Source organism: Macaca mulatta, chromosome 16 (assembly GCF_049350105.2).
Source record: "Macaca mulatta isolate MMU2019108-1 chromosome 16, T2T-MMU8v2.0, whole genome shotgun sequence".
Classification (NCBI taxonomy): domain Eukaryota; kingdom Metazoa; phylum Chordata; class Mammalia; order Primates; family Cercopithecidae; genus Macaca; species Macaca mulatta.
In genome coordinates, this window is record NC_133421.1 from 52,279,722 (window position 1) to 52,856,437 (window position 576,716).

At 46.4% G+C, this 576,716-nt stretch overlaps 1 protein-coding gene, 19 long non-coding RNA genes and 1 other non-coding gene across 41 annotated transcripts; 11 read left to right on the plus strand and 10 right to left on the minus strand.

Moving 5' to 3' along the window:
* The first annotated feature begins 25,897 nt into the window (after window positions 1–25,897).
* On the plus strand, window positions 25,898–25,962 carry LOC114673280 (U7 small nuclear RNA). Its single transcript, XR_003724002.1, has one exon. It is a non-coding gene; the product is annotated as a U7 small nuclear RNA (small nuclear RNA).
* Window positions 25,963–27,157: 1,195 nt separating this feature from the next.
* Window positions 27,158–460,733, minus strand: MSI2 (musashi RNA binding protein 2). 20 transcript variants are annotated; one of them, XR_003723736.2, is made up of 15 exons: window positions 459,778–460,031; window positions 459,444–459,484; window positions 459,038–459,119; window positions 458,240–458,324; window positions 454,075–454,116; window positions 312,520–312,612; window positions 185,032–185,080; window positions 116,449–116,531; window positions 96,998–97,112; window positions 85,773–85,847; window positions 59,353–59,415; window positions 55,768–55,817; window positions 36,393–36,547; window positions 34,456–34,528; window positions 30,369–31,937 (listed from the first exon to the last, which is right to left on the minus strand). XR_003723736.2 is itself a non-coding variant. In XM_028836307.2 (15 exons), exons 1-14 carry the CDS (start codon window positions 459,837–459,839, stop codon window positions 34,487–34,489), a joined length of 1,011 nt encoding a protein of 336 aa, XP_028692140.1. In that variant the 5' UTR covers window positions 459,840–460,031; the 3' UTR covers window positions 30,369–31,937; window positions 34,456–34,486. The 20 variants fall into 20 exon arrangements, 18 of the variants coding, with proteins under 18 accessions (XP_077827120.1, XP_028692142.1, XP_028692140.1 ...); XM_028836307.2 differs by lacking the exon at window positions 55,768–55,817 and adding an exon at window positions 60,845–60,868; XM_028836305.2 differs by lacking the exon at window positions 55,768–55,817 and adding an exon at window positions 60,845–60,868 and having other exon boundaries at window positions 36,393–36,601.
* LOC144335546 (uncharacterized) lies at window positions 104,599–112,502 on the plus strand. Its single transcript, XR_013406476.1, has 3 exons — window positions 104,599–104,750; window positions 107,057–107,162; window positions 111,358–112,502. It is a non-coding gene; the product is annotated as an uncharacterized LOC144335546 (long non-coding RNA).
* Window positions 132,049–138,609, minus strand: LOC144335532 (uncharacterized). Its single transcript, XR_013406461.1, has 2 exons — window positions 138,416–138,609; window positions 132,049–132,573 (listed from the first exon to the last, which is right to left on the minus strand). It is a non-coding gene; the product is annotated as an uncharacterized LOC144335532 (long non-coding RNA).
* Window positions 141,371–146,756, plus strand: LOC144335533 (uncharacterized). The gene is made up of 3 exons (XR_013406462.1): window positions 141,371–141,436; window positions 141,704–141,886; window positions 145,078–146,756. It is a non-coding gene; the product is annotated as an uncharacterized LOC144335533 (long non-coding RNA).
* Window positions 154,188–160,973, plus strand: LOC144335538 (uncharacterized). The gene is made up of 2 exons (XR_013406468.1): window positions 154,188–154,401; window positions 160,409–160,973. It is a non-coding gene; the product is annotated as an uncharacterized LOC144335538 (long non-coding RNA).
* On the minus strand, window positions 156,431–159,091 carry LOC144335539 (uncharacterized). Its single transcript, XR_013406469.1, has 2 exons — window positions 158,909–159,091; window positions 156,431–158,809 (listed from the first exon to the last, which is right to left on the minus strand). It is a non-coding gene; the product is annotated as an uncharacterized LOC144335539 (long non-coding RNA).
* On the minus strand, window positions 166,867–170,623 carry LOC144335536 (uncharacterized). The gene is made up of 2 exons (XR_013406465.1): window positions 170,190–170,623; window positions 166,867–169,859 (listed from the first exon to the last, which is right to left on the minus strand). It is a non-coding gene; the product is annotated as an uncharacterized LOC144335536 (long non-coding RNA).
* LOC144335531 (uncharacterized) lies at window positions 181,457–184,919 on the plus strand. Its single transcript, XR_013406460.1, has 2 exons — window positions 181,457–182,072; window positions 182,685–184,919. It is a non-coding gene; the product is annotated as an uncharacterized LOC144335531 (long non-coding RNA).
* Window positions 191,211–192,859, plus strand: LOC144335547 (uncharacterized). Its single transcript, XR_013406477.1, has 3 exons — window positions 191,211–191,252; window positions 192,221–192,298; window positions 192,438–192,859. It is a non-coding gene; the product is annotated as an uncharacterized LOC144335547 (long non-coding RNA).
* LOC144335545 (uncharacterized) lies at window positions 195,048–202,092 on the plus strand. Its single transcript, XR_013406475.1, has 2 exons — window positions 195,048–195,212; window positions 199,867–202,092. It is a non-coding gene; the product is annotated as an uncharacterized LOC144335545 (long non-coding RNA).
* On the minus strand, window positions 209,453–223,895 carry LOC144335543 (uncharacterized). The gene is made up of 3 exons (XR_013406473.1): window positions 221,610–223,895; window positions 210,553–210,705; window positions 209,453–209,558 (listed from the first exon to the last, which is right to left on the minus strand). It is a non-coding gene; the product is annotated as an uncharacterized LOC144335543 (long non-coding RNA).
* On the plus strand, window positions 229,607–238,593 carry LOC144335540 (uncharacterized). The gene is made up of 2 exons (XR_013406470.1): window positions 229,607–229,787; window positions 235,983–238,593. It is a non-coding gene; the product is annotated as an uncharacterized LOC144335540 (long non-coding RNA).
* On the minus strand, window positions 254,255–294,833 carry LOC144335530 (uncharacterized). Its single transcript, XR_013406459.1, has 4 exons — window positions 294,672–294,833; window positions 291,826–292,166; window positions 274,701–275,303; window positions 254,255–254,272 (listed from the first exon to the last, which is right to left on the minus strand). It is a non-coding gene; the product is annotated as an uncharacterized LOC144335530 (long non-coding RNA).
* Window positions 256,468–261,411, minus strand: LOC144335541 (uncharacterized). Its single transcript, XR_013406471.1, has 2 exons — window positions 261,320–261,411; window positions 256,468–257,996 (listed from the first exon to the last, which is right to left on the minus strand). It is a non-coding gene; the product is annotated as an uncharacterized LOC144335541 (long non-coding RNA).
* On the plus strand, window positions 263,693–268,557 carry LOC144335529 (uncharacterized). The gene is made up of 2 exons (XR_013406458.1): window positions 263,693–265,063; window positions 266,494–268,557. It is a non-coding gene; the product is annotated as an uncharacterized LOC144335529 (long non-coding RNA).
* LOC144335535 (uncharacterized) lies at window positions 323,741–333,821 on the plus strand. The gene is made up of 2 exons (XR_013406464.1): window positions 323,741–324,641; window positions 332,966–333,821. It is a non-coding gene; the product is annotated as an uncharacterized LOC144335535 (long non-coding RNA).
* Window positions 330,451–340,840, minus strand: LOC144335537 (uncharacterized). 2 transcript variants are annotated; one of them, XR_013406466.1, is made up of 2 exons: window positions 339,031–340,840; window positions 330,451–332,778 (listed from the first exon to the last, which is right to left on the minus strand). It is a non-coding gene; the product is annotated as an uncharacterized LOC144335537 (long non-coding RNA). The 2 variants fall into 2 exon arrangements; XR_013406467.1 differs by having other exon boundaries at window positions 330,451–332,785.
* Window positions 367,765–382,699, plus strand: LOC144335542 (uncharacterized). The gene is made up of 2 exons (XR_013406472.1): window positions 367,765–368,653; window positions 382,565–382,699. It is a non-coding gene; the product is annotated as an uncharacterized LOC144335542 (long non-coding RNA).
* LOC144335534 (uncharacterized) lies at window positions 367,765–419,844 on the minus strand. Its single transcript, XR_013406463.1, has 3 exons — window positions 418,760–419,844; window positions 407,084–408,258; window positions 367,765–368,565 (listed from the first exon to the last, which is right to left on the minus strand). It is a non-coding gene; the product is annotated as an uncharacterized LOC144335534 (long non-coding RNA).
* On the minus strand, window positions 391,087–403,053 carry LOC144335544 (uncharacterized). The gene is made up of 3 exons (XR_013406474.1): window positions 401,250–403,053; window positions 397,606–397,730; window positions 391,087–391,150 (listed from the first exon to the last, which is right to left on the minus strand). It is a non-coding gene; the product is annotated as an uncharacterized LOC144335544 (long non-coding RNA).
* Window positions 460,734–576,716: the final 115,983 nt, after the last annotated feature.

Consider the following 576,716-nt stretch of genomic DNA (forward strand, 5'->3'; position numbering starts at 1 on the left):
AGAAGCCACCTTGAGGGGCTCCCACTGGCTAAATCAGGGAATATTTAAATATGAAAATAACCAATTATAATTCTTTAATAATTCCCAAATCCATACTAATATAAAAATAAATTTCCCTTAGAATAAAATAACAACTAATAAGTGTAGAAGAAAAGATGCAACTAGAAAATCACCATTTAGCTACCATGATAGTAATAATTCAGCTAGGGAGTATTCATTGATGCTAAACTTGGTCAGTGAAAGTTTGATGAGGAGTGGATATTTGTATACATAGTCTCAAAGTATCTCCCCAAAATATATTTATTAATCACAAGGAAAAAAAGAGTAAATTTGTCCTGATACAACCTAGCATATTAAGTGATCAAAGTGAAAATCACTAGTAACAGGACAAATAGAAATTGTGTATCACCTAGTAAGACCAATGAGAACACAGCCTCTCTTCTGTAATACTCCTGCTAAAAGGCACGGACTGATTCCGATCATGAGGAAACATCAGAAAACCCAAGTTCAGGGACTGTATTAGTCCATTTTCATACTGCTATGAAGAAATACCCAAGCCTGGGTAATTTATAAACCAAGGAGGTTTAATTGACTCACAGTTCAGCGTGGCTGGGAGGCCTCAGGAAACTTACAATCATGGTGGTAGGGGAAACAAACACATCCTTCTTCACATGGCAGCAGGAAGGAGAAGTGCCAACCAAAAGTGGAAAAGCCCCTCATAAAACCATGAGATCTCGTGAGAACTCACTCACTATCACAAGAACAGCAGGAGGGTAACCACCCCCATGATTCAATTACCTCCCATCTAGTCCCTCCCCGACACATGGGGATTATGAGAACTACAATTGAAGATGAGACTTGGGTGGGGACACAGCCAAACCATATCAGGGACTTTGAAAAATAATATGCCTATAATCTTCCAAAGTGCTAAGTCATGAAAGTTAGTGAGGGTGATGAACTATTCCAGATTGAGGGTCACTAATGAGACATGACAATAAGATGTAATGCATGATCCTAGCTTGCATCTTTTGCTCTAAAGGACATCATTGAGACAACTGGTGAAACTTGAATGGGTCCATGGATTACCCAGAAGGAATGAATCAATGTTAATTTCCTAATTTCATGGTTGTATTATGATTATGTAGGAGAGTACACACAAGTATTATTTGCATGTTTGCGTGTACCTGGAGTTGCCAGTGGTGATGGGACATCATGCCAGCCATTCACTCTCAAATGGTTAAAGGAAAAAAGTCCTTTGTTACTATTCTTACAAAATTTGTTTGTAAATTTGAAATTATTTTAAAATAAAAAATATATTAGCATTAAAAAAGCAAGTTGTTCATAATGACCAAAAAGTAGAAACAGCCGAAAAGTCCATCAACAGGTGAGTGGATAAATAAAATGTGGAATATTATTTGGCAATAAAAAGAATGAAGTACTGATCCATGCTACAAGATGAATGACCCTTGAAAACATTATATACAAGTAAAAGAAGCCAGTCACAAAAAAACACATATTGTATGATTTCATTTACATGAAATGTCCAGAACAGATATATCTACGGAGACAAGAAAATAGATGAGTGATTACCAGGGAATGGGGGAAGGGGGTAAATGGAGAATGAATGCTGATGGGTATGAGTTTCTTTTTGAGGAGATGAATATGTTCTAAACTTGATTGTGGTTATAATTACACAAGTCTGTGAATATACAAACAACATTGAATTGTATACTTTAAATTAAATGGGTGAATTATATGGTTATAGAAATTCAATCTCAGTAAATCCACTACCAAAAAAAACCTAGATACACATGACTCAGCAATATATATATTCCAGTGTAATCCTAATCTGTGAGATCTGGGGGGAAAATGAACCTTCTACCGAATTTAGTTAAATTCAGTATGTATTTGTTGAGCACTTTTTTTTCCCACCATGTTCTGTGCTAGGAGCTTGAGATTCAGAACTAGGAAGCACATGGCATCTTTGCCCTCCAGGAGCTCAGGCAGTTCCACTGCTGTGGGATCGCTGCTGTCACAGAAGGAAGCACAGGGGCTGTGGGGGCCCAGGAGGAGACACTCCATCTGACTGCAGCATCCTGGTAAGCTTCCCCAGGGGATATGACTTAGAGCTGAGCCAAGAGAGTGAGGAGGTGTCTGCTGGGTGGAAGAGGCTATTGCAGGGAAAGGATATTGCAGGCAGAGAAAGCAGCATGAACCACAGGATAGACACCAGGCACTGCACGATGTATTTGGGAAATGGCAAGTGGTTAGGTTGGAGGGGTGGGGCAGGTGGGCAGGTGCCCCAGGATGGAGGCCATTGTGTGCCAAGGTAAAAGGAGGCCCTGATGGGCAGAATCCACCCTGTGGTCAGGAAAACAGCAACAGAAGGTCATTTTCAGCTTCCTGAATGCTAATAGTAGCAGGGAATTATGAGACAATTGACGGTGCCCATTGGAGCAGAGCAGAGGCCACAGTCCTGAGACTGTCTGTTCCTCTGTGGGTTAACTGGCCCTGCCCCTGGTGCCCCGCTGAGCTATCCAGGCCAAAGCCTCTTCTGTCACTATGGATCACCCCCCAGAATTTGGTCTCGCTAGCTCGGTTCCCTGGAGTCTGGCTGTCACTTGATTCCCCTGGAAGCCAGCTGCTGTGCTGTGGAGGAGGCGGGGAGCAGGGTTTCAGGGACGGATCTTCTTTGTGCAGAGCTCACATCCTGCTCCTGGCTCCAGATGGAAGTGTCAGCTCCCTCCCTAGCCAGAAGACCGGCTCTGAAGCTGTCAGGCCAAGCTGGCTCACCTCAGAGGCTCCTGGGAGGAGGGGAGGGGAAGAAGGGAGGCAAATATAGAGCCCCTCTGATTCTCTGCAGGAGCACAGCTCAAGGTGTCCCGGGTCAGGAGTGGGGTGGCGGGGAGACTGCAGCGGGGCAGGAGGAGTTTGTGTCTCAGGGTTGTTTGGCAGAAGATTTTGAAGAATATTTACCTTCTTATGCCTCTTCTTCCTCATGGCAAAGCCTGAGGGATTCTTAGAAAACCTACCCAGTCTCTGGTATAGTTGGCATTATAATTCTCATTTCACAGAAGCAGCAGCTGAGCTGGTACAGATAGGTAAAGGTCAATAACCTGGCTTTAGACCCCAAGGGCAGCTGATTCCAAAGCCCGCATAGTGCAGGATACAGGACAGAAGAGATTTGAAGATCCTCCCAACTGAGGAGAACCAAGAGAAAGGTCACAGGAATTCTGAAAGCCATCAGCAGACCCTGAAGGTGCCCAGAAATGCTTCATGGTGGGTAAGCTGGGGTTCTACCACCAAGAGTGGGCTAAAGAATGGCTAGATGGTGCATTCATTCATCCATTGCATATATTTTTATTTAGGGCCTGCTATGTACCAGGAACTGTTCTCTGCTAGCCCACAGCCTTGCAGGGTTCCAGGTGCCAGAGATATAAACTTGAATAAGCTACTGTGTGTACTTGCCTGGAGGCTGGGAAGAAAAGGGGCAGGTAACCCCAAACCACAGTCCTGTGTTAGAAACTGCAGAAGTAGATGCAAGCACTATATTCAATGGGCAAGTGAGAGTGAAGGCTCCCCAGGGGAGGCAGGCAGGGAGCTCAGGTAGGTACTCACTGCATTCTAGAATGTATCCCCATTCTGGGCTTGGTCACACTTGATTTTGTCAGCACCCTGAGAGTAGATCCTTCTCTGCTCACTTATTGAGCACAGAAAATGGAGGGGCAACTCCAGAGGGCTGGCTCGTTGACATCATCCAGATCTACCTGGCAGGCCAGATTATAACCAGAAGGCTGCTTGGCACGTTTTCAATCAGAACAAGGGGAGCTGGATGGAGTAAATGTTTAACTGCATCAACGAAGGTCGGCGGGTGCATCTGCCTCCCAATAGGGAAGGTCTGAGCACAGGACAAGAATACTAGAAATCCATCAGCCGAGCCCTGCTTCTGTCTCCACGTTGCACACGCCCAGCCGACTGGCCGTGACACCTGAAGTTCATTGTTTAAGACTCCTCTCCCCAGGAGATGAACGCTGGCCTGGAGCCTCTCCTTTGATCTTGCTTTCATGGCTAAATGACACTCCTCTCTGCCTACCTCCCATTTTATAGTTTGATTCCTCAAGAGAGATCTTGATCCCTTCATTTGCAAGCACTTTTAGGAAAGCCTCACAGTAACTAACCCTCCTATCAACACACCCGATAACCAATTCATCAAAAGACCCACTCCACCAAAGTTACCAAATTTGAACTCGCACACGCGCACACAAACCCCCCCAACACCCCCCTCACACACACAACTTGTTTCTTTTAGCTATGGTCTTTACTGCAATTCTTTGCAAGAGAAAATTGTCCCACACCTTGTCTGTGACAGAACGCAGAACTGTTTTGCATGACATGATCTACAGCCCTTGGGGGAGGTTAGATTTTTCCAGCACTGTTCCCTCGGTGCCTTTTCACCACACATTCCTTCATCACACCTGATCTAACAGTGTGGTTTAGACACCCTTCTCCTGCTTCTGATGTCTCTACCACAGAAGAAATCTCAGAACTGGCTTTCATGGAAGTAGCTCTTTTAATTGGCAAGTTTGAGATACAACTCTGACAAGTGGTTGCAACCAACTCATCTGAGAAGGTGCTTTATCATCTCACGGGGTGGCAGAGCAGGCTCAGCAGGGCTGTGGGGAGCTGGGGCTCCAGCCTGGAGCCTTCAGACTCCTCTCACCCGTCATTCTCCCCAGTTTCTGCCTCCAGCCTCCCCATCCACCCCCCAATTTCCACCGCATGTGCCTTTAGTCCCACTACCACGCTGAGCTGTGTTCTGATCTGAAGCTGTCTTTCCTTAGCAGAGAGTCCCTATTTCTTCCCAGAAACCTCCATCTGTTGTGAGGAAGCCAAAATAAATAAATGAAAAGTACATGACTACAACTCCACAGAAATCTTTCAAGGCTATTAAAATTGTTTCATTCAACACAGATAGCTGAAAACTTTTTAAATGATCATAAAAAGCAAGATTCTAGTGAACTCGTTCCTTTTGGCAGATTGGACATTTGGATGACTGGTCATTTGGTATAGTGGCCTGCTGCCACATGAAGTTGACAGACCCTGGATGGACATAGTGGGCAGGTGGGTGGGGAAGGCAGCCCAGAAAGGGGGCTGCTTGAGCTGAAGGAAGAGGAGCACCTGTATCTTGAGGCCACCTGGACTCTAGCTTTTTAACCTATGGTGTGCCTCTCTGTTGTGTCCCCAAATGTAAGGTGGTTTGTTATGAAGAAGAGTTCAGGTACCAAACTGTATCATACCCATTTTACACATACACTATCATGGACATCATATATGCCATGCCTATACACTATCACGTATATCACATATATGACACCTATACATATCCACTATCATGCGTATTATTATTTTATTATTTTTTTGAGATGGAGTTTTGCTCTTGTTGCCCAGGCTGGAGTGCAATGGTGCAATCTCGGCTCTCTGCAACCTCCGCCTCCAGGGTTCAAGTGATTCTCCTGCCTCAGCCTCCCGACTAGCTGGGACTACAGGCGTGTACCACTGCGCCCGGCTAATTTTTGTATTTTTAGTAGAGACGGGGTTTCACCATGTTGGTCAGGCTGGTCTTGAACTGCCAACCTCAGGTGATCCGCCTGCCTCAGCCTCCCAAAGTGCTGGGATTACAGGTGTGAGCCACCGTGCCCGGCCTATCATGTGTAATATATGCACTATACCTCTATGCTGTCATATGTATCATACACATATACTACAAGCTATCCTATGTGTCGTATGTACTATATCTGTACATGATTATATGTATCATATGTATCATATCAGGAGCAGCACTGTCATTCACTTGTTTTCCCGCATGCCTTCCTGGGAGACCCAGCTGTGGAGTTCCAGCTCACAGAGGTGACTGGGTCCCAGGGTCAGGTGGGTGATGCCAACCTGTCCTTCTCTTGTGGGTGCTTTGTGTGAGGCGTAATAAAGGGTGAGTATGGGGGTTTTAGGTGGCTTGAGGCAGGAAGGTCAGCCAGTCGCACGGATGGTGAGACCTGTGCTGTATCCGTGGCACGGTTTGTGCTGGAGAAGCTGGAGTTCAAGATGCCAGGCTGGAGAGGTGGCAGGCAATGAGGTTAGAGCGCAGACAGGGCTGGATCAGAAGGATCTGGAAGCCTTCCTAGGGAGACTGGCAGTAGCCTGTGAGCCTATGTTTCTCAACTTTATCAGACCCACCACTCCCTTTATATAAAAACAGGATGAAATGCCCCCTTTTCTATCTTGAAAGAAAATCCACAAATAACATAACTTATGTATACATGTATTTTCAAAAAAACTGTATAATAATTCTTAATATAAAGGAGAAATGTAAATTATTTAATAAAATAATATGGTTTTTTGCTTTGTTTTTTGAGTTAGGGTCTCATGCTGTTGCCCAGGCTGGAGTGCAGTGGCATGATCACGGCTCACTGCAATCTCTGCCTCCTGGGCTCAAGCGATCCTCCTACCTCAGCCTCCTGAGTAGCTGGGACCACAGGTGTGCTCCACCATGCCCAGCTCATTTTTGTATTCTTTGTGGAGACAGGGTTTCACTGTGTTGCCCAGGCTGGTCTCAGACTCCTGGGCTCAAGTGTTCTACCTGCCTCGACTTCCCAAAGTGCTGGGATTATAAGCATGAGCCACTGCACCTGGCCTAATAAAAAATATGTATTTTAATATGTAAATATTTGGGAATGACCGTGCTAGAGGACATAATAAAGTAGTCAGATGCCTGCTCCTACATGTGCAGTCACAGTGCATGTGGCATTCTAAGTGCAGATGGATACCAAGGGCCATTTGCTGTTGATGACTTGATTTTCTGAAATGGCAAATAACTGTTGGTGATATTCTGAACAAAATAGAGCATGCTTTTAATTTAGGTGGTCGTTACACTCCTGCTAAAGTCGCTGTATACTGAAATTATGCAAAAAATATTTTGAGTTGATTGTCAAATAAAATTGGGCAAAAGGCCCAGGTGATTATAGATTGATTTTTCATCTCCATGGATATTGCGTGGGTCCCTTGAAGGGTACAAGGGACCCAGGACAAGTTGTCTTCATGTGGGATTGGCCCACACATTTTGGGCAGCCTCATCTCTGGCCCTGCCCCCTAAATGATGGCAGGGGTCTCCCATCATTGTGACCATCAACATGCCCCCAGAAACTTCCAAATGCCAGTGTTGAGAACCTCTTTGTGGGTATGGGGAGCTAATAAAGGGCTCGAGGGGCAATGTCATGGTTGGGCTGGTAGTGCAGAATGCCCACTCTGGCAGTGGTGGAGGGATGAGTGGGGCTGGGGAGGACATTAGTGGCTATTGTGTCACTTGAGAGTTCAGCAGAGGGAGGGCACAGGGGTAGGCCCCCAATCCGCAGCAGAGCCCTTCAAGAGTCCCCCACGATATCCATGTAGAGAAGAAACCAGTCTATAATCATCTGGGCCTTTTGCCTAATTTTATTTGACAGCCAATTCAAAGTGGTTTTTTGTGGTTGGGCATGGTAGCTCACGCCTATAATCCTGGCCGAGGCTGGAGGATCACTTGAGGCCAAGAGCTTGAGACCAGCCTGGGCAACATGTGAGACCCTGTCTCTAAAATAAACATTAAAAATATTTTTTAGGCCGGGCGCGGTGGCTCAAGCCTGTAATCCCAGCACTTTGGGAGGCCGAGACGGGCGGATCACAAGGTCGGGAGATCGAGACCATCCTGGCTAACATGGTGAAACCCCGTCTCTACTAAAAAAAAATACAAAAAACTAGCCGGGCGAGGTGGTGGGCGCCTGTAGTCCCAGCTACTCGGGAGGCTGAGGCAGGAGAATGGCGTGAACTCAGGAGGCGGAGCTTGCAGTGAGCTGAGATCCGGCCACTGCACTCCAGCCTGGGCGACAGAGCGAGACTCCGTCTCAAAAAAAAAAAAAAAAAAATTTTTTTAAAGTATTTTTGCATAATTTCAGTACACAGTGACTTTTTCAAGAGTGTAACTACCCCATAAATGCAGGGAAGAGCCTCTGGGTTCCTCAGATCCTCAGACAGATGGGCCCTGGATAAGTATGGGATGCGGGGCAGTCAAGGATGGGGTAGGGGTAGAATTTGGGCAGGGGCAAACAGAGATAGTCACTTTGGCTTGCAATGCCACAGAGCCAGGACCACTGGGTCCTTTGATAATGGAGCCTTTGGCCCTTTCTTTCTTTTTCATTTTCTTTTTTGAGATGGAGTCTCGCTCTGTCACCCAGGCTGGAGTGGAGTGGCACCATCCCAGCTGACTGCAATCTCCACCTCCCAGGTTCAAGCGATTCTCCTGCCTTAGTCTCCCAAGTAGCTGGGATTACAGGCACCTGCCGCCACTCCTGGCTAATTTTTGTATTTTTAGTAGAGATGGGGTTTCACCATGTTGGCCAGGCTGGTCTCAACCTCCTGACTTCAAGTGATCCTCCCGCCTTGGCCTCCCAAAGTGCTGGGATTATAGGCATGAGCCACCATGCCCACCTGCCTTTGATCCTTTCCCTAGGTCTCTGCCCTGGCTGACTCGGGACAACCCTACCCCCATCCCACCTTCTATCCCTAGTTCCAATGCACAACCTCCTTCCCAGCCTTCTGTCTCCTGGGGAGGGGAAAGGGGATGTGCAGTGGAGGTAGGCTGGGCTATGCAGCTGCCCCTGTAACTCATTTTTTATGTCTCAGTGCTGGAGGAGCTGCCCTGTGGTCCCGCTAATGTCCGAATGTTTGGGCATCTCCATTTCTTCTAGTTGGCTAGGTTGGCAGGGAGTGAGGGCAGAGGTGCTAGCCTCAGGTGGTTCTCAGGCAGATTTTCTAGGCTGGCCAGCACCATCTGCTTGATCCGGCTGCTGGGAACCACTTCTGGGGCATACCCAGAAGGGAGAGTCTCTGGCCTGAATGGTACTAGTCTAACAGACAGCCCTTCTTGTTCCCGACTTACTGCCCCACTTCCACATGGTGGTGTATTCAAAGAGATTTCTAAAGTCAAATATTATTGAAAGGTAATTTATGTATTTATTTTTATTTTTGAGATGGAGTCTTGTGCTGTCGCCCAGGCTGGAGTACAGTGGTGCAATCTTGGCTCACTGCAACCTCCACTTCCCGGATTCCAGCGATTCTTGTGCCTCAGCCTCCCGAGTAGCTGGAATTACGGGTGCCCACCACCATGGCCTGGCTAATTTTTTGTATTTTTAATAGAGTCAGGGTTTCACCACGTTGTCCAGGCTGGTCTTGAACTCCTGACCTCAGGTGATCCACCCACCTTGGCCTCCCAAACTGCTGGGATTAGAGGCATGAGCCACTGCGCCTAGCCCTTGAAAGGCAATTAAGTATTTCCCGAAGTGATTCAAAACATTTCAATTGGTGATTCTATCAAAATTTTCTCTCACCGGAGAGCTAGAGAGAGAGAAGGAAAGAGCAAGCATGTCTTTGTTTCTTCAGACTGCTAAACCAGAATACCACAGACCGGGGGGCTTAAACAACAGACATTTATTTCTCACAGTTCTGGAGGCTGGGAAATTCAAGATCAAGGCACCAGCGGGTTCAGTGTCTGCTGAGCACCCACTTCCTGGTTCACAGACAGCACTTTCTCACTGTATTCTCACATGGCAGAAAAGGGGCAAGGCAGCTTGTTGGAATTTCTTTTATAAGGACATTCTTCCCATTCATGAGGGCTCCACTCTCATGACCTAATTACCTCCCAAAGTCCCCACCTTCAAATACCATCAAATTGGGGGTTTAGGCTTCAGCATATGAATTCGGGAGGATATGCAAACATTCAGTCCACAGCAAAGCATGTGGGCTTCTTAGATCTCATAACAACCTAATGGGGAAGATGCGATTATTCCCACTTTATGTGCACGTACACATGTATATTTATAACTGTGGCAGCTGCCTCCTAACACTCTACTTCCTTTTTCTTGTTTTATTTTATTTTATTTTATTTTTTGAGACGGAGTCTCGCTCTGCCACCCAGGCTGGAGTGCAGTGGCCGGATCTCAGCTCACTGCAAGCTCCGCCTCCCGGGTTTACGCCATTCTACTGCCTCAGCCTCCCGAGTAGCTGGGACTACAGACGCCCGCCACGTCGCCCGGCTAGTTTTTTGTATTTTTTAGTAGAGACGGGGTGTCACCATGTTAGCCAGGATGGTCTCGATCTCCTGACCTCGTGATCCGCCCGTCTCGGCCTCCCAAAGTGCTGGGATTAAAGGCTTGAGCCACCGCGCCCGGCTCTACTTACTTTTTCTAAACCCAGCTCTGGTCTCCCCCTGACCACCTTACATATCTGTTCATTTCTCTTTTACCTATTAAAGGGGATTCTGTCTTGGGCTTTTGGGCCTTTTCTGGGGAGGACAATTCTCCTCTACTCTTCACTTCAAATCTGCTCCACTGAGGCCCAAGTTAGCAAAGACCAAATTCTCCTTGGGAGGTGTGGGAGCAGGCTTTTTTTTTTTTTTTTTTTTTTTGAGACAGAGTTTCACTCTCGTTGCCCAGGCTGGAGTGCAGTGTTATGATCTCGGCTCACTGCAACCTCCACCTCTCGGGTTCAAGCAATTCTCCTGCTTCAGTCTCCCAAGCAGCTGGGATTACAGGCACCTGCCACCACGCCCAGCTATTTTTGTATTTTTAGTAGAGACGGAGTTTCACCACATTGGCCAGGCTGATCTTGAACTCCTGGCCTCAGGTGATTTGCCTGCCTTGCCCTCCCAAAGTGCTGGGATTACAGGCATGAGCCACCACGCCTGGCCCAGGCTGACTTTTTGACAGGGTCATTCATTGCTTGTGGTGAGGTCAGCACTATCCCAGTTAGACCTCCTATCACACCTGGCTTCCACTGACACACGTGGTCATACCTGCACTCTCACGGAAGCATCCACTTATGCTGTTTCCTGCCATTTCCATCACTTAATTCTTTGATGAGCACTTTTATGCTTCTTCAATATCAAGTTCTGATATTCATAACCATGACTCTGATTAGTGCGAGACTTCAAAGCACCTATTGAATCATTAAAGAAAAATTAAATTATGTTCAGAATAGCTGAGCTAATTCAGATTCTCTGAAAATTGGCAATACAATACATTTCTACTTTACACAAGCTAGCATATTCAGATTAAATCCACGTAAAAGCACAGCTGAGCTAGACCACTTTGAATAGGCTGTGAGTCCACAGGAGCCCATAAACACACAGGCACATCTGGGAATGAAGCAAAAAGCCAGAGTCCCATCCAGCCAAATGCTGTCATTACCCCGTAAATCTCCCGGAAATTCGAACAGCCGTTAACGTTTGCCGACATTGTGAGTGATGCTTCCATAATCACTCCCATCTATCTGGGCTTGGCCATGGACGGGGTCATTTGGTTAATGCAGGATTCCATCTTCATTGCTTTGTAACTAGTTTTTAATCAGCGATGATTGCTGAGCTGGGATGCTGTGGGCTGGCCCGCCTGCTCCTTCCTCAGAGACTGCCCACTGATGTGTCCTGGCAATTAACCAGAGACCTGCGGGAGGGGTGGCGAGGGTGGCGAGGGCAGCAGGACAGCCAGGCTCGCTGATGTGGCCATGTGCCCCGTCCCCTGTTCCACGGGGGGGGGGGGGGGGGGAGGGCGGCTCCTTGGCCCTCATCCACCTTTGGAGGGTTGGCAAAGGACATCAGCAGACACAGGGATGCCCTCACAGAGGCATCCATTTGGACTATTGCTTTTGACTTGCCCAACAATTTAATCTTCCAGGGGGGTAGAGAAAATGACCAGTGGATCAGCCACTCTGAAATCAATTCTGACCATCAAAGAACTGACCGGCCAACTGGAAGTGATAAGAATCTTGAGGGAAAGGGCATAATATTATACCCTTTATAACACTGCACGGAGGCTTAGCACACGGAAGTATCTCTTAGACTTGAGGGAGGCAGAGTGCAAGACATTTAGAAAATAATATATAGTTATTCCTTCACATGACAAGATTCTGAAAGGGAGGATGGCGTGAGAAGGTGAGAAAGGTCTTACCAATGCACTTCTGATTGGGCCACTCTAAAATGACCCTAGTGAGGAAGAGGCGGAGAGTGTCCCTCACGGTTCCAGTGATGGCTGAATGAGCTTACATATACACACACACACACACACTCTCTCTCTCTCTCTCCCTCTCAATCTCTCTCTCTCCCTGCCTCTTCCTCATTAGGGTCATTTGAGAGTGGCCCAATCAGAAGTGCATTGGTAAGACCTTTCTCACCTTCACACACACACACACACACACACACACACACACACACACACACAGTTCTTTGTATCTAGTTCTAGAATCTTTTACAAGAAACTGAAGAGAACAATTGCCTCTGAGGAGAGGAACTATGCTGCTGAGGGACGGAGAGAGAAGGGAACTTTACTCCTTGTATCTTTTGAATTTTGAAACACATGACTTGACTGTATTACCCATTCAACTGAATACATAAAAAGGCAATAAGGAGTATTGATAGGAGATGGAAAGAGGGCCACAAACTCAAGAGAGCATGTAAGAGGGCAGCCTAGACCCATAAGAATAAACCCAAGATGGCGGAAGGCCCAGCAAGCAGTCATGGAAGGCGCACCCTGCACTTCACACAAAAGGCTTTTGTAGGGATATTCAGAGCAAGACAGAGATCAAAGGAAAACAGGCCTGCTACTGGGGTCATGTTATCATGATGACACTGGAGGTGTCTTGGGAGCTGAGGGAAGGCAGAAGTGAAGAGAGGGAGGTTCATCCTCACGCAGCAGAGGCAGGGATGGGCCAGGGAGTCACTGAGGAAAGGTGCTCCCTATTGGAACACCCACAGCATGTGGGTAGGAAAAGCGAGCAAGGGAGGGAGGAGGGTCCTTGACAGTGGATGGGACGTGTCTGCCTTCTTTGCTGCTGTACATTGTCCTTTTTTCACACCCCACCAGGAGCAGGCAGAGCTGTCCTGCTCAGAGGGTGGGTGGAGACAGCAAGTTCCTGGTCTGTCCTCAGCCTAAGAGGCTGGTCCGGTGTCTGTCGATTTGCTGAGTGAGGAAGAGAGCCCTGAAGAAGAGCAGGATGACAGGAATGTGGGAGGGCAGAATCCTGCTGAGCGGTTGTCTGTGGGAGAGTGTGGCAATGTGTGATAACAGTGAGCAAGTGTGACAGCCTGAGTGTGGGAGGCAGTGAGGGAGGGAGTGAAGGCGTGTGGGTGGGTGTGATTCAAAGTGGGCATGAGGGAGGGGTGCAGGTGCGTAAGTGATATGGTTTGGCTGTGTCCCCACCCAAATCTCGTCTTGAATTTGTAGCTTTCATGATTCCCACGTGTTGTTGGAGGGACCCAGTGGGAGATAATTGAATCATGGGGGCGGTTTCCCCCACACTTTTCTCATGGTAGTGAATAAGTCTCAGGAGATCTGATGTTTTTATAAGGGAAACCCCTTTTGCTTAGCTCTCATTCTCCCTTGTCAGCTACCATGTAAGATGTGCCTTTCACCTTCCACCATGATTGTGAGGCCTCCCCAGCTATGTGAAACTGTGAGTCCATTAAAACTTTTTCTTTGTAAGTTACCCAGTCTTGGGTATGTCTTTATCAGCAGCGTGAAAATGGACTAATACAGCGAGTGACTGAGTGATGGGTAGGACGACTTCAAGGGGGTGGGAGTGTGGGGGAAGCAGTGGGAATGTGGGAATGGCAGGGTAAATGTGAGAGCAAGAGTGTGAGAGAGTGAGTGTCTGTGAGTGAGTGGGAGAGAGCGTGGGCGAAGACTGAGCAGGAGTGCGTGAAGCTGTGAGAACGTGGGAGTGGGAGTGGCCATGGGTGTGAGTGAGAGGGCTGAGTGGGAGTAAAGTGAGTGTGCATAGGGCCAAGTGAGTGTGTAGGGTGTGTGAGGGGTGTGAGTCTCAGAGGGTGAGTGTGAGACTGTGAGGGCACAAGGGAGTGTGGGTGTGAGTGTGGGAGTGTGCAAATGAGAGGATTTGACTGTGCATGTGTGAGGAGAGTGTGTGTGTGCGTGTGTGTGTGTGTGTGTGTCCTGCTGGCGAAGATGAAGACAGGCTGTTGATGGGGTGGGTCTGACCAGGCACTTCCCATCTCACTCTCACCACATCCCCTAAGGACCTTCCATGGTCTAAACCCGACAACCCCTCCCTGGCTGACAGTGAAGCTGCAGAGATAGCTCTGGTCCCATGGAATATTCTCCTAAGCTCATCATGCTGCATATTAAATTGCTAATGTATATCAAATGAGCAGAGAAGGTATGCAGTGTAAAAGAGGAGAGTCTGGGGTGTGCCAACAGTTTGGGGAAGAAGGATGGGTAGGACTGGGTGAAGGAAGAAAGGACAGCTGATCACATCACCCCTTTACTCAAATCCATATTACCCCAGTGTCCACTGACCAAATGCCGAATTCTTTATTTATTTTTAAAATTGTTTGTTTTTTAGAGATAAGGTCTTGCTCTGTGGCCCAGGCTGCAGTGCAGTGGTGCCATTGTAGCTCACCGCAGCCTTGAACTCCTGGGCTCAAGTGATCCTCTTGCCTCAGCCTCCCAAGTAGCTGGAACTACAGGCACCTGCCTGCATGCCTGGTTAATTTTTAATTTTTTTGTAGAGATAGGGGTCTTGCTATGTTGCCCAGGCAGCCTGGAACTCCTCAAGCGATCCTCCTGCCTTGGCCTCCCAAAACATTGGAATTACTAGCATGAATCACTGAGCCCATCCCTAATTCTAAAACCTTTAATATGACTTTCAAGATTTTAGGTAATCCTGGGGAGTGAATGTGACTTTTACTATCTTACATAATAAGTACTCAATAAATGTTTGATTGCTCTGGTTCCATGGTCTGTCTTGGCTGGAGAGGGTTCCTCTCAGCTCCACACTCAGCCTTCCACACTCTGCCATGACATTGCCACTTTGCCAGCTGGATCCATGCCAGGCTCTCCCAACATGGCAGGAGGACGGAGGAAGGACATCCTTCTTCTATCTACTTACTGTTCCAGGCAGCATGCCTCAGCAGTGGGTCTTCACCTAGTAGCGATAATAGGTTCTAGTCTCTAGCTTTTTTAGGGGGGTGTTAGGAACTGAATGTTCATGTCTCCCCAAATTCCTGTGTTGAAACCCTAACCCCCAGTGTGGCTGTATTTGGAGGTGAAGCCTCCAGGGAAGAAGCTAAGGTTAATGAGGTCGTAAGGGTGGGACCCTGATCCAATAAGATTAGTGTTCCTATAAGACACCAGAGAGCTCTCTCTCTCTCATTACACACACACACACAGTGAGGAGAGGTCATGTGAGGAAACAGTGGAAAAGATGCTCATCTACAAGCCAGGAAGACAGCCCTCACCAGAAGCCAGATCAGTCAGCGCCCTGATCTTGGACTTCCATTTTCTAGAACTATGAGAAAATAACTGTCTGTTGTTTAGGCCACCCAGGGTATGGTATTTTGTTATGGAAACCACAACAGACTAACATAGTGGGTATCCTTAGAATCACCCTTGTGATGTCCCTCAGAGGTTTTTAATCAAGTCCTTATGTTAATTTATCTCTGTTCACAGAGAGCTCTGCTTCTGGTTTTCTGATAAGACCCTGACTGATCCAGAAGCTATGGGAAAGACAGGAAGAGATGGTGCCTATACTAGTCAAGGGCAGGAACCTCCAGGCTGAGGAGCTGGACTCTGTACCTGTTTTCTTTGCCTCACTGCATCGGGCTGTGCCCTGAGCCTCATCTTCAGAAAATGGAGGGAAGCAAGTCCTGGGTGACTGCAGGATCCCTGTAGCACAGCTCCCCCAAGGTCTTAATGAAGTGCCATTACACCTCTCAGCTAATATAGTTCCCAGGAAAGGGGCGGGGCAGATAGATGGCAGAGAGGGAGACTGAGTCACACTCACTAGCTAGGCCACACAGTTAGTTAGAAATAGAAGCAGGCCTGGGACTCTTCCTCCCAATATGCCACCCCCTTCCACAAAGACCCACAGGCTCCCTGCCTCCTCCCTACTTCTAATTTGAAAGGTAATCCTTCCCACATTATTAACTTGCTGTGTGATCTTTCTCATGTTACTTTTCTCTGAGCCTTGATTATCTCATTGGTTAAGTGAAGCGGGTAAACTAGATGTTCTCAAGGGGTTTTTTCAGTTATGACATGCTGTGATTTGATTATTTTTCCTCAATGAAACCAAAGGGTTCAATTTATCTCCCCAAAGATTTTCTATGTTCTATGCTCAGCTTTTGATTTGACATAATTATAGCACTTACGTTTAGTGCAAATTCACATACTCATTGCATGAGTTATTAATTATTCTGAAACATTGGCATAGTACTCGCTGAACCTGAGGATGTATACATTGGTTAGGACCAGGAATGGGTTAAGCAACTAGATGTCTGGGACAGCAGTTAACCTATCAAGCCAGGAAGTTCATGGAACTTAAGTCTGTTTAAACCAAAAAGGGGCCAGGGATTCTAAGGCCTTGTTGTGTACTGATGAGCTACTTTAGTCTGCCTACTCCTACAGAGTGTTGTATAGATCTTTGATAGGTTTAGCATGAACATACTTTCAACGTATGTCTTAATTTCATTTGCGCTTAGCCTTCTAAAAAAAAAAGGTATTTTGCCAAAAAGTGGCAAAACTGTTAATTACCCCCTTCCCCAAAGCCTGGAAAAACATGGAACTTACACTGGGTTTTGTCCTCCATGTAACAAAAGCCTTAGCTTTCAGGAGGAGGGAAGGAAACCATCTGGGACCAGACTAAGAGGAATCTCCTTCTGCTGGGAGAGGGGCAGATCATAACACCCAGGGACAGGACTAAGGCACAGGCACACAAGGAATGCCTAAGGTAAGAGTGAAGCAGAAACACTGAGAAAAACCCTCTGGCAACTCAGCCTCCACCTTAAGAATAAGAAAATGCTAGAGGAATTTAAAGCTGGTGGGGCACTGAAGATAAACCCAAACCTAGAGCAGCAAAACCCAAATCCAAGTCAACTTCTGACTAAATCGACTCAACCACCCATATCAAGAGGCAAACTTTGTCTACAAAGGACCAGTATACAGCAAATATTTTAGGTGCTGTGGACTATGCAGGCTCTGTTGCAACTACTCAACTCGGCTGCTGAAGCATGAAAGCAGCCATAGACAATATGCAAATGAACGAACACGGTTATGTTCCAATAAATCTTTATTTATAGACACTGAAATTTGAGTTTTATATAATTGTCTTATGTTGCATAATTACTATTCTTCTTTTGATATCCATTTGACACATTTAAAAATACAAAAACCATTCTTTTTTTTTTTTTTTTTTTTTTTGAGACGGAGTCTTGCTCTGTCGCCCAGGCTGGGGTGCAGCGGCCGGATCTCAGCTCACTGCAAGCTCCACCTCCCGGGTTTACGCCATTCTCCTGCCTCAGCCTCCTGAGTAGCTGGGACTACAGGCGCCCGCCACCTCGCCCGGCTAGTTTTTTGTATTTTTTAGTAGAGATGGGGTTTCACCGTGTTAGCCAGGATGGTCTCGATCTCCTGACCTCGTGATCCACCCGTCTCGGCCTCCCAAAGTGCTGGGATTACAGGCTTGAGCCACCGCGCCCGGCCATAAAAACCATTCTTAACTCATAGGCCATACAAAAATAGGCCACAGGTCTGATTTGGCCCAAGGACCATAGTTTTCAGATCCCTTGCCTGGCAGAAAAAGAGGCATGCATATTTAATACAGCCTTTACTGTTCTAAAGATGTTTTGCTTTTAATCAAAAGTCATGAGACACCAAACACAAGACAAACAACCCACTGTCAAGAAACAAAGCAGTCAACAAAACCAGATTCAAATATGACCCAGATGTTGAAGCCATCACATAGGAAACTTAGAGTAACTATGCTTACTGTATTGAAGGCTAGAGTGGAAAAGATGAACAACATACATGAATAGATGTAGAATTTTAGCAGAGAGAGGGAAACTACAAGAAAGAGTCAAACAGAAATGCAAGGAGAAAAAAGTGACAGAGACAAATACTTTTAACTAGCTGATCCGTAAACTTGATACAATTTAAGAAGGAATCAGTGAACTTGAAAATAGGTCAATAGACTTTGGGAGGCAGAGGCAGGTGGGCCAGGAGTGTGAGACCAGCCTGGCCAACATGGTGAAATCCCATCTCTACTAAAAATACAAAATTTAGCCAGGCGTGGTGCACACGCTTGCAATCCCAGCTACTTGGCACGCTGAAGTGGGATGATCGCTTGAACCCAGGAGGTGGAGGTTGCAGTGAGCCAAGATCACGCCACTGCACTCCAGCTTGGTCAACAGTAAGACGCTGTCTCAAAAAGAAAAGAAAAAAGAAAATAGGACAGTAGAAATTGAACAAATTAAATACAAGGAGAAAAAAAGAGTTAAAAAAAGAGTACCCAAGAGGTGTGGAAGAATACCAAATGGTCCAACATTGTGTAATTGAAATCCCAGAAAGAGAAGAGAAAGAGAATGGGACAGAGGAAATATTTGAAGAAATAATGGATGAGAATGTCTCCAAAATAACGAAAGACATGAAACCACAGAAAGAAGTTCAAAGAATCTCAAGCAGAATAAACTAAACAAAGAGACAAAACAAAGAGAGAAAAAAAAAAAAAAAACCCATGCATACATCTAGACACATCATAATCAAACTGTTGAAAAGCAAAGATAGGATAAAGAGAGATAGAGGTAAAATTAAGAAAAAAATAACGGTAGATTTAGCATCAAAATTATGTGAGCCAGAAGACAATGGAGTGACATCTTTAAAGTACTGAAAGGAAACAAAACAAAACAAAACCTGTCAAGACAAAATCCTATCCCGAGCAAAAGTATCTTCCAAAAGTGAAAGAGAAACGAATAGTTTTTCAGACAAATAAAAACCAAAAATTCATTACCAGCAGATTTGTGTTACAAAAAGTGTTAAAGGAGGTTCTTCAGGTGGAAAAAATAAGATACCCAAAGAAAACTTGGATTTACACAAAGAAATGAAGATGACTGAAAATGATTAAAATAAAGGTATGTATGAAATGGTGTTCCCCTTATTTTCATTCCCTCTAAAACATAATTGATTGTCTAATATGAATTACTATTGGGCTGAAGGAAGAAATAATACTAATTCTATATAAACTTTTTTAAAAATAGAAGAGAAAGAACTATTTCCCAACTCATTTTATGTGGCCATCACTACTCTGATACCAAATAAATTAAAAGAAAATAACAGTACAAATTAACATACACACAAACATCCTTAAGAAAATATTACCAAATGGAATCTAGTAATATGTAAAAAGGATAATATATCATGACCCAGAGGGCTTATATTGGGAATGCAAGGCTGGTTCAACATTTAAAACTGAGTTAATATAATCATAATATCAGCAGATTAAAGTATAAAAACAGTATGACCATTTCAATATATGCAAAGAACATTTGACAAAATTAAACATCCATTTATGCTGCATACACGCTCTAAGCATCCATACATGCTCTTAGTAAACTAGGAATAGGATGGAACTCCTTAACTCAATAAAATATATTGACAAAAACTTACAGCTAACATCATACTTAATGATAAAAGACTGTCCACTTACCTCTAAGATAGGGAATGAGTCAGGGATATTTGCTGTTGACATTCTTGTTCAATATTGTACTAGAGCTCCTAGCCAGTGAATAAGGCAAGAAAAATAAATAAAAGACAGCTTAACAAAAGACAGAATATGAAACTATTTTCAGACAGTATGATTATCTACATAGAAAGTCCCAGTGAATCTACAAAAAAGTTGCCAGAATTAATAAGGGAGTTTAACAAGGCTGAAGGTCAAAATACAAAGTTCAACTGTATTTCTATACATGAGCAATGAACAATCGGAATTAAAAAAAAATTAAGTACCCTTTAGACTTGCACAGAAAAACATGAATTATGTCCAGCAAATTATGTTCAAGGTCTATATGCTGAAAACTACAAAACATTGATGACATAAAGTTAAACAGAAAAATGTCCCTTGTGTATAGATTATAAAACTCCACCTTGCTAAAATGTCAATTATCTTAAATTTGATCCATAGATTTAACACAATTACAATTAAAACCCTAGCCACATTATCTTGTAAAAATCAGCAAGCTCATTCCAAAACGTATATGGAAAACAAATGAACTACAGTAGCCAAAAACAACACTGAAAAAGACCAAAGTTGGTGGGTTCACTCTACCTGATCGCAATACTTAGTATAAAGATACAACCAAGACAGTGTGGTATGGCAATATAGATAGATAGATAGGGATAGATAGATAGATAGATAGATAGATAGATAGATAGATAGATAGATAGATAGATAAATAGATGAGAGAGAGAGAGAGAGAGAGAGAGAGAGAGAGAAATAGATTAGTGGTACAGAACAGAGAATTTAGAAAGACCCATGCAAAGAGTCAACTGATTTTTGACAAAGGTACAACAAAACTCAATTTAATAGATAAAGGATATTCTTTTCAACAAATGGTGCTAGAACAATTGGAGTTCAATATGTGGAATAAAAGAAAAACCATAACCCATACCTCACACCATACATAAATGTTAACTCAAAATGGACCACAGACCTAAAAGAAAAATGCAAAACTATAAAACTTGTGGAAGAGAATATAGGATAAAATTGTTGTGTCTTGAGTTAGACAAAGATTTCTTAGATATGACACTAAAAGAACAATCCATTTTAAAAGATTGATAAATTGGATTTCATAAAAATTAAGAACTTTTGCTATTTGAAAAACATTAAGAGAATAAAGAGAAAAGCCAAAGACTAGGAAAAATATTTGCAAGCACATATTTGATAAAGAACTTGTATTCAGAATATATACTCTTAAAACTTAATATGTAAACAACCAGTCCAATCAAAAAAATGTAGAGAGACAGGGTCTTGCTCTGTCACCTAGGTTGGAGTGCAGTCGTACAATCTTGGCATACGGCAGACTTAGCCTCCTGGGTTCAAGTTATCCTCCCACCTCAGCCTCCTGAGTAACTGGGACTACAGGTGCACACTGCAATGACCAGCTCATTTTTGTATTTTGTTATAGAGATAGGGTCTCATGATGTTTCTCAGGCTGATCTTGAACTCCTGGCCTCAAGTGATCCTCCTGCCTTGGCCTCCGAAAGTGCTGAGATTACAGGCATGAGCCACCATGCCCACCCTACCCAATTTTAAATTTGGGCAAAAGATTTGAGCAAATACTTCATCAAAGAAGATAACCAAATGTTCATAACATGCAAAAAGATGCCCAACATCATAACTCATTAGAGAAATACAAATTAAAATCACAATAAGATACTACTACGAATTCATTAGAATGACTAGAAAAACAAAAACCTAACAATACCAAGTGCTAACAAGAATACAAAGTAACCAGAACTCTGAAAAATGTCTAGTGGGAATGCAAAATATTGCAGTCACTTTGGAAAACAGGTTGGCTAAAGTTAAATATATGCTCGTCATATGACCCAATGTCTTCGTCCTATTTACCCAAGAGAAATGAAAAATTATATTCACCAAAAACCTGTCCATGAATGTTTATAGTGGCTTTATATATAATTGCCAAAAACTGGAAACAAATTGGGTATATCTATATAATGGAAAACTAACTCAGCAATAAAAATAAGTACTTGACACACAAAACATTGATGAATCTGAAAACGCATGCTGAGCAAAAGAAACCAGACACAAAGAATCCATCCTGTTTGATTCAAGTTATATGAAACTCTAGAATAGGCAAAACTAAGCTATAGTGACTAAAAGTAGGTCAGTTATTGTCTGGGATCAGGGATGCCAGTAAGGAGCTCAAGAGAATTTTTGAAGTGATGGAAAGGTTCTCTATTTTGACTATGCAGGGAGTTAAACAGGTGTATAGTATACATTTGTCAAAACTCATGGCATTGTGCACTTAAAATGGATGCACTGCATTATATGTAATTTTATACCTCAATGTATCTGATTTAAAAAATGCATTATTGTCTTTGGAAGGTAGGAAGGATTGTGGCCGTGAACCTATTGTATTTAGTGCTTACATGAAACCAGGTTCTCCCAGAGGGATATCACTGCCCCTGCAGCTTCCTGACCACAGGACTCTTTTGGCATGCTCCTACCTACCTTTCACTCCTTCTATCAAAATCATTGCTTACCCTTTTCTTTGTTTACTAACTCAGTTCATATTTTATTATTTAAAAAATGGAAATACTTTGTAAATGAAAAAGTGATACATATTTTTTCTTTTAAAATCTAGAGAGAGAGAACGTACTATTAACAAGCACATGTACCCTGGAACTTAAAGTATAATAAAAAAAAATAAGAGAAAACCCACATATCACTGCATACAATTGATTCTCTCTTCCCAGACGTTCTTGTATTCCCTTTTTTAGACAGCTAATTTTAAAGTTAATTTTATCTCAACTGAATACACAAATTCACATTTCTTTTGAAAAATTAAAAAGGACAGGAAAAGCCAGAATTCTCTTTGACCACTTACCTCTTCCCCATTTCACCAGTCAAGATGTAATTATTATTACTGGAATGTGGATCCCAGCTCTTTTAAAAATACTTTTGTTTTAAAAATTTTATTTTCATATAGTCACACTTAAAAATTTTTTAAAATTTTATCTTACAGAATTTTCAGTGAAATCTTTAAACATGTATTTTTCGGCATGTCACCTCTTCCTATTCCCCTCTCCCACTTGTCTTATTTCTCAGCCCCACATCCCAGGAGCCCATGTAAACAACCTGGAGTGTACCCTTTTCTTTGTGCCCATGTCATCATACATGTGATGTATATACACATATGTATCTTCACATATATACATATGTAGGAGTTTTAATTTGTGTATGTGTACATTTATACATACACATACATATATATGTATTTTTCAAAGATATTTTACCTTATTCAACTGTGGTTCATAAATTTCTTCAAGCCACTTGTTAGACTCTGGGGTTACCTGTTCTAATGGCAGCCTAATTTTCTATGATATGATGTATATTGATACGTTAGTCCATAATTTTCCTAGTGATGGGGAATTCAACCATTATTATAATGCATATACCTCTCTTATAAAGTTTATCCTTAAATATTTTTTTTCCTATTTCCATTACTAAGTGCTTATTACTGGAGAGGAGGAGGCCTAGTGGTTTTTGTATATTTATCTTACATCCAGCCATCCTGCCAAAGTTTTCATGAATTTTAGTAGCAATTTTTCTGTATTCATTTTCTTTTACTGCAGTCTTTTAAAATTTCTAGAAATAAAATCATCTTTGTCTTTTCCTCCCAATGTTTATGTCTTTTGTTACCTTATTTTTTAGAAGGTTTAAGGTAATAATAGTGACAGCAGCACCACTACAACAAGTTCCTTATTTTAACAGAAATAGGTTTTGTGTTTCACAATTTAGAATAATTAATGTTGGTTTGGCAAATATTAATAGTCTTTTGGTAAACAGTGTTTTCTGTTTCAACTTTCCATGGTGTTATTAGAAAAAGCTGCCATATTTTTGAAATACTTTATCAGCATATATTATTATGGTCATATGGTTTTCCTCCTTTAGTTTGCTAGTAAAACAGATGTTGACAGATTTCCTGATGTTGAAGTGTCCTTGAATTCTTGAAAGAAGTCCTGCTTGGCCATATTAAATTACACTCTTGATATACTGTAGAATTCTACTAGCTAAAATCGTATTTCAAAATTTTACATCTGAGCTCCTAAGTCTGTAGATACATTTTTTGTTTTATTACTGTATTGGGTTTTGACATCAAAGCCATGTGTTTTATAAAACAGGAGAGCTTTCTTTCCATACTTCTCTATCATCTGGAATAGTTTAAATGGTACTGGAATTATTAGTTAGATAAAACTCATTTGGATCCAGTCTATTTTTCAGTATATCTTTATTTATCATTTCAGTATCTTTTATGATAATAAGTTTATCCTGGTTTTCCACTTCTTACTAGTTTTTGTAATTTATATTTGCTAGGAAATTTTCTGATTCCCCTGAATTTTTTGGTTTGTTGCCAATATTCATGCTTTTCTCTGTTATCTCCTTTCATATTCTTCATATTGTATATTTTTGCTCATTTCTCCTTTATTCAGAGGAGTTTGTCTATTTTATTACTGTTTATAAACATACAGCTTTTGGACTTATGTTTTCTATTCTATCGCTTTCAACTTCTATTTATCAATTTCTTTTTCTAGTATTTTTTTTTGGTTGCTATTTGCTACCTTATTAAGGAGAATAAGTAATATATTCTTTCACCCAAAAAAAAATTCCATCTGAAGGCATTTCAAGTTTACATTTTTCCTCTGAGTACAGCTTTGGCTATACGCTATCAAGTTTGGGTATAATGTGTGTTTTCTGTTGCTTTTTGGCAGTTTGTAATCTTCTTTAACTTTTCTCTCTGATCCAACAGAATGTTTCTTAATTTTTACACAGTTACAATATTTATAGTCACATGTTAATTATTCGTTTCTAAAATTTTTTTTGGGTGGGGGTGCTGCTGGCCAAAATTTATTTGATTTTTATGTTCCATGAATATTAACCAAAAAAAAATGTGCAACCTCTATTCAAAGAGCCATCAGATCAGGTTATATAGAGCCATCACATCAGGTTTACTAGTTGCATTATTCAATTCTTCTATGTCTTTATTTTTTGTCTATTGATTATATCTAGTTCTAAGAGAGGTATATTAATTTCTCTAATTGTATTTTTACTTTTTATCAAGTTCCCTGCATTTCTAGTGGCTTTTGATTTAAAGTATTCAGTTCCTCTGATAATTGGGACATAGAGTTTACTGCCACTATATCTTCTTAATAGATTGTGTCTTTTGTCATTACATAATATGCTGTGGAGTATTTTTAACCTTAAATTCCACTCTGATACTGACATTTCAATTCTCGCCCTTGTTTTTTGTATTTGCCTATTTTCTCTTTGTCACCCCTTTATTGTTAGCCATTTTCATCACTTTAAGTGTGTTTCTATACCTAGCACATAACTGGGTTTTGTTTTTTCTAAACACATCTATTTTGTAATGATAGAAAATTCAATCCATTCATATTTAGATAATGGTAGATTCAATTGATCTCATTCCTTCTATCCTACTTTGTGTATTATTTATTTTACATTGTTGTTTCTTCTTTTTCCTTCTAGTTTTTGCTGATTTGTTTTCTATTTTTTTTTTTTTTTTTTTTTCTCCATGAAACATTAAAACAGGAAAGTTTGTTGTTCTCTAGCTTGGTATTGTCCTGCCTTTTTTTGGTGCATTTTGTTGACTCAGGTAGGCACTTAGGTTAGAAGCCTCACTCCCACCCTCCCAGGCACACTCAACACTGATGCTGATATTTGTCACCAGGCTTGAACCCGGGGCAGCAGGATGTATTGGAGATAGGGTTCCATTCTGCCACTCTGCAGTTGTACAACCATGGGCAAATTATCCACCTTATTTGACCGTTACAATGTAGATAGTCATGTGGCACATGTGGGACTAACCAGGGCACATGTATGATCCACTTGGCATACAGTTGGTGCTCCTGTTCCCTGCTCTGTCTCTCCTTAGGCTCCTGGGCTGGGTTTGGGCCTCCCCCTTCTTTGAGCTGAGCAATCAGGATGAGGAAGATGGCCACAATGGCCAGCCTCATGTGTCTGGCTCACTTCTCTCAGAATTCCTAAAAGGGATTTCTCACGTCAGGTCCCATTGGTCTTTCATTTCTGTGGGGCAGCAGGGATTATACTCTTCTCTCCTGCCCTTAAACAATGTAACGAGACACTGTGGAGGGCTGTCTGTGGACACACAGGAGGTGGGCCTGGAACCCAGTGCTCCTGCCTCCAGCTCCAGATAAAGGAATGCATCTTCTACTGTCTCCTCTAGGACCCCAGTGTAGCGGGAATACCTTAAAATTGTTAGTGCTTCAGCTTTTTTAAAGAATCTTGTCTAGCTGGTTTTCTGGTTTTCACTGGAAAGCCCATTTTACAAAAAAGATAAATTTGTTATATGCAGGAGACAGGAAGTTGGAGGAGGGACCCAAGAAGGCCATGTCCTGGAGACTACAGCTTTCCTGGGGGCCTTGAGGAAGCAGCTAAGGGACACTGGCAGGCATTGTCCTTCATCCACGCTTCATCCCTTGCACACCTCTTGGCCTGGTGTTTCTCTCCAGGGCTTCGAAGCTGAGGAATCCACTGATTCAGAGCATGCTGTAGCTGTCATCATCAAGTCTTGGGACTTGCCCTCAATGTACTGGGTGTCAATTCTTTTGTATCCTCTCATTTGTTTGGTAGAGAGAGGGGTGGAAAGTATTGCAGATGATCTATCTCTACATCTTTAGTTTTGTGATTCTGCTGATTTCCAGTAGGCAAAACTTTAACCTCCTTGAGGGCAGAGGTCTGATACCTGTTCAGATCCCTACTCAAGGGTTGTGGAATGTGGTTTGGCGCCTTCTCCCACGTGCTGTTGATAACTGAGGACAGCACCCAGGAAAGCCCCTTAGCTCCTTCCACCATCTGGGTCCTCTGATCTGCAGGACCTTTGGGGTTTATTCCCTGTCCACCCATGGGTTCTGTGTGCCTTCTGCTGTTAATCTACGCCACTCTCCCATCTGCCCTTCCATCTTAGTGCTCTCTTGCCACTTCATAAAAATGGTGCCACAAGCTCCCTGGGGACAAGGCAGGGGCTTCTTCCCTGCTGGAGGCCCGTGGCCAACATTCACGCTGAGGGGTGAGGGTGGCAGGTGCTATTTGATGAGATCCTCTCCCGCTCAAGCAAAACAACAGGTCTCCCGGAGCCCAGCCCTCCTCTGCAAGCAAAAGAATACCAAACAACTCTGTTCAAAACAGTTTATTTTATTTTATTTTTTTTTTGTCAGACAAACACATTGATTTCTGGACCACAGTAGAGGATGGAAACCTTTCACAAACTTATTTATTTGAAAATACAAATATAAAATTATACTTTCCACATCTGTGATGTGAGAGACTGCCATCCACATAGTAATTTTTTACAACAGGGCTTTAAGAAAGCCACACACAAAGACCTGAAAGATGCTTGAGATATATATATAGATAGATACATATATATGTATATATATAAAAAAAATACTCACTACCAAAGTTCTCATCAGTTTCATACTAAAGTATAAAAGTAAGGGTGAGGTCAGCCACAGTGCTAGGGAAAGTTTTATTTAGATACATTTATGTCCACATGAAACGCTTAGACTTGCATCCTATTACATATGGAATTCGGAGTTTACAATACACCATGAACGGCAGATTGGCTAGCCCACGCTACTTAAGAGGACACTCACAGATTCCACACGCGATGGTACATTATGTACAGAATACAGTAGTAGAGAACCTTCGAGGGAGGCTCTGGAACTTTTGTCTCTCAGCCTCCAGCCCCCTCCCCCATCATGCCCCTGCCTCCCGGAACTGAAATCCTGTCGGAGACAATACATTCTGATTATTTGATAGCCAGGTGTTTGGATTAAGGTTGCCCCCCCAGCCCCCGACAAGAGGGGTGGATTTTATTTATATGTTTTTGTGTTTTAGTTTACTTACATTTTTTTGGTGGAAAAAAAAAAAAAAAAAAAGAAAACAAACATATTACAGTATTAAAGTATTGCTTAACTTCCAGCGTCTCCTTGTGTAGTGTCTGTGCCCAGGACAGGGCTAAGCTGACGTCTGCTAGTTGTCTGCTTTGGGGTGAGGGTGGGGAAACCCGCCAGTGTCTTTCTTCAATGTGCTTGCCTGCAGTCAGTCCCTCTGCTCTACCCACTGTCTGCCTCCCTTGGAAGATAGCCTGGCTTGTGAAGCACATTCAAGAAAAAAAAAAAAAAATCTCCCTTCCCCCACCAGCCCCCCACTCTCCCTCTGTCCCTGCGTGCCACTTGCAACCGATAAAAAGAAGTATGAGTTAGTGTTTCTTTTGTAAACAATTTCATATGCAATATAATACAGAAAGCATGGCTGACCTTCAATAAAAAATGTAGTAAACGATATTGCTTTATTCTTGAATATGCTGCAGTGAGTGAATGGCAGAATGAAGCAGTGTGGAGGTGGTGGAGGAGGCTAAGTCCCTAGCCCTCGTTTGCACTAAAGATCAAAATAGGTTTTGTTTTTCTATTTGGAACCAAAAATAAAATTTTTTCCCCCAAAATCCCCAAATGAAAAAGAACAACAAGCAAAACCCACCCCCAAGAAATCAAAAACAAAACAAAACCAAGAACAAAAACTGAACACCTTTCAGGTCATTAGAACCAACAATTACCCAATGATTTTTATACTAGTCTAGCAAGATGTGTGTAACATTCACTGGCTGTGATTGCTGTGCAGTGAAACAGTAAATTGACAGCAATAGAGCCATGCTACCTTAAAGTCCAAGCTACAAGTTCAAATTAAGATGAAGGTTATGAAGGATAAAAACGCAAAGGCCTGTTGGGGCTTCGTTTGAATCAAGCTAATGGGCGACTGGGATAGAGCGCGAGGCTGTTTGGTTTTCCCAATGGATATGAGGAAGGCCACGAGCCAAGTCCGTGGAAGCTGCTAGAGAGCAGACCAAGGCTTGGTCATATCCGTCAGCCCCATGCCCAGCTAGAACCGGGAATGGGTCCGGGAGCTAATGCCACTCACTCGCCTCTGCTTGGGAGGAGAGGAGTTCGGGGGTCTCAGGCAGATGGATCTGGAAGCCAGAAAGTCACCCGGTGGCTGTTTGATAATTCCGGGGAAAAGCCATCAGCCAAGAGGGTTTCGCCCCCAGGGAAGGCGAAAGGTGGTTCCCATGTTCGCCATTGAGCTTAACTGAAACAAAGACAAGGCTGAACATCAGTGCTAAAAGAATTTACAAAAATCTTTCAAAATGGACTTCTAGATGGATGGGGGGACTAACGTGAACCTTAAACCTAGGTAGCCACATTAAAACATATCGGATTTCCACAAGATTTGTGCTATGGGCTACTGGGTCTCTTCAAAAGGTATATAAACATCTAAAACATATTCACACAGATTATCAATTTCTTCTGAGCATTCTTAAAAAAATATTTTTCTCTTAGTAAAATCATTTTAATATACCATGCCTCCCTCTTTTAAAAAATAAATTAAAAAAATCCAGTTTTGCATATCTAGCATTAGCATTTAAGGTAGTATGGCACCCCTTCACAGTGGGGGGGGGGGGGGAATCTACAAAACGCCGTAGAGTCCGCCGGCATTTTAACATGGTGAGACCTTGGGTTAGTTGAAACCACATCAGATCAGCTAAAATAAAATTAAACTTGAAATTGAAAAAAATAATTAAAGGAAAAAACTGCCCCAAAATTATTAGCTTTTTTTTTTTTTCATAAATAAGAGAAAGTTCTATCCTTACTGGTCCTAAATCTGAATAACTATGTCTAATTTTTTTAAACCTTAATTATGTTATACCTATCAATATGTACTAGAAGAAAGAGGAGAAAAAAAGTCGCTACACTAGTACCAGGACAGCACGCTTACAAGATAGCCATTTTATACATTATTAACATACAATGATCAACAAAGAGTCTTCTATGAGGTGATGGGGGATGCAGAGAAAAGGAAGGGAAGTACAGTACATCACCAACATGGACAAAATAGGAATTAAATTCCCTCGTCTAAACACTGAATTTCTGGGAATTTACTATTTTTTCTTTCTTTCTTTTTTTTTTTTTAAATAAAACTTCTGTTTTGTTGTTTTATGACTTGAACAAGTTTTGATATTTTAAAAGCGCTCAGCATTTAATCTGGTTGTTTGGGGGAAAAGAAAAGAAACAAAGAAAGGAAAAAAGCAATAAAAAAACCTCACCAAACAACCTAACATTTTATTAGAAAAACAAAGAACATGATTTTTTTTTTTAATTAAAAAAAAATGTTGTTGCTGTTTCATTAGAATTGAAAAAGGCTTTTTTCTTTCTTTCTGAGTTAGCATTTTGGAGTCTTTAGTTTGAAGATGCTTTTGCCCTACCATGTCTGTGAATGTCTACATTAGTCTACTTTGTTAGTAAAATTTATAAAAATAGGAGTGCAGCAGCTCTTTATAATAAATGTCGCATTCAGTGTCTCATACTGGCTGTGCCTTAAGTACCAAATTTATAAACGTAACAATTTAAAAAATATTAATAAAACGTCAATATCACATTTTAAAAAAGAAAAAATATATATCCACACTACAATATGTTTTAATGCCATCTATTGAGTTGTACTTCTATAGTTGCTGTTGCCGACCTATTACCAATATTTAAAAAAAAGTTAAATTAAAAAATATCCTTCATCATAAGTATCTTTCCCCAACCGAGGACCATATATTATAACAGCCAAATGTTAAACATGTGCAAAGAGGAAACTGTCAGTTTTTCCCACCAGTCACAGTGCAGTGATGTTTATACTTTTTATTTTTAAAATTCTGTTTACATCTATAATAAATTAAAAAAAAAATTCTTCCATAGCCTCTCTGGTGATACTTGCAGCACTGAGGTATTAAAAAAAATATATAAACCAAAAGGTTGCTTTCCTAATTTGTAAATAGAAAGTGAATGGAGAAAGGTTGTATTAATGCAGGCTTATCCACTCCTGGCCCATGGGCCCCCAGATCTGGGAGCGGGGTGGGGAGCAGGGGGAGAAGAGAGGCAAAGTGTCCTAGGAACCTTTGGAGGTGCTGAAATGATTGGACAATAGAAAATGATCAAATATTTAAAAATTAAGACTGAAAAAGAATATCCCCCCCACCCCACCCCCACCCAAGCCAAACAGGTGTGCTTTGAAACTTTAAATATGTTAAATATTAAAATTGTAGCTTTGTTTTTAAAAAACGTCTTGGGAAAAGCAGTTTTTCATATTTTAAATAAAAATCTAACTAGACGGTAACATTTGAAGCTGTGCACAGACAAGAGGTTAATAGGCTGGTACAACACTAATACAGTTCTTAGGTCTATCACACAGACAAAGGAGCTAAACAGTGCTCTAACTTGTCCTGGGGTGGTCCTGGCAGCTGGGCGATCTTCATCTCAGTAACTGACTTGGCCAACGTTCCCTTCCCGCCTCCTTCCACAGAGCATCAAACTGCCTGGGACCGACTCCCTCACAAAAATATTTTTGATTCTCTCTTTCTTAATAGTTTCTATGTAGTTAATGGAATTGTATTTACAACATTTCTTTTTTAGAATTCACAATTTCAAAAAACCTTATAATATCACCTCTTTCAACAGAAAAAAAGCACTTATAGAAAAGGAGGACACCCAAAACACTGTCGTCCTTACCTTATTGCCGAAAATAGATAGACTCAGATTAACATAGAGACATCACAAAAAGAACTGCTAGAGAGTCTGTGAATTAGCTTACTACATCTCACTTCTTCTACAACGCAAAATAGAAAGCTCATGCCCACCTCCCGCCCCGCACTTCACAACTTTGCTTCAGTGTGTGCTCAAGTTCCACCTGAAAATTCATACAGTCTCAGAATTGGTACCAAAATAGGGAGAGTAATATTACCATCTCAGCATCCTTTAAAAGTGAGAACAGAACCAAAACAAGCAAAAAAAAATTTTTTAAGAAAAAATAACTCCTTAATATAACAATTATACTATGGTTAGCTTTGAACTAGATATTAAAGCTACGTGACTACTGGACTAAGTCAAAATCACTACCAAATGTGATTCAAGGAGATTTAAAAGGAGAATGGGAAGAGAGGAAGGGAGAGGGAAACCATCAAGAAAAACAAAACAAAACAAACTGAAATCATGGGTTATATACACATTTAAAAGCTGTTGTCTTATATTACAGCAGATTCGTGAGATGATGAGATGTAGTCAACCCTCGATCCGAAGTGAGCCATCTCTGGTTGGGATGGGGAGTGAGGCTGGTGGGGGTCCAGGTCTGAGGACATCACCTAAACAAAGGGCCACTCAGAAACTTCGCCCAGTCTTGCCTGGACATCCAGGTATGCTCTGCAGGGTGGGGAAGGCCAGGATGTCCAGAAGAAAACATAAAATGGAGGGGAGAGGGGAGGAGAAAGAAGTGTCAGACAAGTATGAGATTTCCTCCACTGTTTTAACTAGAGTTTCAAAGATGGACTTCATTGCACTACTGAATATGTATGAAAATCACCTGGCTAGAAGCCTACTGAGATCACAGCTTTGGAAATCTGACACCTAAACCATGCCTGATACTGGGGAGAGGACAAGGTTACAACTCTTCTTGCTGATTTGATACAGTACCATAGGGTTCTTGAGGTAATGGTGGGAAATGTGGTCACAGGGGTTGCAGCCAGATGGGCCAACTGCCCATTGACCAGAGATACCTTTTTTCTGTTTAAACTTCTGTTTCCAAAGCTAAATGTTAAAAACAAACAAACAAACAAAAAAAACCCCGCAAACTTTTGCCTTTATTAGATACCCATCAATAACTTTTAAATGCAAACTTACGCTAAAAGATCATACCACATACCAAAAACTAAAGGTCATGACACTAAAAATATACAACAAATAACCAGCTTTGGTTACAGGAAACAAAAACAGGCCCAGGATTCACAGATGTGTTAATTGAGTCTCCCTGAATTGACTGCGGGTGGGGGGTGGGGGGCGGGGGGCGGGGAGCGGGGCCTGGGCTCCTCTTTTGTGGATGGCGCTAAATGTCAGAGGGTCACCTCTGTTGGGGACAATGTGTGTGTCTGACCAGTCCTTCCTAACTGCTGTGGTGCAGCCACGTGGCTCTATGAGTTCACCTAATCCATTTTGGAAGGGGGTGAGTTGCTATCACACTCTTGGCTACTTCGTCCTTCTCTGGAAATTGAGTCCTAGACTTAGATGAGGGAGGATGGGCTGGTAGCAGCCTCCCCCATCCCATTCTCTCCCGCCCCACCCCTATGGAAAGGCTTTAGTGGCCTTGGGGGTACATGGAGCTGTGGGCAGGAAGCCCTACACCACTCCTTCTCTTCCAAGGGAGGTAAGGAGGGAGCACAGGCAGCCCCAGTGCCTGGCCTTTCAAGGGTCTGCTGTGCCTCGTAGTTGTTTAACCCCCTCTTCATGTGACTTCACAAAGGGCTGGAGCCATCTTCAGTCTCCGGAGTTCTTGGTGATATCAGTTGTCCCTGCTCCCAGAGAAACCTTACTTCCTCTGGGCCCCCAAACCCAGCTTAATTAGTAGCGAGTAGCTTTCCTTCAAACTGTTAGTGGCCTCTGGCTCTGGCCAGCAATGGCTGGGTCAGTGGTCAAGGGGAAGTGGAGGCGAGGGGTGGGGGAATTCACACACATGGTTTATTTGGTTAACAGAGGCAGTTGCGTTAGTTGAGGTGATCCCTTAGCAGCAACATTAGAGAAATCCAAGAGATTTATGGAGCTCAACTCAACCCAGTTCTCCACCTGGTCCGACTCAGGAGCCAGGAGCAATCCCTCACTAGGAGAGAGGCATCCAACGAAGTGCAAGCCCGAAGTGGCCAGTTCATCTCCAGCCTTGTTTCTCCTACCTCCCAACTCCAAGAGTGAAAGGCTCTGGTGCCCCTGTGGGATTTTCCTAGTGGAATACATTGCCTGGCCTCAGCTGTCACCCTCTCTTTTCCAGAGACAGATCCATGTTGCAACCTCACGCACTTAATGTGCTAACACAGTACACATCTAGTGCTTTCACAAGGACAACCCCCTCCCTTGCTGGTGTTCTTCCCAAGAAGGACAGATACTCACTTCCACAGGAGTGTGTGGCAAGGGGCTCCCTCACTGCCCCAACCTCCCTCTCCTCTCTTCCATCCCCTCCACATCCCCATCAAAGTGATTGAAAAAATGTTTAATTAACTTGAGCTCAGTTTAAAAGGTTAGGAAACTGGCAGGGATCCAAATCCACGTTACACAGGTGATGTCGTTAATTTAATTTGCTTTTCGTGCAGTAATCTGGATAATTACTCAGTAGTTACTGGCAAAAATGTTTTCTTTTCACTAAAAGATGGAGTCTGACTGTTTGACTGCATGAACCCCATTGGCTGAGCCCCAGCAAGGCCTGGGGAGCTGAAGGGGTCTAGCAACTCACAGGGCCAGCTCAAAGGACCTCCAGGAGTGGTGGCCCTGGCCCCCATCCCTGCTTCCAGGCCTAGCAGAAGCCCAATGCTTCCCTGCCTCTATCCCCCTGGGACGGGCGCAGCACGAGATCTCCTTCCAGTTTCCCACACTCTTGATTGTATTTCAAGACAGAGAAAGATGAAGGGTGGAGAAGATACAGAAAAAGAATCCAAAGAACCAAATTAAGAAAAAAGAGAGAGTCAAAAAGGTGGGGGTCATGATTAAAAGCTGGAGGAAGGGATGACAGATTAAAAGACTGGATTTGTTTTTGCCCCCACCCTCCTGAAAAGGGGTCCAGAAAGAGGAGAGAGAGATGTGGATGTGATGAGACAGGGGCACGCACGTACATGTATGACCCGTGGACATACATGTACGGACACACCAGCAGGGCGGAGACACATGGCAGAGACGGTAATACCTCAGAGTGAGATGGCAACGAAAGCACCTGCTCAATGGTATCCATTTGTAAAGGCCGTTGCAATCAAAGGTCCCTAAAATTGCACAATTGTTAAGGTCATCAGTGTGCTATACATGGGAACAGATTGTCACATTCTGGGAAAGGAAATTATCTCTAGGACTAGTTCTGTGGTTGCCAGCATGAATATGTAATTCTGAGACACCGTGCCATGAGGGGCCAGGATGACATCCTCCTAAGCTCCAGACCCCTAGTCCCCACTCCCTCCGCCCCTACCAAGCCTATCTGCTTACCCAGGGAAAAACCAAAAGCCAGATTCAGAGGCGTGGGTGGGTGGTGGGAAACGGGGGTTTGTGCCCCCAGTGATGGGCACGGCTGCCCTGAACCCCAGAGTGCAAAGATAAGTCTCTGTCCACAGTCCCAGCGGCTCTAGCTGGGGAGAAGAAATCCCGGTGCAGACAGACTGGGATGCTTTCTGGTTATTTCAGAAAAACATCACAGCCCACAGGTCAAAAGACCCCGGTTTTCAAGAACAAATTGGGCCTGTGTTTCTGGATGCTGAATATGGAAATGAGTTGTGTTCTAAGTAGTGATAGATGGTCCCCTAAATTGAGCAGCTCTCAGGTGAATAATAATATTCTGGATTTGGTACCACAGTTGATCCGAGGGGATTAGATTCATTAAACTACTGACTTAAGTGATACTGGCTTGGGAGCAGAACTGAACAAGGACCCACCCTGCACAAATAGGGCTGGCAGGTGTGTGTGCATGTGTGCGTGTGCGTGTGTGCGTCCGTGTGTGCGTGCATGCATGTGTGTGTGTGCATGTGCGTGCGTGTGCGCGTGTGTGTATGAGGGAGGAGCTCCCAATGCCAGGGGGCATGAATGAGGCCACCTTGGTGCCCTAGACTGTCTGCACGTGTTTTGTTCTCCGCAGCGTGGCCCCCAAGGCAGGGCTTGCCAGCTGTTGCTCAGAAGCAGAGTCTGACAGGAACGTGGCCTGGGACTGCAGACGCACCCATCTTAGCTCAAAACCAAGCTGCCTCCAAAATAGTGAGGCTGGCTAAGGCAAAGGTTGGCCAATTTTCTGTTTCCAAAATGGAAGGGACAGCGAGCAAGTGGGCTCAGGCACATTCATGCTCACACACACCGGGAGGGAGAAGAACAATACAATCTGAAAACAGCATGCAAATCTGTTAAGCAAATCTCCATTGCCTGGATTAGTCAGATTATAGAACCACAGAGCATTACAAATATCAAATGCATCTGGCCTTCAAGGGGTGGGGGCTGCAGCTAAAGAACGCAAATGGGAACTTACTTGGAACCTGGAAACTGTAAGAAACATTAGCAAAGGAAACTGCCTGGGAGAGGGCTTGGACCCCCACACCACCTCCCAGGCTCCAGCACTGCCACTGGACCTTAGATCAGGGGCTCTGGTGACTAAGGCTCCTACTCTGGTGGGGAGCTGGGACATTTCCCGGCTTTCAGGTCCCAGCCCACATGACAGTGTCCAGAAAGCGGGGATCAAGGAAGGTGGCCACTACTGAGGCCCTATTACGTGCCAGTGCGTGACATTATTTCGAATAATCCTCCCACACTCTTTGAGGAAAGTACAGAGATGCTGGTTTTGCAGTCGGGGAAATGAGGTTCAGGCGGGTCATCAAAGTGGCTCAAGGATGCACTGTGTGAAGGTGATGGAGTGGTGAGATCTGAACCGGACCTGCCCATGCTCCTTCCGCTCCATCACACAGCCACACGAGAGGCACTCAGGACATGTCTAAGGCGATGGAGGCTTCAGCCCTCAGGAGCTGGTGTGATGTTGATGGGGACCCTCTGTCCTCTCCTCTGCCCCCGATTTTGGGCTTTCCTGGCACACCCACAGGCCACAAGGAGCTGGTCAGGAAGGAGGAGGCAGGAGGGCAAGGGAAGGCAGGTACTTACAGCTATGCCGTGGCCGAAGCCCGAGCCCGGCTGTGGGCTGGCTGCACTTATGTAATTCCCCACTCCGGAGTCCTGGCTGGCAGGGCCGTAGAGATCGGCGACAGGTCCTGGGCTGTTGGCCCCCGGGAAGCCTCCGGGCCGCGCCGGGTTGGAGCCTGCCGGGGAAGCGGGCGCGCCAAAATTCGGTTGAGCACTGTAGCTATTCAGGACTGGTGTGCAGAGAATAGAGCTGGGTATGAGGCCAGAAGCCAGGCATGCACCGGTCATTACAAGCCAAACACTTGAGAAAAACAGCTGAGGCCCAACTTCTAACACTCAACCAAGGCCATGCGAAAACATCAGCAGGGACTCAAGAATACTCAGCCCAGGCTACTACTAAGAAGCTTGGAGCTCCAAAAATATAGAGAATAAAAAAACAATCATTCAACACACTACGGCAACCAACCGGAGGTGCTTCACTGCCCACCAAATTATCACAATAGAAATAGAGATATATATGGAAGAAAGAGAGAGAGAGAGAAAGAGTTTTTTTTTTTTTTTCACATCTGAATTGATGCTCATGCAGTCTTCTAGATCTGGGCACGTTGAGACAGCATTCACATCCCATGCAAACTACAAAGGAACTAGTTTTAGACTACACATTGTGTTAATATTGATATTAAAACATGACAGGAAACAAAGCAATTTGTGTCCAGGAAAAAAAAAAATCTTTGCGGAGGGGATTTTTGATCTTTTCTTGTATGTGTGTTTCACTTTTTCTTTTTGGATCCATTAAATGACAAATTGGTTTTGTTTTGTTTTTTTAAAAAAAGACAAAAAAGATTCCCATTCTCCATCCCACCCTCACCACTCCCCCCTCCCCACTGGCTACTCCCTCCCTTCCCACCCTTCCCACTCATAACCCTGAATGAAAGTCATCAATACTGAACGTGGTCGGAGGATGGGATATGTCATGGAGAGTTTGGGCATCTTGACATAACAGTAATGATGGCGGCAGAGAGTTTCCTTTTGGGGTGGAGAGAAGGGGATGGAGGGAGGGATGGGGGGGAATGGTAAACCTGGAGGCTGGGGCCAGAGCTGGGGTGGAAGCCAATGGTTCTACAGGACACCCACACACTCACCTCCTGCAGGAGAAGGAAAGGGGGGATTTAAACTTTTTTTTCCTTTTGTTTAAAAAAAAAAGACAAAGAAGTATGAATGCAGAACATACCGACTGAACCAATTCATAGCTAAACCATAGCTGATCAAAATGCCTGCTTTCTCTTGGTTATCCTGCAATGTCAACTCCAGACTGAGAACAGCAAGCTCAGGATGTATACAGAGAGGGGACTTGACACGCACAAATCCAGAGAGTGGTGGGGTTGCAGATCGGGGGGCAGCGGAAGGTGACACTGCCTCGGCCCCCCACCAACCTCATCATTCTGACCCTAATGAGGGTCGCAGCCTGTCAACCAGTTAACTAGGTTAATTTTGTTCACCTTTATTTCCCCTTAGTAGTTTAAACTTTATTTTCTTTTCCAAAATGGAAAACAATATTTTTTTTAATTGTAAAAGGAAGTTCTTATTGATTTTTAAGCCTCAAGGTGAGTCTGGGCTGGCCAACTTTGGTCTACGGCTAACCTGTATTAAAGAACCAGACATTCTGAGAGTCACACTTTCAGATCTTTGGCTCCAAAGGGCTGCTCCTGGCAACAATCACTTCTCCCTTCTGCCTCCCTTGGCCTCTCCCCCTCTTCCCTGTGACCAGTTGCCTTCAATGGCAGAGGCAAAGAACATCCATGCAGGTGGGGTCACTCCTGGCTTTGGCCCCTCCCTTGCCCAGGGACCTGTGGTTTGAGGCCCTCAGTTCTGGTGGGCCTGGAAGAGCCAGAAGTGGATTGATTTTCACCCACTTGTCACAGGGATGGGAAGAGATTGATGAGGCACCCAAGGCACACTGGCAGGAGACTGAGACAGAGACACAAAGATACACGAGAGACCAAATCAAGCTGGGCCTGGCTCCTGACTCAGCAGAGAAAACAGAACTGTAGCGTCCGGATGCCCTTGGGGTGGGAAGCCCGAAGGTGAGCCGCTTTGAAGCTGTAGCTGAGAAATGAATAAACTGGCCAATGGAAAGAGCAGGTTAAAGAGAAAAAGAAAAAAAATAAATTACAGAGGCTGAGAGCAAGTGAACGGCTGATCTGGGAATGCGCTGGCAGACAAAAGGATCAGAGATTTTTGAATACAGAAGATTCAACTTGCAGATAACACTTGGCCCTCTCACTCATGGAGGCAAATATCAAGCCGAGATATTCAAAAGGCGGTATTATCTTAGTCTAACACATTTTTTTCTTCTGAGCTCAGGAAAACAGAAGAAGCTTGGACAGTGGACTCCTGGTTTTGTCCAGGCAGCTGAAATCCCTCCCTATACAAATGAATTAATTAGCCTGTTCCATTTTAGGCTAATAGGATGGGGTGGGCATGAGGAGGTGCAGTGGTTGATGGAAAGAAAGTTTTTTTGGCTTCTTTCTTGTCTGGCCGGATGTGAACCCAGGAAGGTGTTGGGCAGGCTCACCTAACTAGTGGGTGGGGAGAAGCAGGTTTAGATTTCCGTTTCTTCCAACAGAAGAGCCACCTAGAGACTAACCTAGCCAGCAGAAGCAGTCTCGGAGACAGGATGTAGCATGCCCACAGAAGGGTGATGTCCAGAAATGCCCCCTTCTGCAGGCTTAGAAGACAGAAGGGCTGTTGGTGTTATGCCCATCCCTGGCAACCTCTCCCATTCCTGTGTGCGGGGAGGCCTGTGGCTTCTGAGTTGGCCTGAAGGGAATTTCACAATAAGCAGCTCATGTTAGGTCTATATCACCCCTCCTTGCTCAGTCATCCTCCATCAAATGACACAAAAATCACCGTGGAGAAGACACTGTATTAGAATGCAGCTTTCAAATCCCAAGTCCTGTTTTATTATGCACTTGCTCATCACAATGCCGGAGCCTCAGCTCAAAGTCACCTTGCAGATGTCCCCCAGCCAGGGGTGAAACACAGGGCTGCTGGGTCCCCACTAGAGGGCGCAGCCGGCAGGCAATAAGCGCCCAGTTCTGGGCTGGTCCCCTGTCTCCAGCTAGGCTTCTGGGCAGTGGAACTCGCACCCTTGAGGGCCGGGCGCACGGAAGAGAGGAGCCTCTATTTTCCACAGTCAACACTTGTGTGTGTCTGTCTCTGCGAGCAGAAGACCCAGGCTCCAGAAAGCATGTTAAAGTCCCCCAACAAGCCATCTGGAAACTCATGCATCTTTGAGAAGACTCATAAAAAGCAACGGCTCTGGCTGCTTAGGAGAGAATGGGGACTGCCACTTGGCACATAAACGTGTCAGTAGCTGTTCCTGCTATCTGACAGTGGGAAGACATTAGGGACAAAGCAATTTTCTTCTTTCGCGAAGTCAGCGTAACTCCACACACTGAACACTGGCTGGCTACACAGGAAAGGGGCTCATCTGAGAACGCTGTCTCCCTCTAAGAGGAGACGTAGAGAGTGGGGTTGCAGGGGGTGGGGGGGAAGGCATGAAGCCAAATCTCTGACCTGAGGGTGCTTTCTGTGGAAGTCATTCTCCAGTCGATTCTCAGTGATCTTTCTAAGTGAAGGGTGCCTTTTCCCCAGGCACGGAGACTTATTTTGGGGGGCCAGAATCGGTCCCATATACCAGGATCAGCTCGGGAAGAGAAGATGGGACGTGGCTCTTAGTGGACAAGGGCACCTTGTCTACTGCTCAGCTAGGGTGTGCGTGTGTGTCGGGGGGGAGGGGCAGGGAGTACACTTTGCTGAATAAATAAACAGTGCTGAGATTTATAAATTGGATATTATGACTCCTGTCCCAGAAGAGGACAATGTCTTGCAAACGTCTTGGCATTTTTGCAGCAGGAGCTTTGAGCGTTAAGTGGCTTGGGATAAGCCCTGCTCTAGGATGGCAGTTTGGGGGCTCATTGTGGTGATCAGGTTCATTTCATTAGCAGCATCCATGGCAGCATTTTAATCCCAGGCAGGTTTCTCTTTGCCCTTCATCCTCACTCCCCAATATACTCTGGGCTTTCCCAGTCAAGGTGGCACCCACAGAGAGGCAGCAATGACGTAGAGAAAGGGAGCACTGGACTCGGAGGCAGAAGACCTGACTGTGACCCCAGCTCTGTTCTTACAGTCAGGTGCCTTGGGCTAAGAAGCCACTCACAAGCCCAAGTCCTCATCTGTAGCAAGTGAGTGATGCTTTCCTTATTCAATCTGACTCACGGGGCTGCTTCAGGAATGAAAAAGAGAAAGTGTTCTGTAACTTGTCAAGTTTAAAACAAATACACCCTATTTCTGAAATAGTTATGTATGCAGAGCCCAATAAGGCAGGTACCACCTGTGGATTTAGGAAAATCTGATATAGGAAAATGCAATTCACTATCCATATGAATCAGGAGGTGACTTACAAAAATCCCAATTTATCCATTTGGTGCATTTAATCATCTTGGGCCTGAAGAAAGAACTCCTGGGAATGGGGGTCAGAAAGCGAGAACACCGAATCTCACCGAGGATGGCAAGAGGAGATGCACTTGAATGAAAGTTGGTGGCATTTCACATGGGATAAAAGGAGAAACTTCCTGCCCATCAATAAAATACTCTGATGGCTGACCTGGGAAAGTCCGAGAATCTTATCCTGTAGATCTTAACAGAGACGGATGCTGCAGGCTTAAGACTCTCACCTGCAAGGGTTGGACCCAAAGCTACTGTGCATCTTTCCCTTAGGGTTCTAAAACGAGATGCGAGAGATGCCTGCTGTCTGGCCAGCATGTGACTCTGCCCAACTGTGGTGAGAAGGGACTGGGCTGAGAGTGGAATTAGGCACGGAGGGTAGGGAAGTGGTAGGAGTCAGAACAGCCTCACTGTAGGTCTAGAAAAGGTATGGAAGTCTAGTCCAATAATTTTTGTGTTGTCCCTAAGTGATGCCACTGGACCTGAGGCAAAAAGCTAGAGCCAGGACAATGAGGGGGGCACCTCTCAGAGGGCACCTCTGGCTCTAAGGCCTGAAAATTGGATTATTACTGATCCAGAGAAAGGAACTGTTTACAATATTTTCCAGATGAGCTCAGTTCACATATTTGGGACAAGCCAGGGGCCCACCAAGTTCCAGCCCTAGACCCAGCTCCTAGTTCGGTGGGTCTCACGTTTCCGCAAAAGCCAGGGCCAGCCCTCAAGACAATTTCGGTCATCTGCTTTGTGAATTATCTGCTGCTGCCAGGTTTCATTTCAGGCCGAAGACCACAGTGGCCCCGGCACATTTCCGGGAGAAAGACCCTCCCCTGCCCAGCTCGTGCATGTGGCCCGGGTAAGGCAAATGCAACGGAGGGCCCACCCTTGCCAAGGCCAGTTCAGAAGGGATTTGGGCTGACTGGTGTCACGGCCTCCATTCCCAACCCCCAGTCCTGACAGGATGGAGGACTGAGAACAGGAGCGGTCATAAGCCTGTGTAATAGTCTGTGAGGGCAGAGGCTGTGTTAATTCATCATGCTGAATTTTTAGGAGTTTTTGTTTTAGAGAAATTTAAAGAAACTAAATAAAGTTATCACACCCTCCAACATTCACTTCTGCCTTCATCTTGTCTATATCATGCTTGTATCTGCCTTGATTTAAAACTCCACAGTCATAGGACTCTATCTCCCTTATTAGCAAGAAATTCCTCCAGGCAGGTGGGGAACTCTCGGGATTCTCAGGGAGCCCTATGTTCCCGATCAGAGAGCATACTCTCCAAAGAGCAATAGCAACCTTCTGCCATTCCTTAGTGGACACTGGCTCCACAATGCCAGTTGGCTGTCAACAGTGAGGGCCTGCATGAGTCTCTCTGAACAGCCAGCTACTCTTTATTGGAGGGCTCTGAATTTCGGCAACTGGGCAGCCAGAGGCCTTCCTGGGGAACAGAATTGGGGATCCCATTCTGCAGTTTCCTTCCTGTGTCCTCTGAAAACAGTGCCCACTGTAAATAATTGCAGATGGTCAAATGCGAAAGGTAAGCATGAAAAGACAAAATCTATTTCTGATAATGGAAGGAGAATACTCGGTTATGAATTGGCATGTCTCGAGCAGAGCAAGGTAGGATTACACTCCAGGAGTCTGCCCGGCCAGCTATGTCCCAGCAATCCTTGGCTCAAGCTTTCCTTCTAGAGCTTAGCCTGAAGGTAGGAGAGACTGGTAGAGAAGATCAGCAACGATGTCCAACCTGGGAAAATTGTATGACATGCTAAATTAAAATCAAATCAGTTCAGGCACCCAGATGCAGGGACAGTCAATTTTATACACAATATAGTTTTAAAAGCTCTGCTGAAATTCAGGCTATTTTAGAAGGGAAGGGGGAAGACACTTTAAAACTGGGGGAGGATTAACAGAGCGATGTGATGGGATTTCTTTTTCACTGTCTGCATATACAAACAGATACATGACTGAGAGGTACACACTCAGCCTGGTGTCAACATCATGCTAGTCTTGATGTATCTGGAGTCGCCTGGCTCCTCTTACATGCTGCACGGGACACATGGTGAGTGTCTGGGCACGCACTGGGCTGATAGGACAGCCAGCATCACACAGACATTCCAAATGTCAGTGACAATGGCGCCAGTCTTATGATAAGTTGTAGTTTCTGCTTGTTCTCAAAACTTAACCTGATTCAGACCACTGAGGTTGGTGCTGATAATGTCTACTGGTTAATGTTGGCCTGTCTCAAGTAGCGAACTGATGGACATGAGCACTTAACACTTGTGAATGATTTTGTTGAAAGATCTTGGCTTCTGGTCAAGTCACACTCCCCTAAAACCCTCAGGAGATAGTATCATTATTAGCCAGTTTTAAAACTCTCCTATAACATGTGAGTGGTAAAGCTGGGGAAGCACACTACCATTCAGATCAGTGTAGGGAGAAAGTTCCAAACACCCAGAACCAACCCATCTGAGAAAGGCTTTCTGGCTAGGACCATGCATTTTCTGTTGAGATATAATCTCAACAGTGCAGTGGTGCACTCTTGACGCACTGCAACCTCTGCCTCCTGGGTTCAAGTGGTTTTCCTGCCTCAGCCTTCTGAGTAACTGGGATTACAGGTGTATGCCACCAAACCTGGCTAATTTTTGTATTTTTTGTAGAGACAGCGTTTCACCATGTTGGCCAGGCTGGTCTCGAACTCCTGACCTCAGGTGATCCACCTGCCTCAGCCTCCCAAAGTGCTGGGATTACAGGCGTGAGCCACCATGCCCGGCCCTCCTGATACGTTTTTATTATCAGCCCTGATTTGATTCTGTAAGTGTATCTCAAGCTCCAAAAGGGCCAGGCCGGGCGGGTTCTAGGCTGGTGGGTTGGGAAGGTGGGTGAGGGAGGATGGTTGTTAGTGGTTGACTGCTGTCTGCTCATGGTGCAAATTCTGGGGATGGAGCAGCCTTGAATGGGCTGTGGCCTTGTGGCCAGAGAAACTAGGCTTTTGTCATGAGGCCAAGGAAAGAACTTTCTGGAGTTGAGGTCAGTTCCCATTTCTCTCAACCCCTAAGGGCCCTGAGGGACTGAGTTTGTTTGCAGGTTTCCAGGAGGCAAGCACAGAGGGCCCCGGGAAGGGAAAGGCCATGAGGCAGTCACTGGGGCCCTGTGCAGTGACCAGATGTCACTCCTGCCTGGCATTGGCACAGGGCTTGTCCTGCTTGTGTGAACTATCTGCCAGGCTTCACCAGACCAGGCTTCAAGTCTCAAATGCAGGATGGTGTTCCTGATCCCTCTCCACCATGAACGGATGCTTCAACAACACCTCACCCTGAGCCTCTAAAGCGCTTCAGAAGAGGAGGGAAAACCAACCCGGGAGACACATGTTATGGTTTGGCTGAAGCAGGCGGTGTCTTAACACTAACATCCTGCTGCCTCTTCCTTAAATTAATTGGCTTCAGACTCCAGGCCCACACAGGTTAGAATTTGCAAGGATTAACAGACAAGGAGGCTCCTCGGAACCTGCAGCACCCATGCCATGCTGCACTGAGCCACCCAGCAGCTGGGCACGTAGCTGTGGGGAGGCGAGATGCCACCATCACCACTCAGCAGAGAAAAGGCAGAGAGGTGGCCCCTGTTGGGTGATACCAGAGCCCTTGCTTCCTCATCCAGCCCTCCCACGTCTGAGACTCCAAAGGAAATAGACAGGGAGTTTGCTGCCCGGAGACAACTCCCTATTCTCTCTTACAGTTTGGTGGCTCCAAGTTTCTACTAGTTCAGTCCTGAAAATGTGCCTTGCATTGCTTTGCTTTGATCCAGTGACTGCCTCTGTCCTTGAAGCACATTCATCTCTTTTTTCAAAAAAGAAGCCAGTTTGGCTTTTCCCCACATCTCCAGCCACCCTCTCATGTTGCTGCTCTGTGGTGTGCTCGGGCACCAATTTCCAACCTGAAAACCACCTTCCTGCCTGCCTCTGGCCAGGAGGCTCAGATCCTTCCTTGTGTCTTACAAGTGATTCCACTCACTGCAGGCCCAGTTTCTGCACGACAGACTACTGCTAACAGAAAACACTATGAAATCCAAGGCTAGGACCACAGACTTATGAGGCAGCCTAACGTGGTCCTCTCAATCATGATGAGAAGCTGTGTAAGAATTAGATGTCACTCTGCCCCGTTAGGCCTGATACTAGCAGGGACAAAACAGGGCCTGGAGGTGAAAACCAATGAGGCAAGAAGCACAAAGTTCTAGAAGCTGCGGCTTCTGCAGGTGTGAGGCTGGAAAGGGAACCCAAACTTATGAGCCCCTACCGTGTTGCTAGGCATGTTGGTAGGTGCTTCACACCATCTTTTTTCATGCTCCGAACATCTTGTAAGAGCAGCTTTGTAACCCCCATTACAGATAAGGAGACCAAGGGTCTGAGCAGCTAGGAAATGTGTCCAATGCCACACAGTGTCTCAGACAGGACCAAATCTGGCTCTAACTTGAAGGCACATGCTTTTTGAATTATGCTGCTCAGGTGTCCCTTCTGGAATTATACTTTGACAAGGTTTCCTCTGTTTACTTGGATCTTTCTTTGCCCCAGAGAAATTGCAAATTCAAGGACACAGAACAGATTCTCCAACCTTGGAGTAGAAGCTCCTGAGGGATGGACCCTGTTGCCCTTTCCAAATTGGGAGCTCCCTGGGAGTGGAAACATCTCTTCCATCAGGGTGGGGGTTCCCTGAGGTCAGGATCTGACCGCCCCAAGAGATACAGGACTGCCTCTCTCCTGATGACTAGGTCACTCTCCCCTATGCCACAGACCAAAGAACAAGCAGACTTGCAGTACTGGTGGGGTCAGGCTGGAAGCAGAGAGGGCACTGCCAGAGCGAAAGTAAGCCCTGGTCAACCCTGGGCCCTCGCTAGAACTCCCCTCCCCAACCCCAGGAAGGTGCCTGGACCCAGGGGGCCACCCAGAGAGCTGATCTCAATCCTAAAAGACCACTCCATTCTGCTGAGAGCCAAGGCCTTTGGGGAGCTCGCATGCCCTAGGGCTGAACGGTATTTATTGCCCAATCATATCTAATAGAAAACTCACTGCTGGGGCTCTAGCAGGCAGGGGGCAGGGTGGGGTGGGGAAGGTATCCCAGGGGCAGCCCCTTGAGGACCCACACAAAAGACTTTCCACTTGAGTAGCTCCTCTTTAATGATTATAAAGGCACAGGAGTCTAATCCATTTTTGATGTAAGCACTAATAGTTCTGTGTCCTTGAAGTTCAAAGCAAGTGCATACATGTCACTAATTAGCCAAGCACAGAGCCATTCAGCTCCCTCTCATGTTTCTAATTAGGTCTTTAATAACAAACAAACTCCGACCTTACCAAAAGGCCCCCATTGGTCAGTCAAGGAGGGTGGCTGCTTCTCTGTTTACGGTTGCTGCAGGCTGCTAGTTTTATTTGTACATGTACTTAATCTCAGCCAGGACTGGCCTGTCCTCGAGAGAGACAGGAGGGTCCCTCTATGAGGACAAAAACCCCTTGGTCCACCCTGGAGGGTGGCCTTCCTGACCCTGCTGGGAAGACCAATGGAGGCAGGAGAGCCATGGGCTCCACAGCAGCCAGCAGGCTAGAGATCCCAGCCCCACCTCCCCACCTCCCCACCTCCCAGTTAGAGGAGGCTGGGGTACCAGTGACAGTCACAGAGATGTTATGCAGCTTTACATCCAGCAAGAACATGAGATACTTGGGCCCAGTGTTACACACTGCACCTGCCTGAGGCTCAGCCTGCTAGATTCTGGTTTGATGGGTCTGTGATGCAGCCTGGCCACTGCACAGTTTAAAAACTCCCTGGGTGATCCTAACAGAGAGTAATGTTCAAGAGCCACAGCATTGGCCTCAGTCTCTGGGTTGATTTGCTCATTGACAGCAGCTATTTACAGGTCCACTATTATTCATGAATACCATCCACACAGAATCAAACCCTAAGATTTAATCAACCACACCCAAGGATGGAAGTCTGAGGACAGATGTGTAAAATGATACACAGTTCTGGAACCGCTTCTGTCCCTCCCATTGCCTTCATACATTAAACAATTCATGGCTGACTGTTTTCAAATTCCCACCAAGTTTTCTATCACCTGGAACCTCTTGGCTTTCTCTCCACTCACTTCTCTCAGATCTTTTTTCTTCCCCCCCCCCCCTTTTTTGAGAGGGAGTCTTGCTATGTCACCCAGGCTGGAGTACAGTGGCACAATCTTGGCTCACTGCAACCTAGGCCTCCCGGGTTCATGTAATTCTCCTGTCTGTCTCCCAAGTAGCTGAGACTACAGGCACACACCACCACACCTGGCTGATTTTTGTATTTTTAGGAGAGATGGGGTTTCACCATGTTGCCCAGGCTAGTCTCAAACTGCTGACCTCAAGTGATCGGCCGCCTGGGCCTCCCAAAGTGCTGGGATTACAGGTGTGAGTCACTGTGCCTGGTCTGTTTTCTCAGATCTTAAGGCACTGTCACTGTCACTGTTCCTATCTCCAAGGAAAAGGGATTTCGAGCTTTGGAAACAGCAGCAAAACAGAGCTGTAGAACTGAAATGGCCCCCAAGGACCCTTTATCTGAAATCCTCATTTAGTAGAGGTGGAAGCAGGCCTGGAACCAAGTCTTCTGATTCCCTACTCTGCCTTCTATGCTGTTATGCTGCCTCTATTTTTTTTTTAAGCTGTTAATCATCCTCACTGGAGTAATCAACAAGGCAACCTCTCCCCCTAGCAGGCAGAAGGGATAGAAAGCAAGCCTCTCAGTTGCTTTAACTTCGAAGGCCAGGGCATGCGGAGCCACGGGGACAACCCTGAACAGTGTAAACCTCCAGCAGATCATTTCCAAGCCTGAACCAAATGTGTCCTTTAAGCCAGACGGGAGGGGAGTCACTGGAGTCTTGGGGGCTACCTCCATTGAAGACTTAAAGACTATTTTACACACCTGGAGCTGATCAATCAAAGCCAGAAAACACAGAAGGACACAGCAAAACTGGACTAGAGGTCTTCTCTGACACTAGTCCATGGTGTCTGCTTTGCTGCTGTGCGTCTGTCTTTCCTCTGAAGGATGGTGACGCTGCCGCCACCTTTCCACCCGAGTCAGGGACTGACCCCGACTCCAGGGCATCCTGGATCCCATGTCTGTCATGCTGAGCCCCTCCTCTTCTCTCCAAGGTCAGAAGCCCACCCTCTCCAGGATACAGTCAGAAATAACTTTCCGAAAGAGAGGCAAGAGGGGCTGGGCTGCCTTTCCCGGCTATATAGCCTCTGCCACAGGCACCCAGGCATCAAATGTTTACCACAGACCTGGGCAGACCATTTTATTAATATTAATAAGTAACCAGGAACAAAGGGCCCCTTTATTTTTAGCTTTCTCTAATTGTGTAGTAATTACTCATCTACAAAACAAATGAGGCCCTGCTCGCGGTTGCCATGGTACCGGGTGCCCAGCCTCCCTGCAGGATGGTTGGCCAAGAAGCCCGCGGCTCCCGCCTTGGCCCCGCCCCTCCCCCCGCCACTGGCTCAGAGCAAAGCCCCAGCAACTGGGCAGCCAATCACCTCCCAGTCGTAAGGCCGGGCGGGGCTTCCCAGCGACCTTCCAGATGCGGTCCTCGCAGCCCACAGGAAAGAATGTTGACTCATCCCTACAGAGGACGTCTGTCTTCCCAGAGAAGCCCGCCCGTGCTCCATCGCCTAGTTTCTTCTGGGCATTGGCTAACTTCCCTCAGCCTTGTTTCAGCTAAAGGTTTCCTTCCAATAATTCTCTTCAGGCTGGCTTCCTCTTACCCGACCACGCCTCCTCGCGGCCTCCTTTGTCTGACATTGGTCTGAGTGCATTCAGGGACCAGAAACCTGATCAGAAATATCAGCCAAAGCCAGGCAGTGTCTGCAACAGCAGGAGCAGGTGCAAAAAATACTTATACTGCCTCCTGAGGCCACTCGTAAATGATTTGGGGTTATCTCCTCCCCCAAGGATAATGGAGAATTGAGTTAAGAGCAGCTGTGATTTTTTCTTGAGTGTCTGTTTTAAGGTTGTAGAGCCTGGCTCAGCCATCGCAGGGCTAGTGCGATGGAGCGTCCGCTGATAGTGGCTTATCCGAGCACAGAATGACGACAGGCTTAGGCTCAAATCCTGTCTCTGCCACTTCAGATAAGCTACTATCCTTTCCAAACTACAGTGTTTAAATCTTTAAAATGGGAATGAGAATGATTAGTGCTCACTTCATAGGGTTATGAGAATTAAATAGGGTAAGGCTGGTGGGCTTGACATGATACTTGGCTCACTCATAATACATGTGAGCTAGCATTATTAACATCTATTATCATTATTGGATTAAAATTGGCTAGGATGTGTCTCTAGCATTCTATTGACCACTTACAAGATACCTTTCCCTGGAACCCTTTTAGCCTATACCATGGAGTGGCTGCCATCGTGGTGTTCTCATCCCCTGACAGATCTAATTTCAACAGCCCATCACAGCTGTTCAAAAGCATTATTCGTCTGCTTCCTGTTCTGTAGGATCCCAAGCTGGGAAGGGAGACCTTTTTTAAAAAATTAATATTAATAAGCAATCAGGAACAAAGGGCCCCTTTATTTTCTGTATTTTCTAATTGCATAGTAATTACTCATCCATATGAAGAATGAGGACTAGGTTGACTTTGCCTCTGGGAGGCCTGATGGTTTGCATTGTTGGGGAAAGCAGGTGCCACCCACGGATATATGCAAAATATCTTCCAAGGACCCATAATCCCACCTTTCATTCAGGAGAGCTCACCGATGAGGAAGAGGACTGAGGGCATGGAGCAGAGGAGGAGGTGCCCCAGGTAGGGTGAATCAGGTATGGCTTCCTGGCACTTGGAGCCGAATTTTGACAGAGAGGGCAAAGACAAGGACAGAGGGAAGTGGAGTGGCAGAAAGAAAGGGGACAGTGGCCACCTCAAGGGCAAAGGAATGGGAAGCAATAGCCCCAAGCAGGGAATAAATAACAACTTGTTGGCAGAAGCAAAGGAAAATAGGGGAACTAAGGCAGAGATTTGCCATGGAATGCCCTCCTGTGTCTGCTTTCTCAATGCTTCTCATTCCACACCCCTTGCTCCAGGTCACAAGCTCAGCCCCAGACCCCAGGATTAGGGGTCAGACTGTTCTTTGTGGAGCTACAGCCAGGCTTATCTTCTTTAGATGGCTCTGTCCTTGCTGAGCTTCACTTCCACGAAGAATACGAACCTCTCTCTCCTATGACTATATCAACATGGCTTTCAAGATCTCTCAGAACCTTGACTGTCTCTATCTCTTCAAGCCCGTATTCCTGCCTAGCAGACAGCTCCCACTCCAAATTCTCCAAGGCCTGTGTCATGTCTTGCCTCCTCCACCAAGCTTCCTGCCTGCTTGGTACTCTCTGACCATGTAGGAATCTATCCTTATTAAATGCTAGCTCTCACATTGGTTGTATACTTTTGTCTTCCCCAGAAGCCTGAAAGTTGGCTGAAGGCAAGGACCATGCCATGGAATTATTCTGCATCCCACCCCAGCCCCTAGCGTGATCCAGAGTTAATCATCTTATGGATAAGAGCAAAAGGCCTACTGCTTCTTGAGCAGCTATATATTAACATCTATGGAGTGTTTAGAATGCACATGAATTATCTGTAACTCGTCCTCCCACCTCAGTCCTGCGTCTTGAATCCATCCTGGACAATGTTTGCAAAGCTTGTCAAACATACAAATCTGATGTCAGTTCCTAGTTTCAGGCCTCCCATGGTCTCATGGGCCCTGCCCATGTAAATCCAGTCTTCTTAGCTTAGTACCAAGGGTTCCCTGCTCTGATTCTGCCGAGCTCTCTGGCTTTACCTACAGTTACTCCCCTGTTGCATTTTATTCTCCAGCCGGAATAAAGCATCTGCAGGGCCTCCACCTCACTCCACTGTCCTGGGGTCTGGTGGCTTTGCCCATGATGTTCCCTGGCCCCCTGGGGAGCTCCTATTTGTCCTTTCAAAGTGGAAACATTCACTCCCTTGTGAAATGTTCCCTGACTTCCCAGGCAAAGCTAACCACTTCCTCCTCTGTGCTACTTCTGTATGTTGGATAGGCTTCTGTTACCCGGCTTACAGCATCCTATTGTAATTACCCATTAGTTTCCACACTAGGTTGGGAGATCTTCAAGGGCATAGAGACTCTTAGTATTTATCCAGGAACTTCCAGGGCTGTAGTGGGCATCCACTGGTTGTCTCTCCAGCATCATTCTTCCATTTCCCCTCTTATCAGCACGCAGGTTTTCCTTTGGAATCCATCCTTACCCCACTGTGTAAAGAGCCATTCCACTTAGAGGGTGATGGATCCCACCCTCAGTGACTGGTTTTGTAACCCAAGCCTTAGCCAAGCAGCACAAAGCTCTGGACTTTCCTAGAATTCTGGACCATCTGACTCCCCTCTTCTGGACAGGATGGTATGATGCCAGAAACTGTTGCAATCATTTTGCCACCATGAGGAAAACCAATATAAAGACAGTATTGAAATGAGAAGGAGGACAGAGCTAAGAGAATTGCAGAAAAAAGATCCCCGAACAATCCAGGCATGAACCCCACTCTTCTATGGAGCTTCCAGGATGTCAGCCAATAAATCCCCCATAATATTTAATTCCCTGTAACATTAACCTATAGTGTTTAATCAGTGTTGGGAGGTTTCTGATACAGTGAAAAGCACCCTTGAATCAGGCTTAGGACAGTACCTACCACACCTACCACATATAACAATAATTACTACTGTTACACACTTAATAGATATCTGCCACATTCAACTCCATGGCAGATGTCCCCTAGGTCCAGTTCTGAAATCTACATCTGAAAGATCAGACTATGAGGTTTTAGGCCAGAGCCTGAGTGCTTGGCCTATATAGAGCTGGAAGCTGAGGCTACTTGGGCTATCCCTACACGGTCTTTATTCCTGCTTGTGCCCGGTGTCCTGGGGGGCAGGTGTGTCCCTCATAAAAAACATGGCTTCTCCAGAGGGCTACTTAAGGGGGCCAAAGACCTGGGTTCAAGTCCAGGATTCTTCACCTTTGACCAAAGCCTTGCTCCCCAGGTAACCAGGTGTGTGATTTAAAAATAAGTCACGTAGCCATTCTGTAGCCCAGCTTTCTCACAAAAACAAAACAAAAACATGCTTGTAAACCAGGCCACAAACTTCTGCCTTCCTGACTGTCTCACAGGGTGGCTATGGTAATATACATCATGGTGTATATCTGAACGTCAAAACTCTGCAGAGGCCAGGCACAGTGGCTCACACCTGTAATTCCAGTGCTTTGGGAGGTCAAGGTGGGAGGATCATTTCAGGCCAGGAGTTTTGAGATCAGCTTGAGCAATATAGTGAGACCCTGTCTCTACCAAAAACAAAAACAAACAAACAAGCAAAAGACCAAAAAACAAACAAACAAAAAAACCAAAGCCGGGCATGGTAGTATGAACCTACAGTTCCAACTACTTGGGAGGCTGAGGAAAGAGGTTCACTTGAGCTCAGGAGTTCAAGACTGTACTTCACTCCAGCCTGGGCAACATGTGAGAGTCTGTCTCAAAACAACAACAAACCAACCAACCAACCATCCAAATAAAAAAACCTCAGCAAAACACAAGCAACCATGAATGATACACCTGGGCACATGCTCCCTGGATGACTCTCACCAACCCACAGGTTGACCAGCTTTAGGGGCTTCCTCGACCCTGCAGTACCCCCACCCAGCCCAGGGTGCAAGGAGCGGGTCTCTAGGCCCCTCTCTGTTGTGCTCTACATGCCCTTATGGAGCTACCAAGGACACCACCACACTTTCCACCCCTGCTCCAGACAGCTGGGCCTGAGCTCCTGAGCCGACACAAGAGCAACGACCAACCAGCTCAGGGGGCAGGCAGAGATGTGTCAACCACTGAAAATAATTCCACTGATTTAAAAGACCATTAACATTCCCCCACTCCATTCACTTTAGGATTAACTTATACTTAGGTCTGGGCTTCAAGGCTAGTCACTAATTGCACTAGAGTTGATTTATCAAGTGCACAGTATTTCTATTACAAAATTATTGATTAGAGCTGATGTATTTTATCCTCAACAGGGTTGGTCTGAAAGCCCTTGGAAAATGAATGAAGCTGAGGTCAGCAGCGGGCAGCTCTGAGCATTATTATAAATTCACTGGGGTTACTGAAATCCAATGCTGGACTCTTTATGGTGAAAAGTCCTGGCTGTCCCAGAAATGAACATTTTAATGACAAACTGGGAAACGAGGTGTCCATCACCAGAACACACAGCAGTGGACTGAGAGACGTGTGTTCAGGTAAGATCCTTTGGTAAGTCTGGCTGGTTGTGGTGGTTGGCCCTAATGGGTCAGAGATTTGTTCTCCCCCTGGGCCACTACTGGCTCTATTCCATGGCCACAGATGTGGCTTTATCTTAGCACAAGGGTGTCCCCATGACCTTACCCACAGATGGACCATTTTGGGTTCACAGCCCCCAGAGGATGCTTGCTGCTAGCACAGGGAGGCTGGGTGAGAAAGCAGAGATGGCTGCACTGCATCCCCCGCTCCGCCCCGCCATGGATCTTGCTCATGGAAGCGCAGGAAAGCCCTCTTCAGAAATGAAGGCACACATTGATCCATTTTCCTTTTTTAAATGAAGCTGATAGTGGTCATTCTCAGGCCAGAAACAGTGCATTGTGGGAAACACGGACTTTCAGAGGACAGGACTAGAGTCTCAGGCCACCAAAGGCTACAAGTGCCATCTGCCTTTATATTCCTTGGTGCTTGGCACAAAACAAATCCTTAATACATGTTGAAAGCAATACCTGGGAACCCTAAAGCTTATGGTGCAACTGACCCAAATAGCTCCAGGATCCCTCCAGCAAGTGGAAGAGTATATGTCAGATACTATCTTTCATGTCCCCCAGCCCCTAACATATATAAGGCAGAGGCTTGCAGCAGGAACACAGAAAACATCTTGAAGGGAGATTGGGATGGGCATGACTACTTCTTGAGATCTATTCTCCTCCCTAAAGCAATTTCTTTTCTGGTTCAAGTTAAACTATTTATTCCATCCCCTGACTTGCATTTTACTTTTGCTCATTTTACCAACTGGAACTGGAGCTCTTAGAATTTCCAGCCACAGGGCAGCAAAGCCATTTTCCTAGCAGAACCAGACCTGGGATTTAGGCCAGTGGGAGGGGATTTTCTGCTCTCCCTGCCTTCTGTCCCTACCCTTTTCTCTTACTCCCCAGCCTCAGGTCAATTTGCAGCTTCAGCAGCCCTGAAGCCTGACAGTTCCAGCCATCTCCCTGTGCACCTCCCCCACCCGCACCCCCTTGCAGGCCAAGCTAGAAGAACAGCTCCTTCCAGATTTATCTTCCTGGGCCTTGGTGCCCTCATTCTGTTTGGGGGCAGACTGGCCTAACTCACATTCAATCCTTGTTCATTCCGATTCTGCCACCAATTTCCACAACTTGGTAGATTCTTTCCACAGCACTACCATTTTGCTTTATCTCTACGCATTCTCTCAGGGGACTTTATGGATTCTGACGTTTTCCTGGGCTTCTGTCTCCCACAGTAGATAACCTGCACCCTGAGATCCCACCTGTGTTCCATCAATGCTCTTGCAGCATTGGGCAGAGCCACCACACCCTGACTGAAAGAGCAGGTTCCAGGAGGCAGGCACTGCTCACTCGGCGTCAACATGTAAGGGGTGGGGACACCTCCAAAAGGTCTGAGAGACCTCTGGCACTCCCTTATGGCTTGTCACCACAAATGTAGGGAAGATAGTGTGTCCAAACTGGCTGCATGTGCTCCTGTTCTAAGGGCACAGGCTGCAGGACTGCTCCTTTCCCCTTTAGGGAGCCTTCCTGGGGAGTTGGAGGAAACTGGGGGTGGTTCCTCTTGGATGTTCCAAGCACACCTCCCTTCCTGTCTCCATGAAACTGTGCCAGTCACCTCCATGCTAAGAATGTCACCACTCTTACCCTACTTAAACTTCACCAACCTTAAAAACAAATGGCAATGATTCACTAGGACCAAGTGCATTCCCTGTCTGCAGACCAAGGATCTCAAGATCTCAAACCCTTCCTTACCGTGTCTCATTTCCCCTCCACCCCAAGAAGTAATCCATAGAGACAGGGCTGCCACATAGACCTGTATCCCTGAAGGGCTGGCTGTGACCTGCCAAAGGACTCAAGGAGTAGAGGGGCTCGAAGGAGTCTTGCTGGTAGGCCTTAAGAAATGAAAAAAGATCTGCTCTGTTCAAGAATAGTATGAGAAAGACAAGAACAAGGAAGACCTTTAAGACTCCTTCCAATCCTGGTTCCATTTTTGCACTATAATTGGACAATATCAACAGAGATCTCAGTGGGGAAGGCTAGAGCTGAGGGTGGTGACCCAGTTCTGGACCGGGGGAGCGGGGAGTGTGAGGGGAGGTGGTGGTGGCTGATGGTGAGAACATGGATCCAAGCCCCTTGGAAACATTGAAAATATGGAGCCCCTTCTCTTCCTGGTCCCCGCACTATCCTTCAGACGGCTGTGCTGTGCCGAGCCGTCAAAGACCCTGTAATATCAACTCAACAATGCATGTACTACAACTACAGCTACGGCTACCAGTACATCTACTACAGTGCATGCATTTAGTTCAGTCCCACAGATACATACAATCTAAGAACAGGCAGGGGAGGTGTGAAATGTTTTACTGGACAACAGGTGTTTTGGAGTTGTAACTAATAAAAAAAAAATCAAAAACGAAAGTGTACAAAAAAAGACATTTCTTGAGAGTTGGATATGAGTTTGTTTCTTGAACTGTTTCATCTGAACAAGCAAAAACATGCAAACCAGCTGGTACTAACAGGAAGCTGGACACTGAGAGAGGATTAATAGGTGTGGACAAACCTTCCCGCTGAGCGTGCTCAGAAGAGTGTTTGAGAGGAGGTGTGCAGATCCTAGCGTAAGAGAGGCGGGAAAGTATGCCTCAGAGACACTCTCACCGCAGCCCCAACCAAGCAAGAGAAAAGACAACAGAAATATGACTGCTCACACTCACCACCACCATCAGGAGCTCATGTTACTAGATTGGAATAAAGCTGGCAAGTATAAAGTACAGTAAGGGGTCCTGGCTGGGGCTGGGTGGGTGGGGAGAGGTGGGACGGGGTGGCACCAGGGGCTCAGAAGCTCTAAGATTGATACACGGACCCACCCATAATGTCACCCCAAACTAAAATACCCTGAATATCCAAACCACTTCCCTCAACTGTCAGGGGAGGCTTCTGTCGAACTGAATTGAGGTTTGGGTGGGACAGGATGGGGCCACTGGAACTGAATGAATACGATCAAAATAAACAAACAAACTCTCGACTGAGCACAAGAAAAGATGACATTTCAAACTACCAGGTGAAGGGAAAAGAAAAGTGACCACTGATAGTGAAGTTATCTAGGAGTCGGCAGGGACCTCACCTGGTGGGGTCGCCTGAGCCCTGCTCACCTCAGGTCCTGGGGGAATTAGGAACAGGGGGGCAGGCTGGCCCAGAGGAGTTGGCTGAGGTGGGCACAGACCTCAAGGCTCCCCCCCCCGGACCTCCTACCCTGACACCATAGCCCTGACGGTTCCAAGTCGCTACCCTGAGCAAAAACGAAGCTGCCTCCACCCCACGGCCCTCAGCAAGTGCTTCTCACCTCAGGAAGCTCCCCCTATAAGTCATAATAGAAGGAAAAAAAAAAAAAACTCAAACATTGGAGCTAGACAAAAATCAAAGACAAAAAAAGGGCCCTCCATAGGATGATGCCTGATCCCTGAACAAAGCCTGAGAACCGCGGGGAGCGGAGGCCACGTCTCCTACTGTTTGGAGTTGCCTGCCGGGTTTAGTACGGTACCAAGTTCAGGGTAGGTACTCAACAGACCCTCCCTGAATGTCTCCCTGTGTTTCCCTATAAGGGAATGCAGTTGAGCTTGTGCCGACCTGCAGTAGTTGAGGCTGCAGGAGCATCCTTTTCCCCTGGGGAGGAACTGGGGTGGGTAAGGCAGGGCTTCAGGAGCTGGGGAAGGTGAAACTAGGCCATCAACACCCAGTAAGCCCTCTGTGGCCCAGATTGATGCATACACCCAAGTGAGTCTGTGTGGTCCCTTGAAATTCAGAGCAACGAGCTTTTGCCACTGAGAGGCCACTCACAGGTAAATAATTGGCCCTCCCATTAGGCTTGGCTTCCCGAGCATTTTCTAGAGGGAGTGAGGTAACAGTCCCCTTACTGGCAGAATGCGTTAAAAGAAAGAAAGGCAGAGTGCTTCCTTTCCCAAACCTGTAACCCTGTTTCAGGTCCAAAGTGGGGCTGAGGAACTAGGGTAACCTGGCTACAAACAGGCAGGTGTCTTCCTGCCTAGGCAGTGCTCTCACTATGGTGGATACAGTCTAGTCATTGCCCTTGGGCACATCCCAAGCCCCTGACACCCGTGCCCGGCAGCACTGTGGGGTTGCCCTGTAGCTTCTAGGCTGACCCTGCACCCTGTGGGGCAGGGCAGGCACCTCGGAGTTGAGGATTTACTCCTTGCACTAACCCAGGCTGGTGTGGGCAGGTGGTCTGGGAGCACACTCCTGAATACAGTTCACTAACAGTGCAGCGATGAGCATGGCTGACCTAGAATGGGCTGGGAGAGACTTTGCTCCCGATGGAAATGGCTACAAATCAAACACCATTGATCCTGAAAAAAAAAAAAATGTGTGGCTGGAGATGACCTTGGGGGTTAGGGGTTAGAGGGATGGGTGGGACTCCCGCCTGGCTCTGGGGGTCCATGAGAGGGTGGGGTGGCAGAAGCGGGCACAGACTGTGGGAGACGACTACGGCTCTCAGATTCATAAAGAACCCCATGCTGCCCTTTAAACTTGCCATGAAGTCAAGGAGAACGGGGTGGGGTGGGGAGAGAGGCAGGGTTAATTTTGGGTTAAAGTTTAGTTTCATAATCCAAGTTATAAAAAGAAAGAAACTGAACGGAGAAAACAACAACCAACAACACTCAAAAATCTCAAGAGTTTTCTTTTATCTTTTCCCCAACCCCAGGCACAGGTAGGGCCGAGGCTTGTTTATAATGATATCAAAAAGCACTCAAGTTAAAAAACTAAATGGCACAGGGAGACACGAGGCAGCTGTGCACCCCGCCCCCAGGGCCCAGGGCTGGGGGGACCAAGGGACACTGGCCAGAGGGCAGGTGGGGCCTTTGGAAACTGGCTGTGGTGAGCAGAAGCTCAGGCAGGGGGCCCCACTCTCTGGACCTGCCTGCCAGTCTGCCCACTTGCCAGCTCTCTGGCAAACTGCCCCTCGGCAACCCCTGAGAACTCCCTAGCCCCCTCCAAACAAAACCCCAGTGGATGATTCGGGGGAGTGGGTCCTTTGTAGCTCGAGGCAGTGCCAGTTTGCATGGAACGGATTTTTACTGAAGTTTTCTAATGGGCCTCACTGTGCCAACTTTTCATCACCCAGGGTGTGGGTTCTTGGCATTTGCCCTCTGGGCTTTTAATGCTCTATTTCCTGGTACCTTCACCAGCCCCCCACCCTGCCCAGCCCCACCCTCCTCAGAGCCCTGTGACATCAAACTAGGTGCTTCCCTGGGTGCTCCAGAGCCCTGTCCGTGGGGCGTAGGGGGCAAGAGCTGCAAACCATGACCACTCAGTTCAGGGAGCAGGGGTACGGAGGGAGCCCAGTGCACAGCGGAAGCCCTGCTCGCCTGGAAAGGCAGAAAGCATTTTGGGGAGAGGGACAAAAGGGACCCCGGACATCCTGGACATGTCCCAGCTCTGGCCTGACCCCATGGTAATGCTGGGATAGTGTTCCCATGTCACTTGAGGGGTTCCAGGCATCTAAAAGGTTGGCTTTGGAGACCGAAGGGCTGGAGCAACCTCACGGGACAGAAGGCCCAATTCCCTTGGCAGCTGGAGCCGAGGAGTCTGGCTAAGAAGAGTCTGGGAGGCACAGCGGCTCCGGAAACAGCAGCTTCATTTACTGAGGCTCAGTGCTGGCCCTATGGCTGCTTTCAGGGGCTCTGGGGGTTTAGCCAGCATCCAGCAAGCCCACCTGCCAGTGCAGCAGGGACCCAGGGGACAGCCTAGCATTTGTCTGGCTGGCTCAGGGACCCAAGGAAGGGAGCCTATTGAATTAGCAAAAGCCAAGGAGGGAAATGACCACAGGTACCTGAAGCTAGTTGTCAGGTGACGGGACGGTCAAAGTCAAAAAGAAACTCAGGTTTTTTTTTTTTTTTCTAACAGAGAATAATAATCTGCCTTTGGTTTGCAGTCCCATGACTGTGACTGACCCCACTACAAGTGCCCTGGGTGGCCAGGCCTTGCCCGCGCCTCCCTGTCCACCCCCTCCCCGGGGCTGTGGTGAGAGTGGTGTTGGACAGATGCAGCCACACAGATCTGACAGGGCCTTGACCTCCCCCTGCACACTGGGGGCATGCCTGGGAGTCGCCTGTCCCATACACCTTCCTACCTGATCCTCTTGCTGCCGCCACCGCCGCTGCTGCCACTGGTCCGTAAGCCGCTGCTGGGAAGCCTGGCCAGGAGAGAGAGGAGCCTGTGTCACGGAGGAATCCTTGAAAGGGCCAGGCACAGACCTAGGTCACGGGCCACACAACCCCCGCCCTCCACACAAAGACAGGAGTGGGAAGGGATTTTCACAGGGCATCTTTTGAAAGGGACACAGAGTAGTGGCTGTCAGGCTTCTAGAAGGCACAACATCTTTAGGTGCATTTGATTCTCACCCATTTGTCACCCCAGAAGCTGGTTCTAGAAGGCCTACAACAATAATTCAAGAATTGTAGGAGGAATTTTTTTCTTGAGAAGCGGGGTTGAGCTCCCTGTTGACCCTGCATTGACACACGGTGGCTCCCCTGGCGTTGTGTTCAGTAGCACTGAGCATGGCTGGGCTGGCCCACCGCTCCTTGCAGAGATTGTGGCAGAGTGGTTAGCCCCGTGCCACAGGCAGGAGGCACTTGGGACGGCCTCTTGACAGAGCAGGCACCTTGGCCAGGAGCTGGCTTAATTCCAGCTGTTCTCTGAAGGCTCTGCAGGTTAGCGTGGCCTTTTTAACTCCAGACTTTTGTCAAAACATCAAGTCAGCAGCATCACAATCCCAGGCCCAAGGGTGAAGCATTTGGGGGTCCCAGGTGATTGCATACACATGGAGCCAGACGGGAAAGGGAGCGCGGGGCTGCAGGGGTCTATGTGGAGTGAGCCCTATGGCTTTATTTGGTCTCTCAGTGTTTCAACCTCCTGAGGCAATTGTGGGAATTTAGATGTGGCTCTTTGGTCTGAGCCCCATGGACCAGATGAAACTGGCACTAGAGGGTTTCCTAGGGGTCCCTGGAGTTCTTCTTGATCAAGGCTTTATGCTATCTAAAAATGCACCAGGCAGCAAGGCTGTCCCAGCAATGGGAACGATAGTCAGAAGGGCCAAGGTAACTTCTTGTAGCTGCAGATTCCAGATGAAGTATGCCAAGTCCCCCCTCTCCCGGGCTTCTCTCAGCCACCAGCACGTGCACACACAGCCTCGCGCTGGGACACACACAGATACACTCCCATACATATAAAGACAAACATCCTCTGCCATCCAGGCAGATGCTTGGAGGCCTGACCCCAAGACCCATTTCCAATGACTGTGGTTTTAAATGATGTGCCAGAAGCCAGCCGCAAACTGAATCAACAGCCCCCAGCAGGGCTGCTCAACTTTAGCCACTGAGCCTTTTAAACAAGGAATTTCTACAGGACGAGAGGAAGACATGCACCGTCAAGGGCAGGGAGCAGAGGAGGGAAGAAAGCAGAGACAAAGCTCCCCCAAACAGAGCGAACTAGAAGCCCACTAAACTCTAAGACTATTGTCCTAGCTACACGGTACTACTGAAGGGAAAGAAGTTCAAAGGGGAACATGCTACTCTAAAAAGGTCAGGCTAAGCTACTTAAAATGTCAATGAAAAGAGACATACTTGCATTTAAATATGGTAATAGGGCTGTTGAAGGGGGAAAAAGAAAGATCCAGGTGAAATAAATGTACGGTTGTCCCTGGCTGCAGGTCTCCAAGCGCCCATGGAGACCATGCATGGTGACTGGAGGCCCTCCCTTCCCCAGAAGGCAGCAATGAACCCAGAGGGAGACCAAGGAAGGGACCCCCAACCAAGTCCTCTCCCCATTTCTTCCAGGCAGGATCTAGATTTCTGAAGATGAGGGTCCTGGCAGAAATTGCTGAAGAAAAATAAGGAAGAAGTCAAGTTATTTCTCTCTGTCCCAACCCCCAGGACACCGAGGCTTCTGCTGCTGTAAGAGCAAGGCCCAGGGGACGCTGGAGGGAGAGGATGCAGGCGAGTCATTCCTTTGCACTCCTTACCGTGCACTTAAAACAGCAGGTTTCCTCTGAAGCACGGAAAGACTTGGGGGAGGGGGAAGGAGGAACGAAGTGGGGAGGGGAGTGTAGTCAATAAAAAGACTTGTTAAAAAAAGGTCCATTTTCTGGAATTGAGTGCATTTTGGACAAAAAGTCTGAAAGAGGAAGAAAAAAATACTTATCCAAGAAAGGAAATCCATTATCCTTAATCTCAGATAAAGGCTCCTGCTGGAGGTGGAGCATCAGACGTTGCTGAGGGCTGGAATTTTATCTCCACCCTGGAGACGGAGGGTGTGAGAAGAGGGGCTGAAGAAGCAGGGCTGCCCGGTCTGTCCCTCACACAGCACGGGCAGCAGCTCCATAGTCACCACCCCCACTGCCTCTGTGCCCTCCATCTGAAACACCAGGGCCATGCCGACACCTGGCCTAGCCCCTTGGGAGCCTCCTGGTGGGGAGGGGACGGAGCTTGCACCAGCATCCTGTACAGCGGTCCTCCTGGCCCCCTTCACCTGCTCCTCATCATCCCCTTCCTGTTCTATTAGGCCGTCCAGCCTCACCAGTCAACCCTCACCTGCCAAATATGTTTTCCATATGACCTGGCAGACAGGCCCCTGATACTGAGTTCCCACAGTCAGGTCTCTTCTTGGTGGCTGGGCTTGTGGGAGATGGGCAAGCACAGATACAAGGGGTGTGTGTGTTGGGTGTGTATATGTTAAGTGTATGTGTGTCAGGTGTGTGTGTAATGTGGGTTTGTTGGGTGTATGTGTGTTGGGTGTATGTGGATGTGTGGGTTGAGTGTATGTATGTATTGGATGTATGTGTTGGGTGTGTTGAACGTGTTGTGTACATGTGTTGGGTGTATGGATGTGTGCATTGAGTACATGTGTGTTATGTGTTGTGCATATGTGTTGGGTATATCTGTATGTATGTTGAGTATATGTATGTGTTGTGTGTTGTGTTTGTTGAGTATATGTATTGTGTACATGTGTTGGGTGTATGTGGATGTGTTTGTTGAGTATATGTATGTGTTGTGTGTGTTTTGTTGAGTGTATGTATTGTGTACATGTGTTGGGTGTATGTGGATGTGTGTTAAGTATATGTATGTACTAGGTGTGTGTGTTGTGTGTTGAGTGTATGTATATAGTGTGTGTGTTGTGTGTTGAATGTATTGTGTATATGTGTTGGGCGTATGTGGATGTGTGTTGAGTGTATGTATGTATTGGGTGTGTGTTGTGTGTTGAGTGTATGTATTGTGTACATGTGTTGGGTATATGTGGATGTGTGTTGAGTGTATGTAGGTATTGTGTGTGTGTTGTGTTGAGTGTATGTATTGCGTACATGTGCTGGGTGTGTGTGGATGTGTGTTGAGTGTATGTGTGTATTGGGTGTGTGTGTTGTGTGTTGAGTGTATGTACTGTGTACATGTGTTGGATGTATGTGGATGTGTGTTGAGTGTATGTATGTATTGTGTGTGTTGTGTGTTGAGTGTATGCATTGTGTATATGTGTTGGGTGTATGTGGATGTGTGTTGAGTGTAGGTATTGTGTGTGTGTTGTGTTGAGTGTATGTATTGTGTACATGTTGGGAGTGTGTGGATATGTGTCGAGTGTAGGTGTGTATTGTGTGTGTGTGTTGAGTGTATGTATGTATTGTGTGTGTTGTGTTGAGTATATGTATTGTGTACATGTGTTGGGTGTATGTGGATGTGTGTTGAGTGTATGTATGTATTGGGTGTGTGTGTTGTGTGTTGAGTATATGTATTGTGTACATGTGTTGGGTGTATGTAGATGTGTGTGTTGAATACATGTGTGCTATGTGTTGTGTATATGTGTTGGGTGTATGTGGATGTGTGTTGAGTATATGTATGTATGTATGTGTTGTGTGTGTGTTGTGTTTGTTCAGTGTATGTATTGTGTACATGTGTTGGGTGTATGTGGATGTGTGTTGAGTATATGTACATATTGTGTGTGTGTGTTGAGTGTATGTACGTATTGCGTGTGTGTGTTGTGTGTTGAGTGTATGTATGTATGTGTTGTGTGTGTGTTGTGTTTGTTCAGTGTATGTATTGTGTACATGTGTTGGGTGTATGTGGATGTGTGTTGAGTATATGTACATATTGTGTGTGTGTGTTGAGTGTATGTACGTATTGCGTGTGTGTGTTGTGTGTTGAGTGTATGTGGATGTGTGTTAAGTGTATGTATGTATTGTGTATGTGTTGCATGTTGAGTGTATGTATTGTGTACATGTGTTGGGTGCATGTAGATGTGTGTGTTGAGTACACGTGTGTTGTGCATGTGTTGGGTGGACTAGGGCCACCCCAGCTGGGGCTGCTGGAGAACAAAGCAGCATCCTGGTGGCCTGAGCCTAAGGCTGTGGTGACAGAGGGCACAGGCAGTCTCCAGGACAGGCCCTTCGTAGGACACAGGAGGCACCTGAGGACCGGGCGGTCCCTGGTGGATACGACCCTCTGGGGCTGGACCTGGGAGGGCTGGGAAGTACAGGGGAGAGAAGCCTGGCAGAGTGGCCTCGTGGCCCTGTCTTCGGCATTTCTCCTCAGGCTCTGAGGAGGCAAGGGTCACCTGGGACAGGCTACTTCCTTGGGAAACCAGGGGCTGGGTTATCAAGTAGGGGACTGTCTCAGCAGAGGGTGCTGGTGGGAAGACTGCAGGGAACCAGGCAGGTGTCCTGGCAGGACTCAAGGCTTCTTCACAGGGCCTCGGGCCAAGCAAAGACGTGGCAGAGCTCCTTGTTCCACAGGTGCCCACAGCTGCCCAGCACCCCACTGCTCAGAGTGGGAAATGATCACCCCTCCACTGCTGGAAATGTAGCGAAGGGGGGCGTCCCTCCTCAACATAGCTTCCCTGGCCAATGTGTGAAGGGGCCACCAGACTCCTCCTCCTGAGGCAGGGCAGCACAGCAAACAGCAGAGCACACAGACTTGGAGCCTGTCTGGGTTCGATGTCTGGCTCAGTCACTTACTAGCTGTGTGACTTTGGGCAAGATGCTTATGCTCTCTTTGCCTTGATGTCACCAACTGTAAAGGAGATGACCGTTTTAGTGCAGGATTAATATATGCAAAGTGCTTAGATGAATGCCTGGCAGTGAGTAAGCCTAATTGGTGAGAGCGTGGTGGCTCATGCCTGTAATCCCAGCACTTTGGGAGGCCAAGGTGGGCGGATAACTTGAGGTCAGGAGTTCGAGACCAGCCTGGCCAACATGGTAAAACCCTGTCACTACAAAAAATAAAATAAAATAAAATACAAAAATTAGTCAGACGTGGTGGCACATGCTTATAATTCCAGCTTCTTGGGAGGCTGAGGCATGAGAATCGCTTGAACCGGGGAGGTGGAGGTTGCAGTGAGCCGAGATCGCGCCACTGCACTCCAGCCTGGGTGACAGAGCAAGACTCTCTCTCAAACAAACAAACAAACAAACACTCTTTGGCCAGGTGCAGTGGCTCACGCCTGTAATCCTAGCACTTTGGGAGCCTGAGGTGGGCAGATCACCCAAGGCTGGGAGTTCAAGACCAGCCTGGCCAACATAGTGAAACCCCATCTCTACTAAAAATACAAAAATTAGCCGGGCATGGTGGCACATGTCTGTAATTCCAGCTATTTGGGAGGCAGAGGCACGAGAATCGCTTGAACCTGGCAGAGGTTACAGTGAGCCAAGACTGCACCACTGCACTCCAGCCTGGGCAACAGAGCGAGACTCCATCTCAAAGAGAAAAAAAAATAGGTGACAGCCGCCATTGTGATGAGGCCTACCAGGTCTCTGTCCAGCCATCAGCCCTGTCTTCAAGACAGGACTCTTCTCCAGGCAGGGGTGTTCCACTGTCTCCATGGTAGGAGCCATGGTCAGCTGGTAGTAAGCACACAGGGGGTCTGAATTTCTTTCTTTTTGCTTTACTTTTTTTTTTTTTTGAGACAGTCTCACTATGTTGTTCAGGCTGGAGTGCAGTGGTACAATCTTGGCTTGCTGCAACCTCCGCCTCCAGGGTTCAAGTAATTCTCATGTCTCAGCCTCCCAAGTAGCTGGGATGACAGGTATGTGCCACCACTCCCGGCTATTTTTTTTTCTTCATATTTTTAGTAGAGTCGAGGTTTCACCATGTTGGCCAGGTTGGTCTTGAACTCCTGACCTCAGGTGATCTGCTCACCTTGGCCTCCCAAAGTGCTAGGATTACAGGTATGAGCCACCATGCCTGGCCTGAATTTCTTACCGATAACAGTGGTCTGGTATCCTTCATAACGTCCCAACTTCATAGCATCATTTTAGTGGAGCTAACATAGCTCAAAATTAGAATACACATTCTGTTTAGCTCTAACAATGACAAGTGGGTCAAGGGGTCAGGCATGACCCTGGTGGCTTAATACCTACCATATGTTAGTAAATCCAGCAGAAAAGAGAAAATCATTTTGCTGATCAAATCTCAGAGGGCCTGAGAGCTATAGGTTGGCCACTTGGAACTTAGGTACTAGGAATGTATTATGCTCTTCCTGTTTGAGAACCTTATATTCAAGAAGAGGATGCCTGGGTAAAAAAGAAATTGCACTAATGGTGGAATTCCAGGCATGAACAAGCGCCACAGCTTGTAGAACTGTCATGTTTAATGGGAGTCAGACTCGAAGACCTATTCTTACTAGAATGGAGTTCCTCTGCCCTTCAAGTGGGATAACAGAAGAATCACCTGGCTCGGCCTCAAAGCCCAGTTTTTAGCCCTGGCTGTCCCTGCTTTTCTGTGCAGTTGGACGCCACACTTCACTTCTTTGGGACCTGTGTAACTCTTCTCTGTTGCAAAGAGGTTGCAACAGATGACCTCTAGATGACCTCTAAAGTCCCTTCATCTCAGACCCTGCTTGAGCCTGTCTGTAGGGAGAAGGATGATAAACCCAAGTCCTCTGAGGTTGGTGCTAACACAGCTCTGGGGTTGGTGACTCATCTAAGTGAAAGATGCCACCCACCGGCTGACAGTGGGTGAGACACTTCGCTGGGCTTTTTGGAGTTGTGAAGATCTAGTGTAAGTGAGAAGTCAACGGTGCTTTTGGGTTTTGGGGGTTTTGTGACGATTATATGATACCACACTCACTTTTTATTGCTTCTCTGGCATTTACCAGCTTCTTCCTTACCTAAGCACAGTTATTTTTGTGTGCATATCTTATTTCTCTTGCCGGGTGACAAACTCTTCTAGGGCAGGGACTCAATCACATGTCCCACTTAGGACCTAAGCCCAGAGTCTTCCCCACAGAAGGCTGTCAATGAGCATCGGCTGATGATGGTCAGGATGCTCTGATGCAGTGGATGAGGGTATGGGCTGGGAGTCACTGTTCTGGGTACACTGCAGCTGAAAGGCAGCACTGCCTACAAGCAGCAGCCTCCCTAGCCCCACAATCCTCCACCCCAGTGGGGGCACATTCAACGCCCCTGGAGGGGTCCAGAAGCATGATTCATCCAGCAGATGGGACACAACTATGGCAAATTGGAGCGCCCTGCTCTGTATGGGTGCTGATTCTCAACCCTGGTTGCTCACTGGACCCACCTGGGAAGCTTTAACAAATGCTGAGTTTTGGGTTCCACCCCTGCGATTCTGCAGAGCAGCCTTGGCACCTGGACCTTTAAAAGCTTCCCAGGGCCAGGTGTGGTGTCTCATGCCTTTGAGAGACTGAGATGGGAGGACTACCTGAGGTCAGGAGTTCAAGACTAGCCTGGCTAACCTGGTGAAACCCTGTCTCTACTAAAAATAAAAACAAGCTAGCCAGGCATGGTAGCGGGTGCCTGCAATCCCAGCTGCTGAGGAGACTGAGGCAATCACTTGAACCCAGAAGGCGGAGGTTGCAGTGAGCCAATGTTGTGCCACTGGACTCCAGACTGGGTGACAGAGCCAGATTCTGTCTCAAAACAAACAAACCAACAAAAAACTTCCCAGATGACACCAGTGTACAGCCCAAGGTTGTAAAAAAGTAAAATTGTGGCACACATCTTCAGTCTGCCAGCCCCTCCACTTTGCAGAAGCAAAGGCGCTCCTGAGAATACAGGGGTGGTGCTAACCCTTGTGGCCGGTCCCCTGTGAGAGCCAATGCGATGTCTCCACTCAGTGCAGTGGTCTCCGTCCAGCCTGGAGGAGCTTTAACCTTGGCCCCAACCCCGCCCACAGAATCGGGTGGGACCTGGGTCTCTGCTCTTTTAAAGGCCTTCCAGATGATAATGATGCACAGTGTAGGCAGAGAATCCTTGATTTAGCGAGAGCTTTGGGGTCTTTGTTTTTAGTTACCACTGAAAGGGAACTGCCCTCTGTCCCATGGGCTGGGAAGTATTACGTCATGAACCCTTTTCTTTGCCTCCCATTGCCTTCTTGGTCTGAGAAGACACTGGTCTGGGAGTGGACTGCCTGGGGAATGGTTCTGGTCCAGTTGCTACTTATTTCTGTGATCTTGGATGAGTCAGTGGCCCCTCTGTGCCTCTCTCCAAGGAGGAGATGAGAGAATTCTGGCTCCAACAGGTGTGATTAAGGGGAATCTTTATAAAAGACTCTCTCGTAATATGCATCACCGGCCCTGAATGGTCCATTACGAAACAATTTTTCCTATGTTGTGCTTGCTTAAAGCACTCTCCACCCTCTTCCCCAGCACGCCCGCATCTCCCCAGCAGCAATTTCTATAGATGGTTCAAACATTCTTGGCTAAACCCAATGTTGCTTCACTGAATCCAAACACGAAAAAATAAGCAACCAAAAGAAGAAACTGTCACCCAGAATGTAGGAAACATGTCCTACGAGAGTTTGGAAACACCGCCATCTGTCATCCTGGCTGGCCCAGGATGCTCCCACCTCCCAGGCAGACCAGCCTGATGCGACAGGGCTGGTTCTTTCCAAGGAAATCCATAGCCCTGACTTCCGCGCAGAGAAAGACAGTGGCTGGAGGCTGCAAAGGGGCGAGAGTGGAAAAAAGGTGGATGGCACATGTCTGGAATGGGAGGACCAAGGGACTCAGATCAGAACAGAGGGTATAAAGAGGAGGAACAATTGATAACCAAAGGGACACATTTACATGATCAGATTGTCATATTTTGGTTTGAAAGAAGATGTATTTCCATTTGGAAAAAAAAAAAAAAACAACTTACCCCAGCGTCCTTGGCATTTAAAATAGGAATCTGTTTTAAACACATATTTTTGGGAGAAAGTCTGACATTCCCAAGGGTACCAACCCATCACTCCTGCGGGGACCCCCGGACAGAGGAGAAGGTTGGGGCTGCTGGTTGGGGAAGGGGGTGCTGGGGAGTGAGTGTATGGCCTGGAAATGCCTCGCCCTCAGCTATAGCTGGGAAAATGACAGGCATGTGGAACCTGTCATCTGTCCCTCTGGAGAGGGGCCAAATGTGAAGGCCAGGCCTGTCTGTCTGCTGGGAAGGGTGAGAGGTTGGCGGCTCAGGTTGGTCCTGTTGCCTAAAGGAGAGAGGTCCCGCAGTCAAGAGCCCTAAGGGTGTTAGTTCCTAAAACACAGGGATGGCACAAAACTGCCCCAGATAATTTTTAATGCAACTGCTGTTTAGCTTAATTTTAAAAAAGATATGTATGTAACTCTTCAGACTGATAGAACTAAAAAGAAGGTGCACTGCAATGTCAAACCTTCGTGAGGTTTCAGAAAGTGTTTCTGTCTGGGCACTTCTGATCGGATGAATGGGTTTGTGGAAGCATAAAATAGAAGTTAGGCAGCACCCGTGGGAAGCAACAAAGAAATCCTCAGAAAAGGCAAGAGCGGAACCGGGGGCCCAGCCAGGAGCGGAAGGTGTATGTCTGTCCATAGGTTCCCTGCGACTGGGAAGCACCCAGGAAGCGGAGTGGAGCACCTGTCCCACCCCCCGGACCCAGCAGAGGACCAGGAGTAGGGAGAGACCTTTCCCTGGCTGCCCACAGCGGGGCCTTTTGCCACGTTGGATCTTGTTTTTGGCAAACAGATTCTGCAGCTTGAGAATGGGCTTTGGTCTCAACCTCAACCTGTCTCCAGAACAACGTGGAGTCGTGGGCTGTGGAGGGAGAGCTCATGCCTGTCCCCAGTCTCTCTGAGAGGGGGCATTTTCATCCCACCCCTAGGGGGTGCTCCAGGCTCACAGCTGAATTCCACAGCAATTCCTCCTGCCTCCCCTCTTCCAGTAGGGTACCTTTCCCACCTGGGCTGCACATAGAAATCCCCTGCGGAGCCTGAAAAATACAACCTGGGCCCTACCTCCAGAGATTCTGATATAATCTGTCTGGGGTGCAACCAGGGCAACAGAAACTGCCAAAGCTCTCCCAGGAATTCCAGCTTGCAGCTGGAGCTGAGAACACTGCAGTAGGTAGTTTGTGTCCTGTGACTCTCTCGGGAGGCAGGAAGCAGAAAGCTCTATCTGGGGACTTTGGCCCAGTATCCTTCTCCCTGGGCCCGTTCTACCCCTGAATCACTAAATCCCTCCCCAAAGAGGGCTGGGGCCTAGCATTCAGTACCTGCACTCACCCAGAACTTCCGCAGTGAGCCACAGCAGAACTGATAACTCAAGACCCATTCTCAGCCCTGTGCCCTCTCAGTAAATACTGAGTGCCTACTACAGGCCAAGCTCGGTTATAAGCACTGGAATCATAGCAGTGAACAACACACACACAGTCTCTGCCCTCATGGAGCTTAGAGTTGCTAGCAGTGGACAGCAAAGGGGCTCTATTTATGGGACTGGGGTCCCAGGACAGGCTGCACACAGATCAACTGCCCAAGGAGAGACAACTGGCTAATGGTAAGCTGGGCCTGGGCTAAAGGAGGCCGTGGCTCACTCTTCCAGGAAGAAGGTGGGGGACCTGTGCCTCGGACCCCTCTAGCTTGGAACCAGGCATTGGCTGTGTCTGCTCTAGGGTCTTCTAGCTGAGCTCAAGGACCTAGGTGTGGTTACACCAAATGCCACTTGAAGACAGAGGGAGCCCTCGGAAGACTCAGTCCTCAGGGACGAGAGTATAGGAGTGGCCATTCCAATGAATCCTTTTCTCCAAGATCAACTGGCAAGAGAGAAAGAAAATGGAGGTATTCCCATAGCTATGATCTTGACCTACCCCCAAAAGTCTCACCACTTTGATTCAATTCAGTTTAAAAAAAACTACTGAGCTGGTCCCTGGATACATGACCAAGACACAGGTAATTCTTTCCAGTTACTACCCACTGAGATGAGGGCAGGGGACAGATCCCTGACTTCAGAGGCCCTGGAGAGTTCCAGCCTCAGGCATCATTGGCCTGACCATCCAGGGCCTTGGGGATGATGTGGGTTTCGCTGCAATGCTGGCCAGATGGCTAGCATCAGGAATGGCTGACATATTACAAGGGCTCTGACGCCAGCTCCTGGCCCTACAAGGACACTTGGTTCAGCATCACTCTCTGGCCAGCGAGACTTCAAGGGAGAGAATGTCCACATGGAGTTCATTCCAAAGCCAGCCCTTGCTACCCTGTGCCAGCAGCCTGTGGTTCCTCGATAGGCCAGGGACACCCACTTCCCCACAGAACAAACATCTATCTGCCTGTCTTTCTGAGACCCAGACCGAGACCTTCAAGGTGAAGGATTCCAGCTTCTAAAGAGGCATCAACAAACTATCTGGAGAGTTCTTCTTTCCCATCACACCTTCCTCTTCCCTAACTTCTCATAACAATGGCAATTTCTACTTTTCAGCCACTCTCTCATCTACCACCAATGGCTGTCAGGACAAACTGCGAATGTTCTGACCATTGATCCTTCCAGAGTTCCCTGTTCTGATGCTTTTTACACTTCTCCCTGTACCCAAAACTTCAGACACCCAATTGCCAGAGAGAGTCACAGTTTTGCTTCCTTTCAACAGGGTGTCTTGCTGAGACCCTGAAATCTTAAGCTCTCTTTGGGTTCCTTCTCCACGCCTGCTTTCTCCCCAGCTTCGTGCCACATGCGCTTTTTCAATGAATCCGCCATAGCAGGATCCTAGACTCCCATCCAATGGCCCTCACCTCTGCCGACCAGGACAGCAAACGCTCAAGTCTCGAGCACTCTGACTTTTGCAGGGAAAGGTCTGAGGCCAGCCCCACAGTTCTCTTAGTGGTACCTGCTTAGGGATTCTACAGGCTTTCTCCTGACCCCCAGGACCAGCTTTGAAGGTGCTGGGATTCAGGTAAGGCCAGGAGCACCCCTCCCCATCCCTCTGTGTCTATCCTGCCTCCTCCACCCATCCATCTCTCCATCCTTCCTTTAGGCGTTTAGCATATAGTCACCAAGCACTATGCCACAGGCCCTGCCCTGGATGCAGTTTCCTACTTTGGTCCCATCACTAGCTCCATGAGTAGATGAACATCTGTGATCTTAAATTCCCTCCCCTAGATGTTCCACCACTTTTGTCTCCTGAGTGACGATGTTTCAGATGTTGAAGGGCAGACACCGCCATGCTGGGTACCAATCCTTTTACTGGTAGACTGTGGAGCAGTCAGGGAGTCTTAGGGGAAAGCCCAGCATGGTGGGGAGGCACTTTGGCTCAGGGCAGAAGCCATTTACCAGCTAGTGTAAAAATATCTACAAACGTCAACAGCCAGTAGTTTATACCACTACCCTCCAGCCCTTGTTGAAAAGGTGGATAGGAGGACAGTCTTCTCTATTCCTTACTTTCCTCACCTGTAAAATGGAAGGGCTCGGCTTTGATGATGAGAAAATAGTCATTACACTAATGATAACGCGACACTAGCGACCATCTGAGCACTTTTCATGGCCACGGAGCATCCCTGCATCATCTCAGTCAGTCCTTGCTACAACACTACAAGGAAGACATTACTATTCCCATGTAATAGATGAAGAATTGTAGGTCCAGAGAGGTTAAAGAAAACAGTACACGATGGTGGTTAAATCCCATTTCCCACACTGACTAGTTGTCGGACCAAAGACAAGTTACTTAACTTCCCTCTCTGCCTCCTTTTCCTCCTCTGTAAACCCAGTTACTGATACCTCCTCCTAGGGCTGCAGTGAACATCAGTGATTCGGTGAGATGATGGCGTTGGGCGCTCAGGACGGTTAGCTGCTGCTCGGTAAGTGGAATAATAACATTTATTTCTATTTTTATTATTATTGCCCAAGGTAATAACTGTAGCGGAGCTGAGAAATCCCTTTGGTGCCTTCCTATTCTAAAACCCTGTTAATTTACATGGCATTTCGCATCCAAAGGGCTTTAATAGATAGCATTGATAATTCGCTTGTGAGTGATGGGGTATGTCTTATCTGAAGTGCAGGCTTGACTCTGGTGGGTTAATCTGACAGCAGGAGGTGAGGGCTTGCGGGGGCCAGGGAGGAGCAGCTGGTGTGGCCATCGCCCCGTGAGGTGGTCACCGCAGGCATGAACGTGGAGCCCGGAGCCCCAGTGCTTGCGCTGGTCAGCTGGACTGATGGTTCCCAGTGCCCTCCTGCCCTGATGTGCTGCCCTCGAAACAGGGTCTTGCCCAGCTCCCTCCACCTCCTCTGGACCAGAGGAGCCTTCCTGGGTCCTTCCACTAGAGTGGAATCCTGTTTGCTGCTCTGTCCCCAACGAGCAGGTGGGGGTCCACGTCTCATTCACCACTGTGTGCCCCGCATCCAGGGCAGGGCCTGTGACACAGTGCTTGGTGACTATATGCTAAACACCTAAAGGAAGACTGGAGAGATGGATGGGTGGAGGAGGCAGGACAGACACAGAGGGATGGGGAGAGGTGCTCCTGGCCTTACCTGAATCCCAGCACCTTCAAAGCTGGTCCTGGGGGTCAGGAGAGAGCCTGTAGAATCCCTAAGCAGGTACCACTAAGAGAACTGTGGGGCTGGCCTCAGACCTTTCCCTGCAAAACCAGGCATGCCCTGGGGGCAGCCAAGCACCTGCTCAGACTCGGGTGGGGCAGCAGGGCCTCAGTGGGAGGAATAGGAGGCTACACTTGCCTCTTCCTTTCCCACCTCAAAGGCAGTCAGCCCTGGCCAGCTGGCATCCAGAGCCCAGCGGGGCTGCACAGCCATATGCACAAAGCCTCCAGCAGGGGAACAGCCTCCTATGGCAAAGGTGGGGTCAGCATTCCAGGCTCACAAGGTGTATATCCGGGATTCCCTGGGTCTGGGAAGAGTGGCACTGGCTTCCCAATGCCAAAACCTGTGGTCCGGCTGTTTCAGCCCAAGTACTAGGACAGCCTCTCCCCCGATGGGAAATCCATGGAGGCAGGAATGCGAGGGAGGGAAGACACACCGTGTTTGGGCCTCCTGCTGATCCTCGAGGTGGAACACCCTCTCCTCATCATCTGCCTAGCGAACTTCTATGTGTGCTCCAAAACTCAGCTTGGATGTTGCCCGCTATGGTCTGAATGCTCATGTCCCTGCCAAAATTTATATGTTGACATCCTCACCCTCAAGGTGATGATATTAGGAGGTGGGGCCTTTGGAAGGTGATTAGGTCATGAGGGTGGAGTCCTCATGACTGGGATTAGCGCCCTTATAAAAGAGACCCCAGAGAGCTGGCCACCTCTTAGACCATGTAAGGACAGAGCAAGAAAATGGCAGTCTACGAACCAGGAAGTGGCCCTCACCAGATGTCCAATCTGCTGGTACCTTGATCTTAGACTTCTCAGCCTCCAGAACTGTGAGAAATAAAATTTATATATATATATATTTTTTTTTGAGACAGGGTCTCATTCTGTCACCCAGGCTGGAATGCAGTGGCACAATCACAGCTTACTATAACCCTGAACTCTCGCCTCAGCCTCCCAAGTAGCTGGGATTACAGGTGTGTGCCCCCATGCCTGGCTAATTTTTAAAATATTTTGCTGAGACAGAGTCTCACTATGTTGCCCAGGCTGGTCTCAAACTCCTGGCCTCAAGCAAACCTCCTGCCTTGGCCTCCCAATATGTTGGGATCATAGGAGTGAACCATTGTGCCTGGCCAATTTATGTTGTTTATAAGCAACTCAGTCTATGGTGCTCTACTACAGTCACCAGAATGGACTAAGTTCTTGTCCCTTCCTGAAGGCTGTTCAGCAGCAGAGTCAATGGCTCCCTCTGCATCCTGTGCAGCTGCTACAATCACTCAGGAACACATCTGGCCGCATGTGGGATGCTCCTCCAGGCTCTGAATTCCCTGCACCCTTGCTTAGCATACTTGTGCCCCAGGAGGCCCTGTCTCAGGTCGGGTGCTGATGACCGTCTCCAGCTCTCTGCAGACAATGTGCCTTTGCCCCAACTGAAGAGACAGAGAGCAGAGGCAGTGACCCAGTTGGCTGGGGTCTCTCAGGGGCAGGGGATCCAAGCTGACCAGGGCTCTGCAAAAAAGTCTCTGTGCAGGATTCCTTTCAGCCTGGAGAGGAGCGGGAGATGGACACACCTTTGCCTTCTGCTTTGTCCTTGGCTGTCAGAAGGCACCAGCTGCCCAGACCTCAGGCCTGGCACTGCCCTTTGCCTAGAATTTCACATGCTGAGTAATTTATAGTTTTTTGTTGTTGCTTTGTTTTCTAAGTTGCAGCCTTTCACTTGCTTTTTGCTGATGGAAATGAAAACTGAAGGGCTTGAAGAAAGGTGATTAAGTTCCTGCTAGCAGACTTAATGGGGACTTTGTAAGGCTGGTGGTACAGGGACCTAAGCAGGTGGGGGGTGGGGGAAAATGAGATCTGGTGGGCACGAGGCCTCAGTCCACAGAGGACGAGGTGTGGGGTCACCTGCAGCCTCCCTCACTGCAACTGCTGCCATCCTGTCTAGCTGGTGGGGCCCTCTGCTCCTTGGGCCAGGCTGCCTTCCTTGGTCATGACACTAACCTTTTCTAAAGCACTAGATCATTCCCAGTCCCATGAACCCTCTCAACAATATGTAAGGAAGGATCAATAGCCCCATTTGACAGATGGGGAAACTGAGGTCTAGAGATGGCCTTATTTTCCTGGCAAGCTAAGGGCAAGAACTCAGTCTCCTGACTTCCCGCCTGAGGACACGGGGCTCTGGGCTGTGCCATGGGGAGCTGAGCGCTCACTTAGTCACAATTCCCTTTATTTATGCAGAGGAGCTTCAAGAGGCACAGAAAGCTGATCGAAAGTGAAACCCACAATTCTCGTCAATTCAGATTGCTCCAATTCATTTCTGCAAACGTTTATTAAGTGCCTATTAGGCACTGTGCTCTGCTTTCATCTGGGAATAGAGTCAACTCCTGATTTTCCACGCCGAGGGAAGAACATGGCAACATATTCACAGCCTTGACGAGCTTCGTGCCGTGGCCGGTCTGGGTTTGGGGTGTGCCACTGAATTTTACTTCTCCGTCTTCTTTTAAAGCAGCAGACATGCTTTCCTGACTAAGCTTGCCTTTAATATTCAAATGAGAGGATAAGCCCCAAGTATACACAGGGCCAGGTGGTGCAGGAGTGGGCTGGCCACGAGGGAGCTGGCTTGTGATTTGAAATCTGGCTGTGGATCTAATCTGGGAAGGGGTAATCCCTAGAGACATGGCTCGAGGGCTGAAGGGATGTTCAGATTAGAGGGCTGGTGATGAGACAGATGTGTGGGGGCCGCTGTGTCAGGAGGGCTTTCCTTGACAGGGAGCATTTCTGTTTACAGTGCTGCAACATCTAGCTGGGGTCCCTGGACGCACAAGTCCGTGCTTATGGCAGCCTACCTGGGAAACCGACTAGCCTGTCTTGATATTTCAAGATCTGTTTCCCTACTAGCAAGAAACCAGCCATTGCTCACTGGTTGGGCTCCATTCCGGAAGCCAACCAGAAGCATGCACCAGGCAGAGCCTGAGGGTCTGTCAGGGGTCCCAGTGAGGGCATTTCTGGGGCAGGAGATGAGGAAAGAGCCCCTTAAAAACGGAAGCAGCAGGAAACAGGGAGTTTCAACTTACAGGAAAATGAGGGGCCATCCAGGCAAGCCTGGAATCGCCTCCCCAGATAAGACTGCAGAGCCTGGGGAGGGGGCTCTGTGCTCTCACTGAACTAGGCCAGAAAGAGCAGGACACAGGAGACACCAAGGAAGGAAGCAGCTCCCTGAGCGCATCCAGGGGTCTCGCCTCTCCTGAGTGGGGACTGACCACAGAGGTCTCTGCCACTTGGGTGGGCTAGAGGAGCGGGTGAAGGGCTCTGAAGTTGCCTCCCCTCGTGGCCCAGGTTACCATTCCCAGCCGGGGTCGTAGGCCTTGAGCATGGCAGCTGCAGCATTTTTGAATGTTTTGCAAAATGTCAATGACCGGACAGATCTGGCAGGTGGGTGACAGCAGGTTCAGGATGCAGCCCCTTGCCTAAGGCCAAGGCTTCTCTCTTGGTCACCTTGCTTATGCCAGCTCCTCCATCTCCTGAGAACTTGGGTTCCCTTCACTCTGATTTCCATATCCAAGCTCTACCCCTCAGGCTAAGACAGACCACTAAGCCTCTGCCTTTGCTCAAAGACCCAACGACTTGACTGAAGCTTACCTTGCAAGCTGCCCTACAGACAATGGACTACGGCGGCTTCCCTCCAGAGGAACAGGATATCCCTGAGCTAGCATATCTCTGTCCTCAGACACCAACCCTCCCCACTCCCCCGCGTATCTTTTAGAGTGATTGAAAATCACCTGGCACCAAAGAACCATCAATGGACAGGAATACAGAAGGCAGGCTATATGGCAGACAGGCTGTGAGTTCTTCCTGGTGCAGCAACTGGCCGCATCGCTAATCACAGCTGTCCTTTCTGCTGAGCTAGGACTTGGCCTCACTATCATTCTGAAGCCAGTGCTCCAGGAAGCCAGTACTCATCAGTCAGCATCAGCACCCGAGAGCAAACCTGTTTTCCGTTGCTGAAGAGGTAGGAGCACAAACTGGCACTTTGAGAACCAGAGTTCAAGTTCAGCAGGCTGGGGAAGGGTCTCCCTGCCTGGGGACCTGCGCTGCCCCTGCAGTTTGCACACAGTATCCCGGGAGGGAGGCTTGAGCACCAAGCCATGAGATGTTAGCTTGGCCTCCTGGCCACGCCGAGTGCTCTGTGGCTGAGGCGACTGTTGGTTGTCAAAATATTGGCCCAGAGGCCTTTTGGCAGTTAGGGCCATATTAACTCTGCTCTCCCCAGTAGAACTGCAGGGCTCAAAGAACCCCGAGCTAGCCCCAGGCAGGGAGCTAGGGATGGAGCCAAGAGAGGATGAGGCGGAGAGGAGGTGGGGTGCGGAGAGGAGAGGAGGTGGGGTGCAGAAAGAAGGGACAATCCTCCAGACTCACCCTCATGGCCCCTCACTTCTCCAAACTCCTCTGACTCACTATGGAAGTTCGACCACATCACTTCTGTATGTGAAATCATCTCTAAGCATTTCATATTCTTTGGGGATCAAATTTAACTTCCTAAACTTGACTCAGCAGGCCCACCATGGCTCCAGCCTTGTAGTTCTCCTCCCACCCAAGATGCTTCTGCAAGCTCCCTGTGCACTGAACTACTCACAATCCTTGGGACCTGCAATGCTTCCTCTCTCAGGTGTGTAGCAGAAATTGCTAAGTGTCTACTAGTAGCCGTTCCACTCTTCTTTCTTAGTACCAAAATCCTTTATTTTTAGCTGAGCACATGGCTACCTGGAAAAAAAAGACACTTCTGAGCTTTCCAGGCAGCTGAAACTGGTCATGTGACCAAGTTCTGACCAATGGGATCTAAGCAAAATGTCCTGCATGACTTCTAAGAAGCATTACTAAAGGGAAGAGATGTATTCCTCTGGGATGCATATGTGATGGCTGGAGTTTGAGCAGCCTTCTTAGAGTATGAGGTGGAGTCTTATGCTGAAGAGAATAGAATGAGATTAGAGAAGAAACCCAGACCATGAGTATTATGGAGTCACATCCAGGCTTCTTTTACATGAGAGACAAATGAATTCTGATTTTGTTTAGTCCATTATTATTTTGTGTTTTATTACTTTTGTGTTTCTCTTCTTTCTTAAAACTATCTGATTCAATGTCTAAGCATGTCATTTCTCCGTTTCCTCCATTTCTTCCTTTCCTTCTTTACCTGGTTAATTCTATTTGGCTTTTTGAGACCCAGTTCTGGTGTCACCTTCTCTAGAAGGCACTCTGGGCAAGCAGCCCACCCTTGTACCCTTACAGCATAGAGAGCTTCTCTCTCTCTCTCTCTCTCTTTTTTTGAGACAGAGTCTCACTGTCACCCAGGCTGGAGCACAGTAGCGCGATCTCGGCTAACTGCAATCTCTGCCTCCCAGGCTCAAGCGATTCTCCTGCCTCAGCCTCCCAAGTAGCTAGGACTACAGGTGCCCGCCACCACACCTGGCTATTTTTTGTAGTTTTAGTAGAGATGGGGTTTCACCTTGTTAGCTAGGCTGGCCTTGAACTCCTGACCTCAGGCAATCCACCCACCTCGACCTCCCCAAATTGTTGGGATTATAGGTATGAGCCACTATGCCTAGCCAGACCTTCCTTCTCTCTAGCGAAGTGCCTGTCTTATGATGTTCAACTGGTCTTATCACTGCTTCTCTCGCCCTTGGCTAGCCCAAGAGCATCTGAAGGAGTCAAGCTTATCCATGTCCAGATGCCTGGTACCTATTTCAGTACCTGGTGATCAGCAAAATGGGGAAGGAGGGAAGAGAAAGGATGGGGCGTGAGGGTGGGTAGGAAGTCCTAGCAAGTCTCTAGCTTCACGTAGGAATCCTGTATTATTCCTTTCACTGATGACAGATCCATCATGGGGGATAAAAATGGGAAAACCACCGTGGAGAGCTGACTTAGTAAGAACATCAATGCCCACTATTTCTAAAACTTCCAATTTTATAGCACTTCCCAACTTACAAGGCACATTCATGCACATGTTATCCCTTAATTCTAACAACTCAACTAACTAGGCACTTTCATTATCTCCAGGGCTTGGAGGGGTACCTGACTTGCTCAAGGCCACATGGCTACTAAGTGGCCAAGTGGGACCTGGAAACCAGGTCCTCCGGCTTCATAGCTAAGAACATTCCCACTGTACACTGGTGCCTCTTCCACCTGCAGTGCTCTGCGGAGTCAGGAAAGCAGGCCACGTGCACAACCACACGCAGGCCCGTGTGCGCGAGGGCAAGGGTGCGCACATACCGAGTGCACAGACAGATGTGAGGGGCTCCAGATGCGTGTGGCATTTTCACTCGAGAGGGGAGCCATGGCACAGGAAGGAGCATCGGGGCGATACCGTGCAGCTGGTGCATGCAGATGCTCTGCCGCTCTGCTCAAGGACGGACCACCTCAAGCAAGTACAGGGGACGCCAGGAAGCGGGGAGGGCTGGGAACAGGCGGCAGCCAGGGGGAGTCTGCATGCTTTTAGAAACTGCACTAGGGCTGTCATCGGTGCTGGTTATTCCGTGCATTCACCTCCCCCGGAGCGAGAACAGGACACTGTCAGGCCAAGAGACGGCAGCACACAGCATGTCCGTGGTAAACAATTTATTTTTCTACCTTGGTTGCTTACAGGGGAAAAAAATAAAACGTCATCAGGGAGAAGCACAGATGAACTATATACAGAGATGAAGAAAATTCACAATGGCTAAAACGTTTGTGAGGCAAGCATACTAGGACAAGTTCACCAAAGCGAAGCAATTCATAGCAAAACAAAATATGGGAGGGGAGGGGGAAAGCCATACAGATTTGTTCTTTGAAAAAAAATAATACTCATGAAAAGCCTGTGGGAAAATAAAAGGAAACTAACCAATTATTACATCAAGCATCTTTAATGAGATGAGCCAAACTGCACATGTAGGGTCTCGAGGACAATGACATTCAAAGGTATGGATTCACTCACATCAAATGCATCAAATGGAAGCGTGCGCGCAGGTCACTTCTCACAAACTACCAGCACAAACAACACGGTGACTCTTGAGGGTCCAACTGAGCGGTATGTCATTAATCCAAGAGAGTGGGTGTATTTCAGTCAGGGAAATGGTGGGAGTCAGGCATGGGAAAAGATCCTTCCAAGGGTGATGGGCAGGAGTGCCAGCCTTGAGATGGGGCCTGATCAGGATGGGCCCCCTGTGTTTCACCCTCTCCCACCCCAATGGTGCCAGCAGGCAAGGCCAGGCCAGCATGGGCAGGGAGGCAAGCTGGGGAAGGCGGGGCCCACTGTGGATCGGTGCCCACCGTGCCTGCCATGTGGTAGCACCTGGGTGACTCCACTGTCCCTTCTTGAAGACAGACAGGCTTGTGATTATGGCAACAGCCACTGCCCCAAAAGACAAAGATAGTCAGATAGTGTTTCTATAGCTCCTCTTCCAGATTAGGTTTTTCACATTCTTAAGAGAATAGTCTGTCTCTGTGTGTTCACCTTTATCACTGTCCATCGTAAGACACAGGTGCTCCAAGTCACGTATTTGCAACCCCTCTGGACCACTAGCACTTCAAAGCTCACCCCATGAAATGTCCCCAGTAAGCCTGTTTGGTCATGACTTAAAAAAATTTGATGTCTTCTTCCTAGCTTCCCCTGAGGAGGCTCTACGAAGTTTGTGAGAAGTTTCCCTCTGGCCCCGTTACATTCTGGGGAAGTGGGGTTGGTCACAATGCACACGAGAAGCAAAGTGGGAGGGGACTGGAGAATATTCTCTTTTTTTAATTGAGTGAAGAAATGAGGACATGAGTCTTTTCCAAGAATTAAAAATGAGAAAAAGAACATTCATTCGAACAGGCAGTTAGGACAGACTTTCAGTGAGCACTGACGGGAGCGGGGGCGGCCCAGGCCAGGACTGTGTCCTCTCTAGAAATGGTCGCAAACCCCTTTGCTATGCCTCTCTTAAGAGCTAGTTGATAAAAATTATGTCTTGTGAAATCGGCAAATAGTCTGCAAAGTGAAATAAGAACAGAAATTAACAGATTAAACTGAAATGAGAAGTTCAGAGCAGGGAAAAGAGAGGAAGCAGGGGAGATCCCTGATCACAACCCATAATAATTCAAGACGGGATCCTGATCCGAATTCCGGGCTGGGGTGGACACCTGGATGTGGGAAGCAGGAGCTGTTCCCAGAGCGGCTGGTCACCATCCAGCCTTTCTAGAAAAGAACTACTCCCCACTCTAAAAACTATCCAGTGTCTAGCCTTCTCTAGGAACATTACATTTATTCTCACAGAATTCTGAAGATGGGCACAGCCAGGTGCCACTTGCCACCAGCTGTGTGGCCCAGGAAGGTCCCTGCAGCCCCATGTCACATGGCCAGAATGAGGCTCTACTAAGAGTGCTATCTGCACCCCCAGCCAGATGAGATGGATGTTCATAGAAAGGGTAAATCCAGGTGGAAAGGAGGACCGTTTATAAAGGGGATCAGACTGCATCTTCCTGAAAGGGGACCCAGGCTACCTGGTTTATGAGTGAGAACAGCCAGGATGAAGAGTCTCGGAGCTCTCTAGGACCTGGGCGTGCTTTCATTTCTCCCAGCTAGCTGTCCTGCATGGCCCTGCTAGGGGGACTCAGAAAGGGGCTGGGAGAGGTTTGGGATCCACGCACAGCATGAGGGGGGCCGGAGGTGGGAAGTGGGTAAAGTGGGCATACAGTGAGGACACTGAAAAGAAAGACCACAAAGAAAACATCAGGACAGTTGGGAGGTGACATGACTGCTGTGCAATGTCACGAAGTCACAGGATCCCCAGGGTGTGGCAGGGGTCCGCAGAATCTACCTGATGGGGATGAGGAGAGGGCAGAGGGCTGGGCTGCCCCATTTCTGGGTCTCCCTTCTGTACCCCAGCCGCCTTGGCCAGATCCACCAGAAACCTTCCTTATTGGCATGAGGTGACAGATGGAAGTCAGGGCATCCCAAAGCTTCTCTGTAGCCCTGGCCCTGAGGCTGTGACTCCAGCAGGCATCAAGTTGGTTCTAGAGGGGCTCAGCTACTCCTTGCACTCTTGACTGGAACAACACATGAACCTACCTAGGCTTTGTGTCTGGAAACACTTGGCTACTTGGGAGGCATCTGGGATAAGCACAGACACAACACTCCATAAGAAGCATCTCCTTTGGGAGGGGGTCAGGAGGGGAATAGACTCCGACCCCAGCTTGGCTCCTCAGATGAGTGGGGTGGGCAGTCCCAGCCACGGGGCCACCCTTCCCAGTTCAGGGCCTCTCCACTCTTACCCTTTCTGAGAGCAGGCAGCCTTACTCTTGTGGCCACTGGTGGCCCCTTTCTGGCCATTAGTTAAAAGAACCAAGAAGCTTCCATAATGAGTGGGAAGGTGGGAAGGATGGAAAAACAAAAGTTTGATGGTTGAGAGAGAACAGGGCAGCTAACTCCCAAAGGTCAGGAAGCTGCTGTCTGTACACTGTAATGCCTGATTTCTGTCCCATTCAAACCCAGCTGATTGTATTAAGCTGCAGGGGCTGTGGCCATGACAGATGGGTCCTGAGTATAAACACTCCAACCCCACTCTATCCTCCTTTCCCCAGCTCAACCCTCCCAATTCCCAAAGCCTTGGCTTTGGTGAAGGGCTGGCACCCAGGGGACCCTATCTGACTCTGCCCAGCCTCAATTTGGTCACTGCTGCATCCGTCTGCCTGGGGCAGGCCCAGGGATGCAGGCCATGGAGGCAGAGTTGTACTCTGAGCCAACTCATGGGGGCCCTGGGGCAGGCCCTCTGATGAGACAGGTGCCTTAGCATGGGATCCACATTGATGCCCTCCCCCAATTATTCCATGTTAAGATCCCTCAATTCTAACCTCCTGGGACTAGCATCACACTCGGGGCAATGGTAGCCTGATTAAGGAGGGGAGCAGGTTGTGCAGGCTGAGTGCACAGATCAGTGCTGCACTTGGAGGCCCGAGATGTGTGAGCCTTTGTGCCTGTCATCCCCTGGAGGGGAAGCCAGGGGAGGAAGTGAGAGGAAAAGCTCCCCTTGAACCTGCCACCAGCTTCTGGGCTGAGCAGGACAGGCAGAGAATGAAGCACAGGGGTGCTGACCCCACGGGTCTCTCCAGGGAGGAGTGGTGTGCATGTTTAAGTGCGTGGACCATGCATCCCCCAATAACAGCCCTTTTTCTTTAAGCACTGGAACAGTACCGGCCCATAAGAAATTTCCGCGGTGACCGTTCTACATTCTGTGCTGGCAATAGCCACTTGCCATACAGGGCTACTGAGTCACTGAAATGCGGCCAGTGTTTTTAAAGGAACTGAAATTTTCCTTTTACTTCTTCTTCTTCTATTATTATTTTTGAGACAGAGTCTCACTCTGTCATCTAGGTTGGAGGATAGTGGTACAATCTTGGCTCACTGCAACCTCTACCTCCTGGGTTCAAGTGATTCTCTTGCCTCAGCCTCCTGAGTAGCTGGGATTATAGACGCCTGGCACCACGCCTGGCTCGTTTTTATATTTTTAGTAGAGATGGGGTTTCGCCATGTTGGCCAGGTGGGTCTCGAACTCCTGACCTCAAGTGATCCTCCTACCTCGGCCTCCCAAAGTGCTGGGATTACAGGTGTTGCCAACTTTAATTTAAACCTAAGTTTTAGTAGCTACTTGTGGCTAGTGTTATTGTACCAGACAAATGGACGCTAGGGAGATAGCGGAAGGTGGTGGTTAAGGCCCAGACTGCCTGGTCCAAATGCAGGTCCTGCCCCTTGCATACTGTGACCCCTTCAGAAGGAGTTTCTACCTCTGTGCCTGTGCCTGGTGGGGGTATCTGCCTGGAAACGGGAAAGTCTAATGACAGTGACTGGTTGAGTGCTGGCCTCTCTTGTGGTGGTCCTTCTTGCCTGTGCCCTTCCTTCCTTCAGGACTGGGAACCTGTGGCCATCCTGAAGCAGCCTGCTGCTGGGGGGCATCTTTGGGGATGGCTTCCTCAGTGCAGGCCGAGGAGCCTTGCTGAGGCCCCTCCTAGATGGGGGAACCGCCCCAGCCCCAGGGGACACTGGTGGGGGAGCCCCCTGCACTCAAACTCCTCCATCTTGAACTTCTGCTTCTGTGGCTGCCTTCCCTGCACCCTCTGACCCACACAATCAGAGCGGGGCACAGACCCCAAAGACCATTCCTCACAGACCCCCTTTTCCAAGAGAGAGAAGTAAGGCCCGAGAAGCTGAGTGACCTGCCCACGGCCACTTGGCCAGGTGGTGTCGGAGCCAGGACAAGAGCTTGGGGCTTCCACTGCTGGTTGAGGGATCTGTCTGCCATAGAGCACGGCTCTAGGTGCTCCCAAATGCCTCCTGACCTGCCCGCCTGCACCTTTCCCGCCCCAATGCTTGCTCTGAGGCAAAGACCAGGCCAAGTCCTCACCCTGCCCTCCTGTCATCAGTGTCAGGGCGCCATCTTCCAGCAACACATCTTCACTCCCTTTGCTTCCTAATTAATCTCAGACCCTGACACTCCCAGACCTCCAGGTCTAGGCATGGCTACAAGGCAGGGGTGAAACTCCGTCTGCAGCTCAGCTCCCCATGGAGCCTCCTCCCTCAGCAGAGAACCCACAGGGGACAAGACTGTCCCTAACACCTCCTCTGGAATCTGTCCTTTGCACATGGACACCCCCAAACACCCCAATATATATATATATATTTTTTTTTTTGAGACAGAGTCTCGCTCTGTCTCCCAGGCTGGAGGGCAATGGCGTGATCTCTGCTCACTGCAAGCTCCATCTTCCAGGTTCATGCCATTCTCCTGCCTTAGCCTCCCAAATAGCTGGGACTACAGGCGCCTGCCATCATGCCCAGCCAATTTATTTTTTGTATATTTAGTAGAGATGGGATTTTAACATGTTAGCCAGGATGGTCTCCATTTCCTGACCTCGTGATCCACCCACCTCAGCCTCCCAAAGTGCTGGGATTACAGGCATGAGCCACCGTGCCCAGCCACACTCCAATATATTCTTATCTGTGCTCCAGATTTGAGAAAGGCTGGGGAAAAGCACACCCTGTAAAACATGGCTTCCTTCATTGTCCCTCCCGCATCCCTACAAGACCATGTGTCTCCTCACTGCTTCTTCCAGGTGAGCTCCCAGGCCTGCCAGCTACCTGGAGCTGGAGCTGGAGCAGCCCCGGCATGTGGCGGGTATCACCACGGGCTCTGCCTCAAGTCTTGATACCCACGCAGAGGGAAAGGAGAATCTAAACAGCCCACCCAGATGGATGGCAGCCCAACCCCCAGCAGCTCAACATCAACACAGCCCAGAAGGGCGCCGAAGCCACAGCAGTCAGGACCGAGCGGGAGGAGAAGTGGAGGAAAGGAAGGAAGGGCGGGGAGACATCAAACATTGGGCAGGCGAGGGAGGCCGGCAAGGGTGGTAGAGGGTGAAAGAAAGCCCCGGGCCTAGAGTTCAGTCCCCAGTGAGAAAAAACCTGGAAGAGGCTTCAGAAAAAGGAGGTGAGCACAGACAGAGGCCTCTTGCCTTAGTTCTCCTGCTTTCCCTTTAAAAGCTGCCATCCTCAAATACCCAGCACCAGTGAGTTATACTTGAGTTAATCAGAAACTCTGAGCTGCATCCTGGCCTTGAACTTCAATGGGTTTGAAATTTATCACGTATAGGTCATTTTCAAGTGGATGCATGTATGAAATGCATTCTTTTAGGGGTCCTCTCACCTTCCCCCAAATGCAGCCCACCTCTTGTGCTTCCAAAGCCCTGGGAGCCCAAGCCACTCACCTGGGAACTGATAGCCATAGCTAGGAGCAAATCCGGGGTAGCCGCGGCCATAGGTCGCCACGAAGTTGGGGTATCCTTGAACACAAAGAGAAAGATCAGAGTCCTGTTAGTATAGCCGCCTCAGGTCTGGGGTAAAATCTCACGGAGGGTGGCAATGAGGAACAGCCTGAGTTATTTTCCTTCACAGAATAATTTGTCTCCCATGAGGGTTTTTTTTATCAAGGGCCTGGGTCACCTCTCTCCCATGGCCGGAGGCGCTGCTGTCAGCTGTTGCTAATTAACCCGTATTTGGGCAGCCAGACCTTGCAAAGCCCATGTACTTTCCTGAACCTTCAGAGTAAATGCCATGCATCAGCACCAAACACAAGGCCTGCGCCTGGCTCTGACATTTGGAGAGCTTACCCTGCATGTACTTTACCTTAAAGCTATTGACAGTAGGAGATTAAAGTCCTTGTGATGCCTCCTCCCAAGGCAGTGGACAACAGAGCCAGCACCAGACAGAACATGGGAACTCAGGAGTCACAGTTTAGCAGCCAAACTCAGGGCTCACCCTGGGCCTCTGGAAAACGCTGGGCCTGATGAGCCACGGCCCACATTGCAGTTTTGACACTCCACGGAGGTGCCAGGATCTTTGGAGAACGGTGAGGGGCTGGGTGTGTTAAGATGCAAACCACAAAGTGTAGCTCAAACTCAGAAGCCCCGTGCGGTGTGACTGGATGGGCATTTCACAGCAAGCGTATTATTTCTAGACCCCTGTCTCAGCAGACAAGCTAGGGGGTGAGTGGTTCACTGAAAGACGCTTGCAGAAACTGCCACTGGGCTGGCCACTGGGCACACAAGAAACTCAGCTGGCAAGTCCAGGAGCCGGTGTGACCATCTCAGATCTGTCACTAACCCCCAGTGATGTGAGGTGTCATTTAGCTCATTGTGGCCGCTCAGGCCACTTCGTTCTTCACGTCCCTGCCTGATTCAGGCTAAATGAAGGCCACATGGGCCAGGCTCACTCTACCTCCCTCCACTCAGTATATGTGTACCCTCAGCGCATTCATGCTCTTAAGATGCCACCACGGCCACCCAACCACTGAGAACAAGACTTTCGCTTTGACCTTGGAGGTGAATGCCTGTGGTCGTTTTTTGGCTGCCCAGCCCCTGAGCCTCTCCCTGTGTGTGAGTCTTGGAGAGAGGCCCACCCCCATCACAGAAGCTGAGAAGGCCTCCCTCCCGCTCTTCCTGGGGTTGGAGGCTGAGAGGCAGGCCCGTGAACCTGGGCTCGACAGATGGAAGCCCTCCTTGGGATCTGCCTCTGGAGCTGGTAGGGCAGAGGAGGAGGGACTGGCTCTGAATTTATTCTGGTGTCAGCAGCAGAATCTGGCATCCAGTGTTGGCAACAGTGGCCCCCTGACCAGGTCATTCCTGAGTTGTCCCGTTGGCTACGGCTGGGGCTCTGACCACCCAGCTCCCCCGGTTCCTGCCTGTTTTGAGTCCTGTTCTCCAGCCATCTGTCAATTCTCCAGCACTGCCCAAGCTCCTTCTAATAATCTCCTTGCTGCTTACAGCAGCCAGGGTTGTTTCTGTTGTTTGTGATCAAAACACTGGCAAACAATGACTTTGATGGCTAGACTTACGGCAGCCTCCAGGCTCTCCGGCAATTGAGGGCAGCAGTGACACTTTCCACGGCTGTCTCTGCCCTTCTACACACCCCCTTTAAAAACATCCCTACACACAGCTCTAGGGTCTTACCTGCTCAGTGGCTTCTCACACATCACACTGACCACTTTGTGACCCTGCAAGTGAGGGCTAATGGAAAAGGATCACTTACTAAATTCCACTTTGCCTGCACTCGGCAACAGGAGTCACAGTCTGCTTGTCATCCTGCTGCCTACTCAGAACTTTTGTGCCTCGGAGATGGGCTCCACCATCCCTCACTTCCTGGTGGATGTTGGTGTTGTAGCCTCTGCCCTAGGATCTGTGGATCTGCCACCAGACCTAGAGCAGAAACTCGCGGGTCTGAAGTCAGGAGACCTGGGTTCTAGTCCTGCGTCTGGCCCACAACCATGCCCTTGGGGGTTGTTATGATTTGATGTTTGTGTTTTCCCCCAATTTCTTTGTTGAAATCTTAACCCCCAAGGTTAAGGCCTTAGGAGGTGGGGCCTTTGGGGTGTGATGAGGCCATGAGGTGGAGCCCTCATGAATGTGCCCTTAACAAAGATGCCACAGAGAGACCCTCACCCCTTCCAACACGTGAGGACATGGTTAGAAGGGGCCATATATGAGGAAGCGGGCCCTCACCATACATGGAATCAGCCAGTGCCTTGATCGTTACTTCCCAGCCTCCAGAACTGTGAGAAATAAACGTTTGCTGTTCATAAGCCACCCAGTCTATGGTAATCTGTGACAGCAACACGACTTAACATAGGAGTCTTCCTTTTTCTCTTGGAGCTTAAGTCTTGTTACCTGTAGAAAGTCTTGCAACAGTGATGTGCCCAAATTCTCAAGTGAGATCAGCTGTGGCTCCTTTCTCTTGCTTCCCCCAGAACCTTCCCAAATTTGCAGTCACAGCTCACTCACTGGCCAATGGAACTGTCTCTGCCTCCACAGGCTCTTGCCGCCTGCTCCTCCCCATGCGCTTATTTCCCAGCGCTTGATGACTCACTGGCAGAAGCCTGCCCAAGCGAGGCAGAAGGACCCAGCAGCTCTGCACTGACTGCTAGCTAACGAGCAGGGGCCCGGTGGGATGCTGAGCTCAGGAACCCGATGGGGAAAGAAGGAAGGAAGAACGGCAAAGGCCAGGGCTCAGATGCCTTAAATGGACACATGCATACTGGCGCCTTCCTTCGTATTTATTTCGTGGCTGGGCAGCTCAGTTCTCCTCCAAATTAATCACCTGCTAGCAAATCAGATCTCATACTAGATTTCTTATACCATGATTTCAACAATATTGATAAACGGATTATATGCAAACAGCCAAGTCATGGCTGCCTAGGGGCTTTTCTGATGAAAAATGGCTCCTTTGCTTCTAACTTCAGAGCTGGGGGTCTTAAATATTTTAGTGTTAATCTGACAGCAAAAGCATAGGCCCATGTGTCACCTTCCCTCAGGAGGGTGGGAAGTGGCAGAACAGCCAGTTTCTCCCTGCACTTAGGCGACCAATACAATGCCATGACACCTGCTTTCTTCCCGGCTTTCCCACAAGGCTCCAACAAGAAAGAAGAAAAGCATGGTCAGGTTTACCCCAACTTTGGGTCTCACCCCACTCTTCCTGGACACATCAATACTACAGTCTTCCAAACCACAAAGATGAGAATTCGGCATCTGCCAGAGTGGGGGATCTTATCTCCACCCCCCATCACCGAACATCCTCTAGGTCAGGCAGATGAAATCATAAATTTATAATACGACATTACTTCAATTTTCCTCTTCATTTACTGCTGTGCAGCCCAGCTCTGCTCGAATGGTTCACAGCCCCAGCCACACGGGGGAAATTGGCTGGCTGCATATCAATAGCACATTACAGCAGACCCGTGCAGACGCTCCATCAAGCCACATTACAGCGGGATGACCCAGCCACCACTTCCATTAGCAGCCAGGCCCCTCCCGCACTGGCCACTGCACAATTTATTTGCTCCAATACTCTGGACGCCTGATCAATCCCACAGTAATTATCTCTTGTCACTAAAGTCAAAAAAAAATCAAGGCTTCTGCCGGGGTGACCACCTCTCTCGCATATCGGCTTTCCATTGTAGAAGCAAAATACAGAAATCAACAATAGAATTTGGATTTGCCAGTGAGCTCATTTTGAGTCCCCATTTTGGGGATGCTGACAAAGTTCTCAAAACTGTGGTTCTGGTTCTAGATCTTTGCTGCAACCCTAGAGATGTTTCCCTTCTAGACAGGTCCATGACTCATCCTCTCCTGGGCTCTGTTACTCAGCTACTCAGAGTCATGGAAAACGGCTCCCACCAGGCCCCAGACTTGAAAGAGACAAGAGACAGGGCTGTTTATCCAGGGAACTGCCAGAGTGTGACAGATCTGCTGCGATGTTTAGAGCACTGCCTGGGGCACCACATCGGCTCCATGAGGTCTGCAAACAGACTAAACACCAAGTGCCAAGAGTCCTTCCTAGGCAAGGATGTGAAGGCTAAAGTCTACAAAGATGCTTTGCCCCTAGAATCACTCTGAGTTGCAGGGGCTCCTCCAGACCTGCGCTGTCCAATTTAAATTTAATTAAAATTATCTAAAATGAAAGCTTCAACTCCTCAGTCGCAAAAGCCGCAACTCAAGGGCTCAGCAGCTACCGTGCACAGGCGGGCAGTGATATTGGCCAGTGCAGACAGGACCCTCCCTCCCTTGCAGGAAGTTCTATTGGGCTGCACGGCTCTACAAGGACAATGAAGAGCTGAATTCTGAGTTTCCTCTGTCCCTCAGGAAGCGGCTAAACAAAGGAACACTTCCTTGAGAATAACCTCAACAGATATTTTTGGGAAAGCCAGATCCCAGTCGAAATTGAGTCTAGATGTGTGGTTTTAAGTTGCAGCCAATCTCCAATCTTTTGATCTGTTAGTGAATGCCAGCAGATCACAGCTTCCTAGTCCCTGTTCTCAACGATACTTTATTCATTTCTTGCCCGCATTTCAGAGGGGCTTAATGTCAGGGAACACTGAGTCAGGACTTCACGGGGCGCTTCTCAGTACGACTGCACCTAAGAATGCTTTTGGCTAATGTGCTTTAGCTGATCATCAGCATCTCTCTGTTTCTGAGCTGACAGGGTGAAGCTTTTCTTTAAGGGCTCGGCAATGTGCTATTTCTCTAACACTCGTATCAGCTTGTTAAATAAACAGCATGTGCCCGATGAGGCCAAGAAAGTTAAAGGCAGTGGGATTATGTGGCTGAGGGCAGAGAAGGCTCAGAGAAATCAAATATTCAACAATCATCATGTGTTTGCTTTTATTAGGTTCACCTTCATTAAGAAAAATGAAAGAGATTCTATCACATTGAGCTGGGTAACTGTGGGCACCTCTTGGTGCTGCAAGACTGTGCCACAAAGTCTGAGGGGCTGCAAAAGACCTTTTCTGTTTTTTTGTTTGTTTGTTTTTGAGATGGAATCTTGCACTGTCACCCAGGCTGGAGTGCAGTGGCATGATCTTGGCTCACTGCAACCTCTGCCTCCGGGTTCAAGCGATTCTTCCGCCTCAGCCTCCCGAGTAGCTGGGACTACAGGCGTGCGCCACCACGCCCGGCTAATTTTTGTACTTTTAGTAGAGATGAGGTTTCACTATGTTGGCCAGGCTGGTCTCGAACTCCTGAACTCAGGTGCCTTGGCCTCCTGGGATTATAGGCATGAGCCACTGCGCCAGCCTGCAAAAGACCTTTTCTAAGAATCTTAGGTGACTCTGCTTTTGTCCGGCTCAAAGGTGGGAGACCTGACCTAAGGATAACGCCTCCTCTTCTCTTCTACATTCCTTTTAAGGAATTCCCATCAGGTCAATTATTCTGTGATTCTGTCAAATGCTGTAAAAGCTAAAACCAAAACAGGTGTAGGTTTTCCCCAAGGATGTCTGTAGCCATATCAACAGAGATCAAGATAGAATAACTGTGCAACTATACGCTTATCAGTCTCCCTCTGATGAGACCACCCAGAGTATGGAGAAAATCTTAAAGGATTTTTAAAAATTAGTTCCACAGAGTCCAAGTCATTTACAGACCACTGTGCTGGTTGTCTCAGACTCCTCACTAGAATGTCAGCTCCCTGAAATCAGAGACTTAGTTTTCTGCTGCATTTTCAGCATCTAGAACGGTGCCTGGCACTTAGTAGGTACTCATTTAATAAATATTTGTTGAATGAATGAATTTTAATGTTTTAACGGTTTATAGTCTCGTTTCTAAAAAATCCCTAGAAGTGCCATTTATTTTTCCACTCTTTCAATGATAAAGGTTTAAATCATGGAAACCTCATCTAATTGCATTGGTTAGTTAACTTTAAGAAAATGAAAATGTTTTTCTGCATGAGTCAAGTTCATCAGCCAAACTGCTGTTGGTGAGGATGGGTAGTGCTTCCAGGACGAATGCGCAGGCATAGCGCACGGTGGAGATGGTGACCCATGTGAGTGATGGGGTCACATCAGGTCATCCTACCAAAAGATTCGACTCTGCCTGGTGCCACGCTACCACTTTCGAGGGAAGAAGCAAGAAGAAAGAGAAACAGTCTTTGATCACAGAGTCAAGGGCTTCCATCACAGCACGGCAAACGGCAGTCTCCTCACTCAGAGAGTTCATAGACCCAGAGTGCCAAGCTGTACCAATGGGCAAAACAGAGGGCAGCCCAGGGAGTTCCCAGTGGGTGCATTACAGAGGGCTCAGGAGGAGGCTCTGTGCTGGCTGGGGAGGCCTGTATCTCCTCAGATACAGTTTGACACTGTATCTGATTCATCCCTTCTGCCTGGACCTCTGGCTGAGCTGGTTCCTGGCTGGGGGACATATTTTGGGACCTTTTAGGAGGCCCTGCTCAGTGCATATGGATGGCCTCACCACAGTCACTGGGAAATTCAGGAGGGCCCAGGGCTGATGAGACCTGGAATCCAGCACATAGATCTTTGTCAGAAGGTGGTTACTCAAGAATAATCCAAACTCCTTGGGCTGGGAGTCCACAAGGAGAAAGAGGCTGCAGTTGCCACAGCACAGGTCACATCCGTGGGTCTAGCTAGGTGCTCAGCCATGGGTGGTAAGGAAGTCCAAGTGGTAGGGCTTCCTAGTGCCTTGTTAATAACAACTCCCAGCTTGAGTACATACTATGACACCTTGTTGATTTGAAGACACACATCTTTTCCACACTTCAACTTCTGTGAAAGTGGGATCTATCTTGCAGCCAATGTGATAAGAAAGCATTATGTAGTTTAATTAATAGCATATTTTTTCTTTCTGAAGAGTAAATGAACATATATCTTACTAGCTATGGCATCTCAGATTAGACTACAGCATTTACCAGGCAAGATACAGTTTCATTTATCCTCCAACAACCCCATGAAGTAAGATTATTACCCCATGGGTAGGATAAATGAAGAACAGAGAAGCTAAGCCACTTGCTTCAAATCACACAGCGGATAGAGTGAAGAGTCCAGGTCTGCTGATTCCAAAGTTCCAAGCTCTTGCCTCTGGACCACACGGCCTCCCTTGGTGGAGCCCTGCTCTGGCTACGGCTGACCCCATCCATTTCATCCAAAGGGTTCTCTGCTTCGTTAGAAGAGGACTAGTGCCTCTGTGACCTGGGGTTGGGCTGGATAGGGTCTGGGGTTAGGCACAACCACAGCTACAGCAGGCAAAAGGCAAAGGCCTTCAGCAGCAGGGTGGGGCTGGGAAGATTGTAACTCAAAAACAATAGGCTCTGAACTGCAACAGTACCTTCACCTAACAGCTCCTTCTTTACTGTGGCTTGGGGAAGTCATAACTTGAACTGTGAGTAGATGAGGGAAGAGCTGGGCAGATGAGCAAGCTCCTGGCAGCCATCACATATCCGTCCCCCAGCGAGCAGGCGCTGTTCAGATGCTGTCCAGACAAGCACAGGGACCAGTGCTGTCTCCTACCACCCCAGTAGGTGCGCTCAGGAAGGGGCCACTCGGGTCTGCCCACAAGCTACAGGCAAAGCCAACCCTGGAGCCCCTTGGCCTGTCTCTCCCCCTCTTCCCACACACACATGGCCAGACCGGTTGGCTCTCAAGCTCCCACAGTAGGGTCCTCGTGTTCCAAGGCTGTTTCTTCCAAATGGAAGGCCCCTGGCTTACTCATCCTTCTCATTTCTGCTGAAATGCCACTTCCCTGATTCCTAAGACTGGCTTCCACTCCTCATGACGTGCTCTTCAACCACCCCCAGACTCTATGATGATCATTAGGCATCTGTGCAATGCACTGTTACACATTGGGCTCTCTGTACAGACCACAAGCTCGCTGAGGGCAGGAACCACATCTGCTTGTGAAGCACCATGTCCCAAGGCTAGCTCAGGGCTGGTCATGCAGTAGGTGTTCTTGACCCACGCCTCCTGCCCTGCCTCCTCACCTGGGTTCCCATGATGAAACATTAGGTGCCCTTCTGTGCAGGGATCCAAGCTTGGATCCTGAGCCTTTGGAGAGCCTTTATGGAGATGTGGGCCTGAGCCTTTGCTTGAAGTCTGGGAGGCTGAGCACTCTTTGTTCTTTGTCAACTGACAGGAGCTGAGCTGGCTCCGCTTCACACCTCTGCTTCTCCCAGATGAAAACCAGTTCCCTCTTCCCAGCATCTAACCAAGTTAGACTCAGAAAGGTGGGAAATTTCCTGAAGATTTGGATCCTAAAGGTCTTCTATTTTATGCCGTAGGGCTATTATGCTCATTTTAAATTCAAGACTCTAAAACCTAGTAGGTGGTAATAGGCTCAACTCTTTCTTATTTAATTTTTATTTTGCTTTTTTTTTTTTTTTTTTTAAAGAGATGGGGTCGCCGGGCGCAGTGGCTCAAGCCTGTAATCCCAGCACTTTGGGAGGCCGAGGTGGGCGGATCACAAGGTCAAGAGATCGAGAACATCCTGGCCAAAATGGTGAAACCCCGTCTCTGGCTAAAAATACAAAAATTAACTGGGTGTGGTGGCACGCACCTGTAATCCCAGCTACTCAGGAGGCTGAGGCAGGAGAATTGCTTGAACCTGGGAGGTGGAGGTTGCAGTGAGCTGAGATTGTGCCATGGCACTCCAGCCTGGAGACAGAGCGAGAGACTCCATCTCAAAAGAAAAAAGAGAGAGAGAGAGAGAGAGAGACAGGGTCTCACCATGTTGCTCAGGTTGGTCTCGAACTCCTGGGCTCAGGCAATCCTCGGCTTCCCAAAGTGGTAGAATTATGGGCATGGGCCACCGTGCCTAGCCCCCAACTCTTTCTTATTTTATATTTTTTCAGAAACAGATCTTTCTATGCTCTGTGCTGTCTCGGCTGTGGTGCAGTAGGTTCTCACAGGCACGATCCCACTCTGATCATCACAGAGTTTTGAGATGCTTCATTTCCAACCTGGTTCTGTTCACTCCTCCTTAGACAACCTTATGTTCCTCCACTACCAGGAGGTCACCATCCTGATGCTAAATTTAGTGGGGACACCGAATCTGCACAGCCCAGAGTTCCTCGGCTCAAGCTTTCCTCCTGCATCAGCCTCCTGAGTAGCTGGGGCCACACGTGCATGCCACCACAACCCACTAATGCTTATTATTATTATTATTATTTTGAGATGGAATCTCACTCTGTCACCTAGGCTGGAGTGCAGTGGCACAATCTTGGCTCACTGCAACCTCTGCCTCCTGGGTTCAAGCGATTCTCCTGCTTTAGCCTCCCGAGTATCTGGGATTACGGGCACGTGCTGCAGTGCCCAGCTGATTTTTGTATTTTTAGTAGAGACGGGGTTTCACCATGTTGCCCGCGCTGGTCTTGAATTCCTGACCTCAGGTGATCCACCTGCCTCGGCCTCCCAAAGTGCTGGGATTACAGGTGTGAGCCACCGTGCCCAGCCTAATGTTTATTATTTTTTGTAGAGGCTGTCTATGTTTCCCAGGCTGGCTCATAAACTCCTGGCCTCAAGCGATCCTCGTGCTTCAGCCTCCCGATTGCAGGCAAGCACCACTGTACTCAGCTCAACTCTCCTTCTTTCAGGTTTGATTTCACCATTTAAAAATACCAGCTTGGAGTTTCTTTTGATATAAAACATAAAGACCTAATAAGAATTATTTTTTTAAAGGAGGAGCTAAGTAATTATCTTGTAGTCAACCAGGAAATAATTATCACTGATTTTTAAAAACACACTCTTAAATATAGATATATTTAGTTTAGACTTTTTACCTTTTTCTATCAACTGGAGCATTCCCATGTACCATACTGTTTTAGTTACTGTAGCTTTGTGTTACGCTCTCACTGTTGGTCTTTTCTCATTCCTCTTTTTAAAAACATTTTCTCATCTATTCTCACTTGTTTCTTCTTCCAGAGGTAAGTTTTAGAAACATCTGGCCAATTTTAAAAAATTACAATAGGATTTATCTTTGAAACTCTGTTAAGCCTAAAAAATTCATTTGAGGAGAATTAACGTCATGGCCATTTTTAATATTCTCCTGGCATCTTTTTCTGTTTCATAAAGTTCTTCAAAACAGTTTTACCTGCCCTTGTTATTTCCTCAGACAAGTAGATACAATTCTTTGTCAGACCACAAAAAGTTTTATAAATTTAAAATTAAGCCAGAAGTGATTTAAACAGCAGCAAATCTGAAAATGTAGAAAGGGCTTATCAAACAATATAGAAGTGGGACTCTTAGCCAAACCAAATGAAAACCCATTAACACTAGACAGCTCATGTGCCTGAATGGAATTTTACCATTAACTACCATTTATCCCATTTAATTAGTATTTTCCTGACACACAATAACTTGCACTAAAATACCGTTCTCTCGCCTTTAAATTTCTAATTATTGTTGCGACCTACACCATTACGCATCTCCACTGCTTTCTCCATCTTTCATGCCATTTAAGCGGTAAGATTTTCAATTATCTACGCAGGACGGACAGAGATACCTTTAAGGAAAGGGGCATAATATGCAACTCAATTTCTCCAAAAGCCAGGAGAAATCATTTTTAGTCAGAACAAACACACTTTGTCTTTCATCATTTTTTTTTTTTTGGCAAATAAAGAGTAAAACAGGCTATTTAAAAGATCCATTTAAATGCAAATTTTGATATCCCAAGAGAAAAATGTTAATCATTTAAATAGACAGGATTATCGCCCACCCTTACCACTTCCCTCCTCTCCCAAGTTTTAGAAAATGTAGCCTCAGCCCACACAAGTTAAGTCAGCCAGGAGTCCTTACATCTTAAGAACTCCCACTCAGATGAGAGGGCTGAGGCAGACAGAGGGGGACTTTTCCTTCTTTTGAGGAAGGAGATGGAAAAGAGAGAAAATAGTCTAACATATCCTATAAGCCAGGCATGGGGCAAAATTATAAATACAAACACACACACACCCCCACACACACACGCACGCACGCACAGATACCTACACACACACTCAATCATCACAACTGTCTTGGAATGGGGAATTATCATCCTCATCTATACACAAGGAAACTGAGGCTCAGAAAGGTGAAGCAGTTTGCCCCACTGGTAGGTGACCCAATTGGGAGTAGAGGCCTCCATAGCCCTCCCAGTCCACGGTGACCTGCGGTCCTGTCTAGACTCACCCAGCATCCCCATGCCCAGCATGAACGCGTCCATGGTGTAAGGCAGTCCCCGGGCCCGGCCTCTTGTCCCAGGTGGGAACATGACTTCTTTCGGCTGAGCTTTCTTACATTCTACCTGTTAAACAGAAAGGCGAACAAATGAGATGCAAATGAATTCCACGTAAATGTCAAATGCAGAACTGATCTGGTTACGAGCTAAGTTATTTTTAGCCTTGCTCCTTACCCACTGTAAAAACAGCCGTGTGAGTAAATGGCCTGCAAAATAAATACTTAAGAAAACACGCCACTTGTGCAAATCCTACTTCGGAAAAACCTACAAGGATGAAATTGGGTTCTGGAGGGGTGGCGAGGACGTAAGCCGAAGATACACACACAGATTGAAGCTCAGGTTGACGCTCGTGCAGAAAGCATGACAGATAAGGAGGCAGACAACGGCTGTTGGATGTGTCTGTGAATAATAACAACAATAGCAATAATAATAACCCCTCAGGATTTTCAGCCTTTACACGTTTACAAATGTCCCTGACATTCCCTCAGGCCAGTGATTCTTCATGCCAGGCCATCTGATTCAAACTCTTATTAAACAGACAGACCACTTAGCCTTAGCCCCAGTTCGCAGATGAGAAAACAGAGCATCAGAAGTTTTGTGTTGGCCGGGTATGGGGGATCATGTCTGTAATCCCAGCACTTTGGGAGGTGGAGGCAGGTGAATCAGCTTGAGCCCAGGAGTTTGAGATCAGCCTGGGCAACATGGTGAAACCCCATCTGTACTAAAAAAAAGTACAAAAAACTAGGCAGGTGTGGTAGCACACACCTGTAGTCCCAGCTACCTAGGAGGCTGAGGTAGGGGGATCACCTGGGTCTGGGAGGACAAGGATGCAGTGAGCCATGATCATGCCACTGCACTCCAGCCTGGGTGACACGGCGAGACCCTGTCTTAAAAATAAAAATTATTGTGTAACATGCTGAAAGCCCTCCCCAACAGGTTCAGGCCTACAAACCAGATCTTTAGAATTTCTAGGTCAGCAATGCCACATTTCCACAAAACCTACACCACTACCACACTCCTGAGGGAAGTAATAAGATTAAATACTGATTCTGTTCATCTGGATTACTAGTTTCTCATTTGCAGCTACATTTTCAAGTGGTTGCTAATCTCCCCTTTCTGTTTCTCTTCCGACTCTAAAATTTCTTCATGCTCATCTGCTTGTATACCCAGAGGTCACTTATTTAATAACCTTAACTATGCCAAATACAAACCTCAGGGAGTAAGTAAAACTGTGGCCCTTGGAAGTTCCTTCACTGTTTTATCAGAGCACCTTAGGCCTGTGCTTATTAGCACTTATTTGCTTTATGTTTACAGAGAAATTTAAGAAGCATTGTTAGCCAGTAATCAATCCCACTGCTGATGAAGATGGGATGTTGCAGGGTAAAGCACGGATGCTTTTAACAGCCAAAAGGAACAGCATGACAGCCTGATAGTGATGGAGAAAAGACAAGAATCAGGCATCTTATTTAAAGAGCAGTCTGGGCCATATGGTATAGGAGCAAAAGCTCTACATAGTTCAACAGCTGCTGAGGTATCACTGTAACACAGAAAATAACTATTGTTCACGGTGTGCCTGAGATATCAAGAAAAAGTTAAACTGTGTGCAATATACATTGTTTAAATAGACACCTCTAGGCCGGACAAAGTGGCTCACACTTGTAATCCCAGCACTTAGGGAGGCTAAGGCAGGCAGACTGCTTGAGCCCAAGAGTTTGAGACCAGCCTGGCCATCATGGCAAACCCTGTCTCTACTAAAAATACAAAAAAATTAGCCGGGCGTGGTGGCACGCTCCTGTAATCCCAGCTACTTGGGAGACTAAGGCAGAAGAATCGCTTGAACCCGTGAGGTGGAGGTTGTAGTGAGCCGAGATTGCACCACTGCACTCTAGCCTGGGCGACAGAGCGAGACTCTGTCTCAAAAAAATAAATAAATAAAATAAAAATAAAAAGGGACCTCTATGGGTTATCTGTTTTAGAGATAGTCTCATCTCAAATACTTCAATCAAAAAATATTTTAGTGCTCAACGTTAGGGGGATGCTATAATTACCTAAGATATAAGTCCCCTTTCTTCAAAGACACCCGATAACAGGTATTACTCTTGCTCTTTCAAGAATAACCACAAATGCCTTAAAAAATGGACAAAATGGTTCAACATTCATGACTAATATGCTTAATACAAAGAGTTCTATAGATTAAAAGAGATGAGCATCCCAAAAGAGCCATGGGTAAAAGACATGAGTAGACAATTCACAGACGGCTAATAAAGAACACATTCCCCAAGATAAAGCATATTTTTTGCCCACAGATTGACAGTGATGAAAGCACTTTTGATGTAAGGGTTTCTGAGGGTATGGTGCGGTGGGGTGGAAATTGGCACGTATTTTTCTGGAGGGCAACCTGACACTATATCAAAAGCCATAAATTTATACATACACCTAGTAATCTTACCTCTAGGAATTTGCCCTACAGGAATTAGATTATTATTATTATTTTTAATAAAAGGAAATAACTGAAATACAGAAGAACAGGGAATTAGCTGAGTCTGGTTTATCCACACTGATTGAATGCTATGAAGCTATGAAAAAGTGTGTTGATAATAATTATGCACTGGTTCTGGGAAACCCCTCAGTCCCAGGCAAACCAGGATGACAGGTCACTCTAACTGCAGGCGGGAAAAAAGCAAATGTCACTGACTTTTTGAAAAATAAACAAGTGCATATATCATATAGGGAAAAATACTGAAAAGACATACTAAAATTGTCTTAGAGTTACTTTGTTTTTAAATTTTAATCGGGCATTTTGCTATTTATTTTCCAAGCTTTCTGCTAAGCAACAGGGAGCAGGTTTTTGTAAGATAATGCAACAGACTGTCACTGATAGGGCTATTAGAATGTTGTCATTGCAGGTAGGGGGGAAAAGGTGATTGAAAACAACAAACTCATCCAAATTGGCTCTCCTAAGCCCAGGGTTGAAAACTGACTTCGGGATGCCAGAGGAGCAGGCTGAGAAATCTCATTTGCATGAACCTGCCCCAAGCCTGGGGAGATGGGTGTGTCTTGCACAGGCAGACAGATAATTACCCAAAGCCAACACCAGCAAGGGGAATAATATCGCTAACCAGCTCAGTTCCTAATAGCCCTATCGGTGACAATCTACTGCATTGTCTTATGAAAACCTGCTGCCTGTTCCTAGGCAACCTGATCAACGGAAATCTCAGGTTTATACAATTTTCATTTAGGGAACATAAAGGTTAACTGACTGTAATGGGAGTGTTTTAAACAAACCCACCTACTCTTCCTCTCACTGAACAGGGCTGACAGCTCGGTTTAATTCTGCTCTGTCTTTGCTGCTGGTGGTTTGGGCAGCAATGACTGTTTGAGTGTCAACCACCCGCTGGGTCAACGGTGAGTGTTCCCCAAGGCCAGGGGCCATGGCACACGCACTCTCGGGGGGACCCCGCCTGTCCTGGGCATCTGAACGACAGGGGAAGGCAGCAGGTAACAGTTACCAGCAGGGAACCTGGCCTGCCTGCCCTGAAGGCCTCTTGAAAGACTTCTCAGGACCAGGAAGCCTGTCCAGTCCCCTCCACCCCCGAGACTCAGCCACTTAATTCAATGACGTGGATGCAGAGGAACTCAACACGCCAGGCAAGTGCTAGGCTTTGGGGACCCAAAGATAAATAAAGAAAGCCTCTACCTCTCTGAGAGCTCTCACTGTACTGAAAAAGAAGAGGCTCTGACTGCCTTGTTCTCCTAAGATGAATGCAAGCACTCACACATCAACCTGCCCCTCGCTGCTTCTGCACTTGTCAGCCTCCCGAGCCTCTTGAGTTAGCACACATCGGGTCACCTTCCCCTGCTGTCCTCCCCCAGGCCCTGCATAAGCCAGAGAGCTTGGCATGAACAACCCGGGTTACGGTCAGAACCCAAACAGGATAAAAAGCAGGCTATCTTTTCGGTTCTAGTCATGTACTTAGGCTATCTGACCACACACTCTGTTCCAGGTATCTACTGCTGAGCAACAAACTGCCCCCAAACTTAATGGCTTTGAGCAACAATTTAACCATCCTTCCTCAGGGTTCTGTGGGGTGACCGGCTCAGCTGGGCTCTTGCTGGTGGTCTCATGGCACTGTGGTCAGGTGGTGACTGGGGCTGAAGCCAGAGGAGGCCTCAATGAGGCCGGAGGCCCAAGATGGCTCCTCGCTCCCATGGTAGGCAGCCACGCTGGTTCGGCTGGGCCTGCTGACGAGACGTCCACCATGGCTCCTCCACGGCACCTGGTCTTGCCACAATATGGCGGCTGAGTCCCAAGAGGAAGTGTTCCAAGCACAAGCATTCCAAGAGACTCAAGCAGAAGCTGCAAGGTTTCTTCTGACCTAGCCTTGGGACTCACAGTGCTTCCTCCAACACATTCTACTGGTGACACTGGGCCAGCCTAGAGCCCGTGTGGGAGTGGGCTCTAGGGATAATCTTTGGAAACCAACAACCACATGAGGTCAGTGAAGGGCAGTGAGCTGACAAGGCAGCAGGAGGCACTCCCCACACTCTGGCTCTTGGCTGGCTGGGTCCTTGGAGCAGTGGGCACGTAGGGCTGCTCTCACCACAGGGCAGAGGGCAGGGCATGGGGCTCCCTTCTCACTGCAGCCCCACAGAGGCCTGCCTGGCTCCCCATGGTCCTCTAAAACAAAACAAAGGTGGTGCTCACAGGGACCAGGCCTCTTGCTGCAGGTGTTTTGGCCTCACTTCCTAAGACTTCCCCTTGGGGAAGGGCCACCTCCCAGTCTCAGTCCTTGAGACTCCTGCACCAACAGCTTCTCACAGTGGCTGCTGCTGCTATTGTTTCAAATAGCAACTGACCAGAGCAGCCTATTCAAGGGGCAAGAAATGCAGTGAGATGTTCCATCTGACTGAGCACTTGTAAGAAGCCTCAGAGGCCACTGATGACCGAAAGACCAGGTCTCTGTTTTCAAGGTGCACAGCTGGCAATGCCACAAAACACTCCCAATACCAGGGATGTGCCAACACCCCCCACCCCAACAAAATTGATGGGATTGGTTTTGAAATTTTCTTTTCCCAATATGCTGCTTTGTTCGACAAACTGGCCTTGGAAGACAGGGTGTGGCTTCCTCATAGTCCCCATGGTAATGGGTTCAGAATAATGACCTAGTCCCTGGACGCCTAGGGCAGCAGCATGTTCCTTTAGAGAACAAAACAAAGGCCTGATGGGAGCGTGGCCACTGTGGTCACTAACACTCTTACCCTTGCTGCCCACTGGGTTGGGTGCCTCCTCCCATCAGCATCCACGGCACCTCAGCAAGGAGGTTTGCAGTTTCCAACTCCTTACTCAGGAATCATTTCAAATTTACAGAAAAGTTGCAAGGATGGTATCCTTTACCAGAAATCACCTACTGCTAACATTTTGTTACTTTTGCCTTATCATTTGCACACACTCCTGAGCCCTCTATATCTATATGTAGAATTTTTTTTTTTTTTTTAGATAGAGTCTTGCTGTGTCACTCAGGTTGGAGTGCAGTGGCGCGACCTCGGCTCACTGCAACCTCCGCCTCCTGGGTTCAAGCGATTCTCCTGCCTCAGCCTCCCGAGTAGCTGGGACTACAGGTGCGTGCCATCACACCCTGCTAATTTTTGTATTTTTAGTATAGACGGGGTTTCACCATATTGGCCAGGCTGGTCTTGAACTCCTGACCTTGTGATCTGCCTGCCTCGGCCTCCCAAAGTGCTGGGATTACAGGCGTGAGCCACCGCACCTGGCCGGGATTTTTTTTTTTTTTTTTCCATTTGAGTGTAAGTTGGTTTGCATTTCCTAAACATGAGGGCATTTTCTTACATAATCATAGCACAGTTATCAGTCTCAGTATGTTTAAAATTAATAAAATACTTTACCTTCCATATGCTTGTTTTGTCAGTGGACCCGATAATGTCCTTTATAGCTATATATCCATCCCACAGAGCAGGAAACTGAGGCTCAGACTCAGACATCTAGACCTGTGGTCCAGACCCAGTACCTGTGTGCAGGGCTGGGACGTTAATCCCGATCTGCCTATAGCCCCAGCCCAAGCCAGGAGAGTGGGTGCTGTGGCCCTGTGTTACACCGTCTCCCTAGTGGGGAATGCTTAGCACTGGCTTTCAGAGGAGGTGCTGGAGCTTCTGCAAGAACGCCTTCCCTGCAGCTACTATGAGTGGCCACTCCTCCCCAATGGATCCGAAGTCCTTGCAAAGGTAAGCTCACTGCCCTGGCGTCTTTGGGGATGGTGGCTGGCAGTCTGAGAAGTACGCCAAGCTTTGGGAAGTAAGGGGCTTTTGTTTTTCCCTGGTCTCTGTACAAAAGAACCCAGTCAGCACGCGGCCTCGGGGCCCAGAGGGAAATCCAAGCGCTGGACCTGTGGCCTTGATGTAGCATCCAGGACAAGGAAAGCCTGTGTGGCCTGAAGAGGCCAGTGTCTGCAGTTTCATTTCTCATCCAAACAGGTCGTGTCTGAGACTGTTTAGTCCTCCGGGGGAGAGGCCTATTTCAATGGATAAAATTCCCCAGTGCTCAGGTATCAACCTTGACCGTCTGACTGTCTGGCTAACAGAAAGGGGAGGGGAACAGAGGGAAGAAAGGGCTCAGGAGGAGAGAATGTCCTGCAGTTTCTAGGGTGGGTACCTGTCCTTCCGTGGCGTTTCCTAATAGATGTAAGAGATCTGACCTGGTCTCGCCCCCGATCCGCTTGACCTCTTCCCCAGCTAGGTTCTGGTGGGTTCAAGGCCAACATTGTTTCTCTGAAGCCCCAAGCTGACCCTCTCCTCTGGCCATCAGGCCCTGAGCCCTGCCCAGGGAGATGGTGAAGAGGAGGGGAGATGCTACTCAAGTGTTAAGTGTCTTGCCTAGAGCCTGACAGCTACACCCATCTTGCTACTGAGGCAGGAGGGGGTGAGCCTGGCCTCCAGACACCACACGTCACACATACCTCCCCACACAGCCCTCCTTTGCCATCCAGCGGCCACAGCCTTTCTTCTTCCTGGTCACTGCTCTCTTGCCCCCTCTGCCAATCACAAGCCTTTTCTGAAGACCCCACAAAAAGCAGGACATTTTGTAAGGCTCTTGCAGGTTTATAATCAAGATTCGGGGAGACCCAACCTCAAGGAACTTGCAAAGCAAGGAAGATAAACACAAAACAAGCCCTTGATCGGGGTTCAACTCTCCTACTGTGTACCTGCACGGCACCTCGCCCTGAGTCAGCCTCATAGCAGAACGAACAGGGCCCACGGCCAAAAGACGATGAGGGGTCCTTTGTCCAACAATGACTAGGATTTGCAAGACGGCAACAAAGAGCAGAGCATTAGACCAGTGTGGGCGCCTTCTGAGGGCAGGGCCAAGCCATGGCTCAGGTCTCATACCCAGGAAGCTGGTGCTGCTGAGAGAGCTCTTGAATGAGTTGGAGAAAGAGGCTATGATGTAACAAGGAGAGGGGGTGGAACCCACCTAGGGGAGGTGGAGTGGCCCAGGGAGGGAAACGCAGGAACCTTGGCTCCCCCTCCATGTGCAGCTCCCACTTGAGATGGGCGTGTCACCATCACTCCCTGTATGACCTTCAGAGAGCCAGGTCACCTCTACTGAGTTTTAACATCTGGTCCACGGTTTCAGTTCCATCCAGTTGCTTTCTTGCCCAGGGCCAGAGGCAAGATGGATTCCCGACTAGTGTGAGTATGTGGCCGGGTGAGGGCAAGGCCTTAAGAAGCCATTAAGGGGCTGGGGGGTTGGTGAGGCAGCAATTGCATCCCTGGAAATCCTGACAGCTGTGCTGGGAAGCCCTGGTCCTTCAATCTGGCAGGGGAAGGGCCCCTAACCACTCTGCAGTCCTTTTCCCTCACTGGTTCGAGCCCTTCTGCCCTCTGCACACTCAGGTGGTCATATAGTTTGGATATTTGTCTCCACCCAAATCTCATGTTGAAATGTACTCCCCAGTGTTGGAGATGGGGCCTGGTGGGAAGTGTCTGGATCATGAGGGTGGATCCCTTGTGAATGGCTTGGGCCACCTGCTTGGTGATGAGTGAGCTCTTACTCGGAGTTGCTTAAAAATGTGTGGCACTGGCCGGGCGCGGTGGCTCAAGCCTGTAATCCCAGCACTTTGGGAGGCCGAGACGGGCGGATCACGAGGTCAGGAGATTGAGACCATCTTGGCTAACACGGTGAAACCCCGTCTCTACTAAAAAAAAAAAACAAAAAAACTAGCCGGGCGAGGTGGCGGGCACCTGTAGTCCCAGCTACTCGGGAGGCTGAGGCAGGAGAATGCCGTGAACCCGGGAGGCGGAGCTTGCAGTGAGCAGAGATCCGGCCGCTGCACTCCAGCCTGGGCGACAGAGCAAGACTCCGTCTCAAAAAAAAAAAAAAAAAAAAAAAAGTGTGGCACCTCCCTGCACTCTCTCTCTTTGGAGACCCCACAAAAAGCAGGACATTTTGTAAGGCTCTTGCAGGTTTATAATCAAGATTCGGGGAGACCCAACCTCAAGGAACTGAGGTTCCTGCTTTCGCCATGCAATGTGCCCGCTCCTACTTTGCCTCCCCCCATGAGTCAAAGCTCCCTGAGGCCCCCGCAGAAGCCCAGCGATGTTGGCACCATGCCTGTACAACCTGCCGAACTGTAAGCCAACTAAACTTCTTTCTCAAATAAATTCCCCAGTCTCAGGTATTTCTTCATAGCAACGCAAGAACGGCCTAACACAGAGAGGCTTCCCAGCTGGTCACTGTGGATACTGGAAAGTGAGCGGAAGAGACCCTCCCTTCTCCCTTCCCCAGACATCATCATCAGGCACTGTCCTTGTGGACAGGGACCAGTGTGTGGTCAAGCACCAGGAGACCTACTTGTACATGATAACTTTTCTTGTTCTACTGCAAAAAGGTCCTCAGGGATGTGGGACCCGCCCATGCAGTCTACAGAGGAAAGGGTTACTATGCAAACGGAAATGGAGCTGCCAGCTTCGGCACGGGAAGGCAGGCAGCAGGAACGTCTACTTTCCAGGACACATGCATGTTATAAATGGCCCAGACCTGTTTGCAAAAGGCATTGAGAGACCTATTAGATTTATAATCTTGACTCAGTAGGGTTACTCTGGGGAGGAAGGCATGCACTGTTTATTGAGTGCTATCCATAACTAGGCACAGCCACAACATCCTTGTGTGTGTGTGTAATTTTCATATATTACATAACATATACACATAATGGATATAAAGTACAGTGCCTGGCACACAGAAATCCTCAAAGAAAGTCCACGGTTGTCAATTCCCTCACTGCATGGAGCCTCGTTTCCTCTGTGCGATGGCCTTATCTGCCTCATAGTCACAGCAGAAAAGGACACAGAGATTCTGAGGAATGACTTGCCCAAGGTCACAAAGCATAGCCAGAATTCAATCGTAGACCCCCAGCTTCAAAACCTCTGCTCCGTCCTCTAGGTCTCTGGCTGCCAGCCCCACCCCACCCCACCGCACACAGCCTTTCCCCACACCCTCCACCCAACCCTCAAGGCCTATCTGGGTCTAGTTCACAAAGCCTTTCCCGATGCTAGCTTCCACAACTGATCTCCTCACCACTTCCAGAACTAATTTCATCCACCGTTTCCTCTGCTCAGTGTTTTAATTACAATCAGTGATGGCAAAGTGAAATAGGTCATAAACGAAAAATAAACATTAAGCATCTACTATTTACCGAGCAGGGGCTGGGTGTGGACACAGAAATGAATGTGGCTGAGATGTGGCTCTTCCCTCAGAGGTCCTCAGAATCTAGGCAATGCGTAGAGAGGAGCTGGTCCCCAGTATCACCTGAGATGCACTCCAATAACAGCAGCCCCCGCCCTGCCCAGATCTGAGAGAGGGTGCCTAGTCTGTTATACAGCAGTCTAGCCTAAGGCTAGGGCTCCTGGCTTTAAATCTCTGTTCCACTTGCTGGCTCTCTGAGCTGAAACCTGCTGCCTAACTTCTTCGCACCTCCATGTTCTCATCTCTAAAACAGTGACAGCTGTGCCTACCCCATAGGGCTCTCGGAGCTAATCCTATAAAGTGCTTGCACTGGATAAACTTGGTTGAGTCACACCTTGCCCTCTCCACATGGAGCCTAGGTGAGTGCCTTTGAAGGTGATGAAGTCAGTTCACATCTGTGTTCACTGAAATCCCATACTGGGGAGTGAAGAGGAAGAAAGAGAGCAGCAGCCTCCCCAGCACAGCAGATTCTTAGCACACAGTCATTGCCCTTCTCCCTAACCCTCCCCGCACCTGTCAGCCAGGTAGGTCCCATCTCCCTGCTTTCATCAGCAGGATGTGTAGAGAGAGCTTCCCAGGCTGCACTATTTGGGGAAAAAGCTGATGGTGGCAGCAGCAGCTGTCCTCCTTTTCATTTCTGGGAACCTGCAAGGGCATTTCAAAGTGGAAAGAAACCTCAGCCTCCAGCAGGTGCTCAGGTTCCGCCACAAGGCTGGAGGAGTGCTTACCCCAGTGCACGGTGGGCTGGGCCAGAGGCCCTGCACGGGGCCTAACTTCATTTATTTAAGAAAGGGAGAAAATAAAAGGTATGGCTTGAGCCTTCTTTTCTCGGCAGAGCAGCTGAAAGAAGAGGGCAAAGGAAGAACCAGGGACAGAACTCCCAGGCCCTGGGGAAACTAGAGTGAAACTAGAAGAGAAATTGGCAAGAGTCCAGGCAAGAGACACGCTACTCTGGGCTTGGTCTCTGCAGCTGCATACGGGCGCAGACTGTTCACGCCCTGCCTTCTGCCTAAGGAAGAGGCAGAAGAGAAGGGGGAGCAGCCCCTCCTAGTGGTCTCCATGCTCCCCTCTCATGACCCTGCGCCCTGGGGGTGAAGTAGGGGGACGCTGGTGGCAGCACGTTCAGAAAAGCCCAGAGGCACTGGGTGCTGAGACACTGAGGAGACAGACCACTGCCCTTTCTGGCCCTGCCCACACTGACATCACTAGAGGACAGATGGAGGGCAAGCGAACCACTCAGGCAACTGGGAGGCCACTCCCTGCAGGCCAAATTACTTCTGCCTAAAGAGCAACAAACATTTACCACCGAACCACCCCGCCTCCCCCAACACACTAATCACTCTGCTCTCGTTAACACAGCCTGTACACAAACAGCATGTGCACGCGCTCGCCTGTGTGATGCGTGGGGGGCAGGATCTCTCCCTCTCCCACGTAAACACCAGATTCATTTATTAAATGCCTCTCTGGCATTTCCTTTTTTGCCTTCATCCTGCTTGTTTAATATTGCATTTGACATTCTCATTTTATAAATGGCAACAGAAGCAGAATGGATGGCTAAAATTAGCTTACGAGTGAGAATGATGCTACAAATAGGATCGTGAATACAGAAACCTAGTTAATTCCACCCACATTACCCGCCCCCCTCCCCACACACAAATACACCCACCACTTTGGAGTTGTCTTCAGGGCTGAGGAGGAGCAGCTGGAGGGAGTGGGGGGTGAGCCCAATCACTGGGCACCCTGCCAGGTGGCAGGGCCCAGAAGCCGACCCTAGCCTGGGGCTGGCCTCCATGGATGGGCTGGTCACAGCACCGCAGCCCTGAGTCCAAGAGGACACTTAAGGACTCTCCTCCCTTCTTATCCTTCTGCCCTTTCTTCCCTAGAATCCCCGGTCAATCCTCCAGGTATGCCCTGGGCTGAAGGGTAGCAGGCCTGAGATCTCACTAGGCTTTGCTCTTAGAAGTGGATTTTTTTGGAACCTTCCTAAAGAATGAGTCAGGTGATGAGTAGGACTCAGCTTTTCCGGAGCCTAGACAATCACATCTCTGGGCTCCTCCTGCTTTGGGAGGTGCACCACCTCCTCTCCTAGGACCGTCCCCAGAGGCACTGAGAGTGCCTACCTCATACTCTCCATCCCTGCCCCGTAGACTTGGGACCCAGTCCTGCCCAGGTCCTGCACACTTGCATTTTACTGACTTATAATCTGCTGAGGACCTCGTTACCTGCTAACTCCATATTTTCTTGGTAAAATAATTCTAAGAATGATGACGACGATGACAGTGGTGATATCACTCTGATACAGTGTGCTATGGCCTGGCTCTGTTCCAAACCCTTATAAGTCTTGAGTGACAGCGCTCTCTGAGGTAGGCACTACCACAACCTGTTTTACAGAAAGGGGAACCACAGAGCCAAAACACGTAAGTAACTTGTCCAAGGCCACAAAGCTGGGAAGTGGAAGGGGGTTCAGCACTGAGGACTTGAGGCACCCTCTACCAGGAAGGCCTCCCTGGTTGACAGCACCCTGTTCTGACCATTGTGTCACTCCCCACCCGGGGGCTCCCCCAAAGAATGAAGGCACTGACACTTTCCATAGGCTGCTATACCCAAACTCTGTGCCTGTTTGGGGTACCCCCTTTCTACTCCAACCCTAAAAATGTGTGCTTAATAGTGAAACTGGCTGACCATTTGGCTAAATGCCTTTCATTGGACCCCTGTAGACAAGGAGCACCCTGAGTGGACCTGCTCTGAGCTAGATTAGTTTAGTCCAGGAGTCAACAAACTGTGGCCAGCAGGCCAAACCCAGCTGCCATGCGTTTTTGTAAATAAGCTTTATGTGAACACAGCCATGCCCCTTCATTTACATATTGCCTATGTGTGTGCTACAATGGCAGGGCTGAATAGATGTGACAGAGACTCTCTGGCCCTTTATAGAAAATTTGCTGGCCCCTGGCTTAGGCCCAATGGGAGAAACTTGAAGTTATCAAGGGCTGATGCCTTCAAGGCTACCCAATTACATACCCTACAACAGAACAGGCTGAGACCTCCAGGTATCAAATCAGGGCTTTACATAAGCTGCAAAAGGCAGCCCATCCTCAACCTTCTGATTTCCCCGAGGAGCAAACTGGTGCAGACAGGTAGGGCACTCGCCTGTGGTCACAGAAACACCAGCCGTGGACCTGGGATTCAGGCTCAGGTTCCAAAGCTCTCTTGGTGCCTCTAAGTGACCCAGCAGGTCCCGACTTGGGGACAAGGGCAAGTGCACCTCACTCAGGAGAATCGAGCCCTTTACCCTAACAGATGCATGCCTCATGTGTCTTCTGCAAGCAATGTTCCAAGGCCTGCACCCAAAGGGAAAGGGCATGGTGAGGGGCGGGAGCAGTCCCTGGCACTGAGAGCTTCCTCCGGGAGATCTTCGGAAATCTGGTCTCTGTTTGACCACAGAGGGAGTATGGAGTGGTGCCAAGAGCACCAGACTGGCCTGGGGGCCCAGATGCCAGGCCCAGCTTGGCCCTATTTGGCCTGGCTCCATGCTCCCTTCATTCCTAAGTCCCTTCCTTCTGATGATGGCTGGTCTATTTATGACCCACAACTCCCACATTATCTGTCATTAGCAGTGGCCCTTGCCTGGTGCTTCTCAGACTTTAATGTGCACACCAATCACTGGGGATTTGTCAGCATGCAGATTCTGACTCTGTAGGTCTAGGGTGGGACCTGGGACTCTGCATTCCTAACCAGCTCCTAGGGACTGCCGAGGCTGCTGGTACATGGACCACACCTTGACTACCAGCATCCAGACCTCTCATTCCAAGACAAGGGACAACCAAAGTAGCTGTATCCATGAATTACTTAGCAAATTTCTATAAATCCTATCACCTTAAAGGAGTGAGAAAAAGGACTATTTAAAGCAGGGGTGTAGCCAGGTGCAGTGGCTGACACCTGTAATCCCAGCACTTTGGGAGGCAGAGGCAAGGGGATCACTTGAGGCCAGGAGTTCTAGACCACCTGGCCAACATGGCGAAACCCTATCTCTACTAAAAACACACAAAAAATTAGCTGGGCGTGGTGGCGCATGCCTATAATCCCAGCTACTCAGGAGGCTGAGGCATGAGAATCACTCAAACCTGGGAGGCAGAGGTTGCAGTAAGCCAAGATCGTGTCACTGCACTCTAGCCTGGGTGACAGAACGAGACCCTGTCTCCAAAAACAAACAAACAAACAAACAAACCAAAAAAACAGCAGGGGTGTCCAATCTTTTGGCTTCCTTGGGCCACATTGTGGAAGAATTGTCTTCAGTCACACATGAAATACACTAACACTAAAGATCGCTGATGAGCTTTAAAAAAAAAAAATCTGCAAAAAAATCATAATGTTCTAAGAAAGTTTATGAATTTGCATTGGGCTACATTCAAAGCCATCCTGGGCCACATATGGCCCGTGGGTCATGGGTTGGACAAAGTTGATTGAAAGTAATCCTGTAGTAGTATTTGTATGAAGCAAATAAAAACTCTTCTTGATATTCACCCATCATATAAATCCATATTTTTCAAATATTAGGTTTGCCTAAATGGGCAGCAAGGCATAATGAGAAGAACAGAGGGTTCGGAGCCAGAATGATACAGGTTCAAATCCCAGCTCTGCCCCTTAGAACTGTCCCACCACAGGAGATCCACTGCTACTGAGCTCTAGTGAACCCCTCTGTAAAATGAGATGAGGACCCCAGCTCAGGATGTTGTGAAGACAAAAGGAGACAGTGCGCACGTAAAGCACGGTCCCAGTGCCTATAAGCACCGATTCCTTCCTGTTGAATCAGGTGTGAGGAAATGCTCTACTCAAGATGCCCTCGTCCCAAGCATCTTTCAGGCTGTACCCACGCTCTCACCCAACGAGGGTGGTGATGGCTCCCCAACATCATTTCAAGTTCTAGGCTGTACTAGGCCTCTGCGGATGCCTGGAGGTGGCTCTTGTCAATTCTCACCTCCCTTCCTGCTGCTGCCCGGCTCGTCAGGAGGCCACCTGAAGGCTGGGCTCTGGCGACTCATCAAGCAAGTGTCGCTGCTGCTCAGGGGCTGCTTCAATCAGGGGGACGCTACGGGAGGCATCATTAGCTGCACCCGCACTGGGGCACACAGAGTAGCCAGGGAGGAGCCCCTCTCTAGCGGGTCACGAGGCGGCTCTGTGCATGCATTTGTGTGTGTTTATTGATAAAGAGCCACATTTGCATTTCACTCTGGCTTGGAGAGCTTGTGGGTTTGGCCCTGAGCTTGGATGGCAGTCAACTCCTGGCCCATGCTTGTCACTTATCTGTGCTTGTGGCAGTGGAGGAAGAGGCATGGAGATCTGGGACCTGTAAAACCCAAGCGTGGTTCTTCTCCCTAGCTGGGAATCTGGCTTGTCTCCTCCGCTCTTCTACTAGGATAACGTGGAACCGCATAGGCCACAACAGAGCTGACTGGGAAAGGGCGGTCAGTGGCGGAGGGCCTGCAGCCCAGCCAGAGAGCCTTGAAAGTCCCTTTTGGCCTGAAGAGGGCACACAGCCTGATAGGTACAAACATGAGCTCTGGAGTATAGCTTTCTGGGCTTGAATTCTGGGGCTGCCATTTGCTGACCATGTGACCTTGGGCAAACTGCTTAACTTCTCTCTGCCTTGCCTTGCCAATCTGTAAATGCGTATAATGATTGAAGAGTAAGTGAAAATCAAATGAAATAAGATGCATGATGCATAAAGTGTTTAGCAGAGTATGTAGTTTGTACCACGCAACGTCAGCTACTTGTGGGATCTTTATGTGCGAAAGGGTGTCATGTGGGGTCTTTCTGGGCATCCTCCTGCCGCCGCCTCTGGAGATGACCTCCTTAAGGCAGGGCCTACATGGGGAATGAAGGGAAGGGTTCCTGTGATCCCCACTTCCCAAAGACTGTTATCCTGGTCTCCTGCAGAGTAGAACGACTCATTCCCGCTCCTGGCCCTTCTGCATGGTAGAGAAGGACCTCCATTTAAAAAAATGCCCAGGAAGCGACTCCCCAACCCAATTAGATGGGAGATGGCTTTAGGAACTATAAAGTGCCTCACAGACATGTGGTCCTTCAGTGAATCCTTTATTTAGTCCACAATTATTTATATAGGGTCTCCTAAGTGCCAGGCACAGAGATTGAATCAGAAGACCTGGACTCCAGTCCTATGTCTGTGACTAATCTGCACTAAGACCTTTCCTATCTGCGAATATCAAAAACTCATGGCTCCAGTATGTACCGGGGGGGCAGCTATCTGCCACTTTCTGCCAAATGCCCAGAAAGATCGCGAGGGTTTGAGGAGATGGGTCTGTGGTTTCACAGCACAGTCCTGTTTATGAAACACTCCTATACACGTTCTAACAATCATCTGTGTTCCTGCTTGGCAGTCTTCGAGTTTTCAGTTTTTCCGGATATCTCATTTGAATTCTGTCCATAGACCAGTTTAAACTCATTTCCCTTTCTTTGGGCCTCAGAAGTAGAAACCAGTATCACAAAAACCAAAACAATTCAGGATTCAGGCTTCTCTTCCAACACCCTTTAAATTCCATCCTTCTTCAGAGGAGGGGAACTGGCTGGAGAAATACCTCTCAATGACAGCACGTGGATGATGGCAAGGATGATGGCAAGAGCTAACACGGATCAAGCTTGCACCCTGTGCAGACACTGTGCTAAGCCCTTTGCTCATGGTATGTCACCCAGTCTCTAACAACCCAGTGAGGCAATATCATTACCAGCCCTGTCTTTCTGGAGCTCAGCAAGGCCCAGAGTTCTCCTCCAAAGTCCTCTCCCAGGGCCTCTAAACTCCCCACCTTGGAGCTCACAACTGTTGGGCTGTGCTGGGAACATGGACCAACACCTCCAAAGCCTGTGATCCTAATCACTCTGCCCCCACTTCTTCCTCTTGTCTACTTCCATCTTTACTCATTCTCTTGAAGAACAAGTACTAGCCCCAGATTCAAAGGCAAACACAAACCCTTACACTAAAAACCCGGTTACGTGCACCTGACATAGTCAACCTCCACCTGGGTGGGAAAGAAGGCGATAAATATGAAATGGGAAAATGGCTGCAAACTTCTTTGGCTTCAAGCCAGCCCCCATGGGTTCTTTTTCTGGGGCAGAAGCTCTACTTCCTGATTGCTGCCCAGGTCATCTGGGGATTCACGCTCCCACCCCCAAGCTCCAACAACTGTCTATACAGTTCCTTTGGCACCAGTAAGCTCAAGACCTATGCTCCTTCACTCTCTGGGTAGCCTGGGACCTATCCCCTGAGGCTCAGTTTCCCAAGATAAAACCTTTCCCCATCTGTGTCTCAGGTTCATTTCAAAGCCTGTCAACAGTGAAGGGCTACACATACGCATTCAAGGTGACACACGGAGCAACGTCTTTCTGGTCTACATCTGGCCTCTCCTGATGAACCCTTAAGCCTTGGCAGGACAGGAATGGCATCTGCTGCCTCTTCTATTCCCCACTGCCCACTGCCCAGCAGCCTTAGTGGAGCCTGTCAATGGCGCGCTCTGGCTAGGATAAACAAGGTATCTGGGACTGGATGCAAGTTTCATTTAAGTCCTCTGTCTCTCTCATTTTAAAAACAGCTAATACCCGTCAGGCGCAGTGGCTTATGCCTGTAATCCCAGCACTTTGGGAGGCCGAGGCAGGTGGATCACTTGATGTCAGGAGTTTGAGGTCAGCCTGGCCAACACAGTGAAACCCCGTCTACCAGAAATACAAAAATTAGCTGGGTATGGTGGTGCACACCTGTAATCCCAGCTACTTGGGAGGCTGAGGCAGGAGAATTGCTTGAGCCCGGGAGGCAGAGGTTGCAGTGAGCCGAGATCACACCACTGCACTCCAGCCAGGACAACAGAGCAAGACTCTGTCTCAATTAAAAAAATAAAAATAAAAATAAAAATACCAAGTGGTAGCCTACCAAGATAAAAGTACCAACTGTAAACTTGCGCTGACAGTTGGGGAGCAGAGAAAGCCTATGAGGGGACCTGTGTTATTCCTACACACTTATCTCCCTCCTACCATTTTAATGTCTGAGCTGATGCCTCCAACATACAGTATGCAAAAAAAGAGTATTTTCATTTCAGATGCATATGATGGCAAGGAACAATATGAACAATATTATTTTAGTGCCCTGGGAAAAAATTAGCAAGTCAAATATTGAATCAGGCCTGTAGCACCACATGCTAAGCAGATTGCTTTGATCTTATCCACACTAAAAGCTCTATTATTGAATTTAAAGTTGGTGAACACATATCAGACCAATATACAATGCATGTCTGAATGCATGTTTCAGAAGCAAGAAATGTTTTGACAAAAGGAAGAAAATATTAAAGTTACAGCGGCAATTGAAACACAAATTTGCCCTCCCTCTTCTCTTGAGGCTGGAGGCTCTCATAGCCAACCAAAATGTTTTTGCTCCGAAGGACCTGCTGATGGTTCCAGAAACACCTGCTGAGCTTCTGTTTTTCTGGAGCCAACAAAGAAGGGAATTTTCACCCCCCACTCAATCTGAAGAAAGGAGTTTGAGACTTTGAGTGCGCAAATGCTATGCATGATATGGCACCCTCTGGTGGCCACTGATCTGGGAGGCCTACATGACTTCCCAAACTTCCAGTAATCCAACCTTCCTTTCTTTTGAGGCTGCTGTGGCAGAAAAAAGAACTTTAAAGAGCCAAAGAGAGGGAAGGAAGCAACTGATCAAGAGGGCAGAAATTAATTGATGGCAAGGGAGGGAATGTTAATTTTCCAGCAGGACCCAAAGAGAAAAACAGTTTGGTGCAGTAAACTTCCTGTCTAGGATATACCCCTCAAAAGCTGCACAGCAAAAGAATATCCTAAGCCAGGTGTCAGCAAGTTACGACTCACAGGTCAAATCCAGCCCCTCTGTCTGTTTTTGTAAAGTCCAAGAATTAAGAATAGTTTTTAACTTTTTATTTTATTTTTATTTTTTTGAGACAGGATTTCGCTTTGTTGCCCAGGTTGGAGTGCAGTGGTGTGATCATGGCTCGCTGCAGCCTCAACCTCCCAGGGTCAGGTGATCCTCCCACCTCAGCCTCCCGAGTAGGTGGGGCTACAGGCACACTGCGGCCCACTAATTTTTTTTTTTTTTTTTTAAGAGATGAGGTCTGGCTATGTTTCCCAGGCTGGTCTTGAACTCCTGGCCTCAAGTGATTTTCCTGCCTTGGCCTTCTAAAGTGCAGAAACTATAGGTGTGAGCCACCATGCTTGGCCTGGTTTTTACATTTTAAGTGGTTAAAAAATTAATATTTTGTGACCTGTGAAAAGTATATAAAGTTCAAATTTTGGTGTCCATAAACAAAGCTTTATTGAAACACAGCCCCACTCCTTCATGTATGCATTGCCTATGGACTCTACTCAGCAGAACGGGGTAGTTGCAGTCAGCTGTATGGCCTGCAAAGATGAAAATTTCACGACTTGGCCCTTTATAGAGTTTGTCCACCTCAGTATGAAACAACTGCTACTGTTCACAGGACCAGACCCCGAGCATCTAGCCCCTCCCCACCCCTGCCCAGCCCAGCCCGATGATGGGCTGGAGCAGTCTGCAAGACGGGGTGTGTACGTAGAGGAAGGGGGCGTTCCATTTCAGCACAACCCCTACACACTTACCATTTTATTATTGATTTCATGGAAATGAATCTCACAGACTTTCTCCACAACATCTTCATTCTCAAAAGTGACAAAGCCAAACCCTAAAGGAAAAGAGAGAGAAGAAAAAACAAAGAGAGGTGGGGTGAGTTCAGTTCTGGCAGGCCCACGTTTTTCTCTGACATCCTGAGGTCTTGACAGCCTCCCGGTCTGGGGGTAGGTGGGCGGATCCTTGGGAGGGCCTTGAGGTTGGAGGCAATGATTTCTAATTTGTACGGAGCACCCTTCCGACAGCGAGGAAAAGTTAATGATTTCACCCACATGCAGCGGGCACTGTGTGGTTTACATTTGCCCCGAAGCAAACAAGAAATTTACTTGTCTGTTATTTACAAGGGTCAGAGCCCCGCGGCTCCGTGCGCCGCAGCAGGCGGGTGGGCTAACGAGAGCCTCGTGGATCACTGCGGGGCCACGCTTGCCCTTTCCGCGAGCAGCCCTGGCCAGCCCTCGGGTCGGCCTCCAGACGGAGGCGGTTATTTGTCCTTTTCTTCCTGAATTACTTCCTCTAATACCTCATCAGGACATCCTGAGGCCTGGAAGAAACTATTAAAAGTTTCAGGCCTCTGTTCCGCGCAGGCATCCTTTTTCTACTGCTGCTTCAAAAGCGCCGTGGATTTGGGGCAGTTTAAGACTGTTTGATGCCTGCTGTCAGCCCGTCAGCTATCCACTGTATTTACTCGGCTGGAGACTGGCTTTGCTAGACAAGCTGCACTGAAGAATTTTGGCAGGCGACTGCTGCTCAGTATCCTCAGTTCCTCTCCCTACCCTCCTGCCCCTTTCTTTCTTCTCCTCCTGCCTCTGACAGCGTTTCCAGCATGTGGCCCCATCTGTGACCCCACTCAGTAAGTGCTGCTTTACCACGTGGCCCCACGCAGGGTTGCACCCTCCTTGGATGGGATGCAGCTGCCACGTGGTAGCACTAACATGGCGAGGGAGTACAGGCAGTGGGGGCAGACACACTGATGGGGAGACTGAGACCTGGCTTCCAGTTCTCACTGTGCATCTACTTTAGGTTTAGTCTGGGGAAGCCCCTTCCCCTCTCTGAGCCTCAACTTTTGCATCTGCAAATGAAGGTGGTAGAACTGGACCCTGGGTTTCACACCTCCTGTCACAACCCAAATCAGGATTCGCAAGGCTGTCTGCTGCCATCTGAATGTCTGTGGCCACCCCCCACTGCCCCCCACATCCCCCACCCAGATTCATGTTGAAATCCAAACTCTCAATGTGATGGTATTAAGAGTTCGGGCCTTTGGGAGGTGATGAGATTGTGAGGATGGGGCCCTCATAAATGGAATTAGTGCCCTTACAGAAAGACACTAGAAAGCTTGTTTTTTTTCTCTACCATGCGAGGATGCAATAGGAAGGCAGCTGTCTGTACACAGGAAGGGGGCCCCTCCCAGAACTGACCGGGCTGGCACTCTGCTCTTAGACGGCCAGCTTCCAGAACTGTGAGAAATACACTGTTTTTCATAGACCTTGGTACTTCCTTATAGCCGCCCCAACTAAGACACTCTTCTCCCGAAAGGTACGAACCTGGCTGAACACTAAACTAGACACAACAAGCAGGAAGACAAAAACTGAATGGCTGTTCTATCACAATTATATTATGATAATTGTGTTTCCAGTCAATGAGTAAAATACAGATGCTTCCTTTTCAAGCTCTCTGTCTATTTTGGGTCTCTGCAACACAGGACAGAGAGGGAATTTCTCGGGTCCCTTCTGACTCTCCTGCATCCAACTCTAACACCACCTTCTTCTAAGGAACACCAGGAAACGGGGAGCTGATAGGTGGAGCTCCTTTAGCATAGCTCCTGCAGGGACTAGCAGATTCTTCGGTACGAAAATAAAAAAGGCTACCCTCTGCTCTCAAACCATTTCCAGTAAAACAGAAGGCTAGGACCACGAAACACAGCAATCGCGATCTTTATTATGCCATTTGCTACCACCACACACCAAATAGTGGGCCAATGCTCCCAGCATACACAGTCCCAGCATACATAAGGCAGCATCAGACATACCATGAAGTGGACATGAGTGTCTGCTGGAGAGGCTCAAAGATGGCAAGTTTCTCCCAGTGTCACCCAGTAAAAGCTAGGTTCTCAGTCACCTCAGAGGCCTGAAGCAGACATCCGACATGATACGTTGTTTGAAATGCCGTCCAACAAAAAAACCTTTGACCAGGTTTATACCCCCTGCCCGCTAAACCAGGTCCTTTGAGAGAAAGCTACTGGGAACACTATCCTATACCCTCTCTTTGGGCATCTCCTTCTCCTTGCCCTTTGGTCTCACTGATCATTGCAGAGCTGGAGAAGAGCCGCAGCAACACCGTCCCCACGCCACTTCTCTTTGGGCTTTGGCGTATTTGTTCCCCAAGCGCTGCTTTAAGTGCTTTCAGTTTCCTGCGGGCGTTCAGCTCACCCTACCGGGGTACATGTCAGGAATTCTGGGTTGGGAGGAGCCTTAAAAACATCAGGTTAAAACTCCCACCCAGTCAAGGACCCTTGGAGCACTCAGCCAGGGACTTAATCTTTTTGGTTAATCCCCTTCACCCACCCCCACCCTCCTAGGGCCCAGATCTCAACCGGCCCCAGGAGAATGGATTAAGAGCCAGCGCCCTCCTGAAATTCCACAGGGAGGGAGGGGCGGCACTGCAGAGGCCGCGGAATTTGGCCAGCGTGACTTCAAGCCAGAGCACCCTGCAAGAGGGTGACGCTGGGGTCTTGTTCTCTGAGGGTCCTCAGGATGGAACAGGGTCCCTAACACACACTAAGCGCTGAGTGAGTGACTGAATGAGCCTTTTCTGCTCCTCCAGGTTCTGAGCATCTTGCTGATCCACTTGAGTCACTGCTTTGCCTCAAGACTGATTCCGCTCTTCCTTCTGCATTTACCAGCTGCCACCTGTGCTAGGCATTGTGAAGGACGCCGAGATCAACAAGGCAATGGCCCTCTGCTTGCACAATTCACAAACAGGCACGAGTCAGAGGATCTCACGCAGGGAGAGCCTCTCCCTCCCATTCCTCACTTCCAGCCTGCAGGGCACTCTGGGTCTCATCTGTCTTTGAAGGTCACCCCTCTGCTCCAGCCCCCAAGCCCAGGCACCTTGCAAATAAAACAAGCCAGGATAGGCCAGTTTTCAAGGAACCTCACTGCTAATTAGGACAAGTGTAGCAGGTTGAATAGTGGCCCTCCAAACATACATCCATGTCCTAATCCCTGGAATTTATGAATGTGACCTTATTTGGAAAAAGAGCTTTTGCAAATGTAATTTAATTAAGAATCTTGAGAAGAGATTATCCTGGATTTAGGGTGGACCCTAAATCCAATGACAGGTGTCCTTAAAAGACAAACAGGGGATATTTGAGACACAGAGAAAGAGAAGAAGGCCATGTGAAGACAGAGGTAGGCTGAGAATGGAGTGGTACCGCCACAAACCAGGAACACCTGGAGCCTTGAGACGCTGGTCTTCCAGAAGGCAAGGAACGACTGTCTCCCAGAACCTTTGGAGGGAGTGCAGCGCTGGCTTCCAGAACTGTGAGACAAGAAGTTTCTGTTGTTTTAAGCCACCAGGTTTGTGGTAATTTGTTATGGCAGCCACACAAAACGAATACAGCAAGGTTCTAGGTTTCAGCCACCCCCATATCCCACACAGGGGGGCCGCACACGACCTCCTCCTGCCAGGCCTGCTTACTTGGCCAATCATGCTGCTCTGGACTGAAGGCAGGAGAGAGTGGTTGAATGAGAAAAACCTGTTCTGGCTATGGGGCGAGAGCATGAAGTCAGTGCCACCAGTGAAGGGCACCGCTCCACGAGCCAGAGGACAGCCTGGTTTAAGGCCACCTTGCAGCTAAGCAAACACACTTGATCCTAGAATACAGGCCAGAGTAAGTCAAGTCACCATGGCAGGCCATGGCTGAGTTCCCTTCCATGGGAGCTGCTTTCCTGCTGCAAACCAACTCCTTCCTGGGCCACTGCACAAATCACCTCCATACCATTCCGGACTCTCTGATGCCCCAGTTTCCCACTCTGAGATGGGAAGAAGGGCGACTGAGCTAGGAGACAGGAATTAAAATGCAGACTGTTGCACCGGGAAGGGTCGGGGCAAGACTCAGGGCATCATTTCAAATTCTGACTCTGATATTCTCCCTGCTGGTCCTTTTCCTAACCCCACAGGACTCAAAATTCAAGTATCACAAAAATGATTTTCCTGATTAGAGGAGATAGCCTGGATTTCAAGCCTGTGTACCCTGAATGCATAACAATTCAGCGATGCCAAGACTCATTTGCCGTATTTTAAAGACCTATATCATTTCAACATCTCTGTCTGTTTGGCCCGAGCACAGAAAACAAACTTGATTATGTCTAAAATATTTATTTATTCCATTTGGGGAAAGCAAAGAAGCAACAGAACACTTAATTATCAATAAGTGTTATTCCTTAACATATAATCATTTTTATTTCACAGATGCATTAGCATTTACAACAAATTAGTAACTTAGTGGTGAATAACCCCCAAAATGAATTAAAATGAGCAGTGGAGGACAAAAACAATGGGGTCAGAAATTTGGGATAGAGTGATGGGTGGGAAAAATCCTTTTGAAATAAGTATTTTACTGTGGTGAAAATACACCTAACATAAAATTTACCATCTTAGCCTTTTTTTTTTTTTTTTTTTTTTTGAGACAGAGTCTTGCTCTGTCACCCAGGTTGTAGTGCAGTGGTGCAATCTCAGCTCACTGAAACCTCCACCTCCCGGGCTTGTGCGATTCTCCTGCCTCAGCCTCCCAAGTAGCTGGGACTACAGGTGCACGCCACCACACCCAGCTAATTTCGTATTTATAGTAGAGACGGTATTTCACCATGTTGGCTGGGCTGGTCTCGAGCTCCTGACCTCAGGTGATTGCCTGCCTCAGCCTCCCAAAGTGCTGGGATCATAGGCGTGAGCCAATGTGCTCGGCCATTGTAGCCATTTTTAATCACACAATTCAGTGGCATTAAGTACACTTAAAATGCTGTGCAGTCATCACCAGTATCCACCTCCTGACCTTTTCTGTACCCATTAAATAACTTCCCATTTCCCCCTCCCCCAGCCTTAGTCACCTCTATTTTACCTTTTTTTTTTTTTTTTTTTTTTTTTTTGAGACAGGGTCTCAGTCCTCTGTCACTTAGGCTAGAGTGAAGTAGAACAATCTTGGCTTATCGCAGTCTCAATCTCCCAAGCTTAAGCAATCCTCTTATCTCAGGCTGTCAGGTAGCTGAGACTACAGGTGTGTGCCACCATGCCTGGCTAATATTTTGCAATTTTTTTTGTAGAGATGGGGTTTCACCATGTTACCCAGGCTGGTCTCAAAACTCCTGGGCTCAAGTGATCCTCCTGCCTCAGCCTCCCAAAGTGTTGGGATTACAGGCATGAGCTACCACACTGGCCTATATTTTACCTGTTATGACTATAAATTTTCCCATACAAGTGGCATCATACACTGTATGTCCTGTACTGTTGTGCCTGGCTTGTTTTGACATAGGTTTTCAAGGCATCATAGTCTTTTGAACAGTCTACTGGATGTACAGGGGATTTGGGAGAGCTGGAGGACAGGGAGTCGTGATTATTTCCTTCTCATTGTCCTAAAAGAGGGCCCCACAGAGAGTCAGAAATGGAGCCTCATGAAGGCCCATCAAACTGAGGTGTAGCAATCGGGTAAAAGATACACACAACTATCTTCACTCAGCAAGGGGCCAGATAAGCTGTGTGCCCCCAGAGAGTCCCTTTGCCTCTCTGGACCTCTAAAAGAAGCAGGCAGAAGCAGGGGTCCTGCTCCAGCCCCTGGCAGGATGAGGGCTCTAGTCCACGGTGAGTCTGTGAGGGCTGGCACTGCATCGGGGCCCTCTGGGTTACCCCTGTGAACATCCACTGCTCCCTTGCTCGTAAGAACCAGAGAACTCCTCCCCGGGTATTTAAACTCACTCAAGCCCCCACCCAGAATGGCGAGGAGATCCAGGGACTGACAACCAGGGGAGGTGGGGGAAACAAAGGGCCAGAACTTGGGGGACAAGAGACTAGTTCACCAAATTGGCATCAGCAAAGTGGCACCTGCCCCCCCTCTCCTAAAGCCCCCACCTTAACACTGCACCCTACACTTCCAAGGAGCTCCAGAAGTCAGCAAAGCTGGGACAAAGAAGGTGATGGGAAGGTTAACCTTAAACACCAGTGGTTTAAAAATGGGTATTAATAGGGTAGCAGTTGACAGGGAGCATTTAAAAATGAAATTCTAGCATACTCTTGAATGAAGCTATTATTAGAAACTAATAAGTGCGTGCTATTTAAGAGATAAGCATTTAACAGTCAAACCTTTTCCTCCTCTTTTATCCAAATGAACAAAACTAAATATTCATCTGAATAATACAAGGCTACAAAAAAAAAAAAAAAAAAAACCACATACACAGAAGAAGAAGATCGAAATCTGAAAACAAGATACCTCAAAATTAAAATGACCTGCTCCAAATGCAGTCACCGAGGAACATCGACAGTTAACTTACAAGAGAATTTTTTTTAGGTCAGAGAGAGAAAGATGGGAACAGCCTCCTCCTAGCCTCAAAAATAATTTTCTTCTCTTATCATATAGGTCAATGAACACCAATAGGCAATCATGTAGTATCTAACGCATCTTCAGTGAAAATCAATGCAAGTCATGAGTTAACACACTTGGTTAATGGAGAAAAAAAATGAGGGAAGAAAAAACCCCAGATTGTCAAATTTATTCTGAGTATCCCATGAGAAATTAAAGGTATGTGTACTTAAGAATATTTATAACTCATGCAACTTCCCTCTCTTGCTAATAACCCAGTATTTGGGGAAAGCAATATTCATGGTTTGCTTCCAGCACACACGAATCCCTTGGGTTTGTGCGTGGGGAGCACTTTCTGGTTTGAAAATCCTTTTCATCCATCATCCTACCTGGTCCCCAAGGCAACTCTGCGAGAGGCAGGGCAGGCTCTGCTACTGTCAATGTGCTCAGTTGCGCTGCACAGTTCAGTGACTCATCCATCGTGACATGGCCACTAAACCATGTTTAGCAGGAGCTGAACCCAGGAGTGGTACCCCAAGTTGCTGTCATACTCCCTGCTACTTTTCTGGAGCAGACTGTCAGGGTCTTCTTTGGATCAGTAAGTGTTCAGGGCTGGATTTGGTAGCCATATGGCTCAGAGACTGTGAGAGGGGCCGACCTGGCAAGGAGGCATGGTGGTCTGCTTGCATCGTCACAAGTCAAGTCCCAGTTGGCTGTGTGTCCATTGGCAACCCCACGCCTCAGGCTGTCCCCAGCCCCAACGTGGAACATTTTTAGGTCACCTCCACGACCTGTGACAGGTTTGGCAAGTCAGCTGTCCTGCAACCCTAAACTTGGAAGGTCTGAGGCCCCACCTGGAAGCACGGAAGAGATAAGTAGTGTGCACAGATGCACGGCAGGCATGGGTAGGTGGCATCACATGGCTTGGCTTTGCTTGAAGAAAAATATAACTCAGAAGATCAATATGTTCCAAGGAGAAAAACAAGCTACCTTTTCAAAAGCAGCAGCATGTTTCTGATTACTGGCTGCCATGTTGGGAAATCACTGCACGACAGCTTGGTTTCAGTGAGAGCCAGTTGGGGTTGCCATTAGAGGTTCCTGGGCATTTTCAGACACTAGGTATTGGGAAAGGGTGGGTGACGATCAGGCTGTGTGTGCTTTCACACCCAGGTGCCAATGTGGACTCTATAAGGTGGGAAGGGCTAGGATTCCTTCCATTACAACTCACATCTGTTTCCCAAAGGCGGTTATTGAGGATCAGTCCACATTCTAATAATAACGTTAAAAAGAGAAAGCTCATCTGCCCTTACCGAGCAGCCACTCTGTAACTCAATCTTCACCCCCAGCCCCACCCTGGGGAGCATGAATAGAAATGATCGTTCCCACTTTACAGATGAAGAACTGAGGCCCCGGTGGGACCTTGTGTTCTCTCCCCTGCAGCCCACCTTCTTCATATGAAGGCAGACTGTTCCATACTCATCAACTCCTACCTTGTCCAACAACTGCACCCCTGAACCCTGTCCCTGCCATGTTTCCCTGTAAGAACATCTATGAAATAGGCAAAAGCCCTCGGTCCTCACAACCCAGCAGACGGAGGGCAAGGAGAGAGTGGGGAAAGATGTGGTCATCCACTCCAGCTCTCTGTTGGCTTCCCCTGCACCCTGAAGTATCTGATTTCTTAAACGTAAGAGCAGGGAAGGAGGCACTGGGGATTTTCAGAGATACACAGCAAAGAAGACCTTCACACAGAAAAACAGCTAGACCATCTCCTAAGCCAGTCTAACTAGGATGAGCACAGCAGAGTGACTTCTCTGAACCTTTCCAGACCCCCAACTGCAGATGTACCTGAAGTAGGACTGGGATGCCAGACTCGATGCTAGAGGTCTCTTTGCAGCAAACTGGCTCTCAAATGACTCAGCTGCCCTGGAGGGATGGACAGAGAAGTGCTCACTTCCCTAGCCTTATTAAGAAGAAAGAAAAGGGGCAGGCAGGCTGACCTGAGCTGCACACAGCACCCAGCCTCGGGGATGGTTAAGAACAAAGACTTCAGGTCAGGAGGCCATCAGAGGCAGATACTTGAGACTGCTCTCCTGGTGGCCAGTAAACAAGCCCATGATGGATTCGAGGGGTCTGCGGGCATGCCCTCTTAGCACAGCCCTCCCTCCTCCCCCATATCCTTCTTCCTCCCTCACCCCAGAATAAGCAGCCTCCCTTTGGGGTCCCTTCTGAACTGGCCCTCCTTCTCTGCCATGTCCCCATCCCCTCCAGGGTGGCATCGCAGCCCCTCCACTGTGGCATCCTTCATGCACCTGCTTCCTCGTTTACACCAGTAGTTTGGCAGCTGGTTGCTGTAAACTATAATAAAATGCCTTTCCAAAAATGAAGGAATGTGACCAGACACGCCAGACATCATGATATTAAAGCCGTGTCAATTAATTTCTCCCCCTGCTTGATAAACGAGCCCCATTCCATCTCTTAATAATGAGGAGAGAAACAAGAAAAGTTGACACTTAGTTTAATTTATTTTCTCAACTTGCCTGGTCATATTTCTTTCTGCCTTGCAGAGCTGGCTGGGGCTGCGGGGAATTACAAGTGGCTCGAGCACAGGCAAGGCAGAGATCGGCGTGAGTCGACACCGGTCTCCTTTATTCCCCAACACGCTTAATCAGGAGGGGGAAAGTGACTTAGTGAGCCAGCTCACACCTGCGCCTCTGCAGCCACCTTTGGGGCTGGGAGGAGTTGGGTGGGGGGCGGGGAGTGATCTCAGGTGTGTGAGGAATCAGATAACAGAAATGGCACTATCAGATTTCCAGTCTAGTTCCATGGAACTGCACAAGACTGCATTCCCTAAATTAATATTAAGCTACATTGGCGGCTTTTGCCAGAGGGGAGCCAATTTCTCAACTGGAAAGGTGCTTTTCTTTCTTTTCAGCTCAGGGATGTGCTGGCCAACCCTTGACCTTGAAATGTGAGGAGAACCCTTCTAAAAGTCAGATGCCAACCATGAACCACCAAGTGTTTCATTAGGCTTTAGTTACAAAGTTTTTTTTCAGTTGGCCACCATAACCTGGTGACCATTTATTTATGGACACTCCTAGACAATATATCAAGGTGGGGGTGAAGGCCAAGTGTGCTCCTAGACCAATGTTTCTGGGTGTGGTCCTGCAGCAGAATCTCTCATGGGGGAAGGGCTTGTCAAAAATGCAGATCCCTGGGCTCTGCCGGCTCCTAACATGGTCTCAGTGGGTGTCGCCCAGGAACCGCGTTTTTACCCAGGTCTCTGGCAATTCTGATGCTGATGCAAGCCTGACTCTGCCCTATGCTTCCCAATTCAGGACAAGCTAAGTGGAGACCATATGGTAAAAGAGAATCCAGAACTCTCTACAGGAAAGAGAATTTTGAGGACCTCTTACATGAAGTGGGAAACTTTTTTTTTTTTTTTTTAAGAGATGGGATTTTGCCATGTTACCAGGCTGCTTTCGAACTCCTGGTCTCAAGTGATCCTCCCATTTTGGCCTCCCCGAGGGCTGGGATCGCAGGCATGAGCCACCGTGCCCCTCAATAACGCTGTCTTTAAGAAGCCTCTGAAATCCAAGGCAGACCAGGGAAAGACAAAGCTGTTTTCTCCCAGGTCCAGGAACCTGTTCACACTAAAGTGTAAATGACAGATCCTGCTTCCACTCCCAGAGGTATGGGCAGGTTGCCCGAATCAAATCCTTATGCGAAAGCAATTAAGTTCCACTTTAGAATTTCAAACAGGCATCAGGCACTAGGAGATTTTTTTTTAACTGATGGGTGCACCTCCCTGAGCTTGTGAAATTAGACAAATGTTTACAGAGCTGCATTTTATAAGGACAGACGGGGTGGGGGCATCCTAAAAAGAACCACCCAGGAGGGAAGAAAGGGAGGTTAGAAGGGAAAAGAGAGAGAGAGAGAGAGGGAGACCTCTAACCATCCTCAAACCATTTTTCTAAGAGAGCAATCTCTCATGAATACTGATAGTGTGATTTGAAAGTGCCTGCGGCTGCAGGGAAAGGGTGTCTCATCCCAGACTCTTGTTAACTGAGTGGGAAAAAGCACCTGTGATCCAGGCCAGACAACCCCAACCTCATTTAATTCCGAGTGCGCTCTATAGCAGTGATTCTGTGAATGACACTTGTCAGGGCAGCAGATTAGTTCACAAACCTATTTTTTGTGCGTGGTGTTCCATCTTGGTCGGGAAAATAGTCAGTTCTTGGCGAGAGAGAAACATATTACTGCTGTTAAGTGCCAATATAAACTCTGGGACGCAGTGGTAAATTCACCAAATTAAATCGCTAGACAACTGGCTCAGATCAGGACCCCGGCAGAAGGTGCCAGGACTGCAGCTCGCGCCCAGCGGGGCAGAGGAGGCTGAGGTCGTGCGCGCAGCTGGAGCAAGGGCACGAGGACGTGCCGCCTCCACGTCTGCTCTGGAAACCACAGAGCCTGAGGCGGCTTTGGCGAGCTCCAACTGCAGGAGTGTGGCCTTCAAGGATTCTCAACTCAGGGCTTTCTGAGCTCAGGGGAGATGGGGTACCAGCTGGAAGTTCTTCCCTCTGGAGGTGGGTATTTGGGTTGGTATCCCCAGCCACTCCACCAAAGAGTGGGTTTCAAATCTGTTGCCTTCTCTCACATTCATCCTCCAGCCTCATCCATGCAGCGAGCAACACACACACTAAGAGGGAGTTTCAATCTACTTAATGTCCCCACTGAGGTGGGGGGAAAAGGGCTTAGACTTTGGAGCTGGGTAGATCTGGGCTCAAATTCTGGCTCTAGCACAACCGGCTGCATGACTCTGAGCAGGTTATTCAACCACTCTGACCCTCAGTTTCCTCCTCTGTGAGACAAATGATCCACCTCACCAGCCAGGATTGCTTAAAAACACCTGCACCTCTGAGACGATAACTAGCCCCTCCTATCAGTCACACTAGCCTTGTTATTTCTCTTCTAGCCCAATCTCTATCTCCACACATGCTTACTTTTGTCTCTGTATAGCCTCACTTGTTAAAATCCACTTGACATGTCTGTAAGGTAGATGTTCATGGTGCTTTACCAACTGTCATGATGGGATAAGATTCAGGACAGGGAGAGGTAAAATGAGTCATACAGTGAATTCCTAGGTCACCTTGTTACTTTTAGAAGACCCTAAGAGGGCTGGGTGTGGTGGTGGCTCATGCCTGTAATCCGAGCACTTTGGGAGGCCAAGGCAGGTGGATCACTTGAGGTCAGGAATTCAAGACCAGTCTGGTCAACATGGTGAAACCCCGTCTCTCCTAAAAATACAAAAATTAGCCAGGAGTGGTGGCACACACCTGTAATCCCAACTACTCAGGAGGCTGAGTAGAATCACTTAAACCTGGGAGGCAGAGGTTGCCGTGAGCCGAGATCACGCCACTGCATTCTAGCCTGTGCGACAGAGCGAGACTCCAACTCAAAAAAATGACCCTAAGGTGCATTCATTTAGGTAAAAAAAAAAATCATCCATTAATCTTTGAGTGTCACCCTGTGCTGGCTGCAGAGGGTGTGGGCATGCTGGTCCCCGCCCTGTTGCATTCAGCTTCCCCAGCAGTCTTCTCAAGATGCCCACTCGCCTTTCTCCAACAAGTTCTCAGGGAATGGTTACCAACCGCAGATAAGGTTCCAAAGCTCCATCAAGAAACCACTACTTGGAAGCAGGTTTTCAGCGCTGCCACAAATTATATGACTTTTATTATGAGGTATGGTTTCAGAACAGTCCCACTGACAGAGCCCTGGCTGGGTGCCCACTGTTCCCTCCGCACCCCCCACAGAGGGGTCATTCCTGCCAGCATCTCCAATGACCCCACCCAGCTGCACTGCCAGCAAACCTGCCTGGAGTCTGTGGGCAGGCAGATGACCATCGGGTGCCTCTGACGAGTGGTTCACACGAGACACACATACTTATGCACTATTGGGTGGGGTCTGGCCTATTTTATTATATTCTTCCAGCTGTTAAGGAACTGTTCTTAACATCTGGAAGCCAGATTTCTCTGAGAAGCTGTGACCAGCAGCCCAGGCAGCGGGACTGGCATGGCGGCTCTGCCAGGAAGGAGCAGAGACTGCTCCCTGACTCTTCGGCAAAGGCCTGGGATGGCGAGAGGGAGGAAGGAGGTGAGGAGGCTACCGGAGACAGGGGGCGGCACAGTCTGGAGTTCATTATTTAGGGTGTTCTACCCATCAGCACATCCACACCACCAGAGAGCTGGTTGGAAATGCAGTCTCAGGCCCCATCCTGGACCCACTGAACCTGAATCTGCATTTTAACAGGTGATTTTATGCAAATTAAAATATAAGATGCATCAGTCTAGAACACTGCTTCTCAATAGTGAGTCTTCCATCAGAGCCACTAAGGAAACAATTTTAAAATGCTGATGTCCAGGTCCCATCCTCAGAACTGCGTTAGGTCTGGGGTAGCACCCCAGCGTCTGCATGTTTTAAAATCTCCCAAGTGATTCAGTTAGGGTTAAGAAACTTTGGGAGGTTGGGTTTGGTGGCTCATGTCTGTGATCCCAGCACTTTGGGAGACCAAGGCGGGCAGACTGCTGTAGCTCAGAAGCTTGAGACCAGTCTGGGGAGCAGAGTGAAACCACATCTCTACAAAAAATAAAATAAAATAAATTAGCCTGACGTGGCGGCACGTGCCTGTGGTCTCAGCTACTTGGGAAGCTGAGGGAGAGGACTGCTTGAGCTCAGGAGGTCAAGGCTGCAGTAAGCCAAGATCATGCCACTGTGGCCTGGACAAAAGAGTGAGACCCTGTCTCAAAAAAAAAAAAAAAAAAAAAAAAAACAATTGGGAGAAGGAAAAAAGTACAATGCCTAATTTTTGTCACCTAGAAGTAATTCCAGCTTCACTAACATTTAACATATGACTGAATAATCCCAGTGCCTTCACATGTCCTTACGTCAGCAAGACACTTGTCCTTATTTTATAAGTCACTTATGGAAAAGAGGAAATGCTTCCATGAGGGTGAGGCTAGAGTGGCTCCTCGTTTACTCACCCGAGCACAGTTGGTACCTTGTGCTGTTTACAGGTAACCAGTAAATGGAGGTATAGATTATGCGATCTGGCTCAGCACTTTGTGAGGCTGAGGCGGGCGGATCACGAGGTCAGAGATCGAGACCACCCTGGCTAACACGGTGAAACCCCGTCTCTTCTGAAAATACAAAAAATTAGCCAGGTGTGGTGGCGGGCACTGTAATCCCAGCACTTTGGGAGGCTGAGGCGGGTGGATCACGAGGTCAGAGATCAAGACCATCCCGGCTAATATGGTGAAACCCTGTCTCTTCTAAAAATACAAAAAATTAGCCAGGCGTGGTGGTGGGCGCCTGTAGTCCCAGCTACTTGGGAGGCTGAGGCAGGAGAATGGTGTGAACCTGGGAGGCGGAGCTTGCAGTGAGCAGAGATTGTGCCTCTGTACTCCCGCCTGGGTGACAGAGCAAGACCCAGTCTCAAAAAAAGAAAAAAAAAAAAAAGGAAAACCAACTCTTACAAAGTAGGTAACTGCAAAGAAAACATGGATTGGAGATAATACTAATGATACAAGCATATGCCACCAAAAAGAAAATGGTCAGCCAACCCTTTCCATACCCTTAGGCAAGACACCTAACCAGCCACATCTAACCCCCAAAACATGTCTTGATCAGATGGAACAAGTTGCAGCCAAGTGAGTGAGGAAGAACCTGATTTTCAACAGAAACTGGTACCGTAGAGAAAGTGCTTTGAAAACAAATGTTTGGAAAATATTTCTATTGTTTTGTGTTTTTGTTGCTAAAAATGATGTAACTAGGTCATCTACAAAAGCTCTCATATCTGCAGACTTTTAAAATCCAGAAACAGAACTGTAAAGACTCATTTGGAAAAAAAAAAAATGAACATTTCAGTGGATTTTGAACCCATTTGTTAAAAATATAAAAATGCAACACTTGATTAGTTTGCATGAAAAACTGATTGACATCAGGGAAGATGGAAATTTACAAGCTGAATTTCAACAAAATCCTTTGCATAATTGGAGGATGGGATTGAAAAATTAGTATCATGATTTAGCCAGCACAGTGAATCGTGCTTCCTCCGCTGGGATCTGTTTATCTTGTGAGGTATATTTTTCAGTTTTGCCAGGCATTAAAACCAAGTATCAAAATAAACTAAACTTAGAATCCGACCTTTAGAGTTGGATCATGAAGTGTTAAATCAAGAATTCTTTTTTAAAACCAGCATATTCAACGATATTGCTCTCTAAAGTAATAAAAATATTACTTTAATTATTAATAAATAAAATCCTTAATGTATCCTATTATATTCCTATTTGTATAGGTTTTATAATATACATGAATATTAACATAGCGGTACATGCATATAAATTAAAAATTAGGTAAGATATATTGGGGGGCTGCATGCTAATTTTTTTTCTGCACAATTAAAAAATTTTGGAGACTCTCTAGGAGAAGGTGAGATGGTACTTCATGGTCTCTGGTTCTGAAGTTGCCCCTTATTCACAGAGATTGCTAGAAGTCTGGAGGTAGGGTGGGAACAGGGACCTTCAGTGACTGCCAGTGGGTGTGGACCCCTCCCCACACCCACGATGAGATCTTTGCATGAGAAATTCACAGGAGTCAAGAACCAGTCAATTTCAGGATCTCCTGGGTCCTCCTGGCTGAGCAGCACACAGTGCTGAGAGGCACTGGGGAGGTTCACCCTTCAAACTGAGACTCTTGCCTCCTGCATGTTAACGGCAGCCATACCTGAACTCGTCTCAATACATTTTTCATAGCATCGTATCTTCATTAAAATTTTATTCTATTAGCATTCTGAATCCAAACCACTAAGTACATAATTGCTAAAACATGTGTTAAGCGACGACTTACGAAATGCTGGTTTTATCATATTGTTAATTAACAGAAAGCAGGATTAATACATTCACAGATCATTAGGAGCATTTGGTTCAATTTCACCAGCTCTTCAGCAGGGTGGGGGGCAGTTGTCAGTGGGCAGCCCTGGGGATCTGGAGCAAGAACACAAGTGTTCTTCGGGGTTCACCCTCAGCCCCTCTGCATGTTTTAAGACTGTGTCTGGGAGAAGCCCAGGAGACAGCGACTCAAGGTCTATTTTTGCTAAAGAAAATTGTTCTCAGATGTCACTCAGTGTAGCCTACTCAAAAGAACCTACATAGAAAGGTTTGGGTGAGGAGGAGGAGAAAACAACACATTCTTTTAAGACAGACCAGTGAGATTCCATGGACTGGGAGGATTTGAATCTCGGATCTGAGGACATGGTAGAAATCCTGGTTGTTTACTAGCTGTGTGATGTGGGGCAAGCCATCAACCTCCCTGATCCTGTGTCCCCACCTGTAAAGTAGGAATAAAGATGCTGACTTCGGCTGGGTGCAGTGGCTCACACCTGTAATCCTAGCACTTTGGGAAGCAGAGGCTGGGGGATCACCTGAAGCCAGGAGTTCAAGACCAGCCTTGCCAAGATGGTGAAACCCCGTCTCTACTAAAAATACAAAAATTAGCCGAGTTGATGGCGTGTGCCTGTAATCCCAGCTACTCGGGAGGCTGAGGCAGGAGAATCACTTGAACCTGGAAGGTGGAGGTTGCAGTGAGCAGAGATCAGAGATCGTGCCAGTATGCTCCAGCCTGGGTGACAAAGTGAGACTCTATCTCAAAAAAAAAAAAAAAAAAAAAAAAGGTGCTGACCTCATGGGGCTGGCATGGGGATTAAATGAGATAATGCTAGTTCTGGTTATGCCTGCACAGGTCTGTAGTTTTTATATAAAGATTTTGTACCCAATATTGCTTGGAATGAATGGGCTACCAGTTGAGACTTGAAAATACTTTAGCTATTAATAAATGTTGACTGTGGTGATAAGAGCTTTAGCGGGGTCAACCCTGAGGTACCAAAGCCGAGCGATCTGGAAAGTGTATTGGAACTCACCTTATTGTTCATCTCCAGTGCAAACTGGTCACAAGATTCCTAGGCCAAAGGGGTTTATTGAAACCTTTTCCCAGCCTGTCCCGGGAATTACAGAGGTATCCAGGCATGAAATGGACTAAATGTCTTCTCTTTTCCCAGCCGTCCAAATTGCTTTAGCCTGGCCTGATGGTGGCACTCCCAATTTTTTACGCTTAATAATGAAGCCGTCCGCCTGGCAGGGCAGCTAGCAAGACCAGCACTGGAAGCCAGGACTGGAAGAGCCACAGAAGGCTGGGGTGGAAGGAAGGGGCCAGGCCTAAGTGGAGGATGTGGGAGGCAGGCCTCACCTGGGGTTTCCCATAAGCTGGGGGCCAAGGCAAGCCCTGAAGTCAAATGCCAGGGATCAAGGTAAAGCCAGGGTCAGAAATACAAAAGCAGTCAGTCAGGAAATGCAAACAGATGCTGCCTCAGCCTTCATCCATAAACTTCTGACGGGGGCAGGAGCCCTTCCCCGAGGAAGATGAGTTCTGAACCAAGGCAAACTGTTAGGATGTGATGATAAATGGGTTCACCTTGCTAGAGCTGGATACAAAAATCAGTGCTAAGGGAAAACCCCAGGAATTTGAAGGCAGATCAGCCCCTGCCAGGCCCAAGTGGGAATAGAGAGGAGAGAGTTGGTCACCTGTTTCTATTTTTTAAAATTTTTTCTAGAACATTCTTTCAAGGCCCCAGGTACCTGGTAATGTAAAGGTTTCCAGTTTTCTGTGGTGAGGCCTTTTGAATATGTGGGTTATTATTTGTGGACTATGAATGGAAAGAGCCTCTGGATTTGTAGAAAAGGTTGTAAGTGGAAGGAATCTGGGCTTTGGGTTCAGACACGGGTTATAATCTCCGTTCCACAACTGATTGGCTGTGTCTCAGCTTTCTCATCCTTCAAATAGGGACAGCAGCATTATAGGGTTATAGAGGGTTTAAGGAGAGAGTACACGGAAGCCTGGCACAGTTCCTAGCCCCCATCAGATGCTGACGCACTCATGCCTCTCTAGAGGACCATTCTCCTTACTTATATTGACTTGCTGTGATGACTTAATAATTTGGCCCTGTGGGATGAGGGTTCCAGAAGACAGCTGCCTCCGAGGGGCAGCTGCTTAGGGTCCTTGCATTTATAGCAACAGCTTCCCATTGACCAAATGGGAACAAAGAGGGCTGGAGATGAGCTGAGGGGTGACTGTCTAGGGAAGAGGGGTCCTCAGATGTCCTGATGGCTGGCACAAGGCCGCCCTTGACCGGAGGCAGATGCGTCCACTACCTAGAGCAAGTCACAGGGCACACCTCGAGGCCAGGCAAGGAGGCAAGGCCTGGGTCTCCAACGGGAGCCACCGCCTCTCCCACCACCCACCCTGGGGGCCAGACCATCCCTGCATCCTCCAGAGAAGGCAACCGAGCGACAGCAGAGCTTTCCCTAACTTGAAAATCACCGTGCACAGATGTTACGGTGTTATGTTATGGCCATTCTGCCACTTGGCTGCAGAGACCAGTAACTTCAATTTATTTGTATCTGGGGCCTTAAGGAACCTCAGCTGTCATCCTTTCCTTAGTTTATTACCAAATTTCTAAAATATTACATCCTTTATTATATCCAAATTCACTTTATTGCACTTGACAATACAGATAATCACATACCATATGCTCTAATGTTTTGAAACCAATGCATGTTGACAGCGGTTTTTATTCATGATGCATAATTCCATCCCAGCTCACAATGAGGCATCTGAGCACCCAGCCTGGTGTTAAGACTTTTGCCTAATAACAGATTAACAATACAGCAAGTTTCCGAGACACACTCCCTCCCATGCCATTTTCTATTTACAATGGGAAAAATGTACCTGGGCTGAAAAGATGGGCTTATCAAAGAGGAGGGGTGGGGGGGGGAACAACAACCCCGCATCACCACACACCCACCAGTCCCAGAGGGTTCATAATGATTTGTTATTGTTCCATGCTGATGAAACTTGATATTGAAAAGAGGAACTGGTCTTGCGCCAACTAGCAAGGCAATCACACCAACCCACACTGCTGGCCCCTGAGAACTGAAAGCACAAACTGCCCCAAAGCTCTCATTAGGAGTCTCTCTTGTTTTTACTCTTGTTTTGCTATAAGCAAATATTTGTCACTCCTCTACCTTCGTGAGACCATCCTTCTCCCGTCCCCTTCCCCTCATCCCCTGGGCATCCTTCTGTTCCCAATTAGCCCCAAGCTTCCTGGTGAAATGAACACAGCTGGGGATGCATCCTTCCCCCAGCATCCTGGCACCTCTCAAGCAGAAAGGCCAGGCCAGTAGGAACTGTCTTTGCAGCTCCTTTGGCGGCAGAGCCCCTTGTTCTGTGGGGTGGCTGAAGAGAAAGGGTGGATAATTTAAAGATGATCCCCCAGCTTTGCTGTAGTGCCCGGAACAAACAATGCCATTTCACACGTCCCCTAACTAAGCGCTTTCATTTGCTTCAGAGAAGCACTCAAACAACTGTAAACCCATTAGATCATGTCAAACGTGGTGGGAAAGAGCTTGGGCTGTCACCAGCAGAGAATCAACTCAGATTTATAGATTCTTAAAGCTTTAATATATAGATATTCGTCTTCCCCCTGCAGATAGACAAGGGGACCAGGGTAGGGGCGGAGGAGGCAAGAACAGCCCACAGCTCAGTGGCAGACAGATTGGAGTTTCACAATCATTCTCCCGGATAATGGGATTTCTCAACAAGGGGAGGAGGGGGGAGGAAGAAAAGCCAGGCCTTCACTTTGCTGAACACTTGGCTGTTTTTCCAAAGCTTTGCTTGGGGCTGGTGTGGGGGAGGAAAGAGATGTTATTATCAACAATGCCTCTGGAGTACCCGGTGACCTGCTGTGAACAAAAGCAAGTGGCGACCAAAGAAGGGCTGGAGTCCGAGGATGCAGAAACACTTATTCGGCCACCTACAAAGGAGGCCAAATGAATTAAGAGGCATCTTACTCCAAGTAATTGCTGTGCTTCTGAACAGCTTAAGTTATAACCTTTTTTCATAAATAAAAACCTACTTTCCCTTTGGGCTTACATCATGACTCCAAGAAAAGCTTTCTCTTTATTTCTTAATCATCTTCAGCAAGTAGGGGGCTCTTCCTACTACCTCAAAGGGTTTGGAATTTTCTTTTTAATTTTTTTTTCATTTTATCCTTTTCTCTTGCTTGTCTATCATCTATTGAGTATGGCAATAAGTAACTGGTAATTAAACCAGTATCTACTAGAGGCCAGGGCTTAAAGATATAATTTTATAAAGAATCCTCCTGAAATATTACCAATTGGTCTCTATGGGTCTGGAAATGAGACGGTATAGACCAGGCTGGACTTTCGTAATGCAGGACCCACCAGTGGTTTGCAAAGCGGTCCCTGGCCCCAACTTGCTGCTTCATCAATTCTAGTCTCTGTTTGAATATTTCTGGGGAAAGGGGTATCACCCTTCAGTACTTGATAAAGACAGCTTGTTCGAGCCGGGCATCTTGAGGTGTTGCTAAATTCTTCTGCCCAAGGATCAGCCTTTCTCTTGGTAACTTCACACATGGCCACCCATGGTTGGGGAAGCAGCCTGGCCCCCCTTCCCAGGGGTAATCCTTCAAGATCTAGCGTGGCCACCTCATTTCTCCTTATTCAAGTCTCCTTGATTCCTCTGGAATTTCTCCCATAATACTGTCCTGGTCCCCATCAGACCTCTGATGTGGTCTATCTTGTCAATGCCCCTCTTAAAATAAATGCCTGGAATGGAATATTCCACATGGGGTCTGAGCAGCACAAAATACCAGATACTGGACTGGACTTCCCTTTATGGTGGTGTTCTCAGCAGCTCCATCACCTGTTGCCTCAAAGAAAACTTACAGTCAACTAAAAAACCCCAGGCATCCTATAAACCATGTCAAAATCTCAGCCTGCCCAACCTTCGTTTTTTCTTTTTTCTTTTTCTTTTCTTTTTTCTGAGACAGAGTCTCACTCTTGTCACCCAGGCTAGAGTATAGCAGTGAATATCGGCTCACTGTAACCTCCACCTCTAAGGTTCAAGCGATTCTTGTGCCTCAGACTCCTAAGTAGCTGGGATTACAGGTATGCACCACCATGCCCAACTAATTTTTGTATTTTTAGTAGAGACAGGGTTTTACCATATTGGCCAGCGTGGTCTCGAACTCCTGACCTCAGGTGATCCACCTGCCTTGGCCTCCCAAAGTGCCGGGATTACAAGTGTGGGCCACTGCGCCCGGCCAATATGGATTATAGTCTTCTGATTATAAAAGTAACATTTATTTTAGAGTCCTAGGAAATACAGAAAACATTTATTCCTACAATAAACATTCATTAGATACCTACTATATGAAAGAAACTCAGCTGGGCCTTTAGAATACAGTGGAGAGTAGGACCCAGCCCCTGCCTTCAAGGCTGTGAGAAGCACACAACCCACATTCCCCATGGCTAGAAGGCATGCAAGGAATGGAGTTGTTGAGGGTGAGCTCCAGGACTGCTGCTGGTTTTGTTCACCACCATATCCTCAGCCCCCGATGGGTGCCCAGCACAAAGCCAGCATTCAGCAAATAATTAGTACAGGAATCAATGGCTTTAAAGGATGGCCTTCCCACAGTGTCTGTCTTACAAATGATTCCTAAGGACTAAATCAGTTCTGACCAGAGGCAGTCAGTTCCAGACCAAGTTTTAAGTAAGAAAAATATGCCAGGGCTGCTGCTTCAATCCACCAGAGCCACCTTTTCCAATTTCCACCCAGAGCCTGGGCCAGGGGAAGTGGAATCTGCTTAGCTGAAGGTTTTAGGTGCAGAGGAGTAAGTGGACAGTGAGAAGAGAGAGCAGAAAGGAAGTCAATCCTGGGATCCCCAGGCCTGGCCAGACAAAGCCATCTTCCTTGTCTGGAAAAGCTCATTTGCAAAGGCTTTGGTGAAAGTTCACATTTCTCCAGGCAGCGGCAGCCTGGAAGAGCCATGCAGCGACTGAAAGGTCAAACTGGAGATACGCAGCACTCCACTCCCACTGAACCGCCACCGAGAGCAGTGTCAAATTTGGTTTTGCCACTTCCACCGACAAGATAGGACGTTTGAGCATCCAGGGCAAATGGTGCCACAGAAACTATAAGCCAGGCAAAGCCCTGGATCCCCCAATCACTTTCTCTCCAGGAATAAGCCTCAGTGTCCATGGGCTGCTGTGGGCGGGATGGGACCAGCCAGGACAGGGATCTACTCCAGCTGGGGGGTGGCGGGGGGTATCTAAAAAAGAGAATGTGGCCAGGCACGGTGGCTCACGCCTGTAATCCCAGCACTTTGGGAGGCCGAGGCGGGCAGATCACGAGGTCAGGAGATTGAGACCATCCTGGCTAACACGGTGAAACCCCATCTCTACTAAAAACACAAAAAACTAGCCGGGCGATGTGGCGGGTGCCTGTAGTCCCAGCTACTCAGAAGGCTGAGGCAGGAGAATGGTGTGAACTCGGGAGGCGGAGCTTGCAGTGAGCTGAGATTGTGCCACTGCACTCCAGCCTGGGCGACAGAGCGAGACTCTGTCTCAAAAAAAAAAAAAAAAGAAAAAAAAAGAGAGAGAACGCAGAATTTGTGTCTTTGAAGGCTGGCAGAGCCATCTGCCCTGCTCATCTCTTAAGACTGATGAACCAGAAGCTCCACAGTACTTGGTAGAAGATAGACGTCAAAAGCTAGGACAGAACCCACACTCAGAGAGAGACCCTTACCCTACAAAGGGTCATCTACCGCTGCGCCTGAAGGCTGTGCCCCATATGACACATCCAGCCTGGCACACATGCCAGCCTGACACATCCAGGCTGGAAGCCTTCTAGGAGAGACTGGGGGTGGCCACCAGAGGCTGAACCATGGGAAGACAGGACCCAGAATCGCATTCTTGACCTGGGCTCTGTGGACTGGCCCATGGGCTGGCTTCTCTGCCCTGCCCTGCCCTGCCCATGCACCATCCTTTTGAAGGAAGACATCCCCATCCAATGGCCTGTGCTACAGACTCATGAGGGCCTTGCACTCTGGTTCTTAGCTCCTGGTTTTCTGCCAACCAGAGGTATAATGGACCCTCTTATTTGATTTCATTGGCTTGTAAAGGGACATAACCAAATAGTGACGAGAAAGAAGCTGGCAGTGGTGGAGGCCTCAGCAGAGGCTGGAGAAAAGCCAGGAGTTAAGTAATGCCTTGGCCATTAGCTCTCCCCAGAGGAGCAACGGCATTGCTGGGGCTGGGATGGAGGATATGAGGGGTGAGGCTGGGGAGACACAGATGTGCAGGGGCTGGAGTTCCTTTCCCAACCTGGGACTGACAAATCCTAGCCCACGGAAGGAAGGGCAGAGCTACCTCCTGAGTTGTTCTCCTCTAGGATGAGCCATATTCCTTTCCCCGCCTGGCTTTTCCTTGTTATTAGGTTGTCATCATTATCGTCACAACCACCACCATTTACTTGTCTTAGAAGTTCTACTCAACCCCTTCATATACATGATATCTAATCCTTCCAGCCTGTGCTCAAGGCAAGTAACGTTATCCCAGTTAGACAAATGAGGAATCAGATGCTCAGCAAAGTCACTGTCTGTGCCCTCCTTCCATTAGAGAGTCGCTGAGCTGGGATGTAAGCCCGGGTCTGCCTGTCCCTGAAGCCTGTCACTCTCCATCGGCCCCTGGAAGGGCAACCAAAATAAATGGAAGGCTTAGTGTTAACACAACCCTGGATAAGCTGCCATATAATAGAGGCAAAATGGCTGGCTGGTTATCCTTGCTGATAAATGCGGTGGCCCAGGAACTCAGAGGGTCTGGAGTGATGGGGGTTGACCCCCAGCCTCACGCTATGGGCTCTATCACCCTGAGCAACTCAGGTGACCTCAACAGGCTCAGCTTCCTCATTGAGAGCAGAGATTTCAGCCTGGGTAGTTCACTGCTGAATTCCCTGTGCCTAGAACTTGTTCTCAATACAAATTTGTCAAACGAATGAATGAACCTGAAAAATGGAAATCCCAGTAATGGCCTCCCTATCTGGCTTATTAATGAGGTAATATAGGAGGGCACTTGCATGGAGCATGACACATCCTAAGGGATCAATAAGCAGAAGTTGCTGGTCATTAATACTATTATTACATATTATTATAATGCTATTATTGCTTTTCAAGGTCATTATAGGGATCAATGCATTTGGGAAATATAAATGTAAGGCAGTATCTTTACAATAACTAGTAACCAATGCTGACAAATAAGGGCAGACACTGACAGGTGGTCCCCATGAATAGAGGGGGACCACAGCACAGAGGACATGTGCATCTGGACTCTACGAGGGGGCGCTCCTGCTCCATCCTAGGTCACTGTGCCCATGTGGGATCCTCAGACAGAGTTGTCGGCCACGTCCACACTTGCACGTCCACATCCAGTGGGAATGCATCCTGTTACCTCTGCGTTGGTCACCTCATGCCCACAAGTTACAGCCATCTCAGCCTGATCTCCGCTCGGTTTAGTTAAAAATAGAGTTTACAACAGAAACCTGAATCCAGGCTCCTCTAAATCAGGGCAGCGGGGGAGCAGGTGCTACCCAAATGTGGCGCCATGCTGACGAATGGAGGTCGGCCGAGCTCGGCTCTCTGACCTGAGCTGGTGGGTGGCAGCCTCCATAGCAGAGATGCCAGCTCTGGCGAAAGGAGGGCTCTTTACACTGAAGGCAACACATTCCCTCCAACGTGCTAGCCTCCTTTGATGCAATCAATATTGGTTTAGCACCTGCTTATGTGCCAGGAGGTACCTGAGGCTACAGCCATGCCTCAAGGTAACAAAATGGACAGAGACAAGCAGACACAGAATATCTCGAATTCAGGGCAGATTGCCTTAAGGAGAAAGGTAAACAGATTGGACTTTTAAAAGCAAATCGTCAGAAGCTAGAGTTCCGAGACCATGTCCCACAAAAATTACTGGGCACCAGCCTTGGGCTCTGAGGCTCTGCAAATTCCTCTAATCCCAGAGGCTTCTATGGCAAGTCCTCACTCTTTTCCAGGTTGCTGCTGCCAAATACCATCTTGCTTAGCGAACCCAACATTTCTGGAACAGGGTGAAGCTCAAAATAATTCTCACAGTTAGATTCACTGGGACCTAAATAGCTTTGCTGATTAAACCTCTGAATCCTTATCCAAACCTGCAACATTCCTCCTTGGTGATGCCAAATCCTTCATGCTTCCCAGCAAGCTCTGGCTTGAGGATCTGATTCTGCTGCACACACCTGTCAGGGTCACCTGTCCTGACTTGGCTACGATCCACTGATTTACTCTTTGGAACAGCTGCTCAGCTTTCTAGCTCCCCCACCACACCCACTGAAGCGCAGATGAACAATCAGTTGCCCTAATGATGAAGTACCCTTCCGTAGGGGTCTGGAGAACTAGGGTAGGCGTAGGTGGGATTGAGAGGACATGAGGGAAGTGGGCATTTGCAGAGAGGGAGGGTTTGGGACCCTCTCCTGGTGTGGGCGGGGGAGGTAGAGGCATGCAGTCAGCTGTAGAAAGTATTGGCTTTCCCATTTGGTGTAAGCTGCTCACCTGCCCAGCTGGGAACAGAGAGGAAAAAACTGAGGAGTGTCTGGATGTGCTCTCAAGGTGACATTATTATCATTATTATTACTTTCCCACTGTCTTTCCAAACCCATTCCTGCAGGTTATTTCACTTTATCCTCACTATCATTCAATGAAGCATCTCAAAAGGGATTATTACTCCATTTTAACCCAAGAGGAAACTGGAGCATAGACTGGGTGACCCTTGTTGTTGGCCACACCACGAATCCAAGAGGAGAATATTCAGAGAGGACAAGAACCAGAGGAGAATATTCAGAATTCAGAGGTATGTGAGGTAAAGGCAAGGTAAAACACCACCAGGTCCACCAGAAACCCATCTCCTGGGAGGAGGCAGGCTCCTCGGGGCCTGGTGGGGGCTGCCACATTCCCTCAGAGCATCTCCCCTTCCTGTATCCTCCCCTCTTATGGCTCTGAGGTGGCGAGGTCAGGCCCCTCAGCCTGAATTGCGGAGAGAGGACTTAACAAGTGACAAAAGCAAGTTGTGGACTGATTCTCCCCTTCCCAGGGCGGCCTGCCCCTCCTTTCAACAGTGACAGGCAGTAAAAGGTTAGTGGCATGCTTCCTGACTCTGGTTCCTTGGAGCTAAATGATCAAATGATGTCAGGACTGGGCAAAAGCTTGATTCCTAGTTAGAGCCGCCACAGCTCCGGAGATGAAACTCGGCACAGCGTCATTCTGCTCAGAGGATCTTCACTGGACCCCATACATCAACAAGGTGGCCCATTATGGCTGAGTGCATGCTCCCGCCCTGGTCTTCACCCTGGCCCCACCTGTGACTCAGGCTTTGCTCAGATCTGCAGGGGGAGGAGCCTCAGAGGCTGTCACTGCTGCCCTGACTGCCTTCTTCCCATGCTGGTCTTTCTCCCACATGTCCTGGGAGGAAAGCCAACCCAGCCAGGACTCACACCTGCCTGCCAGACCAGTCTGCCAGGAGCCCCTGTATTAAGAGAGGGTCCAGCACGCTTCTGCATACCGTGCATCCCAAGCTGCCGGACTCTGGTGACCCTATGAACTCAGGTCACAGCCATATGAGCAATGGCAGTGGGCGCCACGCTGGGCCTCCCCCTTTGTCTCATATAGGTTGTTTTTGGTTGTTGGCTTTTCTGATAAACAATCTGAATAGGCGTAATGGCCTCATCACCAAGAGCATGAAAATAAATCCCCAAATTAACAGAATCCCAAGGACTGGGGACAAGAAGGCAGGGAAGAGGGTTGCAGAGAAGACACTCGACTTGGGTCTCCAGCACTGTCCATTTTTTACCTGCTGGAAGAGGCCCCCGTTCTCATCATAACTCCTATGCTGCGTGCAAAACCTTGGATAACTCACAAATAATTAAGGCACAGACTTCAACCCACCCCATAACTCCTCTACCAGAGAAAATCACTGGTGAAAGTGTGGAGAATTTCTTTCCTTCCATGAATACTGCTTTACTGCAATCACTCTCAACCCAGCCTGTGCATCATAATTGCCAGGGGGGATTTAAAAGACAGGGATGTCCAGGCCCCACCCTCAGAGCCTCTGATTTACTTGGTCTGGGGTGGGGCCTGGGAGTTGGTCTTCTCTAAGAGCCCCCCAGGTGATTCTAATTCTAATATGATTCACAGTGTATATAAATTTTATAGCTTTTTTTTGTGCAATATTATGTCATCAGCATTTCCACGTCATTTAAAAACTCTCTGTAAACATCACTTTAATGGATGTGTAATCATCCATCATATGAGCGTCCCATAATTTCCTTTCAGTTTGCTTTGTAAGTGTTCTCCTGAGTGTGTGTCAGCCGTGGCTCATGTCTACACTGTCAACCTCCCTGCAACTCCCAAGGCAGATCTCACACCCTTCCCCGCTGACGGCAGATGTACTCAGGCCCAGGGAGTGGCCTCCTGTATGCCATCTTAGGATCCCGCACTGCACCCTAAAATTCTTGAGAAACTGGTCATTTCAGCCAGGAAGATAATTTTGGTTCCACATACCTAGAGCAAAGGCTTGTGTGGTTCGGTGAGTTCCATGTTAATTCATTCAGGGTCCAGTTTTCCCTGTGAGATCCTCATGGAATTCCACAAGGCTCACTGGTTTAGGGTAGTCACCACCTTAAAAAGTATTTTTAATCTTTTCACTTTGGACCAGAAATTAGGTCAGGAGCTGGTTCTTCATCTTCCTCTTGCTTCTTCCTTTTAACATCTTGAAAAATCTGCATCTCTCCAGAAATAGGTGCCTTATTAGCCCAGGTTTGCAAGGTGCCCTGTTTTGGAGCCTCAGGCTCAGTCCTGGAAGTTTAAACTCTGAGGTGAACTCCTGCAAATGGAGGGCTCATTTCAGAAGATTCTCATGACTCTCCTCATGACCACAATGTCCAGCTTTCAGAGCTCCATCAGCAAGACAGCTGCCCGCAAAACTCTAGGCTGGGGCGGAGATGCCTCTTCTACCATCCTCCTTCCAGATGTTCTAGGAAGGAGCAAACACCTGGCAGCAAACTGGAGCCCATTTCCAATTTGAAGCTACCAGTTTCCATCAGGGAACTATCAGGCAAGGCCCCTCCATTTCCCATTCTGGGAACATCTGGCAAGTAGATGATTAGAAGCACATGCTGGCAGCTACTAACATGCTTCCCAGCTAAATCTAAGCTTAGTCCCAGGGGCCCTATCTCCCCTCCTCTCTCTAATCCACCGTCCCACCCCATTCACCTCCCCACCCTAGCCTTGACGAGCTTTACTGCAAAAGGGATGTTGCACCTGACCCAAGGTCTCCCAGGCACACAGCCAAAAGAATTTTTAAGAGGCTGCAACAGGAAACAATCTCCCGAAGTCCAAGATAGGTCAGGACGTTTCTCCCTCTGTCCCTGCTTCTCCCCGGTACCAGCCAGACCCAGGTGTGCTCACTTCTACCTGCCAACCTTTCCTCTCTCGCCAATAAACACCATCACAGCGCTCCAGCCCCCTGGAGGCCCACCTTGGTGTAAAGCTTGTCATTTCCACTCAGCAGGCATTATGATAACCAGGCCACAGGTACTCCCCACTTGGTTGAGAGTCTATGGCAATTTTAACATGAAGGAATGTGCTGAAAAGCACCCTCTAGGAGCTTAATAACACTCATTTGCAGTAAACTGGCTTAGTGTGAAGGCCTCTATCAGGAAAAAGAATCAACAGGGAAGAAGGGGATTAGAGGTGGAGGCTAGGTGTTAAATGTTAGGACTTGAGACATTAATCACCAAGAAAGTTCTAGAGTAAGAGTGATCTCACCACCTCCTGCTGTGAGGCCCTTTGGGGGTTGACCACCTTCTGTAGGCTTCATATCCTAAGGCGCTAGAGGCAAGAGAGTCTTTGTTCTTGATTGGGGCAAGATCTGGGGACTGGGACAGGATTATGCCACTGGATTATGCCATGGCCAGTATTTTCCCTAGGGGCTTCTCATGATCCCAATCTTGAGTCACTGTCTTATATTTTGTGCCCACCTTATAGATTATCCCAACTCACACCGAAATGTCCAAAGCAGTGGAAATATGGTTAAATATAATTTGGCGAAAAACTAAAGCATCTTTCATTTTCTATGTGGCATCCTTGTGTGGACCGAGAGGCATTCTCCCAGCAACAGGAAGGTTCATGGTCTCACCTCCCCGCTTGGACAGCAGTAACTTCACGCCATTCTCCTGCACCTAGCTCCCCCAGCTTTTATTTCAGTTTGTTTCCCAGTTGCAGAAATGCTGAAAGAACATAGATCTTGGAGTCAGATCAACTCAGGTCCCAATCTCAGAGCCACCACTTATGGGATGTCATCAAATTCTGTTGTGCCTTAATATGTCCATCTATCAAATGGAGACAGTAATACTCCTCTAGCAAAGGTTACTGTAAGGATTCAGTAAAGGTATTTATTGTAAGCTGGGTGCACAGCAAGGTGCTTAAGACTTCTGCCTCCTCCCTTCCCCTTTCCATAATCTGTCATAACTGTAGACAGAGAAGCCTGCTAGGCCAAGCAGATGAAGAAGGATAAATACATTCCACCCTTCCATGGGGACAGGTAATCAGATCATCTCTGAGGCAGTGGCCCCATCCACCAGGAAGACCCCGACTTCCCAATGCCTGGGCAAGCACTGAGAGGAGCCCGGCCACTCTGCCGTCTTTGGGGCACAGCCCGGTTGCCAGAGGCACGCACACCCCTCTCCAGAGAGAGACTGGCAGTCGCCGGTTAACTGCCGGTTAAGGCAGCTGCACTTTACAGTAACCCAGCATGGACAATATTATGAATGACACTCGCAAGCTGCCAGCCCAGGGACTCATTACAGTCAAGGTACAACATGGCGGCCTGCCAAGCCCCCGGCTTTCACACTCGCTATGCCAGAACATCCACACACAATTTAATTGCATTATAATTTCAAAAGTGCTTTTCAAACTGGAAAAAGGCATTCACTGATTAACCAGCGAAGAGCAAAATTGTTTATGAAATTGAATACAAAAAGCTACAGAAATGTAATTGGGTCGTTCTAGCACCTAATTTTCAGGCCATTTTCCCCACTTATTTAATCACGAGATACAAAAGGAGCGACTGAATTGACTTCATACTAATTAGATTACTCCCTGCGATACTCTGGGCCTATATTCCAACTGGTTGATAGCAATGTTTTAAATGGAAACAAAAATGGTGCAGCAGCTTGTCTGCGGGACAGAATGGATTGTCTGGAATAGACCCTTCCATCCGTTAATAAGAATGAGCATTTGTCCCCCAAACCTCCCAAGCTCCCTGCTACATGGAAGCATCCTTGGAGAAACATCACCCTCCAGGGCATGGATAGGAAGACTCATCGGGTCCTTCTCCTACACTCCCTGGAAGAATGGGTTTGAACATGCCCCTTCTATTAAATCCTGCCACCTCCCCAGCGGGCACGGCTGCTTCACAGGCAGGCAGAGAAAGCCACGCAGCGACTCTCCTAATTGGCTGTACGAGGCCCTTGGTGCGCCTCTGAACACTTTTCCTTTCATTGTTTCATAAATTGACTGGTGGCCCCAACCAGATTGGTGGCAGTCTCTCGGGCAAGCCCAGCTCTGTTGAGTTCTTTTCTCAGTTCTGCCTTGAGCTTCCAGAGACGAGCCAAATCCTCAATCTCTCAGTTACTGAGTGAATAAAACCACGTTCATCCCAGAAAGCAACGCTGCGCTGTATTCTGTGCCTTGAAATGATACCTCACTCTGCACCTGCCCTCTGCCAACACAAATCTAGTAAGCTATGGTGACTTCTGCACAGGTAAACACAGGAACACCAACATGTGACTCAGGGGACCAGGGCTTCCTTACACTCATCTGGAGACCTTCTTTTGATACGTGGTACAGTCTTCTCATGGCTTTTTTAGCTCATTTTAAATTTTATTAGGAGAAACATAATTGATTATATAATCAAATGTAAAATGTACATTATCAAGATATCTCAGCACTTCACAGACCATTTAATCAAGATATCTGGAGCTGTGCCAAAAGGAATTAACTTACATTAAGCCTCAAGTATTTATTACTCTGCCGTATTTGTTTCCATGTTTAAGATGGGTCTTGCTCCCTAAGATCGGGAGCACATCCTTCAAGGACTGTGCCGTACACAAGCTCTGGGTCTGAAGGTCCTCCGTGCCACTTCTCGATTTCTCCAAATGAGGAGAAAACCCAAAAGGCCGCTCTACCTCGAACTCTATCTGCAGATGTGACATCTTCACACAGCCCCCGATTTCTCTTGTCTGTGAGGATGTCTTTGGGGGTCTGCCCAAGTGCCCCAGCAATACACAGCCGGCCCAAAGAAGAAAAGGGGTTTTCGCTTCTATTTGCTCATCGTAAATCGCTACTCTCCCTGGGAAAGTAAACAGATGTTATTTAGGAGGCAACAGGGGTGTCTCATGTCTACAGCCAATTTTCACCAAACCCAGGGAGCCCGAGAAAGAGGAGAATAGCAAGAAGGGGGCATCTGCCTGAAATGCCTTTCCTTCCTCTGCTTTCAAAGCCTAGGTGGATACAGTTTCAACTGCTCCACAGAGCTGCTCCAACAAATGCATTCACTCAGTTACCGTCTGCTGAGCCCGGCTGACGTGCCAGGTATGGTGCTAGCTAGTCGAGGGGGTATAAGATAAAACATGTCTTCGTCTTCAGAGAGTACCCTGTCATTAGCAGGAGAGGGACAGGCAAACAATCCCAACACCAAACTGGTAAGGCTGTGATGGAGCAGGACAAAAGGAAGGAGGACTGTCTGCAAGAACGTAGGAAGGCTTCCAGGCAGGTGCCATCCACCTATTCTACATGGAAGACGAGGCTTCCAGGCACCAAAGGGGCAGGGACAGACATTCTAGGTGGAGACAAGGGCAGATGCAAAGTCAGGGAAGCCTCCGGGAGCACTGAATGCACTGAGAAATTACAGGCAGGATCAGGTGACTCAAGATCAGGGAATGGTACAGCGCGAGGCTGGGAAGGCCGGCTGGAACCGAATTCAGATGCTGTGCTTATCCTACAGAAAAATAGGACATCCATCACGATCTCTTCCTTCTCGGGAAGCATCAGTGCTATCCAGGCACAGTGCCAGGCACTGTGGATTGTACAAAAAAATCCTTAGAAGCAGAGCAGGGTGGCACAGCCGAATACCAGGCACCCTGGCTCTCAAGTCAGACCACCTTTGATGCATATTCTGTGCCTTCAGCAAGTAACCATGTCTCTGAGTCTCAGTTTCCTCATCTATCAAAGAGGAACTCTGTGAGGATTAAATAAGGCAACATATGTAAGGTACTCAGGACAGCATCTAGCACTGTTAGGTGCCCCATAAACGGCTGTTGTTAATGAAGGTGGTGAAACAGATAAACATACAGAATGGTAACCAACAACCCAAGGCATCACGACTGCGCCAAGAGGTACCGTCCAATGGATAAAAGGCCGTATGTAAGCGCCAGTGAGTAGACAAAAGAGTGCAGCAGGGGTTCATAACTGCATTACTCGGTACCTACTATGTGCTCGCACCATTTATTGAATGAATGAGCAAAGGACATACCATACAATTTAGCATTAACCACATACTTGATGAGACTCCCAATTCCGAAGGTCACTTTATACATCTGCGCACCATGCTGGACACAGGCTGCAAGCTCCATAAATGCCCTAAATAGTCTCCTATTAGGGCTGGAGCTCCCCCCACAGCAGCACGGTCTCCAGAACCCTGCCCAGGACTCAGACTGCAATACAGACTTTGAGTAGCCATGAGTTGGGTAGAATGGCCTCATCATCATCATCCCCCCAACCTCGTGTGCTTACTGGTGGTTTCCAGGCCACCTCACGTGGACCCACTGAGGCCCAGAAACATCAGAGCTTCCCCCAAAGCAGAGGAAGGACCCAAATACATTCAGAAATGTCCCCAGTTAAAAGAAAACCCTCTAAGGGCACAAGGCAGAGGATGCAAGCCACGGCCAGACCATTGACAACTGGCTCCTCGGAGTCACGCGATGCCTGGTTACAAGGCGACCTTCTGGGCTGTCCTGGGCCAGTGCTCATAAATATGTTAGCTCCTGGGCAATTCTTAATTACTGCTGCACTCAAACCCAGCCATCTGTACCCTGTTCCAGCAAGAAATCCACAAACACACGGCACGCCCTTCACACAGGCAGAGAGGATGGGGAGCCAGGGACACGGGGGCCTTTGTGTCTTGAGCACAACAGTATCGGCTGCACAGAGAGAAACACGTGCAGGGGGCCGGCCATAAAGGACGTCCTATTCATCAGGCTGCACTTAGGAAACATGACACGCCTCAGAGGAGGCGCCCAGGCCCATTCTGGCTCAGGTGGGCTGTTCAGCAGAGCATGTAACAGGCCAAACAATGGGATCTTCCAGAACCCCTTCACCATAGCATCTTTAGGGAGGGCGGCAGGCCTGGGGACTCAGAGGTGAGGGACGAAAGGAAAATGCAAACTCTCCATTTTAGAGGTAGGGTCCATCTGTACAGAGGTCTCTGTGTGTGTATGTGTGTGTGTGTGAGAGAGAGACAGACAGACAGCCATTAAAATGGGGCCATTATGGGTATGTTAAATGCTGGGAGGCGAGAGTCCACGTTAGGAAGGACTGGAGATTACTGACATGCATTGTGCTTTATCCAACGTCATTCACTATTTTGGGGATAGAACGGAAATGGGCCTTGGGGTTCTGAAGCTGGGTCCAGAGCCCACTTCCCAGCGTGGTGCTAGCTTGCCTGGGATCTTGGGCAGTGGCCTACCTGCTCTCAAGTTTTTCCATCTGTACAAGGTTCCCTATCTCACAATCTCACAGGACTGTGGGAAAGCCTGAGTGAGTATAAATGGTGCCCAAGTGTAGGGCTGGAGAGAAATAGAACTTTCCATAGGAACCAACAGGAGAAATAATTAAATCACTGAAGAGAGCAAGCCTCTAAGGTGTACAGCCATGGGTATGAAAAATAGTCCACATGGATGGGGTAGGTGATGAGAAATGACTTAATGGGTATGATGTATGTTGTTCAGGTGATGGATATCCACAAAACCCTGTTAGACCACTATGCAGTCTATGCATGTAGCAAAACTGCACATAGACCCCACAAATCTGTGCACTTTTTTTTTTTTTTTTTTTTGAGACGGAGTTTTGCTCTGTCACCCAGGCTGGAGTGCAGTGGCATAATCTCTGCTCACTGCATCCTCCACCTCCTGGATTCAAGTTATTCTCCTGTCTCAGCCTCCTAAGTAGCTGGGATTACAGGCACATGCCACCACACCTGGCTAATTTTTGTATTTTTAGTAGAGACAGGGTTTCGTCATGTTGGTCAGGCTGGTCTCGAACTCCTGACCTCAGGTGATCCGCCTACCTCAGCCTTCCAAAGTGTTGGGATTATAGGCGTGAGCCATTGCACCTGGCCTGTACACACTTTTTAAAAAGGAAAAAAAAAAAATAGTCCATGTGCAATTCATACACGAAGACTTATCTCTCCATTAGTACAGTCCCTGAGGATCTGATTTGTTAGTCACCAGTTTGCCTGTCAGTGTTTGCAGTGACTACATTACGGTGGTGAAATAAAAACAGAAGTATTTTTTTTCCCAACATAGTATTTTTAAAAGATGGCTCTCCTCCACCCTCCAGAAAGCTGGCCAACAGCATGTGCAGCAGTGGGTGCGTTCTGCTGGAGAGCTGGGACCCACTGTCACCTGCTGAAAGCACAGATCTGAGGAGGGCTGTGTTATGCAGCTCTGAACTTCCAGTTACCTAGGAGAGCGAGATCCCTGGTTTCAGGCCACAGGCAACACGACTGCCCAGGGTAGGAGTTGCTTGGGACCACAGGCAATGCCTTTGCTAAGAGAAGAATGCTTCCTCTGTGTATGAAAGCACCATGAGAAGAGGCCTGGATAGTATGGCCTTAGAGATGTCTCTAGACACATCAGCTTCTTGGCCAGGATCCATTTCTGAACATCTTGGGAAGCCACAGCACTTGGCTTACCAATCACTGTTAACGGGATGTGCGGATGGGTGAAGGGCTATAAGGATGGATGGATGGGCAGATGGATGGGGATGGATGGATGAACGGGCAGATGGAGGGATAAATGGAAAACAACAGCTGCTATTTATTGGACACTCCTATATATCAGGCTCTTTATATATGTTCTCTCATTTAATCTATAGCAATCACATCTGAAGAAGTGTTCTGATCCCTGTTTTACAGATGAGGAAACTCAGAGAGGGTCAGAGAGGTTAAGTAGCTTACCCACATACTAAGTAGAAAGAACCGGAATTTGAATCCAGGCCTGTTGGGCTCCAAAGCTGCAAATTCGAACAATGTCTGAACCAATCCTCTCTGGGTGTCATTTCCCTCATCTTTAAAATGGAGCCACTGCCATCTGTCATTGCTTAGGTAGGCACCTTCCAAGGTCTCTAAAGTTCCTCATTAAACATGCAGCCGATCCCCTCTGGATAAAGGGGTGCTGCTTCAAGAGGGGCAGCAGAGACTGCTCTTGGGCACATGCTACTGCTTCTTGGAGCATCTGGCTGCGGGTTTCCTACCTGTCGTCCTCACAGCTCCCCTGCCTGTGGACTTCTGGCCCATGTTTCCTCACTAGCACAGCCACCTACCCCAAAAGGGGCCCAGAAGATCAAAGCAGCAACTGGGCAAACAGTTCTTATTGCTTCCTGTTTGCAGTCTGGATGAAAGGTCAGGTGGGGGTGGAGGTGGGAGACAGTCTCTGACCCGCTAGTTCAAGCACAATTCACACAGGATTTCTCAGAATAAACTGCACAGAAATGGATATGCTGGGGTTGGAAAACAGCAAGACGGGAGAGCAAGAGCAGGGATTTTTGTGATATCTGGGGCCTGTCTGGGGCTAACAGGCCTCAGGGACTGAGATGTGGGTGATGCAACTGCAAATACAGTGTGTTCCAGGCAGATGGACAAAAATATCAAATGCTCCCACCCTCCACCTAGGCAGAGCTCTGTCCAAAGCTCCCAGACCCACCCACACCACCATCTCCCCATCTCAGGGCTGTGGTTTCATCACTTCGCTTGGTTTCTTCTGGGTCGTGAGGTCTCTTCATCATTGCTCAAGAACAGACAGTACAAGAACAAGAGGTTTCTATACTTGACTCCCTAAATGTGCACGTCAGCCTGTGCAGAGGGCACCGACCTCACCGCCATTTGCTTCATCAGCTAGGTGGGCTCCGGAATGTCACCATTCCCCCAAAGCAGGGAGTAGCTCCTTCGAAGTTGGGAGGATGGTGGGCTTTCCACCCTTCCATCTCTGCTCCTGCCCCAGTCCCACTGGGGCGAAACTGGCTTGCCTCCTTTCCTGAGATGCTCACAGAACAGAAACCCACAATGCATTACTTGGCAAATATTAAATAACCAAAACCAACCTGCAAGGCATGCTTGTGCTGGTGGCAACCACCAGCTTTACTGAGCTCTGAGGAACCATACAGGCATTGCCCTAATGACTCCTCTCTATACCGGCAGTAATTGTTAATAATAGCAGCATTATTATACTGCTCAGAAACAGCAACATCAGTAATAAATAATAGCAGGCACGTGTTACTGTTACCCCATCTTGCAGATAAGGAGTCAGAGACTCTGAGGATTATGTAACTGGCCTAAGGTTGCTCAGCTGGTAGGTGGTTAAAATCTGGGATTTCTAAAAGGCAGGCTGATATCTGAGTCCTTGTTGCCCAGCCACTCTTCTAAAACATGGTGATCTGGAGGTGGTGGGAGGAAGTAGCACAGAGAAGAGTTTTGAAAATGTCCATGAAGCAGACCTTGTAATTCCCTGTGGAATTGGGTGGACGTGTCCCCACCAACCCCCTCCAGGGCTCCTTGGAGGGGCACAGGTTACTGCAAGTCCCCCATCCCAGGAGTTTTGGTCGAGGGGCTTAGCGCCCCCAAACTCTCCCCCTCCACCACCCAAGAAATATTTTAAAAGAACAAAACCTCCCCTCAGAGACTGTGAGAAAAGTCAGCTAGCAGGGCAAGTTATGAAGATGTCATTACGCAATGAACCGCTTCCGTGGACCACAATAGGTTTTTACATTTGCTACTGTACTACGAGAGATACCAAACAGCAATTTTAAACAGTCTCCTCCATTGCCCCATCTCCAGCCTTCCAGAATCACATGTGTTTCTACTTTAAAACCTGTTAACATGGTATAATACGTTTGGAGCACAAATCCAGATGGCCACGGGCCTCAGAAAACCCGCAGCATCCTGCTGAAGAACTGATCTTACAACTCCACCAACCAATAGCAGTGAAGGAGTTACCTGCACAGGTGGCCCGGCCCAGGTCTGAGCCGCCTGCTCCTGCTTCATGAAGCCCTACCTCTGCAGGGCCGTGGGGCAGCCTGTGGAGGCATCCACCACTTGGCTATTGTGGCCAGACTCTCTCCAGACGTCCAGTGGCCTTGGCCCTTCAGCAGACACTGGCTGTCTCTGAGCAGAAGCTGGAGAAATGCACTGGATTTGGCTGCCTGGGGAGCAGGTGCAGGAACAAAGCCAGGGTGCAGGGGCAGGCATCCCTTGGGTGGCAGGCTGTCATCGGCACAGCTGGTCCCACACAGTCCCCTCACTTTCCCTCACCCCAGTGCCTGCCTGGTCGGTGGCTCTCAGGGGTGTTGCATGTTCACCACTAGGATTCTATGTGGCTAGGGACTGGGCTGAGATAAGCACTCGATGCAGGAGACAAAGTCACTCTGCCGCCCATGTGTCATCTTCCGCCAAGACCCACACCGTCTAGCCAACCCCAGCTAGGGAAGCTGGTGTTGCCAATGGGGCTGCAGCTGGTCTGGAAAGGAGTCCAGGGAAACCACACTGTCCTTAAGCAGGGAGCGGATGAGACAGGAGAGGAGAGAAGGGGGGGAACTGATAAAAAGGACATCGGGGCTTGTCCTCTTTTTACTCCCATCCTTCTCATTTCCTTAGCATTAACTTTCCAAATGCTGTCCTCTTGTTTCAGCCCAAAGTCTCCCTCTCAGGCGGGGAGACGGGGTTCCATCTCACTTTGTGCTTCTGTTGATGTCTGTGTCTATTTTGGGTGTAGGTAATGCTGCTTTTGTGGTTCTGATTTGGAGAAGGTATGAATTAAAATGATGTCAAAGAACTTCTGATTTCTTTTCTTTTTTTTTTTTTTAGATGGAGTCTCACTCTTGTAATCCAGGCCGGAGTACAGTGGTGCCATCTTGGCTCACTGCAACCTCCACCTCCTGGGTTCAAGTGATTCTCCCGCCTCAGCCACCCGAGTAGTGTGATTACAGGCTCCCGCTACCACACCTGGCTAATTTTTTTGTATTTTTAGTAGAGACAGGGTTCCACCATGTTGGCCAGGCTGGTCTCAAACTCCTGACCTCAGGTGACCTGCCTGTCTTGGCCTCCCAAAGTGCTGAAATTACAGGCGTGAGCCATCGCACCCAGCCGAACCTCTGAGTTCTTGATACATGGGAGGCAAACAGATGAACTGGGAGGTTCTGTGATTCAGGAACTCCACGAAGAGAGAGCAGGATCCAGCAGGGCTGTCTTTTGCTCTTGGCAGGGCTGGTGCTTTATAACTGGCAGAAGGGCTGGTCTGGGCTTAAGAGAGGTCAGAGGACTGGGGCAAGTGACTTAGAGTCATGGCTTTCTGTTGTTGTGCCACCAGGGGGGATGTGTCTCCAAAAACACACAGTGAGTGGCAGTTCAGCCAGCCAGGGTCTCATCCGCACCTCCAGGCAACAGGCTGGGTCTCATCAGGCCTCAAACTCTAGGGGAGGTGCAAACCCTCCTGACCCCACTCACTCACTCCAGGATGCGGGGCCTCAACAGCAGAGGCCGAAAGGGGAACTGACCCTCTTTGTTATTTGTTGGAAAGACACTATTTATAGCTCCAGATCGTTAACTGCCTTTTTAAAAAGACTGTTCTCGGGGCCATTTTTAGAGCATCCGTCTTCCCTCAGATGGCTGCATGGTGACTAGAAATGGTAGTGCTGAATAGGTGCAATTACAGAGGCCCCTAATACGCCGAGACCATAACCGCGTGGAATTTCTCTTTGTAATCTAAGCATGTCCTTTTCCCCCAGAGCCTTTATTTAAATATTTTGTCAGCTCCCCACGCCAGCAGCAGGCAAGCTCCGTCTTGAGCACTCTCAGAAGATGGGAGGGGGCTGTTATGAGAGATGCCACTCCTGACCCCTCATTCTTCTTGACAAAATAAATCATGAAAGCCAAGAAGAAGGGTGTGCGAGGGCAGAGTCAGCTGCAGCCCCGGAGGTCCTCAGCACCCAAGGAGATGGCGTTTCTTTCTGGAATGCTGACAATTCGCTGACTTAGCTGCCTTGGTTATTGACCTGAACATCTAGAAGAAATATTCAGCACCCAAGAAAACAGTTCTGCTCTTTTAATCCATTAACTCAGACCCAAACTGGGACTGCTTCTCATCAATGGCATTTCAGAAATTAGGGACTGTGCACTCCCAAGAGACGCTCAATGAAACCTCTGCTCCCCATTCCCACCGGGAAGCGAATGTACACCTGCCAGACTTGCACGTAGAAAGGCTTGCCTTGGTATGGGCAGATGGGGGAACACCCCAGCCCAGGGCTGTGGGGGACCAGCCAACAGCCCAGAGAACCTGTCCCTGGCCACGCACCCTTCAAGGCAGGGTTCTCCCTGGGTAATCCCACCTTCCACAGTCCACAGTAAACAGAAAGTAACTGAGAAGTGAGCTGGGTGGTGATGGCATTACCAAATTAATTCCAAACTCATTATTCATGAGAGTCAGGAAGGAGCGGGAAAGGGGGGTTGGCCCCGGGGGCAGACCCTGAAGACTCCATCATGATGTCTTGGGAAAAGCCTCCAGGTCCTGAGTGACTCCTGTGCTTTTTTTGTGTGGAACATTCCTGGACTCATCTTGTGTAAAAAGAGGTAGCAAGATGCTTCCCTGGCTGTCCCATGTAAGTCAGCCCACCTCCTACCTGACTGCCTATGATTGAGGAATTCTCATGCAGGCGGCCTGCCCCTCATCGTAACATTTCTTAAGAAGGTGATTTTCCATGTACTATCTGCCATGCCTTTGGCTTACCCCTCAACCTGTTCACTCCTCAGGCAGGGATGAGGAATGCTATTATCGGGCATTTTGATGACCCAACAGTGGGCTCCATACTCCATCCCCTGAACCATCCTGGACAAGTCCCTTCTCCATTTTAGGCCTCAGTCAATCCATCTGTGAAACAGGGAGATCCCACACCCGGGGCTTCCACTGAGAAGGCAGCCACGACAGCATACATCACCAAACACTGAATAAGGCCAGACGTTATATGTATATTAATTTGGGAGGGTAAACATAGATGCTAATTCAATTTCTCCTTTCTTTTATTAGTACTGTTGGGAGGATCTCAAGCTGTCACTGAGTGGGTAAAAGTACTTTGTAGATGGTTTGACCTTAAAGATATTAGCTAAAGAAACAAAAAGCTCTGAACATCAAGTGTGAACCTCGTCATAGTGCCACATGCCTCTGCAAAGCCTCTCTCCCAGTAGCGAGGGCCTCATAAACTCACTTAATGGCAAAGGCCCAACCAGCCAATCAGTCCACTTGGAAAACAATCCTATGAGCTTGCCTCGGGAGCCCACATGGGCTCTGAGTCCTGTGACAGGAGGCTGTGATGTCACTGGACGCCCTGACCTCCCTCCCACCCCAAAGACTGATGGCAGCACAGACGCGTTCTGCCTCACAGACTCCCATCCCTCGTGTGCCCGCCTCAAGGAAGAAGTATTCTTACATTTCTAACTGATGTCTCAGGGAAATAATTAGATGTCACTACTCTAACATTACATTACAACTTCCCTGCAGATCCTGGAGGAAGGGGAAATGAGTTACAACAAGCAAACCAAGCTAAATACAGTGGGTAATTGAAAAAGTGGCCAAGGAAATCAGGAGGGGAGAAGCAAGCAAGCCAGACCTAAATGGATTATCAATCATTTCCTTTTAGGGCAAGCTTCACTGCAACTTAATCAATTGCCATTGCTTCCCAAATTCAATAAGAAAACTGATACTGTGGGGAAGAGGAAGAAAAAAAACATTAAATGTTCACCATTACATTCTTGATAGACACTGGACAATGTCCCCCACTCAATTCCAATCCAGTTCTAAGCTTATCGCATAAAAGAAATGTACAAGCAACAAAACTCAGATAATGTGTCACCATTACCACTAACAGTGTAAAGTGCCTGAGGCATGGTCTCCAGGCATCATTGGGACATGGGGTTTAATAGTCACAACAAGTGGTGGTTCTGAGGCTGGGCAGTCTGTCCTGGCTGTAGGGAGAGAAGGATGCCAGGTGGGGCTCCAGGAAGGTAGTTGTGTGACCTTTGGACCTCCAAGGTCTCAAGTCACTTGGCCTCGAGGGGCTGCAGCATCTGTTGCCATAGCAACCTGGTGAGGATAAACGCCATCACTTTTCTGGTTAATAAGCACATATCAAGTACCTATTATGTCCCAGGTACTGGGGACACCAAGAGGAACACAATATGGTCTCCTGCAGTTAAGATCCTCATAGTAACTGGGGGAGTCAGTGTAGGGAAATAATGATGGAGGCATGCTCAGGGGGTTCAGGAGGGAGGAAGGGGCACCCATCTGGGGACCCTCAGGAGTTTGTCAAAGGAAAGGTGGGTAGGGGTTAATATGTGCAAAAGTTGACAGGGAACCTGGTTGGTTAAGGAGCTGCTGGGGTCCCAGCTGCACTGAGCGGGGAATCCTGGCTGACAGGGAATGGAGAGGTAGGCTCCATCACGCCCAACCTGGAGGTCACACTGAGGTGCCTGAGCAGGCAGCCACCAAACTTGGCATGACCAGAATCACATTTCAGAAAGATCCCTCTAAATGGATCAGAGAGGCACAGGCCTGGAGGCAGGAGTCCCTGGAGAGCTGCTGCTCTGCCAGGGACAGATGGGACAGGTCCCTGAAGCAGAGCATGGCGGTAGGTGCAGAGGACAGGGTGACCCAGAGCTGGCAGGGCAGAGGCTGGCCAGATGTGTGAGAGATGGGGCCCAGGCTGAAGCCTCAGGTATGGCTTGAGCAACCGGGCACCATCACCCAGGAAGGGACACGGGTCAGTGGGGCGGCCTGGGATTTAGCCTAGCAGCCCCGCCTACTCACACTGCCCTACTTCTCACCCACAGGAAGCAGAAATCTTTCCAAGGAGCTCAGCCTAGTGCCCAAACACAAGGGAAGAAAGGAGTAGGAGAGCAGAGTCCCAGGCTCCCTCAGAAGTCTCAACAGGTTTGAGCAAAAGATCCCAGCAGGGGCTGCAGGCACTGCTCATGCCTCAAGAACGAAAATTCGAGCAGCAGGAAGGGATGGTTGTGAGTAAGTCTGTAAAGATATGGCCCACGGGTCAAAGCCCAGGCTTTATAGCCACACCTGTTCAGATCCTAGCTCTGTCACTGGCTGTGTGCCCATGGACAGGTTCCTTAACCCTTCTGTTTCTTCATCAGAAAAAATGGGCCTAATAACAGCCGGGTCAGCCTGAAGGTGAAATGAGATAAAGCAAAGGAAGTGCTCAGCCCAGTACACAGGCTTAGGGAGTGCTTAGCTACCGTCTTATCAACCTTGTTAAAAACAGTAACACCATCCCGGATAGAAGGCAGGTGTAGAACATTCCCTCGTATCTTTCAACACCAAGGAGGCAGGAAATAGAGCTTTTTAACGCTTCCCAAACAAGCGCGGGTGCACGCATTGACTACTTGCTGAGGAGGAGACGGGGGAAGGTGTCTCAGGACGCAACACCCCAGCTTCACTGGAGCAACTGGCGGCAGATGCTGGCGGCTCTTAGCTGTTCCTTCTACTTGATGGAGGGTGACTTTGCAAGTAACAAGGCTCTCTAGTAATGCTCCATAAAACTATGAATTCACTTGGAGAGTACCAAGTCTAATTACCTTGCCAAGACTCTCTGCATTTTTAAGAACCATTCCCCCTCCCCCGCCCCAAACTCTTGATCCTAAGGACTCTTGTTAGCAATACTTGGTGTCGTTCTTGTTTCGCCTGTTGCCGTGGCAACAAAGCAGTGTTTACCAGCCTTTCCAAGCTGGTACATCTTTATTAGCACCCGGATCCCATGAGGAGCAGGAAGCAGTGCAGAGGTTTAAAGAGCATTAATCCCCTTAAGCTTTGCAAACCTCTCTAGTTAGGGAGCCCATAAAGGGGCAGGGAGGGAGAGGAGAATTGAGGTCTCTGCCATTTTCAGGGCCCTCCTAGAATCGTTAAGCCTACATGAAGGACCAGACTGAAAAAACTTATCTCTCTGGAGCTTCGCTTTAAATTTCTTCTCCTCTTGAAAGAGACAAACTTGTGGGCTGCCTTTGCTTCACAAGAGAAGTCGGCTACCCATCCATCACAGAAGGGCTGCCGGCTCTTTCCTCACCGCCTCTCTGACCACACTGCTCTCTCGCGATAAACACAGTACTTTCAAAAACAACCGGTTATCTCTTGGCCAGGAGGAGCGACGGCCACAAAGGCACACGAGCTGGGTTGCCCGTGCACCCTCCTCTCTGCCCCTCTGCGATGAGAATCGAAGGATGATTCTGAGCCGAGATAGATTTCCAGTCTATTTCAAAAGAAAAAAACCGACCTCAGAAAGCTGCTCAAGAAAGCACCCCCATCTCCTTAGCCTCAGCCTGTCTTGGAAGGTTTTTCAAAGTCAACACCAGGGCAGAAGTGGGAAAGGAGGGAGAAGAACGGGATTCTTAACATCATTTAAAAGCAGTTCAATGTCCCAATCCCCCTCCCACCAAATAAACGTGTCTTTCATCTTTCATCCCAGCCTAGAAAATCAAAACCTGGCTAGGGGTCCAGGAAGACCTGTGGCTGAATTTTGAAAAACTGCATGAGTGAAAGATGATACTAACATTCATTCTGCCTTCTCAAACAGCTTTCAGTTTGGGGTGATTTTGCACTGGTCGAGCCTTGGCATCCATCATGGTCCCTAGTCTAGGGCTCTGTGCCCATGAGCCTAGTCCAATTAGGACTACTCAACTGAAGCACTGAGCCCTTAAGACTCTGGCCTTGGGGGGCTCATGCTCTAGCTGCAGGGATGGACAACCAAAGGCTGCATTTCCAACACTGCGGTTTCTGATCCCACTTTTGAATAGGCCAGGCAGGCCAGGCGCAGTGGCTCAAGCCTGTAATCCCAGCACTTTGGGAGGCCGAGATGGGCGGATCACGAGATCAGGAGATGGAGACCATCCTGGCTAACACGGTGAAACCCCGTCTCTACTAAGAAATACAAAAAACTAGCTGGCCGAGGTGGCGGGCGCCTGTAGTCCCAGCTACTCGGGAGGCTGAGGCAGGAGAATGGCGTGAACCCAGGAGGCGGAGCTTGCAGTGAGCTGAGATCTGGCCACTGCACTCCCGCCTGGGTGACAAACAAAACAAAACAAAACAACTTAAACAACTTAAACAAAACAACTTAAACTTAAACAAAACAAAACAAAACAATGAATAGGCCAGGCATCTCTCATTATTCCCAGTGGTGCCAACATTCCCAAAACAACAACAAAAAATTCTGAAGTCACTGGAACCCTTTTTCTTCTTTTGCTGGGGTAAAGAGTTCATTCAAAGACCAGTATCAGCCTCTCAGAAGTCTCCCAGCCCACGCCACATCAGCCCTACAAAGCTTGGTTCTTCCACTCTGAATTCTAGGGGCAGTGATTTCTGGGTGGTTTATGTTTATGTCCCCACTTATTTTCTAAAAATACTGAGGTGTCTTATAAAGCTTAAGTACATATAAAACTGGACATTAAGAACATGAATCAAAGCTGTAAAAGACGACCAGTCGCAGAAAGAAGAGCCCAATGGTCCCCCACGCTGGGGCTCAGAGAGGGTTGGGTGAAGCTCAGAAGCCAGAGAATCACCTTCCAGTTGTGGAAAAACTTCAAACGTAAGTTTGAACCAGAGGAAACTTGCCAGACTGTCTCTAACCAAGCAAGCCGTTGCTGGGCAATAGGGATTAAAAAAGACACTCAGGAATCAAGAAAGCCCATGAGCCAAGACCTCCGGGGACGGCGGCAGGGCGGGGACGGCGACACCTAGCGTCTGGCCTTGCTACTTCAGGCCTAGGCTAGAGCGTGCCAGGAGGCGGAAGACCCAGGGGCTGGATGCAGCAGGGCAGTGGGTGGGGGGCTGGGTTGGGGAGTGCTGGCTGGTCTCCATGCTCGGAGACAAGAAGCAGGCAGAAAGCCAAGCTCAGTTCCCAGGACTCTCTCAGGAAGGGAGTCAGGAATTACAGACCAGTGAACATCACTCTGAACTTTAATTAGACCGAGGCAACTCCCCCTGGGTTATATGGGTTACCCTGTCCCGTTAGCAGTAAAAACCCCTCGACCAGATGGCCTGAGGGTCTAGTGAGGAAGTGGTGGGACAGCGCCCAGGTGTGTGGTCAGTCCTGGGGCAGTAGCAGGAGAGACCTGCTGAAGGTCACATGAGCTGGGTCCTTGAGCCTCAGGACAAGGGGCTCTAGGTCCAGGGCATTCTCTGTTCCAGAAAACCCTTCTGTACAGCAAGTGGAGTAGGAGGTAACCCTTTGGAGCTGAGGGATCCAGGGAAGCTGGGCTATTGGTCTGGAGCGAGTGGTCCAGCCAGGGGGAGACAGGTTGGGTGGGCACAGGCAGGGCATGGCGTCTTCCTAAGCTGCTTTTCCTACAGGAGCGGTCAGCATATAAAATCACCTCTAGTCAATCCTTACCCCAAGCAAAGGACACCACTGTTTCCAGCTTTCACGCCCATGATCTTTTTAAATCCCTTCCTTCCCACCTTTAGAACCCAGTGAGAAGCCTCATAAGCAAATGGCCAACTGGGATACATCTTGTTATTAACCTCAACACCTGCATTTGAAAGCTAAGACTTTAGCAGCAGGTGGGGGAAGGGCGGTGGGGCATGGCAGGGCAGGAAGAGGGGGGTGTGAGAACACCAGTGTGTGTACATGCATGACCCCATGGGTGCACCTGGGGCTCGGCAGATGTCATGCAGCAACTGGCACATGTCAGGCACCTGATTCTACCTTTGCCTGAACAGCAATTTCCAATCCAATAGCGACCTCATCCCAGACGGCGGTCTGTGTGCCTTCTCCACCTACCTGAACCTACCTCTCCACCTACAGACCTCTGCCCTCCCTCCCAGCAGCAATCCCTGAGGCTCACACCAAGCCAGGAGTCTGTGGCCAAGCTGATTCTCCAGCCCAGGTGAGTCCAGTGAGGACCTACCCGCACAGGAAGAATTCAAGACGGAGTCGGGGCAGGTTCGGCCCCTGATCTGGAAACCTTATTTAGTCCAAGACATAATATTGCTCCTTTTGTCCCCTATCCATTTACCTCCTGAAATAAGGGGACTTTGATTCCCTCCCAGTTCATGGCTTCATTCAGGAAGCTCCACAGAAGTAGGCCATTATGTGAGTTCTAAGCCACTTTGAATAAACCAACACAATTCCTTTCAAAAAAGCACCGGGGGAAGGTCATTCATGTGAATAATAACCATTCTTTCTCTTTAATCATTAAAATAAATAAATTCAAATTGCATCTTCAAAGAGCACCCCATCCCCCCATCAATTCCTACTCTTGAGTTTAATAGAAAAATGGCTCCTGAAAAATTCTCCTGTGAACTGAGGCTGGGGCGGAAGACGCCAGCACAGTGCTCTCATTCAGAACACTCTCGAAAGCGGACTGAATCAGGCCCTAGACAGAGGGTTACGTGTGTGCCTATGTGTGTTGGTCTTGGATGTGCAAACTGTCTAACCCTGCTCTGAGTTTCCCTAGGAAAAGGAAAAATGTCCTGAACCTCGACTCTTCCCCAGGCTGAAAATCTCCAACATTTTCCAGCCCGGCTTCAAAGCTGACAGAGAGAAAAAGACAAGGGGAAATGGGTATTAAGAAAGCGGAGAGCTCGCCGGGCGCGGTGGCTCAAGCTTGTAATCCCAGCACTTTGGGAGGCCGAGACGGGCGGATCACGTGGTCACAAGATCAAGATCATCCTAGCTAACATGGTGAAACCCCGTCTCTACTAAAAAAAATACAAAAAACTAGCCGGGCGAGGTGGCGGGCGCCTGTAGTCCCAGCTACTCCGGAGGCTGAGGCAGGAGAATGGCGTGAACCCGGGAGGCGGAGCTTGCAGTGAGCTGAGATCTGGCCACTGCACTCCAGTCTGGGCGACAGAGCAAGACTCCGTCTCAAAAAAAAAAAAAAGAAAACGGAGAGCTCATTTGGATTTTTGCTTCACTTTTGATTCTGTCCCAAAAATTACTTTCGGAAAAGAAAAGGTAAAAAGAGGCAAAACAAAAACAAAAGGAAAAGAGACATCGTGTTCCCTCCCTGTGACCTCCCAAATCCCAACCTTGCTATTTTAAACAATGAAAAGCACAGTGTGTGAGGAACAGCTTGCATACAGCTGAAGCCGGCGTTATTTACTTCAGGCTTCCTATACTAACTCAACTTTTACTTCTTAAGCACTTTTGTTAACAAAGGAGAAGAACCAGGCCCAAACAGGGGTGCCTGTCAAGGAGATCTGTGCTTGCAGCGATCCTGAAGGTCGCCTGGGATGCTGTCCTCCCCAGACTAGCTGCAATAATGCCTTGCCAACCACTGCTTCCTGCTGCCAGCCGGAGCCACCAAACCCAAGCTCTAAGAACAGTTCTGCAAGCCCCCACTCCTGTGCACTGATAGCACTTAAAAGGAGCGTTTGTCTTCGGCAGCTATTCTCAATCCTATTGAGATTTCTAATTGGCTCAGAAAAGACTGCATTCACTGACAACTAAGGCGGGGATGGGGTGGTGGGAGGAGGCAGGCAGGCTGGCTTCCCCCAGTTCAGGAGAGAACACAGCCCGTGAAGATGCTGCTCCTGCTCCAGCATCAACCCTCCTCCAAATGCTTGGATGCCAGTCCAGGGTCTCAACTGACCTCCCTGCAGCCAGAGGTTGCTCCAAAAAGGGCCCATCTCCAAGCCTCTCTTGAACTCCTTTCTCTACTCAGCAAGGCCTTGGGCATCAAGCTAAGATCTCTGCCAACTGCTGATGCCTTGCCCCTAAGTACAAACGCAGGAGCCCACGTAGGGGTCAAGGAGCTATTGTCAAACAGGATTCCTGGGTTTATATCCCAATCTCCACCTCCTACTGCTTGTGTGACCTTGGTCAAGTTACTTAACCTCTCTGAGTATCAATCACCCATTAGGTAAATGGAGTGGCTAGATTGTAAACATTAAATGTGAGGATGGATGAAAAAGCCTCAGCAGTGCCTACAATGACTATTCTCATCATTCATCCATTCACTCAAAACATTAGATTCACCCAGGTTCTAATTTTCAAAGCTGAATGGTATTATAGCTGAGGATAGGGTGAAGGTGAGGTAGAAAGGACAGCAAAGAGCTCTCACAACAACAGGGTCACAGTAGTGAGCAACTACCAGAAACGGAGGGAAAAACAGCATCCCTTCTCCACTCAACCACAACTTTAGTTGCCGGACAGCAGCCCATTTGTTGCAACTAAACCCATTTGTTGCCAAAAAAAAAAAAAAAAAAAAAAAAAAGGCAGTGGGGAGGTGGGCTTGTTTTCCCAAAGCATAAACTCCTCTAGGGCAGGCACCAAGCCCACAAAACTGACCAAGTCTTAGATGGCGCCATGCACAATTAGATGCTTAATATAGACTCATTAACAACTCTGTTGGCCGGGGCCCTGGTGGCTCACACCTGTAATCCTAGCACTTTGGGAGGCCCAGGTGGGAGAATTACTTAAGCCCAGGTGTTCAAGACCAGCCTGGGCAACATAGTGAGACTGAGCCTTTTAAAAAACAAACAAACAAATACATAAAACAATTCTGTCTTTGGAAAAGTCAAAAGTTTGGTGTCTATGTGTGCAGGCAATGTCCAGGGCTTGAGAGAATAACTACTGTAAAGTCCAAAGAGCTTTTCAGTGGGGAAGGGGTAAAGAAACAGTGAGAAGTAAGGGGTGAAGAGGCAAACACACACAAAAATTGCCGAGTGTCAAAACGCCGCTCATTAAAAGCACTTCTTCCCTGGGGTTATCCGGGCTGACTCCGAGTGGCCATCTGACCCAGGAAACTCCAGGACTTTGCTTCATGAAGTGGAGTTTGAGAGCAAACCCTCTCCCTCTGCACGCCCCCCCACCCGCTCCCAGCCCCCACACCAAACTTATCCAGCCCTAGTGTTTACAGCTCACTACACCACAAATCTTTATTTCCTGTCACCCACTGGCCCGAGCTGTCCCTACTCCCTGTTTCTCCCAGACAAGTTAATAAGACGGAAGGCTCCCTAGAGGCCCAGAGCCGGCGAACATTATCACTTGGAAGCAAGGCAGAAATCCTGACACATCGGAAATGACTTCAAGCCTATTAATTACCCTTTCTTCTTTGGCAGATCTTTTTAAAGAAAGCTTGACAAATTGAAAGGAAGGCTATCACTGCCTCTCCGCCCCAATTAAGCCCCCACTCCCATCCCAATAACACAAATCTGACTTCTGTTTTTTTTTTTTTTTTAAAACCAATTAATATGTCAGAGCTGCACCCACCCCAGGAAGGCCCACCTATAATCTGCATGGACAGGGATACAAAGGGTAAGCCCCTCTGTACAGGTTGAGCCCTTGAAATCCGAGAGACCCAGGGGGCTGTAAGAAGAAGGGAGTGGTCAGGGCTTTGGACCCCAGAGTTGGTCTTCCTAGGACATTCACAGTGAGCCCAAACCCCTCTACACACACTGGGAGGAGGATGCCACGATGGGTACTAAAGAGCGTCCATATCTATGGGATCTCTCTTCCCTGCTGGGGTGGATGCAATGATGCTTTGATTCTTCGATGCAACATCATTCACAAAACACTCTGGATGAACCACAACAGAAAAGCACAGGGGACCCTGAATGCTAGAAAAACTGGAGTGTTTAGGGACCAAACAACCACCCTTTCTCCAAGTTGCATTGTCTACCACACTGACAACAAAATCTACTCAGGGTTCCCCTGAAACAATCCTTTCCTTAGAGAGGTTTATGCAAAAACAATTGGGTAGGTTATGTTAATTCTCCAGAGACATGTTTGTGTGTGTGTGTGTACTTTTTGTCTATGTAACTACTAAACATCACCAAAACCAAATGGATCCCAATGGGAATTTCAAACAGAACAACTGATTTTCTTCTTAAAATGTGTTCCTTCCACCAAAGCAGTCCCCATACTATTGAATAGCACTACCATCCCTCAAGAGCTCAACCCAAGAACCTAGAGTTCACTCTAATTTTTCTCTCTCCCCTCACCTCATAACCCATTTCCAATCCATCAGAATCTACCATATCTTATCTCCAAATATATATTTTAAGTCCCACTGCCTCTCCCCACCTCCACTGTACAACCCTTACCCAAGACGCCATCAGCTCTCCCCTGAACTTCTGCAACAAACTTCGACCGGCCACCCTACTTTCAAACATGCATTCCTGTCCTTCCTTAATTCAGGAGCCAGTGGGATCTTTCTAGAGCATCAGTCATATGCCTCTGCCCTTCTGACCTTCTTCTGAGGGTTCCTATTTGCCTTGCCTGGCTCACAAATCATTCACCATGCAGCCCTTGTCTACCTCTCTCAGTCATCTCTACCACTGTCTCTCTTGGAGACCCCAGGCCTCCACCTGTCCCACCAACACATCAGTTCCTTCCCATGCCAGGTCCTGGGCACTTGCTGTTGTTTGCTCCTTGGAATGCCTTTCTCACAGTTCTCTGCCTCCCAATTCCAATGCCTACTCCTCAGGGAGGCCACTCCCAGCTACCCACCTAAACAGAGTAGGCCCAGGCCCCCTCGCCAACAGCTCCCTATTTTCTCTTCTTCTTAGCCCTCAGCAGTACCTGAAATCGTGTGATGTATGTTCCTTCTTCCCGCAGAACATGAGCTCAGGAGGGCTGGGATTTGGCCTGCCTTGTTTCCTGCAGTACTGCCAGAACCAGCATTGCACCTGGAACATGGAAGGGCCCAGGACACAGTGGCTGTGGGGCGAGAGCATGAAGCCCTAGAGCCTCAAGCACAGATGTACCTCTCCTGAGGAAGAGGGGTTCACTCTGCCCCACAGCGGGAGGCTGCAGCCTGGCCACCCTGGGAAACCCAAAGGGAACACATGGACGGATCAGCACCCACTCCCAGAAATGCCAACCACTTCAAGCTGGCATCCACCCACAGCCTGACCGGCCCTGGCAACCCAGGAGAGGCCGTTATCACCATGCCATGCAGCCTTCCAAGGGCATTCTTGGATTTGAATCTCCATGCCTAGGTTTGATAAAGGCAAGGCCACCCACCAGAGCCCTATTTTTCTGGTGTAGTTTTTACCCTATCTCATTTTAAACTCAAACAAAATCTTTACGCCATTACCCAGGAAATCATCATTAAATCATTTGTTCGTTTTTTATTAGCGTCACAGTAATTAAAGAGAATCATATTTCAGAAATCTTCAGCTGCACTTATCAAAACCCACCCTCCAACCAATCAATTAGTATTACAATAACCGCCGTCCCTTGTTGCCGCTGCTATTAGCATTTTGATTGAATGTCTGTTGAAAAGTGACTGGTGACAGAAGATTGTGTTCAGAAAGTAATGTTTCTTTATTCGTTACCACCGAACCTTGTCTGGTTGTCTCCAGTCTCGGCTCAAAAGAGACAAGACAGTTTCCAAAAGCAGTCATTTTGGTGGTGGATTATATTTTCATGAGGTGCGTGATAAATTGGGCATAATTGCCCCGGCATCGCCAGTTACACACAGTGGCCTCCCGCTGACTGTGGCCTTCGCACCCAGCAGCTGCCCCTCGGCTGTCGAGCCCTGACGGGATGATAAGTGTCCCTTCTGCTGCCTCCCCCTCCCCCACCCCCATAATCTAGGACAATAAATACCAGGTCTTCACAAATGGCACTTCAGGCGACTCAGATGTAATAACGCCTGTGCCAGATAAGCCGGTGGCCGCTGTTATTCCCATGAAAGATCATCATCATTATGCACCCCCTTCTCTGCCAGGCACTCGGGAAACCTGTTATTCTAACATTCAGACTTATGTTCTCCAGTCGTCATAATAATAATAAAAGCACCAGTCAGTGCAGAGATGGGTTAACAAGCTCCATTATGGGGAGAGAATGGCTGTCTTCTCCAAGTCATAGGAATTAAAGACAAGAGTTCATTAAGTCACAATACTAGAATTTCAACAACCTGCTACTTCAGACAGCTCTCTTTACTGATCCCCCCCTACCCATCAGTGATGCCCTTTGTGGATAAAGGGAGATCTCTAGACAAACAAACACACGGAAGTTTCCATCTTTGGTCAGTCGACTGCCACAGCTGCTGCAACTAAAGGGGGTTCTGCTTTGATGTGTCTGGAACAGAACAAGGTGGGATATAGGGGTGGGGATGTCTGGAGTTGAGAAGGGCATGTGCTCCTAGCTATAAATATGGTAGCCGCTTCACTGCTATCCATCTGTCTGGTCCATACATCCATCCAGTTGCAATCCATAGCAAAGGACATGTGGGAGTTTCATCTTCGGTGCAGATAACCTTTGCCCAAAGAATCTTTGTCTGTTCAATTCACTCACCGCCCACCCCACGGTCCACTAGGCAATAGTGAAGAGGCACTTACGAGGTTGCATTACGAGGTTGCATTAACGCTCTACTTAAAAAAAAAGCGGGGGAGGTTCCAGAATTCAGAGGGGGGAAAATGTGCTATACAGTTCCTTTGAAAATCTTTCCTTTCTCTAAACTCAGTCTCCTTCTCTGCCCCAACCTCCCCCACCAAACGTGCTTGTTTCTCCACTGGCTGCCAGCCAAGATTTTATAATAGTGTCAGGTAGCAATTTCATTTTTAAAATGCTCTTATCAAGGATTTAAGGTGAAAGATAAGAACAGCACAGTAAATCATCATAAAGGAGTGTAGTATGAGGCATAGTATTTTACAAATCAAAACAGTTAACAAAATGAAAAGGCAAGGACAGGAAAACAAAGTGAGTTTAAGCATCCTTTGAAAGGGGGAGGGTAGAGGCCAAATTAAATAGAAAGATCATCCTTCAGATTTCCAAGCTCCCTTTGGTAATGGTCTCGGCATATTTGCTAAGAATTGCATGAACAGTCCAATTTCCATTTTAAAATAGGATGTTTTTAGAAGGCATATATATTGTCAAACCATTACACACACTTAACTGGGGGTTTTCATCGAAGTCATCTGACCTGCAAGCATGTGTTGCTAATATCACTGCTTTATTATTTATCAAATCAATCTCTTCATGGAATGACTAATAACACAACCCCAGCTGCTCTCCTCTTCCCACCCCAGCTGCTACTGCCCTGGCAGCAGCAAGATTCGCTGGGCTACCTGCAGCGCCCTACCCCCTGCATTTTGCTAAAGAACCTTATAAAGAAAAGAAAAAAGGGGATGAACCCAGGAGGTGCCATTTCTGATTCAAACCACTTTGTTTCTGGAAGCCACTTATCCTACCCAGGAAAAGTGAACAACGCTGCTAATGACCAGGCCAGGGTACTAGGCCTTATCAGGGGATTTTAATTAGTCCCATACTAAAGAGGCCATAAACCTAAAATAAAGCAAAATAAAACAGGGGCAGGTGTTTACTTACCTATTTTGATCCTTTATAGTGTTTTTGATTCCAGTTTATTTTTTGAAATCAACCGAGGGCCGGCTGGGCGCAGTGGCTCACGCCTGTAATCCCAGCACTTTGGGAGGCCGAGGTGGGTGAATCACGAGGTCAGGAGATGAGACCATCCTGGCTAACACGGTGAAACCCTGTCTCAGGCCGGGCGCGGTGGCTCAAGCCTGTAATCCCAGCACTTTGGGAGGCCGAGACGGGCGGATCACGAGGTCAGGAGATCGAGACCATCCTGGCGAACACGGTGAAACCCCGTCTCTACTAAAAAAAAATACAAAAAAACTAGCCGGGCGAGGTGGCGGGCGCCTGTAGTCCCAGCTACTCGGGAGGCCGAGGCAGGAGAATGGCGTAAACCCGGGAGGCAGAGCTTGCAGTGAGCTGAGATCCGGCCACTGCACCCCAGCCTGGGTGACAGAGCAAGACTCCGTCTCAAAAAAAAAAAAAAAAAAAAAAAAAAAAAAAGAAACCCTGTCTCTACTAAGAATACAAAAAATTAGCCTGGCGTGGTGGCGGGCGCCTGTAGTCCCAGCTACTCGGGAGGCTGAGGCAGGAGAATGGTGTGAACCCGGGAGGTAGAGCTTGCAGTGAGCCGAGATCATGCCACTGCACTCCAGCCTGGGCGACAGAGCGAGACTCTGGCTCAAAAAAAAAAAAAAAAGAAACCAACCAAGGGCCACGTCCATTTCAAATGTGCCTTGCGCCCTCCTACCTACACACAAACACACTCACAGGCACACACACTCTGCAAGCAATGCTCACACGCACATACACACAACACACACAGAGCTGGGATGCAACCCCAAAGTGACAACATAGCTTTTCACTCCTGAAAATAGTCATTAAGATGCTGTTTATTCTAACTTTTTATATATGCTCACCAGTCTCTCTGGGGCCTACCTGCAAATTCACAATAAATAAAAACATGTAATTAGATGATTTCCTCTTTGCCAAGGAATGATTCAATTGTCCATTAAAAGCTAGAGTTCTAAAAATTACATAAAGGGAAATTATTAGGTATTGTTGATACACATATCTCTGCTGTAAAACATATGAGCAAAATACAAAGCTTCTTTTGTAAATCTTACCCATTTTTTAAAAAGTAAGACAGCGTGGGGGAGGGAGCAAATTAAACCATAATTTTCAAACTATGTTTCCTCATTGTCACTCAGAAAAATTGCCAGGTGTTTCCAGAGTAGTTTATACATAAATATACTAGCTGAATCAGGAAAACTCTTTCCAGAGCAAATGAATCAACTTAATTAAAAGAAGACTTAAGATGCCAAAACTAGCGATTTTGGAAGTGGGGAGGAAATTTAGAACTCGATCTGTAAGCGCACACCTCTCTCTATCTGGCCTCTGGGGGAGAAGTGCGTAGACACTTTAAACACTGCCGCAGACCCCTGGCTAAAGCATGCCCTCCCTCCAGCCCTCCAGGGCAGCGACCAGGCAGCATGGGTCCCAAGAGGACTGATGCTTTAGATTCAAACCAATACTTTCAGTCCTTCTTCTAAATCAGCTGTTAAGAACAGCTATGACAACACTAAAGGCACTTTTCCCCCCTCTTAAGCCAGCAAGAAAAAACTCTCATTAGTTTGCTGGGTTCTTTCCTTGGGTGCCGGAAAAACAGTGTTCCCAAATCATCTCTTTAGGTCTCCGAGGCCCTCTTCAGAAGACAGGTGTGGCTCCTACATGCCCCTCTAGACAGGGCTTCCGCATCTCTGTTTTGTGAGAGCAAAGGAAGTTGAGATGGGAAGTGTCAGTAGGAACCATTCTCAGTTTTCAGGCAAATGAAGACAGAGACCAAGGTGAGTGCCCACCTTCTTGTCACAGATTAATGGTATTTGCTGGGCAAAGGGGACATAGGAGGAGAGTGGAAGACACAGATAAGAATCAAATAATCAAGCAAATAACAGTCATTAAGAACTCAGAAGTGCCACAAAGGAAAATTACAAGAAGTCATGGGCACAGGCAACGGATGGAGCTGGCCTAGTCACCCATGAAGGGCCCCACATGAAGGAGGCATGCCCCCTCCCAGGGCTTAACACCAGGACACGTGCCAGACTGCCCAGATACAGATCAGGCTCAAAGACCTGGTCCAAGTCAGCAGCACTGCCTTTTTAAAGGGTTTTAAAGCTGGAAGGCTCCTTGAAGGTCATGTGACCTGGGGGTGCCCAGCCCTGACTACACATTAGCATCAGCTGGAAAAATGTTAAAAATAACCAATGCCAGGGCTCTATCTTTGAGTCTCACTTAATTGGTCTGGGGTGGGACTGAGGCATCAGGACATCTTAAAAACTCCCCAGGGGATTTTAATGTACAGCCAGGGTGGAAACCATCAATCTAATTCCAACATCTAACGTGACATCAATCAGTCATCATACAGAGTGTCCAATGCTAGACTGTGGGATAAATGATCTCAGCCAGACTTTCCTAACCAACCCTGTCTCTAAATGAGAAAATCAAAGTTGACCACAGAGTTAAGCAGCTCTTTGGTTGTCAGTGAAATCTACATTCCAACTAGAAGAACGTTAAGGGAAGAGATGAACTTTGGGGAAGGTCCTGTCTCTGCTTTATTGTGCAACGGTGTTGAAACACATTTATGACCTTCTACTAAGGAGATATTTCCGACGGGCTCCTCGGGTCACCACCATTCGCACTCAGTGAACACCAAGCAGCGGGGTGGCAAGTGGGAGGGAGCCCAGGGCTGGTGAGAGAGACACAAAACACGGCCCACTGTTGCTCCTGTGTCTATTCTGGGTCCCGAATAGATGATGTCACCTCCAGCGGCAGTGGAAAGCAGAGTCATGAATCATCCATGAGCCAGCCCAGCCCTCCAAGATAATAAATTGGATGTCAGCATTGCGTACGCACATTGCAGATTTGGTGCAGAGGCGCCGGCACTGCCTAGGGTGCTAGAACATAGGCACCAATGCTGGACACGTTCAAGGGGAAGAAGGCGCTTTCAATTATTTCCTGATACCAAGATGGGTGGCAAGTTGAGGGAAAAATTTCAAATGCGTAGGGAGTGCTCAAAGGTGTACAACTTTGATCACTTTAAAATCATGGCAGCGATTTTTATACACTACTGGGTTTGCCAACCATACCAGAGGATTAAGAGAAGCACATCCACATGAGTGCTATAATGATCAATTACTGCTGTGCCCACCGGCATCCTTACAACTGGAGACCCGTAGGTGTTGCCATTTTGACCTCCAACTGCATTAATTTAGCTTAAAAATTCACTCCAGGATTGAATTTGGCAAATGATCCTGCCTGAAAGGGCTTCTGGGACAACATAAAGAAATTAAGAAGTCTGTTTGGCAGCTTTTGAAGTTCAGTGTTGTCTTGCTGTTTTTTTTTTTTTTTTTTTTTTTTTTTTTTTTCAGGATAGAAAGGGAGTCAGGTATATAGGGATGCCAGGGTGCATGTTGTCATACACATGAGCTCTCCTGATTTCCTTCTTTTTCTTCCTTCCTTTCTTTTTCTGGATTATTTCCCTGAATTGCCAACTTGAACGAGCCAGCTAGAAACACCGTTCTAATGAGTATGGTTTGTGTCGCTGGAGCTGGGAATTCTGACAACTCATAACTGTACTGGTTATTCCTTGGCTTATAAAGAAATGACTGAGCCCTGGAGGCCACTAAATTAAAATTTAAACTTCAGACTTCTTCAAGCGTCTCTCTCTCTCTCTGTCTACCAAAATATATCTTTAACATTCTAAGGTCAATTTCAAGGTCTTTGGTAAATTAGACTCGGGCAAGGTGTGAACCAAGTCAGGCTTTGGGGGCTGTGTTCTCAGTTGCAATGAAAGGTCTTTTCCCTAACTTGTCTTGCACATCATTTTGCTAAGGGGGGTCGTGACTAGGAAGGCACAGAGCGAGAAGGATAAGTCTGACCACCAGGACTGCAGGCCAGTAGTGAGCAAGGGGACATACTGGGCAGGAAGCTCTGCTTTGCCCTATTATTTTCCTAGGGCTGCTGTAACAAGCTACCACAAACGGGAGTGCTTAAAACAACAGAAACTTATTCTCAGTTTTGAAAGCGAGAAATCTGAAATTCAGGTGTTGGCAAGGCCACGCCCTCTTGAAAGCTCAGGGGAAAATCTGTTTCAGGCTCTTCTCTTAGCTTCTGGTCTGGTCAGCAATCCTTGGCTTGCAGCCACACTGCCCCTGTCCCTGCCTCTGAGGTTATGTGGCCATCTCCCTGTCTCTCTCTTCACATGTTCCTTCTTATAAGGACTGTGGTCAGATCAGTTCACTCCACTAAGACCTCCTCTTAACCTGATTACACCTCCAAAGACCCTCTTTCTAAATAAGGTCACATTCTGAGGTACTTCAACTTATCTTTTTGGGGTTAGGACTTCTTTTGGGGTATCTTTTAGGGATAAGGACTTCAATTTATGTTTTTGGAGGACAAAATTCAGCCCGTAACACCCTTCAAGGTGGAAAACTTGACAGCACCTGCCAGCAGCCATCTAGGATGTTAACACTCTCTCCAATCAGCAAGCCTGAGCCTCCCTTCCCAAAGTAATGACAGTCACAGTATTCTTAGTAGTAAAATAACAGTAATTAATATGATAATGATGAAGTTAACATTTACAGATAGCCTTCCAAGCATCAGATGTTTCACACAGATAAACTATCTCACTTAAACTTCCCAAGTCCATGGGTTAATAACATTAACACCATTTAATAGATGAGAAAACTGAGGTTCAGAGAGATTTAGTAACTTGTCCAGGGTCACACAGCAATTGATTAGTGGTTGCTCTGGAAAGTGAGTCCTGCAGTGTGAATCTAGACCTAAGCTCTTATCCCTTTGCCACACGGCCCAGACACTTCACAAGCATCATTAACCAGGTGTTGCCTTGACTCCTAAGCTATAAACAATGGGAATGCAGAGGAAGATTCTGCATTTGCCACGCTGTGTAAGGTCCCTACATGTTTACTAGTCATAACTTGGGGTAGAAAAATGCTTTTAACTTTTTAAAAACTTGAATTATGAAGCGCTTTGAACTCCTGGGATGGAGGACCTCCCTGTTCTGGCCCTCCTCCCCTCTGGTCTTGGATGAACTGGTGCAAACCAGGCTCCTTTTCAGACCAGGGCCAGTCTGGCTATTCTAATAATAGCACGTTGTCTGGGAAGAGCAGAAACTACTAAGAAAATCCTCATCTATCCATCAGATCATCTGTTTATGGAAACAAAAAGACAGAGGAGACTCAGAGGTGAAGGATGGTCAGCTGCATTGAATCACATCTTGCTGGTTTGGAACTCCTGGGTGTCCCTGGCGGGACAGAAAACTCAGATGAGGCAGCGCCCACACCTCGCTCAACAAATATTAACCCCACAGTTACAACCAACTTTAAAAACATTTTATGTGCATGCCAGGAAGAAGGCAAACAATAGTTATTGTGGTAGGGTGCTAGGATGGAGTAATTTTTTTTTTTTTTTTTTTGAGCATCCCACTCTGTCACCCAGGCTAGAGTGCAGTGGCATGATCTCAGCTCACTGCAACCTCTGCCTCTGGGTTCAAGCAATTCTCCTGCCTCAGCCTCCCGAGTAGCTGGGATCACAGGCACATGCCATCATGCCTGGCTAATTTTTGTATTTTCAGTAGAGATGGGGTTTCACCATGTTGGCTAGGCTCGTCTTGAACTCCTGGCCTCAAGTGATCCACCCACCTTGGCCTCCCAAAGTGCTGGGATTACAGGCGTGAGCCACTGAGCCCGGCTGGTAAATTTTTTTTCTTTCAAAAAGTCTCTTTCATGTTGTTCTATTACTGCATTGACAGTTTAAATTGGAATAAATTTTAAAAGCTCACACTAAAGAAGTAAATGAATAGGTAATAAGTACATAAGGTACAAAAATTCAAAATGTAAATGAGTATATAATAGAAAGATTCCCTCCATGTCTCTATCTCAGGTCACTTAATTCTCTTCCCCATAAAAAAGGAGCAAACACTTTTTCATGTATGTACATCTGCATATGATATGCACAAGTGCATAAAACATATTTGAGTGTTTACTCTGGCCAGAGACTGTTCCAAACCCTTTATTCTCATTAAATGGCGTAAGCCTCAGGCTAACCCAATGTCCTATTTTATAGATAAGGAATCTGAGTCACAGACAGGATAAGTAAGTTGCCCAAGATCACACAGCTATTACGTCACAGAGCTTAGATATGTCTTGCTTCAGAGCGTGTGATCTTAACCAATATGAACTTCTAACTCCTTGTTACCAATTTTGCAGGTATCCTTTCAAAGATATTCCATGCACATGCGAGCATATGTGTGTGTGCAAAGCAGAGGAAAAAAACAACCACAAAAGGGTTTTATTTTTCAAGACTGGGATCCCCAAAACTCAAACACAGATTTTAGTTTGCCTAAAGAAGTTAAGCAGGTGATTTCACTTAAGGGGGAAGGGGAAGAACCCAGGCTGCCCCGCACTCTCCATGTGCAGTGGGCACTATGCAAGTGGAATCATTTAACTCCTACAGAGCGGGTATGTTACCTTAGCAAGGGAGCAAAACATCTGTAACTTGCCTGATATCACGCCCAAGGGAAAGCTGGGATCTGAAACCGAGTATGACCAACTCTAAAACTCAAGCTCTTTGCAGCATACCACGCTGATATACAGATACAGACGGGATAGCGTGTACCCTCTGATCCACAAACTGAAAACAGAAGCTCAAGTCTGGAGGTGCATAATAACCGGGACCCCTCTAGGAATCTTAAGTCCCAACGGGGAGGCAGCCCTCTCCAGCCCACCCAGGGCTTGCAACGACCCCTGGCCCAGCCCTCTCCAGCCACTGGCAGTGCCGTGATGCTAAGAAAGGGGGTGCTTTTAATCAAGCTGCCATGTTAAAGACTCCCTTCTCTTCAGACCTCCACACTCTGCCCTCACCGAGATCTTAAACCATGTTGTGAGAGTCAAAGCCTGGGCCTCTATGGGAACAGGACCAAACAAAAGATTCATTGTCCCTCTCTACAAAAAAACCACTTCTGGGTCAATGAAGTTGCTGACCCTGAGCCCACTCCCTTACTGCTTCCGTGGGCCATAGCAGGGGGAGGCAGGAAGACCTATTAGGTCACCACCCTTTTGGTGCCAGGGCTTTTATTCCAAAGGAAAGAAGTTTAAGATTTATATTTTGGCCAAAAAAGCACAGCTCATCCCGGTACCAAATTCCCACTGGCTTTGCAAGTTCCCTCTCGCCCTGGGCACCCTGTCCCCCAGCCCTGTTGCTAGGAAGTTGAGGGCTTTGTATTACTCCGTGTCTCCAAAGAAAAGCAGGTGAACAGAAACCAAGCTACTGTGTTGATTAATATCTCAAGAGACAGCGCCGGAATGGGCGCTTCCGGAATTGAGTTAGCTCAGGGGGAAAAAAAAAAAATTAAAGCACACTCCTTGCTTTCCTGTCAGAAATAAAATTAAGGTCTCGGATCGATGTTGCCAGATTCTACAGGAATCTTTAATGGCCTCCTCTACATGTTTTCAAATTCACATTCCCCTTCAACCCTACCCTTTTAATTGGTTATTTGCGAGGTCATGTTTGCACCAATTTCTCAGGAAGGCTAATGGTGTTTATTTAACGAGAAAATAAAATGTGCAGACAGCTCCAGGGCTGGTCTCTGAAAGATGGCAAAGGGTGGGCTGACTATCCCACCCCCTTCCTTTGCCCTCCGTTGCTGCAAGGTTACAGGGCCTGGGGATACAGCCCTGCAAGGGAGTGAAGAGGCGGGTGTGCCCCTCACGGTGGGCACGCAGCATCCCCACCCCCTCACACAGTCCCAGCTTTAGAATGAGCCCAGCTGGAGGCACAGAACCTTGGGTTTGGAGAATCTGGCAGAGAGGCAATGGCTGTCCTCTTATTGTCACTGTCGGACTGGGCGATTCTTCCTTGTTCTAACTCAAGTGTGCCCAACTTTGAGGCTACACAGAACTCTTTTCCAGCAGAATCTCTTTAAGTACCCAAAGGCAGCAATGCATGACCACATCACAGCTCTCTGCTCCCCTCAAGGCCTCTTTACCCAAGCTGGACCAGAGGAGACTCAATCATATTGAGTTTCTACCCCATTCTCACCATTCTCTCCTAGACTCCTGTTGGTCAATGTCTTTCTTAAACAGTTGCCCCCCTACCCCACCCTCCGCCACCCGACAATGGTCCACTCTGGAAAGAGAACTGGATTTCATCTAACCCCATCTAGGACCCTGAACTTACATAAGAGAACCCAGCTGGCATGTTACATCACACTACGGACTAAACTGAAAGCTCTGGGCAGCCAGGAACCCTGGCTGTTGATGGTGGTCTATGACAGACTGTCCGCTTTCTTGTCAAGTGGCTTCTAATCCTGGTGCAGAAATAGGATCAATACCAATACTGACCAACTGTTGGTTTACAGGCTTCCCATAAACCCCTTAACACATCTCAGACTTGGGGGAGGGTTTGATGGGTCCTTAGCACCATCAGCAATTAGTAAAAAGCTAACAGCAGATTTGAGAGGTGGGGAAAATACTACTGGTAAAATTCCAGTAGGGAAGACAAGCAGCAAATCCTGCTCCAGATTCCAACCGAGGGCAGCGTGGGAGCCAATCTTTTGCAGGCTGCCCTCCTGTCACATCAGTGAAAGTGTCATCACCAGCTGTGATTCTACACATCCTTATCATACTTTCGACTCCCTCCAACAACCCTTCTTAGACTGTGCGCTTTCCGGCCAGAGAATCTGATCGTTTTTGTCAAACACACTTCTTTCTCCATCCTACAAAGTCACATCTACAGCTTATACTGTCCCAACATTCTTCCCTAGGTAAATAAAGTCAGAATGTTAGACTCTCATTAGGAAGGACATGCATACATTATATCTGACATGCCATACCTACAAGTGAAGCAATGCTTTAAATTATTTTAAAATGTAACCTATACCTTTGTGAAACTCTTTTTCTATGCCCCTCCCTTTTTTTTTTTTTTGAGAAATAGACACCAATAAACAAATAATTACAGTGCAATTCTTAAGCATCTTTATATATCGTACATAAAAGAGTCAATCTGGACTTCAGAGGTCATTTCAAAAGTGAGTGTCTGGCAGGTATTCAAGACATTAAGGGCTGTTTTTCCTCCTTAGGAAAGCATTATCTTCTATCACAGCTTAAGTTACATCTTACTGGCACCATTTAAATAAATAAACTGATTACAAAGACCTTAAACTTCGGCCAACTGCTTTTTGGGACAGAGACTGAGCAAGCGCCTGGAAGAACCCAAGCTCTCAGGCCACCTGCCTGGATGCTCCTCCCTCTGGCTGGATCCCCTACCACTGCGCCTTTCCAGCCCAGGAACTGGGATAAACCGCAGCCACTCTGGGAAAGGACCCTCTCAGTCCAAGAGGCCTGACACTGATGGTGCTCGCTGGGGCGCACAAAACCATCCCACCGGCTTCCAGGGGGTCTCAGGGCTGTTACTCCTCTCCAAAGACATTAGCATTGCATTTAATAAGCAACTGCTAACTGCTGGGAGAAGAGTCATCCATCACACGAAGCTTTATTTCTCTCCCAGTGTCTCCTGTTCCTTTGCCTCTGGCAATGTCCCAGGGCAAGCAGGCCTGCTGGGTAATGAAGGCCACAGGGATGTCCTCTGCCAGAAACCACTCTCTCACCAGGCTATGGGATTAGCTTCAGAGACTCCTCACCTGCTTTCAACTAGGCCTCAACCATGGCGATCTTCCCTGGAGGAACCCAGCTGTGCAGGGCTCAGGAACCCAGGGTCCTGAAATTGGAGGGAAGGACAGCTGAGGTTCCTCTACAGTGACCCTCACAATGGGGAGCGCTCCCTTCCCCCATAAGGAGGTGAGTGTGAGATCATTTCAGCAAGCAACATGCCCGCATTCCACTTTCTCCATCAGGGCTGAGGTTGTGGGGACACTGGAGAGACAGCTGGCCACTGCACCCTTCCCCCCTCCCTCCCGCTGGCTGTCTACAGCCTCCTGCCAACAACAGAACAAACTGGAAGGACAGCACCTTGTTGCCTCTGCCCTCCCTGTCCCTCCCCTCCAGCCCCACCTTGGGATCAATACTTAATGCCTTGAGTCCAAGATCTTATCTGACTTTTACAAGGATAAAGCAACAAACTTCCCCCTCCTAATGATTAAATCCATTGACGATCAGCCCAGTGTTTTCCAGACCACCTCTAACAACTTTCAGAGAGCAAATGAAGTGACTGAGAAAACTGGAAAGCCACCATTCTCCTCTCCCCCAGGCACAGATCATTGTATGGAAGGCCAGGAAATGAAGTGAGGGACAGGGCCAAGGGAGGCATCCAGGTTTTTGTTTTATTTTTCGTGAGACAGAGTTTCACTCTTGTTGCCCAGGCTGGAGGGCAATGGCGCAATCTTGGCTCACTGCAACCTCCGCCTCCTGGATTCAAGTGATTCTCCGGCCTCAGCCTCCTGGGTAGCTGGGATTTCAGGAGGCACCCACTACCACACCCGGCTAATTTTTGTATTTTTAGTAGAGACGGGGTTTCACCATGTTGGCCAGGCTGGTCTCGAATTCCTGACCTCAGGTGATCCACCCGCCTCGGCCTCCCAAAGTGCTGGGATTACAGATGTGAGTCACGGCACCGGCTGGCATCCAGGTTTTAACTATAGCTCTGCTCCTTATCTGGCTGCAGGAATCTGCTGTGCAATATTTCAAACTTACGTGCCTTAGTTTCTCCAAGTGGAAATGGAGGAGCATGGTCATCCAGCAAGAAGGCTGGTGTGGAGAAGGACACAAAATGGGGAAATACTAAACCCTTAAAATGACCAACTCCTCTGCTTTAACCAGTTGCCTTGCTCAATGCTGCAGAGTGTAAGAGCCTGAGCTCCGGGTCAGACAGGCTGGGTTTATGTCCAAGCTCTGCTTTGACCAGTGTGTGACTCTGGGCAGCTCGGTTCACCTATGGCTGTTTGTCATCAAGATTCAATGGTAGGTGCCAGCACTGTGCTAAGCACTTGGTGTGTAAGTGCTCAGAAAGTGTTGGCTGTTTCTATCAAGATTGCTAACATGGCCTGCTTAGAAAGCAACAGAACTCCCCACACCATCACAGTGGGTGCTGCGTCAGGATGCTTAGATCCCCTTCAGGAATGAAGGACCTCTTTCCCAGCTGCTGGGAGTGCTGCTGGAAGACAGTCCCCAGCTGGAAGTCCCCTCCAGGATTTCCCCGGGGAAAGCCCAGGTCACATCAGCCTCACGGGGTGAGCTGTACCCGATGACAGGCCAGCGTGCAGGCATCAAGGATGCCACTCCCACCCCCAGCTGGCGACCCCTGAAGGACCACCCCATTGCAGAAGGGCATCTCAAGTCAGCTTCTGCCTCTGCCCTCTCCTGATCAACAGCACTTCTGGATAAGCCTCCCACTTGCTAATCCCTTCCTAGAGTTGCTTCCCAGGGAACCCAAGCTGCAACAACTGCTCACTCCCTCCGTACTCACACAAATAGCAAAGGAATTCATCTTGAACATTCTCACAGTTAAAAAGCTAAAGGCCAGAAACATACTTCAGGTCCTGGGGCTCATCAATCCCAGGTCTCTTATTTTTTAGAGGAAGAACCTGAGATGCTCAGAGAGTTAGGGAACGTGCCCCAGGAAAAATGTCATGGGAGCAGCAGAAGCTGGAGGAAGCCCTGCCTGTAAGGAGAAAGGTGAGAGCCCCCACATCTCCAGGGTTCCACCCACTGGGAGTCACAGACTGAACGCGGCACCCTCTTCCTGCCTGCAGGGTGGAAGACATACATTGCAGGAGGCTCATTCTCTCCTAGGTCCCGGGTTCTCTCCCGTGGCGCTAGTGAGGCCCAGGCTGGTGCTCCTGTGGATGGGAGATACAAGCTGCCGCCGTGCAGATGGAACTGAGGGCATCCCTGCCCCAACAGAGACCAACAGGGAGCAGGGACAGGAGGTGACCGGTGGGAGCAAAGAGTGCAAATTCTGCTCTGACCTGTGGCTCCTAACAGCAAGTGGAGACCGAATGGGGCCTGGGAGCCTGGCCCACCTGACGCTCATCAGATGTTAAGCCCAGTTCCCTGTGGTTATCCCTGAGCAGCAACTGTCACACAGCTCATGTCACACAGCTCCAAGGACACACAGGTAGCTGTCAAAATTCCTGGGGTGAGGATGAGTTGAGGCCCGAGGCCGCCCCACAGGGCTGGGCTAGGAGTCTGAGGACAAGTGCCAAGCATGTGCTGTGACAACAACTCTGGGTCGATTGTCTGGGTCTCTTTAAGAAGAGAGCAGGAGGTGGCACCAGCCAGGGAGATGTCCTCAACTTCTGCCACTACAGCACTTTCGTCTTGATAAGATCATGGACAGCAGGAACCAAGGAGGTGAAGGTAAGGTTGGGGCAAGGTGGCTGCATGAGGATTTTATTTCCTTGTGCTTATCACCTGATTCCAAATGCACACTCCATCAGGCCACAGATGTGCGGCTGGCTCCCTCCACATACATGATCTGTGCCTCTGCTGTGATATGTTCTTCTTTTTAAAAAACAATTTTCTTTTCACTCCCTTAAATGTTCTAAATGCAGTGAAGTATTACACCAGCTTTAGCACCCAGTTCAAAGAGAAATGCCTCCTCAGGTATCTTGAGGGGGTGGGACATGGGTATGGGCCGGTGCTCCCAACCACACAGAAACAGCAACGCGGAGTGGGAGGGCGCTGGATGAGAGGGAGGGCAGTGGGATGACGGCTCTCTCCTGCTGAGGTTTCCTGGCATGTATCCCCCCTCCACAGGCTGCAGCCCCTCAGGCCAGCTTCTCAATCATCTTTGAATAGGAGGCCCTGCCTTTCCTCTAGTTCTGGGCACCACACATTTTAGAGTTGGTCCTGCCCCCACTGCAGGCATCTTCACCTCTGGCAGGTCCGAGGGTGCTCGCAGAGGTCCTGGCTTGGTTGGGGGCAGGAGTGTGCATGCACCAAGGCCCTGCCCATGCTCCTTCCTGCCAGTGCCCACCAGGACTCCTGGAGAGCCAACAATGACGTCCCAAAGCCACTCTGAGCAGCGGGCCCTCCAACAGACCGTCCTCCACCTCACAACGGGCAACACACTCTTCCCGTGCCCATCCCAGACGAACCGCCACCCCATCATCTCTGCGGCCCAGCACCTTCTTTTCTCCCTTTTGGAAAAAGGGAAGAGGCTTCACCCACAGCAACAGGGATCTGGTTAAAAATAGAGAACTTTTCCTGGCACATCCTCTGGGCCTCCACCCAGAAGTCCAAAGTCCTGCGTTTCAAACCCACCTCTACCATGACCAGTCCTCTCCCTGCCCAGCTCTGAGAGTTAATGAGACGATACCAGTGTGAGCCCCCATCACAGGGCTTGACACACAGCAGATCAAAAAATACTTTCATTGATTTGCAAACTAAAAGGACAACAGTAGCACCTGGGGGCAACTCTGGAATCTCCCAGGATTATGAATTCTAACACTGAACACCAGGTGCCAAATTCAAATGGGCATCACCCACCAGAAAATAAACAGCCAGCAGTGCTCCTTTTAACAAACGCAATACCATCTGGACACAGCAGAGAAAGCAGAATTCGAAATCAACAGTCCTGAGACCCTGCTCAGCTCTGGGTCTCTCAGTTGCCTCCTCTGAGCCTTGGTTATTTTGACAACCAGATGGAGGTGATGATAATGCTAATAATAAGAGGTAAGATTTATGCACAACTGACTAGCTGCTTGGCATTACACTCTCCAAGCAATCCTGTGAGGAGGTTCTATGATTACCCCCATCCTACAGATGAATAAACTGAGGCATAAAGAAGTTAAGTGATTTTTCCCAATGTCACAACAACCCTCCGGGGGCTGCTGCGAAGGTCACATTAGGAGATGCATCTGCAAGTCGGGCTTGGAAACCATAAAGCTAGATCGACAGAAAGTGGATGACGATGGAGGATAACCCTGAATTACCCACCACGGGCACCAACTCCATCTCACTCTCTGGGCTCTCACTCCCCAGCAATGCGGTGGACAAAGCCGATCATTCCACACCTGCAAGCCCCTCCTTTCTCTCCCTGCTTCTCCACTGCTCCCCACCCTCCACCCCCTGCCATCTCTTCCCTCCATAAATACCACTTGACACCACTGTTATGCACCCAACGCTCAACTCTCCCGTTCTGAGGATGCTGTAGAGGGATGCATTCGAAGCCAGATTACCAGGCGCACTCAGGATATCCCCCTCCTTCTCCCAGCCCCTCCAGCAACGATTCCCACTCCACTCGTTCTTGCCTTTCACTCACTCTGCCTTCTCCAAACAGGAAAGACATACAGTCAGCGCTGGGTAACTGCTTCTAATCACAGGTGACAGCAGGAATGTAAACAACACAGGAAACATCTAAATGCAATCCAAGTGGCAAGGAAATGCTGCTCACTCGCAGGCTCCCTCCCTCAAGGGCACCAGCACACCACTTCCTGCCACCCCCTTAGGAAGCTCTGCTCATTAACACCCTGTTAATATGAACCCCAGAAACCTGAGCTTCCGGAGAACAGAACGCTAAGTCATCACCTCCTTTGACTCTGCTACCTCCAGGGAGGACTTTTCTAGATGCCTCCAACTTTTCTGTTCAAAGCAATAAATTTAATGTGTTCTTTTTGGGGAAGGAAGAGACTAAGGGCAGGGCCGGAGACCCTTTTGAGAATTTGTCCAAACCTAGGGATCTTCACCCAAGAAAAGTATAAACATACAACATTTTGCATGTCATTTCAGAGGTTCATAGACTCCAGGTCAAGATCCGTTTTTTGTAAAGTGGACAGGACAGAAGCAGCACAGGGAAAAGTACAATTAAGTGCAGATGCCCTCTACACATTCCAGAGGCCCCACGGGGCATTCCCAAGGCTGTAATCGCTACATACCCAACGAACCTACAAAGTTTTATTTTGATTTTTTGGCTCTTTAGATTGACAGTCTGCTCCTAAAGAACCTCCTTCAATGCAAATTGATAACTCAATTGAGTCACTGCTGTGAATAATTTCCCCTTGGATCGCTTAGTGCCAAGGTTAGCCAGGGACCAAGAAAGGCGGGATTAGAGAGGTATATCTGAATGGGTGTGCTGGGGATGGCTGCATAACCAAACAGGAGTTCCCAAGCCAGAAGGAAATGGTTTTCCAACTATCCAGTTCTGGAACTCTTCGTGCTACTGGAACCCTCTGTGAATAAAGATCTTCAAAGGATGGTCACCTCTACCTGCTTGACTCCGGACTCTCACTGGATCTTTTGTCAGTGGGACTGGGGATGACAGAGAGAGAGGCCAGGACAGGGTGAACTCAACCCTCTTACACTGGGGTAATCTTACCTCTGTGCCTGTTAGTAGTTTTATCAAACATCAGCATTGCATCTTCCACCTGCAAAACAAATATAGAATAAAGGTTGCTTTAGGAATTTTAAGAAAGTACACAAAACATTATATGCATGGGGGAGGGGTGAGGGGGTAGTTTCCATTATAGAAGTAATAGTTGCTTATCAAAAAATATCTGAAAATGCAAAAAAGTAGAAAGAAAAAAAAAATTAGTGGCCTTTCCACCCCACACAATTACAGTTAATATCTTATATAGTTCCCTTCAGGGTCTGCTTTTTATTTTTGGAGACAGGGTCTCACTCTGTCACCCAGGCTAGAGTGCAGTGGCACCATCATGGCTCACTGTAGCCTTGACCACCTGAGCTCAAGTGATCCTCCTGCCTCAGCCTCCTGAGCAGCTGGAACTACAACATGCCCAGCTATTTTTATTTTTATTATTTTTATTGTAATTATTTATTTATTTATTTTTAGAGACAGGGTCCCACCGTGTTGCTCAGGCTGGTCTTGAACTCCTGGGCTCAAGTGATCCTCCTGCCACAGCCTCTCAAAGCACTGAGATTAGAGGTGTGAGCCACTGCTCTGGGCCTAGAGTTGTTTTTTTTTTTTTTTTTTAAGAAAGTAAAAACTACACCTATTTCAATATAGTTTAAATCATATAGTATATAGAATTTTTCCTTTTGTTAACCCGCGACATTACAACATGGCAAACAATTCCCAGGTTAGTATATCATGTATACTATCTTGACCGATGCATATTTCCCAGCGTAAGAAGCCATAGCTTTCTTAATTATTGCCCTTCTAATGGATATATGAATTGTTTTTAGTGATACACAATGAAGCTTGAACATCCTGATTGTTATGGGCTCAACTGTCTCCCAAAATTCAGAGTTGAAGTTCTAATCCTTATCACCTCAAAATGTGACTGTATTTGGAGAGAGGTTCTTCAAAGAAGTAATTAATTTAAAATGAGATCATTAGGGTGGTCCCTGATCCAATATGACTGATGTCCTTATCAGAAGAGATTAGGACACAAACACAAACAGGGAAGACCATGTGCTGACGCAGGGAGAAGAACGGGCCATCTGCAAGCCAAGGAGAGAGGCCTCAGAAGAAAGCAACCCCGCCACACCTTGATCTTGAACTTCTAGCCTCCAGAACTGTGAAAAAGTACATTTCTGTTGTTTTAGCCCTCCAATCTGCGTTACTTTATTATGGCAGTACCAGCAAACAAATATATTGATGCTAGGACCTTTTTAAAAACATCAAAGAGAAGAACATAATAAAATACCAAAGGCATCCTCTGTCTCTCTTGCTAATCCCTTCCAGACCCCTCCCACGCATCCTGTAACCCCTTCTGGATATTTCTGGCAATAAGATTTCAGGGTCCACACTTAACTCCCACAGAGAGCTCAAGGAACTCACACTGAATGAACCAGATTCCGCTCTGGAATACACTCCTTTTATGAGTATTTATGACCCACTCCTTTATCCCACAGAGTACACATCTTTAGCACAGGCGTTTGTCCTCACCCTTCAGCTGCTCACCGGGGGAGGGCACCTGGTCTGACCAGCGTGCAGCCTACTCTCTTCATTCACTCTGTGCTCAAGGTTGACGGTAAAAACACAACCCAACCCGTGTGGCTGTGGGTGGGTAAAACTGTTAACGGGGAGGCCCTGTCCTCAGAGCAATTTCACTGTGTGCCTGTGGCTGAGAAGGACCGAGCACCGTTGATGTGCACTCAAAGGCTCACAAATGAGCTTGGGGGCCGGCGCTAATCCCTTTGAGAAAAGCAGTCGTGGGCTATTCATGCCTCACTCCTCCCAGACTACAATCTCCAATGGAGGAGAAGACACTGGGCAAAGCAATAAACCGAGGTTTAAAATGGTGCCTGCAGACAAATCAAATGTATTTTTCTAGATGCGATCAAATATAATAGGAGGAAGAGCAAAGTCAAGGTAAGAATGGAAGATGGGGGTAGGCAAGCCGGTCATAAACCTCAAAGAGAATGGCCTGGCTTAAAAATCTCTTCTCAAGTCAGGGCCCCCTTTTGTTGCTAGGCAACCAAACCTGAACAAACAGGCTCCCGGGGCCTTCCCCTTCTGCTCCCCATTTCTGAAGTCAGTTACTGGGAGGCAAATGGCCTGGCATGGTGGCTCCTCCAGCAGGGAGCTGCCCTCTCTCTCCCAGGCACCAGGATGGTGGGAGTGGGCAAGGCTAGTTTGGAGATCCCTTAAAACAGGTGTTCCTTCACCACCCTGTCCCCATGCCCATCCAAGGCAGGACAAACTCCTTTTGGGCGGGCTTCAAGAGCCCCCCACAGGTACCTGCTGGGGCCACATACACAACAGCCGTTCCGCCTCCCATGCACCACACACGCAAAATCACCATAAGATCAACTGGTGTGTTTGTACACAGAGCAGTCACACTCGAGCATATGGTATCTCAGACTCAGACCCTGGGACTCGATAGGAATGCGAACGCCTGGGGTGTGGGTGGGTGGGGGGTGAGGCCTGCCGGGTATCACGCAGGTAAATGTGACATCTGTTTTGCACCCATCTCCATATTTTCCAAGATGTTTGCCAAATCCTTATTTTGAACTGAAAATGCCTAACAGTAAGGAAAACAGCCACCCTTCTGTGCTGGCCACGTTTTGGTACTGGGACTCGGAGTCCCTTAGGAAATAAATGTTTGGGATTTTTTTTTTTTTTTTAATGTATTTTCAAAACCTCCTTTCAACAGTGCATAATTGGCTCCCCTTTTCCTTCCTAAGTTTGGACGTTTTCTAATACTGCCCTCTCAACATTCGCTCCACCCTGGTGAGCGTGGGGGAGGATCTGTATATGTTTTTAGGGCAACCATTGTCGTAAAGAATAGAGCTCTTTCCTCTGTAGTCCCGCTGTACAATGGGGCTCGCAAAGACCTCCTGAATAGATAAAGTCTCAGGGCGAACGAAAAATTCTATTAACACGTTACAAAATACAACGTCTAAGAAGGAGCTAGAGAGGAAAGAGAAAGGGAAAGAAAATCAATATGGATAAGTCCCAGTGCTTGGGGGTAGAAAACTTTTCAGCAATTGCAAAACACTTATTAATTCAGAGAAGCCATCAATGCGATGGAAATCTGGCAGAACAGCAAGAGCTGAAACTAGAAGAATTTGAATATACAAAGACTGAATAGAATGAAAAACACAGCCTCACATACGAGACTGTTTCTCACGGTTCTATGTGAATCAAACAGAAGCGGCTTGTGTGAGTCAAGGGAAAATAAGGGGCACAGTTAAGGTAACTGGTATTCAACCCAGAGCCAGCAAGCTGATAACTCTCGTGGTCTCGGTCTTTGTCTCTGTCTCCCTCTCTCTCTGTCTCTCTCTCTCTCTCTCTCTCTCTCTCACACACACACACACACACACACACACACACACACACAACCCAGGTAGATCAGGGGGCTATGAAGACTCATCAACATGAACACACAGGCCAGGCCTCATTCAAGATGCTAGGAGAGCCCAAAAGCTTAGGGGAAGCTGGGAATACGAGTTTTTCTTTTTTCTTTCTTTTTCTTTTTTTTTTTTTTTTGAGACAGAGTCTCGTTCTGTCACCCAGGCTGGAGTGCAATGGCGTGATTTTGGCTCACTGCAACCCCCGCCTCCCGGGTTCAAGCGATTCTCCTGCCTCAGCCTCCTAAGTAGCTGGGATTACAGGCACGTGCCACCATGCCCAGCTAATTTTTGTATTTTTAGTAGAGAGGAGGTTTCACCATGTTGGTCAGGCTGGTCTCGAACTCCTGACCTTGTGATCCGCCCACCCTGGCCTCCCAAAGTGCTGGGATTACAGGCGTGAGCCACCGTGCCCAGCCAGGAACAGGAGTTTCTCTAACCCCTTATGAAACACCCCCTCTAGGGACACCACCCTCATCCTTACGATTAACACTGGTACTTACTTCACATTGACAATGCGCTCACCTGCCTTACAAAGTTCTTTGTACCTAAAATGGGCACCTGCAGGCCTAGTGGCTCCCCCGAGGGAGAGAGAAGGACAAGAGGTATCTGATCCTCAGCATGATTTGTCCCATGTCCTGGCAGAATCCCGGTCTGTTTTGGGAAAAGGAGCTTATTCCAACCTTGAGATGTGCCTTGTAATAACTTGGGGCAGGTTTGAGATAATGGCCCTGGCATCTTTAGTGGTGTATCTTTGTGAATGAAAGAACAAAATAGGCTGGATATGGTGGATCATGTCTAGTAATCCCAGCACTTTAGGAGGCTGAGGTGGGAAAACTGCTTGAGGCCCGGAGTTTGAGACCAGCCTGGGCAATATAGCAAGACCTCATCTCTACAAAAAAAAAACTAAAAACTTAGCCAGGCATTGTGGCGCACACCAGTGGTCCCAGCTACTCAGATGGCTAAGGTGGTAAGATCGCTTGAGCCTGGGAGATTGAGGCTGTAGTGAACCATGACTGAACTCTAGCCCGAGCTAGAGTGAGACCCTGTCTCAAAAAACAACTCCCCGCCCCGGCCCCTGCCAAAAAAATAGAAAGCAAAGTAAAGTAACATTTAGGTGAGCTGGTGGGGAATGTCCTGACACCAGAAGGTACTGAACACACTTCTGACTACTGCACGGTTCAGACTATGCTGTAATATCCTCAGAAGTGTGTGAGAGTCAACAAAGGGGACCTAATCTGTTAGTTTCTATGGCTGCTGGAGTTGGGGCAGGGATTCTCAAACATCATCCACATCAGAATCATCATCAGAGGGACTGTTAAGCCACAGATCTCCCGGGGTCTCACAGCCAGAGTGACTGATTCAGTAGTATTTGCATTTCTAACAAGTTCCCAGGTGATGCTGATGCAGCTGCCGGCCCAGAGACCCCTCTTTCCATGAGCTACTGTAAGGGTAAGAAGCAAGAGCAAAGGTTAAAGACACCGGGCAGAGGTTGCTTCTTCCTCTTTAACATACACTCAGTGGTCAATACATGAAACAAAATTTCCCATCTAGGAGCAATTGATCCACTTCAGTGTGGAAAGTTCTCCCTCTCTTTGTTCCCCTTCTCTCAGACGTTTATATTCTAAAATCCTAAAAATGATGATGGTTAGATCCCACGATGGAAAAGATGATAAGAAGAGGGACAACCAAATTGCCCTGCACCCAATGCAAGAAAAGTCCAGATTCTACTAGGATGACACAAACTTTCCTTCTAACAGATAAACTCTTATTCACAGATAAACTCATGTCGAGATCTACCTAACAGATAAACTCATGTCTAGATCGTGCAGCCAATCCAATCTTGAATAGAAAACTTAGCAGATGGTAACTTTATTTACTTTTATGCAACATACATGTATGAGGCATTCACTATTTGCAAACCATCAGCCAAAGTACAAATAAAAGACAACTCACACAGGTCTATGGTGGACTGACGATATGAATGATCTCACACCCTATCCTCAGTGAGTTTGCTGTCCTTCTCCCAAAGAGGTGGAGTTTACTTCCATCCCTTGAATCTGGGCTTAATTTGTTAGGGCTAATAAAATGCAGTGGGGGGAAGAGTATGCCTGTTTTGGGCCTAGCCTTAAGAGGATTTGCAAGTTCCTGCTTGTTCTCTCTTGCACCTCTGCCATCACCATGACAAGGGCATGCCCAGGCTAGCCTGATGAAGAATGGGTGGCACAAGGAGCAGGGCCAACTCCCCTGTGCTGAGGCCAGCCTAGATAGGTGGACAGCCAGTCACCCTCAAAGCATGCAAGTGAGACCAGCCAAGATCAGCAGAACCACTCCAAGTGTACTCCAGACACGTGAGATAAACAGTTACTGTCTGCCCCTGAAGTTTTGTGGTTAGTTACACAGCATTCTTGTGGCCATAGCTAACTCATACATGGTCCTCATTCTAAAAAATGCCCCCAAAACAACAAAGAAAGCTTACAATCAGAAGACAGACAGTCTAAAATAATACCAGAAAGTAAGCAAAGCACAGAAAAGGGGCAGAAGAAGGGAAAGTGCTGAATGTGGCAGAGAATTAAACTATCAGGTTCCACATTCCACATGGAGCACACTCTTCATGGAACATTCCACAAGGAACACAGGTATTAAGGTGTGGAGGGACCTCTTCTAAATCTCACCCCATCAGCAAGGTTGGAGACAGAGATCCTAGAAGCGCCAAGAGAAATTGGCAACTTGTTCCTCACTAAATGAGCACCACGAAAATCAGCAATAATTACCACTCAAGTCAATGGGTGATGCCTCTCTAATCCTAATTCATTTAATGAATGAGTGAACTCTCTTTCTTTTTTTTTTTTTTTTTTTTTTTTTTTTGAGACGGAGTCTAGCTCTGTTGCCCAGGCTGGAGTGCAGTGGCCGGATCTCAGCTCACTGCAAGCCCCGCCTCCCGGGTTCACGCCATTCTCCTGCCTCAGCCTCCCGAGTAGCTGGGAGTACAGGCGCCCGCCACCTCGCCCGGCTAATTTTTTTTTTTGTATTTTAGTAGAGACGGGGTTTCACCGTGTTAGCCAGGATGGTCTCGATCTCCTGAACTCGTGATCCGCCCGTCTCGGCCTCCCAAAGTGCTGGGATTACAGGCTTGAGCCACCGCGCCCGGCCGAACTCTCTTTCTAATGAGTCAAAAGATTTATTGTGAGCCAGGCATTCTTGCTGGGTGATTTTAGAAGTAGCCAGATGGTGTTGACCACATCCAGGGGTTAGACTTGAGACAGCCCAGCTCACGTGTTGGCGGAATAGGAAACCTTTAAAGACACAATGCAGGCTGGGCGTGGTGGCTCACACCTGTAATCCCAACACTTTGGGAGGCCGAGGCAGGCAGGTCACTTGAGGTCAGGAGTTCGAGACCAGCCTGGCCAACATAGTGAAACTCCGTCTCTACTAAAAGTACAAAAAATTAGCTGGGCATGGTGATGTGCGCCTATAATCCCAGCTACTCAGGAGGCTGAGGCAGGAGAATTGCTTGAACCTGGGAGGTGGAAGTTGCAGTGAACTGGGATCACGCCATTGCACTCCAGCCCAAATGACAGAGACTCCATCTCAAAAAAAAACAAAGACACAATGCAATGATGCACAGAGGGAGGTCAAAAATTCTATTGTCCAGTTAGCTGGCTAACGGGTGGGACCCTACAGTATGTCCCCTGGACCACTGCCTCTTCTGCTGAAGGTTTTACAGTTTTGGCTCCCCAAGTACATAGTAGGTGAGTGAAGCTGAACTGATCTGAGGACACAAAAAACTTGTTCCCAGGAGACAGCTAAAGAGAAAAGTGTTGCTCGTATGTAACTCAGCAGATGCTGGGAGACAGCTGGGTGTGGTGGGGAGTGCCTGCACCAAGCATGGAAGGAGTCCGGGTTCTAATCCCAGCCCCACCAGGATCTCACTGAGGACCAGTCCCCTCCCTCCTCTATCCTCAGTTTTTCTTCTGTGAAAGGAGGAAATTCTATGAGACGGCTCCTAAGATCCATGCATAAAGACTCTGCCTGGAATGCGAACATGGACTCCAAAGGCAGCTGGGACGATGCTCTGGAAGCACCGACTTGGCCACTGGGCTTCTGTAAACTCTCTGTGCTGTGAGGCTACTCCAGAGCTTTGCTGTGGCCGATGCACGTCCTGAGAAATGTCCTACTCCTCTGGGGATATAAATATACACACCCACACGCCACACATATCAAGAACAAAGCAGGAAACGGCACTTCAAATGATTCTTAAATTATCTGGTCAAATGCAAGAAGAAACCCAGCTCTCCAAACTCCCCCAGAACAAATGCCCTTGAATTTCTCTTCCTGCTCCCACTCAAACGCTCCAAGTGTTAGTCTAAATAAACACCCTCAAATGCAATACCATGATACTATAGTGTGTCAGGCTTAACAGGCCTTATTTATGCTCTGTAAACTCAAGGAGCTAAAGCTACAAGAGTGAGACTCGGCTGAGGTGGCAGGACTGCCCAGGCCACAGGTGCCTGGGGCCCGTGGTGGAGACAGTCGCTGCCTGGGTCCAGGATTACGCAGAACATGGGAAGGCACTGTCTCCACCTCTCTCCCTGCCAGCTTGGGCAAAACCCAAATCGGTTCCTTCCGTAAAGCTCAGGAATAACGTGTAGTTTATTGAAATAGGACTTTACCGTATGCTCTGGCCTTGCAAAGGGTGGGGTTGGTCTATCTTTAACTGTTCTCCAAAGAGGAAGGATGGAGAAGAAGGAGCAGACTGGAAAATCCCATTGGTTTATACTGAAATCAACATCAGTGGTTTTCAGCCATGACTGCTCACCAAGGCCACACCCCAACCTATTAAATCAGTACTCTGGAGTGGGCAGACCAAAAGAGGATTTTTAAACGCTCCCCAGTGATCCAGGGTGCAGCCAAGGCCGAGACCCACCGTTCTAAATGGCTAAACAGAGCTGAGTTGAGCCTTAACATGGCATATGTGTGTGTAGACAGGCTCTAAGTAAATGAGTATTAATGGGTCTTCTGCTGCCTAAAGATGAGACGTTCATCCCCTGCCAGAGGTCAGGAGCAGGCACTCCTTGCCTCATCCTACTTTCTTAGGGCTGTCCTTAAGCTTAACTCAGTCTTGGTACAAGAAAGCCAAAGTTCTATACTAGAAGTCGCTCAGAAGGACAAAAACTGAACAGAGGGCTTTAAGAAAACCTAACAAAACCATTTTTTTCCCCCATCACCACCAATATTTTCACAGGTATGATTATTACTTTGGTGGTCACAATAACTCCACGGGAGTATTATAAATTCTCTAAGACTCAGTTTTCCTACTGGTTTGTCCTAGAGCTGGCGGGGCCGGGCCTGGGGCTCAGATGCTGGGCTTTTGAGTCTAAGCCTCAGCCTGCCAGCTGCTGCCTTCCTGCCCATCTCAGGTTCTTGGCCTCCCCTTTCTACAGCCAGCCCTTCTGTCCCTGTGTGTTTACCCCTGGAAGACTGCAGGGATGGAGGCACGCTCGGAGTTTCTATCCCAGCTGCGGCTGCCAGGCACGTATTCCCTTCATTCCAAATGTCAAAAAATGCTAGTTTGCATCCATCTGAAAGCCTGTTTATTTTAATTTGAACCCAGGCCTTTACTAACAAGAGAAAAAGTCCACAACATTTCTCCTCAACTAGGGCTGGGTGCAGTGGCTCATGCCTGTAATTCCAGCACTTTGGGAGGCCGAGGTGGGCAGATCACTTGAGGTCACGAGTTCGAGACCAGCCTGGCTAACATGGTGAAACTCCATCTCTACTAAAAATACCAAAAAAAAAAAAAAAAAAAAATTAGTTGGGTGTCATGGTGCATGACTGCAATCCCAGCTACTCTGGAGGCAGAGGCAGGAGAATTGCTTGAATCCAGGAGGCGGAGGTTGCAGTGAGCTGAGATCATGGTACTGTACTCCAGCCTGGGCAACAGAGCAAGACTGTCTCAAAAATAAAATAAAGTATCTCCTAAACTGTTCTTAATTGTGGCAAAAAATATATAAAATAAAATTTATCATTTTGACCATTTTTGGGGTCTACAGTTCAGTGGCATTAGGAACATTTCTTGAACTCTTCACAGAAGGCTCCCACACCTTACAATGGCCAGAATATTCTGTCCTCATTAGCAAGACCTTTATCAGCCCTTAATTTTTTCCTACACTTACTTCTTTGATTCTTGTGGGATCATTCTATTTTCCCATTTAGCTTACAAGAAAAAACCCACAATGTTTATCAAATAGCAGTTATGAATTCAACGAAGGGACACCTGCCCATGAGAACTGAAAGATGTGGGGTCTTCAGACAATTCAATCCAGGAGATGTAGACATTTTATCTACCTAAGGCAAAGCCTCCCGCTCAGAGATTTTGATTCCACAAGTCTGTATCAGACTCTAAGTTACAAAATGTCTATCCTCCTGAAATAATGATTGTTATAATAACTACCATTTACTGGAGTGTAATAGGCAATTTGCAAAGCTCATTTAATTACTGTAACAGCTTTGAGGTAGATCTTATCATACCCGTTTCATGCACCCATTTTTTTTCTCTTTTTAAAATTTAAAAAATTTTATTTTTTTTTGTAGGGATGGGGTCTCGATTTGTTTTCCCAGGCTGGTCTCAAACTCCTGGGCTCCAGCAATCCTCCCGACTCAGCCTCCTGAGTAGCTTGGGATTACAGGCATGTGCCAGCACACGTGGCATCATACACCCATTTTATAAGTGAGGAAATTGTGGTTCACTGACAGTAAGTGACTTGCCTAGGATCACACAGGTGGAGCCAGTAGTTAAAATCAGATGTGTCCCTAAGTCTTCTGTTCTCCCTTACCTGTGTTCTGTTTTTTGAATCCCTAAGAGCTTTGCACAGTACCTCTGTCTGCTGGATGAACAACAAACACTGCTTTAAAATCCTACCAAAAAGTGAAGAGAGGTGATTAGGTAACCTCAAGGAAATGGAGGTATATTGCCCCAGTAGGCTCAGGAGAGGAGGAATGATTGGAAAGGTAAAGGAAAGGGGAGGCTATTGGGGTCTCTTCCTTTTAGATAAGTGAATTCCAAAAGCTTGAGATCACTGGGCTCCTCCACAGTTGTGGAGCAAGCCTCCAGCAGAGCTGGAACTGCCAGAGGGCTCTGGAACGCAGTCCAGGCTCAGCCATGCGCATCCCCCCGTGCAGTGATGCTAAGGATACTCAGTGTGTCTTGCTTCCTGGAGTTGTTAGGAAGGCTCATGTGGTAGCCAGTGAGTGCCTACCACACAGAAAACGCTCATCATAACAGACACTGGCCCAATTCACTGCCCCATCCTGGCAACCCCTCACCCCCATGCACACACCCGTACATGCTCCACGCAGTTAAGTCAGGAGCCACACCCAATGCTGTGAGTTTTCTTATTGTGAATGGACTATGCCAAGGGAAGGCCATTAGCAGAACCAGTGTGCCCTTGGGGGAGCAGTCCCAGGAGGCCCTATCTCAACACTAAGCCAGGGAAGGCAGAGTCTCCTGGTGAGAGGTAGGACTGGTTGGCAGCTTCATTCTGGCTGAGCTTGCAAAGCTGTGGGCCCGAGCACCACCCTGGAGGGTGGGGCAGCAGGCTCTTACTGGGGATATCTGAGATGGGGTGTAGAGAGGAGTCGATGAGGGAAGGGGAGAGAGACACCGAGAGACAGAGCTGTTTGAGGAACAGCAGTTGGATCCGGCAGGCTTGACAGCTGTCACATGGAAATGGCATCTGGCCTAACGGCCTCTCGTGTGAGGCTCCTTCAAGTGGCGGCTGCTGTGCTCTGGAAATCCAGGCCCATGTTCAGCACTGGTTGTGAGTGCGTGCGTGCACGCATGCTAGTGTGCTGGGGGAGGGGATCGGCAGGCAGGCTGCTGAACTGCTGGACACTCCCTTCTCCCCCTCTCCAACCTCTCCCCATCAGGCCTCACCTACCGTGAAAAAGGCCCAAGCCTGCCAGCTCCAGAGGAGAGAGGCAAATCATTAGGGGAGCACTGATGTGCCGGAACACTCTCTCACATTCCCATTAAACAAATACTAAACTGCTAATTGCCAAAATGGATCTCCACGACTCTGACCGAACAGGGGAAGGGTTTATAATTACCAAGTGTGAAAATGCACAGCCTGTAAATAACCACCTCATCTGTCCTAATACGGGCTGATATTGATGGGCATGAAATAAACATCAGGACAAATGGAAAAATCATCCACATCTCCTGTGGCCAATGCAATCTCGGATGGTGACAAGCGTAGCTGCAGCCATACGCCTGGGGAGGGGAGGGGAAGAGGAGAAAGGAGTTTTGTAGGCTTGGAGAATCTCGGTTCCAATCCCAATTTTAATCCCATGGGCCATCTGCACCTTCTTTCTGTCTGAAAAACAGGGAGGGTAAATAACAAGGCTTGATAATGGGATGAAGGGCTTGTCTACATTTCATAAAGGCCGGGGCCCCCAGGAGAGGGACTTCTGAGTACATCAGCTTCCAGGACAGGGCTTCAGACATCTTCCACCCTGCTCTCTTTAAGGCTGGCTGATGAAAAAAGAAGAACGAGGGAGAGGGAGAGCTCTACCAAGGTGACACATTTATTCATTAAACTAATATTTATTAAAGCTCTTTTGTCTGACCAACACGCAGAGTTGGTTGCAGAGCACAGATGAAACAATGTGTGTTTAGAACGACCTTTGGGCTCTCTGACACCCCTGTGCCATGGTGCCTCCCCATCCCCCACCATCTCTTTCTGCCACTCTGATGGGAGGTGGACTCTGGTCTGTTGGGTCCCAGAGCCCATCACTTTTCTTGGCCACAACAGGGGAGGGGCAGGGGGATAAGCCAGAGGTCACAGGGTAGCTGCAGATTTCCCAAGCCCGAGGCCCTTTTCTCTCCACCAGCCCTTTGAAGGCATAAGCCTTTGATTCCGATGAACTCAGCCAGATCTTGGAGTGAATACTGGTAACTGAGGGAGAGAGGAAGTTCCATTTGCCTCAGAATCACAGACTCAGGAGTTAGAAGTGACCCAAAGGTCACCTTTCCACTTCCCACCCAGTACAGGAATCCCTTCTCCAAGGCTTCTTTGAACCCTTCGTGGAGCTTCAAAAGCTTGGAGCATCTCTGCCCCGCCCTCTCGGACGAGCTGCTCAGGCCTGAATTCAGCAGCAGTAGCACTTAGATGCCTGAAATAGCAGCCTCCTCTGATCCCCAGCGATTCTGGCACAAGGCAGAATTCTGCGAACTGTATAGCATCAGGCACCCGAATCAGCGCACTCAGCACCACTCAGCCCCAGACTTTCTTCATGGGGCTTTGATGACATCCAAGTAAGTCCCTCCTTCCCCTATGGGCTGCCTGACAGCCAGTCTCCCCAATCCCCTTGTCCCTAAAGTCATCCCTAGAGTCCCATGGGTTTCTCAGTCCTAGTCCTGACCCAAAGACCCTGTTGAAAATTAGTTAAATGAAGGAAGGTCTGAACTACATACAGACTGTTTTTAGAGGAATTCTAATTTGTTACTTTTGAATTCCCAAACTGTCTTCAAATAATGGCTAAGAAAATGCTGCTGAGAACAAAGTTCAAGTGCAGCAACAGGCTGAGAGATGCAGTCACTTGGCAAAGTTATCTCTTGTTCAGAGAGGATTCATAACTCTTCAAGGCAGAGAGGATAAAAAGGATATGAGTCCAGTCCACTCATTTTCTAGAGAAGCAAACTGGCTATAAGCAATTAAGTGGGTACGGCCGAAGCCACAATGACAGAATAAAAGAAACGTGGCATGCCATCACACGTCCTGGGTTCAAATCCCACTCCACCACTTCCACTTATGCATGATCTTGGGCATGGCTTTCCAAGTCATCTCAGCTTCCTTGTGTGTAAAAGGAACACATGATCACTGTTAACCTTCACCCCAGCCTTGGGAAGTAGAAACTATTGATACAACACGCAGGAAAGCATTTGGCCTGTGGCAAATGACTACCCTATGTATTACCAGAATGCACCCCAGCCCCGGCACACACAGATGCTCAAGAAATATCTGTTGGATGAGGACTGCATAATGGGATAACAGACTTTGTATTGATGACTACAAAGTCGTGAAATCATTACGGATGAGTGAGTGTGCCTGGCTTGATGTACTGTGGTGCAATGAGTCGTATGCAAAGAAACCATCTTTTAGAAACAGGGGGAATGGACAAACAAACCATTCCATTACGTTCCTACAAGGGAATACAGCTGGTACACAGCTGGTGCACAACTGACCAGAGGGGCCATACCAAGTGAAAAAGTCAGTATCAAGGCTCTATTACATACTAGACGACAAAATTATTGTGATGAGGAACAGATCAGTGGTTGCCGGGAGTCAGGAGTGGGGCCAGGGTGTGACTATTAAGGAGAAACACAAGGAGTTTCTTTGTGGTGATGGAAGACTTCTATTATATATCCTGACTGTAGTGATGGTTACTCAAATCTCCGGGTAGTAAAAATTTAAATAATTACACACAAATACACATGAAAACTCATAGGGTACCAACACTGGTTTCCTGGCTTTAATAAAGTACTGTGGTTATGGAAGATACTATCATTGTGGGAAGCTGGGTGAAGGTTTCACAAGAGCTCTTTGTCCTATTTTTATAACTTCTTGTGAGTCCTACACTATTTTAAAATAAAAATGTATAATAATAATAAAAAGAAACCACAAGGGGGCTCATTATTTCAAGAAACCCCATGGCAGATCTGTTTGTAATACAAACAATTATGCCCTCATTTCAGTTGATTTGGATAAAGTAGGTGTAAATAAGGTAGGCATACAGTAGAAAGATCTATCCCTTATCTGTTTCTTGTATTTGGCACTGGTATACACAACTCTGAAATCTTATTTTGTCACATGAATACGTGAATTGGTGGTCCACACTCCCCCATCACTTCCCTCTCCCTAGTCCTCAGGAAATTTCATATACGGCTCTGCATTCCCTACCTAATGGCCACTAGAGGGATTAATACAAAAATAAGCATCCAATAAGTACGTACTGTTGAGTTTCAGGAAGATTTTGGAGGATAAAGAAAAAAACTCAGATAAGACCAGGTGCAGTGGCTCACGCCTGTAACCCCAGCACTTTGGGAGGCCAAGGCGGATGGATCACCTGAGGTCAGGAGTTCAAGACCAGCCTGACCAACATGGCAAAACCCCATCTCCACTAAAAGATACAAAAATTAGCCGGGTGTGGTGAGGGGTGCCTGTAATCCCAGTTACTGGGAGGTTGAAGCAGGAGAATTGCTTAAACCCGGGAGGCGGAGGTTGCAGTGAGCCAAGATCGCACCATTGCACTCCAATCTGGGCAACAGAGGGACACTCCGTCTCAAAACAAAACAAACAAAACAAACTCAGATAAAAAAGAGCATCAAATCCAGTGGTTTCTAATCTTTCTATTTTAAGCCATTAGGCCTGTCTTTCATTTAATTTTTGAAACACAGATCTTAAATGTTTTGAGATATTTCATATACCAAACAAACTACACTTACTTTTGAAGTATGGGAAATCATTTATCAATATCCATCCTGATCATCACCGGGGCTTTTTGGCAGCATGAAGTGACTAGGACAGGGTGCGTTGGGGTGCTCTGTGTAAAGCAAGCACACCTGACATTTTAGTTGGCCCACATGTGGTTTGGGGTGGGGTACCCGTGGTGCCTGACAGATTTTTTGAGGTAAGGAAGTCAACTTGAGGACTCGGCGTTCCTTCTGTTGACCCTGAGAGGTTGGAAATTTCTGGTCTACTCCTTACACCCAAATCACGACTCAGATCTTTGCAAATGAGTATTGACAGAATAACCAACCCTCCTACTTAATCCCTGAGCCACACAACACCCTAAGGGGGAAAAAAAGAAGGGAGAGGGAAAAACCCACATCTTCCCTTAAAAAAAAAAAAAAGTATCAATTCAAGCTGCTTCAAGACCCAACAAGCATGTTTTTCTTTCATTTATTTCTACATCAACACTCTGAAGGATAAAGATCTTTCTCATTTCAAGAGCTGTCAATTTGCTTTAGTGCCATGTTTTCATCTGTTTGAGGTAAAGAGGAATTTACAAAGCAGGCAAATGAAATAATGCACTGCAATCTAACATATTTTGGCAATTCAAATTGGGACCAGGGAAAAAGGAAATTAAACAAGAATGACAGGCCCACAGCACACCTGTGCTGTATCCCACTGGTCCACCCCTGCCTTCCCTCCACTTGCTAACTTTATAACTTGATGAAGTCTTCAGTGCTTTGCTGAACACTGTTCTATTTGCTGCACCCTAATTCTTCAAATCATTTCTACATTTTGCACAACTCATACAATATTTTGCTTTCTGAAGCAGAAAAAAATGTTTCAGCTGCTGGAAAATTGTCAGGCGCTATTACTCTCAAGACCCCCTTGAAACAGCACAGGGGCCACCGTCCTGTTCCTGGCAGATTTACTACACTTCCCTATATAAATTAACAAAGACAAATGCTTGTTGAAATCAGACTGTGTGAGGCATCCTTATCCTCTCCGGCCTAAGGGTTCAATTACAATGGAACTTAAAAATAAATAAAAGGAAATCTTAATCTCCTCTTAGGGTCCTCCTCTGCCAATAATGACGCCCCATGAAGATTTTTGCCTAATTCATTTACATTTCTTTTTTTGTTGTTTTTAATTAAACTGCTTCTCAACTACTCAGCTCTATAATTTTTCCTACTTTAGCTCCAGAACTAGAGATTTTGTAAGATTAGGAATTTCCAAGGTCAAAGTGTCTCTGCAGATCTCGGGAACTGTGTGGCACTCAAGAAACTGCCTTTCATCACCACAGGAGAAGCACAGGGAGCCGGCCAGAGGGTCTGAGAGCCCGGGGGAGCGGGGAGTGAGGCTCCCTGAGGGACTGCAGTAAAGTCCCCAGGGACTCCTCAGGGAGTAAAGGGACTCCACCCCGACTCCTATCAATTTAAAATCAAATGATGACAAATGTGGTCATGGGCATACAGTCCTGTCTTTTGCAGAATCCCATCTGCTTGGTGACACTGTCGAATTCTAGATTTCTAAAAAGCATTGCAGTTCTTCTGCCAATGACCCACGTGTCCACAAACAGTGCTTGCTAGGGCACCTAGGCCCAGGTCCCAGCTGACCAGTACAGACTAGTGGGAGAGGCCAGAAACTCTAGAGCTAGACTCCCTGGGCTTGGATTCTGGCTCTAGTATTTATTAGCTGTGTGATATTGGGCAGATTACTCAACCTTTCTGTGCCTCTGTTACTTCACTTCAAGTTGGTACCTATCTCATAGTGCTGTTATGAGCATTAAGAAAAGCTAATTCAGTCTAGCTCGGTGGCTCATGCCTGTAATCCCAGCACTTTGGGAAGCTGAGGCGGGTGGATCACCTGAGGTCAGGAGTTTGAGACCATCCTGGCCAACATGGTGAAACGCTGTCTCTACTAAAAATACAAAACTTAGCCAGGAGTGGTGGCGAGCACCTATAATTACAGCTACTCAGGAGGCTGAGGCAGGAGAATCACTTGAACCCGGGAAGTGGAGGTTGCAGTAAGCTAAGATCACGTCACTTCACTCCAGCCTGGGCGACAGAGTGAGACTCTGTCTCAGAAGAAGAAAAAAAAAAAAGAAGCTAATTCATGTACAATATTCTGGCACATATGAAGAACTAAACAGCTGCCATCCATTATTATTACATCCTCAGCGAGCTGGTCAGAAGATCTAGAATTGTTCATGCCTGAGGCCCTCCCTCTTTCTACAGTTAGGATGCTGATGCTAAGGGAAATTAAAATTAGTGGCGACGCTGGCTTTACCTGAGCAAGCAGTGCCAAGGATGAGACACAATGGCCACATTCTCTAACATCTATCTGTCCAGCCCATGTTGCCCACATGGGAGGTGGCCGTGTCCCGCCAGGAGGCTGCAGACGCGTGGCAAACCAGGCAACAGAGAGAGACAGATAGGCTTGTGCTGGCATGAGATGGTTTCTGTGATTTACAACCAAGTCTTAACTGAGACTCTGTGGCCTCTAAGTTCTGTTCAACGAGGAAATTAACTCACTGAGGCCAACCTCTATTCCAGTAAGGACCCCCCTGTGCCATCTTGCATAGAAAAGAGATTCGGCCCTTACCTGAGAAGGCTGCTCTGGTCAAACGGCAACAGGTGACAGCAGCCTCAGAGCTATCACCCTAAGCCCAGTTAATGCCCTAACAACTGGGCTGAATGAGCTCTTTCTGTTCAGCAAATGGGCGGCCCTTAACTTAAAAAGAAGTTTGTCAGAGGCAGTGGTGCTGCCTTTAAAATCCATTCATTCATCTGACCAAAAAAATAAAATAAAATAAATCAATTCATATTTACCACATTAGGCCCAAAGACTTTTTTTTTTTTTTTTTTTTTTTTTTTTTGAGACGGAGTCTCGCTGTGTCGCCCAGGCTGGGGTGCAGTGGCGCAATCTCGGCTCACTGCAAGCTCTACCTCCTGGGTTCACGCCATTCTCCTGCCTCAGCCTCCGAGTAGCTGGGACTACAGGCGCCCACCACCGCGCCCGGCTAGTTTTTTGTATTTTTAGTAGAGACGGGGTTTCACCATGTTAGCCAGGGATGGTCTCGATCTCCTGACCTCGTGATCCACCCGCCTCGGCCTCCCAAAGTGCTGGGATTACAGGCTTGAGCCACCGCGCCCGGCCTAGGCCCAAAGACTTTTTAAATGAGGAAGACTTGATTCCTGTCCTTTGAGGTTCATGCGGACAGAGGTGCCATCAGTGCAGGACACATAAGTGCTCTAAGCTGTGCAGGCCCATGCAGCGCACATACAGGCACTCTGTCAAGGCCCAGTTTTCAGTCATTCATTCATGCACTCAAGGGCTCTGAACACTCAGCATAAAAATGACACTAACTTAACTGGGGGAGACGGTTCATCACAAAATGGCAGGAGGTGGTTTCTAGGCAAAGGGGCACCAGGGACCTGGTCATGGGGGCAGCAGGTATGCATGTGTGGGGTGGAATGTAAGCCACGGGAGCAGGGTAGGGAAATCGCAGAAAGCAGAGCTGTCTGTGCGGGCCTGGCCTGTGTGAGCTACGGAACGGCTGGGTCTGCACCCTGAAGGTGAGGTTCTGGCTTTTGAGAAAGAAACTGGAGGGGACAAAATGATGTCAGAGAGACCACACTCAGTCTTTACTGAAACCAATACTCCACTGCCAAATAGACCGGGAGGACATCTAACAGTGCCAATTGAGGCCAAGGGCTCAGGGGCTTAATCCTCTGCTGTCCACAGTTACACAGCAGGCCAGAGGCAGAGCTGGGGTTAGTACACTGCCCCAACCCCAGGACACAGCCTCCCCAGGGCAACACCCCACTCCAGGAGCAAATGAGAGGCGTTCTGAGCCAGCAGGACTTGAGCCCGGATGGCCTGGAACACCGAGGAGCCCCAGTCTCAAGGCATGCAGGCAGGAAAGATGACTCTTCCAGCTTAATGAACCTTCTCTCCGTCTCTGGGTAAGTGTGGGGTGGGTGGCGGTAAGGGGAGGGAGAGGCTACTCAATATATTTGAGCGGGTGGGTCACCACTCCACCTTTTATTCCATTCACTTCACATTTGGAGTTTATTAACGCGCCTTCCTTTGTTCCACTCTGACGTCTGCATGACCACGGTAAGTTCCTGCCAGAGCATCGGCTCCCCGAGGGCAGCGCCCGTGTCTTCTCCATCCTTCAGGCTGCACCTGGGACCCCGCTCTGGGGACTCGGTGTGCCATGCTGGCTGACCCCCTCTGGTGCTAGAACAGGAATCTGGAAAAGCACAAATGGCTCTGTTCCAGCCTGGATGTGGTGGTGACCTCCTCCAAAGGGTCAGGGCTGATCGATACCCCTGGAGTTTCTGATCACCAAACAAAGCTGGGATTCCAGGGACAGAAGCATCTGCTTGGTGGATGCATGGCAGGTACAGCTCCCTCCCACCTCCAGAGAGTGGGATGTAGAGAGGCAGAGGCAGGACAAGAACCAGCCCTGGTGATTTAAATGCCTGTTCCCAACCCCAGTTTATGTGCCACGGACGAAAGCCAGAGAAACACAAAAATGTGCCATAAGCCTATTTTTTAAGAGGTGTTTCCAGATGAGTGTCCTGCCTTGGCCAGCTCCAGTAGACTTTAGAACTTACATGGCTTTTAAAACCAAGAGGAGGCCGGGTGCGCGGTGGCTCACGCCTGTAATCCCAGCACTTTGGGAGGCCGAGGTGGGTGGATCACCTGAGGTCAGGAGTTTGAGACCAACCTGGCCAACATGGTGAAATATCATCACCACTAAAAATACAAAAATTATCCAGGCATGGTGGCAGGTGCGTGTAATCCCAGCTACTCAGGAGGCTGAGGCAGGAGAGTCACTTGAACCCAGGAGGCGGAGGTTGTAGTGAGCCAAGATCACACCATTGCACTCTAGCCTGGGCGACAAAGAGTGAAACTCTGTCTCAAAAACAAAACAAAACAAAAAAAGCAAGCAACCAAGATGCCCCCAGACCAGTGAGGCGGACTCAATATTCTTCCATTTGTGGGCGGCATAACGCACACAAATTCTCCCTGGATAAATTCTCCCTCACTCTCCCCCTCACTCCTTTCCACTTGAGAGAAAAATATTTAAGAGAAACGCTCTCTAGACGGCTGAAATTTCCCCCTCACTAGCTCAATTTAGTTATTTATCAGAACACTTCGGCGCAGTTATTTTCAGACTTCCACATGAAATAGTAATACTTAGCACTTCCAATTCGTCTCCCAAGCAGTTTTTAAATGTCAGCTCATTAATCCTCAACACCCTTGAGAAGCAGCACTTTGCCCCATCTCTCAGACTGGGAAGACGGAGGCAGGGCTGCCCCAGGATCCCTGTGGGTTTCTGCAATGACTCGATGCTGATCTGACTCAGGGATCCTCTCACTTGGACCACAGAACGCATTTTTCACTGAAGATGACACGGCACTTTAGGACTTGAGGACTCTATTCTAATGAATGGATCCTGGAACAGCCTTGTGGCCTCTGACCACGGGTACATGAACATGTGCAAGAACACGTTCCTTCAGCACTTTGTCCAGCCAGGTGCAAGCCTCTCCCACTGTCTGCCATCAGCAGGTGCCCTACATCTCCCAGGTCCATCTCCCCTTGGCCAGGCCTGCCGGGCTCACGCACGTATCTGTGAGCTGCACTCTGCGCGGATCTGGGAGCTGCACTCTGTTTCCCATGTGTCTTGCCAATCCCACACATCTGATGGCATCGGAACCAAAACATCACTTTCTGGGGGCAAACTACAGGCTTTGGAGGAGGCCTTCCAAAGAGGGGCGTATGTCCCGTGGTGTGGCTTTTCTTTGCTCCCTGAAAGAAACACTTCCAGACTTCCTCCCAGCCAGCATCAAACCTTTTAAGCTATTTGGAGCACCCCAAACTTCAGCCTTCAAATGCATTTTGTATTTATCACTTTAAAAAGAGATTTAAGGTTCCTGTCATTTGAGTCTTCACTTTATTAGTGAAGAAAATGGGTTAATTTTCCTGTGGGCAGGACAGGGAAAGAAAGGGCTGTCAGTGTAGATGCCTCAAATTCTGTGCCCGGTGGGGGCTGGAGGTCCGGGAAGTCTGTGCTGGACGGCGGCACCAGAGGAAGGAGTAGTACGGTTGCAGTGTGTGGCATCGAGGTGGGGGTCTCAGATCAATGCAGAATGGCCTGTCCAGAGCTGCCAGAGAATAGCTGGCCACAGGCAAGGGAATGGGTGACGAAGCACTCCGGATGGCTTTCCCCTGTCCTGGCCCCGAGCTCCCAGACACAGCTGCCGCTGACCTGCAGCAGGAGTTTTAAAAGGGTAATGCCTACTTCTGCTGCGCTCTGAAGTAAGTCTTCACTAAACACTAACTCATAAACGACCCTGGCCCTTTATCTAGCATCAGCTGGCTTGGTCCCACATCTAATGCACAGCAAGGATTAAAAAGAAAATGCAGCAAGCCGGGCATGGCGGCTCACACCTATCATCCCAGGACTTTGGGAGGCTGAGGTGGGAGGACTGCTTGAGGCCAGGAGATCGAGACCAGTCTGGGCAATACAGCAAAACCCATCTCTACAAATTTCAAAGAAGAAATAAATACACCCTCTGTTTTGTTGTTGGATAGACGAATACACCAGAGTGGACTTGATAGGGTCATCATCCCCTTCAAAGAAGTCACCACGGAAGGCCCTGTCTTTATTCACTGAGACTTGAAATATTTCCTTGAAACTGTGGTGGGGGTGGGGGGTGGGGGTCAGGGGGTGGGGAATTCCCTTCTAGTCAGTTCCCAACTCATGCAAAACAACTAGTCATTATTTTATAGTCCTACTGCATTTTGGTCCAAAAACAGCATAATCAATCTTGGCCACAAGTCATTTGGAACCAAGACTGGCAATGGTTTCCAAAAATCACATCCACTTTCAAAGGCCAAAGATTTATCACCAGTGAGGATATTCAGAAGAAAATGCTAGAGTCTGAATATGAGTTCACAGTGAACACTTTGAAACTGCGCAGAGCAAAGGCAGGATCTTTGGAAGAAGTACACAGACTCCCACTTTGAAGAAGACACACTGCATCTGTAGGAAAAAGCCCGGTTCTCAATGCTTCTTAGTCATTGGCGGGGTTGGGGAGGGAGACACACACACACAGACACAGACACACACACACACACACACGGAGACAAAAATCAATGGGAAGAGATTGACACCCTCCCCCTTACACACACACACACACACACACACACACACACACACACACAGAAACAGAGATAGATTGAGAAAAACAAATTCTTCATTTAAAAAATCTTGGAGGTAAAATAAAAGGGAGGGAAATAAGAAAGGATTTTTTATAGCTTCATACCAAATACATTATGGATTCAATGCTAGGAAAACATTCACCATGTCAATGTACAACAAAATTAGCATCTTTAAGATATGTTTACCAAGCAGCAGGGAGGTTTGTGAGTCTGGGCTGGGCTTGCACTGGCTTGAAAATCGCCCTACAGATCCTCCGTGACCCCAACATACACGCCATTTCCAGGCAATTCTTAACGGTCAGAAATCTGTCTTCATGAGATTTAAGTCCTTCCCCTCCCAAGGTGCCCTGTCTAACCCTCGCTGTCCCCACAATCTGTACGTGGAGGAAGACACAGGAAGGTTTGCCCTTCAACAGGCACAAAAAGCAAGCTCCAGATTTGCTCAACTCGAATCAAACGGGCTAAACACATCCAGATGTTCGAATGGTTCTGGAAGACGAGGCAGAGCCCCTGCACTCCCATGGCCTCCTCCGACAGGAGCCTTCTCCCCACTCCTTCGGAAGGCCAGGGAAGACCTGCCAAGGCAAAATGGCTGTTCTCAGGGACGGAGAGATGACTGCGAACGTTCCCAGGGAACATGGCATCAGGAGCACACCAGAAAGAGCAGACCCACAGCCAGAGAAAGAAGCGATGTTTATCCACTTGTGAGACATCTGGAAAATGAAAGAGGCTACAAGCCATCTTTATCACATCTCTGTGCATACAAATACACCACGGAAAATTACAGATCCCTCTCATCTATCAAATGAGCCATAATAACCCCACAGGTTTTCCCCGAGTCCTTCAGACGCCCCGCCTTACACTGTTTATCATGAGGGAGACAAGTGGAGAACCTTGGAAATGTAAAGGAAGATGAGCCCATGCCTTTCAAAGAGAAAGGGCCACAGCAGGGAAACTCTGATCATGGCTAATTGGCCCGTCAGGGTCCCGTCCTGGACAGACCTAGGTGAGGACGTCTCTAAAGAAAACGTCGCACCTCCGCTTGCCACGGAGATTTCTAAGGTTTGCCCACTGTCCTTTTGTAAGTGCCTGCTGGGCAAGTGTGGAGATAAGACGAGTATTACATTATGATGCTTCCTCATGCATGAAAGTCTATTTTAAAGAGAGTCTGGAGGGGGCCATCAGGAAAGAAGAGCCTGAGCAGTGGAGGTAGAAGGAAGGCTGCTTTATTTAGAGAAGTCTCAGCTACAGAATAAAACTGTGCTTTACCTGCAAAGGAAAACTCATTAAAGTTTCTCTTTGGTTCCAGAGAAAGAAATCTACAGCCACAGAATTTCAGAGAAACTGATTTTATTGCCCATACGCTTTTCACTTTGTCCTCCGACTCCACCCCGACTTACATACTAACTTGAATACATATGTAACCCCCCGCACCCCAAACCAAGATGCCACTTGGTCATACCAAATAACCACTGGCATGGCTTTAACCTGAAATTTCATTCTCTCTAGGTTTTTACTCCCCTGGCAAAAGAGTGAATAGCCTACCAAGTTGTACACATTTCTGCTTAAGCAACTCTGGCGAGGCATTCTTTTTAAAAGCAAGGAATACCTGAATATGTTAGGCATGGGAGTTTTCCTTGTTAATTTGTTCAGTAAGTCTGGAAGGCCCCACCCCTTTTTATTAAATAGGAAAACACGTCAAGGAAAACGTAAGAATATACCAACCTTCCTTGGGAAGTAAGAATATACTCCCAACCTTCCCTTATGTCCATTCTTGCTCTGGGGGTTTCTAGGCCCCAGGTTCTCTATCCACCTCTCTGTAACTCTCTCTGGCTCCCTTTTCTTCTCCCACCCCATAAATCTCGAGGGCGTCATTCACCCTACCTGATCCATGGCCCCTATCCTCTCCATCTGAGCTCTCTCCCCTATGCAAGAAGGTGGCAAGAAAAGCCATGGCCTCTCTGTGCTCTGCTGCCAGGCCCGTCCCCAGAGCACCAGCCTCACTTCTCTGCTGTTGGTTTCCCATGATGTGGATATTCTGGGACCTCCAACCCCAGTACATCTTAACAGTGACATACACACCTTCCCCTAGACTCCATTTCCACCAGTGACCCTAACCTCCCGCAGTTGCAAGCTTTACGCTCTTGCTCGGTCCTCCCTCTTCCAAGCTACCCCATCCCATTCTATTATTTCTTCCTTTGATGGGACCCCCATTCTCCCCTTTCCTTACTTTTTCTTTTTTTAGATGGAGTTTTACTCTTGTTGCTCAGGCTGGAGTGCAATGGCGTGATCTCGGCTCACTGCAACCTCCATCTCCTGGATTCAAGCAATTCTCCTGCCTCAGACTCCCTAATAGTTGGGATTACAGTCGCCCGCCACCTGCCTGGCTAATTTTTTGTATTTTTAGTAGAGTCAGGGTTTCACCATATTGGCCAGGCTAGTCTCGAATTCCTGACCTCAGCTGATCCACCCGCCTTGGCCTCCCAAAGTTCAGGGATTACAGGCGTGAACCATCATGCCTGGCCACTTTTCCTACAACTCTCTTTGCTTCAGAACCTTAAGTTGTGACCTAACACAAGATGGCCTCCTTCCTGGCATCACTGACTGTGACCCGGTTACTTTTCCTGATGGATCACTGCAAACCTTTCATGCCTCTGACTGCCCACAGGGAAACATCCAAGCACTCATGGTTCGAGGCAAGTTACCCTGCCTTCCAACATCACATCTAGGTCCCCTCAGACGCACACCTCCGGTCGAGTCCACCGGTCAGTCATTCCACTGAATTCTCTCCAGCCCCTTTACTTAGGAAGAACAAGCCTTTGTCCGTGTTCCACAGAAGGGAAAACTGCAGGAAAGGCATGAGGAGATTCCCGGGGGCTGTCTTGTGAGGTCATAATGGGAGGGCACACAGCCTCAAGAGCTAGCAACAAGGAGGCTGGATGGGAGACCACGGGAAGGGAGAGTGCCCTGCAGGAAGAGGCAGAACCGAGAAGGCAACGCCCTGGCACTGGTCACCTTCACAGCATCATGAAGGAGGAGGATCCGGGGAGGAGAAACCAAAGTCTGGGGAATTCGAGAGGTCAGAGCCATGGTCAGGGAGCAAGTTTCTGTCAAAAACCTCTCTCCTGGCCGGGTGCGGTGGCTCACGCCTGTAATCCCAGCACTCTGGGAGGCTGAGGGGGTGGATCATGAGGTCAGGAGTTCAAGATCAGCCTGACCAACATGGTGAAACCCCGTCTCTAGTAAAAATACAAAAATTAGCTGGGCATGGTGGCGCACGCCTGTAGTCCCAGCTACTCGGGAGGTTGAGGCAGAAGAATCGCTTGAACCTGGGAGGCGGAGGTTGTCGTGAGCCGAGATTGCGCCACTGTACTCCAGCCTGGACAACAGTGAGACTGTCTCAACAACAACAACTAAAAAGTTGGTGCGGTGGCTCACGCTTGTAATCCCAGCACTCTGGGAGGCCGAGGTGGGTGGATCACCTGAAGTCGGGAGTTCGAGACCAGCCTGACTAACATGGAGAAACTCTGTCTCTACTAAAAAAAAAAATTTTTTTTTAAATTAAAAAGATACAAAATTAGCCAGTTGTGATGGTGCATGCCTGTAATCCCGGCTACTCGGGAGGCTGAGGCAGGAGAATCGCTTGAAACCAGGAGACAGGTTGCGGTGAGCCAAGATTGTGCCATTGCACTCCAGCCTGGGCAAGAAGAGCAAAACTCTGTCTCAAAACAAAAAACAAAACAAAAAACAAGTCACTTCCTAAATCATAAGCGCCCGTGAACACGAACCGCATCTTATGCCTTCTCTGCCCCTCACCCCAGACCCAAGACTCAGTGACTACGTTTTGACTGATTGACGGACGAACGGCAGCTCTGGGGACTGAGCAATTGCTCTGGGACTTTAAAGACCTGGAGTCTTTTGCTGATGTGTGCAGTGGCCTTGGGCTAGCTGACAAATGTGCTGTTTCTGTTATAAAGGAGGGCTTGCAAAACCTCTTATTTTTTAATACATGTATTATATATACATGGCAGAAACTGCCTATGAGCAAAGAGAAGAAAATACAAATCACCCACTGTTAACATTTCAGTGTTTATTTTTCAGACCTTTTCCTAGCAAAATGTATATGTGTGTGTAATGATACTTTTAATTAAAAAAAAAGTACATGCAGAAGATATAGTAAAGAACACTTACTAATTTGCCAACTCCTTGTGCCCTGATTTATTGAGACTTCATCCTTAAGTATGTATCACTATTGCATAGCTGAATATAACAAAACTCCCCATCAGCTCTCTTTCATTCCTTGGACTCACATCAGTCTCTAAGTCACCCCTGAACTGTGATTTATATGATAGCTTGGGAAAAGCCAATTGGGGACAATCAATGGAACAGACGGAGATAGGCCTGGAGAATGTGCATGAATTAAAAGGAAAACTCCATTGTAATAGGAACAAGATTCTAATCACTACACCTAATTACAAAGAGGAGTAAATCACTGAAAAAAAAAAAATTGTCTCATACAGAACAAACAAAGCAATTAGTCATAAACAGAAGCTCAGGGCTTGGTGAGCAAGCCAGAGCCCAGACCCAATCTACCAGCTGTGCATCTGCTCCCAAGACCACTTTGGGGCCATGGAGGGTGGGCTGTAAGGTGAGAGTAGAGCTTGGGTATGTAATGGTGCTGGGGAAGGGAGGGTGGCCGGCTCCCAATACATGCGCCTCTACACGCACACACACACACAGCCTCATCAGGACCTCTGATCACAGTAGTGACCCAGCATTAGATGCTAGAAGGCTTAAATCTACAACCCAGACCTTCCTGCATGGCAGAATGATGAGTGGTGATTTAATATATCTCAGAGTCACCTTCGTCATCCCTGTCTGTATCCCTCAAACAACAACAATAATAATAGCAGCTAATTCTTATACTCAATTACTGTAGATCTGACACTATGCCGGGCATTTCACAAAGCTATCTAGTTCAATTCACACATTAGACCTTCAAAGGAGGCACTATTATCGTCATCTCCATGTATCAGTGAGGAAACTGAAATCCAGAGGGCTGAGCAATTTGGCTAAATTCATCCTGTTTATGAGGAGAAGAACCTGGATTTAAACCCAACAGTGGACCCCAGAGCCCATGCTCTTAAACTCTGCACCACGTCACCTGTAAGATGAGAAAAGTTAAACCCATCTTTTAATGTGGTAAAGAACCAGGTGTCAAGTGTGAAATGCCAGGTGCAAGTGGACCATTTCATAAATGTTAACGTGATTCTTAGCCCTTTTCCTATTGGTTGCCCCAACTCATTCTCTCTCCCCTGAGGTCTCCTTCCTAAAAGACCCTTGGAGAGCCCCACATTGCTGGTGGGCCCTTCTGAACCTTGTACTCTGTATCTGCCTATACCCCAGGAGTGGAGGATGAGGGGAATCTCCTGCTCTTGAAACCCAGGACCCTCCTAGAAACTGGCTATGCAACCCGGAGGTGAGCTCTGAGGGCTTGAACTTAGCAACTGTCTCTACTATAAGTTTCAAAAATTGAAATAGACCTGTAATAAATTGTTGTCCTGCAGGGCTACACAGTGACTGGAGTTATCTTAAATATATCATCTGACACAGAAAATCTAAATCTTCCTGAAAAACCCAAGACATGTAATGACTGTGTCTATAAGGGCAGGCTCTCCTGAAGGGTCTGTGAATAAAATCTCCAGGAGCGGGGGCTATTCTAGGTCTGTCTCATTGCCAATGGCTGAACTTGGTTTCACCCTGACAGTAGTGAGGGGAGATGAATCAGAACATGTACTGTTCATTTGGTCATTCTAAAGAACTTCCCTGAGCATGCCAGAATCTGTTTTAGGCACTGAGAGAGATGACTTGGAAAAATCAATCTAACAATATTCTGTGCACAGACCTACAGGGCTGGGGTGGGGGCAGCTTGGAGGCAGGACCACTCTTGAGGGCTAAGCTGCCTTCTTAAGAGCTAACAGGGCCTGGCCCAGGGCTGTGGGAAGAAGAGTGAGTCAGGTCCTTATTGATGAAGGCTCTTCCCCTCAGTCTAAAGCAGATGATAAAACAGGAGCTTCTGGCTGAGCGTGTGAGGCAGTAAACACACAAAAGCATTTGTTTTGACACGTCTGGCAGAGGGGCTCAGCTCAACACAGCAAACTCTCTTGCAGATGTCCTTAGTCAAGCCGTTCCTCTAGACTAAGGCCCTGCAGTGCTCAGCTTGGACCCTACCAGGGTAGTTGAGGGCTCGGGCCCCAGGGCCACAGAGACTCGGCTTCACACCTTACACTCAGGAACCACACGGTGATCTTGGGCGAGTGGTAGGACAAGTTACCCTCTGAACTCCAGTTAACAGAATGTTCTTTATGGGAGAATGAAACGAGGTGAAATGAGATGGTGTGACAGAGCATTTACACACATGGAAACACACAGGAAATACAGGCTCTTGATGCTGCTATTATTATTATTAATCATATTGGTGATTTTTTTTTCTGTTTTTTGAGACAGGGTCTCACTTTGTCACCCAGGCTGTACTGCAGTGGCACAGTCATAACTCACTGCAGCCTTGACCTCCTGGACTCAAATGATCCTCCCACCTCAGCCTCCCAAGTAGCTGGGACTATAGGTACACGCCACCATGCCCCAGCTAATTTTTTTTTTTTTTTTTTGGTAGAGACAGGGTGGCCTCAAACTCCTGAGCTCAAACAATTGGCCTGGCTCAGCCTCCCAAAACGCTGTGATAACAGGTGTGAGCCACCGCACCTGGCTAGTCTTCTAATTTAAAGGCCACAGTTGGACTTGTCCTTCATTGAGTGCCCTGGTCTTCAGAAGAGATAGGACAGTGCTCTGGGTAAAGCCTGGTCAACACACACAACCTACAGACCCGGGTGGCCCTTCCTCTCCTGACAGTGGTTGTAAAAAATCAGCTGCTCGACCAAGCGGGCAACTGTCCACCGTCTTCCTCCAGAGCTCGCTCCTCCTCTTACCAGTCCACTCCACCTGGCTCTTGCCTCCCTGCACCCAAGAGTCTATATGAAAGAGAGAGAGAGAAAAAAAAAACACAACTCATTTCATACAGCGCCAAAGAGAGATCTGAGGTATAGAGCCACCAAGTCCCACCTGCCCCCAAATGTCACCTGGACAAGCTAATTGGTGCTGCCTTCTTTCCCCTTTTCTCACATCCCTCAGGATATGAGTTCTAATATCCACTTAGGATCTGAGTGACCACAGGCGAATTACTTCGCCTCTCTGGCTTTGAGTTTCCAGTTTGTAAAATGGGGATAATAAGACCGCCTACCCCTCCTGAGCGTGTCTGAGAGTGACCACATGTGGCAGACTGCATTCTCCTAAGGTATTTCCATAATATCTCCCCGATGCCACATGCTATCTATGATAGGAGCTCAATACGCCTCCAATCCAGAGGTGAGCTCTATGTCCCCTCCCCTTCATTCTAGTTGAGAATTTGAGACTCACTTGTGTTGTTTGACCTTTGAGGTTAGGTAAAAAGAAAAAAAAAAGTGAACACGCTTCTGCCTTGTCTGTGGAAACATTGGTGCTCCAGCCCTAAGCTGCTGTATAAGGAGTCTGACTGCCTGAGGCAGCCATGATGTAAAGAAGCTCAAACCAGCTCATGCAGAAACACCATGGGGAGAAGTCCTGAGATCCCTTGGAGAGAGATGCTTGGTCAGCCCCTGTTGTGCTAGTTACAGCCACTAGAACTGCAACCTCATGTCTGACTGCAACCTCATGAGATGCTCCCAGCCTGAACCACTCAGCTGAGTCCCGCCCAAATTCCTGCTCCATAGAAACCACGAGAAATAACATAATGATTGCCGTTGTTGTAAGCCAACAAGTTTTTGGGTGATTTGTTATGCATCAATAGATAACTGGAACACCACATATATAAAAACATGCTGTAAACTGATGGGTAAATATTAAGAACTCCAAATGCTATCGTAACTTTTGTGATTATTTCCTTTTCAAGTCTGCCCTTGATTTTGTCTTTAGAAAAGTATGTGTGTTGTGGGTGGGGTGAGAAGAATGCATACAGAATTGCCCTTAGCTGCCTTTCTTTTATTTTTTTAAGACAGAGTCTCACTCTGTTGCCCAGGTTAGAGTGCAGTGGCACAATCTCAGCTTACTGCAACCGCCACCTCCCGGGTTCAAGCAATTCTCCTGCCTCAGCCTCCCGAGTTGCTGGGATCACAGGCATGCACCACCACACCTGGCTAATTTTTGTATTTTTAGTATAGAGGGGGTTGTGCCTTGTTGGCCAGGCTGATCTCGAACTCCTGACCTCAGATGATCCACCCGCCTTGGCCTCCCAAAGTGCTGGGATTACAGGCATTAGCCACTGTGTCTGGCTTTGCCCTTAGCTTGAGGGAAAAAAGTCAATTGTCACCAAATGGATGGTGTCAATATGTAAAATGACTTCTCAATTCACTTGGTGGCATCTTTTAGAAATAAAGGTTCCATGAACTAATTAAAAAGTGAATTGCAACTAGGGGATTTCCCCCAACAAAGCCAAGCTAATTCTACCCAACGATCCTCAAAACACGCTGGGTACTGCAGAGAAGCTGAGTTCCCTGCACAGCACCGGAAGAAGCCACTTCAGCTGCCCATGGGGAAAGAAGCGATGTGTTCCAAGCATAAGAATGTGGACATGAAGCCTGGCCTTCCATCCCACCTTTTGGTACTGGGATTGGGGAGACGATCTCCACCAACCACAAAATGCGCGTGCCTGGGGTAGCCAGGTGCCTCACAGTTCAAAACAACAACTTTCGTGTTCTCATCTCTGTGGTTCCTGGGAGCAAACTGAGATGGTAAAGCCGTCAGCAGCCTAGGCCCTCATCATCTTGACAGATACTTAGCTATTCATTTAAAAACAAGCAAGAGAACAAGCGTCAGCTGTATTTTTTAATTACTCCTGGATAGGACTGGGAATGCTTTGGCATAATTGGGGTATTGAGATTTTTTTCCCCGTTTGAAGGCCTTGTTGCAGCAAGAAAAATACCACGTTTATTCTAATTAAAACCAACTCTTCTTTTAAATCATCGCAGCAATAAGAAGGCAATTGGTGATGGATATTTACTTTTTAAGGGTAGCTGGGGTAACAGCTACTAGGCCCAGATCTGCTGTGTTGAACGTATGTCCTTCAGCACGGAATTCTCTCACTTGCAGGCTCAGTTCTCTCATTTATTAAATGGGAGATATGAAGAAAATCCCACATGTTCCCTTTGGCTTTCATTTAATTTGAGGTCATTCCTCCCACTTTCTGTTACCCCAGCCCAGTAGGGTATAATGTACCAAGGACCAGCTCTCTTGGTATGAAGAGTATTTGGGGACATGTGGTGTTCAAACGAATCCCTAGGCCTCCATGGGAACACCAGGGCTGGAGCTGTCGTCAGCTTGTCCGGACAGTGCAGTGGCCCCCAACTACCTGTGCGTGCATCCGTCACACCTGGTGACTTGTTAAATGCCCAGCCCAAGCTGCTTGCCCCTTCAGCAAGCGTGTTTCAGTCGTTCTGGGGTGGGGCCCAGGAATCTTCATTTTGGATAAGGGTCCAAAGTCATCTCTGACGAGGTATTTAGAAGACCATACTTTAAAAAAAAGGTACAGGTCTAGCTGAAAAAACATGGCCTTCAGACGTAGAAAGACGTAGTTGTCTTTTTGATTTTCCAGCCACATAAACCTGACAAAGACTCGACGTTCCTGAACCTCTCTGTTCGCAAACAAGTTCAGCTCCCTAGCACTGCTGGAGGGTGGGAGGAGACCACACCCAGCACCTTCCCGGTTCACTTCCCGCCACACACAGCCGCCTGCCAAAGACCTGTTCCCTTTCCTCGCTTTACACTCAGAGTAGCTTTTCAAAAAGCACCAGCGCAATGACCTCTCAGAAAACAAGTTTGGCAGAAAAAGCCACATTTAAAAGGGTCCAATAGGCTGGGTGCGGTGGCTCATGCCTGTAATCCGAGCACTTTGGGAGGCTGAGGCAGGTGGATCACCTGAGGTCAGGGGTTGAGACTAGCCTGGCCAACGTGGTGAAACCCTGACTCTACTAAAAATACAAAAATTAGCTGGGCATGGTGGCAGGCACCTTTAATCCCAGCTACTCGGGAGGCGAAGCAGTAGAATCGCTTGAACTCGGGAGGCAGAGGTTGCAGTGAGCTGAGATTGCACCATTGCACTCCAGACTGGGCAACAAGAGTGAAACTCCATCTCAAAAAAAAAAAGTTAAAGGGTCCAATAGAAACACTTTGGCCATTTAAAATGGCCATACTTCTCTTGGTTAACAGTAAGGCGAGGAGGACAGCTGAATTTAGCCACCAACAAAACAAGTTGTAATTGTATACCTGGCAGGTGGATAATGAAAAATGATAATAAAAATAGTAAGAAGAGGATGATGGTCCCTATAAATCTAACAGCATTTCTAAAAGCCTTTGGATGCCCTGCCCTGTTCAGGTGCTGAACTGTCTTGTTTCCATCCTTCACCCTTGGACTTGACTGGGAGTAGGGAGGAGAATGAGCACGCTGGAGCCAGGGATGGGGAAGGGCTGCGCGCAGCACTCCCGCCTCCTGCGCGATCTGTCCTCCCGGAGCACAGGGGGATGTGGTTTACCTGAGTGCACCTATTTGCAACCAGACACCTGGCTTTGACCAAATGTGACCAAATGGCTGACAGAGCACATTAGCTTGCCTCCTCCGCTTGTCAAAACAATTAGGCTCTGAAAGGTGGTGGTGGCCTCACCGGGCTGAGAAAATGCCATCGGTGTATGAGACCGTTCATCAGCCTCCTGGAAGGTTCGACGGGGCCAAGAGGGCAAATGACCTAAATGGGGAGAGGGAGACTAGGCTGGAGGTAGGACAGGGGAGTCATTAAAACATTAAAAAACCTGAAAGTACCACGTAGCCACAGATGACCAAAGGGATCCATTCCCATGGCTCCATAGGGCACACGGCCAGCGTGGTGCTAAGCGTAAGGGGTGGGAGTCCTGGCATCCACCGGGTGATTGACAGGCTGGCCCTCCCGCACTTCTGCTCTGCTCCGGTAACTACCCGTATTATGCCGAAATGACACAAGCGACAATAATTAAGCCCCAGATCTCTGTGGATCATTCGCAGTGATAATTCCACCTTTGTAATTCAGCTTCAGATAAACCCCTTTTGTTCTGCCTTATAACACAGATTCTAGTATCATTCAAGTATATTAACTGTAGCCTATTACTGTCACAAAAAATGCTCCCTGAGCCATAGCAAAAGACTCCCTAGACAAAACTTTATGTCATGTTAATCCAAGCTTTAATAACTATGAGGATATATAACTGTATTCTAATTGTGCTCTGCGTTCCCGCATACAAAAACAGAAGATATCAAAAATGACAGCAGCCGATCTCTTCAAATAAAAAAGCATTAATTCCTCACTCAGGGCGCTGGGATGCTGGGGTGAAGAGATGTATGTTTATCTGAAGAGAGAAGACATATGGGACTTTTGAGGACAGAGAAGGTTTAGGGGCTAGGGTGGGAGCACCAGGAATCAATGCCACAAGGGTTGAAGGCTGCGGAAGAGGCTGGAAGGCAGACATGGAGACTTGGACACAGAGACTGACTTATCAAGAGAGCCAGGTCAGAGATGTTCAGAGGATAGAGAGAAGCCAAGTAAAGCTTTCTTTGTTTTGTTTTGTTTTGTTTTGAGACGGAGTCTCGCTCTGTCACCCAGGCTGGAGTGCAGTGGTGCAGTCTCGGCTCACTACAACCCCTGCCTGCTGGGTTCAAGTGATTCTCCTGCCTCAGCCTCCTGAGTAGCTGGGATTACAGGCGTGCGCCACCACGCCCAGGTAATTTTTGTATTTTTAGTAGAAACAGGGTTTTGCCATGTTGGTCAGGCTGGTCTCGAACTCCTGACCTCAGGTTATCCACCTGCCCCGGCCTCCCAAAATGCTGGGATTATGGGCGTGAACCACCATGCCTGGCCCACGTGAAGCTTTCTAAGGCAGCTGTGAGGATCCCTCGGTTCTTGACCCAGTTTGGACATTAACTCAGTGGGTAACCTTGGCCAAGTCATTCCCACTTGCTGGGCCTCCCTTTCTTTCTGAGGAGACAGCGTCAGGTCAGACATCTTGTAGGGCTCACTCCCTCACCTCCTCCAAGCCCTCTCCCTGCGGCCCAGCCTGGCCAGCTGATGTAAAATTACAACCCACTCCAGGTACTTCCTAATCTCCTTTACACTGTGTTTCACTGTTGTTTTATTTAAGTGGCTCCTACCATTTTCTAATTGTGCTATGTAATTTTCTTTTTTGGTATATTTGCTGTTTATCCTATGTCTCTCCACTTGAGTTGAGTTCTGTCATGACCAGGATTTGTTTCTGTTCTGTTCACTGATTTATCCCTGGTGCCCGGCATGGTACCTGGCACACAGCATGTGTTCAGCGTTTGCTGAATGACCACGTGGCATGGCCATGGACCAGGTGTGTGGTCCGGGACAAGTTTCTTCAACTCACCAAGCCTCAGTTCCTCAACTGAGGAAAAAAGAGGCAGATACCTACTTCCTAGCATTGCTGAGAGGATTAAATTAAAGAGCAGATGCAAAAGCAACTGGAATGGTGCCCAGCACAACAGAGGTGCTCAAAGCAGGTTATTTTATGGACGAAAACAACATTCCCTATAAGGCTAAAGATGCAATTTTCACTGCTAAGACCAAACGCAGGTCCTTATGTAGTTATTGGTCTTATTACCACCACAATATACGCCTCTGCTAGAAACTCCACCTCCTCTACTTCTCCAGCCCCCAAACCCACTCCAGGTCCATAGTCTGTCTCCTGGCACCAAAAAAGAATCAAAACACTAGGCTCTTGTGGGACACTTCTGCATCATGGAGGCTGCTGGGCATGGGAGTCCAGAAGCCCACAGTGAACTTGGGCAAATCACAAACCTCCTGGCCTTAACGTTACCTTCTCTTTAAAAATCAGGATACTATATTTTAATGCGTCTCCCGTACCGCAGAGGGTGGGAATGAAATATAACAAAATGAATTGTCCAACAAAAGGAATTAGGACTCTGTTGTTTAACCTCTCTGAGCCTTGTTTCCTTATCTGTGAAAACGGGTATCGTCATAACCCTCACTGCCTTATCGCACCCAGTGGTTGTGAAGACAAAAGAGCCAGTGGAGCTTCTGCTATGTAGAGAGTGACCAGAGGCAGAACCCCGAGGGGCCAAGAGCACTTCGTCTGTAGCAGGTAGACTTGTCCTGCAGTGCCAGCTCCCAGGCTCATGCAAACCACTTAACTTCTGCACAGGGCCAGTTTTTTCATCTGTATCATGGGAATTAAAACTTTACCTGCTCTGCCTACCTCAGTGTTGGGTGATGCTGGGACAGATACTTCACAGCCTGTCAATCATTTTCACGCCCACATGAAAATGGCCCCAAGAGGAGGAAGAGCAGGGCGTACCTCCTACTGCGGTTTGGGCCGCTGAAGAAGGTTTTAGTAATAATGACCACAGGCAGATGAGATGATCCGATCTCTAATATTCTTTCTTGTGACTAGGAGACAAGATCAACCCGCAGCTCAAGACTGTTTCCCGCCTCCCCTGTGATCTGGAATGCCTTCATCTAGTTGGAGGGACTCAGAGGGCAACTGAATAGAATTTCCTTAAAACATTATGACCCACAGGCAATGCAACGGTGCCCGTGTGGGCTGGATCTCCACCGGGCAAGGACTATCCCATGGCAAGTGTTCATTGACTGGGAACAGAATGGCCAGCCTCTTTATTGATATTTTCACCACACTTAAAAACCAAAGAATAAAAGGATGGGGAGGTGGCAGATGAGGACAGCAATTTCATTAATCACTTCCTCTTTTGCTGAAGATCAACTATGCAACCAGATTTTATCATGAGACAGATCAGAAATCCCTAGTGTAACAGCAATCGCTCCTTTTACCTTTCTTCAGACAATGCAAAGGACATAAAAGGCCCTGAAGCTCCCATTCCCAAAACTGCTGAAAAGCAACCACAGGTAGAATATGAAGCAAAGATGGTTGCTCCTCAGGTCTCCAAGGTGCCTACCTGACCTTTAGAGCTCACTGGCCAGAACTCAGAATTCTAGTGGCACAGTTGAGCAGTGTCTGGAAAATCACCTTGGATTTTCTCCTTTTACCTAGGAGCCTGAGGTTTCTCAGCACCCACAGAGTTTACAGTGGGCTTCATTTCCCTACCCCATCCTACACTGGCTCACTCTGTTTTAATGAATTCTCATCTCCCCAAAGTGGAAAACCGATGGAAAATGGAGGAAGAACAAAGATATTCCACAAAAGACTGAGAACCCAGGCTGGATGTGGTGACTCACGCCTATAATCCCAACACTTTGGGAGGCAAAGTCAGGTGGATCACCTGAGGTCAGGAGTTTGAGACCAGCCTGGCCAACATGGTGAAACACCGTCTCGACTAAAAATACAAAAATCAACTGGGTGTGGTGGCGGGTGCCTGTAATCCCAGCTACTCGGGAGGCTGAGGCAGGAGAATCGCTTGAACCCGGGAGGCGGAGGTTGAGATCGTGCCATTGCACTCCAGCCTGGGCAACAAGAGCAAAACTCCATCTCAAACACCAACAACAACAAAAACTGAGAACCCAAATGGAGGTCCCTCACTCCTCCCCAGACTGGCACACCGCACATCAGACACATGGGAAAGAGGCCCCATGTAATCAGCGGCTGCTGAAATTTCTGCAATACCTATCAAAAACTATGTTTTTCCCTTGCCCATCCAGCATCAGCTGCCAAAGACTTCGATATCTATTTGAGAACCCTCAGTATTGATCAGGTCAAATGCTACAAGGTTTTTATCTCCTGATTTCTTGACCTTAAAGGGACCCAGAGGACTTACCAATATAGTAATGTCACAGTGAAAATAATTGTGGGGAAGAAAGATACTGAGTAATTTACGTTGTCCTGATTTTTACTTGTCCATCACCTTCAGTACTCATGCAGAATGTCTCACAAATCCTTCCCCCATTTTTTCATGGGGATTACTGAGACCCCGACAACAGAACGATGCCTCGCTTTACTAGAGGAATACTGTCGAGAATTACAAATGAAAGACTTAAGCAATTCAGTACATTATAAGTCAGACACTATCTTTTTCATCTTTGTTAATACGTGAACTCCAGGCAGCAAATCTGTTTTGTTTTTTTTTAAACAAAAAAAAGGTAGAAAAGCTTTAATCACAAACGATTTAGGTGGTATCAGGAGCAAATTACAACACTAATACAGAACTCAGAGAAAGAAAATAAGTTTTAAAAGTACAAAATGATGACTTGCAGAGTAATGTTCATCTTCCTTCTGGCCAGACTTGTGGATTCATCATCCAGGGAGGAAAACTGAGGCAAAGCTGCCAGGCTAGAAAGGTTGAATGAAGAGCAGGAAGGAGGCAAACTGTGGCTTCATATGCCTGTCATTAGAGCAGTCATGAAGGCTTTGAAAAAATCATCATCATCATCATTATGGCGTTGGCCATCCTCCTGCAGGAAGGCGCAATGATTCGTGAATTGGAAGTGAGGATTGGCAGGAACTGGAAGTGAGGATTGGCAGCCATTGGTCTCTGCCCCAACTCTCCACATTTTCTCTGATGGACTTGGGCCCAAGTTCACCCCCATCTGACCCCAGGCCCTCCCAAAGAGGACCCCCAAAGGTCAAGACCCCCTGGCTGCAGGAACTCTGCATCCGGAGATGTAACATGTCTATATTCTATTTATCCAAGGTCTATTATCAGCCACAAATGCTGAACTCCAGGCTGGCTGCCTCTGCCCCAAGTGTCCTCCTGGGCTGCTTTCCAGGACCTCAGCTAGTCTGAAAAGTATTCTAGCTGCCAGGGTCAATGTTCTGCTGAATTGCAGCTATGTAGGATCTGGGTATTCCAAGAGTTAACACCCCAGAATCTCAGAGTTCCTTCGCTCATTCACTCCATGACCTGTCTACTTCAACGCCTCTGCCGGGCTCTGCGCCTGACTGCACTCTCAGAGAGGCCTCTAGCCAGGTCTTGTAATAGAAAACAGACATAGGAAGAAGCAGGTAACTCCCCACCACGGGAGAATCCAAATCAACTGACCAATGCGAGCGCTTGGCAGAAACACTCCTGAGGTCTCAAGGATAAGCCCTTTTATCCCAGTGCCAGGACAGCTGCAAGCTGTGAGGCAATGGCCCACGAGGGGCAGTGTGACACCTCCCATCCGTCCTGCCCACCCCGGAACCCTGGCCAGGTGCTTGGCAGAAACTGCCAGCATGCCCCTTGGCTCCAAGGAGTCTGAGCCATTCTAAGTGGCAGGTTCCAAGTACTAAGCTGCTGCCCCTGGCTAAAAAAGAAAAAAACAGAGAGGAAGAAAGAGAGGTAGAGGAAGCGGAGAATGCAAAATTTCCCCCCAGAAGGCATGTCAGCTATTCAGAAAATCTGGAAGATTGGAGCTGGGAAATGAGGAGCAGGCCAAAATGTTTAACCCAAGTTCTTTTATGATGTGCCCCCACAGAAACAAAACATCAGGGCATCTCACGAAGATCATGGTCGCTTCTGGGCCTATGATATCTTGAAACATGAGCCATGGTATTTTATTCCAAATATTTCTCCTTTGGCAAGGATAGTCCCTTTACTTCGGGAGCTAGGACACACAAGTGAACCCAACCCAACTGCTGTCCCATCCATGCTTTACGTGACCTCTTGTAAAGGCATGCACAAGCCCTTCCTGGACAACAGAGGGCCGCTTTCAAAGCAGAGGTCTACCTTCAGTGGGACTAATCATTTAAGTAGCCCCCAAACTCTGATTAGAGGATGTCTGCAGAAGTCTTGCCAGAGGAGATTTGAGAAACTGAAACATGGTACCTGCCAAGGACAAGCCTTTTGGCACTGTAGCCACCTCAAGACACTTGGCAAATTCCATCAGGTGTCAACAATAGATCTAAACACATTAGACTTAAGAGAACAAAGGAGAGGTCTCTATGGGGCCTAAAAGGAAGCCTGTTGCTAAATAAGCAAGAGAAAGGAGAATTAGCATCTACTGGGTGGCAGGCATCATACATCCACAATTTCACCTGCATCTCTAGTGCAACCCTTCCAGATAGGCTTGATGATCCCCATTTTATAGATGAGGGAATTCAGGATCAGGGAGACTAAAGAGCTTGCCCTGGGAGACAGCCACGGTCTGTGATCTTTTGTCCACTGCCTGCTACCATTAGGTACATTCTTAGTTTTGAGTCTCCTATGAGAATTTAAAGCAAACATAAGTCGTTCATAGAGCCCAACATCTGTACTTTTCAACCACCCTCTCTTCACCCTCCTGCTCACCCTAATTCCTCTTCCTTCAAATAACAAAAACATTAGTTTGCAGTGTCCACAGAGGTACAACACCTAGAGATACTTGGACTTAGAAATAACCCACTTTGTTGCTTTTCTTCTTTCTCCCCAAGTCCTGTTTCTTAGCAAAGTCTTTATCATCTGCTGAGTGGAGGGGTCACAGGGCAGAGGTAAAAGCCTTCAGGGTCCTCACTCCAGCTGGGTTATGACCTCCCCTTCTCCAAGAACCCGAAGGTAAATACGCATTAGAAGGGCGGCAGGTCATGGGGGTGGCCAGAATGCATAGCATATGATAGCTGGGTCGCCAGTGTCTGGGTCACCAGTGTCCGGCACTGTGCCTGGCACACAGTGGGCTAATATGGATGCTGCTACTGATAAATAATTGAGAAGGAGCTGCATGTGCCAGGGAGGAGTTAAGATGGAGATGCTTCTGAGGACAGAAGAAGAGGAGCCAGTGCTGGTTGAGTCCTCCCAGGCATGCAACCCACAGAGGTTCTGGGAAAGCTGCTGGGCTGTACCAGCTGGCCCCACCGGGCTCTGTCCACTGAGGGACTGGCTGTGCCAGGAACCTCCTGGCCACTCTGGAATTCCAAAGCTCATGGTCAGAACCCCAGGGCCATTTGGCTGCTTCTTCCTTGCTTGCAGACCTGCCCTTCTCTTCAGTGTCTCACTCTCTTCCTCTCTTGCCACAAGCAGCTGGGAGCACCTGCTCCTGGACCCCCAAAGTCTCCAGCCCTCACTCCCCTTCCATCCCTCCCCGGCTGCTACATGCCTCTTTAGGGGCATGTTCTCCCTTGAGAAGTTCCATCAGACCCCACGACCAACACCACATCCCTGCATCTTTCATAAACTCATGGAACTGGGAAGCAGGATAGACTCTTGGAGATTTCACCTGACTCCCTTCTTTGGCAGATGAGGGCTACCTGGGTCCCAGAAACCATGTGGCTTGCGGAAGTCTACTCAGCCAGTTGGCAACAGAGCTGCGACCAGAACCCAAGGCTCTTAATGACCCTTAATGACTCTGATGACACATAAATTAGCATGAGGGGGCTGCATCTCTGGGCATGGGCTGAGAGTGAAGGCCTTGGGACACTGCCTGGCTCCTGGCAGTGTGTTTCCTCTCCAACCGAGAGGCACTCATGGGAAGGGTACTTTGGAGCTCTCTGCCCGCACATCTGATCTTCCCTCTTACCGCGTCTACACACCACCAGCTCTAATATGCTGTCATTTTGCAGGATCTGAACACATTTTTTTTTTATATGGAGTTTCGCTCTTGTCGCCCAAGTTGGAGTGCAATGGCGCAATCTTGGCTCACTGCAACCTCTGCCTCCTGGGTTCAAGCGATTCTCCTGCCTCAGCCTCCCAAGCAGCTGAGATTACAGGTGCACGCCACCACGTCCAGCTAATTTTTTGTATTTTTTGTAGAAACGGGGTTTCACCATATTAGCCAGGCTGGTCTCGAACTCCTGACCGCAGGTGATACGCCCACCTTGGCCTCCCAAAGTGCTGGGACTACAGGTGTGAGCCACTGCACCTGGCCAGGATCTGAATACATTTTTAAGCTGCGTTTCTGGCTCTGAAAAGTGAGAGGTCCTCACCACTGTACCCCCAAAACTAAGGGGAAGAACAAGTCTCCTAGTTCATAAACACTTGGCCCAAAAGGTAGGTGGGGTTAAATATGTCTATGTATTTAAATATGTAATATAGTAGGAAAAAAAGACCTGCCCAAGGATAGGAAATTTCAACCATTGCTGATTATCTTTCATTATTCAAGCAAGCTTCCGCAGATGCTGAAAGAAGGCGGATGTTTAGGAGGTATGGAAATATCATTTCCTCCTGGGACGAGGAGAAGGGAGCTGGTGTCGTTATATACCAATGAGCTTCCCCCTGGTTGTTTTTTCCAGTAATCTTAGTACCGCCCTCCGGAGGAATGAGGCCAACTCTGGGACCAGCTTGATCGTCGGGACAAATGAAGGTGGCTTGGGCTGCTGCCCTGGGCTCCAAATGGGTTTTCCTCCCTCCAGCTCTCTCCTTCTAATCCCTCCCACACACATTTCCTGGGGTCCTATCATGAGCCTGGCACAGAGCTAGGCACTGGGAGGAGTTCACCTTCTAGTGACATGATGGACAGGCAGGCAAAAAGTAACCATAAAGCACCGGGCTGTGTGCACAGAGCGGGCACCAAGCACTATGAGAATAGAGGGAGGGAGGCGCAACCCAACAGACTGGGTCGGGGAGGGAGGGAGCTGGCATGTGCGCAGATGTCTGTTGGCCGAGGGATGGCTATGGGAGTTCACAAAGGGAGAGTTTCAAGCAGAAGACACAGTCCTTTTAAAGAGCCGAGAGAGAGGAAGGGCATCCAGTCTGGTATGGCTAAAGCCAAGTGCGTGAGAAGGCAGAGGCATGGAGAGCGCACCTGCACCTGGGAGGGCCTCATCAGCCTCACCAAGGAGCTCAGGCTTTCCTGGGGAGACGACAGGGCTGCTGCCAGGTATTGAGCAGGGGAACAACATGGCCAGCGCAGCTTAAAACCATCCCTCTGGCAGCATGGAAAGGGTAGACCAGAGGAGGCCAAGACTGAAGGTTAAGAGAAGAGTTTTGTCACTTGAGGGATGAGTGATGAGGAAATGGGGGCCACATACAACTAGGGAGAGAGGCAAGCGGTATTTTTAGGGTGGAATAGAAAGATTGATAACTGGAGATGTGGGGACAGAAAAAAGAGAGGCATGGAGATGACAACTCCCAGGTACCACTAGGATGGAGCACACAGGAACAGGATCTGACCAGGCCACTTACCTGTGTGGAACACATGGCTGGCTCTCAACAGCGCAGGCAGAATTCCCAGCCTGGCATCAAAGCTGCTATTATCTTTGCGGTCTCATGAGCTGGCCCCACAGAGCATAGTACTGGTCTTCTCTCTCAATGAGCCTCCTCCCTCACCCCGTGATCTGAAGTCCCCTGCACTTCCCACCTCTGTACTTCACTTGCTCAGGCCATATTTCCTGCCTCTGCCTGCTGAAATGCCTAGTCTTCAAGTGAAGCTCAAATGGCAGCTCTTCCCCTCCCTACTTGGCTGGGTTTTTTCTCTTTCTCTTTTACAATCCCAAAGCACTTTGCATGCACCCAGTACTTACTTGCCTTGTATTATGGTATCTGTCACTCTCTCACCCACAAGACTCTGTGATCCCTGCCAGCAAGGACATGGACAGCTTGGTTCATCTTTGCAGCCCTCGAGGAGCTTTGGACAAACTAAGTTCTCGGTAAGTCTGACAATACACTAAAATATCCGAAACGACACTAAAAAGTCTAGGAAGTGGAGATAAAAGAGCTCTTGCAAACTGATTCTCCTTCCCACACTCAGGATGGACCACCACTTATATCCTCCCAGCTCGGAATTAACAACAGACTTCAGAATTTATTGTCTAAAAGGCAACCTATCCGGAAGAAAAACAACAAGCCTGATCACCGATGAATAAGCTTTCCAAACACACATACAAGGAAGATGAGTTTGACAAAGTGGGTAATACAAATCCCATATATTATTTGCATAAAACATAAGGAAATCACTTGCAAGTTCTCTGCAAGACAGAGGTTATATAAACACCATTTCTTTCATGATTCCAATGACCCAAACTATTTTCGGAGGCCCAGTTTAGCAGTAAGAAAGCCTTGTTTTTGCTGGGTTAGGTTTTTGTTTTGTTTTGCCCTTCCCTATAGAAAGGAGACTCAGCTCATTTGGATTAACTCAAGTGAAAAGAAAGCAATATCTCTGCTCTAATTCCACAAGGCTAGGAGAGAGCCCCTTGTAAATTCATTTCTGGTTCTCAGACAAACACTTGTGAACCTGTTGATTACAGGGAGGGTATTGTCTGCATTTGCTAGGGGTAAAAATAACCCTGTGATGTTCCTCCTTCACCAACCAGGCAGCCAAAGCACCGCTTCTACTCACATGGGTGTTCAAAGTCAGAGAGCAATTTGCATGAGTGGAGAAAACTCATTTCAGAAGCTGTTATTCTGACACTGCATCCTTGGGAGGTGACTGAGGGAATGAGCCTGGTTGGAGAAACAGACCCCCTCCCTGCAACACCCCAAAGGCTTTCCCTGGAGAGGCAGAGAAGTTGCGTCTGTTGTGTTGGTGTGGTGTGGGCAGTCTTGGCCTGCAAGAGTGGAGTGGGCTCAGAACACAGGTGCAGATTTGTTCCTGTCCTTCACCTAGTAATGCCCTCCCCTCCATGGCCAGAGCAGGGGGTCACTGGCTCATCCTCAGCCTGAACTCCTGCTTCCTTTATCCCTTTGACTCTCACAGTCTTTATGGCAACTTTTCTCGAAGCACATTCCAAGGAATACTGGTCCCATGGAACCACACTCCAGTGGTCAAATTAACCTCATCTGAGGAACTCAGCATACAGATGGAGATTCAGGAAGCTCATCACTACATATCAAAGGCTTTGTGAAGGTCTGCAGGAAGGGAGCCTGTTGAATGCACGTTTCCCCAACTGTCTGAATCACGGGCCCTTCCTTCCCGAGCAGCTCCATGTCTCGCAAGGAAGATGCATTAGGGAGATCAGTATTCCTTCCCTTCCATGCTTAGCTCCCATCTGCACAATCTTTTGTTTCTATCTGTGCAAATCAATCTGTTTTTTCTAGATACACAGGCAAATGAGAAACATTAAACGACAGACCAACACAGACCCAAGAAAGCTTCAAATGTTAACCAGGCGATCTTTAGAAATAAAAGGATTTAAAACTCTCAATGTAGTAGACATGAAAGTAACCCAACAGAGATAACCGAGGGCAACGTCCCTGTCCCTCGCTATGAAACGTGTGCTGAAAGCAACAGTGTGGCCTGTGGCTTCACACCTAGAACACCCTTCCTAAGACTAGACTAGTCCAGGTCAACCTGTGTAAGGCTGGACAGGAAGGCTGTTCTTAAATGGGAAACAAAATCCACTCTGGGAACACACGTTTGAACTGGAAACACTCAGCTATGCAGTGAGCTGGCACTAAGGGACGGGCCCTACGCGAGGCACCCTGGGAAATTCAGACACAGAGAAGACATGAATCTGCTCAAACGCTCAGCCTCCAGTGGGCAGAGGGACTTGCCTGTGCAGGAGTGGCACAGATAAAACCCAGAGGAGTTTATAGAAAGGTGAGACCATGTTTCCCTGGGAGAGAAGCAGGGAAGGCTGCACGGAGCAAGTGGCATTGGAATCGGGTCTTCGAGCACAGGTAAGAGTTCTGATGGGGTGGAAATGGTGGCATTGCTGACATGAGAGTGACAAGAACAACCATGGGTGGTCTGAGAGAGGATGGAAGAAGCCAGGGCCATGAGTAGCCCAGTAGGGCTGGAGAAGCTGGAACTATCTAGGGAAAGGACACAGGGCATGCTTCACAGAGGGTCCAAGCACTCAGCAATAAAGACACGTGCTTTCTGAGAAGCCTCAGCTTTCTTCGGAGGCCACGGGGAAGCAGAGGAATGACATGAACACAGTTGTTTTTAAGGCACACTTCTCTAGTCGCAGTTTACTGGATAAACTGGGTAGAGGAGAAGTGTACAAAGAAGGCTGTGGTAACTACCAAGCCAGTCTAATGAAAAACAGATTTAGAATCTGAAATAATCAGAAGAAAGGAAGCTATTGAGGCTGATAGTACTGAGTTCTGAGGGGGAAGAAATATTTGAGGAATCTACAGAACATTCCAGGTGAAATGTCCAGGAAATCACTGGTCTTCCAAGCTTGGCATTTCCCCAGAAGGAGCCAAGGGTGGAGGTACAGACAAGGACCGACTCACCTAAAGGTGATGCTAGGGGTGGAGGTGGAGGGAGAAGATGCAGGGGATGAAGCCCTAGGGGCATCCGCCTGAGGAGCAGGGAAAGAGAAGCAACTGCTAACGGAGGCCAGCAACAGTCGCAGGGAGGAAGGAGAGCCAGAGAGAACAGCCCATTGGCCAACAGCCTGAGGCGGGGTTAAACAAGGGCTCTGCAGCCAAACTACCCAGGTTCAGATTCCATCCCTGCCACCCAGTATGAGAGACCTTGGGAAAGTACCTCCATTTCTCCATTTGTAAAACCAGCTCTCAGTTCCAAACCCACCCTTTTATACTTATTCTCCACTAGACCTGGGACCCCGCAAACCACATACATTTTTGATTTGCCCCTAGCTCCCTGGTAAGCTCTGCCAACAGCGTGTGCTAGAGGGAGACCCTAAGGCTGGAGGAGGAAGAGGGTCTTGCTCCCTCCCATCTGCTGCCTGGGGGCTTCCTATCAGCTTGTGGTTCCTGTGAGCATCACCCCAGCAATGCTTCTTCATCCCGGCAGTAAAGGTGCCTTCCCGTACCAGCAGCTGAATCCAGCCTGTAGTTTCTCCCAACACTTGTAACCAGCAACACAGCACCCAGCCCCTCAGAGACACAAGCACCAAGGGCCCAGATCCCTCCTCAAAGGCCTTGGGTTCCTCCTCCAAACATCTAAGTTTTAGTCTTTCCCTCATCAGCCCTAGGTAGGGTAAGGGTGGTGGCTTCCTGTAGTTGCTACCTCCGTAGTACCTGACAGCAGTGGTTCTCAAAGTGTGGCCCCCCAAAACAGCTGCGTCAGCACCACTCAAAAACGTATTAGAAATGTGAATTTGGGGGGTGGCAGTCATTTGTGTTTGAATAAGCCCCACAGGTGATTCGGATGCACCCTAATACTGAAGAACCAATTCCTTCATTTTCTTTTTATTCTTTCAGTTAGTTAATTTTACATCCCCATGAACACTTGCTTAGTTTAACACTGTGTACAAACAACTAGCATATTTTCTTTCTTTCTTTCCTTTTTTTAAAAGCAAGTTTATTTAAAAAGTAAAGGAATAAAGAATGGCAACTCTATAAGCAGAACAGCTCAACTAGCATGGTTTCTATACTCTAACTAGACTTCAACCAGTGCAAGAGGGGTAATAGCACCTACCTCCTAATATAACACTAATACTTATTATCATTACTATATTAGGCTACAGAAGCCAAAAGCAGAAATTAAGAAATGTTATGTCCAGTAGAATCAAATATACAAGGATATTGGATTAGGTTATTGTTATTGGCCTTTCAGAGCAAAGTTTTAAAATCGGATTTGAGAAAAATCTCCCAGCATGCACACATAGCCGGACTCTCAGAAAATGCTTCCTTTTTAGTCAATTCCTACATGGATGCCATGCAAAACCACTCCATCTATCAAGCTGTCAGAATGAACTGCTAAATTCTTAATAGTCTCACTCACACAAAATGTCCCCACAGTCCAGTGCCTATGGGGGGTCTAGCCTTGACTTGCTAAATGCAGGCACATTCAGATAGCCTTCAGAGGTCCCCATAACAGCACTGCTGTCTACAAACAGGGAATCTATACATGTGAGAGGCACAGAGTCTCTGGAAGTTAAAGAATGAAGGGACCACCCCAAACTCCTCATGCTTCAGATGAAGATGTTGAGACCCAAGAGATGAAGGAACTTGTCCAAGGTCACACTGTCACCGAAGTCACAGCCAACACTAGCATCAAGCTTCCTAACTCCTCTGGCATCCAAACTCCCTTCCACACCATGTACATGAATGACAGACTTGGCCATGGCAATATATTTTGTAAGTACAATAATTTAACAAGCAGCAAGAAATCAAATTGTACATGGGTAGAGAAGGACTACAAAAGTAAGTCTGGGAAGAGCTTAGGAAGGTGCACGGCTGTCGGCAGGCAGTTTTCTTTGCCCATCAAAATAATAAATGAAGTCAGGCATTTACTGTAGCGTGAACGCCAAAGCAACTGTGAGCCGACGGTGTTTCCAACAATCTTGGGAGACAGGCAAGCCACTCCAAGACAATGCCTTCTTAATGCCTTCTTAAACAGATTCTGACTCAAACCCTGAGACGGTTGGGTCTCTTCCAAGAAATGTTAGCCACTGTGAGATATCTCTTTCAGTTCTTTCCAGCAGATCTCCTTGGAATTTGCCAGATAAACAGGCAATTTATCATGTGGCCGAAGGTTGTACGTAATGCATTATCTGCCTTCCACCAGGATTTGTGCATCTGTGTAAGGCCCCTGGTTGGGCCAGTGGACCCACTCGCCTCCATCTTGAGGTGCCATAGCAACATGAAATCAACAAGGAGTGAACTGTTAAATGAATAATTTACTGATTTCATAAGAAGCCGTCTTGCAATTTATAGTTCTATTATCTTTCCTACCCGTGTCTTAACTCCTTTGTATAAAAGCTGCAATCAAGCTGAATAACATTTGAGAATCTAATAAGCATATACCACCCTGTACTCAAGCCGATAGCTATGGATTGATTCTGACAGCAGTTATGTTCCTTTGAGGCCGAGTCTTACCACTGTTGCCTTTTCCTTGCCCCTTCTGCAAAGGGGTAAAAGTTAGGGAGCAAATGACCTCCAATAAGCTTCACATTTTCAAATGAAACATTTTTCTTCTTTGGGATATTTGGAGCCAGTCAAGGAGGAGTTGAGTGGCATTCAGAAGTATTATGTGGAAGAAATATCATCGACTACAATCTACCAATTGTCACTTTAAAAATTCCCAAAGAGACCTAGTTACTAGCAAAGGAGAAGGGGGGAGAAAAAGCAAAGTATAGTTTCAATGACAATTGTGGTATTTTAAAGGCTCTTTCAATATCATCAGTGATACCATTTTAGTGGCAGAAGCACATCTTGTCACTCAGCCTCAATTTAAAGGATATTTATGGAGAAGACAATACAATGAAAGCAGACGTATTTGCTGACTTATTTATTTGGGTGGAATAGGTTACAGATTATTTTGGTTCCATGCTTTCCAGCAGAATGGATATATCCTTTTGAAAGACATTACTTGCCGGCTGCTACTCTTCAGTCTCTTCAAGGAAATCAAGCTAAGAAGCAGCAACTACTAACAACAGGGAAATGCAGGTTTTAATACCTTGTCACTGAAAACCCAGATTTCCTTGCACCTAGAATGGTTAACAGCCTGGGGACATTACTAAAGGCATTCGTAATTACCATGAACCCAGAGGAAATGGGTCTTTCTCCAGTGCCTTGTGTATACCATCCTGTACTATGAGTCACTGAAATCCTACCTCTCCAGTCTTCACATCCTAATGGTCACTGGCAATACAAACCCACTCCTTTCACTGTATGCCACTAAGGAAGAAGTTCTCTGACTCTATTCCTCATATTTGGGGCCAAGGCTAAAGTCACCTTCTTGTCAATGCTCACCTAATATCAAGGAACCATGGTTCTGTGACTGGGGTGTGGGCTGGCATGAAAACTAACTCATGCCAAGTTACCTAGGCAAACATCATGGCTTCAACGCTAGCACAGCTTGGCCCAAAAGGTAGAAGGTGGCAATTCTGAGAACACAGGATTTTTGTGCTAAATCTCTTTCCCTCGTCTATTTATAGTGCCTCGTCTCTGTGGCTGAGGTCTGAAACCCAGCCAAGCTCAGGCAGAGGTAGGCCTGTTAAGTCCTGCTCACAGGATCCAATCTCGAAATTCTGAATGTATTACTCAAGGGCTTAGGGTAAGGCAGATACTTTGATGAAGGTGACAAGAAATCTCTTCTCCAGCTTCAAAACTCTCCTGCTGCTGGTTAGAGCCTGAACTTCAGTTAATGTCAACATAAATCCTGTTTATTGGCCTAAGAAATATTAAGAAAGTTATAGCTTTTGGGGGGGTTTTGTTTTTGTTTTTAAGGGTTACATTGATATCTAACATGCCACACATTAATTCTTCATATTTTAACTTTGCTAGGCTGATATTTAAAAACAGCTTTTTCTCCTGACAAAAGGGCCTTCGTGGCTGGGCGTGGTGGCTCACGTGTGTAACCCCAGCACTTTGGGAGGCCGAGGAGGGCGGATAACTTGGGGTCAGGAATTCGAGAGCAGCCTGGCCAATGTGGTGAAACCCCATCTCTACAAAAATGTTAATACAAAAATTAAAACGAGCATGGTGGTGGGCACCTGCAATCCTAGCTACTCAGGAGGCTGAGGCAGGAGAATCGTTTGAACCCGGGGAGGTAGAGTGAGCTGAGACTGCGCAACTGCACTCCAGCTTGGGTGACAGAGCAAGACTCAGACTCAAAAAAAAAAAAAAAAAGAAAAAGGACCTTCGTGAGTTGGTAATGTGAAGTAGAAGGATAACGCATTTCAGTTATTCTGACCTGGGTTTGAATGCTGGCAGAACGTTGGATATATTACTCAATCTCCACAAGCTGCAGTCTCCCCATGTGTAAAAATTAAATTCCCACTTCTCATACCTATCAATGAGGATCAGATGGATCACGTGGGAAAGTGCCTGTCTAGCCCACAGTAGGTCTTGGGATGGCAGCTCAGATGTGACCATGAGAACCTTGCTGTCCAGCTGACAGCCCACCATGAAGAACAAACAAAAATACAAAGTTCAGTGGCTCCAATTAGTGCAGATGTGACTGAGTCTGTCACCGCTGCTTCGCTTGACTTGAGAACCAGAATTTCTAATCCTGATTCTTTTGATGTGTCCTTCCTGCTCTTCATTGAAAGAAATGGTGAATTTCTCATAATTCAATATAATTATCGTTTACGATTAAACCTTAAATATAAAAATGGAGTATCTGGGCTGTTTTACCCAGAGCAGGGTTGGGAAAACAACCCATTCTGAGAACGATACAATCGGGAACACTGAGTCCGGAGAAGACAGTGAAGACCCAAAGGCCAGGGCTTATTGTCCAGGAATATGATGACATATGGAGGAACCTATGCTCCAGGTCAAGCTAACCTTTCCCATCTCCAAATCCTCCATGCCCCAATATACAAGGCAAAAGGGGCTGCCTCTCCCTCAACCCCAACACTCAAAGCCCCATTCCCCAAAAATGGCTTGAAACGGTGGGGCTGGTCTCAGAGTGTCCTTCATCCCGATTGCTGTCAGTCCTCCCAACCCCCCCGCAGCTCAAGGCTCTCCATCATTTTGTAGGGCTCTATTGGCCGGAAGGTGCCACCCTGCCAAAGTACTCCCACCCTTTCCCTCTAGTCCTGTTCCGTATCTGTTATCCCCCTGGGGCACACACAGTCTTCCACTTGTTTGGCTGGCAGCCCTTTGCCAGAATTAAGCTCCATGAAAGCTGGAGTTCTGTTTTCCACCCCAGCGCACAGGAAGACATTAGCACACAGCACACACTCACTGACTATTTAAATGAATGAATGAATGAACAAATGCAGTAGCAAAGAGACAAAGTAGCGACTCTCTCAAAGGTTAAACAGTTCAGTCTTGTTTGTTTCCTAGAGAGAAGAAATCAGTATTTCAGCAATGGTGGGGGAACAAAAGCAATGAATGAATGGCTTGGCTTCTTGCCCATGGCCAAAACCAAGGCTGCTTTGCACTAAAATCTAGAACAGGATCCCTGAATTCCTTCCGACTCTGAGAACCACTGTGTGCTTCTCCCAGGGCAGTCTGAGACCTCACAGTGGCCTTCGTCATATCTCTGGCTCAACATGAGAATTCAGAAACCGAATGACATCAGTGCTGGCCTTGGATGTAACAGGGAGACGTCAGTGGTAATCTGTCTATCCCATTTGGTTTTGTCGGGGAGATAGTAGTACAATGCGTGCTTCAGGGGCCTGTGAACTTTCCTTTCTTGAGAAAAGAAACTAAAATATCTGGCAGTGCATCCTAAACGCTTCAAGTTCTGTAATTTGAAACAAAGCACAAGAATTAAGTAACAAATAAAGGCTTCTCTAGTGCTTCTGCACTGGAAAAGTATCTTTAAAGATGTACATCAGAGCCAGCAGGGCACCCGGGATTCTTGAATCTGGGGCCCACTAGGCGCCATCCATTCTGACTTGCAGATTCTGCCAAATGGCTTCTTCTCATCAGCAGAGGCCAAGCTCTGCCAGAGCTAAAGAGGGGGCCCCTGGATGAACTGTCTACTGGCTTTTGGCCTGCAGCCAGTGGGCCCGCCATCAATGTGCCCAGTGTGGCATACCGTCTGCTGAGAGACTACAGAGCACGTGAGGAGATGACCCGAGAGCTTCTCTGGGTGGGCGAGTATTCGCAGGAGCAGGCCGGGCAGAGGCTCCGTGCTCTCTACATGCTTAATCTACCCTCTGAGCTGCAGCCAGCATCCTAGCAGGGGGGGAGAAGAGAGAATAGCTGTGGCTCTCTCCCCACTCCTGGAGGTGCAGAAGGGGCTGGTTACGTGGACTAAACCAAGGCTTTGATAGTCTCTTGCTTCAAATGCCTTCCACTCATGACTGCCACTTGTTCCTGACCTTTCTGCCAGGAATCACCCAGGAGGGACAGGGAGGTCAAATCCCCAACATCTAAGAAGAGAAAGCTTTCTCCCAGAGCCCTCGAGCCTTCAGAAGCGGTTCCTTTTGCCAACCTCTCCACCCCCAGCACTCAGCACCCAGCCTTCTCTTGGGGCCCTCCCTGGCTTAGTCTAGTCCCCATGGGTGCATTTTGCATCAATGCATAAGCAAAAGTCACTTTCAGAGCACTCAGTAGGCTTTGTACAAATGTGTACAGTCTTTGCAGGGCTAGGGGGTGAGGGCCCATTCTAATTTTCCCCTGCTGACATCAACATCACTTTGCTTGCGAAAGGTGGGGAAGGAGGAGAATTCTAGGAGATGGGTTTTGGTTAACTACAACTCTGTTGTTTGATCAAGACCATTTCCGGAGCAGCGCAGGGTGTCAAAAGGAAACCCATTTGTGATCAGCAGTGTCAAGGGTTTCGAGCTGCCAGGCTCATTGGCAGTCAGCTTTTGGTGAAACTGCCAGATGCTGAATCCATTAACAGGCAGTTGTGCCAGCTTGTCAAGAGATTCCTTCTGTGGGGCCCACCTGCTGTGTTTACCTCTCCAGAGTTCAGATAAACAGCTCCCTGGTTCCTCACCCTCCAACACACACACGCACGTGCGCGCGCGCACACACACACACGCATACACAACACAAGTGAATGGTCTAGAATTCATCTTCCGACCCTACCTTGCCTTTCCACAGTTAAGGCCAGGTTCAGTGTGGTGGAATTTTTCTGTCCCCACTGTGAGAAAGTCCCTGTCTCAAAGACTTGCTAAGTGTGAGACAGCTGGTCACATGGTGGGGAGGGCTTGGAAAAAGAAGAACCTTATTTTGCAAGCTTTAAATGGGGAAGAGAGCGAGAACAAACAGGTCTAGATGGGTTGGGGCATGGGGATTGGGAGGAGAACCAGATATTTCCTTACTTGGCTCCGGAAAACCCATGACATTCCCATGTGATCCTCAACAAATGATGGAGCCTCTGTGAATCTCAATGTTCTCACCTGTCAAATGAAAACACTGTCATCTTCTAAGAGCTGTTGTAAGGGTTAAATGAGGTAATATATTCAAAGTGCTTAGTTTGGTGCCCAACCCTCAGCCACGCTGAGGTCCTAAGGGATGGCAAAGCTGTAAGACGGAAGGAACCTGGATCCTTCAATCAACCGGTATCCTCGAATCACTGCACAGAAGAAAAGGCAACCAGGAACCTCTGTACTGAATTGTTAAGTGGGCAAGAAACAGACTTCTGTTGTGTTAAGCACTGAAATTTTGGGGTTCAGTTATACCAGCAGCTAGCACTACCCAACTAATACAGGTAGCAAGAACAGCTTGTTTGGGATTTGCACCCCAGTAGGCCACTCTAGACAAAACAGTTGGATAGTTGAAGGCTCCCACCTATGTGAGGGACCCATTCTGCTCACCCCCAACCTCCACCCAGGCTCAGGGGAAGGTGCCTGGAGGTTCCTAATGGGTTGCAATGCAGTGTGGATGCAGAGGAGGGGAGGGAAGCCTCAGCTTTCCTTGACTTCTGCTCAGAGACCCTCAGGAAATATACAAGGCTATTAACTAGAGGGAGCCGCTGATGTAAATCAGCTTGGATAGCCCTATATGTTGTGAGTGGCAGGCACTAACCGTTTGCATGACAAACCTCCTACAAGATGCTGGCTAAACTGCCCTTTTGTGCCAATTAAAGATTCTCCAGAACACAAAGATTACACACCATTCTGCAGCGCTGACAACAATAAAACAATTTTAAAGGCTATTCAGATCTTCAGTTCACAGCTGACATTGTCGGGAGGGGGAGATTGTCTGTGGCTTTGTTCTTTGTTGTTGTTGTTGAGTCTAAAGACTTAACCAAGGATTTCTAGGGGAGGATGGGAGATTGGCAGACAGGAGTTTCAAATGCTTCTTGGAGTTTTTAAAGGAGAAAAGGAACAACTGATGTTCTTTTCGTGTATGTATGTGTGTGTGTGTGTGTGTGTGTACACAAGCATGCATCCACACATACACACACAGACAACATTCTTTTCTCACTAGCTCCTATCTGGGGCTCCTCAGAAGGGACTCCCAAGGAATCCTAGTCTCCCCAGGGTTCTGAAACCCTGAGATATAGGGTTATAGGTGGCACTAGCAAATATTTTTGGTACCAATTAATTGAAACTATAAGAGCAAAGGCCTGGAAGCCTTTCTTCATATATTTGTTTTAAAGGTAAATTTTCAAAAGCAATAAGAGATTTGAAAAAAAAAAAGTCTTCAGGTTTTCAGAAATGCGAAATGCATGCAGGCCCTCAGATGAAGCAAGGGGAGGTTTATTTTTGGTGACAGTACAGTACACTACCTATCAGGTCCTGATAAGGAATGACCAGAAGTCCCACAGATGCCACTTGGGCTTTATTCTTTCCTCTCTTGTGTGCACACATGTGTCCTTGGGGCACACACGGACACTCACCCACGTTCCCATCTGCCATCCAAGAACCAAAAGTGAGCATCTGTTACTCAGCAAGACTGTGAGTGTCCCACTCAACTGGGACCTCTGTGAGAACAGGGAGCCCACCTTAGTAGTTTTGGTAAATCCTTCAGCTCCTGAGCACAGCAATAAGCTCCTGCCTGGGGTTTCACTCTTAGTCCCCACACCTTACAGTGCCTTGCACACCACAGATGCTCAATACACAGTTACTGCGTATTTGTTGAATATGTGGTGGCAACACTGGATCAAGCACCTCAGATGTCCACTGATCACCTTAGTATTCAAAAGTAGACAGAGGCCAGGCACGGCGGCTCATGCCTGTAATCCCAGCACTTTGGGAGGCTGAGGCGGGCAGATCACTTGAGGTCAGGCATTTGGAGATCAGCTTGATCAACATGGTGAAACCCCATCTCTACTAAAAATACAAGAAAATTAGCCAGGTGTGGTGGTGCACGCCTGTAATCCCAGCTACTCGGGATGCTGGGGCAGGAGAATCGCTTGAACTCAGGAGGCGGAGGTTGCAGTGAGCTGAGATCACGCCACCGCACTTCAGCCTGGGAGACAGAGCGAGACTGTCTCCAAAAAAAAAAAAAAAAACTACACAAAGTCATATTCCCACATAGAGTAACAGCATGGGGCAGGCACTGGGCAGAAGAAAGGACTTAGGTTTCAGGTAGTGATTCTCAACCAGGGGCAATTTTGCTTCCCAGGGGACCTTGGCAATGTCTGAAGACATTTTTGATTGCCATGACTGGGGGTGGGGCGCTGCTACTGGCATGTAATGGGTAAAGGCCAGAGATGCTGTGAAACTTCCTACAATGCACAGGACGGTGCCCACGACAAAGAATCATCTGGCCCCCAACGTCAGTAGTGCTGAGGTGGAGGAGCCCTGGCTTGGAGCCCGGTCTGCCTGAGTTGAACAGCTCTGCCACTTACGAGCTCTGTCATTTTGTGGGGGATGTTCAACTTCACAGGGACTCAGCTTCCAGATGGGTACAATGGAAATTGTTATAACTACCTTGCAGAAGGATTAAATGAGATGCTGAATAAATGAGCACGTCTAGACCCAACTGCTGTGAACACCAGTGCACATCTAGAGGCCCCAGGAAACGGTACTGGTGGCCCATTTCTAAGGGGAGAGAGGGAGGAAAAAGCCCTGGATGCTGCAGGTCAGCAAACACCCCCAACTTCGCGTGAGAGCTCCTATATCCCCTCATCTGCCTCCGTCCTGAACTCTGTCCCCTGAAGCAAATTCATTCAAGAAACATCTTCCCCATAAAGAAGAGGAGGGAGAAGGAAAAACAAAACCAAAAAAACAGCAAAATCATAATAAGTCTGGGTCAGCTCCCATCAGCTGGTTGTGATCAAAACCACATTCATATTCAGTCTGCTGGGGCTAAGCGGAAGGCTGCAGACCATCTCAGGAATGTGAGTTCCCAGCCACTGGCCACCTTCCCCTGCAAACTTTACAATGAGCAACTTGCAGAGGGCCAGGGAGCAGGCATTCTCCCCTCACCATCACTGGGCACCTGTCCAGACAAGGTGGGTAGTAGCTGGATTCCAGGGGCACCCAGAACACCCTCTGTTCTCAAAGGGCCCCTTCTTCCTGCACTTCAGTGGTGAGAGGAAGGTTCCAGAAGAGAGGCTAGTACATAGCTTCTGCCCATACCCTCCCCACAGAAACAATTAAGGAGCTCAGGCTGTGGCTGCCAAGTTCCTCTGTCCAATTTGGTAGATATTTTAATAGAGGAGAATTCCCAGAGGCCCCCCAACGGAAATGCCCCGTGTCAGGGAATGTTTGTTTTCATTTCCTTTTGCCGTCAATGAATTCTACTCATGGCAAAGGCTCCGGGCTGGATCAGATCCACACAGAAGCTAACCAGAAGCATTTGTGCCTTGAAATAAATCTTCCTTTGGGGAATGAGTTATATATACATCCGTGTGGAGGGACCTATGTGCACATACTCACACACGCATATATATTATGCATTACAGACAAAATACACGGGAAAATCCCCAAGCAGGCAGCCCTGAGCTTCTGGGAGGGAAGGCGATCCGCCCGTTAGCTTCAAAGGACATTTAAAGAAAAGTGGAAGGCCGGGCGCCGTGGCTCACGCCTGTAATCCCACTTTGGGAGGCTGAGGCGGGCGAATCGCCTGAGGTCAGAAGTTCAAGACCAGCCTGGCCAACATGGTGAAACCCTGTCTCTACTAAAAATACAAAAATTAGCTGGACGTGGTGGCATGCGCCTGTAATCCCAGCTACTCGGGAGGCTGAGGCAGGAGAATCGCTTGAACTCGGGAGGCAGAGGTTGCAGTGAGCTGAGATGGCACCACTGCACTCCAGCCTGGGCGACAAGAGCGAGACTCCGTCTAAGAAAAAAGAAAAAGAAAAGAAAAGTGGCTTGATGGGAAAATTCAATGATGGATAGTGTGCCCTGTGAGTAGGGAAAAGGTTCAGGAAAGCAGAACTTGCTGCAGGGTAGAAGGCAGTTCCGTGTGACGGGACAAACAACAGCCACCACCACATAGTGTTTACGACGTGCCAGGATCCACGCTGAGTGTTTCACACCCATGGCTTCCTGTCAACCTCACAACAACTCAATAACAACAGTTATTATTATTACCACTAGTACCATTCCCATATTACATACGAGCAAAATAAAGCTCAGAAACATTACGGGGCTTGCTAGAGGTCATGAGGCCAGTTGGCAGCAGAGCTAGGATTCAAGCCCAGATGGGGCTGGCCCCAAAGGAAGTCCCCAATCTCTAGGACACTGGCCCCCTCCCTTCCCATCACCTTCAATTAGGGGTCAGAAGGCATTGCCCCTCCCCCTGCCTACTATGGCTAGGCTTTTTGTCTTCTGGAACCCCTCAATCTCTACTCTTTCACTAACGGGATCTGACCTGCAGGGCTCTTCCCTAGAACTGCCCTTAGGGAAAGCAGGTGGGGCCGCAGCCCCCAAGCTTGTCCTGCCCCTGCCACAAGGAGGTGGGTCCCTGGACTGAGCGTAGGTGCGCCTGCCAGGCAGTCCATGAACCATCTCTCACTCTAAGTGTTCGTGAGTTTATATTAGAAGACTTCTTTTGTGAGATGATAATCCCCTCCTAATTTGTCTTGCATAGGATGCATCCATCATTTTGGCTCTCAACCTTGCTTAAAGCAAGGTCCACTCACAGGCAGGAACTGGCAGCTACTCCAACACCCTGCTGAGTCTCTCACCCACGCCCCCTGTGTCAGCCAGGGCACACCCACCCACAGCAAGAGAAGCTGCATCTCAGCTCTGCGGTCCTTAGCCCCTCTGCTCCTCCTCAAAATCTAGAGGACAAGCTCCTCAGGCAGGAAGCCTCTGAGTGAGAAAGGGGCCAGGCATTTTGTAGCTGAAGACATTTCCCTTCTCTTCTCCTCCTCTCCCCTCCTCTCCCCTCCCCTCTCGTCTCCTCTCCTCCAGATGCTGATGGTTTCCAGAAAGCTGATGCTCTGGGGCAGGAGTGGACCTTGAAGTCTACTGCAGAGTCAAGGGCTGAGAGGGTACTTGTCTGGAGGAGGAAAACAAAAATGTTCAACAGCAGGGCCCCAGGCTGGGGGCGGCACGGGGGTGGGGCGGGGGCTTACAGCTGCACGGTCTCCCGCAGCTGCATGCCTTCAGCTACTCTGGGGCTCAACTTCTTCATCTGGAGAAAACAAGAGTAATACCAGCCTGGCCTACCTCACGGGATTAGGGAGCAGCTCAAATGTACTCTTTAAGGCATTTATGACCAACAGGTCACCTGTGAGTACCATGCTTGTACACAGAAAGTGCTCCATAAAGTTCAAGACCAGCCTGGCCAACCCTGCCTCTACTAAAAATACAAAAACTAGCCGGGCACGGTGGCAGATGCCTGTAATCCCAGCTACTCAGGAGGCTGAGGCAGGAGAATCGCTTGAACCTGGAAGGCGGAGGTTACAGTGAGCTGAGATTGTACCAGTGCAATCCAGCTTGGGCGACAGACCAAGACTCCAGCTCAAAAAAAAAAAAAAAATGTGCTCCATAAATGCCACAGGTTGATGGCTGAGTCTGTTAGCAGAGCCAGCTTGATTCGAGAAGCCTTGCACAGAGCTAAAGGTCAATACAGAAGGCACAAACTCAAGCGCCTCAGAGGCCAAGCAGGGGGCATAAACAAGAGAATAAGGGATAGGGTGTGAGGTGAGCAGCCACCACCCCCAGGGTTACGTGCCACATGGCGTCCCCAACCTCTGCTCTAAGCAAGGTCTTCAGATGGGCCAGAAGCAAGCTTGGGCAGAGCTAAGAGAGCAGAAGCATCATAAAGAGAATGCCAATAGCCATCCCTCCTAGGGTGGTCACTCCAGACCAGGCACTGCTCGCTTTACTGGCAAGTCACTTAACCTCCATAAGCGCCCTATGACGTAGCTACTGTTATTAACCTCATTTTGCAGATAAGGGAACTGAGGCACAGAGAGTTTAAGTGACTCACCCAAGTGACAGTGGTGGGGCCGGGATTTGAACTCAGGCAGTCTCGCTTCAGGGTCCGCCTTCACTTTACTGCTTTACCACCCTCTACCCGCAGGAGCTGCTGGCTGCCAGGAGCACTGCTGTCTCCATCCCTGCTGTGGACAGCAAGGCTGATGCTGCCCCAGTGCACACAGTCAACTATTCTTTTACCCTACTCTGCCAGCTAGGTCTGGGGGCAGCTTTTGGGGGACTCATCTATTCATTTTATATTCAGTGTGGGCCAGGCAAGGTGGCTCATGCCTGTAATCTCAGCACTTTGGGAGGCCGAGGAGGGCAGATCACCTGAGGTCAGGAGTTCGAGACAAGCTTGGCCAACATGGTGAAACCCCATCTCTACTAAAAATACAAAAATTATCCAGGCATGGTGGTGCACGCCTGTAGTCCCAGCTACTTGGGAAGCTGAGGCAGGAGAATCACTTGAACCTAGGAGGTGGAGGTTGCAGTGAGCTGAGATCACACCATCGTACTCCAGCCTGGGTGACAGAGCAAGACTCCATCTCAAAAAAATAAAAATTTCAATGTGAAGGTACTATATGTCAGTCAAAGCTGTGGCAAGGCATAGGGAGTACTAAGTTGGTGAGGATAGAGAGGCTGCCCTCAAGGAGCTTATATTTTACTGGAGAAGATAGATCAGGGGTTATAATACAGACGAGTGTGTGCTAGAAGAGGGGAACCGCAGGGCAGCACCTGACAGGCCTGTAGCCAGCCTTAGGGCAGGGAAGGGCTTCCTGGGGGAGGCAGCACCTGAGCTGGGTCCTGGAGGATGAAAAGGCATTAAGCCAGAGAAATGGGAAGAATATTCTGGGCAAAGAGCTTGATGCAACATGGCATCATCAGGGGTTCACAAGAGGGTTAGTGCTGGAAAAGCAAAGAAGTCCAGGTGGGCACCACAGGACAAGGGCTCATGGGCCATACAGCTGTCTGGATTTTATCCCAGGGCTACAAGCAGTGGAATGCAAAATCAGATGTGCACTTCAGAAGCTCCAAAAGCAGAACCATCTGGAAGAAGGGAGACTCTGGAGATGGGGACACTGAAGATGTGCCCTCTCCCACCAGTTGAAAGAAACTTTCAGCTCCTGCCCTTCTCACCTTAGTCCTAGTCTCCCACCAACCCTTCTCTCTCCCCCAGTCTCCCTGCTCTGGATAGAGGAGGTTCACAAGCCAGGACCTGAAGATTAACAGAGCTTTGAAGCCAAAGAGGTGACCCCTGGGTAAGAACCCAAATCCCCTGTAAGCCTTAACCCTTTCCTCACCTCCTACCACAGTCACGCGCTCCCCATCAACTAAAACCTGCTTGGGAGACCATCAACTCGGCACCCTCATCATCTGTGTCTAAGTGTAATGGAAAAAATTGACTGTTTGCTTGGTGCAATAGGGCATGACACTGTTTACACAGAAATAATAGCCCAACTGTGATGGGTTCTAAATCTCCATTACAGTGAAAGATTTGAAGGACTAAAGCAGTTAGAAAAATAATTGGTTTTCTTGTTTAGTTTAAAAATCCTTTATGCTTACAGACCATGGACTTCACACCTCCCTTCTTAAGGGCTTTAAAATAGAAAAGAACAGGAGCTAGGAGATGAGGTAGAAGTCAAGGGCTTTTGTTTTTCTGGAAGGCTCCTCTGAGCCGACAAGGCCAGGGCTATTCTGGATTTCAGAGCACAAAGAGGCTCTTAGAGCCAGCCATGGTCTCCTGAGGCTTTTACCAACTTGAAAGCAGCCTTTCTCCAGGGCAGAAACGAAGGTGAGAGCTGGTCTCGGGCAGCCCGTGTTGGAGTTTATGCCCAGGGGAACATGCATACTGACAGCTGGAGGAGACTCAGGGCCTCTGCTTTCAAGGGAGGAGAAACTGTCAGAGGGTCAGTTACAAGAACAAAAGGAGAAGGGAAAAGATTCTGTCTCAAGGAGAGAGAGGTCAGCTAATGATTCCTCTCAGGCCCCTCACAGCATCTCCCCAGTGCTCGCCATCCTCAGCTGCTATTTACAACAGGGCACACAGGATGCCCGGATGAGGCCCAAGAGACCCGCGTTCTGGGCAGCCACTCTACCACACCGACTGCGTCCCCCGGCATTGATGACAGCTCAAGACCTCAGCAAGACGTGTGCTGTGTGCCTGAACGTCATCTCAGAAGCCAGGATTCTTCCTATCTCTTCCTCAAGAGATGTCAGTCCCACTACTTTCAGTAGCAACAACAATAAACTCCACATGTATTGCATTCGGGTGTAATGTTCCAGCCACTGCTTGTTTCTTTTTATTTTTTCTCAGAGTCTCACTCTGTCACCCAGGCTGGAGTGCAGTGGCATGATCTCGGCTCACTGCAACCTCCGCCTCCCGGGTTCACGCCATTCTCCTGCCTCAGCCTCCCGAGTAGCTGGGACTACAGGCATCTGCCACCACGCCTGGATAATTTTTTTTTTTTTTTTTTTTTTGTATTTTTGGTAGAGACGGGGTTTCACTGTGTTAGCCAGGATGGTCTCGATCTCCTGACCTCATGATCCGTCCGCCTCGGCCTCCCAAAGTGCTGGGATTACAGGCTTGAGCCACCGCGCCCGGCCGCCACGGCTTGTTTCTAAGGATTCTGTGTGCATTGTCTCACTGCATTCTCACAACACCCTTAGGTAGAGACTCTTTCCTCCATTTTACGGATGCGGAAACTAAGGCCTTAAGAGGTTACATAACAGACAGTAAATGGTGGCACCAGGGGTTCAAACGCAGCCCCATCTGCCTCTAGAGCCTGAGCTCTTATCCACCACGCTTGACGTTGCCGGGTTTGAGGCAACGACTTTAGTTGACAGACCACACTGCCAAGGAGGTGACCTTTGTTGGCTGGACCCAGAGAGGACACACCTGGCTCTTTGACAGTGAACTACCAGATCCCTAAAAATGGTCCAGGGAGTGTCAGTGTGCAGGTCCCTCAGAGAGAGAGGGGGAATGCCAGAAGGGGTGCGGGGTGGGCCGTATAAGTGCAACACTATGCTTTTAAAGGGAAAGAGTGCTATGAGAATGGCCTTCCTGGAGGGTCAGTCAATAGAGGCATTTGTAAGTGTTCACGGAAGACGGTCGGGATTCCCTGGGACCAGTGTCCTAGGGGTCCTGGATCACCCTCTCCACCTTCTAGGGGCAGGCCCAGGGAATGCCCTCTGGTTGGGTACAGCACGAGGGAACGAATACGAATACTAAAGGGGAAACCAGGTGCCTGCCATCCCTCTTTCCTTCCTTCCATCTACCCGTCTGTCCATCCATCCACCCATCTAGCCATCTTTCATCAGTTCTTCCTTCCTTTCATCCATCCATCTACCCATCCATCCTTCATCTGCCCTTCTACCTGTCCATCCACGCATCCATCTATCATCTGTCCATCTATCCATCCATCTGCCATTCCTTTCATTCGTCTAACTTCATATCCAGACTTCATCTATCTTTCTATCCGTGCATCTGTCCTTCCTCTTTTCCCTTTATCATCCATTCATGCTTCTTCCTTTTTCCCATCCATCCAATGCTTTTCAAGAATGCACCATATCCCAGGTACAATCATCTCCACATGGCCAGCCAGATTCCTGGCCTCAGGACTGCTGGGGGTGGAAATGCATACCCACCTGACAGTTCTTCCAGGAGGGGCAATGCCTGTCTTCAGGGACAGAGACTTGGTCAATAAGAGGTATGTTTATTTTTCCCAATCCGTGCACCCTCACCTTAGTCTAAGCTTCTGGCTACCCAGAGACCTTCTCAAGGTGAGTAGGGAGGGATGATTAAGTTTCTCTAAGAAGAAACACAGTGACTCCACATACAAGACATCACTCCCTTCTGCTCACAAGATAAGGATCCCTTTGAAAAGAGTTAATAGGATGAAAAATCACAGCAGCCAAGATTCCCTCCACTCTCCCATTAAACTAAAGAGCAGGGGGCACAGAACTCAGATGAATGAAACAGACCTTAAGTTGGTCTGACTTAAGACCAGTATCTGAAATATGATTTTCATTTGAAAGTTGGACCTAAATGTTGCCGACAGCAACCTTAAAAAAAATCAATAAAGAAAAGAGGGGATGAGAGTATAGTGAGAAAAATGCAGACACTTACGAGTTCAAGACCCTGTGGGACACTCCTGAATATTTTAAATATCTTGGGGAAAAAAAATGAAAATAGTTTCTCTCAACTTAAACCAGAGAAGGGAGTCTCTTTCTAGTCTGCAAATCCTTTGAGGCAATTCTTTAAATTATTTACCAGCTTTTTGATTATATTTTATGGTGGGGTGGGTGGCAGGGGGAGGAAGAGAGGAAAAAAGAGCTGGGCAAGAAGTAAGTGGGAGAAACCCGCTGCTGACATTTTCAATATCTGTCTGGAATATTTTAAAAGCCCGAGTCTGTTTGAAATTGCACAGTCTTGGGCAACAATGGACTGCCGCCTCCCGTACAGCTTTAGGTCATATTTGCATACAAAAGACCAGCTGCTGAGCAGCTATTATGCCAGGGAGCCACAGCGGGCCTGGGAGAGGCCAGGTTACCAGCAAGTGTAAAGAACCCACAGAGACCCCATTAATTTTTCAGGAATTCTCAGGCCCTGGCCTTTGAAAGGCCAGTGGGGAGAAATTCCAGTCAGAAGCCTCCCCACAGTCACTGCCACTAAATGTTGGGTCCAAATCGAGAAATGAAGCGTGACAGGGCCTCTCCCCTAATTACGGGGGACTCTGGTTCCTGAAGGCTGCGGTGAAAATGCCCTTCACAGAGCGTGGTGTGCACCAAGCCGGGGAGAGGCCGCCTCGTGTGCACCCGAGTCTCCCTCTGAGGTCCAATTTCAGGAAATTTATTCCAGTTGTAAGCCATTAGGTGCCAATTTTTCAAATCAACCTTATGATTCCAAAGCCATGAAAGCATTTACCGCCTAATAGACTTTGGAAACCCTTCTACGGGGCTCAGAGCTGAGCTAACGTTCTCTAAAAGCATGGCAATAAAGCTTCATGTTCTTCAGCGTTCTCGGGCCTGTAAAAAACTGATGTGCTGCTAAGTAGAGTTTGGGTTTCTGGGCTGTTCCAATCCCGCCAAGGTGGGTGGAGAGAAAGGTGGAATTCAGGAGAGCATGGCCACTCACGCTAAGCGCACAGAACATTACCAGCCACAGAGACCAGGCCTCTGAAAAGGGAAGGCCAATACCCACCCTCCCATGGGCTTTTGGTAAGACCCGAATTAAGGACATAGAACTATTAGCATAATGCCTGGCATACAACGGGCTCCTTTCTCCCCTTTCTCATCCTCCACTCCACTCCAGAACCCCGGAGATCAACAGTTTGACACCAAGGGCAACTTATTTCATGGCGAAAAAACAAACAAACAAAAAAAACCACAAAGCAGCTTCTGAAAAATCCCAGGCAGGGATCTACCTCATTTTCCCTGATTAGGGAAAGGGCCCCAGGAAGACCTTTGCCTTTGAAAGAGGTGTCTGCAATGTGATGTCAGCTGACTCTCATCTCAACAAAATGCCTCCTCTGTGTTTTTTTTTTTTTTTTTCTTTAAGTAGAGATGGGGTTTTGCCATGCTGCCCAGGCTGATCTCGAACTCCTAGACTCAAGTGATCCACCTGCCTTGACTTCCCAAAGTACTGGGATTATAGGCCTGAGCCAGCACCCGGCCTGTGCTGTAATTTAGGTTTTCAGAACCAGTCATCTAATCATGTTAAATAGAAACATGACAGTAATGAAAAGGATAATAATATCACATGCTTAAACTATTCTTGATGGTTCCATCAAAAAAAAATTTTTTTTCTGCCTTTGAGAAACATTCATGTGGCCCAAAACGAGGGCATTTCCCAGGGCAGGTATAAGATGAGTGCTGTTAGCAGGAAGCAAGGAAGCCGCACCACTTAATAGGGAGGCTAGTGCAGGCTTTCACGACAGTATCTCATGCCAGGTGGGCGCCGCTCACAGGGCTCTGTCATATCTGACGATGGAGAGGGACCGTTTTCAACTCAGAACCAAGGACTTTTTGGCAAGATCAGACGTCTTCTGGCCAAGCTGAAGCCAGAGGCTCTGCAGGCCGTATGCTGGACCAATCTCAGAGAAAAGAGGAAGGGACAGGAACAGAGTGGCCTACCAGGAACTCCCAGGCCTCCAAAGAGTGTCCCACGGGGCAGTAGCGTGGGAGGATGCCCTGCCTCTCCCCATTTCCTCCTTCCAGCTGAAGAGGCTGGCCCACACCCACACCCCATAAATGAGGCAGCAGTCTTCTTGCTTGTAGCCGTCCTCAGAGAAATGGATCTAACCATGTTCTCCCCTATCTGACCTCCTACTTGAGATCTGTCCAACCCCTTCCAGAAAGGTGGCCTGTTCCTCTAGTCCACTTCTGCTTCTAAGACACCTCTGCTTTTCCTTTTTGTTTTTTGAAATGGGGTCTTGCTCTGTTGTCCAGGCTGGAGTGCAGTGGCACGATCATGGCTCACTGCAGCCTTGACCTCCCAGGCTCAAGTGATCCTCCTGCCTCAGCCTCCTCAGTAGCTAGGATTATAGGCACATGCCACCACGTCTGACTAATTTTTGTTTTTTTTTTCTGTAGAGAGAGGGTTTTGCCATGTTGCTCAGGCTGGTCCCAAACTCCTGGGCTCAAGTGACCCATCTGCCTCAGCCTCCCAAAGTGCTGGAATTACAAGCGTGAGCCACCACCCTGGCCAACTCTTTTTCTACCCTTTCCTTCCTTCCTTCCTCAACTCCCCACCTCATCTCCCAAACTATCAACCAAGGAGACAGAACCATTGTGAGTCCAGAAAATATTCTTGAAAACACACACACACACACACACACACACACACACACACACTCTCATTAAACTGAACCAAACTAAATGTGAAAGTAGACAAGGTAGAGACACTTTAGGGGTGACAAAATTCAGGTAAACTCTCCAGTCTGAAGTGTTCCAGTCTAAGGATCCAGAAAGTGTCGAACAAATGACAAAGAAGAGGGTGATGCTGGTTGGATAATATAGAGAATGAATGCACAGAACTGGTGTTGGAGGGCAGGTCTACACTAGTTAGAGAGGGGGAGCGCTCTGGACTGGGCACAGCAGGTGTGCTGTCCAGGGCCAGGGGCAGGGCAGGGGGCTGGAGCAGTGGGTTCACACTGCTGAATGGATGAAGCTGAGGTTGTGACTGGATGGGACAGGGAAGGTAAGAGAACACCCTGGAGATTCCGATCGAGGCACCCCCATGTGAAGGCAGTGCTCATGAGGAGGCAGAGGCAGCCCAGGGCTGTTGGGGAGGAGATCCAGCCAGCTGGGAGGGCGGGGCAAAGCCTTAGGGGGTGGGTGACTAGAGTTTGGACAGGAGGTAGTCTCAGTGGGGCCATGGGGAGGGAGGCTGTAGAGACAGAAACGGTGACTGGCTTGACAGGGGGTGGCTTTCTCAAAACTCTGAGAAGTCTCTAGATTTTACTCATGCTGGAAATTCCCCAAGATCAAATTTTTTTCAAGTCATTTCAAAACTATTGGTCCTAGTCAGACAAGGTCCTACTCACCCTGCCCACCACCCCCGCTCCTACATACACAATGCTGGAGGGTCCAGCCCCATGCTTTCCCTCTCCATGCAGGCTTTACACTCCAGACGGAAAACACGCCACCCTTGGCGAACCGAGCAGGCCAGGGTCCCAGCAGAAGGGAGGGGGCACAGGCACCCAGGTATCTGTCTATATCCCTCCCAGAGCCCAGGCCTGGGGTCCTCCAAGCTGTAAGCATGGAAAGGGGCACTCGTTGCTATGAAAACTGTTGCTCCTTAATCCTGAGACCTGTGGTGGAAGGGTTCCCATGGCCTCCACTGACATCCAAGCGGTAGTCTCCCGGCTATCCCCATCCTCTGTTATGGACACAGGTGCCCAAGGAAGAGGGCAACACCAGGAGAATGTCTGAGCGCTTGTGTGTATGACAAAGAGTGTAATAGGAAGGTGCCGGCACAGCAGCCCTTGCAGTTCACAAGGAAGGAAGGAACTCTGGCTATCCAGAGGCCTCTGCAACATTACAGACTTAATGGCCCATAATGCTTTGGGGGCCAACATTCCCCTCTTGATGAATTTCAACTCAGCTGTCTCTGCACGTCGCCTAAATAGATTGTCTTTGAGGAGGAAATGCTTTAAGTGATAAGGCTTATTCAGGAGAATGTACTGCTCTATGCTGGAATATTTTGATCAATAGAAGGAAATTCTCCAAGTATGCAGACTCACATAGATACTCTTTTTCTTGTCCACATTCACATACCCCTGCTGGGAACTGCAGCCTACACAGGGGAGTTCGTCAATGTTCCAGAAGAAAAGTTTTGTCAGAGAAGGGCAGGGGAATCTAGAAGCTGCCAGGTGAGATGTCAGGGCTCACGTGGTCACAACACCCACCTATGGAGAGGCAAAGAAAGGAGTCCTGGCAGGGTCTGGCAGCCAGGGGGACATCCGTCCATCTCTGATGGATGGATGGGACCTACATAGTAAGGTGAACCATGACGGGCCAGGCAGGGGAGGTGGCACCAGAGAGACACAGAGCAAGAGAAAGTCGGAGAGAACCCTAATCCAGTACGACTGGTGTTCTTACAAAAAGGGGATATTTAGGCCCAGGCATGCGCACACGGAGAAGGTCATGTAAAGATGAAGGCAGAGATTGGAGTGATGCGTCTATAAGCCAAGTAATGCCAAAGACTAAGCCACCAGAGGCAAGGGGAGAGGCCTGGGACAGACTGTCCCTCAGAGCCCTCAGCAGGAACCAACCCTGCCCGCACCTTTATCTTGGACTTCTGGCCTCCCAAACTGTGGGACGACGCACTTCTGTAGCTGAGGCACCCAGTTTGTGGTACTTTGTTATGGCAGCCCTAGGAAACTAACACAGAGAGAGAGAAGGACAAGAGGAAGGAAACGAGGTCATGGAAAAGGAAGCATAAGAGAGAAAGTTTGTATAGAGCTGCCATGTCCTTCTTAAAACCCAAGGGTTCTAGCTCACGTCCGTAATCCCAGTACTTTGGGAGGCCGAGGCAAGCAGATCACTTGAGGTCAGGAGTTCGAGACCAGTCTGGCCAACATGGTTAAACCCTGCCCTCTATTAAAAATACAAAAATTAGCCAGTGTGGTGGCTCACGCCTGTAATCCCAGCTACTTGGAAGGCTGAGGCAGGAGAATCGCTTGAACCCGGGAGGCGGAGGTTGCTGTCAGCTGAGATCGCTCCACTGCACTCCAGCCTGGGTGACAGGGCAAGGGACTTCGTGTCAAAAAAAAAAAAAAAAAAAAAATTCCAAGAGTTGGGGCTCTGCCCCACTGTTCCCGGCAGCAGCCCAGGCCCCAGAAGGAGAAAGTTCCTGCTTCCCTGCACATTCCCTCTGTTTTCCTTCATTCCAAACCCTCTGCTGAGGCTACCTCTTAGGAGGATTAATTTTTAATAAATCAGCACTCTGTTTTGCTGTACTTATTAAAATTTAAGACAATGAGTCATTGAACCTGCAAGACTTGGGTTGACTAATTACCACTGAACAGCTGCCTGGGATGACCGTGTGGCCCTCGGGGAGCAGGCCAAATGCTGTCTGTGTGTGGAGCCCAGAGAAGAGTGGGTGACAACACTGCTCCCGTGTGATCTGTGCAGTCCACTCTGCGGCTAGGTCGAGGGCAGGGAGCGGCCGGCAGGCCCCATGGGCACATGCTCGAGTGTCATGAAGTGTGTCACCAATGCCCACTCTTCAGAGGAAACGGGGCACTGAGACAAGGGGAAACTGTGGCCCTTGCCACAGGCCCGTAGGACAATCAAATTTAACTTTCCACCAAAGCACCCACAAAGACGGGTGCAGCCTCTGTAAGGAGGGATTCTGAGCATTGACCATGGTGAGTGAGCACGGTATGGAAGACATACAGCTCCCGCCTCACGTCTCTCCTTTGCCCGGGACAAATGCACCACCCAGAGCCTGCCACCCTCCCCAGAACACACTCTGCCATTTCAGTCAACCATGCTTTCTGCCTAGAAAACTCCTCTCCTTTCTGAGCTCAATGGTGACCTCCTCCTGAAGCCTATAGAAGCCACAGCTCCCCTGCCTATGGATAAAGTACAAGTTTCCTAGCACCACTGAGACCTGCCCCCGCCCACACCCACCCCACTGCCATGGTTCCTCACCTCCCTTTGTTCCTTCTGGCATTGCAAACTGCTGTAGTTCTCCAAACACACAGGCTGGGTGCCTCATGTCCCATTGGTACTCTTCCCAGCTGAACCCATCCAGCATTTCACGATTCCTCTGCCTTCTACCTGCTTTCATCTTGGCACACATCAAATCTTTTTTTCTTCTCTTTCTCTCTTTTTCCTTTCCTTTCCTTTTCCTCTTTCCCTCCCTACCTTCCTCCCTTCTTTCCTTCCCAAGACAGGGTTTGGCTCTGTCACCTGGGCTGGAGTGCAGTAATGCAAGCACAGCTCACTGCAGCCTCATCCTCCCAGGCTCAAGTGATCCTCCTGCCTCCGCTTCCCAAGTAGCTGAGACTACAGGTATGTGTCACCATGCCCAACTGATTTCTTAATTTTTTTTTGTTTGTTTTTTTTTAGACAGAGTCTCACTCTGTTGCCCAAGATGGAGTGCAGTGGCGTGATCTTGGCTCACTGCAACCTCCACCTCCTGGATTCAGGCAGTTCTCCTGCATCAGCATCCCAAGTAGCTGAGATTACAGGCACCTGCCATCACACCCAGCTAATTTTTATATTTTTAGTAGAGACAGTGCTCCACCACGTTGGTCAGGCTGGTCTCTAACTCCTGACCTCAGGTGATCTGCCCACCTCAGCCTCCCAAAGTGCTGAGATTACAGGCATGAGCCACAGTGCCCAGTTAATTTTTTAATTTTTTGTAGAGATGAAGTCTTGCTGTGTTGCCCAGGCTGGTCTTGAATTCCTGGGTTCAAACAATCCTCCTGCCTCACCCTCCTAAAGTGCTAGGATTGGAGGCATGAGTCACCACACTCAGCCAAGCCATACTTTCATTATTTGTTCTGCATGACTCTACCTTATCATGAGGCCATGAGTAAAGGCTGTGCCTCCTATCTCCAGGACCTACCACTGGTCAGATCCAACTGGTGCCTGAATAAACAAAAACATGACAGTGGTGACTAAAAGCTGCTCTAATCAAACATCAGGGTTCCCATCTAACAAGTTATCCCTTTCCTGGGAACCTTGGGACACTTATGGACCTGGAGCCAGAGGTCAAAGGTTTAGGGCCTCCTACCATTCTGATGTCAGAAGAGAAAAAGCCATAGCAGATGATTTCAATCTCTCCCTTCCTGTCTCCAGGCTGCGTGATGCCTTTTTCTAGAAAGTTCGACTGAGGACAATGCCCCCGTGCGGCATCCCATGTTCTGCCTCACCTTCTCTCACCTCGTTCCTTTCCCACTCCTGCCCCCAAAATAAAGCAGGAAGCACTTCAGAAGAAAGTTGACGGGGACCCAAGTTTAACACGAAGGCAGTCATCACCATGTCATGAGGATGCGTGTGAGAAACACTTAGCCCAAGTTGCAAAACACCACAAATGGTTTACCTTTTGTGCCACATAAACACCCTAAACTCAAGTTTTACTCAACACTCATTAAATGGGAAGAAAAACATTAAAGAGCATTGGCCTGCCTCTGCTAAGCTCCCATCCATCCAGCTCTTACAAAGAGGTAGGCATTCTTCCGAGCGACGCAGCAAAACAACTACTGCTGAGGCTGAGCTGAAGTTATTTGGTGGCAATTAAAAGGAGCTGCCATAGTTACCCAAAGCAAACAACCCAACGCTCTCCCCAGGTGCCCGGCAACCACAGAGCAGGCACAGGCAAGGGAATTCTCAAATTATCCTCCCACGGCCTGCACAGGGCACCGTCCCACACCAAGCCTGGTTCAAGACACCATATCAGTAGCAATTAAGAGGCCAATTATTTTCTGGAGTTTATATGCTAACTGATCTGAGTTATGGGCTGAGCAGCTGGGCTTCTTGCTGATAACCCAGAGGCATGGAACATAGAGAGCATTAGAGCTGGAGAGGGGCTCTCCATCCATGTAGCCAGCAGCTCCCAGTCAGAGACGCTGTGCTCCTGAAGAAGATATCAGCAATGAGGCTGTCAGCTTCCAAAAGCCAACCAGAAATTGCACAGTGACCCAGAGTTCTTTCCTTCTGACTAAAGCATGGTAACACTGGTTGACTTAAATCTCTGATGGCCATTGAGAAATTAAAATATATACACACACACACATATATTAAAAACATGTGGCCGGGCGCAGTGGCTCACACCTGTAATCCCAGTACTTTGGGAGGCCAAGGTGGGCGGATCACGAGGTCAGGAGACCGAGACCATCCTGGCTAACATGGTGAAACCCTGTCTCTACTAAAAATACAAAAAATTAGCCAGGCATGGTGGCGGGCACCTGCAGTCCCAGCTACTTAGGAGGCTGAGGCAGGAGAATGGCATGAACCCAAAGGCGGAGCTTGCAGTGAGCCGAGATCGTGCCACCACACTTCAGCCTAGGCGACAGCGAGACTCCGTTCAAAAAAAAAAAATGTATATATAGTTTATTAAGATATGTATGTATATATATGCAATATGGTATCTGATATCTATTTTTATATATGTATATGCCCAGTTGATAAAAATATCTCTCTCTGACTTCATTTTATCAAGTCAGAATTCATCTGACTTCTTAGTTTTATTTTATTTTATTTCTTATTTTAAAGACGAAGTCTCACTTTGTCTCCTAGGCTGGAGTGCAGGAATGCAATCAAAACTCACTGCATTCTTGAACTCCTGGACTCAAGTGATCCTCCCGCCTCAGCCTCTTGAGTAGCTAAGACTACCGGCATACGGTACCATGCCTAGTTAATTTATTTTATTTTATTTGTAGAGACAGGGTTTTGCTATGTTGCCCAGGCTGGTCTCAAACTCCTGGACTCAAGTGATCCTCCTACTTCAGCCTCCCCAGCTGCTGGGATTATAGTCATGAGTGATCGTGCCTGGCCTAACTTCTCAGTATTTATTAATTGGTTTCTAAGTGAGAAACATATTTTTCAAGACATACGGTCTTCTAGGAGAAAAATAATTTTAAAATAATTTAAAGACTAAAGATAATTTAGTCTCCTTAAAATAAGTTCATTGGCCAAATAAGGAATCATTACCTACCTTAACCAGTTCTTAGAAAATCAGACCACTTATTAGCAGAGTAAATGCTCTGAGAAGTCCTGCATTTAGGGAATGTTAAATTTAGGAGTTGCTACATGTAAGGCCACCGAGCCCTTGTGTCTCCCAACACCTCTCAATGCCCTGGGGAAACATGGCTCTAGGGGAAAATGTCCAGTCCTCCATCTAGAGTCCAATTCTCTCCAGAGAAATGGTGAATTTGGTGAAACTTTCTAAAATCTCTTCCCCCTTTAGGGGTTCAGGTTTCCTAGTTGTGAAGTGATAAGAGTTATTAGAGTATTCTCTAACATCTCCACCCCTTCTTTTAAAGTTATTTTTATCCTAGAGACCCTATGTCCTGAAAGAACACGTTCCCCTCTTGAAAACCAAGTAATCAATAAACAGTCTGACCACACATTAAAACTCTAGGCCTTGGAACAGGATGCTGCCAAACTTCTCCTTCCTTTCTCCTCCCAAAAGCCAACAACTTTCCAAATGAAGTGCCAATGAAACCACAGGACCCGGGTGCACGGAGATTGGGTGGGAAAATATGCCTTGCTCCCAACTCAAAGAGCCTTGGCCCATTCAGATAAGTTCTCCTGCCAAGGATACTTAAATGGTTGAGAATGACCTAGAACGCAATCATCTGCCTAAAATAAACTCCAAGATGATGCAGTCCTGGAAACTACATCAACATCTGCAATGAAGATTTACGGACCCAAAGGCAGCAGGCCTTGGAATTTAGCCCCAGTTGTGCCCTGAGCACAACCCTTGGTAGAGCCCTTGACAAAGTCTGCACAGCCATCTCCAACACAGTGCAAGTCAATTGCGGTGTTCCTTTTCTTTTTTTCTTTTTGGAGACAGAGTCTCACTCTGTCGCCCAGGCTGGAGTGCAGTGGTGCGATCTCAGCTCACTGCAACCTCTGCCTCCCAGGTTCAAGCAATTCTCTGCCTCAGCCTCCTGAGTAGCTGGGATTACAGGCGCCTGCTACCACACCCCACTAATTTTTGTATTTTTCGCAGAGAAGGGGGTTTCACCATCTTGACCAGGTTGGTCTTGAACTCCTGACCTCGTGATCCACTCGCCTTGGCCTCCCAAAGTGCTGGGACTACAGGCGTGAGCCACCATGCCCAGCCAAAGCTGTGGTGTTCTTCGCTCCCTCATAGAGATGTTAGGCTAAGAGGAGGTATAGACATACAAGTGCCCTGGACTCATCCCTTCTTGTCTATCTTCCCCTCTGCACCCTGAGTTCCCTGCCAACTGCAGGAACTGCTCTTCAACATCTTTGCATCCACAGAGGTAAGTTCAGAAAGATCGTTTCTTGCTCCTGTTAAACCATAGTGGTTGTTCAATGTTCTTGTTCTGCTGCCCGGAGGTCCCTCACCTCAGTAGCATCTCCTTTAGGTGAGAGTTCCAAGCGGGCTGTCTCTGTGGGGCATCTGGTCCATCTTCACACGCAGTGATAAGGCCCATAATAGAAAGCTTCCTGGTGATGTTTCCACCACACTTCTTTCCCAGTTCATCTCCAGAGCTTTGTCCAAAGAGTTTGTGCCTAACACCCACACGCGGACACCAGCTGGGATGGGAACGTGTGTGTGCCTGCGCCTGTGTGCATGCCGCAGAGGAGCAAAGCCAACGTTTTCCCAAGGTGACGCAGCAAATCAGCATGAGCTGGTTCCGCTGGGCACTCCACGCGGCCCTGCTTCTCTGAGCATGTAGACAGGAGGTCAACAACTCAAAACTGCAGTCCCCAGCTCTCCCCCACTGTCCCTCTGCTGCCCTCGCTCTCCTGCTGTCTCGGCCCCTGCTCCCCACATCTCTCAAGAACATCTCTGTTTGTTTTGGACTCGCTATACACAAAAACTTCTCCACTCAGGGGGCACGAGGAGAGAGAACTGCGCTTGTTTAAAGACGATCTCTTTTTAACGGCTGTAATCTTTAATTCATAACGGTCCTAGGAACCAGCGGTGGACAAGGGCTGAGAGCTGGCCCCCCTTTTTCAGGGTTTTAAAACACAAGCGGCTGCACAGGAAGTTGGTTTTCACAAAGGCAAAAGAGAGAAAAACATACTAATTCACAAGCAATGGCTTCAAGCCCCCCATTTCAAGTCTTGTGATAGCTGCCAAGTGGTCCGACTGTGACCACAGCTCCCTATGTGTGAGTTGGGGGGGGCAGGGGCTTCGCTGCATTATTCAGAGGCTGACCACAAAACCATCTTTTGTGCAAAGTTACCACAGAGAGAGACCGTTTCATATACAAGCTGCAATAGACAGCTGGCTGTACTCTAAAAGAAAGGGAAGCTCTAAGACAAGCCCCAGAGCCACATGAAGAGGCGTGAGGAGGGAACTCGAAGTCTCTGAGCATCTCCCACGCACCTGAATGAGAGCTAGGCGCGCTGTAAGAACTTCCTAAGGTGGGTGGGAAAATCAGGCTCTCAGATGTTACTGAACAGCCTCAAGGTCATGGCAGGAATAAGGTTTCAGTCAGGTCTTCCACGCCTGCGACAGGAGCAGCAGCAGACAGGGCTGGCATGCAGAAGTGAGTCGAAGCCCCAGATGGAGCGATGCTAGCGGCACCCCTCTTCCCTAGCCAGAGGGGCTGCACTGTTACCTCTACTGGCTTTAATCTAGTGAAGACCTCAAGCACCACATGGCCTACTTGCCTATGAAGAACTCTAGTCCACGGCAAAGGTCCACAGCCACAGACCCAGGTCAAAGGAGATCTCGAAAACACATGCTGTGGCTCACGCCTATAATTCCAGCACTTTGGGAGGCCAAGGCCGGCAGATCACCAGGTCAGGAGATTGAGACCATACTGGCCAACATGGTGAAACCCCGTCTCTACTAAAAACACAAAAATTTGCCAGGTGTGGTTGCACGTGCCTGTAATCCCAGCTACTCAGGAGGCTGAGGCAGGAGAATCGCTTGAACCAAGGAGTCAGAGGTTGCAGTGAGCCGAGATCGTGCCACTGCACTCCAGCCTGGACAACAGGGCAAGACTCTGTCTCAAAAAAAAAAAAAGAAAAAGAAAAAGAGAGAGAGTGAGAGAGAGAAAAAGAAAGAAAGAAAGGAAAGGAAAGGAAAGGAAAGGAAAGGAAAGAAAACACATGCCTTCAGCAGCTACAGGGAAGATGAGGAGAGCTGGAACCACTCACGACTGCCCTTGAGAACAGTAAATGGAAGCACACGGCCATTGGACACCAGCACCATTGTGGCGACACCGGATGGTGGGCCTCTCACTATCCACAGTTCCTGGTGTAGTTTTGGGGGCTGCCAAAGGCATATATTAATTAATCATCACTCTGCCCCGAGCTCCATCATTTCAATAACATACTGAGCCAACGTGCTCAAGATCTGCACAGAGCTCCTGGAGCAAGCCAGTCCTCTCCACTCAGCCCTTGGGTGGCTGTTTATGTCACTGAGCCTTCTGCCCTGTGAATGAGGGCTCCCAGCCAGGTATCAGCCTTGGCTGCCAACGGTGGGTAATAGCACACAGGGTCACGCAGCCCTCTCTTCCCATCCAACCAGTGGTTTTTGATGAGAAAGATAAAGGCATGAGCTCTGGGATCAGGCAGTTTGGATCCTGGCTCTGCCAATTCCCGGCTTTTTGATCTCAAACAAATTACTGTAGCCCAATCCCTCACATGTAGAGTGGGAATGATAACAGTACCCATCCCGAGGATGGTGTTGAGAATTAACCCATTTATGCCACAGATTGCAAGTTTTTTGTGTGAAAAATCAGACCTTGGTGATGACCTTGAGCAGTGGGATATAAATAACTCCCACAAGCTTAGCGTTCTGATAATGGAACACTAGGCAGAGATGAGTTAAAGGAGGTAAGAGAAAAGCATGCCCGGCACAGGGTATATGCTGTACACAGGCAAATGCTTGCGTCTGCTTGAGCGGCTATTCTGATGTTGGCATTAAACTTCTTGCTTTGTCCCTCTACTACACCAAAATGAGACACAAAACCAAATGTCCCATGATACTGTTGACTTCTCACCACAGAGGAAGTTCTAGGGATATGGCTCAACCCTGAATCATCAGTTTATAAGGCCTGTGGTGCTCATCACCTGGGCAGCAAAAGAAGGGAGAGCAAGCCTCAGTCACTGTCACAAGATGCTCCGAAAATCAACACGGCAGCATTGCAGGGAAGTGACCACAAGCAAAAGCAAGAAGCCCCTCAGGCCAGGCTTGGTGGCTCACGCCTGTAGTCCTAGCACTTCAGGAGGCTGAGGTGGGAAGACTGCTTGAGGTCAGGAGTTCAAGACCAGCCTGACCAACCTAATGAAACCCCATCTCCACTAAAAATACAAAAATTAGCCAGGTGTGGTGGCGCACACCCATAATCTCAGCTAATCGGGAGGCTGAGGCAGAATTGCTTGAACCCGGGAGGTGGAGGTTGCAGTGAGCCAAGAGTGTACAACTGTACTCATCTGGGTGACAAAGCAAGACACCGTCTTAAAAAAAAAAAAAAAGTCCCTCAACCAGAAACAAGCCCTCAGCCAGCACTGGCCTGGCAGGTCTGTTCCCTATCTGCCATGCAGAATCCTTCCCCAATCTGAGCTTAGAACCCGCATCCAAATCCCAGCTCCCCACCTCTCAGCTGTGACACTGCAGGTAGAACCTCAACCTCTCTGGGTCCTCACCTGTAAGACAAGGGTGATGACAGAACCAATGAGCTGGTAAGTGGAACACGTAAGATGAAGTACAAAACACACTTTGCTCAGCTCCTGGCCTGTTCTAGGTATTAAAGAAAAGTATTTATTATTATAATAACTGCAAAAATGAGAGAATTCAGGTCTTCTCTCTTCAAATCTGAACCATCTTAGAGAGCGATCTTTTCAAGTACAAGGTCTTCCCTCCCACTTTTATTTGTAAGTCCAGAAAACAGAGTCCACATTTAATGATCCTAATGTACAGAGTGGAAGCAAGCAGATGGATTGCCAAGACTGCTGCAACAATTTGGCTGCCCCTCACAAGTCCAGGACCCGCTAACAGGCCTCTGGCCTGGCATGGGACACACCAACCAGCAGGCAAAAGGCCTGACTTCTAGTCCTGGCTCTGCCACTGGCATGCTTGCAGACAAGGTGGCCTGGGGAAGTTGCTTCCCCTCTGTGAGGATGGACAGGGGTTCCATCCTTCTGGCTGATTGCAGTCAACTGCTCCCCCTCTGGAGGAGACTCCCTGCTGTCCTGGTGGAGAAGAGAAGAGGGCTGCAAGATGCATTGCCCGGAGAGTCACAGGAAAGAAGGCCAGAACCCGCCTCCCAGACACCAGCTGGGTGAACCTCCATTTCCTGTCTAGGGAAGCCGGCCAAACAGGTTAACCATTGCCATGTCTTCTCACTGGAGCCTGAGGGATGAGGGCGTGGTCACAGGTGCCCACCTTGGGAAAGCTGGATTAGAGGACATGGGAGAGCTACTCCTCACTAAAGAAAGAGAAGAGGACATCCCCCTTGAGAATGGTCAGCAAAGCTTGGAGGGGTCAGGGCTTCTTGCCTGCACAACCTCCTCATGCCCTGATCCTCCTCTTCCCCAAGGCTTCATTATGGAACTGGCTAGCCAGCTGATGAGGGTGACAGACTGCCCTGCCCCTTCCCTCTTTCTGAAAGGACCAAATTGCCTCTACTGGACAGCAGTTGTGAAGAGTTTCAAAGACTAGAACTTCACAAGGATGTGAGGAGGAAGGCTGGTCAGGGCAGCTCTGCTGGTCTCGCTGCTATCCCTGAATCGCAGTGTGGCTTTCTCAAAATCTGCAGCTCCAACTTCCCACCTTAAATCTCAGACAGCAGCAAAGCGCCGGAGCAATTTTCTCAGCTGGCCTCAGAGCAGAAGTAGAAGCAGGTGAGAATGAGATTAAGGACCCATTTTCTATGAAGATCCAGCAACAGCCACGAGACTTCTGCTCTCAGAAAAAGGATGGAGAGTCTCACTGTCCAGAGATGCCACACCCAGGCTGGCACCTGAAGCTGCAGAAATGTCACAGGACAGCTGGGAGCCCACGATGGGCTGATCTCAGCATGTTGCTTCCGAAACAACCGGTTCTTTGAAGGTGCCTTCCTTCAACACCGTCACTTACATCTGCTGACTTATTTAGCGAAGGATCTCTATTGTGCATTTCAGGATAAAGGAGGGGGTGGCTTCTCCGAGAAATCCTCCTTAAATGTGCACCCACGTGCATGCACACACCCACATCCTCACACGTTCACATGCTCAAAACCCCGCAATGGGCACAGACATCTCAGAGAGTTCACCCTACATTCCTAGTTCAGAGAGGTGTCGGGGTCCAGCTAAAGGCACAGGAAGCTCAAGTCGGTCACAGTATCTGGTACTCAATCAACCCCCAACCCGTAGCTCCTCTGGATACTTACCTGTACCCTCCAACTCTCCATCTTCTCAATCTTAACCCAGATTATGAGCAATCGAGGAAGCTTCACAAAGCCCAAGGAGAACTAAGAGAAGAAGGTGCAAACGCCACCACCACCCGCTGGACCATCCAACCCCACATTAAAAAAAACTTGTCCATCAACTGTTCTCTCCCCTCTTCCTCCAGCTAAGTCTCAGGAAAGGATAGAGGAAAAGGTGAAAAGTTTTGGGAGGGTGGACAGTCTGAGAAAACAATACAATATTATTTTCTCTGAGTATACAGAAGAGTATAAATGTACAGAGTATATAAATGCACAGAAAAAGCTCTGTTATAAATATGCAAATAAGACCAAGGGTGGTGGCAGGGGCAGGCGCAGAATTGTACAAAGGGACTTTACTCACTTTTTTTTTTTTTTTTTTTTTTTCCTGAGATGCAGTCTTGCTCTGTCACCCAGGATGAAGTGCAGTGGTGTGATCTTGGCTCACTGAAGCCTCTACCTCCTGGGTTCAAGCGAATTCTCCTGCCTCAGCCTCCAGAGTAACTGGGATAACAGGCATGCGCCACCATTCTTGGTTAATTTTCATATTTTTATGGGGTTTCGCCATGTTAGCCAGGCTAGTCTCAAACTCCTGGCCTCAAGTGATCTGCCCGCGGTGGCCTCCCAAAGTGCTGGGCAGGCATAAGCCACAACACCCAGCCAACTTTCGCCTTTTCTATGAGGTTTAAATTTTTTTCTAAGGAAAGTGACTTCTTATATTACTTTATGTAATTTAACAAAGGTTTTTTTCTCTTTCTCTCTCTCTTTCTCTCTCTCTCTCTCCCTCTCTCTTTCTTTCTTTCTGCTGGGGAATACCATATCCAGTTGCTAAAGGAAATAAATATTTTTTCTCCCTCTCATTTTTCATTTTAAGGAAAGGAAAGAAAACCCTATTGCCCTCCAGTGTTGAATTTGCTGAAGGTCAAATTCTAGCGCCTATAAACTTTGATGATGTCCTATAATTTACTATTTTTTACAGGTGCTACAGCCTTTTTTTTTTTTTTTGAGACAGAGTCTCACTCTGTTGCCAGGCTAGAGTGTAATGGTACTATCTCACTGCAACCTCCGACTTCCTGGTTCAAGTGATTCTCCTGCCTCAGCCTCCCTAGTAGCTGGGATTACAGGCACGTGCCACCACGCCCAGCTAATTTTTGTACTTTTAGTAGAGACGGGGTTTCACCATGTTGGCCAGAATGGTCTTGATCTCCTGACTTCGTGATCTGCCCACCTGGGCCTCCCAAAGTGCTGGTGCTCACAGGCGTGAGCCACCATGCCTGGCCAGTGCTATAGCTTTTAATAGCAAAAGTAATTTTTCATTGCTCATTTACAGCATGGAAAGGGAAAAATATCTGTTGGGTCTGACATGTCTACGCTAAAACACTTTATTTTCCTTTCTAGTCAATAAGTGAACTAAAATTTACTTCTTGAAAATAGATGCATATGTCTATAATGGACACATAACCTACGTGTCTACAATCAAGCCTTGGGGAAAAACAATAAAATAAAGATAAATGCCCAGAGAGTGGCCAATACCATCCGCTAACAGAACCTGACTTTATTAAATATATCTACGTTTGAGAAACCACTGGTCCACAAGGTCAAAGATTTCTTGGGTCACCAACCAATAAAAAGAAACAAATTCTAGCAATCCCAGTCCTCCACACATGTGAAGAAAATTCCAGAGTGTGGAAGATCTGTCACTTTGGGGCTATGAACCATGACAGGGGTGGAGAAGGAGTGGAGATAGAGATGAGACCAGGAGGAAGCTAGGCAGCTCCATCCTTCTAAAGAGGGGCCTCACCCAAGCCTCAAGCAGGCTGAGTGAGTGCATCCTAGCGCTGACACAGGACATAGTATTGGCATTCCTGTAAAACAATGGCAGTGGAGGGAGGATGCAAAGGTAAGTGGGTAGGTACTGGCACGTCATGAAAAGTGCACTGGCCTTGGAGTTTGATATGTGGGTGTCAACCCTAGCTTGGCTTTCAGCCAACAACACAATAATGATGCCCTTCACGATAACGAAGAATATTAAACATTTGAGCATTTACGACATATCTGCCAGGCATCATGCTAGGCCCTCGGCATGCACGACCTTGTGTGATCCTCGCTGCAATCCTCCACTTGTTCCTAACGATTATCCCCATTTTGCAGAGGAGGAAGCTGAGGCTCAGGCTGGTTACATAGAGAGGCAAAGGTCCAAGCTAGTAAGTGGCTGGTAACATCATGACAGTGCCACCTTAACCTCTCTAGGCTTTCCTTGCTGCCCCTCACCTGGTTTCGAGGCTCCTAGAGCCAACACAAACAATAAAAGTCCAATAACCCAGTTGTTACCCAACATGCTCCTGCTCCTGGAGGGGAGGCCCAGGAACCAGCATACCTGGATCCCAAGGAAAGTAGAGCAGAACAGCCAGACCTGGGAGTCCACCAAACAGGGAACCAGCATGGAATATTTGTTACCAACAGTCTGGACACCGCTGCTGCGTGGCTCTGATGGGGGTGAGGGCAGTGAGAAGAGAAAACTGTTCCATACACCCACAGGCAGGCTCCCTGCCAAAACCCGCCACACACCGTCTTCCTGTTCATTTTGCCTCATGGATGATTTTTAAAGCTTTTTAATTGTCCTTAATAAATTACCTACATGTGCATGATTGTTACAATAGTTTCATTAATTTTTCTCCAAGCATCTAAGCTGTTTATCACAGAAGTGTTAATGGAAAAGAAAAACATGTCAGGCAGGCACTTTCTCACACACTCTGGGCTTGGGCAAATTAAGGCTTATGGGATTGCTTTCCCACACCACAAACAATTAGGGACGTCTTTATTTCACCCGAGCAAATAGTCTTTCAGCAAGGCTAGAAGGAGCATGCCCACCAGACAGCCCTGCAACTGCCCACTGCGGAAGCAGCACACAGATGCCTGCCTGCCTCCCGTTCAGTAACTTGTAAATGTATTTCCACTCCTTTGGCTCAAACCTAAACTGATAGTCCTCAGCGCTCACAACTTGCTCCAAACCAACTAGGAGAGACACGTCAGTGATATTTCAGATGAAGGGCTTCTTGGTATCTGAGGCTTCCACAGATACCAAGAATTATCCTGGTCTCATCTCTATCCCCACTCCTTCTCCACCCCTGTCATGGCTGACAGACCCAAAGACAGAAGTAAATTGTCAGTGTCCGTGGGGGCTGGGGAAAGATAAGAGGAAGACAGTGATGACCAAATGTGTCATTCCAGAAGTCAAGCAGGTGGTTCCAGAGTGACAATGGCACAGAATGCAGGCGCTGGGTCATGCAGTCCTCAGGGGACAGATCGTCTGGACTTCCAGTTGTCGAAGAGGGGAAAGGGGCTTCTGGGAGATTGGGTATAAAACCTGAGACCCCACCCCCACCACCCGCCGATGCCACTACACATATTTATCATCCAACCCTGGGCTTGACTGCACAGCTGTGTCAACTGGGCCGTACTCATGTGACAGGAGGATCAGGACTCAGATAAAACATGGAACAGGTCCTCCACAACTGGTCCCTGCTCTCCGGGGGCTGCCCTTCCAGAGAAGGGTGATTTAAAATTTAAAACTTAAGCTGGGCACAGTGGCTTGCTCCTGTAAACCCAGTTACTCGGGAGGCTGAGGCAGGAGGATTTCTTGAGACCAGGAGTTCAAGACCAGCCCAGGCAACATAGGGAGATACCATATCTACAAAAAATAAATAAATGACAAAACAAAACAAAAAAAAAACTAGCAGAGCATGGAAGCACACACCTATAGCCCTAGCTACTTGGGGGGCTGAGGTGGGAGGATCACTTGAGCCCAGGAGTTGAGGCTGCAGTGAGCTATGATCGTGCCACTGCATTCCAGCCTGGGTGATACAGTGAGACCCTATCTCTAAATAAGTAAATAAATACTTTAAACAATTTTCTAAACTTGTACTGTGTCAGTTGAGATGCTTCAGCTTTGTTGTCAAGGGTGACGGTCAATCTCTTTGCAGCACATGGATTTTTGGAGCCAACTTTTACGTAGCAACCTTGCATCAAAGCATATGTGAGTGCAGCTATACAATAAAGTCCAAAGCTTCAAGGCGTGCCCCAACCTGACCCCAGCTCTTCTTCCCAAAAGGTTAATTTCTTGCCACACCAGATGATTAGGTGTTCCTCTAACACACTATGTCTTTTGTCCGTGTGGGTTCCTTCTGCTGCAAAGTTCTTCCCATTTTCATCTGTTCAATCCAACTCCCACTCATCCTTCGGAGCCCCTGCTTTTTATTCCCAGATGGAGCCATTCAGAGTCAATGATGTTCCTACAGCATGTGAGTGCATCTCTTTGACAGCTTAGTGGCACTGTAAGAACATTCCTGGAGTTGAACGGATGCTTGACCTTTTCTCCAACTGGTGTCCCTCAAGGTATCGACAGTCGAGCACTTCTGCTGGTGCCTAAACAGGGAAAGGCCCTATTCTATGTGCCTGGCATCTTCAACATTGAGACCAAGTGGCGGAGAGCCCCAAAGGGGGCCATCTGTGCAGGGACAGAACATCCCACTCTTTTCCCTGCAGCAGGTCCTTCACTTTGAGCTTCTCAGGGTGCTGCGAATTCTTCCTTCTGATCGTCCCCTGGCAGAGCCCCATGATCTGGTCCTGCCACGTCACCAACCTCATCTCCCCTCACTTGCTCACTGTCGCCAGCTCCCCTCCTTCTTTCTGTTCCCTGAAGTCACAAAGCTCCTTCTTGCCTTGGAGACTGCATGGGTTGTGCATTCTCCCTGTCCATGGATTGTCACGTGCCACAGAGATGCCCCTCTGAAGGCTATGCCTAAATCAACACCCTCACACACACTCCCACCCCACTCCCCAGTCCCTCTGCAGCCTAACACTTTCTTCCCTTTCCTCTGCACCGACTGGTATCAGTAAGGAGTGTGTTCATGTATTTGTCTTCTCATTTCCAGTCTGACTCCCCATTAGATTACAAACTTCATGAGAGCAAAGAGCTTGCCGTCTTACTCACCTCCGTATCCCCAATACCCAAAACAGTGCCTGGCAGAGACGGGGCACTCCTAAACATTTGTCTCATGAGTCAATGAAACTCATTCCGTCATAGAACAAGGTTTGCTCTCCTAAGCCCCTAGAATAGCATTCATATTCTGAAAAATGGCCTGGTTCTGCTGAAGGAAGCCCAGGAAGCACGTAGAATGGGGCACACTTCGGAATTCGGGGAGACACCTCCAGGCAGCACTGGTAAGTACTCGGTATGAATTCACAAAAACTAGTTGCATGTTAATATATGCTGCCTCCTCCTTAAACAGCTTATAAACACTATAATTTTCTTCACTAAAACACTGTCTAATAGAACCAACTCCCCTAATTACAGATGTTTGTATGCATTATAATCTTTATACAATTAAACCTACTAAAAAGAATAAATGATTAAATGCACCCCCCCCCACCGCCCTGTCACTAACCCATCCCTCCCCAACCACCAAAAAAACAAACGACACAACAAAAAACCCCAAAGGTGCTGAGGATACCACGTTGAGCTATAGATAGACAAAAGTCCCAGGAAATTGAAATTCAGGCTGACACAGAACTTTGTCACTACAGGAGGTAAAGTCAACTTTCAACTTCAAACCCCAGCATCTGACAGCTCAGCATCTGACTTCAATGTCACATAAAAGGCTTGTGTGTATTGTACAAAATGTCTCATTTCGGGAGCAAACATCTTCCTTCAAACACTTCATCTCCAGACACAAACACGCGGCTTGGTGACCGAAGGAAGCTTTTCTGGGATCATCTCCTAAAAATTTCACAAACGCATTCCTGGCTCGGGGGTATTTACCAGGAAGTCTGCGGCGACTCCTCTGGAGCCAGGCAGGTTTAACTGATAAGTCCCTCTTTGGGACACTGGCAGTGCATCCTGGGGAAAACATCTATCATGGAATTTCTATGAAAATCAGCTACTCTTCCTATGCTAACGTTCCATTTTTTAAAAATTCAGCATTGTGAGGAGGAAAGGGGAACTATGCCCCGTGAATGCCAGGAGCTGAGACAGGTCCTCCTGTTTGCATCCTGAAAGGGTCCTCAGCACAAAGCCATGTTATCTAAACCCCTGAAAAGCCAGTGGTTGAAAAGGAAGAGCAGGCAGACAGGCTTAATTACAGTCACACAGCGGATACCCCCCCCACCCCCTGCCAACCACGGGCTTTCCTCTGGATGTGCCCTGAAAGGTCCCTTCTCCTACCTGGGCCACTGGGCCCTGGCAACCAGAATAATCATTTCTGCCCTTCCAGGGACAAAGCTCCCCAGCAACAAAACAGGATGGCCTAGTGGAAAGATCTGTGTCACCTCATGGGCCCACAGTGAAGGGCTCTGGGCATCTTCTCGGTGCTGTTTTTTTGGGTTTTTTTTTGAGACGGAGTCTTGCTCTCTCGCCCAGACTGGAGTGCAGTGGCACACTCTCAGCTCACTGCAACCTCTGCCTCCCGGGTTCAAGCAATTCTCCTGCCTCAGTTTCCCGAGTAGCTGGGATTACAGGTGCCCGCCACCACACCCAGCTAATTTTTGTATTCTTCGTACAGAAGGGGGTTTCACTATGTTGGTCAGGCTGCTCTCGAACTCCTGACCTCGTGATCCACCTGCCTCGGCCTCCCAAAGTGCTGGGATTACAGGCGTGAGCTACTGTGCCTGGCCCGTGCTGTGTTCTTGCCTATAAACTAGAGCAGATGACAGAATCTGCCTCCTAAGGCTGCTGATGGTGCACTGTAGATGCTGTGTGAGCAGCGGCTGTGATGATCAGACACAGGATGCCTCGCCATGTGCAGGAATTCTGCAGGGTCACTCAGGCCTTGGTAATCTTGGCCCTAAAAGGCCTCTCGAGTCCTTTCTAAAAAAGGGTTTGAGGCGAGGGGAATGGGGCAGAAGTCAGCAAGCACTTAGCTTCTCCCATTTCTTGTCTTCTTCCCCGGCTCTTCCCCATCCACCCCAAACCAGAGATGATCACATGTCAGCTGCAATTCCTGAGAACCCGTTAGGGCATCTGACACAGACACCACTGGACTCATGGGGAGAGAGGCATCCACCCAGTTTTTGGTAAGGAAGAAAGCAAAGTGGCATCTGCTGAGGTTTGCTGTCCCAGGCACGTTGCCCTGGGTGCTCACCCTGTCCTCACAAGCCTCTAAGGTAGGGACAATGATGATCCCCTTTGCCTCTGGAGGAACTGCGGTACAGAGAGGTGAAAAGCTTTGCCCAAGGACACAGCTAGTGAGTGACACAGTCCAGGTTGACCCCCTGACAAGCCTGCCTCACACGAGCAGAGTAGCCACATTCAGGGGGCACGGAGGAGATGGGATTTTACGTGTCGGCTCAGCCCCTAACTTGTTCTTCGACCTGAGAGACCCCTCCTAGGTACCGAGTGCTCCCCTCTGCAGAATGGAGTTGGCCCTTCCAACTGTGTTCTACGGATCTGTGAGTCACCAAGTTCTAGGGCTTTCCCATTCAAGTAGCCTCTCTCAGCCCCTTTTCCAGGCCTTTCTTCAGTGGTTGGGGTACAGATTGGGCAGCCGAGGAGAGGCAGTTCCTGCTGGTGCCACGTGTGGCCGGCACAGCTGCCAGGAAGTCCTATTAGTCAGCACCAACAGCTGCTGCCACAAACACGCGGTGCAAACGGAGGAGACGCGCCCAAGACTCTGCTAAACCTTGGGGGTGGTTGGAGAATGAGAAGAGGCAAGGAAAAGCAGGAGTCCAGACCTTCCAGAGGGCTCGACACACGGCCCCTCCTCTTACCCAAGGCCGAAGCCACAAAGTCACCTGAAGCCAAAAGGCCCCACTCAGCCCCAGCCAGCCAGCTTGGCTGGATTTTGCTGTCCTAAGTGGACCCTAAGCTGTAGACAGGCACAGACGTAGGCCAGGCAGACAGGCCGCAAAAGGCAGCTGTCCCCAGAGCCCCGAAGCCCCCAGCCGTCAGCTTCCCTGTTCCCTCAGAGCAGGGAAGGTGCTGGCAGGTGGGAAGTAACCCCTAACCCCTTCAAGGTGGGTTTGTAAGTATAGGATCTCCCCCATTAGCGCTTTTCTTCACCCCTTCAAACTTTAATAAGGGTGATTTCTGTAAGCATTCTCAGGTTCTCCTGTTTCAAGGAGCATTAAATTTCCAGCACTGTCTGCCAGAGATATCCCAGGCCCCCAGCGAGCCGGCAGGAGATGCCATTCTACACACCTGTCAGGAAGAAAGGAAGAGTAAGATGGCCCCAGGCCAGCGCCGCCTTCCTCGCTCCCACCACTCTGCTCTCTGGGCATTCCAGGGTCTTGTCAGCATCCCCTCTTGATTTTCATCCAGTCTCATCTTGGGCAACAGAACCTGGGGTTGTGGGGTTTTTCCCAGAAGAAGAAACACGTGAGGAGAGGCCAGTGGAGAACAAAACACCCATTTCTTCCAGGAGAAGGGGAGGGGAGATGGCTAACTGCTGGACAGGCTGCACAAAACCCTACAGAATCCAACAAACCTCATGCTGTTTAAGAAAACTAAACGCCCAAACAAAAACCTCTCCAAGTTCCGAATCTTATAGCAACTCCCCTTTATGAAAGTGAGGTTGTTTATGCTTGAAAACCAAGAAGGCAAATGTTTCTAGAAGGTTTATAAAAATCAGCTCTGTTGGCCGGGTGCAGTGGCTTACGCCTGTAATCCCAGCACTTCGGGAGGCTGAGGCAGGTAGATCACGAGGTCAAGAGATCGAGACCATCCTGGCCAACATAGTGAAACCCTGTCTCAACTAAAAATACAAAAATTAGTTGGGCGTGGTGGCATGCACCTGTAGTCCCAGCTACTTGGTAGGCTGAGGCAGGAGAATCGCTTGAACTCGGGAGGTGGAGGACCCAGTGAGCAGAGATCGCGCCACTGCACTCCAGCCTGGAGACAGAGCAAGACTCTGTCTCAAAAAAAAAAAAAAAAAAAATTAGCTGTGTTGATGTACAGGACCATGAACCCACGCAGAGGCCAGTTTAAATGTAGAGCTAGCAAGGGAGGTCTCCAGGGTGAAGGGAGGAATGCCTCCCTGGGATCCTTTCACTCTTCTGTCCTCCCCATGAAGCTACAATTATGAAATAAATAGTGAAATAATAATAAAAGAGACCCCTGCAGGTATCACCTTTGCCCAAAACAGACAACTATAAAAACAATGACTACTATTGCTACACACCTACTGTGTGCCAGGCAACATGCTCAAGTACTTCCCATATGGCAATTAATCTACATAATGTCCCTTATGAGGCTGAAATTACATGCATAAGCTTAAACAACAAAAAGGAAGGAAGGAAGAACAGAATCAGGCTGAGAGAAGAGGGAAAAGAAAGCGACCCTGATGAGAGATGGCCCCTGTGCTGGACTTTACAGAGGGACTTTGTCGTATAGGGTCCTCTCTTCCTAAAACAAAGTCTCCAAGAAGTTCAGAGATTTACAACATTACTGAGTCCTGAAGCTGAGATTCAAAACCCAGTTCCAGCTGAGTGCAGAGGTCTGTCTATATGCCAATGATACTTTCATACTTCTTGAAAAAAAGTCTACCTCCCAGCAGTGAAAACCAGCCAGCCCAGCTGGTTGCAGAGTGGTGAGGTGACAGAGCAGGCAGTGTGTAGGGCATGGGGACACCTCCCAAAGGATTTAGGAGAGGCAAGGGGCGGGGGGTGACCAGAGTTCATATAAGCTACTCAAGAGCCTCAGAGCGGCAATTTAGCACCAAATGCATGAAAAAGAGTCAGCCGTGGGCCTTGGAGGGAGTGGAACCCCTCCCTCTCCTTGGTCAGCCATCTTGTCCTCATGAGTCACCAGGCCCAGGCAAGGGTGTGGGTGGTTCTGCAAACCCGTCCCCGTCAATGGAAACAGAATACAAAGACTTCATCCTCACATTAGTGGGTTACCAGCGTCACTGACTCCTACAAAGCGCTGCCTGAAAACATCCGTCTCCAGCACGACCAGCTCCCTGCAACCCCGGGAGAGCGGCAGGGGGCAGTGTTGACAGGAGCAAGCTGGCCAGAGACACAGCTCCCACCTGGGATGGCCCCTGACCCGAGGCCTCCTCTGAGCCCCCGGGAACCCCTCTGGCCTTGTTTCCTCAGGAGTAAAAAGAGATCGTCCAGGTCTCAGAAACCTGTGTTTCTGCGGCTTAAAACACCAGAAACACCAACATCCCGGGCATAAATAAGGGTAGCTGTGGCCTCTTGGGGGACCAGAGGACCAAGGTAAAGCCCGCTTCCCCACCTCCTCAGTCCTTACCCTGCACGCCAGGAAATCACGTCCACACTCATGCACAGGGGCACATAAATGAACAAACCCACGCTCAGACCCAGTACACAGAGTGTGCGAGCCTGCACAGACTGCCATTCATTCAAGTCCCATGGCAGCCTGCCAAATTATAAATAGCCCAGCTCGTTTTTCAGATGACCAGCGATTCAGCAAAGTCCTCTGGCCTTCAGCAGTATATGAGCCTCCTCTTAACCTCTTTCAGCTAGATGCTCAGCAAGGAATCCAGTCTGACCCAGCCATGCTAGCTAACCTTAGGAGTGCACAGACACACAGACACACACACACACGGATAACAAACCCCAGGTAAGACTGTCTGACAAACAGCGTCTGACTGATGCTAAGCCCACAGATACGGGGTCCAAAGGGGTATCCAAGTCACAAGAATGACAAACACAAAGCTATTTCAAAGGGAATGAGGGGCACGCTTCCCGTCCCCCAGCAAGCTCTCAGGAGTCGGACCCAGCTGGCCACCCAGTTCACTTCTCAGACCTCTATTAGAGCATGGGGCACCCATCACTACCTCTTCAGCTCGCAATTCAGAATGAGCCCTGGCTCCCCACCCTTTCAAGCACAGTTCAAACTGCCTTGCCTGGCTTCTAGGTCAAAACACCACAAGTGACTGGCGGTTTGAAATAAACACCTAACTCCGGGGAGACCAAACAGTGAAGATAGATCACTTACCCTTACCCTAAGCTATAATCAAACAGATAACCACTGGTATTGAATCTTAGCTAGAACAGATCCCCCCTCTTATCCCACCCCAAGTATCACAGACACAAGTTTACAATGAGGTTCTAATTACCTCCAATTTCTTTTCATTGTTTCAATTTCCCCCTCTGGCCCTCACACACTATCCCAAGACTTCAGTCCATCGCTAAGAAGGTAAGAATCCTGGAAATGTATTCACTTATCAGATTCTTAGGAAATAGTCCAAAGTCTGAGCTTTCTCCTATGCTGTGAGCTCCTTCTCTACAAATTAGCTGGACATGGTGGCGCACGCCTGTAATCCCAGCTACTCGGGAGGCTGAGGCAGGAGAATCACATGAAACCGGGAGGAAGAGGTTGCAGTGAGCCGAGATCGCGCCACTGCACTCCAGCCTGAGTGACAGAGTGAGAGGCTCCATCAAAAAAAAAAAAAAAAAAAGACAAAGCACATCTCCCCAGTGCCTGGCACAGGACCTGCAATGCCACCCTCTATCTGATGAATGAAAGTCACCTCAAGGGAGGTTCCTGTGGGATGTTGATGAAGGCTTGGGTTAACCCAACTCTCTCCCCGCAAATATCTAATCTCTACCATCAGCCAAGGAAGTGCTTTCTGCAGAGTCCTCCTTGTCCTCTAAATCAAGTGAGGCCATAGTTTGACAAGGACATGCCACAACCAAGTTGAGTGCAAATCCTCATCCAGACCTACAAATACCTCTCAGCCTCCAACCTGTAAATCCCATGAATCACAGAGGCTTGATCGGAGCAAACAAAAACTGCTAGAAGCCAACGCTTCCCCAGCATCAACCAGAGGGAAGGAGAACTGTGCCTTAATCATGCCTCGGGAAACAGACACCTAATGAAAGTGGTCCCCTGCTACAACAAGTCCCGAGCAACTCAACTCAACAGACACACAACAAAATTCCTAGGCCAGGCAGGGTGGCTTATGCCTGTGCGGATCACCCAAGGTCAGGAGTTCGAGACCAGCCTGGCCAACATGGTGAAACCCCATTTCCACTAAAAATACAAAACAAATAGCCGGGCGTGGTGGCAGGTGCCTGTAATCCTAACTACTTGGGAGACTGAGGCAGGGCAATCGCTTGAACCCGGGAGGCGGGGGTTGCAGTGAGCAACCTGCACCATTGCACTCCAGCCCGGGCAACAAGAATGAAACACACTCGGTCTCAAAAACAAAAACAATAAAAAAATTCCTATGGGAGAGCTGCAGCCCTCAGGCCCCAGGCTCCGGTCAGACTGGGATTGCCATGGGTCTGCTCTGCTCCTCCGACTAAACCCCTCATCTTGACCCACTTCCATTTTTCCCGTCCTAAAATACTATATTTTTTAAAAAATTCCTTACAAGGAGTGTTTTATTTTCTTAACTGAACTGTGGCTTTCAAAACAGGCCTGACCTTCCTGCTCGCCACCCCTGCTTGTCACGGAGCAACAGAAATTAAATTGATTTTCCCTATCAGCGCTCTGCATCTCAGTGATCATGCCCAGCCTCCAGAAAGTCTGCTTTCTGCTCCATCTCACGAACAGAAGCCCTGTTGCTAAATCTAACCCCACTGGCTCAGGAAGGAGGGGATGGAGGAAGAAGGGGTAACCGAAGGGCACAGGTAACAATTTATGGCCCCCTTGTCACTGTGGTCTTATCTCTGTGGCCAGTCTCTTCTGAGAAATGGTACCCGTTACTGAACTCCCCCTGGGGGGAAGCTATTCCCCGGGGCCTGACTGTTGGCAACAGGTGGCCCAGCCAGGGAGAGGAAAGCTTGCTGTGGGGACCCCATCCTGCCTTCCCCACAAACTACTCCTCTGGGCACGTCCCCAGTCAGGCACCCCAGCTCAGGCTAAACCACCTGCCCCACCCCACCTCTACTGGTGCACTGTCTCTGAGGAGCACGGAGGTGGAGGCTGCTGCAAAGACAGGAAGGCCAGACATGCTCAGAGGGGGCCCTCCATAACCACCCAACCCAAATAAGGTCCCGTTCTCTCTCGTAGGACACACTGTGCTTTCTTTTCACAGCACCTGTGGCACTTAGTAATTACATGGGTGCATGTACATGTCTTTCTGCGTGCATCTCTAATGTTGGTCTGTCACACCACATTAGGTCCCATGAAAATGAGACCATTGTCGCCTTCTTCTCTATAGTATTAAGCACTTAATATTTATTGACTAAGTAAGTAGAAAAAAGATGTACTTTATTACAGGTTACTAGAAGCAGGATACTAACTTATTTGGGGTTAGACCTCTTTGGGAATTGTTTGGTCCACACAGAATGCAGGGCATAGAATACGCGAACTTGTAGGGTTCTCTGTTTACCTTTCCTCATCCCTCTCCTTATTTTTGTCTTGTTAACGAGCCACCAAAAATGCATCCCTGTCCCATAAGGAAGAAAAGAGGGCCAAGGACAAACGTGTGAAGAAAAGTTCACTGCAGCGAACATTGGAATTCTACCTGGCAACCCACGGAAAACATTCTTTCCCTCCTCTCCCCGGTCCCTCCAGGCATGGCCCCATAATTCAACCCCCAATCATTCTATTGCCAACCATCATCCCCAGGAATGACAGTCCCACTGTGTCAAGTCCCTCCTGCAATTGGAATTCGAGTTCTGACCTGACCCAAGTTCATTATTGGCCTCAAAGAGCTCTGGCTCATTGAGTCATCTTTCCAATGATCTGGGAGCAAAAGCCAAGAGACTTCATTTCTTTATTTCTACTTCATTCTGTTCCAAAGGGATTGGAGGTGTCTTACAAAAATAGCTACAACGCAACAAAAATAGATGAATAAATGAGTTAGGATGGGGAATAAAATAAATCCAAAAGTAAGGTTACTGCCCAGAAATATGCATCACGATTGATAAAGGCAATCCCAAGAAATGAGACGCCAAAATGTTCTTTCTGAAATTCCCTCCTCGTCAGGAAGATGGAAAATATTTCTGCTGATATTCAACAGACACTTGACCTACCATCCAAGCCTCGGCTCAACCTTGGGGATTCATCAACAATGCACACACCAGGCTCCGGGCTGTAAGTGTCTCTGATGTCCTTGAATCCAATGTCAAGTGCTTCTCAGCTGGGGAGAGGTGAGTTGCTGGAGTCAACCCAGGAGAAGGGACAGGAAGGGTGGGAGCAATGTTTTCTCTAAAACCCGAGTACTGTCAGTACTCATCTCTGCTTGCAAAATAACCCTGTCTGACCTTGGGCAAAACCAGATGCTCTCTTCAGTCCCTCCAATTCTAAAACTTTTATGATATTATGATTAACCGCTGTCATATTCAGGGGAGTGGTTTCACTGGAATGCCCAAAGCAAGCGGCATCTTTCACTTCCACTCAACTCTCCAATTCAATTCTGCCTGCTCTCACCCCCCTGCCTTCTCGGTGGGCATGGGCTGCCCAGACCCAGGGGCTCCTCTGCCTCAGGTTCTTGGACCTCTCAACTTCCATTTCCCATGCCTTCTAACACTCATCTTAGCAGAGCAAGGCCCACGCTGGATCTCTCTCCCCACATCCACCCAGCCAAGCATCAGTTTTCTTTAGTCCACACTTTTTGGAGAACCCAGTAGCCAGAACACAAGTACAACTGGTTTTTCCACACATTTGTGAACACACATTCCTCCTTCCGTAATCTGTTCCCAGTTCCAGTCTATTTTCAATAGAAGATATTTACTGGGTGCATATTCTGTGCCACAAACTCTACTAAGCCCCTTTTGTGAATTTTCTCATTTAATCATCACTGCCCCCATGTGAGGTAGTTACTTTATTATTCTTCCCATCTTACAGAGCAGCATATTGAGAGACTCAGTGAGGTCAAGTCACTTGCCCAAGGCCATGGCTAGATTCAACCCCAGGTTCATCTCATTCCCAAGCTCTGAACCACTACACCGTATAGTGACACCCGCTTCCACAGGCCATTTGGAAGCTTCCTGATTTTAACTGCTTCATCACTCAGTTATGGATTTTTCAGGCATGCATTCATTCCAAGAGCTCACCCTCCACCTCCAGCATGGAAGTTGTGGGTTTCGTGGTCCAGCAGACCTGAGCTCTGACCCTTATTCAAGGCCCCACAACCTCTCAGAGCTTCAGTTTCCAACGTGCATAGTAGAGCGAATCCCCCAAGCCTCCTATAGCCATAAGAGTGTGGCAGTTCCTGGATGGGTAAAACTTTTTCTAGGAGGGATGGACTTACCCCCTACCCCTCCAACAATTTCACGTAAAACATGAATCCATCACTCAGTCCCATTGGAAGGGCAATGAATCCATCCCCACGAACTGAGGGGCATTCCAAAGGAGACTTACGTGAGACGGCACAGCCCTGAGGCCCTCCCTGGCTGGGGAGGTCTCTTTAATGTGCAGAAACGATTTTCTAATTAAGTGGTGAGCGTGCTGTATTGACTTTAAGTGCACGAGTAGCTCAGGGGAGGAAGACAGTGGATTAGAGGTGTACGGCAGAAGAACTGAGCTGGGCATTAAAGCCAGATCACCTTTGGTGCTCCTAGCTCCCCACTATCCGGTCTCTACAGAACAATCAGAGAGACCTTTAAAAACACTGATCTTGTCACCTGTCTGCTTAAAACCTTCCAAAGGCTTTCCATGGCACTTGGAACACAATTCAGACTTCTTACCCTGGTTCACAAGGCTCTGCGTGGCCCATCTGCCTCTTCCCCCACACACCAGGTGCCATCACACCTGTCTTCTGTCTGAGTCTTGAACTACCAAATTCTGTCCCGTCACAGGGCCTTTGCACTGCCTGCTCCCTCTGTGGGAATGACTGTCTCCTATAGCTGCACACAGCTGGCCTCTTCCTTCATTCAGGGCTTAGCTTCAAAACCAGCTTCTGAGAGAGCTTGCCTTACCACCCCTATCAAAAGCAGCCCCAAGTTGCAACTCAAGGGAAGATCAACAAAAAATAATAACAAAAAAATAATAAAAAAGAAAGAAGCCCCAAGCAGTCTCTCCTACATTAGTGGAAATTTTCTTCATAGTAAAGAGAACTCTCTGCTATGTTTGTTATTTGCTTGCCATCTGAGTGTTTTCCCCTCAACCCTCCACTGAAATGTATGTTTCATGAAAGTGAGAGTCTTGTCCATCTTATATCCCCCAGTGCCTAACATAGCACCTGACATGTTGAAGACACTCAGTCAAAACTGGCTGGCCTTATGTTTACTGCAGCACTGTTCACAATAACCACGACATGGAAACAACTTAAGTGCCCATCAATGGGTAAATGGATAAAAAAAATTGGCGCATATACACACACACACACACACACACACACACACACACACACACACACACACACATACTACTCAGCCTTAAAAAGTGAAATTATATCCTTTGAAACAACATGGATGAACCTAGAGGACATTATGCTAAGTGAAATAAGGCAGGTACAGAAAGACAAATATTATATGATCTCACTTATATGTGGAATCTTTAAAAGTCTAACTCATAGAAACAGAGTATTAGTAGAATGGGGGTTACCAGAGGATGGGGGTGCATGGGGAAGGAGGGAGATGTTGGTCAAAGCGTTTGCTGGTCAAAGGGAGATGCCGGACAACGTTTCAGTTAGACAGGAAGAGTAAGTTCCAGTGATCTATAGAACAGCATGGTGGCTATAGTTAATCGTAAGGTAATGTATATTTCAAAATCATTAAAATGTGCCTGGAATGGCGGCTCATGCCTATAATCCTAGCACTTTGGGAGGCCCAGGTGGACGGATTGCCTGAGCTCAGGAGTTCAAGCTCATGCCACTGCACTCCAGCCCGGGCAACAGAGCAAGACTCCGTCTCCAAAAAAAATAAATCGTTAAAATGTTCTTACTACAAAGAAATGATAAGTATGTGAAATGATGGATGTATTAATTCACCGGCTTTAATCACTCCACAATGTATACATGTATCGAAACAAACATCACATTGTACCCCATAAATATAAACCATTACTATTCATCAATTAAAAATAACATTTAAAAAAATTTAAACATCACATTGTACTTCCCCACCAAAAATTAAATTTAAATTTAAAATATTCGTGTCATACAAAAAACACTGGTTAGGAACGGAGAAGGAGGGGACCACAGGAACACGCAACAGTACAACCACAACCCGCACAAGCGATGCTTGAGGAAGGGGCGCATCTCTGGGGCTGATCCACTCCGAAGACAGTGGGCAATCACCAATTAACAAAGCGAGGGTCCGCGTTAGGAAGTCTGGGAGGCCAGGCAGGGGTGGCAGCTGTGTACAGTGAGAACACCCCTGCACTCAGAATTTGTGGCTTCAAAATACGGCTTCCCTATTGTCTTGGTTTCCTAGGGCTGCTGTAACAAAGTCCTGCAACCAGGTGGCTTAAACACCAGGAATTTACGTCTCACAGTTCTAGAGGCTGGAAGTCTGAAATCAAGGTGTCATACGGCTGGTTCCTTCTGAAGCTCTGGGGAGAGTCTATCCATGCCCCGCTCTTGCCTTCTAGGGGCTCCCAGCAATCCTCGGTGTCCCATGGCTTGTGGATACATCACTCTGATCCCTGTCTCCATATTCATGGGGTCTTCTCCCCATGTGTGTCCTGGATTCGACTTCAGATCTTCTTATAAGGATGCCAGTAACTGCATTAGCACCCTCCTCCCAACAGCATGACCTCGTGTTACCTAATTATATCTGCAAAGACCCCGTTTACAAATAAGGTCACATTCTGAGGTTCCAGGTGAACGTGAATTCGGGAGAGAACGCCATTCAACCCAGTACACCCAACAACTCGGCATGTCACCTTAGAGAAGCCACCTGCAATGTCTGAGCCTCCCTTTCCTAGTTGTTCTATCACAGGTCTCAAATCCTTTCCCTAAAGGGAGGTGGCAGCACCGATCATGGTGCCTGTCACTCTGGAAGGGCCCATGGACATGAACGGAGTTGAGAGGACTGTAGATTCACTGTGGCGGGAAGTAGGGAGCCACTGCAAGCTGGGAACGGAGGATCGTCCACTGAAAACAGGATTTCAGGAAGACACATCTGGTAGCAAAGGGCAACACAGGTTGGGGCAGGAGGGACTGTGACAAGGAATCACATCAGGAAGCAGAAAGGGTTCAGTCTCGCTTGCGATGGGGACAGCAGACAGAAGAGGGAAGGAGTGAACACAGGAACCGCTTAGCAGATAAGCATCAGTCTCAACGAGTGAGTCAGGAAGAGCCGTCAGAAATGCCATTCTTCTCCCACACAGGGACTCAGGGCACGAGAACAGACTGGAGTCAGTGAGGTCAGTGTGAGGAGGGTGAAGGTGAGAGGAGCCTGGAACATTCAAATGGAAATGCCCAGCAGAAAAGGAGTGGGGGAGTCAGGCAGGGAGAGGGCTGGGCTACCAGCGGAAACCAGGAGGAAGAGGGAGAGCGGCCAAGGCCATGAGCATAAACATCTCTGAGGAAGAAGCCAAAGGGCCAGCGAGCATCTCATCCCAAGGACAGACTGCCTGATTCCAGAGAGGGCAGCCCTTCAAATGCCCGCATGTGACTGTGTCCACCTAAAAACCCAACCCCAATGTTGGGAACCACTAGAGAAACACACACTGCAGAAACCCGAGAATGGCTATGAGCCCAGGAATACAGCCTCCTCCGTAAGGAGGCAGTGGGGCAAGGCATGGCAAGAGGGACGCCAGCTCCAGCCTCTTCTGGGCCACCGACCCTGAGCAAGTCTCCTGGCTCCCCGGGGCCTCGCACACCCTCTATGTCACAGACGAGGAAACTAAGATCCCTTCCGAAGCCGAAATTCCATGATTCTCATCCACCAGAGCCACATTAAGTGCCTGGTAATTCAATAATTCAATTAAGAAAGCTCAATTTTTTTCAAGCTTAATATTTAATGGAAGGGTTATGAAGTGCGACACAACTCGGCGTGATTAATAGTTACAATTAAAGACCGAACGTGTTGAGGGGAGAGAGGCACAGATTAGTGGGAACACATTTATGCTGCAAAGGGACAGAGTGAGTTGTACCTACAGACTGGGAAGCCTGCTCTTCATATTCCACACCACCGCCAAGTGCCCGGCGGAGTCTGTGCTGCAAGAGGCTGTTCTGTCTACAGAACCAACTGATTGACTTGCCCAAGTGCAGGTGGACGTGACTAGGGGCAAAGAGTGAAGTGGGGTCCCTCCCAGCCTCCCCAACAAATCAGAGCTTGTTTGCTGCAAAGCTGGAACAAGGCCCACCCTGGTGGGGCCTATCTTCTTGCCACCACAATCAAGTCTTCCAGAAGGCAAACAGGTAAGAGGAAGAATGCAATCTGCCAGACAGGAAGATGCAGTGGCTGAGCTTGGACAAACAGCTCCAGGGGTGGCAGGGACTTGTTTTGACATCTGTCTTCTCATGTCAGAGAGATCCTCATTCCAAGACCACAGGTGCCTCTGGCCTCCAGTAACCCACATGCAGGTTATATATAAGACATGCCGCACTGACCATGCTACAACACAGCTGGCCTTGGGACCCTACACGGTGGCCATTCTGAACCACGGGGCCCTGATTTCTGTGCTCAGGAGGAGCCTGGTTCTGAGCATCAGGGAAGAAGAGAGGGCCGATGCCTGGAGTGCAGCCTGCCTGGGCTCCCACCTGTGAGTCTGTGCCAGTTATAGAAAAACTGGGCCTGGGGGGATCGATTCTTCAAGACAAGGAGGGTCACAATGAATGGGCAGGAGATACCATCTGACACGGAATGGGTTTCAGCAACTGAGGGAATTTCACCCAATTGTGGAATAAAACACCTGGTCCTCAACTAAAGGCTTTACAGCTAAAGAGATAGCAAATGGAATCTGTTTGTTTCTAATTCTTGGAGGAGTCTTCTCCATGCTCCTAAAATCATAACCAGTGCCAAATTCAGGAGGAAGAAGTGGGTAGGACAGCCAATGCAGATTCTATAAACAGTGAAAATTCCTTCATCTTCATGGCTAGAGGACCCCCTATGCTCTGATTCCTCCACCCAACCACCACCACAGCTTTGCCTCCTCCTACCACCTCTGCCAACTTGGGCTGCCATCCTTGGGTTAGAGGGCAAGCTAAGTCTAGAAACTCAGGGCTGCCAGCACATGGGCCAGGGAAAAGTGGGTGCTCAGAGATCTTCAGCCTTGAAAAGAAGACAGACAGACAGAATCTGTTAAGTGCAGCCCTGGAGCCTCTTATATGGGAAAATTGAGAGGTAAAGAGCAAGAACAAGAAAAATAAATCCACTGAAAATAAGGCCATTACTTTAGAGACATGCGTATTAACGAGGACTTTTGAGGGAATGAAGGAACAGCTGGGCTGCAGCACCAGCACTTCCTGAGCCCCCATGTGCCAGACTGGGAGTGGGGCGGAGGGTACAAAGAAGAAACTGCCATTCCTGCCCTCAAGGAACTTGCCCCAGGGGCAGTGTGGACACTCATTACCAACACCAGACAACCACATGAGAAGAGCAAGAAGGCGGACTTAGATTTGGCTGAAAAAAAAATGTTTTTACTAATTAATTACAGTCACTGATGTGAACTGTTTGCCATTCATGCCTAATTACTGTGCAGCAAAACGATGGTGTTTACCATCAAAAGAGCATCACTTCACTTTGAGGTGAGTTTTCTTTGGTGGCTCCATAATTTCCAATGAATGGGCACTGTGTAGTAGCATTCACGGTCATATGCTGACAACCTCAAGACATTGGAGGGAGTCCCATCCTTATAAATAATAAGGCACATATGATTCAAATAAACGTTGGATTGAGCATTCACTGTGTGTGAGGTCCTCTGCTAAGGACTTCCATGCATCTGTCTCCCTTAAGACTCCCAATTCTATAAAATACTTTCTACTTTATCACCATTTTACAGATGAACTTGCCCAAGGTCACACACTTGGGAAATGGTGGGGGCAAGAATGGCAGCCAGGCCTGCCTGCCCCCAGTGTCCACATTCATCACCAGTGTGACCACTGCAGAGCGAATGCGCTGGAGGACACACAGCAAAATGCTGGTTCTCCAGGATGAGACCAGAAATTCTCCCTTTTGCTTAGCTATTTTAATTTTTTTTTTTTTAATTATCTAATCAATGTGAAAGACCTGAGGGTTTGTCATTTCTATGGTTTGTTTGTTACAGACTAGAGCTCCACTAGCTATGACTCCCCCCAACCAGGAAGCCTAATCAGGGGTGGGGAGGTGGGAGTCCAGGCACGCAGGGCAGGAAAAGCCCTTGCTGGTCATCCAGGCCAACAACCTTCAACGTGCTGCAAACGTCCTTGCTATCTGGTCCCTAACAGATGGTCCTCACTTCATCGCAGCCTCCCTGGATGCCGGATGAGTAGATGGAAGCTCCAAAAACATCCAGGCAGGAAGGACAGCGGCAGCAGGAGTCACAGGCAGCAGGAGTCACCGGATGGTCATGACAAACATCGCCCTTTGCCCAGTGTCTGGCAGCACACGATCAGCCTCTCCTTTTCTCACTGGGAGAGCAAAACTACTGAAGATAATCTTTTAGACACATACAAAAACCCAAAGTTTCCAAAACTGGGGCCAACCTTTTCTCCCCCAGGCACCTTAGAGCAATGGTGCTATTCGGTGGCTGTGTGGGATCAGCATGAAATGCAGGGTTAAGTCATCATAGCCCAGGTGCCATCTAGAAAGCCCTACCCACATGAAGGGAGATCTACAGGGGGTTAGACTGAGGACACGCAGACCAGGAAGGACCACTCACTCTCCATGTTATGAAGAGCCAGATATGTTGGGAAAGGTCTTGAGGGCACTAAGGATAAGGACTATGTCAAATGCACTATATTTAAGCGTCGGGGATCTTTTCCTCCAGACACTCTGGAGTCCCAATGCCTAGCCCTGTACCTGGCCCATAGAATGCATCACAAATGTATACTGATCATAAATATATGGTGGGTGGTAAATATATTATTACCAGGAGAGCAGAGGGCACCCAAATCACAGAGTAAAAAGAAATGAAAGAACTGGGCGTGTTTACCTTGGAAAACAGACAATACAGTGAGGGCAGGAGGCAAGGGAGACCTCATAATTGTGCTTACACAATTCAGCTTCATGGTAAAGTAGACAAAACATGATATTTGAAATTAGAAGACCTTGGTTTGAGACACAGCTTTTTGCTACTCAGCTAACTTTGTGTGCCTCTAGAAGGATTACCTTCATTCTAAATATGAAAACATGTAATGAATGTTTCACAATTGTAGCTGTATATTAGGACATTTTTTAAAAAGATGCTCAGCCAGAAACAGTGGTGCACAACTATAAGCCTGGGTTCTTAGGAGGCTGAGGTGGGGGGATCACTTGGGCCCAGGTATTTGAGGCTGCAGTGAGCCATGATCAGGCCACTCCAGCCTGAGTCCAGCTTGGGCGACAGAGCAAGTCCACATCTCTTTTAAAAAATAAAATAAAATAAAATAAAGGCCAGGTGGGGTGGCTCATGCCTGTAATCTCAACACTTAGGGAGGCTGAGGTGGGAGAATCACTTGGGCCCAGAGATGGGGGCTTCAGTGAGCCATGATCATGCCACTGCACACCAGTCTGGGTGACAGAGTGAGACCCTGTCTCATAAAAACAAAGAAAGATGCTCAGATTTTACCACAGTCCTACCATCTAACCTCCAAAGATGGTTCCATGAATTTATATTTCTAAAAAGCTCTTTAGATCATCCTAATATATAGCCAAATTTGAGAACCACTAACATGTATATCAAAGCACTGATATAATATGTATCTTTTATATGTTCTATATAGCTAATCCATATAATATTTAGTAATATCTATGTCAATATATATTAAAGAATTATTCAAAATATGTGGGAAAGGGAAGGACTTGTCCCACTGCAGAGCTCACAAAGCCAAAATAAGGAACTATGTGCTCTTTAAGCAGGGAAGCAGATTTTTACTCCTGAAATGTTCTTAAACCATTGAAAGTCGATCAAATATGAAAGATTAAAAGAGATTCCTAACAAATCAAATTTGTCAGAAATATTGCAGATGAGATTCCCATATGGATTGGATGGAGAGGTTGGATTAAATAATTTGTAATTCAACATATTAATAATTAATGACATGGCAACATTTATTAACCCCCATATGTAAAGTGTGTCTGGCACAACGTATGTGCCCTCATTTCAGCCTTAGAACCAAATAATGAGGAAGGTGGTTTTATACATTTCATTCATCAACGGGAGAGAAGTAGGGTCCTACTCATACCCTCAACTGCAACCAGGCTGGTTTCCCCACATCCTGTGAGGTCCCTGTACACATTCCTGCCTTTACTTTTTTTTTTTCCTCTCTTTTTTTTTTTGAGACAGAGTCTTGCTCTGTCATCCAGACTGGAGCGCAGTGGTGCTGCGATCTCTGCTCACTGCAACCTCCGCCTCCCAAGTTCATGTAATTCTCCTGCCTCAGCCTCCCAAGTAGCTGGGATTATAGGCATGTATCACCACACCCAGCTAATTTTTGTATTTTTATTAGAGACAGGGTTTCACCATGTTGGCCAGGTTGGTCTTGAACTCCAGACCTCAGGTGACCCACCCACCTTGGCCTCCCAAAGTGCTGGGATTACAGGCGTGAGCCACTGCGCCACGCCTGGCCTCTCTGCCTTTACTCACGCCAGTCCCAACTAGGAGAAACCCCAAGCTTCTCTCAATCAGAAACCTTCAAAGCAATTCAACAGTACCTTTTGTGGGGGGACCGCCAGCTTCGGCCTAGTGAAGAAGTGATTTTAAAATTCAGAAGCCCTGGGTCCAATGGACACCCACATCTCCCATTTCCCCAAGAGATGGAAAGAGTTTGCCTCTATTTAATCTCTTCCTCAAACACTTCTCTGTCAGGCCATGCTTCATGAACACCTTCACTCTAAAGCTGAACAGTGCAGATCTCTATTGAAATAAAGGTTCTGTGAACTCCAAGCCTTTCTCTGGAGAAGGTTTTTACCAAATGCAGATGTAAAAGGTAACAATAGGAGAGGAAACAGGCCTGTGTCCCAGGCCCGTGCACTTCCAAGGCTGTATGGACACCCATTCATCACCTGCACGAGGATGTGGACACTGTCACGGCACAATTACCTCAGCACCTGGTACATCAAAAGCACTCAACAACCACTTACTACTGAATGAAAAAAATAAATTAAAATGTATAAAAGATCAAAACTATGTCTACAATGGGGAAAAGTTGACTCTCAGAGAGCTCCTAATGCTAAAACTTTATAATTGGAGAAAAATCCCAAAATGGGTACTGGGTGACTACTGAGTGTAGGGCACTGCCCCACATGCCATGAGGATGCACACAAGAGCAGCAGGAGGGAAAAGATAAACAGGTAACAAGCTGAACACTATCTTAAAAGAGCAATACAAAATTTAAATAACAATGGTAATGCTTTCATAAGGCAAGATGTAATTGTCAAATGTATTAGATGAAGGAAAAAAGTCACTATTTGTCTTCAGCTATATCCTTTCTAGGACAAAACCGGTATGCAGCTAGGAACAATAATCAAAAACCCATTAAAGATCACGACTAAACACATCCACTTGAAAACATTTTATTTGCCACCATTTTTGTTTCAAGATGACAATCTGAAACAGAAACACAACCCCCAGTCTATCCTGAAACTCTCCTGCATGTATCTCACTCAGTCAAAACCATTCAAGACTTCACGGATTATCAGAGAACAGAGAGGCAGTGTAACAAGCATTTAAAAGTCAAGGTATAACAGATTCCTCACTCTTCAATATTAAAAAAAAAATGTTTCATATGACAAATTTCAGAGGAATGTAAATTTTAGAAAGACTCAGGCACAAAAATCCTACGACCAAAAGCTCAAGCTCACTATTATGCTGCCTTAACTGGTAGAAATGTAAATTAGTACAACTTCCCTGTGGGGCAGTTTGGCAATAAATAGCAAATTGTAAAACGTATTATTATCTCCTTATTGTAAATTCCTAGAAGTGGAATTGCTAGGTCAAAAGTATTGCAGGAGCAGGAGAGAAATGCATGCACAAGGGCGGTCCTGCCAGAACTGGCTATAATACCAAACAATGATCATAATGATACTGCAAACAACCTAAATGATCCTAACTAAGGGTTTGCATAAGTCAATCATAGTGCATCGATATCACAGAAACAATGAAGGCAACAAATATGACCATGTAGGATACAATCACATGGAAAAATGTCTCTGACATACTGAACAGAAAAAGCCGTCTGGCAAACACCACATATGATCCCATTTATATAAAAGTGTACACAACCATATGTTTATATATGTGCAGACAGACCTCTGGAAGGCTGCACCAAAATGTTACTGTGAGTTATCTCATAGTGATGAGATGAAAGGATTTGTTAGTTCTCTGTTTACTTATGTCTTTAATTTTTTCTAGTATGCCTTTTCATTTTTAAACAAAATCATAATGCTGTTAAAACTAAACTTCCTTCATTTACAGATCACTCAATTCTGTGCAAAATGTGGGACTTTCTTCACCACTGATCCCAGCAGCTGAGTCCCAACTGTAGTTGTGGAATATTCCAGAATACCTCCATGCAACTCGCCTACAACCCTGGCCCTCCCCTCTTCAGGATACCGGGCAGGATTAAATGTGAGAGTAGTGCACTCCACCTCCCTGGCAAGAAAGGCTTGTATAGCCCATGACTTCCAGGCCATTCCAAGTGCTTCCTGAGTCCTGCCCCACAGCCTGCAGAACTGGATGACTAACCCTGCCCCAGGAAGGAAATGAGGCCTCGCTGAGGATCAGAAGTTGGACCTCATAAAATTGCAAAGCAGATCACGTGTCCAACTCCCAAGCACAGCCTCCAATAAATCCCAGGAGGGTCTGCTGGGCCAAGCTCCTCCCTCTTGGTTCTAAGCCACCTCATCTACAAGCAAAGGGACGACACTGGCTGCCCTGGAGTCATCAGACCCCTGCCCTGGAGTCATCAGGTGCAGAGGCCACAGGCACCCCAAGAAGGCAGACAGAGGCCCAGCAACCCCCATGGGAAGCACTTCCATCCACCTGGCAGGTCCATGCAGCCTCTGGAAAATAATACGGAAGCCATCCTTGAAGCATCAAGAGACGTCCAGAGCCAGCAGCTGTGACACTACATAGTCATGTGTAATGGCTCCCAAGCCTCACACCACACAGACTCCAGGAAGCCAGGCAACAGCTCTGTCTTCCAACTTCTGGAGCTATGAGAAAACTTTCAAAAGATCTCCAGAAGAAGAAGAAAGGGACTGAAATAGGGAGCCTGCAAGTCAGAATTCCCACTCTGAGCCAGGCACAGGCTCTTCTGTGCCTCTGTAAGCCACAAGGCAGATAGAACGCTCATCTCCCATTTAGGAAACAAATACTCAGAGAAGCTAAGAGACTGGCTCAAGGGAACAGAGCTACTAGGCAGAAGAACTTCAAATGTATGTCTGATTTTTTGCTCCTCATCCCACAAGGCTACCTTGGAGTATGAGAAAGACTGCATTTTTCTCTTCTTGACTCATTTAGTCCGTTGTTCTTTCATCTGAAGAGCTTAACAGAAGACAGCTCCTACACACGGCTCTCTTTCCAGGTAATAACAAGCTCTGAGAACACCCAGAGAGTTCAGGGTTCACGTTGCCCCAAAGGATCTCCGAGAAGAACCAGCCATCCACACAACCAGCTGGAACATCACAGTGATTGCCCCTGCAGGAGATGTATATAATAAAAATTGAATGCTGCAGCATGAACTTCATACATACTTGTCCTCTTGGTTTATTCATCAGAAATAATTATCTGTGCTTGCTTTCACAAGAGCACATATTTTATAGGGTACATTAAAATTTAATGGATTTTTAATAATATTGTAACTACTGCAAGAGAAAAACTGGAAAAAGCTGAGCCACATCTCTTTGTGGCATTTTGGTGGTTTGGCTCCAGCTTCGCAAAGAAAGAACTCATTTGGTGAGGAGGGGCAGGCAGGTGAGAGTGAAGAGCCCACGCAAAACGCTGGGTGGGTATGAAAAATGTTATATTTGACTACTGGCATGAGAGATCTGTGCTGAGGGAGGGAAGTCAAGAAGGAAAGATGCCAAATCAACAGGCATACTTTACCAAATGGTAAATTACACTGTACTTAACCTGACGTTAGGCAACTTGGGATCTAGTTCAGAACAGAAGGAGGACAGTGATGGTGATCCATGCGACACTTCAATTGTGGAAAGGCAAGAGTAGGTGCTGGCCAACGGAATAGAATGCAACTACAGGGCTGGAAGAGATCTGAAATCTCATCCAATGTCTACAAAGCCGAAATTTACAGAAAAGATAGCCAAGGCCCAGAGAAGTAAGACGAGGCCCAAGATCACAAAGGAAATTAGCAGGTCTTTACACTTCTGTTGGGCTTCTTCTAGTACTGTGTGTGGCCCAGGTGAAAAGCATATACTTAAATCTAACCTGAATGGCAAAGATAATGTTTTCATGTCTTTAATAAACTGCCAGGTTGCAAGCTGCACATTTTTAGCCATTTCCGGGAACCATTAACTTTCATAAGCCATCCCATGGTTTTTATTTTGATATGCATCACAAAAGATCACTCTATTTTAACTTTTTGGGAAAAGTTTTTTCTCTCCCTACAGGACTCGAACCCACATATCTGATGGACTCATTAAACAACAGAGTCCTATCTAGAGGCCAAGATGAGGTGGCTCCTTTGGTTCCTCACAGAAGGCTACTATACACGCACCCAGTACAGTCATCTGGGGCCTCCTGAAGTGTCACCAGCCCAGAGACCAGTGTCTATTTCTGGACAAAGAAAGAAACCCATGGTGCCCTGCCACCAATGATGCATCCACAGCCAGGCTGACTCACCCATTCGTAAGTGCACTGCCAAAAATAACACCTTGCCAAAATTACGTTGCCTAATCTTTGACAAAGTAATATCCAAATTAAAATGAAAAAAAAAAAAAGGGCTTAAATGTCAAGTGATGATGGTGATTTATGTTGTACTGATTTATATAATGCGCCACATCTCAGATGGGCAGATTTTTCCATGACATCAAAGCAGGCCATGAGCAGGGTTAGCGGTGACAATGATGGCTGGAGAATGAGCATGGGTCTGGAGTTTGCTAGCCCTGGATTGAGCGCTCTCTCTGTCCCTTGGCAGCTTTGTGTCACTGGGCATGTACCTTCCTGTCCTGGACCCTCATTTTTCTCACCTGTGACAAGGGACACAAGAATACCTACCTCACAGGGAGACTGTAAGAATTACCCATTTATTTTATTTTATTTATTTAATTTTTGAGACTGAGTCTTGCTCTGTCGCCCAGGCTGGAGTGCAGTGGTGCGATCTTGGCTCACTGCAACGTCCGCTGCCCGGGTTCAAGCAATTCTTCTGCCTCAGCCTCCCAAGTAGCTGAGACTACAGGCGCCTGCCACCACGCCCAGGTACTTTTTGTACTTTTAGTAGAGATGGGGTCTCACCATATTGGCCAGGCTAGTCTCGAACTCGCTGGTGATCCGCCCACCCCAGTCTCCCAAAGTGTTGGGATTACAGGCGTGAGTCACCGTGCCTGGCCACATTTATCTGTTAATAAAAGCAGCTCGCGTAGTACCTAGCACACAGTGGAGATGCAATTAATGAGAGTTATTATTAAAAATATCTGGTATTTACTATCACTAAATATGATTTGAATGGATTGACAGTTCCTTTCAATTTTCACATGTAGAACTATAATTGTAAAGCTGTGTAACATTTGATAGTATTAAATATTAAACCACTGTGTAATATTAAAGCCCAAAATGTCAAACACTGCAGCATAAACTACCTGACTGGCCTCCAAATGCCCTTTCACCAAGGTGTGATTTCTATTTGTTTTGCTTTGTTGTTATTTTTGTGGTTTTGAGATGAAGCCTCACTCTGTTGCCCAGGCTGGAGTGCAGTGATGCGATCATAACTCACTGCAGCCTCGAACTCCTGGGCTCAAGTGACCCTCCTGCTTTTGCCTCCCAAGTAGCTAGGACTACAGGCACATTTTTTGTACAGATGGGTTCTCACTATGTTACCCACACTGGTCTCAAACTTCTGGCCTCAAGCGATCCTCCCCACCTCAGCCTTCCAAAGTGCTGGGATTACAGGCCTGAGCCACTGCACCAGGACTATTTATTTTGTCTCAGTAAAAGTATACTGTGCCTGAGGAGGAGGAGGAGGAGGAGGAAGAGGAGAATGAATGGAGAGGAGGAAGAGAGGCAGAGAGGAAGTCCACCAGTAGTCTAGAAGGTTCTACATTCCAGGCTTTGTCTCTCACTGTTGCCGCCTTCAGGAGAAACCTCTCCTTCCGATCTTCCGTCCTGTGTACGCATCAGGCCTCCCACACGCCCCATGTTCACGCCCGACATACACACACAAGCTGTAACTATCTGCAGCTGGAGCTACTCCGTCAAAGTAATCACACGACCTCTCAGTGTCAACATGCGCTTCCACAGAGGGTGAGGGGACTGCCACGGGGCCATTAAGTGTGGACATTAAAAACGCTGATGGAGCTACAACACATTAACCTGTGGAGGAAGCCAGGCTATCAGCTGCAGCTCCACCGACATCATAAAAAGTAAAGAGGCCTCAGTAAGGGAACCAATATTACAGCCATTGATATAAATTATACCTCAGAACAGGGGAGAAGGGGGTGGGGTATAAAAATGGAACAAGTTCAAACTTCTTTTATTGTAATAGTCTCCAGTCGAGCATAATCACCAAAGCTATAGTGCAATACGATTGCCAAAACTAGACAAACATCTGTGAGATGGATTCATCTCAGAGGGGAGGCCAACAGCTTGTTATCATTAAAGCGGCGATGCTCGCTCTGCGCCTGAACTGCAGGCCGCCTTGTTACTGCGTTTGCGGAGGCAATTGTACCAGATGTTGGCAACTATCTTCAGATAGATGACAGGCACCTGCTGTTGAGGAAATGAAGCTCCTCACTGGCCTCTCTGATTTGGGGGTGGAGAGGATGGAGCAAGAAAAAGTGACCCTTCCAGATATCCCATGGGACCGGCACTAACCCAAGAGGGTGGGCGGAGCTTGCCAGATGGGCAGGCCAGCTCAGCTCCTGGTGCCAAAGACCCAAGAAGCGCCCATGGGGTGCTGGTGGAAAGATGGAGAAGTTTGGGAGGAATCTAATTCAGGCTGGGGAAGTAAGGAGCTCTGCGCCGACTCCCTCGGCAGGTTGCTGTTGGTAACGGTCTCGGAGACTCTTCAAGAGATCCTAAATTTGAAACATGGCTATGGACATTAATCATCATTAAAAGCCAAACAGGCAATTTTCAAACCATGTCATGCTGACTCAGATGGAGACAAAGGCTCCAAAAGCGGAGGAGAGCAAGGACAAGAGAGATAAATACCACCCATGCCACCATGGACAAATAAAAATCATGAGAGCCCATAATTCATTTTTCAGAGCGCCCCGAACGTCAGCCGCTAGTTATTTGACAGAAATGATTCATTCCAATGTTGGCAGGGCTGACCCACGTCTACCTTGCTGGGGGGTGGGCCTATGAGAAAGATGCTGATAAAATGCAACCACCTGCGTCCTGGACGCCGGAGGTGCAGCCTGACTCCTTTTCAGCAGAGGGCGGACAACAGAGCTACCCCAGGACCAAGCAGATGGATTCAGTCCCGGAGCACTGGTGATCTCCTGACAAGGTCGTCAGATCATCTTGGCCTTCCATTATTTCTGGACAAGTAGTGATTCTCCTTCCTCTCAGATTATCAAATTCGAACCAGGATACCCCATAACTTGATTCATTCTTACTACGATTACTGACACAGTCTGACACCAACACCGACAACTGTCCTCAAAGAGAGGCAGCAGTGGGGACTCAGGGGCAGAAGCAGGCCCAGCCAGGGCCCATGGTGTCCTGACCAAAGACACCAAGGTCAGAACGTTATTCTTGAGTCACAGTTTTCTCATCTGTAAAAGGGTCTGCAAAGTCCCTTCTAGGTCTACACAGCTAACAGCCCTAAACTGTTCTCATCACAACCAAAGAAATCAGATGGCTTGGTGCAGCTAGTAGAGAAATGTGATATAGCTGGCTGGCGCACTGGCTCACGCCTGTAATCCCTGCACTTTGGGAGGCCAATCCGGGTGGATCACCTGAGGTCAGAAGTTCGAGATCAGCCTGGCCAACATGTTGAAACCCCCTTCTCTACTAAAAATACAAAAAAAAAAAAAAAAAATTACCCAGGCGTGCTGACGAGCACCTGTAGTCCCAGCTACTTGGGAGGCTGAGGCAGGAGAATCGCTTGAACCTGGGAGGCGGAGGTTGCAGTGAGCCAAGACTGAGCCACTGCACTCCAGCCTGGGTGACAGAGCAAGACTTCATCTCAAAAAAAAAAAGAAAAATGTAATAGTTGCGTTAAAGCCCAAGTTTTCTACCTCTACTGGAAGACCAATTTGGAGTCACTCTAATATTTAGCCACAAAACAAAATGAAACATGCCTTTTTAGCCTGTAATTAAGGTTGTTTCATGTCCTTAACCAGTAAGAACTTCTCTGCTCTATTAAAAAAAAAAACAAAAAAAAAACTCCATACTTCAAAGTTCCTAGGACAGAAATGACGAATTTTCAGAGAAACACTTACTAGAGAATACAGAAATCAAGGCATCAATTTAATTTCACACTCTACCTGCCTTGGACTAATTTGTGTAAATTACATTTCATACTAAGAACCTCAGCCCACGTGACCACAGTGGAGAAACAAGCAGCTTGCATCAAATTGAGTTTTTCAGATATAAATATATAGCTCTTTTTAGTGTGTGAATGTTTAGCTGAATTTTCAATAAAGGTTTTATATAAAAATTTCCAAGTGTTAATTTCCACCATTTTCATTGACATGTCAATGTCACTGGATTTTTACAGACCTAAAGGGTACGGATTAATCCATGTGGATCCATTTCTTCCTCTTTTAGAAAAATGATTACAAACAAATTCTCAGCTCATAGATGTGAGTGAGCAGAGTCAAGGACCCGTTGCATGAAGCTGCGTAAAAGTTCCCACTCTGGCCTTCCATTTTCAGGAATGTGGCCAAACAAGTGTTCCATGACGAGCAAGCCTTCACACACGTTTGTGGCTATGATCCTCTAGCTTGTGGCTACCACGGCCACACAGAGCACCTGTCCTTGAGCAACAGCACCCCACAGCCCAAGAAAAAAGCAAGACCCCAAAATGATCACTCCTTGCCTATTCACTGTAACAGACCTTATGTGACTGGCAGGGGCTTATGCCTGCTCTTAACTCTCCCTTAGTCCTCATTATTTGTAGCTATTTATTCTAAAACATTTTTCCAAATGTCTTGGAGGGATGGCATCAGACAACACAATGAACCTTTCTGACACGTGTCTACATTAAAAGGATGACTATTTCAAATGAGCATAGCCATGCCCCTAAAGTTTATTACCGATCCTGAAAATATCTTCAGTTCTATGAAATCGCTGCTTTCTTTGAGACGTCAAGTTGAGGACTGGGACTATCTATAGCAAGGGATAGCAACTTACGGCCCACAGGCCTGCTGCCTGTTTTTGTAAATAAAAGTGGAATTGGAACACAGCCACACTCATTCATTTACATATTGTCTATGGCTGCTTTTGTGCTACAACAGCAGAACTGAGTAGCAGGGACAGAAACCGTATGGCCCACAGAGTCTAAAATATTTGGTATCTGACCCTTTACAGACAAAGTTTGTCAACCCCTGCTCTCTATGAACCTGGAGCTACAAATGAGAGGAGGAATAATAACAAGGACTCTGTAATTCCTAGACACTGGGAGGATGCAACAATCGTGAAAATAAATGGTGTTTCTTTTTATTGCCTCTTTACAAAAAGGCATCTAGAATCAATACATTTGATTTGGGACACCTGATACAGACTTTCAACCGGTGGTTAAGTTATGGGTTTAGCAGAAAACCACTGACTTCAGTTGTCATTCTGATCCATCATCTCTGTCCATTTCCTTGGGTCGCCAAACCCCTTCATGAGCAGATCCCGGGTTAATCACATCCAGGAAGCAATAATGAGACTGAATTATAACTGAGACACCCTGACTAATGTTCCCTGAGGTTCTTTAACATAGAAAAGATCACATCTACTGTTCCACTCATGGGTCAAACAAGCAGACCTGCCTTGTGGCTTCTTGGGGGTTGAGGGATAAGATCTCAGGGAGGAGACTGAACATGGCAAGAAAGGGAGCATCTGTAAAGCCCCGGGGAGCATCCTCAGCAGTCAGCATCTCTGGGCAAGGTGATTGCAGGCATCCAGATGTAAACTGCCTCCCTCCTTGCTCTGCAGCTGATGACAAAGTCAATCTCACCATTTTCAAGCCCTCTCCATTTGGTTCTTTCCAAAATGGGCAGGGGCAGGACTGTGATATCCAGCAGTGTGTGGGGCAAGTCATACTCTGGGCTTCCTCCTCTCCTCCACCTACCATGGCAACAGTGGTCCTTTATGGAGCCCAGAATAAAAGTCTGTCAAGCACCTTTCCAGGTCAATGCTCAGGCTGGCATTGAAGCACATGAAGACATGACCTGCCTTCAAGGGCAACCACAGGGAACAGGCGAGTCAGCTGAGGGAAAGGATGGGAGGCCTGGGAGAGGAGCTCCACAGCAGCAACCACCGTCCCCACCTCGCAGTGATGCTGGCAGGCTCTCCATTTGCTATACCACACTGCAATTCTGCTTACCACTATCTCTGCTCCTTGAACACATGCCCCACATGGATGGGTACCCCACTTCACCCATCTCTGTGGCCCCAGCATGGTGCTTAATACCTAGATTGGGTTCCTGAATGCAAGGATGGTTGGACAAGCACAACCACCTTAGGGCCTTTCAACAGCAGCTCATAGAGACCTTCTTCCACCCCCTCCAGCTGTTCCCATGATCACCAGCATTCTTAGAGCTCCTGAATGTATTGTCCAGCCCCCCCCACCACCCCAGGAACTCCCCCAACTAACCTGAAGGTCTCCCTGAGTGTAGGCTGTGAGGCAGATCCGCCACACTCAGGTGTCTAAGAGAAACCAGCATAAGCACCCACAAAAGGACAACAACAAACTGAGACGCTCTTTGAGGGAGTGGTGCACCGTAAAATATGGGCGGACACACCGTTGTCAAGAAGGGATGTTACAGACAGTACTAGAAAAATCCCAGTCCATGAGAAGGCAGCAATTTCTATCAGAATAGGCCTTTTGCAATAACTTGCAAGTGAATTACTGTGGCTGCTTCCTATGGGAGGGAAAATTATTTCAGGCGGCTTCCAGCCCCATGTGCCTCCTTTAATTCAAGTCATATGCAAGAAATATTTATTGAGGGTGGAAGTCTCCCCATAGGTGTGTTTTAAGATCAGGCCACACTGGAGCACTCCAGTTAGCTTTTTAAAGCTGCCTTAAAAGAACATTTTTAATGCACCGTCTCCTTTGCTTTGAACTGATTTCTCATTGCAAACAAACAACCCCCTACAAATATCTGCTTTCCTCTGCTTCTCCTCTGGTCTCGGCTGCCAGGCAAGCACTGAGTGCTTGGGGACGCCACCATTAAGATGGTGGTTTTCAATAGAAACTTGGCATTTATCATAGTGAGAGTATTATCTTCTCAACAGAAGCTGACAATTTGTCCTATTCCTCCCTTGAGAGAATCCAGTGAGATCACATTTGCTTCCCCTGCATGCTGTTTCTCCTACTACAACATTTCTTTGCCTGGAAAGAAAATATTGTGACTCCTTGCCATATTCACTTCATTAGCATAAGAGGAAAAAAAGCCAAATCCTCCACTTAGCCTCCCCCAACACTAACTCCAGCTGGGTTAAATCTAGGAGGAGCTCAGAATGAGGACTTCCATGGTTCCGGATTTGTCAGAGGGATAGTTGTGGAGGGATGGGGGCAGAGACTGGGAGCAACTAGGAAACTGGCCCCAAAACCGTCCATTTGGCATACAGAGAGGGCTCTATGCAGATTAACGGAGGGAGTTTATCAGAGGGAGTGAACCTGGTGGAAGTCAGCAATTTGGGGGTTCAGAAACACGGGATGTTGGGGGAATGGGGGAGCAGAAAGGGAATGCAGGCAGGGGAGACTATCATTAAATACCCATGTGCCAGACCCTAGGCAAATGTGAATCTTTTCATTCTTACAGCCCCATTTTAAACGAAATTGTATGCCCACTTAACAGATGAGAAACTAGGCTCGGGAGACAGTAGAATCAATAGCCCAGGTCACAATGCTAATAGCAAATGATCTGGACTCGAACTCAGGTCTGCCCAATTCCAAAGTTGAGAACTGTTCAACTTCACCCCACATAATCCCCCCATAACCCCACATAACTCCCAAGAGTCTGGCAGTAAATGCCAACAGCATCTTCGGTTCATTCAAGAGTCAAAAATGTACCCACAAACACATTCTCCGCGTCCACAGCCAGATTTCTCAACATCAGGGAGGACTGTGCTGTGCCTTAATGATGTTGGACCCATTTTCATTCCCCAGCCTGGCTGATCACAAGACGGCAAGCCTGGGACAGACACTGCCCGATGCCCGTCCAAGTACCCTCGTCCCTGGTGCCCAGAGGATCCATAACACCTATAAGCCTAGATGAGTCAATGCTCTCACCAGCTTTTCAAAGTTACTGACCTCCCCTGGTACCTCCCAATCAGCAGGTCTACTGCTTTTCTTAGACCAAAGACAAAAAGAAGAGAAGGAGAGAAGATGAAACAGAGATGCATATCCCAATTTTTACCCTCCTGACATCCTTCCCTCCTCTGTGTCTACCCTCTATGCCAAAACCTGCCTGAGAATCTACCGACTCTGAAAAGGGCACTACTGACCAGCTCACCCTGCCCAGATATTCCCTTAGTTCTATTAAGCTTTTGCTGTGGGTTGGAAATAGCTAAGGGATCCTGGGATGCAGGGAAATAATGGGTTTCACATAAGGAAATACTCCAAATAATGGAATATACTCTCTTAATGCCCCATTTTAAAAAGAAAAGATCCTTGCTGAGCATGGTGGCTCCCGCCTGTAATCCTAGCATTTTGGGAGGCCAAGGTGGGCAGATCCTCGCCTCCTTTTAAAGCCAGGAGTTTGAGACCAGCCTGGCCAACGTGGCAAAACATCATCTCTACTAAAAATACAAAAAATTAGCCAAGCATGGTGGCAGGTGCCTGTAATCCCAGCTACTTGGGAGGATGAGGCAGGAGAGTTGCTTGAACCTGGGAGGCAGAGGCTGCAGTAAGCCAAGACTGCGCCACTGCACTCCAGCTTGGGCAACAAGAGTGAAACTCTGTCTCAAAAAAAAAAAAAAAAAAAAATCCTAATTTTACCCCTTGAAACTCCTTCTCCAATGACTGGAACTTCCCTGCCCTCCGATACAGAGGATCCATTCATTCCACCACTGTTTACTGAGCACCAACTACTGCTCAGGCCATAGGCCAGTCCTGGTGCTACAGGGTGAGTAAACAGACCCAGCCCCACTTGGTGGAATTTACAGTCAGGTCAAGGCAAAGAGGCTACACATATCTGACTTCTTGATAAGCCAAGATTCCCTCTTCCGTATTCCCATTATGGATTCTCTCAGCTCCTGGTTTCTTTCCTTGATGACACAATCTGTAATTATTTTTATTATTTCCTTGCTTGCTTTTGGCTGGTTCTCCGCCACCCACACCCCATGCTTGTTAAGCTACAAGTAAGCAAGGATCTTGTCTGTTCCACTCACCAAGGTGCTCCCGGCTCCTAGCTCAGTGCCTGGTATTCAAGGTAATCAAGGTCTGCTGAATGAATCAATGAACAAATGAATGATGCGTGAGGCTGTAGATGTAACGCCTTCTGGGCCTAATGAGGAAGGATGACTGTTTCCCTGCACTAAACAGGCCTACAATGCAGAGCTTTTCAAGATCGAAACCTCTTTGTTTTTATAGGTTTTCTCCCTCTTGCTTTACACTGAGTTTATTAACATCTTTCCGCCCCTTAATATTTGCTATAAATTTAAAAGAAGCCAGAAAACCAAGCTTATTAGAATCATATGTAAAGGAAAAGGAAAGAAAAACTTAAATGAGGATCTGAAAAGCTCTCCCAGGAGGCAAAATAAATGCAATAAACAGATTAGTGGATCAATATATATAAATATATTTTAACAAACATCAGCCAAATGATACTGGGACAATTTCCAGGCAGTATCCATTATCAAAAAAAGTTTAATTATTCGAGAAAGAAATGTAAAGAGTTCATCAGAGGATCCACCCAGAAGAACTCTCTTTGGGCCCACATCGGTTCAACTCTTTTATCAAAGCCAGGGCAACCGGCAAGTCAGTTCCACAAACTGGAAGCAGCGGGGTAGCTGGATGGAACTCGAGGTACATCCCATCAAAAATTACACAAAACTGAATCGTCGTCTTTATGCTGAGAAGATGCAGGAAAGGCTTTTCAGTTTGCATCATCACCAGGGTGGGTAGAAGAATTGAGCGGTAAGCTCCCCCACAGAACAGATGGAAAAGATGACGAGAGAGAGAGTATGTGTGTGTGTATAAAGGCTGTTGCACTAGCAAGCCTACGGCTAGACAGGACTAGAGTGGAAACTCCAGAGTCTCAGAGGACCTGAGTCTTCAACGTCTAAAATAACAACACCAGCACATGTTTCTAAGGTTAAGTGCTCACTTTGTTTCTTAGTAGGATGCTAACAACTATATGTGTATTAGCTCGTTTCATCCTCATGACAACCCTGTGGGTTAAGGACCATCATTATCCCCATTTTACAGATAAAGAAAGTGAGGTGGGAAGAAGTTAAATGACCTGCCTAAGGTTACCAAACTAGTAAACAGATAAGCTGGGTCTAATACCAGACAGACTGAGTGTAAACAACCTACGCTCTTATTAGCAGGCAATATGCTCAGCCAGAGGGGTATGAAAACCATACAGCCTGAGGGCCAAAACCGGCAGCCTCCTGATTTTTGTAAATAAAGTTTTACTGGAATATAGCCACGACCATTCATTTTCATATTGTCTTTGGCTGTCATTGTGATAGCATGGCAGAACTGAATGGTTCTAGGAGACCATCTGGGCCACAAAACTAAAAATAGTTATTATCTGGCCTTTTGCAGAAAAAGTTTGCCAGCCCCTATGCTAAGCAGTAAACAAAGAGATTCTCAACTTTCCACCCATGTACTCCTCCTAAAGGCCAAGTACATTAAGGGACAGCCCAGAATGAACAGGAACTAATGCAGCCCGAAGCTATCCTGAAGTGTCTGGAAGTATCACAGTGTTTCAAAAAAGAATTATGCAAATATTGCATTCTGTACCATAATATTTGTTCTAATATAAAATCTTTGAGACAAACTGGCCAGGCGCAGTGGCTCACGCCTGTAATCCCAGCACTTTGGGAGGCTGAGGTGAGCAGATCACATGAGGCCAGGAGTTTGAGACCAGCCTGGCTAACATGGCAAAACCCCGTCTCTACTAAAAATACAAAAATTATTCGGGCATGGTGGTGCACGCCTGTATTCCCAGCTACATGGGAGGCTGAGGCAGGAGAATTGCTTGAACCTGGGAAGCGGAGGTTGCAGCGAGCCGAGGTCGCGCCACTGTACTCTAGCCTGGGTGACAGAGAAAGACTCCAATAAAAAAAAAAAAAAAAAAAACCAACCAACCAACCATAAAGTCAGAGTGACCTGCCTCAAAGATGTACTAGTAATTCTTCCCCCCGCTGTCCCACCACCAGACGGAGTCTTGCTCTGTCGCCCAGGCTGGTGTGCAGTGGTGCAATCTTGGCCCACTGCAACCTCCGCCTCCCAGGTTCAAGCAATTCTCCTGCCTCAGCCTTCTGAGTAACTGGGATTACAGGCGCCCGCCAACACGCCCTGCTAATTTTTGTATTTTTAGTTAGAGACAGGGTTTCACCATGTTGGCCAGGCTGGTCTCGAACTCCTAACCTCACGATCCACCCACCTCAGCCTCCCAAAGTGCTAGGATTACAGGTGTGAGCCATCGCGCCCGGCCATACCATAGTAATTCTACAGCACTACAAACAACTGGTCAGGGCCACCCCAAAGGAGATCACCTCAGGATAAACAGCTTAACAACAAACCCAGAATACTCACCCAGAAAGTCTAGATTTGAACCCTGGGCCCCACTGCTGTCTGACTGAGGGGTCTTACATGTAATTTATGCTCTCCTAGTCTTCCTTACCTAACTTTAAAAAAGGATAATTATCCTACCTCACAGGGCTGTTGGGACAATTACAAGGTCAAAGATATATAAACAGTTCAGGCAAACAGGAGCCCCTAAATCTGAACACAAATGCCAACTAAGCTGGAATGGAAAGCATTGACATCAATACGTCCTCCCTTTTTGCTAAGAAAACAAGTCTGTTGATAAAAGAAATGGGGTGCTCTTATTAAAGAATAAAAATCAGCCAAGTGCGGTGGCTCACGCCTGTGAGGCTGAGGCAGGAGGATCACTTGAGTCCAGGAGTTCGAGACCAGCCTCGGCAACATGGTGAAACCCTGTCTCTACTAAAAATACAAAAAAATTAGCCACGCATGGTGGTGCATGCCTGTAGTCCTAGCTACTTGGGAGGCTGAGGTTGGGGAATCACCCGAGCCCCAGAGGCTGAGGCTACAGTGAGCCGAAATCGCGCTGCTGCACTCCAGGCTGGGCAACCATAGTAGACCCTGTCTCTAAATAAATAAGTAAAATTAAAAAAACAAAACAAAACAAAACAGTTTCCCTATCAGAGAATCTGCAAGCTCCCCTGCAAACTACTCCAGCATTTCATCTCCCTGTTGCTTTCCATACCCTTGTCATTCCATAAGAAAGCTGAGAATAAGATCAGGAAGCCCGTCTCTGATCGCTCCATACTCTCACTTACTGTTGCTTAAGTGAAAAACACCTAAAATTGTTTTTTCAATACTAACACTCCATAAGCAAATCTGAAAATATGTACCTCTGCTGCCAATTATAAAAGACGGTTAGCGACCTCGACAACCCAAAATCTCTAATTTACAACTAATCTACTTTCACAAATTACATCTTCTATAACAGACCACCTAAAAACGACTTCCTGTAAACAAACCACTCTGTTGGGGTTTCTTTCTTTTTTTTTTTTTTCTATTTAATTAAATCCTTATTTTGCTCTTTTACTACAAGAAGCTCACTTTTCACTACATTGGGGCAGAATTTTTTTTTTCAAGAGACACAGAAATAATCCCCAAATAGAAGCCCAGAGGGGTACACCGACAGACAGACTGTGGGTCTGTCTGACCTGCCTTCAGCGGCCACTTGCTCATCTAACACTGGCCGGCCTGTGCTCACACAAGGCCCGATGCTGGCTGTTGTCCCAGTAGCTGGATTAAATCAAGAAGGCCAAATGTAAACAGGTATGAAGTTAGTGTTCTGGAGCACACAGGAAGGAGTATTTAAATCTCCTTGGAGGTGGGCAAGGAAGGTGTTGATCCTTTTAGAGTGTCAGGCCAAGTGTCTTCACTTCTCCAAACTCTGCTTGAAGGTGACCACCACTTCATTCTAGTTTGCAAGGCCCAAGTTCCTGGAAACCCCCTTAGTCACAGGCAAACCCAGACAACCAGTCACCCTACCTGCATCCTGCCCAGGTCTTCTCTCTACAAGGAGGAATCATCATAATACTGAGTTGGCTTGTGCTCTGGCTCCCATCCTCCCCGTTCTTTTTCCTTTCTTTCTTTTTTTTTTTTTTTTTTTTTTGAGACAGAGTCTCACACTGTCACCCGGGCTGGAGTGCAGTGGCACGATCTTGGCTCACTGCAATGTCTGCCTCCTCGGTTTGAGAGATTCTTTTGCCTCAGCCTCCCGAGTAGCTGGGATGACAGATGCCCACTACCATGCTCAGCTAATTTTTTGTATTTTTAGTAGAGACGGGGTTTCAGCCTGTTGGCCAGGCTGGTCTCAAACTCCTGACCTCATGATTTGCCCGCCTCGGCCTCCCAAAGTGCTGGGATTACAGGCATGAGCCACCGCGCCCGTCCCTGACTCTCTTTCATCTGTCTCCCACTCACTACTTGCACCAAGTAATCATCAACCTTTCATGGTAACAGCCCCTCCATCAGATTCTTCCTTCCTGGAAACATCAATGGTCACACAAACGTCCCACAAAGAAGAAAGGCCCATCACCTAGGCTGCAGAAGGTATGTGGCCTTGCAGCAAATCAAATCCCACTTTGCCAGTAACTCAACTTAGGAAGACAACACAAAGTGGAGGAAGAAATGGAAGCAGCATACACAAATTCAATCTATTCCATCTCCTATTTATTTTATGCAAAGTTTTCCTGGTCCTTATTAATGCCAGCTTTTCCTCCGCCATTTAATCTCTGCTTCCATTTCATTCTTAGAGGCCTGTGATTATTCTAATTCAGCATTTGGATGACTTCATTTCCGCTCAAGTACACCCAGGTCAACTTGGATAGAAAAGAAAGAGGAGGAGAAGAAAAATAATCAGCTAAAAGCTATTAAATATCATCCGTGTGCCTCATGATTGGTTTTAAAGGCAGTGGTGAGGTTAGCAACAGTCAGAAACTCAACCCTTCCGCCTCTTCCTGCATATTAACATTTTTTTCTGGGGCTCTCACTAATATGGCTTCGAATGTAAATAAAGTACAGATTGGCAGCCCACTTTTAGCTAATTCACAAATACCAAGTCTGAATATACGGAGCTGTAAAAATTTAGAGGGTGGTAACTCGACAAATCCGGCCGGTCTACGGAGAGACTATTTCTAAGAGGACAAAAGAAGAAAATAAAGAAGGAAAATGGAAGAAAAAGAAAAGCATACAGGACCTGTGTAAGGGGGTATCCTACTGATGGTGGGGGGCGGGCGGGAATCTCCATATCAATGTTCACTCCACCGAACAACAGAGTTCGATTTCAATGCCAAGTCTAAATGAACTGCGCTTTCTCTTCCATAAGAACCACCCCTTGCACCCACTGGCACAAGCTTGAACCATGATTTCTGGTACACTTTCAGTTCCCACTGAACTACATCTAGGGAGAAAAAGGCTTTATTTTCTCATGCTAACAACTCCATTGTAAGTGACGTCTTCAGAGGGCCCAGGAGGACTCTGGGAAGGTGAGCTGGTGGAAGGACTTCATACCCGCCCCCGCCCCTACCCACCCAGGGCTCATTAACTCCTTTGTGCCCAAGGGCTCCCCGACCGCTGACTCTCCTCTCCTTGCCCCAGCAGAAAAAGTAAACACAGCTAAATCATACCAGGAAATGTGGTCAAACAGCAAAGCTGAAGTCTGAGCCTGGTTCTTCTATTGAGCCTTGTTCCTCTACCTACTATGCAAATGCACGTGGCATTTGATTAGCATAATCTCAAAGTTTTCCCAGCTTGCTACCCAGAAGGCATCCTATTTTTCTACTTGTATATATTAAAACACTGTTAACAGAGCAATAATAATAATGTCTGATACCTTTGCCTAACAACAGCTGGCTATATTTTATATACTAAGAGGGAAATGGGAAGTTTTCCTGGAAACCCACTATCTATTTCAGGATCTCCTTTTTGAAGCAAAAATACGAAAATTTAAGAGAAGTGACGTTAGGGTGCTCAATCTTTAGAACTCGATAACCTCCACTGGCTTCAGCCGAAATCAGTCTATGGAGGAAAAGTTTACCAGGAAAACATAAAGCTGTTTAGCAGAAGGGTTTACCTGCAAACCCCTGGGATCATATTACTCATGGGTAAGGCTTGTTTGCCTCTGCCACCTGGCCTAGAAGGTGGAGAAGGCAGATGAAGCAGGATTCTCCTATCTACCCACTGAGCAGCCTGGCCAGGGGTCAAGGGGCAAATAAAGTCCCCTCCCTTTATGACACACTTCTAGAGGGAGAAGCTGACACAAACCAGGCAGAAAATTAATAAAACATGGGGACAGTGTTGGCTTTGTTCTGGGCCATTAGAGGAAGAACATTTAAACACAAAAGTAGCCTTCAGCCCGGGAAGAGAGAGCACATGGTCCTTCCTGGTCCAGCCTACAACTGTCGTTGAAGAAGGTCTGAAGAGCAACACCCAGGCTCCAGAGGACGGGGTGAGGCCCGGGAGGCTGACCCCTCCCCGGGCAACCCACCTGCACAAACCACTTCAGAGGACGAAGCCTCACGGGAGCTCAGATGTCCACAAAGGACACATAAGACTTTTGTTTTCCAGGCCTCCTCTGAGAGAACCACACGGCACAGAGCTCTGTTTATCTACGACACACATTTAAAGCAAGAAAACACTACCTGAGGATCACAGTCCACTCTCAGGCATATTTATCTTCTCACAGATCTCATGCCTTTTAAATTTCAAAGGGCTTTATGAGATTTTTATTCCAGGTATGACTCTCCTCACACATACAGTATCAAAAGGGGCATCTGCGCGGGGGCCATGAATGCAGCTTCGCACCTGCACAGAAAACCCTGGAGCTGGGAGGTCACAGGCACTCAGCACTTCTTGGTCCGCACTCTCCGACGATCGCCCACACTGGCCGGATAAATGGGAAGGTCTCATTACATTAAACACCAATTCACTCCTGTTTTCTTTTTTCTTCCCCCAAAAAGCTTTCACGCACCACTCTCCAGAGCTCAAGTTAACTTTTATGGGCCCCCACACGGCCCCAATCCGACGCAAAGGGCTCCAAGGATCCTTTAACCTGGTGTCCACAGGGATCTCCCACTTTGACAAGACCTCAAGAGCTGTTAACTTTCTACGCTGGTTCCTGCAAGGCCTTTTCCTCCCGGCCACCACAGTAAGGGGCTGGCACAGGAAGGGGTTAAAGCCCTCATGTCAAACCACAAACTCGGGCACTGGCCCAGAAGGGACATGGGAACCAGAGCAGCCCGTGATAAAGGCCGGATTGTAGCAGCCCACTGAATTGGAAATGACTTGTAGGCCTAATGAAACAGAACTTTGGCAGTAACACAGAATGAAAGGAATGGCACAATAAAAGGCAGGAACAAAGGGTGCAGAGTCGTTTCAGCTTAGCAAAATAAGCTCACTTTGTTGTTGGGGAAAGCCAAAGCCGATTAGGATAAACCAATGACTAAGCATAAGTCTTCCAAACTAATTACACAGTTCACCATGTGAAGTATAATTGGAAGCCTCCAAATGCGGGCTGCTTTGCTTTCACAGGAGTTCTAGAAAGTGAGAATTACCTAGCGAGCTCGGCACTGAGCTGCTCTATCATTGCCGGGAACAGCTGAAAGGTGCGGAACCGCTCCATCCGGGACGAAGCCGAGAATTCATTAAGTTTAAAGGCCTCTTTTTGATCTCCGAAATCCTATAAGTGAGAATTTAAGAAACCGGTACTTGAAGGAGGGGCCTGAAGGGGAGAAAGAGGAAGCCCGTGTATGTGGAGTGTCTTTGATCCAGTGCATTTTAATTACCAGGCTGGGCTCTTCCGGGTGGCTCTGCCGGGAGAACAGTGCAGAACAGGCCGCCTCGTCGTCAGGGTCTGCACGGGCATATCTGGAGCATCATTTACCTGCCATTTTTTGGAATGGCCTATATACATCATTCCTGTGTGTATGAAATCAGGAACACAGATAACGTCCACTAAGAAACCCAGGGCAGTAAAACAAATTACTGTATATCGCCGTTTTTGACAAATGAACAAAACCGGCTCCTTCTGAGAAAGAGGCGCCTTGGTGGTAGAGTGGGAGGTGGGGCTTATAAACAGTAAAAAGGGGTGAGGGGTAGGTTGTACACAAACAAGTGACTATCCAGGCTTTCCTCAGCATGGGCTGTGTGATCTTGGAGAACTTCCTCACCTTTCTCAACATCAGCCTCATCACCTACATAATAGATTTGCCAACCATCTCACTTGACATCCTTGAGAAGCACATTGTAAAATGCATTAGAAAGCTTAGCACCAGTAACTCCAATTCAGAAACAGCACACAGTAAAAGGATCTTCATAGTAAAACCTGGACCTCAAAAATTCCGAGTTTCATTAATTACATCTAGCCGGTGAAATACGGAGATGGAAATACTATAACAGTTTTTCTGGCTCTTACTCATAGGATGAAGTTCCAGTTTATAAATAGTGGCTTTTTCCAAATAAAGAATCCCTTCACAGTCCCTGCGTCATGAAGTCCCAAAATAAACTCTAACATGGTTTAGACTGCTGATTATATACCATGCTTATTACTACTGACAATGAATTATTTTGGTTATAGCCTATAGATACCTTAGATTATAATCTATCCATCCTATTAATGTTTGAATACTTTACTACATTACTGACTTTTCAAGCTTAAAACTAACCTTAGGAATCATTCAGTCCAGGGGTCAGCAAACTATGGTCCACAGACCAAATCTGGTTCATCACCTGTTTTTGTAAATAAAGTTTTATTGGCACACAGCTACATGCATCTGTTTACCTGCTGGCGATGGCTGCTTTCATCCTACAAGAGCAGAAGCGAGTAGCTGCAACAAGGACTACATAGATTGCAAAGCTGCAAATATTTACTATCTGGCCCTTTTTATGTTTTCCAACCCCTTTCCTGAGAAGAGAAACTGAGGCCAGCAAAGGAACAACCTGTCAAGCTGTCCCAGGGAAGTCAGTCCACTGTCAGGCCCAGCATGAAGCCCTGGAGTATCTGCTGCCTTACCCTTCTGCAAGGACAGACAACACCGGAACATCTACCCAGGGGTGGGAGTGGCCATCCTCACCCCTGGGTAGCTCATGGTGACGTGTGGATTCTGCCAACGTGTTAGCTGTTAACCTCAGTTGGCAGAGTCCTTACGCCAGTGGCCAAGCTTCGTGACCTCATCTTAAATATAAACAAGTAACGATGTCTCTAACCTGGGGGAAGGGGGGTGAATTTTCTGGGAGGAAGGTGGAAGAAAAACACAAAAGAGTTTACAAGCCTCCAATTTAAGTTATTTAAAGCTCCCGGTGTGTCATTCTGTACCCACTCCACTTACAGTAATGACATATTTAAACTCCCTTAGCTCAGCCCCGTGATAACAGTCTTACCCATCTTGATTGCCACCTGAAATAAACAGTTGGAGCAGCTGCCACCTCGGGCATGGTGGGATGGGGAGAGGAGAGAGGAATGACGGCAAGGAGACCTAAAAAGAGAGTGGTACACCTTGCATGGAGGCTGTGAAGGGAAAGTTCTAGACTTGGAGGAAAAGGAAGTAGGGTGTAAATTCTGGCTCTTACACTGTCTTACCTGGGTGACCTCTGCTGACACTCAGCCTCCCTGGCCCTGACTGTCTACCTTCACCAAATGGACTGGATGATACCAGTATCTGTTGCACAGGTAAAAAGAGGTGATGAATGTCCAGGTCCCCAGCACTCCGGGGCACACTGAAGGGCACAACTCTTCCTGTCCTTTGCCTCCTGCCCACCCTCAGTCCATCTTGGGGACTGATCAGCAGTGGGAACAGGGCGGAGAGTTCAGATGCTGTTATCAGACAAGCCTGGAGGGGGAGTCCACACCCAGCTCTACCTCCTGGAGGGCTGTGACCCTGAGTCCAAGAGACAATCCCACCAAGACCCCACTTAACAGTCTGCAACATGGGGAATACCACTATCAGCCCCCCAGAGAAAAATTAAATGAGATAATGTGAATAAATGGCCTGGCCTAGTATCCCACACTTTGCACTCACTATAAATAATAAAATTACATCTCATTAAATTGCAGTCAGTTAAAGATAGTCCGAAACAATTTCACACAGTTAGAAATGTGTGTCCACAGGGGTGTGCACATGTGTGTGAAGATACTTCAAGCAAGTGTGTGTGTGTGTGTGTGTGCGCGCGCGCGCGTGCACGCGCGCACACATTCATTTTGTTTCCTGCAACGAGAATATAAAGTACCGAAGGGGAGACGCAGTCTGTCAATTTACTTGTTACCTCCTTTCACAACCACTGGATTTACTCACTGTACTGCTCCCAAGGCCCAGCAGCAGAGTCTCCCTGACTTTGATCATTCTGGATTCAAATAAGTTACGCCAGAATCCTGAGAGGTGGTGAGTCCTGCCGAAGGGGACACATACAATAACACTAGCCACCAGCCAAATGAGAAATAAGCTATTCTGAAGACAGACACAAATAATGCACAGAGCCTATGTATGAGAAAAAAAGCTACTAAAATATGAGCATTGAAGAGCATTATGACTTTGACACATTCAAAAGCCTCCTTAGTCTTTTAATAAAACACTTGATAAGTCTGCACATCCCGCCACAGTCCACAAACATTACTGCAAAATTAACTGGGCAGCTTCAGACCCGGCGAGTGCCATGCCAGGGAAGATGGTTTGTGACTGCTTCTCAGACAAAAGGACAACTGTTCTAAGGGCAGCAATGGTGGCCACTGTGGGCATGGCCAAAGCTTGCAGTATATCTTACTGCAGGCATACTGGGTCACAATGACAAGTGTTAATGAAAAACAACAGAGAGAGAAACAGAAATAGAGAAAGGAAGAAAGAGAGAGAGAGAAAGAAACCAAGGGTTGGGGACGTGCAGAGATGTGCTATGTGTTGGCAAGTAGAAGCCTGTTTGGAATACTCTAAAAGCCCATCTGGGCAGCACCGACTTTCCTGACACAAATAGGCCCACGAGATTCCAAGGCAGGTTATGGCTCGAAAAAGAAATCCCACTTCAAGTTTGCAAACACTACCCCTGGACTTGTTTTAAAAGCAGAAAGATACCAAACAGGGCTCATCCTCCAGAGCTTTCCATTATGCAAGCCGGACCTGTCTCGTTTAATTATTTCCAATCCCTCTCCCTAGGCAGGGTGGGGCTGGGTGATGGACAAATCCCCCTTACTGCTTTAAATCAGTCTGGAAGAGAGAAGTGCTGTAACGTACACAGTCATCAACACACTTGGCTATTCTTTAGACCCAGCCAGAAGGAATCCATCCCCAGCGGACAATACCAGAAAGGGCCATGGGGGAGGCCTTTTCAAAACCAACCTGGAAGGGCAGCTCAGAGTCACTCAGAATGCAAGGCTGGGCTGGAGGAAGCTGGCTTTCTCTTTGTTGCACGATCTCTTATCCAGGCAGAAATTAATACCAGAGACAAGAACATCTCCATGTTGAGGCTGAATAAAGGTCATGGCCCTCATCCCAGAGAGTAGTTCACAAAGGTCACACCTGGGGACAGGGTCATAGCTGCCCATCACCCTGGGCAAACCAACAGCACAGAACCTTCAGCCTGGCCAGTAGGCAGCTGTGCCTTTGTACCCACGGCAAACACGTCAGCCATAGTGGGAGGAACAAGTGACGGAGCTTAGCAAGGGCACCGTGTCTTCTCAGGACGCCTCAGCAGCTCTCTCCCATGTCAGCCCTTCAGCAGGGAAGACCCAGACCTGTGCAGGAGGGGACTGTTCCAGACCTGGGCTCCCATGCAATGTCCACAATTACTCAAAGATGCAGGACGCAGCCTCCTTGAACCTGCCGTTTCCACAGGAGCCAGAGGAGGGTGGTATACACAAAAGCCAACAAGGGTCAGCCCCACTAAGGCAACAGGGCCGTCTAAGGAATGTGTCATCCCCAGCAAGAACCCATTCTCAAGGCACCATCTCCCTTCACCCACTAGAAAGAGGCCAAATTAAACACATCACCCATGGTGACATGTCCTATCTGTCTGTCTGACTCTCTCTATCATACACACACCTTCTCACACTCCGTTTCCTGGCTGCTGGGGGCTCTTGGGTTGGTCCCAGTCTGTTCCAGAAGCAGAACCCAGGGGATAATTTTACTGCTGTCTCCACAGACATTCAAGTCAGAGAATGCTGACAGGTACAGGCCTCGCATCTTTTCCAAGTCTCCTTGGGCATTTGACAGGGGAGGGTTCAGCTGCAAAGGGCCCCAGGGAGTCTCAGCTCTCAATGCATTTTCCAAACAGGCACAGAAGGGAGAAGCCCAGCACCAACCTGCCGGCCTCTAGCAGCTTCTGTGGGAGCTCCTGCCCTGAAAGTCACAGCCCCACATCCCTCCCCAGCCATTGTTACCACCAGCTCCCAGCCCAGGCCCCACGTGGCAGCAAACGCCAACAAAACTGCTCTAAAAGGCCACTCTGTCTGCTCCTGCCAGCACGTGGGACATCACACCAAATGCAAGCCAGACCCTTCCACCTCAGCTTCTGCTGAATTTCACTTAAATGATGATGGCCAGGTTCAAGGACAAGGTTCTTGAGGACACAGCTGTAGCAGGGGCGGGGGCCACGGCAGCCTCTTCTTAGGACTGATGAGACTACTTCTGGCATGTGCCATCCAACCCCATCCAGCGCTTACCTTGCCAAACTGCTCGAAATATTGCTTTACATCTTCCACTACTGTGTTCGCAGATAACCCGCCTACAAATATTTTCTTTGTTCTTGTGACCATCTGCAAGAAATGACAAGAGAAAGGCATGGGTTAACCAGGTTATCTAAAGCAGTGCTCAAGAGGCTGCTGAAAGAAACCGCTTTCCACATTTCTCTAGGAAGGCAATTTTAGATATATTCAAGCTGCACGACGCGGGCGTTTAGATGTCTAAGGATGCTAGAGACAGTCACTCTGCATATCTCAGGCATTCAGATGGCAACCTAAAAGTTTGAGTTTCATACAGACACAGAGACTTCAGAACCTCATTGGCCACAACACACAACTTCATTCTGATGGACTAGCAAAAAGAGAAAAATCACATGTCAAGCTATTTTAAAGCTAAGAGACGTGAATAAAACAGACCTAAATGCATAAAAACTGCTGCCCAGAAACTATCCACAAAACCTGTCAATAAGAAATGCACATGATTCAAAACTACGCGCAGACTGTCTACGCTGAGCTGTTTGAGTTAGGTGCTGGTATACGTCTGCAACCAACACAGACGCTGACCTCGCAGCCTGAGGACCACCCTGCAAGCTCTGTCCAGGATTCCTCCTCTTGATTTCCTGTGATTCACCCTGATTCACCCTGCACCCAGTCAAGCCCAGCTAATCCCCAGATCCCTACACCTTTGTTCCTGCAGGTCCTTCTCCTTGGGGTGCCTCTCCACTCCTAAACCTAACTACAGCAAATTGTAACCTTCCTCCAGGATCCAGCACATTTCTCCAAAACTCAAAATAGTTATTTATCATTCCAGCCAGGAGCTAGTCCACCCTTTTCTGAAACCTCCTAACAGTGCCTCTATATCCCTGTCTTAGCACTCACTGCTCTCTCCACCTTGTGTGAAGTTACTTCCTCCTCCAGACAATAAGCTCTTGACTCCTCTACAAATCCTCCACCAGGCCAGGCACAGCATCAGGCACATAGAAGCCAACACTGAGTGTTGTGTGGATGCACGTGTGAAAAAAATGTGGCCACATTTCCGAATATCACCGGCTTCAAAGCCAAAGGAGTAGGAAGCTCAATGACATGAACTGCTTAGAGTGGGAACCAAAATCTTACATATAGGAGCCAAAAATCAAGAAAATAAATTTCTTTCTTTCTAAAGATTGAGTTTAGGCTATGTGCCATTTTATTTTTACTGTCACAATAAAAAAAAAAAAAAAAGGAGAATGACATTAACTGTTCAGAGTGGGAAGACAAAATCTTACACGCAGGAACCCAAATCAAGAAAATAAATTTCGTTCTAAAGACTGAGTGTAGGCTATGTGCCATTTTAGTTTTATGGTCACAATACAAAATTGTAGAATTTGATGGGTGAGGGTCTGACCAGTTTGTTGGCATATAATCAACACACAATGTCATCTGTGTCTACTGCAACTCGATGTGATGTAGGATGCTGAAGCACAGGAGCCATGGCTGCCTGGGTCAGTCATCACGGAGGCTCCTGGCACATCCGCTGAGTGAATGAGTGAACCAACCCACCTCAACAGGAGCCTGAGGTGAGTGACACCAGGGGGCACAGTGGTTACTGGCAGACTGTGCTGTAGGGTATTGGAAATTCAGCTCCTGGGTCTAACTCTGGGTGTGACCCTGCATGAGATGCTGGGCCAGGGCTCCAAGGTCCCACCTAATGCCCAATTCCAATGAATCCATGAACATCACAGCCATGATGTAGAGAGGCTGGCAGACTTCAGGGAGCTCTTGCTTTAGCTTAGTAGCTCCCACAGAAGACACAGGCCACCACAGCCTGCTGGTTGACTCCAAACTTAAATATCCTTGTCATGGACCTTCCATAGAGGACGTTGTTCTAAAAACTCAGTATACCACCTACTCCCTACTTCCTCCTACCTATTAGAATGAAGCAGTGGCTTGCTCATGTGTTTAAAGCTGGGATTGACTGTTTTTTCACCTCTTTTCAGATGAATGAGGGATTAGATGAGATAGTGCATGTGAAAAACTCTATGAAGATCCCACCACTGTGCACAGCACTGAGCTCCAAGTACCTCTCATGACCTGGTAGGCCTCTTATGCTCACTCATTATTGTCCATCTCCCTTCTCACCCATTCCTTAAGTCTCCCTGGTAAATCAAGGTCACTTGAATGGCAAAATTCCATCAAGCCCTTTCCAGATTTAAATTTCTCCCTACACTCATGAATCACCAAATTTTACTAAGCTAACTTTCCTAATGTATTCATTCAACAGATACATTAAGTGCAAGGTGCTGGAGCTTACATTCTAATAGAATGTGGAATGTAATCCACTATAAAACGAAGATATAATGATTAGCCTACCATACAAGGTTCCTGTTAGGAGTAAATTAAGTAACATACGCCCAAGTGTCTAGCAGGGCACTGTGTAGTCACTAAATAAATGGCCACTGTAACTGAATCCAAAGTCAGTTACTAGATTCATCTGTCAAGCTCAGAACTAAACACGCAGCGAAAAGACACATTACACAAAAATGTGCCTTTGAAAGGGCATCTCTTACTGCCCTAATGTCTTCCACTATAATTTCAAAAACACCTTCCTGCATCTCTACGTGCTTTTAGATGGGCAAAGATTCCCAACAGTTTAATTGTAGATTTTTCATTCCTTTTTTTCCCTTACCCCAGCCAAGTAATTAAATATCTGTAAAGAAACACTCATGTGATCTACCAACATGTACTAGAGTTCTCAACTTGAAGAAACTCTAGAGAGCCATACTATAACCTGAACCCCACGGTCTCATTTATACACTGTTGAGAGTCGGGCGGGTATACAGCAGTCCTGTCTATATTCCAAACGTTCATGTGGACCCAGAGAATTCAACAAACAACATGTCTTCATTCCAAATAACAGAAGTCAACAGATTGTTCATTCCCCAGTAACTGGTGAAACGAAAATATCTTTTCATACACCCTCCACCGTTGCCTTATAGCCATAAACCTGCCTAGGCAGAGCCCTAAACATGGAGGCAGCCATCCAGCTATAAATCTACACAGTCCCCAAAAAGCCTTTAAAATACTTTTTTGAAAAAAAGAAGGATGAGAAATTCCAGGTCCCAGACAATGCACCAAAATGTCCAAGTTACTAAAACATCCTCCTCCTCAGCAAACGCTGAAAGAAACTGTTTTAATCAAAACCTTCCAAAAGTGAAAAGGCCAGTGGAAACATGGGCAACCCTTGGTTAGCTGCTCACCAGTGTCTCGGCTTTAGGAGAAGGGAGCACAGCTGCAGGGGCAACAGGGCTGTGCGCAGTGACCTCTCCCGCCAGGGGCGTGCTGGGGGAAATGGAAGTGATTTACTTTGAGAATCCTGCCAGCATGACTGCCAAATGCACTGTGGCCTGCTCCACAATTTGCATTCTGGTGAGGGACATGGGAGGCAGAGGACCCCAGAGTCACACATTCTTCTCTCGGTTTCCTTGCCATCTCCATGGCTACTGAGGAGGGCAGGAAGGGGATGAGGCCGGGATGTTGTGTCCTGACTCTCTGTGGGACTAAATGGAGGTCCTCGAATTCCCATCAATACTATGCAAGGTTTCTATGGACACATGAGGGTGCACGCCCATGTATATGCACACGCATGGGTGTGTGTTTGGATCAACTCCAGTCCCACTCCTTGAGTCTTGGCCTCTATTTGCCTAAGGAATCATTCAGTATCCCCGTAACTTTAACCCTGGATACAGTGAGCTGGACAAGGTTCCTAGGACCCCGGGCTCTATATTCCTTTTGGGTTATTAAAAAAAAAAATCCTCTTTACCCACTGAAGACAGAGCCACCTGTTTTCCTCCTATGATCAGCCCTTCAGGTAGCTGTTTCCTAGCCTGCAGCCTTAACACCAGTAGAGTACCCACACAGGGTACAAGGAAGCAGCCACTGCATCCCAAAATGCTCAGATGGCCCCACTCAGCTCCACAGTGAACCGAGATGGAGAGCCACCCATCTGCTTCAGGGAGCTCAGTCCAAAATCCATTAGGAAACTGATCTTAAATTTCCTTTGCTTAGAGTTTCTAGTGGAGAGGTTGCAGATAACATTTGGGTATGTGAGTGCTTCCCACCATTAGAGACACCAGATACCTACCCGACAGCCTTGCACCATGTGGGGACAGCCCCCTCTCCCAGCAGGCACCCCTCCTTTTATGGTTTAAGGTGTCACTCTGGGAAGCAGGAGGTGTGCACGTGTGCGTGTGCGCGCTCTTGCCCGTGTGCACAAAGGGCAGTGGGGAGTGTTCAGGCTCTCACAAATCATTGCTGGAAAGTTCCGCATCTAGACCTGTAATTTAACTAAACACCGCTGCTCTCCACATACCCCTTGGCTCCATAAAGAAAACCCCAGCACCCATTCCAGTTCGGAAAATTGCTGTTTACACGTAAGAACTGGCCAAAGCCAGTACTAACCAGAGCTGCAAAGAGCACTCCACCTTCCTGCCTCTAAACAGAGAGCTGGCTTTTTAAGTTTAAAAAATTCCCTTTAAAAAAATGTGTTTCCATCAGAAATGGTCACTAGGAACGGGGCCACTGTTTGCATTTTTATAAAATAGGATAAAGCAAATGGGGTGCGTGTGTGTGTATGTGTGTGTGTGTGTTGTGTGTGCTGTGTGTGTTTTGTGTGTGTGTTGAAGGCAGAGTGGGGTAAGGGGAGGTTAGAAAAGAGAAACTACTTTTAAAAATGAGATTAAAGGGAAAACTTAATTCCAACAACACTGGCCTAAAGATACTCGTTATCACACAAGGAAAACAAAAACAAAACAAACACCAAAAAAACACAAATATTTCTTAATCCGAACAAATACATGAAAAGGCAGGAAATGGCTCTGGAGAGCCTTAAATGAGTATGAGAGAGGCCCACAGAAATTAAATCAGCTCTGGCTATTATCATGTTCCTTAAAAGAGTTCAAATTTCCCATGATGAAAAAATGTAAGCCATCTTCACTCCCCAAGAACACAAGCTTGTCTACAGATGATGCCTCATCTGTGGGAACCCCAAGGTGGAGAAAGCCCAGGAAAGGTGTTAAAATGCTAGCAGTTTAAGGATGCTGCAAACCTTCTAGTTCATCCTCCCCACTGTGCAGATGGAAAAGTCAAGTCCCAGTGAGATGACTCGTGTGCTAGTTAAAGGCAAGGCAGCTAGTTAGGAGGACAGCTTTCCCAGGCTCAGACAAGTGCTCTGTCTGTTACCCCATCCTGTCCAGTGACATTGAAGAACGAAAGTGCTCACAACATTCAGAATCCAGGATGAAATCCTATGTATCTGCCAATATGGCAGTCTTCTCCCATCAGTCTGCATTTGAGAACTAAGTCCAATCTTTGCATGGCAGACCCTCAAGCAGGGCTGCCTGAGATCACAGAACTCCTAAACTCCAAGGCTCCATTCCCCAAGGTGTTTCATTTAAGGGACCTGCCCTCTAAAATCCCTACTTCTCCCCATGTTTTTCCCATCCTCCCTCACCCTCACAACCGCCAATACTACCATTCTTGCCACCACCAACTCCACCACCATCATCCTCGGGGCCACCCTCCTGCCAACTTCATCACTACCATAACTACTATCACCATCACATCTGAATCCAGTGGCAAACTGACTTAGCTTGCAAAATCAGAACACAGTTCAGGTACTGGGGCATCTTCTCCAAGTGTTTCAAGGATCACATGTGGAAAAGAGACTGGGGTGGATCAAATAGAGTCCCTCCAAAATTCATGTCCACCCAGAATTTCAGAAAGTGACCTTATGTGGAAACAGGGTCTTTACAGATGTAATTAGTTAAGAATTTTGAGACGAAGTCATCCTGGACATAGGGTAAGCCCTAAATCCAATAATGGGTGTCCTTCCAAGAAGAGGACAAACAGACACAGAAAGAAGGTGGCCATGTGCAGATGAAGGCAGAGCCTCGAGTGACGGGTCTGCAAACCAAGAATTGCTGGCCACCAGTGGAAGCCAGGAGAGAGGTATGGGACAGTTTTTCCCACAGAGCCCCCACAGGGAACCAGTCCTGCTGACACCTTGATTTCAGACTTCTGGACTCCTGAACTATAATAGACTATATTTCTATTTCTTCTTCCTTTTTTTTTTTTTTTTTTTCTTTTTGAGACGGACTCTTCCTCGGTCGCCCAGGCCCAGGCTGGAGTGCAGTAGCGCGATCTCCGCTCACTGCAAGCTCTGCCTCCCGGGTTCATGCCATTCTCCTGCCTCAGCCTCCCAAGTAGCTGGGACTACAGGTGTCCGCCACCACGCCCGCCTAATTTTTTGTATTTTTAGTAGAGACGGGGTTTCAGCGTGTTAGCCAGGATGGTCTTGATCTCCTGACCTCGTGATCCTCCCACCTCGACCTCCCAAAGTGCTGGGATTACAGGCATAAGCCACTCCACCTGGCCTACTTCTAGTTCTTAAACCAATCAGTGTGTGGTAATTTGTTACAGCTGTCCCACAAAACTAATACAGAGATCTATCTGGGATAAGCCCAAGGACACCAGTGCCTTGACCTCACCTTTTTTTGGTGACAGCAGAGCCAGAGTCCACATGCAAACTCTATCAATTATGGAGGAGGAAGGCATCACACCCACCCAAACAAGGCAAGTCACCGGCAGAGGCCACGGGGAGTACATCTCTGCCTTAAATGGTCAAATGACACCTGTCTTGAGGTGAGGAATGGGAAGGACAAGGCCACCTGTAAGGAGAAGCAACCCAAAAGTGACACGAGGATTCAAGTTCCTCTGATAAAACACATGATGAAAGTAAGGCCAGGGTTTATACAAGGGCAGGCTCCTGCCTAATAAAATCTGAGCTATTGAGATATGCTTTTCCCCTATGGAAAAGCCCTTTTCCTGGTGTCTGCTTCCATGCCTAGAATTCTCTGCCCTCACTATAGATCATCTGTGGGCCAGGCCTGAGCTATGCCTTTCCCATGAGGTGCCTGATTTAGTCCTTATGTCAATCTTACGACAGGTCCCAGCCACTCTTCCACAGATAAGGAAACCAAGGCTCAGAAATGTTAAGCATCCAAAATCAAACAGCACTATGGAGTGACAAATAGAGAATCCAAATCTTGCCCTTCCTATCCACTGCTCTAACACCTTCATTTGTTACTGTGTCATCTTCTTTCTTTCCATAAGAAAAACACAATTGGAAAAAGAGGAGGATTGAGGGCACCATGAGGAGCAGGTATGTCTTCACCTTTTCTAATTTTGCAGCAAAGATGCAAAAATGACAAGCCAGATCTTCCTGGTGAAAATTTAAAATGGTGCAGCTACTTTGAGAACAGTCTGGCAGCTCCACAAATGATTAAACATAGCGTTACCAGGCTGGGCATGGTGGCTCCCACCTGTAATCCCAGCACTTTGGGAGGCCAAGGCAGGTGGATCACCTGAGGTCAGGAGTTTGAGAACAGCCCAGCCAACATGGCAAAACCCCATCTCTACTAAAACTACAAACGTTAGCTGGGCATGGTGGTGCATGTCTGTAATCCCAGCTACTCAGGAGGCTGAGGCAGGAGAATCACTTGAACCCGGGAGGCGGAGGTTACAGCGAGCCAAGATCGCACCATTGCACTCCAGCCTGGGTGACAAGAGTGAAACTACATCTCAAAAATAAAAAATAAATAAATAAATGAATATAGCATTACCATATGATCCAGCAATTCTGCTCCTTAGTATATGCCCACGATAAATTAAAACCTATGTCCACCCAAAAACTTTTATACAAGTGTTCATGGCAGCAATAGCCAAAAAATGGAACAACCCAAATATCCATCAACAGACAAATGGATAAACAAAATGTGGTACATCCATAAATAGAATATTATTCAAATGTAAAAAGGAATGAGGTACTGACACATGCTGCAGCATGGATGAACCTCGAAAGCATTATGCCAAGTGAAAGCAGCAAGACACAGAACACCACATATCACAGGCTGGGTATCCCTTATCTGAAATGCTTGGAACCAGAAGTGTTCCAGATTTCAAATGTTTTTGGATTTTGGAATATTTGCATTATACTCAATAGTTCAGCATCTCTAATTCAAAAATCCAAAATCTGAAATGCTCCAATGAGCATTTCCCTTGAGCACCATGACAGCACTCAAAACGTTTCAGATTTTTAAGCATTCTGGATTTTGGATTTTCAGATTAGGGATCTTCAACCTGTATTTGATTCCATCCTTATGAAAGTCCATAATAGGGAAATCTGTAGAAACAGGTAAATTAGTGGTTGCACAGAGCTGGGGGACAGGAAGGGAGTGATGGCTAAAGGGTATGTGGTTTCTTTTTGAGGTAATAAAAACGCTCTAAAATTGACTGTGGTGATGGGTGCACATATCTGTAAATATACTAAAATCTATTGAATGGCACCATTTTAAATGAATGAATTATATAGTATTTGAATTATATCTAAATAAAGCTGTCAAAAAAATGACAGGCCAGAGAGATCCCTAAGCCAAGAGTCTGAATGCAAAAATGACTTAAAATAAACCCACGTGTCCAAGAAAGTGTGCCTGCCCACCATTCCCACCGCTTCATCCCTCATCTAATTCCACAGGCCTCAGGTCACCCACAGTTGACCACCGGAAAAAGGTATAACAATATTTGACATTGCTGATTGCTAAAATTAATTTAACTTCAGAGGAAACTAATTACAAATATAACCCCAAATGTTTCTCCAAGCTCTCCCTCGCTGTATATAGCTATTAGCCAGAGAGCACCAGGGTTCAAGCTACAATTTGGCATTCCCTCTAAATAGCCTTAAAATTGGAAGGAAAAAAATAGCCCTTGTCTATATGGAGCTGGAATATAATTTCCACACAATTATACAACATAGGGCACAACGTTACCTCTGATTAAAACAACAGAAACTCACCTACAGGAGAATGTGATCTTGTAATGAAATGATCAGGATGCTTCAGCTGGGGGCTGAGGTTCCCCACCCTCATCTCAGAGCTCTCTACCTGGCTCCCTCCCAGGCTAATTTAAAAAATACTACTTCCTCTTATCCTAGGGAAAAAGCCACAGCCACAGGGGTGACCTGTCCACAGATTAGTATCAGAGAGTAATATCCTAAACAGTAGCACTGAGCCCTATTGGGGACTGGGGGAGGTAACAGACAAAGGTAGAGAGATGAGGGCTGCCTTGGAAAGCACAGGAAATTAAGGATCATGATCCCTGCATCAACCGCTATGGAGCGAGGTGGCTGGCGAGCTGTCATTGGGATCCCAGGCATCCAGGCTGCTCTGCGTCCCCAGGCGGTTTCTCCATCACTCCATCCCTCTGGGAACCCGTGCCCCCCAGTGCTCACCACAGGGCGATTCAGACCCACTATAGGGAAGACCCCCAAAGACTTTCTCAAGTGTTTGAATGATTACCAATACACTGATGCAATTAAAACCCATAATCTTTTACAACAGTGGTATTAAGCAAAATTAAGAAACCTTCACTGTCGTTGAATCTGCGAGGAAGTCATGCATTTCTGCATAACAAAAGAGGCCCCTCTAAAGCCCCAGCATGGGAAAGGCAGTCAAAGCAGATTCTTAATAAACCTCAGAAAGAGGGGGGAAAGAAAGAGCCAGACGGGATGGCGGGGCTGGTATGAACTCAGTCTTTTCCATCTGTGCCTGTCACTCCAGCAGCGGGAGCCCGAGTCGCCCACCCAGGGTGGAATTCTTCTGAAGATGCATAGATGACTCACGGTGAGGGGCAGGGCCCTAGAAATGATGGCATGATGGTCTCAGGGCCCCATGACTAAAGCACAGGCCCAAGGTCATTCTGCCTACAGAAATGATACAAATACAACAATAATAGGAAGTTTGCATTTTCAAGCACATCTATGTCTACTGAGACATGCTAAATAACTGACCCTGGTTTCTCAGACGAGGTTGGGTCAAGTCTCTTAACAGTTCTGAGCCTCACTTTCTCCGTTCTGTAAAACAGGCCTAGGACCCTGGCTGAAATAACACAAGCTGAAACAACAAATGTGAAATTGTAACCCTGAGAACACCATCCACACAAGGGTTCTGTCTCCTCCAGCGCAAACCTTTCTCCCAGCTTCTCCTCCTGGCTGGAATCTCCTCAGTGCCTATTTCCAGGCGAGAAATGCCTGAGGCTCTTCACACCGGCTGTGCTCAGGGTAAAAGAAGCCATACCACGTCCAGGCTGCAGGATTTAGGAACACACAACCTTGGTGATAAGCTCAGAGCTCCCAAATTGCTCTTTTCCCAAAACATTTCTGTTTATCTCGATAGCAACTACCAGGGAAAATGGTTTCTACACAAAAGTTGAGCATCTCAAAGTTCCCTGTAAACAGAAGTAAACAGCCACCCGCTGATCTATCATCTTGGGGAACCTCTGAGTCCTTCACCATGACATGGGAAATATCACAGACAGGCTGAGAAACCATGTTAGTAGGAAGGGCCAAGACTACAGACCCTCGGATACACGACAACTTAAGGAAAACCAAGCTTCTCAGAGGGAAGCCAGACCAAGAGAGGATTTCCAGAGCCCATCCCTCCAGTAAACTGGGAGTCACCTGCCAGTACAAGGCCTGTTCTCATCAGCAACAATCTGACCTGCTCTTCTTAGGAGAGAATGTATAAAAACTTTGCTGGTAGGCAGGTTCTAAAGCCACGTTAACCCCATCCCCCAAACCCTCCAGTTGATTTCATGAAAAGAACAAATGGCGGCCTCAACCCTTAGCCTTGATTACCTTCATTACCATATTTCAGATGTACATGGCAATCAGTTTCTGATGAGCAAGTTTTACCTAATCCACACACTGACACTCCTGTAGTGCAGAGGTTTTCAATTCTGGCTGCACATTCGCATGGCCTTGGTGCAGGGGTGGGGGTCGTTAAAACTTACTGATACCTGGGCCCCACCCTCAGGGATCTCATTAGTTCAAGGCGAGGCCTGGGCATCAGTATTTTTAAACACTCCGCAGAACATTCTAATATGCAGCCAGAGCTCTGTAAGAAGCTGCTTCTGCCATCTAACGGGAAAAATGGCAAGGATGGAGGCCTCAACAAAAGCCAAGTTTTTTGAGACAGGGTCTCACTCTGTCGCCCAGGCCAGAGGCCAGTGGCATGATTATAGCTCTCTGCAGCCTTAACTCCTGAGCTCCAGTAATCCTCCCATCTCAGCCTCCTGAGCAGAAGAGACTACAAGCACACACCACCACATCTGGCTTTTTTTTTTTTTTTTTTTTTTTTTTTCGTAAAGACAGGGTCTGGCTATGTTACCCAGGCTGGTCTCCAGCTCCTGGCTTCAAGTGATCCTCCTGCCTCAGCCTCCCAAAGGGCTGGGATTACAGGATTAAACCACCATGCCCGGCCTTCAGATTCTTTTTCATTAAAACCCTCCCTGAGCACGAGGGGTGAAGAGCCACAGAAGAGGAGAAGGAGCTGGGATTTGAACGAGAAACTGCTGGGCTTGAGTCCTAGGCTGGGTAATTTTAGGCAAACTATGCGTCAAGTGGGGGCAATACCTATATGTCACAGAGCTGCTGTAAGCATCAAATTATTTTACTGCACCTGGCACACAGTAGGTGTTGAAAAAAGGTTTCCCGAGTCCTGAGAAAGACCAAGAGGGTAAGAAAAGAAACGGCAGTGGAGTGTCTCCAGTGGCAAGCCATGTTCATTAATCCACTCTCTCATCAAACCTGTTGTGAGGACCCACTATGTGCCAAGCACTGCATGAGACCTCATCTCTGCTCCAAAGATGCTTACATTCAAGTAAGAGCCTGTGTTATTTCTAGCACAGTAGAGCTGTAAGAGCACAGGGCTGGGCATGACCTGCAGCTTAAAGGTTAGCAGGGGAGAGCCAGGAAGAAAAGGGAGAAGGGCCTATGGAGCCTGTCTGGCAGAAGGACTGTTAGTGGTCCCAAAAGACTGCAGCACAAGACATTGTGGGATGCAAGGAGGATAGGCCAGGCCCAACGGGAAGGCTGAATCTCTGTGGGGTTTAAACAGGAGAGTGACTTTTCAATCCAGCTATTGAAAAGAAGAGCAGGGGGGCCGGGCGCAGTGCCTCACGCCTGTAATCCCAGCACTTTGGGAGGCTGAGGTGGGTGGATCATAAGGTCAAGAGTTCGAGACCAGCCTGGCCAATATGGTGAAACCCTGTCTCTACCAAAAATACAAAAATCAGCTGGGTGTGGTAGCGCATGCCTATGGTCCCAGCTACTTGGGAGGCTGAGGCAGAGGAATTGCTTGAATCTGGGAGGCGGAGGTTGCAGTGAGCTGAGATCGCACCACTGTACTCCAGCCTGGGTGACAGAGTGAGACTCCGTATCAAAAAAAAAAAAAAAAAGAAGAGCAGGGGCCAGGCACCGTAGCTCACACCTGTAATCTCAGCACTCTGGGAGACTGAGGCAGGTGGATCACTTGAGATCAGGAGTTTGAGACCAGCCTGGCCAACACGGTGAAACCCCATGTCTACTAAAAATACAAAAATTAGCCAGGCATGGTGGTGCACATTTGTAATCCCAGCTACTCGGGAGGCTGAGGCATGAGAATCGCTTGAACCCAGGAGGCAGAGGTTGCAGTGAGCCAAGCTGGCGCCATTGCACTCCAGCCTGGGTGACAAAGGGAGACATCTCCAAAAAAGAAAAAACAAGAGCAGGGCCACCGGGTGAGGAGGCTGGGTGATCTTAACACTTAGATGTTGACAAGGAAGTGGAGAAAAAGGCATGAACCAGGAGCAAGACACCTGGACAGCAGTCCTAAGCAACCCACATGCGGGCTGGGATTAGCTCCCCCACCAGCAGGTCCCTTCTTGCCCAGCTATTCTACTGTTCCAGAAACACCCCAGGAGCAGGAGAGCAAGTGGGGGCAGGTGGGGAAGCGATAAGCACATTGCACCCTGGGCACAGTGGTCTTTGGAAACACACTCAGCCATCTGTTAAGTCATAAATTATACCTATCAAGAAAAAAAGTCAAATTCCCCCCAGCACAGATATGCTGATCTGGCCCCTTCCATCCTCCACAAGTAACTTCCTTTGAGGGAAAAGGGGGAAACCCAAAGAAGGGCTTGTAGTAAAAGAGAGAGGCCAAAATCATCATGAGCAAGTCTCTCTGCCTTTTATTGAATATCTCACCCTCTAAAGATGGAAGATGATTTTTCTAAACCCAGGAGGGCCATAGAGGCTGAAAAGAGCACCAGATTTGAAGATTTTGGAATGGGAAGGCCAGGTTCCAATCCCAGTGCCCTGAGCAGGCTGAAAGATAGAGTGGAAAGAGGACAAACTCAGGCAACCCGATCCTGTCATGCATTTTACTAGGTGATCACTACAAGTGACTAAGCTTCTCTAAACTTGTCGCTTCTTCTACAAAATGGGAGTAAAAGAGATAACACACGAAACATGCTCATTTGGAATGGACTGGAATGACAGGTACACAATTAAGTCCCTCTTCCCCCTCCCCACCACCTTCCCTTCCCCACTAGTGACTTCACCTCTGTCTGTTCGTCTGTGAATGGGGATCAAACCTTCCCTGCCTGCTTTATAGGCTAAACAACAGAAGGAAAAGCACTTGGAAAAGTCATGACACACACTCTGTAAATTAAATACTAATTATTATGAATTCTACTACCCTTGATTTCTCAGACACCACCCTGAATCAATCCATCTCCAGCCCATCAACTTCCAATGGTTAGAGATGCTCCAGCAAAAATGATATGCTATCTCAGCACAAGGCAGTGTCTCTATCTGCCTTAACCTAGGTAGCTCCTGTAAAGAGTAACAGACTGTTGCACATTAGGAAGATCACTCTCTATGAGATAAAGCTAGCCATGCCTCGGAGGTAATATTTCTCTGCTGCACCAATATCCTAATCCATCCGTGCTCTCCACATGCCAGGAACATATTTCTATAAATCCTCACATAAAAGAAAACTTATTTTCCAGAGGGATAAACAGAAGAGAAAAGGAAACAACAGTCGCAGCAAAAATATCACCAATCAAACAGAACTCAGTCCGCCAGGAACTTTACTAAATGTGTAGTGTTACAGATGTTTCATAGCCATGATGTCTGTTCTATTTAAAACGCTTGCACTAGGCCAACCAAACAATGAAAAAGAAAAAAGGAAAAGATATATTCCCCAATGCACCCAACCCAGCTAACTGGTCTGGGCTGGCTGTTTATTGAGGCAAAGAGGCAACTGGGGACCTGTAGCTGTCGGCCAGAACATGGAGGGCTCATTTTGTAGTTCACCCTGGAGGGCTGTCAAATCAGACACATGGCCCAGCAAATGCCATGTGGCTGTCTCTGAAGGGCACTTCTGCCTGGAAGCCCAGGGTCTTCTAAGGGGAAATTGCCCTGCACCTGGCAAGCACTTAACAAAATCTGGTTCCCTTCCCTCTAGGAAGAAAAATCTGTACTGTTAAACCTCATTTGTCCAACAACACTTAATCATTCCCTCCACAAACATTTGTTGAGTGTCTGCCACATACAAGGTACTGGGCTAGGGACTCATAGTCAAATCAGCTGCCATCAGGATGCCCCTCAGAAAGTGTGCTTCATAAGGGAGGGCTGTGGTCAATGCACCCTCCAGCATGGAAGCCTCAGAAGGGAGGGCCGTGGTCAATGCACCCTCCAGCATGGAAGCTTCAGAAGGGAGGGCCACGGTCAATGTCCCCTCCAGAATGGAAGCTTCAGAAGGGAGGGCCATGGTCAATGTCCCCTCTAGCATGGAAGCTTCAGAAGAGAGGGCCGTGGTCAGTATCCCCTCCAGAATGGAAGCTTCAGAAGGGAGGGCCATGGTCAATGTCCCCTCCAGAATGGAAGCTTCAGAAGGGAGGGTCGTGGTCAATGTCCCCTCCAGAATGGAAGCTTCAGAAGGGAGGGTCGTGGTCAATGTCCCCTCCAGAACAGTAGTTTCAGAAGGGAGGGCTGTGGTCAATATCCCCTCCAGCATGGAAGCTTCAGAAGGGAGGGCCATGGTCAATGCACCCTCCAGAATGGAAGCTTCAGAAGAGTCGTGGTCAATACACCCTCTAGAATGGAAGTTAAGGACTTGCATCTGTTTGGTGCACCCCTGTATTCCTAGTGCCTAAAAGAATGCCTAGCACATGGTACGCATTCAATAAATATGGGTTGGACAAATGCAGGATGAATGTTCCCTGCTCTGAATTACTCTGTGGATATTCTAGGTTCTTGGACACCCTACTTGTTTTCTCTCTTTCCCCTCAGGTAATCCCAAACACTCCTTGCTGCTAAGCTGGGCACAAGCACTAAGAAGATAAAAACCTTTGTTCCTACAAAGAACAGCTGGCCAAAGTTCTGTTCAGCAGCCACTGAGGACCCAAGCAGAAAGTGCCACAATCAGAAGATGATGTTAGAAGATGAAGTTAGAACATCAGAAGATGAAGTTAGATGAAGTCAGACAAACCCTTCCAGGCTACTTGGACACGTACAGCTGGTGATTCGGTAGGGGCATCTTTATATATAAAAAAAGACCATTGGTGAGTCTTAACAAGAAATCAGTCAAAGGGGCAAGTAAAATAGGGAAGGGCCAGAAACCACCAGCATTCATAGATTCTAAGACAATTTCCATTGCCTGTACTACCTACCCCTGATGGATTCCAATCGACATCAACCATTAATGAGCACCTAACAGGCAGTGGGATCCCAAACTGCATGATTTCGTTCTGTGCCTTGAAGATCTCCCAGAGGCCTAACACACACCATGGCATGGGTGTGCAAAAGAGACAGGCATAATAAAATGGTTACCCGAAGCTGCTAAATTTGAGGAACACAACACAGCAACAATAACTATAACACAGAAGTCAGGCCAGTCAGGGAAATATGATGAACTCTGTCAGCAGAGTCAGGGCAGGTTTGAAAGAGGAGATGCTTGGCTAGGGTTTGAAATGATGAGCAGCAGGAGTTTTTTGTTTGTTTGTTTTTGTTTTTTGAGACAGAGTTCTGCTCTTGTTGCCCAGGGTGGGGTGCAATGACACTATCTCAGCTCACTGCAACCTCCAACTCCTGGGTTCAAGTGATTGTCCTGCCTCAGCCTCCCGAGTAGCTGGGATTACAGGCGTGTGCCACCAGGCCTGACTGATTTTTTGTATTTTTAGTAGAGATGGGGTTTCACCATGTTGGCCAGGCTGGTCTCGAATGAGCAGGAGCTTTTCAGGAAGACAAGAGAGAAGGGCAGACAGAATCACAGCAGCATAGAATATCATTGCTTGTTTCAGGCACTAAACTTTTGGATTGTTAGACATCAAGTGAAAATGAGGGTCTGAGGGGAGATGAGGATGGAGACATGAAAAAGGGTTATATCACAAGGAGTCTTGCAGACCACAACAAAGAAGATTGGACTTCATCCTGTAGACAAAGGGTAACCATTTTAAGCTGGGGAATAACATAACCAGCTTTGGGTTTTAGATAGGTTATTCTGTAGAGGATGGATCTGAGAGGTTGAAAATAGAGCCTATAAGGACAGTTAGGAGCTTATCATAATAGTTCAAGATGAAGGGACCCCGAACTAAAGCAAGAATCATTTGCATAACAAAGAGGGAAAAGATTTAAAAGAGTGTAGGAGACAAAATTATCAGGATTGGGTAAATGGCCAAAGGCAGAAAGGAGGGAGAGGGAGGGGTCTTGAGTTTACTGGGTGGCTGATGGCGGTGTCACCAATTGAGATAGGCGATGCAGAAGCAGCAGGCTTGCAGAGGAAAGATAAATGTGTTCCCTTGGAGTATGTTAAATTTTCAGTGTCTATAGGACAATCTGTGTATCTGCTCTGGAACTCAAGAGAAAGATCAGACTAAATTCACCAATGTCTAGTGGCCACTGAAATCATGGGAGTGGATGCGATGATGGGGTAGAGTAAAAGCAAGGACAAGAGCAGTTTCAGGAGTAAGCCAGCATCTTTTGGAAACCCAAAGCACCACCCCACTGAACTACGGGAGGAGCAAGAAAAACCGCTTTGCCAATTGTGGCACATCGTTCCTTGGTCTCTGTCCCTCCCCTTGAGTCTGAGGGAGCTTCTGACTACTTCAACCAACAGAGGACAGCAGAAGGGATGAACATGAATTTCAATGCTGAGTCATAAAAAGATGCTGCAGCTTCCAGCTTGTTCACTGAACACTTACACTCAGAACCCTGAGCCACCAAGCAAGAAGTCGCACTCCTCTGAAGCCGCCCTATTGTAAGGAAGCCCAACCACATAGACAGACCACATGTAGGAGCTCCATTCTTTGAATCACCCCAGTTCAGGAGCCAAACATATGAGTGAACAAGCCTTCAGATAATTCCAGCCCGTTGCTATCATGTCTCCCCTTGATTTCAAGTCTTCCCACCTGAGGTCCTACACAGGGTGAAAAAGAAACCAGCTGTCCCTGCTATGTCCTATCCAAATTTCTGACCTGAGACTCCAAGAGCATAATAAAATGGTTACCTGAAGCTGCTAAATTTGAAGGTAATTTGTTCCACAGCAACAATAACTATAACACAGAAGTTAGACCATTTCAAATAGAAAGGAAGGGTCAACGGTGTTCAATATCACAAAGATGTTTAGTAGGATGAAGAGTCAGTTTTCAGTTTCACTGGATCCAGATCTCAGCCACATACTTCCCATGATGGATCTGGGTGCTTGCTGGGCCAGCAGTCTATGTGCAGCTATCAGCAAACTCTGAGCTGCCATGTGAGCAACTCTCCCAGACAGGCCCACGGGTGCACCAAGCCGTGGACTGACTTGGCAGTCCCTGGTTAGTTGTAAGTATTCATTGGGGGTAAACCTCACTGCTGATGGCAACTGGCATTGAAAGATTTATCCATAAATATGATAACCACCTCCAAAGCACACCACCATATGCTTGTCATGGTCAACTCTGCCTTTAGAAAGGTAGGAGTCTAAAATGTCAGTTTTTTCTGGGTAGAAATGATTTCTATTTTATTATTTTATTTTTTTAGACGGACTCTTGCTCTGTTGCCCAAGTTGGAGTGCAGTGATGCAATCTTGGCTCACTGCAACCTCCGCCTCCTGGGTTCAAGCGATTCTCCTGCCTCAGCCTCCCAAGTAGCTGGGATGACAGGCACGCACTGCCACGCCTCGCTGATTCTTTTTTATATTTTTAGTAGAGACAGGGTTTCACCACATTGGCCAGGCTGGTCTCGAACTCCTGACCTCAGGTGATCCGCCCACCTCGGCCTCCGAAAATGCTGGGATTAGAGGCATGAGCCACTGCACCCAGCCTAGAAATGGTTTTTATATCTATTATCATTGTAAATGTCAGTAGTTCCAAACAGCCACCTTAAAGCAGGCTGATGGGCTATGTATTTTTAAGAGGCCTTTCTTGCCCTTGCCAAAGGCCCTCTTCCTCTTCCTAGGCAAAATCTGAATTCTTAAAACTCAGGACACATCTAAAACTATGATAATGTTGTATAGTTGTTCTCCAAGTGGCATCTGTGGCTCAGGACAACTCATTTCCTGTCCAGCCATTAAGTCTCTGGGTCTCTGTCCTTGCTGGGAAATGAAGCATTCCTCTCTCTGGCCACAGATCCTGTTTTATAAACCTGCTTGGTCCTCCACCCTGTTCCTGCTGTTCACAGGCCCTTTCTTCCCCAAACTTTCTCTGTGTCCCAAAGCGAATCCAGGGCAAATGAACATGTTCAAACACAGGGACTGAGCCACCTGGGACATAGCAGAGTACTCAGTCTACACAAAGAGATGCCTAGAAATAGAATAAGATCCAATGGTACAATTACCCAAAGGAGAGACCTGATCTTACTAGACTTTTGCTTTCTCAAAATCTCATCGTAAGAAATGTGGCTTAGTTTTAACTGTCCTTTAATAAAAACAATTTCTGAGCAGCTACTTGGAATGAATCCCTATGGGAAGAACAGAAGTAATAACTGGGACCACTGGCCTCATGGTGGAGGGGGTAGTGTTTTCATCAGGGAGGCAGGATATCTGCACAGACATCAAAAACTGCCAGCAGGCTTTTCTAGCCCTTTGTTACCAGATTCCCAACTCACATTGAAGCTTCATCTTCCTGTTCTGTCTACCCTCTATGCTCCAGCCACATGTCTCTGACCATCGCTCACACTTCCACACCCCAGACCTTCATTCAAACGGTTCCCCCACCCAGGAATATCCTCCCACCTGTCTTTACCTCCTATCATGATTCTCAGACCCTCAAGTCTTGGTCCAAATGTCTGTGCTCAAATGTCATCGTCTCTACTAGGCTTTCCTTGACTACCCTATTGAAAACTTCAATTCCACCCACACCTCAGCACTCCCTAGACCTTCTTCCGGCCTCTCATCTTCTAGCACATTCTATAACTTGCTTGTTTTATTTCTCATCTGTCCCCCTCCTACCAGAAAGGAAGCTTTCTGGTCAGGAATTTTGTCTGTTTTGTCCACAGATGTATTCCCAGTACCTGGGCCATTCAGTGACATGCAATAAATATTTGCTGGAGGAATGAATGACCATCCTAAAGCATCTCCCCAACACCCCTCAGTCACATACACTATTCTTTTCTCTACACCTGCACAGGATGTAAACTATTCCTGAATAGTGGCATTTCATTTCATTCTGCTTCCTATTATCACTAAGTATTTACCCATTAGGTTTAAGTTCCTTGAAGGCAGAGACCATGTCTTTTCATCTTTGCATCCCCCCAAAGCACTGGTGGTGCTCAAGTATATAGTCTATTGAATTTAACTTAAAAATCCAATTGCGTGGAAAATAGGCAAAGAATGCACAAGCTCACATGACTCTATACCTAAGTGATTTCTCAAGTCTTTTCTTGTGAGCAGAGCACAGTGCCAGGGCCTCTGAAAATACAAAGATAAGCAAGATGCACACGGAATAGCACCAGCCACACAAGGCTACTGAAGTTAAATTGTAAATTAATTAAAATGAAGTGCCATTAGCAATTCAGTTCATGGTCACCCTAGCCACATTTCAAGTGCTCCATGCCCACGTGCATTAGGATGAGCATTTCCTCTATCACAGAAAGTTCTATAGGACAGCAGTGACACCGACAGTCTTGCCCTCAATATGTAACTTGCTACTGGGGCATACAGGACAGGAACAAGAAGGACCAGGGGAACAATAAGGTAACAGATCCTAAAACAACCAGCAGAGGCCATAGGGCTGGGAGGAGGAAGGGTCACTGCCTTGGGGAGGGAAGAAAGCAGAAGAGGCTTCAAGGAAGGGGAGATATTTGAGATGGCCCATTTAAAAATGGGTGGGTTTGGCCAGGCACGGAGGCTCATGCCTGTAATCCCAGCACTCTGTGAGGCCGAGACAGGCAGATCACTTGAATCCAGGAGTTCAAGACCAGCCTGGGCAACATGGTGAAACCCCATCTCTAAAAAAAATTCAAAAATCAGCCAGGTGTGGTGGTACACCTGTAGTCCCAGCTACTTGGGAGGCTGAGGTGGGAGGATCGTTTGAGTTCAGGAGGTTGAGGCTGCAGTGAGCCATGGTAATGCCACTGCCCTCCAGCCTGGGCAACAGAGTGAGACCCAATCTCAAAATAAAAATTGAAAAGTAAATGGGTGGGGTTTTCTAGGCAAAAGAAAGGGAGGTCAGGTCAAGGAAGAGCCACTGGTGTGGGAGCTGGGGGGTATGTGTAAGATGGGGGTCGGGGGGAGCCAGAATTCCAGGCCAGGACTGCTGTGGACCCCCTGAGAAACTGGATGGGGGAGCACAGACGACCACCAGAGAGAAAGCCAGAAGGATAACTCGATGCCGAGATCTCCATGGGTAACAGGGACATCAGCACACACAGAAGCGAGAGAAGGGACCACCTGGTGGTGTCAGGTATAGGACGAGCCAACTACTTTGGCCTTGGTGCTGGAGGAGTAACAGATGTCCAAATTCAAAGCACCCAGGTGCTCACAAAAACAGAATCCCCCTGCCCTCCTAGACTGTTAGTATCTAGAAGGCAAACCCACATCCACTTGGTTGGTTGGGGGTGGGGTCTGAAGGACTAACCCTTTAGGCCAGCACATTTCACCAAGGAATGTCTCAAGACCTCACTTTGAATAAATCCCAGTGGGCGCTTATAGGCCCCCCAGCTTGTCCCCGCTTCACTCTTCCTGTTAGGAAGCCAGAACGATGGGGGCCTTCCAAGTTTCTAACTTGCTGACAAGCACCGCTCCTAACCAAAATGAAAGTCTGGGCGGCTCTGCCTCAGAAGCCGCCGCTTAGAAACCCAGGGGCACACGCTCCGTTCAAGTTCAGCAGGCCTGCCTTCCACAGTCCCGCCCAGGCCGCCCGCTGAGGGTTAAAGACTTGATTTATGCACACTCTGGGGGCTCAGCATGGACCGATTCCAGACGTGGAACGGGGCCTTAACCAGGTGCTTAAGATGCAGGGCACAACGTGGTTAATGCTATCGTAGGTGGCTCCACAAAGACGAGGGTGCGTTTCAGCAAAACAGCTAATAATGAGAGCGGGAAGAGGGGAGAGGTGGAGAAAGTCATCCTGGCATTGGCTGGGGTTCATCCTCCTCCCACCCCCTAGCACGGGCACCTCTGTGACAACTTGCTTCTATCTCCAATTAGCCTATTTTCAGCAGCCGATACCCAATATGCTAGGCTTTCTATTCAAGAGCCTTTATCTAACATGCACATACTTGGCAGAAAAGAAAAAGGAAAAGAAAAAAAAAAAAAGAAAGAAAGAAAAGAAAGGATTTCTAAAGTGGCCAGACCAAAAAACAAAGAGAAGTTGGGAGGGGTGGGGAGTCACCGTATTCGAGAACAAAGAAAACTCTGGAAACCCCTGGAAGAGCCCTGCCTGCCTCTTCCTATTAAACAATCAAGAGCTGACCGGGTGCTGAACGCGTAGCCACTGAGGAGGGTTAAGAGGGCGAGGGGCCACTCCAGGGGCCCCACTTCTCTCCCCACAGCGTCCAGCAGGCCTCTTATCGCCAGCCTGCAGGACAGTGGGGGCCTCTGCCTGTTTCAAGAGGGGACCGTGGTGAGAGGTAAAAGGGAGGAGAAGCCAATCCGAGAAGTAACTTCCTGATGGCCGACAGCTGACATTCGTAACTGAACACAGGATATGCCAAGAAAGTATCAGGCCTGGCTTTTCTCTCCCTGATAGATGACAAAGCAAAAAAAAAAAAAAAAAAAAAGAAGAAGAAGAAAACGAAAAAACAACCGCGGCCACACACATCTCATAAATCACGACTTTTATCGAAGGCTTCGCCACATAATAGCAACAGTCAAATTGAATAAAGACACCCTTCCATAAAGTACCAGTGAGAGACCACATCTCCCCCAGCCCAGGGTGGGTGGGAGGGAAAACTCAACCCTGACTCAGAGAAGGGTTTGGGGAAAGCAGATCGAGTAGTAGAGAGAGGTGGTGCTTTTTTTTTTTTTTTTTTTTTTTAGGTTTTTCTCAAAACACGGAGATTTGGCAGCCAAGAGAAGTGGGGTGAGCTGAGAGCAGGGCCACACAAAATCAAAACAAATGCATGAGGGAGGATGTCAGGGTTTTGTTCCTGAAGGGTCCGGGGGTGGGTGAGTTTGATGAGGGGATGGACAGTGAAACAACAACTTCCAATGGGTCTGCAAAACACACGCAAAAGAGCAAAAAGGAATGGACCCAGGTAGGCGACTGAACCCCATCAGAGGACTGTAGACCCCAGGCGCAGGCTGACGGCTCACATATAACATAAACTCAGCCACCTAGCACAGGTAGCATTTTGGGCCCATGTCGCTGTGAGAAGAATGCAGCTTCCACTCATTTACTGTCCCTGTCATTCCACATCTGGTGCAGAGTCACAGAGGGGTATTCAGTTTGGGGCAAGGCCTTCCTCATGGGTGGCTGATTCACGCTGGAACCTTCGTGGACCACACTCAAAGCCTGGTATGCCAACACCCCTAAACGTGGGCAAACTAAGAAATTAAGAAAAGAAACAAGAAATGGGCTAGGCATGGTGGCTCATTCCTGTAATCCTAGCACTTTAGGAGGCTGAGGCAGGCGGATCACTTGAGGCCAGGAGTTCGAGACCAGCCTGGCTAATACGGAGAAACCCTGTCTCTACTAAAAATACAAAAACTGGCTGGGCACAGTGGCTAACATCTGTAATCCCAGCACTTTGGGAGGCCAAGGCAGGCAGATCACAAGATCAGAAGTTCGAGACCAGCCTGGCCTCTACTAAAAATACAAAATTTAGCCAGGCATGGAGGTACATGCCTATAATCCCAGCTGCTCAGGAGGCTGAGGCAGGAGAATTGCTTGAATCCGGGAGGCGGAGGCTACAGTGAGCCAAGATTGCATGTGCCATTGCACTCCAGCCTGGGACGTGACAGAGCAAAACTCCGTCTCAAAAAAAAAAAAAGAATGCCCATAATGCCTTCACTTCTGAAGAGGGATGGAGTGAGCAGATGAGAGGTTCTATCTAGTTCTATCCTCCTTCTTGTCTACTACTCATCAAAACAAATTAGCTTTTTTTTTTTTTTTTAAAGTAATGAAGAGCAAGGGGGAACAAATGAATGCATGTCTTTCCAAATTCTGCCATTTGCAGAATCCTGGGAAATATATTTACAGTCAAATATATTTGAAGTCCTTGTCATAAAGATGATGACTTCCATAGGGCAGGTCACTGCCAAGGTGAAGGGGCATGAAGCTCTGAGCACAGGAGGCCTCCCTTCCAAAAACACTTGCTGGACTGAACTGTGGAGAATCCCTGCTCACCCGGGCACGGCCCCAGATTCCCTGTCCTTTCTCCGACACATAATTCCAACTGTGGAGCCAGCCACAATGACACAACATATGAGGTGATGTCACAGGGCAGAAGGTTATCTAAGGAAAGAAGGGGATGCCCTGATTAAAGTCGGAGTTAAAGATTAGCAGACTCGTACCTGAGGGAAGTCAGGCTTGGCTCATTCCTTCCTTCTGAACTGACGACCCCAAGTACCTTAAAAAAGGCACTTGAGAGTCGGGTATGGTGGCTCATGCCTGTGGTCCCAGCACTTTGGGAGGCCGAGGTGGGTGGATCATGAGGTCAGGAGATCGAGACCATCCTGGCTAACACGGTGAAACTCCATCTCTACTAAAAATACAAAAAATTAGCTGGGTGTGGTGACAGGCACCTGTAGTCCCAGCTACTTGGGAGGCTGAGGCAGGAGAATGGTGTGAACCCGGGAGGCGGAGCTTGCAGTGAGCCGAGATCGTGCTACTGCACTCCAGCCTGGGTGACAGAGCGAGACTCCATCTCAGGGGGAAAAAAAAAAGGTACTTGTGGGTCAACGTGAACATGGTCAACCCAGAATGACCATGTTCTTCTCCTTTCCTGGGTCGGGGGTGGGAGGAACCCAGGGGAAGGTGGGACCTTATTGACATGCAGGTCTTGGCAGCAAACGTTGCCCAAAGGCAAAGGGCAGAAATTTTCGATTCCAGAAAGCAACTGAGATGCCACATTTTCCCAAAAGAGGAAGATGCTATTTCTGAAAGGCTAAGGTTGAGCCAATCAGCTGCTCATAAGCAGAAAGCTCTTCAAAGGGGTGAGGAAGACACTGGTGGGCCTCAGAATTTTATTTCTGCTGTCTAACTTTAGGAGAACGGAAAAATCACAACCGAAAACCCAGATCTCCAGTCAATCTAGCAGAAGTTTCTCCAACTCCAGAACATGAAGTCAGGAGAAGTTTCCTGCCGTGCTTGGCCCATTTGACTGTGTGCCTTTCAGGGACTCCCTGCCTAGGAGAGAAGGGATTTGAGCAACGAAAACCAAGTCCAAGTGGACGCACTGAAGGAGAGGGCAATAAATTGGATCCAGACTTGGATGGGGTTCCCAGACCCGCTGCCTGCTGGCTACTTGGCCCTGAGAAAGATTTCATGCCTTTGAGCCTTAGTTTCCTCATCTATGAAATGGGACAATATTTCCAAAGGATTGTATTCCTTTTCTCTAGGGATCAAATCAGATTCTATGTGAACGTGCTTTGTCAACCTGAAAGGGCACTGGAGGTATCAGTCTTGATGACCTGCCAAGCAACTCACCCATCGCTTGTTCAAACATGTGATTTTCCTATCTCAGACATCCTGCAACAGGGTCTGAGAGGAAACTGGAGAGAAGGAACTCTAATCTCACGTTGGCGTCAATAGCCGATCACCTAAAGCAAGATATCTTCTCTCAGGAAGATAAGGGAACCCACATATCATCTAATTAAAGCAAGCAGCTGCACACAAGTTCAAAGGCGGGACAGGCTGACTCAGCCTGCTGTTCCTGGGCGGTCAGAGTGAGCATCAGCTAATGCAGCCTGGGGTGCCTTGGCTACAGGAACAGGCATCTAGCTGTAAGGGCCAGATGCATGAAAGGAGAAGGATGGGGGCGAGGGAGTCTCGTCATCCTTCATCTCTAAATTTATCTCCTATTCACACTCAACACCACTCCCCATTCCCCGAAGCGGTTGTATGTCAGAGTCTTCCAAATACGTTCACTCAGAGTGGCCTCTGTGCCTCCATTCTTGCTGGGCAGGTCTTAAATCCACTGCCTGAAGTCGTTATTGAATTCTTAAGTAGGAGACTGTGATAATGTTACATCGTCATCTTCTCTTCCTCCTCCTCAACTATTCCAAGAAGCTCTGGCTGGCTTCACAGTCCCACTCCCCACCCCGTGAGCCCATGGCTTCCATGCTACCCGGCATACAATCCTCCGTATTCCATCGCCACTTCTACTTGCTCAGAAATTGTTGCCGGGCAAGGCTTCACCCACCTGAATAGGAAAGTAAATGCCTCTGAAGGTAGAACTGCATCTTTGCCTCTTGAGTTTCCTCTCCTCGGCTCCTGGCTCTACACCACAAAGCAGAATGTTTTACAAACAGCCACATGGGAAGTGCGGCTGACCTACTTGACTAGCTAGAGGCCTGGGAAGTTGCTGACCACCGCTTGTCAGAGGCTTAAATTTGCTGATCACTACACTTTGTGCCATCTCTGCTCCATTTCTGACCCTCTAGTGCTCTCTTTCTTCTTCTCCCATAAGTCTGATTTTCAATTTAGTCATGCTGGATGTTTGTGGATAAGCCTCACCATTTAGTAAAGATGCTGCATTAACCCAGGCAAATCTAAACTCAGAGCTGTGTGAACACTAGGCACTCAGCTGCCACACCAACAAGCTGGCAATGACCAGGAAGAGCAAATCATGATGTTCGATCTGTATGGGGAATGTTCAGGGGTGTCCTGAAGTCTCACGAGAGATGCTGAAGAGATGGAAACCAAGATGATTATTCCCATAGCAGGCAAGACTAGTGCTCTGGCTGCCATCTTGCCTAAAGCACATCCCAAATGTCAATTGTACATGGAATAAATGCTAAGTGGTTTCCTGGCTAGATCAAAGATAAGTATTTATTTATTTATTTATTTATTTATTTATTTTTGAGATGAAGTCTCACTGTGCCGCCCAGGCTGGAGTGCAGTGGCATACTCTCAGCTTACTGCAACCTCCGCCTCCTGGGTTCAAGCGATTCGCCTGCCTCAGCCTCCCAAATAGCTGGGATTACAGGTGCTCACCCCCATGCCCGGCTAATTTTTTGTATCATTAGTAGAGATAGAATTTCAGTATGTTGGCCAGGCTGGTCTCGAACTCCTGACCTCAGGTGATCCACCTGCTTCAGCCTCCCAAAGTGCTGGGATTACAGGTGTCAGCCACTGTTCCTGCCAAGCATCTTTTTAAATTTTGGATTTTGAGGGAAATTGTAGGTTCCTCAATAGTATGAGGTAAATAAAACCAGGAAAAGGACAGGAAAAAAAATATTGAAGAAGTTAAAGTTTTAGGGACAAATTTCAGGATACAAGTTCAAGGGCTAGATAGGGAAACTTCAATACTCAAGTTGGAACTGGATTTGAATTGAATTTCAGTCACATTAAGTATAAACTACCACATACCACTTATGCCTAGGGTTGCAAAAATGTAACATGACTTCAAATGATATATCCTAAAAAAACACAATGTAGTGCTGCCACCCTGTTGACACTATGTTTCTGCATATAGCTTCTGCCTTTGTCTGTCTTAAATTCTGGACAATTCTCTAGTTGTCTGGCTGCTTTTTTGTTTTTGTTTGTGCTTCTCTGCCAGTCTACCTTACATGGCCATAACACAGAACTCAAGTCTATTTCTTATCATTTGATCTGTTTACTGAGTAGACATGGTAAATTGGTCCCCATCATCCAGTCCAACCTCTTCCCCATAAACCTTTCTGTTATGCAGGATCTGGAAAATTAAGGATTAATATTCTAGGTTCCCTTGCAGCTAGGTATGAAGGGAAAAGTAGTATATTCTGCACTTTAACTATGTCCCCTGGCAACATGGCCAGGGTGGTGTTTAGTTATTCTGCAGCAATATCCTGTGTCTCTACTGACTAGTCATGGAGAACCTATTTTGCTAGAGATCACAGCAGGACAGTGGCAGCCATGGAGGCCTTCAGATGGGGACAGGGTGGCCGTGGTTCTGAACCTGGCAGCTGTAGCTTCATCCTCCCAATTTGGTGGGGACTTCCAGATGACAGAAGAGACAGCAGCTATTTGAAGACCCAGATCTGCTGCATGGCTCTGAGGGCTGTTCCCAAAAGCACAACCTAGAGCTTTCTGTATATCTCCTGATGATTTCTGGAAGCATTTTAATGCCCTCAAAACAAATTCCTTTCTGCTTAAACCAGATGGGAGTGGATTCAGCTCTCCGCAACTGAAACTAGACTAACACATGGCCTTTGTTCTTGTTTTTAAAAATAGATCAATATCTTCATTTAAAAAGAAAAAAGGGCACAAACTAGAACCTGAAATATTTTCTTCCTAACTGGCTGATTGACCTGGGGTGAGGCAATTACTAATGTTTGTTGGGCCTCAGTTTTCTTATCTGTAAAACGAGAGGGTGAAATTTTATCTCCCAGGATTTTAACACACCTAATATTTGGTGATTTTTTTTTTTTTTTTAGACAGAGTTTCGTGTCACCCAGGCTGGAGGCAGTGACACAATCTCAGCTCACTGCAACCTCCATCTCCTGGGTTCAAGCGTGCATCAGCCTCCCAAGTGACTGGGACTACAGACACACACCACCATGCCCAGCTAATTTTTGTATTTTTTGGTAGAGATAGATATGTCTCTACCACTATGTTGGCCAGGCTGCTCTTGAACTCCTGACCTAAGGTGATCCGCTCACCTTGGTTTCGCAAAGTGCTGGGATTACAGGCGTGAGCCACTGCACCCGGCCATATTTGGTAATTTTAAATCCAGATGCCCTTTACTTTCAGAATTCTGAATTTATTTTTACAATCAATTAATCAATACAATTGATGCCTCTCAGTAGGGGGAAAAAAAAAAAAACCTGTCCTCATTCTCACTGGGGTGGTGGATTTCAAATCACATTCAGAAACACCAGATTGCCAGGTGAGAAAAGTTCGTTTTCAACTGGAGCTGGACGTCTCCTTTGAAGAAACAGGTTCGCAGTGGTAGGAGTGTGTGAATAGGGGCAATGAACAGTACACCCTTTTACAGTTTCTTCTAGAAAGGGGAACACTACTGTTGGTTTCTGTATCATTTATATTTTTTACAGCAGAAGGTATTCATTGGTAATATTGTATAATAAAAGAAACAGAAAATAGGCACAGCTTATTTTCAAATTTCTGTTCATCTGTAACTTTTTTCCTCCAAAAAAAGAAAATATATCAGTATGTTAACCATGAATATTTCTGTGTGGTGGGATCTCAGGTTTCATTTTATTTTTCCTACTTTTTGACATTTTCCAAATTTGCCACATTTGTAAACCCAAGCAGTAAAAAGACAGCAGGAATCTTCCTCATTCTCTCCCCTCTTCCCACATCTGTGGTGGTGGTTTCTTGGAACAGTTACACTGAAAGTTCTGATTCAGAGGAAAACTATTTCCATCTTCAAACTTGGATAAATGTTAACCAAATAAGATACACAGGTGGGTAGGTCAGTGTGTTGAAGATAAGTAGGTAAGTAAACAAATAAACCCGAAAGAGAGAGCTTTGCCAAACTACACTGAAGAGGGCTATTTAAAATAAGAAATTTAGTCCAAGTTGATCCAAGAAACCCCAATCTTTTCATAATTAAGCCTCCCCCTTCAGCACAAATAAAAATATTTACCATAAACACATCATTTTTACAAAAACAGTAATTTTTAAAAAATTAAGTTAATCTCTCGAACTTTTGGTGAGGTTAGAAAATAGTACCATTCTCCTTATGGGGGGGTGCCAATGTAAGATAAAAAAAAATTTTTAAGAGATTATATATAAGTATACATATTATAATTTTTTTGATATTGTAAAGGAGATTATATCTCATATATATATACTCTTTTATATATTTTTAAATATATATTTATATGTAAAATCTCCTTCAAAATATCCACAGCCTTTAACCCCAAAATTCCACTTCTAGGTATGCATACTAAGGAAGTGATCAGAGGTGTTGCTAAGGGGTTATGTACAAGGATATTCCACAATGTTACTTAAAATAATAATAATAAATCATTGACTAGCTAACTATTCAATAACAGGCTTTGGTCAAATACAGTATAATCATAAGTCACAACACCACATAGACAATAAAAACCACGCCATAAAAACAGTGAATGAGGAAAATATGATAAATTTATAAAGGCAGGTTAGCCAATGATTTGTGTGTGTACCTGTGTCTCTATATAATTTTTTGCCTTTTTTTTTTTTTGCCATGAAAAAGGATAGAAAAAAATGTACCGAAATGTTCATAGCAGTTATCTCTGAATGGTAAATAGTGGGGTTGAGGGGATTTTTACTTAGTTCTTGCAGTTTTCCAAAATTTTCCCAAGTGTTTGTGATTGGAGGAGCATGGCAGAAGCAGTAATCAATGTTCTAAATAAACAAACTGCCCAAGTCTCTCCTTTCTGTAAATGTCCAAGTTGGAGTTAAAAACGCTTTTATCACAGACCAATCTTGTAATTTTACCCCATCAACTGGCTGAATGGAATAAATATTACATCCGTGCCATGTTTTGTGGCTGGAGTGGTGTTTTATGTTGTTTTTTAATTAATTAATTTGAGTCACGAGCATCTGAGATGTGTCTATTTTACGGGGCTGAAATTTACATTTATCTCCTTTTTAAAAGCCCATTTAGCAAATTAACAAGAAAACAGCAACACTCAGGAAAGATACTGAGCCTACTGCATGCGTCATATATAAAATAGCGACTATATAATTGACCTTACAGGATTCTCCTGCGGATCAAATCAGATTGTCTTGTAAGGAACTCTGGAAAAAATAAAATGCTATATAAGTCACAGTGAAATATTAACATTATCATTTAAAGTCCAGCTGTTTGGTGACTTCAACACAGGGTTTCTTCATTCTAATGAGGCCATTCATGTCTGAGCACCAGGGATCTCTGCATCCTGACACTCAGTACAAAGCTGCGTGTGGCTGTGTTGTAGTGCAACTCTCTGGGTAAAGGGTCTGTAACTTTTCCAGCATGATCCCTAGGCCCAGTCAGGTTAGAAACACAGCTCACAGAGGTTAAATCCATCACCTGGTGCTGAGGAATGTTATCTAGTCATCAAAGCAGATGTAGCAGGATCTCAACGTAAAACCTCACAGAAACATCTTGTGGTCAACTGGCCATCACTGAATATCCTAGGATTCTCATTCCAGTCTTAGGACTAACTCCTGATAACACCCCCGGACCTGGTCTCCGGGCAGAAAAGAACATGAGAGAGTAACAGAGGCCGCAGATGGGACAGCAGCCTCGGGTCAAACACTGGAAGGCAAAAGGCCTTTCCAAAGGACCCTTTCTTGCTACCGGGACTCTGTGATATTGCAAAACAGAATGGCATTTCTTCTATTTGGAAAGATACATGTAATTCTACTCTTTGCTGATTCACACTGTCCTTTTCCACAATCTAGCTGCATTTGTGAGGTTCTGCCTAAATGTTTAAGATACTTTGATTAAAAACGCAACAGCAGCAACAATCACAAGACCTTAGGCACCAAGGCAGGCCTGGGCAGGAAAGAACACACAGATTCCCCTTCACTAACCTCAGCTTTCACGGCTACCCAAACCAATGGCTTGAAATTAACTCACTCAGTTAATCATTCAAACTCATGGGCTAGGCAAGTTTTAATGTTTCAATGTTGGTTTACAATTAACCCAGCTGACAGTGTTTTAAGGTGTTTGATTTTTAATTAGTCTATTGATTTGCCAGTCTGGTTAACAATCCTTTATTCCTGTGCCCTTTATTCTGTCTTCTATTCTTGCTAAGAAATGAAGAGCGGAGGTTACTCTGGCTCTTTGCTCCTGGAAACCACTCCAAACTATGGCCCCCTTCCTTTCCCAGGGACACAGGATATGGAGTTAAGAACAGAAGGCATGAGGCCTGAACACCAGGATTCTGTGTGACCTTGGGCAAATTAAGGTAACCTCTCTGTGCCTCTGTTTCTTCATCTGTAAAATGGGATGACAGCTTTTACTCAGGAACAGCGTGACCATTCAATGAGATGACTCACAAAAACCCTCAGATCAGCACCTGGCACACATGTGGGCCCTGGGCCCCTCTTTTCCCTTCCTTAGTGGTTCAGAAGCTTTATGAATTCTTAATCTGAACATGTCAGTATCTTCCTTTGCAAAACCAAGAGCAGCTGAGAAAGTGTGTGCCCCACAGAACACTTTCTAGGAACAAAACCAGAATGAATTATTCATCAACAGGAGGGTCCCTTTCCCTGGCAGATTTAGGCATTCCTATTAAATAAGGTCTGCCCAACCTGCTTTATTCCTAGGAGGACAAATGGGCTCAGAGACTCAAGACCTTTCCCAATGTCATGTTGTTTAGAATCCAAGGTCCCCCGAACTACAACTGGCTGCCCCTCTCGTTATGCTGTGTTCTCGCCCCTTTCCCCACTGTAGGTTGATTGATGGTGTAAAGAAGGAATGGCATGTGTCCAGTGACACCTGCTGCCGTTCTGACATAGCTGACAGGGTGGCATCACCCTGGCTTGCTGCAGGACAACTGTGATGTCACTCTCAACAAAAGAACCAAAAATGGTACAAAGAGCACCCTGTCATTCCCACCACCAGAGGTAAACAGTGCTACCAACCATCAGTGGAGCAAAGCACACTGGGAACTAGCTTCACCAGTATTTCCATAAACCTCACCAAATGACTCTGAGACGCAGCCTATTTTGGAAATTCCCGGTAGAAAAAAATTCCATGGTGCGGCCAGGATGACCCTATTTCTGCCCCCGCCGCCCACAGACAGGGGAGGAAAAGCTGACACACTGATATTTTATGCATGTTCTTCCTTCCTTCTAGAAAACTTTTTCCTTCCTTGTCTCTCTGGTAAACTTCTATTCATCCTTCAAAACCCAGGTAAGAAAGCCACTTGTCTTGAAAGCCTTCCCTGACAATCTCTCCAGCTCACTCACAACACTCACAAGCACCTGTTATCTACCCCTAGCGCTCTGCCTAACTTAGTACCTAGCATATAACTTCAACTTGCCACTCATCTGCCTATATTCTAATTCTGCAGTTCTGAAAATTTTTGGTGTCACGACACCTCTACCCTCTTAAAAAGTGAGGACCACCAAAGAGATTTATGTGTGTTATATCTGTCAACATATTAGAAATTAAGATTGAGGCTTTGGTGTGTTTTTTTCTTTTTGGAGTCACAGTCTCGCTGTGTCGCCCAGGCTGGAGTATAGTGGTGAGATCTCTACTCACTACAACCTCTGCCTCCTGGGTTCAAAGGTTCTCCTCCCTCAGTCTCTCGAGTAGCTGGGATTACAGGTGCCCACCACCATGACCAGCTAATTTTTGTATTTTTAGTAGAGACGGGGTTTTGCCATTTTGGCCAGGCTGCTCTCAAACTCCTGACCTCAAGCAATCCGCCCACCTCAGCCTCCCAAAGTGCTGGGATTACAGGCATGAGCCACTGCGCCTGGCCAAAATTGAGACATTTTTAAACACAGAAATACACATATTCCATTAGCCATCAGAACTATGATGTTAACAGAGGTCATGTAGCCTATGAAAAATTCCACTGAATATTCATAAAAGGATGAGAATGAAAAACACAAAGTCTTAAAATTATTATTCAAGAAACTTCATCACAGACTCTTTGAAAGGTTATCAGGAATGCCCAGGGGTCCCAAACCCCAATTTGGGTACCACTGTTCTAGTTCATTCATTTAGCTGCTTGAGGCAGGGTCTTTATCTTACATATGTCTGTGAACTGCTTTTGATAACCACCTAAGACCCAGACACCCTACAAAACCACCTGTGGCTCCCCATCACTGGAGGAGAACTTGCGGCCCCCTCCGTCTCCTACCCAGGCCTCTTACACAGCCGTAAGAGGGATGACCTGGTGGAGGCATGGTACCACTACACACGGGTCTACACAATGGCAGCTCCAACCCTCTCTGCTGGAGTGAAGCATCCCTGCAGATAAGCTTCAACTCGGGGGATGAGCACTCATGACATTTATTTATAAAATGCTTCTCCCTGGAGCATTAAGCGTACCTTGCAGGTAGGGATTTAAGATGCTCTAATTTTCTTTCCACATCCCCCTTAACAAGCCTCCAGGGAGGCGCCCAGGAGCTCGGGCTCGGTCTGCTGTTCCTAAGCTACAGGAAAAGCCTGAGGCAGCTTTGAGGAAAGGGACTGTTCCGGCCCATTGGGGCAGGCCATGGAAGCAAAGGCCTCTCCAAGGCCCAAGACTCTTCCTGAGTCCTCAGCCAAGACAACAATATCACAAGGACCAACTGTATATTAACTGCTCACAACATATACCTCATTCAGTTCAGCTGAGATCCCTTCAGAAGGGAAGCGATGGGAGACACTCCAGACCTCCCCCATCCACTGAGTTAATATTCCACTTGTATCTCCTGATACAACTTAAAATTTGAAGAAAAAAAAATTTAATCACAATTCAGAAAAACACACCCACGCATCTTGTTCACCAAGCATGAAGCCATTCCCCTCAGCGTAGCTTCGTCTGTGCTCTCCAACAGATAGTGGAGGAGAAGGAAATGTCATTTTCAGACCAAAATGCTGCCTCATTCTTCCCCTTCAGGGCCCCTACCTGGGTGTGTGTTTGCAAGTCTAATTTAGATATCACTATTTGAATACACTTTCGAGCTTGAAAAACAAGCCAATAGTTCAGAGGAGCCAAGGCAAACTCAATCTGACAGCCACAGCCCTGACGGCTGCCAAGTCTGATTGACTAGTTGGATATATTTAGATAGGAGAGAGGAGGGGGATCAAACACTGTTGTGCCTCTGAACTCAAGAATACTGTGTTGGTAACGACAGACTAGCAAATAAACAGCCAACAGCCATTCAGCCACATCATCTGGTATCCCAGGCACAGGATCCTCGCCTCCGTAAATTACGTGCAATTTCAAAAGCCACCCACGCTATCGCAAAAATAAATAAATAAATTAAATAAAAGGCAATTAGAAAGGGTTCTGCGGCGGCATTCCCCACAGTTACTCGTTAGAAATAAACAAACAAATAAGTAAATATGATCTGTCCCTTGGCTGTCCCCACCTCCTTGCTCCTCCCCTTTGCTTTCCTGTTCCAGGACAACCCGTAGGCAGCAAAGACAAGGCCAAGGGTGCCCAGTGAGGTCCTGCGCCCTGGCTGCTGCTTTTGCAAAGGTTCTGTTGTAAAGTTGGCCCTCTCCACCTCTAACTACTATATGTGTAAAAATAAAAAGTTAGGGGTTGTCTCTCATTTCTTCTTTCCTTCACGGGGTGGAAATTTAAGAGCAGCATGAGGTCAGAGTTATGAATTACAGAATGTGACTCCAAGTCTCCAAGTCATTCAAACATGTGATCCCTTCAGGGGAGGGAAGAGGCGTGAGAAGGGCCCAGGCTGGGGGAGACAGATACTCGCCAGCACAGAAACCCACCCAACCAGTGGTCTCCGACCTGGGGCCAGCAGATTTACCTTCAGTCCACCTCAACTTCCCCAACTGAAAAGTTGGGATAATAATAGCGAATGCTGGGCATGGTGGCTCATGCTTGCAATCCCAGCACTTTGGGAGGCCTAAACGGGTGGGACTGCTTGAGCTCAGGAGCTCAAGACTAGCCTGGGCAACATGGCAAGACCCTGTCTCTACTAAAAATACAAGAAAATAGCCTGGCTTGGTACACACCAGTGGTCCCAGCTATTTAGGAGGTTGAGGTGGGAGGATCCCTTGATCCCAGGGAGGCAGAGGTTGCAGTGAGTCGATATCACACCCACTGCATCCAGCCTGGGTGACAGAGTGAGACTCTGTCTCAAAAAAAATCGTCAACATTGGGAAGATTCATTTACTGAGACTCTACTGTGTGCCACAATCTGTAGAAGATATGGAGATACATCTAGGAATAAAATTAAGGGTTAGACAAGATGGGCTGTATAAGGCTCTGAACCCAGCACCAGGAATACTGTCCAGTAAGTGCACAACACGTGGAAGCTCATCTCCCAGGACAACATCCTCTGTTTGCTCATTGCCAGCCTTTCTCACACTATCTCCTCCTCCACACGGCCTTCTATTGGGTCTTCTGGTACACTGAGCCGTAAGCTCACTATCCCTTCTACCAAGAAGGCTCCTCCCATCCCTCCTGATGCTAAGTCATTTCTCAGAGAAACCCTCCTAATGTCTCCCAGTAGACACTTCCAGGTCACCCTCTACCCTGTCTCCAGAACACGCATCCCAAGCTGTACTGATACAGCTACTCATAGGATCAGTGCAGTATCTGTTCCCCACACTTTCCTGTGAGCTCCACGCAGGCAGGAATAGCGTCTTCCTTCACCACTGAACTTCCCCTTAGCATTTAGAAAAGCTAAGGTGCCTAATGCATACTCGTTGGTGGAACAAACGAATGAATGAAATAACCATTTAAAGTAGGTAGCCCAGATGTGCTCAACGGCCTCTCCTCCGGCTTTAGAAACATCAATGTTTCACAGAACTAGTCCCAAAGCAAGGCATATAAAAAACCACTGTGCCTCAGTTTTGTCATCTGCAAAATGAAGTTCTGGTAAACACTCAAGATCTTCAGGTTTTCTTTCAAATGAAATCTCAACACAGGATACATCTCTGCACATGACTGGATGTTTGGAGATAGCAAATATTTTCTTACGAAATAAAAGTAAGTTAGCTGGGTATCTACTACTAACAGACAGGAAGCAAGGTCTGAAAAACAGAGGTTTTTGTTCAGTGTGGTTTTTATTTTTTTAAAGAATAAATAAATTGAGACTTTTGTTTTGGGCAAAATTCCTGTGCCATGGAGGAAGAAAGCCAGCAATGCTAAAAAGGAAAAAGACAAAAAAAAAATAAAAAAATGAATAAATAAATAACCCAGCCATCTCTGAGCAACACATCCGGGTTAGCAGAGCAGAAAAGGACACACAGGCCCAAATAAATCCTATTGTTTCTGTTTTTAGGACAAGACTCAATCCCAAAAGGGAGCTTGGGATCACAGGAAAAGGAGCCGGAGGTCTTTTCCACCAAACATTCAGGGCCCAACCCTAGGCTTCCAGAATGTAATCTAGGGGAGTTGCGTTGCTTTCTTCTTGCAGCGATGCCCGAGCTGGAGAGGGGAAAGGGGGCGTCCTGGAGGTGACGGTTATTGTACGGGTGGGAAACGGGCTTAAACACAAGCCCATTAGAGAAGCAGAGCCTTAATTTATCAATTAGACACCATCTGTGGATTGTGTTCCTTGAAATAATTGTTGAATTTGACAATGCATTGCAGCTTTACAAAGTTTCTGCCATCCTTGATGCCGTTTAATTAAATTTCTGCACTTAACTTTGATTGCACTGAAAGCACTGATGCCTTCCACAGATTGAGTTCCTCGGCCACCTGCTGTGTTGGAGCCAAGCACATTTCCAGAGCAGGGGGAAAAATATGTATTTTATTTTATTCGAAGCCTTGTCTTTTCTCAGCCTTCACCCACAGGGAATGAAAACTTCTGCTGCACAGGAGGGACCGTGTCTCCAAACCCAGCCAGCCGAGCCTTCCAGCCCTCGCCATCTACATGAGGTCTTTCTGTTCCTGTATTGTGTCTCCCAGAGAGGGCTAACAAAACAGAATCCCAGACGGTTACCAAACGCAGAGGAGTGGCTTAAAATAGAACACAACAATTATCACATAAAGCAACCAAGAACACAGGTTTCAGGTGGAAGCTGCTTCTAGGCCTGAAATCCCCACCTAGAAGGAAAACGCGGGTCAGCACGGGGATGGAGCCCCATCACCGGGAAGTGGCCTGGGACCTGAGGACCACATTAGCTGGCTAATATTGACAGACCAGCCTGGGCAGTACTATATTTTCGAAGGACATCTAGAGGGCAGTTCTCACCTGTCTGGCTTATGAGAGACATTAACCCCACCCACATAAGACTTCCCATCAGCCTTCATTTATTGTGTTTTTTGTTGATGTTGCTGCTGCTGTTGTTTGAGACAGAATCTCACTCTGCCGCCCGGGCTGGAGTGCAGTGGTGCCAATTAGGCTCACTACAACCTCTGTCTCCCAGGCTCAAGCAATTTTCATCCTCAGCCTCCTGAGTAGCTGGGATCACAGGTGTGCGCCACCACACCCAGCTAATTCCTGTACTTTTTAGTAGAGACAAGGTTTCTCCATGTTGGCCACGCTGACTCCTGACCTCAAGTGATCTGCCCACCTCAGCCTCCCAAAGGGCTGGGATTACAGACATGAGCCACCATGCCCAGCCCATCATGTTTTTACAGTGGTAAAATAGCCATAACATAAAATCGCCACTCACAGAGCTCTTTATTTTTTGTCATAGAGCTCCCCACCCCCTCGTGACCTCACTAATAAATAAAGGTGCTGAGTGATGTCATGAGGGGTGGGGAGCTGTATGGATGTGACTGCTCTAGGAACCTCATATAGGAGGACCCATAATCTCCTTTTGTAACAGGCTGATTTCACTTAGCACGTCTTCAACGTCCATCACGCTGTAGCATCTAATCAGAACTGCCTGCCTTTTTAAGGCTGATACTATTTAATTATATGTCTATCGCATTTTGTTTATCCATTCATGTGTCAATGGACATTTGGGTTGTTTCCACCTTTTGGCTGTTGTGAGTAATGCTGCAATGTATGTGGGTATACACATGTCTGTTCAAGTCCCTGCCTTCAAATCTCTCACGTATATAACCAGAAGTAGAACTGCTGACCGTACAGTCAATCTATGTTTAATTTTTTAAGGAACTGCCACAGTGCTTTGCACAGTGGCTACACCATTTCACATTCCCATCAGCAACACATAAGGGTTCCAAGAGCCTTCATTTTTAAATGGAAACTTTATCATCATCATTCATGCACTTGGGTTGAACATCGCATCTCCTGACTCTTTTTTCATACAAATATTCTATGAGTGGCATTATATGAAGACAAGCACTTTAGTATGGATTTTTTTTTTCAAGTAGAAAATATCAGAGGGGTGGCATGTAAAGAAAGAAAAGAATGGGGGGATGGCACAGCTCACAGACATAAAGAATAAATCTGGCACTTTTTTTCCCCCCCAGAACCACATGGCTCTTCCAACTCAAAGCCTCAAGTTCAAAAGATTTATGGACTAAAACTTCAGAACTATAAAATAAAATTGTTAGAAAATGCTGTTGCAACAGTCAATGGATCATTACAACAGCCACTTAGCAAGCCATAAACTCACTGGGCAAACAGAATTGGGTCAGATAATTAATTTCCACAATGGGAGGGTAACCAGAGACAAGTTACTTCACCATCTCTCCCTTTTCTGATCAGCTGGTGAGCTTCCATTGCAGGACAGCCACAGGACCCTCCGTTTAGGGAAAGAAGACTGCAGTTCCCTCAAATATAAGCAAAGACAAGATTTCCCATATCCAACACTATTACTGAACAAAATGGAAGTGCAAATAGAAATATACGCTTAATTTAAATGTCTGAGCCCAGCTCTGTTTCTACAAACTGCAATTTGGTGTTCCACATTCATTCTCTGGCCATTGAAAGCCAACCTCGTTTTGTTTACTGGGTTCCATGCAGTTCCACGAGCCATTCACACTTCTCAGTTCCAGAAGGAAACGTCAAGATCACAGGCCAACAAGGTAGACCTCTTCCTAATAGCCAATTATCCCAATCCCAGAGATAAATTCTGGCTTTTCCAGGAGATCTCAGTTTTATATATTTTCTAGATTTTGACCAAGATAATTTGTAGAAATGTGTAAGAAAATGGAATTCCATTGTTCTATCTTTGTAAGCCTGACCATACACAAATATAAAATGATCCAGGACAGGGCTCTTATGTTAGGGCATGTGCTCCAATTTTGGGTTCGGAAAGTACAGTCGATCCTTGAACAACACAAGTGTAAACAATGTGGGTCCACTTATATGTGGATTTTCTTCCACCTCTGCACGCCTGAGACATCAAAACCATCCCTCTTCTTCCTCATCAGCCTACTCAATGTGAAGAAAACAAGTTCAAAGTCCTTTATGATGATCCACTTCCACTTAAAGAATAGTAAATATATTTTCTCTTCTTTATCATTTTCCTCTTTTTTTTTGAGATAGGGTCTTGCTCTGTCACCCAGGCTAGAGTGCAGTGGCATGATCTTGACTCAATGTAACCTCTGCATCCTGGGTTCAAGTCATCCTCCCACCTCAGTCTCCTGAGTAGCTGGGACTACAGGCATGAGCCACCATGCCCAGCTAATTTTTTAATTATTATTATTATTTTTAGAGACAGGGTTTTACCATGTTATCCAGGCTGGTCTCGAACTTCTGAGCTCAGTCCATCTGCCCGCCTTGGCCTCCCAAAGTACTGGGTTTACAAGCATGAGCGACTGTGTGCAGTCATGATTTTCTTAATAACATTTTCTTTTCTCTAGCTTACTTTTCATAAAAATGCAGTACATAATACATATATAAAGCATGTGTTAATCAACTGTTGATGTTATCAGTAGGCGCTAGCTGATGATAGGCTAAGTAGTTACATTTTGGGGTAGTCAAAAGTTATACTCAGATTTTCAACTGCGCAGGGGGGCCCTAACCCTTGAGTTGTTCAAGGGTCAACTATGTATTAACTGTGCACAACATATACCCCTTTCAGTTCAGCTAGGATCCCTTCAGAAAGGAAGCAGATGGGAGATACTCCTGACCTCCCCATATTCTGAGTTAATATTCCACTTGTTACAATCCATAGCAAATTTTATGGACAAGTTATAACCGTTAGAATTAAGCAGTTCACATAGAAATCTGCATCTTCACCTTAACCGTGTGGCACCTACGCATCCCATAATTAGCCTCTGCTGAATGAATATTAAGTTGTACAGAGGTACAAAGGGTCAATTATATCACCAAATGAAGAAAAGAGAAGACACTTGTCTTGGCCTCTGGTTCTGTCTTAAATTAACTTTTAATATTAAACAAAATGTTATATTCACTCTTCCCATATTCTAAAAATTTCTCTTCTGTGGAAGCAGTAAGATATTTTTAAAATTTAATAGAACTCAGAAACTGTAGCAGAATCACTCCATGGGCATAAAGCCTAGTTCTAACATCTTCTCTTCATGGGTTCACACGAACAGTCAGAAACAGCGCCCACCTCAGTGCTACCAGATTAAACGAGTTGAGATGCTGTGGTCCTCACGGGCCAGGAGAGCATCTGGGGACAAGAGACAAGTCAGCTGTACAGCTAAAAGTAGAACTTGGAGCCCTTGGACAGCCCCAACGAAGCCAAAACCCTACTCAGCAGGGGAGAGCCCCTAAACCAACGGCTGAGTAGCCTCTCCTAGAGATCAGAGGTTCGGAGAAGTCAGGAAAAGGCAAAACTGTTCAAGAGGAAAAGTTTCATCTATTATACCCTTGGGCCTCAAGCCCTTTGTGAAGTGAGGCAGGGTATAAAATCCACCAATATACAAATTAAACACACAAACACGAGCATGTGGCAGCAGCCCAGCTCCTTCCTTAAATCCTAAAACTGCAGTCTAAGGAAGACCCAGGCTTGCTCCAAGTGGCTGCAGACATCTGACTTCTGAAGCTCCCATCATAACAAAACATGGGTGCAACCCCCAGTGCCTCCTCGCCTGCTCTGAGCAGCCACTCCCTCACCACGCGTGAAGGCACAGAGCTTTCTGGAAGACAGGGTCTACGGCACTTCTCTGGTGCCAAACCCTGGGATACCTGAGGATTTCCTAAGAGATGACATGGAGGGCCAGGCTCCCTGAGTTGCCTATGAAGAGTTTCCCAGAGTACCCCACGTCACAAATAAAGATGCTGAGTGACATCACGAGGAGTGGGGAGCTCAGTATAGTGGGTGACAGGCTAAGGCAGCAAATAGGAGAATACTCATAAAGAAATTTAAAACTATATTCATTGCAAAAGAAAGCAGAGTAAGCTGACCCCCATAAAGGAAATGGTAGCGGGGTCACCAAGGGCTCAACTGGGGTTCAGCCAGGGCCTCAACAATTGGGATTTCCCAAAGGGAAGCAGAAATGCCTGCTGTAGCTGCCAGGACCCTACAGCTTGGGGTGTCATCACTTGACCTCAGCCACTGGATGGCAGATGCAATTCCCCTACCCATGACTGGGCACAAACTTTGCCATCAAGCACTAATAATGCCACTACCAGCTTTTATTGAGGACTCACTCACACAGCCTTGGCAGGGAGGCAGTACTGGGACATCCATTTTACGGATGAAGAAACTGAGGCTCAGGTAGGTAAGTCTGCCCCCCAGATTTACAGAAATTGGTAACTGGACTTGGAGCCTTTGTCTTTCTGACTTTAAGACCCATGCTCTTAAGCATCAATCACCCTATTCTATCTCCCTTGTAGCCAAATTCAATAATAAGATTTATATGCCCACATTGAGTTGGAACAAAGATACGCCACCATGAGACCCAGACAGCTTGATGGGCTGGCTCTCAGCAGAGATGTGCCCCACTCCTCCACCCCAGGCAGTGGGGCCTAAGGGATTTAGGGAATCGGAGCATGTGGATAAGATGCAGGGTCATTCCTCCAGGAATGGCTGGAGAAAGGAAGAGGCAGCTGCCACTGGGATGGCAGGACCACCTGTTCACCTGCTCTGCTGAACAGTTCCCATTCTCCCACCCAGGTTCTGACCAACAATGGCATCAAGAGACTTTTGTGGGTGAACAGAGTTGCCCTCTATAAAACCAATCTCAAAGTATGAGGAACACCCCTCAAAAGATGATACGTTGCTAGGCCCTCAAAAGGGCCCTCAAAAGGGCCCTAGCAACGTATCATCTTCGATTTCACCTACAATCTTCTTGACCATATTTACATTTCAACATGTACAACACTTTAGGTACAGATTCTTCTATAAAACTGTTAGAAGTGCAATGAAAATCAGCACTTCTTTTATTTGTCCTAGAATTATTTTCTTCAAACCACGTACTTACGGTTTTCATGGAATTTGTGTGACCTTCCGCCTTTTAACCTCACTGGGCCATGTCATTTGCACAATGAAAGCTTTGATCTAACAAATCTCCAAAGCCCCCTCCAAACGCTAATGATTAGGATCCCACATCCCATATTCACCTTTCCAATATATCACTTTCATACTCAACCCTCTCCAATCTCACTTTTCCAAAAGATCCTGGTACTAGTGATGACTTTCTAGGACGACCATTAGTCCATAAAATGCCTTTGCGTGAATCAGAAAAAGATGCTTCCTTCCTTCAAATGGACACAGCCTGGCCTCAGAGCCTTGAGTCATTCCAGGTGTTACCTGGCAAGTCCTTAACCTTAAACATCATTGCAATCTTCAGAAGAGTCAACTTCAGCCCATGACTGCAACCACCCAGGAGAAAAAATGCCTGAAGGAGTCATTCTGGTTTTACAGGTACAAATGCTGTCCATAAACACACATACACACACACACACACACACACACAACCCACAAAGATCTTTCTCTTCTTCCCTCTGCCCTCAATTTTTCACTGATGCTTTTCTTTAGGGGCAAATAGTTGCCAAGGTCTATAACTGCAAGCTTTGCAACTCCCCGTGGGAGCCAAGCCTGCCAAGTGTGGTACTTCAAATAGCAGCCCCCAAAGCTGTGGGGTTCACTGAGTATCATTCAAGACAGAAGCAGGAAAGCATGTGGGTGACCACAAGACCTCAGAAAGGAGATGGGGCTGTACAGAGATCCTGGCTGGATGACCAAGTCACTAAGGTCAAAGGTAAGGGCAAACAAAGACTCAGTCAAGAGAAAAAACAGAGCACCTTCAGCTCATCAAAAAAAAAAAAAGATTAATGTATTAATCGGAACAGTAACCATTTCTCCCTTGAGTATTTTCTCTTCCTATTTACTGATCAAATCTTTGTGAATGAAAGCACAATCCTCTTACTGGATCAAGAAAGACACATACACAAAAGCCCCTCAACTGAAAAATCAAGTCAGGCAGGTCATGATTTCACCTTTATATGAACAGGATGCAGCCACAAAGGCCTGGATAGGGAGCCGGTGGCGCAGCTCCCACCGGCGTCATCGTTAATAAGTAAGCAGCAGCGGCCTGTGCAAAGCTCTCCTCGCCCTGGCAAGCACACTGACCAGGGCTGAGCAGGCATGACCCAGCAGTGCCAAGAAAGCACAAGGTCTGGGGCAGAGCAGGAGGGAGGGGAGGTGTCTGTGTGCTGACGAAGGAAGCTCAAGTGGCTGGATCCAGCTCTGAAGGCCAGAAGCTCTAAGCAGCCCCTTCTACACCACACCACCCACTTCCTAATGTTGTTTTTTCCCAACGGCGGTAGACCCTGACTCTGGGTGGCCTCGGGGGTCCTGGAGTGTAAGACCTTGCAGAAGCTGTCACTCGGAAGACCAGAAGTTCAGAAGTAGGAGTTGCAGCCACCTGGGTCTGCGGTTCTTGGCTGCCCCGAGAGGCAGTTCCTCTGCTTGGGGAGAAAGCAGGGTCTTTGTGGCAGTGAACAAGGCTGTCCTCAAGGAGAAACGGGGCCACAGCTGCTTTGTTTTCTCAGGAAGGCCTGAATCATTAGGGAGAGAGCAAGCTCTCGAGCACACAAGAGGAGAACAAATCAGCCCCGAGAACCGGGGAAGGGTCTACTGAATGGGCCCTGGGCAGCTGGCCGGGGAGGTGCAATGCTAACTGGTCCAAAATAACCACGCCAATTTGCACACGAATAAGCAAACACAAAACCCCAAAGCGAGGACATTCAAAACCGAAAGCAGCTGCTAATCACCTGTTTTAATTTTTTTTTTCTTAAATTAGCTGCAACTAAGAATTTTTAAACTCTCAAGTACAATACACAGCTTAACATTTTCATACACCTGTAAAACCAGTAAGTTAAATCCCATTACAAAAGACTCTAACTTATAAAGGAGCAGTTCAAATACAGTTCTTATCAAATATAAACAATGGAAAATGATTTAGGCCTAAAACATCAGTCACTGGAAATTAACATTTGAAAAACATTTTTTTACATAGAAACCATCTGTGTATTGAGACGGTGCACTCTGCTACACCACAGGCCTAATTAGGAAACTAGGAACCAAGGCATTTCAGAGCAATACATTAAGTTTTGTGTGTTTTCTTCTTTGGGGGAGGGGGGATCTTGCTGAAATCTTATCAATACAGTGTTGTCCTTTCTTCTCTGTAAATCTATAATGATGTCTATGTCGAATTGCTAAGAGTGCTTTTGGCTGACAGACAAAACACAACTTGTCTTAATCTGGGATGGTTCTCCCTGCTGACGTCCCCACCCAAGGATAATCTGCTTAAGAGTCCAACCAGGGCATCAAAGTTATCAAGAAGATAAAAATGAAGAAACATGCCCGCCAAAAAAGAAGTTATGCAAAGAGGGGAGATCTCGTATGTGTGGGTAGAAAGGTCCAGAATTAAATAGAACACCTTTCTTTCCCTGTCACTCTCTTTCCTAAGCAAAAGATTAAAAAAGACTGGCCGAGCGTGGTGGCTCAAGCCTGTAATCCCAGCACTTTGGGAGGCCGAGGCAGGCAGATCGCCTGAGATCAGAAGTTCGAGACCAGCCTGGCCAACATGACGAAAACCCATCTCCACTAAAAATAGAAAAAATTAGCTGGGCATGGGGGTGGGCGCCTGTAATCTCAGCTACTTGGGAGGCTGAGGCAGGGAGAATTGCTTGAACCCAAGAGGCAGAGGTTGCAGGGAGCTGAAATTGTGCCATTGCACTCCAGCCTGGGCAACAGAGTCAGACTCTGTGTCAAAAAAAAAAAAAAAGAGACCAATTAATGGCTGTCATCTAAATGCCACTTTACATCTTCCAAAGTACTTGGCGGATATCTTAGTTGATGCACCCAGCAACTCAGTGACATAAAAATAAGGAAACTAAGTCCCAGAAAGGTTAAGTGACACATCCAGGGTCACAGAGCAAGTTATTAAAAGGCGAGTCAGAGTCTGGAACCCGCCAGGCCCTGCCTGCCCCATGGCCTCTCAAAACAGCATTGCCAGAACAAGGGAGGGGTCTGGCCCAGCCCTCAGAGCAAAAGAATCATGTGGTCACGATCAACGGTAACCACGAAAATCAGCATGTGATTGTAATTCTTCAGGAGCCTGTGTTTTGAGGGTAAAGACACCGGTTCCACTTGAGTTTTGGCATGCATCCCTAACAGAAAGGCCTGAGGCAGAAAAGGAAGAGAAAAATAAGGAAGACCAAAGAGGACAGACCAAAGCTGGACATACACTGTTCTGTCTGTTCAGCACCCCTGTCTTCAGGGAACCTACCCACTTCCAAGGGACTATCCATCACAGACTGGTCTAAGGGCTGAACCTGTGACCTGAGCAAGGTCAATCAGGGAACTTCCCTGACAGTGATATGCAGATGCTGAAAGAAAGCAGTACTGTTTCCATGGGAGCTGCCAAGCTCCTATGTGCATCCAGGATCCTGACGGCTACTTCTCCAACTCATGGAAAACATTTATGTGTAAAAGGAGTGAATGAGGCCAACCCACAGAGAAAAGGAGAGAGGAGAGATGAGGGGGAGAGAGGAGAGATGAGGGACAGAGAGAGCCATGGTGACATCACTGGAGCCCTGCAACCAGCTGTGACAAAACTAGGAAAACTCCTGGACTTTACAGTTATGTGGGCCAAGGTAGTCTTCTTTCTCCTTGGGCTCCTTTGAGTTGGGTCATTTGAAACCAAAAGGATCCTGACTTATGACACAGAAGACAAACTTAAAAATATGCTGGTCACAGACTCCACATTTGTCAGACTATCTTTATTTTCAACACTCGGTTTTGTGGCCCCATAAAACCACTTCCACTCTTGCCTTCTAGAGTCTATACTCTGCCCAGCAGCTAGAGAGATCTTCTCCAACAGTTAATCATACTGCCTCATTCTCGGGCTGCTCGAATCCTTCCAACAATATCCCATCACAAGCTCCTTTGTATTAATACAAGCTCCCAGACTCCTTGTATCTGGCCCCTGCCTCCCTCCTCAAACTCCTCTCCCACTCGCCTTCCTCATCGCACCCTCTATGCTCTCACCTGCACTTCCTGGAGGTTCACAATCATCAGGCTTGCTCCTGTCTCAAGACGTTGCCTCTGCTGCTGCCTCACCTAAAGTTCCGGCGACCATTCCCTCCCTTAGTTCGGATCTCTATGCAAATATCACCTCCCAGAGAGACATCCCTGAAACACCCCTCCCCCACCTGGAATCAAATTTTATATTTACTTGTCATCTCTCTTAGAATGTAAGCTCTCCCAGGGCACTGACCTTGACCATCCTGCTCACTTCTGTATCTCTACTGCCTGGCCTCTCTACCACTATTTATTAAATACACAAAATTCCAGTGCTGTGGCATTCAAATACCTTCCCAGCCATTCAAAGAGCAACATGGGGTCCTGGGCCATACCACGTCCTTACGCTTTCCACACCAAAACTAACATCACCAGAGTTATGCTATTGACCAGGGGTTGGCAAACTATGGCATGCAATCCACATCAGGTCTGCCATCTGTTTTTCTCTTACCTGCAAACATCTATAACTGACTTGATAATAGAAAACAATAACTCTGAACTCCAATTCAGTAAAATGTTATGCTCCCGCAAAACAATATCCATTCTTCTCATTGCAAATGTGTATTTTAAAAAACTGTACTCAATAATTGTCATTATATTTTGAATTTCATCAGTAAAAATCCTCCGTAAATTTGTTTTCTCTCTTGTTATGTTAAATACCTACACAAAATCCTCAATATTGCATCCTGACCCCCGAAAGCCTAAAATATTTACTATCTGGACCCTTTACACACATAAAAAAAAAAAAAGAGTTTGCTGATCCCCATGACAGACTTACTGCTCATGCATGGGGGAAAAGGAGACTTAATAGGTCAGTCCAACTCCTGCACCATCCAGGACCAAAATTTTCAATTACTCTTAATGTTCTGAGACCCAAGGAAAAAATAATAATCAGACTAAATCTTCAATCTACTGGAAGTTCTTAAATTCAATGACCCTCCAGAGGAAATAGACACTTTGACTCAGCAAATGCTCCTATAGGAGAAATGGCATCACTGGTACCACCTACATCTCCATCAACTACTCCCTAAATAACAAAGGAAATAAGAGTCTATGATTTCCCTTAGAATATCTTAGGTAAATGTCTTAGGAGCTCCTCCACTATCTGTTCCTAAATGAACCATGTATCAGTGCACCAAGTCCGCCTTTAGCCGTGTGTCCTCCCTGGCACACAAGTCCTTAGTACAACACCAAGAAAACCCAAGGAGTCACATCGAATCAATCAAGCCTCCATCCAATGTGGAAGTCACAGCCACGGCTGCTCTACACCTAACCACAGTTGGTCCAAGGAAGACTTAAACAGGAGCAATGGACCCAAGTGAAAACCCACTCCCATTTGGTCAGTACAACTCCAATAATGGTCTGGGGATACACAGGAGGCCAGGCTCTACTTGAGTTGCTAGAATACTAAAGGAATGAAAAGTGTCCTTCTCCGGAGGAGAGCACATTTTCGGGAGCTATCTGGGAAAAGATGGGCCAGTGAACTGTTGATATTCAGATCATCATTAAATGACTCAACTTTCCAGAAATAAAAGGCGTCACAGTGGGAAATTCTCCATCTTGACTTTTTTAAAGCTGCAGAGCGAAGAACCAATTAATTTTTAAACATTTCTTTAAAATTACAAGAGTCACCCTCACCCAGTCCAGTCATTACTAATTTCCTGCTCTCCACACCCTGATCCTTAACACCGCCACCCTGTGAAATTGCTAGTGCCCAGCAGGGCTGAAACAGCAGAGGAGGAGGCTAGGAGGAGCCCTTCTGGCCAAGGCAAACTCAAAGCCAGAGGCATTCCATCCAAGTTAAATCCTCATGGACCAAGAAGAGACCAAGAAGCTTGAACACAAGAAACTGGCTCCTTCAAGACTGCAAACCCTGTCTAGGCACAGCCTTTTAAAGTGACAATTATTCAGGAATTGGCTGACATTTATTCCCCTGACCCTACCCTTTATCTTTCTTCCAGGGTCCCTCAATACCTCCTCCTAAAATCACAGACCTTTGTGAGCAAGGAAGAGCAAGAAGAAACACAGAGCGGCTCAGTGTGTGAGTCCGAACAAACCTGTTCCCATTTAGGAAACAGGGTTCCACCCTCTTTCACCTGGGAGCTCCTCTTCATCTGCTTCCCTTCTCTTTTCCACCAAGGTCTTAGAGTCCTATTTCCTCCCCTACTTCCTTTCTAAAATAAAAGGAACAAACACAGAGTCCTCTATTCAGACATCTAAGTTCCAGAAATCAAAAGAATAAATAGGAAGGGCGGCCACAGATTTCTCTACTTGGGAAAAATACCAAAATGGTCCTAGGTCCCAAAACAGAGATGGTAACCCAAGACTTCACACTGGTGAACTTCGGAGTAGACCATTAAAGAAGAAACCATCCAGGTTCACGACTTAACATCCAGATTCATTTACGTGACATATACTTGTTGAGTGCCTACTACGTGCAGACACTGTGCTGAAGTCAACAGCAAACCAAAGAGATAGGAAAGGCCGACTTTCCTGGGACTTATATCCAGTATCTCCAGTACCTTATGAATATGAAAAGGAACCAAAGAATGAGAAGCTGACCTGCCTCATACCTTCCTCTCAGTGTTTCTTCACACAGTGTATGTTCTCATTCATTCACTGTCTCACTCATCTATCCAACCATTCATTCCATCAAGTATACACTGAACACAAACTTTGTGTGTGTGTGGTTTTTGGGGGTTTTTTTGTTGGTGTTTGTTTGTTTTGTGTGTGCACGTGTGACACAGTCTCATTCTGTTGTCAAGGCTGGCGTGCAGTGGCGTGATCTCGGCTCATTGCAACCTCTGCCTCCTGGGTTCAAGCGCTTCTCCTTCCTCAGCCTCCCGACTAGCTGGGATTACAGGCATATGCCACCACGCCCAGCTAATTTTTATATTTTTATGAGAGATGAGGTTTCACCATGTTGGCCAGGCTGGTTTCAAACTCCTGACCTCAGAAGATCCACCCACCTAGGCCTCCCAAAGTGCTGGGATTATAGGCGTGAGCCACTGTACCCAGCCATACACACAAACTTTGAATCAGGCATTGACCTAGGTAGGTGGGGGCTCCAGAATTTATATAAAAGAGGGGCTTGGGAGCAGCACCCTTCTAAGTGGGAAGGGGCAGGGGGCTGAGGATTTGTTTCAAAAATACAAGCACTCAGTTTTGGTTTAGATGGTGTATTTATTTGTGGTGACTGGGAGGTATTGATGAGGACTGGGGAAGGGAACTAAGCCCTAGTCCCAGCACCCCACTATGATGGGCCCTGAGAAATACTGGAATGACATGGCTAGTGCCCTTACTGAGCCTACACTCCCACAGGAGAATGTGGGTGTGCTAGTTATTCTCTGCTTGACCCTCCAGAACCATCATCTGCTCTTTTCCTCCCTGCTTGTGCCTTGCAAGACTGACCTCTCTAGAATGGTCTCCTGGTCTCCAGTTGGGCTTGGCCAATGGAAGACACTATCAAGAGAAGGCGGGAAGAGAGAAGTTGAGGCAGTGATGCCCCTGCTTGCTGGCCTCACTCTTCCTTGGCCACAGGTCCAGTTGGGAACCTCAACAACAGCTGAATTCCAGTACCTGCTTCCTCCTCTTGCCCCTCAGGCCTAGGCGTGGTCAGCCTGCTTAGCATTGCTGATAACCCTGAGGAGCTTCATCCTTCCTTGCTGAACCTTTAACCTTGTCTACACCTCTGTAAATAATCCCCTCGTTCAATCTTTTCAAGTACCCCCTCCCATGAGGCATGTGTTTCCTACAGAGACCCTAGCTGATACAATGACAGTAGGTGAACAAAAAGTCTTAAAACGTGCCATGGTATTGACAGAGAGGAGCGCAGCCTAGCAGGCACAGGAGGAAGAGGGAGAGGGGATCAGGAGGTGCTCAGAGACCAGGAGATACTGATGCCAAATTGATAAGATGGAGGTGAGCGCTTTCCGGACCAGGGATCCCCTGTGCAAAGGCAGGGAAGCATGAACAGCCAGTGTGATCAGGGCACTGCCAGTGGCTCAGTGTGGTGGGGTGTGAGAGGGAGAAATGACCGTGCTGGGGAGGAGGGAGGAACACACAACAGCCGCCCTCCAGGCGGTGCAACAGCACTTGGACTTTATCTTGAGGCAATGGGCAGTCTTTAAAGGCCAATCACATGGAGAGGCCGTCCAGCACTCCAAGTGTTTCCAGACACATCCCTTCCTTGGACAAACCGAAAATTGGCATTCGTGTAGGATAAATAAACATAATCCCTAAAACGGCTATTCCAGAGCACCGTGTCTGGACTCTAAGGCAAAAAAATAAAAGCTATCAGCCCATGAAATATGGTCCATAGTAACATCCTTCTATGAACACACACACACACACACACACACACACACACACACACCCCTACCTCTGGCACTATTAACAATAGCCTTTGGAGCATTAACAACCTCAGGTGAAAACACACCAGTCATTAACAACAGATTTTGAGAAGACTACAACCTAAATAACTATCACTGGAACACGTAAGTTACTTAATATAAAGTGGTTCCATATGGTTCATTTATAATTCACATAGCGCCAGGCAGCAAGAATCCATCAGATGACATATACTGGAGTCACCAGATACGCTTTAATCTTCCCAAAAGGGCAGCAAAGGAGGATGTATTTGAGAAATTTTTCAAGTACTACTAGGTTCTAGAATATTCTTAGAGTAAAAAATTATTTCTCGGCTTCCCAACCCTCACCTCTCCTTTGAGTTTTTCAGTATATATGTTCCTGAAATTGGCTTTAAAAAGCTTCAAGGAGAAAAAAATTTGAAGTTTATCTGCTTACTAAGCTCACCATGACCAATGTTAACTCTTTTTCTCTTTGTGTGGTTCCTGGTTGTGAGCAGACAGGCTGGACCTAAGCACACATGTGCAGTGCACCAACTTGACTCCTGTCATAAAACTGATAAAAGGTGATCTGTTCATCTCCTTAAGTACTCATAGCACTATTACTCATGGCCTGGTACTTAGACACAAATGTACACAATTCTAAAGCAGATCATTTCAAGTATTTCATTTTTCCTCATCTTTCTTCTTCCCCCAGTACATATAATTGACATACACATATGTTGAGAGCTTTCCTGTATTTCTTTAATCACTGTCAGGATCACTCATAAATGTTAATTAAGAAGAAGATTTAAATGTTACTCCTCAACTGTGCCAAATGGAGAAACTTTGAGTTTAGCACACGCTTCTCATGAGTGTTCATTCTCCATGAGTGTTCATGCTCCCCTGTGCCCCCTCTAGTGAGCTCAGGGGTGGAAACACACACCCGCGCGCGCACACACACACACAAACACACAGACACACGCTGAAAATCCCCGGGCTGCTGGGTCAAGAGTCGGGTAGCAGTGACCACCAAAAGGGAGAAGGCGGTGAGCAGAGGAGAATCCCAGTAATAGGAGAAGGAAGGGCTCCGAGACGAGAGCCTGGAGTCCTCATCCCAGGCTTCCAACCCCGAGGCAGAAGAAGAGTAGTCAGCCAGGAACCATGAAGGAGGGCAGCCCAAGAATGCTCTTATTTCAGGAACTTTAAGAAGGCTTCTCTGTGCTCCTAAATATCTCCTTAGTCTACTGGCCAGGACTTGAAGCCTTTGAACCAGAGATAAAATTTTTCAGTCCACAATTTGAGATAAAAGGCTTGGGTAGCACCTGGGAGAGTTAACAGGAACGAGTGTAAATAATATCAGATCTTTCCTAATTCAGAGAGTAACAGAAAGCTAAGAAGTCAGAACACCCTGAGAGCAGATGTGAGTTAGGAAGGAGAGGGACACCAACCTAAAAATGTCACCATTCCCCCTATAGGTCATTGGGTTAGTCCATTTTTGCATTGCTATAAAGTACCTGAGGCTGGGTAATTTATAAAGAAAGGAAGATTTTTGGCTCACGGTTCTGCAGGCTGTACAAGCATGGTGCCCGCATCTGCTCAGCTTCCAGCGAAGGCTTCGGGAAGCTTCTCATCATGACGGAGGGGGAAGGGGAGCCAATGTCTCACATGGCAAGAAAGGGGGCAAGAAAGAGAGGGAAGAGGTGCCAGGCTTTTTCAGCAACCAGCTCTCATGAGAACTCATAAAGTGAGAACTCACTCATGACTAAGGGGATGACACTAAGTCATTCCAGAGGGATCCGCCCCCTTGATCCAACACCTCCCACTAGGCCCTACCTCCAACATTGCAAATCACATTTCAACGTGAGATCTGGAGAAGATACATACCCAAACCACATCAGTCATCTTCCCTGGGTACAGAAGTGAGCTGAACACTGGAACTCCTGAAACTGAGCAGTGGCCTCTTGTCCCAAAGGACAACCCAGGCATCCATCACTCCCTGCCTGCGTCCTATGACTCCCAACCCAACCCCTAATCTAACCACCCTTATAATCCTCGGACAACCATAGGCATGTCCAAGTGAGATGTATCACAAGCAATTCGTACCACTAGGAAGGTGCCAAAGCACGCAAAGAACTTAGCATTTAAGAGAGAAGAGCAGATTCTAGAGTCTTCCTACAGTCACGTCACCTTCTCTCCCCTTCTACTGCAATGTGTGCATCCATGAGCAGAGGAGAAAGACTGGATGTGCAGCGCAGCACAAGGGCACTGTGCACACAACTGTGCAAATGACCTGTGAGCTCCCAGAGGCAGAGACCAAATGCACTCATCTTGCTCACCGCTTGATTGCCATAGTCAGCCCAGGGCCTGGCAAACGGCACAGCCTCTGCGTGTTGGTTCAGTGAACAGAAGAAAGAAGAAACGGTCAGATATGTGGAAACCCAATGTCCTGAAGAAGACTGAAGGATTGCTGAGATGACTTGAGAAGGAATTGCTAACATCATCGACTCCCCCCAGTACCACGGAAGCAGGTATTGTGGAGAACCTAGAGACAAACCTACTCTATCAAGAGAGAAACCAGGACAAAATTTCCACTTCTTTGCTTCCAGGGGGTAGAAACCCCAGGGAGTGACCTCGCTGAACATCATATGTACAATCGTGAAGACAGAACAACTCTGATACAAGTGCCATGGGTTTCAATATACACGATGCTGAGAGAGAAACACAAGACAGAAGCGCGTACATCTGTACTCCGATAATGCCTACATGAAGGGGTTTAACACACGGGGACAGGGCTAGAAAGCAATGAGAACCACAGGCAGGATGATGCGTAGATGTGTTTCTTTTCTTCACTTAAAATTTGAAAAGTGGTGCTATAATGCCACGCTCATTATTTTAAAATAACGGCTAAGACCATTTTAAAAGAGCTATTTTGGAATTCAGGTCTCATAAGTCAAACCTTGATAAGATGGTACACTGTGGGGTGCTCTAATAATTCCCACTTCTTTCTACAATGCTAGTCTGAAACACACTGCATCCTTATAATCTATGGCAACCTAAGGGCCAGGGCTTTCAGAACTCATTTTCAGGAACAATGGTGAGGAGGGGTATTAACTAATAGCTGCTTAATAAAAAAGTCACTAAAGTAGAGAGCTGGGAAATTTTCTATTTGGAACTCCATGAGAAGACATAAGCATAACTGGTATGTGTTTGATCTGCCTAAGATGCAGCCCTGAATCTTTAAGGCATTATCTTAAAGATAACCAGAGTAAATTTAAACTGTGCACACACACAAACATATGAACGTTTAGCCCTACTCTGTTCCATTACATATTCTGTTTAGGTTTTGTAAAAATAGGACACTTTGGCTGGGCACAGTGGCTCACACTTGTAATCCCAGCACTTTGGGTAGCTGGGACAGGCGGATTGCTTGAGCTCAGGAGTTTGAGAGCAGCCTGGACAACATGGCAAAACCCCATCGCTACAAAAAATAGAAAAATTAGCCAAGCGTGGTGGCATGTGCCTGTAGTTCCAGCTACACGAGAGGCTGAGGTGGAAGGATCGCTAGAGCCCAGGAGGTTGAGGCGACAATGAGCCATGATTGTGCCACTGCATTCCACCTGGGTGACAGAGCAAGACCCTGTCCAAAAAAAAATACACTTTGCAAAATGTTTTGTTAATGATTTAAACAACAAAAAAGAAAGATCATTTATTGTTCTCCAAAGTATTTAATTCACCCAGCTTGGACTACAGTTATTCACATTTTTATTTTATTTCCCCATAAGACTCAGCTCTTTCTCAAACCCCTGGAAGGCCCTGCCTCAGTTTACTGCACATTATCAGATCAAAGGGGTAGATCAATGAATTCAAAGGGTTTACATCTTCATTAAGAAAAAAATCAAACCCCCCAAAATGTGTTATTTACACGTCTCAAGTCCTGTTAAAAATAAGGACGAGAAAGGGTTACTTCGCTGTTAAACTTTTTAAATTTCAAAAGCTGCAATTTCTATGCAATTCTCAAGAAATACAAGTGAGCAAGTGGTTTCTCATTATAGTAATGATGTAAAGTTTTCTTACAAATATTCTTAAGGTCATAAATCAACAAAAAGAAAACTATTACGTAATTAATAATACATGTAGCATGAGGATATAGAGAAAATCACAGAAGTGATCAATAACAACATTTGCAGGATAGGGACCTAACATTTTTCATCTCTCACCTTTCACCTTCCTCTTTCTCCTTCTCCTCCAACTGCTACCTACCTATTGATACATTTCAAAAAATAAGATGTGACTGTCACAGGCAAGAGGAGCCTACGGAGACAGGACTATTAAATGTAAATGGTGTCCTGGAACAAAGGACAGTAAGGAAAAACTAGGGGAAGTGGAATAAAGTCAGGCTTTAGTTAATTTTTTTTTTTTTTTGAGACGGAGTCCCACTCTGTCACCCAGGCTGGAGTGCGGTGGTGTGATCTCGGCTCACTGCAACCTCCACCACCTGGGTTGAAGCGATTCTCCTGCCTTAGCCTCCTGAGTAGCTGGGATTACAGGCATGCACCGCAATGCCCAGGTAATTTTTGTATTTGTAGTAGAGGCGGGGTTTCACCATGTTGGCCAGGATGGTCTCAAACTCCTGACCTCAGGTGACCCACTTGCCTCAGCCTCCCAATACAGGCGAGAGCCACCACATCCGGCTGGGCTTTGGTTAATATTTTTAAATAATAAGATGCTTTAAACAGTATATGCTACATTTTTTATATAAGAAGGGGAAATAAGAAAATATACAAATATCTGTTTATCTTTACAAAAAGAAACACGTGACAAACCAGAAAAGAGTGAAGTTGGTCACCTCTCAGGGGTTGGGAAATGGGGAAGGAGAGATCTAGATATGGTAGTAGGGCTTCTCTCAGCAGACTTTTAAACACACATTAATGTCCCACATATTCAATAAAATTAAATTAACAAGGATGGGAAGGAAAGAGGAAGAAAACCCTAAAACTGACAGCAAACCATAATCACAGTGCAGGTGGGAGGGAGGGAAGAGGGAATCCAAATGACTGAGGAACACACGGTTGAACTATGTACCCTCGGTCTTTAGCTGGGAGGGGGGCAGTGGGCAGATGCAAGAGAAATGCAAACAAGCCTTGAATCCTTTTTAGTAGGCCTTTTTTTTTCTTTTTTTTTTTGAGACGGAATCTCACCCTGTCGCCCGGAGTGCAGTGGCACAATCTTGGCTCACTGTAAGCTCTGCCTCCCGGGTTCAAGTGATTCTCCTGCCTCAGCCTCCTGAGTAGCTGGGATTACAGGTGCGTGCCACCACACCCGGCTAATTTTTGAATTTTTAGTAGGGACGGGGTTTCATCATGTTGGTCAGGCTGGTCTCAAACTCCTGACCTCGTGATCCGCCCACCTCGGGTACACCAGTCTTTTGTAGTGGAATGGGCTCTGGTTCTATTTTAGTTGTAGTAAGGATTAAGCAAACTAGTAACTGTGCTGATGTTGAGAGCCAGGATTCTGGAAGGGCTGTACAGATAGGGAACCGGGCAGCAAGAAAGAACCCTGTGCAGATGAGCTGCCACTGGAGGTGTGGTGTGAACTCATGATTTCCAAAATATGTATGTATATGATGTATGGGCATGCCCACATATCTGTGTGTATATGTGTGCACTCATGTTTCCTAGATCTCTCCACCGAAACGGCCTAGAAGCGAAGACATTCCAGTATGAGCAAAGATGCTTTAGTAACCCTCATATCTTGGTCTCTAAATCCAATCCCCACTACAAGAAACCAGCTCCTTGGAGAAGTGAGTAAATCCAGGTCCGGAGCAGAGGAGACAAGATGAGCTTGGAACACCTCGTTATGCCAGAAAGTAAAGAAGAGCTTTAAAAAAAAAAAACTCCAGGGCAGGATCATGTCGTAGGGAATCAAAATGAAGGGCCTCCCACTGGCCAAGTTTGGGCCAAGTTGGGCACCAAAATTGTTATGTACAGTAATGATTATAAGCCACTGAAATACTAGGACTCCATGAATCCATATCTATAAGAAATATATTTTAAAATTAGTGGGTAAGAAGGAGGGGCTCTTGCTTATCACAGACCAAATGGTAAGCAAAGAGGGGATGTAGCAGTTGGAAAATTATTTTGTAACCATTATTGTAAGGACTAGATCAGGCGAGAATCATCAGTGAATGCTAGCTTTCAGAGGAAACTTCCATGAGAAATATCTTAAAAGTCTCCTCACAGACTGCTTCTTTGTTGCAGGAGAAAACATAATAAGTATACAGTGGAGAAATCTAACAACACCTTGACCAGGTGATCAAAGAGAGGCAGATGGACATCAAGTGCTCCAGATGCAATACCCTGAGAAGGACACAAAAAACACTTACGTCGTGTTCTGGCCAGGAAAGCATAACTTGAATCTAGTCATGAGGAAATACTAGACAAGAATGTTCTATTGGGAAAAGGTGGGGGAGGATTTTATTCTTTATAAATGGCAACGTCATAAAAGGCAAATAAAAGCTATGGAAATATTCCAGGTTAAAGCAGACGAAAGAGTCATCAAAAAAACCTAAATGTTATACCTGATCCTCCATTATATCCTGTACTTGAGGGAAAAAGAATTCTATAAAGGACAGACTGGGGCAATTGACAGAACTGAAATACAGATGGTAGATTACATAAAAGTACTGTATCAATGCTAAATTTCTGAGGTTCATGACTGGACTGAAGTTGGTAAGGGAATATCCCCATTAGGAACACTGATGTATTTAGGAGTGGAGGGTCACGATACGTACAATTATGCCCTAATGACTCAAGGAAAAAACCCCATTAGTGAAAAAGAGTGCAACTGATTGAGCAAAGAGGGTAAAATGCTGATAAAGGATATATGTGAGTGGAGCACACACGGATGTTCTTTGAACTTAAGTTCCTATAAGTTTCAAATTACCTCCAAATAAAAAAAAGCGAAAGGGCGAGAAGGAAAGACAGTGACTTGGTAGATAAAGCTGGGGACTGCACCTCCTGGCTTAGAACTCTGCTCATCTCAGTTCAAGTCCTCCTTCTAAGCTTAGCTCCATTTCCTCATCTGCAAAGTCAGTCAAGAGGGCTTAACCCTTCCCTACCTCACAGGTTGTGCAGAAAGATAAAGTAACAAACAAACGTACAGACAGTATTTCTTGTCCCGTATTTCCTTTTTTAAAATCTGGTATCAGATTTTCCAAGATAATATTGAACTTTTGCAAAGTTGGGTGACCTCAGAAAAGGAATAAAGATCACAGAACTCTTTAACTGGTATTATTAAATAAATAGTTGCTTAAACACAATCCCCAAAGTAATCAATGACCATTTCAAAATATGTGTGTATGTAAGAATTATAATGGCAAAAGACGGAGTAATAGTAATACACTAAAATTTAAAACAGTTGTTATTTAGAGTGATGTGATTATAACTCATTTTCCCCTTCTATCATACAAAGTTCATGTAGTAGTATTTTAGTTTCTAATTTTTTAAGATGGTTTTGTGGTCACTGAAACATTACTGAAAGTCTTCAAAAATTCACTTAATTTTCACAAAAAGACATGACACCATCAGATGCCAATTAACTCCAGAAGAAAGAGACTGTAACTGTGAGTTGACAAAGTGATTTCTGCATATAAAATGAAGAATGGACAGTCTGGAAGTTTTCAACTAATACCCTCTCAATTTTCTAGTCCAGATTTAGACCTTCCTCTGACCAAGAGGAAAAGTCATTCTTCAACTTCATGTCTTCGCTAAAATAGACTAGAAGTCAAATCATGAGCTACAAACTTTTCTACTAAACTTTGTCCTCCAGTGCTCCCCAGCTTTCTTCACCCAGGCACAGATCAACATGAAGATTTGGAGAAAGACCAAAATCTCAGGGGTGGCCTCTCAGAGCATTCAACTAGGAAGGTAAACAGCGTTCCAACCCTGCCTCTCATTACCCATCCTCCTGCTGACGGAGGGACAGGATGTCCATGTACCAAAGAGGTGTTTTGCCAACATCCCTCAGATCCGCATCAAATATAATTTTCAAACCAATTAGCTCAAAAAGCATCACAACCAAAGCAGTATCTCCCACATTCTCATTACGGGGCCATCCTATTCAATTCCTAATGAGAGGAGAGACAAAGGCAGTAGATGCAATAGGGTCTACTTCAAAAATTCTTTTTCTTTTAGAAAACAGATCCTCTTTTGTTCTGGTTAAACACCAATTACTCGGCTCTAACATGCAAATCAGCCGAAAATAGGGCAATATGTAGCTCACTCTGGTTCCACGGCAAGTTAGAAGGAAGAAAAGAGAAAGAGACCAGGGAGGAAGAAAGAGAGGAAGAAAAGAAAGGGGAAAGAAAAAGAGGGAGAGGAGAGAGAAAAGATGAGCACTAAAGGCAAATCCCTGGAGGTCTTCAATGCCAAGTACTGTGTGCTGACATAAAGCTCTTTTCAAATGGCTTTTTTGTATTATCTGTGGCGGTGCCCACAAGTGGTGATTTTGCCATTATCCAAAAAAATAAAGCAAGAAAAGAAAAAACACACTCAGGCGTACAATATAAGCAGAATAGCAAAAGTAGCCAACAAAGCTATTTACCTAGTGCTACCACTTGCTACAAACACTCTCCCAGAAAGTAATGTTCTCAGCATAATGTACTAGGGGAGTGAAAGAGAAGGGCTCACCTTGGCAGAGGGGCTGACAGACTGACAACAGGAACCTGGTCGTACACAGGACATCCTGGCCTGAGATGGTACAGGGTCCCCAGCCAGGTGGCACAGGGTCCCCAGCCAGGTGGCGGTGTGAGGACTAACCCAGGATGTACCCAACACCACTTCTCACTCAGGCATCGTTTGGTTTTTCCCCACTTTAGTTACGCTTAACTCACTTCAATCTTCTAAATACATGATTGCCTTTCTTTTAAATGCAGGCGGGTAGGTAGAAGGGCACACCCCAGTTCTTCTCAGACCTCCTTCTGCACACACCCCACTGCGAGCTGGATAAGATGCAGATTATTTCCAACACGTTCCTAGGTGATGCTGGGGCCACACTGAGCCGCCGGCATCCTTCCCAGCTCTGTCCTGACTTGACCTCCTTCCCTGACCCACCCCAGCCCTGGTTCTGACTGGGGAGCTCCTCTCTACTCTCATATCATCCATGTTCTAAAAGAAGAGGGCTAGGGAAAGGTGCAGCAGCTCTCTCACACCAGCCCTGGGGCAGCACCTGAATTTCTCCACATGGACCCACACTTGAGCACACCCCAGGACAGAATGGATACTGGGGGAGCAATGCAGATCCCAGGTCGGAGGCGAACGTGTATTCCTGCTGAGGCTCCCTCCAGGTGCAACTGCCAGGGCTTCAAGCCAAGGAGGAGCAGCCAAGATGGAAACAGTGACCACGGACTGGGCTTCCCTGCTGCTGGGCTCAGATGCGCTGGTAAGAATGTCTGGCACGCTGAAAATCAGCAGAGAGTGTACCTGCTCGGTCCCCATGGCCCAATCCCATGTCTATCCCAGAGTAGAAGGTCAAGTACCCAATCTCCACCCCAATCAAGACTCAAGTGTCTACCTGACAACACTTCTCAGTGTCACACCACCCTCCCATCCCCCAGAACCACAGGCCATTGCTGGGGAGACTTCTGCAGTAAAATGAGTAAAATGACTCAGCCACAATGATGGGAATCCTCTACATTTTCCCTTCCTGGTCGTGCCCGCTTTACAATCAAGGTTGTCAGGCAGGACATCAATGTCCCTCTATTTATCATGCCCCACCCTTTGTTCCAGGGCAACAAAAGAAAGGAACTAACACTTATTAGTGCCAGGGCTTGATCCATTACTTTTCCTCTCATTTTAGCCTCCAAAGAGCCGTGCAGTGTTGACACTGCACCTCCATTCTGCAGATGGGGAAGTGGAGGCTCTGGGAAATGAACCTTTGGCTGTATTGGAAAAGTTACAGCACAAGGGTTAAGGCAGTGCAGTGTAGTGGCTGGGAGGAGGTGTGTCTGGAGGCCGACTCCATGGGTTTGCACAATGGCCCATCACTTACTAGCTCCATGAATCTGACCCTCTTTGAAGCCTAAGGTAAGAATAATATCTTTCTCAGAAGGCTACTGTGAGGACTAAATGAGACATCATGGAGTTAAGGTAAGCCAGCCTAGGGCAAATGGTCAAGAAATGTTAGTCGTTATCACTCAAGGTCAACAAGCTAGGAAGGGCTGGAACCCACACTTGAGCCCAGGTGGGCTGAGTTCCAATACTTGGGCAGGCTCACGACTTTATAGCAGCCGATTCCATTCCTGGTCACTGACAAACTTCTGGAGGACCACCACACTGGAGGCCAGGGACCTTGGGAAATCCATCTCAGCTGGGAAAACGGCTTTCCAGGAGGCCATGGCCCAGAATACACCCTGAGCACAGACCATGGGAAGCTGGAAAAGTTTCTGGGAGTCAGGAGACCCAAAGGTCCTCAACCAGTGATGGAAACTCATGGGTGGAGACACAGAAGCAGCCCTAGGGATGACCAGGCATGGGAAGGCAACAGTTCAACCCTTGCACACGTGCATGAGCACCTTTCCTTGAAGGGAAAACGTCCCAAAGAGCAAAAAATGGACGTACTGGCATCATGGTGGGGGGGAAAAGCGAAAGGCTGAAAAGTTAGAAACACCAGGAGCAGGCGCAAACCAGACTCAACCCCCTGTGCAAAGACCGTCATCCATGACAGCAGGGCAAGTCCACGCCACAGGAAGGGGCCCAAGGGAGGGAGGAGCAGCCCACACTAACGCTGCCGGTTCTTCAACCGGAAGAGAAAGCATCACACACGTGGAGGCGGGGCTGGTCAGTGCAGACCAAACAGAAGAAAATGGAAATGACTTTGACTTTCTTAAGTGTGCATGCAAGAATGAAACACCTGGAAACCGAGTTGGCTTTTAAGACAATCCTGAATCAGTCTGTGAGACAAAGATCTAAATATGCCGACCCCCTGGAGGCTGCCCAAACGCGAAGCCACCACTCAGCCTCCGCTCAGTGAAACCCGCTGGTGCCTCGCACGCGGGCCGCTTGCCTTTCCCAGGAGCTCCTGTGTGATGGACAGTTCCAAGGAATACCCTATAATCTGCATTTATGCCATTTGTCTCTTTGATACAAAAAATACAGATATTTGCATCATTTATTTTAACGTGCGTGATTTTCTTTTGAAAGCCACAAAGAGAAAGAAAAGTCTGATCCCCTCTCCCCCAGCACTTCTTTAGACGCCTGAAAACTTAAGCCAGGCACCCCTGACAAGCCAAATTGACCTGGAAAGCCTCTTCAGAGGCCAGTTGCATTAAAAGAACAAATAAAGGACTCTCCTTGCAAAGGAGACAAGGAAGACAAAGGGGAACTCAGGGGTGGGGCCCTTCCCCATCTCGGCAGCTCCTATAGGTGAAGGCAGGGAGGCAGGGCAGTCCCTGCGTGAACGGCTCATGCCACATTATCTGCTTTGTGGTAGAACTCAAACCACAGCCTTGAATAAAAAGCCGTAGCAGGGGCCAAAATGAGGAAGAGAGGTTTTCAGCACCAACAAGATGGAGAGGCTGACAGGCAGGCACAGCTTCCCGGGTCAGTGAATTAACACCAGCCCCGCCCCTCCAGGCAGAGGCCCGGCTGTGAGTTATGCGGCCTTCAGGGTCCCCAAGCAACTGGGATGCAACAAGTCTGCGTGGGGCATGTCAAGCTCCTTATTCTTTATTTATGGTCTCACGGACAGAGATTACAGAGATTATGGTCTCAGGCAGAGATTGCAGTGAGCCTAGATTGCGCCATTGCACCCCAGCCTTGGGCAACAGAGCAAGACTGTCTCAAAAAATAAAATCAAATAGGCCAGGTGCAGTGGCTCACGCCTGTAATCCCAGCACTTTGGGGGGCCGAGGTGGGTGGGTCACTTGAGGTCAGGAGTTCGGGACCAGCCTGGCCAACATGGTGAAATCCCATCTCTACTAAAATTACAGAAAATTAGCTGGGCGTGGTGGCGCACGCCTGTAATCCCAGCTACTCGGGAGGCTGAGGCAGGAGAGTTTCCTAAACCCAGGAGGTGGAGGTTGTAGTGAGCCGAGATCATGCCACTGCATTCCAGCCTGGGCGACAGAGCGAGACGCTGTCTCAAAAATAAATAAAAAACAAAATAAACCCCATACAAATCTTGTCCTTGGCAGTAAGCTGTAGTTAAAATGTATCTATATTTTACATTGAGATGAGAGACTGTTACACACCAATTAAAAATCATGTTTTTACAACCATCTAGTAACACGTGAAAATTATTACTAAGTACTAGTAAATGCAAAAGCACATACACATGCATGCACCACAGCGTGGTTCTAATTCTGGGTTATTTTCCAATTCTGTTTTTAAATATATATGCACACAAAAATGATAATACACCAAAACATTCATTTATTTGCACTTTTCTATATGTTTTGAATCTTCTGTAAGGAGCACGCATTCATTTTCTAATTAAAAAATCAATACGAACAACCTTTCCTTCTGAAAAGAAAGCAGCCACTGTTTTGGATTGGCAAAAGCCCAATTCATGATGTGAAGTAGGAGCCCCCAGCCCGAGTCACCGTCCAGCGAAAGACTCGGCAGTGGTGCCAACAGCAGCGCTTGTTGCCAAGGTGGTAAACACGACAGGGACAGCCGCCAGGGATTCTCACTGCCCCGAGCCCCAGGCTAGCCGGCGACACGGAGACAACAGCCTTCCCAGAGGAGCCCAGCCTCTGAGACACCCCGCCGAGAGAGGCTAGAGGCTGAGAAAGTGGAGAGAAAATGAGTCTCAGAGACAATCAGAGGGTTTCAAAGCTGTGGGTATTCGCGTGGACCACACCAATGCCATCAGACAGTGGACGTAAAATGTAATGATCCCAAAGGGGTTCCTGGGGTCAATCCTAGATTGCAGCATTTGAGAAACATGGGCTACTCTGTGAGGCGGTGGAAAAGAAAACAAGGGTTTTCTTGTCAGGCTGATCAGGGACAGGGCCCTAGTCTAATACTGGCTTCTGTAAGTTGGGGAGAAGCTAACCAACTTCCTTGAGCTTCAGTTTCCTCATCTGGAAACCTGGGTTAAAATCCCAAGCCTAGAGGAGAATTTTAAGAGCTGAAAGAAATGGTGGTGGTCAAGCTCTGGAGGCAACAGTTACAACGCCATGCAGACACAGGTAGCCTCTGGAGGGTGCCACGTGGAGAGGGGCCGAGACCTCCAGCAAACAACCCTGCAAGGGATGCTGGAAGGAGATGCTCCTGCTTGGCCAAGCCTTCGGATGACTACAGCCCAGAACAGCTGCTTAACTTCAACCACATGAGAGACCCTGAGCGGAACCATCCAGCTAATAAGCCCACTCCAGATTCCTGACCCTCCAACACTGTGAGGTGATAAACGTTTGCTATTTTAAGTTGCTAAATTCTGGGGTAATTTGTTACACGGCAGTAGATAAATAACACATGTTTTAGTTCCTGGCATGCAAGAGCTCAATATATAATGCCTACAATATTTCTTTAATTCCTGTATGTTATAACAACCATAAGATGCAACATCAATTAATAACACCTTTTTCAAGAATGAAATGCCATCATATTAAATGTGTACATTATTTACATGCATGCAGATTTTACAAACATTATGAACTAGAAATATGTCTCAGAATGAAGGAAAGGCAGGTTACCTGCATATATCTCCTGACTGAGTAATGCAGGTTTGGTTTAAAGACTATTTGTAACACAGGTGATTTAACTACTATTCCAGTCCTGTATTACCCCGAAGAAAGAAGCAGTAAAGTAGGATGGAGTAATTCCTCCAACTCTTTCCCAAAGAAAATGAGTAAGAGAAGAAGAAAACTGGGACTTTCACTTCCAAAGCTATTCCTCACAGTCTTCTCCCATCACAGGAAAAGGCTTTTATTTGCTCAGGCCAGAAGCCTTGGCCTTACTCTTAATTGTCCTTTCCCAGAACTTCCTACATCACCATCTTCAGCAGATCCCATAGCTCAACCTTCAAGACACAGCTGGAATCTAAACACTTCTCACCACCATCGTCACCACCACTCTGGCCCTTGGATAAGTGCAGCGGCTCCCACCTGCCCTCTTCACCATCACCCGTGCCCTCTGCTGTCTCTATGCCATGCAGAAACTGGTGCGCCTCTTACATAGAAGTCCTCTGTTGTCAAACTCTGCTCTGAAGTCCTCTCTGCTCAGAACCCCACTGGGGCCTCCCCTTGCTTATAGAATAAATACCCAAGTCCTTAAGGGAGTCTTACAGGATCTGGTCTTCCTGCCTGTCCAGCCTCAGCTCCTTTCGCTAGCCCCGAATAGTCTACCTGGACCTCCCTGCTAGTCCTCACACATGCAAGCTTCTGCCTCTAGGCCTTTGCCATCACTGTGCTCCCAACCTGGAGCACTGTGCCTGGAGAGCACTCACAAGGGCCTTGTCTGACAACCCTACCTAAAATAACACTCCCCCTTTCGCCCCATTTCAGTCTCCATGCTTTTACTGTTTTATTCAGTCACAGCACTTATCGCTAATTGACTACTATACACACATCTCAGCACTTTGTTAAGTTCACTGCTCCGTCCCTGGTGCCTACAACAGCGCCTGGCACACAGTAGGCTCATTATGTATGTCAGGAGTCGGCATCCTTTGCTATAAATGGCCAGGTAATCAACACTCGGCTTTGCATCCCTTATAACCTCTGTCACAACTACTTTGACTCTGCTGTTGTAACAAAAAAAAATCTGCCATAGGCCAGACATAAACAAATGTGTGTAACCAGGTTCCAATAAAACTTTATTTGTGAAAAGGGTGGTGGGCCAGATTTGGCCTGCCCGTTTAAGAGCTGGCTGGTGTAAAGGCAGGTGGGGGTCAGCTCACTTCTGTCACAGTCTTGAGGAATGCAAGGCAGGTATGGTCTAAGATTCTAGCACACCCCACAGCTGCCAGAAGAACATCCGCCAGTTACTATATTATCCACTTCAGAGGAAAAGCTAACAATTCATATGTGGTGGCTTCTCAAACAAATGGCAGACAGGGGTGGTGGGGGCTGGGGTTTGGGACACCAATCAAAGCAAAATATGTCCAGAGAGAAATATCCTGGCACTGATGGATTCCTGGTCAATGCAAAAAAATAGTCATGAAAATAAATATATGCATTTCTGGCAAGGCAGCCAGCTAGTAGACAAAGATTATGCTTATTTTAAATTAACTACCATGAACAAATGATAACTACAGGGCACTGTTTTAAAAAAAAAAAAAAAAGTCACTTGCTCAAGTCTTTTTGCTTTAATTGACGCTAAATTCATAGTTCAGTGTCTCCTACCAGTCTTAGCCTGTCTCTCCTCCCAAACCCTTTTCCTCCATCATCTCAGTCCACTGGAAGAAGTTTTTATTTTATTTTATTTTATTTTATTTTATTTTATTTTATTTTATTTTTGAGATGGAGTCTCGCGTTGTCACCCAGGCTGGAGTGCAATGGCGCAATCTTGGCTCACTGCAACCTCTGCCTCGTGGGTTCAAGTGATTCTCCTGCCTCGACCTCCTGAGTACCTGGGATCACAGGCGCCCACCACCATGCCCGGCTAATTTTTGTATTTTTAGTAGAGACAGGGTGTTACCATGTTGGCCAGGCTGGTCTCAAACTCCTGACCTCAGGCAATCCTCACACCTCGGCCTCCCAAAGGGCTGGGATTACAGGCGTGAGCCACCACACCTGGCCAGAGGAAGCATTTTAGTGAGATCTTGGGGAGTGTTGCTTTCAAAGGCGTTCCCCAGCTGCCCTGCCAGTCCTCAGCCAACCCCTAACGCCAAGCCCCTTCGTGCATCCACCTCCAGCAGCACCTCAGACAGCTCTCCAAGGGAAGCTGTGAGGCTTGCCATTTTTAATCGCCAACTACCCAGATGGCAGAGGACCCTGATGGGCTGTTTCATTTCATCCAACCCTCAGATTTTATCAGCATTTTGCCAGCATCAAAGAGTAGGGAAAAGACAGGAATTAAAAACCTTTCCATTCGAGGAGACTGTTTCTAAACCTACTCTCACTTTGGTTATCTTATTTCAAACTCCAAAGAAATGCACAAGGCAGCAAAGCAGAGGCTTCAATCTCCACTCATCCGTGTGTTCAGCACATGTCTACTGAGTGGCCCCTGGTTGGGGATTGGGGAAGGACAGGAGGAGATAGAAACCCTGCTTTCCTGGAGACAACAATGGAGTGGAACAGATCACCAAGGTACTGTAGGGAAACTAAGGCATGGAGAAGCAAAGTCATCTTCCAAGATGACAAACTGGGGTAAAGCCCTCATCGCCAAACCACACAGATGGATTGGGCCAGGCATGCCACATTGTAGACTGAGACAGAAGAAAGTACTTCATCTTTTTCTTGATCTTCAAAACTAAAGTATGCAGATCCTAGAGGGCAAATATTTTTGTGTTTTTCCTTTCTTATTAAAAACAAAACAAACAAAAAAAAAACTTTAAAAATGTACAAACCAGAACAGGCACAGTGGCTTATGCCTATAAATCCCAGCACTTTGGGAGGCGGAGGCGAGCAGATCACCTGAGGTCAAGAGTTTGAGACCAGGCTGGCCAACATGGCAAAACCCTGTCTCTACTAAAAATACAAAAAAAAAAAAATTAGCTAGGTGTGGTGGCACACACCTGTAATCCCAGCTACTCGGGAGGCTGATGCAGGAGAATTGCTTGAATCCAGGAGGCAGAGGTTGCAGTGAGCGGAGATCATGCCACTGCACTCCAGCCTAAGTGATGGAGTGAGACTCTGTCTCAAAAAAAAAAAAAAAAAAAAGGTACAAATCACAGCAGGGAAAAATTGGCTTGGTATAATCTGTAAAAAAGTCAGAGCTGGGAGAATGGGAGACAAGAGGAAGAGCTCAAATGCTACTGGGAACTTTCCGGGGCGGAAAAAATAATTCCAAAAAGTAGTCATTTGCTAGTAATAGATAAAGCCTACAGGCTGTTTATATGTTCTAGACACATTTCCTAGAGTCTTTGGTATTAACTAACCCATCTAATTCTCATAGCAACCCTGTGAGGAGGGAGGGGATATCATCTCCATTTACAGATGTGGAAACTGAGGAACAAAGAGGTTTAATAACGTTTCCAGGTCACACAGTCACTAAAGTGAGACAGCCACGATTTGAGCCTTGGCAGTCTGACTCCTGCATCCGTACTTTTTTTTTTTTTTTTTTGAGATGGAGTCTTGCTCTGTCACCCAGGCTGGAGTGTAGTGGCGCGATCTCGGCTCACTGCAACCTCCACCTCCCAGGTTCAAGTGATTCTCCTGCCTCAGCCTCCCGAGTAGCTGGGACTACAGGCATGTGCCATCACGCCCAGCTAATTTTTGTACTTTTTAGTAGAGATGAGGTTTCACCATGTTGGCTAGAATGGTCTTGATCTCTTGACCTTGCGATCCACCCGCCTCAGCCTCCCAAACTGCTGGGATTACAGGCATGAGCCACCACATCCGGCCTGCATCCATACTCTTAAGCACCATGCTAATCAGTCTTGCTCTCTTTCTCTCTCTCAAAAGAAGCAAGTTCTTACATTCTAAAGCTTTGCTAACAGCATGAAATCCTTGCTCTTTCTCTTTCATTGTGTGTTTGTTTTTAAAGTATTCTTAACCCAGTTCTTTGCAAAAAGGCTCTGAGGTGACTAACAACAAGAAGCATAAAACCAACAGTAAAATTACAATTACAGAAAATCATATCCATGGAAAAGGAGTATTATAAATACAAGAATAACTGGACAAACAGATTATGACTCTCACACCGGGCTCTAAGCTTCCTGGCAGCCCAAATAAAAATGGCAACATAGGCCAAGCGCAGTGGCTCATGCCTGTAACCCCAGCCCTTTGGGAGGCTGAGGCGGGTGGATCACTTGAGGTCAGGAGTTCGAGACCAGCCTGGCCAACATGGAGAAACCCCATCTCTACTAAAAATACAAAAATTAGCGTGGTGGCAAATGCCTGTAATCCCAACTACTCGGGGCGCTAAGGCAGAATTGCCTGAACCCGGGAGATGAAGGTTGCAGTGAGCCGAGATCATGCCACTGCACTCCAGCCTGGGTGACAGAGTGAGACTCCAACTCAAGGAAAAAAAAAAAAAAAGCAACATGATCAATTACAAACTTTTCTTCATCAAAAGGAGAAAAGTTCATCAGTGCCTGGGAGAGGATCAAATTTTCTATTGTTAAATTTCCATACCATTTTCTCATTTAGTGTAAGAAGAGACTACAATGAGGTGGCGAATGATGTCCTCACGGATACTTTTAAGTACGATTTTAAAGATCAAGGTTGTAACATTAAAAACAATTCGAGAGTGGCAACTCTATAAAGAGCTAGGGTCATATTGTGTGTACCTTTCAGTTTTACTGGTGTAAAGTTACAAAACAGAGAGGATTATTGTAAAAATAAAAATTCTCTGTAAATAGGCAGATCCTTGGGGTGGCCGATAGACCTTCACTGTTCTAAGACAGACCGTGGAAATGTGGAACACTGACAAAGGTGAATACAAAGGAGGGTTACATGCCAAGCACCTCCAGTCGCATGCCAGTCACATGAAATGCAGCTTCAGGAATCCGCCGGGGCTTCCATGCACCTCTATACTGCATAGATGTGTCCTAGTCTTCAAAGCTTTCAGGTCTCGCTCAGGAGGGGCAGAAGGAAAACGGCAGCTCTTCAGATGATCAGCCCTCACATGGCTCACCCATGGTCCTCACCAGGGCGACAGTGAGACTCATCTCACATATTCCCTTTCTTGACATCTCTGCTCCCCTCCACTTAGTTTCCAGAGAAGCTACTGAAAACCCAAGCTCCCACTCCCACCCTGTCCCTTCCCCAGCTCAGAGGCCTCAAAAAAGAGGTCTGCACTGGGTTCCAAGTTCATCGAGGAACCACATGGAAACACAGAGGACTGGACAGTGTGGCCTGGGCCAGTTCTTCCAGAAGTTTCATTATTTAATTTAAACTGTTTTGAGACATAAAAGAACATGGCCGGGTGTGGTGGCTCACGCTTGTAATTCCAGCACTTTGGGAGGCTGAGGCAGGTGGATCACCTGAGGTCAGGAGTTCGAGACCAGCCTGGCCAACATGGTGAAACCCCGTCTGTACTAAAAATACAAAAATTAGCTGGACATGGTGGTGCATGCCTGTAATCCCAGCTACTAGGGAGGCTGAGGCAAGAGAATTGCTTGAACTGCGACCCGGGAAGCGGAGGTTGCAGTGAACCAAGATGACGCCACTGGACTCCAGCCTGGGTGACAGAGCGAGACTCTGCCTCAAAAAAAAAAAAAAAGAATAAAAGTTCTTTGAGCAAAGCCAAGAATATAATCTAATCCCCCATTTTACCCAGAACAGAAACTGAAGTCTTATTCAAGGTCACATGCACTAGAAACTTGAACCCCAGGGTGCCACCCCAGCTGCGGTGCTCATTCTACCACTGCACGATGCTTCCTTGAAACAGACAGAATGAAACCCAAGTGTTTTTTTTTTAAACCATCCACCCACTTCAACACTCTGTTAGGATAATGGCCAAGGGCCTATGAATGCAGAACGCCTGAGAGACAAAAGTCTTCGTAGGATCTGAATCATGCAGGTACCCTTTACAAGTTAGGAATTAATTAAAGCAGGCCAGACACAGTGGCTCACGCCTATAATCCCAGCACTTTGGGAGGCCGAGGCAGACAGATCACCTGAGGTCAGGAGTTCAAGACTAGCCTGGACAACATGGTGAAACCACATCTCTACTAAAAATACAAAAATTAGCCGGGCGTGGTGGCATGCACCTGTAGTCCCAGCTACTAGGGAGGCTGAGGCAGGAGAATCGCTTGAGCCCAGGAGGCAGAGGTTGCAGTGAGCAGAGATCACACCACTGCACTCCAGCCTGGGCAACAGAGTGAGAATTTGTGTCTCAAAAAAAAAAAAAAGAGAAAAGTTAGAGGCTTTTGGAGGTAAAAACGGAGGAGAAGGACAATCAAGAGAGATAGGCACAGTGTACTGAACATCTACTAAACCCAGGACCGCAGTAAAAACAGCAGCAGCGCCAAACGCTCAGGCACATGGCTTTCCTTCGGACTAGATGCCCTCTTGTCCAGTTTGCTGACTGAAAGAAGTTGGAAACTCTACCATCCGCCCTCGCAAGTCATTATTCAACAACAAACAGGAGCTATATTTAGAACTTTTTCCATGAAGGCACCATAGGCAAAGGCCACCAACCCCTGAGACACAGAAAGGTTAAATAAGGCTATCTGACCAAAAAAAAAAAAAAAAAAAAAAAAAACTTTAATAGGCAAGTTCCATTTCAGATTCATCTGTTCAACATAGCTTCTAATTTTATAAATGGACCTTAAAATTAACAGGAGGACAGGCGTTTTTCCCAGGAGCCTCTGTGTCCGTTCTGCAAAATTACGTAACTCGGAAAACGAGGGTTCTGATTTGATTACGCTTTAAACAGCCTGCTGGCTGAGACGAATTCATTGTGCACATCAGCTCCTCGCAAGGGACTCAAACACCGGGGAAGGAGGGAGAGAAGAAGGACAAATCCTTTTTCACTAACTCATGTAAATAAGTCTTTGAGAAAACCTCTATATACCCTCAGTGACACACACCCCCTAACCCTCCCACACACACACACACACACACACACACACTTACATCCTAGTAAAACCCCACTATGAGTTTCTGGCCCACCCAGATGGGTAAGAAATTACACATTTCTAAGCTTGGGTTTACCATGTTGTTTGCCCTTAATGGAAGTTTATACATGCCTCCCACACAGGGGTATTGTTAGAAGGAATCAAATAATTTACTGTTGAACACTGCAACTTTAAAGGACAGAATATGCTCTTGGGAATGCAAAATATTACCGTTTACCTTTTTTTTAAAAAAAATTATTTACTTGTCTTTTACAACCAAGCCAAAAGAAATACAGTGTTTTCCAAATGTAATTGAAGGTGCTGAAAACCTCCTCTAATAATCCTATTTCTACAAAATGTAGAGCTGTTTTGCAGGGAGAAATTCAAATAAACCTCTGGAATGCATTCTTGCAAGGTGAAGCAACACACAATCCCAGCATCTTCTGTCATCACTGGGTACTACTGCCCAAATACCATCTCAGCACACACCAACTAGGGTCTCCACTCCCCTCGTCCAGGCTGGAGTGCAATCTCGGCTCACTGCAACCTCCGCCTCCCAGGTTTAAGCGATTCTCCTGCCTCAGCCTCCCAAGAGATCTACTTTCTTCATCATTCAAAAATGTTAAAATGAATTTACATTCCTATCAGGGGGCCCCAAAACCGAATGACTGAGGAATCAGCAAGACAACTAAAATTCAGCCACATAAACCACCAAAACATATTCAAAGTCTCCCTCTGCCAAACCCAACCCAAACCAAGCACACAAACTTTAACCCACCTATTCCATAGAGAGGAATGTCTCCTCAGGCAGTAATCAAACGAGTGGGTTAAAAAAAAAAAAAAAAAAAAAAAGGCTATTCAAGGATGTTCATTGTCTGTTTATACAGGCAAAGCTGAGCCACCCAGCTGTCCAACCACAGAGGATTAGTTAAATTATGTTATATCTATACAATGGAGCATTCTGCTGCCGTTGAAAATGTTGCTGTTGATGTGTGTACACTGGCGAAAACTGCACTGGGAGCAACTTACAAAACAACATGTTTTCTGTAGTGGGGTCTAATTTTATAATGTGATCTAAATGTATAATGTGATCTAATTTTTTAAAAGGAGAAATATATAAAAAGTTATGTCTGCATTTATATCAGAAAGCCTACAAGGAAATAAAGAATGTACCAGATGGGGGACAAGATGGATGGATAGATGGATGGATGAAGGATGGATGGATGGATGGATGAAGGATGAATGAATGGATGGATACATGGGTGGGTGGATAGATGGATGGATAAATGGATGCATGAATGGATGGCTGCATGAAGGATGGGCAGATGGATGAATGGATGGATACATGGGTGGGTGGATAGACGGATGGATAAATGGATGCATGAATGGATGGCTGCATGAAGGATGGGCAGATGGATGGATGGATAGATGAATATATGGATGGATGGATGGATGGATGGATGGATGGATGGATGGATGGATGGATGGATAAATGGATAGATGCATGGGCAGGTGGATAGATGGATGGATAAATGGATGCATGGATGGATGGCTGCATGAAGGATGGGCAGATGGATGGATGGATGGATGGATAGATGAATATATGGATGGATGGATGGAGGATGGATAAATGGATGGATACATGGGCAGGTGGATAGATGGATGGATAAATGGATGCATGGATGGATGGCTGCATGAAGGATGGGCAGATGGATGGATGGATGGATAGATGAATATATGGATGGATGGATGGAGGATGGATAAATGGATAGATGCATGGGTAGGTGGATAGATGGATGGATAAATGGATGCATGAATGGATGGCTGCATGAAGGATGGGCAGATGGATGGATGGATGGATGGATGGATAGATGAATATATGGATGGATGGATGGATGGATGGATGGAGGATGGATAAATGGATGGATGCATGGGTAGGTGGACAGATGGATGGATAAATGGATGCATGGATGGATGGCTGCATGAAGGATGGATAGATGGATGGATGAATGGGTAGATGCATGGATGGATGGATGGATGGAGGATGGATAAATGGATAGATGCATGGGCAGGTGGATAGATGGATGGATAAATGGATGCATGGATGGATGGCTGCATGAAGGATGGGCAGATGGATGGATGGATGGATGGATGGATAGATGAATATATGGATGGATGGATGGATGGATGGATGGAGGATGGATAAATGGATGGATGCATGGGTAGGTGGATAGATGGATGGATAAATGGATGCATGAATGGATGGCTGCATGAAGGATGGGCAGATGGATGGATGGATGGAGAGATGAATATATGGATGGATGGATGGATGGATGGAGGATGGATAAATGGATGGATGCGTGGGTAGGTGGACAGATGGATGGATAAATGGATGCATAGATGGATGGCTGCATGAAGGATGGATAGATGGATGGATGAATGGGTAGATGCATGGCTGGATGGATGGATGGAGGATGGATAAATGGATAGATGCATGGGCAGGTGGATAGATGGATGGATAAATGGATGCATGGATGGCTGGCTGCATGAAGGATGGGCAGATGGATGGATGGATGGATGGATGGATAGATGAATATATGGATGGATGGATGGATGGATGGATGGATGGAGGATGGATAAATGGATGGATGCATGGGTAGGTGGATAGATGGATGGATAAATGGATGCATGAATGGATGGCTGCATGAAGGATGGGCAGATGGATGGATGGATGGAGAGATGAATATATGGATGGATGGATGGATGGATGGAGGATGGATAAATGGATGGATGCGTGGGTAGGTGGACAGATGGATGGATAAATGGATGCATAGATGGATGGCTGCATGAAGGATGGATAGATGGATGGATGAATGGGTAGATGCATGGATGGATGGATGGATGGATGGACAGAAGGACAAAGAGACAGATGGACAGGAGCCAATACTGGCATATTTTGGGATATTTTTCCATAAAGAAGTAGTTACCTTTGAGTCTGGTTATTTTGCTATTAGAACATGAACCTTGCTGAGATAAACAGATAGTTAAAGAAATTAATAAAAGAGAGAAATGTGTGTCTCCTCCCACTCCCCACAACAGTAGCGCCTTTGCATACTAAATTCTAGGGGGTGAAGCCAAAAACATCTGAGCCATTCCTGGGAAATGCAACTCACCTGTCCAGACGGAGGGGGAAAGAAGTATCAAACTCAGACCAGATTTACGGGCCTGCCTGACAATGGGCTCCCACATACACAAGCAGTTAAGGACAAATGTCTCATCCTGAACAGAAAGACGAGCCTGAACTACAAGTCCCGCCTGAACTACAAGTCCCTCATATCCCAGCTTTACTCACAAACTAGGGCCCCCCTAGCATAACGCCATCAACCAATGACCTTGGAGGCATCTCACAGTGGCTTGGTTTTTGCGACAAGATTGTAAAAGCAGACATCACACTAACTGGTGAAAGAGACACAATCAATTCTGTTTTGTCTACCTGAAGCTCAGAGAGTAGGAGCAAAGGATTGGGGCCCCCACACACCACATTACCCCTTGATGCCACAAAGAAGGGATGTGTTGAATAGAACACTTTTTGTGTTCTAAAAGTTTGTCTGACACCAATTCACAAATCACACGGTCAGCTGGAAGACGCTAGCCAACCAAGGGTACAGTTTCCACAATTCTGGGCCGAAAACCACAAGACTCAGCACTCATTCCAGGTACCTTGCTAAAGCAAGAGAAAAGGCACCCACTGTATCGGATCTGAGTCCCGGCAATGTACACTGGCTGTGTGACCTCAGATGGGTCATGTTAACTCTCTGGGCCTCAGATTTGTCACTTTTTCTTTTTCTCATTTTTTAGAGATGGGGTGTCCCTCCGTCACCCAGGCTGGAGTGCAGTGGCACAATCATAGGTTGCTGTAACCTCAAACTCCTAGGTTCAAGTGATCCTCCTGCCACGGCTTCCCAAGTTGCTTGGATTACCCACGTGAGCCACTGTGCCCAGCCCCGTGGATTGTCATCTTTTTAGATGTTGGACAAGATGATCATGAAGACAGCTATTACTTCTAGTGGATGGTCTGTTTCTATAAGTACCGAGCTCCATTTGGCACTCAGTAAAACACTCAATAACCACTGGAAGTGTTTCCCTTCTTAACTCTCATGTCCAGTCATTTTATCACCCTATCAAAAACACTCTCAGATGAGCAGCTCTATTCCAACTGTGACAGCCAGAAGGCACAGACACTGCAGTGGGACAAGGTACAGTCCTTCCAATCGCTACCAGTCTGTGGTTAAAAATCAGGCTTCCTGAATTCAAATCTCCCGCTCCACTTCCAAGCCACGTGACCCCAGGCAAGCTACTTCAGCAGCCGCTGCCTTGGTTTTCCCATCTATCAAACAGGGGTAAGACGAGTAACTTCTCATAGGGCTAGTGTGAAGATCAAATGAGCGGAAAGAAGCATTTAGAACACAGCTTGACACACAGTAAGAGCTTCATAAATGTTAGCTACTATTATCCATTCACCAAGACAGTCTCACTGGGTATTTACTCTCACAGTGCCAGTTAATCATGAGGCCTCTAAGGAAACACAAAGATATTGACTAGGACATAGTCCAAGGCCCTACAGTTTAGTAGGAGGAGGCCAACTTGAACCAAGAAATACAGACCTATGATCTCTTATCCCAAGCCCTGGGGCCAAATAGGTTTGGATGTAGGTGTTTCTGCTTGCAGACAGGTAATAAGTCATGTATCACATATCCTACAGCACCCACATCCTCTCATCCCAAGCCCTGGGGCCAAATAGGTTTGGATGTAGGTGTTTCTGCTTGCGGACAGGTAATAAGTCATGTATCACATATCCTACAGCACCCACATCCTCTCATCCCAAGCCCTGGGGCCAAATAGGTTTGGATGTAGGTGTTTCTGCTTGCAGACAGGTAATAAGTCGTGTATCACATATCCTACAGCACCCACCTCCTCTCCCCCAGGACTTGGAACCGCACCTGTAGTCAAACCCGCTGGGATTTCTTAAGCAAAACCCACAAATAGCCACAATAAGTGGGATCAAGAAATACTACCAAGTGTCTCGAGACAGTTCAGATTTTGTAGCCAAATGAGTTACAAAAAAAAAAAAAAAAAATTTGGCTTTCAAAATCTGGGGGATATGAGAATTGTAGCTAAGGGTCTGTAACCTGCACCATACAGCAACAAGGCTACAAAAGCAGCAGCAGCTAACAACCTAACGGGTGACGGGAAACGCTCTGCCAAAAAGGCACAGTTTAAGCTGCAGCTTGAAGGAGAAAAGGGAGCCTCACTTTTCACTAGGCAGGTAGGCACTCCCGGCAGAGGGACCGGCAGATGCAAAGGCAGGAGGTAGCAATCAGTGAAGAATGTTCAGGAAACACAACACGTCATGGAGTGCAGTCTCAGATGTGTGTGCAGGAGTAGCAAGAGGAGAGGCTGGAAAACGAGGCCAGGTTAGATCCTGAACGGTGCAGAAGCCATGCTGAAGCGTCATACTTGGTGCAGCAGGCATTGGTACGGGAGCCCTTTAAGAATTTGATCAGATCCACATTTTCCTAAAATCCCCCTGGGTAGGTGCCTGGTAAATGGACAGAGAGAGGAACAGAGGAAGGAGGTGGTCAGTTGGAGATGGGTCAAATGGTCAGGGAAGAGATGATGACACCACCAACTCAGTCAGCAAAGGGGGTAAAAAAGAGGAACAGCCACTGCACACCCGGTGGTGCACAGGCTCGGCCTCGTAACAGGGCCGAGGGGGCAATCGGTGCAAGAAGACAGCTCATACCTACTCGCCCTGTGTTCAGGACTCAAACAGGCCCCTTTTTTAGACTCCACTTTCTTTTTTTGTTTTTAATAATTTTTGTATTTCAATAGCTTTTGGGGTATACGTGGTTTTCAGTTACATGGATGAATTGCATAGCGAAGTCTGAGATTTCAGTGCACCTGTTAGTTGAGTAGCATACACCGCATCCAATACGTAGTTTTTTATCCTTCACCCTCTCCCACTTTCCTTCCTTTTGAGCATCTAATGTCCATTAAACCACTCTGTATGTCTTTGCATACCCATAGCTTAGCTCCCACTTATAAGTGAGAACATGTGACACTTGGTTTTCCATTACCTGAGTTACTTCACTTAGAATAATGGCCTCCAGCTCTATCTAAGTTGCTGCAAAAGACATTATTGTGTTCTTTTTTATGGCTGGGTAGTATTCCACAGTGTATATATACCACATTTTCTTTATCTACTCATCAGTTGATGGGCACTTAGGCTGCCTCCATATCTTTGCCACTGGGAACAGTGCTGTGATAAACATAGGTAGATACTACTTTCTGATGTACCAAATGACAAGTGATGATTTTGGCATCACTGGGCTCTGAGCTGTGGCAACTCAATCCTCCTCTTCTGCATGCCTGCCTTGCTGTCCTCCAGCTCACAAGCAGGCTGGCAAAGTACAGCAGTCAGGTGCATGTGGCCTGGTCCCTGCCCCAGTGGCTCAAAGAAGCAAAGCTGGTTAAGAGCAATGAGTGGGTCAGCGAGGTGGGGTTTTCCCATCTATCAAACCGGGGTAAGATGAGTCACTTTTCATAGGGTTAGTATGAAGATCAACTGAGCGTTAGTACGAAGATCAAATGTCACATGCCCTTCTGAGCTATAGGTCAAGAGGGGAGGCTGGAAGAAAGTGGAGGAGGAGGGAAAGTTCCAGGATGGAATGGACTTGGCCTCTGCTGGCTCAGGAGGAGGATCTGTAGCCGCTCGTCTCTGAAATGGTCACTGCTCCTTTATTAAAGACAAACCAAACTAAAACAAAACACCTTCCGAGCCAGGCAGAAGAAGAGAGGTGTCAGCTGGTGAGATAGATGTAAGTATCCATGGGCCAACACGCACAGCCACTTGGAAGACAACAGAGGCAGCTTTTCCCCATCTTACCTGCTGGTTCCTTCAGGAACTGGAAAGCCAAGGGCTATAAGGGAAATGTCACTGAATGTCCCATCAGAGGTCAGAGGTGTCTGTGACTGACCGGGGAGTATATGACCAGGGGAGCCAGCGGGTCAGATGAGGAAAAGCTGCCTCCTGTCTGCGCAGCCACCTCATGCGGTACCCCTCCTTGGGTCAGGCACTCCTGCATCCCTGGCAGGACCAGGGTGTGGGCTCCAGAGGGCTGCCTCGGCCCATGTTGTGCTGCTCAGAGACTCTACTGGCTACCCCTCCTTCTAGGCCTCAGACTCCACCCACAAAAAGACGAAAAAAAAAATTGTTTTAATTTCTTGTACAGACATGGCCTTGCTATGTTATCCAGGCTGGTCTTAAACTCCTGGCCTCAAGCGACCCTCCAATCTCTGTTTCCATGGTGTTGGGATTACAGGCATGAGCCACCACACCTGGCCTTATTTTTGTGTGTGTGATCCTTTAGGACAGGGACAACCTAGTCCTCCTTTTACTGTCACCTAACATACAGCTGCATAACCTGGGAAATCTAGCCATCACCAAAAAGAAAACCATCTCAGAACCTGTGGGAAGAATGCTCCTCATACAGCAGGAACAAATGAGGGTGATGGGGAAATAATGAGTTCACGCAAGAAATTAAGACCTCGATGTCCGTTCACATCAGTGGGTGTCTATGCCACACACAGCTACCCCGTGATCCACCTAAAATGCCTCTTTTGACACCCACAGCGGCAGGCACCCACAAAGAGGGGATGACATCCGGTCATCCCCTCCTTCTCTACCCATCCTGGCAACTAAGACAAGTCTCCCCTGGTGAGGCCACAGGACACTAACCTGGGCAACTGCCCCTCCATGGAGCTTGGCAGCACAGCACAGGCCGATGCAGCCCCTCTGGAGCCCAATCCTGGCCCTGCCAGGGACGCGGGCGCGCCTGTCCCAGGGAGGCGGCACCAAACAAGGAGGCTGCAGGGACAGGAGAGCAAAGGCTTCCATTGGAATGGGGAACCTGGATCTTTGGGAGGGCCCAAGTGCCCAGCGGACCCCCACATTTCCCTAGAGATTCCCTGAGCTCAGCGAAACTTGGGAGCAGGGAAAACCCAAGGTGCTTCTCAGGCATGGATGTCCAGAAGTCCATGGGAAAACGGACTCTCTTAGTCAAAACTCTGAAAAAAAAATCAGTCTCATATTTTTTATTCTCCACTTTCCTGCAGGATTTAGGACCCGCGTCTTTGTAGACTCAATCTGTGTGGAACAGATGAGGAAACAGACCTACACCTGATTCAAAGGGGTAATGCCTGAGGGTGGGGTGTGGTGGGGTAGGGGTGGGGTGTGGTGGGGTGGGGGTGGGGTGTGGTGGGGTGGAGGGCTGGGGTGGTTGGGGGAGGGGGGCGGGAATCTTGGGGTCAGCTGCTCCTTTTCTTTCTAGCTTTCGATCTTTCTTTCTGGCTTCTGACCTTTGCAAACTTTCACAAAAGTCATGAGATTGAGAGAATGAACCCCGGTACCCATCACTCGGGGTCACCCATGACCAACACGGCCCCTCTCCCCGCACCAATATGCTCCCTGCCCCGCATACACTAGATTATTCTCAGCAGCTGCTTCTTTCTCAACTTGTTTCTCATCAACACAACACGTAACTCCCAAGTGGGCTTTGCTCCCTGCCCTGCAGCCCTCATTTTCACCTGGGAACCCCCCAGGTGTCAAACGAATCCAAAGACCTGTAGTTGCCACAGCTGGGCTTTCTGGCTTGAAAACAGCACAGGAGAAAGGAAAGGAAAGGAAGCACAGGTCGGTGACCAGGGGCTCTGAGAAGCTGTCTGCTGTCAACAAGAGCCTTTCGGGAGAAGAGAGAAAACCCAATACTTGTCCCTTAGTAGTCAAGACCTTGTGGGCGGCACGTCACTCCGACAGACAAGTACAAATCTAATGGCCGGGGATGCAGCTCCCGGTTTGAGTGAGTGGCATGTGGTCTGTTGTTTATGTTCGATTAAGGGTTGATTTATGCTTCCTTGGGGAGTTTTTATTTCTATGCTGTTATTTCACCCCTAAAATTTACAATGACTGAATTCTTCTGCCCTGTTTGAGTCAGCCCTCTCACTCCCCTCCCTAGTCTGCAAATGGCCAGAAATAGTTTCCATTGTCATTGACTTAAATTTCCATTTTGATTATGGAAATAAATATTTTTACTGCCCTTTCCTGAAACAGGAATAAATTTTTCCATTCAAGTTCTCCTAATCAGACTCTGAGGACCAAACCCTGACCACAAAGTGCAGAGGACACCCAAACAGACAAGACAAGTTATGTTTGCCTCCTGCGCTCAGGACCAGTGAAGTTGGCCACAGCTCTCTGCTTCGTGGCTACCACATACTGGGTCCATTCCCTGATTCAGCTCCCATATTCTCCTGAGCTCTGGTCTCAGTATTGTGGGGACAGCTGTGAACATGACACACCCTGCCCCTACCCTCATGGAGCTTAAAAATTTAAACCCAAGGGCTGGGCGCGGTGGCTCACACCTGTAATCCCAGCACTGTGGGAGGCCAAGGCGGGTGGATCACCTGAGGTCAGGAGTTCGAGACTAGCCTGGTCAACATGGCAAAACCTCGTCTCTGCTGAAAATACAAAAATTAACCAGGCATGGTGGCAGGCACCTGTAATCCCAGCTACTCGGGAGCCTGGGGCACGGGAATCACTTGAATCCGAGAGGCAGAGGTTGCGGTGAGCCAAGATCACGCCACGGCACTCCAACCTGAGCGACAGAATGAGACTCAGTCTCAAAAAAAAAAAAGAAAAATTAAATCCAAAGCAAAGCTGCCCAGACCAACACAAAAGGATTTCTTTGGGGGCTGTTTCCCAAGACTGAAAAAAATAAGAACATCCAACAGCAGGGTCCTTCCTAATTTGACCAAATCTCCCTTTCCAGCTCACCCTTGTCCCCAGGCACCTCTTTAGCCCAAATTCAATGGCTCCTCAGGTGAGCAGGCACAAGCTAGAAGACAAATCGGCTGCAGGGAGCTCTTCTGGCCTAGTCCAAGAGAAAGCCCAGCATAGATTCTGGTACAACAGAGCTCCCTTGTCCTCCTGTCTCCAGAGAAGCTGAGGCATTTCCATAACTATTATTTGGGATGGAAGGCTAGAGTGCTGGGATATCACAGGAGGTTGGCGTGGGAGGGGGGCTTTCTTTGATAACTTTTTTCTCCTTCTCTAATTCTGATCTAATGTTCTGAGTCACCTTGCCATGTAAAGCAAATGGCGGCTCTCAAAGCATTTATAATTACCGTCCCTATCTGCTTGGTGGTGTACAGTAATAACTGAGAGATTGGGCCTGGAAGCCACGGGCGGGAGACTCAACAAGAACACAGCAGTCTCAGAAGCTGGAATAAGAGACTCCTTGGTCACTTTTCCCAGCCTGTCTGACTGAGCCATGTTTGGAGGGTTTAGGGGTACTCAGAGTCCATGGGAAGCAGCTAGACCATCCCAGGCCCCCAAATCCATCCTCCCAGCGCCAGTTACAGCCCAGAGTAAGAGAGCCAGTGGTATACCCTTAAATCCTTCTCACCTAGCTCCAGGTGGGCAGTACAGAATCTGGAGGGCTGCATGAAAGGTAGGAGGGAACAAGGAGGGGTAAAGAGGCCCAGATGGCGGGAAGGCAGCATGGCAGGGAGCAGGCTGCAGGAGGCCAAGACGTCCATTCTCATCTCTAGGAAATGACCACATATATGACTGAGACAGCTGTCAGAGCCCTTTGTACCCATGTCTCTTCCTTCTCCCTTCCTGGTCCCCCCTCTGCAGAACCCCTTAGCTTGGTCGCAAAGACAGCAAGAGTCCGCTTAGTATTTCTTTCTATATGTACCTCAGGATGGGGCTGGGGCATCCCTCAACCAACCTGCCTATTCCAACAAGAAGAAAGCAAGAGGAAAGCTTAGGACTCCGAATTCTGGAAGAATTATTCATCCCCTTTGGGCATCACTCAGCGCTTTGATGAGACTCTAAGGGCAGAAACCTCTGACCCTTCCCAACTGTCTTAAAATATTACCTCCAAGCACTCTGCAAGCTAGCGAGGAACATCTGACAGTGCCTCCCCTTCGCGGCTTCTCCCTTGAGGATTCTCCAAAACAGCCCCAGCATACCTAACAATCCTCCCTATTATCTTCCTGCAAACTGGCTTGCACCTGAAAGAAGTGAGACATCACCTCTGCCCTGGATTCAAGTCCCCGCATTCACGCCTACATAAAAATAACTCTCCTCCCTCCCCAAGAGAGGCAAAAAGCAGATCATCCCTGTCCCTGTCATAGAGCCAGTCCTCATAGAGATCATCTCCACCCAAAGATGCCTTTCCAGCCCTCTCCAGACAGACACTCCAAGCGAGTATTGAACAAGAAGGCGACTGCAAGTGCTCACAATCGCCCTCGAATCTCAGAGAGTAATTGTGTTTCTTTCGATCGGAACACAGTTCAGCAGTGAGTGTCCAGAAAACTCAAGGCGGCAGCCTGGTGACCACTCAAAGGAAGAAAGCTCGGCCATTCCAGAGAAGCTGAGAGTGAGACGATGCAAAGGGAAGGGCCAGGTGGGAGGGGTGGGCGTCACTCATTTGAGGCTGGCACTGAGGAACAATAAAGGATCTGAGAGCTCCAGCCGCCCCTCTCGCTCCACTTTACCACCGACCAGCAAAAAACCCCTCCTTGGCCGGGCACAGTAGCTCATGCCTGTAACCCCAGCACTTTGGGAAGCTGTGGTGGGTGGGCAGATTGCTTGAGCCTAGGAGTTCGAGACCAGCCTGGACGACATGGGAAGACCCTATCCCTACAAAAAAAAAAATACAAAAATTAGCCAGGCGTGGTGGTACATGCCTGTGGTCCCAGCTACTCAGGAGGCTGAGATGAGAAGATCACTCAAGCCCCAGAAGTTGAGGCTACGGCGAGCCATGATCGTTTCTCTGCGCTCCAGCTTGGGCAACAGAGTGAGACCCTGTCAGAAATAAACCTCTACTCAAGAGGGTTTTGTTTTGTTCAGGATTAAATTGAGAAAATGTGTTCAAAGCCCAATACCAGCCATAAAGCAGCTCTCGATCAAAAGTCTCTACCGGCCGGGCGCGGTGGCTCACGCCTGTAATCCCAGCACTTTGGGAGGCCGAGGCGGGCGGATCACGAGGTCAGGAGATCGAGACCATCCTGGCTAACACGCTGAAACCCCGTCTCTACTAAAAATATAAAAAATTAGCCGGGCGTGGTGGTGGGCGCCTCTAGTCCCAGCTACTCGGGAGGCTGAGGCAGGAGAATGGCGTGAACCCAGAAGGCAGAGCTTGCAGTGAGCCGAGATCGCGCCACTGCACTCCAGCCTGGGCGACAGAGCGAGACTCTGTCTCAAAAAAAAATTTAAAAAAAAGTCTCTACCATATTTGATTGAATCTAATTCACCATTCTGACATGATGCCATCCATTTGTAAGATGCACTGGATTTTCAAGTGCAAATGTGAACAAAAATGCATTCTGAATTGAGGAAATATGGTGTTTCCTGTGGGAATCTGGACATTCGTGTTCCCGTCCTGGCCATGCCACTGAACCACATGTGTGATCTTGAGAAGGTCACCTCGCTTCTCTGAGTCTCAGCTTCCTTGGCATGAAGAGATGGAAATGATAACCAATTCAGCCCTAGAAAATGCTAACAAGTATCCCCAATCACCAGTGACAGCACAGGCTTCGCCCCTGTCGCACTATTTCTGAATACCTTCTTCACAACCATCTAAGCAATTGTCTCAGCCCGCCCAGAGTCAGAAGGCTCTGCTCTGCATAATCACCGACCACTCCCCATCGCCAGCTCAGAAGAGAGCAAGACTACGGCCACAGCTCCCCCAACACATTTTCCAGTGGGCACAAAAGCGGTCTTTTCAGGGCCCACACACCTAAAGGCAGGGGGCCTGGGCTGGCCCTGGAGCCACAGGCACCAATATTAAGTTGAGTGGAGAAGGATGTTTCCCTAGCCTGCTTCTCTGCTTCTCTCCCTCAACAGCTCCATAACCTACATTAGGAAATTTACATGTAACAAATCAGCCACGGAATCCTAAGGAGCACAGATGTTCCTGCAGAGAGGCATCTTCTTTGCACTTAACAGGAGAAACAAGAAAATTAAAAAGGGGAAACTTGCCACACAGACACTCCCAAGGCCTGGATTGAGGAACGTGTTATACGTGCTTCTATGTCAGCTACCTTTTCTCCCCAGGACCCGCTACCCCAACCCCCCACAACAGGCACCTTTTCAGACCCAGGTTTCATACAGAAGGTCCCAGCACCCTCTGCCTTCAAGCTTCTTATGAGCAGCACCAACACCCCAACCCTGACACAGCCCACCATTTCTCTGGCCCATTCCTAGTCCTCTGTGATATCGTGGCCACACTCTCTAAACAGGTGAAGAAAATGAAAACTGGAGCACTCCCCCAAAGCCAGAGCCCAGGGGTAACCTCAGAAGTAAGCGGAGAGTCTTCAGAGTGACATTCAGGACACGGTCCCATGAGGGAGGCACAGACAACCAGTGAAGAATCCAGAATAGAACACTCAGAGCAGAGCGCTGCCCATCAACAGCGAAAAACCTCACCCGGCCTCCCACCTCACCTCTACGGTCCTCCTCTTCCAGGACATGCTCACCCCTGCCCACCTTCCCACCTTCCCACCTTCCTACCTTCTCACCTTCTACCTTCCATTTTATTTTATTTTTGAGACAGAGTCTCCCTTTGTCACCCAGGCTAGAGTACAGTGGTGCAATCTCAGCTCACTGCAACCTCCGCTTCCTGGGTTCAAGTGATTCTCCTGCCTCAGCCTCCCAAGTAGCTGGCATCACAAGTGCATGCTACCAGGCCCAGCTAATTTTTGTATTTTTAGTAGAGATGGGGTTTCACCATGTTGGCCAGGCTGGTCTTGAAATCCTGGCCTCAAATGATCCTCCCTCCCCAGCCTCCAAAAGTGCTGGGATTATAGGCGTGAGTCACTGCACCTGGCCCACTTTCTGCTTTCAACTATTCCCTGGAGCACCCTTCCCAAGAGGTACATTCTGAGGCTGGGGCACCACTACCCCAAATGCACATTATCCTGGGCACTGTGTTTGCCGGCTATATGACCTCAGGAAATAAGTCCCTATCTCAGTGTCCTGACTTATTTCTCTGCCTTACATATTCATTTCTGTCCTATGTATTCCATGTGTCAAAACTATAACACGGAGTCCCAGCTATATGGGGGTCTGAGGCAGGAGGATCACTTGAGCCCAGGAGGTGTAGGCTACAGTGAGCCAAGATCATGCTACTGCATTCCAGCCTGGGAGACAAAGTGAGACCCTGTCTCAAAAAAAAAAAAAAAAGCAAAACTATAACATGGGATAGAGTATAATGGGTGGTTATTACTAAATTATGCTAATAATGCTAATGCTAATTGAGATTGTTGAGATTCTTTAGGCATTAAGGCCTCCTTGTGCATATATTCTGCCTTTCTGATGGGGCTATAATTTTCCCAAGGACAGAAGTTATGTCTCCTTTTTTCAAAATGCCTGAAATAAGATTCTCCAAGCATCATCATCATCTCAGTTGGTGGTATAGGCTGAAGAGATGGCAATAGACAGCAAGTATGCTGCCACCCCCATGCACTGGCCATGGCAGGCGTGGCTAATCGAGTGCACATGCCCACCCACTCATCAGTACTCCAGCAGTCAAGCTTCTTTCAACCTATCAGAGATGGCAAAGAGGTGAAAGGCCCCCTAGTCCAGGTGGCATGCATAGTCTCTGACATGCACAGATCCTAACTATTGACAGGGCCTCTGAAAACACAGCCCACCTCCACAAATGGCTTTTGAGCACTCCTGTGGGCAATGGAGACAAAGAGCCTGATTCTATCTCCCTAGGTGCCCCCTGCCTTTTTTTTTTCCTGCCTCAAAGTCTTTTGAGAAGATCATCAGGATGTAAATTACTCAATTATAATTCCTGGTGTCCCATCACCAACAGAGTCTATAATTTCTGACACAGGAGAAGGGGAACAAAGGACAGCATTTCTGATGAATCCACAAAACCAGACCTCAAGCCTTTCACTCAGTTCCCATAGTCACCTCTCAAATATATCCATGCAATTAGATTAACCTCCCTCCAGTCCTCACGTGCATCCAAAGACCATGGGGAAGGGGGCAAGTACACATGGGAAAGGAAAGAAAAGTACAGGATTTTCCAAACTCAAAAGTAGGAATGGACTGGGAGCGGCAGCTCACGCCTACAGTCCCAGCACTTTGGGAGGACAAGGCAGGAAGATCACTTGAGGCCAGGAGTCTGAGACCAGCCTGGACAACATAGTAAGACCCTGTCTACACAGAAATATTAAAAAATTACCCAGGTGTGGGGGCATGCACCTGTGGTCCCAGCTGCTTCGGAGGCTGAGGCAGGAGGATTGCTTCAGCCCGAGAGGTCAAGGGTACAGTGAGCCATGATCATACCACTATACTCCAGCCTGGATGACAGAGACTACAGATGACCTTGCCTCCAAAAAAAAAAAAAAAAAAAAAAAAAAACAGTAGCAATAACCCTAGGCCTCAGATTCCTGGGCTTGTAAAGTGAGGGACTGGCTAAGATAGCTCCTAAGGTCCCTCTCAGCCCTAAAAATCTCAGAGATTGTAAATGTATTACTTAGCAGTGTCTACTACTTTGTACCCTCCAAATAGACTTCCCTTCTCCTTCATGCTATGGCCCTGGGCTAACAGTACAGGAGGGCACTTGGTTGTATTTCAAGAGACATAAAACAAGACCAGGTATACTCACATGATGCCCTTTCTCTGAAGAACACCTCTGTTCTCTCGGTGGGACCTCAGATATTCCATCATAATGATGATGATGACAAACGTGATTTCAAAGCCCTCTCCTGTTTACTGTGCAACGGTCTCTCAATACCCCGCGTGAGTCTATATTCACGCAGCCCGTGTACACCCTCCGCCACAGCAAAGACCTAATTTAGACAGAGGCAAATTAGCTCTGTGGGGTGAAATGCATTAACCAAGTCTCCCAAACAGCACAAATCTAATTAACTGAAAATCAAAATTGCAAAGCTGCCGAAAAAGATTTCCACGGAAGAAGTCTCCCAAGGATTGAAGGAAAGTTGTGGGCCATGTGACCTGCCTAATCCAAGTCTCGCCGCTAAACTGGGATAAACGCTGTTTGGGTGTTCAGGTTTGTTTGCTTTTTCACTGATGTTTGTTTTCTCTAGATCACCTTTATCACCAGTGGGCTTTAGAGAGCTTATCTGGTGCATGCAACAGCCACAAAAAGCATCCTTTCTGAGGAGTGGGCCCAGCCTTCAAGAACCTTTGGTGCTATGGGAAATAAGAAGGTACCATTTCCAGAAAACCTGGCTGGGAACGCCTCTCGTCCTCCCGCATATCTGCCGTGCCTCCCCAAACACAGCCTCCCCTCCACCAATCCCCAAGCCCCCAAGAAACGCTGCCAGCAATGGAGTCAAATGCCCCACATCCGTGGTCCTTGAGTCGACAGAGACACACTCAAATCAGAGCCCCTCACCCCCAATGACAGGCAGGTTAGCTGGGCCTGGGTTTGTCCTTTACTCCCCTGACCTACCCCAGGCAAAGGACACAAGGACAAGCCATTGGTATCCGGCAGGGCTGTCTTTGATCCCAAAGACCATGAGCTCCTGCTCTTGGTCAAGAGAGGGCAGAAAACAGCTTCTATACTTTCCACCCCACAGCGCACCCCTGCTTTAAACTCTTCCTGGCTCCCCACTGCCCAAACAGCAGTTCTGAATCCTGGCTGCACAGAAAAATCACCTGGTGAGCTTTTAAAAGCTCCTAAAGCCCAATCCACACCCCCAACCAAGTACATCAGAGTTTCAGAGATATCAGCATCCCTCCCCTTGATGATTCTAACCTGAAGCCAAGCCTGAGAACCACAGCTCTGGACTCATTATCTCAAACTTCACCATGCACATGATCTACCTGGGGCATCTTCTAAAAATGCAGGCGCAGCTGGGCGCAGGAGCTCACGCCTGTAATCCCAGCACTTTCAGAGGCCGAGGCGGGCAGATCACAAAGTCAGGAGTTCGAGACCATCCTAGCCAACATAGTAGAACCCTGTCTCTACTAAAAATACAAAAATTAGCTGGGTGTGGTGGCGTGTGCCTGTAATCCCAGCTACTCGGGAGGCTGAGGCAGGAGAATCGCTTGAACCAGGGAGTGGGAGGTTGCAGTGAGCCCAGATTGCGCCACTGCACTCCAGCCTGGCAACAGAGCAAGGTTCCATCTCGAAAAGAAAAAAAAGAAAAAAAAAAAAAAAAAAGCAGGTGCCTGACTGAGCAGGTGGTCACATATGATCTCACCCTATATTTTCCCTTTTCCATCTCTTGCCACTGCCCACTCATACACCCCACAGTACATGCAGCTCCCCAATACATGATACTCTACTTTGCCCGGAGGCTGTACCCCTACCTTTCCTTTTGGTGGGAAACCCCTTCCCACAATTACTCCATCTCCTTGAAAAACTCCTACCATCTATTATGGGCCAAACTGTGTCCCCTGCAAAAAATCATGTCGAAGTCCTCAGCCCTGGTACTTCAAAATGTGACTATATTTAGAGATACAGTCTTGACAGAGGTAATTAAATTAAAATAGGATCATTAGGGTGGGCCCTAATCCAATAGGACCAGTGTCCTTGAGGAAATCTGGACATGTGCACAATTTGTACATGTGCACACATACAAAGGGATGGCATATGAGGCACTGGGAGAAAACAGCCATCTAGAAGCCACAGAGGGAGACCTGCAATGATCCTTCCCTCCCAGCCCTCAGAACGAGCCAACCCTATCAAAACCTCCATCTTGAATTTCCCAGCCTCCAGAACCGTGAAGCAAACAAATTCTGCTGTAGAAGCTGCCTAGTCCCTGGTACTTTGTTACAGTGGCCCTAGCAAACAAATACATCATTTTGCAAGACCCAATCCTAGGTACAGCCTCCTCTGGGACGCTGCCCGAACCCACCCCAGCAGGCCCGCCTCTTTGGTCATCCTTGGAGCCTCCAGGGAACCTCCAGGTTCCCTGACCTGCTTATCTGACAACCAACTGCTTGTGGGCTCAAGGTAGAGCCCTGTCTCACCTGTGTCTCCGTGCCTAGCACCTTACATGGCGCACACAGAAGGCACTGATAAACACGAACCGGACTGAACTGAAAGCGGACCTCACCTTGCAAGCAGTAACTTCTCAGCAAGTTCCCCTGCCTGCACCAGGGCCCACTGAGCCTCCCCTACTCTTGTTTCCCATTAGGCAGCCAAGAATAATCATTGTTTTGAGCTGGGTTTTGTTTTTCTGGTGTGTGTGAGTTTTCTTTAAGCCACCATATTGAAATGCAAACTGCCAGGTGTTAGAAATGCTGCCCCCAGCCCTCAGAGGCAGCTGGTTTCTACAGACTAGCATTTATCATATTTGCAGTAAATACACAAAAGGTCTTCAATTCAAAACCAGGAAGAGAAAGTAATTCTTTTGTCAAAAGGCAGCGGTGACTAAACGCTGGGCAGGGAGTGAAAGCAGATTTGGACCGTTGCTTTACCATCTTCCGGGTGCGGACGTGTTTTATGCTAGAAAAGGAGACTAAACAGAGTCAGACCAACACATTCTGAATGCATACTACAGGGACAGGCATTTGCACAAACACACTGGGTTTAAACTTCGCTGCAGTCCTAAGGCGAGCAGAGACAGTCTGTATGAGACATCAGAAAACGAATGCCGGCTGGGGGCAGTGGCTCATGCCTGTAATCCCAGCAACTTTGGGAGGCTGAGGTGGGTGGATCACAAGGTCAAGAGATCGAGACCAGCCTGGCCAACATGGTAAAACCATGTTTCGTCTCTACTAAAAATACAAAAATTAGCCAGGCGTGGTGGCACACGCCTATAGTCCCAGCTACTTGGGAGGCTGAGGCAGAAGAATCGCTTGAACACAGGAGGCTGAGGTTGCAGTGAGCCGTGATAGAACCACTGCACTCCAGCCTGGGAACAGAGCAAGACTCTGTCTCAAAAAAAAAAAAAAAAAAAAAAAAAAAATCCAATGTCAACCTTTGCAAAGGGGAAATCTTAACCCCCCCTTGGAACTATAATGGTGCCCTGGACATCTATGTTCTAAGGAAGAAAGATCCAAAACAGACCCATTAATTCATACACATACAAAATCCTGAAATCCTTCACATGCAAAGAGCAGACAGGAGGGAGTCAAGTTAAAAGTTATGGTGGTTTCCAAGCCTATTAAAAAAAAAAAAAAAAAAAAAAAACAGCCCAGGCATCTTCATAGAATTTTCTTTTCCTTTTCACACAGGATCTGAAATATGAAAGGGTCACTTTCTCTTCGGGGTCAATGTATACTCCGGAATACTGCAGGGTTTGCTCTTTTGAAGGTTACGAGGCTGCTCAGCCTTGAAACTGCAGCAGGGCGTTTTCTCTCTCATCAGGCCCCTCCCCAGGGGAGGCATCCCAACCTGGGCCCCAGGGAGCCTGCAGCCTTGAAGCCAGAGGTCAGCAGCCACCCGGAGCCTCTCAAACACCACCACACCAGGTTTCCTCCACTTGGCAGTTGTGAAAAAGAAAAATTGGGAAGTATAGAAGGTAGACAGGAATTGCTACACAACCCAACACAGTCTTAAGATTTAAGGCCTTTCCTTCCTGCAAAGTTGCCTTCAGGCATCAAGAAACTATACAATAATGTAGTTCTCTCAAAAAGAAACTATACAATAATGTAGTTCTCTCAACATCACACTCTCCATAACTCTCTGACAGCAAGGCCAAGGGCCTCTCCCTGCATGCCCAATACTGCAGCAGCTGCTGGGACTGCGCTCTGTCTCCGACCTGAACACAACAATCACCTTTCCAGGCTTGAGGGCTTGTCTCCTGAGAAAGCAGGTTATCAAAAGGCAATACCTGGTTGGATGCCATAGCTCACACCCGTAATTCCAGCGCTTTGGGAGTCCAAGGTGAGAAGATCACTTGATCCCAGGAGTTCCAGACTAGCCTGGGCAAAATAATGAGAACCACCCCCCATCCCCACAATCTCTACAAAACCAACAAAATTCGTCAAGTATGGTCACGTTAGTCCCAGCTACTTGGGAGGCTAAGGTGGGAGTATCTCCTGAGGCCCTGAGTTTGAGACCAGCCTGGGCAATACAACAAGACCCCATCTCTACAAAAAAATTTTTTAAACTACCGGGCATAGTAGCCCATGCCTGTAGTCTCAGCTTCTTCGGCAGCTAAGGTGGGAAGGATCACTTAAGCCCAAGAATAGGAGGCTGCGATGAGCAATGTGCATACACTGTACTCCAGCCTGGGCAACAGCACCAGGGCCTGTTTAAAAACATATACATATAGCCAATACTATGGCTTTCATTCTGTCCTTTCAGCCTTCCCACTTCCCCTGAGCCAAAGGGGTTACAGCACCAACTCCCAGCATACAGGGTTTCTTTCGGGCACCTCTCCAGGAACTTCCTTGAACAGTGAGAAGTCTTTTACCGCATGTAGAACTGCTGTGGTTTCTCTCTTTTATCTTTAATCCTTTGCAAAATGAGATTTCAAAATCCAGGGAACCCTGCTTCTGGCAAAGAAGCACCTCCATCCTTGAGCTGTCCAAGAAAGACCCAGCACCCCTTTGTCATCTGCTGAGAAGTCACCATAGACCCTATGTGTCACACACACCCACGACTGGTCTCAACAGCTAAAGGTCTCCTGCAGTTTCACTGAGTGCCAAAAACTCCCAGGCACAAACCACCAGTGGGATGGACCTGAAAGCCCAACTTTCTACAAACAACACTAATAATAGTAGTAAGAGCCACCACATATTAAGCATTTACTGTGTCCTGGGCACTACAGGAATTTGACACATGTTGCAGAGAAAGCCATCAGATCCTCAAAACAACGCTGTCAAATGAGTATAACCATTCCATTCAAAAAATGGTGTTCTTCCTTTTAAATTGAGAAGAAAACTGAGGTCAAGAAAGAACAGGCAATATGCCAAGGGTCCCCAGATAGTAAGGGGCAGAAAAGGATTTGAAGGTGGGTCTGTCTGATGCCAAGGCTCTCTGCGGTGCTGCCACACCATCTGTGAAGGCTCTCGGGCCTGTCTGGGACCAACCTCTATCTGCACAGCACCATGTGGGAGAAAGAGTCAAGTGAGGCACTCATTAATATCCCCGTGGACTGGCAGGTAAACTGAGGCCCAAAGAAGAACCAAAGTGCCTCTAAACCTTCGCGAGGAAAAGACAAGTTCCTTCCTGTGCTGCAAAAGTACAAAATGACACAGTCGGCCAAGCACAGTGGCTGATGCCCAGAACTTTGGGAGGCCGAGGCGGGTGGATCACTTGAAGTCAGGAGTTCAAGACCAGCCTGGCCAACAAGGTGAAACCCCATCTCTATTAAAAATACAAAAATTAGGCTAGGCATAGTGGTGCACGCCTGTAGTCCCAGCTACTCGGCAGGCTGAGGCAGGAGAATCACTTGAACCCGAGAGGCGGAGGTTGCAGTGAGCCGAGTTTGCGCCCTTACACTCCAGCCTGGGCGACAAAGCGAGACTTCGACTCAGGAAAAAAAAAAAAATGACACATTCTTCAGAGGTCCAGCTTCTCCACTGAGCTCTGCTTTCAGGCCCACTGTCATTCCCAGGTGCCCTGTGCACTGATGCCTTCAGGAAGACAGGCAATGTGCTAGCTGCCCCAAGGTCCAACCCAGCAGCAGCTCCTCAGGAGGCAGCACAGTGATTTCCAGTCCAGGAGGCAGAAGCAGAATGCAGGTCCAGGCAGGCCTGCGGGGCCAGAAAGAGGGAGAATATGGTACCAGGAAGGGCCTGACTTGCCCTCTCCCACCTAGACTTCCAGGCTAGCCGGGTCTGAACCGACACACAAATGCTAAGTTCACTTGACTCATCAAAGCTCAAACCCTTCATACTCCCCAGCCCCTGCACCCCCGTCATCACCGTCTGCCAGGAGAGAAGCTGAGGCCCAGCAGACAGAGACCAACACTGCCAGCTTCTTGTGGCAGGCCCAGGCTGCTTCTGAATCTATTGATTACTAATAGCACTCCACTCGGGCCTCAAGAACCCTTCTGCCACCGAGTCGTGCCTCCCTCTCTCCTCCCCTCTGGCTGTGTCATCCATTGAGACTCCCCAAGTAGGGCCCTCTCTGCCTCCTCTTCCCCAGCGGCTCCTTCCCGAGCACGATCTCAGGAAACTGACACGTGACCATCTGGCGCCAACACCTGCTTTGCTGAGAAGGAATTCCCCTCAAGGACGATCAAGTCACAAAGACTAAATCCTTGCTCATTTGTGCAAACATTTCCTAATATTTATTGCATGCACCTTTCTTTCACCATTATACACCTACACAATATGTTTAACACATACAAATTCCCCCCACATATATTCATGTTTTATTACACGCGTTTCCCCATGGTAGGGATAGATAACAAGTGGCCAACAGAGGATTAAAGCCACTTACTCTGCAAGCCCGTCCTGGAAGCTGACTGGTGGCAGAGGGGGAATATGAGCTGTCAGAAAGCCCAAAGCAATTTCAGAATAAAGCTGGCACCAGGGGCATGATCCAAGTATAAGAGAAGCTTGCTCTGAACAGTTTCCAGTTCATGGGTAAGACAGAAATGCTTACAAGTTCCTTAGCCCCAAGCTGGAGGCAAAAATCCCCTATGATGATGATTAAGCCCAGTAGAATAGATGATCTATAGAACTGCTTATGTTCAAAGATTCTTCTACAGTGCATTTTCACTTATTAAAGAGTATTAACATTTCTTTCCAAAGGGTTTCTCCAGTCCACAGAAAACGTGGGTTGATACTACAAAGAAGACTCAGTTGTAGCCTGTAGGATCACACGGGCTAATAGCTGAGGAGGTGATATCCTCTCAAGCTGATGAAAATACAGGCCGCCCTCAACCCAGGAAGCCTGCCAGGTGACAGCTCTGTGGCCTGGCACAAGTAAGTGAACTCAGTTTCCTCGATGGTACCACGGACAAACGAAATAGCCCAACTGTACCCTAGCCTGTGGCATCACTGAAATTTCTGCCTCCGATGATGAACAATAAAACTCACCAGGAAAAACAGCTTCTCCTCAAGGACAACGTGGAAGTGGAAACTAGGAGGATTGGACTTTCTCAGGAGCCAGTCTCAGACAAGACTCCCAGGGATGGAGTGGCAGTGCCAGAGGAAGAGAGAGCAGGCTGGGTCCCTGGGACCACACCAAGGAGGCAAAGGGGAGCCTGCTAAGGAACCGAGGGCTCACCTGAGGTAGGGAAGTATATGCCTATCCACATCAAGCAAAAGCTGATGGTAATGAAATGATAAGGTCAGGGGAATAGCAGGGTCAAACATCACATGCCAAAGAGGAAATCCCAACCATTAAGTAGGCACACAATAAAATATTCTGCTTATTGAATATTGGGTAAGCCACTTAAGTTCTATGTTTTCGTTTCTCAGCATTAACATGGGGCAATTAAAACTGCTTCATGGGATTTAAATAGACATTATACACTTAACAAAAACATACACATGAGAAAGCTTGGTACTTAGAAGAGAACTAGCATTTATGATCCCCTATTATGTGCTAGGAATGTTCTATCCATTATCTCCTTTAATCCTCAAAACAACCTTGGAAAACGGTGGCGGTGGTGGTATCAGGAGTAGGTAACATTGTTTGATTTACCTCGCATGACTTACTACATGCCAGACACATCGTCTCATTTAATCCTTACAACCAATTGGGAGGCAGATATTATTCTTCCTCTGTGACAAATGAGGAACTTGTGATCCAACAGGTAATCAATGGTGGGGCCAGGACTCCAACTCAGGTCTGTCTGACCACAAAGGGTCAAAAATCCACCGCCTCTCAGTGAATACAGATGCCTTCATTCATTCTTCATGCATTGACTGGACATCGTCTGTGTGTCAGGCTCTATGGAAGGCACTTGGAATGGAGCAGAGAACAAGACACTGTTCCAATTCTCCTAGAGGTTATGGTCCAAGGCAGAGAAAAAAAACATAAACAAGCTACTGCTATGATAGGGAATGTATTAGTCAGGGCTCTCCGGAGACGTCAAATCAACAGGAAAGAGGGAAAGAGGGACAGACATTTATCTTAAGAAACTGGCTTGTGATTGTGGAGGGTTGGCAAGCCTGAAAATTCTAGGGCAGGCCAAGCGCAGTGGCTCATGCTTGTAATCCCAAGGAGGCCAAGGCCAGTGAATGGGAGGCCAAGGCAAGTAGATCACCTGAGGTCAGGAGTTCAAGACCAGCCTGGCCAATGTGGTGCAACCCTGTCTCTACTAAAAAGTACAAAATGAGCCGGATGTGGTGGTGTGTGCCTATAATCCCGGCTACTTAGGAGACTGAGGCAAGAGAATCGCTTGAACCCGGGAGGCAGAGGTTGCAGAAAGCTGAGATCGCGCCCCTGCACTCCACCCTGGGCGACAGAGAGAGACTCCATCTCAAAAAAAAAAAAAAAAAAATCCTAGGGCAGGCCAACAGGCTGGAAATTCAGGGAGGGTTTCCATGTTGCAGTCCAGAGGCAGAATGGCTTCTTCCTGAGAAAACCTCCGTCTTTGTTCTTAAGGCCTTCAACAGATTGGGCGAGTCCTGCCCACATCATGGCGAGTAATCTGCTTTACTTAAAGTCAACTGATTAGCAATGTTAATCACATCCACAAATACTTTCACAGCAATACGTAGACTAAGGTTTCACCAAACAATTGGGCACCATAGGCCTAGCCAAGTGGACATATAACATTAATCACAAGGGGTTGTATAGAGTGTTAGGAAACAGAGGAAAAACTCCTAAGGATTTAGGAAATGTTGGACGGCCCAAGGAATAAGCAGGCATTGGAAGTTCAAAATGTTCCTCAAAAAACTGCGCAAATGTATCAAACACCAAGTCCTCATGTAAACATACTGGGGGCCTCCTAGTTAAAGGAGCTCCAGTGAATCTTTCTGAAAACCAAATAATTACTTTGCTTTTGAATATGATATGGGTATCCTCACACCACATTTTCATGAGGGAAGACACATTGTATACACTAAGGACTATTAAAATTGGCAGCAGGTTGCAGTGAGCCCAGATCATGCCATTGCACTCCAGCCTGGGTGACAAGAGCGAAACTCCACCTCAAAAATAAATAAATAAATAGATAGATAGATAAATAGATAAAATAAAATAAAATTGGCAGCAGAGCATGTGAACAGCGATGACATGTATACACATCGAACTGTCACCAGGTACACTCCCCAGTTCCTGGGAACAGGAGGGGTAACAGAATCTCTTTCCTGCCCCTCCATTTAGGACAAATAACAGGGTCACACCGTTGAATCTTCCAACCTCATCCTCAATTTGAGCAAGTTGCAGAACCTTGATGGGAACTCCAGAATCTACACTGGGGAGAAGAAGGACAATGTCGGGGGGAGGTGTCTACAAAGGACGCCAACATAAAGAGGAGGACAGGACTTCGTTTTGTTACTTAATCACTGTAAGGTCATCTGTTTGGTGAAATTGCAGATGAGTCTAACTTTTTAACAAGCAGATCTCAGTGGGAAGCTCTTTCTCTCTCTCTCATTAGTAGGAAGGAAGGGTTCTTCTCTATAGGCGGCAGTGAACTCCAAGCCCCAGAAGGCCTGCAGGTGGTAAGGCACAAGAAGAAGGAAACACAAGAGGCAGCCAAAGAAGCTCTTCCTCATCAGCCAGAGGAGCCAGTGGGACCTGATCCAGCATCCCCAGAGGCTCCTGGTTGCTTCCCCAACGCCCGGAGCAAGCAAAGGCCCGGCTTCTCTCTACTCTGTATGGGCGAGCAGACGGAAGCCCCACCAGGTCCGGGATCCTTGTCAGGTTTATTCACTGACATGTCCTGGGGCACATAACAGACATTCAATAAATATGTGTTGAATGAATCAGTATATCCAGACCTTAATAGAGTTAGACCTTAATAAGTATGGGCATTGCACCCTCTTTAAATATAGATCGAGCAGATGGTTGGAAATGCTTTTCTAGTAAGAAGTGATGTTTACATAGAGCTTTTCACACTACCTTGTGGATCACGCTACCTATTCTTATGAAGTGGAAGAAAAGGATGAAGGGAAAGCCAAACCAATGGTAGAGAAGGAACAGAATAAGCAACCCTAGCCTCCAGGGACTCGTAGCTGACCTGAATCAAGTGGGTTTTATTCTGTGTGTCAGGCTCCTCACCTGTAAAATGGGACTACACCCTCCAGGGTTGTTGTGAGAGCTCAATTTAACACACTTTACCTTCCTTCACCCTGCCTGAACCGCCCGATACCAAACGTGCGAAACTGGCTGCCTAAGACCTCCTCAGCAGTAACGCACAGTGATCAGCGTGTGTTTTGACTACATTGCCCAAGTTTCTGGCCCCAGCTGCTAGAGGCCTTGCTGGCACGCGGCAGATTCTTTTTCCCAGAAGATTAACTTATTAACTCTTCTTGAAAGCTGTTTGTTTGCAAGAATGCACAACTGGGTCCAGGTGAGTGTGTGTTACTAAGGAAAAAGGGCCCCGGAGAACAATGCTGCTCTTACCCTATCCTCAACATCGGAGGCTCCAGAGATGCCTGGCTTTCCCCAAGACCCCAGCTGAACGGTTCACCCATGCCCGTCAGTAAGGTTCCTCCTCTGGGCAATGAGAAGGTGCTGCCAGACAGATGCTTGGGCCCTTCTGCAGCTCACACTGTGGGATTCTGTACCCCTAAATGTCCTCGCTCTGAATCCCAACTGAGGGGGCCTTTCCCAAAGGCTAGGGCCACCTATCACTCTTTCCAAGCATCTGGTCTACCTCCTAATAACACTCCCCTGCCTGTAATCGCCTCTTCAGCGTCTGGCCTTCCATTTAGACTATAAGCTCTCTGAGGGTGAAGACCTGGCTTGTCTTATTTTTACTGCATCCCCGTAACCCACAAAACACCTGGCACTCAGTAGATGCTGGATACATATTTGCTGCACCGAATTAGGACCCCAAGGATGGGCTGTGGGGAGTCTTCCTTATGAAAAACCCCTCTTGTGGTTCTAAGGGGATTTTTCGTAGGAGAGGGTCCACAGGTTTCACCCTATGCTGAAAGAGGACCTACCCAAAAACAGCTTAAGATTACTGACAAATAGTGAATCTCAGGCAGGAATCCTGGGTGAACTCTTAATAGCTTCTCCTGGCTGGGTGTAGTGGCTCACACCTGTAATCCCAGCACTTTGGGAGGCCGAGGCGGGAGGATCACCTGAGGTCAGGAGTTCGAGACCAGCCTGGCCCAACATAGTGAAACCCTGTCTCTACTCAAAATACAAAAATTAGCTGGGCATGCTGGTGGGTGCCTATAATCCCAGCTACTCAGGAGGCTGAGGCAGGAAAATCGCTTGAACCCAGGAGGTGGAGGTTGCAGTGAGCCAAGCTCATACGACTGCACTCCAGCCTGGGAGACAGAGTGAGACTCCGTCTCAAAAGGAAAAATAAAAAATAAAAAATAAAAAATTACTCGTTATCCTGATAGTCAATGGGTTTCTTTTTTGGGGGGCGGGGCAGGGACAGAGTCTCACTTTGTCACCCAGGCTGGAAAGCAGTGGCGCAATCTCGGCTCACTGCAACCTCCGCCTCCTGGGTTCGATTCTCCTGCCTCAACCTCCCAAGTAACTGGGACTACAGGCACGTGCCACCACACCCAGCTAATTTTTTGTATTTTTAGTAAAGATGGGATTTTACTATGTTGGCCAGGATAGGCTCAATCTCCTGACTTCATGATCCACCCGCCTCGGTCTCCCGAAGTGCTGGGATTACAGGCGTAAACCACCGTGCACAGCCGTCAATGTGCTCTTAATATGGCTCCCAGCTATTTTTCTGGGCCTTCCCCTTTGGATAAAGCTCTCCCTCCCTGCTCCTTCCTTCCAAGACTCTCTTCCCTCCCAGCTCTAGTAATTCAGGTCCTCCTATGCTTGAGGGACTCTCTCAGGACCACCTCTTCTGAGAAGTCCTCCTGAAAGACCCCAAGAAAAGCCTGTACTGTTATCTACTTCCTTTGACAATTAACCGCATGACACCTTGTATGACGGCCCATTACTCTACTGAATTATTATTTACAACCTGGGTATTTACTGTCTAGCATCCCATAACAGTTTGTAAGTTTCTTGGAGGCAGGGACTAGTGTCTTCTTCCTCAAAGGGCCCACCATATTAGGAACTCAATAAATAAATGTGTTGACAGGTATTCCGAGTGATGTAACAAAATAACAGACCACTGAGGCCAGGCTTATTTGAGTAGATTTTTTCTCGTACAATAATAATAATACAAGAATTTTTAAAAACACCCACTATCCCACCACACAAATGAAATCAACTATTATTTTTCCCTGTCCCCTCCTGGACCTTGTCCAGAAGCACAGGTAGTATTTATATAGTCGTATTCACAACAGAAACACAATGTTAGCCTCTGATATTTTTCCCCCTTCACACTGCATTTCTAAACATGCTTTCTCACTTGGGAATGAAAGCCTGTGTTTGGTCCTGCGATTCTTCTTGTGGGGTTACTAGAACAACCGACCCAGCATATGTCGAGCTGTGCAATTCCATTCTTTCTTAACAGAACTTTTTTTTCCCTTCCATAGGCAGCTTCTCTCCCCCAAGTGTTAAAGCAGATTTTCCAGAACATCAAAGGTCTATTTTCACATGAAAGCACTCAGCTGAACATGTAGTAAAACAGACCGCCCCCACCAAAGCTACAGCCACAGCAGAGCCCTCCCTGGCCAATGGGTCCCTCATTGAGATTTGGGGACTTCCCTGTGAACACCCGACAGGGACTCCTGTGCTCCAGCAGTCCTGCCCAACCCCGCTCTGGCCTCTGATCACCAGCTGGAGTCTGGTGGTCCCTTTTCCCTCATCCCTCCCAACGAAAAGTGTCTGGCTATTTCCCTCTCTCCTCCTCACTCGGCCAGTTTCTACCTTGGGGTTTCTACCTTGGGTGTTGATGTTTGCCTGGGGCTGTTCCCCAACTCCTCCCCAAAGCCACTCCCTTGCCCAGGATCTGCTGCCACCAAACACCCAGTAATCCTGCCGGAAGTCCCATTTATTTGCCTATTTACATGAAAAGTAACAAAATGCTCCCCTCAAAAGAGGATGTGGCCCACTTGCTGTCATTCAGGGGTTTCAACAGAACCAGGCATCAGCTGGGTTCTCAAAATGTCATACACAGAATCCAAGAAAAGTGCTGCAAGCTAATAGACACTCCCAAAATTCTCACAACAAGTGAAAAGATTTGTCTGATTCCATCCCTAGACAAGAAAACAGCACTGGGGAGAACATGTCCTACCAAAGCAGCCATTTGTGTCACTTAATAAATGTGTTTAAGTGTGCCTGGATTCCTTTCCCTAAAAAATTAGTAAGAACAAAAATACACTTGGGAAGAAGGAATAGGTCTTAGTGTTCGATAGAATAGTCAAGTGACTACAGTTAATACTAATTTATTGTACATTTCAAAATAGCTAGGCCGGGCACACCTGTGGCACACACCTGTTATCCCAGCTACTCGGAAGGCTAAAGTGGGAGGCCCTACTGAGTCCAGGAATTCGAGTCCAGCCCGGGCAACAAAGCAAGACCCCATCTCAAAAACAAATAAATAAAGGTATTTCAAAATAGCTAGAAGAATTGAAATGTCCTCAACACAAAGAAAAATGTTTGAGGTGACAGATGTCTCGATGACCCTGATTTGATCATTACAGACTGTACACATATATCAAAATATCGTATGTACCCCAAAAGTATGTAAAACTATCATGCATCAATCAGCAGTCCATCAATAATAAGCATGAAGTTCAACCTCACTAGTGATTAGGGAAATGCTAGTTAAAACCACAACGAGATTCCACAAGATTGGCAAAAATGTTTTAAGTCTGATAATACCAACTGTCTATGAAGATGCAGAGCAATGGAAACTACAACATATCACAAAAGGTGCAAGTGCAGAAAGAAGGGGATCTTTGCAACGCACCTTCTAGTCAACCTGAAGTTGTAGATACCCTGCGACTCAACAATTCCACTCCTAGATACACATTCTGGTAAACTCATGTATAAACACCAGAAGATATATACAAGAATATTCACAGTGAAAAAAAAAAAAGAATACTCGCTGCAGCACTGTGTGAGCTAGCCAAAAATTAAACTCAGCAATTCAAATGTCCCTTAAAAGGAGAAAAGACAAGGGATGGCCCATTCATTCAATGAACATACTACAGCAATGAAAACAAATGAGCTGCAGTTGCCTGCATCAACATGAATGAATGCCACAAACATCACATGAATGGAAAAAAGTATTCTAATACAAGGGTGAAAAGCAGGCAAACCCAAACGTGGTAAGAAGGCAGGCAGGTAAAACTGGGAAGAAACACCCAGGGGTATCAAAGGTATTGGTAATATTCTCCTTCTAAGCCAGATGGTGACTATGTGAGTACTCCTATTTACACAGAGATCTCACGTGTTTCTGTATGTATGCAATACTTTATATGTGAGGAAGGAAAACTCAGCAAAACTCAGGTTATACTCCTCTCCTCTCAGCACCATCACTGTCCTTCTGGGACCTCGCATCCTCTCTAAAGAAATCTACTTGTTAAGGGCTCTCAGTACTTATTACCACCTTTTTCCCTCGAGTCAAGTCAAACTTCTATCAAGGAGACACAAAATCAAAGGGAAATGAATCCATCCATACCACAAAGCAAGATTTATTCTAGAAAAATCTCTGTATCCACACCACATCACTAATTGGGGTTGTAACAACACCGATAAGGCTTCCAGGATGTTTCATTACATAAGGAAGGTCTCCGTGACTGAGAACGCCTCACAGCCTCGCCTCTCCCAGAGAAGAAACAGGAGCTTACAGAGACTTCCTAGAACCCAACAAGTGAGAGATATGCTCTGTCCCCTGCCTCACTGATATGGTTTGGCTATGTCCCCACCCAAATCTCATCTTGAATTGTAGCTCTCAGAATTCCCACATGTTGTGGGAGGGACCCAGTGGAAAATAATTGAATCGCAGGGGCAGTTTCCCCCGTACTGTTCTTGTGGTAGTAAGTCTCACGAGATCTGATGGTTTTATAAGGGGAAACCCCTTTTGCTTGACTTGCATTCTCTCTTGTCTGCCACCATGTAAGACATGCCTTTTGCCTTCCACCATGATTGTGAGGCTCCCCCAGCCACGTGGAACTGAGTCCATTAAACCTCTTTTTCTTTATAACTCACCCAGTCTCAAGTATGTCTTTATCAGCAGCGTGAAAACGGACTAATACACCCACAAATACATCATCTTAAAGGTGGCACTCAGCATTTCCTTTGACAATGAGGCATTCCCAGTGGAAAGTACAAAATGGTATGTTTAATAGGATCTCACATTTGTAAATCATGTTTGTAGTATAAACAGAAAAAATATAGAGAAATATACTCTAATTCATTAATGGTGGTAGCAAGGAGGCAGTCCTAGGGAAACCTTTACTTTTGATGCTATAAATTCTCTAATATTTATTTATTAAACACATGCGTCATTTATGTAATTGGGAACATTTTTAAAATGGATTTTAAAAGAAAGCAAGCAAGATGAAAATTCTGACCCTCAGGAAGCTTCCAATCTGGCTGCTAAGGTAAAAGTTAAGACACCTGAATGACAGTGAACAAGACAGCATTAAAAAAATCCCACTGCCTGGTCCTTAGAGAAGAATGACAGCACGTCACCAAAGGTCATCTGCCCATCTCAGGCAAGGAGTGCCAATGGAGTTAGGAGAGATCAGCTGGATACCGGTTTCAGAAGGGTATATGGGTGGGAAAGCTGTGCGTGGGGCCATGGTGCTGTGTGGAGAAGGGCAGGGATGAACAGAGTGAAGGAAGCGACAAGCCAGGAACCAGAGTCTCCCTGCATCCCCACAGGCCTTAGTTTCCCAGTCCCCAAGGTAGCAATGAAATAATCTGCCCTCCCTAGAGGTATACCACTATGAATGCCCATAAACCAAAGGCAGGCACACTCATTTCATTGTGCCTTGCTTTACTGTGCTGTGCTAATATTGTGTTCTTTACTAATTGTAGAGTTGAGTAAGTCCATCAGCATCATTTTTCCAACCACGTGTGCTAACTTCATGTTTCTGTGTCACATTTCCAAGTATTTCAAACTTTTTCATCATTATTATTATATCTGTAATGGTGATCTATGATCTCTGACGTAACTGTTTTGGGGTCCCACAAACTGTACCCATATAAGATGGCAAACTTAATCAATAAATGTTGTGTGTGTTCTGACTGCTCCACTGACCGGCCCTTCCCCCTCACCTCTTCCCCTCCCCTCAGGCCTGTAAACACAATATTGAAATTAGCCCAATTAATAACCCTACAATGGCCTCTATGTGTTCAAGTGAAAGGAGGAGTTACGTGTCTCTCACTTTAAATCAAAAGCTGGGAAGGCTTAAGCTTAGTGAGGAAGGCATTTCAAAAGCTGAGACGGGCTAAAAGCCAGGCCTCTTACACCATACAGCCAAGATGTTAATGCAAAGGAAAAGTTCTTGAAGGAAATTAAAAGTGCTACTCCAGTGAACACATGAACGATAAAAAACCAAGACAGCCTTATTGCTGATATGGAGAAAGTTTTAGTCATCTGGATAGAAGATCAAACCAACCACAACATTCCCTTAAGCCAAAGCCTAACCCAGAGCAAGACCCTAGCCGAGCTCTCTTCAATTCTATGAAGGCTGAGAGGTGCAGAAGAAAAACTGGAAGCAGCAGAAGTTGGTTCATGAGATTTAAGGAAAGAAGCCATTTGTTTGACATAAAAGTGCAAAGTAATACAGCAAGTGCTGATGTAGAAGCTACACAGCAAGTTATCCAGAAGATCTAGCCGAGATCACTGATGACGGTGGCTACATTCAATTCTCATGTACACAAAAGTCTTTTATTGGAAGAAAATGGCATCTAGGACTTTGATAGCTAGAGAGGAGAAGCCAGTGGCTGGCTTCAAAGCTTTAAAGGACACGCTGACTGTCTTGTCAGGGGCTAATGCAGCTGATGACTTTAAGTTGAAGTCCATCCTCATTTACCACTCTGAAATTCCTAGGGTCCTTAAGAATTATGCTAAGTCTACTCTGCCTGTGCTCTATAAATTTGAACAATGAAGCCTGGATGATAGCACATCCCTTTTTTCTTTTTCTTTTTCTTTTTTTTTTTTTTTGAGACAGAGTCTTGCTCTGTCACCCAGGCCAGAATGCAGTGGTGCATCTCAGCTCACTGCAGCCTCCACCTCCCAGGCTCAGGCAATTCTCCTGCCTCAGATTCCCGAGTAGCTGGGATTACAGGTATGTGCCACCATACCAGTGGTTTCACCATGTTGGCCAGGCTGGTCTCAAACTCCCACCTTGGCCTCCCAAAGTGCTGGGATTACAGGTGCAAGCCACCACCCCAGGCAGATAGCACATCTCTTTATAGCACGGTTTACTGAATATTTTAAGCCCACTGTTGAGACCTACTGCTGAGAAAAAAAGATTCCTTTCAAACATTACAGCTCGCTGACAACATACCTGGTCACCCAACAGCTCTGACGTAGATACACAAGATTAATGTTTTCATGCCTTCTAACCATCAACCATTCTGCAACAATGGATCAGCAGTAATTTCAATTAATTTAAGAAACACATTTTTTAAGGCTATACCTGTCACAGATAGTGAGTGATTCCTCTGATAAATCTGGACATACTAAATGGAAGCCCTTCTGGAAAGGATTCACCACTCTAGATGCCATTAAAAAAATTGTGACTTATGGAGAAAAGTAAAAAAAAAAAAAAAAGAAAAAAAAATCAGCATTAACAGAAGTTTACAAGAAGTTGATTCCAATCCTCATGCATGATTTTGAAGGGTTCAAGATTTCAGTGCAGGAAATAACTGCAGATGTGGTGCAAAGAGCAAGGGAACTAGAAGTAAAGCCTAAGATGTGACTGAATTGCGGCAATCTCATAATAAAACTTGAATGATGAAGAGTTGCTTCTTATGGATGAGCAAAGAAAGTCATTTCTTGAGACAGAATCTACTCCTGGTGAAGATGTGCATGTTGTTGGGAAGATAACAAAGGATTAAGAATATTACCTAAAATTAGGTGAAAAAGCAGCTGCAGGGTTTGAGAGGACTGACTTCAATCTTGAAAGAAGTTCTACCGTGGGTAAAATGCTATCAAACAGCATCGCATGCTACAGAGTAATATTTTGTGAAAGGAAGAGTCAATTGATGTAGCAAACTTCATCGTTGTCTTATTTTAAAGAAATTGCCACAACCACCCCAACCTTCTGCAACCACCACACTCATCAGTCAGCAGCCATCAAAATCGAGGCAAGACCCTCCACCAGCAAAAAGATTATGACTTGCAAAAGGCTCAGATTTTCGTCAGCATTTTGTTTTAGCAAATCTATTTTTTAATTGAGGCATGCACATTGTTTTTTAGGCATAATGTATTGCACACTTAATATTGACTACAGTATAGTGTAAACATAATATTTATATGCACTAAGACATAAAAAATCGTCTAACTAGCTTTATTGCAATATTCACTTTATTGCAATGGTCTGGAACTGAACCTGCAATATCTCCAAGGTGTGCCTGTATAATCTCAACCAAGCCAAAAACAATATTACAAATATACTTAAAAAAAAAAAAAAAACTGGGCCTGGTGTGGTGGCTCATGCCTGTAATCCCAGCACTCTGGGAGGCCACGGCAGGTGGATCACGAGGTCAGGAGTTCAAGACCAGTCTGGTCAAGATGGTGAAACGAACGCCATCTCTACTAAAAATACAAAAATTATCCAGGCGTGGTGGCACATGCCTGTAGTCCCAGCTGAGGCAGAAGAATGGCGTGAACTCAGGAGGTGGAGCTTACAGTGAGCTGAGATTGCGCCTGGGCGACAAAGTGAGACTCCGTCTCAAAAAACAACAACAACAAAAAACCCTTAATATTTCAAAATAATTTTTGAATGACAGAAGAAATGCAAAAATAGCTTAGAGTCCCCCATACCCTTCATTCAGCTTTCCCTAATGTTCATCTCTTACATAACCATGATGCATTGATCAAACTAAGAAATTAACACTGATTCAATATTCAATACTATTAACTAAACTACACGTTTTATTTGGATTTCATCAATTTTTTTACTGATGTCTTTTTTCTGTTCCAGGATCCAATCCAAGATATATATTGCATTTTAATATCATTTGTTTTTAAATATGCAAACATTTTATGATTATTTATTCTTCCTTGGTAAGTACTGGTACTACGGGCAAAGACTTAATCCTTCTCCCTATCATCAAAGAAAGCAATATTTGACATGATCTTCTGGCCTCCCAAGGGAACAGAATCTGATCTACAGTGAGCTAAAAACCCAGACAATGACCAAGCCTCTTAACCCTCCATAAGCAGCCACCACCCTGGCCTCTCTCCACAGCAACTAACTGGTATTTAAAAGTAATTTATGTTAATTGCAATCGGCCATATATGAACACTACAAAGCCAGCCGGCTTCAAACAAAAAGGCTCAAGAGAGGAGCCTAACAAAAAATTAATTTTGTAAAAGACCTATTTCTATTTCAACTTGTTTTTAAATGTATGTTCTGAGTCACACACCATTAACTATCTCAATTTATTAATAATCTCAGGGCAACCAACTACCTCAGATCATGCAACGATGAAATCTTGCATAAAAAAAGAAAATGAAATATCTACATGCAAACATTAAGCAGGTAGTCAGCTGTGATGACCAGAGAGAATTATTATTTTTTAAACCAGCACATGTAGTAAGGCAAAAAAAAAAAAAAAAAAGGAAGGCTGCATGAACTGGTAACTCAAACTTTGTAAAGAAAATTCTTCTCCTCTGAGCATGAGATTCTTTTAGAAAGACCGGTTCAAAGAAAAGTTCTATGGAATTCCTTCCTCCTCTCCCCCAAGCAAAGATTTGTGATGGGAGCAGAAAGCACCATATTCTCAAAGACCCTTCTTTTCGCTGAGGAAATGACGGTGCTGTTTTGGCATTTTAAAGCAAGAACAAATACTTTAGCTATAAAATCCACTTTGTAGATTGAATCAGCAAGACAGCTGTTTATACAGAAACCCTTTCCTTTCTCCCTCCAAGCCCCTCAGTGATTCATATCAGCAATAAAACATTGGCTAGAACAAAGAAAAACGTAGTTTAAAGAAGAGAGATACACGGCACACCCACCACCTTAATGCCTATTAGTATTAAGTCTATTCCTTAACAGATAGAGCCTATTTCAACTTAGCCTATTTCCATGAATAATATTTCTCAACCTACCCCACTTGTATAAAAAATTATAATAACAATCCCCCCAAAACTGACCAACTTTTTGCTGCAGAGTCAGAAACTGGGTTCTTATTTGTGTAAAACGCTCAGTGGGTGTGACACAACCCATCTTTGATATGCTCTGGGCTTTGAAGCATGCTCTCTTTTTAGCCATGGGGAGCCTGATGACTCACCAGCACCCTTCTAGCTCCCCTCCTTGCCAACTGTCAGCCGTCTCCCCAAGCAAGCAGGGCAGCAGGGCCACCAGATGCTGGGCAGGAGGCGTATTAATTCTCCTGTGTGATAGAGGCTTGGGGAAAGAAGTGGGGAGCGCCGCGCAGAAAGACACATGACCATCCATCGTCGGAAGCCAAACGCCAGGACCCAGTTTGCCCTGGAGGGTGGGCACATTCTCCCCATTCCAGTTCTTTCCTGTTCACTCTTCAAAGCCCAAGCCAAATGCCACTTCCTCTACGAAGCCTTCCCTGGCTCTCCCTAGAAACGACTCCCTGCTTGGTGGTCCTGTAACACCTTTAGCATCCTTCGCCTGCTGATCACCTGCCTCCCCAAACAGACGCACACTCAAAGGCAAACGAGACCCTTTCCTCATCTCTGTAACCCTAGCCCCCTGGCCTGCACCCAACCCAGAGCAGGGGATCAACAAATGTTTGCTCAATGAATGAACCCAACTCAACTACCCTAGAAACCACATTACTAAATGCTAATTACCTCTCGCTGCATGAATAATGGATGAGGAAATGAACTAACAAATGTCTCCTTGTTAGCCAAGTCGCCAAGTCCTTTGGGAGCACAAAGACAGGATCGACTGACTTGTGGCTGTTGTAGGATGGCTCAGAGACAAGACAACTCGTCTTGAAGGGGTGAGAGGCAGGAAAGGAGGAGAACCACATCGGTCCAGCAGCTGGCAGTACCCTGAGATGTTACCAATCAAGTTCTAGACAACTAAGACTCACTTCTTCACCTTCCCCAGCTTCAGTTAGCCCCTTGGAGTTGATCCTTCCGTGGTATACTTGGAAACATTAGCAGGAGGGCAAAGAGTTGCCTAAGAACAAGCTCAACTCCTTCTTCTCCCATGAAACTCACCCCCATCAGTGCCACGCCAGCTTTTGCCACATCTCGTTCATCTGCCACGGCCCCCTGAGATATGCCTGTCCCTGCACCTGCCAGCACTTAAAAATGAAAGCCAGATGCTCAAACAGCACCCAGATGAAGTGCTATACCGGAGCAAACAACAAGGCAAGATTTATGATAAAGGAGGCACCGGATCTCTTCCCACTCACTGGAATAAGAAGGTCAAACAAATATCCATTTTGTGGCTGGTCAGAGCCAGATCCTCCCGTGTCCAAGATTCATTCTGTCAGAAATAAACAAGTCGGTCTCTGGAACACAGGGACATCTGCAGGGTCCCCTCCAGCTCCTCTCCTCTAAATCCCACACTACCCTGGAGAGACAGCACCACAGAGACGCGCACACATACTCGGTGGTGACACAGGAACTTTTTTCAGTTTCCCTGAAGAAGCCTCAGAAAAAGTAAACATGTATTGCCTGTCTACAACATCTAACATCCCATATTCCTTAAAAAAAAAAAAAAAAAAAATACAGGCTGGGCACAGTGGCTCATGCCTGTAATTCCAGCATTTTGGGAGGTTGAGGCGGGCAGATCACCTAAGGTCAGGAGTTCGAGACCAGCCTGACCAACATGGAGAAACCCCATCTCTACTATAAATACAAAATTAGCTGGGTGTGGTGGTGCACGCCTGTAATCCCAGCTACTCGGGAAGCTGAGGCAGAAGAATCGCTTGAACCCAGGAGGCGGAGATTGTGGTGAGCCGAGATTGTGCCATTGCACTCCAGCCTGGGCAAAAAGAGTGAAACTCCATCTCAAAATTTAAAAAAATAAGAAATAAAAAAATTTTTTCAAAAAGCACTGATTATATATTCAGAGGATGTGCTATATATCCAGGAAAAAATTATGATCAGATACTTGAGCCTTTTCTAATTCTGTAAATAATCAAGTACTAGCCAAGTGCTGTTGCAGTGTGAGGAGGATGCGGAGGTGGCAGGAAGTTCTCCACATCAGGATCGCAGTGCCCAGGAGTTCAGGGCATGCCTCAACCTGACAGCCCCATGGGTGCAGGAGCTTCCCCGCCCCCCATGCTGGAATGCAAGCTGCACATACCTCTTGGTGGTTTCATACTCCAAGCCGGAAGCAGGACAAGTCATGTGAAGGCTGTTCCAACAGTAGGGGCCCTGAGTCTCTCCCCAGCCTCCCCTGTGGCCCCAGGCTCTGGAGTAAACACCATTCTCAGTTCACCCAGGAGTGGCTCTGAAAACCATGGGTACTGGGTAATGCTGACCAAGTCGATTGACTTTTTTTTTTTTTTTAACCTTAATGAGCCAATGCAGTAAATTCTTCAAAAGTTCTCAGATTTACAACAGATGACCTCTATGAAAGAAAGAAACCACTATCTTATTTATTGGTTCAGAAGGTCAGCTTACTACTTAAACGGGGTCTTTTTCTGAAACCTTTGATACCGGGAGGAGCTCTGTCTCCCTGACATGTCTTACTGCAGGAGTCAGGGCTTTCATCTAGCGGCTTTCCTTAAAGTGGGGCATACCTGTGAGACGGAGGTTGTCGGAGGGCCGCTGTACGTTTGTACCTCCTTCAGCAACCAAAGTCTTAGGCCCCTAAAGCAACTCACAGAAAGGCTGTCGAACTCTTCTATCTGTCCTGGCCCCAGATAGGCTCCTTTCCCTCCTAACACTTTTTGAAATGACTCCAAGGGCACCTTAGAGCCGCCTCTCCAGGTGAGACCAAAGTTCCCAGGCCTCAGCATCCTCTGGGGACTGGTCTCAGTCACAGATGCCCAGGCACCCTAGCAACTGGAGATCCACAGGTGAGGGACCCCCCACCAACCTCCATTTCTAACAAGCACCCCCGAGGGGTTCTGATGGAAGTACTGGCTGCTCACAAATCTCCCCTTCCTCCAGGTACTCCACCACCACCGCAACCCCACTGGAACCACCAGGTCTAAGGCACATGGGAGAGTTTGCCTCTCGCCCCTCCTCCTTTCACACTCACTCTGCCCCTGCTCTGGTCCAGGCCCTGTTCTGTTTGCTACCTGGTCTCCCCCAGTCCATGACCTACAACACTGCCAAGAGTTTTCTCCCTAAAATATAAATGTGATTCTGCCCTGGCTCCTAAGCCGCCAGGATTTCAGACTGCCTTCAGGCAGTCTTTATCTCTTGAGCGGAATGCAAAACTTTTCCTGCTCTTGCCCCTAAACCACCTGTCCAGCCTCCCCTTCCATCCTCTAGACCCCTTCCCCCAGGCAGCTGTCCGAGGGTCTCTCTAGCCCCCAATCCACTGGACCTTCTCGGTGAATGCGTCCCCTCCTCTACGATCCTGCATTTTCACGCAGATCTTGCCCTCCTGAGGAGGGGGACTGTCTAGCTTTTGTTTCCATCCCTGACTCCCCATCTCCAGCACAGCACTCTGCCCATGGTAAAGGCTCAATCAGTGAGTTCACTCCATGAACAAATCCTCTCCTGCCCGGGCTGGTTAGTTAGAATGACCCGGGGAGAATGAGGGTGGGGTCCTCACACAAGATCAGGTACATTGAGGGTGGTATGGCCATAGACAGTGGGGTCTTCAGTTCCAGCTCCCCCATCCTTCGCTAAAAAAAAAAAAAACCTATTCAATAGCCAGCCACTTAAACTTCTGGTCACAAGCAGGACAAGGCCAGGGTATATATTGACAGCTCAACACAATCCAGTCCTACTGTAGAGAAAACAATTCAAGAGCGGAACCTGCTGACAACAGGTCAGGTGTGTCATCTCCACACATAAGAAAAAGCAGCAGAGTCGATCCATCTTTCAGCATCCCCTAATGGTACTAAGCAGCATGTTTAGCTGTTATTTCAATAAGCCTTATTAAGACCCAATTTTCTTGGGTCTTCTTTCAGATTCTGCAACATTAAAAGCCTCGCTGCTTAATTACATTAGGAGCACCTGTATATATTATGTGCAATAAATCAACTTTAATTTACCACCACACAAGGCTATTCATCTTCTCTGGGTTATTTATTGCTCGGTATTATTGGTAGTGAATTGTATCCTCTCTGCTGTAAGGAAGAACAGTTGGGGTAAGAAAAGCCAAAGCTGTATTTCAGAACGCTCCGGGATGCTGATCACACATGTACACAGCGAAAAGGAAAGAAAAAGAAACATATAAGCGAATCTTGGCAATCTGCTCCTTGCTATTTTCCTAAAACACTCCCCAAACATTTTGATGTTTTCTTTTGCACGCATGCACACACATACCAGTTACCCACTGAAACGACACAACCTGCAAAACAGGCCACAGCTCTCGCCGGCAGAATTGAGTATGGGATGCTGGCTGAGCTGAAAAACGGGAACACTCCATGAGCCAGAGGAGACAATTCTTCCCTCATCTGCTGCTGCCCCCAGTCCTAACGATGGGGTGCAGCCAGGACCTGACACCCAGGGGCATCTCGCAGAGGTTTACACCCAGGACACTGATGCGGGGCCCAAATCAGGCCCCCCCAGCGTGGGCAGAACTGTTTCCCAGATAATCCAAGGTGGAAGACATTTCTGCTTGTGATGACACGGGGGCTCTTCATTCTTTAAGAGTCTGACCAACACTGCCATTGAAGGAATCACCAGGTTATATGCGGGCTCCCTGCAATATCACCACCTGAGATATTAAACACTGAGTCCTGGGCCCCACGACTGAGACTCCGATTTCAACAAGCCCAGGAATGGATCCACCTGATTTTTCTGCATAGTAAAGTCTAAGAAGCACTTTCCTAAAGCCTCTGGAGCCAGGCTAACCATCCATTATAGAATAATATAACCAGGCCAGGGACAGTAGTTCACACTTTTAATCCCAACATTTGGAGCAGCCAAGGCAGGAGGATCACTTGGGGCTAGGAGTTGGAGACCCCCGCCTGGGCAACATAGCAAGACTCCATCTCTACAAAAAATTTTACCAATTAGATGGGCATGGTGGTGTGTGCCTGCAGTGCCACTACTTGGGAGGCTGAGGTGGGAGGACTGCTTGAGCCCAGGAGTTGGAGGGTACAGTGAGTTATAATCACACCACTGCACTCCAGCCTGGGTGACAGAGGGAGACTCTGCCTCTAAAAAGAAAAACTAAAATAAATTAAAAAGTGTAGTATAACCAATGATAATATAATTAAGAATAACTTCCTTATCCCTGGCCAGGCTCTAGGCTCAGCCCTTTTCTTGCACAAATTCCTCAAGATGATCCCAGAGTAGGTACTATTACTCTCATCCCCATGTTACAGGTGAGAAAACTGAGGCACAGAGAGATTAAATAACTAGCCCACAGTCCCATCTCTGTAACTGGCTGGGCAGTCTGGTCCCTGCATCCATGCTGTCAATCACGGGCTATACCGCCTCTCCAAGGCCAGACTCCCGACACCCACACCCTCTCCAGCTGGACAACCACCTTCTTTGGTTCTAAGCAAAAGAGAAGCAAAAGTCACCAAGACGTCAGAGGCTCCACTTCTACTCCATAAAGCTATCTGGTTCTACTAAGTCCATCATCTAAAACTACTTCGTGGCAACTTGCCGGCAACACACAGTTCTGTCTCTGAGCTTCCCACCGATCCGATTCAGCGAGCTTCTCACAAAAGCAGGGCGCACCGGGCTGCCGGGCAGCACTCCTGCAGCAGAGGGGAGCCAAATCCCTGGGAGCCGAACGAGCATCACTGAGTGTTTCACGGCCTCCTCCTTCTCACCAAGGGAGCTGTGATGGATTTTATGGCACACAACTGACTTTTTTACAAGCACAGCAGCAACCTCCAACTTTCATCTGATAATTTACCTTTAATCAGGGCCTAGAAAAATTCCTGGCCAACCAATCCCACCAGACGGCTCCTTCCAGGCTCATCTTACAGACGACAGAGAGAAATAAAAGGGAAAAGAGAGGATGGCAGAGTCCTGGCAAGCAAAACTTTTTTTCTTTTTTTTTTTAAATGAATTCATTTCAAATAAAAGTCCATTCAGTGCATGCAGAAAAGCCAGTTCCTCTGAATGACAAATTTGTGTGTGCCAGGGATGAGAAAGCAGATCAAACTCATGAGCTTGCAACCAAACTCCTAGAGGCCCAAACGCAGGACTGCCAAGAACCCAGGAGTGCAGAGTCATTCTGCTAAAAGAAGTTCCCACTCTGAAAAGCTTCATAGAGATGCTGGCCTGGGTGGTAACGTCCCTTCTCCCTGCCCTTTCACATAACCAAAAGGGAAGACCAGCAGGGGCCGTGGAAATCAAACCGAGGGCATGTGGCTAGCCACCTGTGGGAGGCTGGGGCCTGGACCAGGTAATCTCTCCAGGCACTTTCCTGCTCTTGAGTTTCATGACTATTTCATTGTCCACGTTCCAATCCATACAGAACAGAACCTCAGAACACATACAAATATTCCCCCTTCTTATAGAGAAGGGACCTAGAGTGCTAGACCAATGATTCTCATCTCAGGGTGACTGTGTCCCCAGGAGACATATGGCAACTGCTAGCTGTCACAACCAGGGAGGGATTGCTACTGGCATCTAGTGGGTAGAGGCCAGGGATGCTGCTAAACCTCCTACCACAGATACAGTGCACTCCAATGCACCCCCTCTTCCCCAAACTCCACCCCTGCAACAAAGAATAATCTGGCCCAAAATGTCAGCAGTGCCAAGGTTGTGAACCCCTGGCCTAGAGCACTGAAGGTAATCAAACGCTCACACTCGCAGCCTTCCCACGGCCTCCGTTCCCTCTATCACCACCCACTCCCAGCACCTCTCTAAATCAAGCAGGAATTAGAAACCAAACCGCACCATCTATCATCTAGACACCGGGATCCACCCTCAGCTGAGAGCCAAGGGTCTGTGCTGATTACAGCCAACCTCCCTCAGTCACCGGTGCACGCTGCTCTCAGGCAGAGGCCAGAGAAAAGGAAGCCAACCCAGGAGAAGCGGGGACTCTGTGAGGCTAACTCTCAGTTCAGCAAACACCGGGGAGGTTAGGGGGAAGATTCTGCAGAGAAAGTCAGGAGGGTACAACTAACCTTTCAGGCCTAGAAGGCTAAACAGCACACTGGGGCCTCTCAGTCCAAAGCAGCAAAATCAATGGTGTAGGGTTTGGTAACTGCACTACCTCCTCCCTGTCCCAGCGACAACAGCTGGGTCCGGGCTGGCTGCATAATCAACACTGACTAAGCACCTAATAGATGCCAGGAATTGTGCTACGTGCTCTACAGAAAGTTCTATCTGTTCTCAGAGCTGCCACACAAGTTTTATTATCCTCATTTTATAGGTGACACACATGAGGCTCAGAGAGGTTATGTCACTTGGCCAGGTCACATAGCCAGGATTCAATCCCAGAACTGTCTCCAAAGAACAAGCCTATCTACCACATTACCTCTCTTCTCCCAAACATCCCACCCCAGACAGAGGGATGGAGGAATAAAGGAGGAGGAGGCCGAGAATCCTCCTGGAGCTCCTCCTGCTCCTCCTGGTGCTGCCCCGGCCTGCTCTCCCACACTCTCCACTACTGCTGTCTCCAGGGGATCATCTGACCACACCTGTTTCATCCACAGGGTCTCTCCGGGAAGATGGCCCAGTGCGTTCCTTGCACTCCTTATGCACAATGGCATTGCCAGCACAGGAATTCTGATTTCATTCATAACTGGCCGAAACAGACATCCTGCTCCCCTCTAGGCGGGGGCTGCAATGGAATCCATTTGACTGCCAGGTGGGCCAGGTGTGCAGTTGCGAAGGTTTCAACCAGGCAGGGAAAGGGCTTTCCAATGCCCCACGTAGGAGCTGAAAGGCAGAGAAGCACCACAGGCCTCTTTCCTGAGCTAAAGTCCCAACACCCAAAGCAAACCAGAGGACCAAACACCTAACACAAACCAACAACCACAGGAAAGCAGCAGCGGCCAACCAAGCCCAGGAGAGTCAACATTCAAGACTCCAGGACTGAGCAACAAGTTAGGACGGTAAGACGCGGCAGTCCTGCGTCCGCAGATGGCCCCTAACACACACTATTCTGTCCCCCACTGTACCCCTTCCTCGACGCTGGCCGAGAGGGACCCATGGAAGGGGTGCTGGGCCAGCAAATCATATGGCACTCAAACTCAGGCCCAGCGGGGCTTCCAAGACACACAGGGCAGCCTCGCCAGGCTGCGTGTTCACTGAGGGAAGCAGTTTCACACTTCCTTTCCTTGGGCCTGCACTAATTTCCCACACTAACATTGCAAGGAGGCATTCTTGGGCTCATGGGGCCCTCAGAAAGGGTCCTATTAGAAAGGTTCAGCAAATTAAAAAAAAAAAAAAAGCTTTTGAGACCACTTATTTGTGGGGTACTATAGAGATGATGAATACGGAGCAAAAGGGGTTGCTTTTTTTCTTTCTTTTTAAATTTCCAATGAAGAAATGTGGCTTCAAAACTCTCTGCGGTGCGAGCCAGTTGCCTCCAGGCCAGCCTCTCTCTAGGCCTTGCTTTGTTTCTGGCCATCACACGCTGACCTGCAGGACCCACACTTGGCAAACAGCTTAAACCTACCTCGGCATTTTAATGAGCCAGACTGCCGTCTCCTCCCACGCTGCCCGCTCTCTCCTGAAAGAACACACCTTTCCTAATTCCGTTTGTTCACCAGAAAAATAAATAAATAATAATAAGGGGGGGGTAGGGGGTGTAGGTTTACCGGAAGGTCATTTTGCCTTAGGAAAGGAACAAATTAAGTGGAGGCTCACAGTGAGCCGGGAAATACATTCTCCATCAGACAAGCGACCTTGGGGCCTTCGGTTTTAGGCGGGAAAGGTCACTGGTAAGGCAGCCCCTTGTTTACGGAGCCCGGATACCAATGACATGGTCACCTCCGAGAAGCACAATTACCAACAGGGGCACGCCAAACTCTTTTATTGGTTACCTCTTAAACACTCCAGAAATCTGTCCAATTCCTTGCAGAATAGCAGAAAACAAAAGTGCTCTCAGCAGGAGGGGGAAGCCAGGACTCCATGATGAGCAATTAGTGAATCAATGACTCTCAGAGACACTGATTTCGACCAGCAGTTCTTATTAGCGACCGTCGAGGAAAATGCAGGGACACACAGCTTCCAGGAGAGACTAAAGCTTTCAAAACATTTTAAAAAATATCACCACAAACCACCTTCAGAGCTTCCCCCTAAAACACTTAAAATGTGTGCTCAGTCTGAGGAAAAAAAAAAGACTATTTGTTAAGTTGCTTCCTTAATGTCAAAAAAACAAGCGAAACTACAACCACTAGTTCTGTCGCCCCACGTGAAAATTATTCTCTCAAAATCCCAGAAATGAGATAAGGAATTAGGTATTAGGCAAAAGAAAGGAAAGAAAGAAAAAATAAAGAAGAAAGAAGGGAGGGAGGGAAAGAGAGAAAGAGGCTGGCTAGCTAATATGAACAACATGAACTTTTTCTTACTCTCGTCAGATTGTAGGAATACAAAACAGATTGGTCTCCACTCCCACTCCATCCACGTTGAATAAAAAGAAACTGATTCACGTGATAAGACGTATTCTTTAGTATTTTTTTAATATAACCCCTCATCATCCAAACACCTGTTCATAAAATCACAACTACACAACAGAAAGTGAGTGGTAGGAGGCTTGGCTAACTGACGGGCAAGGAGAAAAGAAAACATTTCTAAAAATACAATGATGCTTGCTAGGAAAACAGAGTTCCATGTACACAGAAATTCTCAGGAAGACCTACTTGGGGAGATGTTCCTGTAACTGTTTTTAAATGTTCGGTTCCATCTCACAGAATTCAAAACACCTACTAAGAACACAGAAGCTTCCCAGGCATGGCTGTGGGGGCCAGAACCTTCCACAAACTTTATTTGAAGGCTGCTAATAACACGCAGCTGGGCATACTTTCCCCACACCCCGACCGCTCCTGAAAAGTGTCCCCTCCCACCACCACCTTCCTTTCTTTCTGATTTTGTGAATACCGGCGAACGCTGAGACAACGCGGTTCAACGTGAAAATGGAAAACCGCAAGTTGGCCTCCTCGGCAGCAGCCAGCCCCCAGCCCCCAGCCAAGGGCCCTCTGCGAACTTCCCCTTTATTTGTTCCTTGGTTTGGTTTCTGCTGGGTTGCTAATCTATTTGCTCTAAGCTATTGGAAGAAGTCGGCAAAAGAAAACAAAAAGGCTTTCTTCCTAGCAGAGGAAAAACGGGTAACCTTGAACCCAAAGAACCCTCCTCCCCTGCAACTCTGGCTACTCTGAAAGTTTGTTGCTCTCTAACCTTGAAAACAGTACGTGCCCCAGGGTCCCCTCGGCACTGGGCTCTAACAAGGATGTTGATGGATCCTTATCTAAGAGGAGGGATGCAAACAATTTTTTTTAACGTGAAAAGAAGAAACTTCTAAGAAACCGACACCAATCTATACACAGAAAAACCTCCCCTTTCCTCCTACAAGTCTTCCAGAAAGGGGAGGGGTTGAAGAAAGAGAAAATCCAAACACTGATCACTGCTAAGCTCCATAAATTGTTACCAAGGTTGTCTTCCCAAGGCACAAAAAGGTCATTTTAACTCTAGTTGAGGAGGGCACAGGGTAAACCCCTGGCCAACCTGAACTTCTCCCATCTCCAGCAGATGAGACTGACGTTGATCTAGAGGTGACTTGTGCCAACAAGCCCTCCCCCAGTGGGGGCAGATGACGCCATGAAGCCCCATGCTTCTCATCTCCATGGTGACAAAAAAAAAAAGTCAACCCTACACTAAGAGACACAAGAATCCCACCAACTTAGAAACTTTCTTCTTCTCAGTAAGTCTCCTACAATATTTTAATGAAATAATTTTTTAAAAATTGGGGTCAGAGTGTTTTACGTGGGATTACAGTCAAACCACATCTTCCCATCTCTTCGTACTTATTCACTTAAAAATATACACATGCTGCAGATTTCAAAGTGGGCTGTGACTGCACAGCTGTAGGGAATGAGCTTGTCAAGAAAAAAACACACAGGCGCACCTCTAAAACACATCCATAAAGCACACAGGTTTATTTTTTGTTTGGAGTGAGAGACACATCAGTTCGAGTTCTGGACCAGCAGCTGCACTACAAACGTTTCCGGGTGGCGGGTGCTGGGTGGGTGGCGGCAGCAGGGGGAACACAGGACTGAGCCTCAAGGACAGCTGAAATAAGGGGCCACTTTCGAAACCCTGCAGCCAGGCGTCACCAGGACAACCACGACCGGGTGGAGGGCCCAGCACAGCCAATTCACCTGACTCTTTCATTAAAGAAGGGGAAAAAAATTCCACAGGGATGAAAAGAAACCAATACTTGGGCAATGCTCAACTCAGCAGGCCCCTTTTGAGAATTAAAAAGGAAAATAAATCTGGAGCCGTGTTGATCCAGAAAATCAGAGCAATGGGCTTCTCTCCCCTGTTGAGAGGAGGCCACTTGATTAGCCTGAGGTTGACTATTTGTGTTGGTACTAGATCCCCTTAAAGATTGTTTATAAATACAGAGCAATCAATATTTCCTAACCCAAGGGTCTCCGGGATAGAAACATGGACCTGCTGGGCACAACATGAGTGCTTCCCATGTGGCCCCACCCACCTGCCACCCTCTGCTCCAAGCCTGGGACACACATTCCCCTGGACTCGGGAGGCCCCACCTGAACCATGCTTCCCGGAGTGCGCAGGCATGTGTGGTCTCCTGCCTCCTTTAACCTTCACCGGGCTGTTCATCCCAGACTAAGCACCAACTTGGCTGACTCTGGAGCCAAATTTTCTCCTCCCATGCTTTCTTACGGTCTAAATGGAGTTTTTTGTTTGTTTGTTTGTTTTGTTTTGTTTTTCTTGTGTGTTATCATTTCAGGATTGTTTCTAGCTTGGGGGATTTGGAAGAGGCTATTTCTTTCCTCATCCTCTCTCTTCCTTTCTTTCCTTTACATCTAAACACATGTTCACATGCTCTTTAAGTGGCTTCAGGTTCAGGTTTGGCATCCATCTCAAACACGTCTATAATGGATCAGGAGCCCAAAATCTGTTTCCGATTATAACAGACAAATCAAGCCCCCCTGAAGTTGGAGGCGGGGAATGGGGAGAAAAAGTTATGGACTCTTTAATGGGTCAGCAATACAAAGGGACTTCTGGGTTTGGCCCACAAAGGAAGCACTTCAGCCCCAGGGGCTGACATTCCTGACTGACCCTGCGCGGCCTCTGCTTATAAACTTCCCAGCACTCACTCCGGAGACTTTACAGGCCGGATTCCACTCTTAGCGAAATGGCATTTTCTAGAAGTCCCGGTGAGTTTGAAAGGGAAAAGAAAGGGAGTGGAGAGGAGGCACAGAAGCCCCCTCCTCTTCCAAAAACAGCAAGCCCCCACACAGAGAACACAGCTGCAGGAAGATTAAAAACATTTTATTATTTAAAGAGGTACAGAGGGTTACTGGACATGGGCAATTTAAAATTAAATACAACTCTCGTCACAGCCGTTTGCAGTTAAAGGTGAACATGGTTGTTTTAAAAGCAAAATCGCCCTGCCAGAGGACTGCCATTCAGCAAGGGGCCCAGATGCCGCCTCAACTATTAAAGTCGTAAGCTGGCCATTCAACTGCCCTGGCGGCAAGTCTCTTCTAGAGACTGAGTTCCCTGAAAAAAAAAAAAAAAAGTCTGCCCCCCACCCACCCACCCCCCGCCCAAGCATAAAGTAAACACTTTAGAGAAAGTGAATATATCTTGCCACAGAGGTAAAAGACTCAATTACAAAACCTTCAAAAAGATTCTCAAGGAACATCTACCTACGGTGACAGAGACTTACACAAAACCAGAAGACAAGCTAAAATATTTCTCCCCTATTCACCCCTACCTACTCCTACCCCTAACAAAACAGAAGAAGAGGGAGAGGAAGCAGGGAAATGGGGGAGAGGCTGCCATAAAAAAAATGATCTCAAGACCTGGACACTTATCTGACATAAAGCAACATCCTCCAATCCTGAAAGACGAGCCTGCCACACACACACTTCTTTATCATCTCAGCAAGAAATATGGCTCAGGAGGCCAGCACTAATTTTAGTATCAGATTTATTATACAGCAGGGGGCAGAAATTCTTCAGGCCTGTGCCTTGTCTCCCGGTGCAGGACTAAACTGCCTTCAGGATGGCTCCTTGGAGGAGCAGCAAGGCTAACAAATAGAAACTTCTGGATTCCTGATATTCAGGAATCCTTGGAAAATACACAACTGACCCTCCAAGCTGCTTCCCAGTCCTTTCAAAGCCTCTGTGGGTGCTTCTAAGAGCTCCCCACTCTGAATAAAAGACCGCAACACACATCTCACTTCTTGTTTGAAATGAACCCGTCACCCCAAGCAAAGACGGGAAACCCCAAGGTCATAAAGCAAGGATACACCAACATAGTCTGAAACCAAATCCAGTAGTGACAACTCCTAGTCTCCCCGCTTTGATCTGAAGGGAGATAAAGCTAGGGAAGTCAAAGCAGGGACAAATTTAAAATGTTGACATCCTCAGCCGGCCACTCCAACCTCGCTGCACGTAAAGCCCTAAATGGATGGAAGACACATTTTCAGATTGTTTGATCTCACTCAGGCTTCCCCACCTCCAGTTTCTGGACATCCTTTTGTCTGCTTTTGGCCCTGATTTTTCTCCAAGTTATCCCACGGAGCAGGACTGTCACTGGTAGCCTCGGCAGTTGTCAGTCAACCTGATTGCTTTACTCCAGAAGGCCCTTTTTACACAAAAGGCCTCACTGAGGCAGAACGGGCTCACCTTTGATTTGTTCACCTCTCACATGTAAAGGCAGCTCGTACACCTCTCCCGAGCACGGATGCACTCGTGGAAAACTGAAACACAGTATATTGGGAAACAAGGCTTTTTAAAGCATTCTCTGGAAGGCAAGATCCTAGCTTGGGTTCAGCTCGAAGAAAGAGCTAAATGGAGCGAGCTGGAACGGAATTAGCCTCTGAGAACCTAGGGACGGAGGGAGAGTGGCAATACCAATTTGCTGGAAGGGATTTGGAAAGTAAACGAAGAGGAACGTTTGGATTGCAAAGATAGAAACAATTCACTTTGCATCATTTTCAGTCTTTGGAGTTCAGTAGGGAAGTATTATTATCAATCCACCAGAAAAAAGGGGAAGAGTGGCCCACATGAGCTCAGAACTGGCTGTTGATGGCGCTGCAGGTAGTAGAGCTGCGAGAACTGACACTATATCCCTCACGTGATGCTCTCTTTAGAAGATCAAGCTCTCCCTGGCTAAGTACGGCCTTCAGCCCTCTAGACAGGAACCTGCTGGACCACAGGGGAGCGGGCCTTGCCATATTCCCATAGGTTGAGCACACACAGACTAGCAAACATCAAACACCAATAAGCCCTCACACACCTGGCATGACATTACCAACATCACTTCTGGAGGGATAGCAATTATGCCACAATTTCATGTCCGACTCGCCAGGCCACACATGACAAGACTGCAAGAGCACCTCCTTCCCTGGGCCCCTGGCCTGGGCAGAGCTCACGGGAGAGCCCCTGGATTGCAGAGTGCTCTTTCCTCAACACCATGTGACCTGGCCACCTCTACCCTAAAACTCATTAAGGGCTCCCCACGGCCAAAAGTAGTGGTCCCCGAAGTAGAGTTTGGAAGAAAAAGATTAAAATTTTTATGTGTGCTTAGCTTTTTTTCTCATCCTATTTTATTTTTAATTATTTGCCTTATTAGGAGCATGCTATTTTAGTACAGAAGTATATGTATGTCATTTATAAATAAATATGTATACAATGCAAGCTCAAAAACAAGTTTACCAATAGGGATCTGTCATTAAGAGTATGTCGATCACCAGCCAAGGGGTTACACTCAACCCCCTGAGCCAGGCACACCTGCCCTGCCTGTCTCCTGCATGGGCCAACACTCTCAATCGCAAGGAGGTGGGGGTTGGGGGCTCTGCCCACATCAATGAGAAGTCAAATTTGCCTGTCACTTTTAACACTTCCTACTCCTCAGCTAACCAAACCACCAAGCTGCTGCTCCGATTCTCAGATGCATCTCAAATCCATCTGCTGGTCTCCATCACTACCTCCAAGAACTCAGCTGAGCAGCCATCCTTCCTCAAGTGGATCACTGCAACAACTTACTTACTTACTTACTTACTTACTTACTTACTTACTTACTTACTTACTGATACATACTTACTGATCACTGCAACAACTTACTTACCCATAGCCCACTGGGGTACCCACAAGCCACTTTTCGTGTAGACTGTCAGAGAGAGATTTTCAAAATGCAAACCTGACCATTTCCCATCCCATCCCTTAAACTCTTAAATGGATGGGTTCCCCACCCCTCCTAGGATAAGAATTTTTATCCCCACCAAAACAAGTGTGGCCTCGCCTCTCCCCCGTCCTCCTCACTCTCTGCATTCCAGCCACCCTCTCTTCCCTCAGCACATGAAATGCACCCTGGTAATTCCCTCCCTACGTCAAGCTCAGCCTCAATGTTATTTCTCCAGGAAGCCTTCCCAAAACCCAAAGGACACCTCGTTTTTCTGTTATGATCCTTTTAACATCCAATGCATGGATGTATAGCATTTATGGTAATGGTACTTCAATCATGAATCAGGCCAGGCACTGTGGCTCATGCCTGTAGTTCCAATACTTTGGGAGGCCAAGGCAAGAGGATCACTTGAGCTCAGGGGAGTTCAACCAGCCTGAGCAACAAAGTGAGAGACCTACCTCTACAAAAAATTTAAAAAACTAGCCAGGCACAGTGATGTGTGCCTGCGGTCCTAGCTACTTGGGAGGCTGAGGCAGGAGCACTGCTTGAGCCCAGGAATTCAAGGCTGCAGTCAGCTTTGATTGTGCCACTGCACTCCAGCCTGGGAGACAGAGCAAGATCTTGTCTCAAAAAAAAAAAAAGAAAGAAAAAGAAAAGTAGTGAATCATGCAATAAGTTGTTTAATGAACATGTCCCTGCCAGTCACAAACTCCACAAGGGCAGAGACTGAGTTGCTATTCCCCAGCTTTGAGCCTGGTTCAGGACTGGAGCTCCAGACGTTCGTTGCATAATGAGCAAATCAATCTTCGCTCTGCCCTCCTCTGCACATGATACCCCAGCCCATAAGGAACAATGTGCTACACCCCCGAAAAGCCAAGCTGTCTAACTGCTCCCACAGTTCCCTCAACTTGGAGGATCTCCTCTCTCTCAAGGTTCAGCTCATGAGGCCTCCTCCATGAAGCCTGCCCTGCTTGCTTTGTTCTCTGTGCCCCTCCTGTTCATGGCCATAGTCCCCTCTAGCTCACATCCTGGTTTATACACCCGCCTCCCTGCTAGCCTGCGAGCAGTCAGAGGATAGGTTAGTATCTGATTCTGTCTCCTCCGGGTCTAAGAGCAAGCCGAGCAACCTCATGTTTGTCCATACGCGGCCTGTGTTGTGCTCACTGGTGTAGATTCCCCTTTCCACCTTCCCTTCCAGAGACTAACAATAATAGTTCACAACAAGTGCTATGGCTTTTCCCACCTAGAACACCTGTATCAGGTCCACCCTGAAAAGAAAGCTGAGATACAGCCAACAGACACCGGCTCTCCATGCAAGCACTGGTGTCCACAGCTCGACGTCTGCAGGGGCCAACGGGCGTGGACCTGCCCCCAGTTCACAGTTCCTGCTGCATACACAAGGCATGAGAAACAGGTGCTGGTGCCGACTTAAAACCATCTCATCGGGAGGGAGAGCATCATGATAAACAGCTAATGCATGTAGGGCTTAATACCTCGGTGATGGGTTGATAGGTGCAGCAAACTGCCATGGCACATATTTACCTTGTAACAAACGTGCACATCCTGCATATGTATCCCGGAACTTAAAATGAAAAAAAAAAACCATCGCACCAAGCTCACCAAGGGGCGGGGGGCAGTGGGAGGATGGAGGTCTTAGTGGGAATGGAAGCAATAAAAAGACGGAACTCTGTCTGCCAGATGCATGTAGGAACACTCTAAAACAGCAAATGGCCTTTGATCAGCTCTGCCTCAGTCGAGCAAAGCTTTCAAATTCAGATAGTACCAGGCATGGGTTCCAAAACCTAATGTGGGTCTCCGTGTCCCTTGGGGATTGGTCCTCCTCTTGTCCCTCCTCCCCTTCTCCCGCAGTGAAGTGATTAAGATGTCAAGCAAGGGGAAACCCCAGTCCCCATCTCCTCGAAGCTGGGTGGTGCAGGGTACTTCATCACCTAAGTTCCAGACCATGCATTTTGGGCAGGCCTTGCCTCTTTCACTGCAATTCTCCCTCTATGGGAAACTGTTCAAATCAGAATGTCAATCTGTGGAGTTCAAATGTTTTCTTTCCTTGTCTCTCTTTTTAAGAGACAGGGTCTTGCTCTGTTGCCCAGGCTGGAGTACAGTGGCGTGATCATAGCTCACTGCAGCCTCAACCTCCTGGGCTGGAGAAATCCTCCCACTTCAACCTCCTGAGTAGCTGGGACTACAGGCATGTACCACCTCACCTGGCTAATTTTCGTATTTTTGTAGAAAGGGGTCTCACTGTGTTGCCCAGGCTGGTCTCCAACTCCTGGCCTCAATCAGTCCTCCCACCTCCACCTCCCAGAGTGCAGGCGTGAGCCACTGCACCCAGCCTCAAATGTTTTCTCAATGTGGTCCCTTCTAGTCTGCGTCTTGGCTCAACTCTCAGAAACCTTTGGTCAAATCACTATGGAGCTGTTAACATTAAAAGTAGCCCCCAGGAATAAGGTGCTAGCCACCTCCCAGGCACTGTACTTTATGAACACTGTCTCCTGTAAACATTACAACAATCCTGTCAGGTAGATGCTCGTATTGTATTATCCCATTTTACATATCAGGAAATTAAGGACTAACAAAGTTGAGTGAACTCCCCGAGGTCAAGCAGCTAGGAAACTATTAGGCCAGAAAGTAACCCTACGACTGTCTGCCTCCTAAGCCTCTTCTCTTAAGCCCTAATCAGCCCTGCTTCCCACCACATGCCTTCATTCTTCCCGTCTACAGATGGGGAAATCGAAACACGAAGCTGCAAGGCAAAGTGCCTGAGGTCATGTTCAGCACATCAGCATTGGGCTAAGAGACCAAGAGACAGAAGTCAAGTCTCTCCCACTAGGACTGGAACATTCACACCCATAGTCTGCCGTACTCCCTCATGACCCAAACCACCCTGTCAAAAAGAAAACCAGCCCTGGCGTGGTCGCTCATGCCTGTAATCCCAGCACTTTGGGAGGCTGAGGCAGGTGGATCACTTGAGGTCAGAAGTTCGAGACCAGCCTGGCCAAAGGTGGCGAAACTCCGCCTCTTTTAAAAATACAAAAAAAAATTAGCTGGGCATGGTGGCGGGTGCCTGTAATCCCAGCTATTTGGGAGGCTGAGGCAAGAGAATCACTTGAACCCGGGAGGCGGAGGTTGCAGTGAGTCCAGATCGCACTACTGCACTCCAGCCTGGGCAACAGAGTAGAATTTCATCTCAAAAAAAAAGAGAAAAGAAAAGAAAACCAACCCAAACCCCCAGTCCATGGAAGAAAGGTCCCTAACACGATATAACCCAAGGAGAGCAGGTCCCTTCCTCTCCAGGTCTCCTTTCCCCTGACTGTGCAGTGGGGCTCACTCACTCTCTCTGGTCTCATCCTTTCTGCCACTGTCCCCCAGGAGACCGAGTCAGCTCTGGGAAAACTTGGGAGCCAGGAAACCTTGAACCTCAGCACAAAAATGAGGCGCCTCCGTTACCTGGCACTCACCAGGGACTTGCCTCAGAGAAATTCCAGCGTCACCCAATTTGGAAACCAAGGAAATGAGTCATGGCCCTTTTAGGAAGCTAGAGATGACCTTCACTTACAAAAAAGGAAACTGAGGCAACAGCAGAGGCAGCACACTGGGAAAGGTAGCAGCTCAGAACCCACACCCACCCAGTCTCTCTGGTCTTGTTCCTCCCTCAAGTTCTAGGAGAATGCTTTGCACTTCTTTAGTAATTGGCCCTTCCTCTATCTTTCTCTGCATATTTCTTCCTTTGGCTTTTAAACCCAGAAACTTTCACCAAAAGCAGGCGCATGTAAAAAGGAGTCACATTCGTGACAACAGTTGAAGCTACCTCATCAAGCAACTGAGGTCTAAACTGGCTCCTAATTAATATTAACCCTCCAAATCAGAGTCATGCTCAGAAAACCTTGGATGAAGAGACGCCAGGCGGGAGGGGAGTCTCCAATTTTCTTTTTACTTCATCTGGAAAATTAAGAGCACTGCTGATTTGAACAAGAAATCATCAAGGAAAGCAATCACAACTCCGCACGGCCCATAACTCGATGGACTTGGATGTGTAACCTGCCACTTTCATGTGCCGAAATTAAAATGATTGTGGCAAGAATAGCAATGATGACATGGGTTTGTCCCTCCTCCTTCAGCCTTAGAAAACGTAAAAACCCCTACAGAATCTTCTGAAGGAGGTCAGGTAAAAGATCTTTCTTTGTCAAAATAAACCAGTAGAAAACTGGTCCAAGACTGTGCTATACAGCCTTTCCCAAAAAGATGCTCCCCCAAGACTCTTTCTCTCCAAGGATAACGAACTTGAGGGAGGGGAGGGAGACAGTGAGCACAGAGAACTGAAGGAGGGAGGGGCTCCTGGAGACCCTCCACTCCAAACTCAACACTTACTTGCTGTTTCTGCATTAATTACAATAAACTGCTTCATAGCCTAGTGATCACTTAATGGAGCAGCAAATATGGCTTTTTCCCTATAATTAGTCAATGTAATCTACTGCTATTTCCCTCCTCCCGGCCACCCCTTCTCTCCTTCCCTTTCCACCCTCTACACACCAACGTTCACACGCACCCCATCCCCTGCCCAGGATCCACTTATAATCATGATCTTGTTCCCCGTTCCCAGCAATACTTGGTAAACTCCACCCAGTGGACATGAAGCGAAGGGGACCCACACACAGGGGACGCCCCAAGGCATGTGGGGGCTTTCCCAGCCCCGACAATAGGTCTGAGTGTCAGCATCTCCCAGGCCAATGACTGGGAACTGTGTTCATTTCCTGAGCGCTACCAATCTTCTTCCCACTCACAGGACAGCACTCATGGGTTTGTAGATCAAAATCTACTATTCCGTATCCCCAAGCAAAAGGTTCTATGAAAAAGTAACCCTTGCCCCCAATCCCAAGGTTCTCCCTCACTCCCTCCCAGCTTGGGCTCTTTCATGTCTCTGAAGTTACTCCCTCTCTTAGACCATCCAGCCCTGTGCTCCCAGTTCCCACCAAGTGTCAAAGGAACAAAGGCATCTTCAAAGGCTGGGGACACCATCTGAGGTTCCTAACTGAAATGATTTCCCTGCCCTTGAAAATGCAGGTTTTGTGAAATGAAGCTGCTAAAACAGCCCTTTGGCGTGTGGATTAAGGATAACAACACCCTCTTTTATGGCCTGCTTTTCTCTACTCAGACCTCTAAGGACTTATCAACTAACTTCAGATACTCTCATCACCAGCAAGAACAGAACACTTTGTATCTTTCCCATGTTCGAGATGGCTTTAACATTTTTCTTTTGCTGGTTATAGAGAAAAGAATTCCCATTTTCTCAGTACCACCATACGCCAGGTGCCTTATTTACACTGGCTCATTTAATCCCCACAACTCTATTATTCCCCTTTATTTAAGTGCAGAATTGAAGCCCAGAAAGGCTGGGACACCTTCGTAAAGTCACAGAGTTAGTGGCAGTTATCAAGTTTCAAACTGGGTCCCTCTGAGTCCAAAGCCTGTGCTGCCAACAAACCACACACTTTGTTACGGCACATGAATTTGTCTGAATCCAAATTACACTGCAATTCTACCCGAGTCATATATATTCATATGCTTAAACACACAACAACGTGTGTGTGTCTTCTTTTGTATTTCTCAAACACTACTTAAGGAAAAATATGTAAGGCAGAAGACAGCAGTACTTAGAGTTCAACTACTACGTAAGGCTGGCACGGAGCACTTACCCAATCCTGCCACAGGATTTGATCCTTTCTAACAACCCTACAACTCACACACCCATACACTTCCTTTGTTGCAGACACCATTCTAAGCCCTTTATTATGTTAAGTCCCATAATCCTTATGACAACCCCATGAAGGTGATACCATCATCATCTCCATTGTACAGATGACAAAACAAAGGCACAGAATATTTAGATAGCTTGCTCAAGGTCACACAGCTGCAGTGGCAGAGCAAGGATTCAAAGTCTGGTTCCAGATTCCATGCTCTTAAATGCTCAGCTAGAACACCTGGAGAGAAAGTAATAAAAATAACGACGGTAAAAATAACATTTTACTGGCCGGGCGCGGTGGCTCACGCCTGTAATCCCTGCACTTTGGGAGGCCGAGGCAGGCGGATCACGAGGTCAGGAGATCGAGACCATCCTGGCTAACACAGTGAAACCCCGTCTCTACTAAAATACAAAAAATTAGCCGGGCGCGGTGGCGGGCGCCTGTAGTCCCAGCTACTCGGGAGGCTGAGGCAGGAGAATGGCGCGAACCTGGGAGGCGGAGCTTGCAGTGAGCCGAGATGGTGCCACTGCACTCCAGCCTGGGCGACAGAGTGAAGACTCCGCCTCAAAAAAAATAAATAAATAAATAACATTTTACTTCAATGTGTAAATGTTACACAAAGGGTGATGGGGGTGGGTGGGATCCAGCCTCTATTTGCAGCTTTGTTTTCCCGTATTCTGAGGCCCCAGCCTTTGTGGCATCAAATCATTCACAAGCTAGTTTCATGATTTCTCTATTGTGAACAAATTCTTCTATTGAATCTCTCCTGTCAATATCGGAGATAAGGCCCCGAAGGCCCCAGGAGCAGGTCTCTGGAAAGCTTTTTAGAGCCCCACACAGGGGTAGACGTTTGAGGATGCTTGAGTTCAAACTCTCAGAGCACTTCCCCCGCGACACTTGGGAGTTTTGTCTGGATAGCCCTGAAAAAAAAACAGTCATTTCCCATGAACACAATCAGTCCTTCTCTTGAGATGCCCAGGGGGTCTGATCATCCCCCCTCCACCATCTCTTTACCTTGGAGAAGGACCCAGGTGACTGTTTCCACGGCACCTTCTACTCTAATCCACTGGGGTCATGCTGCAGAGGGGCCGCTTGGAGGGCTCATGCCGCGAATGCACAGGCTTTGAGCAAACAGGATGATGTGGCGATAAAGGCAATCACAACATGCTAAGGCGACGGCCTGCCAAACGCACGCTGCCCAGGCAGGACTTGTGCTCAAAAGAACTTTAATTGAATTCTTTCAGCAAGTGCAGCAGGAAAATTCATAATGAGGTCCCCCCCACTCACACCCCCACTATGTCAGTCTGTTCTGCAGTTGTGTGAATCCAGTGGAAAAAAAAAATTCATTTTTAACAAGAATATGGGACGTGTGTGGACATTAACCTGAACATCGTGTACTGCAGGGAAAAACAATGATCAAATCCAAGGATTTTTATTTTCAAAGCAATTTAAGTAAGGCATTCTGCCATAATCAGCTTTACTACCCCTATTAGTACAGGAAAACAAGTTCTGAACCTGGCTCCCTAGTGAAAAATGCAAAATTTGTATAATTAAAATTATACTTGTGAAATTCAAACACACTTTAATTTCCTAAGGGCCCCCTAATCAAGTCAGAAGTTCTTACTAAAACCAATTATCTGCTTTGGAAAACAGAAGAGGAAACATATACATGTAGCAATCTCGTGGAGATTCACAGGCCAGTTCTCTCCTAGGTGCGAGCATCCTAATTGGATCCTTTTTCCCCAGGTAGAAGACAGGGTGAATCCACTAGTTAGTTTTTATTAAGTAGTATATCTGAAAGTTGAAACATTTTTTGCTTGTTTGTTTGCCTCTAGCTACAAAAAGGACACATTTGAGAGATGTCCCAGAGGGAACTGAGTTGAAAGGGATTTAAAAAATAGAGTGTATCAGTAAATACACACTGTGTTTCCACCCACTCCACTATACCCCAGGCCCCATCTGGTTATTTTTCTTAAGATGTCGCAGCAGTTTTTCAAAACACTTGACCAGTACTGTTTAGAATGGTCACTCTAATGCCATGGTGAGGAATGGGATGAAAATACTAGCTTCCTCTCCGAAACCAGTTCACAACTGAATCAGGTACTCTCAAACTCCTATCCAGGAAATCAGCAAGACCCAGGTTTTTCACCTTCTTCTACCCACAATGTTGCAGCTTTTCTTGAGTAACTGGAAATTCTTGCACAAGAGCAACATGGAAATACGGATTACTTTCCAAGACACTAAAATATTTAAGAAGCAGTTGTTGCCATGTTTCATCTATGCCACCAATATGAACTGTTATCGATCTAGGGCCTTTGGAGGGGCGGGATCTATACACCAACAGGTTTTCTTTTCCCCTCTCCCTGGAATTCATTTCAGAAATGAGAATATTGACTTTTCACACTCTTGGTTTGGTGTTCCAACAGTGCCCAGCTCTGTGATGTTGGCCTGACACGCCGCCCAGTCGGGCTCCAGCAGGTATCCAGAAAGTAAAAACAAAATGCCTCTAAGTTGAAAACTTTACTTTTCAGCAGGTGGGAATAAAGGACAAAACTCAACATTCAGGGCCTCCTTAGGGTGGAGAACAGCACAGTAAACCAAACACAGTAACATAGTTAACACCAAATTTTGGTGTTAAAAATTCCATCTGAAGACTTAGGAGACACAACTGGTGCATGCACACACACACACAGGCACCCACGCGAGCATGCAGAGGGAACACTCAGCTGAGAGCAAGTCATGGGAACTGCTACTTGGCTGGTTCCTCGCCTCCCTCCCACCAGAGCGGTCACCTCATTAATGTCACTCAGCATCACATTTTGCTACACTAGGTCTTTCTGCACTCTGTTTCCCCTAGGCGGCCCAAAAGCCCGCTTCCATTGTAAACTTCTGTGCTTTAGGAAACTATCAAAAGCTTTGATGGCAGAAAAGAAAAAACTTTTATAGGGCCTCCCTCCTCACTCTTTCCCCTCCTCCAGTTTCTTTTCTTTGGTGCTTTATTCAACATCACTACACACACAAATCATGCTCTGAAAGTCGTTTACAATATGTCAGCTTAAAAAAAAAAAAAAAATTGCAGTGGCCCGTCTATTTTGCAATTGCCCAAAGAGAATAATTCATTTCGGTGGAGGGTATGGATGAAGCCCTGAATACATTCCTACACCGTTTTCTGCCCTTCAAAACAATAAAAATGTAAAAACCCAGACGAAGGAAGGCCCAAGGTGGCAGGAACGAGAATCTCTTGACCCCCAAGGAATTTATTCTCCTAGATCTTCTGAAGCACTCTCTCCCCAGAATGCATCATCAAGACCATTTTATTAGATTTTTCTAAACCCTTGAAATTGTCACATAATTGAAACAGAAACAGCAATTTAGAGCTCTTGAATGGATTTCTCAAAAAGAAGACTCTGTGCTTGCCCAACACCCCCGCTCCTTGGCTGCTCATACCCCTAACCTAAATTTAAGGTCCTTGCACACAAAACCCTATTTATCTTATAAATCCTCCCCTGCCATAAAAGTTACACATTCTCCTAACGCCTTAGATTTCAGGACGTTTGAGAGAAACTCATCCCAGACAACAGGCTAAAAAAAGAATCCATTAGCATTAACTTGCCTGTCACAGCCAGTGACAAATAAATGAATGTGATGCTTTCAGATCAGTCATTGGTAGAGCTACCCCCGGGCAGATAAAGACCAGTACAGGGAGAGTGAAGACTCATGGGGAGACCTCTCACACAGCAGTGTCTCAGCTGTTCCCTAGCTGCTCTCCGGGACTTTACTCTCAGAGGCAGCAAAAACACAGGCATCAGATACGGAAAAGGAAATGAATTTCTAATGCCCATCAAGCATCCCCAAGATAAAGGCTGCATGCTATCTCGCCTCAAGAACCAGGACCCCACGAGCAGGCCAAGCCACTGACACAGAATTTTCCCACTGACACAGAATTTTCCAATCTCAGTGTACTGTTCTATCCCTCACCCTAGAAAGGAGCAACAGTGCCCTTCAACCCACAAGCTGCTCAGTTATAAGGTCCTCTGATGATGGAGGCAAGGCTGTCTTTCGGGGACAGTAACAGATGATGAATGCTTATACTACACCCGCAAAGTGCAGCTATCACCCTAGGCCATGCATATGCATTAGCTCAGTTCATCTTACCCTTAGCAATTCTACAATGGAGGGACGGTTGCGATCCCATTTAACAGGTGAAAGTGGAGGTGCAAAACCACTAAGTGACTTGTGTAAAATGCCATCGCTGGTAAGTGGCACTTACCTATGCTAAACAGGCTCTCAGAAAACCGGTAACAAAAATTAACCTGAAGCTTTCCGGCTAGAATATCACAAATTCTATTCCTCAGCCTGAGCATTTTACAGCCATCAGGCAAAGTGGCAACCTCAACTCTGCCCACTCATGTTAGCTGCAGCAAGGCTTAGCAGAGAGGAGAACAAAGCCTTGGGATTCAGAGAGACTTTGGTCCAAAGGCCAACCCTGACCCTCGCTAGTTCTGTGGTTCTAGAAAGCTGTTTGCCCTCTCAGGCCCCAGTTTACCCACCTGTCAAACGGAGATAATACCAACTATTTCAAAGGATTGTTGTAAGGATTAAAGAAGATTAAGTATATAGTCTCAGTACTATGCCTATAATATACGAACTCACAACAAATGACAGTCATTATTCTGAATTAGGATTTTTCTTTTTAACTATTCAAAATCTCACAGCTAAGATAAAGCAGGATAGCAGCCAGGCATCCACCCTAAGGCTAACATTCCAGATTGTTGGAAGCCTGGTGCTTTATCTTCAAAAGAAGGGAGAATTGAGGATATCTTATTCTACTCTGGACCCAGGGGGACATCTGTCCCAGCTGTACCGACCAAGTGAGGTTGCTGCTACAACACACCACAGGGTGCTCAGCCCCAAGACCACACCTGAGCACCTCATACCACACGGAAAGCAGAGATCATGATTTCAAAGACGCATATTCTTCACCAACCAGCCGCTCAGCCAAAGGCGACCCCAAGCAGATACCATCTATGAAGTCACAGGTCAGACTGCTCTGAGCCACAGGACACACACACTGGTGTTATACAGGCAATCTGTGATGTTCACATCGAGAAATGGTATCTCACTGTCTACACATGGTGAGGTCATGGTCACAGCTTAAACAAGGACAAAGTACAGAACTTTGGAATTGTATCTATATCATGGTCCCTTGTTAATGAGGAAAAGAAGAGAGGATAGAAGGTAGAAACAAGAGAATGAGAGAGCTCTTTGTAAGCAGCCACACACCCCCAAAGGTAAAGATGGCATCTGCCAAGAGCGTTACTCCTGAAGAAGAAGACTCTGACCAGAGAGAACATAGTCTGAATTAAACTTAAGCCACAAGCCCAGGGTAGAAGTTCTCCAGGCAACTGCATCAGCCATGGTCCTATCAGTGACCCCAGCTTCTATACGGGTCCGAATGAGCTCAGAACATCCCATGGAGCACCCCCCTACACCCGCAGAGACACACAACAGGTTCCCCAGCACCTCTCCATTTGCTTTGTCGGGTCCTTGAGGCCTTCTACAAACTGGCTCCAACCTACTTTGCAAGCCTCATGCCAGATCACTCTGCAGTACACACCCTTTGCCACACCGCTGCATACCCTGGTCTTCCCAGTTCCTAGCAGGAAGGAAGAACAGTGTTCCTGCCATTATTCCTTCCTACCTGATCTTCAAGATCTGGGGCAAAGACCACCTCTTCCTAGAAGCTTAGATTGCCCTTCCTCAAAATGCTGTTCCTATCTATTCTATTGGGCTTATCCCATCCTTTCCAGTATCACAGGTCACCCCCGCTTCCCAACCTGGAGCTAATGTCCTTAAAGATGAGAACTGTGTTTCTTCTGTCATTTTTCATTCCCTTTACCTAAATGGAAATCCATGATGTACAAAAGCACAAAGCAAGGGCTAAGGACAGGGTATTTTGTTTGTTTGTTTGTTTGAGACGGAGTCTCGTTCTGTCACCCAAGCTGGAGTACAGTGCCGCGATCTTGGCTCACTGCAACCTCCGCCTCCCAGATTCAAGCAATTCTCTGCCTTAGCCTCCCGAGATTGCTGGGATTACAGGTGCCTGCCACCATGCCTGGCTAATTTTTGTATTTTTAGTAGAGACGGGGGTTTCACCATCTTGGCCAGGCTGGTCTTGAACTCCTGACCTCATGATCCACCCATCTCAGCCTCCCAAAGTGTTGGGATTACAGGCGTGAGCCACTGCACCTGGCTGGGGTTTTTTCTTTTTTTTTTTAGTAGTAGTAGTAGTAGTAGTAAAATATGCTTGTGTCCAATGGAGGAGATAAGGCATGAACCTAAATACCGTAAAACTCAGAACAAAGTGCGTAACACAGTCCCTGATGCTGAGCAGAAACTTGGTAAATAATTTCTGAACTACTGAAAGTGGCAACTGACTGTACGAAATAAATGGCCCACCCCACTCCCGCCATCACTCTTTCCTGGCTTTGGTCATCACACCTGACAGCACATTATGTACTTATCTGTTTGCTCACTGCCTATTTGCCCCACTAGAGCAAAAGTTTGGTGAAGGCAGGAACTTTGTCGTATTCTCCACACTATCCCCAGAACTTTGCACAGTATCTGGCATACAGTCGGTGCTTGTTTGGTGAATAAATGAATGAGTGAATGAGTGAATGCCTAGCACAACATGCAACAGATGTATGTGCTCCATAAGTTTTTGCTAATTTATTATTGTTGGAAGGGGCTTAACCAAAGAAAAGGTAAGTGCTGTGGAAATCCAAAGAAATACGACTGTTTCCACAAAGGGGCAGGGACAGCTTCACGGAAAAGATAATGATGAAGTTGGGCTTTCAAAGAGGGGTCTGCTGTGTACAGAGAAGGGAAGGGCAGTGCAGAGAGGGAAATCTGCAAAAGGACGGGTTTCTCAGAGAAGGGTGAGCATTCAGTTTCAAGGCAGCAAAAACTAGAAGAATTGAGAGAGAAGGTGGAAAAGACCCCAGTACAGATTTTGAAGGACCTTAAGTACCAAGCTAAGACGCTGAGACTGTGTTCCGTGCGCATCAGGAAGCACTGAGTATATCCTGAATCCTTCCAAAAGTGGGTGCACGCACAGAGTTGGCAATTAACAAGGATTAACCCAGCTCTTGTTAAATGAACACATTAGATCAAACGGGAAGACAGAGATGATGAACTACATCTCCCCTGTGTCTTCTCGGGGCTTTCGGCCGAAGATTGTTCGGGTTTAAAAATACAAAATAGGACACGAAGAATGGACGCCGTCCCAAGGGGCACCTGAGATGGTCAGCTGGTTCCTCCGAGACTGCCTTCTCCTCCCTTCCCAGGCAGCAGAGGAGGCTCACCTGTCTGCCAAAAATCATCTGACACAGAACACAGAAGCTTCGTAGTCTTAGGAGACTGACCTTAACAATGAAATGAAAGCATGTGAGGAACAGCAAAATCCAGGGAAAGGACATTTGTAGGACAAGGTGCCCCTCCTCCTTGGGCTGACACCTGCTACTGACTTGGAACACAGGAAGGAGCAGTGCTCACCGACAAGAAAGAAGCTAAGCCACTAATCCTCCCAGGTCCTCGCTGTTGTGGAAAAGGGCTGCAGACACACCACCACATCCTCGCTGGGAACGAGAAAACTCACTGGCAGGCCGGTTCACGGTGGCTGCCGAGATGACAGCTGCAGAACATCCAAGATGGCAAGATGCTAGAATGACCCGACCCACAGCAGCAAGGGAAGGCCAGATGCCGAAAACTCACCCTTCGCCCTTGAGAAGCTGCCAAGAAACCACTCCCCCAGAACAGGAGGTGTGCGTGTACACGTTTGGGCTGCCATTGCACCCATCTGGATGCGTGCTTAGCAGAGAACCTTCCAGGGCCCTGAAGCCACGTCAGAGGAGAAGAGGGGAACAGGAAAACCCAGCTGCTAGCTCAGCCCTGCTACAATCTAACTGTGGACCTGAAGCAACCAACGTACCTTTACTGGGCAGCAGCTGCCTCCACAGGGAAAAAGGCAGGCTGGATTCAGTTCATTCATTTAGTTACTAAACAGTTCCCTGCCCTCAGAGAGCTTACATTCCAATTAAGATTTTCCTTCAGTCATTTCACCATTGTACTTTTTTTTATTCTATTAAAATAATTCTCCAGCCGGACGCAGTGGCTCACGCCTGTAATCCCAGCACTTTGGGAGGCAGAGGCGGGTGGATTACCTGAGGTCAGGAGTTCAAGACCAGCCTGGTCAACATCATGAAACCCCATTTCTACAAAAATACAAAAATTAGCCAAGCATGATGGCAGGTACCTATAATCCCAGCTACTTGGGAGGCTGAGGCAGGAGAATTGCTTGAACCCAGGAGGTGGAGGTTGCAGTGAGCCAAGATCTCACCACTGCACTCCAGCCTGGGTGACCAAGTGAGACTCTATCTTAAAAATAATAATAAAAAAATACTAATCCTATAATAATAAGATCAACAGGCATTTGCGGGATGCTATTTTATGCCAGACTCCCAGTGAAGAATTTTGCATTTATCCTCCAAACAACAGCATGCAATGAGTACTATAATTCTCCCTCTTTTACAGAGGAGGAAACTGAGCCTTGGGGATGCTTAAATGACTCGCCCCTGGCCACCCCGCTGTGACTGAAGGCAACTAGAAATGGGTTAAAGAAGTGAGATCTCCCTGCATCAACAGATGAGGTTCTGGTCTCTAAAAGTTAAGGAAGGAAATGGCAATTGGGAAAAGGTGGGAATGTTTTCTTATACACAAGGATAATTAAGACAGATGGTGAGTACACCCAGACCTCGCTCTTGCTGAAAGACGCTAAGGAGTCTCTTGGTTCCTCCACACACAAGAAAAGAACCCACGAGCTCAAGCAAAACTCTTCCAGACAGCCAACACTCCAGTCCAAAGGGAGCAAAGAAAGAACAGGGAATGATGGATCCTCATCATCCTCATGTCTCCGAAGGCTTCAAATTGAGTCATCTTTTTAGAGGAGCACGACCATTTTAATTTTTAAAAAGATAAGGGGGGGAACTCTTACATATTTTACAAAATGAAATAATCATCCGGAGAAATAGGAAGATATAGAATGAACCAGTCTTCTTGCCCTGATCAAAATATACTTCACTAATTAACAGCCTCTAGTCTCCAAAGAGTCTCCCCACCCTACTTCACTTGAGATGTGAACATTTACACCACAAAGGGGGACACATAAACTGCAGGATTCAAAACCTTCCTTTGGTGACTCATTAAAACTATGGTCTAAACAGATTTTTATTTATATGATACATTACAGAATATTATGACAGTACTAAGATGAAATCTGTTCTTCACTGCCATGGATTTTCTTTCATTTTAAGTTACCGTTTCTTTCCACTAGTCTTGTTTTAACACCTCCACGGAATATTTCTCTGGCGCGCGTTAGCAAGGAGGGACAGCCAGAAAGCAGAGAAACTCATTTTAACTGAAACACACACTGACATATCATTTACAAGCTCCTCGCCCAGCCCACGAGGAGGGGCAGGGTTCCCTCTGCCACTGTGACCTGAACACAAAAACACAGAAGTTTTATTGAAGGGAGATAAACGATAAATAAATCAGGCTCAACTTAAAGTTCTACGCTCCTGCCAGCCGGGTTTTGGCCCCCAACACTAACTCCAGTCTGAAATCCCAGAGACCAGGCTCAAATTCTATTGGAAAATAAATGTAGACAGGGAAGACACCTTCTCCCCACCCTGTCCCAATTCTCAACCACCGTACAACCTTGGCATTTACTCTGTTGCCTCACTGGGGTTGAGTAACTCCAGAACCATCTGAAAAGATGGCCTGAGGGGTCGGATGGAAAGATATAAGACAGTGTCACACACTGGTATAACATGATGGGACAAGGCTAATCACCTAGGCCCAGGAACGTAAAACTTCAAAGTCCTGGGCCTCTGGCAATGGTTCCCTCAGCACAGCCTGCTGACCTCTCGGAGCCCATCTCCTGTCACATAACAGAGGGGCCATCCCCTGAGGTACCCCCATAGCATGGCACATTGGTGAAGGGCCCAGTTCTACAGCCAGGTTGCCTGGGTATGACTCCTGGACATCCATCCATGCCTCAGTTTCCTCATTTATAAAATGAGCTCATACTGGTACTCTCCTCATAGGGCTGCGTGAGGATTAAATGGGTTAACAAAATCTCTGCAATAGTGCCTGGCATATAAATTCAATTAGTATCATTATGATTACTCAACCTCTCACAGGATTGATGTGAGAACTTAATAAAAACAGCAGTAAAAAGTAGCAGGTTGGCCAGGCACGGTGGCTCCCGCCTATAATCCCAGCACTCTGGGAGGCAGAGGTGGGAGGATAGCTTGGCCCAGGAGTTCAAGACTAGCCTGGGCAACACAGTGAGATCCCATCTCAAAATAAATAAATATATACATACATACATACATACATAAAATAGCAGGTTAACGCTTCTATGGCATTACCATGCAACACATCTTTTTTTTTTTCCAGTCCCTTTACCTTTATTAATTTATGTAATCTGCAGAAAAACTCTATGAGATGGAAAAACAAAGGTTCAAGGAAGTTAAACGATCGTTCAAATTCACACAGCTAAAGAGTGGCACCATCAGCATCTGAACCCGGGCTGTCCCGCTTGCAAACAACCACCAGAACAGTGATGAGAAAACCGACAAGAAAAATAATGACAATGACAAAGACCTTTGTCGCAGACCACGCTCTTTTACTCTACACAAAAACCTTCTGGGAGAGCTACTGTCATCACTCCTATTTTACAGATGAGCACACTGAGACTGAGAGAAGGTCAGGGACAACAGCCGAATGCCCCAGGAGATGGAATGGAGATGGAGATAATGAACAGCAAAGTCCTCTGTAAAGTGAAGTATGTCATACACAGTAAGGTGTTATTATTAAATCCCTAGAATTCATGGAAAGATGTTCTCCCCCAACTGGTTTCGTGTCAATTCACCTACAAACATTCCAGATGTGGAGCTGAGGGCTGGGAAAGGAATGCACACTTTGACAAGTTTGAGAAATATTCTGTCTCGTTTTCAAGTTGAATGCATCACTGCAGAGTGTATTAAAGTGAAATATTGCTTTTCTCGTTTAAAAACAAAGTTAAGGAAGGGGGACAACAAGGGGGAGAGAAAAACAGGTCAAACCCATGGTTTTACCAAGTAAGGGATTTTTCCAGCTTCCCTCTTGGGTAATCTGATCCAAGCTCTGAGTGATCAAATGACTAACCTGGAAATTTGAAGATTCACACTTATGGAAGAAACAGCAATTCTTCCAAACCCAGGAAATACTGCTAACTCTGGGAAGCTCTCTGAAATGTGAAGGATCACAGACAGTTTGGGAAGTAACTAAAACAATAAGGACAATTCCAAAGTTTGTGCTAAGTACAGAAATAACCTAATCTCTTTAGTTCATTAACTCCTATCATTTGCTTAAGCATTAGAAATAAACGCCTTAAGAAAACATTTCATTGCATTTACTTAAAAAGTTGTGTTTCCATCTTTAAAAAAGGGAGAAGAAAGAGAACAAGGAGGGAGAGAGGGAAGGAAGGAGGGAACAAGGAGGGAGAGAGGGAAGGAAGAAAGGAAGGAATCAATCAATCAAGTGGTAGGCTCCAGACCTGAAAGTACCATCACAATCACCAACTTTTCCTATATTAATGTGCAAAACCATTCCTCTCTTTACACAATTAAAAGGTTCCACTTCTGGGAGACCATGCGTACAGAAATAAACTGAATTTGCTAAAGTCACAACCCTTTCCGACTTACAATCTGAAGCTTCAACTTTTCCCCTTTCCCTAAAAGAATGACAAATCCAGAAGACACATAAAAACATTTCTTCCAGTGCTACATAGGGAAGAAAAAAAGTAACTAAAAAGTGTAAACGTAACATGTAAGCCATAAGCCCTTCCAATTTAATCGTAGGCTTCATGCAGCTGTGTTCTCATAGCCACACCTGGCAAGCTCAGAGAAAACTATGTTAACGACACACTTCTAAAAAAGTGAAGCCCTATCTCGATTCTTTAAGCAAGTCTTGTAGTGCCACTCCTACAAGGTTACAACATTTTTAGGACTTCTCCACCCAGGCACCAGCACTTGCACAAATAAGAAGCACTGTTGGTTTCAAGTATGCCCTGACTTATCCAACCAACCTACAAACCAAGATATCCACTGCTTCCTCTCTCAGATTTAAGGCTTTATGGGCCTAAGAAGTTGTTTTATCCAAGAAAGGATCAGCTGTTTAGTTAAACTCTATTCCTCTCCATAAACTCCGAGTTGTACCCTCCAAAAGAGTCACAAGGAAATGTTTGACTTTTCCTGATATGATCTTGGAAATGCTTAAAAAGTAAACAGAATACTTGCAAAAAATACTGCAGTGGATGGAACCACGTCCTCCCACTAAGCATCAGACTTGTCCCTGCCCCCAGGTGGATGTTTCGAAGCCACCTTGGGATGGCTAACTTAGAGACGCATGGTTATCTCCACAGGACTACTTGCCCAGCCTGTCCTGATACCCCGAAGGAACAGTGAATACCAGGCTTCAACAGTTCATTGCCAATGCTGTTTGAAACTTGAAATTCTTGGCAAACATCTCTGAGTGCTAAAATCCTACTGTTGATTCTCCTACTTACCTTCGGTTGCGCTCGACGAGGAAATGCAACTTTGGGGTCAATCTGGGAAAAAAAAATAGAAAAGCAGGAGTCAATAAAGTACTTTAAGAAAAGGAAAAAATATATGATTAATCACCTAATTATTCATCACTCATTTCTCAGGCTTATAATTCAGCTTTTAGTAACTTCTCAGGCATCTCAAAAGTTTCCTAGGCCGGGCGCGGTGGCTCAAGCCTGTAATCCCAGCACTTTGGGAGGCCGAGACGGGTGGATCACGAGGTCAGGAGATCGCGACCATCCTGGCTAACACGGTGAAACCCCGTCTCTACTAAAAATACAAAAAAACTAGCCGTGCGAGGTGGCGAGCGCCTGTAGTCCCAGCTACTCAGGAGGCTGAGGCAGGAGAATGGCGTGAACCCGGGAGGCAGAGCTTGCAGTGAGCTGAGATCCGGCCACTACACTCCAGCCTGGGCGACAGAGCGAGACTCCGTCTCAAAAAAAAAAAAAAAAAAAAAAAAAAAAAGTTTCCTAAACTTTGATCTCAACTTAACCATCCCTCCAATAGATCACATAACTAACATAGCTAGCTAGCCTTTCTGAAATGACCCACCATGCATTTCAGTGTGTGATGCTCTTAATAAACTAGATCTCTCTAAATAATAAACTGTATTCTTATTTAGGCAAGGGCTTCTTCTTCCAGACACTGAATATTAAATGGTATCTGCATCTAATTTGCTATGCGTGGCTGGGAGAAAAGATGGGAGCATCATTATCATTGGGAAAAAAATCATAACCTGAAAATGAAATCTAAGTATTCTCTAGCAGTAGGTAATTGGATGGTATTTCTTGTCCCTGATGATAACTAAACAACACAGGAGGGGAAGGAGATTCCAAAATTTTTTAAAATCAACAACATCCAAAAACTCCCCATAGACATCCAACACAATGCTCTGCTTGAGTTAATTAATTCATTTTAGCAAAACTAAAGTTACCCAGGATTAATCAAAAAGATCATCTGTTCTGTAGTTATACCTCAAAAGATAAAAAATAATATTTTTTTAAGGAAAGAAAGTGAAGCATGTGAGCTAAAGCCACCTGGATTTTAAAAACAACAGGGAATAAAAATCTATCAGCAACCTAAACCAAATTAGAAAAGAAATCTCATCATAGGGAGAGCACAAAAAAAAAAGTTACTGAATAAAAGAAGTAGTCAGAATCTAGCGCAACAAGTAGGGGATTCCCCTACCCCAACCTCAATCCAAATGGAAAAACAGCCTCCAGTCCAAATCAGACACTTGCAAAACGCATGATGCTCAATCAGGGCCTAGCTGTTCTGAACTCAGAACAGTTCTCCCAGAAGCATGTGAATCTAACAGGCTGATGTGAGGGAGGAAAACAGTGACTGCACAGATAAAAAGAGGAGGTAAGAAATGTGAAAATATTGCCGTTGTCGGTTTTCATTCAATTTCCAAATGGCACAAATCTTTGGGTAAAAATTTAACACAGATAGAATAAACACTGATACCGGTTATTTATTTCTAGGCTTTGGCTTTCATTTTAAAATGTTTTCCTTTTAAAAAGTAAATCTGAGCTTTGTTTTTACTTCTGCCATGGGGGCAGGGGGAAAGAGTAATGCTTTGGAGGAAAGTAGGGAGGGTGGGGGTGAGGAGTGGGAAGCACCGAGGATAGTTCATTTGTTCCCTGACTTACATCCCCTAGCGTCCCAGCCAGAAAGACATATGAGGATTTCCTGCTGTTATTACAGTGGCTTAACGACCTAATAAAAGTCTGCATTGCGTTCCCTACCTTTAAACATCACCTGAGAAATGAGAGATTACTTTTCAAAAACTAAAATAGACAAAAATCTCTGATCTAGAAAACTACCCTTTCATAAGGATTAACATTACTGCATCTACAGGTGTGTCCAGCACTGACTAGCGCTTGTCTACAAGAGAAATACAACAGGTGTGGATTTTCCATTCTGTTGACCGAACGTAAGACAGAGGTGTCTTTTTATAAATACTCCCCAGAAAGTGTTTTTTTAGTTGACCGGCACACAATTGCAATCAGAAATCACCTTGTTTATGAGGTAACAGGTGTGGGGTATGTTGAGGGAGGTGCCAGGAGCTGGAAGACGTAAGGTGCAATGAAGAAAGTGAAGTACTAAAAAAAAATTAAATCGCAAAACTAAACAGCCAATTCAGAACTCCTGGATGGTGTGTGGCGGTATCAGAGCATTGTATCATGATCAAAGTTCCTCAGTGTGCAAAGTTTACACGCTGAGATCTCTGAAGGAGAGGAAGGGTCAAGTTAGGCATGGCAAATCCCAACCTTTTGCACATCCCTGTCAACTATTTTGTAAAAAACAAACAAAAAAGAAAACTACCAAAAATGAAAACATTAGTTAGTTAGGTACAGCTCTACTTACTGTAGCTACAAGTCCTCTAGGAAAAGACTAGGGTACTATTTTGGATGTGAATGGCCGTTACCTAAACAAAGCTTTTAAGGTAACAGTAAACAAGATCCTCGTTTCCATGTCAATAAACCAACCGCTTCTGCCTCCTGCACTGAACGTTGAAACAAAGTCAAAAGCTAGGTTACACTAAATAATAGTGACCAAAACAAGTCTACAAACAATCAGAGAGGGAAACTGCAGGCTTTGCACCTGATACAGAGGAATATGACCCGCCAGCCACCACAGAAACTAAATACTGTTTCTCCCACCCAGGTAGCAAGAGGGGGTGGATGATAAATTCCCAAATTTGCCTTGAAAAGATTTTCCTCTTTAATTTCACTAGCTTTTTGAAATGGCTAACGAAGAAATCAAGGAGAGAAAAATTCTTCAGACATCCGTTATCGTCCTATAAATGATTTCTGAAATTAAATTATCTAAAAGTACAAAAGGCTGGGCTGCATGCAAGCTATGACAAGTCCAGGACAATTAATAAAGCAACTAAGAGTGTAGGTGGGTTTCTTTCTTAGGAGAAGGCACGCACACCTGATCTCTTTGATCAGAGAAAGAGGGTGAATTTGCAAAATCAATTCAAGTGCACCGAAGGTTGCCAGGTTTCTTTATTTTCTTTCCTTCTCTTCCATTCAATGTTAAAGCCAAAAGGGACTTGAAAAGATCACCTCGGTCCACTTATTTTACAGAAGAGGAAATTGAGACCCAGAGGTAGGGAATGACTTGCTCACTTTCCTAAGAGGCGGATGGAAGTAGAGCCCCATCGCTGGCCTTGTCCCACTACCCCATCACAGAGGAGTGAAGTTCCATGCAACCCAGCACTACAGCCCAGTGTCATCTTAAGGCCTCCGTTTGGGGCAGATATATATTAATAAAAACCGTGGGGAAACTCTTGTAGGCATAAAGGGAAGGGAGGAGAGGCAGGAAGCCCATACAGGGGCTAAATAAAACACTGCACACTCCCCCTCCCGTTAAATGTATTGTTATATGCAGACACTCTTCCCTTCCCCTTCTGACCTCTGCCTGGAGACTTTTCCCCCTTCTACTCTGGATTTTTAAAACTTGTAATGTATAAAAGTACCCACACTCAAATGAAAGGATCTGAGAAAGAAAAGGAAGGAAAAAAAAAATCACTTTGAAACCCCCAGGCCTTATCAGCCTTAGATCTCACGCCATCTGGAGTCACCCCAGTGGATGCCCAGCTCAGCTCTGCCGGCCTCCCCTTCCCTTCCCAAACCACATTCCAAATCCCAAGTGCCCCAGGAGGAACCTGTTGCCTGGACCTGTATTTAGCGCCCTCTCCCTTCCTTCCCACTGCTGTCCCCCTTGGCCACAAAGCAGGCTGTGCCTTCTCAAAGCTGATCCCCAGAGCCACAGTTGGGAACGCGTGCTGTGCTTGGCTGACAAAGAAAAGTTGCATTTGCTCTCTGGTGGAGTTTCTCTGCACAGTCCCCAGGCCGGGCAGGCAGACTCTGCCGGAGCCGAACCCTCTCCTCCCCAGGCCTAACCTTGGCAGCATCTGAAGCTGCAATGGGACAGGCTCTAAAAAGAAAACCCCAAAGTCAGCCACGGCAGCAAACTTTTGAATCAACTCGCTAGCTCAGTTTAAACTACCCAGCTCTAGTACAGAAGCAAAAGAAGGCGCTGTCCCTTTAAATGAGGCTGTCAATGCCCAGACCGTTCCTGAAAAGGGGCGAACAACAACAACAAAAAGCAACCTACCGTCTTGGAATCTAACTCATGGTGGGGCTGACCTAATACTTTATCTACACTTGCTGGGTCTGCGAACGTGACGAAACCGAAGCCTCTGAAAGGAGACAAAGAGGGAGAAAAACAAACAAGAAAATGTGACACCATTGAAAGCAACAAGGAGTGAGACCTAAGGCTGAATGAGGAGCAAAAGTTGCCCTCCACGCACCCCCACTCCCACTCCCCTCCTCCAATTCCCCACCTGCCTACAGCCCTCCACCTCGCCAGAAAAAACATCAAGGTTAATGGGGGAAGTGGAACGGGGGCAGGGAGGGTGGAGGTAACTTGGAAAATGCTGGTGCCTCCACTCTTTGGCCACCTCAGTTTCCTCTCCTCCTCCCCTTCCCTTTCTTAACGCTTTGTTTTATTCCGAAGAAAGCCCGGCACTTAGAAGAGATTCACCACCATCTTTCTAAGAGGGATCTTAAGAGTTTGGGGAGCTGGGAGTGTGGGGGAAACATACATTAAGACCAAAAAAAAACTATGCGAAAGTAAATGAAGCTGAATGTCATTTTAAACAGAGAAAAAGAAGCGACGGGAAAATGACTTAAAGCAGAGAGATGGGTATCTCTGTATCCAGAGTTCAGCTCCAATTAACAATAACCTCTGGGGTTACTGGGGGGCGGTGGGGATGGTATAGAGCCCCGTTCGAGATCAGCCACGCGCCTCAGCCCCATTCTAATCCGCTTAGCTACTTCCGAAGACACCTCCAAAAATAAAACTTCAACTTTGTTCTAAAATAAAGACAAAATCCAGAAGGGAATGGTTTACCTGGAGCGTTTCGTAGTGGGATCTCTCATGACCATACATTCTCTAATTTCTCCAAATTTGCTAAAATAGTCTCTAAGGCTATCTGTAGAGAGAGAAAGAGAGAGATGGGGGGGGGAGAGAAGGTGTGGAAAAAAAAAAGCAATGCAAATTTTCATCAAGGACAAAATCCAAAAGTAGTTTTCTGTTGTTATTCTGTTTTGTTTTTGCATTTTTTGCACACGCGGGGGAAATTCGGCAACAGAGGTCGCATAGAGGGCTCAGAAAGGATTTGCTATTTAAAAAAATAACCTTGCACAGGAGAAGTGGGGAGCCAATGGCGGGGGGGGGGCTCCTACACCGGGATAACAAAGAGCAATAAAGAAGCCAAGAAGGGGGGGACCCAGGCGTCCCCCCCTCCCTCCCTTACCTGGTGAGGTCTGCCAGCTCAGTCCACCGATAAACATTTTACTAGAGGGAGAAAACATAACAGAAGTGAGCACCGATGTCAGATCGGCCATTTTGACGTGTAACTTACAAAAGCTAAAAGGAAAGCGGGGGGGAGCGAGCGAGCGAGAGCCGGGAGGTGGGGTGGGGGAGAAGGTGACGGCGAAATGCAATCCAAAGGTGTGTAACTTCCACGGGGGGGGCGCGCGGGAGGGGCGGGGGGGCGCGGGAGATGCCCGGCTCCGCGCACCGCCGTCCCCGCCGCTGCAAGGAGAGCGAGCCCGAGGCGGCGCGGTGGGCAGCGGCTGGAAACTTACCCGGGGTCGTGCTGGGAGTCGTTGGCGCTGCCCGAGGTGCCTTGGCTCCCATTTGCCTCCATATCTGAGCCCCCCCGCCCCCCCACCCCCAAAAAACCGAGCCCCACAGCGATCGGAGCGGAGCGGCGGCCGGCTCCGAGCCCCGAGATCTCCGCTCCCTCCTCCCCCTCCTCCTCCCCCCCGCCCGGGCTCCTCCGAATCTCTCTGCGAGCGGCGGAGCCGGGGCAGCGGCGAGAGCCGTCACACGTGGGCTCGGCTTAGCTCAGCCCCGCTGCCTCGCACACCCCCCGTCCCCGCCCCCCCGGCCCATCACCACCTCTCCCCCTCCTCCTCCCCACCCCCATCTCCTCCTCCTCCTCCCCCTCCTCCCCGGCGCACGTGGGGCGGAGTTCTAGAACGTCGTGTAACCAATGCCGGTGACGTCACGCACCCCCGTGCGGCCCCCGCCTGCCCGCGCGCGCACACTCGGCCCCCCACGGCCGGACCCACACGGGTGGCGCGCGAACCCCGCGGGCCGAGGGGACCCCGCCTCCGGGCCGGCAGGGCGCAGGGCGAGGGGGAGCGCACCCCGACTTCCCTGGATCACATGGGCTGCGGGGGGCGGGTGGATCGGGGGAGGGGAGGCGCGGGGAGCTTGCTGCGGCTCCTCACCCGGACCGGGGAGAAGACGCCGCCCCCCACCCTCTCTAGTTCGCCCTTTCCATTCAAGTTTGCCGGCCCCTGCCGCCGAGATCCGGAGATGGCACCAGCCGCCCGCCCTGCGCTGTGCCCTGTTTCCAGCCACGGCTCAGAAATTTAGGTCAAGGACGTCGGGAGCAAACCCACACCCCGGCGCTTCTCTGGCGGCCCCCGAGACCCCCCAGGATCCGGGGGCTTCAGGATAACGGAGACCCTCCTGCACAAACACCAGCCACAAGTTTTATTTTCCTTTTGCGCTGGAAGTTCTCTCTGGCTCTCGCTCCACACCGGCACGTCTTGCGCGGTTCCCCGCCCTTCCCCAGTAGAGGTACCAATCCGTGCCCGGGAAAGGTTATTTTGGAACTTTGAGAAACTGACGCGATTCCAGTGGCGAGAAAGTGCCGAAAAAAAGGGTTTCCGCGTTAATCATACAGTGTTTTAAAAATATAATAAGATAGGTTATAGGAGTCAAGGTCACATGATTGAGGTTCAAAGCAAATGTTTGTATATAACGAGAAGTGCTTTTGGAGTGCCTCTGGGATGGCTGGGAAGGGTGGTTATTTCAGGAAACCCCTGTTTAATCCGTTCGTTATATATTTTATTTCTCAAATTACCCAGCCTTTGTATGCCAGGATAATAAAGTGCATGAGACTGAAATAGCCCAAGACCCCTCACGACCTGCAGAGGTAGCTGGTGGCAGAAGGCTTCAGAATCACTCCCACCTTAGGAGCAGCAGTATTGTACAGCACGGGTTCTGGCATACAGTGGGTGCTTAATAAATGCTGGTTTCATACCTTCATGCACTGAAAACTCCAAAAAGACGGTGTCTGTAGCCTTCCAAAGGCATCGCACGTTTCTCCGGCAGATTCTAGGCTGGCCAAATTCGGGCTGGTTTCAATTTATGGGGCATTGGAAACAATACGGATACAATTATCCATATTGTTTTAAATCTGTATTGTTTTATTGCAGTAAACTGAGTTAATATGGCGTGAGGGGCAACATAAAGTTGTGGTTCATCAAATACTGAGATTAATGTTAAGTATGAATTGATACCCAATTAACACTTTTCCATTAATTTTCATAGGATTAAGAGACAACGGAAGACACTCAACACCAAAACTGTACCAAATCCACTGTGGGTTTTGGAAAAATGGAATATTTGGAAAACCTCAACACCAGCCATATCCTTGAGTGACCAGACCCTCAATCTCCCCGTTCCCTGAATTGCAGTAATTCCTCCTTGACAGGATTGATGGGGTGAAGGTGAGAGGCTGAAGTGAACCAATGTTGTCAAAGTTCCTTTTTCACTGTAAACCTGATTCGTGTTTATTATCAATCACTACTCAATATAATCATATTGAGAAGGTGCTCTAAGACTTTAAACCACAAACCCGAACATTTCCTGTCACTCCAAGCTCCTTCCCAAATCATCTGGGGTCTCATGTGTTGAACGGCCAGTTGTTATGATGATTGTTTATTATGATTGATTATTCTCAACAGTATGCAGACAACAGAGCTCATTGTATTGTGTTGGGATTTTTACAGTAGAACCACAGGCCATCCTAGGTAGAAAGGACTTTCCTAGTCTAATACCCTCATTATACATCAGGGTCTCAGAGGTGCCAAACTCACCAGCCTACACCCCACCCCCACCCTCTGATCATCAGTCCAATTCGGTGTGGCCTCTGCTGCCTGCATGTTTATTCCGTCCCTCACAAGGCGAGAGTTGGGGGCCCTTCTTCTGTGGTATAGACTTCCACAAGCTGACACTTACAGAACTGATTTAAAATCCAGAGAGGGTCTAGAGCTGCAGTTACAAAGTCGGTGGCTTAGAAAGAACTGGATTTTAAGTTTCCATTACTACATTTTTACTCATTTATTTTTAATTTATATATGGTAACCTTTACTCTTTCTGGTCTGTAATTCTATGAGTGTTGACTTATGCATAGAGTCATGTAACCACCACCATAATCAAGATGCAGAACAGTTTCATTGTCCAAAAAAATTCCCTCTTGGCTGCCCCTATGCACTACATTATTTGTAATAGCTTATTATTATTATTATTATTTTATGCATTTTTTTCTCCAGCTCACTCAATGTAGCCCCTGCCTCAGGAGAATACAAGCAGCATAATATCAGTCCTCAACCCTCTGAAAGTCTCAACAGCCCAAGACAATGTTGGACACTTCCTTCTTCAAACTCAATCTTCCAGGATGGGTTTAAACACATGTTGATGCCACTCAAATTGAAATTTCCAGCCTCACCCTTCCTGAAGAGCTCCAGGCTCTGGTCAGTTTTGTATTCAACATCTCCACTTAGCCTTTCTGAAGCAAGCCCAAGTTCAAATCCATCTTTCTTGCTACTGCATCCCAGATCTCCCACCTGAGGCCCTGCAACAGCTCACAAAACAGTCTTCCCACATCCACCCTTACTCCACTTATGTGCCTGGAAATCTTTCCCAGACCTCTCTGACAGGGTCCAATGCCCTTAGATATGCAATTACCTTACCAGAACGTCCTCTGTGTACCTTACCCTGTATGATCATTTGCTTTATTGCCCATCTCCTCTAAGCCAGAAGCTCCTGTCCCTTTCTGCTCTCCATGTACCAGCACAGTGCCTGCTGGCGCACGGTTAATGCTCAATAAATAATGATTGACTGAATGAGTGGATGGATGAATGAATGATGGTCAACATTTAATTTCATTCTAGGATTCTTTTTGTATTCATGTTCATAAGTCAAATTGGTTGCAGTTTTCCCTTTTCATACTGCTTTTGTCTGGTTATACTGGTCTCATAAAATGAACTGGTAAATGTTCCTTCTTTTTTCATTTACTGGAACAGTGTGTGTAAGATTGGAGTTATGTGTTCCTTGAATGTTGGGTAGAACTTGCGGGTAAATTGTCTGGGTCTGGGATAGACATTTCGTGGGTTGATTTTTAACTACTGATTCCATTTCTTGAACGCTTGTAGATCTCTTCAGGTTTTCTGTTTTCTTCTTGAATCTATTTTTATACACTATATTTTTCAAAGAAATTATCCATACCATCTAGGTTTTCAAATGTGTTGACAAAATGCTGTTCATAGTTATCTCTTAATGTATTTTAATCTCTGCTGTATCTATCCATAATGTTTATTTTTTTTCATTCCAGATATCATTTTATATGTATTTTTTCTTATCTGGATCAGCTGTGCCAGAGATTTTGTTGTTGTTGTTTTTTACTAGTGTTTTCTTTCTACTTTCTATTAGTGTTTTCAGAGAACCAGACTTTAGTTTAAATATTGTTTCTTTTTCTGTTCCAGTAAGTTTTGTCCGTATACATTATTAGACATTATATTCTTATATATGGCACAATAGAAAAGATATACTATTATATAGTAGAATATAATATATAATGTAATATTAATATATATCACATAGTATTCCCTTCTGCTTCTGCTCTTTTTGGATTTATTCTGTTGCTCTTTTTTTTCTTTTTGAATTGGTGCCTTGGGTAATTAATTTTTAGCCATCTGTTTTCTGATTTTAACATTTAAGACTACAGATTTCACTTTAAGTACCACTCAAGCTATACTCCACAAGATATACAGACTTTTTATTATCATTGAGGTAAAAAAAAAGTTTAGATTTTAGGCTGGACACAATGACTCACGCCTGTAATCCCAGCACTTTGGGAGGCTAAGGTGGGAGGGTCCCTTGAGCCCAGGAGTTTGAGACCAGCCTGGGCAACATAGTGAGGCCCCATCTCTGCAAAAGAAAACTTTTCTAGAAACTAGCCAGGTGTGCTAACATGCACCTATAGGCCCAGCTACTCAGGAGGCTGAGGTGGGAGGATCACTTGAGCCTGGGAAGTTGAGACTGTAGTGAGCCATGATCACGTCACTACTCCAGCCTGGGTGACAGAGCAAGATCCTGTTTAAAAAAAAAAAAATTAGATTTCAGATACGATGTCTTCTTTGACCAGTGAATTAATACAGGTGTATTTGAGGGATATTTGAGGTTATTCTTTAGTTACTAACATCTAAATTAACTGAATTAAGGTCAAAGAACAGGATCTATATGAAGCAGATTCTTTGTTATTTATTGAAACTTGTTTGGTGCCGTCAATTTTTATATTTCATGTAGTTTTGAAAAGAATGTATATTTTTAAGTATAGCATTTTATATGGGTCTATTAGATCAGACTTATTAATTATATTATCTAGATTTCCTGTAGCCTTACTAATATTTTGTCTGCTTGACCTATTGCTTTTTATAGAAGTACATTAAAATTTCTATATGACTAGATTTGCCAGTTTCTCCTGTAATTCTCTCAACTTTTGCTGTATTTTAAAAGTACGTTGTCAGGTACATCAAAAAGAACTGTTGAAATTTCCTACTATAACTATGCATTTTCTACTTCTCATACTTTTTGCTTTGTGTATTTTAAGGCCTTGTTATGAGGTGCACACAAGCTTAGATTTGCTATTTTCCTAGTGAATTATTCCTTTAATATTGGCACAGAAGATACTTATCCCTAATGCCTTTTGCTTTAAAGTCTATTTTGTCTGTAATAAATGTAACTACTCTTTTGATTAGCCCTTGACTAATAGATCTTTCGCTTTCCCTCTTACCTTTTACTTTCAACCTTTCCATGTCCCAAATTTTTTGTTTGGTCTCCTGTAAATAGCGTATAGCTAGCTCTGGTTCATTATTTATTGTGCCAATTAGTAAGTTTAGTCCATTTACATTAATTGTGATGCTGATATTTTTAAAAATCACGAAATATCACAATTTAGGGGCACAAAAATATATTAATCACAATCTCTAGTATAGCACACTAGCATCATTGTGTATACTCCTGGTCCTATTTTATTTTATCCACTGATATCATGAATACCTATAAACCTGCTATTCAACCAGAGAACTAAAACAGAAACAATGACTTATGTAACATCTCCTTATATGCTCCTCCCTATTTTGTTCCTCTAAAGTAACCATCAATCGGAATCTTGTATTTGTTATGATTTTGCTTTTTAAAAAGTTTTATGCATATCAATGGCTAATATTCTGTTTTGTTTTACTTTTTGTTTTGAAACTTTATGAAAAATTTCTAAGGCTTGATAATTTACTCAATATGAAATTATTGAGAATCAATTAGATCCTCTAGCCAGGTCCCTGGGGAGCAGGGGGAACTCAGTTAGATTTTTGTAACTGGTTGTAGTTCATTCTTTCTCCCAGTTGTATAATATTCCATTATGTGACTGTGCCACAGTTTAGTTTCTCCATTCTCTCACAAACAAGACTTTGGGTTGTTTTCAGGATTTTTTTTTTTTTCCTATTATAAACAGTGTTATTATGAACATTCTTACCTTCTGATGCACATAGATCAGAAATTTCTCTTTGGAGTAATGGCTGGGTTGTAACATATGTGAATGTAAAATTTTACAAGGTAATACTAAGCTGCTTTCCAAAGTGGTGTTCCAATTTGTACTCCTACTAGCAATGTATAAGAGATCCTATTGGCCAGGCATGGTGGCTCATACCTGTAATCCCAGCACTTTGGGAGGCCGAGGCCTTTTTTTTTTTTTTTTTTGAGATGGAGTCTCGCTCCATCAGCCATGCTGGAGTGCAGTGATACAATCAGCTCACTACAACCGCTGCCTCTTGGATTCAAGCGATCCTCCTGCCTCAGCCTCCGAGTAGCTGGTATTACAGGCACCCACCACCACAGCTAATTTTTGTATTTTTAGTAGAGACGGGGTTTCACCATGTTGGCCAGCTGGTCTCGAACTCCTGACCTCAATTGATCTGCCTGCCTTGGCCTCCCAAAGTTCTGGGATTACAGGCGTGAGCCACTGCATCTGGCCGGAAGTTGTAAATTCTATTTCTACTCTTTCAGTGATTACAATTTTAACCTGTACATGTGATCTAAAGTAAATCAAGTGCCCTAGAACTATTCAATAAGCTAAGAATGATTCAACTTCAGTTACATCCTCTCATTATGTTTTATTGTTGCTTGTTATTTTAGATCCACCTAGTTTTTATACCCCTAATTTTAACCTCTATTATAATTTTATATACAGTCAATTCATCGCTTAGATTTGCCCGTATTTACCAATTTCCTTCTCGATATAGACCCTTTCCCCTGAAACATAACCTTTAGGTTTTTTTCAGGGGATTGTGTGAGTGATATGCTCTCTCCACTAACACAAACATACCATATTTCACTCTCACTCTCGAATGATGATTTCTCTGGGTGTAATATTCAAGATTGGCAGTTATTTTACCCCAGCACTTTTTAAAAATATCTTCCTATTCTTAATGTCTTCCTAATTTCTGAAACATTTGCTATGAGTCTAATTGTCATTCCTTTGTAGGTAATGTGTCTTTTCTCTCTGGTTTTAAGACTTTTTCCTTGTCTTTGGCTTCCTGCATTTTTACTCTGCCATATTCAAGTATGAATTTCTTGTTCTTTATCTGATTCAATACTCATTGTATATGCATAATTTTGGGATTCTGTCAATGAAATATCCCTCTCCTTGTCTTTTGGTACTTATATGAAATTATAATGCATCTTCTCCTTCTATCCAGCATACTCTGAATCTGTCAGACCTTTCTTCACTTTGTCTTTGCTGCTTCCTGGGCAGTTTTCTCAGATCCATCTGCTGTTCTTTCTTCAACTCTGTCTAATCTGCTGTTTAACTCATCACTGAGCTTTTCATTTTGGTTACTACATTTGTCATTTCTAGAAATCCTGTTTAGTTATATTTTTAAATCTACCTTTTTTAGAGTGTTATGTTACTTTCTCATGGTGTCAAAGGTTCCTTTGTGTCTTTAATAATTTTAAACTTACTTAGTTTATAGTCTGCCTGATAGTTTTGTTACCTGAGGTTCTTGGGACCTTTGTGTCTGCTACATCTTGCTTGTGGAGGATTATATCCACATACATTGTATAGTTTGGCATTGGGTCTGTATTTCTGTATTCATTCTCAGCTTTGGGGTTCCTGGACCATACCACATTATAATCCCAAATTCTCAGTAAAGCCCTTTTTTCCCCACCCTCAACCCATGCCAAAACAGGCATATTTTCTTGTCTCCTTGTGACATTGGGGAGATTATTTTTCCACTGATTATTTCTCTAGTGATTCGGGAGGTTCTAGCTTTATGGGGTTCCAACTTTATGGGGATTCTGAGTTCCATTTTCCCACTTTTAATGGACCTTAAGCATAATCTCCTTCCATTTTGATGCTCAAACCTCAGGCTCCCAACACCAGCAAACCTGCCTGAGACCAGCTCAACCTCAGCTTACTTGCATACCATGCTATAATCTCCCTCTTCTTCCTGACTCTGAGAGCCTTTGCTTACTGTCCCAAGAGCTCATTTAAATGGGTGTTTATTACATCCTGACCAGTATTTATAGGTGGTTTATGATGGGAGGATTTTCAAGTTACTTAGTCTGCCATATTGCCAGAAATCGAACTTAGTTCCATTTAATTTTTAATATATTTCATTTCAAAATTGTAATATCTTCCACTTTAAATGCATTTTTTTTTCTGAGAGCACTGTGGCATGTAAATGTTGGGTTTTTTTTGGAATAATCCCTTACAGGTGAATTAGCATTAGAATTATCTCAAACGTGGCAAACATAGGTCAGTTTGGCTGTATGTTGTAATCACCTGCAGAACTTTAAAAAATACTGATTCTTGGTTTTACCCATGAGATTGTGATTTAATTGGCCTGAGGGACAGGCTGGGCAGTAGGCTTTTTTAAAGCTCCCCAAGTGATTCTAATGTGCCAACAAGGCTGAACATGATTAGTTTTAAATGTCCTGATGAAAACAAGCCAACAACTCATGATGGTACCTGAGTTCCACCCCAGAATGACTTGTTTTGCTAGGGAGGGCCCTAGGCATCATAATTTTTTAAAATTCTGCTTATGATTGTAGCGAAGATGGAGAACCAACAATGTACATGAGCATACCCAGTCTGATGGGGAGAGTTAAAATAATGTTGGCCGGGCATGGTGGCTTACACCTGTAATCCCAACACTTTGGGAGGCTGAGGTAAGCAGATCACATGAGGTCAGGAGCTCGAGATCAACCTGGCCAACATGGTAAAACCCCGTCTCTACTAAAATACAAAAAAAAAATTAGCCAGTCATGGTGGCAGAAGCCTGTAATCCCAGCTACTTAGGAGGCTGAAGCAGGAGAATCGCTTGAACTCAGGAGGCGGAGGTTGCCAAAATCATGCCACTGCACTCCAGCCTGGGTGACAAAGAGAGACTCCGTCTCAAAAATAAATAAAATAATGTTAAAAGTGGAAGCATGAGAAATCATGTAGCCCAGCTGTTCCTACTGTCTGCAAAACAGGCCACCAGAGTCCCCAAGTGCTTTTAAGTGGTACAGATTCCTGGACATTGTGAATTTAACACAAGATCAGTGAGCCTTTAATTCCCCAGAGGACCTTAAAGGCCACCAACTTTGGAAACCATTCGGCTAGCCCATCTTATTTTACAAAGGAGGAAACCATCCCTCAGAAAAGTGTCTTTGTTCTCCGGGTCCCAGAGCTGATTAAGAGGAAAGCTGACTCTTAATCAAAGGCTGACCCTTCCAGTCTAGTGTCCATCTCATCCATTTCTAAACAGAAAGTGTCCTGCCATGTTTAGAAGGTCTTGGACCTTTTAAAGAGGCAGATTTGGGATTCGTGTGCAGTTATTTCAAGAATGTGGGTTTTCTGTTTTGCTTTACAATAAATTAAAAAAGCCTGCCGCCTTCCAGGTGGGGTCTCACCAGGAGTTCGTTGACCTTTAGCAGGTAAACCACAGTCATTTTCAACTGTCTTTATGTAAATAGAGGATCATGGTGCCTTTAAAATACGTTCACAAATTATTTAAGACTCCTCCAAGAGATGGAGTCGAATTGCCCTCCCCTCGAGTGTGGGCTGTACTTAGTAACCGGCTTCTAAGGAACAGAATGTGAAGGAAGTGATGGTGGGTGAATTTTAAGGCTAGATCATACAAAGATATTGTAGCTTCCATCTTGCTTTGTCTCATGGATCATTGGTTCTGGGGGAAGCCAGCTGCCATGTCATGAGGATGCTCAGGCAGCCCTATGGAGAGGCCAGTGTAGAAAAGAATTGAGGTTTACTGTCAATATCTCAAACTAACTTGCTGGGATTGTGAATTAGACACCTTACGAGTGGATCTGCCAGCCCTCATCAAGTCTTCAAATGATTGTTAATCTGGCCAATGCCTTGACTACAACTTAATGAGAGCCTTTGAACTAGAATCTCCCAGCTAAGCCATTCCTGATTGATGTTGCAATAATAAATATTTGTTGTTTGAAGCTGCTAAGTTTGGGGATAATTTGTTACACAGCATAGATAACTAACACAGAGATACTTCAAAATGCACCAAAATAGAGCTGCTTAGTTTATAGGTTTGCAACAGGATTCATATGCTAACATTTATAGAATGCTTTCGATTCCAACCAAATGAACTGCATATTAGATACAAAGTAGCGATCACATATTATTAATGTTATCAGATGGTAACACATTTCATGTTCAATTAACTGAAATGCTTTTTCTGCAGCAAGGCTTTGCTCATCTTCTTATCCTCACTGTATACTTATAAAAGGTCACTGTCAAAATATAAAAGTATATATATGATTTAAATGTCTTGACTCAGTTACTAACAACCATGAGCATGTTTTTCAAATAGGAAAAGCAAGATTCATTTCAACTTGGTCTTTTTCACATGAGGCTCTTTGTTTACTTTTTGGTATTGCATTTCACCACCATGCTGGACGCCTCTCTTATTAAAGAGGCTGTTCACTTATCTCTCTCCCACGGTCTCATAAGCCTCATTTTTAAAAACAGTGTGGCAGACTTTGCACCGAAAAAGCAAGTCATGTTTTTACTAGAAAATATTTAGGGAAATGAGTGTTTTTTTTTTTTTTCATGAAAATTTCACCAAGTATAAATTACAGGTCTAAAACTAATGGTCCTTTATATCGATTTAAATAAATAGCCCCCTTCCTCAAAAATCATGACTTCTGAGCATGTTCTTAAATTCAACACTAGTTTATTTTCTTCCAAAAAATATGAAATAATCATGTGCACTGAGATCCTAAGTTGGTCTTTCTTCTGGATCTGTATAATACGGGAAAGCCGAGATGGTATCTTTATTTATTTTTTTGAGACAGAGTCTGTCTCCCAGCTGGAGTGCAACAGTGCGATCTCGACTCACTGCAACCTCTGCCTCCTGGGTTCAAGCAATTTTCCTGCCTCAGCCTCTCAAGTAACTGAGATTACAGGCACCTGCCACCATGCCCGGCTAATTTTTGTATTTTTAGTAAAGACAGGGTTTCATCATGTTGGCCAGGCTGGTCTTGAACTCCTGACCTCAGGTGATCCACCTGCCTCAGCCTTCTAAAGTGCTGAGATTACAGCAGTGAGCCATCATGCCTGGCCCCAAGACGGTATCTTTCTAACAGAGTCATAACTGGAGGTATAAAATATCTGGAAAAATAAACCCAAAAAAACATAGAGGATGTAGGCTGACAGAAAGTGAAATTATATTTTTCTTTTTTGTTGTTGTTTTTGAGACAGGGTCTCCCTCTGTCGCCCAGGCTGCAGTGCAGTGGCTCAATCTCAGCTCCCTGCAACCTACACATGCCAGGTTCAAGCAATTTTCCTGCCTCAGCCTCCTGAGTAGCTGGGATTACAGGCATCTGCCACCACAGCCCACCTAATTTTTTGTATTTTTAGTTGAGATAGGGTTTCGTCATATTGGTCGGGCGGGTCTCAAACTCCTGACCTCAGGTAATCCACCTGCCTCGGCCTCCCAAAGTGCTGGAGTTACAGGTGTGAGGCACCTCATCAGCAGAAATTCTATGTTTCAAATAGCCTTTAATGATCTAACAAACAAGTATCTTTATGTATAATTTATTTACTCCTAACATTGATGTATTATATTTAGAGACATAAAGATCTATTTTATTTAAATGATAGAGAAATTTGTTTTCTTTCATTTTTTTCCCCAAATCGGAGAGCAAAATGCAAAAAGCTCCCAAATGGAGGGAAAGGCAAACCTAAAGCATGTTTAGCCAATTTTATTTTTCCATTTTCCCTTTCCATTTTCACATTGGGCATAGCTGAAATCTAGTATTATGGTTGAAGACTTTTGCTCCCTTTCATCCACTCCTTTTTCCTTGTCTCCAACTCAAAATTATCACACCCAAGCAGGGCATAGGGTGCCTGTTATTCTAGTTGAATAAGAAAGAGCTAGATTCCTAATTAAGAAATATCATTTATTGAATGACCACAACAGAGGACCCTTCTAGGTGTGGTGGGGGCAGGGATCAGAAAGCTGTAATCTTCAGGAGTTGCAAGAGGTGGGCAGTTGCTTGGGGTTGGGAGTGAGGCTGGCTGTAGCCTCTCCATGTGGCAGCTTCCTGCAGGGGACACCCTAGGCCAGTCTGATGAACCCCCTCCCCAGTCATGGGCGGTATCTTGTGATGTCAGCGTGGGTATGGTAGGCACAAGAGACAAGCCTCGGGAATTAAATAGGAAGTCACCATTCTCATTAAAAATATCCCAGGGCTGCGCTTCCATGTCCCCTAAAGCTGTTTCACCACTGTTTGTCATGCTGTCATCATTATTCTTAAACGTGTAGGTAAATATTTTATTAAACATCTTCACTGCTTGGCAGTTAGGGAGCCCTCTGCCTCCTAGACTTGTCTGCCTCCCAGTGCTGCCTGGAGGGGTGGGAATACAGTGTCCCACTGGAATGCTCCACGGAGTTCGGAGTTCGGAGTCACAGCACAAGAGCACCATTCTGTCAATCCCTTTCCACCTGGAAACCATTTTCTCCTTTGGCCTCTCGAGGTTAATATTTTTAATCTTCTTTTTAAACCAGTCACCAACTTCGCCTTGATGAAAGGTGCGGAGGCCCCCAGAAGAAAATGATTACACCTTTCAACTCCACCTGGAAACAGTTGACAGAGGGCCACCGTCACCTTCCCTGCCTCCTTTCCACCACCCTTGCAGTTTGCCCCATCTCCACCGTGACCTGTCTTGCCAAACCGAAATCTGAGTATCGCAGCTGCAGATACGCAGGGTCCGTGCACCAGGCTTCACACACTCTACAAGTTATGTCTGTGAATTTCCAACATTTCCATCATCACTTCCACGCCTTGCCTCGGAGTCCCATCTGCTCGCGAATTTGCCAGCAGCAAACACATAGACCCACAAACCACACATGAGCTTGGGCAACATTGGACCTGCTTTTTAATAATTCTTTGCTTTTGGCCATTTACACAGCATAGGAGGCGGTCAAAGCAGCAATCAGTAGCACAGCTGTAATGTCATCCCATCATATGTTTGGGTTACAAGGAGGCCAACCCGACAAGATCTGTTTTGGGGTGAGAAATGACAACTTTGGAGGACTATGGGTATGAGCGCCCTCGTCTGGCGAACAGAGGAAACGCCGCCTTGCGCCCCACATTTCAGTTCCCTCTACTGGCCGAGCAAAGAGAAGCTGTGTCTCATGTCACAGCCCCACATGCCAGAGTTCAGGGCCGGGCTATCAGATTCTGAAACCAGAGCCCTCCAGATTCAGAAGTGCCCTGGAGTTGACACTGAGACCCACCACAGTAGCCCACGTTGCAATTTCTACAATTACCCATCAGCTAATTCCAAGTGGCTGAAAAAACTAATTGAAGGGAAGGAAGGAGAGGGAAAAAGGGCTGTCATCTATGAAGGGAGAATTCAAATAGTTCAAAATCAAATCTATTTAGCCAAAGGTGGTATTGATGCATAGAGAGGCAGAGGGAAAAAAGAAAAGTATTAGATGTGAAGACAATAGGGGATAGACTGTACAGTCAATTTCTGAGCAAGATATTCATGCTAAAAATACTACTACTATTTGGAAAGGGCATGAGAAATCAAAATGTGGCCATGTCCATGGGTGGGAGGGAAAAGAGGCTGTGCATACAAACACCCAGCATTAGAACAAGACCAAGAAAGGACCCTAATCCAAGAGGAGTAGGGATGAACCTAAGAATAATTTGAAGTGAGCCAGAAAATTAATTTTGCCATCATCCTCTTACGTTTGTGGGTTTGATGATGCTGGTGGCCCCCAGTGGCTGGCCACACCTCTGGGTTCTGAACAGGACCCCCAAGACCCCATCACCCACTCAGCAAAATGCCACATGAGAAAGGAGGGCATGATGTGGTGTTGTCCCTTCTAGTCTAAGTCACAAATAATCATGAGCATTCAAAAACATTCATTGCCCAAGTGGCTGCTGGGGAGGCCTGGCCTGACAGAAGGCATTGCATGAGAAAGACCCGGGGGGTTAGCTGATCACCGGCTTGATGTGAACCTACAGTGCGAGGAGGCTGTTGAGAACCCTAATGCAATCTGAGGCTCTATTAATAGCACAGCAGAGTGTGGAAGGAGGGAAGCAATACTCCCAGCGCGTGCTGGCAGGTCAGGCCACATGCAGTTTTATGCTCAGTCCTGCGGGCTGTATTTTAAGAGAAGCACTGGAAAATTCAAGCCTGCTCAGAAGAGCATGAAAGGATTGGATGTCGGTATTTAGACAGCATCTCTATTAGCTTTACAGTCCTTTTGCAATTGGCAATACCAGAATGATTATTACACGGAGTCTCTGTAGCCACTCGCAGGAATCATGTTTCTAATGTTTACTTAACCTCCTTGAGCACTGGGGTCCTCTCTATATATAATAGGGGTAATAATTTCTGCCCAATCTGCCAACTCCAAGCATAATTTAAGAATGGATCAGTTGGGTCCGTGTGTACAGAGCATTCACTGAGTGCCCAGCTCTGTGCCAGGTACTGGAGGCACAGAGACGAACACAGTGAGGGATCTGTTTTTGAGGAGCTTGAAGTTTAGTTGGACAGACAGGTCCATAAGCAGATACTTTGCATGTAATGTGACAGAGGATGATACATGCATTGATTTCAAATGAGATACAATTAATTTCTCATAAAGAAAGAGTGACAAGACAGAAAAGCAGAGTCCTTGTGGAGTATGGACTTTCAAGTGCAGAAACAGGAAAAGAAATCATTGGAGGTCAGGGTAGAGAGGCCATCAGGGAGAAAAGATTAGAACCAGAAAAGTTCAGAGCCACAGAAGACAACTGAAGTGTCACAACAGTGTCAGATGCCATTATGAAGTCAAGGAGGAGGAAGACTAAAACCTTTCTAAACCACTCACTGGATATGGAGATGAGGAGTTCATCCTTAGTGGTCAAGAAAGATCTTTCAGGAAAATGATGAAGGAAGAGATAGACTTCATTTAGGAAGTGTATGAAAGATACATTTATTGAGCACCTACTACATACCTAGCATGGTGTTACTCACTGTGGACATTCAAAGAGCAAAAGGTTTTGTTCCAGCCTACCACAATATTGGTGCGTTAAGACTAACACCTGTATGTCCATTGAGGAATAGTGGAAGATTATTATACGAACGGTTCGACTAGGTGAGGCAGACAGCATGGTGGTTTAAATGACTGGTTGGCCTGGCCCAGGATGATGTTGCAGGTAGTCACAAGTGCATACCAGAAGAAAAGAGAATTGGTATTAGTGCACTCCAAATATGACCAACCTTCTTCCCCTTTCCCTTGATTCTTGGAGAGTTTCCATTCCCAGAAGCATTCAAAAACATGTCTTGTCTTAACATCCTTCATGTTTGCTCCCATTTTGTTATTTGCCAGTGAAATTAATATTACTCTTTACCCTGCTCACATTCTAGATCCAACATGCGTTTTTTTTTCATCAGTGGGTTTGTGTTTGGTTGATTAGTTATTCATGTATAATGTAAGATGACAAGAGCTGTAACACAGAGAAATGATTGTGGAGAATGCAGGCGTACAAGCTCTGGGGTTGGCTTCTTATTTTTTTTTTAATTTTTTTATTTTTTTTGGTGGGGGTGTGGATGGGTAGGCAGGTTAGTAAAAGCATTTGGATTACTTGCAGATGGTTGAAACTCTCCCCTTACCAAACTGGTGACTCAAGCAAAATAGGCAGAATGAAAAGAAATGGCATTTGCCTGCTCATCCCGTCTCCCTCATCTGCATCCTGGGCCCCTCATCAGCTTCTGGATCTGTCCCATATAATCTCCCAACTCATTCAACATCTGGACTTGAGATCCCACCTCCCGGCTGCTCCCAGAAGTCTTGATCACTTCCAGTGGATGTTTTGTATGTTGGCTTCTTTCATAGGTGATTTTTCACAAGGGGGGTCCACCTTATAGACTAGCTCTTCCTCTGCCTTGACTTCTGGAACCTCCCCAGAATGTCTGTTTCCCTCACAGTAGCCAAAGAGGTCTTTATGAGATGCAGGTCAGATCCCTCCAACAGCTTCCCACTACATCGAACCCCCTTGCTGTCACCTAAAAGACCTTCCGTAGTATGTTCTAGGTCTGCTTTTCCAACCTCACGTTACACCACCATCCTCTATCATCTCTTTCATTTATATTTATATTTTTATTTATCTGTTTGTTTGTTTATTTATTTATTTATTTTGAGGCAGGTTCTCACTCTGTCATCCAGGCTGGAGTGCAGTAGCATGATCACGGCACACCACAGCCTTGACCTCCTGGGCTCAGGTGATCCTCCCACCTCAGCCTCCTAAGTAGCTGGGACTACAGGTGCATGCCACCAAACCTGGCTAATTTTGATGGTTTCGCCATGTTGCTCGGGCTGGTCCCAAACTCTTAGGCTCAAGCGATCCACCTGCCTCGGCCTCCCAAAGTGCTAGGATTATAGGTGTGAGCCACCACGCCTAGCCCTCTATCATTTCTTAAACAAAACAAGCTGTTTCCTTCTTCAAGCCCTTTGCATATGCTCTTTGTCGCTTTTGCCTGGGATGTTCTTTCTCCACTCACTATGTGGGGTATCTGCTTATTCTTCTTTTAAAAAAGTTGTTTGCTAACTTAAAAAAATTTTTTAGTTTATTTATATAAATTTATGAGTTACGTGTGTAATTTTGTTACATGCATAGATCACATGGTGGCAAAGTCAGGGTTTTTAGGGTATTTATCACTCAAATACATTGTACCATTTAAGTAGTCTCTCATCATTCACTTCCCGCATCCTCTCACCCTTTTTTCTTTTTTCCTTTTTTGAGACCGAGTTTTGCTCTTGTTGCCCAGGCTGGAGTGCAGTGGCGCGATCTTGGCTCACTCCAACCTCCACCTCCCGGGTTCAAGCAATTCTCCTGCTTCAGCCTCCTGAGTAGCTGGGATTATAGGTGCACATCACCATGCCTGGCTAATTTTTGTATTTTCAGTAGAGATGGGGTTTCACCATATTGGCCAGGCTGGTCTCAAACTCCTGACTTCAGGTGATCCACCCACCTCGGCCTCCCAAAGTGCTGGGATTACAGGCGTGAGCCACTGCGCCCGGCCCCCTCACTCTTTCAAGTCTCCATTGTCTGTTATTCCACATCCTACATCCATGTGTACACATGATTTAGCTCCCACTTATAAGTGAAAACATGCAGTGTTTGTCTTTCTGTCTCCAGCTTGTTTCACCTGGGATAATGTCTTCCAGCAATTCCATCCATGTTGCTGCTGTTTGATTTTTTTAATGACTGAGTAGTACTTTATTGTGCACATGTACCACATTTTCTTTTTTCTTTTTTTTTTTTTTTTTTTTTTTTTTTTTTGAGATGGAGTCTCGCTCTGTCACCCAGGCTGGAGTGCAGTGGCCGGATCTCAGCTCACGGCAAGCTCCGCCTCCCGAGTTCACGCCATTCTCCTTGCCTCAGCCTCCCAAGTATCTGGGACTACAGGTGCCCGCCACCACACCCGGCTAATTTTTTTTTTGTATTTTTAGTGGAGACAGGGTTTCACCGTGTTAGTCAGGATGGTCTCGATCTCCTGACCTCGTGATCCACCCGTCTCGGCCTCCCAAAGTGCTGGGATTACAAGCGTGAGCCACCGCGCCCAGCCACCACATTTTCTTTATCCAATTCTCTGTTGATGGACACTTAGGTTGATTCCATATCTTTGCTATTGTAGATAGTGCTATGGTAAACATACAAGTGCAGGTATCTTTTTGATATACCAATTTATTTTCCTTTGGGTATATACTGTTAAAGGTTACCAGTAGTGGGATTGCTGGATCAAACGGTAGTTCTATTTTTAGTTCTTTGAGAAATCTCCATACCGTTTTCTATAGAGGCTGTACTAAGTTACATTCCCACCAACAATGTATGAGTTCCCTTTTCTCCGTATCTTTATCCTCCTTCAACTCTTAGTTCAAATACCACCTCCTCACAAGGCTTTCTCTGACCAGTCTCTCCAAAGTTGCCTCCCTACCCATTGTTTTCTTTATTTCCTGCATAGGATCCAACACCATGTGAAGTTATTTTGCTTATTTCTTTCTAGAGAATTGTCTGGAAACTCCATGGAACAAGGCCTCATCTGTTTCACCCTTTACCGTACCTCCAGCACCTAGAACAATGCCAACACGTGGTAGGAGATCAACAAGTATTCGTTGAATGAATAAACTTTACATTTCTATAATTCTCTTCCAAAAAATGGCTTATTTTTTAAAAGCTCAACATTCAAATACCAACTAAGTAAAGAGACCTATTAAAGATGCAATTATTTAAATTACAAGGTGGACTCATTGATGTAGGAAAGTTTCCCTCTCTCTTTAACAACTGTCCGTAAAGTCTAGGGAGAAGAGAAGTTTAATACCAAAATCTAAAATATTTTCCACCTATTCCCAAATCATTTTCTGTCATATTATTCTATTTTTTCTTCTTCCTAGCACTTCTCATTCTGAAATTATTGTGCTAATTTCTGTTTCCTTGCTAATTGCCTGCTTCTCGCCCCCTATCCAAGAGAGAAGAGACTTTGCCTGTCATCTTATTTGCGGCACAAGCCTAGCACAAAGCAAGTGCCCAGAAAACATTTGTTGAATAAGTGAATTTTAAACGCCTAGAAATAAAGAGAAAAAAACAATTAAGATGAACATGAAATGCAACGAAACACACAAATGTGCACATGTTCACAAAAAATCAGGCCGCAGAGACCTTTTGGCAAGAGAGCTGCAACTGAAGGGTGAAGAGCTGACCACACAGTGAGCCAGGCATGAATTAGATCCCATTTGTAATCCACTCCCCACCTGCCGTCAGAACTCATCACAGAGTTGGACTGGGAAGTGGCGTCTCTGGCACAGGGAACCAGGAAAACACAGGCGACCTTGCAGGTAACCAGGATCAGAATATAAAGCTGGACCTTCAGGGAAGCAGGCTGTGCCTGGATGTCTCAGGTCACCAGCAGGATGGTGTTAGTTACAATTCCCTGAGGTCCACCATGAGCTACCAGGATGGTGGGAGTGGCAGCAAGATTGTCCTGTGCCTAGGAGGGCTTTGCTTGCTTTACTTGCTCCTAAGCCTGCAGAGGGAGATGATCTTGATTTAACCCAATTCAAACCAGCACCCATTATATGGAAAACAGTGTGCTAGGTGCAGAGGGTGGTGGAGAAGTGAGAGGTGTGCCACCTGTGCCCAGGCTGAGGATAGCCACAGACAGATCAGGAAAGAGCAAAGGTGTCTCTGAAACAGGATGGAGGGGCAAAGTGGCAGGGGAAAGGGGGCCAGAAGCCTGAAGTTATGACAAGAGAGGCACAAAGACTCCCCAGAGGGACCAGTGCTGGAGGTGGCTGGCAAGGAGGGCCTTCCGGGACAGGCAAGCCAGGGCATGTTTCGGAGCCTGGAGAGCCCTATTAGGCTGGAGGCAGGTACAGTCTGCAGGTAGGTGCAAGGAGAGCAATTTATTACCAGAAGTTCCGGTAAAGTCCCTCAGGACCAATGAAGCTGGCTAGCAAAGGAAAGTGGTTTTCCAAGTAAATGCCTGGAGAGCAGCTGCACAGCTTTGCCAGGAAGGGGAAGGCACGCAAGGGCAGGCAGAACCACAGGCGGCACCGCAGTGATGGACGATACGTCCAGAAAGGTATCTGGGGCATGTCGGGATTGAACAAGATAATGAATGACCATTGGGAGGCATGAAGGGAAACTGGGGAAGAGAGAGAGTAATTATAAAAGTAATAGAAGAATGTTTTGCTTGGTCCTGGACAAACTGACTCTGAAATTAATCTGGAGTACACCAGTGTTCACAGCAGCATTATTCACAATAGCCAAATGGTGGAAACAACACAAGATCCAAGTGTCCATCAACAGATTAACTGATAAACAAAACAAATATATATAAGTGGTACATATATAAATGGCATATTATTGAGCCATAAAAAGGAATAAAGGAGTGATACATGCATGCTATGATGTGGATGGGCCTTGAAGACACTATGCTAAGTGAAATAAGCCAGATACCAGAAGATAAATATTATACGATTCCACTTATATGAGCTACACCCAGAGTAGTCAAATTCCTACAGACAGAACGGTGTCTGCCAGGGACTTGGGGAAGGGGAGAATGGGAGTTAGTGTTTAATGGGTATAGAATTTCAGTTTGGAATGATAAAGTTCTGCACTAGATCTTAGCCAAAAGGCTGAGAAGTGATGATTTTTAAAAAGTTCTGGAAATAGATTTATTTTATTTTATTTTTTGAGATGGAGTCTTGCTCTGTCGCCCAGGCTGGAGTGCAATGGTGCGATCTCAGCTCACTGCAACCTCTGCCTCCCAGGTTCAAGTGATTCTCCTGCTTCAGCCTCCCAGGTAGCTGGGATTACAGGCACCCACCACCACACTCGGCTAATTTTTGTATTTTTAGTAGAGATGGGGTTTCACCAAGTTGGTCAGGCTAGTCTCGAACTCCTGACCTCAAGTGATCCCTCTGCCTTGGCCTCCCAAAGTGCTGGGATTACAGGCATGAACCACTATGCCCAGCCTGAAAATAGATTTAAATGCCCTGGAAATGCATAGCGGTGATGGTAATGCAACAGTGTGAATGTAGTTAATATCACCAAATTGTACACTTTAACGTGGTTAAAATGGTAAATTTTATGGAATGTATATTTTGACACAATAAAAACAATGTGGAAAAATAAACAAGCCAAGACTATCCAGGATATTTCTGGAAAAGGGAAGTAATGAAGAGATAAAACTCTACCAGATACTAGCACAGATTCTAAAACCTCAGGAATTAAGAGTATGGCACTGGCGCTTCATGACACGGACAAAACAATGAAACAGAAAGAAAGTCTAGCAATAGGCCCAAATCCTTCAAGACTTTCATGTGTGGGAAAGGTGGCATCTGGAGACGGTGGGGAAATGGTGCTGGGAATAACAGGAGCCATCAAGGAAAAACAAGGCTGCAGTCATAGTTAACTGCAGGAAGAATTCCAAATGGAGAAAAGATTTAAATATATGGCACAACCCATCCAAGTACTAGAAGGAACCAGGGAAGAGTTCTTTTTTAATCTCAGAGGTGAGCACATACCAGCTGTGACTGTGGGTCAGTACATTCATCTCTCTGTGCCTATCTCATGGGGTCGCTGTGAGTGCTGGAAGAATGAATGCCCTACATGCAAATGCTTAGAACAATCCCTGGAATGCAAGTGGCAATGGTCACTTACTATTCCTTTGTGATGCCCACACCAAGACCGTTATCATCATCATCATCATCAAAAAAAATGAGGACAGTTTATAAACTTGTATCAAATGAGGATGAAAATATATTACTAAGTGAAAAAACATCAGATGCAGAGCATGGTATATAATAGGCTAATTTTGGTTGAAAAAAAGGGGGCAGTAGAAAAAATGCACATATATATCTCTACATATATTTATAAGTGTATAGATACACACACACACATATCTTTGGTGAGACTGCTGTATTACACAACTCCAGGGGGCACAATTTCATTGTATTCCATGTCAGTGGCATTCCAGGAGCTCAATATAAACCATGTCTCTTGGAGTTGTGCAACACAGTGGTGGCCTTGCTAACTTGGCTGCATGTGGGTAACATACCTCTGGAAGAATACAAAGGTGGAAAAGCATTGGTTGCCTGTGGGGAAGGGACAGTGGTGGCTTAGTACATAGGTGGGAAGGAGACTTTTCACAAATCAGCCTTTGTGTCCTTTCAATTTGGGACTATGTAAATGCGTTATAGAAAATTTCTCCTCCCAGAAAATAAATCAAAGAAATTGTAAAAATAAATACACATATATAAGAGTAATACATACAAGTAACAGAACACGTTAGAAAATTTGGGAAATACAGAAAAGTATGACCGAAAGAATTATGAGTAAGCATGATTTTTTTTTCCTGGTCTCTGGTTGTGTCTGTATGTATGTGTGTACTGAATGCTTTGAAAGGCGGCATCATGTTCATAGGGCAGGAGTGGGCAAATTATAGCCCCAGGCTAAATCTGGCCCATCACCTGTTTTTGTAAATAAAGTTTTATTGGAAGTCAGCCACACACATTCAGCTATGCATTATCTATGGTTGTTCTCCTGCTACAATAGGATCATTGAGTAGTTGTAATAGAGACCATATGGTCCTCAAAGCCAAAAAATATTTACTATCTGGCCCCTTACCAAGAGAGCCTGCCAACTCCTGGTATAGGGAAAAAGCACGGGTTTTGGAATGGGCTGAGTCTGGGTTCAAGTTTTGGCTCGATTGTTGACCAGCTGATGGGGTCAGGGGAAATTATTTACAATGTGGATTAAACACTGATATGGTTTGGCTGTGTGTCCCTACCCAAACCTCATGTGGAATTGTAATCCCCAGTATTGGAGGAGGGACCTAGTGGGAGGTGATTGGATCATGGGGACGGAATCTCCCCCTTGCTGTTTGCATTATAGTAAGTGAGTTCTCACAAAATCTGATTGTTTGAAAGTGTGTAGAACGTCCCCCTCCACTCTCCCTTCTGCTCCAGCCATGTAAGATGTGCCTCCTTCCTCTTCACCTTCCGCCATGATTGTAAGTTTCCTGAGGCCTCCCCTGCCATGCATCCTGTACAGCCTGTGGAACTATGAGCCAATTACACCTCTTTTCTTTATAAGTTACCCAATCTCAAGTAGTTTTATATAGCAGTGAGAGAACAGTCTAATACCAACATCATCCCCAGGACCTGGCCCTTGATGAGTGTTTCATAACTTGCACGTATTCATTTTTAAAGCAATGTTAAGACTATATTATATACTACTGTATATACAAAATATATATATACTGTATATACAACATTTTATATAAGAACCAAAATTTTATATATATAAATTTTGATGCTTACTTTTCTTTTACCTAACATTATATCATAGTATTTTTCTATATCACTAAAATTATTTATAAACATTATTTTCTTCTTTTTCTCTTTTGCTTTGTACTTTTTATTATGGAAATTTTTAACCATAGATAGAAAAGTAGAAAAAGTAGGGTAATGAACACCTCCATACCCATCTCCTAGATAACAGCTGTTAACATTTGATGTGTTGACTTCATCTACTTTGTTGCTGAAGTATTTTTAAGTAAATTGCAGACATCATGACATTTCAGTTCTAAACGCATCCATATACATCCCAAAAAGGGATGTTTTCCTACATAACTTCAAATTTCCTTTCTTCTTCTTCTTCTTCTTCTTTTTTTTTCTGAGATGGAGTCTCGCTCTGTCATCCTGGCTGGAATGCAGTGGCTCGACCTTGGCTCACTGCAAACTCCATCTCCCAGGTTCAAGCGATTCTTGTGTCTCAGCCTCCCAAGTAGCTGGGACTACAAGCACGTGCCACCACGCATGCTAATTTTTGTATTTTTAATAGAGACAGGGTTTTGCCATGTTGTCCAGGCTGGTCTTGAACTGACCTTAAGTGATCTGCCCACCTCAGCTTCCCAAGGTGCTGGGATTACAGGCGTGAGCCACCACACCTAGCCCACAATAATTTCTTAATATCGTCTAATACTTGCTCCATATAGAAATTTTCACTTCTTTTCCACAATTTCTTTTATAGATGGTTTATTCAAACCAAGATCCAATCAAGAGCCATGCTTTGCAATGGGCTGTGTCTCTGATGTCCCTTTGAGGTTGCAACAGTATCTTGTTCCAGCCCCTACCCAACCTCTCCCACTCCTCACTTTCTTTGTGTATAACCTTGACTTGTTAATGAAACCAGGCTAAATAAATAGTATGCTAAATAGCTGAATGTAGCAAAACTGTGCACTTGTTTTCTTATTTCTGGATATTTCTGTGGATTCTAATGCTTCCCTAGCATAAACAATGTGGCAAAGAACATCCTTAAGTCTTAGTTTTTCATAAAAGTACAAAATTATTTGCCATCTAGGATGTCACTGTGCTAACCTGCCTGCTTCCCCATCCTCTCTTTGATGTATATCTGGTGACCTGTGATATCAACTTGGATGCTTGTCTTACAGTCATTCTGTTCTCAGGAATTTGATTATGTCACAGTCTAGCCTGGGTGCTCCAGGCAAACTGGTCTGCCTTTGCTTAAGCAAAATGAGTTATGCCCAGTTCCCTCCTCCTCAGCCCACCCTGCCTCTCCTCACCCTGTCCAATTTCCACCCATCCCAAAGCCTCTAGCCAATGTACTTCTTCCATGTACTCCTCCTTTCTAGGTCTCTTCAGCAGAAGAGCTGCTTCAGAAAAATTATCAAAGCCTCCTGCTTTTGTGCTACTCTGATGACAATGATGCTGCTGGCTTGTACTTGGCCTCTGGTCTTCTAGCAAATCTTCTCTCCTCTCCTGGAGGGTGGGGACTGTGATTTACATATTTCTACCTTCTACACAGCACCCAGCACTGTCACTGCTCACAGCTGCACCGTGCATACTCATTGACAGAATAAATGGACATTTTGCGAGACATCAGTGGTGGGATACAGGGTGTCAGCCACCTTGTAATCAAGCCTAATTAAAGATCTCAGAGCCCTTGGACAAGTTATTTTGCCTTTCTAAGCCTAAGTCTCCTCTCCTATCAAAAAATAAATAAAAGTATCTACCCAACAGAGTTTTTAGAAGAATGAAAGGAAACATATATGTCTGTGTTCTTAACCCTATTAGATCCTATCAGACCTAATTTTTTTTTTTAGATGGAGTCTTGCTCTGTTGTCCAGGCTGGACTGCAGTGGCATCATCTCAGCTCACTGCAACATCTATCTCCCAGGCTCAAGTGAGCCTCCCACCTCAGCCTCCCACCTCAGCCTCCCAAGTAGATGGGATTACACGTGCCTGCCACGACACCTGGCTAATTTTTGTATTTTTAGTAGAAACAAGGTTTCACCATGTTAGCCAGGCTGGTCTCAAACTCCTGACCTCAAGTGATCCACTCGCCTTGGCCTCCCAAAGTGGTAGGATTACAGGCATGAGCCACGGCACCCAGCCAGACCTAATTTCTAAACAAATACTTTGTAAATGCCTCTTTCACTATCCTGAAATTAAATTCAGAGACAATATACCTACAAACATAATTCCTCCAAAAATGATGTCCAAGGTATAGTATGAAGGGTAGATAGATACATACAAATTTGTGTTTCAACCCGTAACTGCCTTGGCATGATTCCATTAGAAGACACACTGAAGGAATGAAATGATAGCAACTAGTTATAATGAACATATCATCTTGGATTTAGAACTTAAGGAAATCAAGGAGCAGAGGTACAGGTGTTCACCACAATGACCCTGTTAGGATAAATGAAAACAAACCAGGCTTTTTTGCATATGATAAGAAACAAGAGATATATAATCTTAATTGAAGTAAGAATAACATGCCAAGACAAATTAAAAATTATCAAAGTGGAAAAATTGAGGAAGAAGAAGATCTCACAAACAAACTGGTCTTTATGAAGAAGAGAAGCATGACCAGGTGCAGTGGCTCACACTTGTAATCCCAGCACTTTGGGGAGCTGAGGTAGGAGAATCACTTGAGCCCAGGAGTTCAAGACCAGTCTGGGCAACATAGCAAGACCCCCATCTCTACTATATATATATATATGTGTGTGTATATATTTTAATTAGCTGGTCCTGGTGGCACAGGCCTATAGTCCTAGCTACTTGGAGGCTGAGGTGAGAGGATCTCATGAGTCGAGGAGTTTGAGGCTGCAGTGAGCTGTGATCACGCCGCTGCACTCCACAAAATAAAACTATATAGTTCATTATAACTAGCGTAGTGGCTTATGCCTGTAATCCCAGCACTTTGGGAGGCCGAGGCAGGCAGCTCACCTGAGGTCAGGAGTTCAAGACCAGCCTGACCAACATGGAGAAACCCCATGTCTACTAAAAATATAAAAAATTAGCCAGGTGTGGTGGCGCATGCCTGTAATCCTAGCTACTCGGGAGGCTGAGGTAGGAGAATTGCTTGAACCAAGGAGGCAGAGGTTGCGGTGAGTCGAGATCGCTCCATTGCACTCCAGCCTGGGCAACAAGAGCAAAACTCCATCTCAAAATAAATAAATAAACATAAAATAAAATTTAAAAAGAAGAATTAAACTAAGCTCCTATGCTATGACACAGGACAAGGTATAATATTCAGTCTCTGAATGACTGAGGGATACTGAAAAGTCATATGAGACTTGGCACAATTATTCTTTGGGCAGGACTGCCCTAGGCACTGTAGGAGTCTAGCGTCTTTGGCTCCCCACTAAATGCTGGTAATGGCTCCCATCCATAATGACAATCTAAACAACTCCTTCAAATTTTCAAAACTCCCCTGAAGGGCAGTCCCACCCCCCTTGAAAACCACAGATACATGTGAAAGCAATTTGAAAAGTTAAAAGAGCTTTGCAAACATGCAGTATGATTAATCTGTTAACATCACAGTGGATTTTCAGTGGACACTGTATATTGGTATTATTTAAATGAAGACTGTTGAATTATAAAACATGAGTCTTTTTTTTGAGACAGAGTCTCTCTTTGTTCCCAGGGCTGGAGTGCAGTGGCACGATCTTGGCTCACTGCAAGCTCCGCCTACAGGGTTCACGCCATCCTCCTGCCTCAGCCTCCTGAGTAGCTGGGACTACAGGTGCCCGCCACCACGCCTGGCTAATTTTTTGTATTTTTAGTAGATACGGGGTTTCACCGTGTTAGCCAGGATGGTCTCGATCTCCTGACCCCGTGATCTGCCTGCCTCGGCCTCCCAAAGTGCTGGGATTACAGGCCTGAGCCACCGCACCTGGCTTTTTTTTTTTTTTTTTTTTTCATAAAACTGATTTCCATTTCTGGAAACATGGGAAGTGAATCAATATACTTACTGAAAATAACTAAAAATTGGCCGGGCGCGGTGGCTCAAGCCTGTAATCCCAGCACTTTGGGAGGCCGAGACGGGCGGATCACGAGGTCAGCAGATCGAGACCATCCTGGCTAACCCAGTGAAACCCCGTCTCTACTAAAAAATACAAAAAACTAGCCGGGTGAGGTGGCGGGCGCCTGTAGTCCCAGCTACTCGGGAGGCTGAGGCAGGAGAATGGCGTAAACCTGGGAGGCGGAGCTTGCAGTGAGCCGAGATCCAGCCACTGCACTCCAGCCTGGGCAACAGAGCGAGACTCCGTCTCAAAAAAAAAAAAAAAAGAAAAAAAAAAAGAAAATAACTAAAAATTCTGGATTAAAAATAATTTAACAGCATGAGTGAATAAGCAGAAAAATGAACAATTCTTAGTCCAGGGATTTAGTGGAGTAGTTGAGGGATGTGGGTATAGCACTGTGTTCCAAAGGCATTTGCTAAGCCTGCTGACTTCGAGCTTTGGTATTCATGGCCTCACAAGACTGTGAAAAAGGAGACAAAGCCCACCATCTGACCAAGATGAGGAGTTTAATAAGTGATCTTCCACCATAAAGCTGGGATGCTTCCAAAGGCTATCCCCTTGGTGTAAAGGGAAATTTAAAAACATTTCCTACATTCAGGCCGGGCACGGTGGCTCACACCTGTAATCCCAGCACTTCAGGAGGCCGAGGCGGGTGGATCAGCTGAGGTCAGGAGTTCAAGACCAGCCTGGCCAACATGGTGAAACCCCGTCTCTACTAAAAATACAAAAATTAGCTGGGTGTGGTGGCGGGTGCCTGTAATCCCAGCTACTTGGGAAGCTGAAGCACGAGAATTGCTTGAACCTGGGAGGTGGAGGTTGCAATGAGCCAAGATCGCGCCACTGCACTCCAGCCTGGACAACAAGAGCAAAACTCGGTCTCAAAAAAAGAAAAAAAGAAAAAAAGAAAGAAAGGGTGAGAGGATAGGGGGAAGTGAATGATGACAGACTACTTAATTGGTACAATGTATTTGAGTGATGAATACCCTAAGAACCCTGACTTTGCCGCTATGTGATCTATGCATGTAACAAAATTACACATGTAACTCAAAACTTAGCCGGGCATGGTGGTGTGCACCTGTAATCCCAGCTACTCAGGAGGCTGAAGCAGGAGAATCGCTTGAACCCGGGAGGCGGAGGTTGCAGTGAGCCGAGATCGTGCCATTGCACTCCAGCCTGGGCAACAAGAGCAAAACTCTGTCTCAAACAAACAAACAAACAAAAAAGAAACATTTCCCACGTTCTCCTGAAGACTGCAGTGGAGATCTGCCTCACACTTGCACTGAAGAGAGTAAGACATGTGTGTATATGTATGTATGTGTCATGTAGACACATGTGCCAAGAATCATCACTAAACATTCAAACCACAAGCTGTCCACGACACAGTTTATAGCAAAAAACCCACACTCTGGGTGGTCTGGATAGACTAAGTGGAGAATGTAACTGGAGTGATCCCAGAAATAGTAATGCCTCCAGAACCTGGCAGAAGCAAAAGTGAATCCTTTATAGAGGAAGCCAAATTTATCCCAGACTTCAAAGTATTCCCACACATAAAATGTCAAGGAAAACGATCAGTTTAAAGTTAAATGACAGAGAGAGAGAGAGAGAGAAAGTAACTACACAATAAAATAGGGCATTTAAGAACTAAGTACAAGAAGCAGCAGGTAGCTAGAACAATCCTGCAAAAACTTCAGATCTTGAAATAATAAGACAAATACTTTTAAATAACCATGTTTGATACACTTAATAAAAATAAAACTCATGCCTGAAAATGTATGCAAGAAAAAGAAACTAAGAAAATGATTAAGTGATTTTGAAAAAGAATCTAAAGAACTTCTAGAAAAAAAGAACTCAGGACAGATTTACAAGAATCGTAACATGGGAAAATATAAATATCTAACTATTTAGCTAGCTAGCACTTATCTCTATCATAGTGAAGTTGCAGAGCACCAAAGACAAAGAGAATATCTTAATAACAGTGAAAGAGAAAAGACAGATTATTTTTAAAAGAGTTGCAGACAATTTACTACTCATTAGCAGCAACTGAAATCAAAAGACAATGTATGATATCTTCAATGTGCTGAGAGAAGATGATTGTTCATTTTCAACTCTATATTCACAATTAAGGAGGAAAAGTCATTTTCAAGCAAACAAAAACTGAGACACGTTGGTACTAACAAACCTTCAATTCTGGCAGAAGAAAAATTAGTTCAGATGGAAGATGTAGAGAACGAGAGGAAGTAAAACACAAAAAAGTGAAAAAATAGGTGAAATATTGAACATTTAAAGCAATAGTAATAGACTTGTGGGGTTTTGAAAGAAAAGGTGACAGAATTAAATGCACAACAGTAACAGCATATATATCAGGAAGGCATAAGTGGAAGTTGTAAGATTTCCTATTTTTCCGAAAAAGAGTAGAATTGCTAAGTAACTTTGATTTTGCTAAGTTATTTGCTGCTATTTCTGGAGATTCCATTTACAGAATAGAAACAGTTCTCAAATCGGTGGAGGGAAAAAGTAGAAATGGAAAAAACAACAAATCATCTAAAAGAGGGTAAGCAAGTAGAGAAAGAATGGAACTTGTGGGAAAATAGTAGTAAAACAAAAGGTATAATAGCTATAGACCCACGAATATGAAAAACAATGACAAATATAAATGAATTAGATGTTTCATCTAAAATACAAAACTTCTCAGAAGAATTTTTTAAAAATCAAATTATATGCTATTCATAGGAAACATAAACAAGAGTATATGGAGAGTCTAAAAGCAAAAGGGTGGAAAAAGACTACTAAGAAAATGTGTACTGGGATTAGCTGTGTTAATGAGCAAAGCAGACTTAAAGCAAAAAGCATTACTAGAGACAGATGTCACTTCAAGACGTTAAACAATTCAGTTCAATGCAAAGACTTTTAAATTTACATACTCAATAACTTTCGAAATGTATTAGGCAAAAATTCTGCATGGGGGATAAGGTCTGAAATTATATACACATATATTTATATATATACTTATATATACACACACACACACATATATATATCAAAAATTGGTAATTACCAAGAGATTACCAAGAGAAATAAACAAATCAGGAACCATGGTGGGGCATTTTTAACACACCTCTTCCAGTAACTGGTAGAACAAACAGAACAAACAGGAAAAAACATCAGTAAGGATACAGAAGATTTGAACAACACATGCAGTACAACTGACCAAAGGGACATTATATCAATTCAGGAAACAGGTGCCAAGATGAGATTAGACATGCTAGAGGTGTCTTGGGGAAACTGCCCGTGAAGGATAAAGGAAAGGAAGCAGGAGCAGGCAGAGAGAGCCTTCTGCCCGCAATACCAATCTGAAAGGAGCGGGAAAAGGAAGAACGCTTGAGTAGGTAGAGTCTCAGACTACAGCGCAATTCTATAAACCGCATGGCCAGGCTGATGGGATGCCTTTGAACCAAAGTTGCCCATTTAAAAAGTCTCAAATCCCGCAGGAATGGGCCTGCACTAGTAACCATGACAAGCTCAGCTCCACAAGCTGGAAGCAGCTCAGAGGAAGAGTGGTTTCAGCACAAATGCATTGTTGGATCCAAAGGAATAGTGGTTAGGGCTGCCAGTCAACTGTGCACCCCGTAGCAGGAGAGCTGAGTTGCAACACGTTCATGACCACTCTACGCATATTTAGCAGAAGAGCTGAGTGGTGCGTTTTCGTTGCCATCACAGACATATTTAGAACACCATACCCAACAACTGCAGAAACATGCTTTTCAAGCACACATGGAATATTTACAAAAGTTGCCGATATACCAGGTCATAAGGCAAATCTCATTATATTTTTTAAGTATTGAAATCATACAGAATACATTGTCTGACAACAATGAAGTTAAGGGAGAAATCAGTAACAGATAGTTAATAGAAAATCCACATATACTTATAAATCAAGAAACCCATGTTTAAATAACCAGGGGCTCAAAGAAGAAAACAGCAGAAATTAGAATATATTGAGTATGGAACTGTAATGAAAATACATAGCAAAACTTTTGGGATAGATTAAACAATTCTGAGGAAAATTGATGGCCCAAAAGGCTATGTTTTTAAAAAAAAAAAAAAAAAGAAAGAAAGAAAAGAAAAGAAGCCTTGGTGCCGTGACTCACAGCTGTAGTACCAGCACTTTGGGAGGCTGAGGCAGGCGGATCACCTGAGGTCAGGAGTTCAAGACCAGTCTGACCAACATGGAGAAACCCCATCTCTACTAAAAATATGAAACTAGCTGGGCATGGTGGTGCCTGCCTGGAATCCCAGCTACTCGGGAGGCTGAGGCAGGAGAATCACTTGAACCTGGGGCGGAGGTTGCGGTGAGCTGAGATCCCGCCACGGCACTCCTGCCTGGGCAACAAGAGCAAAACTCTGTCTCAAAAAAAAAAAAAAAAAAAAAAAAGAGAGAAAGAAAAAGAAAAGAAAAAAATTAAATACTAATGAACTAAACATCCATTTTATGAAGTTAGAAACACATCAGCAAAATGAACTCAAAAAAGGTAGGAAAAGAAATAAAGAGAAGCATAGAAATTAATGAAATGGAAAATAAACACAATGGAAAAGATTAGCAAAGCCAAACGTTCCTCTGAAAAGACTAATAAAAATGACAAACCTCTGGTAAGACTGACCAAGAAATAAAGAAAGAAAGCATAAATAAACAATATCAAGAACGAAATACTGATATAAATATAAAGGCTTCAGATATTGAAACAAAATAACAAGAGGACATTGTTGAACATTTTTGTGTCACTAAATTTGAAATCTTCTAAGAAACAGACCCCCTCTCAGAAAAATCTAACTGACTAAAAGAGAAACCCCAAACGATCCTATAATCATGAAAGAAATTGAATGTGTAAATTAAAACCTTCCCACATATTAAACTCCAGGCCCTGCTGGCAACACCAGCAAGTTCCAGACACTCAAATAATAAATAATTCTAATTGTATACAAGCGATTTCAAAGCATGTAAAAAAAAAAAAAGGCCTCATTCCCTCAACTCATTTTATTAACTTAGCATTAACTTGGTGCCAAATCTGACAGTACAAAAAAGAAAAATTTCGGCCAGGCACAGTGGCTCATGCTACAGGCAGTTTGGAAGGTTGAGGTGGGTAGATTGCTAGAGCCCAGGAGTTTGAGACCAGCTTGGGCAATGGGGTGAAATCCCCGCTCTACAAATAAATACAAAAATGAGCCAGGCATGGTGGTGCATGCCTATAGTCTCAGCTACTTGGGAGGCTGAAGCAGGAGGATCACTTGAGCCCAAGAGGCGGAGGTTGCAGTGAGCCAAGATCGCACCACTGCACCCCAGCCTGGGCAACAAAGTGAGACCCTGTCTCAAAAAACAAGAAAAGGAAAATTTCAGGTAAACCTCACCCATGAACATGGGTTCAAAAACCATAAACAAAATATTGGCAATCTTATTCAGTAATGTATGAAAAAGATAATGTTTCCTGTAGCATTCCTCCCTTATCTGTGGTTTCACTTTCCATGGTTTTAGTGACCTTCCTGCAGTAAACTGTGGTCCAAAAATATGAAATGGAAATAAACTGTTTATTTCCAGCAATAAACAATTCATGGTTTGTTTTTTTTTTTTTTTTGAGACGGAGTCTCGCTCTGTGGCCCAGGCTGGAGTGCAGTGGCCAGATCTCAGCTCACTGCAAGCTCCGCCTCCCGGGTTCACGCCATTCTCCTGCCTCAGCCTCCCAAGTAGCTGGGACTACAGGCGCCCGCCACCTCGCCCCACTAGTTTTTTGTATTTTTTAGTAGAGACGGGGTTTCACCGTGTGAGCCAGGATGGTCTTGATCTCTTGATCTCCTGATCTCGTGATCCGCCCGTCTCGGCCTCCCAAAGTGCTGGGATTACAGGCTTGAGCCACCGCGCCCGGCCAACAATTCATGTTTTTTGTTTGTTTGTTTGTTTGTTTTGAGACGGAGTCTCGCTCTGTTGCGTAAGCTGGAGTGCAATGGCATGATCTGGGCTCACTGCAACCTCTGCCTCCAGGGTTCAAGCGATTCTCCTGCCTCAGCCTCCCCAGTAGCTGGGATTACAGGCACGTGCCACCATGCCTGGTTATTTTTTATATTTTTAGTAGAGACAAGGTTTCACCATGTTGACCAGCCTGGTCTCTAACTCCTGACCTCAGGTGGTCCTCCTGCCTCAGCCTTCCAAAGTACTGGGATTACAGGTGTGAGCCACTATGCCCAGCCAACAATTCATGTTTTAAATTGCATGTTGTTCTGAATAGCATGATGAAATCTTGCACCACCCTACTCCGTCACTTCATCTCATTATGTAGGCATCGTCTCATCTCACTTATTACAAGAAGGGTGAGTACAATACAATAAGATATTTACATAACTTTTATTCTAGTATATTGTTATAATTGTCCTATTTTATTAGTTATTGTTGTTAATCTGTCACTGTGCCTGATTTATAAATTAAACTTTCTCATGGGTATGCAGTCATAGGAAAATACATAGTATACATAGGGTTTGATACTATCTGCAGTTTCAGATATCCATTGGGGTGGGGTCTTGCAACATATTCCCCACAGATAAGTGGGGACTATTGTACATCATGAGAAAGCAAGATTAGTTTAACATTTAAAATCAATGAGAAATTTCCACTTTCACATAATAAAGGAGAAAAATCATATGATCATTATCTACAAATGCAGAAAAGCATTTGATAAAACTCAACATCCATTCTTGGTTTAAGAAAAGAAAACTTTGAATAGAAGGAAACTTCCTTTATATGATAAAAGTTATCTGCAAAAAGCACTATACTAGAGGTCCTAACCAATGCAATGAGGTAAGAAAAAGAAATGAATGATATAAAAGTTGTAAAGGAAGAAACTACCAATATTTGCAGACAACACAGTTGATACACAGAAAATCCAAAGGAATATGCACACACTATTAGAATAAGTAAATGTACAAAGTTTCTAGACACAATATAAATATGACTAAAACCAATTAAATTGTATTTATTTTATTTTTTTTTTTTTTTGAGATGGAGTCTTGCTCTGTCATCCAGGCTGGAGTGCAGTGGCCGGATCTCAGCTCACTGCAAGCTCTGCCTCCCGGGTTTACGCCATTCTCCTGCCTCAGCCTCCCGAGTAGCTGGGACTACAGGCGCCCGCCACCTCGCCCGGCTATTTTTTTGTATTTTTTAGTAGAGACGGGGTTTCACCGTGTTAGCCGGGATCGTCTCTCGATCTCCTGACCTCGTGATCCGCCCATCTCGGCCTCCCAAAGTGCTGGGATTACAGGCTTGAGCCACCGCGCCCGGCCCCAATTAAATTTTATAATCTGGCTGTCAGCATGTTGAAATAAAATTTTTTAAATATCATTTACAATAGCATCAGAAGGCATAACAATTCTAGGAACAAATCTTCACTAGATGTGCAAAGGTTCTACACAGAAATTGTAAAACATTATCAATAAATATTAAAGAAAATTAAATATATAAAATTACATTGTGCTCATCTTACCATTTGTCTTCTATTTGTTCCATCTCTTCTTTGTTCTTTTGATCCTCTTTTCCTGTCTTCTTTTTGCATTGCTTGAGTATTTTTTATGATTCCATTTTAATCTCCACTATTGTCTTACCCAGAGCTATTTGTGTGTTTACTTTTAGTGGCTGCTCTGAAGTTCCTACTATACATTTTTAATGTAATACAGTCTGTATTTACTTCACATTTAGCATATGAACCTTACAACAGTATACTTTCATATCTCTTTTCCCATCTGTGCTATTTTTGTCAGACCTGTACATATGCTATAAATCCCACAATACTTTTTGTTTTTGCTTTAAGCTATTGGTTATCTTTTCAAGAGATTTAAAAGTGAGGAAAAAATCTGTTATATTTTCCTATACCTTTACCACTTGTGACACTTTTTATTCCTTTGTATAGATTCTAATTTTCTTATTTATTTATTTTTAAAATAAAGATGGGGTCTCACTATATTGCCCAGGCTGGTCTCAAACTCCTGGGCTCAAGCAATCCTCCTGCCTTGGCCTTCCAAAGTGCTGGGATTACAAGTGTGAACCACTGCACCTGACGGATACTAATTTTCATCTAGTATCATTTTCTTCTGCCTTAAGAACCTCTTTTAATATTTCTTATAGTGCAGGTTTGCTTGTGATGAATTCTGTTAGCTTTGTTATCTCCAGAGAAAGTCTTTATTTGTTCTCTATTTTTGAAATACATTTTTGCTGGCTATAGAATTTAGGGTTAACAGTTTTGTTTTGTTTTGTTTTGTTTCTATCAGTAATTTAAAGATGTTGTTCTATTTACTTTTGGCACGCATACTTTTAGAAGAGAAGACTTCTGTCATTCTTATCTTTGTTCCTCTGCACGTAAAGCATCTTCTCTCACTCCACCAGCTGCTTTTAAGATTTTTCTCTTTATCACTGCTTTCCATAATTACGGTACGGTATGCCATAATTTGGTTGTTTATTCAGTTTGGAGTTTGTTGAGCTTATTAGATCCATAGATTTATAGTTTTCCTCAAACTAGGAAAGAAATTCATTAATCATTTATTCAGATACTTTTCCCATCTGTCTTCTCCTTCAGGAACTCCAATTGCATGTACATTAGACTTCTTGATATTGTTCCATAGGTCTCTAATAACTTGTTTAAATTTTTCCACGTTTTTCTCTGCACATTTCATTTGGAATACTTTCCATTGCTGTGTTTTCAAGTTTACAGACCTTTTTTGCTGCAGTGCTGAATCTGTTACAAATTCCATTCAATATATTTTTTAATTAATAAACTTTATTTTGTAGAAAAGTTCACAAACCTAAAGGATCACACCAAAACTGAGGGGAAAGCACAGAGAGTTCCCATGTTCTCCTGTCTTCACACATGAACAACCCCCTCCCCCCACTATCAGCATCCCATGCCACAGAGGTGCATTTGTGCTTATGTCAATAAACCTATATTGACACATCATTATCACCCAAAGTCCACAGATTACATTAAAGTTTACTCTTAGCATTGCACATTCTATGGGTTTTGACAAATGTATGATGACATGCATCCACCATTGTAGTACAGGTTAAATATTCCTTATCCAAAATGCTTGAGAACAGAAGTGTTTTGGATTTCATATTTTTCTCTGATTTTGGAATATTTGCATTATAGATGTACCAGTTGAGCATCCCAACATGATGTTTAAAAGTTTTGGATTTGGGAGCATTTCAGACTTTATATTTTTGGACTTGAATGCTCAACCTGTATCATATAGAATAGTTTCACTGCCCTAAAAATCCTCTGTGCTCTGCCTGTTCATCCCTCCCTCCCTCTCTCCTCCAACTGGCAACCACTGATCTTTTTATCGTGTTTATAATTTTGCCTTTTCCAGAATGACACATAGATGAAATCAGTAGTATGTATACTTCTCAGATGGGCTTCTTTTACTTAGCAATATGCATTTAACTTCTTCTATGTGTTTTCATACCTTAATAGTTTATTTCTTTTTGTTGCTAAATAATATTCCATTGTTGGTCAGCCATGGTGGCTCATGCCTGTAATCCCAGCACTTGGGGAGGCCGAGGTGGGCAGATTGCTTGAGCCAAGGAGTTTGAGGTCAGCTTGGACAACATAGTGAAACCTCATCTCTACAAAAATTTTTAAAAATTAGCTGGGCATTGTGGCACATAACTGTAGTCCCAGCTACTCGAGAGGCTGAGGTGAGAGGATCACCTGAGGCCGGGAGGTTGAGGCTGCAGTGAGCTGTGATTGGGCCACCGCACTCCAGCCTGGGCAACAGAATGAGACCCTGTCTCAAATAATAATAATATTCCATTGTCTAAATGTGCCACAATTTATGTATATTTATGTATCCATCTACTGAAGGACATCTTAGTTGCTTCCAAATTTTGGCAATTATGAATAAAGCTGCTATAAACATCCACATACAGGCTTCTGTATGAAAATAAGTTTTCAACTCATTTGAGTAAACACCAAGGAGTATGATTGCTGGATCACATGGTAAGAGTTTATTTAGTTTTGTAAAAAACTGTCAAACCATCATGTAAAGTGACTGTATCATTTTGCATTCCTACCGACAATGAATGAGAGTTCCTATTGATCTATATCCTCCTCAGTCAGCATTTGGTGTTGTCAGCTTTTGGATGTGAGCCATTCTAATGGGTGTGTAGTAGTACCTCACTGTTGTTGCAACTTTCAATTCCCTAATGACATATGATGTTAAACTTCTTTTCATATGCCTACTTGCCATCTTTATATATTTTTCAGTGAAATGTCTGTTATGGTCTTTTGCCCATTTTTAAATTGGGGTTGTTCATTTTCTTTTTCGTTTTAGAGACATGGTCTCACTGTGTCACTCAGGCAGGAGTGTAGTGGCATGATCATAGCTCACTGTGTCTCGAACTCCTGGCTCAAGTGATCCTCCCATCTCAGCTTTCCAAGTACCTGGGACTACAGGGATGTGCCACCACACCTAATTTTTTAAAAAAAATTTTTGTAGAGACAGGGTCTTACTATATTGTCCAAGCTGGTCTCAAACTCCTGAGCTCGAGCAGTATTCCTGCTGTGACCTCCCAAAGTGCTGGGATCACAGGCATGAGCCACTGTGCCAGGCTTCTTATTCTCTTGACATTGTCTTTGGGAGAGCAGAAGTTTTTCATTTTAATTATATCCAGCTTATCAATTATGCCTTTTACGAATTGCACCATTTGTGTTGTACCTAAAAAATCATTGACATACCCAAGGTCATCTATGTTTTCTCCTATGCTATATTCTAGGAATTTTACAGTTTTGCATTTTACATTTAGGTCTATGATCCATTTTGAGTTAACTTTTATGGAGAATATAAAGTCAATCCAGATTCATTTTTTGCATGTAGATGTCCAGTTGTTCCAGCACCATTTGCAGAAAAGACAATCCTTGTTCCATTGCATTGCCTTTGCTACTTTAACAAAGATAAGTTGACTGTGTCTATTTCTGGGGTGTCTATTCTGTTCCATTGACCCACTTGTTTACTTTTTCACCAATACCACACTGTCTTGATCACTGTAGCTCCATGGTAAGCAAACAATACAGTACATAGTAAATCTTGAAGTTGGGTAGTGTTAGTCTTCCAACTGTTCTTTTTCAATATTGAGTTGACTGTTCTAGATCCTTTGCCTCTCTCTATAAACTTGAGAGTCAATTGGTTTATATCCACAAATAACATGCTGGAATTTTCACTGGGATTGCATTGAATCTATAGATCAAGTTGGGAAGAATTAACATCTTGATAATAGTGAAGTTTCCTATTCATAAACATGGAAAATACCAACTTTAGTGACACTAGTGTTAATAAGTTCGGATAACCCACTACCATCAGACCAGCCTAGAGTTTTGTAGTTTTAATAATGTTACACATATTTTGTTGAATTTATACCCAAGTTCAGTTGCCCCTCAGTATCCATGGAGGATTTGGTCCAGGACCCCCAGAGATACCAATGTCCAAGGATGCCCAAGCCCCTTATATAATAGCGTATAGTATTTGTACAACCTACACAATATCCTCCACTGTATATTTGTGTAAACCTACACATATCCTCCACTATACTTTAAATTACCTCTAGATTACTTATAATACCTAATACAATGTAAATACTAAGTGAATAGTTGTTATACTGTATTGTTTAGAAAATAGTAGCAAGAAAAAAGTTTGTACATGTTCACTACAGACACAACCATCCATTTTTTTTTTCAAGTATTTTCGACTCACAGTTGGTTGAATCCATGGGCACAGAATCCAGGAATATGGATGTTCTCAGGCAAACAAAAGTTGAGGAAATCTGTTGGCAGTAGACTTGCCTTAAAGAAATGTTAAAAGAGGTTCTTACAGAAAAGAAAAATGATGTAGGTCAGAAACTTGAATCTATATAAGTGAAGAGTATCAAAGAAGGAATAAATGAGGAGAACAATGAAAAGTTTTATTTTTCCTATTATTAATTGATCTAACAGATAATAGTTTGTTCAAAATAATAATAGCCACAATGTATTGCTTTGTATATATACACTTACGTATAAGTGAAATGAATGACAGCAAGGACACAAAGGATTATAGGGAGGAATTAGGAATATTTTCCTGTTATAAGATATATATATACTACTCATGAAGCAGTATAATGGTAATAAAAGAGATTTGAGGCCAGGCACAGTGGCTTGCCTGTAATCCCAGCACTTTGGGAGGCCAAGATGGGCAGATCACTTCAGGTCAGGAGTTCAAGACCACCCTGGCCAACATGCTGAAACTCCATCTCTATTAAAAATACAAAAATTTGTGGTCATGCATGCCTGTAGTACCAACTACTCAGGAGGCTGAGGCAGGAGAATCACTTGAACCTGGGAGGTGGATGTTGCAGTGAGCCGAGATCACGCCACTGCACCTCAACCTGGATGACAGAGGGAGACTCTGTCTGCAAATAAATAAATAAATAAATTGGCTTAGTTGTAAATATATATTGCAAACTCTAGAGCAACTACTGAAGAAAAGTTAAAAAAAAAAAAAAGTAAAATTAGAATCATATAAGATGCTCAATACCACAAAAGGCAGGGAAGGTGTAGAAGACAAAAATTCCCATTATATCTGTTATTCCTTTTTTTAGTGGTCCCACAGCTCATCACGGATATGCTGTTGTGGTTTTGTTTTGTCTTTTTTTCTCTTTTTTCACTTTTGGAAGTTTCTATTGTCATATCCTCAAGCTCAGAGAATCATCCTTTAGCCATGTCTTTAGCCGTAATGAGTCCATCAAAACCGTCCTTCATTTCTGTTACAGTGTTTTTGATCTCTAGCACCTTTTCTTAATTCTGTCTTAGACTGTTCATCTCTCTGCTTACATTATCCATTTGTTCTTTAATATTGTCTATTTTTCCATTAAAGCCCTCAGCATGTTCATCATCATTTTAAAAAATTACTTGTGTGATAATTTCAATGTTCCTGCCATATCTGATCCTGGTTCTGATGCTTGTGTAGTCTCTTCAAATGATGGGGATTTTTGTTTGTTTGTGTGTGTGTCTTTTAGTATGCCTTGTATTTTTTTTTTTTTTTTTTTGAGGCAGTTTTCACTCTGTCACCCAGGCTGGAGTGCAGTGGCACAATCTTGGCTCACTGCAACCTCTGACTCCTAGGTTCAAGCGATCTTTTCACCTCAGCCTCCCAAGTAGCTGGGACTACAGGTGTGCACCACCACACCCAGCTAATTTTTGTATTTTTAATAGAGACAGGGTTCCACTATGTTGGCCAGGCTGGCCTCGAACTCCTCACATCAAGTGATCCACCCACCTCGGCCTCCCAAAGTGCTGGCATTACAGGCATGAACCACTGTGCCCAGTATAGTGTGCCTCCTAATTTTCTGTTGGAAGGTGGACATGATGTACTGGGTAAAAGGAACTGCACTAAATAGACCTTTAGTAATATAGAGGTGAGCCAAGCATGATGGCTCACATCTTTTAATCTCAGTGCTTTGGGAGGCTGAGGTGGGAGGATTGCTTGAGGCCAGGAGTTGGAGACTCGGCTGGACAACATAGCAAAACTCTGTTTCTACAAAAAAAAAAATTAAAATTAGCCATGCATGGTGGCATGCACCTGTAGTCCTGCTACTTGGGAGACTGAGGCAGGAGGATTCTTTGAGCCCAGGAGTTCAAGATTACAGTGAGCTATGATTACATCACTGTACTTCAGCCTGGGTGACAGAGCAAGACCCCATCTAAAATAAAAAAATAAAATATTTTAAAAGTAATATAGAAGTAAGGTATGGCAAAGGGAGGGGAAGACTTCTATAATGTTACAGTTAGGTCTTTGTCTTTTGGTGAGCCTTTGTCCCTGGACTGTGAATTTCATCATTGTTTCTCAGATGTCTCCAACTCCCACTCCTCATGTAAGACAGGATGGCTAGATGTGGCTGGAACTGGGTATTTCCCTTCTGCCATGTGGAAGGCTAAAGGGAACTGGAGTTGGGTATTTTCCTTTCTCTGGGTAGGTTCGGCTCTGATACACCCCAGCAGGTTAGGATCTGGTAAAATAGTTACTTCTGAGGGTAGTCCTTGTTAGGAAAAACAGAACGTTCTGTAGTTCTGGATCTGAAAGGAACCACACACACACACACACACACATACACATACAATGCTCTGGCATATTTTAAAATGGGTCCTTTCTCCTCCTTCTGCCAGAAGCTTGAGGCAGTTTTTGTCCGACATTGGCTTTGAGGTCTGGGTAGTGCTCCTGCAAGTAAAACTACAAAAGCATGAGAGTTCCTCTATCACCGGGTCCCCTGCAGTTTTTAACTTTCAGACCTGTCCATACTGACCCTCCAGGAATTTGTCAATTACAATTTAGTTTTTCCTACCCTAGTGCTTTCTGCTCTGGTAGGTTGTGATTCCCTGTATCTGTTTGTCTGTCTCTCTAATTTTGGGGATAGCAGTTTGCCTTAGGACCTCACTTATTTGACAGATTTAGAAGACGTGATTTTTCAATTTATAAAGCTTTTGCTTGCTGTCTAGGATGGAGTGCTGACTTCTAAGCTCCTTGCATGACAGACCAGCCATTCAATATCTTTTTCATTTCAGGCATTTTAATTTATATTTTTTAAAGTTCCATTTGGTTGCTTTAAATTTATTTTTATTTATTTGTACTTTTTTAGAGATAGGGTCTTGCTCTGTCACCCAAGCTGTAGTTTTTTGTTGTTTTTCTTTTATGCCTTCCATTCTCTCCCCATTATGCTCATGTTCTCCTCCACGTTTTTTAATGTCTGGAACAAATTTCTACAGTAGTCCTCCCTCATCCACAGTTTCACTTTCCATGGCTTCAGTTACCCGTGATCACTTGCAGTCTGAAAATATTAAATGGAAAATCCCAGAAATAAACAATTCATAAGTTTTAAGGTACATGCTGTTCTGAGTAGTGTGATAAAATCTCACGCCACCCTGCTCTGTCCCGGCCAGAACATGAATCATTGCTTTGTCCAGTGTATCCATGCCATCTAGACTACCCACCCTGCTAGTCACTTAGTAGCCTGCTCGGTTATCAGATCGACTGTCAGGTATAGGTACGGCAGTTCTTGTGTTCAAGGAACTTTTATTTTACTTTGTAATGGCCCCAAAGTGCAAGAGTAGTGCTGCTAGCAATTCAAATATGCCAAAGGGAAGCATAAAGTGCTTCCTTTGAGGGAAAAACGTGAAAGTTCTTGACTTAATAAGGAAAGAAAAAAATTTTATGCTGAGGTTGCTAAGACCTATGGTAAGAATGAATCTTCTGTCTGTGAAATTGTGAAGAAGGAAAAAGAGATTCATGCTAGTTTTGCTGTTGCACCTCAAACTACAAAAGTTAAGGCCACAGTGCCTGGTAAATGCTTAGTTAAGATGAAAAAGGAATTAAATTTGTGGGTGGAAGACATGAACAGAAACGTGTCCTGATTGATGGCAACATGTTGCAGCAGAAAGTATTGCGTTCATACAAAGACTGCAGCAAGGGATCCCCTGAAATGAGTGACACCAAGTCATTTACTGCAAATGAGGGATGGTTAAATAGATCCAGGAATAGTTTTGGACTAAAAAATAAAAATACTACGAGAGAGGCTGCATCTGCCGATGAAGAAGTTGCTGCCACATTTCTGGCAAAGTTGAAGAAGTTAATTAAGGAGAAAGGATACCCTCCAAAGCAAGTCTTTAATTGCAATGAAACCTGGCTTTTCTGGGAGAAGATGGGCAATAGAACCTACATTCATAAAAGTGCAAAGGAAGCACAGGGCATAAAACATGGAAGGACAGATTAGCTCTGTTGCCATGTGACAATACTGCAGGGCATATGATATAGCCAGGTGTAGTATACACAGCAAAGAACACACACGCTCTCAAAAATAAAATAAAAAATTGTCTGCCTTTGCTCGGTACTATCTGTGGTTTCAGGCATCCACTGGGGGTCTTGGAACTTATCCCCTATGGATAAGGGGGTCTAGGTATAATCACTGTTTAATGTCCTTGTCTGCTAATTCAATCATTTGTTATTTACACATCTGTTTCTATTGGTTAATTTTTCAATGATTTGTGAAGACCCCTCTGCAAATCTCTGGTTGGTAGTTACTCGGGTGTCACCTCATTATTCTTTAGGATGTAGTTACATGTTTTATTCATTCATCTGTATGTCTGACATATTTCAAAATAATTAAATAAAATTAACCTAAATTCTCTATACTGTTTCTTCATAGTCAGGGATAACATGATGATTTCAAGGTTTTGAGTGTCCTTATTCATCCACTCCACAGCCATTCGTTGCATATTTCCTATGTGTTGGGCATTATACTAGACACCAGAAACACAGAGATTTCTTTAATATATTAGATTAATGTATTATATATCAGGGAGCTTTCATAATAAACATAATAGCTAATATTATTATTATTGTAACATATGACATTTAACTGAGTGTTTACTGTTTGCATTAAGCACTTTACATCGATCACCTCTTTCAATCTTTTTTTTTTTTTTTTTTTTTTTTTTTGAGACAGGGTCTTGCTCTGTTGCCCAGGCTGGGGTGCAGTGGCCGGATCTCAGCTCACTGCAAGCTCCGCCTCCCGGGTTTAGACCATTCTCCTGCCTCAGCCTCCCGAGTAGCTGGGACTACAGGCGCCCGCCACCTCGCCCGGCTAGTTTTTTGTATTTTTTAGTAGAGACGGGGTTTCACCGTGTTAGCCAGGATGATCTCGATCTCCTGACCTCGTGATCCGCCCGTCTCGGCCTCCCAAAGTGCTGGGATTACAGGCTTGAGCCACCGCGCCCGGCCCTCTTTCAATCTTATGAACTACTATTTCCCTAATTTAAAAAACGAGGAAATTGGCCAAGCCTGGTGGCTCACACCCATAATCCCAGCACTTTGAGAGGCCGAGACAGGCAGATAAGTTAAGCTCAAAAGTTCGAGACGAGCCTGGACAATGTAGTGAGACCATGTCTCTACAAAAAACCCAAAAAATTAGCCCAGTGCGGTAGCACACGTCCGTAATCCCAACTACTCAGGAGGCTGAGGTGGGAGGATCACCTGAACCCAGGAGGTTGATGCTGCAGTGAGCTGTGATTGCGCCACTGCACTCCAGCCCTGGCAACAGAGTGAGACCCTGTCTCAAAATATAAAAGTAAAGGAAATTGAGCACAGCAACATTTAGTAACTTGCCCAAGCTTAAAGAGCTCAGAAAAGCAGTGCCAAGATTTGCTCTTAACAGTTGTGGTTTTCTGCCCAACATCCACTCCCTTCCTTTTGGATGACAACACCTGGATTTTCCTTCAGGGAACCACCCTTCTCGCATTTGGTCCCCGCAGTTCAGTTGAAACCGACTACCCAGGCCTGGTCAGAGGACTCAGAGGTTGACCCAGACCTTGCCACTCAAGCTCCTGAATGCACTGATTGGCTCAGACATGAGCATGTGACCTGTAAGAGACCAATAGGATTTAAGTCTGGAGGTTTGCTTTTTTTCGTTGTTTTTGTTTTTTTGTTGTTGTTCTTTTTTGTTACTTTTGGGGGGAATGAGCTGTCTTCGCAGTCAAACTGGAACTGTTGGCTATAGAGATAAAGTAATCCTGGAGATTTGGGAGGGTCATCTGTTGTAGAGAATGACGCCAACGAGAAGCAGAATGAGGAAAGTTGGAGACTGAGTCCTGATGCCATGATTTGAACCCTTGGATCTAGCCATACCTGAAGCTTTCTCACTGTCTGGTCTTTTCAGTTACATAAGCCTCAACATGGCTTCTCACACTTGCAAAAAGGAGTCCTAGCTAACACAGGGATACAGGTCCCTAACCCGGTAATTATTGTACCAGTTGAGTGATGAGGGCTGAAGTAAATGTGGAGGGACTGAGCATAGTGGCTCACACCTGTAATTCCAGCACTTTGGGAGGCCAAGGTAGGAGGATCACTTAAGCCCAGGAATTCAAGACCAGCCTGGGCAACATAGCAAGACCCCATCTCTACCAAAAAAAAAAAAAAAAAATCAACCAGGCATGGTGGTGCACAACTGTTGCTCCAGTTACTCAGGAGGCTGAGGCAGGAGGATCACTTGAGCCCAGGAGTTTGAGGCTGCAATGGGCTAGGATAGGACCACTGTACTCCAGCCTACATGACAGAGCAAGATCTCATTTCTAAAAATAATAATAATAAATTAAGTTAAATTAAAATAATAAAATAAAGTAGATGTAGGTATTTAGGGTGCACTTAAATGCACTCAGCATATGTGTAAAGTGAGATGTTCTCCACTTTCTTCCCTTTCTCATCCTAGGTCTGAAGCCAAATCTCAGGGAAGATATATTTACACTGAGAGAGAGAGAGAGTCATGGATTACCTTCATGCCGACACTGACCAAGCCAGTCATCCTTCACTGGGGGGGTTGGATGGCTGTACCAAGTGTCATGAAAGATGATCACAAAAGACCTGATCTCAGGGACAACAATAACAACAGCAAGAATTATTTAGGTTCTGGAATACATTTCATCTGAGGTTTACAAAGCCTTTGACAGCAAAATGAAATCTGACATCACTCCCCAGGTTAACAAAGCACTGTTGCAGTCTTTGTAGTGGAGTGAGCTCAGACACTTGAGGGCCCTCTCTCTCTGAGGGTTGGAGTCACCTGCTTCGGCTGGGCTCATGGTGCCCCAGTCACCTCCAAGAGCCAATTGTCATCAGAGGGTAATGCAGCTCTTGGAGCAAAAGGAATAACATACACAGGACCTCAACCAATCCATGTGCTCAATCAAACCTGTCCTTGGGTTTAACTCCTTGGCCACGGGACGATCTCATCCTTACCCCTCCCCAACCAGGTTCAGAGAGAATTTTACCACCTCACTGTCTTGTGAAGGTCAGATTTCAGAATCAGCAGGTAAGTTAATTAGACCACTAACACCCTTTGAAAGGAATGTAACAGCTGACATTAAGATCATCACAAAAGGTCATATATTTTTCTCTCCATTGGAGAGGACAATTCCCACATTCAGGCAGCAGAGGCATGAGAGCATTAGCATTCACGACCAACTCCAGAACTATGTAAATAACCACACTGTTTAGCACCCTGGCCCATAGGCGGTTCACCCTCTTCCACGATTAAAGGTGACCATCACACTTAGTGTGTGTACTGCTAAGCACGGTGAGGTCATACTTCCCCTCCAGAGACGGAGACAAAAAGGGAAAAAAAAAAAAAGGAAAAAACCACTTTTTCTCCTTGATAAATTTGAAGCTATAATAAATCAGAATTTAGATCTTTGGTGAATAATTCATGTTTATCTAAAGGAAAAAAATAATGACTTTCATTATATTTCATCTTCCTTTTAGTGAGTTTTGGAAACTGATTCCCTGGACTGGAGCTTCCAGAAATCCATAGAAGTTTTGCCTGATGGCTTACCCTTGAGGGTGCCTTCTGGGACCTCCACTCTCCCTGCCTGGCCCTCTTTGGCTACCCCAGGATTATGGGGGGTGAGGGCAGTGCAGGAAGAGTCTGGGCTGGCAATGGTACTGGCTGTGTCAGATGCCTAGAGCTGACTCTTCTCTCAGGGCTAGCATGGGATCCTGGAAGTTCCCCTCCTGGGCCCTACGACTGCATCCTTTGACCCAGGAAGGAGGTCTCCTAGGCTAACTGCTATGATCTCCCTCCCCCTTAACAGTATGCCCTCCACATTTTTCTGCTGAAGTCTCCTTGTTCCATGCAAGAAGTTCAGTGGGCAGGGTTCTTTTAAAACAACCCCACCCTTCCTGAGTTATTTGAAAGAGCATACTTTTGACCTTTGTAGTGGTGCAGTGATGGCTCAAACACAGTGATTTCTTCTGCCACAGGGGGCTGCAGCCACCCTCTCCTCCACTAAAGACTTTTCCTTCTCTTCCAAGCCTGAGCTAAGGTTCCAACCCCTCTGTTCTCCCCATCACATAGGGCACATATTGAACTCTCTCAGTGGGTGATCTATTCAGTTCTTTTCTCATTAGGCTTGAGGTAAGGAAAAAACATGCCCTCCTTTCCCCAAAAGGAGAATGGGACTCACATTACACCACAATTCTCTCCAAATAAATCTATAATAATGCCCAATGTTTGGCCTTTTCATTGTCGACCCTCCAACACCCACCCCTTTTTTCTTTTACACTCAACTATGCTTATTTTAATTGATGCACATTTCACATACAGTAAAATTCACCTTATTAGTATAGAGTTCTATGAGCTTTGACAAATTAAATACAGTAATATAACCACCCCCGCCATCAAGATACAGAATAGTTTCATCCTTGTTTGGTATTTCCTTGCATCTCTTTATAATCAACTGCTTCCCTCACCCCAGGCCCTGTCAGCCACTGTCCTCTTATTTGCCCCTAAAGGTTAGCCTTTTCCAGAATATCATATAAATGGATTCATTCAACATGCGGCCTTTGAGATTGAGTTCTTTCACTTAACGTAACGCTTTTGCAATTCATCCATGTTGTGAGGATTAGTCATTTGTTCATTTTTATTGCTGAGGTGTACTGCCTTGTATGGATGTACCATAGTTTACTTATCCATTCATTAATTGATGGGATTTCGGGTTGTTTCTAGTTTTTGGCAATTATGAATAAAGCCACTATAAACAATCATTTTATAGGTTTTTGTGTACACAAGTTTTCATTTCACTTGGGTAAATACCTAGGAATGGGATGTTAGAATTGCTGAATAATGGCCAGGTGCAGTGACTTACACCTGTAATCCCAGCACTTTGGGAGGCTGAGGACGGCAGGTCACTTGAGTCCAAGAGTTTGACACCAGCCTGGCCAGCATGGTGAAACTCCGTCTCTACTAAAAATGCAAAAATTAGCCAGGCATGGTGGCGCATGCCTGTAGGCCCAGCTACTTGGGAGGCTGAGGCTTGAGAATCGCTTGAACCCAGGAGGTGGAGGTTGCAGTGAGTCAAGCTCATGCCACTGCACTCCAGCCTGGATGACAGAGTGAGGCTCTGTCTCAAAAAAAAAAAAAAGGATTGTTGGATAATATTATAAGAAACTGCCAAACTGTTTTCCACGACAGCTGTAGCTGTACCATTCTGCATCCACCAGCACTATGTGAAAGTTCCAGCTGTCCCACATCTTTGTCAGCACTTAGTATTGCCAATTTTTAATTTTAGCCAATCTAATAAATGTAGAGCAGTATCTTATAGTTTTAATGTGCATTTCCTTAATAACTAATGACACTGAGCATCTCTTTATCTATTTATTTGCCATCCATATATTACTTTTGATGAAGCACCAGTTCAAATCTTTGCCTACTTTTAAATTATGTTTTTAATTAAATTTTTAGAGTTTTTTACATAGTACGGATCAGATAAGTGTGCTGCAAATATCTTCTCCCAGTCTGTAGTTTGTCTTTTCATTCTCTTAACAGTGCCTTTTGAAGAGCAGAAGTTTTCAACTTTGATGTACTCTAATATAGCATTTTTTTCTTTTAGGAATCATGCTTTTAGTTTTGTAACTACAGAATCTTTGCCTAACCCAAGATCACAATGATTTTCTCCGACATTTTCTTCTAGAGCTTTTATAGTATTGGACTTCACATTAAAGTTTATAACCCATTTTGAGTTAATTTTTTTTCATGGTGCAACGAATAGAACAAGGTTCACTTTTGCCTATAGATGTCCAATTGTTTTAGCACCATTTGTTGTAAAACTATCCTTTCTCCGTTGGCTTGTCTGTATCTTTGTCAACAATCAATTGATATGTATGTATGGGTCTGTTTCTGGACTTCTATTTGATTTCTTTGATCTGTGTATTTTCTTTTGACAATATCATACTGCCTTGGTTACTCTAGCTCTAGAGTAAGCCTTGAAATCAGATAGTGTGAGTCCTCAAATTTTGACCTTTTTCAAAAGTATTCCTTTGCCTTTCCATATAAATTTTAGAATCAACTTGTCTATTCTACAAAAAAAAAATCCTGCTGAATTGGAATTGCAATGAATCAACAGATCAGTCTGAGAAGAATTGCCATCTTGACAATTCTGAGTCTTCCAGTCCAACCATCTACTTACTTAGCTTTTCTTTTTTATTTCATCATTGTTTTATAGCTTTTAACATCTAGATCTTATACATATTGTTTTAGGTTTATAACTAAATATTTCATGTCTTTGGATGCTATTGTTAAAAAATACTTTAAAAAATTAATTCCCTGTTGTTAATTGTTAGTGTATAAAAATACAATTGATTTTTGGTTTTTGACCTGGTATGTTGTAGTCTTACTAATCTCATTTATTGGCCCTTGTAGTTTCTTTGCAGATTCTCTGAGATTTTCTGTGTAGAAAATTATGTCATCTTTGAATAGAAATAGTTGTATTTTGGCCGGGCGCGGTGGCTCATGCCTGTAATCCCAGCACTTTGGGAGGCTGAGGCAGGCGGATCACAAGGTCAGGAGATCGAGACCATGGTGAAACCCCGTCTCTACTAAAAATAGAAAAAATTAGCCGGGCGCAGTGGCGGGTGCCTGTAGTCCCAGCTACTCGGGAGGCTGAGGCAGGAGAATGGCGTGAACCCGGGAGGCGGAGCTTGCAGTGAGCCGAGATTGTGCCACTGCACTCCAGCCTGGGCGACAGAGCAAGACTCCGTCTCAAAAAAAAAAAAAAAAAAAAGAAATAGTTGTATTTCTTCTTTTACAATGCGTATGCCTTTTACTTCTTTTTTCTTGCCTTATTGCACTGGCTGCAACCTTCAATAAAATGTTAGGAATAGTGAGGCAAACATCCTCATCTTATTTCTGATTTTAGGAATTAGGGTTTCTATGGAGCTTTCTCACTAAGCTTGTAGTGAAAGAAAAACATGTCTTAGCTCTCTCCAAAGGAAAGAATAAAACTCCTATCTCTCTGACAACTCTTTCCAAGAAATCTAATTTCAACTTCTGGACTTTATGATTTCAGCCTGGGTCATACCTTTGAGGTGGACAGAGCTAGGGGTCAGAGAACTGGTTCCAGGATGGCTCCGTAGTCTTGCAAATGTGTTCTAGTATCTTATTTTTTGCAAAAGGGGAAAGCTTGCCACTTATTTTTTTTTCTCAGTATTTTGGGTCCTCAGCCAAAACCAAGGCATCCATCTACAGATGGTATTATTGCTTTTATTCTACAAATGAGGGATGTTAAGCTCAGAGATTTAAATAACTTGCCCAAGGTCATATAGTTACAAAGTGACATAATTCAAACTGAGCTTGGTCAGGACCAGAGAAGATGTTATTTCCACTAGGCCATATCAGTACAGCTAGAAAAATTCAGACAGCATTTATCATGCACCCAACTCACATGTAAAACCAAAATGGCTAAGGTATCTCTAAACTTCATTTAGTCATTCTAGAAGACCATACTATGGCTAATGAAAGAAACAGTGTTGCATTTGTCCTTCAAATGGCCATGGAATGATAATCATCCTAAATCCTGAAGCAGGTGCTGAGGTCAGAAGCCAAGAGTCTCCAATTATCAACACTGGTGCCCTCAGGCTTTCCTTGAACAACCCAGACAGGAAATCAGGACAGACAATATGGAGTCTATTTTGGTCAAGAAATTTGACCATATGTCTCTAGATCAAGGAGTCCATGACAATTTGCTTCTGTGGCCACTTCAACAAACTCAGGCCCCAGCTGGAGATCACTTCTTACAGATCAGAGTAAGGCAGGCCCTGAGCAAAAGCTTAGGGTTGAAACTGATCCCAGTGAAATCACAAACTGAAAGAAATATCTTCCCTATCATTCATAATCCCCCAGCAAGCAAACAAAGCTTTTGTAAGTTTTCAAAAAAATGAATTTTCCTGGGAACTAAAAGGTTTAAATTAAAAAGAGGGGTCTCAGCAATTTCACTTCTGGGCATATACCCCAAAGAATTGGAAACAGGTATTTAGGCAAAAACTTGTACATGAAGGTTCACAGTAGCACATACTATTCACAATAGTCAAAAGGTAGAAACAATCTGAATGTTCATCAGCTGAAGAACAGATAAATGAAATATGGTATATCCATACAATGGAATATTATTCAGTCATAAAAAGGAATGCAGTAACTAATCTGTGCTATGACATGGATGAATCTTGCAAACATTATGCTAAGTGAAAGAATCCAGACACAAAAGACCACAATTCTAATTATATGAAATATTCAGGGTAGGCAAATCTATAGAGACAGAAAGCAGATGGATGATTGTCAGGAGGTGCAGGAGAGGGGAATGGGGAGTGACTGCTTCGGAAGTATGGAGTTTCCTTTCAGGGTGATGAAAATATTCTGGAACAAGATAGTGGTGATAGTTGTACAACTCTGTGAATGTACCAAATGTCACTGAATTATACACTGAAAAGTGGTTAAATGGTAAATTTTATGTTATGTGTGCTTTACTATAATAATTTAAAAAGAGAGGTCTTTGCTTAAGAGCAGCTGTCATGTTGCTATCATATCATGGTTGTCTATCCAGGTCACTTCCTGAAACACCTCTCCTGACTAGCTCAGTTTTTTGTCATATGCCACTTAGATTATAACAGTAGCCTCCTAACTGGTCCCCTGTCCCCAGTTTTACTTATCTTCTTTCCATCTTCCATGAATTCTCTATAGGGTCAAAATGAGCATTACATTCCCTTATTTAAAATCTTTCAATGGTCCCTGAGCTCCTACTGCGGAAAGATCACATTCCCTTGCACAGCACTGAAAGGCACTTCCTGGCCAGGCGCGGTGGCTCAAGCCTGTAATCCCAGCACTCTGGGAGGCCGAGGCAGGCGGATCACGAGGTCAGGAGATCAAGACCATCCTGGCTAACACAGTGAAACCCCATCTCCACTAAAAATACAAAAAATTAGCCAGGTGTGATGGTGGTTGCCTGTAGTCCCAGCTACTCGGGAGGCTGAGGCAGGACGATGGTATGAACCCGGGAGGTGGAGCTTGCAGTGAGCTGAGATGGCACCACTGCACTCCAGCCTGGGCGAAGAGTGAGACTCCGTCTCAAAAAAACAAAAAAAAAAAGAAAGGCACTTCCTCATTTGACAACCGATGGCTCCTCTCCCTATGCAGGCCTCATGGTGAGTGTGCCCTGAGACAGCAGGGTCCACGATGCTCTCAAGGACTGTTCTATCCCAAGCACATAGAATGGCTCCTGGTGCATAGCAGGCGCTCAGTAAATATTTGTGAATGTAGTAATCAGGCTTCAGCTAAGCTATCTAGCTCCAGCTTTTGCTACTTCCCCCAAATACCCTGTATTCCAGCCAAACCAAATTCTCCCATAAGTTAGGCCAGTCCACCCATCTGAGCCTTCGTTGAATTGCTCTCTCCATTTGGAATGTTTTCTGACCATCTATAAATCTGAGCAAAGGGGTTCATCCTTTAAGACAGCTCAAGCAATTTCTCTTTTGAGACTGTCAGTCACTCATTTCTTGGTGTTCCCATAGCACTTTGAACAGCCCTTTGTGGCAGTTTTAGCATATCTTGTCCTAGAATCATTTGTCTACATCCCTCTCTTACCGGATGATGTGGACTGAGTAGCTCATCTTAACTCCTCCTGCATCCCCTCTTGTGATGAACATATTATAGGTGATACTGGGGGAATAAACAACACGAAAAGTAACTAAATGATTCTTCTTGAAAGATCAACCTTGGGGTCAGACGCAGTGGCTCACGCCTGTAATCCCAGAACTTTGGGAGGCTAAGGTGGGCAGACCGCTTGAGGTCAGGAGTTTGAGACCAGCCTAGCCAACATGGTGAAACCCTGTCTCTACCGAAAATACAAAAATTAGCCAGGTGTGGTGGTGGGCAGCTGTAATCCCAGCTACTCGGGAGGCTGAGGCAGGAGAATCACTTGAACCCAGGAGGCAAAGGTTGCAGCAAGCCGAGATTGCCCCAGCACACTCCAGCCTGGGCGACAAAGTGACATTCTGTCTCTAAAAAAAAAAAAAAGAAAGAAAGATCAACCTTAGGATTTTTTTTTCCCACAGAAAATAATCTGAATTAAACTGGAAATTGAGGACAGCCATCACTGAATTTCTTAGTCATTCTATGTCTTGGCTGTGGTAAACGGCAGGAAGAGAAGGAGACAGAAATGGAAGCAAGTGGAAAGGGTAGGAAACTGTAGCAGCATAATGGATGTCACCCTTTCACAGGGCACCTCTCTTTCTGAAGGATCCCACCAGGAACTTACTGAATGGATCAGAAAGTGAATGGCAACCATTACTCTGCTTCCAGGAAGAGAGGAGCGGCCACGTACTCTGGGTGCTACATTTGGTACAAGTATAACCTCCCACCGAGCCTGAGTAATTGAGAACCAACCGTGAAAATGAAATTCCAGTTTTCCTTTACAGCATTTTCCCTTTATTGCTTCGTCCCCTCTTGCCCACTGATGTCAGGAGTGTATTCCATTCTGCCTCTTTCTAATCATGTTTGTCTCTCCAGCTTGGGCAGAATGTGCTGTGCCGTCTGTGCCCTTTTCAGCAACCTGTGCCCTGTGTGCTTGTCTTGTGCTTTGTTGCTCCTCATGTCTGCTGCCCGGTCCTTTTGGTTAACGTCATCCTCCCTTCCCCAGCATACAAGAGAGCGGCCGCTCGGAAAGGCGTGGTTGCAGAGTAGGACTCAAGGAGAGTGCCTCTCTGGCTCTTTCTCAGACTGCAAGGCACTTTGAACCCTGCATTTCAAAGATAAGTGGAGAAGGAGAAATTTAGGAAGAGGTAGGGACCCAAGAGCACAAGGGAAAAGAATTGATATGGTTTTGTGTATCTGCTAAGTGATCTCACTTAATTCTCTCTTTCCGATGAGATCGTATTATTAGTTGACTGATGAGGAACCTGAGATGAAATAACTTCCCCAAGACCACTCGGCTGGTCAGTGTCAGAGTCAAGATCCAAACCCGGAAATGTCCACTCCTGCATCGGGGCCCTCGCCTCCCCTACCCACCTCTGGCTGTGGGAGTAGGCTGCCCAGTAGGCTTTGGGGAAGGAGAGGCAGGAGACACCTTGAATGTAGATCTGATTGAGGCTGGCATCTAACGCCACAGGGGTCCGATCTGGCCATGAGATTTCCTGATGCTCTTCACACCAGGCTATTGCCCATCAGGTCCGGATGTTTTAGAGCTGGGGATGCAGGGAAGACACAGGAAGCCTCCAAAAGAAAGGGGTTGGTGAGGAGTTGGGCAAAGGCTAGGCCCTAAACAGGAAATGGAGGTGGACTAGGACCAGGCTCCCATTCCTGGAAATGGGAGGTAAAAATAAAGCCATCAATCAAACGGGACGCTCCAGTGCAGGTTAGGGAAAGGCCTCAGCCTGCGGCCCAGGCACACAGAAGACAACACCTCCAGTGGATGGGACTGCTGATACCCATCTTGCTCTACCAGGATGAAGCTTGATGCCATTGGATACAAGACTCTGTTTTTTCAGTTTCCTACTAATTTTTTGGTGCCTCTAGTTGCATACACACACCTCACCTACAGTAACTCAGCGCCGGCCAGTTGTGGTGCAAGTGCTTGCTTGTGCAAAGCTGCAGATGAAATTCCTATATTCATTCATTCATTCATTCTTTCATTCATTCATTCGTGTGTTCATATAGCCAACATTTGAGGGGCTACTATGGGCTAGGTGCTGTGGAAAAACCACATGAATAAAACACAATCACTGCCAGCGCAGAGGTCACAGGCACCCAGGGAGCAGATGTGCATGTGAATGTTTATGGCAGGGGTCATCAGTGACAGAGGTGTGCCGAGGTACCCCGAAGGGTATGTGTTCCTCTTGGGCTTGGAGGTAGGAGAAAGCTCCCCAGTGGAGAGGGCAGGCAGAATGTCAAATCCCTATCTCTCATGGCTCATCACAATGCCCTCTCTTGCCTGTGCTGGTGACACGGCAGGGCTGCGTTCAGCCTACAGAGCTGTGGGATAACCTTGATGGTGCAGTAAGGGTTAAAACACTGAGGGGCGGAGGTAAGAAATTATTTTCACGATAAGGCAGATCCTTGGGCTCTGACATAATGCCTCTGTGAGGTATGGGCCTCTCCTGGACAACAGCAAAAAGGTATAAAATACAGCGAGGCTGCTCCTCTGAAGTAACAAATCTCTTCCCTTGTGTAAGCTGCTGGGACTGCCAACTTCAGGCCGGCCTCTGTGAGGTCCAGGCTTCTCTGTGAGGCCCAGGCCTCCCCTGTAAGTACAGGCCTCCTCTGTGAGGTACTGACGCCCCAATGTGAGGTACAGACCAGCATGAGGGAGCTGCCTTCTTTCATGCCATTATATATGCTTGATTTCATCATTCTCCTTTGCACTGCTTATGCACAGGTTAGGAAGTAAAACCAGATGAAAGCTAGCAACAGGGGCAGGGTGATTATTCTCTTTAAGCTTTGAACTTGGACCAGCCATGTTTCCAGTCTAGTGTAGATGACAACATCAATCCTCTGGCCAGATAGCTTTTTTTTTTTTTTGAGATGGAGTCTTGCTCTGTTGCTAGGCTGGAGTGCAATGGCACAGTCTCGGCTCACTGCAAGCTCACCTGCTGGATTCAAGCGATTCTCCTGCCTCAGCCTCCTGAGTAGCTGGGACTACAGGCACACGCCACCACGCCCAGCTAAATTTTGTATTTTCAGTAGAGATGGGATTTCACTATGTTGGCCAGGATGGTCTCGATCTCTTGACCTCACGATCTGCCCACCTTGACCTCCCAAAGTGCTGGGATTACAGGTGTGAGCTACCGCGCCTGACCCCAGATATCCTTTAGGACATTTCTAAAGTGACTCAGATGGGGTCAGACTGAAGCTACCTTCTATAGGGACTGGCCTGAGACTCACCCTTGCTTGGCCTCCTTGCCTGTCCTGCGCTGACTATTCCCTCACTCTCCCACTTGTCTCCCTTGAAAGCACTTCTTTAGAAGAAATTACTTGTACATAAATCCTCATGTTAGGGTCTGTTTCCAGGGAGCCTGACCTAAACACTTACCTTCAAGAACACAAGAGAGAAGGCTGCAACTGCACTTCATGCCAGCCAGGGCCACATTATGACTTTCCTGCAGGCCTGCCAGATTTAGCAAATAAAAAATACAAGATGCCCAGTTAATTTGAATTTCAGATAAACAACAATTGTTTTCTTAGCACAAATATGCCCCATGCAATATTTGCAAAATATTTATACAAAGATATTCACTGTTGATCTGAAATGCAAATGTAACTGGGCCTTCCGTATTTTATGTGGCAATCTTTAGAAAGGACTTCAAGTCCTTTTGCTTTTGTGGGCCCCTTCTTCTATTAAAAAAAAAAAAAAAGTTATATTTACAACTACATTGGTATAAAGATGAATATAGGCTGGGCATGGTGGCTCATGCCTGTAATGTCAGCACTTTGGGAGGCCAACGCGAGAGGATTGTTTGAAGCCAGGAGTTCAAGACCAGCCTAAGCAAGGTCTTGAACTAGTGAGATTCTGTCTCTCTCTCTCTCTTTTTTTTTTCTTTTGAGATGGAATCCCAGTCTGTCACCCAGGCTGGAGTACAGTGGCACAATCTCAGCTCACCATAACCTCCGCCTCCTGGGTTCAACCCATTCTCCTGCCTCAGCCTCCTGAATAGCTGGGATTACAGGCTTGTACCACCATGCCCGGCTAATTTTTTGTGTTTTTAGTAAAGATAGGGTTTCGTCACGTTGGCCAGGCCGGTCTCGAATTCTTGACCTCAATTGATCTGCCCGCCTCGGCCTCCCAAAGTGCTGAGATTCCAGGCATGAGCCACCGCATCCAGTCACAAGATCCTGTCTCTACAAAACATTTTAAAAATTATCCAGACATAGTGATGCATGCCTGTGGTCCCAGCTACTCAGGAGGCTGCAGCAAGAGGATCATTTGAGCCCAGGAATCCAAGGCTGCAATGAGTTATGATCATGCCATTGCCCTCCAGCCTGGGTGATAGAGCAAGACTCTGTCTCTAAAAAAGAATTTTTTAATTACAAAAAGAATATAGGCCAGGTGTGGTGGCTCACGCCTATAATCCCAGCATTTTGGGAGGCTAAGGCAGGTGGATCTCCTGAGGTAACGAGTTCAAGACCAGCCTGGCCAACATGGTGAAACCCCGCCTTTACTAAAAATACAAAAATTAGCTGGCCGTGGTGGGCACCTATAATCCCAGCTACTTGGGAGGCTGAGGCAGGAGAATCACTTGAACCTGGGTGGCAGAGGTTGTAGTGAGCTGAGACTGGGCCACTGCACTCCAGCCTGGGTGACAGAGTGAGACTCAGACTCAAAAAAAAAAAAAAAAAAAAAGAGAGAGAATATAACCCAGCCTGGATTCATTATTATATGCTCATTATTACTATTATTGTACTCATTTTTCTTCTACTTTAAAGGAAATTAAAGTCAAAACATGCTTGAGGGCCTAAAAGCATCATGGACACCAACTGCTATACCTACTGTGCCTAATAGATAAGTCAGCCCTGGTGCCAGCTTATAAGGAGCCTTGAATGCCGTGATTAGACATGATGGACTTTCTTCATCAACCATTGTTCAAACAAGAGCTCCATGACCAAACAGTACTTCAGAAAGCTAGCCCTAGTTGAGAGTATGGAGAAGAGGCCAAAGAATGAAATATTTGATGAGAGAGAAGATGATCACCATGACTGAGATGGGACACTCAGGGCCTTAACAAGGGCAGCTGGCAAGCTCATATATTTGAGGGTTTACACTCTATAATGCTCACCAGGTCTCCATTGTACAAAGGCGTGTCCTGGGACACAGGCAGGATGGCGGTATGATCTTGCCTAAGTGGATCTGAGCCATTGCTGTGCTCACCTCCTCCTCACGAGGGCAGGTAGAATGCCATCTTGCAGAAAACCAAGATGTGAGCCTCCAACGTGAAGCACAGAGAGATGCTCTGAGCCAGGGACCAAGGCCCACCATCTGGTTCTGTACGTAGCTTTACTGAACACAGTCATGCCTATTCAAATCCATATTGTTTACGGCCACTTTTGTGCAGAGTTGAGCAGTTTCAACAGAGACCAAATGTCCTACACAGCCTAAGATATTTACTATCTGGCCCTTTACAGAAAAAGTTTGCCAATTGCTCCTCCAGGCTATGGGGGATTCACAAGCTGGGATTTTGTCAGAAATGGATGTTTCTGAGTATGTAAAATTTAAAACAAAGCCCTGCCTCTCCATCATCACTGGCTGCGTATAATACAGTATGCGTATCTCCTTCCCCGTGCCCACCAGTGGAAACAAAAACTCTACACATTATCTCCAAGCAGATGGAAAACGGCTTCTCTCTTTGGGTTATAGGGGAAACGCAGCAGAAAAACTTGTCCAGATGGTGGGTATGAATTCAAATGGAAAACCCACCCTTCAAAGACCAGGGTGTGTTCCCGGTGGGAGCCACACAGGCTTAGAGAGAAGGAGAGGAGAGAGATTTGGAAAGAAGTGTGGCAATGCTATTCAGAAATGCCTACTGCCCTTTTGCAATCATTTAAATAATCTGTGGTGCTCAATGGGTGCTTTGCCTGACCTAGTTAAGAATCAGATTGCTATTTTAACTGAGAAAAATGGTACTTTCAATCGGTTTAGAAAGAAGAAAAGAATAAACATTATCAAGACCATCTCTTAGAAGATTAGGACAAAAAAATCCAGGAGACGCTTCAAAGCTGTTTTTGTTTTTCTTGGCTTTGAAATACATAGACAGTCCTGATAATTTTATCTTCCTCGAAATATAGCAAATAAAGTCTATTTACTACTCCCGGGCAATTCCATACATAAATTAAAATAAAACACACACATACACACAACACAAAGCACTTTAAACGAATCCTCCTGCGGGTCTCAAATCCATCATTTCTCTTCCTGTGGTGAGGGTTTTATGCCACAGATCAATGCAATTTGAAAGTTTTGGAGGTGATTTTGTTTTTCATACCTTGCTATTTGATGAGTTTTTAGATGCCCATCTAAAGAACAGTTTACATGCTGTCTCTCACGGATCTCGGGGAGGCCTCAGATGAGCTGACATGTTGAAAGATGGTTAGCAGAGATAGAAATATATTTTATCTAGTTTCTCGAAGTCAGCTTTTAAAGTTAGTTCAAACACACTACTTAGTGAAGTCATGAAAAATCTTTTTTAACCCTGAGAATGATATTTCCATTTCTCATCACCATATTTAGTAGGAGAGTTGCTTTAAGAAACATCATCTTTCCCATTAAAAAAAGGCTTTCTAGGCACAAACGGTGCCACAAAAAACATGTGGAAAGATGGGCTGATTCCCTTTGACTGTATTTCTGAATGTGTTGGTTTTAAAATGGGATAAGATATTCCAATATCCCTAATTAGAACTTTTTTTAGCTGGCCACATAGGAAGGTGTTTCTGTGTCCATAAAAATAATCTTGTCTTGGTAGAATATGCATTTTAAAATAATTTCATATGTGATTCATTATTTTTCTTCTTTCAACAAATCATCTATTAATCACACTGTATGGGCCAGATACTATGCTAAACCTAGGAATATAGAGATTGAAGATATCGTTCTTGCCATTAAGTTGCTTATAGTCTAACAGGGAAGATGGACACAGAAAAAAAAATTACAATGTAAAGCAGCGAGTGTGCCCACAGACCCTCTCCCTGAAGTCTCCTCTTGTTACTGATGGCATGCATCAACAAGATTGATTGGTTGACTGGGTAACTGATGGTTCCCCAAGCCTCATTCCTAAAAAAGACATTATCAATATGGCTAATCAAATGGTAAAGCAAAAGAGCAAATGGACAGATTAGGTAGAAGTTAGTTAAATCTCCTACATTCTGCCAGAGAGGATAAATTTCTATCTCGACTCTTCCAAGAAGAGCAGATACAGTATACTGATAGAGCTACAATAGCTTCCTTTTCCAGGCCACAGATATTAGATAGTTTGCCTTTACCCTCCCACCACCACCCGATATATAAAATAAACACAGAAAGACATTATTGCTACCTAACAATGGGTAGGGGGTGGGAGTGGTGGTGAGGAAGGAATAAGACAGATGCTAACAGGGTTGAAGTCCCCCAAAGCTGTGCAAGTGAAGTCCCCACAGATGCAGTTCAGATGTGACTGGGTTCTGTGAACCCGAACTACATAGTTAGAAAGCTTTTGGCTGCAAGTAACTGAATATCCAATATCCAATTAAGTGGTTTTTATAAAAAGTGTTTATTTTCATTACATACCAATAAATCCAGAGGCATTGATTCCAACCAAGGGGTGTTCAAAATACTTAACAACCAATCTGGTCCAGACATTGACAAATAAGAACCAATGCCTCACCAGTCAGAACAAAGCCTAGCCTTAAACAACCATGGCTGCTGGATCATACTTCTGGTTACACTCCATCCCTGGTTCCAGGGTAGCTAGCAACACAATGTCAGGGCTTGGGTCCGTTTCTGAGAGATTCTCTTAGCCCTTCCTTTGTGGTGACAAGATGGCTGCGACATCTCCAAACATCACTTTTCTTCATCTAAAATAAAGTCTGAAAGCAGGAAGGAAGGGATGAAGACTTCTCTTAGCTCACCTCTCTTTTTTTATCAAGGAGAAATCTTTCCCAGAAGCCCCTGGAAGACTCCCTCTTTGTACTATTGGCCAGAATAACGTCACATGTCCACCCTGAGACCAATCATTACCACAGGAAAAAGGGAGTACAGTGGTTACCTTGGACCAGTTACAGTTCATTCTCTGGGGCAATGGAGGGTCCTAACTTGCCAAAATGCATTGCTACCTGTACTGAAACCAAATTAGGATTCTGTTAGCCTGGAAGAAAGCAAAGTGTGTGGTGGCAGTAAGGAAGAGCTATTGGGTAAGTAACCAGCAGTATTTGCCACATTAACTCTTCAGTAAGAAACTTTTTTTTAAAGACAAGTTCTCACTTTGTCATCCAGGCTAGAGTGCAGTGGTACGATAACTTACCGCAACCTCGACCTCCCAGGTTCAATCTACCCTCCTGCCTCAGACCCCCAAGTAGCTGGAAGTACAGGTGCACACCACCACACCTGGCTAATTTTTGTATTTTTTGTAGAGATGGAGTTTCGCCATGTTGCCCAGGCTAGTCTCGAACTCCTGAGCTCAAGCGATCCACCTGCCTCGGCCTCCTAAAATGCTAGGATTACAGGCGCAAGCCACCGTGCCCAGCCTAAGAAGCAACTTTTCATTTTTTTATTGTATCACCATGGGGTGGGGTGGGATGATCAGGGAATCAGGCCACCTCACAAATGCTGCTTCTTTTCTCCCAGAGATGGCAGCATCATGGGTCTGTGTAGGTGACTCTAGAGATATTCAAGGACATGATTCAAGACCAACTCATACAGCCAAGTTGAATGCTTGAGAGTCTTGCTCTCAATAACTGGATGGGGCACCATGGTTCACTACTGTCCTTAGTAGGTCACATTTGTGCCCTAGATTTACAAAATTTGATTTATAGTCTTTAAACTACAAAGCTTGGCTTACTCCTTCTACCTCCTCCATGTGCGTAGTACCTTAGGAAGTCAGCAGGAATCAATGAAACTATACAGTAGAAATACTGTAATCAGTTGTTTCCAAAGAAGAATGTTTGATTGGCTTAAACCTTGTTTCAAAAAGAAATATCTGTTTAAAAAAAAAAATAGCCCCAAGCCCTTATTTTGTGGTTCCCTTTACTGCAAAATGCAGGAAACACTCACAAGAGTACTGAGAGAAGAAATCCTAGGTAATATTTTGAAATGGGAAACCCTTTGGCCCTACAGTTGCTGGCTTAGGAACACAGGCCCATTGAGGTTAGGGCTATGTGTCTGATACCTCTATGGTACACTCGTTTTATACAGAGATGGCCTCAGTTCCATGTCACACATTGTACCCCTGGCCCGGGTCAGCCATCTCAAAAATACAGCCAACCCATTTGTGTAGGCTCTCTACAAATATGGCTCCAGTGCTTCAAACCTGCCTTTACCCACACCATTGATGATGTGATTTTGCATCTCCTCCCATCAAGAGATGGAGTTTATTTCCCCTGTCCTTGAATTCATGCTGACCTTATGGATTGCTTTGGCTGATGGAATGGAGGTAAAAGTGACACTGAGCCAGTTCTGAGGCCAGGTTTCACACTTCTACTCATTCTGTGGGAACCCTGCCACCACCAAGGGAACAAGCCTGGGCTAGCCCACTGGATACAGAGAGATTCATGACTCAGTCACTGCCATTGCTGCAGCCAAAAGTCAACCAATCACCAAACATATGAGTGAAGCCATCCAAGACCAGCCAGTACCCAGCTAACCTGCCAGCTGGCAAGAGAGGAATGAGCCAGCCACGTCATAAACAGCCTAGTCTAGCCCAGACCAGAAGAAACCACAATTGTTCCATAGATGACCTGTGAGGAATAAGAATTGTTTGCTTTAATAAGCCATGAAGTTTGGGGGTGTGTTGTTACACAGTAATAACTAACTGATACATCCTTAGTTACAGAGGTGACTCGGACCCCTACTCAATCCATTCTCGCTTTGAGAGAAAGTGCCTTCAATACCAGGGAGCCGAGTACAACATCTTCATTTCAGGACAGCATGTGGTAACGAGTCATCCTAAAAGTCCTGCAGATGATCTTGGGATTTCTTATGCCTTTATGAAGTCCGCAAGTTCTTTGGAAATCCATGCTTCCAACCTGAATCACTTCTTACCTTTTTTTTTTTTGAGACAGGGTCTCACTCTGCCACCCAAGCTGGAGTGCAGTGGTGCAATCTCGGCTCACTGCAACCTCCAACTCCTGGGTTCAAGCGATTCTCATGCCTCAGCCTCCCGAGTAGCTGGCATCACCAGCATGCACCACCATGCCCAGCAATTTTTTTGTATTTTAGTAGAGACAGGGTTTCACCATGTTGGCCAGGCTTGTCTCGAACTCCTGACCTCAAGCGACCCACCCACCTCGGCCTCCCAAAGTACTGGGATTATAGGTGTGAGCCACCGGGCCCCACCTGGATCAACTTCTCACTGCCAGTGAACACCATTCTATTAAATCCGTTCACGGGTGCCTTGTTAGGATCAAAGGTTGAACATGAAGTGATACATCCTTGAGTTCAGGGTCGTGTGCTGTCCAGGTGGCAACAACCTCACTCCTCTAGAACTCTGTGATCTATCTTGTTGTCAAGACTCTGGATAGGCTGGACACGGTGGCTCATGCCTGTAATCCCAGCACTTTGGGAGGCTGAGGTGGGCAGATTGTTTGAGCTCAGGAGTTTGAGATCAGCCTGGACAACATGGCAAAACCCTGTGTCTACAAAAAATACAAAAATTAGCCAGGTGTGGTGGTGCACGCCTGTAGTCCCAGCTACTTGGGAGGCGGAAGTGGGAGGATGGCTTGAGCCCAGGAAGCAGAGGTTGCAGTAAACCAAGATCATGCCAGTGCACTCCAGCCTCGGCAACAGAGCAAGACCCTGTCTCAAAAAAAAAAAAAAAAAAAAAAAAAGACTCTAGATACCTCTTAGCATCAGACTTTTCAAGCCATCTGAGAAAACTTGCTCCAAATCCAAACTAAGATATGATACCCCACCAGCTTAAGGCATCCATCTTTCTCATGGGCATGGTGGTAATACTCCCTTGTCCACAGTTCAGACAGCAAACCAAAGGCTCCAATATACCCAGCACCTCTAGGGCTTCCACAGCCCATCCTCGGCACACTCTTATTTTACCAATTCCATGCACCAAGTATTTCTCTCTGTTCTTTGAGCCAGGTCTTTTCCCAGGTTGAGGGATGGTGGTCCCTAACTTGTACAGCTCAGAACAGGCATAAGGCTTGGGAAGAGGCTTGATCCGAAAGCGACACAAGGCCTCCTTCAAAGTCAACTTCTGAGAGGGGCAGGAGGTGATCAGTCAGCTTTTTGAGAAGTGGAGTGCTTTGGTCCAAATCCATTTTTTTCATCATTAAATATTACATAAATTATAGCCTGGAGATCCAAAACCCTACTTGCATAAAAGCTCAGGTAGGAAAAATGTCAAGATAAAAATGGAAAGTTGAGTCTGTGGAATTGCCAGTGATTTTCACTGCCCTCCCAACCCCCACCATCAACTGGTATGTGTACCATTTTCTTGTTCATGTCCAGATTGGTTCAATCTAATTCCAAGAGTTCTTTCTTTTCTCTTCTTCTTCCCAACTCCTCTTTTTCCCCATAAAGCCTTGTTTAAAAATCTGTAAGAGGCCCTGAATACTTTGGTTTATGCTGGTATGAGGTTTTTGAATGATTTTTTTTTTCTTCTCCTCGTGAAAGGGGCCCTTGAATAGTTTTGCTCCCTCCCAGGGAGACGGCTGGGGACTGCCTGAGTTTCCTGAGAAAGGTGACCATTCTGCCAAACTCAGAGCGGAGTGTGAAGCAGAGGCATCGAATCCCAGACTCCCAGATAATGGGGACGCTGTTCTGCTAAGTACACACCCCCGAGATTTGAATCCCGCCAGAAGCCTAGAATTACCGCACAAAAGTGAAACTGAAGATAACCTCCCCCAATTCAGGAAACTGATTATTCAGGCCTCGGGTTCAGACGGTATGGAATACTTACACTGAACATTCATTTTTAGGTCCAGTTTGGCAGTGGGAGTTGGACATTGACAGTTATGTTTTTCTTCCCTTATTATTTTGAAGCAGGGTCTCTGTTACCCAGGTGGGAGTACAGTGGCAAGATCACAGCTGTTTGTAGCCTCGACCTCCTGGGTTCAAGTGATCCTCCCACCTCATTTTTTGTAGAGACATTTTTGTCTCACTATGTTGCCCAGGCTGGTCTCAAACTCCTAGGTTAAAGCAATCCTGCCTAAGCCTCCCAAAGTGTTGGGATTACAAGCATGAGCCATGGTACCCGGCCATTATTATTATTTTTTAGAGACAGGGGTCTCACTCACTTTAGTCACCCAGTCTGGAGTGCAGTGGTGCAATCTCTGCTCACTGAAGCTTTGAACTTCCAGGCTCAAGCCATTCTTCCAACTCAGCCTCCCAAGAAGCTGGGAATACAGGCACACACCACCATGTCTGGCTCCTTTTTATTTTTATTTTTTTTAATGCATGAGAAGCTTGGGGGCTAGAAGATCCTTATTAAGTCAATCAGACTCCAAGGATAACAGTCAGCAACCTGCCACCGTGTGCCATTCTAGCTAAAAATGGAATTGAATAAGAAAACCCCAAGTAGAAACCACAGTCCTTCATGCACTTCTGTTGTGATGCCAGTGAGGCTGCTACCATTTCCCTTGTGGCAGCTTTTTGCAGTAAGATGAGCAAGAGATTGAGTCTTTGGAGTTTGAAATCTGGCTCTGCTCCCTTTACTGGCTGTGCTGTTCTGGGAAGGTGACCTAATCTCCCTATGTCCCCATCACTGCCTCAGAAAATAGGGTTAATTATAAGTCCAGAGTGGTGATTAAATATTAGATGACATGATGCATTGTTAAATAAAATACATTTTAGGAAGCAACGCCAGAAGCTAGAATTATGTTTGACTATTGTATCGGTGTGAATAGACTGGGTAATCTGTGTTAACAAATGATTCCAAAAATCTCAAGGGTTTCAAGATTTAGTTCTTGCTCACTTAACTGATCCGTCGTGCTGGGGATACTGCTTTGCTCCAAGTGCTGTTTACTTTGAGACCTGGGCTGTCAGAGTGTCTCTGACCTGGGGCATTACTGGGCCCAGGGCATAGAAAAAGAGAAAATGGTGGAATAACACAGTGATTCTCAAAGCTTCTGCTTAGAAGTGGCACAGGTCACTTCTGCTAAATTTTCATTGGCTCAAACCAGTCATATGTGAGTCTGTCCTCAATAAAGCAGGTACAGAATCCTCCCACCCAGGAAGAGACGGGCAATGTCTTCAACAATAGAATCTATCCTTGCTGCATGTAATAGAAAAGCCCAAATACCAAAGGCAAATATGCAAGCTGCTCTTCTCTCTTGCAGAATAAGCCCAAATAGGCAATCTTGGGTTCATAGGAAAGCTCCCAGTCACCAGGGACCCACACCTGTCCTTCTTTTCTGTCATTCTTTGCTGGCATGTTACTTTCAAATAATAGTAGAGAATTGTGCATTCTTTAGTGAATGGGAGAAAAGTGAGTCTTCGTTAAATGGAAAGGGCAGTGGTATTCCTTAGCTGAGCAGGTGAGAAGCAGAACGAATAGGAATTTGATCCAACGGGTCAAAGGAAGGGAACTGAACAGAAGAAACAATGGAAAAAATAATAAACATGAAATGGAAGCAATAAAAGCACATTTATGGACTTTGACACCAAAAGGGTCCCAAGTGAAGATGTGGAATAGAGCTGCCGTGCTCATAAGGGACACGGAACATGAGTGAGATCACACCTTTCCTGTCCGAGCCAGCAAGATGAGGGCATTGCTTCATCTTCTTATGTCCTGAGGTCTCTAGTGGATTCACTGGTTGTTTTGCCAGTCTTTCTCAAGTACTGTTCACAGACAGGGATGTGAGTGATACGCTCTGAGTTTTTGCGCATCTGCGCACTCTCGTTGTTTTGTGCGTCTCCTGAGTCTTCTTGAGTGTGCTTATTAATTTTTGGCTAATGTGGATGCTTGTGTCTTTTTCATTTGGCACAAACGCTGTTCTTTTTTTTCTTTTTTTTTTTTTTTTTTTTTTTTTTTTGAGACTCTGTCACCCAGGCTGGAGCACAGTGTGGCACTATCTTGGCTCACTGTAGCCTCCACCTCCCGGGTTCAAGTGATTCTCCCGCCTCATCCTCCTGAGTAGCTGGGACTACGGGTACATGCCACCATGCCTGGCTAATTTTTGTACTTTTTGGTAGAGATAGGATCTCACTGTGTTAGCCAGGCTGGTCTTGAATTCCTCGCCTCAGTGATTCACCCGCCTCCGCCTCACCAAAGTGCCAGGATTACAGGTGTGAGCCACTGCGCCTGGCCAAATTCTGTTGTTTCTGAGCCATCTTCCCATGAGGACCCAAGGACCCAGCCCAGCCATCCAGCTCCTGTCTAGCCACTTGACTTTCATGTGCAGACAGCAGCCCAGGAATCCTCGGGTTTCTGAGGGCCAAACTCACTCCAGAGCTGGGGGCTGCTCCTCCCCTTGGGCTCTCTGAGGTTGATCTCTTGCCTCTCACCCTGTCCACAGAGAACAAAGTCTTCATCCATTCCTCCAAAGCCTCACCCACATCTGATTCTCTATCTCCCAAAAAAATTCTGGGTCAGGAAGGCAGATAGACTGGAGTTGGACACAGCAGGATGACAGTCTTGCCCAGCTGACATCTCCTCAAAAGACTTTTTTTTTTTTTTAGACAGGGTCTTACTCTGTTACCCAGGCTGGAGTACAGCGGCATGATCACTGCTCAGTACAGCCTCGAACACTTGGGCTCAAGCTATCCTCCCATCTCATCCTCCTGAGTAGCTGGGACTGTGGGCATGCACCACTAAGCCAAGCTAATTTTTAAATATTTTGTAGAGATGAGGTCTCCCTTCAGACCAGAATGAAGAGTCAGTAAAAAATTAATTAATGCCGGACGTGGTGGCTCACGCCTGTAATCCCAGCACTTTGGGAGGCCGAGGCGGGTGGATCACAAGGTCAGGAGATCGAGACCATCCTGGCTAACATAGCAAAACCCCGTTTCTACTAAAAATACAAAAAATTAGCTGGGTGTAGTGGCGGGCACCTGTAGTCCCAGCTACTCAGGAAGCTGAGGCAGGAGAATGGTGTGAACCTGGGAGGCGGAGCTTGCAGTGAGCTGAGATCGCACTACTGCACTCCAGCCTGGGTGACAGAGTGAGATTCCGTCTCAAAAAATAATAATTAATTAATTAATTAAAATAAGAGATGAGGGTCTCCTTATGTTGCCCAGGCTGGTCTTAAACTCCTGGGCTCAATTGATCCTCCTGCCTCAGTGTCCCCAAATGCTGGGATTACAGGCATGAGCCACATCCCCTTGGCAAAAGACATTTTTGAACAGGCCTATGTGTTTGGTCCCCTTCAGTTGCCAGTAGAAGGACTGAATGCTCCGTGAATCCTATAAGAGAAGAGTCAGTAGCTGTTCTCACTTCTTGAGGCATCTTGCTGAGAAATACAATTGCCACCCCAATGTCCAGCCGGCCAAGTCCCCAGCCCAGCAACAGCCTGTGCGTGGGTGTTCCTTTCTCTATGGAAATTGTGCTGAGTAAAGGCAAACCCACAGGCCACCAGGATGGTGCCAGCTTTGCCTGGAGGGGAGGCCCACTCTGGGCGGGACTTTGTGTGGCTTTCGGCCTCTCGTGGTAACTACTGAAGGAGTCCAGTGTCCCTGGTCGCTGGGGCAGACTGGAAATGCCTTTTTAAATGGCCTCATATGGCTGTCCTTGTTAGACGAGGCTCTGCACAGGCCTGATTGCACACACACGGTCAACATGACAGGGGAACCTTCCACTTTTATTAGTCCCCAAACATAGGGCTACATTTTATTTTTGCAGAATCATGCAGGCAGCCCTGTCTTGTGGTATTGATGTTTTACTGCCATGCTCAATGAAGTAGATAAATTGAAAGTATCCAACAGATGCAATACCATTCCAGCTGTGTGTGACTGGTGGGCCACACTTTACATTCCAGCACTCAAAGTCAAGGTGAAATGCACCCTAGAAGCCCAGCACTAACTCAATTAAACACCATAATTGGCCAGGCACAGTGGCTCACGCCTGTAATCCCAGCACTCTGGGAGGCCAAGGCGGGTGGATCACTGAGGCCAGGAGTTTGAGACCAGCCTGGGCAACATGGCGAGACCCCATCTCTACAAAAATTAGCTGGGCGTGGTGGTGCGGGCCTGTAGTCCCAGCCATTTGGGAGGCTGAGGCATGAGAATCACTTGAACCAGGAAGCGGAGGGTGAAGCGAGCTGAGATTGTGCCACTGTATTCCAGCCTAGGTAACAGAGCAAGACTTTGTCTCAAAAACAAAAAAACAACAATGACAACAAAACAAAAAAAACCCATAATTATATAAGTATAGATTCAGATCCCAAAACATTCCCCTTCCCACTGCATAGTATCATTAGGGCACATTTCTGCTAAGACCAATCCTCAGGTGATAGCTTTAATCCTAATCCCAATCTGTCTGTACCTGTAGCTGCCACAAGGCAGAAGGGCTTCACGTGCTTCTTGCTGATCCTTCTTTCACATAAAGAGTTGATTGTGCCTGGGTTCCCTGCTTCTCTGTCTCCTGGTCAGAAAGCAGCCCAGGAGTCCCTTGCTCTGGTCATTTTCCAAGAAATTAGGCTGGAACTCCCCTAAGCAAGAAAGGGAAACTCTGTAGGAGGACCCACGCACAGAGCACAGGACCTGCTACAAATGTGGATGGGGCCAGGTTAAATGTGTGAGTTGTGTATTTGTTTCCTATGCTGTGTAACAAATCACTACAAACTTACTGGGTTAAAACAACACACTTTTATCATCACAGTTTCTGTGGGTCAGGAGTCTGAGAACGGCTTAGCTGGGTCCTCTGCTCAGCGTCTCACAAGGCTGCAATCAAGGTGTTGGCCAAGCCACCTTCTCATCTAGAGGCTCAACTAAGAAATAATTTGCCCCCAACTCCTGCAGGTTATTGGCAGAATCCATTTCCTCGTGGTGGTGTGTGTGGGAGCCCCAGCTTCTTATTGGCTGTGGCTGGAGGTGGCCCTTGTGTCCTAGAGGCCACCCACAATCTTTCCCATGTGGCCCTCGCAAGGCAGTTCACGACAGGGGTACTTGCTTCTTTATGGCCATCAGGAGACTCTCTTGCTCCAGCTGGCTAAGCCAGAGTTTTAAATAAGGTAACATAATCATGAGAGTGATGTTCATCACCTTTGCATCATTCTATTGATGAGATGTCAGTCAGAGGTTGTGGCCATGCTCAAGGGAATAGGATTATACAAGGACATGGTCATTGGAGGTCATCTTAGGGTGGTCCACCACTGCCCAGGAGATACTGCCTGTGTTTGTGTCTTGTCTTCTTCACTTATAAGTAGTTAGGTTCGGTGATCTCAGGCAAGTTGCTTAGCCTCTCAGCCCCAGGTTCCTTATTTGTAAAACAGGAGTAAACCCAATAGGATTCTTGGGAAGATCAGATAAAGTATTCCATCTCAAATGTTCAGCAGAGTGCCTGGCATATAGTAAATACTCATAGAGACAATATGTTGGCGATTAATATTAATATTATTGGCACTGTGAGACACCCAGGCCTGTCTTGGATATTAAGAAGCAGAAGAGTAACTCAGGCTACAGCTACCTCCACCCCTGGTTACAAAACACTCTTTGAAGGCCAGATCACATTGCTGACTGCTCCAGAAATCTCAAGGGAGATCAGCTTCAGTCTGGGCTGGGACCTGGGGCATTGTGGGAGGCAGGCAGTGCCAGCCTCCCAGTCTGCCTCCCAGTCCCTGGAAACCTGTGAGGTGATGAGTGTGCTCAGAAGATGCAAGGGTCCTTCAGCAAAGACATTCTGCTCATCTGCCATGAGACTTGAGGCAGCTGATCTCAAGGCATCAGTAGTCTTGGTCTGGGTGTGAGAGGCTGAGGTGAGCATCTGCCCCAGATTGGCTGTGATCGGTGGCTCACCTACAGGAAGCTCTCCTATAGTCTAATCATCCCTGCACCTGAAACCCTTTCCACCCAAAATAGCCAGAGCCATTCTTTACCACCAGAATCCCATAAATCCCACAAGAATTTTTTTTAAACAGCAAGTAAAATACACACTCAACCCCAACATTACCATAACAACCAAAACAGACATACCAGAATACACAAGCCAAAGATAACAAGAGTTATAATAATTCACACCAATAACAACAATAACCCACAGTGGATTTTTTAAGTTTAGCGATAAATCTTTGCTCTGGACGTTGGCTTATGCAGAAATGTACTCTCCTGGCTGAGCCCCTTCCTGAATAACATGTCATGGGAGCTCTGTTGTTCTGCTCATGCCTTGATGTGGTACCTCATTTGTGCAACACTGTTCTGAAGGATGCTTGGAGACCTAACTCAGTATTAACCTCTCAACCTCACGGTGTTCCTGTGCCAGGAACACATACTGGACACTCAGGACATCCTAATTTTTTCTTTTGGAAATTTTGGAAACGAGATTTTTATTTCTCAGGGAGGCAAAATATATTTTTTTAGTTATTTTCATTTTTTTTAAGAACAGCTGCAATGCCTCTGGAACTTGAGGGGGTAGGTGTTTTGAGACTCATGGGCTTGAGGAAAAAAACACACATATACACAAACCATCTTGCTTTATTTCCAAGAAGGAAATGATCCTTCGATAATATCCAAGAGAACTGGGAGGGTGATAGTCATCAGTTCTTTGGAAATCCGTAGGCAGCTCTATTGAGAGAAGGGGCAAGGATCTACGGTCTACTTAGCTTTCCATTTGGGGAAATTTCCTCTAGAGGATTTTCTTTAGATCGTGAAAGCCCCATGTCTATGAGGCATGAAGCTATATGCCAAGTAAACCAGGACACGCAGTTGATGACTGAAGCTTGGGTTTCTGACTAGAGAACCAGAGCTCTCCCCTTCCTTTATTCTCTCATTCAACACGTGCAATGGGCACTTCTCATGTTCCAGGCTGTGTGCCAGCCTTTGGAAACAGGACCACGAGGCTGTGATGGAAATAAACACGGCCTCTGTCCTACTAGTTCACCATCATAGGAGACAGACAGGCAATTCCCAATATGGTGTGACAAGAGGTAAACTTGGGATCACACAGAGCACTAGGCAAGTGCAGAGGAAGGGAGGGACACCCCACCCAGCTTGAAAAAGGGACAGGAAGGAGATAAGTCTGAGACAGGATTCCTGGCAGAGGGAGTAAACACACTGTGAAAAGTCTCTTCCGCACAAGAAAGCAAGGTGTCCCAGGAACTGGAGAAAGTTCTGCGTAGTGGGAGAATAGAGATGGGGGGCAGCAAGGGAATCCAGGGGAGCGATAGGCAGGACTCTCCTCACAGCCCCTCCTGGAAAAGTGACCTACACTGCAGCCTCTGGAAAAGCCATGAGAAAAACAAGGCCATCTGGCAACTGTGAACAGCCTTGAGTTAAGGGTTAAGGCTAAAGTTAAACTTTAAAGCAGAAAATTCCCTTATTTTTCATCAAGTTTTTTTTTTTTAATCTTCATTTTCTTTATTTTTTGTTTTTGTTTTGAGATAGGGTCTCTGTCTGCCCAGCTCTGTCACCCCAGCTGGAGTACACTATCACAGCTCACTCCAGCCTCAACCTCCTGGGCTCAAGCCATCCTCCTACCTCAGCCTCCTGAGTAGCTGGGACCACATGCACATGCCACCATGCCCAGCCAATTTCTTAATTAAAATATTTTCTAATATACACTTGTTTTAACAAATTCAAACAATACAAAGCTACAGTAGTTTTTGTAAGTGCCCCATTCCTCTCCATTGCTATTCTCTGGTGATATTCCCTGTTAACAATTGACTTTCTTTAAAGACATCTTTTCTATGCATATAACCAGCCTGGGTAACGAGACCCCCATCTCTTTTTTTTTTTTTTTTTTTTTTAAGATGGAGTCTCACTCTGTTGCCCAGGCTGGAGTGCAGCGGCACGATCTTAGCTCACTGCAACCTCCGCCTCCCAGGTTCAAGTGATTCTCCTGCCTCCCAAGCAGCTGGGATTACAGGCACATGCCACCACGCCTGGCTAATTTTTCTATTTTTAATAGTTTTAATAGAGACAGAGTTTCACCATGTTGGCCAGGCTGCTGTCAAACTTGTAACCTCAGGTGATTCGCCCGCCTCCACCTCACAAAGTGCTGGGATTACAGGCATGAGCCACCATGCCCAGCCGACCCCATCTCTTAAAATAAAAAAACAAAACAAAAAAGAAGGAATGAAGTACGAACACATGCTACAATGTGGATGAATCTCAAAAACATTATGCTTAGGGAAAGCAGCCAGACACAAAAGGCCACGTATTGTAGAACTCCATTTACATGAATTGTCAAGAACAGGAGAATCCATAGAAATCGAAGATTGCTGGTTGCTCAGGGCTGCTTGATTTATACAGGTCTCATTTGGGAGTGATGAAATGTTTTAGAAGTAGATAGAAGTGATGATGGTTACACACAACGTTATGAATGTATTGAACACCACTGAATTGTTCACTTTAAAATGGTTAATTTTGGCCGGGTGCAGTGGCTCACACGCCTGTAATCCCAGCACTTCAGGAGGCCAAGGCGGGCGGATCACGAGGTCAGGAGATCGAGACCACCTTGGCTAACACGGTGAAACCTCCCTTACCTTATTTGTCTCCCGTCTCTATTAAAAATACAAAAAATTAGCTGGGTGTGGTGGTGGGTGCCTGTAATGCCAGCTACTTGGGAGGCTGAGGCAGGAGAATCGCTTGAACCCGGGAGGCGGAGGTTGCAGTGAGCCGAGATCGCGCCACTGCACTCCAGCCTGGGCGACAGAGTGAGACTCCTTCTCAAATAAATAAAATAAAATAAAATAAAATAAGTTAAGTTTATGTTATGTGAATGTTACCTCACTAAAAATAAATAAATGAAAATATATTCTGGATTTTCCATTTTCAGCCATGACTCAGTATCTGGCTTCAACCTCAACTGTAAATAACCATAATCATGAACAAAAGATAGGAAGCAACTGATTTCAGGCATTAGGTGAGTGCTGAGCTGTGTCTTTGAACCAGCGGCAACCCTATATTCGCCCTGGCTTTCTGCCTGCGAGGGTGGTTTCCAAGCTGTAGTGGAGGCAGTGGAGCCCAACCATGGTGCAGTGTTGCACTGGGCAGAAAAAACAAGGACCTGGTGGAGGAGACAGATCAGAGTTCAGGGCTCTAAGATGGCTGGAACTTGTGGGCTATGGAGCAGAGGGAACTGCAGAAAAGGAACCCCAGAAATCTGTGAAGCAGTTCCCTTCAAGCACCGGGACAAATCCTGAGCTGCCTGTGCCCAGGGTGGTAATTCACAAGGTCTGGTAGAGAACAGTTGCCGAAAGGCTGACAATTGAACAGAGATTTCAGGGATTGAAATCCCCGGGCACTGTGGCTCATGCCTGGAATCCCAGCACTTGGGAGGCCGAGGTGGGTGGATCACTTGAGGCCAGGAGTTCAAGACCAGCCTGGCCAACATGGTGAAACCCCATCTCTACTAAAAATATAAAAATTACCCAGGTGTGGTAGCGGGCACCTGTAATGCCAGTGACTTGGGAGGCTGAGGCAAGATAATTGTTTGAACCCGGGCAGCAGAGGTTGCAGTGAGCCAAGATTACACCACTGCACCCCAGCCTGGACAACAGAGCAAGACTCTGTCTCAGAAAAGTAAAAAAAGAATACTGGCAAGACTTTGGAATTCTGACCCAGCCAGAGCCAAGACACAGAGGGCCTTCAGTAGAGACCCCCCAGAAAGTCCTCATTGTAGAAATAAGGACCATGTCCTAGGAGCAGGTGCTTGGCCTAGGAATAAGGGTGAAACTGAAATAGATCCACATTAACAAAAACTAAACCCAAACCTTAACAAAAGCGAGGTGACTCATCAAAAATTTAGCTACATGCCCCCCGCCAAAAAAATTCAACACTCTTTAGAAAAACATTTTTAAAATCCAGAGTCTCTGTGATACATCAGTCACAATACCAAGAATGTAATGAAAAATTACTACCCATTTTTCTATTTCTATGTTCTTAGCCTTTGTTTTGTGATATGATTAAGTTACTTAGAGACAGTTTGATTCTTTCAGGTTTTGTTTTTAAGCTTTGTCAGGTGAGACCAAAGCAGCATTTTGGGCTAATTTTGTACCATTATTTGAGGCAAAACTCTTCTGAGGACATTAACTGGGGACTCTCCCTGAATCATGAGGCTTTCTATTCTGGCAGAAACAGGAATTATTCCCAGTCCTGTGTAAGTCTGGGGGATCGTTCTCTATGATGCTCTTCGGTAGTTCTTTCTTCAGTTCTGCATGGTTTTCTCACCTGCATGCATTGACAAGTATTTAGCTGAAGACTCAAGGAGAGTTCTCCGAAGTCTTCAGAACTCTCTTTCCCCCTCTTCCTCCAGTTCCCTTCCCCCCCTCCCCCCCTCTCCATGCCGCCTCCCTCCGACCACCCCCCCCCACCCTGGTCTCCCACCCTATCCAAGCTCTATTCTCTCTAATACTCTGTCCTACAAACTCTTAACTACCTTGGCCTCCCCAGACTCCCAGCTCCACATCCTCAATTCAGGGAAACTGCTGGCTTCCATGTGGGTTTTCCCTCCCTATTCTGAGACCTGGAATCTGTCTCTAAGCAAAGAGCTGGGGCAATTGTATGAGGCAATTGTAGGAGGCTCATCTTATTTGTCTCCCTAACCTCAATTATCATTAGCTATTGTTGCCTGATGTTCTACTGTATTTATTTATTTATTATTTTTCTTTCTTTTTAGTCACTTCAGGCAGAAGGGCAAATCTGGTTCCAGTTACTCCATCTTGACTATAACTTACAACTATAAATTCAATTACTTAGAGGAAACGAAAACATTTTTTGAAAAAGAAAACTTTCAAAACTGATCCAAGAAGGAATAAAAAATATGAATCATCCTATATTTGTTAAAAATTGAATTCATCAGCTGTGCGTGGTGGCTCACGCCTGTAATCCCAGCACTTTGGAAGGCCGAGGCAGGCAGATCACCTGAGTCAAGAGTTCGAGACCAGCCTAGCCAACATGGAGAAACCCCATCTCTACTAAAAATACACAAATTAGCTGAATGTGGTGGCGCACGCTTGTAATCTCAGCTACTCAGGAGGCTGAGGCAGGAGAATCGCTTGAACCTGGGAGGCGGAGGTTGCAGTGAGCCGAGGTTGCACCACTGCACTCCAGCCTGAGTGAAAAATGTGAAACTCCATCTCAAAAAAAAAAAAAAAAATTGAATTCATCCTTTAAAACCTTTTCACAAAGAAAACTACAGGTCCATATGCCTTCACTGGTGAATCCTGTTAAAATTTTTGAAAATAAATAATACTAATGTTATACAAATGTTTTCAGAGAACCGAGAAAGATAAAATAATACCCAACTCAGCAGAAACCTGATATCAAATTCTCACAAGGTCATTATAAGGAAAAGAAAATTTTAAACCAAAATCATTTATGAACATAGACAAAAATTCTAAACAAAGGCCAGCCACAGTGGCTCCTGCCTATAATTCCAGTACTTTAGGAGGCCAAGGCAAGAGGGTTGCTTGAGTTCAGGAATTTGAGACCAACCTGGGGAATGTACTGAGACCTTGTCTCTACTAAAAATTAAAAAAAAAACAAAAATTAGCCAGGCATAGTGGTGCACATTTGTAGTCCCAGCTACTTGGGACGCTGAGGTGGGAGGATTGCTTGAGCCTGGGAAATGAAGGCTGCAGTGAACTATGATCACACCATTGCACCATTGCACTTCAGCCTGGGTGACAGCAAGACCCTGTCTGAAACAAATTAAAAATCTAAACAAAATATTAACAAATTAAATCTATCAATACATTTAAAAATGCATATGGCTAACTGTGGTTTATCCCAGGAATACAAGGCAGGGTTAATACTTAAAAATCAATCAATGTGGCTGGGCACAGTGGCTCATGCCTGTAATCCCAGCACTTTGGGAGGCCAAGGTGGGTGGGTCGCTTGAACCCAGGAGTTTGAGACCAGACTGGGCAACGTACTGAAACCCCATCTCTACAAAAAATACAAAAATTAGCTGGGCATGGTGGTGCACACCTGTAGTCCCAGCTACTCGAAGCACTGAGGCAGGAGGATCACTTGCACCTGGGAGGCCGAGGATGCAGTGAGCCATCATTACACCATTGCACTCCAGCTGGGGCAAAAGAGTGAGACTCTCTCAAAAAAAAAAAAAAAAAAAAATTCAATCACTGTAATTCACAATTACAAAGGATAATAACCATATGATCATCTCAATAGATGCACAAGATATATATAACAAAATTCAGAGTAATTCATGATTTTTTTTTAAAAGAAAACTCTCCACAAACAAGGGCTAACATGAAATTTTCTCAGCCTAATAAAGGGCATTTATGAAAACCAGCAGCTAACATCACACTGGTGAAAGACTGAACATTTTCCCTTAATATTGGGAAAAAAGCAAAGATGTACATTCTCACTACATCTGTTCAACATCCTTCTGGAGGTCCTAGCCAGTACAATGAGAAAAAGGCACTATAGAGATAGATAGATAGAGATATAGATTGAAAATGAAGAATGAAACTGTCTTTATTTCCAGATACCATAATTTAATACATAGAAATCCAAAGGAATCTATGAAACCACTACTAGAACTAAAAAGAGAATTTGCAAGATACAAAGTCAATGTATAAAAATCAATTGTATTTCTATATCGTAGCAATGAAGACTTTAAAAATAACATTTAAAAATAACATTTACATTTGGGAGACTGAGGCAGGAGGATCCTTTGAGCCCAGGAGTTCAAGACCAGCTTGGACAACATAGTGAGACCTGTCTCTACGAAAGTAAAACTAAAATAACTTCTACAAAAATATCAAAAACATCAAACACATAGGGAAATTTGTAATGCAATATGTCCAAAATATATACCTTGAAAACTATAAAACATTGCCAACAGGAATTTTAAAAGAACTAAATAAGTGTAAAGATATACCATGTTCATTGACTGGAAGACTCAATATTGTTAAGATATCAATTCTTCCACAAATTGATCTAAATATTCAATACAATCCTAACTAAAGTCTTAGCAGGGTTTTGGGGTTTGTTTTTGGTTTTTCTTTTTCTTTTTTTGATAGACATTGACATCCAAGATTCCAAAATTTACATGGAAATGCAAATGATATAGAATAGTCAAAATATTTTGAAAAACAACGAACTCGGAAGCCTTACATGAACTGCTTTCAAGATTTACTATGGTATTCACATGAGGATAGACATAAAGATCAGTGGGAACAGAATAGAGTCTAGAAGTAGACAAATGCACATAGCGTTTCAATTGAATTTGGACAAAGATCCAAAGCTAATTTAATGAGGAAGAGACAGTCTTTTCAACATATGGTGCTGTAACAACTGTATATCCAGATGCAAAATAATAAACTTCTACCCATACCTTACAGCATACATAAAAATCAACTCAAAAGGATTAGAGGCCTAATATGAAAGCTAAAACTATAAAGCCTCTAGATAAACAGGCAAATATAACCTTGGAGTAAGCAAAGATTTCCTTCCTTCCTTTCCTTCCTTTCTTTCCTTTCCTTCCTTTCCTTCCTTCCTCCCTTTTCTTCTTTCAGACAAAGTCTCACTCTGTCACCCAGGCTGGAGCACAGTGGTGTGATCTCAGCTCACTGCAGCCTATGCCTCCTGGGTTCGAGCAACTCCCCTGCCTTAGCCTCCAAAGTAGCTAGGATTACAGGCATGTGCCACCATGCCTGGCTAATTTTTGTATTTTTAGTAGAGACAGGATTTCACCATATTGGTCAGGCTGGTCTCGAACTCCTGGCCGTAAGTGATCTACCCACCTCAGCCTCCCAAAGTGCTGGGATTACAGGCATAAGCCACCATACCTGGCAATAAAGATTTCTTAAGACACAAAAGTATTAAATATAAAAGAAAAATAAATAAGTTGTACTTTATCAAAATTAAAAACTTATTTTTCAGAATGCATGATTTTAAAAAAATGAAAAGACAAATCACAGACTAGACGAAAATATATGCAATATATATGCCTGACAAATGATTCATATCCAGAATACAGTCATCTCTCAATATCTGTGGGGACTTGGTTCTAGGAACCCCTGTGGATACCAAAACCCATGGATGCTCCAGTCTCTTACATAAAACAGTGTAGTATTTGCATATATCCTATGCACATCCTCTTGTATACATTAGCTCATCTCTAGATTACTTATAATACCTAATACAATGTAAATACTATGCAAACAGTTGTTATACTGTATTTTTAAAAATATTATTTGTATTGTTGTATTGTTATTTATTTTTTAAAAACTTTTTCATCTGTGATTAGTTGAATCTGTGACTACATAACCCAGAGTATGGAGGGCTGTTTATCAAAAATTTTACAAACTAAAAAGAAAAAAAAATAATAACGATGCAGTAAAAAAAATAAATAAATAAAGGGCAAAAGACTTTTAAAAGCATTTTGAGGCCAGGCTCAGTGACTCACGCCTGTAATCCCAGCACTTTGGGAGGCCAAGGCAGGTGGATCACAAGGTCAGGAGTTCGAGACCAGCCTAACTAACATGGAGAAACCCCGTCTCTACTAAAAATACAAAAGTAGCCAGACGTGGTGGCACATGCCTGTAATCCCAGCTACTCAGGAGGCTGAGGCAGGAGAATCACTTGAACCCGGGAGGCGGAGGTTGCGGTTAGCTGAGATCTTGCCACTGCACTCTAGCCTGGGCAACAAGAGCAAAATTCCGTCCCCAAGAAAAAAAAAATTTTTTTAAAGAAGATATTTGAATATCCAATAATCATATGAAAAGGCGTTCCATATCATTTGTCATCAAATATAAATTAAAACCACAAAATAGACCATTAAACACACTAAATGGCTAAAATTTAAAAGATTGAAAATACACGATGTAGGCAAGAATATGGATCCATTGGAACTTTCATATATTCTGGTAGAAGTATGAAATAGTACTACCACTTTGAAAACTGCTTGGCAGTTTTTAATGAAGTTTAACATTCATCATGCAACACAGCAATCCTTTCATCGTTGTTTTTGTTTTTTTATGAGACAGGGTCTCACCTTGTTGCCCAAGCTGGTCTCGAGCTTGTGAGCTCAAATGATCCACCTGCTTCAGCCTCCCAAAGTGCTGGGATTACAGGCGAGGGCCACTGCGCCCGGCCTGACACAGCAATTCAATTCCTAGGTGTATGCCCAAGAGAAATGATATATATATACACACACACACATATATATACACATATATATATACACACACACGTATATATACATATATGCACAAAAGACTTGTACAAGAACTGTCACAGTTTTATACATAATGGCCAAAAACTGAAACATCCTAAACATCCATCCACCGTGAATAAACAAACCATGGTATACAAATGAGTAATGGCATACTACTCTGCAACTGTCTTCGTCTGCTTGGGCTACCATAGCAAAACACCACAGTTCTGAAGGCTAGAAGTCCAAACTAAGGTGTCCGCAAAGTGATTGTGGTGGGGGCGGGAACATCTTAATTAAGCAATTTAATCTTAATTACTTCCTTGGAGGCCCCATCTCCAAATACAGCCACACTGAGGAATTAGGGCTTCAATATATGAATTTGTGGGGGAGGTAAAAATGTCCAAAAAAGCAACAAAAAGGAAACTACTGATCCTTGTAACATAACTGAATGTAAAAAGACCTATAATTCAAAAAATATGAAGAACAAAGAAATCATCTACGATGTTAGAAATCAAAACAGTGGTTGCCTCTGTGTGGGTGGGGAGAAACTGACCAAAAGGAGGCATAAGGGAAATTTTCAGTGATGGAAATGTTTTTTATCTTGATCAGGGTGGTATTGACACAGGGGAATACATTTGTAAAAATGCACACAGACTCATCCTTAGAATATGTAAATTATGGCTCAATAAAGTACATATCTCTATATCAGCTCATATGGAGTTACCTCTGAGTAAATTTACCTTTTTAGCAGCTGTATAATCTTCTGTTGTATGAATGTACCGTAATTTCTCAAACTGTTTCCCCATTGATGGACATTTAGATTTCTCCCAAGTTTTTGCTGTTACCAGCAATGCCATAGTCAGCATCCTTGAAGCATAGATCTAAGTTGGATTGTTACAGCTGTTTCTCTGTAAAGATGAAGAGTCTGAAGCCCAGATGTTAAGAAGAGACTTCCCAAGGCCTACAGTAATTACCCATTGTGAGATATGGTGGTAGAACCTGGAACTGGAAAGGCTTGTGTCATTACATAGAAATACAGATGAGGGGAGATACTGGGTTTCCAAGCAGAATAACAGGAATCATTTAGAATGATTCCACTTCCTATTTTGTCTAACTGCTACATCCTGTGAGTATTAATGCCTTTGGCTGCCTTAATTTAACATTATGCTAAGTTAATTCCTGGGATCCTATAGTACCCTGGACTTATTAACAACTACGTTCCCAGAAATGTGTTAACATTTTATATGCATTATCTCATTTGACCATTGCAACTTCATTAGGTATACCTGTTATTAATTTCATGCCTATTTTATAGATGGAAAAACAGAGGCTTAGAGCATTTAAGTAACTTTCCTAAGGTTGCATAGCTAATAAGAAGTATAGACAGGTTTCAATCCAGGTCCCCAATACAAAAGCCTTACTCTTTTTAAGAGTCAGGGTTTCACTCTGTTGCCCATACTGGAGTGCAGTGGCACGATCTTGGCTTACTGCAGCCTCAGCCTCCCGGGCTCAAGTGATCCTCTTGCCTCAGCCTCCCAAGCAGCTGGGACTACAGGTGCACACTGCCATACCCGGCTAGAAAAGGCCTGACTATTAACCATTATGTTAAACTTCCTTTCAAGAATAATGCTTCCCAAGGCTGTTGTGAGGGTTTCAAAAATTGGTTGCAATGTTGATCACTGGTCTCTCTACCCCTTGAATATTGTTACTACTTCTTTATCTTTCTAAAATCTGGCACATAGTGGAGGTTAAAGGGTTTAGCCCTGTGCCTGACATATAGTGTGCATTCAGTGAGTGCTAATTATTATTACTATTATTGGAACTACCAAACATTTTTTGAGTAAGTAAACATTTGCATGAATAACTAATTACCTAAATTATTCCTTTAGCAAATAAACAATGAACATAGGGACAACAGGCGACAGTCCTCCTCTCCTGCCAAACATCTCATTTGGAGGCAGCTGAACCATGAAGGAATTGCCAGCCCTTCTCTGTGCACATGTCTGCTCCCCTGTGGGACACAGAAACAGGAAGGGCATCCAATTCAGTGTTGGGGTTCCAGCCCACACTCCGTGCCGGCACGGTGATGGGCAGATTCTCCACACACATGTGCGTGCAGAAAAGAACGAGTTGGTGTGGTAGTAGTGATGGGGTGTGTGTGTGTGTGTGTGTGTGTGTGTGTGTACTGCCTCTTATTTCTTCACAATGAAACCTGACTGCGAATGGCACAGGGTTGCAGAGAGGCTTTGGGTAACATCAGAGCATGTACAAAGGATGAACACAGGCTTAAGGGTAAGTCACGCACGCAGGGTTCCAGAACATCAAAAAGGCCCTTGAACCTCTGTTGTATCCTGTTACTCTGCCGCCTCATCTTCACTGGAGGAAGATCTTGTGGCCTGGAGGTAGAAGGCATATGTTGGGGAAGAGTTTCCTCAGTCCCATGGGCCAGAAGAGTGCTGCTTCCCTTGACCCACATGGCCTTGAGTGCCTGTCAGCATTCAACGCCTCTGTCCACTTATTAGCCGCCCCTGTCGTCCGCGCAAGTTGAGCCCTGAGCCCTTGTCTGAGCCTAATTCTTCATTTGCCTGCCTGGCTCCTGCCTCCCCCTGCCTAATGCATGGATGGGTTTGTCTCCTTGGTAAGAAGACCCCCGGCACTCTCAATCTAGCTGCCCTGCTCAGAGAAGACCCTATCACAGGTTTGGGATTTGGCTCTTTCAGCCCCACTGCTGACTGGCTGACATTACCCACTTCTTGGCAGGGTGGGGAGCAGGGGACAGCATGCCCACAAGCCTGTTGACCTAAGGCGGCACCTGCAACCACTCGCTAAGATGGCGTTTTTCCCCGGAGCTGGTCCTGCCTTGCCTAGCATAGTTACCGCAATCCTCCTTTTATGCCTCTAAAAGCCCTTACTCTCATTTTGTAGTTAAGTTTTCAGAGCCTTGCTCATTTAAGGCAATTTTGGTTTCTCTTTTATGGTAATTCTTAAACCATTAAGTGAAACTTGTTTGAAATGTCTGTCACTCTGTTATTACAGAAACAATGTAACAAGAAATGCATTTTCATGTAAGACTCTACGTAGCAGCCAGAAAAGATAAATTGTTCTCACACTTAAATATTTGAATTTGAAAATATCAAGACAAAGAGATGGAAAAAAATGAGCCAATAGATAAGGGGCATAGAGGATCAAATTGGGATCCCACTAATAGGAGTTTCTGAAAAAAGAGGACAGGAAAAACAGAAGAGGAAATTATTAAAGAAATAATATAGGAAAATTTCTCAGAGGTGAAGGACACAAGAGCTGAGATTCAGCGACGTCAGGACAACGAATGAAACAAGACTCACACCTAGAAACTACATTGTAAAATAAGAGGTCACCAAGGATAAAAAGAGCACCATAAAACTTCCATGGAAGGTCAGATTCCTTATGAAGCAATAATAACAATGAATCCGGGTTTCTTTTTAAAAAAAATTTTTTTTTTTTTTTTTGGAGCCTGGAGTGCAGTGGCATGATCTCAGCTCACTACAACCTCCACCTCCCAGGTTCAAGCAATTCTCCTGCCTCAGCCTCCTGAGTAGCTGGGATTACAGGCGTGCACCACCATGCCTGGCTAATTTTTGTATTTTTAGCAGAGACGGGGTTTCGCCAGGCTGGTCTCGAACTCCTGACCTCATGTAATCCACTTGCCTCACCCTCCCAAAGTGCTGAGATTACAGGCATGAGCCACCGTGGCCAGCCCAAATATTTTTTCTTTTTTGCTGGCAAGTATGAAAAGCAAGAATCAGGATTTTTCAATAGGAAAATCAATGTGAAGGGGAATAGATCAGTGCCTTCAAAGTTTTAAGGGAATTTGATTTGTGACCGAGAATTCAATGCCCAGCCCCATTATCAGTCAAGTATAAAGGCAGAATAAGTAAATTTCTAATCATAAACGATTCAGAAGTTTTACCTACCACACACTTCTATGTAGGATGTCATTTAGTGGGTATGCTCTGGTAAAATAAAGAAAAATCTAGATGGCAACCTAAGTCTCAGAAATTGTGTCTGCACCCAGGAAAGCATGGCGTGAAGTCCCCAAATGATAACTGTCCAGACTGAAGGAGGAGGACAGGGGCTGTAGAAGGTAGACCTCGGGGAGGATAAAAAATCTCAACAGAATGCCCACTGGGAGGGAAAGTCAGGGGGAAATTGAGAACATGATAAAATCAAATAGTGCAAGAAAAAAAAAAAGCATTTTGAAATCCAGATCAAAGAAAAGTATCACAAGAAAGCAAACATAAACAGATATAATACTGGCTGGACAAAGAACCATAGGTGTATGGTTTCAACAATGTAAGCATTGTTTATTGGTTTTACAATCAATCTATAAGCAAAGCAGGGAAGACTTAATTAGAATCATGAAACAGAATGAGGAAGCTATCAGTCAGTAGAATGTAAAAATATATATGACAAAGGCTTGGAGAGAAAAGGAAGGAGGAGAGAAGGAGGAAAGCTGAGGCACCAGCCGCCTCTTATAAAGTATTGGTGGTGTCAGGAGATACTAGTAGATGAACAAGAGGTAGTCTAAGCCTATTTCTGAAAGTGACAACTGTAGCCAAAATAGTGATATAGCTGTGTTGGGAGAATGAGAGGAAGGGAGATGGAGGAGGGGTGTAAGTGAGCTAAGTCGTTTTCCAATGTAGCAGGAAGTCAATGAGTATTCATTTAAAATGTGAAATTAAAAACCGACCGGGCGCAGTGGCTCACACCTGTAATCCCAGTACTTTGGGAGACCGAGGTGGGCGGATCACCTGAGGTCAGGGGTTCAAGACCAGCTTAGGCAACATGGTGAAACCCCATCTCTACTAAAAATACAAAAATTAGCTGGGTGTGGTAGTGTGCACCTGTAGTCTCAGCTACTTGGGAGGCTGAGGCAGGAGAATCGCTTGAACCCGGGAGGGGGAGGTTGCAGTGAGCCAAGATCGTGAGACTGCACTCCAGCCTGGCAACAGAGCAACTCTGTCTCAAATAAAAAAGTAAAAAATAAAAAAACAGCAGTACTTACTTGGGGACATGCAGAAAACATTCAGAGAAAAACATCTAAAAAGGTGGGAAGTGATTGCTCTGGGGATTGAAGAACAGGGGACTCTGTTGTTTGACTTAAAAAAGCATCTTAAATGAAAGCACAGTTATATCCTATATGTTCTCTACTTGAAGGGATGTAAGCACGTTAATAAATTGGAGATTTCTCAAATACAGCTAGGGATCGGAATGAGAAAGAAACCGGCTTCAGTTGCAGTTACTTCACTGATGTGGAGCCCACCCTTCCCTCTGCAGTTAAATGGGAGCAGTGACACCCATATTTGTTTGGTGGGATCCAGGGGGTTGAGTTATTCTACATCTACTATTTCATTCTATCCTCTTCCCAACCCTACAAGTTGGGAATGTGAGGGCGGGGACTAGGTCTCCTCATTTTACATACAGGATCCAGGCTTAGGAGAGTGAGTAACTTGTCAGAATGTGAAATGGCCTACTTCCGCAGCCGTGGTGCTAGGACAGGTGCTTGGTGCACCTCGTGTTGAGATCTGCCAGTCCTGAAATCAGCAGGGCAAGAGCGGGTAGTACTGAGAACAGGACAGACAGTGAAGGCTAGGCAGGGCTCTGCAGGGGCAACTCTTATTGCGGTTTCATTCCCAAGAGCACACAAAGCCAAACTTCAAATATAGGCTGTCCCTATATGACCCCCCTGCCACATCTATTTTTTTAAATCAAATTATTGTCAAAACAACATAACAATGACTTTAAAGGAATGTGTTTAAATCACCCATAATCCTCCCCATGCCTGTGCACAATTAGATTTTTTGTGATCCTTTTTCTGGTCTTTGTCTGCATTATACATAATTCTACACTGTTCTGATCCTCGTGTACATATAATTTTGTAAGCATTCTACCTCTAATAAATGGTGTTTCTTGTTTCTACATAGTCTGCATAATTACTTGTTTTAATGGCTACATATTATGCAGGATCATTTTTAATTAACTACAATACCCTAGGTTAACTGTTCATTATAATGCCAACGATATCTTTATTCTTTAACTTTCATTTTGCTTTTGTATAAGGCTGTTCCATTTACAGAAGGTATTCTTATCCAGCTCATAACTTCCGAGCATATAATGGAGGCTGGTATAATTATTTCCACTTTGCAGATGGGAAAACTGAAGTCCGGCATGATCGAGCATCTTGCCCAACATCAGACAGACAGCAAGGATGGGACACAGCAGAAACCTTCCTCCAGGACTTTCTCTCCAAGGCCAGTGTTTCTGACATTGGTCATCTCTTGGCACACTCTCCCTGAGCCACACATCTTCCCAAGAAATAATTATTACCACCCCCATTTTTACAGGTGAGGAAGCTGAGGCCCAGAGAGGCAAGGTAACTTGCCTAAGGTCACATAGCCGAACCAGAAGTCAAATTCAGGCAAGCTGACTCCAAAGCCAGATCTCGTCCCAACAATCTACATGGCCTCCCCAGACCCCTCCCTCTCAGAGTGCCTCTCTTGTTTTTCCGCATTCTCATTGTTTCCACCACCTGCTCTCAGTCTTGGCAGGTGGCAGCCCTCAGGTCAGTGCTGGGCTGTCTACATACGTTTTAGAGGAACCCAGAGGCTCAACCCAGAGCCAGCTGCAGGGGAGGCATGCTTCTTGGGCAGAGTCCATGGGTGAGTTGGTTTTTTTTTTTCTTTTGTTTTCTTTCATTTGGTTAATTGATACTTGTGGTAAAATTACATAAGATTTACCATTTTAACCTTTTTTTTTTTTTTTTTTTTTTTGAGATGGAGTTTCCCTCTGTCGCCCAGGCTTGAGTGCAGTGGCACGATCTTGGTTCACTGCAACCTCCACCTCCTGGGTTCAAGTGGTTCTCCTGTCTCAGCCTCCCGAGTAGCTGGGATTACAAGCATGCACCACCAAGCCTGGCTTTTTTTTTTTTTTTTTTTTTTTTTAGTAAAGATGGAGTCTAACCATGTTGGCCCAACTGGTTTTGTATTGTTTTGTTTTTGTTTTTGAGACAGAGTCTTGCTCTGTCGCCCAGGCTGGAGTGCAGTGGTGTGATCTCAGCTCACTGCAACCTCTGCCTCCAGGGTTCAAGTGATTCTCCTGCCTCAGCCTCCCGAGTAGCTGCGATTATAAGCACCTGCCACCACACCCAGCTAATTTTTTGTATTTTTAGTAGATACAGGGTTTTGCTATATTGCCCAGGCTGGTCTCGACCTCCTGAGCTCAGGTGATCCACCAGCCTTGGCCTCCCAAAGTGTTGGGATTACAGGCCTGAACCACTACCAGTACATTCACATTGACATATGACTATTGCCACCCTCCAGCTCTAGAACTGTTTCTACCTCCTGAAACTGAAATTCTATAACATTAAACAGTTCTCCATTCTCCCTTCCCTTCCCACCAGCCCCTGACAACCACCATTCTATTTTGTCTCTAGGAGTTTGACAACTCTAAGTACTTGATATATAAGTAGAATCATACAATATTTCTCCTGTGTGTCTGGCTTATTTCACTTAGTATGAAGTCCTCAAGGTTTATCTATGTTGCAGCATGTGTCAGAATTTTTTTTTTGAGACAGAGTCTCACTCTGTTGCCCAGGCTGGCATGCAGTGGTGTAATGTCGGCTCACTGCAGCCTCTGCCTCACCCTCCGGGTTCAAGTGATCCTCCCATCTCAGCCTCCCGAGTAGTTGGGACCACAGATGCACATCACCATGCCTGACTATGTTTTTGTATTTTTGGTAGAGACAGGGTCTCACTATGTTGCCCAGGCTGGTCTCAAGCTCTTGAGCTCAAGTGATCTGCCTGCCTCAGTCTCTGAAAGTGCTGGGATTACAGGCATGAGCCACCATGCCAGGCTCATTGTTTTTTTAAGTGGAATAATATTCCATGGTATGTTTATACTACATTTTGCTTATCCTTTCATCCATTAATGGTCATTTGAGTTGTTTTCCCTTTTTGGCTGTTATGAATAATGCTACTATGAACATTGGTATGCAGATATCTTCTATGTTTGAGTCTCTGCTTTCAATTTTTGGGGGTATGATATGGTTTGGCTCTGTATCCCCACCCAAATCTCACATAGAATTGTGATCCCAAGTGTTGGAGGTGGGACCTGGTGAGAGGTGATTGGATCATGGGGGTGATTTCTAATGGTTTAGCACCATCCCCTAGTGCTGTCTCCTGATAGAGTTCTCATGAGATGTAGCACTTCCCCCTTTGCTCTCTCTCTCCTGCTGCCATGTGAAGATGTGCTGGCTTCCCCTTCACCTTCTGCCATGATTGTAAGTTTCCTGAGGTCTCCCCAGCCATGCTTCCTGTACAGCCTGTTGAACTATAAGCCAATTAAACCTTTTTTTTCTTTATAACTTACCCAGTCTCAAGTAGTTCTTTATAGCAGTGTGAGAACGGACTAATACAGGGTATATATCCAGAAGTAGATGAGTTTTTAAAAACAAATCAAAACTCTCCTACTGTGTTACCAGCTTTGCAGGAGGTAGGGAGTGGGAGGAGAACACTGTAAGAGTGGATGGTGGGAGACATTATTTGCAAATCATATCTGATAAGAGACTTGTATCCAGAATATAGAAGGAAAAAAAAAACTCTCACAACTCAATAATAAAAAGACAAATAACCCAATTAAAAAACGGGCAAAGGATCTGAATAGACATTTCTCCAAGGATGATATGCAAATGGCTAATAAGCATATGAAAAGATGCTCTGTGTCATTAGTCATCAGGGAAATGCAAAACAAAACCACAGTGAGATACCACTTCACACCCACTAGGATGGCTAGAATAAAAAAGTTGGACAAGGATGTAGAGGAATCAAAATCTTCATGTACTGCTGGTGGTAATGTGAAATGATACACTCGCTTTTAAAAACAGTCTGGCAGTTTATCTCATGGTTTTGTTTTTTTGTTTTTTGCTTTGAGACAGAGTCTCACTCTGTCGCCCAGGCTGGAGTGCAGTGGCGCGACCTCAGCTCACTGCAAGCTCTGCCACCTCCCGGGTTCACGCCATTCTCCTGCCTCAGCCTCACAAGTAACTGGGACTACAGGCGCCCGCCACCACGCCCGGCTACTTTTTTTGTATTTTTAATAGAGACGGGGTTTCACCATGTTAGCCAGGATGGTCTCAATCTCCTGACCTCATGATCCGCCCGCCTCGGCCTCCCGAAGTGTTGGGATTACAGGCATAAGCCACTGCGCCCAGCCCATCTCATGGTTAAATATAGAGTTACCATATGACCCAGCAATTGCTCTCCTAGGTATATGCCCAAAAGAACTGAAAACAATATTTGTTTGAAAACAGGCTCAGTTTGTTCATAACAACACTGTTCACAATAGCCAAAAGGTAGAAACAACCTAAACACCCGACTATAAGTAGATAAACAAAATGTTATATCCATGGAATATTATTCAACCAAGAGAAGAAATAAAGTATAGCAGCTGTGTTGATAACTGTCCAAACTTGGAAGCAACCAAGATGTCCTTCAGTAGGTGAAGGGAGAAATAAACTGTGGTATATCCAGACAATGAAATGTTGTTGACATGCTACTAAGTGAAAGAAGCTAATCTGAAAAGGCTACATGCTGCATTATTCTAACTACATGACATTCCAGAAAAAGCAAAACTATGGAGACAGTAAAAATATCAATAGTGACTTTGGGGGAGGGACGAATAGCAAAACAGAGAGGATTTTAAGGGCAGTGAAACTATTCTGTATAATACTGTAATGGTGAATACCTGCCAATGCCATTATGCACTTGTCAGCATCTATAGAATGTCCACCAACAGTGAATCCTAATGTGAACTATGGACTTTAAGTGATAATAGCGTGTCCGTAGAGTTTCACCAGTTCTAACAAATGTACCACTCTGGTGCCAGTGTTGACAGTGGGGTAGGCTATGTAAGTGTGGGGTTGAGGAAATTCTCTGTACTTTCTGCTCATTTTTGCTGTGAACCTAAAACCATTCTACAAACTAAGTCTAAAAAAAATGGAATGAAGGGTTGAGACATGCTACAACATAGATAAATCCTGAAACCATCATGCCACGTGAAAAAAGCCAGTCACAAAACGCCACATATTATATGATTCGATTTATATGAAATGTCCAGAATAGGGAAATTGATAGAGACAGACACTAGACTCGTGGCTGCCAGGGGCAGGAGGGTGTGGAATGAATGAGAGGGGAAGTGACAGCTAAAAGGTATGGATTTCTTGTTGAGGCAATGAAAATGTTCTAAAATTGACTGTGGTGAGAGTTGTGTGTATTTGTGAATATATTAATTCTAAAAATCACTGAATCATACTCTTTAAATGGGTGAATTATATGGTATGTAAATTATATCTCAATGAAGCTGTTTTTAAAAAAGTGGTGGGGTGGAGGTGGGCATAGTGGTTCATGCCTATAATCCCAGCACTTTGGGAGACTGAGGCAGGAGGGCTGTTTGAGCCCAGGAGTTTGAGACTAGCCTGGGCAACACAGCAAGACCCCATCTCTACAAAAAATACAAAAATTAGCTGGGCAGGGTAGTGCAAGCCTGTAGTCCCAGCTACTCGGGAGGCTGAGACAGGAGGATCATCTGAGCCTGGGAGATCAAGGCTGCAGTAAGCTGTGACTGCACCACTGCACTCCGACCTGGGCAGAGACCCTGTCTTTCAAAAAAAAAAAAAAAAAAAAATCAGTCAGGATTGCGGCCTCCCAGAAGTCCCTGCTAATTAGCTTCACCTGTGGCTAAGGGGCTGACCGCCCCCCTCTCCCCCACCACCCTACCACCTTTGACCACTTTGACTCTCTACTGAGGGGTGGGGGTGAGGTTTCTGCTGTGAGGGCTCATCAGTATAAACACAGCTCAGCTTAGCTGCTTAACAGGTGTTCTCATCTCAGATGGGCACCTAGACAAGCCACACCCTTTCTGTCATAACATTATGACAGAGACCATTACGGATGAGACACCGCTGACCTACTGCCATTGAATCAGCAAAATGGGTGGCCTGAGAGAAAGGCAGACAGCTCTCATGCAGCGAACGATCCGGAAGACTTTCCCCTCCTTTCCCAGCCAGGAGAAGGCAGCCAACCTTACAGTCCTCCCTCGGCCTTGAGGCAAGTGCAGGCCCAGGCTGGCTCCTGAGGCCCTCAAGCCTGTAACTTGACCTTTAGAGTTCAGAAAGAAAAGTTATAAAAGTTTAGGCTGGAAGAGTCCTTGGATGTCATCCAGAGAGTGGTTTCTAGACTTTTAGGTTTCACATCCCATATCATTCTAAAATATCCAGGGACACTGACAAGGAACATTATTGAATCATTAAATGTCATTATTGGATTTTTGTAAAAGAATAATTGAAAAGATAGAATGTCAGAATAAAAGAAAACCATTTAAATGGAGCAATTCAACATTATGAAAAACTCATTACCTTTCTCCTTTCCCTTCCCGCTCCTCCTCTTTCCCCAGTAGTGAAAACTTGCCAAATACAAGTGAAAACTTTATCCCTGAAACGGGATGGCTTATGGACCCAGGCTTTAGGTGTCACTCTCCATTCGGCACTGGGATCTCCTGGAAACCAGCTTCTAAATCAGCAGGATTTTAGTACCAGCCAGACTAAGTTCAAATCCTGCTTCTGCAATTTACTGGCTATAGATTTTTGCAAGTTACTTATCTTCTCTGAATCTCAAGTCCCTTATCTATAGAATAATTATTATCTCAAAAATTTGTGAGAATTACCACAAAAGAAAAATATGAGTCCTCAGCACATAGTAGGCACTAATCGTCATTTCTATGCCCTCTGGTAGTGAAAGACAGTCTCTGAGATAAGTCATTTCATTTTCCTGACATTTTAGTTGATAAAAAGTTCTTCCCAAGGTATAGCTAAACCTGTGTCCCTATATATCTGCTCATGGATCTCAGACATCTACTTTAGGGTTACACGGAACAAATCTCATCTTTCTGTCATGTGACACATTTTACTTTCCTTTCTTAGGTTCCTTTTTTTCTTCCATTCTCCAGACTAACATATGCCTTCTCTGTCAATCATTTCTTAGAGAAGTCCTCATTGTTCTGCTTGTATTAGTCAGCTATTGGAAGAATAATGCTATGTAACAAGTCTCTTCAAAAATTCAATGGAAAAAAAACCAGAAACTCAGTGGAAAAAAACAAAGAGCTCAATGGTATACTGCCTTAACCCGGGCTTGGTGGAGCTTGACTCTGGGCTTCAGATTGGGTCCAGGTCTGTTCCAGATGTCTGTCTTTCCGAGATTCCCCAGAGCATGTTCTTTTAATGGGAAAAGGCAGGAGCACACGGGGATATTCCCAGCTGCATAAGCACATTTCTAGCCCTTGCCACCTTCACATACTATTGGTTAAAGCAAAGTTACAAGGTCAAGCCGCCATGGTAGAAGAGTGGATGTAGATTGTAAGGGAGTGAAAAATTGATTGACCCTTTTCTATTGGACACACTCTTGCAAAGTCTCATGGGTTAGTGGGGAGTAGGAGGCTTTGGAGAAAGGAGGAAGGCCTTGCAATGGTCTGGCCCCTACCTACCATTCTGCTTCCTACTCACTCATTAGCTGTAATGAGTTTCTTTTTTGTTGTTGTTGGAAACACAGTCTCACTCTGACAACCAGGCTAGAGTACAGTGGCGTAATCTTGGCTCACCGCAACCTCCGCCTCCCAGGTTCAAGCAATTCTTGTGCCTCAGCCTCCCAAGTAGCTGGGACTACAGGCATGTGCCACCACGCCCAGCTAATTTTTGTATTTTTAGTAGAAACAGGGTTTTACCATGTTGGCCAGGTTGGCCTCAAACTCCTGAGCTCAGGTGATCTGCCCACCTCAGCCTCCCACAGTGCTGGGATTACAGGCATGAGCCACCAGCCCAGCAGGTTTGTTCCATTTTTTTTTTTCCCCGAAGGTCTAATCTCTTTGCTGCCTCAGGGCCTTTGCGTGTGCTGTTCCTTTGTGCTTTAGAATGTGCTTTGAATGGAAAATTCTTCCCCTAGCCATTTTCTCTACCTCAAAATGGGCTCCTTCTCATGTTTAAAACAGGACTTAACTGCCACATCCTCAAGAAGACATCTTTATGATCATGGAATCCAAGTAAGTCTCTTAGTGTTCTCTAGCAATGGGATCCTTTACTTTCCTACTGACTCTTTACCTTATTTGTAATTATTGATTTCTCTTTCTCCATTAGACTCCAAGCTTCGCGAAGGCAAAGATGGTATCTGGTTTGTTCATTGTTGCATCCTGAGTGCTCAGCACAGACCCCAGTAGATGCTTATACATAGTTTTTGTTGTTGTTGTTGTTTGTTTTTATGAGATGGAGTCTTGTTCTGCTGCCCAGGCTGGAGTGCAATGATGTGATCTCGGCTCACTGCAATCTCCGCCTCCTAGGTTCAAGCGATTCTCCCGCCTCAACCTCCCAAATAGTTGGGATTACAGGCACACACCACCACGCCTGGCTGATTTTTGTATTTTTAGTAGAGACAGGGTTTCACCATGTTGGCCAGGCTGGTCTCGAACTCCTGACCTCAGCTGATCCACCTGCCTTGGCCTCCCAAAGTGCTGGGATTATAGGCATGAGCCACTGTTCCCGGCCAATACATAGTTATTGAGTGAAGGAATACAGAATTAAATGCAAAGAATAGATGAATGGACGAATTCCATCAGGTCTCATTCTCTTTCCCTTTGTTCAGTGATAAAATGCCAAAGAGCAAAGGTAACATAAAGCTGCTCTCTTCACAAAGCTACTGCTCTCTCTCCTTCATACAGGACCAGTTACCAGCTGGTCCTAATGACAGGAGCATGGCTTGGAGAAGGCTCTTCATCTTTCCCAGGGTGCATGACCTTTGCCACCACTGCTTGACTATTTTTTAAATAAGGATTTGCTTCCATGACTTATTTTGCATAGAGTTACACAGAGGAATTCACGCTCTCTGACCACACACCCACTGTCTAGGTAGATGACCAGATGTGCGCCAGGTGGTTTGGGATCAAAAATACATCACCAATAATTCACCAGGGAGATAATTGACAAGGGTTGGTGTAGGGGAACTACAAATAAATGAAGGTCAGTGACACAAACCTCTGCTGGAGAGGCTGGGATGTTCAGCAGTTGATGGCAGTATCACTGTATCACCTGCCAATAATGCCCATTCCAATCCCCTCTTCAAAATCCTCTCCTCCCTCACAGTCTTTCAATCAGACTTTGCCCTTCATCACCCCCACAAGCCACTGAAGTTTTGGTCTTTTGTGTCTGTGTCCTTTTGAAAACACCCAGACCTATTTAATGACATCCTCTGTAGCCTATAAGTCCAGAAAAATTAGCACAGTTTGAGTCCCGACTCTCTCTCTGCCCCTTACCAACTGGATGGCACAGGCAGGTGACTTAACATCTTCAAACCTCGTGTCCCACCTCTGATGAATGAGCATAGTCAAACATATTTACTGAGCAATGATCAGGATTCACTGAGACAAGATAACATTAAATGCTTCCTAAACTATAAAGGACAATTGAAATATTCGTGGTATGATTTCTCTTCTTCAGTCAAGTAGGGCTGTGCTATGGAGCACAAAGGGTTAAAGATTCTGGAAGTGAAAAACTCTCTACAACAAAACAGAAGAGAAAATAATGCCCACTTCCGGATGCACTTGAAGGACAGATTGCTTAGGATGGGATTGCAATTGGGTCTCCAAGTGGGAGAAATGATTGCTGCCCTCATCAATATTACTGCCGGCTAAATCTACATGGGACGCGATCAGGTAATTGAGGTCCCAAATTTAGTTTTTATCCAGATGCCAAGATTAATAAGAATGGCTTCTTGGAATTAACTCTTTGTAGCTTTCTAATGCATAACGCACTTAGGAGTTGACAATAACATTTTAGGCCTGAACATTTGGAAGGTAAAGATCTATTGTCTGATTTAGCTAGTCCAAATGTTAAAATGGTCAAGGTCACAGGATTTCTGTATAGTTGTCAGCTCTGGTTTGACTCCAGGAAAGGCTCACCTGTATGAACCCCTGGACAGCCATTTCCAAGAGGTTGTGACAAGTCAGGTACACTGAGATACAGGACAGTGATGACTAGGGGCAATTCACCTTAGATGCTATAGAACCACCACCACCACCACCACCACCAATTAACCACACATACACAACTAAAACATTCACAAATACTCTGTTGTTAGGCAGTGGCATTTATGTCATTAATGCAATCAATATTTACTGAATTTTTAAATCATGTACCTTGCCCAATGCATGTCTTCCATCTGGCTATTCCTGAGTTGCATGTTTTATTACAAACTGGAAATAGTGTTTTCCTGAGTTCTGAAAGTCATTCTATTCAATTATTGAACCTGGGGAGAGGTGATTGGAACTCCCAAAATTGTAGTCGGCTGGGCAGAAATGTGAGTAGCCTGGGCACTCCATTTGTGGCTGGTGTCTGAAGTGGGAGCAGTGTTATGGGACTGAGCCTTTAACCTCTCGGGTCTGGGCTAACTTTGGACAGTTCATGTCAGAACTGAATTGGATTATTGGCCATGCAGTTGGCGTCAAAGAACTTGAGAAGTGGTATTGGAAAAGATACCATGTATTTGGTGTCAAGGAGAAAAAAAATCTCATATATTAATAAAGAAATAATATGACCACGTCAGTAGACACAGAATAAATACTTTAAAAAATTCAATACCCTTTCGTGATGAAAACACTCTACAAGTAGAAGGAAACCTTCATCAACCTTGATAAGGGCATCTATGAAAGTGCCTCCACCATCATACTTAATGGCAAAAGACTGAAGGCTTTCCCCTTAAAGATCAGGAAGTAGACAAGCACTTCCACTTTTGACATTTTTATTTGGCATTGTACTAGAGGTTCTGGCCAGGGCAATTAAATGGGGGTCGGGGGAGGCAGGGGTGTGACACAACTACATTGGACACAACTATATTACAAAGCTATAGTAATCTAACCAGTGTGATACTATGATAAGGATAAATGGTAAAAATAGAATTGAGTTCAGAAATAAATCCACACATCCATTGTCAACTAATTTTTGACAAACGTGCCAAGACCATGTAATGGTGAAAGAATAGTCTTTCCAATAAATGTTGCCAAGACAACTAGATATCCACATGCAAAAAAATAAAGTTGGGTCCCCACCTCATACCACAAACAAACATTAATTCAAAATGGATCAAATACCTCAATGTAAGAAACCAGTTCTTAGAATGAAACATAGGTGAAAATTTTTGTGACCTTGTATTAGGCAAAATTTTCTTAGATCCCCAAAAGCACAAACAACAAAATAAAACATAAATTGGATTTCATCAAAATTGAAAACTTTTGTGCCTCAAAAAACACTGTCAAGAAATTGAAAAGACAGTCTATGGAATGGGAGAAAATATTTACAAATCATAGATATGAGTCCAGAACATACAAAGAATCCACAATATATAAAGACCTCTTACAAGTCAACAACAAAAAGACAAACAGGCCAGACACAGTGGCTGACACCTGTAATCTCAGTGCTCTAGAGGCTGAGGCTTAAGGATCACTTGAAACCAGGAGTTGGAGACAAACCTGGGCAACAAAGCAAGACCCTGTCTCTACAAAAAATTTAGAAATTAGCTGGGCATGGTGGCGTATACCTCTAGTCCCAGCTACTTGGGAGGACAAGGTGGGAAAATCACTTCAGCCCAGGAGTTTGAGGTTTCAGTGAGCTATGATTGTGCCACTGCACTACAGCCTGGGTGACAAAGCAAGATCCTATCTCTAAAAAGGAAAACAAAACAAAATAAACAACCCAATGAAAAATTAACAAAGAACTTGAATAGACATTTCTCCGAAGAGCATATACAAATGGCCAACAAGCATATGAAAAGATGCTCAGCATCACTAGCCAGGGAAATGAAAATTAAAACTACAATGAGATATCACTTCACACCCACAAGGATGGCTATAATAAAAAAGACAAACAATGACAAGTGTTGGTGAGAATGTGGAGAAATTGCAACCCTAATAAATTGCTGGTAGGAATGTATAATGGTTCAGCCACTGTAAAAAACGTGTGGCAGTTCCTCGAAAAGTTAAATGTAGAATTACCACGTGACCCAGCAATTCACCTCCTAGCTGTATACCTGAAAAGAACTGAAACAAGTGTTCAGACAAAAATTTGTACACAGATGTTCATAGGTGCACTACTCTAATAGCCAAAAGGTGGTAACAGCCCCTATGCCCGTCAACTGATGAATGGATAAACAAAATTTAGTATATCCATACAATGGAACATTATTCAGCCATAAAAAGCAATGATGCATTGATATATGCTACAACATGGATGAACCTTGAAAACATTCTAAGTGAAAGAAGCCAGAAAGAAAAGGCCACATATTGCATGATTCTATTTACATGAAATGTCCATGGGCAAATCCAGAGAGATAGAAAGTAGATTATTGTTTGCCAGGAGCTAGTGGTAAGAGAATGAGGAGCGGGTATGGGGTTTCTTTTGGGGGTAATATGTTGAGAAATTAGATCATGGTGATGGTTACATGGCATTATGCTAAAAAAAAAAAAAAATAACTGAACTCAATACTCAAAAGTGGTTAAAATGGTGACTTTGTTATGTAAATTTTAGCTCCATTTTTTTTTTTTTTTTTTTTTTGAGACAGAGTCTCACCCAGGCTGGAGTGCAGTGGTGTGATCTTGGCTCACTGCAAGCTCTGCCTCCCGGGTTCACGCCATTCTACTGCCTCAACCTCCCAAGTAGCTGGGACTACAGGCGCCTGCCACCACACTCAGCTAATTTTTTTTAGTAGAGACGGGTTTCACCGTGTTAGCCAGGATGGTCTTGATCTCCTGACCTCGTGATCTGCCCACCTTGGCCTTCCAAAGTGCTGGGATTACAGGCGTGTGCCACCGCACCTGGCTTTTTCTTTTTTTGAGATGGAATCTTGCTGTGTTACCCAGGCCAGAGTGTGTGGCACAATCTCGGCTCACTGCAGCCTCTGTCCCCCGGGTTCAAGTGATTCTCCAGCCCCAGGCTCCTGAGTAGCTGGGATTACAGGCAAACACCACCACACCTGGCTAATTTCTGTATTTTTAGTAGAGACAGTTTCACCATGTTGGCCAGGCTGGTCTCAAACTCCTGACCTCAGGTGACCCACCTCTTGGCCTCCCAAAGTGCTGGGATTAAAGGCATGAGCCACAATACCTGGACCATTTCTTCTTCTTTAATTTAAGAGAAATAAAAAATAAATGGCAGGTCAAGATTCATTTGCTTGTAGAATCAGTGTTCCCAACAATAAAAGGAATCAAACTCTCGACTCCCTGCCATAAGATTCCTGCTAAACCCCTGATTCTGTTTTGTAATTTTGTTGTTGTTGCAGTTGGAAGACGTCATATTTAACGATGTCATGACTTTTGTATTAGTCCATTCTCACGCTGTTATAGAGTACCCAAGCCTGCATAATTTATAAGGGAAAGAGGTGTAACTGACAGCTCTGCATGACTGGGAAGGCCTCAGGAAACTTACAATCACAACGGAAGGCACCTCTTCACAGAGTGGCAGGAGAATGAGTGCCAGCAGAGGAAATGCCAGACACATAAAACCATCAGATCTCATGAGACTCAATATCTCGAGAACAGCATGAGGGAAAACCATCCCCATGATTCAATTACCTCTACCTGTTCCTGCCTTTGACAGGTGGGGATTATAGGGATTACAATTCAAGGTGAGATTTGGGTGGGGACACAAAGCCAAACCATATCAACTTTGATAGCCCATGGCTGTCTCTTTCCTGCTTCATGGGGGCAGGGGCAGAGTCCAGATCCTAAAGTCTATCACAGTGCCAAGGAAATACTGAAAGTGGTGAGACGTCAACATTTAAAGAAGTTATGGAGACAGACAGTTAACAATTGACCTAGGGAGGAAGTAAGACAACCTTTATTCCTGTCCATACCTAATGGTCCCTGTTTGAGTAACAATATGAGTAGGAAAAAAAAAAAACTCCCCCAAGCACATGAAACACAGAAAAACAATCTGGATTCCCTCTTTTAAGGCATCAGGACTGAAAAAGAAAACCTCCCTGATCAGGTGCAATGAATGCCAAGGTTACCGAAGGGAAATCACGTTGATTTTTGAAATGTGAAGACTCATCCACTCAGAACACCGGGAGCTCTTAAAAGCAGAAGGAGCTATTTCCATGAAGGAATCAGGCAGCCTTTCAGGGGTTCTGATGATAGAGCTTGGAATGCTGATTTCAGAGCAAGTAGGAAAAAAACCAAAAGCCAAAACTATACTTCACCACCTGACATATCACCCTTTTCCTCAGGCGTGGCTAAGCCCCGCTCTCAGATTCTCAGACAGTTAACTCATCTTTTTCCTTCACCACTGCAAAAATAAATCTTGGGGCATGGGCTACAGTTTTAGCCATATCGGAATCTCACAATTACTCAGTCTCCTTGGGGTTTAGCCTGTGACCTTTTGGTTCTATACCTGGGTTCAGTCCCACAGCTGCCTGCGGTTCTTCAACCATTCATATCCCTGGGTGTTTGCAAAGCAGCATCATTCCTGTTGGCTAACTCCTATTCCTCTGCCAAGACTCAGCTGAGAATTCCTCCCTGGAGAGAGGTCCTTCCTGACCACCGCTTCTCCGTTACCTGCATTCTAGAGGCCACTCCATCATAGTCCACCTCTATTTCCTACCTTTTCCCCACACACGACTATGAACGCCCTGAAGGCAAAGGATCTCTGAGTGGACTGCCTTTATTTAAATCAATAAACCCTCTAGGGCATGTTTCTTCTCTGTAAAATAAGGGGATTGGGCAAGATCATTGATATGATCTAAATAAAGCCCACAGAATATTTATCTTATTTAAGCAAGCTTTCTTTCTTTCTTTCAAGATACAAGGTCCTGGCTGGGCGTGATGGCTCATGCCTGTAATCCCAGCACTTTGGGAGGCCGAGGTGAACAGATCACTTGAGACCAGGAGATTTTGAGACCAGCCTGGCAAACATGGTGAAACCCCATCTCTACTAAAAATACAAAAAAATTAGCCAGGCATGGTAGTGGGCACCTGTAGTCCCAGCTACTTGGGAGGCTGAGGCAGGAGAATCGCTTGAACACAGGAGGCAGAGGTTGCAGTGAGCCAAGATCACACCACTGCACTCCAGCCTGAGCGACAGAGTGAGACTCCATCTCAAAAAAAAAAGAGCACGAGAAGATCTTGCTCTGTCGCCCAGGCTGGAGTGCAGTGGTGCTATCATAGCTCACTGCACCCTTTAACTCCTGGGCTCAAGAGATCCTCCCACCTCAGCCTCCTGAGTAGCTGGGACTACGGTCATATGTCATCATGCCTGGTCATTTTGTTGTTTCGTTTTGTTTTTGTTTTTTGGGACAGAGTCTCACTCTGTCTCCCAGGCTGGAGTACAGTGGCGTGATCTCGGCCTCCCGGGTTCAAGCGATTCTCCTGCCTCAGCCTCCTGAGTAGCTGGGACTACAGGTGCATGCCACCACACCCGGTTGATTTTTGTATTTTTAGTAAAAATAGGGTTTATGCCCAGCTAATTTTTTGTATTTTTAGCAGAGATGGGGTTTCACCGTGTTAGCCAGGATGGTCATGATCTCCTGACCTCATGATCCACCTACCTTGGCCTACCAAAGTGCTGGGATTACAGATGTAAGCCACCGTGCCTAGCTGCCTTGCTTTTTTATATGTAATTTTTTGTGGAGATGTGGTTTTGCTATATCGCTCAGGTTGGTCTCAAACTCCTGGCCTCAGTCAGTCTTCCCATGTCAGCCTCCCAAAATGCTGGGATTACAGGCATGAGCCACCACGCCCAGCCTAAATGAGTTGTTTGTTTGTTTTGAGACGGAGTTTCACTTCTGTCACCCAGACTGGAGTGCAGTGGCGCCATCTCAGCTCACTGCAAGCTCCGCCTCCCAGGTTTAAGTGATTCTCCTGTCTCAGCCTCCCGACTAGCTGGGATTACTGGCACCCACGACCACGCCCAGGTAATTTTTGTATTTTTAGTAGAGACAGGGGTTTTGCCATATTGGCCAGGCTGGTCTCAAACTCCTGACCTTAGGTGATCTGCCCACCTCGGCCTCCCAAAGTGCTGGGTAAGCCACCACACACAGCCTAAGCACCTTTTTAAATTGGGAAACTTTATATTAAAATCTTGAATTCTAGGCTGGGCTCTGTGGTTCATGCCTATAATCCCAGTGCTCTGGGAAGCCGAGGTAAGTGGATTGCTTTGAACTCAGGAGTTTGAAACCAGCCTGGTCAACAGGGCGAAACCCCATCTCTACAAAAATTAGCCAGGCATTGGTAGCTCACACCTGTAGTCCTAGCTACTAAGGAGGATGAGGCAAGATAATTGTTTGAGCCCGGGAAGCAGAGGTTGCAGTGAGCCAAGATCGCACCACTGCATGCCCGCCTGGGTGACAGAGTGAGGTCCTGTCTCAAAACAAAACAAAAAGTCTTGAATTCTGTCTTGTCTTGAAAACTCAGAGAAGTTTGATGGAATGGGGCCCACATTCATGGATGGAACAGCTGGCTGCTCCTTTTGAAAGGGGCACAGCCAGGCATGGTGGCTCACGCCTGTAATCCCAGCACTTTGGGAGGCCGAGATGGGCGGATCATCTGAGGTTGGGAGTTAGAGACCAGCCTGACCAACATGAAGAAACCCCATCTCTACTAAAAAAAAAAAAAAAAAAGAAAATAAAAATATAGGCTGGGTGTGGTGGCTCACGCCTGTAATCCTAGCACTTTGGGAGGCTGAGGCAGGCAGATCACGAGGTCAGGAGTTCAAGATCAGCCTGGCCAATATGGTGAAACCACGTCTCTACTCAAAATACAAAAATTAGTGGGGCGTGGTGGCACACACCTGTAGTCCCAGCAACTCAGGAGGCTGAGGCAGAAGAATTGCTTGAACCCCGGAGGTGGAGGTTGCAGTGAGCCAAGATTGCACCACTGCACTCTAGCCTGGGCAACCAAGCGAGACTCTATCTCAAAAAACAACAACAACAAACTAGCTGGACGTGGTGGCGCATTCCTGTAATCCCAGCTACTCAGGAGGCTGAGGCAGGAGAATTGCTTGAACCCGGGAGGCACAGGTTGCAGTGAGCTGAGATTGCACCCCTGCACTGCAGTCCAGCCTGGGCAACAAGAGAGAACACCATCTAAAGAAAGAGAGAGAGAGAGAGAGAAAGAGAGAGAGAGAGAGAAAGAAAGGAGGGAGGGAAAGAAGGGAAAGAGAGAAAGAGAAAGAGAAAGAAAAGAAAAGGAAAAGAAAAAAGAAAAAAAGAGGCACATGCTGGTCCTTCACTCATTTAGACTTCCGTACCCATTGGACTTGAGCTCCCTGGTTAGATGCCTTCTTCGGCTCCGAGTCTGGAGGCCTACCACCCCATGATTCCAACTTCTCTTCTTCCTCTTCTATCCAGACAACATCCTCACCGTTTTTGTATTAATAGCCAATGAACTAAGATATTCACCTTTTCTTGTTTGGACTTTTTTGGTTTGGGGGGGGGGTTTGTTTGTTTTTACTTTCCTTGCGCTTTAAGGCAGTAGCCACAGCCTCCATGCCTAGTTCCTAAACAATTAATCACAAGGTAAGATTTAATCATCCTTAGAAAGAATTAATGGTTGCCTTCTAAATGCATTATTGCTTTTAGGTTATACAAAACACCCTCCTCTTTCTCAGCACTAAACTGGGAACAGCAAACTCCAATTTCAACAGCGTATTTCAATGGTAATCCAATGGCGTGTGGACTTTTAAAAAGTATACATTAAATGCTTGAGCAAATCCTGCCTATATATAACCATTTAAGCAATTTCAAATACATTTCCGTTGCATAATTATGCAAGGACTGTGGTCGTAAAACATGCTTCTGCAAACTTAAGTGAAATCACCACAGATGATTATTTGCAAGAAAAATGCCCAGTTGCAAGGTAGACCTGTCATCAGCTTCTCAACGGACTTCCATCTTGTCATTTCCCACCAAACAGTTGGCCTCAATCAGTCCACACTCAGGTTGTTGAAAAAGCCACAGAGAACAAGATCCAGCCCAGAGAGGAAATTCAGTTAGCATCTAACCGGGGCTGAACAGATTGGTTCGTAATGCTGTGGATTTTGAGCTTGAAAGCAGAAGTCATTATGTTTCTGTATTTTAGGGAAAAGGGACCATTATTTGCCTTCAGGAACCTGCTACTCCTTCTATACTCCCTAGTGACAGCGTTTAGAGGAGTGATCCTAATTCCTGGCTGCACGTTAGAAAATGATGCCAATGTCTGGACACCACTGTGGACCAATTCAATCAGATTTTCAGAGAGGGGAGCTGGCATCAGAATTTTTAAGTGCTCAGGTGATTGCAATGTACAGCCAGGGTTGAGAACCACCAGTTTGCTAAAATGCATTGGTTCCCAAAGTGTGGCCCCTGAATCAACAGCATCAGCATCACCTGGGAACTTGCTAGTAAAGCAAATTCTTGTTCCTCACCCAAGACCCACTGAATCAGACCCCCGGAAATAGGACCCAGTAATCTGTAGTTTAACAAGCACTCCAGGTGATTCTGATACATGCGTTAATGTGAGAGTCACTGAATCAGACCCCTCAGAAATAGGGCCTAGTAATCCGTAGTTTAATAAGCAATCCAGGTGATTCCAATACATGCATTAATGTGAGAGTCACTGAATCAGACCCCCCGGAAACAGGGCCCAGTAATGTAGTTTAACAAGCACTCCAGGTGAATCTGATACATACGTTAATGTGAGTCACTGAATCAGACCCCCCGGAAATAGGGCCCAGTAATCTGTATTTTAACAAGCATTCCAGGTGATTCCAATACATGCATTAATGTGAGAATCACTGAATCAGACCCCTCAAATAGGGCCCAGTAATATGTATTTAACAAGGACTCCAGGTGATTCTAATACATGTGTTAATGTGAGAGTCACTGAATCAGACCCCCCCGGAAATAGGGCCCAGTAATCTGTATTTTAACAAGCATTCCAGGTGATTCCAATACATGCATTAATGTGAGAATCACTGAATCAGACCCCTCAGAAATAGGGCCCAGTAATACGTATTTACCAAGGACTCCAGGTGATTCCAATACATGTGTTAATGTGAGAGTCACTGAATCAGACCCCCCCGGAAATAGGGCCCAGTAATCTGTATTTTAACAAGCATTCCAGGTGATTCCGATGCATGCATTAATGTGAGAATCACTGAAGTCTTGGATCTCAGCAGTCCTGGGTTTCCATGCCAAATCCACCACTTACTAGCTCCATCTCAGCCCTTGTGCAGAATCTGTACCTCCCTCAAACGCGGGATGATGAGGATTTGGACTGTTAGTGGTAGAAGAAAAGAGGAAGGAAGAAATATTAAGGGTATAGGATGAATAGACTGGATGAAGGACTGCATGTGAGGGTGATGAGAAGGGAACACGGAAGATAACTTCCAGGTTGGACAGCTGAATAATATTAGCCAACATTTGAGTGCTGATTTTATTATGTCAGATAGTATATTAAGTGCACTATGTGTATCATTGCATTTAATTCCTCATTATCCCCATTTTACAGATGATTTCCCAGCTGAGACTCAGCTTTCACATCTATAAAATGGGCCGAGACTAGGAACACAATGAGAAAGACAGACAGAGGAGGAGGACCTCCCTGGGGCATGACACTACAAAGTCACCAGAGGCAGGGCCTCTTCTGAGGCAGAAGGTGAGCCCCTGCTGGTCAACAGTGCCAATATTTTTTTCCCTTGGGATTTCACGCTGCATGACAAGTGTGGCCCTGAAAGTTTGAGGCAAGCCTTTAGATGGCAGACTTGCTGTCCCTGTGGTAGAGTCCTGAAGCTTCCTGCGTCATTTGCTGGAGCTCAAGAAACACTTGACACTTAATGAAAATGTTCCTGATCTATCCTCAGGGTTACCACCCAGAAAATGAGAATGCCACATCAAGGGCCTTGGCTAGGAGCCTCTGTTCCCCAATGAAGCCCGATCGGTGTATTCATTAAGCAGCGCTTTCAGATAACTCAAGCTGGAGGGGAAACTGGAGAACGCTTGGGTCCTCTGTCTTCTCCTTGAAAGGCATGATTGCCCATCTTGAGAAACAACTCCTCATTTGTCCTGCTCCTCTGCGGGTAGCTATACCCAAATGGTCCCTCCAGGCAACAGTCACATGGCTTGAATATGCAAGAAAAGCATATTAGAATCAGAGGCTTGGTGACACATGAAACATGGCCTCATCATTGCCACACTTCGTCCCTGCCATTGGCCCCTCACTCTCCCTCATGCTCCTCATACTCCTGCCCTCAGGCCTCTCTGCCAGCCGCCGCCTGTGTTCATGTGTCCCCCAGAGGGGGCAACCTCCTCATGTCCTTCACAGCTTTGCTCAGAGGGAAGCCTTCACTGAGCCCCTCCTTCACCATCCTGTTTAAACTGCAGACTCCCCATCTCCCTCCCTCATTGCTCTGCACTTTGTATTACCTTTTAGCTCAGTTTCTCAAACTTGAGTTGCATTAGAATCACCTGGAAGGATTGTTAAAACACCGACTGTTCGGCCCACCCGCCGAGTGTCTGATTCTAACAAGTTTTTGGGCTGCAGATCCAGGGTCCTCATTTTAAGAGCCAAAGCACTCGCATACCACACACCTTGTTAGAGTGCAAGCCCCATGAGCGTAGGGACTTTATTTTGCTCACCGAAGAATCCCACGAGCCTAGGAGAATATCAGCCTTAGAGCAGATGCTCAATACCTATACTTTTATTTTCATAGAATAGAGACAGGGTCTTGCTTTGTCCAGGCCGGTCTTAAACTCCTGGCCTCAAGCAATCCTCCCGCCTTGGCCTCCTAAAATGCTGGGATTACTGGTGTGAGTCCCTGTACCCGGCCTCAGTATATACACTTTGTTGAATGAAATGCACCATAATGGTGAGTTTGGTCTTGAACACAGGGCTGTCTGACTCCCAAGTGCAAAATCCACCATTTCCTAGCTATGGCCTTGGGCAGGTTATGTAACTTTTTGGAGCCTCAGCTTCCTCATTTATAAAGTGGGTATAATCATGACCTGCTACCAAATTTGTGGAGTCCAGTGCAAGATGGAAATGCAGTGCGTAGTAGTTCATTCTCACACTGCTATAACAATATACCTGAGACTGGGGGATTTATAAAGGAAAGAGGCTTAATTGACTTACAGTTCTGCATGGCTGAGGAGGCCTCAGGAAACTTGCAGTCATGGCAGAAGGCGAAGGGAGAAGCAAGCACCTTCTTCACAAGGCAGCAGGAGAGCGAGCGCGCGGGAGGGAGGAAATGCCACACTTTAAAACCATCAGATCTCGTGAGCACTCACTCATTATCGTGAGAACAGCATGAGGGAAACCACCCCCATGATCCAATCACCTCCCACCAGGCCCCTCCCTCGACACGTGGGGATTACAATTTAACACGCGATTTGGGTGAGGACACAGAGCCAAACCACGTCACAGTGACAACAGGGCATTAAACAGCACAGGTGTCCTTCTGAGCACAGGACTCCCTATGAGCACACTGGTTGCAGGCCAGCAATGCCGGGCAGGGGGCAGGGGGCAGGGCTGGGATTTACAATACATAGTATCTATTTCAAGGGACTGCCGTGAAGAGCAAACAGGATAAGGCATGTGGAAGCACCTCACACAGTTCCTAGCACATTGAAAAAATATGAACTCCCCTCCATTCATCTAACCTTCATCTTTTGCACTTCTGTCACCTCTCAGAACAATACATTTTCATAGCTCCAGAAGCTCTAGTGCCTGCCTTTTTTTTTTTTTTTTTTTCTTTTTTTTCTTTTGAAATGGAGTCTTGCTCAGTCGCCCAGGCTGGAGTGCAGTGGTACAATCTTGGCTCACTGCAACCTCCACCTCCCGGGTTCAAACGATTCTCCTTCCTCAGCCTCCCGAAGAGCTGGGACTACAAGTGCACACCATCATGCCCAGCTAATTTTTGTATTTTTAGTAGAGACAGGGTTTCACCATGTTGGCCAGGCTGGTCTCTAACTACTGAGCTCAAGTGATCTGCCTGCCTCGGCCTCCCAAAGTGCTGGGATTAAAGGCATGAGCCACTGCACCCAGCCTTCTGGTGCCTGCCTTTAAGGGTGGCCCTGCTGAGAACTCACAGAAAAGCCCTCTGCTACTGTTGACTTGGCTTTATCAGCTGTTCCTGGGCAGAAGCAAGAACATCTCTCGACACGAACTCTTTCTTAAAAATTTGTTTAGTAGAGACAGGGTCTTGCTACATTGCCCAGGCTGGTCTTGAATTCTGGGCTCCTGCCTCAGCCTCCTAAAGTGCTAAGAATACAGGTGTGAGCCACTGTGCCTAGCTCGAAGAATTCTTTGTGGCCACAAAGTCTGGTTGTTCTAGAGAGGAGCAGGCTGGGTAGTGGGAGTTGGGGGAGCTCCTTCCCACACAAGGTAGCTAGTCAGCTAGAGTGGGGGGTGGGTGGGGGGAACAGCTCCTACACGGCACGCACACTAGGAGTGACGGCCAACCATCAGGTGAGGTCAGGCAGTTGTTAACTGTTTCTCTAAAATAATAATTGGTCACAGCCGGCGCCAGGGAAAGGCAGTCTCCTAACAGACAGAAAACACCTGAAACTGATCAGCAGCTTCCCAATAAGATCTTCAGAGTAGGGAGAAGTAACGCAAGATCCCGGAAGTATGCCAACGTATAAAACCCCCAAGTCAAGAGGTCAAGCTGTGCCCTTGGTCTCTCAAGTCGCCCCCCTGGCCCTCTTCCAAGCGTACTTTCCTTCCTTTCCTTACTGCTCTAAAGCTTTTTTTTTTTTTTCCCCGCTGGAGACAGAGTCTCACACTTTGGCCCAGGCTAGAGTGCAGTGGGGCCATCTTGGCTCACTGCAAGCTCCACCTCCCGGGTTTACACCATTCTCCTGCCTCAACCTCCTGAGTAGCTGGGACTACTGGCGCCTGATACCATGCCCAGCTAATTTTTTTGTATTTTTAGTGGAGACAGGGTTTCACCATGTTAGCCAGGATGGTCTCGATCTCCTGACCTAGTGATCCGCCCGTCTCGGCCTCCCAAAGTGTTGGGATTACAGGCGCGAGCCAGTGCGCTCAGCCTGCTCTAAAGCTTTTTAATAAGCTTTAACTCCTGCTCTAAAACTTGCCTCAGTCTCTCCTTTCTTATGCCCTTCAGTCGAATTCTTTCTTCTGAGGAGGCAAAAACTGAGATTGCTGCAGACACGTATGGATAACTACCACTGGTAACAGCCCCCCTGCCCAGAAGTGGTACGGCTGGCACCAGGACTGCTCTCCTTAGATGACTGAGTGATCACGGTGACCAGCCATAGAATGAGCATGTCCCATCCAGAGCTCATGATTGCTCCTCTCACCCATCTGAGGGGACAAACAGAACAATTATTTTTGGAACTGCAGGGCATCCCTTTCTATGACTTTACTAGCTGTGTTAGCTTGCTTCACAGACTCTGAAATAAACAGACCTGGCATAAATGAGTGGCCCCTCCACAGGTGTTGGGGTGGGAAGTAGGGAAAGGAGAGGAGCCTGCCCCTCTTGCATGAACATGAATCTTGTGGGCTGTGGACACCTACCTGGCTATAAAGCAAAGAGCAAGAGTCAGGGACCCTGACCACTTCGGGGTCTCTGCAAACCAAGATAGGACACTGAGCCTCTTGCAATGTACACATGCTAGCACCACAGTGGGAGGGAGGCAGCGGGGAGTGGCTCCATGCAAGTCCCAACTATAAAATCCACACAGAAGATATGGTCACATTTTCCAACAGCCTCTCTCTATGTCTCCTTTTAGATCTCTTTTTAAAAAGTCAGCTCCCCTGGTAAGTAATGTAATTTAACGTGTAAAACATCCATTTGTGCTTAGCCTTTCAGACGAGCAACACCTATGCCGGAAGTTGTGTTCATTCTTATACACCTGTGATACATGTACACAGGTCACACATCATGAGAGTGAATAACTTCTGATGACAGAGGCTCCACTTGTCGGGTACCACAAGGCTTCCTCCCTGTGCCAGGCAGGGTCTGGTTCGAGTCCTAGGATGGCACTTCCTGGCTATGTGGTCCTGTGCGAGCGACTTATCTTTCTGCTCTGCCTTTTTCTCTTTTGTCCACAGAGGAGTCATGAAGATTAGAGATAATGAATATTAGTGAGGTGCCTGACACATGGGAAGGTCTAATAATAGCGAATTTACAAGGTTGTTGGAATGGTTGCACAAAGCAGCAAATATGCCTGGCCCATGGGAGCTGCCCAAAAAGTGAAGGCAGTTGAGGATCCTGTGTTAGATATCCACACGGCTTTCCCAAGATTCCATGGGACTATCTGTCACATGGGACCACTTCCTTCCCCGCTAGTTTTTCCCCTCTGGCCCTTTCTTTGTTGGTTTAGTTTTCCCTTCCATGACCTCATTGACAGAGTTAGTCAGATTGGAGGCATCATAGCCCCAAAGCGCCTGCCCCGGCGGCTGGAGAGTAATGTGGAGGAGATGGGGTACAGAGGCTCCTGAGAGAAAGCAGCACCTCTGTGGAATTTTCCTATCATATGTGGTCCCGGTGGGGCACCAGGGGGCTGCCCAGAATCCTATTCGAACTTGGACATCTCTGCAAAATGCTGCATTCACAGAGGAACACCAAACAGATCAAAAGAAGAGGACATTCATCCTACCGTTTTAAATGTATATTCTCTCTCATGCATTGCTATGTGAGTGGTAACTGGTACAACCACTTCAGAAAACTGAACATATGCATACCCTAGCCAAGAGAAATGAGTGCATATATCCACCAAAAAAAGAGCATCCAAGAACGTTGATAGCATTTTCCTCCTAATAGCCCCAAACTGGATGCAACCCAAATGCCCATTTCAGCAAGAGAAGGGGGAATATATTGCAGCATATTCACATAATGAAATTCTACTCAACAATAAAAAGAATAAACCACTGCCATATGCAAAAACATGGGGGATTTCACAGACATTATGTTCAGAGAAAGACACCAAGCACAAAAGAATATACATGTATTATTCCATGTATAGGAAATCTAAGAACAAGTAAAACCAACCAATGGGTGATAGAACTCATAATGGCACTGACCTCTTCGGGGATACTGACTTTGAAGGGGAGTGAGAGAACCTTTTAGGTGCTGTAAACATCCTGATGTGGGTAGTGGTTATAGGGGTATATACATATATAAAAAGCAAGTGGAACATCTAAGATCAGTGCACTTTCCCCATACTTTGTGCATTACACCTCAATGAAAACTAAAAAATAATTATATTCTGTAGGGAAAAACTCTCTCTAGCCACATTTTTCCTCGGCTCTCACACCACAGCAATCAACACAGAATTTTTGTGACCAAAGGTGTGTGTGTTTCTTCCCCCACACACCAAGCAGTGGACACCAGGGGGGTGTCCTCCAATTCAGTTCAGACACTACGATAGTGTCAGCTCCCACAGGCTGAGAGCTTAGTCCCCAGGACTGCCCCCCAGCACACACCAGTGCAAGTCCAGGCCTCTGAAACCTCTGACTGGTTGACTTCACAATTGCTTGCACAACCCTTTTTGGGTCAATTAATTTGCTGGAAGAGCTCACAGAACTCAGGGAAACACTCACATTTACCAGTTTATTATGAGAGATATTGCAGCCGGGCACAGTGGCTCATGCCTGCAATTCCAGCACTTTGGGAGGCGAAGGTGGGCAGATCGCTTGAGGCCAGGAGTTCAAGACTAGCCTGGCCAACACGGTGAAACCTCGTCTCTACAAAAAATACAAAAATTAGCCAGGCGTGACGGTGCATGCCTGTAATCCCGGCTACTCAAGAGGCTGAGGTGGGAGGATGGCTTGAGCCCAGGAGGCGGAGGTTGCAGTGAGCCAAGATTGCACAACTGAACTCCAGCCTGGGCACAGAACAAGATTTTATCTCCAAAGGAAAAAAAAAAAAAAGTAGGCTATTGCAAAGGATACAGATGAAGAGATGTATAGGGTATAGGAGAAAGGGCACGGAGCTTCCATCCCCTCCCTGGGGTACCATGCTTCACATGTTCAGCTACCCGGGAGCTCCCCCAACCCAGTCCTCTTGGGTATTTATGGAAGTGTCAAGGCATTTTCCCCCCAGGGTATAGGGTGGGACCCTCTCTGAAGACAACCTTAAGACCCACAATCAGAAAGGTAGGGGAAGTTGAGGCCAGATGCGGTGGTTCACGCCAGTGATCCCAACATTTTGGGAGGCTGAGGCGGGCAGATTACCTGAGGTCAAGAGTTCAAGACTAGCCTGGCCAACATGGTGAAACTCTGTCTCTACTAAAAATACAAAAATTAGCTGGGCATGGTGGTGGGCACCTGTAATTCCAGCTACTCAGGAGGCTGAGGCAGGAGAATCACTTGAACCCTGGAGGCGGAGGTTGGAGTGAGCTGAGATTGTGCCACTACACTCCAGCCTGGGCGACAAAACGAGACTCCATCTCAATAAAAAAAGAAAATGAGAGTCCTATCTTGAGACAGGTGAATGGAGGGCAGGAGAGAGATTCTGTTTCCTGAAGCCTGCCCCTGAGGCCTAATACACCCAACATTATAACCAAAGGTTGTAACAGGGGCTATGGGAGATATGAAGCAGAAGCCGTGGACAACAGCCCATCTATATCATAACACCACGTATTCCATTACCGGGTTCTACTGTGTATGGGAACTGGGAATGAATACATACAGTAAGTGTCTTGGGAAAAGCACATTTATATTGCATTTTCTTTGTTTTTATAATAATGGCCTTAATTTTAAACACGCACACATTTGAAGCACACCACAATTTTTGCAATCCATTTTGACATTTTTCCATTGCTTAATAAACCAAAGCTTAGAGAAAGGACAATGTTCTGGTCCTCTCTGAACCTCCAGGAGGCCCCATCATGAACATAGCCACAGGATGGGCAGAGACAGGGAGGCGTCCAGAGGGGCTATGTTCTCCCCACTCCCAAGACACAGCCTGGAGGTGGGGTGGGGCTTGGCCAAGTGTCAGCCCTTGGGGGCACTAATGAGGCAGAAGGTGGGCTGGGGCACCCAGTCCCAGCTTGAGCCCCCTCTGCCTGCTGCTCAGAAGGAACCTGCAGCAACCCAACTTTCTAAAGCCCAGTCTATGCCGGTCTTTTTCATAGCTGTCAGGGTGGTATAAAGCGCATTGCCTGGGCCAAGGTGCTTTTATCCCACTGGAAAAGAGGCCTGGAAGCTGGAAGACAGCCAGGGAACTGCCCAAAGGGGTAGTCAGGGCCAGCTTCCTTGGCATCTGTCCTGTGCAGTCACACAGGGCCTCATACTGAGAAGGGCCCCACAGTTGGTTAATACTCTGCCGTCACAGTCTTAACGCGCTTTTTTTTTTTGAGATGGAGTTTCGCTCTTGTTAGGAACATAGATAATAATCTATGTCTGGAGTCGGGGTTCTATTCCCAGCTCTGCCCCTTGCTGCCGGGGCATCTTGGTCAAGCCATTTAAGCTCCATGCCTCAGTGCCCTATCTGTAATATGGAGGTAACAGCTATACCCGTTCAGAAGATGTTAAGAGAATCAAATCAGCCTTCAGCTCCCAGCCTGGCACATTACAAAGTACTCAATGAAGCTCGGTGATTAGCGCTAAGATGATTGAGGGCGGATTATAGAGGCAGCACTCTTGCCTGGACCTGCCTCAGAAATGCCTTTTCTAAAGGCAGGAGCAAAAGAAAGAAGCTTGGGATTAACTCTTCCAAAATAGCAAATGTTCTCTTTTCAGCATTAGGGCTAACACCAGTGGCATTATTACACCCCAGGAAAAATGTGTCCTCATCAAGTCACAAAAGCCTGGTTTCAACCCACAGAGGGAACAACAACAACAAAAACGTCTGAAATGCTGAAAAAGCCAAGAGCATCGGGTACACGTTATCCAGCCCATCTTTGATTTGGGAGTTCACTGAAGCATGGCTGATGCATAGTTACCTTGGGTCCTATATGTCTCTTCTGTAAATAGGCTTTTGTTACAAGAAAAAAAAAATGGACTGACTTGGAAAAACAGAAGGAAACACAAGGAACAGCGAGACTTTTTCCCTTCCCACAAAATGGACAGGTCTGAGAACTCCCAGGATCCTGGCTGTTCACAGATTAATTAACCTCCTGCAGCCTCAGTTTCTGCCCTCTTAAAGGGGGAGTATGCAGGAGTGATGAGGAACACAGATCTGCAGACAGACTACCGGGGGCATCTTAATCCCACTTACCAGTTGTCTGGCCTGGGACACGCACTAGACTTCTGTGCTGCTTCTACCTCCTGTAGAAGCTACAGTACCTACATCCTGGGGTTGTTGGGAGGGTGAAGCAGGATAATATACATAAAGTGTAAGGAATGGTGCCCGGCCCAGAGTAAGTCCTCAATAAATGTTAGCTGCAGATCATGAACCTAAATCACCCAGCTGCAGTTGTGCCGAATAATGGGAGAAGTAGTTGTAGCAGTCGTTATTATTGTTATTTAAACTGCCCCAGGACCTGTGATCTTGTGACTTCAGATTCCTTCTGCATATGCCTCCAAAATGTAGGAGACCCTTAAGGAGACTGGTGATTGATCAAGCCCTAGGGATAAGCTAAACTCAAATGAGATCTTCCCTACCTTCCCCATCCTGAGGATCATGACCATAGGCCTCAGAGTCATTTTAATGTCAGAGCAGAAAAGAACCAGCTGGGCGCAGTGACTCATGCCTATAATCCCAACACTTCAGGAGGACGAGGCAGGCAGAGTGCTTGAGCCCAGGAGTTCAAGACTAGCCTGGGTAACATGGCAAAGCCCTGTCTCTACTGAAAAAAAAAAAAAAAGCAAAAATTAGACAGGCATGGCGGCACATGTCTGTAGTCCTAGTTACTCAGGAGGCTTAGGTGGGAGGATCACCTGAGCCCAGGAGGTCGAGGCTGCAGTGAGCCACTGCACTGCAGCCTGGGAGACAAAAGTGTGACCCAATCTCCAAAAAAAAAAAAAAAAAAAAAAAAGAACCTTGTAGGTCAGCAAGTCCACATTCCTTATTTATAGATGAGTGAAGAACTAAGGCTCAGAGAAGGCAAGTGACCTGCTCAAGGTCACACAGAACAAGAGCTGAGCTAGGAAGACAGCTCAGAGTTCATGGCTTTGCACATCCATTCCCTTCCTGTTCCCACCTACCGCTCATTCTGTCGGAGTCCCTGGCCCCTCACAAGGTCCCCTGACCTCTCTGTCTCCCGGGTGAGCATCTGTCAAGTTATGGACTCATCGAATTCTTGGCCACATCCTACTAGAGACCCATTTTTCTTACTGAATCAGGCCACCATTAGGTCCTGAAAGCCCCATAAGTCTTCTATGCATGAGCAGATCCTTTAATCTATTATTCCCGAGTCCTATTTATATATATTTATCCATATGGCTATATAAATAGGGCTTTGAGATGTATACGTGGCAGGTTATTGCTGTAACATAGCTGTTCTTCCCAAGAGGAAAACAAAAATGATGTATGACAGAAGCTCTTTTCCATGCAGAAAGCTCCTGTCTGATTTATTAAGAGTTAGGTTGCAGCCACATGCTCTGAAGTAGTGAATCTATTGCAGTTATCTAAGAGCAGGACACTCAGTTCCAGACGCCAAAACAGCAAGTCTAGGGTGTGGCAAGAGCTCAAAGAATCTTATAGCAGTCACTCGCTAGGTACTTGCCATGTCCCAGGGTATTATCTAGGATTCCTTTGGTTGCAAGTTGAAGCAAAAAATGGAAGCTTGTTATAAGGATATTGGGTGTCTCCAGGAACTCAAGGAGAGGCAGGGGGCTGGGTCTCAAAATGGCTGCAACTCTCTCTCTCCTGTGCGTCTCTGCCTTTCTCTGGGCCTTAGCTCCATTCTTCTCTCTCACTCCAGATTAACATTCTCCATATGGAAGAAAACATGGCAGCCAGCAGCTCCCAAGTTTTGCCTCTTACAGTTTCCACGAACTCACTTTGTACTTTCTCTGGTCCCAAGTACATGGAATGGAACCCCAGTTCCCTGTGTGGCTCAAGGGTCAGGAGCAGGGTCACGAACCCAAAGCAGCTGCTGCAGGAAGCACTCAATGAACTGGATGTGGAAAGGAGCAGTTCCCAGACGATGTGGGAGAATTTTGTGTGTCACCAGACAAAGCAACCCGAATGCTTTTTCTCTATACTCGCTGTGTGGACTTGGAAAAGGCACTTAGCCTCTGTGGGCTTCAGCCTCCTTCAGTGTAAAATTGGGATAATGGTGTGCTCCGTAGAGGCAGTAGTTTTTATTGTTTTGTTCACTGATATATCCCCAGTGCCTAATCAATGCCTGAAACATGTTTATGTTCAATAAATATCTATTGAATAAATAAATGAATGAGCTGGGCACAGTGGCTCATGCCTGTAATCCCAGCATCTGCTTGTTGAGAAGCCGAAACAGGAGCATCTCTTGAGGTCAGACGTTCAAGACCGGCCTGGGCAACATAGCGAGACTCTATCTCTACAAAAAATTTAAAAATTAGCCAGGTATAATGGCGCATGCCTGTGGTCCCAGCTACTCCAAAAGCTAAAGTGGGAGGACTGCTTGAACCTGGAGGTTGCAGTTGTGGTGTCCGTGTTTGTGCCACTGAACTGCAGCCTGGGTGACAGAGACAGACCCTGTCTCAATAAATAAATAAAATACATAAATGAATGATAACTCTCTTATAAGATTGTTGGGAGGATTAACTGAAATAATAAAAAGAGCTAACAGTTAAAGAACACTTAGGTGCCAGGAGCTGTTCTAAGCATACAACATTAATGTATAGAAGACACTTCTAACAGTGCCTTGTGCATGCGTGCCCAGGTAAGAGAAAACTAGGGTTCAGGAAGCAAGCAACTAGGCCGAGGTCATTAGCTAGCAAGTGGCAGAAGCAGGATTCAAATCCAGGGCTTTCTGAAACCACTATGCTCCCTTCCCCCTTCACTGACATTCTCTAGTCCAGTATTTTCCAACTCTGGGTTGTGACTGTGGGGTGGGGAGACGTGGGGGGTGTGAATAAACATGGGGTATGGAGTATGCGTCCATATGTATAAAAAGCATTGTGGATAAACTGAATAAATATACTGATCACAGATACATGCACAGTCATTTCAAAATGTCTTACATGTTATAGTGTTTAATGAAGTACAAATTAATAATGTAAATTATTACTGAATTCAAGTCACCTAGGATCATGTATTTTCTCAATCAGCAAATACTACAAGTACGTCTGCTATTATAGAGGAGGTTTATGAAATTGTAATTTTGAAAAAAAAAAAAACACTCAAAGGGCCGGGTGCAGTGGCTCACACCTATAATCCCAGCACTTTGGGAGGCTGAGGCAAGTGGATTACCTGAGGTCAGGAGTACAAGACCAGCCTGGGTTTCACATGGTGAAACCCAGTCTCTATTGAAAAATACAAAAATTAGCTGGGTGTGGTGGCACATGCCTGTAATCCCAGCTACTTGGGAGGCTGAGGCAGGAGAATCACTTGAACCCAGGAGGCAGAGGTTGCAGTGAGCCAAGATTGCACCATTGCACTCCAGCCGGGACAACAAGAGCAAAACTCCATCTCAAAACAAAAACAAAAACAAACAAACAAACAAAAACACTCAAATTATGAACCTCTGAGCTACGCCTACCTTCTCATGTCACAGATAAGGACAGTCAAAGTCCCTCAAAGTCATGAAGTGAGCAAGAGCAGACTCAGGGTGAGAACCCAGGTCCTGCGACCACTGAGGTTTCTAGAGTAGAAGGGGAAAGTTCCTCCTTCCATTCTGACAGTGCCAACCAGCAGTGAGGATGTGGAGCCACAGGGAGCCACGCTGTGCTTTGGAGTGGGGATGGAATTCTTACCAGCTCTCGGACAACAATTTGACATTTTATAGTGAAGTTGAGGGTATGTCCATCCGAAGACTCAGCAACGGCACTTTTTAAATTATACCCTAGACATGTAAACAAGGAGACCTGTTCAAGATCGTTCACTGTTCTGTTGGAGCTGCCTTTTAAAGAAAAAAAAAAAAAAAAAAAAAACGGGCACGGTTGCTCACGCCAGGAATCCCAGCATTTTGGGAGGCCAAGGTGGGCAGATGACCCGAGGTCAGGAGTTTGAGACCAGCCTGACCAACATGGAGAAACCCTGTCTCTATT

What these genes read in the sequence shown, in the direction of transcription:
- MSI2 (XM_028836305.2), bottom strand. Translation starts at nt 459,839, where the DNA reads ATGGAGGCAAATGGGAGCCAAGGCACCTCGGGCAGCGCCAACGACTCC. An exon ending in ATTTCGAGCAGTTTGGCAAG is followed by an intron (nt 185,081 to 312,519) that starts GTAAGCGCTGGA and finishes TTTGTTTTGCAG; the next exon opens with GTGGAAGATGCAATGCTGAT. An exon ending in ATGAAATCAATAATAAAATG is followed by an intron (nt 97,113 to 116,448) that starts GTAAGTGTGTAG and finishes TCTGTTTAACAG; the next exon opens with GTAGAATGTAAGAAAGCTCA.